The sequence below is a fragment of the Tauraco erythrolophus genome, chromosome 8 (assembly GCF_009769465.1).
Source record: "Tauraco erythrolophus isolate bTauEry1 chromosome 8, bTauEry1.pri, whole genome shotgun sequence".
NCBI lineage: Eukaryota > Metazoa > Chordata > Aves > Musophagiformes > Musophagidae > Tauraco > Tauraco erythrolophus.
The window spans coordinates 18,277,963-18,701,233 of record NC_141472.1 but is presented as its reverse complement, the minus strand read 5'-3'; the positions used below and the strand labels follow the sequence as shown (position 1 = coordinate 18,701,233).

Sequence of the window (423,271 nt, the reverse complement as noted above, 5' to 3'; positions counted from 1 at the left end):
TATTCTGAATTTATATTCATTTCCTTCTACTAGCCCAGGTACTCTGAAAGCACACTGTCTAATGAGTTCATCTTTATTAATCCTATTCCACTGTGTAGTTCCAGTTTTCTGACATTCCACAATGTATCCCAGAATCGGGCTGCCACCGTCTTTGAGGGGCTTTGTCCACACAAGATCAGCTGTTTCTTTGGTTTTGTCTTTCAATTTTGGATTTATAGGTGGTCCAGGAGGAGTGATAGGACGTGATGCTTTTATTGGATCAGAGCTTGGAGATGGTTTGCTTAAGCCCACCATGTTTTCTGCAAAAACTCTGAATTCATATGTATTGCCTTCAAAAAGACCAGTGACTCTGTATTTCATATCAAGTATTGGTGCCTTATTGACACGCACCCATTTACCAGATGCTTCCCGACGTTCAAGTATATAACCAGTTATTGGAGTTCCACCATCAGATTTTGGTAGGGTCCAAGACACTGTTGCAGCATTTTCTGTAATATCATAAACAGTTGGTTTACCAGGTGGAGATGGTGGATCAAACATATGTTTAGCAACTGTTGGTTCTGAATCAAGGGGTGCACCAATGCCTATCTTATTTTCTGCCCGAACACGGAAGATATATTCACAGCCTTTCTGCAGTCGTGGAATCTTAATTTTTGTGTGACTTGTTCCAGAGCTAACCACTCCCCAAGTTTCTTTCTTTGATTGACGCTTCTCAACAATATAATTTATTATAGGACTCCCGCCGTCATCTTTAGGAGGGCGCCAGGAAATAACCATATGTTCTGGTGTTACTTCAAGAATATTAATAGGACCAGTTGGTGGACCAGGAACATCCAAAACTGTAAGATGTAGAGCGACAGTTTTGCTTCCAGCTGCATTAGATACTGTGAGTAGATATTCTCCTGTATCTTTTCTTATACAGTCTTTGATGGTAAGTACAGTTGAATAATTGTCAGTCTCAATCTTGTGTCTGCCATCTGTTTTAATTTCAACGCCATCAGTAACCCATTTTGCAGTGGGAACTGGCACACCTCTCATAATTGCAGGAAGCCTCACTGTGGTGCCAGCTTTAACAACAAGACCTTCAATTAACTTCACATCTAGTTCCACAGATGGAGGTACTGAAATTAGAGAAAAATAGGAATTATCTTTTCAGGGGAAATGTCTAAAGAAAAAGAGAATGAATCAAGGAAACAACGTGAAAAACCAAAAATTACCTAGTTTTTCTTGACACTCTATTGGTATGGTTGTATCTGGAAGGCTAAGACCAACAATATTCTGAGCTCTCACACGGAATTTGTATATTTTTCCTTTTTGTAGGCCTGTAACAACACAGTCCAGCATAGGGACTGTCTGGAACTTTGTCCACTCATCTGCACCATCTTCTTGATACTCCACCAAATATCCAGTTATCTCAGCACCACCATCACGATCTGGTCGATTCCAAACAAGGGAAACTTCAGTCTTGTCAACATCGACATGATGCAGGTTCTTTGGTGGCCCCGGAGGATCTTTTAAAATACAAAACCAAAATGGTTACTAGGATGGCCAGTAGCCGTGTACCATGTTCACATTAGTACCAACAAGATAATCTCTAAAATTACCAAGGACAATATGGACAAAACAAATCAAATAACTGAAAAACACTTACGCAGTGGGTCTATAGCTTTAATAGGCTTGAGTGTTTCCACATATGGACCTCTACCATACTGATTCTCAGCAGCAACTCGGAAAAGATACTGAGTGCCTTCCATCAGATATTTAGCCATGTGACTGCGTTTCTTGGATGAAGATGAGATAGCTATCCACTGTGGAGAAGCTACATCTTTCCTTTCCACCACATAGTTGGTAATGACAGAGCCACCATCATCTTCTGGTTCCATCCAAGTGATATAGCAAGAATCACTTCTAACTTCACTGATTTGCAGATTTCTGGGTGGACCAGGCTTATCTAATGTTGACAAAAATTGAAATCTGTTATTTATTTGATAATCAAAGCATTTTTTACAAAACAGTATATTTCAAGAGAAATTGATGTATTTCAGTATTTTTTAGTCCTTTTCCTACTGTGTGTTTCTTATAACTTGGTTTATTGATATATTCCAGACATTCTTTTATTTCTTAATCTATAATTATAGAATAAAAACATGCAGTATAAAAAAAAAACATCAAAATGATTACCTAACACAATAACTTTTACTGAAACCGTCTTTGAACCAGCTGGATTTTCAACTGTCAGGGAGTAAATTCCACCATCTTCATGGACAGTGTTACGAATTTCAAGTTTACTGCCAACTCCTGTAACCTCAATATCAGCTTTGGGTGAAACCTCATGATCTTCTTTCTTCCAAGAAACTTTTGGGAATGGAACACCTTTAATAACAGCACTAAGTCTCAGGGTATCTCCAGCTTTTACATGCTGTTCTCGGGCCATATTAGCATCAAGTATCAGCTCAGGAGGTTCTGGAAACAAAATAATATGTTTTTAGAAAATGAGGAAAAAGAATCTCTTCTTAGGTAAACTTATCTGATTTTATCAAACTCACCAAGTCTGTCCTTTACTTCTACTGGATCAGGAACATAGGCTGGTTCAGATTCACCTGCTGCATTGGCTGCCTTGACCCTGAACTTATAGGTCAAACCTTCAGTAAGGCCAGTGACTTTGTATTTTGTTTCAGGACAAGAATCTGCTGTAAAATTGGCCTTTTTCCATTCTTCATCTCCAACTTTCTGATACTCAACAAGGTAGCCAATTATCTTGCCATTACCATCATGACGTGGTGGTTGCCAAGATAAATCAACTGATTTTTAGTTTTATCTACTGCTTCTGGATTAATAGGTGGACTTGGTTTTGCTGTTAAAAAAGCAAAAAAAAGAGAAAGAAATGGGGGAAAAAAGAAACTATTAAAATGATTTCTAACTGAAAGGAAAAGTGTATTAAAATTTTAATGAGAAATGAAATGTAATACTTTACCAATGGGATCTCTAGCAAAAATTGGCTTTGATGGTGGACTAGGATCACCAATGCCAATTTCGTTTTCTGCTGAAACACGGAATTCATATGACAGCCTTCAAGAAGATCAGGTACTTTGAACTGAGTACTGGGGAAAATCGGGTCTTGGTAACTCTGACCCATCTTGTAGCCATTGTTTCCTTCTTTTCTACAATATAGTTTGTTATTGGCTTGCCTCCATCATATGGTTTGTTCCAAACCACTACTGCAGAGTCTTTGGTAACATCCTTAATGATTGTTGCTCAGGTGCATCAGGAACACCGGGAAAAAAAAACCCAAGAGTTTTTGAGCAATACGAACAGAGTAAAGATTAAAGCATACAAAGTAAGATAGCAAATTAATAACATACGGAAACGGTCCTTGGCTTTCATCTCATCAGAGATGAGGGGATCACTTATGCCGTAAAGATTTTCAGCATAAATTCGGATTTGATATTCTCTTCCTTCTAGCAGCTTAGGAATTTTGCATGTTGTCTTAACTGTGGCAGATGTAACCGGCATCCACAGGTCTCTGTGTGCGTCCTTCTTCTCAACAATGTAATTTGTAATTTCACTGCCTCCATCATCTAATGGAGGTTTCCAGGAAACTACCATATGATCTTTATGAACTTCATTAAATATAACTGGGCCTACTGGAGGTGATGGGCGATCTGTTCAAGAAAAAATAAAGCATAATCATGTTTTTGTATGGACTTCACATAATGACATAGATTAAATAGTGTCAATACAGTAAATATATTATGAAATTAGAAACCAGGTATCACAGTTTTAATAAGGAATCAAGACCTCAAGACTATTCCTCTTTAATACGTGTTTGACTTACTGGACTGAATTCCTTATAAGGAATCATTCCTTATAATGCTTATAAGGTATTTAGTGATCGTATTTTCTACAGTGTTGATGTTCTCTAAATGCATGTAGAGACATTAAAATTATTCAAGTTGAATAAACTAGGCCAGAGTTAACCATGCACTCAAAATTAATAAATAGTATTTCAGTATAAATGAGAATGCAGTAAATCAAATTATTATAATAAAGAACACATTTCAATATTTACAATTTATATAATTCAATGAGTTCTAATCACTACTAAAACCCACATACAATACTGTTGTGCAGTAAAACCTACCAACAACATTAACTTGACAGAATCCTTTTCTTGATCCTGTGCTGTTCTCTACAGTAACACAATATTTGCCTGAGTCTTCACGAACAGATTTTAGTACCCCCAAGCAAAGAGTTGTAGGAGTTGTCTTGATCTTTGTACGGTCATCTTCTTTCACAACAATATCATCCTTTAGCCAAGTAACCTTTGGTGTAGGCTTGCCTGAGTAACGTCCAGTCAGGCTGAAAGCTTCACCAACCCGAACAATAAGCTTGTCTCTAAAGTCAGGTCAAGTGATGGAGGAGCTGAAAGATGATAATAAAAAACACAATGCCCACAAATGTCAGACATATTAATAATAAAAAGTAAGAAATCGGTAAATGTAATAACTGTTTTCAAAAGAAACTTAAAAAAAATACACACCAATTTCATCCTTGCATGTGATTGGTTTTGTGCAAAATGATGGCTTGCCTTTCCCCACAATGTTGCAAGCACTCACACGATACTCATAGGTGTCACCCTCTTTCAAGCCTTCTACAGTAAATTTCCTATCAAGCATTTTCTCCTTTGTAACTTTGTGGAATTTCTCTTTTCCAATGAGACGGCTCTCTAGGACATACATGGTAATATCTGAGCCTCCATTATATTTTGGAGGGTTCCAAGTTAATGTAACAGAGTTCTTGGTAACTGCTTTTACTTCCAGGTCTTCTGGACGGTCAGGAACAGCTGTGAATAAACAAAGCATATGATAAATGTATTTTTCTGCATATTCATCTCATATGACAGTAATCCAAACCTGAAAATATACTTACTTATTGGATCTCTAATGACAATCTCTTTCGTCGTCTCTGTGAATGGACCCATGCCAATTATATTCTCAGCTGCAATTCGGAAAAAGTAAGCTTTCCCTTCAGTGAGACCCTGAACAGTAGCATTCTGTCTTGTAACTGTATAGGTTACTGGAGTCCAAGCTCTATGGTCAGATTCACGTTTTTCAATTATATAGTTGGTAATAGGAGAACCACCATCATCTTCTGGAGTAAACCACGTCAATTTACAAGAGTCATTGGTTAGGTTCTCAGTAAGGAATGGCATTCCAACTGGGCCTGGCACATCTGAAGTCAAAGAAGAAATGAAGCATTTAAGTATACATGCTGAATGTAATGAAATTTTTCTTGTTCACAGGGACTGAAGTTGCTATTTACCTAGCACATCAACAATAATAGTCTTCTTCCGCTCACCACCGGCATTTTTAGCAAGAAGAGTATATATACCCTGATGGCTCCTCTTGCAATTCTTGATAACCAAAGAAGAACTAATAGCTGTTTCTTCAATTTTGGCTTCTTCTGGTAAAGCTTGGTCATCCCTGCTCCAAGTCACTGTTGGAGCTGGTTTTCCTGAGACATATGCTATGATCCGAATTACTCCTCCAGCATGAACAACAATTCTGTCCCTGACACTTGCGTCCAAATTAATATCAGGAGCCACTGTGGGAGGTAAACAAAAAATTCAATGAACTTTTTTTCCCCCACTTTGACTTAGAGGTACTAAAAATGTAAATGTAAATGATAAATACCAATTCTGTCCTTCATTTCAATAATGTCTGTAACTTCTCCAGGCTCTCCGATGCCAGCAGCATTCACTGCTCTAACTCTAAACTTGTAAAAACAGCCTTCCTTTAATCCTGCCACAACAAACTTGGTTCCTCTAATTTCTTTATCTTTTACCTGAAAAAAAAAAATATTATAACATCAGCTAACAACAAGATATCATAAATTTCTTTGTGATGTTTGAAACAAATCTGAAATTAGATGTTGTTTCAGATTTACAAGCACGAGACAGTCTTAAGCATACATAGATCTAGCTCACATAGAATTCTTTAGAATCTGTGTAAGGAAATACAGGACATGGACACACAAGCTATTCTGAAGATTCACTTTTCTGATAATTCTAACACATAAGGATGTTATAACAGTTACAATAGTCTGTGGTCTCAGAAGAATTACATGTGTTATTGGACAAATAAACTCATAGAAGTGGCAAAAAAACCTCTAAACTCCAATATGAAGCCTGTTTACCTGGAAACAGTGCAGGAAATTTAGGTATTATTTAAAATGCATCCAAATATTTATGGAGATGCATAAAGAAGTGAAAGTGTTCATTAGTTAAATTTTCAGTAATGCATTATTGAAAAAAGTAGGAAAATGTAGGAACATAGTAGTTGCAAATGATATGGCACAGTGAGACTTACTTTTGTGCCAGTTCTAACTTGATCTTCTGTTCTTTTATCACAAATTATCTACATATTTTCTCACATCTTTAAACAAAAAATTAGAAATTCTAAGTTTAGAAAACTGCAAAGTTAACTTGATGTGAGGGGCAATTACTGACTTTTACATTTGGTCTTATATTTTAAACATGAAGATAATTATGCTGCAAAAATAGGAACATTTAGAAAATAACTTGCATAGTGAAAAATTGTAAAAAATATTTTTTCTGGAGAGATTTCTTTTGATAGATACGCAGAGAGAATAAACACAGATTCTGTAATAGTTTTCTACCTACCCGTTCCCATTCTTCCTTTCCTTCCTCTTTATACTCAACGATGTAGCCAGTGACCCTAGAACCACCATCCTTTAGTGGTGGAGTCCACTCCAAGTCTACAGAAGACTTTGTCCAATCAGTAACTTTTGGAATAGGAGGGCCAGGTGGGGCTGAAAAATATCATCATACCATTACAGCATAGCAATATATTCTATGTTCTTATTTGAATATTTTCAAATTCAAAAATAGGAATCCAAAGTATTTACCAATAGGATCTCTAGCAATTGCTGGATCAGATGGCATGCTTGGTGGACCAACACCAGCTGCATTGATAGCTGAGACACGGAACTGATATTCAGAGCCTTCAATAAGACCTGTAACTTTGTATGAAACCCCCAATGTCATAGGTTTGATAGGATCACGGTTAACCCTGGTCCATCTCTTTCCACTAGTCTCTTTGCGTTCCAACCAGTAACCAGTAATAGGAGAGCCACCATCATGTTCTGGTTCTTCCCAGTTTACTGTCATTGAGTCACGAGTTATGCTGCTAACTGTCGGCTTGTCACAAGGTCCAGGAACAGCTGGGGGGAAAAAAAATCACACATAGCTTGTAAATAAAAGAAGCTGGAGACAGCTAAAGTGCAAAACAGAGCTATGCACTCACATGGTCACACTTGCATTAGGTGGTTACCTATCTGCACAAGACTCCTTCCCTCATTCACCTTCTCATCCCTATTCAGGTACATTCTGTGAAACAGAAAGTATCTTTCCTTCAAATAACAATTATCAAAAATGGGTTTTTCTTGCCTTCCTGGATCAGTACCTCATTTCAGTGCCCAGCCTAAACTTGGATGTTGTAAGAATGATTTTCTCTTTCCAACCTGACATTCCTTCTACATCACAGCTACTCTGTCTAATTTTCTCTTTAAAAACTGAAGGCAGGAAATTGACTCTTTCTGATCTACAAGGTCAATAATGTCTTAAATACAACAAAATGACCTGAATCTTATCTGATAAAAACTTATTAGTACATTTAAACCTTAAAAAAGCTTGAGATTGTATTTTAATACTTACAAGGAGGGAGAAAAGCATTTTTAAGTACTACATGTGCTTTTAAGAACTAACTACTAATGCTAAAACTCTTCAAGCTGTTCTAGAAAATTTACTTACATGAAGAGAGAAAAGCAGTAGTGGTATTTAACAGATGCTGTACAGATACCAGTGTATGAAAACAACTGGCATAATTTGAAAGTATATTTCTACTTACTGAAAAGATTTCGTGCTGTTTCTGGTTCACTGTCCAAAGGTTCTCCAATACCATATTTGTTTTGTGCCATAATGCGGAACACATATTCATGACCCTCCATCAACTTGGGAACAGTGAATAAGCATTCCTTAGGCTCATTAGTAACAGGTACCCACGTCCTTCTATTTGCTTCTTTTTTCTCTATAACATAGTTTGTAATCTTAGAACCACCATCATCCAATGGAGGAAGCCATGATATTGTCATTTTATCAGCCAAAATGGATTCAAATTTAATAGGTCCCACTGGAGGTCCAGGACGACCTAAAAGATACATTTTTATAAAGAAGAATTAATTCAAATGATATTAAAATAACCTATCACATGAACGCTATCAATTTATGCAATGCATAAGAGTTCGTGATATTTACCCAGAACATTTAGTCTCATCTCCTTTGAAGCAGTTCCCAGATTATTTACAGCTGTTATAGTATATAAGCCTGTATCACTTCTGCGAGACTGTTGAATCAATAAAGTGCAAGTATCTTCACCAACGATCTTGTTGACATGTTGATCATACACCACTGGTGTTTTGTCATCTGCTTTCTTTGGAGAAGCTTTTAGCCATGTTAATGTGGGGAAGGGTACACCCTTTATCTTGGCCACAATGTTAACATCTGTTCCTGCTTCAACCTCCATAAATTCTTTGAGTTCAATAGATGGTGGGCCTACAATGAAATGTTGAAAAAAATCAACATACAAAAATACTTCGTAATTTTAAAATGGAATTTGTGTTTACTAATATCAGTTAATACTTACATGTCTGGTCTTTGACAACAAGTGGGCCCACAGTGGCTGAAGGCCTACTAGGACCTGCTATGTTTACAGCTTTAACTCTGAATTCATACTCTCCACCTTCTACAAGATCCTCAACAGTAAATTTTGTTTCCTCCACGTCACGTCTGTTGCATTGCTTCCAAGTCTCTTTCACTTCTCCAGTACGATCCCAGCGGAGACATTCAACATTATAATGTGTAACAGGAGCTCCACCATCATTCTTTGGTGGTTTCCATGTCAAGCTCACTGTGTTCTTGGTTACAAGGCCAATCTTTAATTTAATAGGTGGATCAGGAGGATCTTCACAAGCAAAACAGAAACGTGAATAAATCCACTGTCCAGTACTATCTGGTTTTAAAGAATTTGTTTGCTTTTGATTTTACTTACGGATTGGATCCCTGGCTGTGGTTCGTTGGATAGTTTTCTGCAGGAGGGCCAACACCAAAACGGTTTTCTGCACGTACCCGGAAGAAATACTCTTGGCCAGATATGAGATCAGGTACAACAAAGGAAGTACTTCCACAGTTTGCATTGACTTTAGTCCAGGCCTTCCCATCAATAGTTCTTTTCTCTATAACATAGCCTCTGATTCTATCTCCACCATCATCGTCTGGCATCTTCCATGAAAGTTACAACTACCTCTTGTGATATCACTTACTTTTAGGTCTTTTGGTGGACCTGGGACATCTGTTAAGGCAAAAGCACAAGAGAAACAATTTTACAGAAGCATGTAGAAAAGTAAGACTAAAACATAGTATTTGAATACTTCAATATGTGTAAGCCATACCAAGCACATTAACTCTGATATGCACAGTTTTTTGTCCTGCTTTGTTCTTTGCTGTAATACTATATCGTCCAGAATGACTTCTGTTGCACTCAGGGATGATAATCACTGAACGTGTATCAGTTGCTTCCACCTGTGTGTTATAGAAAGACAGAGAAGTTATAGATCACCTTTAAGTATTTAAGTTTGAAAAATGCAACAATACTAAAGTTACAAAAATTATTTGCTTTACCTGAGCTTCTTCAGGTACACTATGACCTCCCTCCTATAAACAAAGGGAAATAATGTAAATATAAAATGGGACAGGCTTAAATGTCTAGAAATGCATGCAGAAAAAAGCTTTTTCTTTTAATAACCTTTGCTGTTGTCTTTGCTTTTCCTTCAAACTCCCAAAACGTTTTTGGAACTGGACGACCTTTGATAATAGCTGGGATTTTAATTGTTGTGCCAGCACGACAAGAGAGGAAATCCTGTGCTCCAATATCAAGGAAGATTTCTGGTTCCTCTGCAAAAATATATTAATATATACATTTTAAGGGCTACTGAAAGTAAATTGCTTTTAGATGAGTTAAATCCCACGCAAACATGCAGAATACATGTTTATGTGGGAAAGGCTGAGTGTGCAAAAAGGAAAATGGGAACTGTATAAATAGAAAAATTTGTTGTAGTCACTTCTTCATAAGAAGACTACCATCCTGCCCCGGTCATTATGACACTTTCAAAAACGTGTGTCAATCTTTTGTTACATTTTTGCATAATTATTAGTTCTGTTATGACTTTGGCTTGCTTGACATCCTGCTTGAACATTGGTGTAGGTGGTGTTTAGGTATAAATACTTAAATGAATTCCCAAAACACTTACCTAGAATATCTTGGACAAGTATTTCTGATGTTGGAGGACTTGGTTCTGATTCTCCAGCAGCATTTACAGCTTTCACCCTAAATCGGTATTTTCTGAGCTCTTTCAAGTTGGGAATAACACATTCACAAGTAGGAAAAAGTTTGTCTCCTTCATTCACCTTCTTCCAGTCAGTACTACCTTCATCTTGCATTTCAACAATATATCCTTTTATAGGACTGCCACCATCCTTCTGTGGAGGCTTCCACGCAAGAGCTACAGATGATTTGGTTTTGTCTTTAACCTCTGGGCAAGATGGTGAACCAGGTACAACTTGTGAAAAAAAGGAAGTAAAAATTACCCAAGGGTTAGTGTCTGCCTATATTTTTTGGAATAGCTTCTAGAACAATGCAAGTATTTCCATTTTCTTCTGGCATACATAGAGTGTGTAATCCTAGAACATGCATACTAATTACATATATTACATATATTATTAAGGGATACTGAAGGTACAAGGCATAAAGATTGAACTCTTTAGCAAAAAAGAAAAACAGCAATATAAAAATCATTCTGACCTCAAGTTTATTTGGCAATGTTTGCATTGGTATAATCACAGTTTAAGGTTCTTAAAAGAGGTAAAAAAAAATAAATTAAAGCTAATTATTTTTAAAATGTTGAAAAATAGCAAATCATTAAACTACTTTGTGTCAATATATTCTTTTTGGTTTGATGAAAACAGAGCATTGAATTAGTTACATTAAATTTAATATAAGTAATAGTAGCACGTTTTGGTTCTGGTGTAATATAGTCCTTAAAAATAGTTGTACAAATTATATACTTACATATGGGATCTGCTGCTAAGGCAGGATCTGATGGTTCACTGGGAGGGCCAATTCCAGCAAGATTTTCAGCCATAACTCTAAACTGGTATTCAACACCTTCAGCCAAACGAAGTACATTGTACTCTAGACCTTTTACTGATGGTTTTGTTACTGGAGCCCTGTTAACACGTGACCAGTAAACACCTCCCACCTCTCTCTTCTCCAGCCAATAGCCAGTTATTGGGCTGCCACCGTTGTTCAAAGGAGGCTCCCAAGTCACCAGCATTGATGATCTGGTGCGATCTAGAATTTTTGGCTTTCCAGGAGGTCCAGGAAGGCCATAGGGATCCTTAATAACAACTTTTTCTGAGAGGCATTCATCACTTATTCCATATTTGTTTACAGCCCGGACTCTAAATTGGTATTTTTCATTTGTTGCAAGATTCCATACCTGAAAAATGAGATTTAAATCATTACTTGGCTACTTTCAGAATAACCTTATTTGAAATTATGCAGCAGTTTTTGCTTTAAATTCTATCTTCGAATCTCATGGACATACCTATGTTTATGTACTACAAAGCTATATGTAATGCCTTAGGGATATTCTTATTTCATGTGCATAGGACCGAACATAAATAAAAATTTCATCGTTTGTTTTTGCAGTTGGTAAAGATATGAATAATGCTGGGAAGAAAGGAAGACGTCTGCTAAACTCAACTGAGATTAAGTAGCAAAAGAGAACAATTTCTTTTGTCACATAAGGAAAACACACATACATAGATGAGCAACATTCATCCGGTAATTCTGGAGTTTAAATGGAGCATGAGCACAGGTATCTATACAAGTAGCAATTTTCATTAGATGTGTACTATTGTTATTTTTACACATACTAAAGTATGTAATAAAGATATTCTATAAATTACCCCGAATCTTCTCTCAACAGCACTTTGGAGACTTCTTCCCACTCAGATTTCTTCCTACTAGCATCACGTTTCTCAATAATGTAATGGGTAATTTCACTACCACCATTATCAAGAGGCGCGTCCCAGGTTAAATAGCATGATTCTGCTTTAATATCAGAAACAGCAAGATTTCTTGGTGGAGAAGGACGATCTGTATGAAAGCAATAAAGCATAGAATTACATTCAGAAAAAGGCAAAAGTCTTTTATTAGCTGTCATTTTATTAAAATGTCACATCCTTACCATACACTTCAACATGCACGTTGCGAAATGCAGTGCCAAGACGATTAGAAGCCCTCACAGTGTAGGTGCCTTTGTCATCTCTCACTGCTGCGGGCAGGATAAGTTCTGTTTTTGCCTCACTTCTAGATACTTCTTCCTTTGTTATCTTAAGTGCACTGGATGTTTGGTCAATTAAAACTTCATTCTTGTCCCATTCAATCTTTGGCATTGGCAGACCTGTCACATCAGCAGGAATATTAACTGGTTCTCCTGCCTTCACTTTGATAGTATCTCCTCTCACAGCCAAGCGTAATGTAACAGTTGGAGGTACTGAAAACAAGAAGAAAAATGACAGAGTGAAGATAGAGATGAAACAAATTGCCTTGCAGTCTTCTGGAGATATTTGTACAGATTTCTTTACAGCAAATATACCTTCATCATCTTGGATAACTACATTGAGAGGTAATGATGGTTCACTTTCTCCAATAGCATTGACAGCTTTGACACGGAATTCATACATATGAAGTTCATCAAGATTTTCAACGAGAAGCGATGTTTTTGGACAGAGCCTTGCATTAACTCTTTCATAGTCTTTTGAATCATGTCTCCTCTTCTCAACAATATATCCTAAGACAGGACTGCCACCATCACTACGGGGAGGCTTCCAATCAAGCGTAATGGTTGACTTCGTCCTCTCTGTGTACATGAACCTCTCAGGTGCTGTTGGAGGACCTATTAACACAGATAAATCATAATAAAAACAACATTAAAAAAACAGAGAATTTTAAATCGTATGAATACAGTAGAGCTACAGTAAAGCTCTATAGCTTTATAGCTTTTGTATGCAAAGTATCTGAGTATGGTTATAGATAGTACAAAGTTTCTCATGTACGTGGATAGAAAGGTAACAAGTAGTGTCTCATTAGACATAAGTATTTTGTTACATAAAGAACCATAGTAGCTTTACAGAACTGATTCAGAGATATGACTGAAATAATTAATCTAAGGCAGATGCCTTATCCAGGTAGTAGAAAAGTAAATATACTTTCTGCATAGAAAGCAATCCACAGACCAATACTGGTTTATTAAACTGTAATTTAAAAAATCCCATAAAATTTGTCATCTTACCTAATGGATCAACTGCAAGAATGGGTCCTATTTCAACAGGTGGACCAGTACCAAACTTGTTCTTGGCGCTAACACGGAATTTATATTCCTGTCCTTCAACTAGACCTGTAATATCACATTTAGATCTCTCTGTGTCTATAGCTAGTCTCCATGTATGCATTTTGGCATCTTTCCGTTCAACAATGAAGCCTATGATATCGCTGCCACCATCATCTTCAGGATCAGACCAGTTAAGCAAACACATCTTTCTGTTTGTGACCACTGGCTTTAGGTCAAGGACTGGCCCAGGAACATCTGAAAAACAAAATCAAACAAGTAAGATAAAGCTCAAAGATTATCTTACCAAAAGAAATGCTCAGACAATCTCAGAAAATATTTTTCTTACCAAATACTTCTACTCTGGTTCCTGCAGATTTGGAACCACTGCTATTGGTAGCAGTAATTACATATCTTCCATGGTCTTTTCTTAATGCATTCTTAATGGTTAACTCGGATTTTGTGCCAACATTTTCAATAACAACTCGATCTTTGTCTAATTCACCCTCCTCCACAGTCCATGCAATGGTGGGAGTAGGACGCCCTGTCACAGTAGCAGGAATTTTAATAGTTTGCCCAGCCATGATCTGAATGCCTGCTTTAACAGAAACATCCAGCTCAACAGTGGGAGGCTCTGCAGAAGGAAGAGAAACAGTTCATTAGTTCAAGAGAGAGATTCAAAAAAACCCTTTAGGCAGCTGGACGTTTCTGGAAAATAACACAATTGCAATACCTTTAGGTTCTGCAACTGTTACAGGTTCAGTTTCACCAGGTGGTCCTTCACCAGCTGCATTAAGTGCAGTAACACGGAGTTTATAGTCTGCACCTTCTCTGACTTCTTTAACAGTATACTGTCGAACCTTAATGGGTTTCTCTGTGCAACGTGACCACTCTTTTACTCCCATCAGTTGTTTGTATACATGGTAACCAGTGATATCTCCACCACCATTGTACGCAGGAGGTTCCCATTCTAACTCAATAGAAGTTGAGCTTGTATCAGCAACTCTTGGAATTGGTGGACCAGGTGGCACTATAAATAAATAAGTGTAAATCAGAGTTAAAGGCTATGAATCCTATTCTGTCACCTGTTCGCTATTAGCTTCTGCTAAGCTACTTACTTATTGGGTCCTGCGCAGTTTTTGGATCTGATGGTGGACTAAATTTACCAGGGCCGGCTGCATTTTCAGCACATACTCTAAAGATGTAGGTTAATCCTTCCAACAGTCCTTCAACTTTTATTTCCAGAGCATTCACAAGGTTCCTATTTACCCGAGCCCAATGAGTACTATTAATTTCACGTTTTTCAATCCAGTATCCTATGATGGGGCTGCCGTTGTCTTTTGGTTCGTTCCATTTAACCAACATACTGTTGTTGGTAACATCTTGCACATCAGGCTTATTAGGTGGATCTGGTGGAGCTGGAAAAAAAGAATTATCATTTTTGTCATCATTGGTGTCTTCTTCAGAGCTTAGTCAAAGCTAAGAGAGAATTAAGATATGAGAAAAGACTAATTTTAAGTCATTCATAGTTCTTCTACACTTTTTCTTATAAACTTTGATTCCTAACAAACTTGCAGTGATTCTCTCTTTTGGAAAGAATATTAGTCTATTGAATACAGAGAATATCACTATTTGGATGTTAAGTGGTTTAAGTGTAAAGTTTTATGACAGTGATTGTCATTCTTATTTCTTTACTATTGAAATTAGAATTTTTTCAATATTTCAGTGGTTTGAAATGTGCAAAAAGAATAATTACATTGCTCAAATTTCTTCTGGGAAATATTCACATAGATGAAGCTGAGCGTTTTAAGAGGCCGTGTAGTTTCATACTTGTTTTCTGAAAAGGTTGTATTTCAAAATTAAAACTTACAGAAAGGATCTTTCGCTGTCATTGGTTTTGAAACACATGGTGGTCCTGGTCCAACTCTATTTTCAGCAAATACACGGAAGAGATACTCTTTTCCTTCAATCAGTTTTGTTACATGGAATTTGCATTGCCTGAGTGTTGAACTGACAGTGACCCAGCCCATTTCAGCTTTTGTATTGTCTTTCTTTTCCAGTACATAGTTTAGGATTTCACTTCCGCCATCATCAAGAGGAGGCTCCCACTTGCAAATGACAGAATTTTTCCTCACATCTTCAAATACAAAGTTGACTGGAGGCCCAGGTGTATCTGTTAGTAAAGAAAGAAAAATGATGAGTACTCATCTTGTGCACTTCTTACCCAATACTCTGAACGGCTAGGTGTTTCTGAGGACATCCATCACAGAATCATAGAATGGTTTGGGTTGGAAGGGAGCTTAAAGATCATCTAGTTCTAACCCCCCTGCCATGGGCAGAGACACCTTCCCCTAGATCAGGTTGCTCAAAGCCTCATCCGACCTGGCCTTGAACACTTCCAGAGATGAGGCATTCACTTTTCTGGGCAATCTGTCCCAGTGCTTTACCACCCTGCTAGTGAAGAATTACATACCTAAGACATTGACTTCACAGGAGGCTTTTGCAACACCATGATCATTTTCCACTTTAATTGTAAATGTGCCATGGTCAGCTCTGATGGAGTCACGAATTGATAGTACAGACTCTCCTTCTTTATGATTGTCGATACTCATACGTTCTGGCAGTGAAAGCTGGAAAGGTTCCTCTTCTTCAGCTCCACCCTTCTTCTTCCTTGTATATGTTGTTACTCTCTTTTTTATTTCCTCTGGTCTGACAACTTCATCATTCCTCAGCCAAGTGATAGATGGATAAGGTGATCCTGAAATATGTGCCTCAAGTATGATCTCATCACCTCTCTTCACCTCAAGGCCAGACTGCAGGTTTGCAGCAAGGAAGACTTTTGGAGCCTCTGTAAAAACACAGAATGATAAATGGAGAGTAGAATCTTCCAATATGTTTGAGGGTGTATGGCAATTACTACAAACAAATGAGCAATTCATACCAATAGGATCCACAGCTTTCACAAAAGGAGTAATCCGAGAAGGCTCACTGATGCCAGCAGCATTCTCAGCACGAACACGAAACTGATATTCCTTTCCTTCCTCAAGACCTTTCACAGGATAAGTTAATAGAGGTACCAGATAGTCATTGCATCTCTCCCATCTCTCCTTGCCCTTAGTGAGCTTTTCTATTATATAGCCCATAATCTTGCTTCCACCATCAAACAGGGGTGGTTTCCATGTAAGTGTTACTGATTTTGATGTTGGATTATGGACCTCAAGGTCAACAGGAGGATCTGGAGGCTCTGTGGAAGAGTAGCAAAAGTTTTCATATGAGAAAAGAAAGTATGAAGATTTTAGTTAAAATTTAATTTGCTAGATTATTTAGTATTAAAAAAACCTTACGTTTTGGGTCTTCTGCAATGATTGGGTTTCTTAATTCAAGATATTCACCTCCTCCAATCTTATTGACAGCTTTAACACGGAAGTAATATTCACAGTTTGGGATAAGATCTTTGACTTGCCATGAAAGCTTATTTTCACCAGACATGACAGGGATGTATGTTCTACGACCAGCTTCTCTTCGTTCCAGAACATAATGCAGAATAGGAGTACCACCATCAAAGTCTGGAGGTTCCCAGGATACTTTGCAAGAATTCTTAGTTACTTCACTTGCCTTAATGTCTTTACACTGTCCAGGTGGACCTGTTTTTAATAAGAACAATAAAATTAGCTAATTAAATAGATGGGAAACCATGTTCCTACAAATATGAAATTATATTGCATTTCTTTGCTTTGCAGAAAGCAAACCAAAACCACAAATGTTGGCTACACAGCATATATATGAATTTATGTTCCTAAAGGTGGAAAATATTCAGCATTCTTACAGGCTTTTTTATATTTATATAATGACTATTCCTAATAACTGGGCTTTAGGCAGCCACTGACTAGTTAGACCAACTTGCTGTAAAGCAGGGTTTTTTGCGTGAATTTTTTAACATTAACACCTTTACAGCAATCTACATGTATCTGAGTTGAAGTGATTCCTTCATATGGCAGAAAAGGGATTTTTCTAGCCCTTTCTTCTGTCAGCTGCAGAGCTCAAGTGAGGATAAGTATCTTTCTCAGAATGGAAGAAGCCTAGTTACCTATGACTTTGACGTTGACTGAACCAGTTGTTGATGCCAGCTTGTTCTCCAGTGTGATAGTATAAACACCAGCATCAGCATGAACACTGTCTATGACTTCAAGCAATGCAGAGGTGTAGTCACTCTTCATTGTTGTTCTGTCACCAGCTTTCAACTCTTTGCCATCTTTGTGCCATGTTATAGTTGGGGATGGAACAGCTCTGAACGGTATAGGGATACTTAATTTCTGTCCTTTAACAACAACGATGTCACGAGTTTTTAGATCAATGGTTGGATTACCTGTAAAAGTAGGTATAATATTACTAGAAAGTTGCCAAACACCATTCTTTTTTCAGTTATGCAGATCCGAAAAATAAAAAAAAGGAATCTATTCTTACAGTCTGGGTCCTTGGTAACAACTTTTTCTGAGATGTCTGATGGCTCACTTGCTCCAACAGCATTGACAGCTCTGACTCTCAGCACATATTCCTTGTCTGGAACAACACCTTCCTCCACTTTACACTTTAGATCTTTTATTGGACGAGAATTAATTCGCATCCATTTTTCTGTTCCTGCTTCGCACATCTCAACGTTATACCCAATAATAGGGCTTCCACCATTCTTCTCAGGTGGTTTCCATGCAATGCAAATATGCTTTCGACCTGCATCTGTGACGTGTAAATCCTGAGGAGGTGAAGGAGGGCCTGAAGAAATGGAAAAGAATTGTGTCATTTTTCTCCCAGAATATCTGTTCTATAAAGCACACTGCTTTCATAATCCATACACTGTATATTATACTACTACTTACTTGTTGGATCTTGAATATGAATGAGATCGGTTGGTTCACTGGGATGACCACAGCCAGCTTCATTTTCTGCACGAACCTGGAATTGTACATCTGTACCTTCAATGACATCAGTCACTCTGAAATTGCAATCTGGACCAGCTGTCTTGCCAGCTTTTACCCACCGAGTGGCTAGTTTTTCTTTCTTCTCAATAACATATCTGAATAAATTGGAGAAAATACTATCAGGCACTTGAAATATGAACACTTCAGACTTCTTGCTCAATAAAATAGATAAAGCGAGATTAGAATAGTTTGGCCAATGGAAAAGTAGGGAGAGTCATGAACTTTACTTCACACATCAGTCACTTAGTTCTGGTAGTCCTGGTAGGTCTTGGGTGTAATGGGGCTGACATTACTGACAGATCCAATTCTGAAAGACAATTCCTGAACTTCTGCTGTGTTCTCAGGTTTTAGAGGGCTGCAGAGGTAAATGAACCTCCAAGCTATACTTTTATCTTTACTTCTTTGGATCTCAGTGGTTAGTCCACTGACAATATTTGTAGGTATTATCTGCGAGTTACTCAGCTGTCAAAATTCTGCCTATGATAGGCTATGGGAAAGTAACGCAAAGTGATTTAGGATGTTTCAGGCAGATCTCTGTAGTTGTCAGTTTGTTTAAGATATGCTTACTGTGATTGGGAAGGACAGGAATAGTGAAAATAAAAAGATGAAAAATCTAACTGGTATTCAAGGTGAATTTCAAAGAACAGATACTTTAAAAACCAAAGAAAAGGACAAGTTAGAAGCAACTCAAAGGATTGAAACAGTCTGAAAAGTGTAATAAGGAAGAGAATGAACAGAAGAGAGATGAAGCTTCATCTCAGCTGAGTGTATACAGTGTGAATGACAAACTAAGGCAGAAGGAAAATGTAACAATATTACTTGGTATATGGGTCTAAGTGGCTACAGGTGTGAAGGAACTGGACACAATGGTTGCATTTTTTTTTAAATTTTATATAAAGTTCAATTCAATCTAATATGATTAGATGCAGTTGACACATTCATTATTCATGCACATGAGGTTATTTATATTTGCACAGTTTCTACATTTTAAATCAAATCCTTTATTGCTTTGACCATAGGGCTTCTCTTTTACATCGATCCACATCTTTTTCACATAAAATGCGTCCATTTAAAATTTAAACATTTTGAGAGATATGTCTTCATTCGCTAAAAGATCTTAATCTACAGGAAACACTACACAAACTTAAAATGACCTCACCTTTGAATTGGTCTACCACCATCATTCTTAGGTGGTTCCCATTTCAAATCAACATGACCTTTTGTGACTTCAACTATTGTAAGAGCATATGGAGGTCCAGGGGTTGCTAAAGAAAAAAATACACACATTAGAAGAATAGGAATACATTACATGTGAGTTGTTTCTTACTCAGTAAGCAAATCTGAAACTTACTGAAAGTATCTTTAGCAAGCACTGAATCTTCAATTTCACAATAGTCACTCTGTCCAATGGCATTTTCAGCAGCCACACGGAACACATACAGTGATCCTTCAGTCAGTGGGCTCACTGTGTACTTGGTATCTTTCACTGTTGTATCAACTGTCTGCCAGCCTTTTCGCCTTACATCTCTCTTTTCAACAATGTAGTTGGTAATTGGGGAACCCCCATCTTTTTCTGGTACTGTCCATTTAAGATCTGCTGTGTTTTTAGTAATATTAATAACCTCAAGCCACCGAGGTGGTGAAGGAGGATCTGTAAAATAGAAAAAAAAGAAGGTCAAACAGGTTAGTGTATTTCCCATCAAAGATCTTGGAAGACAAGGAATACACCAAAACTATTAAAACTTTGTATTTTCTTAGCTGAAGCAGGGCAGATTCTAATATTTCATAAGCCTCCCAAGAGTTCATTTGGTACCTACAGAGACAGGCAGACGTCAGGCTTTTTTAAAGACAGAGACAGCGTATTTGCAGTAGCAGCATGTTCTGAAACAGTACTCACAGAGTCTCTCCTTGCACAGCACAGGGTCACTGGGTTCACTGGGCTCACTCTCACCAGCCTTGTTCACAGCTCTTACACGGAATGAATATTCTTGTTTCTCCATAAGCCCTTTGAGGAAGTGTTCAGTTGTGGGAACCCCTTCAGCCACTCTCACCCACTCATCTGTTCCGGTCTTTAATAGTTCAATGACGTAAGATTCGATCTTTGCCCCTCCATCATGTTCTGGCTTTGTCCAGTTCAGGAATAATGATGTCTTACCAACATCTTTCACAGTTGGCTTTCCAGGAGGCCATGGCGGATCTAGACAGGAGTCCAATATTAATTATGTGATTGAAAACAAAAAAATTTTTTTGTTGTTGTTTTTAAATTAAACCATTAAAAATGTGTTTATTATACCAATTGGGTCTTTCACTAAGATTGGCTCTGTTTCCTTGCTTGGTTTTCCAGGTCCTGCAAGATTCTCTGCCAAGACACGGAACTTATATTTCTTCTTATTTGTGAGACCTTTAACCCTGGAAATAAAAATTAAGATTGATTAAACCAAATCTACACATTAACTCATGCCTAAAACATTATTCTTTCTACTCTTCATACTACAGTTTACTTGAAAAATCTGAAAATACACAAATTACTGCTAACAATGTTTTACAAAATACTGAACATTCAAAATAAGTACATTGGTAGCAATAAAACGGTGCACCATGACACAGAAACCAGTATTTTGAGAGCCATCTTGCATTTTTGCATGTTCCATGGTTGTTAGTTAATATGTGTATCACGAGAAAAAATAAGCCAGGGTTTTAGCAAATTTATACTTGATATGGCTACATCTGTTATTTTAGAATGTCTCCTGAATAATTACATAGCACAAAAATTACTAAGCATAACATTTAAAAAATAGAGATGATTCACTCCTCTGTAAAGACATTCTTCTTTAAAACTAATTATCAAAAAATGTATGCCACCAGATGTTAGTTGTATCTAAACTTATGAAAGGAAGGAAAAAAGAGTAAGAACAATGTAAAACTTGTTTAAAAGGCTACTGTTACATTTTTATGTCTCTGTGACTTATTTCAGACTAAAATGACTATAGTCTTACTTGAATGTTGTATCTTTCACTGGCATTTTGTTGCATTTTATCCATTTATCTTGCTCAGGATCGTATCTTTCAACCCAGTAGCCAGTTATGGGGCTGCCACCATCCTCATCTGGTTCATTCCATGTTAAGGTGACTGAATCTTTAGTGACCTCTATAGGCTTGAGACCTGTAGGAGGGCCTGGTGGATCTGTATAAATTAATAAATTAAAATAAAACAAAACAAAACACAAAACCATCACATATATGGTTTTTGTCCCCCTGTTAAAATATTGTAAAAATTTAACATTAGTTAAATTAACTAACCAAATGAATATTTTGCAATGATGGGGTTACACTGTGCTGGCTCCCCAATACCATACATGTTCTCAGCACTGACTCGAAACACATATTCTTTATGAGGAGTTAAGTTGGTAGCTCTGAATTTTGTATCCTTAATAGTTGATGACAACTTGTGCCATATTTCACTGTCTGTAGCTCTTTTTTCAAGTACATAGTTGGTAATTTTAGAACCCCCGTCATCTCGTGGAGGATTCCATGTCAGAAGGCAGGATTCATTTGTGATTTCTGATACATCAAATGCAGCTGGTGGACCAGGTTTATCTGTAGAGGACAAGATGTGGATGTTAATCTGCTGCTTGCATACCTCACTACATTATTAATGATTTTTATAAACAACATAAAATATGTGCATACCAAGAACATTGACTTCAACAACAGCAGTAGCACGTCCACTGGTATTTACAGCTTCTATAATATAGGTTCCACTGTCACTCCTCTTGCTGTCTGTAATAGTGACTGTAGAATGATTAGGTTTGGTTTCAATGGTGATTCTGTCGTCAGGTCTCAAAATTTTGTCAGCCTTGGTCCAAGTAATCTGGGGCTCAGGCTTTCCGGTCACTTTAGCTGGCAGCTCAATTTTAGTTCCAGCTTTCACAGTAAGTCCAGCAAGAAGCTTCACATCTAAGAAAATCTCTGGAGCCTCTGATTTAGGAGAGAATAAAAATGTTGTTACAGAAACAGTATTTCAGAGACTGGTAAAAATAAAGTAGCTATTGTAATTCAGTGATTGAAATAACTACCTTTTGCATCAATGGCCTGAATATCATCTGTTGGCTTACTTGGCTTGCTAGCTCCTATTCGGTTCAAAGCCTTAACCCGATATGCATACCATTCTCCTTCCTTGAGTTTTGTTACTTCCATTCTGTTTGTTGAAAAAAAAATCCAGATATTTAAAGGGGTCAGGATGACTCGGTTAGTTGAAAGGATATACCTTCTGATGTTAATTTACTTACTTTGTTTCAACAACAGGCTCCCCACATATCTCCCACTTGTCTGTGCCACGTTGGGATTTTTCTACCAGATAACCCTTAATGCGGGCACCACCATCATATTTGGGAGGTTCCCATGTTAGGAAGATTCCTTTTGATGTTGGATTTCTCCATTTAACATTCTCTGGTGGATCAGGCACCGCTATTGAAAATTAAAAACATATGGTGTCTTGGAAACCAGTCTAAGAAATATTTTTGTTTTAACATCTTAATTTGAAGAAAATCAGCAAGATTCCAGAAACAGAAAATGAGCAACAATGTGAAACAGTTGACTCACTTGCTGGTGCTGACATATTTACAGGTTCATCAATATATGCAGGTTCTCCTGGGCCACATTTATTGCATGCAGAAACTCTAAATAAATATTCTTTTCCTTGGATGAGGTCAGGTACAGTGAACTCTTGATCAACAACATGATCCATAACCTAAAGAGAAGGAAGGCTCCAATTAATTTTCAAAGAGTAATTACCAAAATAACTGTCATGGTTTGATGATGGGGGGGAGGTTCTGGTGGCAGGAGCTGCCCACCAGATCGGACTCCCATCCCCCTCGGGGCTTGAGCCTCTGCGAATTGCCCTATTTACGCTGGGACAAAGGAACTGGAAAGGTGTGCCTTTGCCCAGGAGTGAGGAGAGGGGAGGGGGGCACTGCCCCTGCTCCCCGGCGCCTGGCCGGGCAGCTGCCCGCGCCAAGCCGGCACCATCCGCTGAGGATGGCGGCAGCAGAGCCGCTTGGGGAACTCAGGGAGAGCCCTGCTCCCGGGGTGCCCACCGGGCCGAGTTCACCCAGAGAGGACTGAGATCTGAGAGAAACGGCCACACCGACACCAGGTCAGTGAAGATGGAACGGGACGAGGTGTGCCGGAGCTGAGTTTCCCCTGCAACCGGTGGCGAGACGGCAAGCGGTCCCCTTGCAGCCATGGCAGTCCCGGTGGAGCAGAGACCCACTTGCAGCCCGTGGAGAACCCACGTTGAAGAAGAGATACCAGAGCCTGAGGATGGTACGCATCTAGAGTCCGTGGGATGACCCCCATCGGTGGGGAGGTGTTTTGTTTAAAGGAGATGCCTGAGCCTGAGGACAGTTGTGAAGCATGGGCACAGGCAGAGACGCATTTATGCATTTACGCGTTTAGAGTCTGCATAGAGACGCATTTAAAGTCTATATGACGACCCACGCCGGAGCGAGTGGCAACAACTCCCTAAGAATCCGAGACTGTGGTAAAGCCCTCACCGGAGCAATCTGTTGGGGAAGGATTGCATCCTGCGGGTAGGGCTCACGCTGGAGAAGTTTGTGGATTTTCCTCGTGAGTAGAGGATCCACTGGAGCAAGGGAAAATGGTGTAAGGACTCCTTCTCCTTTTAGAAAGGAGCAGCAGTAACAACATGGAATGAACTGACCTGCACTCCCCCAGTCCCTGTCCCCCTGCACCGCTGTGGGGAGGAGGTAGAGCTGGGAAGAAAAGGAAAGGGGGGTGGAGAGGTGTTGTTTTTAAGATCTGGCCTTGTTTTCTTTTAATCCTTTTAAGTAACTGGTTTTGCTTGTCTTTATTCTTTTAAGCAACTGTTAATAAACTGTTTTGCTTTAAGAAAGCTGAGTCTGTTTTGCCCGGGACCGTGGTTGGTGGGTGCTCCCTCTGTTCTTGTCTCGACCCTCAGTCCTTTTATTATATTTTTCTCCTCTCCACTTTAGTGGAGTGAGAGAGCGACTGTGTGAAGTTTAGTTGCTGGATTGGCCTAACCCACGACAATAGCACACAAAAAATTCAGTAGCACATGTGGAAACAACATAGCAAATAGAAATTGAATGAGAAAGAATGAACTTACTTTGTTCCATGTTTTACGGCTTACTTCACGTTTATCAATTATATAGCCAGTAACTGGGCTTCCACCATCATCTTCTGGAGGTTCCCATGACAGCTGTACTGTGTTCTTGATTACATCTAAAACTTTAAGTTCTCTAGGTGCACTTGGACGAGCTAAAAATCACATAAATTTTATTACTTATTTTGTAATCGGAGTTTGACAGATGATCTCTATGTAAACCATCTGCCAGAAGACTTATTTTTCTTAGTCATTCTTCCTTAAACATCAAAGTTGGCTATTGAAAATCAGAAAAGAGTTTTTTTGGAGGATGGATCTAGGTTTCAGTTATATTTTAACACACTCGGTTTATTGAAAGTTGTGTGATTTTGCATTATTAACCTAATTCAATTTTAGCAAGACAAATATGGAATCTTATTGCTAGAGGACACACATGTCCACTTACCAATGACATTAACGTTAATTTCTCCTGAAACAGATGACACAGGGTTTTCTAATGTTAAGGAATAAATTCCCTTGTCTGGACGTTCACTTGGAGTAATTACAAGTTCTGCAAAGGAGGCAGTGGTCTTCATTGTTACACGATCACCCTTTTCTAAGACTTGGTCACCAAAAGACCATGTGGCAGTTGGCACAGGGTAGCCAGTGATAGGAACACGGATCTTGATTGGCTCTGGAACAATAACTTCCAGCCCATCTTTAAATGCACTTAGGTCCATTGTAGGTCCAACTGGAAAAAGTGGAAAATTCATTTGATTAAATATTTTCAGATGTTCTGAATATGGCTAATGATAGCCGTGTTGAGAGGCTGATTCTGACTGTATCTCAGCCTTCAGGTTGGAGCTGTCTAGGCCTAGCTGTGGCTCATTACTCCCTATCTCTCCTGGCTAAACATTTTTCACAAATACATGAGATGATAAGGCAGCTTAACATTGTTGAGTAGATCCAATTTACTCTTTAATATACAAAGTTTGTACTGTTTTAATCATTACTTTTTTAATATTCTCTGTCTTTCTCTTCTTCTGTTAGCTCTCACCTTCCACAAAGCTAGGTCAGGAGACAAAAGGTCATGCCTTGCTCTTCAGGCAACCTAATAGGTCTCTACCTAAGAGTACAGCTAATTATCTGCAGAATTCGTAATGAAGGAGAAATAGCTCAGAATCTCAAAGGTCTAAGGCTTTTTATACCAGTTGGCTTCACAGTTATCTGGTGAAAAATATACATATTACCAATAAGATCCACTTTAATTGTGTGTCTTATCTGACTAATTATATTTAATAAATAGCATGTGACTTACCAAAAGTATCATCTGCAGTTAATGGCCCAATAGCCTCTGCTGGGTCAGACACACCAGCTGCATTTTCTGCTGAGACTCTATAGTAATAACTGGATCCTGGTTTCAATCCAGTTACCTAAAAGGCACAAATAATCATTTAGTAACTCATATGAAAGACGAGCTACACATTTTGAGTACTTTGTTGATGAAGAGAACACCTCACCTTAAAAGTAAGAGCAGGTACTAGTTTTGGATTACAGCGAATCCACTTGTCTGTTCCTTCTTCTTGCCTTTCAACAATATAGCCTAAGACTGGACTTCCTCCATCTTTGAGAGGAGGTTCCCATGTGAGCTGCACCGATGACTTAGTTTGATCTGAATGATCAAGGTTAATGGGAGGACTTGGTCTCTCTGAAAATAATTTGAGAGAAATACATTTTCACAACTGATAAAGGAGTATGGTTCTGCATATCAGCTGTCTATACCTCAAAGTACTCTTTTTAAAGACTTTCCATAGCTTCTTCTAAACCAGTTTTTAAAACTGAGGTTGGATCCTAATTCCAGAGCAAAAATATATGGAATTCTTACTGAACCAAATGGTAGCAAGGTATTTCTGATATATTCGAAAGACAAAAGTAGGAAAAATCTAACTGTACATAGTATTTGCAGAACACACATTTTTCAATTGAACTTTCTTGCACACATAATACATAAGCAGCCAAAATGTCCCTGTCTCATAACTCAATCACAATCAGTGCTTGCATACTTACCGATTGGGTCCATAATTTTTACTGCACGTGTAGCAGGACTTGGTTTGCCAACTCCAACCATGTTTTGAGCTCTTACTCTGAAGAAGTATTCTTCATTTTCCACAACATCAGTCAGGACAGCTGACAGTTCATCAGCTCCAGTGGTCATAGTTGGTTCCCATTTGATGGAAGCTCTGTTACGCAGTTCAATAACGTAGCCAGTAATTGGAGTTCCTCCATCATACTCAGGTGGTTCCCAGGTAAGTGTAGCTCCAAACCTGTTCACATCGGTAACTTCGACATTTTGAGGAGGACCAGGAACTTCTGCATTTTATTTTAGGGAGAAAAAGGAAAAACAAGGTATATGGGTTTTATCTATTGTTAGAATTTGTACTGCTTTTCTTACAGTGTCATCAAACACTGAGTTTTTCATAACTTCTGCTCACCAAATTTGCTTTTAGCTTCCACAGGGGTGTCTGTTTCCACTGGCTCACCAGTGCCCACTCTGTTCCGTGCACTAACACGGAAGAGGTACTCAACTCCTCCTTTTTGAAGCCCAGTAACACTGTATTCACAATTTTCAGCACGATCAGTGACCATAATCCAGGTCTTGCGCTTGATATCACGTCTTTCAACGACGTAGCCTATTATTTTACTTCCACCATCACTTTCTGGTTCTTGCCAGGCAAGACCAACTTCACCATCATAAGTTTCAGTGACTTCTAAGTTTCTGACTGGACCCGGAACATCTAAAAAAGATACGACAATATTTTAGGGCATCTTTTTTCTTTTTTTCTTTTTTTTTTTCCTCTCTGGCTTAAATAAATATAGGCAAAGTTTTAATAATGGGAGTACTCACCAATGACATCTACATTGATGAATGCTTCTGCCTGGCCATGTTTGTTTCGAAGTATAACCTTGTACCTTCCCTTATCTGATTTCTTTGCTTCATAAATTTTGAAGGTAGTGCAGTCAGTTGTTGTATCAACAGTTGTTGCGGGCAGACTTTCCTCCCCTTTCAGCCATTCAGCTTCTGCTCTTGGGTAGGCATCATATGGAACAGTCATAGTTAAAGGCTTCCCAACATCAACCACAAGGTTTTGATCAGCAGTCTTGATTCTAGGTGCAGCTAAGGAAGATCAATGTGACAAGTAAGTACTTAAATATAAAAAAAAATGATACATTTGTGTAGTCAGCAAAGATGCTAACATAGAAAAGTAAAAGGAGCTGTTGTGTGAATTCTAAGCAAATCCTTCATGTACTCATTGGATTGCTCCAAAGAAAAAAACTGAGGCTGATTGGTATGTACTGTGTCTTCCTATGAAATCAAGGAAGAGGGAGTTGCTTGTTGAGCATTAATTTAATATATTTTATTGGTCTGATCTTGTAAAATAAACAAATTAGGAGTCAAACATCTTATATGACCAAAATGAGTAGGCCAAATAATTTTCATGTTTTAGAAAATGACCTAATGAAAAGGTTCTTTATCCTTTAAACTCAATTCATATTCTTTGGTATAGACACTGAAAAGTGACCTATATTTTCCCCAACAGTTGGATCAGCATGGTCTAATAAAAAAACTTTGTTGCCTGAATTGTAATTCACACAATTTAACAGACTTGCACTTGTCTCAGCCTGATTGTGTATTAATTTTCTCTTCATTCAACTCTTTGAAAGAGCAGAAATCAATTCAGTTAAATAGTAAATTCAGTGATCTAAGATTTTATAAAGGAAACACAAAGCAAACAACTTACCAGCTAATTCAAGCTTAGCTCTAGCTTCCTTATCTTTGGCAATAAATCTGTATTCCCCTTGGTCACGGGGCTTTATGTCGCACACCTGCAGCCTGTGGACCTTTCCTTCACTCATCATTTGATGTTTGTCACCTTGGACGATAATCATGTTGTTTCTCAGCCACTTGACCTCCACACCATCTTTGTTCAACTCAGCCATGAAGATGACATCTGCACCAGGAGCTTCGTAAATATCTTGTGGTGGTCGGATGATCTCAACAGGAATTTCTGAAATAAATGTCAATTCATTTAGTGTTACTTGTGTTTTGTTCCTATTATTACTAAATAATGAAGAAATAAATCCTATTAGATTTTACTTGTACCTTCAACAAAAAGTCTTGCCCTCGATTTCCTGTCATCCACTCCACAGGAATATTCACACTCATCATCTAGTCTACAGTCTTTTATGATTAATCTGTGCAGATTTCCATCCTTTTCGAACTGGTATCTTTATGGGGGAGAAAAGTAAACAATATTTTAGTTTCCAGACAAAGCAACAAAGTAAAGTAAGCATGTTTAGCATATTAACAAGCATAATAAAATGTACATACTTTTTGCCTTCTTTGATTTCTCTTCCATTTCTGTACCATCTGACACTGGCTTTTTCTTTGGAAAGCTGGCACGTAAAGACAGCATCGTCAAATTCAGTGACAGTCTGGTCCCGGAGATGTTCAATGAAGTCTGCTGGTGCTTCTGTGATGAGAAGCTCTGCAACAGATTTGTCCTGTCCAGCAGTAACAGTGTATTCACCTTCATCTATAAACCCACAGTCTTTAATGATGAGTGAGTGTTTGTACTTATCAATTTTGTACAAAATGCGCTTGTTGAATGTAATCTCTTCACCATTCCTTGTCCATTTGAGTGTTGCATTAAGGCGATTGACTTTGCACCAGAATGTGACGGTTTTCTTTTCCATGGTCTCAATGTCTTCAAGGGGCTCAATAATTCTGAGATCCTCCTCTGTTAAGACAAAAACCCCAAAATTATTAATTTACATTCTCATGATCCTGATGTGAAACTGAATTTAAGATGCTGAAATAATTTTAATACAGTGCAAGTTATTTACCTAATACTGTTAAGGCAGCAGAGCTTTTGACATGTTCACCTCTCTGGTTTGTCATTGAGACGGTATAGGTAGCTTGATCTTTCAACTGTGCATCTCTGATTCTGAGAGTGTAAACTAAATCCTTCTGGACAATAATGTATTTTGCACTATCAAATATTGGCTCATCATTTTTGTACCACTTCTCCTTGGCACCTTCTTTATTGACTTCACAGTTGAAGATAATTTCTTGACCCTCATTAACTTCTTGGTCCTTAAGGGGAGTTATAATCCTGAGTTTTTCTGAAAGTGAGAAATTAGAAGAAATAAGGCATCATGCAGTATAAGGAATGCAACAAAATACGCACCTACAGTAATAAAATAAAGCTTACCAATCACTGTTAAGCGTGCTGTAGCTTTAGCTTCACCAACCATGACAGTATACTTTCCTGCATCTCCTAGTATAGAATCTTTAACCACAAGTGTTCTCTTTTTACCATCTGAAATGATGTCATACTTATCACCAGGCTCCAGGACTGCGTCACCCCTCAGCCACTGTACTGTAATTGCTTCTTTGGATACTGAACAGACAAATTCAGCTTTGTCTCCTTCAAGCACCTCAAGATTTTGTGGTCTGGTAAGAAATTCTGCTGCAAGTTCTGAAAGAAAACATTTTGGTACATATGTATGGTTTTATTTTTACTTATAAAGAGAATAAACCAAGTTGTATATTCTTACTGATTTTTTTTTTTTTAAGAAAACAAGGCCACCAAAGTAACTCTCTTACCATGTACAGTAAGTTTTCCTGTTGTACTAGAGCTTGGGAGCTTGCAAGTATATTTGCCAGCATCTTCAGGATGAGCATTACGTATGAGAAGAATTCTCTTTCGGCCATCAGAAATGTGTTCAAATCTACCACCATCAGGCACCTCCTCATCTCCTTTAAACCAAGCAACTTCGGCATTAGGCTTTGAAACTTCACAGATCAATTTTACAGTGTCATTTTCATTTACTTCAAGATCAGGAAGATTTTTTGTGAAAACAGCCTCTTCCTCTGCAACAAGAATTTAGAAAGATGATTAAACCCTTTCATCAAAAAAAATTTTTTTCTTGTTCATAGATTAAATTCTAAATCACTGTGTTTACCTATCACCGTAAGTAAGCCTGAAGTTCGAGCTGTTTTTGCTTCACAGGCATATTCAGCTTCATCATCGAAGACACATTTACTGACAACAAGAATGCGTTCTGCACCTTTGGAAATTATGTCATACTTTTTGCCTTTTCTAATTTCAATACCATCCTTAAACCACTTCACCTGTTTTAGAACAAATCAACATAGTTATTAATATGAACATGCTCATCATAGAACTCAGTTGTGTGTTCTTTCATAACAACACAATGAAGTTGTCAATTTAAAAAAAAAGCTCTAGTTGAAGGAGTTACTTAGATTAAAAAGTATTATTATTGACCTTGACGCCTGGACGAGAAATTTCACATTCAAACCGAGCAGATTGTTTTTCTTTAACTTCAAGGTCAGTTAGGGGTTTCAGGAATTCAACACGAATTGCTATAAGAGAAAAGAAAATTTTTAGTAGAGGAAAGTTTCCAGTAGAGAAGAACAAATTGCTGACATTGATGATATCGCCAGTCATAGACACTAGTACATAGTGTTTATAGCACTTAGACGTTTTGTAGAAAATTGTAAATGACTCACGTTCTACATTGAGAAAACATGATGTCTTGAAATCCTTAGCGTCACAGGTATATGTTTTTGCATCATCCAGTGTGCAGCCATGGATAATGAGTTTTCTGACTCTGCCATCAGAAATGATATCATACTTCTTTGTTTTGTGAATTTCTTCTCCATTTTTGAACCATTTAACTTTTGCATTTTCCCTGGAAACTTCACATTCCAGTATTGCAGTGGCCTCCTCTTCAACAGTCTGATCCTCAAGTGGTTTAGTAAATTCAACTGGGGGTTCTAAAAGAATCAGATAGATTTTTGATAGAAAAGATCTAAATCATAGTCATCCCTCTGCTAGTAAAAAACTGTCCCATATTGTTTACTAATTTTCCTTGACTGAATAATCAAAAAGGATCTTAGATGTCTCTGCTGAAGGGTTTTTATTTTTTTTTTTTATTTTTAATGCCCAGATATGTTCAGGTAATTCAGCTAATTTCCTTGTTTTCAGCCTACTGTAAGATGAGACTGAATTATATCCTTGTCCATGGGGTTTTTACTCCCAAATCATCACAAAGCATTGCAACTCAGTTTCTTTAGCTGATCTATACCCACATGATCTCAGTGACTCTGAAGTTATACACTGAACTTAAGGAATGATTTTTAAATTTTTCCTTGAATTACTAAATTAGTTTTAAGTGTGTACAGTTCATTTGACTTCTTAGCCATACACAGCTTGCAAGCAGCACAAGTGGGTATACAGTCAATGTTATGTCACTTGACTGATAGTGTAGTTGTGATTTCATAGGTTTCTGGATGCTCTAAAGAACAGAAAAGAGCCATCGGGAGCCATAAAGGCCAGCATTTGTGGGTCATCTTGTGGCCAATTGAATGTTTAAGTCTGCAGCGAAGCCCTAGAAATCCTAATGAACTGATTCATCACTCATCTCTGACACATTTCTAGTATTTCCCCCTTTCCTCAGCTCTTCTGTGAAGCATAAAGATTTTAAGTAAGCAGCTTTTATAATCAGGAAGTTATCTACCAGTCCAATATTGTATGTATGACCTACTGATCTGATATATGGTGCATATTAACATCTCATTCTAGGGTGAATCATGAATGGATCATTAACATTGACTGTGGTATAATTAAAATGACAGACTTACCTTTCACAAAAAGATTTGCTTGAGTTCTGAAATCTTTTGCTGTCAGTGACACCTCTCCTGCATCTGTTAACTTGACGTCTCTAAGAATAAGTGTGTGAACTCTCCCTTCAGCACGTGTCATGACCTTATAAAGCACATAAAAATTCCTTTGTAAGTAGCTACAACAAATATTTAAGAAATATTTAATGAAATAGTATTGCTATTTATTGTTATCTGTGGAGTTTAGTTTAATTTTGATAATTTCCTTTTGCATATACTAGATATAGCTTAAGACAGAAATGCTTTTAGAAATTTGAGAATCATTTCTATTTTGTCTTTTCACTTACAAGAAATTTTAATTTTAATTTTCCTCATGTTTTAAGGTATTTGTGTCCTTGTATTAGAACACCTGACTCTACTATTGAAGTTCAAAATGAGGCTGACTTGAGATCATGTTTATTTTGAACAAGTACTAATAAATACCAAAATAGGTAAATTTATTGGAAAAACTTGTTATTACTCCTGGCTACATCTAAAGTAAAAACTTTTAGAGAGATATAAAGAGGTTTGGCAACCCCCTCATACACTCTTTTGTAAATGCCAATTTGACTTTCTATTATTAAATTTTGGTAAAAAATTCTGCCTAAAATAAAAATTTCTGTGTTGATCTATTGATGAAACTACTTTGCAGTCATGAGTTTGAGTTGGGTTACTCCATCGCAAACATCCCTTTTCTCTAGAAGTTGACCTGGGAGATTCAAGGATACATTCTGCATTGCAGCCATTAAAAGGGCTGCTACTCATTCATGCCATAAATTTTAACAAAGCTCTTGAAGAATTGTATTTATTTAATTTTCAGAGAAGTATGTGATCAAGTAGTAGATGCTGGTTTAGAAAAAAGAAAAATAAAGGGAAAAGCGAGCTTATGCTAAGGAAGAAGCATAAAAGACTAAGTTAATTTTGAGAAGGCAATCCCTTTTGCTCCGGAGGAAAGGAAGGAACTAAGAGGCTGTCTTCCCTCCCAAATGGTCATTGTGCCCCTGAAAACTAGCTCTAGTGAATGATCATCTGAAAGAGATTGAGATAAAGCTAAATATATGTTTGACCAAGATACACAGTAAAGATAAACAAGTAAGTCACTTCAACAAAGGTTACGTGTGTACAGCCAAATGCCAGCCACAGAGGTAAAATAATGGTTTGAATTAAAACCAGCTGAAATTAAACACTTATACAATTAGATTGATTCTTGAAAACAGTAGTAAAAGTGTTTCAAGAGGCTATTTTAAATGGGTAGAAAGTGATGCATCAAGTAAATATATGGTTTACTCTAAATTTCTTCTTGATAAAATTTCAACTGAAGTTAAATTACAGTTTTGACTGCGTATGTAAACTGAATGAAGATCTAGACTTTCTATTTCATGTAATTAAAATGATAGCTCAGATAGATAAGAACAAAATAATTTTCCATCATACATAATATTGAACATATAATATTTTTCTTGCCAGGCAGTAATAACTATCAAGTCAGTGCACTGATAAATAGCTTTACATATTTTTATTCCTAGACTCAGAAGAAATTATCCTGATTTATTACATGTCTCGTGCCGAGTTACAATTTTGTTTATCTATCCTTAAATACTGTAATAGGGTTGCCTATCACCATGATCAGGTTTTCTTTTCCTATTTCTGTATTCTATTATTTTTAGGAAATAGTTTTTATTTAGGCCAATCTGGTGAAGCTTAGGAAGACCTAGTAAAACCTGCAAATTGTATTTAAAAAAAAATCTGTACCAAAGTATTATTAGCAGCATTATTACAGGTTTTCCAATTTGTATTAACATTTACATTATTTCTCTCAGGCCTAGTATGTGAAAAAGGAGTCTTAAAACCAGTGATATCCATTTATATTTTATGTTTGTTAATGTATTTCTTTATGCTTCTTGATTTATTTCTTCTACCATTAACTTTAAACTGACTGCATTCCAGCCTGCTCAGATCTCCGAGTTAAGAGCCAGCACTTGATGAAGGGTTAAAAATAGCTAGTGAGAAGTGCTTGACAAGCAAATCTGCCCAGAAAGTTATCTGGAGAGCCAGAACAAATGCCTGAAATGGAATTTGAATCCTCTTAATCCCCTTATATGCAGAATTGGACTGCAACTCAGCATTCAGGAGAAAAAAAGCATTTCCTGATAGCACCTTTCAAACCTCTCTTATAGTAACTACAATGAATCTGAGGCAAAAATTATTCAGAGCCCTCGTAGCTGAGTCTCCAACAGAATCAGCCATAAAATCACTGTCGTAGTGACTGATATTTTAGAACTTTAGTTTCCCTTTGTATGATAAATACTTGTAATATTCCAGAATATTGGCATTTCTGGAGAAAAAAAAAAGCTATATCTGATTTAGTGAGGATTTACCATTTGGCACAGCAGTACTACTGTATTGCTATGCCTTAGTACTTCTACTGGTAGAGATTAAATAAGAAATAAAGAAGAGGAAGAGAGTTGAAAGAGAGGAAGGAGAAAGAAACATGAGGAAAAATAAAGTTTAGTTTCTTTACCTTATCACTGGGCTCCAGTTTCTTTCCTTGCAGGAACCACTCTACTGGGATTCCCTCATAAGAGAGTTCACAATCGAAGGTTGCTGATTCCCCAGCTGTCACTGTTACATCCTTGAGGGGTCTCAGTAAGCCAATTACTCGAGCTTGGTAAGGAGAAAACATCATTTTCAGACTAGTCGCTTCTACCCAAGAGAGAGCTGCTGCCCTTATGTACTAATCTCCATGGTGGCTTCCCTCAAGAGAGACAGACATCGCAATGTTGCTCTTTAAATTCCCTAAATAGAAGAGGCCACCCTGGGATTGTAGGGGGAGGGCTGGTCACCTAGAATTTCCTACTTGCAGAGTGTGTTTCTTTAAATTGAACAAGGTCAGCAGGAAAGTTGCTGTGCATCTGTCTCTGTGCCAAGCCTTGCATACCTCTTGCGAGATAAGGCATATGTTTTCCAAAATAGCTAGGGCTGGGATTGGAGTGGGAAGCAAGTGGTCTTCAACTGTGTGGTCTGTCCCTGTCCATCAAGCTCTTAACCCTATCCCCAGATATCACTGTGATCCCATCCTCTCAGGTTAACACGACACTTTAATGCAGTAAAGCCTTTGCTTGCAATACTTTGATTTCATAACAACATATGATGCCGGACCATGAAGCAGCCTTCAAGGCCATCTTCTTATTTTTACTTCTCCTATATGAATAAACTATATATGTGGTTAAAAACATATAGGACATTCCTTAACTAAAAATTAAGATGGATTGAGTAATTAGTTCTTGAGTTGCTGTTCTGGAAAGAATTGCTGTGGGTTCAATATAGTATAGAGATTTTTCCACCATTTCGAAAAACGCAGTGAGTACCTTGTTTTCACTTAATTAATTCATTTTGGTTTAAATGACACTTACGTTTCACTCGAAGGTGAGCACCAGATTTGGCATTTGCTGCTTGGAAATCTACTCCACCAGCTTGATCTAAGCGTACATTGTACAATGTAAGGAAGTGCTTTTTGCCTTCCTCCTTGATTTCGCATTCCTGCAAAAAGAGAAGGGAATAAATTTTTTCAGTGTCTTTTTTGTGCCCCTCACCACAGGAGCCCTTACTTCTCCTCGTACCATGCATCTATTATTTCCTTCTAAATTCCCAACACTTAGGCCCACTGCCACCTGCAATATACCTTATAAGCTTTCATTTATAGACTTTTCCTTTCAAAGTCTCTTCCTAATACAGTTTGCTTCCTCTTAGAAAGAAAAGGCAAGAGGCAACACATTTGTGTTGGTGAATGGTATGTGCTGATTGACTAGCTAATATATCCCTATAGACCAGTCAGAAGCCTAAGGGAACTAGAAATTGCTAAGCTTGTGCTGTGACCTTTCCTTGAGAAGAGTCCTTTTCTCTCTGATTTGCATGGAAATTCTGATCTTTGTGCATTATTCACATTGGTACTGTTCCATCAAAGACTTGCCAAATTATTGCCAGTTGTGATTGTATTGTTTCTTAATTTTCCAGATCCTTCCATCAAGGAATTAAGAATATTCAATTGTCTTATACCATTTTAAACCAATTTTAGCTGTTATAGTAATGGAAAAGAGTATGAAAATGTGATCTACATCTATTTAAACCAAACATAACTCAAAAAACAAAGGTGAATGAAGACAACAGAAGTTTGTATTTTCAAATGTCGTTACAGTTAAGTCAATTCCATGAGGTCTTTGCACTTTGGATACATGATTGTTAGGGACTAGCAATACAGAATGTACTTATTTACATAAAATCATTTCTTATTTAGGTTTTTTATATAATATTTGGATTAAGTTTATATTACGTTTTAGAAGTTATTAATGAAACCTCAGTATTTTTATTATAGTAACATTTATTGAAAGCAGAAAGAGATTTCACTTAGTTTCTGCAGCCACCTTCTTCTCCCTCACACCTCCCCACAAATGTTTGAGTCACATGTAAGAAACATCCTGAAATATTTGCTTACAGCTGATTCAGTCAGGGGTTCTCCTTTTAGCTTCCAATTGCCATGGACACCTTCCTCAGAGATTTCAATATCAAAACGGGCAGTCTCTGTCTCAATCACCTCCACACTATATAGTGGACGTATAATCTCAATATCCCGGTCTGTAGAGTTAAAAAAAAAAAAAGTGATTGATTCCTTCAGTCTCTAACAGACCTCAAAAGATCTCTGCTACAGAGTAGTCCAGTAAAATAACATACCTTCAATATTTAGTTTAGCAGAGGTTTGATCCGTACCACAGTCACAAGTGTACTGTCCAATGTCTTTCTTCAAAGCTTTCTTGAGGATAAGTATTCTCTTTTTACCATCAGCCTTTATAACAACATTCTTTGATGGAGTAATTGGTTTGCCATCCTTCATCCATTTCACTGGGGCATCTGCTTTGCTGATTTCACATTGTAAGATTACTTCATCTTTCTCTACAGCAGTGTAATCCTGCAGCTTTCCAGTGAAGTAAGGGTCTCCCTCTGCAAGCAAAAGTTGAGATATGTTTCAGTCTGAAGCTTTAGTCTTTCAGAAAGAAAAACTAGTTCTTACCATAAAAATACATTTCTTGTTATGCCCTGCAAGAAGGATTAAACACAGTCCTTACAAATACTACACAGTTTTGTTGCAAAAAGAGAAAACAACAAATATCTAAGAAACAATTCAGCATATTACTAATATTACTGACAACATTGTTTTGGTGCTCTAGGAGTTTCAGAGCACCATTTAAGCATGTAATAGTTAATTTTGCAACAGATGCATGAAATTTTAAAGTTATTTTAATTATCCTTTGTGAATAGGGAAAGAAAACCCTAGGAACACACACAAATTGTAAAATTGTCAAAAATCACAACGTAGATTTAGGCCAAACCAAAGAAAAACCACCAAAGCAAACCAAAATCAATCTCAAGACTTTCTGATCACCGTTTTTCATTAATAAGACTTTTCTGATAATATACATCACGTAAATTCTTTTGGGTATTCTTACCAAGAACAGTGAGTTTGGCTTCTGAGGATTTGCCCATAGCTTCCACTCTAATCTGAGAAGTATCATCAATAGTAAGATCTTTGATTGTGAGTGTATGGAGTTTGCCATCGTCTGTCATTGAAACCACTTTGCTGGTATGTAATCGCTGGTCATTCTTGAACCAGATGACAGGGATGTTTTCATGGGAGAGTTCCACAGTGAACACTGCAGTTTCTCTCTCCTTTTTCGTTACATCCTTGAGAGGAGTAATGAATTTCAGGCGGATACCTATAATGACAAAACATTTCATTAATAATAATGTTATGAATAAAAGCTATCCAAGGACTATGGTGCATATATTGCCTAGAAAGGCAAAGTCACACAAACCTTCAATAATTAGCTTGGCACTTGTTGTCTTATCCTCAGCTTCAAACACGTATTTAGCTTCATCCTCAAATGCAACAGATTTAATAATTAGAGCATGCTTTGTTCCATCTGAAATAATTTCAAATCTTTCATCAGAAGTGATCTCTTGTGTTCCTTTCAACCAGCGGAAAGTCTTGGGTTCTCTGGACACCTCACATTCAAACTTGGCTTCATCCTTCTCAAAGACCTTCACATCGCTTAGTGGAGTGATAAAGATGAGAGGCAATTCTGAAATCAAAGAAGAGCACTCTCAGTTCAGTGATAGGTTCATACAGAACTTACTGCTGCTAGATTTGTTCTAATGCCCTGAGATAGACTCAGAAATGTTGGCAAAATGCAGACTGTACCTTTCACTTTCAGATTAGCAGCACTTTTAGCATTAGCAGCTTGGAAAGACACTTCTCCAGTCATATCAAGTTTGCAGTTATGAAGGACAAGAGTATGTTTCTTTCCGTCCTCAATGATTTCACAGTCCTGGTGATAAAGAAACACACACCCCCGCCCAAATATGAATATTCCAAGAAATCACTCGGGAGAAATTATTATTAAATATGTTTTTTCTACCATAAATCATGGTCTAAAAATAAAGAAGAAGCCTTACAGGTGAAGGTGTTAGGGTTTCTCCCTTTAACTTCCATATAGGATGAACATCAGGCTCAGAAATTTCAACTTCAAAACGTGCTGTTTCACCAACAAATACTTCCACTCCATGCAGTGGGCGCTCCACTTTAATTAAGCGAGCTAAAATTAAAAACCACAAAAGTTCACATCTGTTAACTTACTCATTCTATACCATAAAAATATAGTACTAGAAAGGATCTCAACTCTCTCCCCATCCCTTCTTTAGGGTATTCAAATGCTATCACTGATAAATGTTTATCTAATCTCTTTTTTAAAAGTTGCAAGTTTGGGCAGTCTAAAACCCCTTCTATAAAATGTCTGAAAATTTAGTTATTTTTGTCAAGAATATTTTTCCTCATAATTAACCCAGATATCTGTTACAGTGAATTAAGCTAACTGCTTTTTTTTCCTGGTTGTAAGTGGACACAGAGAAGAATTGATCATTACTGTCTTTACAACAGCCATTTATATACCTTAAGATACCTTGCCTCTTGTAAATACTCCTAATAATTGTAATCCAGATATTTCAGCTATTCATCATAACAGCATGCTTTCTAAAGGTACAATTTTTGTTGTTGTACTCTAGAGCATCTCTCTGTCTACACCATTTTACAAAGGATTCAGTACTTTCCTTTAGCCAAGGCATGATAACTTACGCTCAACGCTGACATTAGCACTTGTCTTGTCGGTTCCACAGTCACACTCATAAACACCCTTATCACTCTCTGCAGCCTTCTTGATCTTCAGCATACGGCGCAAACCATCTGTTTTTATGGAAATTCTGTTGGAAGCTACTAGTTCTTCACCATCTTTGTACCATTTCACTGGCACATCTTTGCTAAGTTCACACTCCAGAGTGATATCATCTTTCTCCACAGCACTGTAGTCTTGTAATTTCACAGTGAAATATGGATCAGCCTCTACAAAAGGCACAATGGATATGAAACGGTAAATTAGTAATACAAATTTACTAAAATATCATTATTTTGTCACGTTCTACTTACAAAAATTGTTTATATGTATTACATAGCGTATGTCAAATTATTTATGTAATTACCTAAGACTTTGAGGTTTGCTTGTGTGTTCAAGTCCTTGACTACGGCCTTTATTTCAGAGATATCATCAAGTGTTACTTCTCTCATTTCTAGTTTATGAACTTTGCCTTCTGAACTAATAAAAACTGTTCTGCTTGTGTGGAGTCTCTTGTCATTTTTATACCATTTCACCAGCATGTCTTCATGAGAAAGCTCAAACTGAAAGTGAGCTGTTTCCCCTTCTTTCACTGTTTGATCCTGTAGAGGTGAGATGAACTTCAGCCTCACACCTGTAACGCAGACACATAAATGCCATCAGAAAAAGGCTAATGTGGTTCTAAAAGATATGTTCTTTATCCATTTTTATTGTTGTGTTCATAAGAAGATACTCGCCTTCCACAAATAGTCTTGCTGTGCTCTTCTTGCCTTCAACTTCAGCAGTGTATTCTCCCTCATCATCAAACTGAGAATCATTGATTACAAGAATATGTTTCTTTCCATCTGCAATGATGTCAAATTTGTCTCCAATCTTGAGTATATCAGTGCCTTTAGACCATATAACATTGGCTTCTCTGGTAAGGACACATTCAAACCTTGCTTGGCGCCTCTCAGGAACAGTAACATCTTTTAGGGGCACAGCAAAGTCCAGCTCAATTTCTGGAAGCAAAACAAGACACATCATTTGTAATGTGCTCCATGTGAATTCTGTTAAGTTGATATCATGCTCCATAGTGCATCATACCTTTCACTGTCAGGATAGCTGTAGTAACTGCATTAAGTGCCTGGTAAAGGACTTCACCAGCTTGCTCTAACTTGACTTTGTGCAAGGTTAGGAAGCGTTTTCCTCCTTCAGCTTTGATTTCACATGTCTGGAGAGATGACAGACTTTGGTAAATACAATGCCAATGCCTTACTGTTAGGTATTTTTAAGGCATTCTATAAATACTTTATACACAGTAAAGAGTCAGCTAGAAAGATTGGAATTGCATTCCAAGTGAATATTTTTACCCAATAATTAAAAAATGGAGTACATTTCTTCAGCATTTGACACTTCTTTTAAATGTCAGCATCATTCCTACCAATGCATGTAGGACATTTTTATTATTGTCTGAATAGCATGATGTAATCCTTTGAGAAAATGAAGCCCTTAAAAACTTTGCTTTTATAGTATGTAATTCTTACTTAGAGAACCGCTGGTTTTTAATCATCATATTACTTAGTCTTTCTATGTTCTGGACTGAGTAGCAATGACAGACCTGCAAAGATCTTACTGTAAGGACTCGAGGGAACCTGTTAACAGTGTTTAAATTTAAATAAATTGTGTTGTAAAATTCAAGGATGCTTACAGGTGAAGGTCTCAGGATTTCTCCTTTCAGCTTCCATTCACCAGGAATATCATCCTCAGATATTTCTGTATCAAAGTTTGCTGTTTCTTTCTCGTAAACTGTAACATCCTCTAGTGGCTTTAGAAGTTCAACTTCACGTTCTAGAATGCACAAATGAACACATCTATAATTAGGTCAAGTTTTGATAGAGCTGTATAATAATTCAGGTTACCTGTTTTGTTTGTTTGTTTAGAGGGTTTTGAACATTGGCCTATGGGCTGATTAAATATAATACAAATAAATGCTTCCTTACCACCAAGGGTCAGTTTAGCTGGGTATCTGCGACCTTCAACTTCCACTGAATATTCCCCAATATCAGCAGGGCCAGCATTCTTGATTTTCAGGAAAATTTTATTTCCTTCTTTCAAGATTTCTGTCTTGTCAGTTGGTTCAGCAGGGATTTCCTCATCTCCTTTAAACCATTTAATGTTTGGTGTATCCTTGACAATGTCACAGGTGAATGTAGCTGTTCCTTTTGGTTTTACATGCTGGTCTCTTATGGGTTTTACTAACCAGTCTCTTATCACTTCTGCATGACAAAAAGTTACATAAAAACACAGCTTAGCAGACTTTTACTGCAAATAGATGGGTCATAAATAGAAGAAATAGAACAAACAGATTTTGTTTTACGACAGGTTTTAATAGCTGTAAAAAATCTTATCTGTCCATTTATATTGTACAACTAATTTTAAAACAGCCCAAATATCCTGCAGAGAACGGAGAAAACTATTTTGATTGCTTACCTACTACCTTAACACAAGACGAACATGACAGCTCAGAGTCTTCCACGGTAACAGTGTAAGTGCCAGCATCAGCATCGTCTGAATCCGTGATCGTGAGGGAATGTGACAAACCAATAATGCCCAGAGCAAATTTCCCAGGCTTGTCTTTGATGATCTTCCCGTCCTTCCTCCAGACCACACTTCGTTCTTTGTTAAGCTCACACGTCAAGTACAGTGGCTGGCCTTTAACCACAGTGACTTCTTCTTCAAGAGTTTTCACAAACCGCACTGGGAGTTCTGTGGGAAACATAACATTTCGATTTGTCTCATTTATATACAGAAAGTGTGATGCAGAAATGCTTTACATATCAAATCAACATGTGTAGTGATTGATGGAAACAAAAGGATGCATCTACCAACCACTGTAAATTCACAAAATATCAGTACTTCTAGCTTGAATTTCTTTTTAATTTAATTTTTAACCTTTAAATTTCTGATAAACTTGAAACAAGGAGTACCTTCAACAATGAGTTTGGCTGTAGAAGTCTTCTCTTTGTTCCCCAGTCGTAATACACATGTATATTCACCAGCATCTGACAGCTGGACATCAATAATATGCAGCTTCCTATCTTTGCCGTCAGCAATAAACTTGTGTTTTGGGCTCTCTCGGATGTTACTTCCATCTTTCATCCAGCTGGTAATTGCAGTGGATGGTGAAATAAGGACTTCAAAGATTGCAGAAGACCCAACAGATTCAGCTTCTTTTAGCACTATATCTTTCATCTCCTTGACAAACTTCAGTGGTACAGCCTTGAGTTGGTAAGTGAATGGAGGCTCTTCAGGAGGTTTTTCACCACCACTGCCTGGTCTGAGTTTCCTTCTTTCTGCATCTGCTGGTGAAGGTGTCTTCTTGGCTGTAATTCAGATTCAGAAATTAATAAACTAATCCTGTTTTATTGCTTTTTATTGTAGATACTGACTTGCAGTATCCTACCTTTGATTGGACTGATACCCTTTGGAGTCTCTTCTTTTGGTGGCTTGGCCTCTGAAGTAGAACAGCAATATTATTAGGAATGTAGTTAAATAAACATACATACTAAAATTAAGACAAACATTTATTTCGCAAATCAAATTTTCTCTTCCTTTAGCTATATACACATACAAGCGGAGGAAGATATAAACATACATATATATTTATACAACTTACACTGTCTATATCTCTCAGTGGTGAGTTCAATATCTTGAAGCATAAGACGCATAATCAGCAGTGGGGACTGAAAGGCAGCTTAGGAGCTCCTAGTTCCTCAGTTTATTGTCCTGTCCATTATTCTGTAAAATTTTGCCATTCCCTGACATTTTACTCACAATTAGGCCCTTGATAAATACCCACTCGTCCACCAAAATAGCTTAAATACCTATTAAAAAGTACATGTTTATTTGTTTTTGTTTTTTTTTAGAAAAAGGACACACTTTTACTAATGAAGACAACAAAAATATAAGTTGTATAAATTAAATATATTTTTCAGGACAGTGAGATACTCTCACAAATGCAGGATGTTCTGTTAGTTGCCCAACTTGTGATGAATCATCTCATGCTTCTGAAAATATTTCCCATGCTATGCTGCTTCTCATCATCATTTTGTGAAAGGAAGTACAACAGATACTTTTAATAGGAGAATGGTATGAATGAAATGCAGGACAGATTTTATTACAGTGGATGGAAAAATGAATACTATAAAAAATGTGTGAGTTTGTCTGAGATAAAACGGCACTTACAAAACTCTAAGACTGAGACAATGAACATTGATCACACAGATGTATGTACAGACAGGTAAGACAAACAGGTCAAGAGTGGCTGAATGCCAATACAGCCAGCTGACAGACTAGGTGGAAATGTGAATGGTATTAAAGAATAAAACAAACATCACAATAGCAAATGGTATTCTTCTGAAGCAAAGAGTACAAGCACTTCATGGAAGAATTTGGCAGCAGTCTTCCTCACCTCGCTTTGCATGAGACTTTGCAGGAACATCCAGAATTGCACGTGATTCTCCAGATGCATCCAAATTCCTACTCTCACTCGGAAGTCTACTGGCCTGCTCAATCACATGAGTAAGTTCTGATTTCCGATATTCTTTCTCTCCTTCTGCTTTCTTGGGAGTTATCTTACCTAAGCTTGAGGAGTAAGTAACTTCTCCATTTGCAGGGATTCCTTTGCTTGATGGTATTTTGTCTGAAAGCTTTCCCTTCTCCTTTTTCATAGTAACAGATGTGCTTTTTCCAATGCCATGTTTAGCTGATGGTTTTTCATCTGATGTACCCTCTGTCACTCGAAGTTCTTTTCCAGAAAGCTTCACTTCTTCCACAGTCAAAGACGACTTTTCTTCAGTTTTATCTTTGCTGCTTTTGAGAGCTGGAGTTTTGTTATGTTCATCCTGAATGGCATGAACTTCTTGAAATTGTTTTTTATCTTGACTCCCTGGTGGCTGAATAAACATTTTCTTTACTGCCTCAGATCTGTCAGTTAATTCATCTTTGACTCCCTTTTCATGTTCTCCTATGGAAACTTCAGCTTCCATTCCTTCTGTAATCAATGTATCAAGTTCTTTTTCCACAGGCAGCTTTTCAGGGACATTTGACTGTCTAATTTTGTCCTTTTTTAAGTGGATGCTGAAGGTGCTTTTCTCCTCCTTCTCTGGTATAATCTTTTTGCCTGGTTTATTATCACTTAAGAGTGCTTTCTTAGTGACCAATTTTCCTGAACCCTCTTCATCACAAACTTCTCCTTCCTCTGCTGAATGTTTTTCTCTTGCTTTCCTCTCCACTGCTTCTGGCTTAAGAACAGATGGTTTAAAGATTATGTAAGCTTTTTCTCTGGGAGCTTCCTCATCTTCAGTGGGGTGTTCTAGGTCAACATCTTTTCTCAATGCTGGTTGGATCTCCTCAGATGGATCTAAGGAATGTAGTTCTCCTGATGTAAAGTCCAGATTCTTATCTTTCTCATTGTCTTGATTAATTTCCATTTTCTTTGCTTCTTTATTAAGAATCTTATCTACAGGAATTTCAGCTACTGTGGTACCAGATTTCTTCATCCACTGAGTTTTATTTTGTATGCCATGCTTCTTGGATTCTCCAAGAGGAACTTTGGGTTTCTCTAGAGTAAAACCTCCTCTCTCTTCTTCATTTCTAAGCAGAGAAGTTTCAGCTATTCCTGCCTCTGTAATATCCTTTACACATGAAGTTTTATCCTTAATGTGAAATTCTTCAGGTTGCAAACTAATTTTTGATTTTCTCTCTTTTCCTACAAGTCTTTTCTGGTCTCTGGGCTCAGCTGGCTCACTGGGTATATGTTTACGTAGGTAAGTTGCCTCAATTTTCTCTTCTTTTTCACGCAAAGGAACCTTTCCTTCGTGAAGAACACTAAACTTGTCAGAGACTTTCTTTACAGCATCTTCCCTATGAGCAGCCAATTTAATGTCATCCTCCTTTTCTTCTCCAGAATCTCTTTCCTCATGTTCAGATGCTACAGAAATAAATTTCATTTCCTCATCAAGTAGTGGTGGTTCAACCTTTGCATAAGTAATGTGATCTATTGCAACTTCTATTTTCTCACCTGTAAGGGTAGTCTTTCTTGAAACTATAGGTGTCATTTCTGGCTCCTCGTCTTCAGGAGCCAGCATAAAATATTGAAGTGCCACTTCCTCCTGCTCATCTCCCTCTGGTTTCAATATTCTGTCAGCTGTTTCCAGTGAGATTTTAAACTCAAGTGGCTCTACTGTCTGAATGTCCAGAACTGTCTCCTTAGGGCTTACTCTCTCTTTTACATGCAAGTGTTCCTCCACCAGAATCTTCTTTAACACAACTGACTTGGGCTTTTCTTCTTCCACTGGGGGCATTTTATCTCTATGCTTTAGTACAGATGGTGCATCAGGATTTTCTGTAGCTACAAAGTTTCATAGGTAATTTAGAGAGTTAAAATCCATAAGAACAAGCATCAGGAACAACATATTTCAAGACAAAATTTCCAGCTATACCTGAAATAAAATGAACATAGAACACTTTTTCTCCACACAACAGAAAACTTACAATGCACTCATAAAACAAAAGAAAGATAAAAATGGCACACACAAACAGTACAGAAAACCTAAGGGAACCACTGTTATGGTACAGCGCATTGTTCCACTGGTTCACCAATTTAAATCCAAACCAAGTTAAAAGTAGCAGAAAGTGACAGTTTGCTCAGGCCTATCTGGCCGCCTCTACAAAACGGGTTAGTTGTGCCACTGCAGGCCTGGCTATAATCACGAAATCAGTGGCCAAGAGACATTCATGATCAGGTTTCTCAAGTGCTCAAGTTCTGAGCTCTGCTGTAACATGAGGCCCTTTGAAGGATGGATGAGCAATATGTACACCAGCTCTACTGATGGACCTCAGGCTCAGAATGCCTCAGAGGAATTGGACTCTTCACAGTTCCTTTTGCACAGCAGGATATGATCTGGGATCCTAAGTGCATCAAATGAAAGTAGCAATACTCTAGTTCTTCACCACCACCACCACTTTCCTCAGGACTTCAATAACAAATCAAAAGCAGAAAACCATACAACACAAGAATTGTTTAGAAACATGTGTAACCTTTCTCTTGCTATACAGAAAATACAAGATGCAGTTCACAAGACATACATCAGGACACAAACAACATCAAGGAATCAAAAGAATACACAAATTTCATAGTAGGACAATACATAAAGACACACATATCACCGTCAAGAAATAAGAGCACAGATTCTTCTCTATGGTACATCAGACACTCTTATCTTTTAGACTGACAGACTAACAAGATCCTTGAATAGGACCTCAAATCTTTCTGTAATGAATGAGTTATATGATTGACAGCTCTTTCTTCTCTTTATCCTGAAGGTATTTAAGTATCTTAGAGAGAAAATCCTACAAATAGCATAGAATAAACATAAATACCTGCTTTCTTTCCAACCACTGGGACTGTCACTGGAGTAGTAACAGCTGGTGCTGGTTCTGCTGCTGGTTTTGGAGATTTTAGAGCTGTAAGGGAAAAAAAAAAAAAAAGAGTTCTCATATATTTGTCTTAACAAATAACTTTGTTATAAATACTATGTTCTTTAGAATGTTCTGTAGATTGTATGAAAGTTCCAGTCTTAGTAATAATAAAGACATTTGTTTAATGTCCTTTTAGCCAGAAATCTCTGAATGGAAATAGACACCCAAGAAATGCTGCACCGGTATTCAGGGCTAAAGAGTTCTTACCTACTGCAGGTTTAGGTTCAGCCCCAGGAAGTGGGATGGCTGCTTGCTTAGGTTCTGGCATTTCAAACACAACAATTACAAATAAGTTAATTTACATGTTTTGTAATGCCATTGAACATTAATGTTAGAAGCAACAATACAGACATTTACTTACAGACAGAGTTTGTTGTTTCATATTTTATTTAGCAAGAAAGCAAGAAATTAAGATAAACTCTTGTAAAGCAAGATACAATGGAAAAAAAGATGAATTTTTCAAGCACTGAAGAATTAAAGACAACAAGAAATCCAGAAGAATGCAAAGTGGTTAATCATCACACGATAGTCATGGACAAACTGGATGATAGTAATGCGTTAGGTTAATATAGCATGATATTCAAGAATGAATATAATTTAGTTGCTGCAATAAGGAAAAAGAACACCACACATCTTTACCTTTTGGTGGTTCAGGCACATATTTCTCCTCTTTTTTTATGACAGGTATCTCAGTTTTCTTCTTAGGAACTTCTGGGACTTTAAAATATTATTTTTATTTTGTAAGATATATTGAAACACCTTGAATGCCCAAATACAATTATCTCCAATGTATTTAAAAGTTTTCATTCCTTTTAGACGTAAACAGTTTCAAATGTTCATAAGGTTCATGAACATGTATTTTTTAAAGTGAGATTTGAATAAATTAGAAACACTAAATGGACAAAAGGAAAAATATTTGAAAAATGTTAACTAAAAGAATGCTTGGATTAACTTTTGCTTTGTAGTTATTTTTTTACCAGTATTATAAAATAGTTGTAAAGTTCTCTTCTATACACCATGAAGATTGAGAAACAATCCCAAAATGCAGAATTCAGACCCAAATGTGGATTTCAAATTTGACTGTGCTTTCAGCAAACTTTTACTTTACACAGCTAGGCTAACGCAAGCTGTCTTTTAAAATCTCACTTTCATTCCTGAATTTCAGAGAATGCTACTTAAAAGTGGGATTTTTTTTTTTTTTAATTACACTTTATCAAATAGATTTGAATGCAATCTAGTACCTTCAGGTTTCTTAATTTTTTCTACTGGGGTAGGTACTGGTTTAACTTCTGGTTTAGGTTCTTTTTCTGGTTTAGGTTCTTCTTCTTCTGATTTCTTTTTAGTAACTTTAAAAGAAAAGAATTTTCAGTTTTTAAAGTACAGGTAATCAAAAGAATAAGACAGTGAACAAGACAAAAGATTAAAAATATATCAAAATCATGAAGAAACATGAATGTAAAATATATAGTTCAATATAAATGGAAGATCTTGTGCAACTATTCAAGATAATATTCTGAAAGCCTTTTAAAATTCAAAGTCATCTAGAGCAAAAAGATGCTTTCATTAAGAGCAGTCCATCTGAGAGGAAAGATGTCAATGTTAACTGTCTATGATAGAATAAAATTTCACATAATATCTTACCATATATTTCCTATTATATATAAATGATGACTTACTATACATAATTATAAATTAATAACTGGAATTACAGATGATTTTCAGGAGCAAAATGCAAGATTATGGATTAAACTCCTATTGACTTCAGGGAGAGAGCAAGACTGAATCGTTAAGTGTTATATTTGGAGAGCTCAAATTTATATAATGTCTGGTTTTCATTTTACTTATTTAGCTAATTTTTGTCATGTCAGATATCAGTCTTGGATATCTTATGAGACTGTCATCAGAAAAGCTTAATATCTGTATTTTATTATGTCATCTGAAATTTGAAGGTCAGCTGCAAGGTACATGGGCATGAATCATTCTGCTGTGGTATTTCAAAGAGAAAGGAGTTATAGGGAATCAGATTTTCAGTGCTCTGCTGTGTTTTCTTCATGGATCATTTGGATCTGACAGATTTTCAGGATATACCCACTTCATTCCTGCAACTATGAAGTCTTTCCCCAAGAAACAGACATCAGGTAGTACTTCATTTGTGTAATTTTCCATACCACACAGACAAACCAGTGTTACTTAGGGGAATATACTGAACAATGTTAATATGCTGGTAAAACAGAACCAAATTACTATACCTCTTTTCAAAACAACTTCTTCTTTTGGTGGAGGAGTAACTTCGGGAATTACTCTGCGAGGTTTCTTTACAAGTCCAGGCACTTGAAAGGATATTATTTCAGATTTTATTATGGGTTCATAACAGTAGTAAGAGCTAACCAGCAACTAATCATTCCAAACATACGAATTACATGCTGGTCTATTTAAAAGCAAACGTAAAACTGCTGAGATTGAAGTTGATAGTTTTACTGTATTACTTGATACTTTTTCTGTATTACTTGAATACAGTTGTCTTCTAGGCTTATGCATAAGAGGAAATTTTCATACAAATCAACAAAAGAATTATAGTTTGACAGAAGTATGAAAGCTATGTATTCAAAGAAAGTTATCATAGTAACATTTTTATCTCCTTTTCCTCTTTCATTACAGGCTTATGTTACATATGCATTCATCTGAACTGCCTATCTATGACATTAATAAGGATCGAGTTAGTTTAATTTCTAAACTTGGAACAGCATTAAGAAGACATGTTCACTGCTCTGCTTGTCTTAAGCTCCAGTACATATGAAAAATATAAGGGAGTACTTGTGAAGTAGCTTACTCAATTTATCATTCATCTCCATCTCTGGAAAGTGTCCTCTCACAAATATTAAGTTATATTTCAGACATAAGAGACTAATTATGTTTGAACAGTGCTACATATATTTAAATAGTATATTATTTTTCATTTCTCCCTAAGCAGAGAACCAGAATCAACATCTATACAACTGACAAAACTCATCAAAATTCTCTCACTCTTCTGTGATTCTGTCTCTTGCATCTCATGAACTACATGATCAGAGATTAAAGTGGACATAAATATAACATGAACATATACATCCAAGACTGGAGTCCACTGTTGAGCATAATCTAACATAGACAGCTTTTTGATACTTCTGAGCACATTAAAGAAGAAGAAGATACCAAGAACTACAACTTCGGGCTCATGAGAGGCTTAATTTAAGTAAGATTCTTATGTTAGCTAGGTACCTTTAGCAGGTGGGGGTTCCAATTTCGGAGGCTCAACAGGTTTTGCAGTCACAACTTTCTTCCTTGATCCAGGAGCTTAAAAGAAAATTATTTGAATTTTATAACACACAACATTAGATACAAAAAAGAAAAGAACTTTTGAAAAAGTTCAAACAACTGATTAATACCACTGACATAACAGAAAGAGAAGAGCTACAAAGCTAGGATTCTGGCTGATTAACCATTTAGAAGTCAGATGACCTATAGGAAGCAGAATTTATCTGAAACCCATGTTCACATAGTAACACCAGCAAATTATTGCTGGGGATTCTTTTCATTTGTAAGAACATGTTAAAGATAGAAGAATTATACTAAAAATAGAAGAATGTGTTAACTTGGTTAAGATTTTTTTTTAATAAACTGATTTTTTACATGACTATTGAAAAGAACCCATGTAAACTGACTTGGCAGAAAACTGGTAAAAAAATCATAAGGGATCGAGCATTAGTAAGGCGCAACATTAGAGCGGTAGTAAATTAGAAAAGAAAAAAAAAGATTCAAAGTGATATGATTCAAACATGCTTTTCAAGATTCATCAGTATAATTTAAAAGGATTATATGTTTGAGTTCCGACTGTTAATTGTGGCTCCAGATGATTATACCTTTAAGCAGCTCTTTTGCCAATTTAATATCTTCTGTTGGTGGAGCAGGTGGTGGTGGTTTTCGCTTTTCAGGGATCTTCTTTTCAGGTTCCGGTGCTTTAAATAACATTAGGTAGATTTAGTATAAATTTACTACCACAGAAATTATGTGAAGAGTAATGTACAAATGTAAAGATGGTCATTTTCCATTTCCAATGAAGCCAGTGAAAAATCTCACTGAATTAAATGGGAGCATGAAAGAGCCTTAGGTTATTGCTTTTTAACAGGCACACAATACAAATATCCAAGTTGACTTGAAAAAGCGTGTTAATAACATGAGAGCAAAGATAGGAAACCAAATGATGGGAAGACTCTCATTGACAAGAAACAAAGTGAAAGCGTTTAAAGTAATCTGCATGTTGTACTTAGAATTTAGAGATCAGAACTCATTTCCAAACAACAGTAACAGAGAATTATGCAAAGACCTACAACATAAAGGTACACATGTGAAGAATGACAGAGCAAGAAAAAAAACTGCACAGTAATGAAAGAAAGGTGTTCGGCAGCCTCTAGGTAGGTACTTTGTATACCTTCAACTGGTAAAGTTTCTTCTACTTCTTCAACTGGAATTTCTTCTGCTTCTTCAGGCTCAACCTCCTTTACGATTTCATATTCTTTAAAGAATATTGACAACTGGTTTAAGTTTCCAATGATAAGATTTTTTCACATGAACAATTATTTAGATATCACTAAAAAGAAAGCTACTCCAATAGACATAGACAAATACACGTTAGGATAAGTAATCCCTTATTATCTGTGACCTTTGCAGTTAATGCATATTTTTGAAAAACTATGCACTTTCTCTGTGAAAATGAATCAGAGTTTTGTGAAGGATAATTTTTTTATGTGTACAATATCAAGCAAAACTAAATTTGTGGATGAGTCATTGTAACTGGAAAGGATAAAAACTTCAATGCTTTCAATTAATTTAAGTTTATAACAGCAATATAAACGCTAGGTTTTAAGAGACTTAAATTTAGTGGGAAATCATTAGTATCTTAAAAAAAGACACATTTTGTTAGGAATATCCTGTTTAGGAGCACATGTCAGTTGAAAATATTTAATTTAGAAAGTGATATATTACTTCCAAATATGAAAATATAATAGTAGATACAAGAAACATAGACTGGTATCATCTAAAACATGAAGTGAACAATTTACGAACATTGCAATGGGGAAAGAAAGGACAATATCCATCCTAAAGCCTAAACCTTATGTTTGGAAGAACAGGACAAAGGATTGGCCTTACAGTAATAGCTATGATGGTATATACCTTCACTTGGTAGCGGTTCAGGCATTTTAGGAACAGCAACAGGTACTTTCTCCTCTGGGACAGGTTTCTGGGGCACCTCAGACACTTAAAAAAATATCAGTTCCTTTTATTTACATGTATATAAATGTACATATGAAACATAAAAAAGACAAAGACACCTAGCACACAGAAAATCACAGTGAGTAATAGTGGTCATAACCATGAAAGACTGTGCTCTAAACTGTCTTTCCCAAGGTGGTCTACATACAAATGACACATTTTATAGACTCAGTTATGAACAACAAAAAAGAGAGAATAGAAAACATTTCTTCTCAAGAGGTACGTCCTGGAAATATATACCTTTTGTTGGAGGAGGCTCTGGTTTTTTGAATTCTGGCTTTTTGGGTGTTGTAAGAGTCACTTTCTCTTCCAGTACAGTCTTCTCTGGCACTTCAGGTGCTTTAAAGATATTAGTAAATTTTCATTTTTGTGAAGATTAAGATACATATATACATACAACAGTGAAAAGTACAATGACTAGAAAGAGTAAGACATTCAAAACATGAAGAATAAAATCTTAAGTGACGGACTATTCACTCTGATACCTAAGCACAGTGTGCATCAGTGAAAGAAAGGAAGAAGGATTCAGAGAACAGAGGAAAAGAGAGGCTCAGTAACTGACTTTTGTACCTTTAACTAAAGGAAGTTTATGTTTTTTAAGGACAGGCACAGGCTCTGGTATTTTTGGCACAGCCACAGGCTCTGGTTTCTTTGGCACAGTCACAGGCTTCTTGGGTACAGCCACAGGCTTTGGGGGAACGGCCACCGGCACCTCCTCTTCTGGCTCTTCCTCCTCGGCCTCAGGCACTTTAAAGATATTAGTTCCTTTTACTCCTTGCAGCTAAAGATCAGGCGCATACAGACACAACACAACCAAATGCTGCTCTCAGCCCTCCCCACAGAATGCAGAGGGGCAAAGGGCCCTCAGTACAGTGGCAACCCAGAGGGCAAGGCAGGCTCTTACAGAACACCACCATGTACCTTCAATTGGAGGAGCTTCTGGCTCTCCAGGCTCAGCAACTGGTGCCAGCTCTTCTGGTGCTTCCTCTTCTTCTTCTTCCAGGACCTCTGCCTCAGGCATCTCAGCCACTTCAAAGATATTAGCGCGTCTCATTTTACAATGGTGAAAACACATGCCGAGTAGGAACAAAAACCAGGGCAACACAGACTCAGAACATCACAACGGCCAGCTCAGAACCTCACACACATGTGCAGCACCGTTTACCCAGCAAGCACAACATTGAGAGTCTCAGATCAGAAACAGACAAAGGCCGAGAGAGGGTAGGACAACGCGTAAGAGAAGAAGATTCAGTGTCTTCTTTCTTAAGTTATCCGTGAAAACAGGTACCTCTGGGTGCTGGAAGCTCTGGTGCTTTGGCAATGGCCACAGGTACTTTTTCCTCACGAGCCGTCTTCCTGGGCACCTCAGGTGCTTCAAAGATATTAGTAACAATCAGTTGTATATATTAAACAGGAAGATGGACAATGAAACATAAACTAGAGATGCACTCATAAAAGCAACCAAACTGGTCTCACAGTATCGACCCGTGTCTCTCTCTCTTACTCACATACACACAAAACCACACATGGGCACGGGCACAGAGTGTGGATACCAAGTAGGTTCTGTGAGGAAACTGTTGGCTGAGTTTAGGTATAGCTCGAAGATGAGGTGCAAATTAGGATACCCCGATCTGTAATTAGCAGCCTTCCCTCCCTGGGAGGAGAGACTGTCATTCTCAGTTTTGCTGGGATCTGACTTTTCCCTGGGAGCAACCTCAGCCCATATCTTCTCTGATGTCATTCCTCATGAATCTGCCGGTGCTTTTTGCATTTGGCAGTGTGAGTAGTGACAGAGTTGAGGAACCCAGTATTTCTCTTTTGTTCCTATTCTATTATTTCTATTATATCTATTACTATTACTACTATTACTATTTCTATTACCATTATGATTTCTCTTTTTGTTCTTCTCCATTTCCATTCTTTGATTTGCTTTTCTTTTATTGGCTCTCTTGCCTATGTAGCTCTCTTGCCTCAATTTTTATTCCCTGTGGCTACTTCCAGCCTCTATGGTTCACTGGGTTTTATAACCATTCCTTCTACATGATAAACTCTAAAATTATCAGCATTTTCTGTAAACATTTCATATGCTGTCACTTGTTACTGCTCTCATATGTGCTTTTCTGAATAAAAATTGGTTTATCATCTTGAAAGATTCATGTCTATCACACATATATCCCATGCACAAGTACAGGCTTGGCAGAGAATGGATTGAGAGCAGCCCTGAGGAAAAGGACTTGGGAGAGCTGGTGGATGAGAAGCTCAACGTGAGCCGGCAATGTGTGCTGGCAGCCCAGAAAGCCAACTGTATCCTGGGCTGTATCAAAAGGAGCGTGGCCAGCAGGTCGAGGGAAGTGATTCTGCCTCTCTGCTCTGCTCTTGTGAGACCCCACCTGGAATACTGTGTTCAGCTCTGGAGTCCCCAGCACAAGAAGGATATGGAGCTACTGGAACAAGTCCAGAGGAGGGCCACGAAGATGATCAGAGGGCTGGAGCACCTCTGCTATGAAGACAGGCTCAGAGAGTTGGGGCTGTTCAGCCTGGAGAAGAGAAGGCTCTGAGGTGATCTTATAGCAGCTTTCCAGTACCTAAAGGGGGCCTACAGCAAAGCTGGAGAGGGACTTTTTACAAGAGTATGTAGTGATAGGACAAGGGGCAATGGATTTAAACTGAAAGAGGGCAGATTTAGGTTAGATATAAGAAAGAAATTCTTTACATTGAGGGTGGTGAGGTACTGGAACAGGTTGCCCAGAGAAGTTGTGGATGCCCCATCCCTGGAGGTGTTCAAGGCCAGGTTGGATGAGGCTTTGGGCAACCTGGTGTTGTGGAGGATTTCCCTGCCCATGGCAGGGGGCTTGGAACAAGATGATCTTTGAGGTCCCTTCCAACCCTAACCATTCTATGATTCTATGATTCTATATTAACTGACATTATCAAGAGACTCATGGAGACATTCACTGTGTCAATTTAAGATAACAAAATTTGGCAGTAATCTGAAAAACTTTTGATCAAGTTTTAAAATATAACATTTTAGTACCTGCTGATTCAGAACATAAAAACAAAGTGGTAAATTTAAAATATCCTTTGTGTTTTTTATACAAAATACTAGATAATTTAATTCCTAAATGATACATGACAGAGAACATAGAAATTTCAGGTAATCACAAATGGACAGGATAACAGACATCAGAAGTAACATGTAGGACAGTAAGAAACAGTCTCACTCAGGCCCAGGGCAACAGGTACCTCGAACTGGTGCAGGTTCTGGCTTTTTTGGCACAGTAACAGGTATGGGCTCTTCCAGAACACCTTTCTTGGGCACCTTGGGCACTTCAAAGATATTAGTACATTTTAGTTTTGTGGGCACTACAGATATATATGAAACAATAAGACAATCAATAATACATGCACGCAGTCTTCTTTGAGAAAGTGCTGTGATTACATTCAGTCATCAGTTATGCTTTGCTTCAAACACGTGGAATGACCAGGGTGTCAAATACATCATGCAAGAGATGAGAATTCTGTGTTTAGCTTCCATTTCTGAGTCATGCCCTCTTTGTAAGAGCTGGTCAGAGACTTATTTATGGAATCCTACTGTATTTGTGTATTAGTTGTATCATTCATGACTTGTCATTGTAACATGGTTTTTTTTAGGAAAGTAACATTTGATTTATCATTATCACTTTCTTTTTTCTCTCAAGTATTTCCATTCTTTACACCTTCTATTAATTTTCAGTTTTCCACAGTTCCTGTCTTTTCAATTCTATTGTTTATAGGAATATATACTTCCTCTCCTGTCGTTTGGATTATATTAATGACCCTTTCATGTGCCAAGAAGATAATCAGCAAACATATCCAATCTTTTACTAGCAAATCTGCCTCTTGTATAGTGGCATTAACTTACTTTTAGAGAGGTAGAGAACTGCTACTGCTGAACTCATTCACCCCTATCAGAAAATTCAGGGGTGCAACATTATGTTCTTTAAATTGAAAACTTGTTTGCAGGCTCTTCTTCAGAACATGTTATTCTGCTTAAACTAAGCATTCAGTAAATGTTAATTCTTAAACTTTACAAAAAGTTCAGAAAGCTGCAGATATTTTTCAAGGAATTGAACCTAGTTTTTCTGCCATGTTTTTGACACTCCACATTGCACCGCACATTTCTTACACACCTATCTCTGACAGGTCATCCCCAGAAAAATTAGTTCAACTTAAAACCAGAAGAGCATGACATTGCTTTCTAATGACGATACTAATAGTTATGACATATACCTTTGGATGGTGGTTCTGGTTTTTTGAGTACAGCAACAGGCATTTTTTCTTGCGGGACAGCTTTCTTGGGCACCTTAAGCACTTTAAAGATATTATTTCCTCTTAATTTCACAGTTAAAAAATACAAAAGATCATCACACATGATAAAGTCAAAGAGTTTAGATATTTCTAACACTGTAAGATTCCTCTAGTGACTAGCTGGTTAGTTGCATATGCAAAGACAGGCACAGCAAACGCTATGGTTAGATGACATACAACAAAGCTTACACAAAAGAAGAGGTAACAAAAATGTTAATCAATACAGTAAAATGAAAAGCAGCTAGCCTCAGAAGATATACCTTTAGCTTGTGGAGCTTCTGGTTCCTTTGGCATAGCCACAGGCTTCTTGGGCACAGCCACAGGCTTTGGGGGAACAACCACCGGGACCTCCTCTTCTGGCTCTTCCTCCTCAGCCTCAGGCACTTTAAAGATATTAGTTCCTTTAATTTGATGGAGCTAAAGATCAGCAAACAGCCAAACGGGAAGCAGTAAAGCAGGAAAGTAAACCCTTGACAGACTACCAGAGAGTCCTCTTCAGACAACTCTCTTCCTACAGGTAGACTACTCACAGCAAGAAGCAAAAGCATGGGCTTATGAGACAGCACTTGCTGAGGAGCTCTGCCCTCTCTTGCAGGCGTGTATAAGTGCATACAGACACAGCACAACCAAATGCTGCTCTCAGCCCTCCCCACAGAATGCAGAGGGGCAAAGGGCCCTCAGTACAGTGGCAACCCAGAGGGCAAGGCAGGCTCTTACAGAACACCACCATGTACCTTCAATTGGAGGAGCTTCTGGCTCTTCAGGCTCAGCAACTGGTGCCAGCTCTTCTGGTGCTTCCTCTTCTTCTTCCTCTTCCAGGACCTCTGCCTCAGGCATCTCGGCCACTTCAAAGATATTAGCGCGTCTCATTTTACAATGGTGAAAACACATGCCGAGTAGGAACAAAAACCAGGGCAACACAGACTCAGAACATCACAACGGCCAGCTCAGAACCTCACACACATGTGCAGCACCGTTTACCCAGCAAGCACAACATTGAGAGTCTCAGATCAGAAACAGACAAAGGCCGAGAGAGAGTAGGACAACGCGTAAGAGAAGAAGATTCAGTGTCTTCTTTCTTAAGTTATCCGTGAAAACAGGTACCTCTGGGTGCTGGAAGCTCTGGTGCTTTGGCAATGGCCACAGGTACTTTTTCCTCACGAGCCGTCTTCCTGGGCACCTCAGGTGCTTCAAAGATATTAGTAACAATCAGTTGTATATATTAAACAGGAAGATGGACAATGAAACATAAACTAGAGATGCACTCATAAAAGCAACCAAACTGGTCTCACAGTATCGACCCGTGTCTCTCTCTTACTCACATACACACAAAACCACACATGGGCACGGGCACAGAGTGTGGATACCAAGTAGGTTCTGTGAGGAAACTGTTGGCTGAGTTTAGGTATAGCTCGAAGATGAGGTGCAAATTAGGATACCCCGATCTGTAATTAGCAGCCTTCCCTCCCTGGAAGGAGAGACTGTCATTCTCAGTTTTGCTGCGATCTGACTTTTCCTGGGAGCAACCTCAGCCCCTATCTTCTCTGATGCCATTCCTCATGAATCTGCTGGTGCTTTGCACTGAGCGGTGTGGGCAGTCACAGGATGAGGAACAGAAATCCCATAATCATTACTACTTCTCTCCTCTATTCCTATTCTGTTTTTTCAACTGTTTTGCAGTATAATTATTTTTGGACTTTTGACTTGGTGAGATTTCAGGGCTTCTATAACCTTGCATTTAGAAATTACTCTTGCTGAGGGTAAAAGGATTACCCACAGCCAGAGCAAGTTTACTTGCTCTCTGTCATGAGATGCAGAATTGTTCTGTACAAATCCAAAAGATCTGGTAGTCTTGTACCTAATAACTGTGTAATTGAATTATAGATTTTTCAGAACGCACTTTCTTGGGTTTCCATGAACTTATGGTCAGAAAAAAGATGCATCAAATATATGACAACAGCCATATGCTTTTCTCATATGAAATTTGTCCATGGAATGAAGACCATCCTGATCTACCATGCATTTGAATAAGCAGTAAAATGTTTGGAATACCTGCTATTTGGGATCTCGACCCAGATCGAGAGATTTAAGACACATGCTCCTGTCTTAAAATACTACTGTCCTATCTGAGTATGTCCCTGTTTCTACTTTGGGACTTCTTTTCCCATCTTAACTTCAGTTCCTTCACAGTCCACTGAACCTGGGTTTCCTCTTTTTCTCACTGAAGTGATCAATTTTTATGTTTGGTGTTGGGTTTTTTTGTCTGCTTTTTTTTTTTTTTTTCAATATTGCTGTGTCAAGACTGTGTCTATTTGTTACTACCACACAATAGGACAGGATTGCCAGTTGATAGTGGTTAAGAAAAAATATTTGGGTAAAAAAAAAACATTTATATTACTTGAGATTCCTGGTAAAATGATAAAGACAGACGTTTACATTAAAAATCCAGAGTAGAAAGCTCTTTCCTATGTATTTAATCAGTTTTGATATATAAAATATTAGATTCTGAACATATATGAAGGAAATTGGAAGGGTTCCTCATGCTCCCCATGTATTTGCCATTCTAACAATAGAATTTGTACACAGCAGAATGTAGAAATTTCAGGTAATCACAAATGGACAGGATAACAGACATCAGAAGTAACATGTAGGACAGTAAGAAACAGTCTCACTCAGGCCCAGGGCAACAGGTACCTCGAACTGGTGCAGGTTCTGGCTTTTTTGGCACAGTAACAGGTATGGGCTCTTCCAGAACACCTTTCTTGGGCACCTTGGGCACTTCAAAGATATTAGTACATTTTAGTTTTGTGGGCACTACAGATATATATGAAACAATAAGACAATCAATAATACATGCACGCAGTCTTCTTTGAGAAAGTGCTGTGATTACATTCAGTCATCAGTTATGCTTTGCTTCAAACACGTGGAATGACCAGGGTGTCAAATACATCATGCAAGAGATGAGAATTCTGTGTTTAGCTTCCATTTCTGAGTCATGCCCTCTTTGTAAGAGCTGGTCAGAGACTTATTTATGGAATCCTACTGTATTTGTGTATCAGTCATGTATCATTCAGGACTCTGTGGTTTTTTGCTGGGTTTTGCACTCATCTTTTTACTTGGCACTTGGATATTATCACTATTTTTATCCTTCAAGTTGACTTCACCTTTCTTTTTCTGTGTTTGTATGTTTCGTCTCTTTTTTTTTTTGCTTCACACATTCTTTCCTGTAGCAGCTCTGGCTTGCTTTCTAATCAGCAGCTGCTGCTTGCGACTGTTTCCTGTTATACTTATTTAAACTATTTAAATGCTTTAAATTTTGTCACTGTGAGGTGATACTTCACTAGAGGAATGTCACTATATTTCACATGGAGAGAAGCTGGTGGCAGAGGGAATGTTTACTTCTCTGGCCAGTGCTTGGGACTTTCTAAAAGAAAAGAGGATGCAGCACTGCATCAATCTATGGTGTGTACAGTTTTAGAGTATCTTAAGTAATTTTTTATTATTCCAATTATAAAGTCTCTCATCCTGATTAATCTGAGAAAATAAATGCCTTTTACAAGGCTCAGGGAATTATATTTTCACAGGAAATTTACAGCTCTTTGGTGCTATTCATACAATGTAAAAACTTCTCAAATCACAGAGTACAGAATGTTGACATAAGAAATTATAACTAACAGTTTAAAGAAAAGGTTCTGTTCCCTACTGCTACCCATGGCAACACAAGTACATAGAGATATTCACAATTATTTTGCTCCATGTACGGAAACTGCTACTCTGCTGAAACCTTCAGTTTCTGCTTATTTTGTCCTTTCTCATAGAATCATTTAGGTTGGAAAAGATCTTTAAGATGATCGAGCCCAACCATAAGGCTAACACTGCCAAGTCCCACTAAACCATGTATTAAACCATGCCTACTAATAGTGTGAACAACAGTTTATGCATTCATTCTCTTGTTAGCATCCATAAAGTTTTGGCATTTATTGGTAGACAGAAGTTTATCATACCTGCTTGATTTATTGCTATATTCTAAGAAATAAAATCTTACATCCTGAACTTTTTGAATATGCCAAAAAAATAGTACAATAAAAGTCTGGACAGTTTTAGTTGAGGAAACATTTGATACCCCTGCACAGCAATTCATGCATTTAAAAAACCCCATCCTTCCTTATGATGATAATCATGGTGGCATGTGCCTTTAGCAAGGAAAGCTCTTGGTTTTTTAGGTACAGCAATGGGCACTTTCTCCTCTGCAACAGCCCTTTTAGGCATCTCAGACACCTCAAAGATATTAGTGTTTCATTTTACAACTACAATAGAACTGAACATAAGTACAGAGACTGAAACACAGAGGACGACAGAAACGTTCTGAATTAATAATTTGGCACACACTCATACTCAGCTCAATTTGTTCAGCAAGCATCATTTAAAACATCAGATTCAAAATGACAGAACAGAAAAGGTTAAGATAATACTTAAGAGAAGATTAGGTGTGTTAATCATGTATTCAGGATAACATATACCTCTGGCGGATGGAGGTTCTGATTTTCCAGGAATGGCTACAGGAATTTTCTCTTCTGAGACAGTCTTTTTGGGCGTCACAGGCTCTTTAAAGATATTAGTATCTTTTAGTTACACATATTAAACTTTGAAAAGAGCAGTGAAACATAGTATACTCAAGAGAAGGAAAAGAGATCCTATTCATAAGAGGTACCTTTGGGCCGTGGAGCTGCTCGTTTTTTAGGTATAGCAACACTCTCTTGCTTTTCAGTCAGCTCAGCTGGTGGTGGTTCCTCAGGTGTCAAAACAGGCTCTGGTTCTTCAGATGCCACTTCAGGCTTTGGTTTTCGAAGTGTTGTAGAAGGCTCTAATTTATGGGGTGCTAAAACTGCTTCTGGTTCCTCAGGCATCACGACAAGTTCTGGCTCACAGGGTGCCAAAACAGGCTTTGATTTTCTGGATACTGCAATAGGCATTGATTTTTGGAAATCTGCAACAAGTTCTGTTTCTTCAGGTGCTACAAGCAGCTCTGTTTTCTGGGGTGGCACAAAAGGTTTTGCTTTGGGGAGCACCACAACACGCTCTGATTTTTGGGTTGATGCAACTGCCTCTGACTCCTCAGGTGCCAGACTGAGCTCAGGTCCCTCAGGGGCCATGAATGGCTCTGTTTTTCTGGGTTCCACAACAGGCTTTTGTTTTGAGGGCATCACACCATGCTTTAGCTTTTGGGGTGGTACATCAAGCTTGGGTTCCTCAGGTACCACAAAAATATCTGTTTTCTCAGACACCACAACACACTCTGATTTTTGGGATGCCAAAACAGATTCTGTTTTTTGGGGTGCCAGAAGAGTCTTGGGCTCCTCAGATGCCACAAAACGCTCCAGTTTTTGGGGTGCCACAACAGGCTTTTGTTTTTGAGTCACTCTAGCAGGTTCCAGTTCTTGAGGTTCTACCTCTTGAGGCTTTGGTTTTGGGGATCCCGCCATGGGCTTTGGTTTTCGGGAAACTTGAACAGGTACTTTCTTTTCTGGGAAAATTGTCTTGGCCACTTCATGTACATAAAAGATATTAGTTTGAAATTTAACAACTGCACAGACAATCATACCAAATTTAAGTGAATCATAAAACATAAAACCACAATTGTAATGAAAACATTAAAAACATGTTAGGTATTAATCACTGATGTTTGCCTTTTTAACCATGAATATACAACATTTTGGCTTTTCTCCCTTTTCTCTCAAATGTACACTCACCCTGCATCCCAAGCCTCATGCCCCCATATGCAAGTGCACACATGCACTGATAGTATAACTTAAGCCATAAGTAAAATCCGTGATAATTATAAACTGAATGGACAGGATAAAAGATATTAATAACATTGCAGGTAATAAGCTGAAGAATTTTCCAAGAACTAGCAGTGACGGTGTCTAGTTTTTTCTGGTGGAGCTCCTGGTATTTAATTACATTGATATCTTCTGCGCTTAGCTACTAGAATGGGTACTTTCTTTTCTTCTACTATTATCACTTTAAAGATATTAGTTGAGGTCGTTTTCATGAATCCAAGCAGGTAGAATAGCAAGAATAATCCAAAATAGGAAGAAGAATTGAAGTAAAAAATACAGGCAATTTGGACATCCATGATGTGTCACTATTCTTCTAAAAGACCCATATAGGTCTGTTTCATAAATATATACAGATACATAGAACAAGTAAAATTTAGAATCTCAGAAAACAGAAGACCTGTAAAATCAGGGTTAAAGAAAAGACAAAAATATTGCTTTTGTTATCTTATTAGCTTTGAGATTTACCTTTCTCTGGTAGAGGTTCTCGTTCTTCAGGTGCAGCCTCTCGATCTGGGACAACCACAGGTTCTGGCTCTTTAGGTGGAATCTCAGGTTCTGGTATTTTGGGCACAGGTATTTTCTTTTCTGGAACAACTTTCTTCGGCACCTCAAGTTCTTAAAGATATTTATTTGGTTTACTTTCAGGAGTTTGAAGAACAGGAATTTAAAAAGCAACAATAGCTCCAAGAGGAAAATTATCAAACAGCATCAGAAAAAAAATACTCCTTATAAATAGTGTGTGTTTTTTTCATCTTCCTTGATGTGCACATTTATAGTCATTGTTGCCTTCTGGGAGCTATTCACAAGTGAAGAAGACAACACAATCTGTAACTTTCGTAGATATTAGAATATTAAAAAAGAGGATAACACAAACTTAAAACAGATAATATTTAGAGACGTGGATTAAAACTTCCGTGCAATTTTATCAGTATTGAACATATACCTTTAGATGGTGGAGGTTCTGGTTTTTTAGGAACTTCAACGTGTAATTTTTCTTCTGCAACCACTTTCTTGGGGACTTCAGGCACTTTAAAGAAAGTAATTAATTTTATTTGTATGAAAGTCAAACATACGTCTGCAGAGTTAAGACACTAAAAAAAGGTAGAACTCCAGAATATCAAAAAGATCAGTGGTTTTGGATCAGTGGTTTTGGATCTGAATATCAACTTTTTTCTTTGCCTACAGAAAATTTACTCTGATGTCTCACTGAGGTATAGATGCAAAAAATACAATTTAAAGGATAAAAATATTCTATAGTACATTTATAATAAAAGTAAATTACCAATATGTTAAAATGGTATTCTAAACAATGAAGAGTTTTTCTTTCATTAGTTGTGTACACCAGTTACCTTTAGTTGGTGGAGGTTCTGGTTTCTTTGGTATTTTAATTGAAACCTCTTCTGGGACCACTTTCTTCGGTACTTCAGGCACTTGGAAAATATTAATAACTTTTACTATAAGAATTTCATAAACAACATTAAAGTATAACAACAGAACAGTGTTAGTGAGAACACTAATTACCAAGATCTACTTTTATCACGCAATACATTTGTTCACTTGCAAAATCTTTGAAAACAGAAGAAAATTCTAACAGACATCTTGGGTACTCTCTTCTATAATTGTTTATAATAATAATTTTATTGTTAAAACAATAAAAGAGTGATGTTTTTTATTCTGTTATTTTTTTCATAATGACAAGTACCTTTAGCTGGTGGAACTGCTGGTTTTTTGGGCTCTGCAACTGGTATTTTCTCTTCTGGAACTTTCTTGGGCACTTCTGGCACTTTAAAATTAATAGCTATGTTAATACTAAGAATTAAAATAAATTAAATAGCATTAAAGTGGAAAAAGAAACAGACAAAAGACACAAGGTAACATCAATTAAACATAATACCCTTTACCAAACCGGCATTTTTTCTCTCAATCTTGATTGAGAGTCATTTGAGAGGAGTAAAGAGGCTTCTCCCAAAAATGAAATACAAAAAATGACAGTTTATAAGATAGAAAGATGCGGAAATAGTACCAACAATGTCTTATCAGTGAAAGGACAAATTATTCCCATGGTTTTATTAATGAAAAGTACCTTTAGCTGGTGGTACTTCTGGCTTTTTAGGCACAGCAACTTTAATTTTCTCTTCTGCAACTACTTCCTTGGGTGCTTCAGGCACTTTAAGGAAAGAGATTATTTTCAGTTAATATGTGGAATTTTACAGCTATGTTCAAAACTTTTCAGTAGCAATTGCCAAATTGGGAGGTTCTTAATTGAGCTATTGATTTGACGTGTTTATTGACTTAAGGTTCTTTTATGTCCCTGTAAAGTCTAAGGAAACACCTCAGAGTCTTTTGGAGTTTCTTCTCCTTCTACATTACATTATTTTTACATTTTATTCAACTGCCTCCCAAATCTCCACTTGACTAAGGCTACCATTGTCCATTTTGTATTCCTTGTCACATTCTTCTATGTACATTGACTTCTTGGTATCAATTTTTCATCTACGTACAAACAGAGGGTTTTCTCCTGTGTTAGACCTCTATATCACTTATTCTATACTTTGTAATTATTAAACTCTCTTTTGGGGGTAACTTTTCAGTCAGTTGGAAGTATTTCAGATAACAGAAGCCCTGTTTTCTCTTTAAGATTTCTGCTGTAGTTCTCAAATATCAGTCTCTTCTCTGCCCAGCCAAATCATTATTTCTAACACACTGGTACACTGATTACAGCTATGATTCAAAAAGAAGAATTTTCAAAACAGTAGCATATATAGAACAGTGGGCACAGAAAATAAAAGCGCTAGGACAACACAAACACAATCAAAAACTAATCTGCACAATCAAGGCAGTGGATTTCTTCTCTTCCAAATTTTAGTTACATGTAGTGCAACATACCTTTGGCTGGTGGTGGTTCTGGTTTTCTAGGCACAGCAATGGGTACTTTCTCTTCTGGAATTTTCTTGGGCACTTCTGGCACTTAAAAGAAAACAGCATTCATTTTTGTTACATTTAAGGTATTTCAAAATATGTAAATTATTAAGAAGAAAAAGTCTCAGAAGCAGCATATCAGAAACAAATGTAAGATAAGATATAAAAAGAGATGTATCATGCAAAAAATGTTGTATACTATTACATGCTACTAGAATTTTTTATAAATGAGAAATAATTTTTCTTTGTAATGTACTGCCCAAGAGAAAGTGAAATCTCCTCCTCAAAGAGTCACCATTATTGACATATAAGCTTTAGGTCATGTTAGCTTTAGCTTTTTAGGCACAGCAACATTTACTTTCCCTTCTGAGACAGATTCCTCAGGTACCTTGGACGCTTTAAAGTTATTAGTGTACTTTTAAGAATCACAAAAATAAGACACGCAATACAGAGAAATAAGACAAAACAAGTAGATATATAAGGATTCTCTGACAACAGTGTCATGTTCTGAAAAGTCTCCACAGTTCTATCTCTCTGGCAAACAACAGTTTGAAGTGACTTCACTGGGAATCTTTTGTCATGTCATGGTGACATGCCACACAAGCTGCTAGTTCAGACAGACTGGTTTCTGTGCCTAATGATATTTCCATTCAAAATTAAATTAATTGACTCCTAAGCAATGTGAAAGAGGAAGTGTATATACTTCTTGCTTGAGTATTGATAGAACTTCTGAGGCTGTTTACAGTACCTATAAACACCCGTGAAGTGAAAATGTTTCCTCTGTAAACCTCACTGCATGTTGACTAAGCTAGAGGTTTCAGTCCCTTTGACTAGTTTCTGATACAATTTCTCTGCCATCACAATTGATTACTCTTAGGTAGAAGAAATAGATGACTCAACTAATTTTTAATGACTTAACAACAAAATGAGAGATAGAAGAAACCTGAAGAAAAAGGAGAAGGAAAGCACATGTTGACCTATACCTTTGGCAGGTGGTGCTTCTGGCTTTTTAGGCAGAGGGACAGGTTTCTCTTCAAGAGTAGTCATCTTGGGCAATTCTGGCACTTGAAAGATATTTACTTATTTTAGTTTTGATTTTATGACTTAGAGATTAGTTGAGAAACAGGAAAAGGGACATATACAACGTAAATGCCACAAATCTGACACAAGATGTCACGTAGACCACGAACTATTAAATCAGAAACAATGTAAAAAGCAGAAAAGATGTTATCAGCAAAAGACCTCGGTTCTGTTAGGCTATCAAAGTACCTTCAGATGGTGGAGATTCTGGTCTTTTAGGCAAAGGAGTAGGTTCTGGTTTTTTAGACACAGCAATAGGCATTTTTTCTTCTGGAACAGCTTTCTTAATGACTGTGGGCACTTTAAAGATATTAGTTCATTTTAAGAATTTATATAGAATAGAATGAAATGACAACACATAAAAAATACAAAAAATGTAACTTAAGTTACTAAAAGAATGAACACAAATATTTATTACATTGAACAAGAACTAAGCCATTAACATGAATAATTTAGTTTTCCTGGCATTCGTGGATGCAAATTGCAGGAAGAGATGATGAAGATTATATATACCTCTAGGTGCTGTAACTTCCTCTTTTCTATGAACAGTAGCAATTTCTTCTTCAATGTGCATCTCCTCATAAACTTCATGTACTTGAAAGATATTAATTTAAATACTTAAATGAACTTAGAATATCTTCAGAAAACAAACAATATGAACGATAAAGAACAAATACAATCAAATATTCAAGCTCATCTTAAGATATACAGGTCTATTTGATATCTACCCTCAAAATTAGGATTCTTTCAAATAAGGGAAGGAAAAAATCTCATGTTCTACCCTGATCTGACCTCTGCAGCTTGCCAGAAGAAATATGTGTGATATGTCCTAAATTGAACTACTTCCTTGAGTGCAAAGAGATATGCCCTGTTTGTCTGAGCTCTGTCATTTTTTTCTATTTCCCTCCCGCCCCCCCACCCCAATTCATTTCAAGTAGCAGGGTCCCTTGCAATTGCTTCTTTTGCACATAAAGCTAATTTTACCCTTAAGAACGACTACAGGTGTGGTTTGTTTTTTTTTAAGTTAATTTTATACTATTGCAGCTAACTAAAGCTGCTAAATAAACTCTAGTTTATGGTAGACAGAATGTTCTCAAAATAATTAAAGATCTATATATGAAAATGCATTTTTCATCCTTCAAATCCTACTCAAAATTTCTTGTACCTTTAACATGTGAAGCTTCTTCTTTAGGTAGAGCAGGAGGCATTTTGTCTTTGCGGACAGGTTTCTTTGGTACTTCAGGAACTTAAAAATATTGGTTTATTTTAGAAATTTGTACTAGAAAATAAGTAGTACAGTTCTGTAAATCAATAAAAAATTCTACTAGAACAATACAGAAATACACGGTATTAACCTGTGAATACAACTCATCAACTTCAGTTTCTGGAGTTCACTGTTTTTCGAAATCCTAGCGCTTACAGGTCTGAATTTGCCCTTCTCTGAAAAGATAGTACCTAGGTTGTGGGTTTGTTTTTTTTTCTTATCAAACAATCTTTAGGAGTTTTGGCAATTTAAAGGGTTTTATTTTGTGAAATTTCAAAATTACTTGTAAAAGCAAAGCAAAACTCCAGTGCAATTAACTAAATATTATGTTTCAAACATCTATAGAGTTCTTCAGTGTGGGAATTCTATTAAAAAAACATGTTTCTATGAAAAATGTTTTGTGGCTTTGTATTTTGTCATGATTTAAAGTCTTACCTTAGTCTTGACTTTATTAAAGCCCCTGACATGACTGCAGAGTGCTTCTGCAAACAAGCTTCTGCCACAACCTTTCAGATCTTTTTAAAAATATATTGTCAGAGACAGTATTTTGGGCAATAGTACATGAGACACGAAGTCAAATAAATACAAGGTAAATCCCTGGCCCTGCTATGAATTTCCTGTCTACTAAATTTCTTTGTATTTGTCTAATCTCGTGGTTTTAAATTTTAGATTCTTGATGCAGAATGTGTTTGAGCAGATGCTACACAAGACAAAAATAAGAACTTATAGAAAATATTCCTTGAATTTGTTTTCTTGAATGAATTATTCTGTCTCAATAATTGTTCATTAGTTTAACATATGAAAAAAGACGTTGAATTTTTTTTTAATTCTTTGTAAATCTCTGCAAAATGATCATATTTTTATTCTCTGATTTCCCTGTGTATATGCTTTCTTTCTAAGATAAGAACAAAAAAACAGACAAAATTTGCTCTCACAGTAAGAGATCATATGGAAGAAAACAGTGTATATAGCACCTGGTCATGTTGTTCAAGGAAAACAAGTATGTTGAGTTTCTCACTTGGTATCTCACTTTTGAAAGAGGCTAGAGAAAATCCATTTGGAGGACATGTACCTTTAGCTGGAGGAGCTTCTTCTGTAGGTACAGCAGCAGGTATTTTCTTCAGTGGGACAGTTTTCTTTGTCACTGCAGGTACTTCAAAGATATTACATTTTTTAAAGAACATAATATACAAAATGTAAGTAACAAAGAAGCAATGACAGACATATAGCATCTAAGGAAATTTTAGAATGAATACATTAAATAACAGATTAGCACATAGATGGAATGACGAAGATGACTAATTTGTAGGGAATGCATTGCTTTATGGATTGCTTGAATTGTTGGTGTACCTTTAGCTGTCGGAGCTTCTGGTTCACTAGGAATAATAACAGGGACTTTTTCTTCTGTTGGAACTTCTCCGTAAACTTCAGGCTCTTTAAAGATATTAGTACATTTTACATATTGTAACATTATTTACAAGACAAGATTAGAAAGACAACTTATAATGCAAAAATGCAGACATTTATATGGACAAAGAGCTGTTAACTACATATATCCCAGCTCAAAAATTAATTCTTACTCAGGATGGCTCTTAAACCAGTGTCTACTTAAGTTCATTTTTTTGGTCAAATCTGGCTAAAGTGCTTTCCTGAATCAGAAACTTAGTTTCTCTCTTATTTGTGTCTGTTTCTCCCATTAATAGAGGAGAAAAGAACATTTAAAAAATGCTAAACTATAACTAAGTTTGAGAGGAGAGAGGGTCTTAGAGACACAGATGGAAGTTACTTTTAAATAATTTTTAAAAACTAATTGAAAATGTCTCATATTTTACAGAACAATTTAGAGCATGAATTGATACATTCTCTGCAATTTACTACTTGGTGGATGTGTCATTGATGTACCTTCATACAAAGGAGGCTCCTCTTCTCTAGGAATAATGGTGGTCACTTTCTCTTCAAGGACAGCTCTCTTATGAAACTCGGACACTTCAAAGATATTAGCTTTCTTTTAGTAACCTCAGAATAATTATCAACTTTTAAAATTCCAAATAGAAATAAACCCAGAAAACTAAGTTCTTTTTTGAGAACCGTGCTTTTTTTGAGAATGAAATATTACACAGTTCTAGAACTGTCCTGCTGAAACAATTAATTGTTTGAAGAAACGTATAGCTTCTGCTCTGAAAGAGCAGAAGCCATTTGCTTTTCTCACGGTATAGTCACGCTTTTCCTTCTGATATTTGTAACAGCTTTAATGATTTTAACTAACTAGCTCTTGCCCTATTACTTCTTCAATATCATTACTTCTCACCAATATCATGACCTATGCATTGGCTTTAAAACCCCAGGTTAAACTAAATTCAGAACTATATTACAAATATAAAAGCACTGAAGGTTTACACACTGGTAGTGTAAGTAGTGATACCTCTTCAGCATGTTTTCATTCATAAATCAATGTATTTACTGTTTACCACATGTATAGTACATATCTGAAATGTCTGGCTCATGGTTTTCAATTTATCACTGAGAGCTGAATCTGCACTTAGAGGCTAGATACTCTTACCAAGGTGTAAAGAACATAAAGAAGACGTTAGTTAAGAAAAATAACACAAATATTTTCCTTTCCATGAAATCTCATACCAAAGGTCCCTTTACCTTTCATTGCTGGAACTTCTATTTCAGGTGTGTATGTAGGTTTCTTTTCTTCAGGGACAATTCTTTTGAGAACGGCTGATCCTTTAAGATACAACTTACTTTTAGGGCTTCCAAAGTTATTTGGAAGAAGTTAGAAAGAAGAGCAAATCTAACAAGGAAGATTTATGAAACAACAAAGGATTTAATGCTTCCTGCAAGAACATTTATGATAATTTTGAAGATTAGACAGAAGAATAACAAAAAAAATATTCTTGAAAGATGGCCATACATTTGGATGGTGGAATCTCCTTCCTTTTTAGAAAAACTGAAAACTTTCTTTCTGAACTACTTTTATATGTAGCTTAACAACATAACACACATTTTTAAAAGTGACTCTCAACACTTTTTCAACAAATGACTTGAAAACAACAGGCAAAAAAAGACTCAATCACCAACAGTTGAAAAAACCACTATGGGGACATAAAACATACGCACATCTTTCTCAACAGATAAAGAAGACAAAAGACTGAAATCAGAGTTCACGATTCATGAGGACAGTGCGGAGGAATTATACCTTTAGCTGGTGGAGTAATTTCCTTTTTAGGAGCAGCAGGTAGGACTTTTTCTTTTGGAACAGGTTTCTTCGGCACTGCTGGCACTTTAAAGACATTGATTTTTTTTTAAGAACTTTTTCAGTATGAATATAATGTAAGAATAGAAGTTAAACAAAAAGCAAACAATGCGAAGAGCCAGAAAATTTAGAAAATACAAAACACAGTGTCCTCAATTGCTACTGAGTGGTGACCTTGCAGGCCATCCATCTGGACTATTTTGCTTGGATTAACATAGCTAGAGTCTTCAGCATTCACAGAAAGAATAACACTGTTCTTGTTGGGCAAATTTTTGACTGGGATAAGCCTTAACAATTAGGTTTCATGAACTATCAGCTCTTTTTTTTTTTTTTTTTTTTTTTTTTAATCCCTTTCCCACTGATTTCGTTTTGATAATTTGTGTGAGAAACAACTATAAAAGTTACCACAAAATGAATTTCTGGCAAATTAAGTGCTCTGAATAGAATATTACAAAGCTCCAAACTAGTACAGAAACTCTATTAGCATCCACTGACAACTGTTATTCATGACACTTACGTGGAGCCTGTTACAGAGAACACCTATTAAGATTATATGCACTCCAGCACATCATTAGGTTGAAGAAGGTCCTAGTTTTTTAGGATTCTGTAGGAAACTAGAGTTTCACTGTTATGGTAGTATAGCTCAATGGACTTTTATTAATTTATTCATCTGTTTATTTCCAATGATTAGCTATAAAATGTCTCCAATATTGTGATGGCAAGAAATAAACCTTGAAGGTCCTGCCTGCACTTCCTTTGGTCTCAGAAAGTAATTGGTCTCAGTTTTGATTCGCTAAAGAAATATTATTTTTTAAGTAACTTAATCCCTGTCTTTGACTGTACTGCAAAAGAAAGTTGAGGGTCTATCAGTGACTGGATTTGAGGATTCAGAGACTCAGGCAGAAGGCTGTGTTTTTAAAATTTATCTAGTAGCTGATGTACCTTTAGCTGGTGGAGCTTCTCTTTTAGGAACAGGAACAGGTACTTTTTCTTCTGGCAGAGGTCTTCTAGGCACCTCAGGCACTTTAAAAAATATTTCATTATGGATTTCCAGTTATTTATGAGGAATTACAATAGATACAAAGAAAGCAAGCAGAACAATCACTCATTTGTAGAGGAACCATCTCGTTTGTGCAGCAACAAGAGAACAGCCACTTATCTCAGAGTTCCTGAGCAATTAAAGATAAGGAATATCAGCATACAACTTCCTGGTACATTTTAGATGCACTTTCTGTTTGGCATGAGGGATCGTATGATCATAATTTAAATGATTAGAAGGAAGGTCCTACATGAGTTTTAACATCGCTGTAACTCACAGGAGTTAAACTGGGCAAAAGAAACAAATATTGACACATAAAAATATTTAATTCAGGCTGAAGCTGAACTGCATCAGAAAATTATAATTTACTTTGCTGTGTCAGATCTACACTAGCTCACTCTTGGGCAGTCAGATGGGGAATCCTCCCATTCCACTCTGAAGGGAAGAATTTCTAAGGAAGGTGTAGGAGAGAAAGTCTTTAAATGGATTTATCATTACCAGCAACAGACACACATAGGACTATAAATAGGGTAAAATAAAAATAAACACCCAAAGGACGCCTAAGCAGTAGCTGCAAATTCAACAAACTATAAGAATAAAGAAATCATGACTTGATGTACCTATAGCTGGTTGGATTTCGTAAGCCTCTTCATATACCTCCTCGTATTTCTCATACATCTCTTCTTCCTCCTTAAACTCATACTTGTCATAGACATCTTTCTCCTCAGCCTCCTCTTCATATTCCTGTTGCTGAATCTCCTTATATCTCTCAGGTTCTTCAGGTTCCTCATATGCCTCTATTTCTTCAGTTTCCTGAACCTTCTCAAACTCTTCAATACTTTCGTATGTCTCATACTTCTCATACTCTTCATATGTGTACTCATATTTCTCCACCACAGGAGCAGGGACTTTTTCTTTCTGGACAAATTTCTTGGATACTCCGGGTGCTTTAGAAACAGTATTATTGTTACTAGCATGCATTTATTTAATTATTTTTTTAAAACATACTAAACCAGTACATCTATTATAAAAGATTTTAGGAATGAGGAGGAAAACAAATCTTTGGGAAGAATAAGAAGAAATATATCTATACCTTTAGTTGGTGTTGCTTCTTTGGGTTTGGGCACAACAGCTGGCAGTTTCTCTTCTGTAACAGTTCTTTTTCGCACCTCAGGGACTTTAAAGATACGGATTTCTTTTAGAAATTTTGAAAAAGACACCTTAACACATTTTAAGTAAAATCGCATAAGAAACAGAGTTTTATGGTTCTACAATACAAACATTGATCATGAACAGTTTTAACATAGATTCAAACAGAAACCTCATATAACAAAGACAAAAGTAAGAAGAATGTCAAGAGTAGTTTTAGCATCAATATTAATTATAATCAGGAGTGCATATACCTTTTGCAGTAGGAACCTCCACTTTTGCAGAGGGGACAACAGGTACCTTCTCTTCAGGAGCAACCTTCTTAGGCATCTTGAGTACTTTAAAGATAGGATCTAACTTCAGTGTTCTTTGCACAATTTTTAAATAGACACAAACCCAGAAGCTTACAGGCAGCAAAACAGAAACTTGCAAACAAACAAACAAATAGTATAGTGACAAATAAAATACAAGACAGACATACTAAAATGTCCCTTGCTAAACTCAACTTTTATGAAGAATCTACTAATGATAATAGCATTTACAAACTGCAATACCTTTGGCTGGTGGAGCTGGCACCTTTTTAGGAACAGGTTCTTTCTTTTCAGGAACAGGTTTCTTAGGCATCTCAGACACTTTAAAGACATTATTTTCTATTAAGAATGTCATATACCAGTAGTATGTGAACAGCAACGCAAAACTTATACGAACAGACATAATGAGAAAAGCTGCAGATATATTTTAAATGTTTTCAGGATGAAACAGAAGTAAAACCAAAAGACACTTTATATCCATAGGCAGACTTCTTGAACAAGTCAAATCATTTCAGAGCTTATTTTTGACTAAGAATTTGACAGGCACTCTGACACATGAATACAGAAAGACAGCAGAGACACAAAACTGACATAAATAACAAACGAAATGGAATAAATAGAGACATTGAATGAGAATAACAATACATTATTTTCCTAGGTATTAATTTATATACCTTTTGCTGGAGGAAGCTCCAGTTTCTCTGGAATGGGTACAGGTATTTTTTGTTTTGGGACAGGTTTCTTAGGAATCTCTGGCTCTTTAAAGATATTATTTTGCAAACACATTTTAAAATTACTATCAGGGCGTTATAAACATGAAAAAACATGAAACAAGATCTCAAGATCCCCCAAAAGATCATTAAGAATCACATACAACTTAGAACAAGAAATAAAGATGAATTTTAAAGAATCCAGAAGATCTCAAGAGTAATTTGCGAGAAAAGATTGTGTACCTTTTGCTGGTATAGTTTCCTCTGGAATAGTTTCCTCTTCTTCCTCAGGAACAAAAATGGGAACTTTTTCTTCAGGCACAACTTTCTTTGCCACTTCAGGCACTTTAAAGATATTATTTTAAGAATTTTAGTTTCACAACACCACAAAGAAAAATTTGCAACATAAACCACAAGGACACCAACTTTAGAAAAAGTATAGTAATAAAATAAGGGAAACTCTACTAGTTGTTTTTCACTCCCTGAAAACATCAAAGTGCAATTGAGTTGTAAGGATCATATGAGGATTAGCTTTTTTGCCCAATTCTTAATTAAACAGCATCACTGCCAACAGAAAATATTAGCAAGATACATCACAAAAGAGAGGTTGTAGAAGATTATACCATCTAATTTTACACATAAAAAAACTTCCAGTGTCTGCTTTTCAATTTTTTTCTAAAAAACTTGGCTGCTGAGGTAGAATTTGCTTGGCACCAAAGGGTGGCCTCTACAATAGTCTGCCTCCACTTTGAATTTCACATTTAGGGTGTATCTTCTGGTTATTTGAATGATCAGTTGTGATTTGATTTTATTTTTAGATGAGTTTAGCTAAAAGACTTAATATTTTAACATATTCTCAAGGTACATGTCAGAATGATCTCCCTGAATCGAAGAATTTCCAGGTAAAGGCCCATAAAATATTATTTCAGATATTTTGCTTAAACAAAATTTATATTAATTTAAATTTTAATTCTGAACAATGATATCAAAATGAATTATTTCATTCACAGCAGTCACTTAAAATGGAAAACAAGTAGATCATTCAAGATCTGATTCTCAGCCCACTGAAGTCAATAACAATAACTGAACAATGAGCAATAACTGTTCATGACAGTCAAGCCCTGGTTAAGACCTAGCACTGCTCACTACAGGGGAGCAACAGGGTGCTAGAACCAAGGATGAGTATAAATTGATTTTTAAAATCAGGTTCTACTGAAATATTAAAATGTAAGGGAGAGGAATTATCTGCATACACCACAATGTGATATACCTTTAGCAGGTGGAATTTTCTTTACTTTAGGAACTGCAACAGGTACTTTTTCTTCTGAGACAGGTCTCTTGGGCATCTCTGGCACTTTAAAGATATCATTTTGATAAGAAATTTTCAATTACTTTTAGCACATCAAAACTACTAAAACCACGGAACAAAGTCACAAAGACTAATAAGATGAAGAAAACTCCCCTCAGAAAGATAATTAAGGTTTACATTCAGCTTAAAACAATCAATAGAGATGAAGATCTTTTAATGAAATGAACAAAGCTCTCTGATAATTTTCAAGAAGGAATGATGTACCTTTTGCTGGTATGTCTGGAACAGCTTCCTCTTCCTCTTCTTCTTCGGGAACAAAAATAGGTACCTCTTCAGGGGGTGATATTGGTATTTCTGGCACTTCAGAGATAGTATTTAATTGTAGAAAACTTAGACATAACATGAGAAACTGAGAGACAACTTACACAGAAGCTAAAGAGTATGAATTAGCAAGTATATTTGTCACAAACTGCTAAGACACTTCAGTTAAATTCTGATAACAAACGTACAGGAACAATAAGAAGCTTCATCCACATGTTCAGTTATAAGAATAGATACCTTTGGCTGGTGGAGGTTCTGGCTTTTTATGTACAGGGACAGGTACTTTCTTTTCTGGAACTTTCTTGGGCACTTCAGGCACTTTAAAGACATTTTTGTTTAAGAAACTCATTTTCAATGTAACATAAAACATAGTAAGATGATAACTGTATAACTGATATTAAGATAACTACATGAATATGGTAAAATTTAATTGTGTATGAAAGATAACATTAGTTTTATCCACAGATTTAGACACAGATGTCAACTTACAAACATACAGTCTACAGCACTACAAATTGGCATAGTAAGGCTAAGGGGGAAGCCTGGTTGTTTAGGTACAGTGTTTATCTTTTGGACCATCTGTTTTGAAACTGCAAGTAATTTTAAATAATTTAGATATTTAAGATCCGAAAGACAGAGACAATACAAGACACAAACATAGAAATTTTCAAAGTGTAGAATAAGCCTAGCACACATGACTAACAGAAACAGCCACAATACAGAGTCCTGATCAAACATAAGTTCAGTATCAAACATACTAGTAAGAGGAAAGGGATTGTTACTTGCAGTCTTCTAAAGCTGAAGAAACAAAACTAGAATGACACAGTTGAACCAGAAACTGGTGTACCTTTGGCTGGTGGAGGTTCTTCCACTTTTTTAGGCACTGGGACAAGTAACTTCTCTTCTGGTATAGGTTTCTTTTGTACTTCAGGCACTTTAAAGATATTATTGTAGTTTAAGAATTTCATTTTTGAACCATAAGGTAAAGAACAATGATATTAATCAATAAAGTGAAATGACAAGGAAGAACTTTCAAGAAAAGAAAACTCTCTTCACCCTACGTTACATTAAAGTGGAAAGGTGAAGAAAGACGAATTTTTAATTTTATTTTTTTTTTAACATACTCGGTCAAGAGCTGATATACCTTTGGCTGGTGGAACTTCTTTCTTTTTTGGTACAGGAACAGGAACTTTCTCTTCCGGCACAGGTTTCTTCGTCACTTCTGGAACTTAGTAAGATATTATTGTAAATTAAGCTTGTAATAAGAATCTAAAACACCATGACGTACAAGCCAGTGACATTAAACAATTGAACACAAACGCAAAGAACCACTATTCTTAAGAGCAACAACCCTTTTACTATCCTAGTGTTTAACACAAGTGAGAAAATAAATGAAGTCTAGAAGATCTTTCTGATCACAGCTAATTACAGGATCATATACCTTTAGCTGGGGGAGCTTCCTTCTTCGGCACTTGGACTTTCTTTTCAGGTACAGGTTTCTTCGGCACCTCAGGCACTTCAAAAACATTATTTTGGTTAAAACATAATCCACAAGTTATTCAAAACAGAAATAAAAGAAAAAAGACAGCAGCGTAAATGTTTCATATGAAGAGCCCCCTCCAAAAAGAACAGGAAAAAGTAATGATCAAGTAAGGCATCTGAAAAATATTGTGAATTACATATTCAGAGGATGTCTGCTAACATAAAGAGATGATATATAATGTCTGCTAACATAAAGAGATGATATATACCTTTTGCTGGAGGAGCTTCTTTTTTCTTCAGAATAGGTATTTTTTCCTCTGGAACAGGCTTCTTGGGAACTTCAGGCACTTGAAAGATATCATTAATGTTTTAGGTATTTACTTCTAAAACAACAAGAACGTAAAGTACAAGCAAGCATCACAAATAGAAAAACATACAGCTATGGTTTAATATAGTTTGATCAGTAAGACAAAATAAAATAGCAAATAGACTGTATTAACTGCTTTTATGTCCTTCTCCTTGCTCAGCCACTGAGGTCATCAATAAAAATGTTTTTAACTTCAAGGGCTTATTTGCTGATCAAAAGATTGAGTTAAGACAGAGTTTGACTTTTTAGAATCAGCTGTTAAATAAGATTAAGAAGTGTCATGGTGGGGAAACTTGCAAAATACAATTTTACTTTTTCCTCCAATTTTTGGATGTTATTACAAACATTGTAATAAACAACTAATTGCTGCATTAGATATTTAGTGGGTTTACTACTTCTCCTTATTTTCCCCTAGAGCTATGTTCCTAATGTTTCTCAGGCAAGTAACAGGTTGCATCTGATCATGTTGAATAAGCCAATTTTGTATATGTATTGAATATATACTGCCGATTACATTTTCTTCCTCAGAAATTTTCAAGTGCTTTCAACATGTAAAAAAGCAAACACATGAAGTTTATCAATTTCCAAACACAGAACTATGGACACGTGATAAGTACCCAGTAGTTTATATTGCAATTCGTTGGGTAATGTCAATGTTTATGAGTGGTTTACTTAGATAAAGAAAATTAAAATCCTGACTCTGCTGAAATCAACAGATTTTTCCTTTAGCTGTAGTGAGGCAAAGGTTTCAACTAAAACGTATCTTAATGTCTTTTGTATTCCGAAACCCAGAAATATCCACACAAGTTTTATGATGACAGGAGAGTAATCCCACTGGCTCTGAGCATACTGAAGAAAGTTGGAAGCACATATGAATTAAATCTAATTAATATGATAGAGTCAAAGGGAATTTTAGGTGTCATTAATCTTCCTGTTCAGGATTAACCTTGCTTTTGCAGTGTATATTCTGGCCTTTTGTTTATTAGGAAAAACGTGCTAATCAATGTGTCAAAATTCTAGTGCAAACAATGCTAAATATACTTTTGCTGTTCATATATTAGTCAAAAGAAATACTGAACCTTTTGGGGAAGAGACACTATAGAATTATTTCAATCAGGACTGGAAAATATAAATTTTTAAGCACTCTTAGAGGATTATGTAACTTTGGAAAACTGGATATAGTTAGTCTATATCTTCCTATTACAATGTAGAAAGGCTTTATTACCAAGATCTTGGTATAACCTAGTTGTCCTCTTTAAGTAGTGAATAGTGTGTTCATCCTGTACTAACAATGTTGAAAATTTACACTATTCCCATAAAAATTACTCCTAAGGAAAACACCTGAAACTATGAGTATTTAAGTATGACAATTTAATAGAACCATCATACCTTTGCTTTTAATGAAAATATATTATTCCCTTCAAGAAATAAATAAACGACAACTATAGGGTTTTCAAAGATTTCTGAGAGGAAACCAATGTGACTTGCGTTTCTAAATTACTTATTTTCGAGTACCTTGCCTATTGTCTTGATAAACATATTTTTTGTCTGTGATGGCAGAATTCTTATAAACATTTTAAGTATTCCAAGCACAGTCTTATAGCAAAACTGGACCCCAGGTGGGGAGACATAAAGATCAGTTAAATTTTCTTAGTGGGTTATACAGACTTCACATGAAAGAGGAATAAACATGTATGACAGGGAACATTTAAATTTATAGAGTTAGTAGCAAAGAGGAGACATACAGTCATCACACATTTTCTACTCTATATATTAATCATTAAACATCTTGCAAAGGCACACTGTAAAGCACACTGGAACATATTAAAACAAAACTTTGGTACATTAATGGAATGAAAAGATACTACTTTTTCTCACACAAATCCTAAAATTAAAGTATACCTCTAACTGGTGGGGGAGCCTCCTCTCATACTGGGGAACTTCTGACTCTTCCTCCTCATATTCAGGAACTTCCTCTTCGTAATAAGCAGCTTCTTCTTCATAACGAGTGACTTCTTCCTCTTCGTATTGAGGAACTTCCTCCTCATAGTGACTAACTTCTTCATAATGGTGGACTTCCTCCTTGTAATGGATTACTTCCTGCTCATATCTGATGGCTTCTTCCTCTTCATATTTTGGAATCTCTTCTTCCTCTTCATACTGAGGAACTTCAACATACACTTCCTCTTTTCGGACAACTGTCTTGCGTACTTCAGGCACTTAAAAAGATATCAATTAAAAGAATCTTAAATTTAGCAAATAGATCTTATAATAATAAGGATCACAAAGCATCGTCAAATAGAATTAAACCAAAGGAAGAACATTCCTACAAAACAATCAGTAGTCACTGTACATGGAACATATAAGACACAAAGAAACATTTATACCATATTTCAATACTTTATCCAGTATACCTTTGGCTGGTGGTCTTGCCATTTTTTTAGGAGGATAAATTGGTACTCTTTCTCAATGATAGCCCTCTCTGGTACATCAGGCACTTAAAAGATACAGTACATTTACATTTAAGAATTTTTAAAACTGTGGTTTAAAATAAAATATTCTTGGCAAGAAACACAAAAAGATATCTTACAAATACATGTCTGATATGTAAAAGACAAGTGTGCTTATTGACACTGGACATGTAATTCTGGAAAATATTAGGCTGCTATTCAATTAAGGAACAACAAACATTTCAGGATCCCAATATAAGCAACTGATATGATTCCTGCTTCGTCCAATGCTGACAGCAGTGAAGTTAGCTCAAAATCCAAATTCAAGCAATTACAAAATCACTAAATCCCACTGTCCTCCATGGCAGCCTCTCTCCACAGCAGTGACACTTTGAACTACCTTGGTAATAGATCAAGAGTTCTCAATCACTGGTAACAAAAGATTTGCATAGAAAACTCAAGATGAAGATGAGGAAGCCTTTGTAAAACCTTCGTAAGTGACTGACAATGGATAAGAGCTCTGGTCTAATTAAAGGCAAAAAAAACCCTAATTGCTCAGTGAGGAAGGCATTTTTCCTCTTCTGTTGATTGCTTTACAAAGTGGCTTGTTTGTTCAGACTTGGCAAGGAACCATTCCCTATAAAAGCAGGAAAATTTCCAAAAGATTAAGATCCGATTATGTTCAGGTTTTAAGATTTAGTCAGGAAAGAATTCATGCTATGTTTAAGCAGTATATTCTCTTTTTTCAGAACAGCATTACATGAGTCTTGTCTTCTGAGGCAGGTGTCTTGTGAAGTTTTTGACCAATATAACTGGAAACTGCACAGAAAAATTACCCTAGCATTTTAACGTCAGGGAGACTACTAGACTTGCCAAGTTAGAGAATAATTTTGGCATTTTCTTAACAAATTGGATGTCATTTTTGATCTTCTTAAGAGATAGAATCCATTCTGTCAGTGACAGGTTTGAGAATTTCTGCATGCTTTCTTCATGGCAAGCTACAGTGAGTATAGATGAGTGGCTGCCGCAGTCCTGATGCTTGCTAAGTGGGTGTTATTTTTGGGGCAATGCGAAGACTGACCAGCTCTTTAAATATTTTCTGGCAGAGCCCTGCTTGATTGTAAGATCGTATGATTTAACTGTAAGTGCCAGATACATCTGCATTTGAAATTTTAAACTAAAACTGATTTGAACTGGTAATTTTGGTTGATTTGATAACAAAAACTGCATTGTGCATGAGTGCCCTTTCCAGGAAGCTCAAGTTCCTTCATATTCTTTTGTCCTAACTACAACACCTCTATTTGGTATCCCATGTGTGAACTGTTGCATTTAATGCCCTTTTGCTTTGACCCTTTTTTTTTTTCCAGATCAGCCAGCATTACCCTGCCTTACAGAAAGCCAATCAAAGATCCTCTTTCATCCTCCTCTGAGTACTCATGATCTGCCTGTCCCCTCCATTATTATCCAATACAGAGACTATATAGATTATTTAACTTCATATTGATGTGATTGTATTAATCTGTCATGATATGAATATGATAATGCTGTTTATCAACAGCAGTAGATCTGAAAGTAGTAAGTATGAGCTATCTTGTGGCTCATTTTTCACAAGTCAATAGATTTCCTCCAAAAGTGATAGAGCAATGATTTTTTTCTCAAAGTTGTGGGCTTTATTCAAAGCCCTTGAGCAGGCAGGTCCAATATGTGGGATTTTGCTAAGTGTCTTAACACTTAGGCAGAGGTAAAGATTTTTTCTTTGATCTTCAGATTTAGGTGAAGAGTTGCTGTCACGGGATAGGAAAGGACAGGCTTTCTTTTCGGAAGAGGAAAGCATGTTAATATAAATGAAGGAAAAGGCAGCCCTGTTTCCTCTCAAAGGTCAGACAGGTGGCAATATTTGCAAAGGAAGACCTGGTGAAATGGTTGTGCTTCCACTATGACAACAGCAGTAAGCCAGGAGGAAGATTTAAGCCTTTTGTGAGAATGGAATACTGTCCTGTGATTTTCTACAAGCTTCACTTTCAGAATAAACTGGTGATCTGCATAGGACATGAAACTGTGTTTTGGGTTGGTTTTTTTGTTTCTTTGGGGATTTTTTGTTTGTTTGTGGGTTTTTTATGTTTGCTTTTGTGGGTTTTTTTTTCCAAGTAGATGATAAGATGTAAATTTGGACATAGAATCTTTTTAATTAATTCATACCTGTGTATGAAATCTCCTTTTCTGTGTGAAGAGAAATGGATACTTCCTCTGACACAGCCCAGTGTTCTTCTTCTGCTGGTACTTCAAAGACAGAGTCTAACATCAATATTTTTCTCTGGTGCAATATCATATAGAATAATAAATATCCCGTTTGGGGTTTCTTAGAAAACTAGTTATTTCCTGACATGTCCCACACCCAGAGTAATTGGGAAAAATATGTCTCTAGTGTTTCTGAAAGACTCTGTTAAGGTTCCCTTGGGATTATGGTGGAACATAGCAGTAGACTCGGTAGTGTTAAGTTAGCGGTTGGACCCAATGATCTTAAAGGCCTTTTCCAGCCTAAATGATTCTAACATTAGAACTTAAAGAAAGGTGCCAGATTAACAGGTTTGAAGCTCTGGTTGTATTGCATGAGGACAGGTTGTTCACAGATTAATCCATGGGCAGGAGTACCTTGTGGTGTTGGAGACGCTTTTCTTTTTGGAACAGCAATGGATACTCTTTCTTCTCTGGCAGTTTTCTTCAGTGCTTCTGGCACTTTAAAGATAGTAATTGTAAGAATACTAAACTCCAAAAGAAATCACACACTTTCTGAAGTTCATACAAAAGAATTATGGACAAACAATTATGGAGAAAAAGTACACATTTACATAGCAAAGATACTTATAATAAACACAACAATGACACCAGACATACAAACATAAAGACACTTAAATTAACAGAGAAAATGACCAACTGAAGTTTTAATGCATAGTAACGAGATATGCATTAAGAATTTTGAAGACTACTAGTTTAGGGGATTCCAGAAATAAATTTCCCAGATAAATTAGACACTTCGAAACATCATGCAATTTTAGTAAGAGCAGAAATATAGTTAAATATTAAAATAATATCTACTAAAATAATACATATAATACTACAATAATAGATTTATAGACCAAAACACATCAAAAAACAAACAGCATATTCACGCATCATGAAGTAAGATGGAATGATTGAAAGAAAAGTAAGATGTAAATAATTTGCCTCTAGGCTTTTCAGAAATGTAACTAAACTACAGAACACTACACATACAGGATACACAACAAAATCACTTTTCAAACACAAGAAAAATCACTGAAACACATTAATGAGGGGGGACCTCATTAATGTTTATAAATATGTAAAGGGTGACTGTCATGAGGATGGAGCCAGGTTCTTCTCAGTGGCGTCCAATGATAGCACAAGGGGAAATGGATATAAGCTGGAACATAGGAAGTTCCGCTTAAACATGAGGAAGAACTTCTTCCCAGTAAGGGTAACAGAACACTGGAACAGGCTGCCCAGAGAGGTTGTGGAGTCTCCTTCTCTGGAGATGTTCAAAACCCGCCTGGATGTGTTCTTGTGTGATCTGATCTAGGTGGTCCTGCTCCAGCAGGGGGATTGGACTAGATGATCCTTTGAGGTCCCTTCCAATCCCTAACATCCTGTGATTCTGTGATTCTGTGACACATTTGTAAATTTCAAATCCTTCACTGAACATTGACAATATTATAAAACATTGATAGTTTTTTCTAAATGTTCTCATATTTATTTAACTTCTTCACTGAGTAAATGTCTTCTTTCAGTTTTCCAAAGCTCTTAAGCAGCCAAAGTGATCAATGAAGTTAAATAGTGGATAGAAAATGGAAGGAATGCAGGTGTGTGACTGTTCTCTGTCACCTTATGCATTCTTTTGCAAGGGAGAAGACAAAGGACCTTTTCATTTATAATCAAGTCAGGAGACACTGGGATTTGATTAACCAGGCAGATGATGAGTATGATACACATGGACATCTGATATTTAGAAGCCTTCTTTACTTTCAAAAAACTTGTATACCTTTAGCTGGTGGAGCTGCCACTTGCTGTGGAATTGGAACAAGAACTTTCTCTTCCGGCACAGGCTTCTTGGGCACTGCTGGCATTTTTAAACAAACAAACAAACAAACAACTTTATTTTAAAAGATTTTGAATTAATCACAGTTTATCAACATAATCAGATGACGAAACATGAATGCAAATTTGACATCTCCTCAAGTCAAATAAAAAAAGACAGCAAACACTGAACATTACAGCTTGTGTTAGACAATTAGACATAAATATAAGTCATATTCTGAAACAAGACTTCTCTTGTGTAGCTCTGAAAATTTATATACCTCTTTTTGGTGGAGCCTCCCCTTTTTTAACAACTGCGACTTTTTCTTCTGTGATAATTTTCCTGCGCGCTTCAGTCACTTAAAAAGAGTAAGTGTAAGAATATTTAATTGCAATATTTGGAATGCAGACATATTTAAGTTGTTTCTACTTAATCTGACTTTTTTAAAAAGAAAATGCTAAGTAAACTTCAACAGCAACAAAAATTAAACACTGCAGAAGAGTGTACTTTACAGCCATAACACAAAGATCAGTAAACAGTCAAAAGAAAGGGGAGATCAAGACAGAGGTTACAGATACTAACAAACAAAAATTTATTTAAGTAAAATGCCTAAACACAAACACTGCAAGGCCAAACAAAAAAATGTCCATGATAATAATATTCTCAGTTTGTTTACCTTTGGTTGATGGAGGTTTTTCAACTTCTGTCTCAAAAGTGGGCACTCGTTCTTCTGCAGGTTCTTAAAAAAGATTGTGCCACTTTAGAATATTTGATTGATTTCACCAACAGGCATAAGACAAAAGACCAAATAACACATAAATCTCATCAAGATGACACAGGACATGGACCACATTGTAGACAAATGGACATAAGTAGATGTTCAATGTTGAAGAAATTTGATATATGAGATAGATAAATTTTTTATCAACATGCATATATGTTAAAGACTCCATGCAGCAGATAAAGCATTTTTTGCAACAGGAACAAACCACTGATATACCTCTTGCTGGTGGAGCCTTCATCTTTTTAGGCACAGGAACAGGTGCCTTCTCTTTAGGAACTGCTTTCTTATGAACTTCAGGAACTTTAGAAAAATAAGTAAGATGAGAAGGAAGATGAGGGAGATATTAAGTTATAATATTTGTAATTGTCTACTACATCACAACGTGTTCAACTGAGTTAACACAAACAACACTTTTCATAGTACAAGATGGAATATGAGACAACCATTTATCACTGGAAGCAGACACTACCCATGTCAACACATACGACAAACAAGATAGTAAGACAAACATAATCCCCTTGAAGACAGATCACCCAGATGAAGAACTGGCTTATACCTTTAACTCCTGGAGCTTCCTTAGGGACAGCTGGAACTTTAGGTTCTGGGACAACTCTCCTATGCTTCTCAGGCACTTTAAAAGATTACAATACATAGTCTTACAAGAGGAGTAGTATCACTATAACATGCGCACATTTTCTTAATATGAAAACACATGGAGATAAACAAATAGTGGCAACATAACACTCAGAATGATGAAACAACCAATATTTTGTAATGACAAGAATGTATACCTTTAGTGGGGGGGGCTTCCTCTCTTTTAGGAACAGTCACCCTCTCCTCTATGTAGTAAGACTCTTCTTCAGACACTTAAAAAGAGTAAAATAAAAAAATCATTGAGTTTAAGTATTTGACTCCTATTACTGTCCTTACAGTTCTGGCAAGCAACAAAATATTTGTAAACCAAGAATCTACATTCAGAAGAATCTACAGAATCTACATTCAAATCGTTCTACTCCCTCTGAAGCCAAGGTAAAAACTCCAAGCAACTCAAATGAAACTGAGATTGAGCTCTCATCTTGCATTTCTGTGGAATTTAAAAATGTTCAGTATTTGAAGTACTAGATCAGTACTTTCCATTCCTCTCTCCACTAGTTCACTAATGTTGGAATTTGTTCACTTTGACAGTCTCTCTCCCAACTATCAAGAAAATTCCTTGATAAAACCATCCCTTGAAAATACTTTCTGTGGTGTCACTTGTAATGGAAATTGAGGCAAACAGTATGTTACTGTCCTTCACAGCATTATGTTACCACCAAAAAACTCTCAGGTGGCAACAGTTTAGTCGTTCTACATAGAAATGGCCTGAGGAACCAGAATGCATCATGATATTCTGAAGGACGTTCACTTCATCCAGGCAACCTGAAGGAAGAGGAACTTCCAACAGAGAATTTTTGTAAAAAAAAGAAGGGTTGATAATTCTCAACATCCAAGAGACACCTAATTATTTTCACTGTATCAAAACAGGTTTAACTACTACACTTTTCAAAAGCAATTAATAGAAACTGTAGACATTCTTAGAATTAAAGTTTATAAGTTATGAAACATATTTTTACAGTAGTAGATTTTTTTTTTATGAATAGAGTAGATGTGCCTCGTGTTCTTGAATTGTGGTCATACCTTCAGAAACCTCTTCTCTCTGAATGGAAATAGACACTTCCTCCATTTCTTCTTCAGCCCATTCTTCAACTGTTGTTTCTTTAAAGAAAATTATTTGGTTTAGTATTTCTGATGGATGGATGGATGGATAAAAGGAGGGAGGGAATGAGGAACAGATCAATGGATGGAGAAGATGAAGACCAATTCTTACAAGTTCTACATGACAATAACAGATATGCATACAATACAGAAAGTGCTGTGCACACACATATGTATGATTTGCTCTAAATGATGTGTTTTGTCCATGTCCCATGTACCCTATTGTGTACTGTTGTATCTCTCAAATATCCTTCACTGGTCAACTGTCAGTCCATCAGAATGCCTCGGTTCCCCAAACTTCCCCATCACAACAGCTGACAGGGGGGACACAACACTCAAAGAGTTGGAGGTTGCTCCTTGATCCAGCTACATTAAAGTAAGGACAGGAAGAAGACAAGAAGGGTAGGTCAAGAATTGAAAGTCTGGCATGTGCACATCTACAAATGTGACTGTATGAGCAAGAACATCAACTTGTTCTGGGGTAAATGGTTAATTTGCAGGAGACAAACAGAAATTAACACTGCACGTAACCGTGTGAATATATATTTGCATGTTCATATTTTAGATTACTTCCATAACTGTTTTAAAAACTCATTTACACTTTTTTAATAGAATATGTAAATTGTCTTGACTGGCTAGTTATTAATGGGATGTAAAAATGTTGATTTCAGCTATCTTGAAGCAGATATTTTGTGGAATTATGCTAACTTAAAACAACTGATCTCAACCTTCTCTGAGTATGAGAATGTGAACTAAAAGAGCTAATGAGGAGCTAACACTGCAGAGAGAAATAGTGTTGTTATCTGCAGGGTCACAAAGAGCTTTGCAAGGAGTATGACAAATAGATGGTTACAGTCCTAATTAGTGGAAGCTAATCTCAACACTCTACATCCATACTTCTTACTATGATTTCATGAGAGCCTGCTCTGAAGATCATTATATTCAGTGGTAGAGTTTTCATTTATGTCAATGGGGTGGGATCCTGGCATTTAAGATTGAAATGGTAAATGGCATTCAGGAGGTTCTTAGCTGCCTGTAATTCTATAAAATGTTCAACACAAAACTCATACAAAATAAGTAACTCAAAATTTTTGTGTATTTTGATCTTGGTCTTAGAATAACAGACTTGTAGACAAATCACAAGTTTCTCACTGTTGTCTGTTTGTCTGTTTATAGTGTACCTTCAGGTGGTGAGATTTCCTCTGTAGTGGCAACAGATATTCTTTCTTCTGTAATAAGTACTCTTTCTTCAAAAGTGGCTTTCTTCTGCACTTCAGGCACTTTGAAAGATAATGATATTATATGCATTCTTTTCTAATTCCATTGTGAAAGTAATGCTAAATTTAAGTTTCCAAAGAAAGGAAGGGTACTGAGCACATAAAGCATAACACATAACAGAGACTCAATATTTAGAAATAATATTTTTAGAAGTATTGCGCAACACATACAACATACTGTAATGATTCATTGTCACTAAATCAGAACAGTAGAACTCACAGGGGAAGCACAAATCAATGACTGATAACAATACAGAACATATAAACAGAAACTGAGAAACAGCATATTCTTTCATTTTACTGGAAAGCATACCTTTGGCTGGAGGAGCCTCAATTTTTTTAGGAACAGCAGGAGAGACTTCTTTAGGGACAGGTTTCTTAGGAACTGCAGGCACTTAAAAAAAGTATTTGGTTTTAGGACCTATAAAGTGTAAAACTGGCAAAAGCATCACATAACAGAAATGTATAATTCAAAAAGATGGACATATTTTTCTTACAAAACACAATAGTGAGCAAGCTGAGACAAATGCAGTGTTCTAAAGACTAAAATAGACTATATAACAGTAAACAATATTGTACCTTTTGCAGGTGGAGCTTCTACTTTAGCAACATGTGGTATTTTTTCTTCTGGAGCTGGTTTCTTAGGTACTTCTGGCACTTCAGAGATACAAATTGTAATAATATTAAGTAACTAAAATTACAGATGTTTTAAGATTGTATCTATAGCACAATTATCCACAAAACTGACACAAAAGATACATAGATGATGTAACTGAAGTAAATTAAAACCAGATTCCCTTAACAATCAAAACCAAAATTGGACATAAACAAGATGCTTAAGATAACAAGAAAAGATTGTTTATTTAAGTGTACCTTTAGATGGTGGAGCCTCCTCTCTTTTCGGAACAGCAATTTTTTTCTCTGAGGGAGCTCTCTTAGGCATCTCTGGCACTTAAAAAAGATAAAATGTAAGATAATTGAATTCTGTGTTTCAAAGATTATTGGAGTATTATAGAATTTCATTAATCCATTTATAAGAATATCAAGACACACTACATAACATATTCAAACACTTGACATAGAAAGGTATGAGACAAGAGCAACACATAGTTGGGGAAAAAAAAAATCAAATCAGTCTCTGGAAGCCTATGAAGTGTTTTAAGACTGATTTCTTAACTGAAGAAAGAGCTGCTCAAGTATGTTATCTGACCTTAAAAACTGTTATATACACAAAGAGAATTATACATAAAAAATCAATTTCTAACATAAACATCTTTACATACAGGCTAACAACAACAACAACAAAAAAGATATCCAACAGGTACATGTACGCTCCATCACTAAGTATACCTTTGGCAGGTGGAGGTTCTTCTTTGGGAACAGGAATGTGTACTTTTTCTTCAGGCACAGGTTTTTTAGGCACTTCAGGAACTTTAAAGGTATTAAAATTTGTTTAAGTAATCTTTCTAAAGCTTTTGAGTTTGTCTTAGATGACCAACATACAACACAACACACAAAGACTGTATTTATCATGTGCTTATACTGAGAGGTGAACAGTAGTTAGGAAAGCAGTGCAATAGTACAGGACTGGTTAAAGTCGACATTCAAAAGATGCTGTACCTTTTACTGGGGGGGGCACCTCCTTTTTAGCAACAGCAACTTTCTTTTCTGGAACAGGTTTCTTAGGGACTTCAGGCACTTTGGAAAACATTGTCAAAGTGAGAGAGCTTTAGCTTTTGGACCCCTTATGCAAATTTCAGTAATCTAAGATTGCTTTATAAAAGATAGCTTCTGGACAAGGAGCTGGGCACTGCAACACAGTACAATGTACAACCTTTTGGACATACAATGGACTATATGGAAAAGACACTACGACGCAGTATAAAATTCCAATGTTAACATTTTTGCACTATCACTTTTCATGGCACTCTATTGAAATAAAAACACCCTACCCTTGTCTGCAAAAGCTACACAACCTAAATACAAACAAACACACGATGGTTAGGAAAAGAGAAGGGCTAAACTGAGACAAATGCAAACTGTAAGCCAAGCTAGAGCACAAACGAAAAAAAGAAATTATGGAGATAACACTAAATCAAATAGTGCGTATGCAGATAACGCAAACCCAAAGCCACATACAGAGTAAATTCATAAATATATTCAAGAAAACATGAAAAATAATATAATGAAAGACAATTTGTTTGTTTCTTGTTTCTTACTATGGCAGTAGAAATACCTTTGGCTGTTGGAGCTTCTTTTTTAGGGACAGGAACGGGCTTTCTTTCTTCTGGAACAGGCCTCTTTGGTATATCAGGCACTTTAAAGAGATAGGTGGTGAACACTTAGAAGACAGTAAAAATATTTGGTAAATTACAGTAGGCTACCATCAACATGCTGGATAAGCAAACACCATATGTCAAAAAATATGCTCTTTTATCAAGCAATATGCTTATCTCAAAAAAAAAAGCTGTTCAAAGAACTGTTTAAAGCCATGATGGAGAAGAATTAGATTTAGAAATGCAATAGGGATTGAATTTTTCAAAGTAGAGCCATAGAAAGTTCTGAAAAATGGAGCACATGATGATAGAAAGATTTTGGTCACCTTCAATGTGAGAGATCTCCAGTTCTGCAGAAATGACTTCTTCTTCTTCTTCTTCTTCTTCCTCCTCTTCGACTTCCTTATGTGCTACAATAGGAATTTTAAAGATATTAAATTTGGAGATAGGAAATATCGATGTCCATAGTAAATCTGAAAAGCTTTTAAGAAGATCTTATGTGTGTCCAGTACACAAAGGTCACTGAAACACACATGATAATATGTAAAAAAAAATTTCATCCAGAAAACCAACAATGTGAAAATCTCACAATGAGTTTTGATTAACTATAGATTCAAATTGTTCCAAAAATCTTAAATATTGATTAGCCTCTGATTCTTAATCAATCTACCTTCAATTGGGTAAACAGCTTCAAAGAATCTTTCTTCAACTGTTTTCTCATGCTCTGTTGGCTCTTCAAAGAAAAGCATTTAAACAATGTTAAGATAAAATAGTTGAAATGTTGACATCTATTATTCTAAAGAAAACTGAGGCTACATAACAATGAACAAAAGAAGCAATGCATATTGAAAGACAAATATATGATATGTCTAAATATGTAATTTGTCGTACATAAAAATAGATTAAAATAAAATCTAGTGGGATTGAAAGATTGTTTTGATTTGGGTGCACAGATTTTTGATTTTGTACATACCTGTGACATATGAATACTCTTCTTCTCTGTGGACAGAAACCGACATCTTTTCTTCTGAAACAGTCCACGTTTCTACTGTCGGTACTTTAAAGATAGGATTTTGGTTTAGTATTTTATATTCTAGATCCACATTAGTGGTAGTCAGCATGTGAGTTTCTATCAAATCTGTATCTGTATTGTACATTTAAGTCTTAGACATATTTAGACAGTCAGTATTCATATTCTAAAATACTGAACGCAAAACAAGCATACAAGTACAATATTTAGTATCTGTTAAAGACTAAAGACACAGACACCTTTAACCCAAAATTTAAAATAAATGCATACACAGGCTTTTGGAAATAGTACATCAGAAGAATTCCAAAGCTGGTTCTTCAAAGAAATTTTGAGGCATTGGGACATTACTGCGTAAGTATAGGCCAGCAGGCAGAATAAATGAAGAAAAAGCTAAATCGCGCTCTAATATCCTGTAGGCTGTTTAAACAAGAATCAAAAGGTTAGCCACAAAGATGTTAAAAACAGACTTTATGAAAGGTAAAAGCGTGGTACACATACTATTTAAACACTAAGAGTAGTCACAGCATGACTACTACAATAAATAGATTTGAGTACATACACACAGGCCCACATATCCACAAAAAGCACGAGAACACACAGTGAGCTGGAAAAAATGCAAACTGCAATTGAAAGATGCTGATCTGTACCTTCCTTTTTGATAACTTTTTCCTCAATGATCTTTGGTGTAGGTTTTGGTGGTAGAACTTTCTTGGTAACTGTTGGCATTAAAATTTTGTTACTCTGTCATATACTTAACAAAGAGATCAAAATAAGTCCACAGCTATCTAGCAATGATGTTGAAAAAACAACAAACAAGACCAGCATAGTCTAACTCAGTACTTGTCATGCTTGTTGGAACCACACAAAGCTTCTTTTTTTTGCTACTTTCTGAAGGTGCTGGGTCACTTAGAGTGTTTAGCACACAGGTCATATCCTGACATATATTGAACTGCAGTCAATAAACTCCTGCTGCAGAATGGGAAATGCTATACAAGAGGAGGTGGTTAGCAAGAGAACAAAAATGAATCTTTATTTCATAACTGAACAATTAACCAAGACATCCTGGCAGAAAGGTCAAGATGGAAATCTGAGGGAGACAGGGATTTCACATCTTCAGCTTAGAGTGAAACATACCTTTTCACCAAGCGTAATTTTGAACACTCTTCCTTTCTTAAAGCATTGGTAGTTAGTGTCTACATTTAGTATTTTCCCCTGAAAAGCTTTCATCTTCCTTTTATACAATTCAGCAGAAGCTTTTATTAGATGTTTCAAAGACTTGAAAATTGATCAGACCCATGTTAAATGAAGACAAAGCATATGGAGATCAGCTAAGTAATAAAAACCACTACTTTCATGCAAAGATGACATTAAGGTAATTAAACAGTAGTTACCCTCAGCCCGTTTGACTTTTTCTTCTGCAACCCTCTGAGTGGTTATCTCCACCTTTTCATCGACAGGTTTCTTGACAACTGTAAGTGATTTAGACATAGTTTTTGTTTATATCTTCTTGTAAATTATTTTCTGGACACCACCTAGGTAGAACTGGCTATTTTCTTGTTTAGGATGCCATAACTTTCGTGCACCTAGATAACCATAGCTCAGTTTGATTTTGCCAGCAATTCTTGGTTTGCGTCAACCACCATTGCCACTATTCTCTCTCTGCTTGAAAATACGAGGTGGGACAAGAGGAAGGGTTGCCACAAGCCTTGCTCATGTCATGGTCCAGCATAAAGAAAATTCTCTAATTTTCAAGGAAATGTGAATAACCACCACAGTTCAGCTTGAAGGAGATACATGGGAGATCTTAATCTGTATGTTCCTGTTAGTTTTGCAGGGAAGTCATACCTTTATGAACTGTTACTTCTTTCTTTTCCTTCTTTTCAGCTGTAATTGCTGGTGGTTTTCGCTCAGGCACAGGCTTCTTAGGAACTTCAACAACTTTAAAAATAATTACATTGTTTAATGATGAAAAATACATTGTCTAAAGGGTTGATACACACAAAAGTTATTAGTTATGCCATTATAAGTTTATGAAGTTGAAAAACACAGAGTTTTGGAGATCCAATTGTTATAGTGAAATTTTCTGCTTATTTCCAAGTGTGACGGTTTCTCATCAGAGCTAAATTCTGTTCCTAGAGGCATACATGTTACTACTACTCAAGACAATTAAAACATGCAAAGAATTGCAAAGTACAGCTATGAACATCAAGCAATTAATGTGTGAAACATTAAACCTAAATCAAGTATATCTAGAATACATGAAAATGATAAAGAAGTCTCTAAACCAACTAAAAATGACATATATCCTTACAAACTACTAACTTGTATTAGGTTATAAAAATGTCTTTGTCTGATCCTGAAGTGTCAGTTAAAACTTGGCAGCATATTGAAGTTCAAATTATTGTAACGAAAAGAAATTCTCAAAAATGCTGCCTGGCTCAAAATTTTGAGCCTTATATAATAAATATGAGAAAGATAGAAAAAATGGTATGATAATTAAAATACCTTCTTCATGAATGACTCGTTTTTCTTCAATAAGTCACTTCTCTTTTCTCATAAGCTTCTTCCCATTCCTCTTCCTCTTCATCATAGCCTTCTTCCTTGACATAATAGTCATGGTCTTCTCCAGAATCTTCTTCCCATTACTTCATAATTTCTTTGGGCTTTCTACCATTTCCTTCTTTTCTTCATTGAATCTCTTCTCTCCCTTGCCATGGAGTTACTTTGATCTCCTTGGGCTTCTCTGAAGCCCCTCAGGACTTAAAAAAAAAACAAAAAAAAAAGATTATTCATATCATGGCCTGGAACTTGCAAGGTTTATTGAATGTCACAATTAATGAAGTGACTTCACTCTCACAGACGGTTTAAAGAAGTGACTATTTTTTAAGCCGTCCTTGTCAGCTTGGATTTTAAATGTGGATGTTTTTAACATAATGTCCTGGCTTTGGCTGGGATAGAGTTAGTTTTCTTCTTAGTAGCTAGAATAGCACTGTGTTTCAGATTTAGTATGGGATTTGGTACGAGAAGAATGTCGATAACATACTGATGTTTATAGTTGTTGCTGAGACATCAAGGACTTTTTCACTTCCCATGTTTTGCCAGTGTGCAGCTGCACAAGAACCTGGGAGGGAGCATAGTCGGAGCAACGGACACCTAACTCCTAGTTTAGGATTTGAGTTTAGGCTTGGCATTGATGACCAAATTGGCCAATGGAATATTCCGTATCATGAAACGTCATGCTCAGTATATAGATGAGGATTGGCCAGGAAGATCTCTCTCTTCCAGGATTGTGGTTTTGGGATCTCTCTTCTTTGAGATCACTACCTGAGGCTGGGCTGGGCGTTGGTCAGTGGGTGTTGAGCAACTGCACTGAGCATCACTTGTTTTTATATATTATTATAATTTTAATTATTATTATTTTTATAATTATTGATTTTAATTTAATTTTATTTTAATTATTAAATTGTTCTTATCTCAACCCATGAGTCTCCTTCCCTTTTGCCCTTTAATTCTCTTCCTCATTCCCTGGGGGTGGGGGAGGCTGACTGAGTAGCTGCACGATGTTTCGTTGCCAGCCGGGTTAAACCATGGCACGTAAAAACAAAAATCAAACTAATTTGATTGATTCAAGGTAATTTGAAACAAATTGTCTTGTTTCCACACAGTAATTCTACTATTTTTTAAAAAGTTTTTTTACAAAAGGAAAAAAGTTACCTTTAGGTGGTGGGACTTCTTCAGGACCTTTTTTAACCACCTTTTTGGGGACTTTCTTTAATGGAACCTTTCTTTCTGCTTAAAAACAATGTATTTTAAAATTTGAAATGAAAACCAAAAAAAAAAATCCAACAGTCATAATGAAACATGTACCCACTATCCAAATACATTAAAGATTCTTACCTGGCTTTTTCTCCTCTGGTGGTGGAACAAGAGGTAGAAGAATAGGAATAGGGGCAGCTTGTAGGAAAAACGAAATATTTAGAATAAAATATGAATATGATGTTTTCTTGTAAATGAAGAAAAATCTTAGCGCATTTGGAAAATAGATGAGATTATTTTATTGCAGCTGCAGAATAAAAGCAAACATGGTACTCATTCTGATAGTTTACTGTAGCTGGAAGAATGTATCTTAAGTGGGAATTCCCAGTCTACCTGTATTTGAACCCTGACCCTTTCCAGCTTTATTTTCTTTACTGTCATTACTCTCCTATCTTTGCTGATAATAATTCATCCAAATATCAAATCTTTCTCCTCCTGCTGCCACTGCAAGCATTTATCAAATTATCCTGGAAATTAAATCAAGAAGATTGAATTCTGAAGTTCATAGTAAACTACTGAATGTAAATGGAACTATATGTAAGGTTCATAGTCTGTAGTCCACCACCAGAGCCTGGAGAGACACCATTTGCAATAAACATGCAATCCATGTATGGCTTTAAAAGAATATTTATATTTTGTTTTCCTTCCCCCCTCCTCCCCCTTTCCTCCAAAGGCTAGTAATTCAGACAGCTTGTTTAAAAAAATATTTCTGTGGTGAAAAGAAGAAAAAGTGGAAAAAATGGAAGTAAAAGGAAGATGAAATGAAGAAGAGACTGATAGGAAAACAAGATGGAAAGGACAAACTCTTTTTAAGAGAAAAGGCTTCATTCCTGCCACTACCCTGTGGTAGTTTTCACCTTCCACACAGCAAAAAAAAAGCCTATCCAAGCCAAGCCTTGCTCATATCATATTTGTACAGAGATAGTTAACTAGATCTTGTCACTGAGCCACCTAAGATTTTTCTCTGAGGTTCCCGCTGGCCTGATGCTTCAATGAAGTATAAAACAGCACTATGGATCAAGTATGATTTGTTACCCTACCTTCAGTTGGTTTTTGAGATGGAACTGCAACCTTGGCATCAGGAACATCTAGAAAATCAAATGTTTAATTTATTTAATAATAATTAAAAAAAAGATTTGAATATGCTACACCCAAGAATAATATTTCATGATGCTTTAAATCTTTCTGTTCTAGCATACAAGGATTGTAGCTTGCTCCTCAAGAATAAGCTAGCTGACCAATAGATAACTAATCGCATTCATGTTTCAGTCTAGGCAGACTCTATATTGTTTAATTTTATTTCTAAATAATTCTTGCATAATTTTAGAGTAGGCTCTTAAGAACATTCAGAAAAGATCATTATGTATCATGAGGAGATAATTGCTACCCATTTTGTCTCCTTGATTGTATTTTTCAGTTGTGCAGAGGGCATCAAATCTATTCATTGGTACCTCTTCATTGTCCTATTCCTCAGTCATTCAAACAAAACTAAACTTTTATGTTCTAGAGAATGTGGTTTCCCACATTGTACACAATAGGACACTAGACAGATTAATATCACTGATTTTGGAGTTATCACAGTATTCATTGTCACTGTTTATGAGAATAAATAGTTCCTTGTATCTATGGATGAGGAATACTTTTTTTGGGGTGCAGGTTTGACTCACTATAACCAGGAAAAGAAGTTTTGAAATTAGAAAAACTAAAGCAGAGCATTGCACTAAATCTACGACAGAGTATAGACATGATCTTGTGCCAGTCTTGCTCATGATCTTTACCTGGTGGCTTCAACTCCAGCTTGATTTCTGCAAAAGAATATTAGATTTCTTTTAGAACTATTTCTTTTTCCAGAATCATGTTTCAAACACAAACTTGTAGATGGCTATTATCACAAAGTTATTTAGCAAATTTGCTAACCTTTGGTTACTAGATAGAGCTCTGCAGTGCTTCTTGCTTCTCCTCTTGGTTCAAGACGAGCAATTACAGAATATACACCTGCAATAGCCAAGAATGTTGGTATTTATATGCCTTTATCATTAAAAAAAACGACAAAATCAGATAAAGGAATGGCATCAGCACAACTATTCCATGAATTTTTACCTTCATCTTCTGCAGTAACATTGTGAATAGTCATATAATGACAGCGACCTTCACTTCTGAAGCTGTACTTGGGACTCTCTCTCAGTTCAGTGGGGCCTTTATACCATGTCACAACTGCATCATCAAAAGACACCTCGCACTCAAAGGTTGCAGACTGGTGTTCACTCACTACAATGTTCTGTATGCTCTTTGTGAACTGAATTGGTTCCGCTGTTTTTAGAGACAAAAAATATACCAATTGTTAATCCCTTCTCATTTTTTTTTTCCATGATAATAGCTAGATTATAATAATAGATAATAACAATAGATCTTGAAAAAGTAGATCGACGAAAAGGGATTCCATCTTCTATGAAGTTTTCCATGTAAGAGTGAAGAGCAGAAGACATAAGAGTACAACTATAACAAGATTGCTGTGCAGATAAATGAAACAAGAGAAGCCACCAAGGAAATTAAAGAATAATTAAGAAAAAGAGAAAATCCAAGAAAAATATAAGAATATGAAAGAAAAAGAAAATAAAAGCAAGTATGACTCAGATTGTTTGAGGGCCAGGGGACATTAGTAATGATTTAGTTAAAAATACTAACTTACACAAGTATGTCACATATTGTTCAAAAAGAAAGGACAGCAAAATTTCTTGTTTAGTCCATTTCCAAGTTTGGGAATATCTCTTTCAGAAATTCCTTTTATTTTCATTTATTCTGTTAATGGAACGTCCAGAAACTGTTTATCACTACTGTAATAAAGAGTTTCTATATCTGTTTACAAACCTTCAATGGCCAGATCTGCAGTTGTTTCTAGATTGTCAAGCTTGCAGGTGTATTGTCCCTGGTCTTCTGTTCTAACATCCTTGATGATGAGTTTGTGTACTTTGTCAGAGACTTGTGTTGAATATCTCCCTCCTATCTTAATGGGTCTCCCATTTCTATACCACTGAGACTTGGCATTTGGGATAGAGAACTGACAAGACAGCGTGCATATGTTTCCTTCCTTGAAAGTAGTGTCATGAAGATGTCGTTCAACTGCAGGTTCTATTAGCATGTTAAAACATACATTTTAGCAGACATCAGACAGTGGAATAATTAAAGTGTAAATTAATTCAAATACATACTTCAAAAGTACACTTACCAATCACAGTTAGCCTGGCACTGGCAATGTGTGGTCCACACACTATTCTGAAATTTCCCTGATCTTCAAGTTGGCAGTTCCTGATTCTCAGTATGTGCCGATCACCTTCAATTCTAATTTCATATTTGTCATTGGAGTCAAGTTTCTGGGTTCCCTTGTACCATGAAAGTTTAATTTCTGGATAGTTAATTTTAATCTCACACTCAAAGATAGCATCCTCATCTGTTAAAACCGTCTGATTTTCGATGTCTTTGATCAGAGTAATGGGCTGAAAAATATTAGCTTAAATTAGTTTCAAGTTCCTTGTTATGAGTTTGAATATTTCACAAATCAGTCCAAAAATATGTTACCTCCGTCTGTGAGAGTCGTTGCTGAATAAAAGCTACAAGTTCATCAAACTCCTGATCTTCTCTTCGAGCTCTTTCTGCAAGCTCAATTTCCTGTGAGAAGGCAGAATATACTCAAAGATTAAAGGATTCTAAACATCAACCTGTCACGTTTATCCAACATAGAATTAGCTCCTACATCAAATTTTCTTTAACTGTACTGTAACTAGTGTATCTTCCCATCTTAAAAATTGCAGCCAAGTTGTGAAGACAGAACATCTTTGGCCATAAGGCCCATTCCTTCTTCTTGGGTTCGAGCATGCAAGAAATCAAGAACTGTCAGTAAAAGATCTACGGAGGAACCAGAAAATCCTTCACACACAGTAACATCAGAGCGTGGGCTCCAAGTCTGTTCAAAGGAATCATGTTACTCCTAACAAAGCCAATGCTGCAGTCACGCTGTAGCTTACCAATCTATGGCTTTCTTCTGCTTGGGTTTGCTTTAGTAACTCAAAGGCTTGCAGGAGGCCACGGAAATCTGTAATTCCATACATGCGAGCATATTTCTCATATTCTTTGGGATCTACATTTTTGAGAAGTTCCAAGATATCAATAGGTTGCTCCTCCTCTTCTTCCTTCTTTTTTGTTGGAGTGCTATTCAAATCAATGACATAAGTTAGATATACGATGCTTCATTTCTAGAAAGTCGTTCACTGAAAAACTTAATCAGCATAGAGCTGCCCTGTGCAGTGGAATTCTCTAGTTTAGTCTATTCAGGTGCTTCTATTTTTAGCACAGTCATTCACATTTAATGACTATTAAAAAATTATATCTTGATTTGTGATATACAACAAAAAATATTTCTTCTGTGTTGATGGCAAATTAATCTATAAAAACTTTTCATATACCTTTTTAGTTTTGCCCTGAGATCTCCTTCAACAACTTCTTTCTTTCTTTCTTCAACTTGTAGGTTTACACTCCTCTCGATTTCACCATGTTGGTTAAAAGCTACACATTTGTACATGCCAGAATCAGTTTTTATTGCATCCCTTATTACTAGTTTGGCTTCATCTCCTCTCTGCTGGATTATAACGCGACCTCCCTGGTTGAGTTGCCTCCATTTTCCCTTCATCCATTTAACATTTGGAATCGGGTCTCCTCCAACTTTTGCAATAAATGTTGCAACAGTTTCTGCAGAAAGATGCAAATGAGGAAGCTAAGACTTTCCAGCTGTCTATGACAGCAAGACATCATCTCAAACAAAAGGTATGGGCAAATAGAAGACAATGTACTTTTCAAAAAAGAGTTCTTACTTTCCATGACTTTGATACTCTGAGGCTCTGACACAAAATAAAGCTTTCCTTCCAATTCTGCTTTCTTAGGTGCTGCTGCAGCTGCTGGTTTTTCTAAAAAGAGTCAAATAATTAAAACAGATGATTTCATGTAATAGCTTATGTTCATGTGTGATGCTTCCAAGGGAAATGTAAAAAAGGAATTAATTACATAAATGTAACAAAATATTAAGCAAGAGATAAAAATGCAAAATAATTTCATATTGGTTTAATTAACTTGTATTTTACTTTCCACATGAAACTGAACAGTGTGGGCCACATTGTGCTGTTCACTCGCTTATCAGGTCGTTTATATTCTGCATGGATGCAAATTCATAGATGGATATTCAAATAAGAAACCTCATTTTCTAAAATGGATCAGTTTTTAGTGAGGTATTCTCATTTCTGGAAATTTCATCCTCAGAGTTATTTGCATTTTTTTTATCAGTGATCTGTTAAATTTATTTTTTTTTTCTTTTGAGTAGTTCTTAACCTTGTGAAAAAAAAGATACTATTTCTACACATTACTGAACTCTTATGTCTTTTATGCAATAGTAAAACAAGACCTGTATGGAAGGACTCTTGCTTAGACAATATTTATTTTCAATTAAAAGGTCAAAATATCTTACAGTTGTAATGGTCCTGAAGCAATTCCCCTCTAAGGCCACATGCTTAATCAAGTTCATTTTGCATTGTCCTTTAATAAATACCACTGTTCCCATCCTTTCCATAAAATATGCATGTCCAAGTAATTTCACTCATTTGGCTTGCATTTTTCTTAATTTTAGTGTTCAGATTTAGAAATTAAATTCTTACTCTTTTTGGTACGAATATACTATTGATTTGACACTGATCTCCCACTGTTCATGTCTCTCTATATAAATTATTGTTAATATACTGCCTTCCCAGATTGTACAGTTTTGCAAAGAACTAAAAGATACTAACTGTTTGCTACTAGTTAATTAACAGAAAACAAGGCAGGATGGAATTTTGTTTTAAATTTCCATCATACGCCTTAATTTTCTCCACGTTACTGTACCTTTAACTGTCACTTTAGATTTGCAAGTATCAGTGCCAGCTGCATTTGAAGCTTTGCATACATATTCTCCTGAATCGGATTTGGTAACTGCAGCAAGTTCCAGAAGAGCTACTCCATTAGCAAAGCTGAAGTTGCATCTGTCTGAAGCTCTTATTTCTCTCCCTGCCTTCAACCACTGAATCCGGATTGGCTGCGATCCTTGTACATGGCAGCTGAGCTGTAGGGTATCCCCTTCCTCTGCTGCTGCTGGCTGAAGGGGCTGGTCAAAAACTGGAGGCTTTTTAGGTTCTGGAATATGAAAATGCTTGAGTGAATACTCAAGGAAGGAAAGTATGATTAAGAATGTAAGCTAAAAAGAGATATGTGTGATTCTTAAGAAGACAATGGCAAGGAATGAAGGAAGATAAACAGAAGTTTGAGAATGTCAATTATAGTTTTAGAAAATGGAATAAATATGAAGAGAGTATATTTTCTATGCAAACATGCAAGAAATATCTTTTCTCCACGCAGCAAGAACATTCACATGCAAAAAAATAGTATAAGAACTCAAGTACTGCTGTTAGGTTGCAAAACTTTATAAGCACATTTAAAGAAACAATTATGCCATCTCCTGCAGGAGTATTATGATCAATTGCCATCCTGCCACAACATACTGTCAAGGCTGCCCAAGCTTAGATGTAATTGCACAGAAAAATGGTTGCCACATGAAAAAAGAATGATTAAAAATTCAACAGAAACATTGCACAAAGATTTCAATGTTCCCTTAGGTCAGTCATAGCAAATAGTGAAAAAGTAAAGAAGTCTCACCCTGAAAAATAGTTTTATTTAAATCACAAAACTAAAAGAATTCCTTGATTTTGTGGTTCAACTCAGTTTTATCTTTTCCATTTCAGGACAAATTACTGCCATTAAGGTAAGTAAAGCCAGCTCATAAGACAGAAGCTTTATATTTGCAGCTAACATACAGCAAAAAAAGGTAAGAAGCAAAGAAAAATAAGACTTCAACTAACCTCTGATAACAACAGATGATGTACACAATACGCTTCCTGCTTCATTGGACACTTTACATGTATATAAACCAGCATCTGATTGCTCTACGCTTTTTATATGCAAAAGTAAGGTATTGTTTTTGAAAGATATTTCACAATGAGGGCTTAAATGAACTTCCTGATTGTTTTTATACCAAGCAACAGTCAAAGGTTGAGAGCCAGAAACACGGCCCTCAAGTTTAAGTTCATTTCCTTCTGTTTCTTCTACAGCTTCAGACAGTTTCTTGGTAAAAGTAGGTGGAGTTTTTCGTTCTGTAAAAAAAGAACATGTTATTCAAATTCTATGAATCAAACCTGAAATGAAAAATTCTAAAGAAAATGCTTCAAGAAAAATTTTAACATTGGGGAATTGATATTTGCCCTCATTTAAAATATTATTTTTTTTAAGTGAAAGTATGCCAAGATAAACAGCAGGTGTCTTGCTCTTACAGTAACTGTTATAGCTGGTTTTCCTATTTGAAAAAAAAAAAAATCCTCTTACATTGATTTAAGTCAAATACCATTTAAAAAACACCAAGATTTTTGTTGAGTTCTCAAGAAAGAAATAGGCTAAAGCCTGTATCGAAACTAGGCCAAAGAAAATATTCTTTCATTTCTCCTCCCATTGCTGTTAGCGACCCTTTCTATGGCTATTTCTAGATAGGTACTTTCAAGCTATATCTCGAAAGTTTTTCTCAAACTTATCTTGCAGCAATAAGGCTAGCTTCCTTTCTAATTAAAGGAAGAAAAATACACACACAATGTATTATATATTCAGTACCTTTAACAGTCAGTTGAGCTGTGCAAGACTCCTTTCCAACCTCATTGCTAGCATAGCATGTATACTTTCCAGAGTCTCCCCTGTCAACTGTCAAGATGGTCAAGTGGGCTGTGTTGTCTACATAACTGATCTGGTAATTTCTTCCTGTTCTGATTTCTTGGTTATCTTTTGCCCAAGTGACCCTAATAGGCTGTGTTCCAGAAATGTGACACTCAAAGTCAGCACTTTCTCCAAGAATACCATCCACAGGTGTAATTGGAATGTCAAAGAATGGAGGAGTCTTCCCTTCTGAAGAGTGAAAGAAACAAAAAGCATTGCTTTAAACCTCTGTGAAATAAATATTATTTGTACAATACTAAATCCATATATAAAGCAAAAGTGAGTTTTAAGATATTTCCATTAAATATTTCACAGCCCACTGACCTGTAAGGACAAGCCTGCCACTGGAAGAAGTAGTCCCAATTGCATTGGTGGCTGTGCAGGTATATTGCCCAATAAGGCTCCTATCTGTCTTCAAAATCTGGAGAGTTGCTACATTGTCTACAAAGGACGTGTGAACATTGTAGTCCTCTTTTACAGGTACACCATCTTTAAACCAGGATACTTCAATAGGTTCTGAACCAGCAATGCCACAATCAAATGTAACTGGTAAGCCAACAGTTTCATGAACATCTCTTAATTTTCGTGTAAAAGAAGGAGGAAGTTTACGCTCTGTAAGAAAACAGGTATTGCACAGTGAAGGCTTTCAGAAGATTCACACCTATCGTATTCACCAACAATCACTGCCTGGTATTCGGTAGAGTATGCTAGGTTTTTGCTCATAACTTCTGATTTTAAATGTTATTCAGCATATCATTTGTTTGGAACCTGATGAGAAAAGAGCACTGTGCATATGGTTGCAGGAAAATATATAAACATCCTGCCTTTAGTTACACCCAGTAAGTCTATTTAACCTGCAGGACCGCTAATGGTGGAAGCAATCAAAGCAACATCCTCAATAGGTAAGAAAGATGCAGGAGCTTGTATACCTACAGAAGAGCTGTGGCCAGTAAGAGACATATTTCGATTAGCTTTACTGGTAGGCCTTTGCTAATAGAAGACAGTGCCACAGAGTATCTTACACGTCAAGAAACAATAAAGCATTTAACAAGGAAAACGTGATATTTGTTTTTTTTTAAATACTAAAGCATGCTTAAGAAAAATAGGTCATTTTCCTTCATTTTTTAAAAACGAAATATTCACCTTGAACTGTCAGCAAAGATGAGGAAGCAGCCTCTCCAACAGTGTTTTCTACTTTGCAGATGTACTCCCCGCTGTCACTACCGTCTACCTGGCTGAAAACTAGAGTGGCAACTTGGTTCTTAAAGTGCATTTTCACAGTAGCAGTTCCTCTCAGCTTTGTATCACCTTTGTACCACGATACAATCATTTCTGGTGTTCCAGCAACCTGGCACTGTAAAGATGCAGAATCCCCAACAGTCACCTGCACTGGTTCCAAGGGTTTGATGAAGTAAGGTGGCTCTGAAGAACAAACACACACCATTAACATAAAAAAGTACGGCACAATGACCATTAGTAGTTCAAATAACATTTGATGAAGTGATGGTAGCTTGACGCACCTAGTATTGTGATGGCACCATGACAATTATCTTGTCCAGAATCATTTTCAATATGACAAGAATATTGCCCCTGATCTTCTAGTCTGCTACTAGGGATTTCCAGTATGGCAGATGTTTCTGTAGTGGTGATGCTACACTTTTCAGAGTGTGTAATTTTTACTCCGTTTTTCTTCCATGTCACTGAAATTGGTGGAGTACCTGTATATGTGCATTCCAAGATTAAATTTTTCCCTTTCTCTACACTTAAGTCGTTCACCTTCTTCACAAATTTGGCTGGTTCTATAATGAACAATGAGAAGAAAACAAATTAAAGCCAAGAGATCATTTTTAGAAGAATAAGAATCATAAGAAACAGTAGTTTGAACAAACCTTTGACAAAAAGATGTGTTGTGCAAGAAATCTTCCCTGCCTCATTAGAGACCTGGCAGGTGTAGTCTCCACTCTGAAGTGGATGTACATCAAACAGCTCCAGTTCTGCAATTGAATCTTGCAAGGTGATATTGCAATTATCTCCTGGTACAAGCTCAACACTACCTCTAAACCATTTAACTTCCAATGGGGAGGAGCCTTTTATGATACTGGTAAAGGTTATGTTTGCCCCAGATAAAACATTCAGTGGTTCAGGTTTCTTCACAAAAGATGGTGGTTCTAAGCATGCAAATAAAACAGACAGAGAAGAAGTACATTTGAATTTCTGATGAAGAGCACAGTAATCAGAAATATGTAACAAAGCAAAGAATGAAGTCTTTTTGAAAATAAATTTGTGCCCTCTGACTCTGGCTTCTTATTGATACTGACCTCTAACACTCAAAAATGCGCTGCATTCATCAGACCCAGCTACATTAGTAGCTGTACACAAATAAGTTCCCATATCAGATTCCTGAAGTCCATTCACTTTCAGAGAACAGGTATTGTCTGTAAGGGTAGCCTGATACTTGTCTCCACTGGTAATCTCCTGTCCATCATGAAACCAGGAAACCAGAATAGGTGGTGACCCATAAACTTTGCACTCCAGTACAGCAGAAGAACCCAGCTGACCATATGTTTCTTTCAGTTTTCTTGTGAAAGAAGGAGGTATAATACGATCTACATTTGTTTAAAAAAAAAAAAAAATTACCATATAGGAGCTTAAAATGCAAAAAGTTCCCCATGCATAATAGTTAAATTTCTTTTGATATCTCTGCTTTAGCAATCTGCTCTTACACACGTAAGTAATTGAAAAATAGATAGCTGATGGTTAAGGATATGCTGGAGCTTTCATCCACACTTCTGGAGGGGCATTTTTTATTTTTACAGTTCTTTTTCATAAGCAACTGTATTGCACCAGGTATACAAGCAGACATGTAGGTTAAAGCTGAAGAAATCAAGCCCTTGCAACAACTCCTACCCCTCAAAAGTTAGGTAAGCATCTATTCTTGATGCTTTTCAAAGTGGCATGCCAAGAACGCCTAAGATTACACAAGCAATGAGTCTCTCAGGCTGTCAGTCATGAGAAACAGTTTGCTATCTGAAGGCTTTGTAAAGGAACTACAGAAATCAGATGTGACTCAAAAAGAGTAGACAACTAACCTGAAACATGCACTGAAGCTGTGCAGCTGCTTTTACCAACACTGTTTTTCACCTCAAAAGTATATTCTCCACTGTCTTCTAGTCCCGCATTGAGGATCTTAAGCCCAGATACTTTGTTGAAGAAACTGATTTTGTATTTATGGTCAGTGGACAGTTCATTACCATCCTTAAACCACCTAGCAGCAAGCTCTGGTGTACCATCTACTGTGCATTCCAGAGTACAAGAGTCTCCAGCTGTAACTTTAACTGGGCCTGGCTTCTCTACAATGACTGCAGGTTCTGCAATGAGATGCAAGTCACATTTTTAAACACAAGAATGTAATAGTTGCTAGTATCATCAAAAGTGAAATTTTAAAGCATCGTAAAATACATTGGTTTTTAACCCATGTACCAACCTAGTACTGTCAGTGTGGCAAAGCATTCCTGAACTCCAGCATCATTTTTTATCTGACAAATGTATTTCCCAGCATTTGTTGGTTCTGCATTTCCAATCCGCACAGTTGCAATGTTTTCTGAATAGGAGATCCAGAGATTATCACTTTCTCTAATGATTTCCCCTTTGTCTTTTAACCACAGAACAGAAATGGGCTGTGATCCTTCTACCGCAGCCTGTAGTTCAATCGACTCGCCAACTACAACAGTGAGATCACTCAGCTTCTTCACAAAGGTTGGTGGTGCTATTTAAGAGAAGATATTTAACAGTAAAAAAACACACCAGGAGTGGAAAAGTAGGAGGAGAATGACAGGAACAATGAAATGCCAAGAAGGTGCTAATCTTTATACAAACCTCTTAGCGTTACAGAGCCAATACAGGAGTCACTTCCCACATCATTTACAGCTTTACAGTGATATTCACCGACATCTGCAGTATCCACACTGAGAATGTGAATACTAGCCAGGTAGTTCTCAGACATGACCTTATATTTCTTACTGCTCCGAATTTCTCGTTTGTCTTTATACCATGAAATCTGGAATGGAGGAGTGCCCTGAAGCTCACATTCCAGATGAATATCAGACCCTTTCAAGGTCTGGACTGGATAGGGCTTCTTCGTAAAAATGGGAGGTGCTGGAAAAAAAAAAAAAAGAGGTTAAAGTTTGTGTTATTCGAGCAAAGGAGATTAAAGAGGACAGACTATTCAAGCAGCCATTCTGATCACGAACAGCAAAGACAAGCCATAAGTAAGAAAGATCTCCCACAGCATAACAAACAGGCAAGACATTTGCCATCCACTCAAATGGGTTTTGGCCCCTCTGACTAAAGAAAGCAGGATTTAACAGCTTTTCCACAAAGGAGGACTCATATAGATAAAAAGGTAAGGAAAGAACTGGGATTCTGACCTTTTACTTTCAGTGAGGTACTGGTGCTTGCACTACCCGCCAGATTCCGAGCTTCGCAAGTGTAGTCACCACTGTCTTCGACACTGAGGTTGTGCATTTCAATGACTGCCACCGAATCCATAAAGGACATTCTGTATTTTTCACTGGGCTGGATCTCGGTTTCACCTTTGTACCAGGTGACTTTGATTTCTGGAGATCCACCTATTTTGCATTCATACTTAGTGGAATCATGCTGTTTCACAAGTCTCGAGGAGTCTAGTTTCTTAATAAACCTTGGTGGTTCTGGAAAGCCAAAAAAGGAAGATAGTGCTTTAAACTGCACTGATTCTTTAAATAAGCAGGGAAATGTGTAACAGAAAATGTAAACTTGGGGGAATTATGAAAATATTCTAATTTTACAATTGCTATGAAATGTCTTTTAGATGATGTCAAATTGGTCCATAATCTAGATTAGGAAGCAAACAAGTTCTCTATCTGCATTTCAGTTAGTTTCTCCTTAATTTCTTGTCCCACTCTACTTCTCCTATTTATTCAGTACAGAACAGCTGATGTGTGGTTTTCTTTAATATCCTCTTGCAATACATAAGTAATCAAAATGCCTGATGGAAATGCAAGAATCTGAACTTTTCAGTCAAGCAATATTATTAAGTGCATTTATGTTGAGCATTATAGCAGCTGCTTTATATCTTAATATCTCATTAACAATTGAGATAGTCAATAAACGTATCTGCATTACAACCTTTTACACATTTGTTGCAAAGTCAAACATAAAGGTGCATATAAGGAATAAAAGTAAAGGAGCTATGGTAGCAAAAAAAAAGAGGTTCAAAATAATCATGCTGGAAAGAATTATGAGATGGCTAGTATTACAGGAATTGGTGTTGAAAATCCTGTGATAGGAAAGTAAGCTGGATGGTTACATTTTGTTCTGTAAGAAGAGAAAGGAGTAGAGGTTTGATACTCTTCGTCAAAAGTACCATAGGGATGATTCAGAATCACAAGACTGAATGCTCATAGATCAAAGATATAACTAGTAAAACCAAGAGGTGGTAATGTGGGCACAACAAACAAATCTCTCTGCAAAACAGGATGAAATGCCTCTTTGTGCATCTGCCTGTAAAGTGTAGGAAGAATATCTATTTCATTTTAGGTTACTTCAACCTGTGGGACTGTAGCACAACATTCTATGTTGTTAGTAACAAAACTTCCTTAGAGTTTCCAAAAATAGAAATGATGGCTTGTTAACACGAGGACTCTTGGAACCTTGGTCCTTTACCATCAGATTTTACTTTGACAAAGAGTCGATTATCTATCTGCATACTAACAGTAGCTAAGAAGTCATACTCTAACTCCATTCTTTTCCAAAAAACAGGATATACAAGTTAGTAAGGTATATACTTAGAATGAAAAACAGTTTCTGTCACCTAAAGCAATTGTTAAAACTACAGATTGGGAACATTAGATGTTAAAGTGGGAAAGTTAATAAAAAACTGAAAGATTTTAAGGTCAGTTGAACCAAAGATCTTAATTCTACAAAAAAAAAGGCTGTGTGTCAGAGAAGGGAGACAGCATTTGCTCAAATTAAACACATGCAAATCAATGCACATAAAGATCTTGCCCTTCCAAGTTCTATAAGAGCTGGCTAACAAACAATGAATATCATCAATTTTACAGCCCTGGGGAAACTGTACAAATTCTAAAGGATTGAAGTGAGTACCAGTGTAAGTTCAGGATCAAAAAAGAAAATAAAAATCCTGGGGAAAAAAAATAATAATTTCAGGATTTTATGAATAAAGAGTTGAAAAGTAAGAAAGCAAATAAGGTCAGTCGGGATCATTTTAACCATTCTATGATTCTATGATTTTACAAATGGTAACGCTGGTCAAATAAACCTATTAGTAAAGTTACCATTAATAAAAACCAGAATTGTAATTCTGGTGGAAACAAGCTTTAAATCTTTTAAAGAGGTTAGATACCTTGCTACAATCATAAAATCATATAATGGTTTGAATCGGAAAGGACCTCAAAGATTGTCTAGTTCCAACCCCTCTGCCATGGGCAGGGACACCCTCCACTACTCCAGGTTGCTCAAAGCCTCATCCAACCTGGCCTTGAACACTTCCAGGGATGGGGCATCCACAACTTCTCTGGGCAATCTGTTCCAGTGCCTCACCGCCTTCAGAGTCAAGAACTTCTTCCTTACATCTAACCTAAATCTACCCTCTTTCAGTTTAAAGCCATTACCCCTTGTCCTGTCACTTTATGCCCTTGCAAAGTGTCCCTCTCCAGTTTTCTTGTAGGCCCCCTTTAAAGACTGGAAGGCTGCTAGAAGGTCTCCTCCAGAGCCTTCTCTTCTCCAGACCAAACAGCCCCAACTCTCTCAGCCTGTCTTCACAGGAGAGGTGCTCCAGCCCTTGGATCATCTTCATGGCCCTCTTCTGGACTCGTTCCAACAGTTCCCTGTCCTTCTTATGCTGGGGGAGTAAGAGCTGAACGCAGTACTCCAGGTGGGGTCTCATGAGAGCAGAGTAAAGGGGAAAAATCATCTCCCCTGACCTGCTGACCATGCTTCTTCTGATGTAGCCCAGGATAATCTTTCAATGCTTTTTGTAAGTCAAGCTACATAATAACTTTATCTCTACTTGCCGCTGAATCCACAGGTAATTCAGTCTGCCACACTCTTCCCACCCCCATCAAGAAAAATCCCTATGGATAAAATATACTCTAGATATATACAATACATTTGACAAGCAATTATTACAAAATCTTATTAGTAGTAGTCCAGTTTCTTGTATTTTTTGCCTTAAAGAGTAAAAGTCACAGTATTTACTCTTCAAATGTTTTTGATTTTTTCCCCCAAGTTCATAAAGAAGGAAAAAAAGGGAAAGCACTAAACCAACAGGGACATTTGAACTCATGCACAACTTAAGTAGTGTATTTTACATTCATTCTTTTATAAAATCAATAAGAATGAGATATCCGGAACAGCTGTAAATAAATCCAATGTTCCCACCTACACTGAGGAAATGTCACTTGTACCAAGACAGTTTGATTCAGTCGTAAATTTAGATCACTGAAATGTTTAAGATCCACATGCTATGTGGAGAAGTGAAGTGTTAGTGAAATGGATATTTGTCGCCAACAAATGCCCTCACGTCCTTCAGTTTTGCTATCTAGAACAGCAGTTTTCAATGTTTTCAGTTTGTGAAAGAGTAAAACTATTTGCAGCAGCTGCACAGCCAGTAAAAATGCATTTAAATCTCGTAAGTGAACCGAGTTTCTCTCAGTTACCTTTCCCTCCCCTGGACAACATAGTGAATGTCACTGTTAGAGAAAGAGCTTAAGGAAGACAGATTTTGCTGGCCAACAGGGCCATTCATAAAGGCACAACAGGGTACTAAGAGTTAACATTTTCATGAAAGAATCCCTTTGATAAGATAGACCATGCACGATATGAGACCAGAAGAAAGATGAATAAGTATTTAAGTATTATGATAATATTGAAATTAAATAAGATATTTCAGTGTAGCATCTTGGAAATGTGGTTAGTCGCACACGACTGCATTCAGGACTCTGTTTTCTGGGTGTCTGCTTTGCAAAGAAAAGCCTCATGAACACTAAAGCCCACAGCAATACCTTGTACAGCCAGCTGAGCTGCGCACGCATCCTTTCCAACACTGTTGCTCGCAGTACATGTGTAGAGTCCAGCATCCCCTTTGCCAACTTTTAAGACTGTCAAGCTGGCCGTGTTTTCCACCAGTGTCATCTTGTAGTTGGCTCCTGGGCGGATCTCTCTGTTGTCTCTGGTCCAAGTAATCCTCATGGGAGCAGAGCCAGTCATGTGGCACTTAAAGGTTGCACTTTCCCCTAGCGCTACATCGATAGATACTGGCTTGATGTCAAAGAAGGGAGGTTGTAGATGTTCTGCAAAGAGGAAAGCACGGCAGAGCTCACCAACAAGCCCTCCTCACCACACACCTCACCATGCCATGCCCATGCTCCCTGGCCACCATACAAATGGGCAGAGTAGGAAAAAGGGTGAAGAAATAAAAGAGCAAAGACATACAAAAGATATTTATTTAAGTGTGAGCTACAAACCTGTGAGGAGAAGTTTGGCACTGGTAGATGCAGTCCCCAGAGCATTTTGGGCTGAGCAAGTATATTGGCCACAGTAAGCCATATTAGTTTCCAAGATCTGGAGAGTCGCAACATTATTTAAGAAGGCTGATTGCATGTTATCACTGTCACTTAAGAGAACCCCATCTTTGTACCAAGACACCTGGATAGGCTCTGAGCCATTTATGCGGCAATCAAATGTCACTGGGGCACCAACCGCCTCCTGAATATCTTTCAGTTTTCTGGTGAATGTAGGAGGAAGTTGACGTTCTGCAAAAGAATAATCACCACTATAAGTAAGAAGTCACCCTGTCAATCTAGAATTAATTAACTCTGAAATTAATAGGAACTCCTTTCTGTTCACAACAGAGAGTTCCTACGGACTACCCCAGGAAAGAGTGACCCTTGGTCCATCACCTTTAACAACAAGCAAAGCTGTGGAGGTGGCAAAGCCAACGCTATTTTCTGCTTTGCAGATATATTCTCCAATGTCGCTGTCCTCCACGGTGGAGAATGCCAATGTTGCCACATTATTCTTGAAGTGCATTTTGTAAGCCTGTGTTGATCTGAGCTTGGTGTCATCTTTGTACCAGGACACCTTGATTTCTGGCGCACCACCAATCTGGCATTTTAAGATCAAGGGCTCGCCAACCTTCACCTCCACACGGTCCAGGTGTGTGACAAAATAGGGTGGTTCTAGGGAAGGAGAGAGCATGGTGAGCAGAGGCAGAGCATCACTGGGAGGTGCCTTGGGGAATCAGGGGTGATGCGTACCTAAGATGGATACAAGGCTGTTGCAAACATCGCCACCCGCCTCATTTTCCACCTCACAGGTGTATTCGCCTTCATCGCTCTTGGTGCTGTTGAAGATCTCCAGAATGCCAGATTTGTCAGTAGTTGTAATACTGCAACGTGGAGACTGAGCAATGGGCATGCCATTTCTTTTCCAGGTGACAGAGATGGGAGGGGTGCCCATGTAGCTGCTTTCCAGCACAATGGACTTCCCCTGCTCCACACTGAAATCACTTAATTTCTTCACAAAGACTGCAGGCTCTGTGGGGAGGCATAGAGCAAAAGTCAGAGGGACAGATGTGGCAGGGCTGCAGGCAGAGCATGAAGGGAGATACCTGTGCCTACACGTACACACAAAACCACACAAACACACCTTTCACAAAGAGTTGGGTTGTGCATGAGGCACTGCCAGCCTCATTTGTGACCACACAGGCATAGTCCCCACTGTGGCCTGGCTCCACATTGTACAGCTGCAGCTGTGCCACAGACTCATCCAGAGAGATGGAGCAGTTGCTGTCTGGCACCAGCTCCCTGATGCCTCGGAACCAGGTCACTTTGAAGGGAGTACTGCCCTTGATGTAGCTGGTGAATGTCACACTTGATCCAGGCAAAACTTCCTGTGGATCAGGTGTCTTCGCAAAAGAAGGTGGTTCTAAGGATCATAGAAAGAAGTGAAGAGCAAGAAAGATGTTAATAGGAGAGTCTCTATATGGGGGAGGAAAACTGGACCAAGCTTGAGTCCAAAAAAAGAGAAAAAGAGGGAGAGAACAGAAAAAAAGAAAAAAAACCTCACCAAACATGAAAAAGAAACCATGAGAAAACAAAGAGAAGGAAGAGAAGAGGGAAAAATAATTTTGTTGAAGGGTCTGTACTATCCTTCCACTGACCTTGTACAGTCAGAAAGGCACTGCATTCATCAGATCCAGCCACATTGGTTGCCACACAGGTATACGGTCCTGTATCTGTGACATCCAGGGCATTCAGCTTCAAAGCACAAACGTTATCCAAGAATGAGATTTCATATTTTTCTCCACTAACAATCTCATTCCCATCCTGAAACCAGGCCACAGATATGGGGGATGTGCCAGACACTTTGCACTCTAGAAGCACTGAGGATCCCAGCACTCCATTTGTTTCCTTTAGTTTTCTTGAGAATGAAGGAGGAACAAGACGATCTAAGTAGGACAGGGCAAAAGAATAGGAAGAGAAACGTTGGGGTTTTTTTCAGGTGAAAGGAAAGAGAAAAAAAAAAAAAACCTTTCTTTAAACAGAGACATAGAGCTGACCTGAAACATCAACTGAAGAAGTGCAGCTGCTGTCCCCCACCTCATTGTGCACCTCAAAAGTGTACAAGCCCCTGTCTCCCCTGTCTGCAGAAAAGACTTTCAAAGTAGATATATTGTTGGAAAAGGTAATTTGGTATTTGCGGTCACTCCTCAGTTCTCTCCCATCTTTGTACCACTTGGTGATAAGTTCAGGTGTTCCTCCTACTTTGCACTCCAAGGTAAAAGGATTGCCAGCCATTACTGTGATTGGCTCAGTCTTCTCTAAGATGACTGCCGGTTCTGAAACAGGAAGGAAGGGGTCAATGTGTGTCACCAGGAAATCTACTTGCAAACCAGTGAGCACAAGACATAAGCAGAAAGCAAAGGCTAGTAGAGGCAATTGTGCAAGCTGTAAGATAGAGTACCTGCAAAGCAGGCTATACCCACCTAGAACTTGTAAAAAGGCAGAGCACTCCCGCATGCCAGCATCATTTTTGATCTGGCAGATGTACTTCCCAACATCAGCTCCCTCTGCACTGGCAATCTCAAGAGTTGCAATGTTGTCCATAAACCACATTTGGACATTTTCACTCTCCCTAATAACTTCACCCTTGTCCTTGAGCCAGACAACAGAAATTGGTGGGGATCCTTCCACCACTGCCTGCAGGGCTGTTGGCTCCCCGACGAAGATCGCAGTGTCACTCAGTTTCTTGGCAAAGCGTGGGGGTTCTGACAGCAAAAACAAGGAGGCAGAGGAGGGTTAATTAATCATGCATGCCTGCTTGAAAAAGGGACAGTCAGGAGACCAAGAAAGACAGCGGTGATGCTATTGATCCTTTAGCGTACAAACCTTTGAATTTCACTGGGCAAGTGCAAGTGTCGCTTCCCACCTCATTCATAGCTTTGCATTGGTATTCTCCAGTATCTTGAGATTCCAGATTGAGAATATGAAGACTGGCAACGGAGTGCTTTGCTGTCACCTTGAACTTCTTGCTGCTCCTGACCTGCCTCCGGTCCTTGAACCATGCCACCTCAAAGGGTGGAGTCCCTGCTATCTCACACTGGAGGATAACATCTGAGCCTTTAAGTGTGTCCACGGGGCTCGGCACCTTGCTAAAAACAGGTGGTTCTATAAAAAAAGAATCACAACATAATGCGTGAGCCTGCTTCCCTGGGTGGGTTTCAGGAGAGTAGCAGGAGGCAACATATTCAGGAAGGAGGCCTACACTTATTCTTGTAAACCAATATTTAGCTTCCAGATATGTGGCCTCATCTCTAAAAAATGCTGAACCCCCAGCATCTCCCAGCAAATCATCCCAGTACTCAGGGTTCCAAGGACAGAAAATGTGACACTTCTGCACCTGTTTGGTGTCAGTGCTCAGTGCCCCTCCCCAAAAGCCACTCTCCCCTCTCTCCAGGACTGCAATCCAGCTTTCCCCACCTCTTTCCAGTCATGAAAGCTACCATCAGTGAGACTCAGCAACACAGCCTCCTCTTCCGTCTTAAATTTCATTCCTGTCAGGACCACTGTGTATAAAGGGGGAGGCAGAGGGATGCCTGCAAAGTATGCCCAGCTCCTTCACCGTGGCTGGTGCTCTGTCTAATCCATGCTTCCCTTGTGACCTGACAAGCTTGCCTTATTCAGGTTGCAATCGACTTAAATGGAAAGAGAAGAGAAAGGCTGCACAGTGCTGAACGCCCACCACTATTTCCTGCCTGGTGTCTGCTGCTTAAAACACAGCAGCATTTGAATGTGAGAGCAGCTGGAGAGACGTTGCACCAGCAGCCACCAACTGCCACAGCAGTGGCTCCCCATCCAGGGGGTTGTGCAGATGGGAATGAGTCCAGATGCCAGGGATTCTGGTGGTGTGTGGAGCCATGCTGCTAACCTTTCACGGCGACTGAAGTGCTGCAGCTGGCTGTGCCGGCAGAGTTATGGGCTTCACATATGTAATCGCCGGCATCTTCAGTGTTGGCACCCAAGATGGTGAGCATTGCCATGGAGTCTACAAAGGACATGTGGAGCCTGTCGCTTGCCTGGAGTGCCTGATCATTTTTGTACCACGTGGTTCTGATCTCAGGTGTGCCGCTGATTTTACATTCAAGTTGAACTGTATCCCCCTGCTTCACAAACCGCAAAGCTTCAGGCTTCTTGATGAACTTGGGAGGTTCTGCAGAACAGAATAAGTATGTACAGAGTGACAGAATACCTGTTTGCCGTGTGAAGACTACAGCACTGAGCAAGAGTTACGGGGAGCGCAAGAGCATTGAGGCACAACAAACTACAGCTGCTACAGCAGCTGGCCGTATCCCCAACTAGAATTCCATCTCAAGGAAAGACACAAGACAGAGAAAAGAAGGCGAAGGCAAATACAACAACCAAAACTATGATCTGCCAACCCCAGAGTCTGCTGAGTCAGACAGTTGAAGCTGTAAAAAACACGCAAAGGAGGATTGCTTCACCCAAGGGAAATTTTGCTGTCACCTTTGAGGGGCGAAACTATCCCTAGGCCAGCATGAGAGATTTAACAAGCCCTTCAGCCCCCGGAGCAGCAGAAACACGGTAGGGATAGTTTCACTTGCTTACACATCTTTAAAGTATATTTCGGCATGAAGAACTTCAGTGATTCATAGTCTAGATTAAAGCAGCAATTCGGAACTCCAATTGAAATCTTAGAAAATCTGAAAGAGTCACCAATGCTGGCCTACAAAATGCAAGGTAGTTGTATTTACTGTATCACTGTTTTCCATATAGTAGTTGCCATGTGTAAATACCACTGTGACTGCAGTCCAAGCACTAATACCAAAGTAAAAAGCAGGGCGAGTGTAACTCTCCATACAAACAGTTTCACAAGGGGACCTTTCCCCTTGGAGATTTTGCAGGAGGCTTCTACTGTCACCCAGTATGATAAGAGAAGGTCACCACATGGTATATGTCTGCTTTCTGGAAAGCTGCTTTCTATGTATTTCCAAACTGGAAAGAGTGGAAGATGACACTCAGTAACAAAGAGGTTTCCGCTCAAGAAAAAGAAAACACACTAATGAAAGTGACTTAATCTTAATACCTTTGACACTCAGTTGGGCCGAGCAAAAGGCTTTCCCAGCTTCATTACTAGCTTGGCAAGTATATTGTCCAGAGTCTCCTTTACCCACTCTGAACACTCGAAGGTGAGCTGTGTTGGCTACAAAGGTAATATTGAAGTTTGCTCCAGTTCGGATCTCCCGACCATCCTTGGACCACGTGACATGTATCGGCTGGGCTCCGGTAACATGGCATTCAAAGTCAGCGCTTTCTCCAAAAGGTACATCAATAGATTCTGGTTTGGTGTCAAAGACAGGTGCTTGTTTGGGTTCTAGAAACACAAGAAAACAGTGTAATATTCATACCTCAAGAAAAAGTTAATCCAACACACAGATACCATCTCATGCATGAAATGGGAAGGGGAGCCTGTGATCCAGGCAAAAGTTTTTAAGTCAACACACCTGCCACTGTGAGCCTAGCACTTGAGGTGGCAGTGCCGACAGCATTGGTGGCTGTACAGGAGTACTGCCCGGTATGATTCATCTCGGTTCGCACCAGTTGCAACACTGCAACATTATCTACAAAGGATGTGTGCACATTGTGGTCGTCGCTTAGCAGCACACCATCTTTATGCCAAGCCACAGTAATGGGTTCTGAGCCATTGAGCCGACACATAAATTTAAGGGGTAAACCAACAGGGTGCTCGATGTCCTTTAATTGTCTTGCAAAGGAAGGTGGTCGTTTGCGCTCTAGAAGAAAGTGAGTAAAGGATATATATGACCCAGGATGCAATTTTTTTATAGTTTTACAAGAGTAAAAGAATTTGTAGCAAGCTAATATAAAATCATCACCTTGAACTGTTAAGAGAGCCTTTGTAGACGCAGTTCCTACACTGTTTTCTGCCTTGCAGATATATTCTCCACTGTCATTGCTAGCCGCTTTGTTGACAATAAGCGTAGCAACGTTGTCTTTAAAGAACACTTTGTACTCAGGAGTAGATCTGAGTTTTGTATCACCTTTGTACCAAGACACAGTGATTTCTGGTGTTCCAGCAACACGGCATTGCAATGTTGTATAATCCCCAACTGACACCTCAAGAGGTTCCAAGTGTGTGATAAAATAGGGAGGTTCTAAAAAACAGAAGCAATTAGATAGGCTCATTATAGTGCCAGGCCTTGAAAAGCATACACTTGAAATAACAGGCAAGAAAAAGAAGCAAAGAGAGCACACACCTAGGGTAGAGACTACAGCCTCACAAACATCTCTTCCTGCCTCATTTTCAACATGGCAAGTGTACTCTCCTGCATCTTCTTTGGTGCTGTCAAGTATTTCCAGGATGCAGGATTTCTCTGTGGTGGTGATGCTACACTTCTGAGATTGAGTGATGGCATGGCCGTTCTTCTTCCATGTCACAGAGATGGGCAGGCTGCCTGTGTAAGCGCCCTCCAGGATGATGGGCTTGCCAGGCTCCACGTATTGATCACTCAGTTTCTTCACAAAGACAGCCGGCTCTAATAAAGGGTAAGAAGTCACAAAGGTTGAGCACAGCAGGACAATTGGAGGGAAGAAAACAATATTTTAAGGTAAATAGGGAGAAGCAATCTTTACAAACCTTTTACTGTAAGGCGTGTTGTACAATTTGCCCTGCCAGCATCATTAGTCACCAGACAAGTGTACTCTCCACTTTGGAGAGGAGTTACATCAAATAACTCAAGCTCCACAATGGAGTCCTCCAAGTAGATATTGCATTTGTCCCCTGGCACGAGCTCATTGGCCCCTCTAAACCAGTTCACCTTAAAAGGAGGGGTTCCTCTGATAACACATGTAAAAGTGATGCTTGTGCCTGGCAAGACATCCAGAGGCTCTGGTGTCCTCTCAAAAGAAGGTGGTTCTAAACACACAAGAGAAAAAGAGAGATAAGACGGGTTGCTACAGCATAACCGTGGCATTTCCACACATATACTGAAGATACAGAATAAAAAGTTTATTTTCCAGTCAATAATTTTCCCCGAGTATATTTACAAAAGATCACAGGTAATTTCAAGAGATAAAGAGAAAAGAATAGATCAGAGAGCTTCCTGACCATCATACACTGACCTTGTACGGTCAATACAGCACTGCATTCATCTGAACCAGCTATGTTGGTAGCTTTGCAGGTGTAAGTTCCAGTATCTGAGTCACTCAGTGAATTCACTTCTAAAATACATAGGTTATCCGAAAAGGAGATTTGATGTTTTTCCCCATTGACTAACTTTAGTCCATTTTGGAACCAGGCAACAGAAATAGGAGGTGAACCTGACACTTTGCATTCCAGCAATGCTGAGGAACCCAGGACACAAGGGGTTTCCTTTAGTTTTCTTGTGAAAGAAGGAGGAATGATTCGATCTGTATAAGAGAATATAAAAAATCCATGGTTAGAGAGAAAAGGAGGAAAGGAATGGAAGAAAGGAAAGAGAACATGACCAAAAGAAAGTTTTTGTACTTTTTGACGCAACCAACCTAAAACATCAACCGATGCTGTGCAACTGCTTTTCCCCACGTCGTTCTGCACTGCAAAAGTGTACAATCCACCATCTTCCTTTTCTGCATCCATAATTTTAAGTGTAGAAACTTTATTGAGGAAAGTAATTCTGTATTTTTGGCTGCTGGTCAGTTCTTTGCCATCCTTGAACCACCCAGTGGAAAGCTCTGGTGTGCCTGCCACTTTGCACTCCAAAGTACAGGCGTCTCCTATAGTAACTCTCATTGGCTCTGCTTTCTCTACAATGACTGCAGGCTCTGGAAGGAGAAATGGGTAACTTGTATGGTGAAAACAGGATTTGATTAGTACTAGCTATAAGTATTATAGCACTATAAGATGCAGCTTACACATTTGATACTAAAGATATCTCAAGTTTGCTGGACTAGGGAATTTTTTCAGCTCTGTTTTTTCCATCCTTTGTTCTACCCTAAACTGGAATGTCAGACGCTCTCCAAAATGAAGTAAAAATATTCTTAAACCCCTAGGAGAGAAATGCAACTGTCTTCCTCTCCAAGCAGGCATGAGAAGAAGACATGACTGAGAAATCCGGTCAACTGTATCCCATCACAGTGTAGAGGCCTGTGGTTCCTTTCACCCCTATCCCTGGACAACTGGAAATAAGGAACGTGACTACTGCTTGTTGGGGACACAATGATTCTCTGTTTTGATTGTTTTGAACTCAGAGGCACAAGCAAAGAACACAGCTAACACTAAATAGCTAAGTTCCTAACTTTAAAATAATCTTTTACAAACTTGTGCTTTTTACCAACCTAGAATAGTTAAGGTAGCCATGCATTCACGACTTCCAGCATCATTTCTTATCTGACAGATGTATTTTCCAGCATTGCTTGTCTCTGTGTGCACAAGTTGTAAAGTTGCAATATTTTCCATAAATGTGATCTTCGTGTTTTCACTTTCTCTAATAATTTCCTCTTTGTCTTTAAGCCACTGCACAGAAATCGGCTGGGAGCCCTCCACTCTTGCTTGTAACTCTACCGGTTCACCAACCACAACAGTCACACTGTTTATTTTAGTCAAGAATTTTGGTGGCTCTGAAGAAGAAATATATAGTTACAGTAAATACTCACAGCATCCATATAAAGAAGAGCAATGCAGTGCCAGTGGGAGCACTGCAGAAGGCATACGTGCTAATACTTTACCTTTCAGCTTCACAGTGCAAAGACAACTGTCACTTCCTACGTCATTCTGTGCTTTGCACTGGTATTCACCAACATCTGCAGCTTCAACATTAAGAATGCGAACGCTTGTATGGTAGTTTTTGGCTGTAACCTTATACTTCTTACTGCTGCGGATTTGTCTTCTGTCTTTGTACCAGGTAACGTCAAATGGTGGTGTTCCTGAGATCTCGCATTCCAGGCTAACCTCAGTTCCCTTGAGCATGTCTACTGGAGAGGGCTTCCTGCTAAAGACAGGAGGTTCTAACAAGGGAAGAAAGGAATATTTTTAGAAAGGAGTCTGGAGTTATTTGACCAACAAACAGTTTACTGATACCAGCTTCTACACAATGAGACTACTGAGAAAATCAACAGAATGGACAAGGACTCTCCCCATTTTCTTGGCACATTATGAAATGATCTTGCAGGTAGGTGAGCACTCAGAGCTCTTAGCTCCTCTGTAGAAAAGGTAAACAGAGGGGTGACCCTTGGCAGAGAGGGTACAAGTCTCATTTAGCTGGTAATAGTCTCAAATACAGGATGTAGATTGGACATTGATCTGTTTAGGTCTGTTCTTTTTCTTCATAGTTCACTTCCTTGATGTAATAACTCCCACTATCATCTGTCTTGGACTCTTAACAATCATAGAACTGAGGAACACCTAGCTTAGGACTCATCTGCATTAACAACACCTGTCTTGTTCAGACCCTGACAGAGGGAGTGAGAAAGACTCAAGAAACAAATGTGACATGAAGAAAAAGGCAGTCATAGAATCATAGAATCATCTGGGTTGGAAGGGACCTTAAAGATCATCTAGTTCCAACCCCTCTGCCATGGGCAGGGACACCTTCCACTAGATCAGGTTGCTCAAAGCCTTATCCAACCTGGCCTTCACCATCTCCAGGGATGAGGCATCCATAAATAAGAAATTAATCTCATGTTCCTGTGGATTTCCAAGGGATAAAATCACCAGGGGAAAGTAGGATTTAGTCAGAGAACAAGAGGACAGCTAACCTTTCACTGTGACTTTAGTGCTACAGCTGGCCTTGCCGGCAGGGTTGTGAGCTTCACAGATGTAGTCGCCACTCTCATCAGTACTGAGATGATTCATTTCAAGCACGGCCACAGAATCAATGAATGACATCCGGAATTTTTCACTGGCAACAATTTCATGGTCATTTCTGAACCACACTACTTTCATCTCTGGAGATCCACTTACTTTGCACTCAAGCCGGGCAGAGTCACCCTGCTTGACTACTTTTGCTGCCTCTAGCTTCTTAGCAAACTTAGGTGGTTCTAAAAAAACAGAAAAATGGGGTCAGGTAGGTCTGAATTAATACTGGAAAGAAAAGAGGAGGGGAAAAAAGCCAAACAACTGTAGGTTGCAAACACAGGGTAGGCAATACACTTTAGAAGTGCATCCAAGATCACGGAGATGGGCTTGGCAAAAAGGAAATAAAAGAAATAGACGAAAAGACTGTAACAAAACAAGCAAGAGTGCACACCTGTTACCATCAATGTTGTAGTGCAAGAATCACTGCCAACGTCATTTGAAACGTGGCAAGTGTAGTGCCCACTCCTAGAAGTATCCACTGAATAGAGGGTTAAGAACCCAGTTGACCCTTCAATCCCCATCAAACAAGTTGAACCAGATATAAGTTGCAAGTCTTCTTTGAACCACTTTACTGTAAAGGGTGGTGTTCCTTTTAGTGTGGCCTTAAACTCCACTGTGGAATCTGGAATGGCTTGCTGGCTTTCAGGTTTTACTAAGAAGCTTGGTGGTTCTGCAGTTTTTAAGAAAAAGAAATTTTCAGTTACATCAGAAATGTCTAAGATTGAAGAAAATTAGTGAGGCAAGCAAGGAGACCAAGTTTTCAGCATTAATATTAAGAGGTATAAGAGTGTTATGTTAGCATAAGATTTAAGATATTTTCCCAGCATCTATCACAAATAAGAAATAGTAAAAGAGTTTCAAACCTTTCACAGTCAGGACAGCACTGCAAGAATCGTTCCCGGCAACATTAGAGACACTGCATGTGTAATTTGCACTGTCTGCCAGCTCTAGATTAGCAATCTCAAGTGACACAGTGTTCTCATGGCACAGGCTTCTATATTTTGCGCTGTCGGTTATCTCATTTCCATCCTTAAACCATTTTGCAGTAATGGGGAGCGACCCAGAAACTTTGCACTCCATTTGGATAGAAGATCCCAGAACAGTATCCTTTTTGGTTAGCTTTTTGATAAATGCAGGAGGAATTGATTGATCTGCCCGACACAAAAAATGGTGAAAAAAACACTGGTTATCTTCTTGCATATCTTTCATAAATAAAGATTATTATTTTTTCATTCCCTGGCTGCTGGATTGGCGAATTTGCCAATTGACGATACAAACCTAGCACAGTCAGAACAGCTTCACATGTGCTACTTCCGAAGTCATTTTCAACCTTGAAACTGTATGTACCACTATCCTCCTTTGATACAGGTTCAATCCTGAAACTGGCCACATTGTTTTCAAAGCTCATTGTGTAGTATCTACTGGGCAGGAGTTGTTTGCCATCTTTATACCATCTTATTCGGAGCTCTGGTGTCCCAGCCACAGTACACTCCAAAGTCACGGGGTCTCTTTCAGTGACTTTAAGCGATTTAGCCTTTTCTATGATCCGTGCAGGCTCTGAGGTATAAAGTGTACAAAAATGGCAGTTAGCTACACAGATAGGGGACTGACTTTCTAAGTACTCATCAAAGACAAGCTTGAAGGGTCACATCTTGTACACACCTTGTACAAAAAGCAAAGCAAAGCACTTGTCCATGCCAGACTCATTCTTTGCCTGGCAGGTGTATCTCCCTCTGTGGCTGAGGTCAACATTGGTAAGTTTCAGTGTGGCCACGTTGTTTTCAAAGGTAACATGGTGATGCTCATCATCTTCTAGTATTTTCTCATCTTTTATCCATGACACAGATAAGGGCTGAGCGCCTGCTACAACACACTGGAAGAACGTGGTACCTTTCAAAACACTAGTGACATTCTCCAGCTTCTTCACGAAGGATGGCGGTTCTGTGGTGTGAAATTTTGTTTGTTGTTTGGAAGAGAAGTCATGGAAAGGGAAGAGGGGAAGGAGAGATCATTTAAAGTTATCCTAGTCACTACAGTTTAGCCAGGGAATGTAATGTTTAGGGTATGCTTCCTGGAGGACTGACCTTTCAAACTGAGCCTTGTGCTGCAAGAACAGCTCCCACCTTCATTTGATATAATACACTGATATTCACCAACATCTGAGACATCACAGTTAGTCACAGTAAGAGTGAATACTGATTCTTTGGTGGAGATAGCATATTTCTTGCTGCTGAACATCTCCTTATTGTTCTTCAGCCACTTCACTTCAAATGGAGGAGTACCAGTCACTTCACACTCAAGTGTGGCCTCCAAACCCTTCACTACCTCAGTGGGTCTCAACTCCCGAACAAATGTTGGAGGCTCTACAAAGAGGAAAGAGGGGAAAGTAGGTAGTAACCTTGAATGGTTTTGAGGGGAGAAGTCTCCCCTACTCCACCATCCCAGCTATGTCACATAGCTGGATGATGACAAGATGTTCAGAACCAACCTTTTACTTTCAGCTCGATGCTGCAGCTCTCACTACCTGCATCATTATGGGCTTCACAAACGTAAATCCCACTATCAGACACTCTGGCTTGAGTGACTTTCAAAGTGGCTAAACCGTCTATGAAGGAAATGCCGTACTTAGCTTGGTCAGTCACTTCATTCCCATCCAGGTACCATGTGACGTGGATCTCTGGTGTGCCTACTACCTGGCACTCAAAAGTGGTGGACTGTCCTTCACGCAAAGCTACTACAGAAGTTGGCATCTGAATAAATCTGGGGGGCTCTAGAAGATGGACAGAAAAGGTGAGGCTTTATAATATTCAAGCTGGTTTAAAAACATACAAGGGTTTCCTACCCCCTCCCCCCAAATTGCACAGAAAAATCAGAACCACGAAGATGAGAAGAACATTGGGTTGCACACCTTTTACAAACAGAGCTGCTTTGCAAGTTGCAGTCCCCACTTCATTGCTTATCTGACAAGTGTAGTTCCCAGAATCAGATGTTCTAGCTGAGTAGAGCTCCAGTACACTAGATGTATCGTCCTTCCAGACAGATCGATTTGCTCCAGAGAGGAGCTCCTGGCTGTCTTTAAACCACTTTATCTGCAGAGGAGTAGAGCCTTTCACCAGTGCTTTGAACTGAACCCTAGCATTGGGCACAACCTCTTGGGACTGGGGTTTTTCCACAAAATATGGCGGTTCTATAACATGTAAAAAGGAATAAAGAGGATTACTCTGAGACAAGGGAATTCCAATATTAAAATGAGAGATCTAACACAAGACAAAGAAGGAGCTCAAACCTTTGACTGTTAAGAAGCCACTGCATTGGTTGCTTCCTGCCTTATTTGTTGCTTCACAGGTGTAAGAGCCACTGTCTGTGCCTTCCAGTTTATTGATTTCTAGAAATGCAGTATTGTCATGGAAAGAGTATTTGTGCTTTTCACTTGCTGTTATTTCTTGGCCATCCTTGTACCACTGGATACTTATAGGATGTGAACCAGACACTATGCATTCCAGGTGAACAAAAGACCCCTTAATGCTGTCCATTTTCTTGAGCTTTTTGGTGAATTTCGGTGGTATAATGAGATCTATCCAAGACAGAGTAAAAAGACAAAGTATGAAATTCAGCCTTGATTGTGGCAGATGTCAGCTCAGGAGAAAAGATTTTGTATGTAAAAACAGTGATAAAAGAGAGCCCATACACACCTAGGACGTTAATGGTGGCAGAACAGCTACTGCTCCCAACGTCATTGTGAACCTCAAAAACATACTCCCCACTATCTTTCTTTTCTGCATGAAGCACCTTTAGGACTGAGACAGTATCTGTAACACTGATCTTGTATTTTGGGCCTAACATCAGTTCCTTGCCATCTTTGAACCATTTGGCTGTAATATCTTTCGTTCCCGAAAATTTGCACTGCAAGGTTGCTGGGTCTCCCTCAGTCACATCTATTGACACAGCCTTGTCCACGATTGTAGCAGGTTCTGTTGTAAACAAGGAGACAGACAGTTAAGGGCATCTGTAAAAATCACAAGGGAATGGTCTGAGATCACTGCAAGCCCTTAGGGCAGGACCAACCTTTGACAGTCAGCAGAGCAGAACACCTCTGAATTCCCGCCTCATTTTTAGCCTGACAGAAATATTTCCCATCGTGTTTCAGTTCAATAGACCTCACCAGAAGAGTGGCAACATTGTTCACAAAGGTCATTTTGATATTGTTATCTTCAATCACTTCATCATTGTCTTTCAGCCAGGACACAGTGATGGGCAAGGAGCCTTTAATAGCAGCCTGAAACACGACTGTTCCCCCTCGAAGGGAACTAATGTTTTCTATCCTCTTCAAGAACTGCGGGGGCTCTGGCAGGAAGAAAGTGGCTATGTAAGTACGGGTCTGGCGCATGACAGTGTGGCATGGAAACCACACTGGGATAAGAACATGCTAGTGGTGTTCTGCACCTTACACTAACCTTTCAGTGTGACCTCTGAACTGCAAAGGCAGCTCCCGACATCATTTGTTACTCTACATTGATACTCGCCAACATCAGAAGCATCAAACCTGAAAACGTGGAGGCTAATCAAAGATTTCTCAATGCTTATTCTGTGCTTCTTACTGCTCCGCACGGGTTTATCATCTTTCACCCAAAACACTTCAAAGGGAGGTGTGCCAAGCACCTCACACTCCAAAACCACATCAGAATCCTTCAAGACTTCCATGGATTGAAACTCCTTGCTAAAATAAGGTGACTCTACAGTGCAAAAGAGAGAATGCAGTTTGTATTAATCATACTTTCAAAGTCTGTAAAACTGCACTGAGTTTAAAGAGACAAACTGAGTAACTGGATGTCACACACACCTTTGACTGTAACAACGCTACTGCAAATATCTTTTCCAGCATCATTTTTGGCCTCGCAAATATATTCCCCACTGTCTTCAGTCTCAACCTCTGTAAGATAGAGTATTGCCAAGGATTTTGCAAATGACATCCTGTATTTGTCACTTTCTTTTAGCTCTCTATCATCCTTGAACCATGTGATTTTAATCTCAGGAGTACCAGTGACTTCACAGGTCAGCTCAGCATATCCACCTTTCTTTACCAGATAGGTTGGCTCTAGTTTCTCCTTGAAGGCAGCAGGTTCTGTGGATTTAAGAAGAGTGTTGAGGACAAAGAAGGCATGAAAGAGTGCCACTGGCTCAATCCAGCAGCTGAAAGTTTAAAAGACAGTAAGAACGCAAACCTTTCACAAACAAGTTTGCACTGCATGTTACTGAACCAGCTGCATTGGAGACTTTGCAAGTGTATTTTCCTGAGTCTGTTGGTTTGACCGCGTAAAGCTCCAAGTAACTTGCTAATGCTTCTGTCATAACGTAGCAGGCTCCTCCTGTCACTAGCTCAGTATCACCTTTAAACCATTTCACTGTCAGTGGTGTCGTGCCTTTAAACATGCCTTTGAAACGTACGGTAGATGCAGGCAGTACATCTTGGGAGTCTGGTTCTACAGTGAAGCTGGGCGGCTCTAGATTGCATTGAAAGGAAACAGTTGTGAAGAGTAAGACACATGGCCTTCACTTTAGGGAAGAAAAGTATTATCACATGAAAAGTAAAGCTCCAAGAAATGTTAAACAAATTGCCAAACCTTTTATAAACAAAGTGCTACTGCTGTCTTTGCTACCAGCAGAATTTGTGGCTCTGCAAATGTAGACTCCAGCATCACTTGCGTCTAGGTGTTTTATTTCCAAAGATGCAGACCCTTCTGCAAAGTGTACTGTGTACTTGGCACTTGAAGTGATCTCAGTGTCCTGCTTAAACCAAGAGACAGTCATTGGAAGAGAGCCTGAAATTTTGCAGTCTAGGCGGCACGAGGCGCTAACGATGCTGTCAATATTCCTCAGTGGTTTAGTAAAGAAGGGAGGGAGAGTGCGATCTGTTGAGTGAAAAAAATGAAAGAAACCATGAGTGAAACAGGTATGCAGTTCTGCTTCTGTCTCTGCTGGGCTCAGAGCAGAGCAGCAGGGGGCTCTTGGAAAAGAGTCAGTACCAACCTAGCACAGTGAAGCTGGTAGTAAAAGAGCTCATGCCCACATCATTGGATATCTCAAAGGTGTACTCGCCACTGTCCTGCATTTCAGTGGCATAAAACTTGAGCTGGGCAATATTATTTTTAAAGCTGATCCTATATTTTTTGCTGGCAGGTAGTGGCCTTCCATCTTTGAACCATTTGGTTTTTAGCTCTGGTGTGCCTGTGACAGTGTACTCCAAAATGGCTGGTTCCCCTGCTGTTACCTGGATCAAGTCGGATTTTTCAATGATTTTGGCAGGTTCTACAACAGAGTTAAACAATTGGTGTTAAGGACAAAAGAAAATTTCTCTTCCTCTCAGATGGGAGACAATGCAGGGATCACGGCACTACTCCACTGACCTTTCACTGCCAGTTCACCAAAGCAGGACTGACTTCCTGCATCATTCTCAGCCACGCAGGTGTATTTGCCACCAGAGCTCAGCTGGACACCAGTAATTTGCAGTGTTGCTAGACCATGTTCAAATGTCACTCTCACTTTGTTATCATCTTGAATAACGTCTTTGCCTTTCATCCACATCACAGAAATAGGCTCTGACCCCTTCACCACAGCCTGTAATGTAACACTATCTCCAGCCAGAGCTGTCACATTTTCGATTTTCTTAACAAAAATTGGTGGTTCTAGTTCAAAGAAAAGAGATAAGAAGAAATACTCATCTGCTTTTACATCATTGCATGAAATCTGCTGCTTAAAGACAGTTTTTTGAGACAGTCTGTGTAGTACATGGCACAAGCTAAAGAGCAGACAAGGAGAAAAGCTGCATTCCCAGCTGGAAGATAATGCATGGCCCTTTAAGCTCCATGTCCTTTAAATTCACAGGTTTGATGGCAGATAAGAGTTAGATATGCATAGAATTTTAAGCAAAGAAGACACTCTCCTTCCCCATCCTCCCTAGCCACCCACAAATACAAAGAAAAGACATTTTAAGAAATGAGAGGTTCTTGTCAATCCCTTCATTAAGTGGAGTTTTCTTTCTCCTACTGACCTTTCAAGATGTATGTTGCGCTGCATACACACTTCCCGACTTCGTTAGCTATCACACATTCGTATTCACCGACATCCGCACTATTAAATGAGGACACCTCCAGAGAAATAACAGCTTTCTGAGAGGTCAACCTGTATTTTTTACTACTGCGAATCTGTTTCTTGTCTTTGTACCAGCTAATCTCAAATGGTCCAGTGCCAGCCACCTCACACTGAAGAACGGTGTTTGTTCCCTTCACTACCTCTGCTGGTTCAAGTGTTCGGATGAAAGATGGAGGCTCTATAAAAGCAGCGAGAAAGAATTAGTCATCCATGGGAAAAAAAAAAAAAAAAGAAAGGAAGGTTTTTCTCAAGAATGGACTGTCAGCAGCAAGAAGAACAGACCTTTGACAACTATTTCGGTGGTGCAGCTGTCACTTCCAACCTCGTTCACAGCTTCACATGAGTAGCTTCCACTGTCATCAACTTTCATCTCCAAAATATCTAACACAGCTACCAAATTGACAAAGGACATCCTGTGTGTGTTGCTTTCACGGATTTCTTTATTGTTCTTGAACCAAGTAACCTGGATTTCAGGAGAACCTTTGATTTTGCATTGAAGGCGCGCAGAGTCACCTGGGGTCAGTAAGTAAGATGGATCGACCTTCTTCACAAAGGATGGTGGTTCTAAAAATGGGAAGAAGGGGGAGGAAGGGGGAGGAAGGGGGAGGAAGGGGGAGGAAGGGGGAGGAAGGGGGAGGAAGGGGGAGGAAGGGGGAGGAAGGGGGAGGAAGGGGGAGGAAGGGGGAGGAAGGGGGAGGAAGGGGGAGGGAAAGGGAGGGAAAGGGAGGGAAAGGGAGGGAAAGGGAGGGAAAGGGAGGGAAAGGGAGGGAAAGGGAGGGAAAGGTAAAAGGAGAAAAGGAAAAGAGGAAAGAGAAAAAGGAAAGAAGGCTGAAATGCAAAGCTTTGAAAGATTGGTTCATAGTGCAAGAACAAAACATGACTTCAGGAAAAATCAGCATAATCTTTGCTGAGCTGCAGTTCTTGTGGTTTCTCTTGCCCTCTCCATCCATCTCTTCCCTGTACAGAGGAGCAATTCTTGGATCTGGCTGGTGAAAGAAATATTGAAGTAAAGCACAGTGCACCAGAAGGCAGCACGGGAAACGAGCAAGAGGTGAATGGACCTGATGGCAGGTCCAAGAAAAGTTCACAGGGTGATTTCAGCCCAAAGAGGTCTTTGCCTGCAAAAGAAGAAATGGGGAACCCAAGAAGAGCAAAGGTAAAGGGGACATAGGACTATCTTACCTCTGACTGTGACACTGGCGGAAGAGGAGCTGCTTCCTGCCTCGTTTGAGGCAGTGCACACATAATGGCCTGAATCCTTGAGCTTAGCCAGAGGAATCTCAAGTGAGGCTATTTTGTCTTCAAAGTAAATCTTATAATCTTTGCCTGGAGGGATTTTGCTTCCATCCTTTGTCCACCCTACTGTTACTTTCCTGTCTTCATCTACCTGACATTCAAGACGTATTTTTTTATTGACTGCTGACTGCACTGACTGCAAAACTTTAATGAAGTGGGGCTTGTCTATAATGACCATTTCAGCCTGGCAAATGTCAGCCCCAAACTTGTTGGAAGCTTTGCAAGTGTAAACCCCTCTGTCACTGGTGGTGAGAAGGGAAATTTCTAACACATGTTTATTTTCCACTTTGGAGATCTTGTGGTGGTCTGAAGGTGAAATGGTTGTGCCATCTTTCTGCCAGGCGACATCGATGACTGGAGTGCCCGAAACAGTACACAGGAACTTAGCACTTTTGCCCACAAAAGTAGTGATAGATTCAGGTCTGGTAAGAAACGTTGGTGGAAGTGCTTCTGCAAAACAAAGAGGTTCAATGTTATCCAGAGGTGAGGACCAGAGCTTATGCTCTTTCTCCACATTTGCCAGGGACAGAAAGCAAGAGGGGCCAGTTTGTCACTGGACACTCTTAAGCAAAAGAAGCCAGCAATGAAGGAGATAAGAGGTGTTAAAGATGTTGAATTTTGGCTTCTGGTTTCGTACTTCTTGGATCTGTATATTGCTCCAGAGTCTGAAGGCATTTTGAATCTCTGGAGCAATGTACAAACTAAAGGAAAATAAACCAAAAGCCAGAACTTTTTCCCCCAAGACTGACATGTTCGCACACCATTCCTTCAAGATGGAAAAGTTTGTAGGCATTTTACAGTTTGTGCAACTTTCTTTAGTCTCTGGCACTTAGCAAAGACTACATAAAGACTTCTCCCACAAAGAGAAAAGTCAGAGTAAAAAAGTCACCATGCAGTAAAAGTCCAAAAGATGTTGGGTTTGTTTGGTTTTTTTTAAAGGAAAAAAAAAAGGAAGATTTGTATAGCTCTCAATAGACAAAAAAGTTTGCAAATTGAGACATCTTTAAACCAGCTTTTGTTTGTTTGAGAAGAAGATCTATTTCCCCTATCACAATCGGTTCCCCTCTGGGCACGACACACAGATGTTCAGGTACACATAGCTGCAGGATAAACACAAGGTGCTAGGATAACCACGCAGTGATTATTACACCAAAGAAATCAGATTTAAAAGTGTATGTTTTGTTGCTGTCTGGAAGTTAAATAAACCTTTTTCAAGAAGGTATTCACAAACCAATCCCATTGTGTTGACAATCTAGTTCCTCGCACTCTCTCTTTCCCCCTTCTTTCTTCCCTTCTGAAACTTTTCACACCGATTCCCTTTTCTAGGTACAGAAAGCACCTAAAAGCAGCATTGTCAAAAATTATTCTTTCTCTATACTTATGCCTGCCAAAATTAGGTATGGATTACCTATAATGATGGCAATCAAGGGCCCTATCATAAACATTTTAAGTATAGCAATGAAAGCATTACAATATACCAAGATATTTAACGGAGAAGTGCTTGGAAGTCTGTACTTACCAGTCACTGTTAAAATGGCAGTAGAGCTTACACTGCCATGCTGGTTGGAAGCCTTACAGCTATACTCTCCACAGTCAACAACCTGAGGTCTCGGGATCTCCAGTGTAGAGAGGTAGTTGGAGGTGCGAATGGAGTATTTGTCCCCATCATATATCTCTCGGCCGGCTTTGTACCACTGGAACCTGACATTGGGAGCAGTCTCTACCTCACAGGTAAACTTGGCCACGTGATTTACAGCCACCTCCAGAGATTCAAGCCTTCTCCTCAGGATTGGTGCAACTGAAATCAGAAGCAGATAGTAACTCAAAGCTCTGCCTGCTGACATTCTGGAAAGTAACATTCAAGTGACTGAAAAAATAAAAAAAAAGGTGATTTACTTGCCATCCACATAAAGTGACTGTAAAAGAAAAGAATATTTGTAAGAAATGAAAGCAGTACCAGGCTCAGTGGACAGACAATGTTACGGTGCATAATGACATCAAGTAACACAGTGGTGATAATGGAAAAACCATGTGCAATAGCAATGCACAATAACAATGTGATACAAACATATTCCATGCTGTCCTGGAGTTGAGAGAAATTATGGTGTGAATTCGGAATTGCACTAAAATTGTGCAATGGCTCTAAAGAGTGAGAGAGCGTGCAGCAGTGAGAAAAATGGGACGAGCAGGTCTGTTTCACAGCCGACAATGGGAAGAAGTGGTCGGGACCAAGATATGGATTGTTCTGATCGTGCTTGTGTGATGAGAACGGGAAGCAGCAAAGTTCCTGATCAAAGACTGGGATGAGGGAGGTGAGAGTCTTTGCCATGTGGTAAAAGGTGACCATAAATGCAGAGAGAAAGGGGGCTCTCTGATTTAGTGGCATGATGGTATTAATACTGTATCTGTATCCTAAGACACAGACACATAGTAGGGCAGTTTCATTAGTAGAGCAGTGTATTGGAAAAGCAGTATTTCATCCCCATAATCCAACCTCTTTTAACAACTGTGACTTTTGCTGCTGTTGCACTTTTTCCACCTTGATTCAGCGCCTCACAGGTGTACTCTCCTTGGTGAATCTCCCCACACGCTTTGCTTATTATTAGCGTGTACGTGTCCTGATCTTGCAAACACTTGAATTTGTCGCCTGAAGACACCAGTTTACCCTCAAAGTACCAGTTCACCTCTCTGACATTCATTATGACACACACCAGACTGACACCATCCCCTTCCTCCACAACAGTGTCAACCAGTTTGTTGTGTATGATGGGATAACTTTCTTTGCCCAGCTCATCCTCTAGCTTCCCAGCTTTAGTTTCCAGACCCTCTCTGCCCTCTTCCTCGCATATTTTTTCCCTTTTCTCCTTCCTTTTCAGTATTTCTGTGGATGTCTTAATGGGAACACCTGTGGAGGCTACATCAGCAGTGGCTGTAGCTGCACCCACATCCTTGATTTGACCGTGCACAGTCACAGTGTTGATTACTTGTGCAGACAAAGGCTGCTCCAGGGGTATTTCTGCCTCCATAGTCCTCTCAGCCTGCTGGGGCTCCAGCTCAAAGGTTTCATCACAAGATTTTTCTGAGATAAGTGAACTGGGATAGTCTGGCAATACTTTGGATTTTTCATCTGTCAAGAGATGTTTTTCTTCACAAATAAGAGAATAGAAAGCTTCCTTCAAGACCGTTTTCTGATCAGCTGTCTGAATGCTGACTTCTTCCAAGGAGACTGGGATTTCTATGGGACTGAGTCCTCCTGTGGTCACAACATAGGTGCATAGGATGTGTTTATGTTCCTTGGTGATGTTTATTGACTGTACTTCAACATTTTCTTTATCAGCCAACCATTCTGAAAACAAGAGGTTTTGCTCACTTACCACTGCAGCTTTCAGTGCATTTCTAATCTGAGATTTTATGCCTAAATTGCAGCTCTTGGGAACCTGAGCAGTGAGCTGGCTCTCTTTGTTGAGGACTTGGCTTGGCTGGAGCTGGTGAGTGTACATCATTTCATGGGGTTGTCTCCCTGCCCTTGGACACTTCCGAAGTGGACTGGCAAGATCAACAATATGTTCCTCCTCCAGGAGCTGGTTTTCTTCTAGCAGCAAGGGAAATCTCACAGCCTGTCCCTCATGGATTCTTGCAGCAAAATCTTCCTCTGCTGCTTCCAGGGAAGAAATGTTCTCCAGGAGGACAGCTTGACCCCCAGTGAAGGCCAATTCAGAAGCAAATCTGGGTTCAGCCTTCAGACCACCTTGCATTGCCTGGAAGCCCTCAAGAACTTGGATTTGGTCACCACCTATGGCACGGCTCTCAGTGGTGCTTGACACCTGTAGAAGGGCTTGGGAAGCCTCTGTCTTTAGAGCAGCCATTTGCTCTGCCACCTTGGGGATGACTTGCTCTTTAGGCAAGAGTATCTGTGCACCTACAGTCCCAAGGCAGCCTGGCAGTTGTGTTTCCATCACTGCTGCAGGCACCACAACCTGAGGGACAACAGGGAAGGTTTGCAGTGGCTCTGCCAGAAGCCTGTTGCTCTCTTGTGTTGTGGCCACCTGGGAGAGCATCTCTTCAACACTCTGTGCAGCCAGGCAGGCCGGTGGCAGGCCAGGCAAGATGTCCTCCCTGGGAAGCACGTGCTCCACCTGGCTCGTCTGGATCTGAAGGAGGGCTGGGGGCTCCCTCACGGCCTCAAGGCTGAGTGCTTCTTCCATGGCAGGAAGCTCTCCAGCCTCCTCGTAGGAGAGGGGGCTTTGGCCCTCTGCCACTGCAGAGTGCTGCAATGCTGGGCTTTGACTGCACACAGTGTGCTCCTCGGGTAGCACAAGGAGCTCAGCAGAGCATGTGGCCTCACCCAGGGCGCTCACTGCCCTGCACATGTACAGCCCAGTGTCCTCCTCCGTGCACTCCCGCACTGTCAGGGATCCTGAGCCATCAGGGTGGTGAGCAACAGAGTGACGCGTGTCGGAGAAGAGCTGCTCGCTCCCCTTGAACCACTGCACCTCAGGGCATGGCTCTCCAACCACAGCGTACTCAAAGACTGTGGTGAAGCCCGGTGCGCAGCGCACGCTGTCTGGCTCCCTGGCAAAGCACGGGACCCCTGGGATCCGCTGCCGCACGCGGAGGCGGGCGCTGCATGTGGTCTCACCATGTACGTTGCTGGCCACGCACACGTACTCGCCCTCATCCTGCACACGCACATAGGGGAGAATGAGGCTGTGGTCATTGCCAGCAAACACTAACTTACAGTCCACGGATGGAGTTAACTTCATACTGTTGAAAAACCACTGGATTTTGGGTGTGGGGCTGCCAGTAACAGTAACAGAGAGCTTAGCTACGTCTCCCTGAAAGACTTCAACATTTAAGACTTGTTTGAGGAAAACAGGGGCTTTGCCCTCTTCCTCCATTTTCATCTTTGCTTTGCTGGAATAAACTGGTTTTTCAGGCTCAAATTCAAGTGTTTTCTCTCTATCAGGCAACTGAAGGCCGCTGCTGTAGCCTTCACTTCTTCCTTCCTCAGAAGACACAATAAGATAGCTAGCGATGTCTGTATGGAAAAAAATGGTTTAGTTTCATTAGAATGTTAAAGAGAACACTTGTAGACAGCAATAAAAAGTGTTAGTGCAATTGTTTTTGTATATCTAGAGGCTTTCTCCATACTGTATAGCAGTTAACAACGAACATGAAGTCCTCTTGCTGTCAAATACACAACCGCCAAAACCAACAAGACATGCTGTGCTGTCAGGTTACTTGTGAACTTCCCACCTGTATCAACATGGGTGTTTTTTTAAACCTGACATCACAGTATGTGTTAGGTATACCACCAAGATGTAGAGTGCAAGTAACAGTCAAGCAACATTGATGCATTTCACAAATATAATTAGTCGTATGTGTCATAAATATTCCTATGTACACTCATACAAACAAGTACAGCTGAGCAGTGCTAAGACCCTGGTTTAATTCAAAACATCAAGAAAAAGCAGAATGTCATAATTAGGATTGGAAAAATAACACAAACTTTTCAGCATACAACCTTTCTTCTGCAGTTAGTTCACCTCTCAACTCTATGGTTTGTCTAACACAGCGAGATATTACTTTCCCTTACCAGCTTTGTCCTGTTTTAGTCATTAGACCCTTATGCTTACAACACCGTTATCACTAAAATCACAAATTTGCACCCTTGATTTAATGTCATTGATTTCAATCTCTGCTTTTAAACTCTTTCCTGTCACAACGTTGCACATTAAAATTCCTGCAATAAGAGAGGAAAAGAGGACAGAGCACTTCAAGGCTTTTCTTTTTCTTGCCTTTGTGAATTCAGACATTTATGTGTTGGACCACTTTGTTCTAATGGTGGTTTAAAAATGAAAGGAAGCAGATGCTAAGAACCTGTCACTCTCTGCAGATGGTTGACACTAGAAACATCGGTGAAATCTGAGACTTCCAGGAATGAAACAAGCCATCCATGACAAGCATGGCACAAAGAAAACTTTTGGAAATCAAATCCTGTTGTCCTCACTGAGTCAAGTTTGCTCAGTTAAGGTATACAGTATTTGATGCTGGAAAGATATGAGAGTTATCAAAAAAGAACAAAAGAAATGTGAGTGGATAAATGTTTCCAGGCATTCTAATGATGAACTTTGATAAGTCTCTCAGTTACAGTGTCTTAAATTCCAAAACTTATTGTGAGATAATTTTTACTGCACTCCAATAGCAACTATAAAGAACAGAATACGCCATACCCAATACTTTCTCATTCATTTTAGTAATTAATAATCTTTCCACAACTACCATAATATACATGACATAGCACAGTGCACACAAGGATTAACTGCAGAGAAGAGATTCTTAGGTAAAAAAGAAATTACAGTCCTTCAGGATTACCTACCAGTCTTGTTAAAACAGTGGGGCAGTTTCCCCAGAAATACAATGTACTAGTGAACTTTGGCAAAATTGGGCTCATAATAAAGTATAAAAATTGCAGAATGGAATCTATGCTGACACACATCAGAATGCTTTATACACAGGAGAATGGCAAAAATTAATTCACTTTTGTGCATTCCTGGATATTCATGACCCAAAAACTATACAGATTCTTTTTCATATTTTAGCTATGTCTGTGAAATGAATACAGTACAAGAAGCAACAGACTTAAATCATTTATAGATTTATTTCACAAATTAACTACACATGTTAACATTCGATACACATTGATGACAAACAGATATCATTTATCTTTTTTTTAAGATACTTGTTTTGTAGAAATAAAGACGACATTAAACCTGACAATGAAATTGAGTTTTGTAATTCCTATGAAAGCACAAAATTTTGGAGAGAGATGTTCAATCATAGCTCTAAACTATACCAGTTGCCTCAGAGTAAGTTTATTCAAAACTGGAATTACCCCAAATTTATATCATTGTAGCTTAGATGAGACTTTGTCTCTCCATAAGCACATGATAGTGCTCTTGGCTAATGTACGAAACTTAAAACAAGACTTTTAAACTTACATAAACCACAAACACTACTACACAGGTATAGATAAAGATACTTGGCCATGTATTTCAGATGTGAACATGAACTTGGACCTGCTTGACTTATGGCTTCTAAAGCAAGTTATGGGCCTGTTTCTACTAAAAATTGCAGTTCATTTACGTGCAAATTAAATGCACGTCATAACTGCTTAGGACCTAACCAAAGGGCCTCCGACTTCTTTGGCTTTGGACCTAAAAGACCCCTCATGTCACAGCTGACGTATAACATCAGACAATTCATGCCAACTTCCTTAGGGACCTCTGCTGTCTAATGAATAGGTTAGCACTACACATCTATGCAAGGAATGGATTAAGGACACATCATGAAGCAATTCTTTCCCAGCACAACACTGGGTCAGACATTCATGCTTCTCTTTCCTACCACCACTACCTACGAGAAATCACAATTATTTCTGCCTTTTAACAGCATACAAATCTTAAATATTAATCATGGGGTCATGACTGGGAAGAAACTGAAGTGACAGATTGGTATTAGCCTAACCACTCCAGTCATTGTCCCATATACTGGGCCATTAGAACTGCCACTCCTGACTTTAAGTCTATATTGGGCAACACAATTGGGCAAAGTGAATCTTTCGATCAAAAATTACTGTCCCAGGTGAGTGATGGGACAGTCTTAAAGATTATTAATTTTTGAGGCATGCTGACCTCAGTGTGAGAACACATAAAACTCAGAAATAAGAACATACATGAACATAACTGAATGTGCTATAGGAATAGTTCTTTTATGCTAAAAATCACCATGCTCCTTAAAGCAGTTTGCAAGGCAACTGACAGCAACTTGTAAATAACTGGAAGAACCTCATGAACAGGTAATCAAAGTAAAAATAATTTTTGCTTAGTGTTGTTGAACTCAAGGTTTCACCTTGGCATATAGGTAACTGGAAATTTGGCACATCCATTACAGAGTTATTTAGCTTCTGATAAACATTAACTGATAACTTTCATACTTTTAACATATTTTCTTAATCAATTTGTCATTTTTATGTAAGATAGATTTAGTTCAAATTTAATAATGTCAGCTACTGCTGATATCTCCTCCTAAATACTGACATTGTTTTAAATACAAAAATATATACTCACATTAAGAACATTAATGTAAAAATCTCTTCTGCTGAGAAAATGCAACAGATAACAATTGAATGTATTCTACTTATTTCTGGTCATCTTGACACACAGCACACTTAACTGTTACTAATTTTAGAAAAAGAAAAAATAATATGTAGAGATTTAGTTCTAATGTGAAACAAGAATATTGCATAAAAATCTCTAACTTTTTTACTACTATGTATTGTTCATAAATGACACTGGAATACGGGGACAACCAAAATTATTTTAATGAATTTACAGTTACATCATTGATTTATTATGCTTCCTCTCCTTTCCCTTTAACTTCTAAAGATACAGTACAAAATACGTTTTCATGTTTATTACTTGGTAATAGAGAAAAAAATCCTGTCCAGTCTCTACTAACACAAAACTTTCACTTTCTTTCCATTGTGTTGCTTTTCTTTGCAACAGTACAATTCCATTGACTTAAAAAAAAAGTCATTTAATTCCATGAGTCAGTAGAATGAGGCCCATGGATGTAAGAATTTTGTGGTGATAGAAACTGTAAACACAGGATTTGAATCAGTGAGGCTCATGTGTTCTGATACAACATTGTGAGAAGGGAGAATAGCAATTTAAGGAGTCTTGCACAGAACGATATCCAAACTAAACAGAAAGAATAAGTTTGTATTCCATATCTTTAGGTTACAAGAAAAAGATGGTTTCTACATTTTCAAGTGATTTCTACCCTACATAAAATACTGATTGCACTGTTACAGACACAAAGGAATATGTACACTCCATGAAAAAATTAGTCCTACATAAATGAGTGTCATTTAAAATATCTTTATGAGAATGAGTAAGGAGCTTGGAAGAAGCTTGAAATATACCTCGATGCGGAAAATGTGCACAAGACCTATGCACAGATTAAATCTCACTTAAATTCCTCAATGAAGGCAAGTTTAAGTGAGTCAGATGTATGCCCATATAGAGAGGTTTTCATCCCTAAAGAGATGAAAAACAATGCCCCTAAAATGAGTGCTGCATTTTTATCTGCAGTGAACAACAACGTTAAAACATTCAGTGTTTCAAAAGAGACTCTGAAATAAATTATGGAAATTTAGTATAATGTTAACACTGCACAACTCTCAGCAGTTCCTGCCCTGTTAGTAGCTACACATTTGTACTGCCCACTGTCACTTCGCATCAAGTTTTCAATAGTAAGGCTATGAGAACCCTCCTGCTCTTCCTGAGCACAGTACCTGTCCCCTTCCAACAACACCCCGTCCTTGTACCACCGGACACTTGGCTGGGGGGATCCGGTCACCAGACACTGGAAGCATGCAGAGGCACCTATAAATGTACTGTAGTCAGAAATGAGTCTCAGAAATCTGGGAGGCACTTCCGTAATCTGGAACTCAAAGCTGCAGCTCTCCGAGTCCTCTGCCCTAAACTCAACCCGTTCCTCTTCGGATGGCTCCGCAAACACATCAAAACTAATGTTGACACGCTTCTCCCTTTCCGCTTCCTGCTCTTGTTGAGTCACTGCAAGCAGTTGGATTGCTTTCTCTGAGTTGTCTACATGTGACTCAAACTCAAACTCCAGCTCTATTTCTGACTGATCACCCGGGCTCACAGACTTACTCAGAAGCAAGTCACACTTCTGGGTCCTATGTGGTTCACTACCCATGACTGTCTCACTCCTTGCCTTAGCGCTTGCTCCCTGCTGAGCCATGACTACGAGGGAGCCTTTGCACGTTGCTTCTCCCAGTCTATTGATTGCCCGACAACGATAACAGCCACCATCAGAAGGACCTACATTTTGGACCTTCAGACTGTGAAGTCCCTCCTTCTGACTCACAACATACTTCCCTGTGGCAGGTGTCACACAGGTGTCGTCTCTGAACCACTGGACTACTGGGACAGGAGTACCTGTTACCACACACTCAAACACTGCCTCCAAGCCTTCTGTCACCTCAACATCTGCAAAGGGCACAGCAAAGCGGGGAGGCATTTCAGTTACTTGGAAATCAATTTTTACATCCTCATTCTCCTCTGCAGCCAAGCCTGCAGCTTGCTCCAACAAGGCAAGGGGAAGGACATCCAGGGAGACAACCATGCTCTTTTTATCTGGGCTAAACTCAGGACTGGTTATGATTTTGACCTGCTTCTCAAACTCCTTCACTTCATTTTCATCCAGCTCCACTTCCAGGAGGATCTCCTGTGGTGAAGGTGATCTTGAAGATGTGTTTTCCTCCAGGTCAAAGTGTATAACATGCTGGTGGGTGACAGGGGGTGGCAGTGCTAGCGACCGCCCATCTTCAGACAAAACTTCCACCTGCGTGATACTTTTGGCTTCCCCAACAATGTTCACTGCATGGCACAGATACTGTCCTCCATCAGCTTTCTGGACGTTAGTGATCTCCAACATGCATTTGTTCCCATCCTCCTCTATCTGCACTCTCTCATCCACCTCCAACAGAGATTTATTATGATACCACTTCACTCCTGGCTTGGGCACACCCATCACCTCAGCCACAAAGCTCAGCGTGCTGCCCTCATACAGCCTCCTTCTGCTCAATGCCTTGAGGAATGCAGGTGGCACCTCCCTGCCTGATGGCTTCAGGGCTTCACAGGGTGTTCTAAACACCTCAGCCTGTGGCTGGTCTGGAGGCTGCTGCCTTCTGTCACAGAGGGGGAGCATGGCCAGGGCGTCCATATACTCCCCAGTGGGTGTCCGGTAGCGCTCTGGTGGTGTGCTATCCCCTGATGCAGAGCAAGGTCCCTCGAAGGGTGTGAAGTAGCGCTCTGAGGGTGTGTTGCATTTTGAACCCTCGGAAGGTGTGGAGTAGTGCTCAGGTGGTGTGCTGTACACTGAGCCTTCAGATGGTGTGGAGTAGCGCTCGGGTGGTGTGCTGTACCCTGAGCCCTCGGATGGTGTGGAGTAGCGCTCGGGTGGCGTGCTGTACCCTGAGCCCTCGGATGGTGTGGAGTAGTGCTCGGGTGGTGTACTGTACCCTGAGCCCTCAGACGGTGTGGAGTAGCGCTCAGGCGTGCTGAGCGGTGTGTGGTAGGATGTCGATGAAGCGGTTTCAAAGACCTCCACTGAGGAGGGAGGTGTGTAGAAGCGGTCTGAATCAGGTGACTCCTCTCCACTTCTGCTCTCCAGCTCTATAGACATTTCCGACTCAGGAGAGAAAGGCCGGGTGAGTTCCTGTTGGTTGTTGTAATAGTCATAAACCATGCTGAAGGTGACCTCCTCCACTTCCAGTGAAGTGACAGTCTCTTGCTGCTCCTTCTGAACTGTCCCTTTGAGATCTGGAGTTTCCTGCATCCCAGTTGACCTTAAATATTTGGCCAGGGACAAGTCAGGCTCCAGCTCTGAGGTTTGACCAGCACTGGGCTCTGGACCTGCAGAAATATCCTCCTGCAGTCCTTCTCCATCCAGGCTAGTCTCAGAAGCTTCCTCAGTGGGAGTCCTCTTCTTACCCCAAGACTCCTTCCTTTGCTCTTTCTGTACCACAGGATCATCTGTTATTAAACCAAGTAGGAATTGACCAAAAGAGAAGCCCTTGGTTGAGTTTGGTTCCTGTTGGGTGTCCCTGAGCATCTCCTCAGAGGAATCTGTTCTTTCTATCTCACAGGTGGAGCTGCTCATTCCTGTCTCAAAGACCTTTTCTATTCCAGAATGTTCTTCCTCCTCAGCCTGATGCCCAGCCTGGGGTTTCTTTTCACGTGCAGCTTTTTTCAGGTCGATGATGAAGCTATCACTCTGGGAGTCTGTGGTCTCCAGTCGTTCCCCAGTCTCCCACATATGTGTTTCCTGCACTCCTCTTTGGAAATCTGCTGTGGATTCCACCAGAAAACTGTGAATTTGTCCCTCAAGTGAATCCTCCCCACAGACACTCACCTCTGACTCATGAATTTCTTCAGCAGAAGATGCCTCTTCAGCAGATATCATGATGCTGCCAAGGTCCCCATCAGGGATTTGCAAATCAACCCTTCTGATTTCTTTTGGCTGTGCCTCTTCCTGGGCATCAACCTCCTCCTGCTGCATCCTGTAGCTCTGACGCAGCTCCTCACTTAGCGACATTTCTTCCACAAGCACATCATGCTGTTGCACAGGGGAGATAAGCACAGTCACTCCTACCTCCACACTCTCCAGAGTTTGTGCTTGTTCTGTGACCACAGTCTCTGCAGCTGGGAGAGACTCCACAAACTTCTCCAAATCAAATGTGATGTTTGTCTCATCAGTCTCAGATGGCAACAGCTGCTCTTTGAAATGCACTTCTTCTAGACGAACCTCAGTAAAATCCTGACCTGGGTTTTCTATGCCAGGAGGAGTGAGGATTAGATCCAAAGAAGAGTTGCCTGCATCAGACTCCACTTCTTGCAGCATTTGTCCATCATTGTGCATTTCCCAGCGTGTGGCATCCCCAGCATCAGTAAATTCTTCTTTACAAAGATGATCATCAACCTCGATGTCCTGTTCAATATCATCTGATCTCTCTTGCTCCTTGGCCTGTTCCTCCTGCTGCTCTTCCATACAGAAGCCATAAAAGCCAAACTGCTCTTTTGTGGTTGTGTTTGCAATGTTGTCCTGCAGGTGGGGCACACTTCGCTCTTCTACAAGAGGCTCATCAGGAGACATTGCCTCCCAGGCAAGGGCATTACTCTCCTCCATGTAAACATCATTCCCCTCATGCACCACAGGTGATATAGGAATGAAAAATTGTGAATCCTCACACTCCCTTGCCAGAGCAGACTGCTCAGAGGCATGTGTTTGACCTTTCATTTCCATAAACGGTGACTTCAAGATGTCCCAGGACAAATTACCTGTACGTGCTACCACCTTGTCTCCTTCAGCCTCCAACTCCTCTGAGAAGTGACCTGAGTCAGTGGCCACCAGTTCATGCTCTTCCCTGGACATGCTGGGATGCGGCTCAGTGGCATCAATTCCAAAGGTGTGTTCCTTGGAGAAAGCTTTTCCTCTGTGCTGCCCCATCTCAGAAATACCATCTGTATCCCTCACACTTTCTTCTGTATAACCCATTTCTTGCCTTGCATAAACTTCCATGATATCCGGCACCATCGTTTCCTCCATCTCACTTTCTCTGGAGTGAGGAGTTTTCTCACGCTCCTCTTCCAACTGCTCACCAGAAGACGGAGGCAGCCTCAGGGACCAGTTTAGGTGGGCTTCCTCCTCCTTGGAGCATGTGATCTGTTTTTCTTCATCCTTCCCAAATGTGCTGAGGCTTTGGAGGTGTAGAACATGGTCCATGGCAGGAAGTTCCTCAGTACCTCCATCCTTGCTATACAACCTGGGTGCACTGGGCTGCACTGTCAGCTTAGAAGCAGTCTGCGCTGTGCCGGCCACATTCTTGGCCACACAACAATACAGCCCAGCATCCATGACAGAAACTCCTTGGATGTGTAAGCGGCATATGCCATTCTTGTCTTCCTCAAACTCCAGCCTCTCGCTGGAAGAAAGGCTCTGGCCATTTAGGTACCAGGCCACAGCTGGTGGGGGCTGCCCAGACACAGCACACTCCAACACCACAGCCTGCCCTTCATGGCAATGAATGTGTGCTGGGGCTTCCGTTACAATTTGAGGCGGCTCATTTCCCACATCAAATGAAAACTTGAACTTGTGCTTTATGGTGGGAGCAGCCTGGTCTGGAGAGGGCCGCGTGATCTCCCTCATCTCTGTGTCTTGCTCTGGTGTTGGAGTAGGGGCAGTGATTTTGATTTCCACAGGCAACGACAGCAAGTCTGAGTCTGGAACTGCACTTGGCAGTCTCTGCTCTGCTGTGAAGGCCAGGCCAACTTCTTCTTCTTCCTCCTTCTCCACCTTCTCCTTCTCCTCCTCCTTCTCTTTCTCCCTTTCTTTCTTCTTCATGTACTCCTCCTCTTCCTGCTCTTCCTCTCTCTTCCCTTCCTCTTCCTCCTCCTTCTTTGTGGCCTCATAGGCTGGCATCCGCCGCCTCACATGGAGTGCAGCTGAGGTGCTGACTGTGCCCAGTGGATTGAAGATCACACAGGTGACAGTGCCACCGTGCTGTGGGAGCAGGGATGAGAAGGTCAGTGTAGAGCGGCACTCTGTGGTGTGAACGGCGGTGCCCCGGATGCGTCCCACAGGCTTGGTGTTGTTGTACCAAGTGACTGTGGGCTGGGGGTGGCCATGGAAGAGGCAGGAAAAGGTGCATCTGTGCCCCTCGACAGCCTCCTGGGGCTTGATCTCCTGGACAAAGAGGGGTGGGCAGGGCTCCAGGAGCCCACCTGGTATCTGCCATCTCTTCCCCGCTTCCTTGGGCTTGCGATAGTCCCTCGCCTCCTGCACTGCCAGGGGCTCTGATCTGTCCATGGTGGCAGCCGCCTGCAGCGGGCCGGGCTTCCCGGGAGGGGCCCCCTGGGGCACGGACATGAGGGATTCCTGCTTCTTTCTCAGCGCTGCCCTCTTTGCCTCCCGCAGCCGCTGCAGTTTCCAACGGATCTCCTCATCCAGCAGCTCCTCAGCATCCACCACTGTGCTGCTGCCCTCCCTATCGCATGCCAACCCTGGACGGTGAGGCCCTGCCAGTGGCAGCCTCTGGAAATGGATGGTTCGTACCATGCCCCGGGCTGGAGAGAGGGCTCCAAGCAACTGCTCAGATTCCTGCCTCTTGTCAAAGGGCGAGCCAGTGCAGCGGAGCACCACTCGCAGCCGGTCCTCCTGCCGCTGCTGCAGAAGGCACTCCCAGTTCTCCCGCATCCACTCCGCTTTCCCCACAAAACCCAAGCCCTGCGGCTCTCTGCTGCGTGCCACCAGCAGCGAGGCAGTGGACTCAGCTGAGCCCTCACTGTTAATGGCAAATACCCTATAGCTGCCAGCATCATGCTCCCGCACATCCCGCACCTCCAGGCTGGCATGGTGCGTGTGCTCCTCGCTCTCAGTGCGGATCACCTTGCGGCAGTCCTGGTGGACTGGCCGGTTGTTGTGAAACCAGGCCATGTGTGGTGCCGGGCATGCCACCAGCTTGCACTGGAAGAGTGCAGGGTCCCCCTCCAAGACAGACCTACACTTGAGGCCCTGTGTGAAGGTAGGTTTACGGTTCTGGGTGCAAGCCAGCACCACTGCTGTCCCAGGTCCCTCGATGCTCGCCTTGCTGTGCTCCTCTGCAAGAGAAGGAGACAGGGTTACAACATGTCATGCTCTGCCTGATGTTTGATTGAAAATAATGAAATAGCAATGTATTGAAATATAAAATGGGCATGCAACAGATTTCATCACACACCCAGGAAAAAAAAAGTAATTCACTCACCATATTTGTTCGAATAAACGCAATGCCTTGCTCTGTTTTAAAGATTGACACGAAAATCGTTCGTTGTCTGTTCTTTCTTCAGACTGTTGAAATTTCTTCTTGAACAAGCAAAAATGAATTTCAAAATAACACGTTCTTCTGCGTGTATGTTTTTGCTGCCTGGAAAAGCTGTGTGTCTTTGGGTGGCAAAGAAGAAAATCTTACCTGACTTGCAGAGAGTAGAATAAACGCCCTTTCTGACCCTTCTGTTTGTAGATTAAATGTTCAAACAATTGAGAAAAAAATATTTTGAAAGATATTTTTAAAAAGTAAGTAATTAGCTAACATGAAATGAGAAGGCGTTTATTCGAACTAATACAGCCATTAACTTCACAGTGTTATGCACAGGGAAAAAAGCAAGCAACATGAACCACGTATGCTATCTGCAAGCCAGGGTAAGAGATGTATAATGATGAATTAATGTATGTAAAAAAAAGTGCAAGGAATCAATGAGAATGTGTAACTTTCACATATCCTGAACAACAAATGCTTTCTAGTATACTTTATCCATCCATCCATCCAATAGTGTCCACTGAACTCATAAATGTTAGGTTGCTAACTTTTTTTAAAATAATATGATTAAGATTTGTATAACTTCCTTCTGAAGTAAACTATTCCATGCATTCAAAAGGAAATTGAACAAATAAAAGCTCTGAGAACAGCTGCAAAGCATGAAGTAAAAGTTAAGAATATGGCTGCAAAATTATAAATTTGAAGTTTTAAACATATTTTAAAACTTAAATAACCTTATAATGCAGATAACCCTTTGCATATCAAAACAAACATGCAACATGTTCCAATATGCGGTAAAGTGTGTCTTTCTTTCCCCATCAGACACTACAAGTAAGCAGATAAAAGCTTTTCACAATGTTACTAATTCCTGCTATTAATTATTCAGTTTAATATGATTGGTGACTGTACCTTTCACTTCCATTTCAATCTCTTCCTCTAGCTTCTCATGAATAATTTTTTCAGGAGCTAGAATAAAAAGACATTTTTTTTTAGCTATATTTGCTAATATGCCAATCAACACTTTATGTAGTAAAAACATCCAATTTCTCTTGCAAACATACAGAAATTCACACATACATACACATAAATGCATGCCAAACAATTTGAACACTTGGTAAATTTTGAGAACAAAGTAATCAAATGCTCTCAAACTTGTTTGCAATGTACACTTTTCTATAAGATTTGCTTTCTTTTTTGCAGGGTGGGGGAAAGTTTCTACTGTAACATGCCTTTATCATGCCTTAAATCCCTGAAGAAAACGTTCAACAATCCACAGACTAATGAGATGCTTCTCGTTCTTTATTATGTCCCAGGGAATGAACGTACTGGAATGCAATGATGCTATGAATGAGGAACTGATACTTGGAAGGAACATGCAGTTGCCAACCTGTCACTCTCAGATGGGTGCTGCACTCGGCTTGTCCTGCAGGATTAACTATTCTGCACTTGTATATACCCTTGTGGTTCTGACCAACTTTCAACAATCTTAAACTGCACAGTGGTCCATCATGTTTTAAGGAGCACAGTGCAGACTCCTCAACTATTAGCTGATTGTACAGCCAGACCACGCAAGGCATAGGCACACCCTTCATTATACAAAAGAGTAACACATCATCTCCTTCTTTTACACTGGTTTCTGAAGGCAGAGTTTCAAGAAACTCTGGTGCTTTGGCGTCAGTTTCTGTGATGTCTTCACATGGTACAACATCAGGATAGTAGACTCTGTTTCTTTGCTTCTCAGTTTCATAGGGTCTTTGGGATGTAGATATAAACAAGCTCGTGGTTTTCTTGGAAGATTCTTGCTTAACTTCAGATGCTTTAAACTGACAATCTTTGGCTGCTTTAAAGCTTTTAGTATCTGATTCAAGAGTAATTTTTGTTACTGCTTTGGCTTGTGCTTCTTTTGCTAGGTAAGAATAAAGTTAGGAAAAGGATTAGGTCAGATGTTTTGGAGGAATAAAAAATATCCTTATACTCAGGGGGTGAAAAACCCAATAATTAGCATTGAAAGAATGTCCAGCATATTAGTGCTACAACAATGCTATTAAACATGAATGATTACACATTTAAGAGCTCTATTCCTGCTGTGCTAATTCTAGGTACCAGTTAAGCCTATGGGACTTTCATGGAAGCAAGACTTGGTCTGTACCACCTAATTCAGCACATCTTTACTTTTAACTGAGAGCTTCAATTTAGAAAGTAGCAACAGAAGATTATGTAAAGCGCTTTGCACAGCTCAAGAGTGAAGAAAGAAACTTCAATACGTAAGAGACAAATCAACAGGGTCAACGGCTTTCTCATTATTCATCTTAGTTTTATGCTCTTGATTCCTTTGAGCTCAGCATAAATACTATCATCTGTCCAGTGCGGTGAGAATACATTTTTGGGTCTTCACTAGCAGTAACATTACTAACATTTTAATACACTGATATTAGGAAGAAGTGGAAAGAGTCTTAGCAAAAATAAATACTTATTTTTCAGGAAGAGTGAAGGGTAGAAGACACTTAATTAGCGCAGTAATACAACACTTGCATCCATTAATCCTTTCAAGTACATTGATCTATATTGTTAACCTTGGAACTGGAACTTTGGATTTATTGGAAGCAAGTTGGACCCATAAAGTTTGAAATGACCAGGTATCTAGTTCGATATTGCTTATCTGACATTCTTATCTCCTTAAACTCCAGCTTAAGGAATGAATTCTCAAAATGTAAAAATTCCTACTAGCCTGTTTTGCTTTACATCTCACTGCATATCATGAAGGATATGAGGAATAAAATGCCTTAGACATCTGTGACTTGCTGGGAAAAAGCATGAAGTTACAATACCAACTTCCCAGTACTGCACGTCACTTATGAATAGAGTTGTAAATATGGAGGAAAAACCTCAAAGCATTATTACAAGAGCATTCTCAATTAAATACCGATAATAAAGGATATATGAGTGAGCTGTAGGCAGTGATAATGAAGTTGCAAAAGGTAAGTCATAATGTTAAAAGTCAGATAACCACCTTTGACTGTTAGTATTGCAGCGGTTGTTGTCCCTCCGTAATCATTATATACGGTACAACTGTACAGTCCTTGATCTGTCAGCTGGGCATTTAGGATTGTTAGCAGTAGGACACTTCCATTTTGTGATATCTTCAATTTTTCAGACATTTTTATCGTTTCACCTTCATGGGCCCAAAGAAACTCAGAGAAGAATTCATTTTGTAAGCCACATATGAATTGAGCAGTGTCTCCACATTTCACAGTTAGGTCTCTGAGCTGCACAAGAATCTTTGGAGGGACACCTTTCATTTCCCGAGCAGTGGCCATAGAGATCCTGGTGCTCTGAGATGTTTGGGAAAGGATTGTTGTGTGCATGGCTTCCATTTCTTCAACTGATGTAGCCTTCATGGTCAAACTTTCTGATACGCTTTCAAAAACCTGTACACCCAAATCCTGTGATGGTTGTTGCACTGATTTAAATTCTTTTTGGTAAGTTTTAATGTTCTTCTTTGTGAGAGGAGCAACATGAAGTTCTGATATAGCCTGCGACCGGACAGACTCTTTTACATCTTTCCCAGAACTTTGCCTATCTAGGGCTTGCACTGTGTAATCAAGTAACAAAAACAATATTAGTATCTAAAGAACTTTACTGAGCCATGCTCTGAACAAAATCAAACAGCATGGAGGATGAAAATGAATGATCTTCATTTGAAAACTCAGCATGCTGGATGCACTACGCTCTTGACACAAAGATTAGCCATTCATGTATATGAATGACAAGTGATGCCTAAGCTAGTCATGCAGTTGATACACAGCTGATGCTTGTGTCTCCTTTCACTGAAGTTGTCCATTTTACTATTGGAAACTTATTATGGAATTTTTTAAGGAGGCATTTTCTTTCTTTTTTTTTTTTTTCTCCTACAAGATAATGCAAAATACCTCAGTCATCCTATAAAGATCACTTAATTACTTGGTCTAAAAACCTGAATGCCTTCAGTAAAATGGTTCTAATCCTTTAACTTATATCAAGATACAAATTTGCAAATTCCTGAATGTTACAGCTTAAACAGAAGAAATGAGAGTGGCTGGGTTATAGAGGGTAGGTACTACTAACATTAGCTGGTAAAGAAAAGGTGTGAAACAGGAAAGAAGAACATTAGTAACAGCGTAGAAGTGTGGTATACAACAAACTGAATCCCTTTGAAGTAAAAATGGGGCTTTACCTTCCGCAGTCACTGTAAGTGTAGCTGTACAAGTTGTTTCTCCAGCACTATTTCTTGCCTTGCAAGAGTATTGGCCAGCATGCTCTAAGAAAGCATCTACTATTAACAGAATAGCTGTGCCTGTAGACTCATCAAAGTGGAAAACTAAGTCTTTTGTTGGCAACATGAGTTGTTGATTATGAAACCACCGGATTTTTGGTTTGGGCATGCCAGAAACTCTAGCTTGAAATCTGACTGATTCCCCGCTGCATACTCTGCAGCTTGAAATAGGCTGGATAAAGGTGGGCCTTTGGCCAATAGACTCCTCCTTAAGTGAAACAGATGAAGAGACATGCCAATGGGACTCTGATGTAACTTCTTCAACCTTTTTAAATCCTGAAAAGAAGCATGCCAACTTTTAATTTCTTACTCTACACTACAATAAATTTTCTCTCTCATTGAAGATTTCTTTTTCTAACTTGCAACTTAACAGCACGAATTATTCTGATTGATCATTTATAAAATCTGTTGCAAAAAGAAAACAAAATATTTATGGTTAAATACTATCAAGGACAATATAAGAACTTAAATAGCAAATTATCCAGACAATATTTCTGCTCTAAAACTTTGGTCAATGTTTCATCTGTTCATATGAATGTAAACTGTTTCTTTTCAGCTGCCCAAGTACCTGGTGCATACCTCTATTTAACATGTTTTCCAACACTTTCAAAGTAATTGATTTTAAACAAAAACTCTTACTAGGTTGTCCTCATAGTCAAATCAAAGAATGTGTAAGCAAGGTACTTCCATTAGAAAGAAAGTTTCTACCATGTTTGGTGCATGACAGATTCCAATACTGGAGAGAATGAAAAGGTGAGGTGCATGGAACATTGAAAAATTGTGAAATAAGTTTTCCTGTACATGACCAATATTTTGGAGACATAAAGGTATGCAGTGGACATTGTAAATGCTAGCAATTAATTGAGTTAAAAGACAATATGACAGACAAGGACTCACACATAATCATCAGTGTATATTAAGATTAGTAATGGAACATGTCCTAAAAAAAGAAAAGACATTTTCTTTAATTGCACACTGTACCTTCTAACTTCAAGGTAGCAGTGCTTGTCACTTGGCCTACAGAATTACTAGCCACAAAAGTATAGATTCCTTCATCCTCTGGATAAGCTTCAGCAATCTCCAGCTGGTAAGTGTCTTCAAACTGAGTCATTCTAAAAAAACGTGATGGCTTGATCTCTCTCTCTTTGCTGTACCAAGAGACTTTCAGATCTGCTCAAGCAACAGAAAGAAAAAATGCATAGGTTATGATATTAGACCAGCAAGTAAACACTATTTTTATATTTATATCTGTCAGAAATCTTAATCTTGAGTATCTTTTTTAAGTTTAAATGTGCCTTGTATTACTTTGGTAATGTATGATCAGTGGAAAGTGGCCTAATTGTTGCTTTAAGCACTGATTTCTACATTGAAAATATTTGTATGGGAAAACTGATTCTAGTGCTGCTATAATCCTAGGTAAAAATAATATTTCCTTTCCCCTCTTAATGTGTAAGTTTAAAAATACTTTGCTGCTACTAAGATCAGAGAAAGTCTCATTTTTAAAAAGAGATTCTGCTACAATTGTCTTAATTATAGCCTGATTAAACAGGCTATAAAATCACTAGGTTCAGCTGAACAAGTTAAAGAAATTAAAATGGACTATCCTTTTGCTGAGGACAGTACCTTAACTTTTTTTATTGCAAATATTGTAAGTTTTATACCTCATATTTTTCAAGAAAGATCCTGCCTTTGTACCTTTGTAAAATTCCTATATAAAATGTTGTGTTACTTGACTTGTATAGATTCTTGCAGAAAGAAGAAGAATGAACTAGACTTTAACCTTGCCTCTCCACCTGGCACTGTATTACATGAATCAAATATTTTCACACAAACAGTGTGCTATTATTGTCATCAGAAGAAAGAGATAGTGTTTTCAATGGCCAGCTGCATAGTGTGTATTGCTAAACAATTGTATTTGCAATCATGTGTTACTTAACAGAGTACAAAAAGTTTTCATAACACAAATGAGAGGTATGTAAATCCATTTGGATACAGTATTCAGTAAAGGAAATTTTCAATAGGAAAATTTTCTTCACCAAAAGGGTTATATAGCATTAGAACAGGCTTCCCAGGGAAGTGGTTGAGTCATCCCTGGAGTTATTTGAATGATGTGCAGATGTGGCACTTCAGGACAAGGTTTAGTGGTGGACTTGACAGTCTTAGGTTTATGGTTGGACTCCATGATCTTAAAGGTCTTTTCCAACCTAAACAATTCTCTGATTTTATGACTCTATGAAAGAGGACCTAGATGAAAGGATTCTTATGCTCTGTGCTGTAAATTCAGCTTCCATGTTCAAGTAAATACAGTTCTTGGAAAAAAGGTTACACTAGCATGCATTGCAAAGAGGGCAGGCCAGTCTTTCCAAGATACATTTTCTGAGTTTTAGCACCACTTCTAAAGCAGTATCAAATTTGTTGTAAAGCTTTTTTTTTAAAAATAAGAGTTTGATATCAAGTGATGGAAATGTAAATCATATATAATGCATATATGTGTATATTACCAATTTTATGTGGATTTTTACACAGCCATCACTCAGGATTATTTTTAAATTTGGAGCTTTATTTATCCTTTATTATTATTACAAAATAATTGTAAATTATTTGGGATTGGAAGTGGATCTTATTCTACAGTTTATCATGTGAATATTTTATTACTAGTCATACTCAATGGCATTTATTGAAGTGAAGAAAGGTAGTTTTATTTGCTTTTGTGTTAACTTGGAAAGAATTATTTTAATTAACAAACTTATTTAAGGAAAATCTACACTTAAAAAGACAATGAGCAAACATCTTTTTATGCTAGGAAAAAGAATGGAATTGCAGTTTACTGTTTGTAGATATGAGATACTTAGGCATATTAGGATAAAGGTTAAGGCACAGCTTTGGTCTGTTTGTTTAGTTAATTGACATGACACTGTGTGTGGTTAAATTAAACTTGGTTCATTTAACATGGTAATGCTTTTCCACTATTACACTCTGTGTTTTGAAACTACATTTTACTCACTGACACAGTTTTCCAACATCAGTTAGCATTTGAAATGCTGAGAAGGTCCCAAAGACAATTTTTTTTTTAAATAGACCTTCTTTTTAGAAATCCGTAATGTTTGTGAGAGTTTATGACTTCCATGTTTGATGCTATCTTTGACACATGACTTCCTTAACTGATAGTTGTCAGTAACACTTTAATGTGTGAGTATTTCAAATAACTGTACTTTTATGGAAAGACTGATCCCAGAATATATACTGCTGCATTTTTTCTGAGTTCAAGATGCAAAAATTCTGAAAGAAGAAAAGATGTACAGGTTTTCATTAAACCCACCTGTCCCTGTAACTCTACACTGAAAACGAGCAGACTGTCCCTCGGATGTAACAGCATCACGTAGTGGTATTATAACAGCAGGTGGATAGACTGGCACTTCTAGCTCAGGAGAAACAACTTCTGGGACTAAAGGATAAGAAAAAAAAATCATTTTTAAAGATTAAGAAGATCACACACGTGTTGACAATCTCATTTCACACATATTGTTATAAGCACGGGAAACTCACTTTCCACTGAAAGTGAAGCTGAAGTTGTAGCGACTCCATAGTCATTTTTTGCTTCACAGGTGTACACTGCTGCATCTTCAGGGAAAGTTTCAATCAGCAATAGAGTATATTCTTGTGCATCATGAAGAAATTTGCACTTGAAACCTGGAGAAAGCTGTTGATCATCTTTGTACCAGGAAACTTTGGGCTGGGGTTTGCCTGATACCATAGCACAGAAGCGGGCAGGTTTGCCAGACTCCACAGTGGTTGGCTCTAGCTCCTGAATAATCTGGGGTGGCTCTGGAGCTGCAAATTGTGGAGGAAGGGGAAGGGAGAAAGAAAGAGAGAGAGAGAGAAATCTCATTATTGATATTTATCAAGACTTCAAAAATATTAGCAAGGAATTTATATTTTTTTTTAAATCTTATTATTCCAATCTTGCATACCCATGAAAATCTGCCCTTTTCCTTGATAGAGTGGAAACGATCTAGCTGCAAGTGCCTTAACAGAATTAGCTGTGTTGGCAATAAGTGTTTTCTGGAAAAAATGTGTCCAAGAACTGTCAGGTTGATCTCTCTGGCAAGGCATATTTGTCCATATGACTATTTGGACTTTAGAATTTCCTAGTCTAAATAAATTCAGTGGCGAAAAGAACTGCTATAGCATTTTCATCAGCTAGCCAGATATTTCAGAGCAAGAAACATCCATGTACATGAGAATTTTGGTAATGTTACAGCCATAAGATTCTCTTTGGATTTTTTTTTTCCTTCAGAGTTAGAATTCCAGAAAAGCTATATAGAAATCAGAAAAACACAGAGTAATAAATACAGTCAAAGCATTATTTGCAGGGACACATACCATTCACATAGAGAACAACAGAACTCCTGTTCCGTCCTGCAACAAAAGTATATTCTCCAGCATCAGAGTAAGTGGTTTCAAAGATGGTCATTCGATGAACTCTCCTTTCCACCACATAACTGTATCTTTCCTCATACTGGAAGTTGATCTCAATACCATCCTTGTACCACTGTGGTTCAATGTCATCTTCATTGACTTCAAATTCAATTTCAGCTCTTTGTCTCTGAATGACCTTTGAGCAAGTAGAAAAAATATTAGAAATAGCATTTATTTTTACAGATGATCCCACATTCCATTTTCCTAGAAGGCCCTGACCTTATGATTACAGATTTTAGTGTTAGAACTCTTGCTGGTTAGATATTGTTGCTCTTCCTTTGTATTATTCTTTGAGTGACAAAGTTATGAAATATTTCTTCTTCTGCATAAGCCATACCTGAATATCTTTACGAATGCTTCTGATACGAATGTCACGACCTTCCACTATCAAATTGGCACTGGATGTGTTTCCACCTGCTACCACAGTGTACTGACCAGCATCAGACATTTTAGTGGAAGGAATGATGAGACGATGGACGTATTTCTCTCTCTGAATTTTCATCCTAAGGACATCAGAAGAGAAAATGAGCAAGTTATTTTTTAGGGAAAAATACATAACAAAAGTCAATACGGTGTAGAAGCAATCGTTTACCTGTCACCAATCTGAAGTTCTTGTCCATCCTTCATCCACTGGACCTGAACGTCTGGTTCTGAAATTTCACATTCAAAAATAGCCCTCTTCTTCTCCACAACCTTGATGTCTTTGATATGTTTCCTAAATTCAATGTGACGAGCTAGGGCAGAAAGAAAGCAGAATGAGTGCCATGATGCTATTTAAGCCACTAGAAGTCACTGAATATACAAATCAAGAGGGCAAATACCTTCCACATATAAAGTGGCTGATGAAGCTGCTTTTCCAGCAACAAAAGTGTATTCTGCAGCATCACCAAAATGCACATTCCTTATGGAGAGGGAGTGTGTGAGCTTCTTTGTTCGTATCTGGCATTTATCAGTTGATTTTATTTCTACTCCATTCTTTAGCCATTTATATGAAATACCTTCATAGTTAACAGTAACTTCAAATGTTATTGTATCTTTCTCTTCAGCGTTAATGTCTTTTAGCATGGAGGTAATTAGAATGGCTAAAAGAAAAGAAATGGACATGGGTTGGGTTTTTTTGTTCGGTTTTGTTTCATTTTAAATACATGTTAACTAGATCAGAGATGTTTAAAATTCTTTAAGACAAATTCTGATTTTTGGCAATACTAAAAGGAAAGCTCTGTGTCCAGAATCAATACTACAATTAAATTTTCCAAAACTTCTGAATAACATAGGAATTCTAATTCTGCCTCCTATGGTGACTTGGCGTTTAGCATGATGGCCTAAACAGAAGAATCCAGGATTCGACTTTCAAGTCCACAGCTTCTAGATCTCTTCTTAAAAAGTAATTGAGGTTGTTTAGGATTATTTGAAAATACCTCTATAACAGTGCTGGGTTTGTCTGAATTGCACTGAGTGCATGTATTAACAGAAACTCTATTATTGGTAACTGTAAAATATTCTCGTTAATATCTTTTTTACGTACGTTTTACGGTCAGAGTTGCACTGACTCTGTCATTTCCACAGACAAAGGTGTATTCTGCAGAATCTTCACTGCTTGTGTTCATGATATTGAGCTGATGGAGTTTCCCCTGGACCACTATTTTGAACTTTTCACTCATTTCAATCTCCACACCATTTTTCAACCAGACAGCAGGCACATTGAAATGAGAAACTTCACATTGAAAAGAAGCAGTTTTGGTCTCAGGGATCTCAATATTTTTCATGGTCTTTGTGATGTGTATGGCTAAAAGGGGAGTAAAAAAGAGACAAAAGAAAAGACAGGATTTTTTAATAGTGAGTTTGTGTGGAAGATTGCAAAAATCCAAAAACGGGCCATGAAGTGTCAAGTCAAGTTGTTCAATATGAGTTGTCTAGCAACTAATATAATTACTTTCCTACAAACTTACAATACTTACTTTCCACAAAGAGTTTTGCTTTACACTCAATTTGCCCAACAAGTGCTGTGTATTCCCCAGCATCTGCAGGAGATATGTTATGCAGCATAAGCTTGTGAACCTTCCTTTGAGAGATCATCTTGTATTTATCACTCTGTTTAAGCTCAACGTTTTTGTGGAACCATCGGACTGGTACAGTATCATGGGACACACTCAGTTCAAAGGAGACAACAGCATTTTCCAAAGCAGTCACATCCTTTGGCTTTTTGATGATCTTGACAGCTTAAGGAAAAAAGTTAGCAAGATTCAGCAGCGTGTTTGATTTGAATTTCAAAACTATACATTAAAGCAAATATTGAAACCAGATTGACTTACTTTCCACATGAAGTCTGGCATTTGCTCCTATCTTTCCAAGCTTAAAGCTATAAACAGACTCATCAGTGACAACACAATGTTTGATTTTCAGTGTGTGAACAGTTCCTTTCACTGAAATTTCATATTTGTCATTCGATTCAAGTTCAACACCATTTTTAATCCACAGAGCTCCTTTCACATCAGGATGGGTCAGCTCTACGTTGAAAACTGCCTCCTGTGTTTCTGTCACAGTCAAGTTCTTCAGAGTCTTCTTTATTTTAACAGCTAGGAGGAAAAAAAAAAAAAATCACTTGACCGAATAGATGAAAATTAAAAATGATAGTAAATATAATAATCTTAATAAAACTGAATCATGGTGCTTAATTTTAAAATTGTGTGTGTGTATATTGTTTTATACACTTTCCACCAAAGTCGTGTGCTTGGAACACAAAAAGGAATATTTACTTACAGCATCCATGAGAAATAGGGTTTTTTTTTATTTAATATGTTTACTACACAACTAGCAAAGAGTCAATTTCTACCTGCCAGCCAGTACCTTGAATAAAATGTGGTTTTATTAAAATATCATGCTAAATTCCAAATAAGGAGTCTCCAAAACACAGCAAGTTTGCCACCTCAGAAAACTCATCATAATATAAAACTGTTTTCAGAAAATGAAACAAAATATGCTTGTATCTTAGGGCCTGATCCAAGACACAGTGAGTGATGCTGGACTGAGACTTAAAGACATCAGCTATAAAAAATACTGACCTTCGACCTTCAGTTTGGCGGATGTCTTTGAGCTTGCTATTTCATAGCTATATTCACCCATATCATCCAGTTTTGTGGCAGGGATATTGAGCCTTCTCTTTACACCATCAGATTCAGCACGGTACTGATCTGTCATGGGCAATGGTCTACCATTTTTTAGCCACTGGCCATCTGATTCAGGATTTGCCACCTCACATTCAAAAACAGCTGTCTGGGACTCAGCCACAGTCAGATCAGTGAGAGGCTTTGAAATGGCACCACCTGTTGGGAAGCAAAAGCATGTGTTTTTGGGGTGTTGCTGTTCAACTTTTCCCCCATATGCAAATGCAACCATGTGAAAAGTTGATGCTGGAATTCTTTGCCCTAATTTGCAGCACGCCCATAGACATTCTGAGGTCTGTGTAAAATCAAGAATAGAATGTGACCTCAACATCACAAAAAGATATTTCTTACTTGTATCCTGGTTACTTATTTTTTTATTATCAACATAGGTATACTGAACATTCAAGACAAAAAACTTCCTTTTTACAAAAAAAAAAAAATCCTTTTTATATTAATTCCATCAAAAGCATACTACAGCATTCCATACTATGGCTTTGATTTAGCAAAACATATAAGCACTTACTTAAAAGCTTTGTTGAATTCAAATTATACCAATCACAAAGGATAAGGGGAAGAGCAAGCAGAATACAGAAAAAGATAAATTAAAAACAAAAAAAGTACAGAAACAGCATGATTGCTACAATTACAAAATACAGAACACTAAGCATTGTTTTAAAATCACAGTGAAATAAAAATCTTGGACTTTAACCCTACTAACCTGCTACTATAAGCTTTCCAGATGTTTTCTTCTCTCCAGCATAAAATACATATTCGCCTTCATCATCTTTCATCATCTTCACCACTGTCAGTTTATATATTTTGCCATGTGATTCAATTTTATATTTAGGACCAGCCTTGATCTCTCGGCCTTTGAAATGCCAAATAACATCAATCCCTGAATGGGAGAGCTCAACCTCAAAGGACACATTCTGTGTTTCAGTGCAGGTAATGTCATGAAGACCTCTAATAATCTCAATTTCTATAAAAAAGAATACATTACAAACATATTAGTTGTTTCCACAGTTTTGTATTTAAAGAAATAATTTCACAAAGAACTGTGCATCTCAAAGGAAACCTACTTTCAACCGTGACATTGCAACTTGTTTCAACTTTGCCAACCATTAGCTTATAACGTCCTTCATCTGATGCATGGGTTCTGGTAAGCACTAGCCTCTGTTTAGTGCCTTTACATACAGCTTGTACGCGTTCATCAGGCTTTATCTGATGATCATTTAGGTACCATTTGGAGGAAGACACATCAGGTGCTGAAACTTTGCATTCAAGGATAGCTTTTGTTCCTTCAACTGTGTGAATATCTTTCAGAGGCACCACTATTTCCACACCTGTCAAGTTACAAAAATATTCATAATCAAAAAACTATGTCTTTAAGAAGTAATCCTAAAGGACACAAAAATCAAACACACTTTCAAAATCATGATAATGACTTACTGTACACTGTGATCTGTCCAGTGGTTGACAGTCCAAGACCAGGAACACTAAAAGAGTAAGATCCACTATCTTCCTTTGTTGCATCTTCTATCAGCAACATGTGTGACTGTTTGTCCAACACAATGTGAATACGATCGCTTGATTGAATTTCATGACCGTCTTTCATCCAGACACCTTCCACATTTTCTAGGGAGACTTTAACTTCAAGTTGTACAATATCTCCCTCACAGACTTTTTGATCAGTAAGTCCTTGAAGAATAGCCATGGGACGAGCTGTGGAATGAAATGAAGTTAATTAATCCTTATAACAGAGAAGCCTAATATTGAATATTAAGGCAGTACGGGATATAGTGATATAACTATAATATATGCTATAATATAAAAAAATTATAATATATAGACAATATAAATATTACAAATGCTTACGCTTCATCTTTAGTTTGCAGTGAGTCCTTTTTCCATCAACAACAAAGCTATACTCTCCTTGATCATCTTTATTAACATCTTTAATAGTGAGGATTTGGCGACCACGGCGGGATGCAATCACATATTTATGATTAGAAGTGAGTTCAACATCGCCGTGATACCATTTCCCCTCCACATCTTCTGGAGAAACCTCGCATTCAAGTTCACCTGAGAAGGATTCTGGTACTTCAACATCTTCAAGTTCTTTAATAAACTCAACCACAGCGCCTACAGGCAAAAATAATTACATTCATGAATATGCGTGGTTAGATACCCCTCATGAAAACATTTGTTATTAATAGAGCGTAAGGAAATTAATATATATACGGTGTAACCATTTTACATAAATATGTCTAAAAAATTTCATACTGGATTCTGAGAATATGAAAGCAGCTTGAACATTTCTTAGTGTGTTAGACACCAGTTTAAATTGTTTTATTTCTTCCTGAAGCTGATTTCACTTTAATAATACTGCATGGTACTGAGCTGTATGCTTCTTACCTTCAACAGTAAGCTTTGCAGTAGTTTTTATGGATTCATCTTCTACCAGTGCACAGCTGTAGTCATCAGCATCAGACATTTCAATTGCTAGTACAGAAAGAAAATGAGCCTTTCTGTCTGAGTGCATCCTGTATTTGTCTCCAGAATGAATCTCAATTCCATCCTTAAACCATTTCACTTTGACAAAGGGTTCTGATGTCTCACATTCAAATGTAGTCATGGAGTCTCTCTCTTTAGCAACAATATCTTGTAACTTCTGGGTGAAGCTGATTAACTGCTTGGCTGCAAAACAGTATGCAATGAATTAACAGTGCATTGGCCATATAGACTTAACACACTAAGATAAGTAGTGATAAGTGTTTTTGTAGGATAAAAGTAAGAGAATTTAAATTACCTTGTACTAACAGGAAAGCATGGCTAGAAGTTTCACCAGCTATATTGACTGCTTTCACCATGATGCTGGCAGAATCATCAGAAGTCACATCTCTGATGACTAATTCACAAACATTATCTTCAGGCCAGTACCAATAGACACGATCAGTCCTTTCGATCTGGACACCATTTTTGAACCACAGGCACTCAGGGTCTGGTTTTCCCACCACTCTTACACGGAAGTGTGCATCTGTCCCCTGGGCTACAGTCTGGCTTTGAATTCGTTCAAATATCTTGGGAGCCTCCATGCTTGGACTAAGCTCAACCTTCTCTGGTTTGAATGTTGGAATGGTGATTTTGCCTTCAGGAGGAAGTGCTTTCTTCTCTTCCTCTGGGATCTCTTTGGTCCAGTGAAGAAGTTCTTCTTTCGTCTTTTTTAACAGTTCTTCATATGATTCATCTTTTTTGCGAGACTTAAGTTCCACAGCAGTGATGGCTTCATAATAGCCCTCTTCTGTCCTACGCTTAAATTTACTACGCAGCTCTTCAGATTCCTCTGAAAGCTTCTCATGAGTGATTCTTTCTGCCCTTTTCAATTTAACCACTTCTTTCGTTGTTGCCTCTGCAGGTTTGTCTACCTTCTGTACCTCAAAGAGAAGTTTTCCAGGCTCTGTCACTACAGGCTCATGTTTGGGCTCAGGAGCACGACGAAGAACAGATCTGAAATCTTCCCTCTGCTGGATCTCAAGTCTCACCTTATGTTCAATAAAGCCCTCTGGATTCTCTGCAGTGACTCTCACCTCTCCTGTGTCATATGATTTGCAGTCCACAATATCCAGATAGTAGATTCCATCGTAACGGAGTCTAAACCTTTTGCTCTTACGGATGAGTTGTCCATTGAGGTACCAGTTGACCTTGGGCAAAGGATAGCCAGTCACACGGCAGCGGAATCGTGCTGTTTCACCTTCCAGGACTCTTGCAGGTTCAGGAACCAAAACAATTTCTGGTTTTTGCTTTTCCTTTTGGTCCACTGCAACTGCAGGAAGAGCACCCTCATGGGCCATTCTTTCTAACTCTTCAATTCGCTGCAGTCCTCTTCTGCCTTCTGGCAACTGGGATTCTTCCACAAGGCTTTTCTCATCCTTCACGATCAGAGTAGCGGATGTATGATCTGTACCATATTTGTTAGTTGCCCTGCAAGTGATCACTCCACTGTCTCTGGAATAGGCTACTCCATAGTCCAGGCTACAGTATCCAAATTCATTGATCATGCGCAGTCTGTTAGCTGCTTCCAAGGGCTTGCCATCATGCAACCATTCCACCACCATAGTTGGGTCACCAATTGGTGTAAGTCTGCACTCAAAGTGTGCTGGTCCAAATTGCTTGAGCCTTAAAGATGTGAGCTTCTTCTTAAAAAATGGTTTCTGTTGCTTTTCTTTGTCATAGAGATCTCCTTCCTCCCATTGCTCTTGACCATAACGCAAATGGAGAGGCTCCAATTCTGGTGCTGCAATCTCCTTGGCTTTGTAAGTTCCTTTTGGAATGATTAATCGTCTTTCTGGTTCAGGTTCTGCATGTTCGACTTCAACATTTACTTTGCATCGAGTAGTGTCCCGCCCTGCTTTATTGATAGCAGTAGCAGTATACCAGGCAGCATCTTGTCTGGCAGTAGATTCAATTTTAAGGGCAGCTGCCCCTTTGGTTCCCTCAATCCTGAAATAATAAAACAATGTTTTTTAAACTTTTTTGCACTTCTTTGTTATTCATTTTTGCCTTTCTCCAAAATTAAAAAGCTTCCAAAGGCAAATCCCTGGAGAAATTAGGCATGTTGTTTATGTTTATTTCTGTTTATGAGTGCAGTGCCTAAGAACCAAGCAGATAAGGATAACAAAAACCAGTCTTGATTCCAATGGCAGTTTTGCCTGCAGAGGACTTCATAATCAGACAGATAAAGGTTCCCTAAATCTCTTTTGTAAAAGCATTGGCTTTGCAGACTACAAAATACATGCATATACAAGCTGGAAAAAATTGAGCCAGTCCTACAAGATATTTTATATCTCTTAGCCTTGCTGCAATGCAAAAGCTGTTAGTAGCTTCAGTAGCCGCTGGACTAAGCCCTTAGTGAATCCCTTCTATGGAAGCAAGGATAATCTGCACACTATAGGAGGTACTTCACAGGATGGTGATTACTATCTCCTTTACTACTTAAACAAAATAAAAATGCTTACTTTATTTTGGGGTATTTATGAGGTACAATGATGTCACTGTTCTTCAGCCATACAATGTCAGGATTAGGGTTACCAGTAGCTTTCACTGCCATCTCCAGTCTAGAGCCTTCCTTTACACTAACGTTCCTCAGCCTTTCCACAAAGTGTGGTCTGACTAGGTCTTCCTTAGCTGAAAAAGTAAAGATAAGTTATCACAAGAGAAAATGACTTAACCATGGTTTTTACTAAGAAACAGTCCTCAGCCTCCTAAAATAGCATGCACAGTAGATACCTTCCACATTCAGTGTCATTGAGACTGAAGCTTTGCCTGCCCTATTCTGAGCAATTACAGCCCATTCTCCAGAGTCATCTGGCATAGCAGGAACAATGATCAATGACTGGGTTCCATCTTCTTTAATCACTATTTTATGGGTGTAGTCATTAACCACTTGTTGACCTGCAGATAAACATTTAAAAAAAAAGTTGCACTTCAAACAGTGTCTCAACAAGGTGTAAAATGCATATAAGACTGTTTTTCAAGATTATATGCTGATGAAAATGAGGCTGACGTACCATTATGGAACCAGTATGTCTCTGGCATAGGTCTGCCAACAACTTTTAAGTCAAATCTTGCTGTTTGCCCTTGTGAACATTTGAATGATGTAGGTTTCAGCACAAAAACTGGCTTATATAGTCTCTCTAGTTGTCCTTCATCAGTTTCTTCTAATCTGCGGCCAGGAGAACGAGAAGGAGAACTGCGGGCAGGAGATCGGCTTGGAGAGCGTGGAGAAATAGACCTGAAATGAAAAGGTAAGGTAGATGTATATGATAACATTATATAGCAGTGAGCTGACATGATAAACAGAGTTCAACTTTTACCTTCAGCACAATTTATTTTAAAGATGTTAACCAATTTATCTATGTGAGATATCGTGACAAAATTAATTTTTATTTTTAGTCATTTTCTTTAAGTTTTTGACAGTAGGTTGCATAGCTGAATAGTATTAGGACATACCACAGCCGGGGAAATTTTTGCGTTTTGGATACTGTACAGATATGGATCTAATCCTGTGTACGCTTGTGCATATATGTGCATGTATATGGAGACAGAACACAGTACATGGCAACATTGGATATTTTCTGTCATAGAAATACAGCTATTTCAAGGGTGGGAAGTAAGAGTTGCACACAGTACTAAACCTGCAAGTGCAGAAGAATTTTTTTTCCAAAACATGAGTACTTTAAGAAATAAATATGGTTGCTGAGGTCATAAATCTGACATTGTGGCTGGATATGGATGTGAATGATGGCATTCTGGGAACTGCACTGCTCATTAAGAAGGCAAATCAGACAAAGAGTTGGTACATAAATCAATATAAGCCATGAAAACAGCATTTAGAACTTCTCTAGAGGTATGCAAACTCCGATAACTTAAGCTGTTTAGTTGCTGTGTACTGAGTTTTTGGACTGTCTATCACAGCAGACTGAAGTCTCATGAAATTTATATATTACTGTGTACCTACCTGTATCTTCTCATAACTTCTGGTCCTGGCATATAACCTGGAGTTGCAGTGGGTGCAACTGGCTCAACGTAGAGTTTTGCTGAGCAAATAGCATTTCCTTTCATATTACTGGCAAAGGCAGTATAAATTCCTTCATCTTCAGGTAGAACAACAGGCAAACGCAGACTGGCACTGCCATCTTGCAGAACTTCTATGTGGTAGCGCTCTCCGTGCCTTATGCGCTTACCATCTTTGTACCATGCAATCTGCACGGAAAGAAACAGTGGAATGCTATGTGAGCTCTCTTAAAGACAAAAACCCGGTAATGACCCATGCATATAACATATTACAACTTCCTATTTTTCAGCCGATGCATCATCACAGCCCATGTGTATGTGTTAAAATTAACATTCTTAATTGAAAAAAGTAAGACTAAAGCAACATGCTTTCATAGTAGCCTGAAACACAAGTTTTGGAAGCCCATTTTGAAGGAGAGCAAAGTGACCTAGACCAAACTTGCTACTGTGTTCCCTCCTTGTGTGGGCTAACTCAGAGATGCTCAGAAGCAAGACCAGCTTAACCGGCAAATCTAACCTACCTCTGCACTGGCTAACCAACCTAACACTATCCTATTAAAGGACAAAAGCAAAAGATAGCTTGATATCAAAACAACAGACTGGATTCCTTTGAGAGTTGCTAAGTTCAGTGCAGAATGTCTGACAATGAAATGTTAAGGGATTTTTCAAATAGAGCACCAGATGGTTTTTTTTAATAGATTAATGTTATACAGCTTTGGGGTACCTTTGGCAATGGATATCCAGTCATCTTGCAATGGAAAGTAACTCCTGTTCCTTCAAAAGTTCTGTAATTCTTTAATCTTATGTCAAATCCTGCTTCTATAGCTTCAGATTCAGAAATATCAACCATCATCTCCTCTCCATCTTCTTCAAGAAGTTCATCTAAGGTGGTCTTAATAATTCTGAGTTCAATTTCCTTTATAAGTCTTTCTTCGAAAGAAGAAATATGGAATTCCTATAAAGAAAAGCAAGACCATGAGTTCTGTGTGTCAGATAATGACCTTGTAAAGAAGTGATTTGTGCTGGTAACGTGTCAGCATACAAAATGAGTATGAAGTGGTAGACATACCTCATCTTCTACAAAAGTTCTGACCATCACTGTATCTTTCGCCATTTTCTTCCTAATTAGCGCTTGTTCTTTTTCATATTCTTTTTCAAAGTCACCATATGAAATAGCTGGGGCAACCTCAGCCACTTTGGGTTCCTGTACATATGCAGTCACCTGAGTTTGGTACATCATTTCTTGTTGCGATTTTAGGTAGGCCTCATAATCAGCTATGAATTAAGAACACATTAATTTTGATAAGTTTTTATGGTTTTCACTGGGTTGAATAGAGAAAACAAGTACAAATTTGTTTTACTGTTTTTGGTGATTCAAGCAAAGTTTTTGTCTGTTTAACCAATAAAATACAAACTGTCAATAAAACATGAACAGCAATAAAATGCAAATACTGATGCCCTCAGCTGAGCTTTACAAACAGGTAAAAGTTTTATTGTGCTATTTAAGGGTTCTTCACTGTGGCTCCGTTTCCTGCTAACTTTCATGCATTTTTACCAGGACAATTGAAAAAAAAAAATATTAAGTTATCTTATTTCCCTGTAATAGAACAACCTATTGCTTTCCCACATCATTCTCAGAATGTCTTATGTTATGTAGACTGTTAAGGACATTAACCAAAGAAGGTTCACACAGGCAACACATTCTAGCAAAGAATACAAGTCCTTCAAGAACATGATGTCAAATATTCTGTCTTGAAGAAACAGAGCCACCAGGTTTCCCTTTATTTGTCTTGAATTTACCTAACTAAGCTGCAAAGAATCTGCAACACAATTTAAAATCTTTTTCCCATTTTAAAGTTAATTTTAAGAAATATTTTTCCCATTTCTTTAATCTACAATGTACCTTCTTCTAGTAAGGAGACCGTTGCAGAAGCTTCTCCATGTTTATTACGAACAACAATAGTGTATTCTCCGGCATCGTCGGCAAAAGTCATGGAAATTTCAAGTTTGCATTCCCCGGTTTCTCTTTTGTAACTCACTTTGTATCTATGGAAAACATAAAAGTACAAGCTCTCTATAATTCTGAAGAACAGAATTTTTGATGAATTTGCTTTTGGTTATACAATTTATCAGAATCACTTCTAAGTTGTACAAGACAAAAAAAGACAAACTTTTGCAGGTAATTCTCACTCAATGACTCTGCAGAACAGCTTAGGAAAAGTAACTATGCAGAAACATAGGTCTAATTATCTTCTGTTGTCACTAAAATAAATGGGATGCAAACAACAGTACTGAAATATCAGAGATGTGATTATCTGATGAGGTAAAATGCTATATGCTTTGTGCCCATAGTTTGTCCTAATATGTGTCATTATAGCATGATATATTTCAAGAATGCTATAAATGGTTATTTTTCTCTGCTACAAAGTGTGTTGCTTTCTTTAGAATCATAGAATCATAAAATGGTTTGAGTTGGAAGGGACCTTAAAGATCATCTAGTTCCAACCCCTCTGCCATGGGCAGGGACACCCTCCACTACTCCAGGTTGCTCAAAGTCTCATCCAACCTGGCCTCGAACACTTCCAGGGATGGGGCATCCACAACATCTCTGAGCAATCTGTTCCAGTGCCTCACCACCCTCAGAGTAAAAAACTACTTCCTTAAATCTAATCAAAATCTACCCTCTTTCAGTTTAAAGCCATTACCCCTTGTCCTATCACTACATGCCGTTGTAAAAAGTCCCTCTGCAGCTTTCTTGTAAGCCCCCTTTAGGTACTGGAAGGCTGCTAGAAAGTCTCCTCTAGAGCCTTTTCTTCTCCAGGCTCAAAAACCCCAACTCTCTCAGCCTGTCTTCATAGCAGAGGTGCCCCAGCCCTTGATTAATCTTCGTGGTCCTCCTCCAAACCCGCTCCAACAGGTCCATATCCTTCTTATGTTGGGAGTCCCAGACCTGAATGCAGTACTGCAGCTGGGGTCTCACGAGAGCAGAGTAGGGGGGCAGAATCACCTCCCTCAACCTGCTGGCCACGCTTCTTTTGATGCAGCCCAGGATACGGTTGGCTTCCTGGGCTGCAAGCGCACATTGCCGGCTCATGTTGAGCTTCTCATCAACCAACACCCCCAAGTCCTTCTCCTCAGGGCTGCTTTCAATCCATTCTCCATCCAGCCTGTATTTGTGCTTGGGATTGCCCTGACCCATGTGCAGGACCTTGCACTTGGCCTTGTTGAACTTCATGAGGTTCTCACAGGCTCATTTCTCCAGCCTGTCAAGGTCCCTCTGGATGGCATCCCTTCCCTCCAGCATGTCCACAACAGCACACAGCTTGGTGTCATTTGCAAACTTGTTGAGGGTGCACTCGATCCCACTGTCCCTGTCACCAACAAAGATGTTAAATAGCACTGGCCCCAGTACTGACCCCTGAGGAACACCACTCGTCACTGGTCACCTCTTGGACATCGAGCCGTTGACCGCAACTCTGAGTCAAACCATCCAGTCAATTCCTTATCCACCAAATGGTCCATCTGTCAAATTCATGTCTCTTCAGTTTAGAGACAAGGATGTCATGCAGGACAGTGTCAAATGCTTTGCACGAGTCCAGGCAGATGATGTCGGTTTCTCTTCCCTTATCTACCAACCCTGTAACCCCATCATAGAAGGCCACTAAATTTGTCAGGCACGATTTGCCCTTAGTGAAGCCATGTTGGCTGTCACCTCCTTTTTTCCAATATGCATAGTTCCCAGGAGCATCTGATCCATGACCTTGCTGGACACAAAGGTGAGACTGGCCTGTAGTTCCCTGACTCTACCTTTTTTCCCTTTTTAAAAATGGGATTATATTTCCCCTTTTCCAGTCAGTGGGAACTTCACCAAACTGCCACGACTTCTCAAATACAATGGATAGTAGCTTGGCAATTTCATCTGCCAGTTCCCTCAGGAAATGCGGGTGCATCTCATCAGGTACCATGGACTTGTGCACCTTCAGGTTCCTTAGATAGTCTTGAATCTGATCTTCTACAGTGAATAGTTATTCATTCTCCCAGTCCTTTCTTTTATCTTCTGCAACTTGAGCAGTGCAGCTAGAGCACTTGCCAGTGAAGACTTAGGCAAAAAAGTCATTGAGTACCTCAACCTTCATATCTCAGGCAGCCAGGTCTCCCGTTTCCTTCCAGAGAGGGCCAACGTTTTCCCCAGTCCTCCTTTTAACACTCACGTCATATAGAAGTTTTTCTTGTTGCCCTTGATGTCCTTGGCCAGATTTAATTCCATCAGGGCTTCAGCTTTCCTAAGCTGATCCCTGGTTGCTCAGACAATTTCTCTATATTTCTCCCAGGCTACTTGTCCTTGCTTCCACCCTCTGTAGGCTTCCCTTTCATGTTTGAGTTTGTCCAGGAGCTCAGTGTTACTCCACAGATAATATTTGCATAGACAGAATGCTTACATTGCATAGACAGAATAAAACAAACACAAAACTTCTTCCTGATTTGTATTTAAGGTTATGTAACATTTCTTATTTTACAGTCTTTTGAACATTTGTATTTTAAAACTGAACAGCCTCCTAAAGTTTTACATTAAGACGTGATTCTATGATATTTCCATTTCAAAAATAAAATTTCACAGAAATCAGTGATATTATTTGGCTCAGCATCAGTAAGAGAATCAAAACTATGCTACTGTTAATTAAATATTCTTTAAAATTATGTTTAAATAGTTTTTGTGCATTACATTCAAAGTACCTGTAGCCAGTCGTTAGAGGAACTCCACCTTTTTTCCAGTAGACATGTGGCTTTGGGTTGCCCCCTACTTGGCATTCAAAAATAATGCTCCCACCTTCGATTAATTTATGTACCATGGGTTTTCTTATGAAGAAAGGAGGTATGGGTTCTCCCGATACTTCCTCTGCTGCAGCAGAGACATCTTCCATTACAATGTCCTTTGTCTCCACATAGCTGAAACGAGATTCCAGTGCAGGTAAGTGAGCTGATGTCTGAAGCTCTCATAAATAGAATGCAAGAAACTAATGACTGCAGCAGGTGCAGTCTGTTTAGGAAATAACTTTACCGTTTCTCTTCTGTAACAGCCTTCTCAGAAATGCTTTCTCGAGTCTCAATTTCTTCTGAAACTGCAAGGAAAATATGGTATAGTGGATTTTCAAATACTTTAATAGTGCTTAAGCAGTGAGTTTAGTTGACACAAAGAGAGAGGTGGTTAAGTAGTTAGTTGGCTCAGAAAGCCAGGCACATCCAACTGAAGAAACGAGTTAAGAGTCTCTACTAGCCCATAATTGGCCTTCTCCTCATATTCTTGGAGCCCTGTTACCCAACAGCCCTGGAATACAATTCAAGGCATATGTTCTACTTGGGAACTGACAAAATGTCTAAATTACATTACAAGTAATATGCAGTTAACAAAACTATAATCTTGCTACAGTGATAAATATACTTACCTTTCACATGTAAGTGGCAAGATGTGCTAACACTGCCAGCCTTATTGGTAGCAGTGCAGGTAAATCTTCCACTGTCTTCTGCAAAGGCTTCACGAATCACAAGGCGAGCAAGCCCTGCTTTGAAAGTGATCTGAAAGTCCATTGAGCTCTCAATCTTGTAGTCTTCCCTGTACCATGTCACAGCAGGCTGAGGATGACCAGAGATATGGCACTCCAGAGTGACAGACTCACCTTCAGTCACAGTCTTATTTTTGAGGCCCTGTATGACAAAAAGTATCACAGTCAGTATGTATTTTCACTATTAAACAGACATTTAAATAAATAAAATCTATTTGAATGGAAAATCTAATGTCTATTTCAAAACAGTGTCCTGTTCAGCAGTGTATCCAGGAAAATAGAAGCATTTTGCAGAGGGAAATATTTGAAATTGAATTTGGGATCTCTGAACATTACTGTTATTAACAAGAAAATGAAAAAGTCAGCTGATGTTTATGCAGATCATGGTGAGAAATTGTTTCACTGCAGCAAAGGTCAACCTACTATATCACATAACTGTGAAGAATCAGTCTCGTAACAGACATTCAGAATAGTTTGTATCAGAAATAAATTTTATGGCTGAGTAAGTCTAATACTTAAAAGCATTAAATAGACCAAATTTTTCATGGTCAGGTTTTCAAAGATAAAAGTTTGAGTACAAAACACATGAAAACATAGTGTAACTCCCATAATCTACATACAAATTACTTACTGAGACTAAGGTGGGTGGAGTAGCAGGGATTTCTGCAGGCACAGGAACTCTGGCAGTTTCTGTCACCTAGGTTGTTTAAGGCACAGTTAATAAACACGTAACAAAGCCAAGGACATAAACAGAATAATTTAAATAAGAAAAGAATTCAGGTAAAGAGAACTCTTTGCTTGTCGTAGGTAACTATTAGGTCCTTAGAAGGATTTGTGTAGAACAACAGAGTTAAAAGTCAGCAAAATGCTGTAAAAGTTGAAAATTGCAATGAGAAAACAGCAAACAAGTGAGGTTATGCTACTTTTTTAAGAAGAATGTCAGTCAAAGTGATGGAAATTTGCTTAATTACATACTTTTGCTTCACTTTCTTTCCGCAACACCAAGTGTTCTTCCCGTGCTGCTTCACCTTTAATGCTTACACCCATCTCCTTTTCAGTCTCAACATCATAGCGACTTTTATAGGTCTCCGGAGCCTCTCCAAAGGGAAACTGTGGAGGGGCAACTGGCTCTGCTTTTATCCTGACTTCATGTGGCTTTAGTTGAGGTGGTTTCACAGGCTTGGTGATCTTTTGTGCAGCAGAAGTAGCTGATAACTCTTTTTCCAGAGTAGCCATGGCAGATCCAGCTATTGAAACCTAGGGAACAGAAGAGAAAGAGCTACAGCTTTGCTGTTCTCTTGTTTTCAAAGGAGACAGCATATTTCCTGAGCAGATTGGATGTGCAGCAGTTGCGTCCTTAGTTACTTATTTGTCGACACTGCAAAAGCTATATACACAAAAATGACTTCTAGTTTTATATTGCAGTAGTAAAATACTGGAGATATAATATCCTTGTATTATTTTTGATGTGTCTAACATTCAAGTATTTTTTCTTTTTTGGTTTTTAAATGGTCAAGAAGCTCTTAAGAGCAACGTGAGAAATGTCCTCTAAATTTTTCACTTGAGACCTTAGTCTTCCATTTAATCAGTCTGATACTGCAATAAACAATATTACTAAATAGATATCTGTCAGTGATTAAAATAATTGAAGAGATTTCCAAGAGTTATTGTAGGTGTAATAACTTTGGAAAACATACATAAATGTTTAAAGAGAAAAATATTTTAGGTAATTTTTATAGTGTTTAATTATGTTTAAGGTAAAAAATAGATCATTTTTATAGTCCAGGTGAAAAGAGAACGTACGCTTGAATGAGAAAATTAATTAAATGGGAAAAATTAAAATTAAAATTGAAGGAATCAAACAGAAGAATGCAAAAAATAACATAAAAAATGGATGGTGACATATTATGTAGTCTGGATTTTTTCTATTCAAAAATTAGCTGAAGTATGTAATAATCTGCAAGGAAGAAAGAAGCATGGTTTCCAATGCGCTAGGGAACTGATGCACATAGTAAGATTGAAGAGATACTTCTGCTCTTTAAAAAAATGTAAGTCACATTACAAATGTTTATGATTTCATTGTATGACGTGAAGCATTGAAGCTGCATCCTTAAACAGAGGAAAAGTTTGTTTAAATAACTGATAATTATGAATCACATTTCAGGAGTTCATGTGTCTGTTTACAGCACTGCTCTTTATTAGTCAAATAAGCCAATAACAACAAATAGAGAATGCAACTCTTCTTCTTGGGAAAGCACCATTCCAGAGTGGGAGGAAAAGCCAAATGGAATGGGTGACCTGCTGGTTTCCTTAAATGAGCATGTTGTTCTTGGATACGGTTTTCACGTCTTACCTCATACGTGTGATCCGGTTTAGGAACAGCAATTTTGGAGACTGTGAAATGAGGACTTGCTGTGCGGGGTCGTGGATGTTCAACATGAATTGTTTTCTCAGTCTTAGTTTCTGTTGCTCTTTTTATCTACACAAAGCAATAAAAATAGTTGTTGAGAATGTGACGTTGTTCTCCAAACTGAAACAGATCTGACCGGGACATCGTTTTTGGAAAAGAATGCAATGTAAACTGAGTCTAACCTCTGTTGATATCTGAATTTCCTTCTTTTCAGCAGCTGAGATATGCTTCTCAGGAGGAACATAGACAGTTTTAACTTCTTTAGTGACAACATGACGTTCTGCTGGGGCCTCAGCAACACGGTCTGTTACAGTGTGCTCTTTATATCCATATTCTAAAGTTTTCTGCTTTGCATAAGCTTCATCTGCATGTTCTGGTTCCCAGGGTGATCGAACACGTGCCTGATCAACTGCTGCAACAACTGTAGCTACAGCTTCAGCCCTTTTTCCAGCTTCGGTCTACAGATAATATTGGCAGAATTTTTGCAAATTATCATCATTATGTTAAAGGCTTGCATATCTGGCAAATACTTATAAATATAATGCCCAGTAAAGCATATTCTAGACAAAGACAGAGTGTATAGCTATGCAAAAGTAATAATGAATACATCAAATGTGTTCACCCATAAATACATTTAAGAATCAAATATTCAGAATCAAATATAGACATATTTTTTTTCTAAACTCTGTCGATGCATATTCAGAACATATCTATGCTTGTGTCCTTAATACATATCAATATTTCTATGCAAGCTCACTTTTAATACTTTATAGTCACATTTATGGTTACTTGTCTAAGAGTACAGTAGGTATGTAAATGTGCACAAAATTTTAAAGTCAGTATGTTCATCAGATCTATATAACTGTTAGCTTCTACTAAAAACGTAGAGAATTTGTCTAGCATCTGATGTGAATGTATTTACTAAGAAAGACACGCAAAAAAATTTTTTACCACAGGTATACTTCTTAATTCGGTGCTAATCTATTTTAAACGATTCTACAAAAGAAGGAAGACTGAGCTTCCCAAGAAATTGGAAACAATGCGTTTGTATCAGGACTTTTATTTGTTTCTAATAACTGATAAATACTGTCAACTTCTACGTTATCAGGGTACAAATTTCTGCCCAGTCAGCCAACAGTAGGTAATAGGATGATTACTAGTAGTGTTTATTATTACTGTCATAACTGATCAGCAACACAGCATATGAAATGTATGCCTTGTAGATGGGGAAAAAACCCTATTAGATAATTTCATGATCATTTTAAAATCATTACCACTTTGAACTAAAATAACTTAAGTGAGGTCAAAATGTAATTGTTTACAGAAATTTTGTTTTATTATTAAAGTAGTGTTTGAGTAACACCAGTCTCTCCTTCAGTATCACCAATTTCAAAATCATTGTTTATACTAACTTGAATTTGGCCCTAAATTTACATGATCTAACAAGTAACTGTCATAGCTTAGCAGCCTGACTCCTCTGAGTGACTTTTATATGATATGCTCTTTTAACTGTATTTTATAAAAGCATTTTATGAATGTACCATACTGTCTCTAACAAAGTAAACAGATAGACTTTAAATAAAAGCCATTGGCAACTATGCTGTTCTTTCACATACGAGAGTTTCTGGCTATATTTTAATAGAAAAGCTTTTCCACTGTGGGAGTCCTACTGGAACACAGAAGTCAACAAGTGTCTGATTGTCAGAAGCAATGAAACGGACAGACTTGAACTGAGGTTAAAGTTTGTATTGTACAAAGAACAATACAATCCAAACCTTAATAGAGAGAGGTTGTTTCACCTGACAACCATAAAATTGCAAGGAACCATCTTGTAGGAAAAAAGTTTGCAGTCAGAAACTTGAATAAGTAAACGTTACTTGAAAGTCATTGGTAGGGAGTAGGGTTTCACAGAGAAAGCTGACTGTAGTCTTAAAAGTGTCATTTCCTAACAGGGTGAGACATAAACCTCTTTATCACTAGAAACTTAGTCACACTGGCTCTGTTACTTGACAATCATCACACTGAACAGGTGTATTATCAGGAATTAATTTGAGGGATTCTGCTGTACTCACATAGCTTTAAAAGGTGAGGTCTGCAGAAAAAACAAATTGTAACAGCACATTTCACATCTGCAACAGCTATATTCACCTGATCATAAGCTAGATGAATTTGTTCTTGCTTGGCTGTAATTTCTTCTCTAGTTCTGGACACTGTGACTGGTGCCTTGGTTTTATCAGTGGCAATTATTTTCGGAACTACAGTAGTTTTCTTAGCTTCCTTTTTAATCTGATTTTTATAGCAGAAATAAAAGTTTTGGTTACATATGATCTTGAAAGCATTTTGGAATGGGAACAGGGAAAGACAATTAAGGGGTTAGATCCTTGTGCACTGCACACAGCCCTGTATTATATGTATCCTGATAAGTATTGTTATGCCCTGACACCTATTTAAATAAGAGCAATGATTTAAAAAAAAAAAAAGTTAAAATGCATTTCAGGAGTCAGTCAGTCCATTCCAAAGGTCAGTCAGAAGAGAATTATGGGCATCCCATTAATGAAAACAGTTAGGTAAGATAGAGGTGGAATAAGATTTTTTTAATTAACAGTAGATCTAAAAGTTTATAAGCAGAATAAATTTTAGAAAAAATGAGCTTGAAATGTATAGTTAGTATCTTTTGAGGGACACATAAGGTTGGGGAAAAAGAGTGTTAAAAAAACCCCAAATATGGCTGTAATAGTGCTATTCACCTTTTCATGGGTTATGCTCACTTGTTCTTGTTTGGTAGCAATTCCTTCTTTACTTTTCGATATTATGACCGGTGGTTTAGGTTTATCAGTGGTAATTACTACCTTAGGTACAGCAGGTTTCACATCTTCCTTTCTTATCTAGTATTTATGGTAAAAAAAAAATCATAGTAATCAATTATGCCTGTTGTCAAAATTACACAGCTTTTCGGGAAAGAGGCATAAAGTTTCAGAATGTATATAAATACAAGAAAAACATCACCTGAGAAATGAAATAATTCTTTTGCACAGATCAAGTTATAGCCTGTCTTATATGCTAGCTGCATGAAGGGCATTCAAAGTCATTAGCATGTTGCATTAATCTGTGTGTGAATTAGAGAAGAATCTTCCCACTTCTTAATTGTGATAGATCATTATTATGTTTTCTAGAAATTGTTTGCATAAAAATTAGTATTACTGACTTAATATTTACTCCTATCAGTAGATGGAACCATTTCATTGGTAACTCCAACAAACAATGGTTCCACAATATGGTCTAGCAGATGCATTCAGTCCTCACACAAACATGAACTTCATTAAATCAAACTCCACGTGTAAACATCGTCTCATGAGAGATGACCTTTAAAATTTATCTTCAGAAATCTACCTTCACACATAAAGCAAAGGTCATTAAACATCAGGTGTAATTCTTAGTACCCCCAGCAATAAAAGCCATAACGCTCAAAGGATCTGTAGGAAGGGCAGCTGCACTCTTCCTGTGTAGACAGAGCTGCTATGAAGTCAACAGAACTGAACTACAATGCTGGACCTGTATCTGGAATACCTTGCTTTATAAAGTTTTCATCTTGTAATCTTCTCTTCATAAAGAAGCAGAGCAAAGACATAGCACATTTGATGAAGAATGAGGTTTTATAAACTTATTGAAGTATAACAATGAGCTAAATATCTGTGACATTTATTTACCTTTTCATGAGCAATGTGCACTTGTTCGTGTCTGGTAGATATTTCTTCTCTCGCTCTTGATATTCTTTCGTGTTCCTTGGCTTTGTCTGTGGCAATTATTAGTGTGGGTACTGGAGTTTTCTCTGGTTCTTTTCTCACCTGGATGTTTGTAAATAAAGAAGTTTAACTGATATATTGTTTAAAAATATAAGGTATGTGATCTTTGATACATTTGGAAAAGAGAATACAAAAGAAAGGGAGGAAAAGTGTCAAACTGGATTTCAAGATCATCTAGTCTGGAAACAACAATAAAACATAAACAGATTTTTTATAAAACGTTTAGTATAAAAAGAATAAAACATTCCACAAATGCTTGCTTTTCTATTGAAAGTAGCAATAAATAATACTGGATCAGAGAAAAACTGTCCTGCATCATAATCAGTTTGAGAAAGCGTAGGATATTAAAAACAAGTTCCAGGTAACTTTTACTTTGCCAAGAATTTCAGATGCAATCTGTACATAAATATGTAATTTTTTGCCCAGGTGGATTTCTGTTTCTCAGTACTTTAGAGATAGGTTACATTTTCTTCATCACGCATTTCAGCTAGAATACAAAAGCAACATTTCTCTATAAAAGCTGGTCTTCCATTAAATCACATTTGGCTGATAAAACACATGCTAAAATAATATGAATTCCAATCACTCATCAGTATCTTCAAAATTGATTTCCATGCAGAATGAGTTTTTCCTCCATTTTCTGATCCACTGTGTTGCTAACAAACAAAGCAGGCTACAAGTGGCAAGCTTAGAAACAAAATCAGGAAAAAAAAAAAGGAAAATTTAAGAGGTATTTCCTACATTATCAATTCTTTAAATGTTTGTGAATACTATCTAGTAAATCTCTATACAATACATAAAGGATTTTTTCCTGAGTTAATGTTTTGCATGTTCATCTATCATGAAGTATTAATAATGGAAGTGAAATAAAAAAGGAAATACAGTTTTCATCAAGGAGAGATAGGAGAATGATAGCAATGTAAACTAGAAGAGTGAACATATATAAAAGGAAAAAAATATTACAGCATGTCATTTGTCTTGTTCATAGGCTTGTCTTTCTGATCAGATATTAGATTTTTGAACAAGTGTATGACAATCATAGGTTACATCTGTATTCACCTTTTCATGGGCGATGTGCCTTTGTTCTTGTGAAGTAACAATTCCTTCTCTAGTTCTTGATGCTACTGTTTGTTTTGTGGCTTTGTCACTGGTAACTACTACCGTTGCCTCCTTTCTCATCTGATATTTATAGCAACAAACAAAAAAACAAAGCCTTAAAATTCACTTAAACAAGTTGGTCATCAAAAGAGGAGGAAAAACAAGAAAGGAATGCAAGTGAAGGAAAAATACTAAGGGAAAATTATTTTATTCCTAGTGGGGAAAATATAAATGAGCTATTAGAGAAAAAACTTCTTCAGTGTAAGAATGTTAGAGAATAAATGACAAGGGAGAATACAGGATCACTTTCATAGAAGGCATTCTTAAACTTAAAACCAGTTTAAGAATAATTAGTTCAATCCTGCTATGATGGAAAACAGTGGAATAAATTATCCACGAGCATTCCTTTACAGCCCAGATGTTCTATATGAGTATGCATGCTTCTGCAGTGCACTGAGTAATACCTTGTTAATTCCTCACAGTGAATCATGCCTTGTTTTTGTGTTGGATGAAGGGATAAAGGGGAAATATAGAATATCTATGCTCTATTTCTACCTGCTCCTGAACAGGTTGAACGTGGACTGCAGTCATTGCTGTCCTTTTTGCGGTTTGCTCTACTACACCTGGAGCTGGTTCTCTCACCATGGCTTGATCCACAGCAGCAACAACCGTAGCAACAGCTGCTGTTTTTTCAGTGTCCTTTCTCACCTATATTAGTCACATCAAAAGACATTTTTTCATGTTTTGCGTACATTCAGAAGAAGCACAAAAGAAGTACAGAGACAGAACATTGCAAAGCATTTAAATATTTGCAGCAGAACTTTCTCGACAGCAGATGCACACACATTTTTATACACAGCCTCTCAGATTCGCTTTGGCAGATCTATTCCACAGTGGTGAGTCCACACATAGAACAAAACCAGTGCTCTTTCCAAAAATAGACTTTACCTCTCTAGCACCAGCAGCAACCTCGCCAGCAGTGGTACCACTAATAGTAACTTGTTCTTGGACCCCGTATCTCCCCTCCCATTTTTCTTCAGTTCTTATTTGGGTAGAGCTTGTAGACACTCTTGTTTCCTTCATCTGGGCTTCTGTGGTTGCAGTATAACCTTCCTGCTTCCAAGGAGGAAGGACTTCGGCCCCAGCTGTTGTCACTACATGTGTTTTACGGATTGGAGATGGAGATTTCACTGGTCTAATAGGTGAGGTGGAGATTCTTCCAGCAGGAGAAACTGACCTAATGAAAAAATTAAGTATTAATATAATTAGTGTAGTATCATACAACAACAACTATATAAACAACTTCAGCCTGAGCTTGAATTCACTCCCCATTTAGGGTATCCCCAGTACTTTGTAGTCTGATTTTAAAAAAGTTTTTGAAGTGTTCTACTTGTAAGTTACACTTTTCTGTTTGTAACATTATGCCTAATGCAAGTTTTTGTCATACTCAAAACTGTAACACATCTTTGTAGTAGCTCAGTTAGATTTCCAAAAAGAAATAAGGGCAAATGTCAAAGGGCATTTCACTCAACCACATAGATTTAAAATATAAAAATATATCATTAGTTTACATTTGCTTTATCTTAATTCTCCTAATAGGAGTATTATAAAAGGCTTACAGACTGTGAGTATGACACACACTTGTGGTTGGGTCTCTGTAGAGAGACAAAATTATTAGTGTAACCATTCTTTAGAAATATAGAAATATAACTTGGCAGCCTCCTAGTAACAACATAACTGTATTTACTCCTGCGCCTCATCTCATTTCCATAGTCATCCGTACATGTGTTCAGGCTTCAGGCAAGCTTCTGATCAGGGCCTACATATTTTTCCCATACTTATATATACAAATCTCAGCCACAATAATTGGTAGCCACTTGGAAAGTGCTAGTTTCTAAATTTTAATATTCCAGAAATTCAATCCCAGTCCTAGTAGATAGTTATAAAGCATTTTTCAAAATGCTTTAACAGGCTTTCTAACTTAGATGTTCTGGAGAGGGTTTTTAATGCCGCATTTCCCAGATACCATTAACAAATTGCAGCAGTAGGGGGCAGCAGCATCATATTAATTTGTAGATTTATTTTCTAATGTGTTGCACGTCTAGAAGTGGTTTGACTAGCAGGGGAGTACAAACTTCTAGTTCCACAAACACTCTAGATGGCACTATTGAATCATTATTTTATCTGTGCAGTTTGTTCATTATTGCTAGTTACTATCAATCCATTTCTTCCTGTCCTTGCAAGTTATTCTCAATGGGGCAAACCTCACCAGTGTACCTAGCTCTGGCAATTTAAGTGAGGCTCTTCTGAGCACTCAGCTTGGAGACGTTCCTTCCACGACGCTGGTGCTTCAGAATGCTGAAACTGCAAGACTTCCAAAGCAATTTTCTTTTTAGCTGCTTTTCAGCACAGACCTCCTGGAGTCTCCCAGACCACGATCTCTGCTCTTCAAATCACTCACTTTCCCTCTCAAGACCCTTTACACAGCAGAGCTAAATTTAATTTTTCCATAACCACATTTACCTCGCCTACCTTCAAAACATTATTTTTGCAGTCATTACCGGCACACACACAGAACATGTGTTCACATTTTTTTAAGTATCCTTCCATTCTGTTTGACGCTTATCAGAATCATTGCTCTTTTCTCTGTTTGTCTAAAATAATCAAGGGCCAACTGCTCTACTGTTTTCTTCTTTTTCATCATGAACTTGGATCTTTGAGTGCTACTTCAGCTGTATATAGAACAATCAAATAGGATTCATTCTCTGCAGGATTTTCTTCCATATCAGATAGAAAACTTATGTAAGAGGCATGCACTTCTATAACAGTGGCAAATATAGAGCATTATAGCTCACAGTCAGAACAAACTCAGTATTAAGCCAGCGCATTCTTCCATTTTGTACTATGCTCTCATTCCACAGCATTACTACTATTCAAAAAGCAAGCTTGTTTGAAAGAATATTAAGTTTACCTTACTGGTGACGGTGTTGGTGCTCTGACATGTCTTACAGGTGATGGTGATTGTCTAACAGGTGATGGTGATTGCTGTCGTGCCATCTGAGCTTTTGCAGCGATTACTGGTGGGGTTGGTGATTTTGATGTAGGTCTAGGAAGCATTCGTGGAGGTGCTTTGTGTGGGAGCTGTTGTGCTGTTGCACCTTCTATGACCATTTCAACACTTGTAAGTGATCTGGCATCAAAGTGGGTTTCAATCTTCTAGAATGAAATCAAGAAAAGAGGTCTGAGATACAGTAGAAGGAATCATCCACATTTCAGCCTCACGTTCTTTATTTTTGAAAATATACCTTTTCAATTCTGGCTTGTCTTGTTTGTGAAATCTGAGCAGTCGAAACAATTGTCTTTGTCTTTTTAGCAGGAACGGCTTCTTCCTCACCTTTTGGAAGAGAAAACATGGTCAGGAGAACAGCATATAGCAACAAACAATAAGCGGTTGCAAAAATAAATGAATGGTCAATTCCAATTATATATTAAAAAAAAAAAAAACCAAACAGAGAAAGAGTTAAGCAACCATCTGTTTTTCCTGCAGTATCTACAGACAGATAATTGTGAAAACAGTTGAAATAATATTTCTGCATTACTATGTCATTAGAAAAAAAACTCAACCAAACCAAACCAAAACACATCTATTGTAGATTCTTCAGAACCAGACCCAGATCTCAAATGACTACAGAGTCTGGAAGCTTAACTGAGCTGACATCCAAGCAAGACTGCTCTGGGTAGAATGATTCACTGCTACAATTCTCTATCTAAGAACTGTTTTCATCCTTACCAGGCTCATTTACAAGACCACGTACAGTTGTGCAGTCTAATATATCTATTCTATCAAAGCCAGCTTACAAATACAACTTTGAGAAATCTACAGAACAAAATGAGAACAACTGAAAGTATTCCACACTTTTTCTGACCACTGTATCCTCAGCTTAAAGACGACGCATTCTGGAGAAAAGGTCCTTTTAAATTCTCAGACAAAAATCTTTGGCAAATTTCACCAAAGACACTGATTTTTAATATCAAGTTAACTCTTGAGAAAGAAGTTAGAAATGAACTTCTTGATATATCTTTGATGAAGTGGTGTGCATTGCACCATTACAACAATGAATGCTCTCTTAACATCATGGCTTGCAAGTTCAACTCTGTTACCTTGAATTAGCAATTCAGCTGTTGAAGTAGCACGTCCCACATTATTTGTGGCATTTACTGAATAGGTACCGGAGTCTTCAGGGTATGCTTCTGCAATTATTAAGCTGTAAAGGTCTCCTTCTTGTAAAATTTGAAAATCGGGGGAGCTTTGGATTTCTACTCCTTCCCGATAGAACTTCACCACAGGTGTAGGGATTCCAGTCACTCTCACGTCAAGCCGAACTTGACTTCCTTGCCTTACAGTCATGCTCTGTAGTCGTTGTGAGAAGTTTGGTGGTGCTGTTCCAGCTGTAGTTTCATTGAAGAAATAAATAGGAAAACAATAACATCTGTTAAAAAGAACCTTCAGGGCTAGATATTTTCATTAGTAGAAGTGCACAAGGTCTATTTCTCCTTCATATGCTACTGAAGATGATACTACCTTCTCAAACATTCAAAACATTAAGGGGTGATTTGCCAAAATGCAAACACCCTTAATTTTTTTCATGTGTTTAAAACTTCTGAGATTTCTGGTTATTCCCACCATTGCAGCTCTTTCTAAGAATGAGAGATACATTGATTATAACTATTGGTAGTAAGCGCGGTCTCTCGGGTATGGCCCTTCATGTGAGTTATTCTGTTAAATATAATTTATATCACTAAATGGCATTAAGGGTTCCATCCTGCAGTACTTCATCCTTTCTTTTATGCATAGTTTGAATGTAGCCAGGGTGACAGATCACATGAGCAGGAGTATACAGGGCTAAGCCAGAAGTTTGCAATTGTAAGAGTTTACAAGATCAAGACTAAACTTGATACAGTTAAAGTGTAAAGGATGTTGTTAGAAATTACTGGTGAGAATATATGCTGAATTCTAGACTGCTTTGGAAAAGGAATTTGGTTTGCTATTTCTTCGCTAAGCATGTACTTCAAATCCAAATGTTCTTCACTTCTGCTATCACTCTCTTTCTTACATTGCTAGCAGAGAGAAGTACCTTTCTTTAGTTACTTCATACCTGTGACAAGTAGCTCAGCAGTACTAGTTGCTTGCCCAGATCCATTGGTGGCTTGTACGGTGTATCTTCCACTGTTTGCTTCTGTCACGGTGGGGATCACCAGTTTAGCGCGGCCATCACTAAACGAGATCTGCACACCGGGCAGAGTTGCAGCAGAAAGAACCTGGCCATCCCGAAACCAGCTCACCTCAGGAACTGGGAAACCTGAAGAAAAAGGAAGACAAAAGAAGATTATATGCTATGAAATGCCAGACATCCAAAATTACCACAATACTCACTCAAATATACACGGTTATAGTGGAGTGTAATGACATAGGCACAGATCTATAATCATACATCCAGTGACACAGTGGTAAAGGAATTTATTTTTAAAAAGGTCTTTAAGATACACAGAGCAATAGGACAACTGCACAGGCTACTGCATTTAGGAAATCACTTGAATAATGAGCGGATTGTAATGTTTGGTAATCTTGTTGACGAATAAAAATTCATCATAATTATCAGGGGGATGAATTGATGCATGTGAGGGGTTTTTTATTATTTATTTATTTGCCAGTATCTAAGCAGTATTAAAATTCCAATAGTTTGGAAACAAAGTAAAAATCAGAACTTCCAACCAAGGTAAGTAGTTGTCCTAACACTAAATGATTTCAGAAAAATGAAGTGACAGAGAAAGTGACTGTTGTAGACATTAACATCAAGTGCTATTAATGTTTTGGGGGTTTGTTTCTTTTTTCTGGAGTGAATTATGTTTGAGTTTGGTGGAAAGCAGTCAGATGGAATCACATGATCTTTCATTGTTCCAATATATTATTCTTTTGCTGTTAGGGTCATGAGTGAGACTCTTCTGGTCAGAAGAGTTTCACCTATATCTACAGCTGGTTTTTTAGCCTTAATGGTGATTTTAGATTCCTAATAGAAATTCTCTTACCAGTGTTCTACTCAGCCAACTTTACTGAACAACTGAAATCCATTTGACAAACAGGTAAAATTTTTGTATGTGCCACAAGGCGTACAGCTAATTTAAGGAGACAGTTACAGCTCAAAGTCTTTTTTCTAATCCTAGAACATCATTTCTTCAAAACACAATCCCTGCAAAATTACTTCAGGTAGTGCTCCACTCAAGCCAGATCACCAACTGCACTGCACAGGGGCTTAGGAATGAGATCTGAGCCTGCATTTACCACAGCTGCTCTAATTTTCCCAGTTCCATTCTCTGCAGTTTGGAAAACGTCAGGATCACAGAATTCTGCTTCCTTTCTAGAGTATCCCTTCTACAAACTAATTTAATTATTTGATGTTTTAATGCGTCAGGAATACGACTGTGTGATATCAAAATGAAAGAGAAACTGAGATATGTAGATTGAAGCTTTTACTGACTGTTTGCAGTCACACCAGACTTGGTTAGGAAAGTTTTAAATTTTACTCGTAGTTGAAAAACTGATTTTTAGAGATATGTGAAATAGAAACACACACACAGAAAGAGAGTGGCCAGTTTTAGAGAAGATTAGAAGTCAAAAGGGTAAAAGTACATTTAAACATTGCTAATTTCTCGGATAGAAGTTTTCAAACAGCCCTGTGTCTAAATTGGAGAAACATACATTTGACAGATGGACCACTCAGTGGATAAGGAATTGGCTGGATGGTCACACTCAAAGAGTTGCGGTCAACAGCTCGATGTCCAGGTGGAGACCAGTGTCAAGAGGTGTTCCTCAGAGGTCACTATTGGGGCCAATGTTGTTTAACATCTTTGTCGGCAACATGGAGAGTGGGATTTAGTGCACCTTCAACAAGTTTGCTGATGACACCAAGCTGTGTGGTGTGGTCGACACGCTAGAGGGAAGGGATGCCATCCGGAGGGACCTTGACAGGATTGAGAGGTGGGCTTGTACGAACCTCATGAAATTCAACAAGGCCAAGTGCCAGGTCCTGCCCACGAGTCAGGGCAATCCCAAGCAGAAGTACAGGCTGCATGGAAAATGGATTGAGAGCAGCCCTGAGGAGAAGGACTTGGGAATGTTGGTTGATGAGAAGCTCAACATGAGCTGGCAATGTGCGCTTGCAGCCCAGGAAGCCAACCATATCCTGGGCTGCACCCAAAGAAGCATGGCCAGCAGGTCGAGGGAAGTGATTCTGCCCCTTCTACTCTGCTCTCGTGAGACCCCAGCTGCAGTACTGCATTCAGGTCTGGGACCCCCAACATAAGAAGGACAGGGAACTGTTGGAGCGGGTCCAGAGGAGGGCCACAAAGATGATCCAAGGGCTGGAGCAACTCTCCTATGAAGACAGGCTGAGAGAGTTGGGCTTTTTCAGTCTGGAGAAGAGAAGGCTCCGGGAAGATCTTCTAGCAGCCTTCCAGTACCTAAAGGGGGCCTACAGGAAAGCTGCAGAGGGACTTTTTACAAGGGCGTGTAGTGACAGGACAAAGGGTAATGGCTTTAAACTGAAAGAGGGGAGATTTAGATTAGATCTAAGGAAGAGATTTTTTACTCTGAGGGTGGTGAGGCACTGGAACAGATTGCCCAGAGAAGTTGTGGATGCCCCATCCCTGGAAGTGTTGAAAGCCAGGCTGGATGCGGCTTTGAGCAACCTAGTCTAGTGGAAGGCGTCCCTGCCCATGGCAGAAGGGTTGGAACTAGATGATCTTTAAGGTCCTTTCCAACCCAAACTGTTCTATGATTCTACAGGCCTGGTATAATTCAATTTTGTACTACTGGTATAGGACAACTTGAGCATTAACACCACAAATATAGAGTATACAGCAGATCTCACTAATTTCATCCAGAGCTATGTGTCTTCACACTTGTGCAGATGATTTTTGAAATGTTTTAAACTAGGTAACCAAAAATCATGTTTTCAATAGTGAATGTCTTGAAACATTGCCAAAATGTTTTATTTTCTTGGTGAAGCATCATATGATGATTAGTAACTACAGGGTGTTGTGTGGTAGGTTGAACAAGGCCTACATTTTCAAAAATTGAGTCTGTTTTGATGTCTCAAACTGGTATGTTTAAGGGATCCAAAGTTAGAAGCCATTTTAAAAATCTTAGCCCAAATTATATCAAAAGAAACTCAACTTCACAAACTTACTAGCGCTCTGCTAGTCCCATGTCGCAGACCTAGGGACTGGAAGGTAAGATCTACCTCAGACAATAGATATTTTTGCGTGGTCTAAATGGAGTAGGTTCTTACTTTTATGCCTGTCAAATTACACTATAATTTGAAAATCAATTATTAAGAAATTCTTTTCCATTTTAAAATTGGCCTTGGGGTTTTTTGAGCTTTATTGCCAAAAATAAGAAAATGAACCTGAAGCACCTCAACTTCACTGCTTAAGAAACTGAATTCAATGAGATTGTCCCAACAATGACATAAGTGACAGGAGCTGCCAACCTGCGTACAGTCTATGTGCTGCTTTCAGCAATACATAGAGTGTAAAGGCTGGCTTGCATTGGGTAATACCTGAAAATGTCAGTTCAAAAAAAATGTTAAGCAGAGTACAGGTTAGTTCTTTATGAACAAGTTCAATATGTGATCAGTACTGTGGAGACATGAGGATGGGCACAGTTCTAAAGCCAGGAGCACTGCAGACTTTCTTGACAGTGATGTGCTGTCTCATGTCCCCTCAGTCACTGCTCATCCAGTAGGGCTCCCCCTATGATGATGTTCTAGCTGCTCTGGCATTTACCGTTCTTAATCACAGGGTTTGTGTGTTCTGCACTTTCTGAGCGCAGGGAGAGGTACTGGGTATTTTTGTCTGATAGCAAACCTTTGTAATGTGGCACTTAATTCACAGTCTGATACAACAGTACAATTCATTTGTTCTAGTTTACAGACTGCAAAATTGCACCTGGGGTGGTTGCTAAGCTCTTCTTGGTACTCTTATATTAACTGGGCTCTTCATATTTGAATTGTAGCTCTGTATTAATAGTTAACTTGTATATACAAGGGCAGTGTTATCAGACGTAAACAGAAAGTCTGAAATTCAAATTCATGATAATTCATGACAGATAGGAAGAGCAGACAATGTAGAAGAATAAAGCTATGTAGTCTATTATTTATGCAATTAGTTCAAGAAATAAAACTTTCATATTTTTTATGCATTAGAAAAAACAAATGCCAAGCCACTGCCAGATCTGTCAATCTTGGTGGATACTTTTGGGGCAGGAAAGATATTCCAGAATCCCACAATGTGAATAAAAGCTAACAGGAGATTGCCTCACGTGATATTTGTGAATAAAATACAAATATGGTATATGCTATTAGAAAAACTGCTCTATCTCCTCTTAGTGAGAAATCAAGTTCCCCTACCCAAGTACTCCATGATATCACACAAATTAAAATAGCCAAAATCACACATTGAGCCATAATATTAGCATCCTAACTTATTCTGGTGATATATTTACGTATTCATAATAATACCAAGTATCGTAATCGTTAGTGGAAAGAAACTTTTCACAGAAAATTTACAGTGTACGGACAACAAGAGAAGGTCAAAGCAATTAACTGAAGAGTAGAGGGCCAAAAAAAGCAGAATAAGGCATGAAAAAATATCATGCATTTAGACCACAGGACGTATTAAAACACCTTGTGTGAACTTTGGGTGAGCCAGTGTTATCCAAAGAGACCAAAGGATGAACCACAGTGGACCATAGATGTCAGAGATCTTTATAGTTGGACAGATCATGTGTTTGCACCTGTCACAGAGCATCTGGGTAGTGTTTTACGGTATGTGGATCATCACATTGCTAATGCCTGTAAGACAATATAATTCCATCAGCAGGAACACATGTTATTTCTCCTTAGTCACTGCTGAGGTCAGAGGCACTCTTAGAACAGGGTGTTGGTTATCTGGTAAAGCTATCCTGGGGGTTTGCACAAGATAGGGTGTTTTAATAGCATGTAGACTGACAAAATGAAGTATCCTTTAAAACTATGTGGCATCTTTAAATTGCATCAACAAATTATATTAATCAAGCCTTGGACTACTGTCAAAATCACCATACACATCTCCTATCTAGCAAACTAGGATTTTCTGCCCTCTTCAGTGGCCACATGGACCTAGACTTTGTGCTTTTAACTCCCTGCCAGAAGTCTGGAATTCAGTAAACTCAAGGGCACAGAAGGTAGAATCGCAGTTTAGCCAGAGCAAGGCTTAGCACTAGGTCAGCGAAGAACCAGCATATGCCTTGCCTTTTGCATTTTGACTCCTCATTTTGTCTGGCCACCATCCAAACAAGATTAGTCTCTCTGCACCCATATGAAGTTCCCTTATTAGCACACTGTATATTTTTATGTATATACTTTCAATGCTATTTCCCCCCAGTTTTCATGATTCTAATACACATGAGAATTAGACACCAGTCTTGTTGGCAGGAGGATTGGCTATTGTCTGGGAAGTCTTGTAAGTTTATGCAGTACGTTTGTGGATATCTGACATCACCTCACAGTTCGGATCAGTACCCCATGGTGTGGATAAATATTCACATTTCAGCACTGATCTGCTGATCTTCACCCATTCAGATCAAATTACAATCTACAAAAAGTGTTATGGTTTGTTTAGCATAAATGTTATAAAAATAATAATAGAAAATAATCAATCTTGTAAGAATGAATCAAAATCTTACCACTAATATGAGCCTCAAAGGTTGCGGCACTACCCTCCAGTGCCACAACACTTTGTAACGGCTGCGTAAATGTTGGTGCTTTCGTCGTCATCTTTACAGGCACTCTGGAAGCAACAAAAACATAATTAGATATCAATGGTGAAATTGCTATTACATGTGCATCTTTCTTGCTAGATTTTAGGGATATTTATAATTATTTTCATAACAATTTACTTTTCCCAGTTTTAGATCACATTGACCTGATGAAATATGAAGACTGTAAGTTTTGACGAAGTTGTACAGCAAATTACTCTTAGGGCACACTTGGCTGAGTTGGATGTGAAACAGCTATATTTAGTGAAGCTGTGATTTGGCATGACAAGTATGCAGCAGGAGACAAAATTCTGCTTGACTCATTGCATGACCTTGTGCAGGTCATTTAGCCTCTATTTGTCCATTAATTTCCTTTACCTAAAGAGAGAATAATCTCCACGTAAAAATTTTTCTGAATTATTCGAAAATGTTTTGTTAGTGGAAAGCATTTGCATTCTCCAATGAGAAGATAAGTAGGTCACTAAGTAGCAACTGGAAAAAATCTTAAAGTCTACAATCTATTTGCCTTTTAATAATTAAAAAAATGCCAGGGGGCTCTCTTTTAAAAGCAGTCTGCGAGTAGTGAATAATTTCATTTTACATAGAAGCATATTGGCATTGAAAATGCAGATAAAATTCTACTCTTTCATAGAGTATCTCAGTGGAATTTTGAGTATGGGAAGACAGTCACCTTCGAAATGTGAGCTAGGATATAAGGTAGCCACTGACACTGATGGTTTGAACAACTGCACACCCATGTGAAATCTGAAAGAAAAATGGTTTGCTTTCTCATCCTATACCACAAGATCCTACTTTGAAATAGCACTCTGCCACTAGGAAAGCTTCTGTATCAAAGTACTTCATTTTTGCATGAACATACTCATCTACTGTTGTTGAACTGTGCAGGTTTTTAAAATGTAGCTAGTATCTTCTTAATAGTATAATATATCTATTAAAGTCACAATTTTTCTCATTAAAAAATTCCCCTGAAAGCATATAATGTATTAATAAACAAGAGTTAACCCTGTAATCTTTTCAATGAGTGAGTCAATCTCGCTCACACATTTAGTGTTGGTTTTTTGTGCCTGATTTTGTGACAGTCCCAGGCTTAACTTAAAAATTAATGAGAAAGTGATGTTTCTTTCACTATGAGCCAAAGTTTTGCTACTTTAAAAGGTTGAAAATTCTTCATGACATGAGTTCCTTCATTGAAATCAGTGCCTGATGACTACACACAATAAGCACATAAGGGCCGAACTGTATATTGTATTGGGATTTTGAGATTTTTTTATTGCTTTTACTGATTATCTGGATACTTGTTCCAGCTTGACAGAAGAACAGTCTGTTATCAAAGATTTTCAGCTTTAAGAGTGGGGGGAAATGAGTTCAAATTAGAAAGAAATGATCAACATTTCATCCTAACACAAAACTAGTTTTCTGAAAGGAAGATGAAGGCAAATTCTGTCACATGTAACTCACTAAGATCTGCTTCATTTATAACTGAAGCTCAGCTAAAATGTAAGGAAATAATCTTCTAACATAACTAAACATTCTGAAAGCTTTTATACATATATACTTATACATATATATGTATGTGTGTGTGTGTGTAATTTCCTGACTCCAGAATAGACTGGAAATCATTTAGTTAGATAAAATTGTCATTGAGTTCACACAAAGTTTATGTATTTCATTGTCTGGGCAAATTGCGGAGATGAAGATCTGATCTTATAAGGCTTTTTGTATAATTAGAATTGAAAGTATGCATCTGAAATGTCATGTTCCAGAAATAACCCTCCCAGCTATGAATGACAGCAGACAAGTGTTCCAGAGCTGCCATGTAATTGATACCTTAGCAGTTGATTCCCTTAAAAAGTCATCAGCGCTTAGCTGATACCATATACATTTTATCAGAGCTATTCTTGGAGCTTCTCAGTTTATCTCTCAGTAGCATAACCTTGAACACTTCCAACAGAAAGGAGTTTTTAAGTTAAGCAGATGTTCCCATCCACTTTTCAAATATTAATTTATACAGTCTTTAACAACAAATATACTGAAAAAACTTCTTGCTGAGTGTTATCAAAATTTACTTCCAGAAATTTTTAGATATAATCTTGCCAGAGGATTTAAGTGCTCCATGGCTATACTCTGAAACCTATATCCCGCTGTAAGCAAATTTATAAATAATAGATCATATCAGGATTATTAAGGACTGATAAAATACTCATTACACTAGCAGAAACATGCTACTAACCTGATCTCTCAAAGTGCCTGTAAGAGTGGGCTAAGCCCAACGAAATCTTCTTGAACGACGTCCTTATCCAGAGTAAGATTTTTTTAGACAATCCCAGCATGAGAATTGTAGAGCCTCTAATCATAAAAACAAAACTACACAGTCTTGACAGTGTAGTTTTGTTTTTTTGCAATCCCTACACCCGAGGCGAGGCGGGGAATGCACGACTGCTCAGAAGTGCTAACATAGTTGTTTTGCTTTATATACCCCAGCTCTGCTGACAGGTCTGCCTCATCGTGTCAGTGCCAGTCCTGATTGGCTTCCTAAAAGAAAGTATCTTGTGAGAGGGGATCTACTCTGTGTAACCATACACCACCTGTTGGTTTGATTGACAACGCTAACTTTGGAAGCACAAAAGGGATTCACTGAGGAAACATCATCTGTTCCAAAGATTTGATTTATAATTCAATTTCATTTATAACGTGCAGTTTACAAGCCATTGCAAATTTCCTAGGTCGTACGCAAAAGACAAGAAAGCAATAAAGAAGCATTTTAGCAGAGACACGGACAAGTCAGAAGTAGTCATATCAGTGAGATTCAGCCTTACTTTCATTATAAAATATCCAAGAAGCTACCAAATGCATCTGTCAATCACCAGACTAAATAAGTAAGCTGAGCTCAGACATGTGGCTGCACATTATTAGAATACACTGTTTAAATTATATTTTCCATAACTTTGAATTCTAAAACTGTATACAGTAATACATAGATCTGGTACTCTGGGATTTTTGGTTTGTTTCCTTCACAATTTTTCTGTTGGCAGTTAAGCTTAACAAACAATAGCATACAAAGTGCAGAAATATAAATTCTGTGAAAGTAAATTAACATAGACAACTACTGTGATTTCTAAAAAAGCAGATTTTAAGTGTAATGCCTTTTTTCTAGATCTGTGGAGACCTTGTGCAGACCACAGAGTTAATCATCCATGGAATAACACGTTAGTTTGTGAACTTCTGCTAACCTAGCTTCGTCAGTCTATGCAGCTAATTGTACCATTAGATTCGCTGCCTCCTAAACAGAGGTCAGAGTTATAGGACTATTTTCGTCTGTAGCTGGAATAGGAGGTGTTTTCCCACAACTCCATGTTTGCCTGTTTCCATTGTTGCCTTTTTAGTCAAAAATCACTCTCCTTCCTTATGAGGTGGAATATATATAACGCATCTCCAGCAAACTCTTTGAACACATAACTGGCTTGGAAGACTACTCGTGCTTAAAGTCAAGCATGTGCTTAGCTGTTTTGGTAAACGGAGGACTTCAGTCTGCTGTTACCAAGATCTACATTGATTGAAATCTCTCAGAGGATACCTAAAGAGCTAAGCACAGGCTGGAGTTTTGTATGATCAGCTACTTTTGTGTTTGAAGACAACCTGAAGGAAACCTCCAGCAGAGGCTCCAGAAAATGCCAAGGAGAGAGAATACCATCTCTATGACTCTTACAAGGGGTATTATACTATAGTTTGCACATCTGAAAGAAACAAGAATGGATATATTGTTGTGATCTCATAAAATAACTTCAGAAATTTGATCTGCCCTTTAATTTATCCATCCTATAAAGTGTCAACTTTACGGCATGCAGCAGTGACAACAGCAACAGAGACTGGAGGAACAGTCTCTGCACTGGTACTATCTGGACTCACAGAGGTTGAAAGTCACAGAACTACGGCTCATTTTTAACTTCACGTTGCAAAAAGATGTCAAAGAGACTAATCTTTCTGTATGACTTAGTATGATAACAAATGCAAGTCTACGCATTAGTGGGGACGATAAGTTGTCTTGTACTACAAGACAGAAAACGCCCAAAGAAATCTGTGTAAAGGATATCTAAATTCTGATTCTAAATAGCGACTCACTAAAGTAGCAGATGGCCATTTTTCTCTGTAGTTGTATACTTAAATATTCAATGAAAAATCAAACTTGGATAAAGGACACAGGCTAGTATCTGCAAACTTAATAAATGCAGTCAGCTTTTTGATTGTTTATTTCACCTAGATGTCATCATTAAGTTTATGACCATGTGATAATTTCTAAATGACAGTAATGTGCAAACTGTCACTTTTGAAGTTATGAGATGGCCAGAAGTTTAAATTTTTCTATTTCAATCAAGTCAACAACAATTGATTATAATAATAGAAAGTTGTAAGGAAAAAATTTGCTGCATTCAAATGCATAAACAAAATATATTGTATTTTTAAAATAAGTTCCTTCCCTTTTTTTTTTTTTTTGGAAGCATTACATTTGCTTTTGATCACTGTTAAGTCTATTTCCATTCCAACAAAAGTTTGTACCTTCTCAACTTTTTACTTTTCCTGGTGAATTCAGAAATGAAACTGAACAGTGAAATATTTCTCTCATGCTCTCAAGGAAATATAAATTATTTACATTTCATGTGTTCTGTTAGCAGAATGACTGTCAGTCCAGTGTGATTTCTGCATGTTTAGTGTCACATAGTATATCCACAATAAAAAGCAGGAGGACTTCAGTCTTACTATTGTCCCGCAAAAATACTGCTGGTAAAAACGACACTATTTCTTTGCTCTAGGATCAAACAAAAGTCAGATCCAGACAACGACAAAGATATTTTTTTCAGGTGGACATACAAATTGCGGAATGTTACAAAACTCCAGCATTTGCTTCAGTCTGCTACTGTTTTAAGTATAAACTATATATTGCCAATATTACTATACTATACATATTACATTGTAGGCCAAAAATCCATTTAAGAAATAGCAGGTAATCTTCAACACAATGAAACGTTGTGATGTGGATACCAGCAACCTCTTTGTATGTGATTCACTTTGATTAGTTTTAATAATCCTACTGACTTAATGAGTGGAGCTGTACAAAAGGAATGATTACTTTAGTAGGCCCACATGAAGATGCCTTTAAAGCTGAAGACTCTGGCCAGAATTTAAATACAAATTTATTCTTTCTTGAACACTGAAACCTTCTAAATGACACTTAGGTGCCTAACTTTTCAATGTGCTTTTTTGAAGTGGAATTTCCTAATTTGTTTGTTTGTTGGTTTTTTTTTTTTAAATCGCAACCTTTCCTTTTCTTTATTATCTGTCAAATATTATGTGCTGTAGCTGCACAGCCAATATAGCATAAACTGCTTTCTTTCCTAGTCACTTAATCTGTCTACACACGCTAATTTGCAAACTGCATAAAAAACCCCGGTATCTTTCCCATTTCCTTCTCTACTTCTATTTTCTCTCACTCTCTTCATTCTTTGTCCTGTTCTTTCCAATACAATGACTGTTATAGCTCCTTTTATATGCTATTTTCATTTAATTCTGCCTCCCAACCAAATGTGTAGAACCAAGGGAGTAATGAAATAATTCATTTGGTCAGTTTAAATAAAACTTCTCACCAATAAGATCTGTCCTAAATCCTTATAAAACCAAGAAAACACAACCCAGAATGTATTTAGATACTATATCCTTGCTGAATTTTCAGTTTTATAAAGTCTACATTTGGAAAAAACTTTTGCTTTCCCTCCTCCCACCCACCTTCTTTCTTTAAACTTAGAAATAACTCAAAAATTATCTTAACTGTTAAACCATTAAATCCTGACCTGAAATCAAAATGCATTTCCACAACCTTCATCGATTCCCCTTCCTCTGCAAACGCTACAAACAGTACTTTGTAACGACACCTTTAGAATCTTAAGTAAAGGCTATAAAACGCATTATATTTACAAGAATATTCATGTTTGTGTGCTGCAGTTGGCTTCTGAAAAGCATTTTCAAATGCTAATGTCTCTTATCTAAGCTATTGCAGCTGATTACGCAAGATATATTAATCTTTTTCAACACAAACTAAAACTTTTTTGCAGAAAATTGTTTTACTTGCTACTGAAGAAGGCACCGTCAGTTACTCCCAAAGCAGGAAAGATAACGAAGGTATTTCACATGTGAACAACTTACTGGGAACTGTGACTAGATTTGGATGGGTATGGAATAGTTGTCAGGGTCCATATTCACTACCTTCATGTTATCAGATGTTGTTCATATCATCATCTTGGAAATATCTAAGGAGGAGATTTACAGACATCACTTTTCCCATGTTTTCCTTGTATTTTATTTCTTTATATGTCATTTCCATACATTTACGTATGCAGAAGAAGGAAAGAATAAAAACATTACTTACTCAGCACCTCACCTTTGAAAGCAAGGCTCTACTAACAAAACCTGAGATCCTGAATAAAGGACATATTTACTAACTGTTCCATTTCCTTCCACAAAACAATAAATAAAATCATAATACTGGGGTCAAATTTGAACTAACATAGCAATCGTCCTTAGAACTTAATAGATACATATATGCTGTCAAATTTTGCAGACCTCTTAACAAATTCATCAGCATCTATGATTTATAAAATGAAAAGAAACAAATACACTTACCATGTTTCATAACAGATTCATTGCCTGGGAACACTTGGAGCAACAGCTGGGTTCTTCATTGGCAAAAAAAAAATGCTGGGATTTTTGTTTATAAACACCACTTTCTACTATTCTGTAAGAAAACCATAGGTAAGAACAGATTTATAGATTTCTATTTTGCCTCATTAATTATTTAGAAAAGTGTTAACTTTTTTTTTTTAAGTAAAGTCTTGTTTTGTGAATCAAGGCAAAAAAAAAGCCCACATCAAATACTAAGGTTCAAGTTGTTCTTACGGGCTGACAATCAAGAAGAAAAGCAAGCCTTAAATTTGCTGAGGAATCAAGATCAGCAGGTACTGAATTATACACTTTCGTTTTTATAGAATGGATTTTTATATAGGAAAACTTATATGCCACACTTACAGATTCCAGTGACAAAAGAACATATATTTTAGGATTTATTTTTTTGGGGGGGATATCTGATATGTACCTTGTCAGTTCTCTGACTGTAACTGCAGTTAGAAACACAGTATTTTCTGTGAAATCTTTAAATCTAATCAATGTTTGCAAAAGATGGGCCTAGTGGGAAAAAAGGTAATTGTATGGGATCTACAAGATGTTTGATATTTATTTCCATTCCATTTTGGAAAAAAAATGTTTGTGAGAGATACAGGGTAAATAAGCAGAGCTAGAACCTCAGTCCTCAGCTACTATATACAGCCTTGTGACTCTCCTGTGGGCAGGACGCCACTGACATTTCCATAACGTCAAGCAAGTGATTTATGTGATCAGGTGAAGACATGTACACGATATTTTTTCCACCTAATTTCCTCTCTATGCCTGTGCTTTAATTTGGAAATAAATTTAAGTTTCTACCAGCCAATCTGCATCTTGTTGGAGACAAATATTTGACACATGATTTAAGCAACTCTCAAAAATGTTATTTCAGTCCCAGTTTTGCACAAATGACATCTACCTGGATGAAACACAAATCTGCTGCACTGCTTAAACCCCTACCTGATCTCTGTGAGAAGTGTGAGTGCATTGCTGTGGTATACAAATCCAGTGTAGGACTAATCAATGTTTATATAAAGAACGACAAAACGTTGCGCAATAGGCAGTTGCACATACACATGTACCTGTGGTATTGGCCAAGTCATACGCAGTACACTGAAGCAGAAGTCTAAGTAGCGTGAATCGTTTGCTAGGTAGGACTTTGACAAGCTGAATCAGTAGGATCAAGCTGAAGAATAGTTATTCCCAAGTCTAACTAGATGTTCTGTTGGTTATTGTGCCAAACAGCCACCGAAAAGGAGCGTTTTCTGAACTACTTTTTTCAATGCTGCAAATGGATGACACTGTGAAAGTCCTCCTCTTTCTCTGCAAGGAGCTTTGCAGTGAAATGAAAAAGACACCTAGACTCTGAATTCAAGAGATGGAGACAAAAATTTCATCAAGCTAACGACTGTCCTACAATCCAAAAGATTCCATTTCACTCCAGATTTTCTTTATACTCTGAATGGACACTGTGGTTCTTGAGGAATCTTATCATTGGGAAGTCCTTGACTAAACTAAGGATGTCCTTTGAAACTAATGTGGGTATCACTTCATAGTCCACTCCTTTGGACTATAATGACATGAATCAACTGGAGACAGACTGCTTTGTCACAGTAATCTAGTCCTGAAAGCTGAAGCAATATAGCGGAAAACTTCTCCATTATGCTGCCTTAAAGAGACTCTCTCTTCCCTGAAGACATTCTTGGTACTAAGCATGCATTAGACAAGTTTTGCTATTATTAGTAACCACTGCTTTTGGTGCTCAGCCTCCTCAAAATGTCTCAAAGTTGTTAGAAATAAGCTAATGAACACTGTATTTCATAATCTGGAGAATTCTGCAGTCATAAACTCATTTTGTTTTAATCTGTATTTGTTTTGTATCTGAATTCTCTGTATAAGCTAATGTGAAGAACTACTGATGCAATTTATGGCATTGATGGAATTTGGAGAAGATGGGTACTGATGAATCACCAAGGAGATGTGTAATTTTAAAGCTTAATGTATCTTTTTCCTCATCATCTTTTTCTTTTAGATTTGTCCAAAAATCAGAGTAAGACTACAAGAAATTAGAAATCACTGTATAATAAATACTGTGCACAGGTGAATTTTATTAATGATTTATTTATAAAGAAATCAAATACAAATTGTAATCTAGATATAAACTGAACAGCAGTCAAAGATTCATCATCTCCTCATCTATGGTCAAAGTCTACTAACGGACACAGCAAACAACATGAACACCTCATGAATCAGGCATATGGCAATTCAGTCCATCTTCTGATCCTTTACAGCAGGCAGGAGAACAGGATCATGTTCCAAATTGAAGCTAATCTCTTGTGGCCTCTCAAGTTCAAGATACACTCCTTGAAGCCAGAGTTTCTCTTTAAACCTGTTTTAAAAAAGGTCAATTAATATCGCCTATATTTTTAATGGTGGCAGCTGCAATATTCTCTTTCATAAGTAACACCGTGGTGGTTGGCATAGACTATTCTCTGTGGTCTTGACACAATACGAGATTAGAGGTGAAATAAAGACTGATTCCAGACAGAACATAAAATATCCTAAAACTCATCTTACTGACAATAACAAATAACCAGAGGGCATTTTAGTTATTAAGAACAGAAGAGACAAGAAAAATGAGAAGATATTTGACCTTTCTGTATGGTCTATATGTTTTAATCACACTGAATTCTCTATGCACCCTAAGTAAAATTAACACGATCTTGCGTTTGATTTTTTGCTTTGGACTATCTGCCATCTCACAAAAATACAGAAAAAATGAAAAAAAATATATGAGATCAATGCTTAATCAGCTGGATATGAAGGAAAGTGTGCAGGTAGCTTGTGATGAACTGAGAACTTCTTTTCACAGAATCACAGAATGTTAGCAATTGGAAGGGACCTCAAAGGATCATCTAGTCCAATCCCCCTGCCGGAGCAGGACCACCTACATCAGATCACACAAGAACACGTCCAGGCGGGTTTTGAACATCTCCAGAGAAGGAGACTCCACAACCTCTCTGGGCAGCCTGTTCCAGTGTTCTGTTACCCTTACTGGGAAGAAGTTCTTCCTCTTGTTTAAGTGGAACTTCCTATGTTCCAGCTTATATCCATTTCCCCTTGTCCTATCATTGGATGCCACTGAGAAGAGCCTGGCTCCATCCTCATGACGGTCACCCTTTACATATTTATAAACATTAATGAGGTCTCCCCTCAGTCTCCTCTTCTCCAAGCTAAAGAGACTCAGCTCCCTCAGCCTTTCCTCATAAGGGAGATGCTCCACAACCTTAATTATCTTTGTGGCCCTGTGCTGGACTCTCTCAAGCAGTTCCTTGTCCTTCTTGAACTGAGGGGCCCAGAACTGGACACAATATTCCAGATGCGGCCTCACCAGGGCAGAGTAGAGGGGGAGGATAACCTCTCTCGACCTACTAACCATACCCCTTCTGATACACCCCAGGATGCCATTGGCCTTCTTGGCCACAAGGGCACATTGCTGGCTCATGGTCATGGTCATCCTGCTGTCCACCAGGACCCCCAGGTCCCTTTTTCCTGTGCTGTTCCCAACAGTTCAATCCCCTTTCGAATCAACATATGCAATAATTTTCTTTTCATTTTACATGTTGCTCTACCTCTAGATAGACAAACCTCAGGAACTTAAAGACAAAAGAATACTGCTCTTTCTTTTTTCTATAGCTTTTTGCCATCAAATTCACTATGTATGAAAAATTCAGAAAATATTCAGACACTTTTAGGGCAACAAACACATTTTTATGTGACCAGTGTAAAGTTAACACTTTGAGCAGACTGTGAAAGACTAGCCTGTCAGCAGTCCCACAGATTCTCAACCACTTTCCCAGGTCACATTAACCATCACTTCTTTAAAGCCATGAAATTCCTGGAGTCTTTCCCATCACATTGTTCCACTTTCCTTCTAGAAAGCAAGTTATTTTACTGCATCATCATGAAATCAGCTTTTCACCATAAAACAGTCTTACCCATTTCAGAGTTGTGTAATAAACATTATCAATAGAATTGTTCAGGTATTTTATGTTTCCTAACTCCCACCTACATCCCTATGTTACCTCATCTTATCTGATGTTTTCAGTGAAACAGTGAACTAATAGTACAGTAAATCAGATTATTAACGGCCACAGGGTATAAAAACTCCTTCATTCCTGAATACATTACTCCAAAGACAGGCAGTTCTAGCACCACAAACTACAGTAGACTATCAGAGCCTAAATTCAGGAGGCAAGATTTAACCCGGTGCAGGAAGTCACCACAAGGACTATTGAGACTTCATGTATCTCATTTAATCTTCTGAAATTGCACAGTGGGAAGTTTTGTAATCTTTCATCAACTAACAAACAATGACTGTTCCTGTGCTATTAGGACTGCTACTTATTCTTCTAAATAAGATGTTTACCTAGTAGAAACCCTTGTTTACATATGCTGTTACTGAAACATCATGTTCATGTAGGTGTATCAATTTGAACTCTGGAACATTTTTTATCATTGAGCTGTTCAATCTTACATTAATACCTAGATTAAGATACCTAGATTTAAAAAAAAAATATTCACTAAACTAAATGCCTTATTGCATAAACTCTATTTTCTATTGTATTACAAGCTCTTTCGTCTAATAGAATTGCATATCTTCTGATGAAGAATTAAGTGTAAAAGGCAGTCACACATTATGCACTTCATTTACATTATGCAAAAATTCACAGGATTAGGAAGTGTTTGATGTGTGCTTTGTAAATTAGGTTCCTTACAGCTATTGGAGTATTACGAAACGTAGCACAGAGTAAGCTGCAAGTTACCTTACTGGGAAATGTTTAGCCACTGGCCTTCGATCTCGCACACAATGTGTGTTGTGGGCTTGTACCAGCTCAGTTGTGACGTTCACTTCTGAAAAGTATCCATCTTCCCATTCTGATTCAGCCTGAGTTACAGTGGAAATTTCTGAGCTTTTCTTCTTCTCTGAAACAAAACACGTACATTAGTAAGTGGAAACGAGGTGCTTATTTAGTATGGCAACAACATGCCTAGAGGCATGCAGCTGGCAGAATGAATCACCTATCACTGTAACGAAAGCAGAACAGTGCGCCTTTCCAATTTCATTGCTGGCAACACAGATATATTCCCCAGTATCAGCAAGAACTACGTTTCTTTTTAAAAGGTAATAGGTATCTCCCAATTTCTCAGTCTGCAAAACAACAGAATGCACATAGTAGATTATTAGTAGCACAGAGCAAAATATATTATCTTTCTGCTGAGAAATATTTCAAGAATATTAGAACATACACTGATGTCGCCAGATACCACTTGAATATCATCCTTCAGCCAGAAGACATGTGGTTTGGGCTTTCCATGTATAGTGCAATGCAGGATTAAATCTTCACCTTCTTGTAGAGTTGTATGTCCAAATTTTTGTATGAAGTTTGGCTGTTTTCCTTGTACTAAAAAAAAAAAATATATTTTCTGTATTTTAAAAGGCACAACTAAAGCAACTGAAGAAAAAAATCAGTTCTCCTAGTTATAAGTTCACCACATTGCATGACTAAGAGAACCTTTATTAATGCCTGGAAATCAGGACAACTTGTTTGCAAGACAGTTAGTAGGCAGACATCATTTATCTATATAATATAAAGTTTGTTGAAACACATGGATGTTAAGCACTCAATAATTTCATGCATTGGCATAGTAATGTTAGTTCCATGGTAATGCTGAAGAATCATGTCCTTTGTGTAGGTAGTAGGAAAGTCTATGTGGATTATTGTGTTTCAGTCAAGGCGAAAGAGTAAATATTCCACACAAATTTAAAATGGCAAAGGCAAGAGAACAAACTTTTGCATTTAGTGCATTGTTGTACATCACGCTCTTTCTTCACCTTTTTTTCCTATTCTTCTAGTCAAAAAAATGTTACGGAAAAAATAAAAAAAAAGATTGATCTATATTTGCAACAATGGTGAAAGCCAGTATGTGGCCTCTGTACCACTTTGATCAAGATGATTGTTTTGGCCATCATTAACACTGAAACTATGTACTATCAGATCATCCAGTATAAATCTGATTTACATCAAGGGTGGGCAAATAATTGCATTTCTATTGCAATAACCAGAGCACATGAGATTGAGTTTGTGCTGGCTTCATGCCAACTGTGGGAGGACAGGCGAAACCTCATGCCTGGCTAATACAAATTAACCCATCAAAATTGTCTGAAGAAATTTCAGTCATCAGCATCAGTTTGTAGTGAATCAAATCATTGCTTGATGTGACATATGATGTAACAAGCTGTAAAAGCTGGATTTACCGGACTACTGTACTACTACCTCCAGGGCCACAGTAAAAAAGATGACGACATCAGAACTCAGACTAAGTATTCTTGACACAGGGAATCCAAAGCAGCAGACTTTAACACACAGAAGCACACACGAAGACATATACTACAACAAAAATGAATATTTTGCATTCCTATCACATAAAGAATGTCTGCTTGTTCCTCTCTTCTCTAAATTGTACTATGTGTCCATAACATTTAACAAAAGTAATCACTGGCCTTCTCAGAAACCAAAAGTTACTGAAACATGTGATAAACAACAGAGCTTGAAACTGCTCTCAACTATGCCAGCATTACTCCACTGTTTTAGGATAAAAATTTTTTCTTTATGCTATTACGAAGCAAAAATCTTATCTCACAAAGGTGCCCAGCAAATTCTAAACCCAAATATATTGAGCCCATGCCTATTTTTTGCCAAATGTGGGACTGTCAGCATAGTGAGGTAGACATTTTCACCCACTGTATTAATAAATCCACTGCTTAGGTGAGCTCTTACTTGCAATAAGCTTTCAAACTTCGCTGCTTTTACATTCTTCCCGTGTACTGTAGGACTGAGGCCACAATATAGAGCAGAAATATATGAGTCTTACACTCTCATACTCTTGCTAACCTGAGGACTGTGTTAGCCAGTCCTAGCAGCTTGAAGAACTCAGTTCTTAGTTGTTGAAAGTTAGCATGCACAAGCTGCCACCACCATTGCTTTGCATGCACTTAAGGCACAGAAATTTGGGATCTGCAGCTTCACTTCAAGCAAGAGAACTGAGCTTACACTCTTGCCTCCTCTTGCAAGCAGCTGGCTATAAGTCATAAACAGTGCATGATTAGCTTGTATCCCAGTGGAAAATGTTAAGTGGGCATCAGCCACTCCTTGTGATACTTTTGGCTTGATTCCATTACTTGCACGGTTTGTATTACCTTGGAAAGTCAGGCTGCATTCATACCAGGATGGGTTTTACCATTAAAAAAACAGTTCATCTGAGTGAAGTCGTGATAATGTTCAGACTCTATCTTGTTTTTATATTACTAAGTCAGTAGAACATAAAACCTGAAATGACCAGGTTCTAGAGAGCAAAGTATGTGCAAAGAAAACAATGAAGTGACAGTTACTACACCTCTTTAAAGCACAGACTAGAACTCAACAGAGAAACAAAGTCTGCTGTAGAAGAGTTCATCCTCTGACAACAATCTTCAAAATAGAATGAATGGTTATATTTCACCAATGGCTTTCCCATGATATCATAATGAAATGTCAGAATAAGCTAGAGACAACTTGTCAAATTAAAATTATTTCTTGGCTGGACATTCCATAAGCCACAAAAGTTAGAAGGAATAGGTCTTTTTTCCTGCATTGTGAAGGGAAAACATTTCTGGTAGCCAGTGGTACTGATATTCCACTGTGATGGCTTCAGATAAGAAGTCTGACAAATATTATGTAAGTTATCTGCAGGAACCAGTAGAGTTTTGCTGCTAACTAGGGAAACAGGAAGGAAAACTCAGCTGTCTGAAGCAATGCAAAAACTGCAGGTGGAGACATCACCTGTACCTGGCTTTATCACACAGCTTTCAACCTTGCCCCAAGCCTCTCGCACATAGGTAGTACCAAGTCCAACCAGTTGTTTTCAGTAGCCATTTTTTATTACTTTGCTTTACGGTTATTCTTAATCTTTTTATTCTGGGCACATAGTTTCTAATCTCTGATGTCTTGAAATGTGATATTTGCAAGTTTATCAACTTCCTCCTATCTTTTCTAAAAATTTAGGCTACACAGATTCACACCATGCTGCTCAAAGACTTTGTGTCCACTCAGCATTGCTCTAAATTAAGACACTGCAGTTTATTATTCAGAGCTTTTGTCACAAGTCAAACTCCTAATATGATCAGACGGAATTTTATTAAGGAATACCATGTGGGTCTCATGACCCCATTGATCCGAAATATCCATAATCCAGAGCTCCAGCCTCCTTGAACATCATGGTGTAGCCTCATTAAAGGAAGCCTGAGCAGTAATTTTTAAAGACACAGCTCCTGAGCCACAAAATATATATACACACACAAAAATTGCTAGCTTACTCCAGCAAATTCTCCAGAGAAAGGTCCAGAAACAGGCATACCTTACCAGTCTTTTGAGAGGAACCCACCTTCTCCATTGCAGCGCCCGCCACATCTGATCCAAAGTCAACCAGAGGAATGCCTCATCCTCCCTTTGCCTACTGAACTCACAGCTGGGCCCTCAGACAGGCTGCTTCTTTTGAAAAATGAAAATAATTAATCCCTTTCCCCTCCTAACTTATGCACCTTGTGTAAATACCCCTTGACACAACTCCAGATCTTGTAGTCAGGCAATCTCATTCACCACTTTCTTTCTTAATGGGTGCCTGTATATTGAGAAGGAGGAAGGGAGGTTAGGTTAGTAGTATGCCTAAGCATAGTATTCTCGTTGCAAGGCTAGAGAGATTGAGATTTAAATCTGCCCTTTAAGAGAGTAATTGGGAAGATGTAAACATTTTGGGATCTTGAAGTAACTATAGGTTCAAAACTGTGACTGTGACGAGGGGAACTCAGCACTGTGAAAAAAGAAAGTAGCAGAACCAGAACAATACAAAACATTTAGAGGTATTCCCTGCTTCTACAGTATGGTTTAAAGAAGGAGGAAGTGAAGCATGCACAACATGAAATATTAAAAAAAAAAAACAAGGAGGTAGAGGGAAGTTTTACATTTCAAATATTGCAGAAACAGAATGAGTGTGCTTTTCTTTCAGAGAAATATTGGTGTAACATGAGACTACACCACTATCATTCTTTTTTTTAAGATTATCTAAACAGAAAATAGCAGGAATTTTCCAGCAAAATTATTTGGGCATTCATTAGAGTCCTTAAATAAAGAGTATTTAAACCCAGACTGTCAAAACGGCAGTAATCAGCATTGATTACACCTTTGTTTACAAAGCAAAGCATTAAACCCAGGAGACTTTCAGTATCCTGCTGTGTATCTGGTATCTTTAATCTCTCTCTTTTTTAATCTTGTTTCTTGCAGCAATCAAAAATGTGGCTGGTATCCCCATACCCATTAAAAACTGCATTTAAAACTGCTCCTGATTTAAAGCAGATGCAACACCATACTCACAAAATCCAGTTTTGTTAATCTAAAATTCAGACAAATGTTCAAATTTAAGGTTTAATCTACAGATGTGCTGAGGCAATTTCTGGCCTTATAACTTTTTGCATTTAATAATTATATCTGACTATGAAAAAATGGCAACATTCTCAGAAGTGACAAGGTGTTTGTTTCGACCTTTTATTATTTCACAGTGTCTGTTATATAGCAATAGCATGAATGCCATGCGAGCGTGTACTCTTGAAAATAATACTCTACTTAGATTTCAAAAATTTAATTCATTTGCATCTCACTTTCTTCTCACAAGTCAAACTTGAAAGATCTTAATTAACATTTAAATAGGAACTCAATTCCAGGATTTAATCGAGTAGTACTAAGCTTACTTTTCACAGGTAACATGTTTCAGGAAAAATGAAAGTGGACGTGTTGGCACAGGAGCAGATCATAAGCTACGTCAGCTTCTTTTAAACTGAATAGCAAAGCTGAGGCTCACTTTACTTAGAAAGGCATCTGGCTTCCTTGGATCGACAGGTAATCTATTGGGATCTTCCATATAAGCTTTAGACCCATGTAATTTTAATCAGTGTACAAAGAACTCTGCATTAATCTACCCTTCCTCAGTGGAATAATTTTATTTTGTCTTGTCCAAGATCACCTTTGACATCTTTTTTCTAGGAGGCTCTGTTGAAATCTGGGCTATCTAATTTGTCAGTTACCACAGGCATTTATGGTTCAAGCTGGAAAACGAGTGTTAAGCTCACAGAGTGTGGCATTTCAGTACCATTCTGCTTTTGTAGTTTTAAGGGCAGAGGGCAGCTTTCCTTTAGTGACTTTCGAGATAGAAATGGCTTAAAAGTGTCCTTCTCCAACCAACAAAATTGAGCATGGGTGCTATTTCAACACTACATCACAGCAGTGAACCGTTACAGGGGCATCATGTCAACACAGCTTCCTTATCTGGAAAGCCTTCCTGGAGTATATAATCCCAAATCAAGTCTCAAATAGCAATGCCCTGAAAAAGTCCATTAAGATAAACTACTTTTATGTCTTGTTCAGTACCTGAACTACCAATAGCACTTTCAGAATATGATGAAAAAAGAGAAAAAAAAGGATAGAAATAAGGAAAATACAAACTTTAGCAACAAGGGTCATTTCATGAACTATTTAAACCCTAATTCAGAAAGAAAAAAAATTAGCATTGTATCGATTCTAAGTGCTTTTCTGCTAAGGGGGCAGAACATGTGTACTCGATTAGACATATGCAGCATGATACATAACTCAGAGGCACAATATGCTTGTTCATGGGCATAATATGCTTGTTCATGGGCATACGCAGCATAGATTTGTACATGTTGGAATAAAACTTACTCTTTCCCTGAGGCTTCTCTTTAAATCCTCCCCTCTTAGAGGAAAGATGACAGTCCTTCTTGTTATGCTTGGAATTGGTAGTGTAAGTCAAACTCCAAAAAAAAGGGCTATATCACAGGCTAGGTTCTAAACAATATTAATAAAAAGATACAATAAATCTCATTTGGAATCAAAGCTGCATCTCTTAACGCCCACAATTTTTTAAACTGGCCTTGTATTCTGACTGTCAAATCTCAAGTAAAGTAACTGAGATCTCTCCCACTTGTGCTAAAGCCTATTAAACGAAGTTAACAGCAACAGATTTAATGCAAATGTGTATGAGGGAGAAGGTCTGCATGCCTGCTCCCTTATAGTATCCTAGGAGCCTGGATGTTTATCAGGAATCATTACGAGGAGGAGGAAGAATTTGTTCCCATAATCTGTGTACACTCATCCAGTAGCTGTGTCTGTTCATTGCCTTTTTAACTCGTAGAGCTGATTATTAGTGGGCAGTCTTTCTGTATGTGCCAGCAAGCAAACAGATCCAACTACAAGTCTAGATCCAAGCTACCTCCAATTCCTCCTCTATGACTTGATGAAAAGTTCACATCTTTTTCTCCTGCTTTGACAGAACTACAAGTGAGTTTGGGACAATTTTTTCCAAGAAAGGCTGGAACCCTAGCTCTAGTCTTGCCTTCTGAAGGACACAACCTCACCTCGCAGTGTTGTTTCGCTCAACATTTGGCTCCCCTCCAACTAAAAAGGTCAAATGCATATCTCTGAACTCACACACTGGCCATAGAAAACAGACAGAACAATGATCATTCTAGCACCGACCTTTCTGTAGTTTTCAAGATGAAGGATTTACAAGTTAAAACGGAGATGCAGCTTTGAGCCCAGCATCTATGACTCTTTCTGTCACAAGCCTTATGACAGTGCCTAATTTAAAGGTCTAATTCTGGCAGAGACAAGGCATAAGAGGAAAGAGAACATCTCTGCTTTCACTCCTGTTTTTCTGGTGTGCATATACTTAGCGTCAATACTGAAGGCAGAAATGCCTGAAAAAGTGACCTGAGTATTATATAAAGCTAATTAGAAAAGCAGAAAAGCAAACAAGTCAAAAGAACATCAATTTTTGAATTTTTGAATGATGGCAACTCTCAGTAAAAACAGAGGATTGAAGGGCAGCCATCACCTAGAAGACTCACTTTCAAGTAGAAAATGAGTGTGATGAACAGGAAAAAGTTATCAAGCACTGGCAGCTCTGCAGCAGGCAAGACCTTACAGCATGTAGGAGACAGGCATTTTGGTTTGTTCTTACCACAGTACTGCTTAATGTACCACTTATGCAAGTCAGCTTGCTCACATAGGTTCTTTACTGTATGTTTATAACTCATATATAAAGTCACAAGGGCACAAAAACACTAAATGAGTTTTACTTTTATGAATATTGAAACATTCAAAATCATATTGATTATTAAAATTAGCTTTATTGTGAAACAGAAAATACACTTTAGAAAAATAGGTGATTTTTATGCCTGAGAGAATTCTTATGAATCAACTTTTTTGAGAGATGACTGACCTTAGAAAGTCGTTCATTAAGGATAATACCAATTTTAGTTTGAATTTACTTTGTTCCCCTATCTGCTCACCACCTCCTCCTCCTGCTCCCTCTCATATTGCTGTGAGGTTATATTCACTAGAGAACTTCTCCTATTTCAAAGTTACAGGAATTTTAATAAAGCTGCAGTCACTGGGCCAAAATATCTAAATGTCAGCCTTCAATCTCGCTGACCCCCAGCAATTTGCAATATATATTCTGCTCATAGCATGCTACAGAGTAAAAGGCTTACTTTGGTTTGGTAAATTATGCAAGAGAAAGCAAATATTTCCTCTCTATAAATTTTCCACAACAACACAGTTGTAATATGAAATCTGCAAATCAAAGATGCAGGAAAAATCATGCAGCTGTTTGTCAATTGTTTTTACTGTAAAAATACAAGTAATGAAGCTGAAGAATGAAGTTACATTTGAGAGTTTATAAATGAAGTCTTCCAATGGCACACTTACGTCATTGTTATCAACTATTTAAACAAATTATCACTTTAATAAAAAAAAATATTTGTAATTGTCCTTGTCAGGAACAAAATTCAATATGCAGGTGAACAAAGTTGTGGTTTCGATTTACTGCTTTGAAATTATAGGAGAATTCTATTTGACTGAAATAAAACAAAATCTTTTGTGTGCAAATACACTTTTGAGTATTTCCCCAATTTGGTTGATTCTCTTTGAAATCAATGTGTTAAAAAATTTAATGCTCACTTCATAAACTATTATCTTTCTTGTCTTATACTAACAATTTAGCAGATTATTAGAAATATTTATATCTTTAATTTTATAAGGCAGAGAAAGTATCACAGGCACCTACCTAAGCTGATTGGTACGTTGGAACATTTCATTTTGTAAATATGTGGGGGTTTTGGTCTACCGTATGCTAGGTGCCACTTACAGAAACTCTGATGATTCTGGATTAAATCTCTGTAGTGCAGATGATCACAACTCTGGAACTACTGTAACTGTCATTTGTGGCAACTATCTGCTAGGCTTAGACAGATTTAAATCTGATCTATGCCACTGCAATTATGAATGGTATTCGTAAGTTATTTCTTTATTAAGAACCTTTATCCTACAAATAATTTTTTTTTTTAAGTATATGAGAAAAATGTGGTTGGAAATAATATGTTAAATGTTTAAAAAACATTTGAACACCCTTCGCATCCCATCCCAAAAAAAGGCATATCATAAAATGTATTGGATCTGAGCAGTCAACCTGGGAGTATCTTGACATTTCACACCTATAACCATTAAAACTGTTTCCAAAACTCTGTAATGTCAACATTTTTAGAAAGCAACTCTGCCTCAGATTCTAGAAAATTTTTGTAACATTTTTATCTCAACATTACTATGAGAAAGGAAACTAAGCACGTAATACTGGTATTAAAGAAACAAGTAATATACTGAGGGTGACATAAAAGCAGTTTGGTACAGATTATGAAAGATGCAGTGTAGGAAAATAAATGTAATGTTTTCTTAGCATGTGAGAATTAAATCCAGTGCAGTCAATATTGTACTTATTTTGTGACTAGCCAGTACATTAGTGATATGCTAATATAGATGACACACAGCATTATCCAGTCTATTCTTGTAATAGGTGGCCTGTTACCTTTCACGTGGAGAATGGCACTTGAGGAGACAGTGCCGTTCAAATTTTTAGCCCGAACAACATAGAGGCCAGCATCTTTATCACACACCTTCTGAATGAACAAAGCATGCTTTGTCTCCTTTCGTAAAAGCTTTAAGTGATCATCTGCAGTCAGTTTCTGGCCTTTCTTGTACCTGAAGCAGAGAGTCAGTTTTCAAGTCAGATTTATACCACTGTATGACAAGCAGAACTTCGCAAATTCAGACAACCTTCATAACATTACACTGACAATGGGAGACAGAGCTCACTGCTGTGCTCTCATTACTGAGTTTTAAAGTTATATGTAAATATGGATGAATATTTAAACAATTCAAATTGCTGGATAATACATTTTTAATACTAGAAGATGTGCTTCTGACTATGGTTTTCAATGCACAAGTCACAGTTATCTCACTAAAGTATTGGAGAGTAGCATGAAGACCTGGGCCCTCAGCTTTGTGCTGAAACATTTTCGCTAGTAAGGCGTTGAGTCAATCCACATTCAAATCATGAATATGCTCTTAAGATGCATAAGCAATGTACAAACTTTCTGAACTTTTGTCTTCAGTATAAAGAACAGTCAAGGACTTGTTCTTCCAACCCCGCCCACTTAACATTTACTTAGTTCACATCATCAAACAGGACAGAACAAAGCATCAAGAGTTGTTGCATAGAACTGGTGTTATATTCTAACACTTGAGGATCTGTCACCATGTATTGGTATTGACTCCCGATTTACATATTGGAAGTGAGGATAAATTCTGGCTCTTCTTGTCTTGTGATGTTTCAGCATAAGCTATATTTAACCTAACACAAACACAGAAATACTTTTCCACATCTACATCCAATAAAATGTCTACATTAGTACAAAATACATAGTACTGGTGAATTTTTAATTACAAAATCCCACATTTTTTTCTGTTTTCATAAATTTCTAATTTGCAAAATGCTTTCAGTTAAACGTTATTTTTTAAAAGACCATGTATCAACAGTGCATATATTTTTTTAGCTAAATCAATGCTTTCTTATGATAAAATAAAACTGAAAGTACCTCTTGTTTCACCAATAATACTCTTCAAAGTGTAGAATACCGGAATTTAAAACAAAGTATTAAAACAAAGTAACTTTATTGATACCAACACAATTTAGCACCAAGGTTGCAGTGCCCAGTATTTTTCTCAGTGCCACAGAAGAAAATACAGCTTACTAAAAGCTTATAGTTTACCTAATTCTTTACAGGTGTAAAAATAATCTTAGCATTGAAACGTTTCCAATAAGAGGCATATCTAATTTTAATACATTAAAAGAAAGGCCTCCATTATGAAAGTGTAATGGAGGAAGTGGACAAATGGTAAATGAGGTAAAATTTTTGGAAAATATGCCAATGCACAGAGGACTAAAAATCTTGAAATCCTGCCCCTCTCCCAGTCCCTATTCCCTTTGGCAGGGAATTTCTAAAAAGTCATCTTAAAAGATGTTTATATCACAACATCTGTATTTCTCACAAACACAGTATAAAGTAACCTGATTAGACACACAGCAATTCAGGGAGAGATAGATAATGCACACAAACATATAATATAAAAATGGTTCTCTTTGCAAGGGGAGGGGGTTAACCTGTAACCTGTCACCAGTTTTCAACAACCAACTCTCACATATATAAAAATGTGCGTCTCTATGTATGTGCAGTGGCTACATAAATATTCTAGTGTGCGTGCACGTGTATGTGTCTGCCCATCCATATATAGTGCCAAGATCCTGAGAAAATACAGGTGAATTTACTTACAGTTAATCTGGACTGCACACTTGTTTTAAGAAATTATTGAACAAGTGGAATGTCATAATCCATAATATAAAAACCTATATGATGTATTTGCTAAAAAAACATTGGATATGCTTGCAGTAGTTTGATGCTCTCACTATTTATAAAATTAAGTGCAGGGAGATTATTTCAAGTAGGTTAACTGTCAAAAGCAATTTTGAAGGTGAGAATCATGCAGAAGTGTGAAGTAGAAAGGATACAAACCATTTATTCTAGTCTATAGATGAATTAATTTGGTTATAAGTGGTTCAAGCTGTCTTGCTAATAGGTATATTTACTTCTTCTCATTATAAGCTACCCACCATGTCAGTGTAGGCTCTGGGAATCCTGTTACTTCTACTTCCAAAGTTACCGGAGAACCTTCCAGGACGGTTTTGTTAGACAGAAGCTGGGAGAAGTTAGGCGCCTGTCCAGTTAGGCTGGCCATGCTGTTCTTTTCTGATGAACTTTTAATCTCTTCTCGGGTGACCATCTGCCTCTGACAGCTTCTGGTGGCGTCTGATTGAAACACAAAACCTGAGAATGCATCAGGCAAAGCATGCAGCCTATCCTGGGTTTTAGTACGATTATTCAAGTCATGCAATTGTTCTGGTGTTTCTGCCATGCTTTTATGAAGTTCAAGGTGTTGCAAATGTGTTTTGCATACTTCACTCATCATGCTATATACTGGTTTGGCATTTATAGTGCAGGAAGCAGTGCTAGCTTCAGGTATTTCTTGTAAGCAACAAGTCAAAGGAGATACAGCTCTGACTTCTGGACCAGAATCTGTTGAAGAGATACAAAACTTCTCAAACTGATCTGATGGGCTTTCCATTCTATTATTTGTAGCATCAGCATAAGCAGAATTTGTTAAGAGATCAGACGCTTCCATCACTTTTTTAATAGTAGTGGTTTTCTGCATTTGCAAGCTATAGGAACTGACATGCAGACTATGAGAACTAGAACAGCACTGCTCTTCTAGCTCTGTTTCAGAATGTAAGAGGTTGGATTCTGGTGTCTCAGAAAGCGGTGGCAAAGAGATATCATCAGGTGATATACACTCATATTCATCTCCGGAGGGTATTTCTTCTGCCAAGAATTCAGTCTGTAAACTATCCTCTTTGGCTGAAGATGACAGCTCTGTATCCTGTGAAACAAGATCCTCACCAGCTGGACAGATAATTGGAGCATCAGCCAATTTATTCCTCTCCTTAAATTAGGAGGGGAAAGAAGAGCAGGAAAAGAAGAAGAAAAAGAGAGAGAGAGAGAGAATGAGGTACAATTCTATGCATCCCCTTTCCATGCAGAAGCTAGCAACAATATTTGAAATATTTCTGTTAATTAAGCTTAATGTATTCTGAGAAGCAGAAGGAAATACATGGAAAAGGATAATTCCTCAGAAAACTTTGCAGCAGCTAACTGGAATTTCAAACTGTTTGGATAGATTATAGCAAATATTATTATAATTATATATAAGCATTTATTATAACAGTAACAATAAAAGCAAAAGTACCTCTTTCTATAAGCAAAAGTCAACTTGTGTATTTCTTGTATGTGCTGTTTATATGAGCATTTGCAAGGGGAAGGTGGAGGAGGAGGCGGCCTAACTACATCGAAATGGGAAACAGTTACATAGCAATAAAAATATATTGACAGCCAAGTTACTGGACTGTGAGAGTCACCAGTCATGTTCAAGATTTACAGAACTAAACTAACATCTTTAAGATATTTTCCAAGCATTTTATATTTCCCTCATCTTTTGCTAGCTGTTTCAATATCTTTTCCAAACATTAACATAACAATGTTAAAATTATTTTTCTATTATCTTGGATATAGAGTAAAAAAAAATCCCTCTCATCATCTTTCAAAAATAATTGAATGTGCGACGAGTGCATTAATTTCAATCACAAAGCACCAAAGACATTATCTGATTTATTAACCACTTCTCTTCCTCTTGATTTTTTTATATAAATGTGTGATCACCTATTCAGGCTTATTTAATTTATGCCAGTGCTCTCAGCAAAGGTGTTAATAATGCTTTCTTATGCTCTTCTCTCATTGTGGAGTTCTATACAAAAATATGTGATCTACTAAGCAATGTTTCTATCACCTATAAGGTGTCACTCAGAACAATCGGGTGATACACTGGATGCCATTACTTTCCAAACCAGGTCTCTCTGTCAGTACCCAGTACAAAACTGCAGCAACACATCCATTTTGGCTTTCTTTTTGCTTTATTACTCTAAACATAACCTAATCATTAGTGTGCAAAATTAACAAAACAGAAGTAGAAAGAAGTAAAAGAACCTCACATGTGCCCTGGTCCTGCAGACACAGTAGTTTTCATGCAGATTTTTTTCCAAGTGAATAATTTTGTTATTTCAAAGCCATGTGATTCATGCGAGGTCCATGAATGAATGACTGGAAGGAAGTCAGGATTTTGCTGTGTCTGTTTTACTAAATAATTCAATTCAGTTGAAGTTCAAGTTTGGGTATTAAATGTGTTTTCCACAAGCATCCCCTGATGAACTCTGACCCCCAAAGTGTCTTCCAGTATGAATCTATCATGGATATAAACATGATAAATTAAAACTGACTTTCCAGTTTGGTGAAATGTGTCAATTTCTCCCCTTTCTAATTACTCAGAAAATAATAAATACTGAGTTCATTCTTCCTCTGTATGTATTCAATTTTTTTATTGCAGTTCTAACTAATTGTAAACTATTTCTAAGAAATTGTTATTTTTAGAGATTAATTTCAATATATTTTTCTAGTTTGCAAATTTGACTGTCACTCAGGTCTTCTAACCTTATCAGCATTGTTCTAAGTAACTCTCAGTTTTAAGCCTGACCAAGTTTGCAAGTCTTTCTAAAATAAAGCTTTAACAGGCACTTCAGTAGCACATTCTGGCTGTTTTGGTCTGACTTACACTAAAAAAATTTGATAAACCAAACCTGAATAAATATTAAGAAGTTGAAAAATTGTTTAGAAGGTTAAATTCTGAGCAGGTATATTTAAAAAACATAGGTCAGAATTTCGGAATAGCCAGTCTCTACTGTCTGAATGAAATCGATGGTCCACATTCATTCCGTCTATTTAGGAGTCTACGCACATATGCACCCAGTGGCATATGTTTGGGTAAGTATGGGAAGGCCATGACAATGTAGGAATTTTTGACTGACTAATCTGGGATCTTAGTGCAGGGATGTGCTGTCAGTTTCATGGTCATCTCATCCAGAGATCACAGAATTGAACAGTTATTTCAGACATTGCTGGAAAATGACCCTTGGGAAAATGCTAGGGAACAGAACAACAGGTGGGCAGTGAGCGAGCAAGCTGTCAGAGAGGCTTTGGCAGCATGAGGACTTTCAATTCTGGTGTGCCACCTGGGATCAAAGAAGCATGAGGATGAACATGCCATGAGATGGTTTAGGCTACTTTTTAGAGTGTGATATTTATTATTGAAGTAAATTAATACTGCAAAATTAGTTTGCAGAAGTATAAACAAAAATTAGAGATTGTTGGACCACTACATGAGGAGCTGGGGATGGGCCAGGTCTTTCCTTGGAAAGGACAGAAATGGAAGACAGAAAAGCTCTAGTGACAAGAACTTGCTACTTCTTTAAGTGAAGTAGAGAGCGATGAAAAGGGTGGAGACATCATAGCTGCCATACTTCACATCTGGTATTTGCTGTTTTCCATATCCTTGACTTCTCCCCTTGGCAGCTGAGGCACAGTGGTGCCTAGCTGTGGCCTAGCAAAATAAGAAACGAGACTATGGATATCTGCTGGGTGAGGTGATTCTCCTGAGGGTGCCTCTTTGGAACAGTCACAAAATTTTGAGTGAAATCTGAGCTCCAAGTCAATGAAGAAACTCCCATTGACTTAAGCCCCAAATTGATTGGGTTTAATTTTAACTCATCAGCTGATTACAGGACATTCTGTATTGAACTGAAGGGAATGTTAAATTTAGTTGAATTTCTACAAAATGCCACAATTTAATGTCTTGTAATATTGGTCTATGCTACAGCTTGCAAAATGGAAATTTTAGAGCTTTAAATCAATTACCAATGTACCCTACCTTTCTAAAGACTTAATTATATTACCACTCACTCTAATTTACCAGAATATTTCACATAGTAAATTATTTACATTTACATCCAGGATCCCAAGATTTTAAAAACGTTCTTTAAGCTAAGAGAATCAATCTCATAAAATGTAGGTCTGGTTTTGTATTGCCTGTATTTCTAAGATTACATTTATTCATTGACAATTTGGAACTTTTCATATTCATTTACAGTATATCCATGAATAAAACATGTTTGTCTGGTAGGATTTTTATAATTTTAAACACATACTCAGTATTTCACCATCTAATTTCCTTTTGTGCATTGTCCTCAACATGCAATCCATACTTTGGAACCTATTTATGATCTCTGCTGCATGGAATTTTGGCAATCGAAATGTAACTTAAGTGTTTTGAAGTGAGGGTGAAGATGACTATTTGATTCTGAGTTCTGTTATTTATTTGATGTATAGTGTCATATCAACAGTACAGCAGATTATATGCGACATGATGTCACACTGAACTGCTGACAGCTTTAGTTGTGTTCCATCACGTTTCTGCCATGACTGCTTTCCTGTTATTCACACTGTTGCAAAAGTAAAGCAATTCTAGGCTTGTTTTGCATTGGATTTTTGTAATGCTATAAATGAGAAGACAATCAAAGCCCACCAATCTATAACAATATCCCTCACTTTTGAGAAACAATGAATTGAGAAGGAAAACTCCTTTAAGAGTACACTACAATGCCCATCAACTTGATTTAAAAAAAAAATAAAATCAACATAAACAGCAGGTACCTGTTTAGTGTTGGTAGGAGACAGAGTATTGTTTCTCTTCTCAGTAATGCTTTCTGAATTTTTAAGCAATTTACTTGATGCCATCTGAAAGAAAAATGTTTAAAAAACAATTTTTTTATTCCTTATAAAGACCTTAATGATTCAACAAAGCGTCATAATTTCCACTGTTACTTAGTTCAAATTCTGAGCAATGAGGCTTATCTGATAGCATATTACTTATAAATCAAATACTTTCATACTTGCCTTTAGGGGTTATATGAATATTAGGGCTCTGAGAAATACTAACAGCAGTCTCCTCTTATTACTTCCTACATTTCTTGAAGTCTTATTATAAAGGAGAGAGCAGAATGTGTTCTCCCTTGAGGACAGACAAATGGTCGCAAAGAGGATGTCTGCGTTAAGAATACTGTGGCAATAGGACCAAAGGAAAATTGGTAAAAGATTATGAAAATAATATTATTTTAGAAAAGAAAAAGTGATATATAGGTAACTAAAAAGAAAGCTAAAAAAGTAAAATAGGGAAGAAATGTGGATTCAATAGAAGGCAAAGGGGTAACTAAAAAAAAATTGAAAGGGAAATGACCAAGACTACACTGATAACATCCATCTTAAGGGAGGCTTCAAGACTGAAAAGCAAGGAACATTCCAGTCTTGTGAAGTCACAAAGCCTTTTAAGAAACAAAGTTTAGTTAAAAAACATGAAATCTAACTAACCTGCTGCTTTTGTTCCTCTGCTTTGTCTTTAAAAACAACCTCACATACTTCTTGACCATTTCTTTCTTCTTTTCGAACAGTGACCAACTCTACAGAAAACTCATCTTTCTGTTAGGTGAAAAGAAAATCAAGTTTATACACAATAGAAGGTAGCAATTGTTAGTTACACACTGACTTATGCTCTGTACAACAAAGTAGAAAAAATAAAGTGAAATCTTATCTAATATCTGTCATCAGCACAGGTATAAAGTGCTTATGGCAAAAATACACAGCAAAGCCCAGTTCATTCATTCCTGGAGAAGTGAAGACAACATTTTTCAAAGCTGAGGAGTTCTTCTGGAGTCAGGGAGATTACAGGACACCAAAGACTGAAGAACTCAAGTGGTTGGTCAAGAATCTGAGGAATATTAACCAATTTGTATCCAGCATAAGTAAGCAAAAATAAAGGATGAAGAAAGTGACACTATTAGGAAAAAAAGCGGATGAACAATAGATCCAGGAAAAAAAAAACAGGTTTTCAAGGAAAACTGTTCTAGGGAGCAAAGAAACATTTGTGAGTCTCTAGAATGTTCAAATTTGTCTAAAAGGTGGAAAGGGGAGAATGTGTTCTAAGCATAAAACATAACCAGGCAGAATTTGCCTTTGTTCTTGTTTTCCTTCCTCCTTCAACTTCCTGTCTGGACAGTCCATAACTACTCAATGTAGTTAACTGTACTTTAGATCAGCTACTTTTACTATTCTTTTTGGCTGATATTTATTTATAGCTTTAGCTTCAAAGACTGCAGAACTGGTTACAAAGTACGTACTTAACAGAAATTTGCACAACCATACTGTATTTTATGAAGACTTCATGAATCCTTTACAATTGTCATGGAAGAAATCTGCAGATTTCCAAGAACACCACAGTGGCACAATGTAAACCAAAACCAAAGTCTTATAGTTACAGTTTTGTGTATTTCACATCTTTAGCTGTTCAGCCAAAAGTTACAGTCCCAAAACATTCTTTTAAGTGCTGCAGTAGTAATTTTCCCTTCTAGTATTAATCAAGTGAAAAATTCTGTGTAATCTGTTCAATCTGTTTTTTTCTGAAGAAAAAATAGTCTTGAATTTTGACATTGACTATTGAGATATTCTGGAAAAGTCCAATAAGAATGCTAGTTTTAAAATCTCAGAATATTACATATTATAAAAAAATAACAACTTTAATTTGAAAAAAGTTGCAAAACTACATTCTATTGCAGAAAATTCATTTTTTTGCAATATTCCTTTTGAAGGACTTTCTTTAAAGAATTATCTCAATTAAAGGTTAAAGTAATCAGTAAATTATGTATGAATGGATCTGTATGGAAAAAAATGTTCTCCTAAAAACTCTGTTAAAGAAAGGTAACTTTACCATTAGCAAAATTAGTCAAAGTAAAATATTACAAATATTTTCAAATTTCACTTGTCTTGAAAAGATTCATATTATGTTGAACTAGCAAAAAAGATCAAAGGTTCAAGCCCTGTTCTGACAGAACCTGGGGCTACTGTCCTCCACACAATAGCATTTATGGAACACATGGATTGGGAGAAGAACTTGAAATATCTAATTGGCGTTTATATTGAAGTTTCTTTATGGTCACAGTGTAAGGCAAAACCTTCTTTCCATTCACCTAGTGACTTTTGGAACTCATTTTGGCTTCTCTTACTGCTTTTAAGTATATTAACAGATGATTTGAGTGTTCATCAGTTTTTAATAGCGTAATTCCATCAAAGATGTGAAACAACGTTCAACATCAACAAAAGCAGGCTATTTAAGCATCTTAACTCTTCCAACTTCCCAGAATTAACTCATCAGCTATTGCTGAATGTTGGAGATTTTTGATTACTTTGAGAGTGGGTGATGGAGTAGACCCAGTCTTTATTACAGAAATCTAGCCCTCAGCTGTCTTCTGTAAGTCATCCTCAGTTGATATGTTATACTTAATCACACTCTAAAGAAGCTTATCAGAATATGAAACTAAAAATGTTGTTCTTTTTAATATTTATGTTATAAATAATGCTTTTCTGATTTAAATCACTTTGGTTTTAACACAACTTGGTTTTTGGGATGATTTTTCCAATAGAGAGCCAAGCTGATTGGCATTTTATAGATCCAGCAGTTATCTATATTACAGTACCAAGGGAAGAAGAAATATGAAAAAAGTATTTGTCTAGATACTCAAAGAAATTGTGACATTTTCCCCTAAAGGTTACTTGAAAGCAGTAACAGTTCTGAAAGAAATTGAGAAAAAGAAACCGAAGAGGAATGGTTTAGTGCACAAACAAGTAGCACCCCATTGATTCATTTCAATCATTACCTAAGGTATGTAAAAGTGAACAATTAAGAAATGCTTCATAATACCATAGATGACCCTCAGGTTAAAAGTACTGATTCAGACACTAAGTCTGATTAAGTTGATGCAGATGCAATACATTCTCCAGATTAAAATAAATAAATAAATACCTTAATCTCCTTCAGTTCTCTCAGAGATCTACACAACTCATCAACAGAATTTATTGTTTCTTTGTACTTTGATACGGCTTTTTCAACATACTTTTCTCCTTCTTCAATACCTGCAAAGGTGGTAAAACAACATGAAAGCAGAACAGAATGCCTCAGATGCATAACAATCAAGGTACCTTGTAAACCAAATATACTATAATAATCACATTTTTCTGTGTTTCATTTTGCTGAAGGAGTTCTGTGATTCTCGGCAATGTGCTTTCCTATCTCTTACTAGCTTACTTGAGGAGGGCCCTCATAGACGCTGCAAGTCTTCTGCTAGGCTTCTCCTTGAACAAAATTACTTCTATCTTGTTAGTGATACTGCTTTAAAAGATGCTGTCTTCGTAAAGTGTCTCCTAAACTAGTTGCCTTATTACAGAGCTAGGAGGCATTTGGATCCCTGTTACAAGAAATACAAAACAAAGGCAAGATGAAGAAACTTCTTCCCATATAAGTAATGGCTTAAAAAACAGAAAGCAGCTTCTTTCTCCCAGTGCTCCTAATCAGTTGGTGTCAAGAATCCATTCTTTGAGCTCCTTTCCTACAGACGAACGTTTAAAATATTGAGAAGGTTAAAAGAAAAGAAGAGAGAAGAAAAAAAAAAAAGCAATCTGTGCTCTCTAAATAGTCTTTTCAACACTAAATTAGAAGAATTTAAAAGCACAGTTTGTTGAAATTTTTTCATATTTACTACTTGAATTGATAGGCTACACAGTATCCTTGCACATTTGGATAGTCACCATATCTTTGGATAAAATAACTTCAACATGTACATAAACATTATGAGTAGGAGAAAAAAAGCAAAACATGAAGTTCGTTGACCTTCATTCTTTTTGGTCAACAATATTCCAAATCAATACAGTTGCAAATACAATATTTACATAACAATTTACATTTTTTGCTAATAAAATGCTTAAGTTGGCAATCAAATACCACTAGTTATTCACAGTGTTAATGTAAAAAATTCACTCAGCACTGAGGTATATCACTGTAATGTACTTTGACTTCAAAGGTTTGCTTGCCTGTTATAAAACAGCATAAGCCATGAAGTCTTAATTCCAAGCTCATAAATATTACAAGGACATTCACACTTTGATTTCAAGGTGAACTCAGGCTGTATACAGAAAACCAAGTAACTACCAGACTGTTGGGCAGTTTCATATTTTATTTTTCAAATATTTGTTCTGAAATCCTTCACCTCTTCCAGTTGATACTTTAAAACAGTATTTGTTTTTTAAACTTCATGGGATTTTCTTCTGAAATGAACAAATCCAGGAATCTCTTTCCTCCTATCCTAAGTTACTGTATTTTTTCCCCACAGTACATTACCAGACAGCTCCTCACCATATAACCGTTTAGCAAGGTCTATAATCTGCTGAACTTTTTCTTCTTGTTGAGGCACTGTGGGCTCAATAAACTTATTGAATTGCTTGTAGAGAGTCTCTATTGCTTCTCTTGTTTTGCATTCCGCAGAATACTTGCCAACTCTAACGACTGTTGCACTTACATCTTCAAACCAAAATTGACACTGAGGGATAAAAACAGTGTATTATAATGAATTATTATCAGCAGTTCAAGCTTTTTGTAGAATAGATTGGAGTATTCTTAGACTTTCCATATTCAGTGGCATACAATATGTCTTAAATTTTCCAATTTTATTTTAACCTGAAAAACATTTGTTCATTACCAATGCCATTTCAAATATTAATAGCTGTTAAATTTTCTTTAAATGCTAGATCCATGCTCATCTTCGAAGCATGGTAAGGTTATTACTTAATGGTTCTGCAAACATATATTTTATTTCTGAGTTCTTTCCACCTTGTATATCAACTGACTAATTTCACAAACTTTGTTTCATGGCAACAGTTATACCTCTGTAATGGTAGCAAGATTGCTTAGATTTAGACTACGAGCAAACAGGGGTTTTGGTCTCAGCAACCATTAAGTTGTTAGGTTCTTTCTACTGGCATGAATGGGCTTTAGAATATACCCTTAATAAACAATTTTGGTTAACAATACCCAGAGGAGAACAGAATCTAGTGTTCACTCAATATCATCAGTATTTCATCATTACAGCAAGCAGTTAATAACTACCATTTTAACTGCCATTAAAGTCAGTATTTAAGACTATGCCTATTTGCTGAAAGAAAACTATTGAGTAAAAGTTCACATCGAATAAAAAAAAGCAACCTTAAATTTTAGCTCTAGGAAATAATTTATTTCCCTCCAAGTAAAAGGGGAGTTTAAAAATGTAAATGCACAACAAATGGTAACAAATTGCTTTCCTAATGATACATGAAATGACACATTGATCAGACCACTGGACACTGAAAACATCTTTTAAACAAAACTTCAGTATTGTGATCCATGATGAGGGGAATTTTATGCCATGCATTTAGATCACTTTGGAGATATGAACAGTGTTACTTCTAAAAACAAACAATGATGACAAGAATGTGCTTGCCTCACAGCAGATGCATCAGCACAATGTGGCAAGAGAGAAAACAGTTACAAACTTTTTTTTTTCCTTTTAAAAAAGGCAATGCATGAGGCAGTCCTCAGACACACTAAAAAGTCGCAGAAGTCTCCAAAAAGACTTAGCCTGAAGTTCGGAAAAAAAATATACATATACTTACTAAGTAAGTCTATTGAAGAAAAAAATACGTACATTGGTTTTAAGGAACTGAATATTTTACAATTCGGTTCCAGGATTACATACCACACAGATAGCTCTTCCTGACAACTAACAAAGTGGGTAGTGTGATAATCTGGCTCTTGTGGTTTGACAGCTATCAATGAGGGCCTTGTGGCACTTTCTGTGTTGCCTCAGAAAATACTTAGAGAAAATGAGCTCATAGGTATGATGATAGATATGTTGAATCACTATGAAAGTCATATGGAGTTGGAGACCTCTGTCATATGCACAGAAGTGCAAGAATATGGCCACATTACATATTTTTTTCCTCCTTTCTCTACAAAGTTACAAATGAAAAATAGAAGGAAATACAGATTTTAGCCAATCTACTCCTTTTGGAAACTACAGATTTTTTAAATAGTTATAAGCATTTTTATCTATCCCATTCCCAGATCATTATCACAGCCACAGTGGGGATCTCAGGTTTACTAGTACCTCTTCCATCATCTGTTGCAGATGCTCCACAAGATCCAGATTTTGCTTGTAATCCTCCACAACTCTCCTAAAGTCATTCAGCTGTTTTTGTAAGTCAGTGATTGACCCCAAGAAGACTCTAACTTTAGCATTACGATCGTTTGCTACACAGCCAATGATTTTGTTCTCTAAATTATCCATCTTCTTTCTAAGAATCTGTTTAAAAGATGTAGAAATGTTAAATATAGCAACAAAAATGTTTCTATTTTTAGAAATAAAAAGTAAACATGGGAAAACCCACACAAACCTATTTCTTTTCCTGTATTTTAAAAATTAGTACAAGTTGCTTTTTCAAAAATCAAAGCAAACTGGAGAGCCTCTACAATGCTAAAAAAAAAATCAATGTAAATTATATTTCTTACAGATGGAACTGAGTTGCATTTTCCATCTCAAAAATAGACAAATAATAAACACATAAAGTGGAAGTAAAACTACTTGAACAAAATAACTTCCATTGAATCTGGAAAGGAAAATATACTATTAAGCCTTTGAAGTCTTTGACCAAATACTGGTCAATTTAAGCATCACAGTTATTTATGTCTGAGAATATTAACACGTTGTTTAAGAATCAGATGCAAGCAACATCAGTGACAATCTAGCATAATCTCAAAGACCAAGGGGAACAAGTATTTCTACTAGTACTTTATGATGTCTGGTATAAACACAACCTGTTAGTTTTAGAATTAGATGGTGCACGTATATACATCTATATATTTTATTTCCTGGGAACACTGGTCTTGACAGTTGATCAAGACTTCGTTTTGCTAGCTGTTTTACAAGTGATGCAAAAAGAAATGTTCTTGATTTTTGTTTGAAAATAAAAGATTGGTTGAAAATAGGAAAGTATTTCATGAATTGTTCATATATACACTTGTAAGAATAAACACTGGTAGGAAGAGCCTCGCCAGCAGGTCAAAGGAGGTGATTGCCCCCTTCTACATAGCAGCAGTGAGTGAGACCGTATATCTGCAGTCCTGCATCTGCTTCAGGCTCCCCAGTACAAGTACCTGGACATACTGGAGGGGCCACAAAGATGACTGAGTGACTAAGTGTGTGTCATATAAGGACAGAGAGAGCTAGGACTTTTTAGCCAGGAGAGGAGAAGGCTCAAGATGGATCTTATCAATGTGTATAAAAATGTGCTGGAAGGGCATAGAGAAAACAAGAGCCACACTCATCTCAGTGATGCCTAGTAGAAAGAGAGGAGGCAATGGACCCAAACTAAAATACAGGAAATTCTGTTTAAGCAAAAAAAAACCCCCACACAACACCAAAACCAACCACTTTAACTCTGAGGATGGAATAGCTTGCTCATAGAGGTTATGGAGTCCCCACCCCTGGAGATATTCAAAACCCAAATGGACATGATGTAGAGCAATCTTTTGTAGTTGACTTTGCTCTGAGGAAGGAATTTCAACTAGATCTCCAGAGGTCTCTTCCAACCTCATTGATTCTGTGATTTGAATTTGCATTTGTGGACGAAATTGCCAAGAAAGGGGAAAAAAAAAAAAAAGGTTGTAAAAGGAGTAGTCAATGACAACAAAAGCAATAGCAAAAATAGAATTACAGAAGCTACTCAAAGTTTCAAGCAAAAAAGTTGTGAAGGAAGAGACTGGCAGGGCAAGTGAAACAAAAAGTGCTATCTGATTGACAGAGATTCACTGACAGAGATTGAACTGAAGGATTCTAAGGTGCAAACGAGCATGATCAACTTCAGGCAATGGATGCAGAAAAAGGTTTGAAGACTTACGCAATGAAATGAGAAAGACAAGAAAGTAGCTGCATGCAAGAGGGAATATGTGTGCATTTATTGTTGGTTTATTGATCTTGATGGAATATTTGTTTTATTTTGGTTTTTTAAGGAGAGGGAAGACTAGGTCACAGGTACTGTGAAGGAACAGAGGCAAGAAGAATAAAAGATTAAATAGAAAAATAATGGAGGATAAAAGGAGTGAACACAGAGAAATCAGGAATTGGACAAGATCATTTCACTGAAGGAAATGGAAGAAGAAAAGAAACAGAGCAATGAAAAATGTTTCATCCAGTGACTGAGACAGAGATATAAAGCTGAGTAACATTTTGCATCTCCTCTGATCTGCTTGGCACAGGCCACAGCAATTCAAACAGTGAAGCCTTCATTTGCCATAAAATTTCTGTTATTACCTGTATTTTCTCTGCATATGTATCAACTTGCTGAATCTGCATTTTAAGTACTTTCAAATTTCGAGCTTTTTCAGTTTTCTTTGTATAGTTAAACTTCAAATTGTTGAATTTCTTTTTGAGATCCTTAAATGATTCTCTGAGCTGAAACAGAGGAAGCATATTTGTTAGTAAAAAAGAAATCAGCACAATTCAATTTAGGCTTTTTCAAGAGCTGTTTAACAAATCTGAACACTGAAAATTTAATACAGAAATTAATAATATTATGTCATTTCATAAAGCATTCTTATTTCATTAGAATTTATTTCCAGTAGTGGAAACTCATAATCTTACTAAATCAACATTTTTGCATTCTGAATGCAGAAATATTGTTTCCAGATGGCTGGGGTGAAAAAAAAAGAACTGGGGCAAAGGATGAGACCCTTGCTCAGACAATCGATGAAAAAAATCTTGTCCAAGGGCTTTCATTGATTTTTAACTAGAGGCAGATGTCTTTCACATACTCTAGACCATTTAGTGGAAATGGTAGCCATGTAAATGTATATCCATGCTTAGTTTCCAGGAAAACATAGTTTTACTCAGCTTGGGTAAGTAGATTTGTATTTACTGATAGCAAATTTTCTCCTACAATACAACATTTAGTTTACTTTGGGTTGGTTTTTTTTTTTGTTGGGTTTTTTTTTCCCCTCTCCTTTCTCAGAAGACCTGCTTCTGAAAGGAAGTTACACAGGGGCTTAATTTGGTACATTGTGCTAGTCCAAATATCTTAGTATAATTATTCACAGAATACAAAGATTAATCCAGCTCTTTGCAAGCACCTGCCTTTCAAATAAGTATTCTATGAGTATGGTAGCAGAGAGATTCTGCCTAACAGATACCTAAAGAAAACCTCGCTTAACTACAGCTAGATAGATTTGGTAACACGTGAGAGTACTGTTACCAGTTAGCACTGACTTGGTGCAGCAAGCTTAACGTCAGGGAAAATTACTCTTATAATAATATAAATTAAGATGAACTAGTAGCTCTGATTATGAAGGATCCATGCCTTTCAAGACTTTTCAGATGGAGTTATATCAGCTAGCTAGTATTAAATTTAGTTTTATTAAATTTGGCGTAAAACTCTTTTGTTATTTAAATGGAATGTAGCTACATTTTCTTTAATCTATGAAATATTCCAAAAACCCAGAATGATAGGAACAGCACTGATGAAGCTCTAAGAAGCTACACTTTCATTTACACACATAATGAACAGATATATTGCCAATTTACCAGAATTAATTTAATACACATCCAAAAGAAGAGTCATATATAATCAACATAATTTGAAAACCAGTGTTTATTTACCATGGGAAATAGTTATAATATAGGGCTGTTATAGTCTTTCTTTATATTTTTTTTCCAATGCCAATTACATATTTGCTTTAATGTCCTCTTACAAGTGCGCCCTTAATAAACCACATGTCATTCTTTGCATTAGCAATGTTATATAAATAAACATTTCATACCCAGCTACATTATCTTTAAAGGAGTATGAATTTAAGTATAAAATTTTTTTTTTCAAGATTTTTTCTCTGAAAGTAATGTAATTTTTAATTTTATTTACAACTTCAAAAATACCTTTAGATATTAGTTATTTTTGAAAGTCTTTAAGCAACAGATACAAGAACCAGACAAGCAAAAAACCTACTTAAAATACAGTTCTGGTACCTTATAAAAGGTACTATTTTAATTACATTGCAATTCCATGACCACATTTTCAAATTACGTACAATTAATTCATAAAATTTGAAATGGAAGAATATAAAAGCAACAATTTTTTTTTTAAATTTCATATCCTTTGTGTTGATAATATTTTGCTTTTAGGAGAATGCAGAATAAATTACGTAAAATTACATTTATCTAGAGGAACTGATATAAAAGAAATGCGGCAGTTCTAATGCTTTAGGGTCTGTTCCTCCAGACACACAAATGAAAGAACTCAACTTACTTGATTAGTGTTAACAAGTTTAGGTCACATCCACAATTTGATATTTACTTAACATATTTGAGGGGGCTTTTAATATGAAAAAGTCCTACAGACTTCACCCTGCCTTCTCCCTCTCCCCACCAAAGAATCCAGGGAGTAATGAATGCTCATTTTGCAGCTACTGTTATTGGAACAGCTAGCAATCAATCATTCTTATTGTTATTACTACATACTAATGTTAATCCATCAAGGGATATATTTTTCATTTTCATTTCATCTAGACGTTATTTCAGCAGTCAATAGACAGATGGTGTTCACTCAGTGTAATGGAAAGTAAGGGCGTTCTATCACCAGCACTGTGATCTCCAATTAGTTTAAGCTCTTTATCCCACCTAAGTACATAGAAAAATAAAATCTATCTAAAAGCCCTCTGTTAATAAAACCACTTCTGCAGAACAATATTTTGTATTCAGAACAGAAGAGTCTTATTTGCTTGTTTAATTTTGAGGAAGAGATGAGCAAGAGTTTATTTTAGTTTATTTCACTGGCTTATGCACACACATAGATCATTTATAAGGCCAGAGCCTCTCCTCATAGCAGTACGTGAAATTAGATCGCCTTGTTTCAGATATGATAGCTCATGTGTCAAAGGTCTGCAGCTGCTGTCACTCTTCTCTTTTAGCCTCAGTGGAAAAACCAGATTCAGCTCGGACTTGCACATCACCCTCTCAGAGTGCATGTACACAACTCCTGTTATCACCAGCAATTGTACCAAGGATGATATATGCCTGTCAATATTTAGAAATCTAAAGGTATCTCAGTTTTCCACTATTTTCTGCAAAATTAAATGAGGAATATGAAAGGAACTACACACTCTAATATACTTCAGTGACTTCAGCCCACAAGTTTAACAGAACTTTGCAACTTGTCCATTGTGTCACAGTCATTAATCAGGCAGCTGTTCCTAACTATAGCTGGCCTGTCATGGGTGGAGAATGATAGTGGAGGAGAGGGGTTTAGGTGCCAATTGCTCCGATTTATCACATAACTACGAAATAAATGGAAAAAGCAAGTTATAAAGCTTCTTTAAACATGTTTTTGTTAACAGTACAATTCCGGTAGAACGCTTTAATTCCTGTGTGAGTCACTCTAGGAAGTACATCAATGTTGTTAGCCACTTACCCTTTCCTTTTTATTCATACATAAAACTTATAGTACCATTAACAATCAAAATAACCCATGAAAGAAGGTTGCGTAAAATAGATTTTCAAAATGGCAAAGATTAAAGTACAGCCAGAAGCAAAGTCAGCCGGAAAGATGGAAGAAAGAGAAGGTGCTGTTCAAGTCATTAATGATTACTTTAATTCTGGGACCACAATCAAAATAAATTACAATAGAAATGTGCTAAGTATCAGTTCCTACTGACTTGTGAACAGAGATAGCTCATTATCCTCTATGGTTAAAATCCACATTTTCAGTCATACTTTTTCATAAGTGTATAAATAACAACATGATGAAAAGGAAAGAAACGAGATGATTGTGGAGAGCTGAGAATTGACTTTAGGATGACTCTTCTGTTGCAAGTTTTGTGCAGACATCCTTAAGTGTTGTTTTCAAATTGATCACCTACAGAAAGGGCTTTTTCATTGCAAAAGTCATCTTATGCAAATAACTGTGTCACTTATAATCCGATGAACAGTTCCAGTGTGGTATTAAACTACAGTTACCTCAGGCTCAACTCAGCTCTATCACAAATGATTGCAGTGTAATACAGTGGTGCCGTGGCTCTGCAGAGGCTGCTACGCAAGTTAGTGAAGCAGGAAGTCCAAAGTGGCAAACACAGATCTCAAAGGTCTTATGAGCTTTTCTTACACCTTTCAAAGATGTAGAAGGCATAAATCCTATTTTTGGCCTTTGTAAACTCTCTTTAAATTAGAGAAGGCACATAACAGGCATGCACTTAACTCTTCTGTTCACCAAGACTCTTTCAAAACTCATGCTATGTATCCTTGGCTATAAATTTAAGTATTTGTTTCCTTGCTTTTTATAGGAGCACTGATATGTTGCAAACACAAGGAGCTAGTGAAGTTCTCCAAGTATGATATTTTCAAACACCAGTGAGCCCTAATCACCAAAGCTCTTGCTCGCATGCTTTATTTACACACTTAAATTCACCACATTCAATGTAAATTAAGTATTTACAGTAGAATTCCAAACATTTTCAGTCAGCTTTAAAGTTTGCTCTGTACGTTGATAAATCATAACTAAATTCTGATTGGCTGTTTACTATGTGACGACTATGAACAGCTGCTGCTTGCTGCTGGTACATGAAATACTTATTTACTTAGACATAGTAGCTTGTAAAGAAATTGTTATTTCAGACAGATCTGCTAGATACCAGCAATACACAGACTAATTTCTGATGTTAAAACTAACAGAATTTAAAATACTAAAGTGAATACTCAGAACTTTCACTCTTGAAGTAGTTCAGTGTCTGTCTGGTTTCTTGATCCCTAAACAGAATTAGTAATAAACACTTAATGAAAAAAATAAAGAAGAAAAATGGCATTGGCTTAATGCACACAGAGCTACTTTAGCCAAGTATTTGTTTAGGAAATATCTTCTATGCTAACCTGTAATAGAAAAGGAATCTAAAGAAAAAGGTATCCACAAGCCAAATTAGTATATTTCATTTAGTTTACATTCAAGATACATTTAGGTTTCAGGATGAAAGGTTTTCCAACTTAAAATGAAAATAAAAACCAAACAAATAAAAAAAATCAATAATTAACATTGTAACTGAAAATATGCTACGGAATTATTTTGCAGAGAGTGTCCACTAATTATGAAATGCTAAAATGTTACATTTTGCAATATAGGGCATGTGGTAACACGTGTCACTGACATGCTTTTCATTTAAATTTAAGAGACAGAAGATTCCTTTTTTCCTCTACTTCCTGCTTTCACTGGAAGTCTAACAAGTAATAAAACCACAAACACAATTCTTCTTGGAAAGGAGTCACATCATGCTGCCCTCATTATATAATCCCAGAATCAAAGGACAGAAACAAGAGATTCATTTAATATAACAGCGTGTCTTTGAATATCTTCAGCTTTTATCACAGGCTGCTCAGTGAACATTTCATGTTGTTCAGCAAATTTGAGAGGGCTTCAGTAAAAACCTAGAGCACTTTAGTTCGAACATTCTGATTCTGCCATGCCACTGCAAAGCATAATGGGACTTCTTGTTTAGGTTCTTCATGCGTTCATTCTCTTCTACAGTATGGTTCCCCCTGGCAGAGTGCTTCTCCTATACAACCTGCTGTTCCTATTGCCTCCTATCATTGGCCAAGAAGTCACATCACAGGAGACTGGTGCACAGAACATCAGAGAGCAAAACACACTCAGCTTATAACTGACAAGAGACTAGAACTCTGAGAGATTGAAAAAAAACTTTTTTTGATGTACATGTTTTTTCAATTTCAAAATACCTTTTTGTGAAAACGGATACTTTTCACAAACACAAAAAAAATATTTGCAAAAGAAAAGAAAAACCAAACATTATTTTTCTTATTAATAATAGTTGGGACAGAAATGTCAGTCACCTCTACTTTGGCGATTTTGAGAAAATACAGTCTGTCTTTATTCAGGTGTGGACTTACTTAGTGAAAGATAAAGTATGAAAATACAACTTTCAGTGTCCTGTGTTTCCACTACCTATGCTTCATACTACGAGGAACACTAGTGTGAAATCCTTCCAAGTAAGGATCCAGTTTCTGTACTGCATGGATGCATAGAAGTGCAATCTACAGAACATCAAGGGTAGACACCATCAGCCTCTTATTTTAATGGATCACTCTGAAAAAATTCATTCTATGGAGCATTTTTCCTAAATTAATTTTTGCTGAGACATCTATCTAATTCAACCTGCTAAGTTGTGAGTGGATTTGTATTTGGCCTACAAAGATGCTAAATTAATAATCATATTAAGTAATTTTTGATAACCTATTTTCCATAATACTAAATTCTAACATCTTGTGCCAAAGAACATTTCCTTTTCTTCTAGCAATTTTTTAAGCATCATATCTTCAGCTTCTGAAAAAAAAAAAAATGTTAGGTATTAAATTATTTTGAACTTTCCATTAAAAGACTGAAAGTTCGTTCTAATAGCCTTACAACTGCAACATATTTAAATTCCATTTTTGTTTGAAACTTTAGCTTCATAAGAAAAATCTAAAGAATCATGTATTTCAGGCGAAAGTGACAGAGCTGAAAGCCCAATAAAACATAGCTGCCGTACTTCCAGTCCTCTTGGTATAGTAAAAGCATTTTATTGCTGGCCCAACAGCTTGATATAATCCTGAACTGCAGAGTTATGGACCATAATTATTGCTGCTGCGCGGATCAAAAGTTGCTGGTAAAACGAAAACTAACTTTTCTGTATACGCCTGAAGCACCTAGGGGAATGGTAAACAGTAACATGTATTACGGAACACAACAGCGCCTTGAACAGTCATTTAATGCCTTGAGATTTATCTCATTTACCTCATTTATTTCCTCTTGAGTGGTGCAGTGTTGGAGATGCTGTGACAGTTCTTCCTCATATTTATCAGCTTTGGAGCTCCAGTTAATGCTATCACACTCAAATTTAGCAAGTTCTTGCTTCAGGTTCTTTACAGAAACATTCAAGCAATTCTAAACAGGGAATAAACAAAGAAACTTCTGACACTCAGGAAATGTATTGATTTAACCAATCTAAAATGAAAATCATTTTGAGGCAGAACACGCATAGTCAGTCACAATGGGCTAATGTAAACTATTAAACCTCCACTGTAACAAGAGCGAGTACAGAGCAGGTTCAATTACTAGTAGTCTGAGGAGTCGTTTTGGGTCAAAGTCACAACTCACACATGGTGTTTTCTCCAAGCAAAGGGGAAGTGGCCTGCTCTAGTCCTTTACCAACTGGAGAGGAGCTCCTTCCTGCTGTCAGTTTATAGAATCTGAAGAGGAGACTGGCACTGTGGATAATCTAGGCCAGTCATAAGAAAATTATATCTGTTTTATCACGCAAATCAGTCTGTAATTCCACTCATAAGGTAACATTATTGTTATATTTCCTTTTGCATCTTTTTTTATTCTTTCTTTATAGGAGAATAAATATGAAAAGCAACCTTTACGAAGTAGTGGGATCCTAATATATAGAAGTGGTGTTTAAGAAATCACCATCAGGGCCTTGAACTGCACAAAAAGTACTAGAGAAAAGAAAGTCATGTTATTTTTTTCCCAAGCACTGATATTTTAATATCAATTTCCTCCCTATTTCAAATCTATTTCAATGTTTTCTAGAGTAAGATCTGTTCACAGACCATTAAAAAATTAAAACCAGATATCAATCAATCTTCTTTTTTCTTGGCAAAAGAAATTTGTAATGTGAGTAACCACTGAAGAGCAAGTTTCGTCATTCCTGGATGTTTCATTTAATTTGATGGCTGTATATCTGCAAATTCCAAAAGCAGAAATCTAAAAATTATCAACTGTTTTATATTTTATGTTTTACCTTTTTTTTATAAGGATCTGAAAGCTCTATATTTATTTTTCTCAGACATTTTTGTACATCAGATAGCTTTTTGTCAGTCAGATAGCTCCAATAATCTTGTTTTATACTTATCCTTGATTTCACTAATCATTCTAATTCTACTTACAGGTTGCTGCAGCGCAGACAAGATGTCCACTCCCTGGGTAATAAGCAGTTGATATAACTGTCTGATATGTGCATGTTTCTCCTGAGCATTCACAAGGTAGGCTTTACCACAGTGCACGTTTTCAGGATCCTCACATATTTCAGGAATATCCAGTTGTCCTGATTTTGACAGATATTCCAGCTGGAATATATTAAAAGAAAAATCAGTGTGTGTCTAAAATAATGTGGAAAGAAGCTTACAATTCCTTGCTTACCCATAACGTGTTAAAACTTTGCTGACATAGGTTTAAGTAATTAAATTTGGGTTCAGATCTGAATTTTAAATTCTCCAAATATGAGAACAAAAGGGGGTTTCATAATCACTTGGCATCAGAAAATCCAGTACTGCAGACTTTTGTGAAGACATCTATGGAATATAAAGGCCATCTTATTTTCCTGGACAAAATTTAGAGGAAAGAGTCTGAATTATTAAATATGAGAAGGTTCAGTGATTTCAGAACTTTGTAGAGTAGAAGTTGCTTTCTCTCACTGTAGAGTTAATTTTATTTTATTTTCAGCAATGCTTGAGCAGAATAAACCAGACAGCAATATCATGCAGTTTTAGATCCAAAATTTTAATTCTGATCACCAGGTGAGTTAATGCTGTTTGTTTGAGGAAAAATAAAGAAAGATGACAGGCACCAAATCCAAAAAGAGTTTAACTACAATGGGAAGAAGGTATATTTTAAAAGATTATACTCACTTCTTTTTTAATGTGATGGAATTTGACTGTCTTGTTGAAAATATCATCATATTCTGTTATTGTGTCCTTTACCATTTGATGGAGATGAGTAAGTTCACTTATTCTCTTAGAATTCTCTTCCTGGCATCCTTTTTGGCTTGGCAATTCTGATAATTTTATCAGATACTCAAGCTCAGCATTCAGTTGCTAGCAAAAAAAGCAGAAGTTACTCAAATTACACAAACATATTTGCAAGTTTTTCCTTACCTTTGACGAAATAACAACCTAACAATGGTAAATTGCCTTGGGTAAAAATCAATGTCATGCTCTTTAAAACATTCTCCACATACTTTACTTTTTTGCTAGGCATGAATCTCAGCTATCACCCAGATACAGCCCCGGATCAAAACAGGCCGAACTGACTCATAGAGGAATGGCAGACTGAGTTGCTAAACTCAAGAGACCATATGCAGAGGAGGCAGGAAGCTCAGTATGGCATACCTCAGCCTCTGACCAGCTCTAACTCAAAAGCATGAAGCTGTTTCTCTCCTTGTACTTCCACCACCCCAATGCTTATGTGCCACTTTAATATGCAGCTAACACCATGCAAGACATTCTCTGGACACTGAAGTTAAAACGTCTTGTCCCTCATCTTATAAACAGACACAAATCCTTCCTTCTGGAAAGTAATGTAAAACATAAAACACTGCAACCCCAGATACTCTGTCTGGGGTCAATGTGAATGAGACTCTTTACTGTACCAAAAGAGATTTTGATCCGCTGTGCACTTCATAAGCTTGGTTTCTCACCTGATACTGTGGTTTTATTTGGTTAAGCTTTTTTTGTAGTTCCAAAACAATAAAAAGGTCACTTCCAAGGTCAACTGTTGCTGCAAGCTGGAGCGCCTCTTGAATAATCTCTAATCCATGGGTTGTCTAAAAGATAATCAAACAGTTCAGTGTTTCTATCTGCAGTAAAAATAAATAAATATTTTTAATTCAAATCTAAATTTTTAACAAGAACCTTACCCAATCCAGACAACCAAGTGCTGCCAATAAATTTCATTAAGAGATTACCATTAAAAAACCAGACATTATGAAGTTTAGATAATTAATTTATTTTTTTAAAAACTATAAACCTCTCTGTCTCAAACCCTCTGACTGACAAGGTTGATAGGAAATCTTTAAGACAGTGTTAAAAAAATGATTCAGACCCCAAGATCAGAGGATCCATACACACATCATATTTTCTGTGTTATCAGATGCCATAGTTCAGTGAAACGTTGCACTAGAAAAATAGCAGCTACAAACCTCTGGTTCTGCTACTAGCCTGGCTAGTGTTGCTTTTAAGGAACACTGCACGCTGTCCCTGTGCCAAGGAGATTTCAATCCTCCTTCCTTATGAACATGGTTGGATTTGAGTTTAGTAACTATTAGGAAACAGTTTACTTTAGTAACTACTAAGTCACAACATAATGTGTTTTTTATCGAAAAAGAACAAAAATAAAACAAACAAAAAACCCAACCCTCCCCCCCCCAAAAAAACCCAAACCAAAACAATCAAACAAAAACCCAACCCACTAAAGCATTGCTGACATAGTACATGGATTTGATTAAAACTTAAAATTTGAAGTGAGGACTTGGACTTGTATGTGTTTGAACATGGGCAAAAAAAGATCAAAAAATTTTGTGTTTCTTGATGACTGAATGACAATAGACTATGAAGAAGTATCTTACTGATCATCTCTCTTTCTTAAATGATACCTATAATAGTTGATGAGAGAGTCACAGACAAACTAATAACAATCTAAAAATATTTGCCACAATTGCTTTCTTCCTAGCTATTTAACTTACAATTTTTAGTTGTTCTTTAAATATCCGGCACTGTTGCTTGATGGGTTTTACTTGAGTAACTTTAAAATTCCACATTGCCCAAAGACCGGTCAGCTCTTTCTTTTCTTTATTCAGATTAACAATGATATCTTCTGTTACTTGTACAGATTTTTCTACTGCTAATATTAAACTGTTATTTACCTGGCAAATAAACAGACACATTTTTTTATTTAAGAAATACAATTAAATCCTCATAATATTAAAGTCTCAACAAAGCTTTCATAAAAAACAACTATTCTTGCATAACTTCTTTGAAAATTTCCGGTATTCTAGGTGTCTTTAAATATACTGTTCTCTTAGAAATAGATATCAAAAGAATTTATACACTGAGGACATGGCTAATGTTAAAGTTTAAAACCTAGACCAGGTCAGTAATGAGTGAATAATTGCTATCTGACAGCTGTTTAATGCTCATACAAAATAAAGTAATTTCTGAATAGACAGAACTACCCAAAATGGCCTTTTGGGGAAGGCCTATAGCAACTGGAAACTGAAGTGGATGAAGAAACATCACTCCTTTCTGCTGATAAAGCAGCACCAACGCATGGGAGGAAGGATACATGTTCAGCATTTGAACATTTGGTGGTTTTTCCTCCTTTTAACAAAGCCCATATCAAAAGCATGAGAAAACTAAGTGATGCTGTTGCTGCTTTTCCCATTTCAGAATTTTTCTTTTAAAAAAAAGCTGTGATGGTAAGTTACTTGTATGATCCATATCTTCCAGATACTTCAAAGCTACAACCTAGCAATATCATGGGAACAGCATAACAGAAAATACAGTGGCAACACACTTCCAGGTCTTCAGAGAGATAATATCTGAAGATATATTTAGACTTTAAATGACTGCAGTGCAACCTTATATTCACAGATATTCAGTTTGCCTTTACACTGACTATCTTATCTGTGCCTGGCTGCATCCAGCTGTGAAAGCAACACTTTAGCCCACACTAACTGCCTCAGCACTCACTCCTTAAGTAGGTTTTTACAATCCATCTTGCACGCTGCTGTATATTATCAACACCAGCTCCCTCTTCTCACCCTAATGTAACAGCTCCCTAGTCTGTCCTATAAAAACAGAAAGAACAGTCGAGTATCCAGGCTGCCTACACTATTTGGGATCACTTTAGGAAGAGTAGCTGAGGGAATGATTGCATACGTCAAATTATCATCTCATGAAGGGGTGCTGGAAAATTAGACAGGGATGCCTAGGCAGTGCAGCTGAACCTAAGACAAAATGTAAAGACACCAGGAAAGATTGTCTGTAAGGAAGTAGCTGTAGCACCCATTTCTTTAGAACGTCATACACTCAGTTAGTAAAGACTGCCTCTTAGTGGAAGCAAAATAAACTTAGTACTGTACTTGCATATATGCTACTTTCTAACATGAACAAAGCAGATTTGTGCATGTATTATATTTGTATGCGTGTACTGGATCATTTCCTAAGGGCTCTGTCATTGTTAATCACAACACTTTTTATACTATTTATAATGCCATTAGCACTCAAATAATACTTCCATATTTTAAAAGTATATAGCAGCATGAGACACTTTAATTACTGGAGAAATCACAATCCATCAGTCACAGAACTAGGATTAGACCTCATCACAGGCAAACATCAAATGCTCAATACAGTTTATCAGATTATACTCACCATATTTACTAAATTAAGAAAATTGCAACCCATGTTTTGGGTGAAAAAAATTTTCTTTATAGTCTTTTGCCACTGAGTATTAGCTGACTCCATTGCAATTTTATTCTCAGCCTCCCTGTTTGGTTGTAGTTGTTCTGATTTATAGAATTCCTTCAGATTTTGAATACAATCATTCACCTACAGAAAGACATAAAATAAGCATTAAAAACAAATCAAAGTCAAGCTGCTACAATAAGAAGGTCTACAGACATGGTAAAATTGAATAGCAGCCTCTGAAACTTTTCCAGTTTCTCAGATCTGTCGTCCTCCCTAAACCCATACAAATACTAAAAATTAAAAAATTGTAAATAACCTGTAAACCAGTAGATGGCAAGCAGACAGGTGGCAGCAATTTGTTCAGTTTCTGTCACATACGATTACATGGATATTATATACCAGTGTATCAATGCAATGATTTTCACAGATCTGTTTAATATGAAGTAACTGAAGTTAGCAATAATTGGAAATAGATGCAATTCAATTTTTTGGCAGTTTATCTTCAAATAACTAAACCCTATGGCTAATTTTATCTGCTATGTTCCATTCTGTCCTCATTTCTAAACATAAAACAATGACAATGCTGTAGAATCTTAAAACAAGCATTACATCAAAATGAAAATTATCTGCCCTGGGCATCATTAGCACAGGTACCAAAATTATGTTGATAACAAATTGACTATGATTTCAGCTACAGTTGGTTTATATTTAATTTTTAAACCCCTTCAGATGAATTATCATGTCAGTGGAAGTAGTGCAAGACAAAAATAAATATCTATATCAATATATTATGTGAAATATTTTTAAAATTCTGTGAAGTAAAATCAGTAAATTTAAGAGTCAGAGTACACATATATACACATTTTTATTATGTATATAATTAGAGAGTGCATGTGCACAGGAGAAAAAGTAAAAATTCAATTATAATACTTCCTACAATGGTCATTTAAATCAGTAAAAAATCTGCACCTAGACTAGTCATTATGTTAATGCAAGTTCAATGATCAAGGCTGCTTGCCCTGATGGAACCAATCTCCTTTGAAGTAGAAAGGAGCTTACAAAGAATTGCCGTGCTATCATGGCACAGCATCTACAGGATTTGCCTCAGGTAGCTAAAAGCACATTTTTCACTTGTAAGATTTTTCACAGTCTAGTCAAAGAATAAGTAAGTAATTTGTACCTCCACAGCTGACTTCAAAAAGGCCACATAAGTTTCTAGAATTTCTAGTTTTGAATTAATCTTCTTTTCAATTTTTTTCAGTTCTTCATTCAGAAAGTCAGTTCTGCTAGAAAAAACTGCCACCTGCTCAGGTTCAAACTCTTCCATATCTTTGATGATTCTCTCAGCTGCTTCCAGTTCATGTGAAGTTTCCTTTGAGGATAGAAGGATAGAACAATATAACAATATGAATAATGGCTGAAAGGACTTGTGAATATTGAATTGTTATTTTTCACTAGTATTGTTTTCTTATGTATAATTCAATGATTTAGCTGAAGAGGAGCTCATAATGGACATTATATGCTGAAAATAACCATTTCTTTCCTGTAACAATTTGACACTAGAAACTATGGACGTAGTCATTAAAATAGCTGTTTTGAATGAGAGAAAAAAAAAAGTATTCTCAGTATTCAGATTAAGTAAACCACAGTGCAAGAATTAAAACAACGGAAGCATTCCATATGGAAACACTGGTAGCCAGAACAAACACAATTCCTTTAATAAACAGTATAGCCCAATTTTCTAAACTGATTCTCTTGAGTCTAAACCCCTCTTAGCTGCTTCTCCGATACTCTATTCTTGTAGAACTCAGTGTCTACTCTAGAGTGAGACTCCAGAAGCATTGGGTCCTCATAAGGCTACTGCTGTAATTGTTTTAAGGCCTGTCCTTGTAGCGCTTTGCCTCAAGAATCTTAGTTCCACTCATGCCTTCATTCTTCAATTAACAATTTCTTCCTAGCTCCAGATTAGTCCCTACCGACCAAGCTAGACTTCTCTGCATTCCAACTCAAAGCAATGTTTTTACATGCAGAAAATCTGCAGAAATCAGATGGAGATCAAATAGTGGGTCATATCTGTTACTGCATCAACTGCTCAGATCCAGCAGAAAGTCACGGTATACTGTCTGAGCAAGAGCTGAGTTTATAACATTTTCCTTGATTTAGCTGAGTCTATGTGCTTATCTACTTTCACATATTTAACTCAATACCACTTTGCATATCTACCTCTGGCATTCAGCCGGGAGCGCAAGCTCTAGCGTATCACGATTCACAGAAAGAATAGGTAGGAGAGGTCACTATTGTCAGGGCAGATTGTACACTGCAACAAACAAAGGTAACACAATGGCATGCAAAAAAATTTGGCAGAAAAAACACTACAAACTATCATACAGTCTTGTGGAATAAAAAGGCACTCTTGTTCATCTGTGGAACTTTTTACATTCTTACTATGTGCTCTCTAGAATTTCTTTGAAGTGAATTTTATTTTCACAAGTACTGTACAGATCCAGCTCTTGGGTTCCATAAATTGTTGCCTGAAACCAAAAAAAGGACTCCATAGGAGTAATGGAGTTCTAAGAACTCTTAAAACATAGGATACTCCTAAAACACATACTGCCATGTTGTTCCAATTAGCCATGAAATACGCACCTGTGTCAAGACCACAAAGAGGATTTTGTTGGTTTTAAGCCTCTTCCAGATATTGCAGTACTGCTACAGGAGTTGGAAAGGCCCTGGATGTGACTTAAAAATACCCTCATCTGTGTTACAGAACTGAGTGCTACAGTGATTACATACCATGGCTGCACTTCCAACATGACCACTGGATATCTGATGGTAACTTTGCAGCCTCCTTCAAAGTTCCTCCACCTGGGAACTGCTTTTTCCTTTTTTGTCAATTCCTCTTTTTTATTTGGCATAATAAACCACAAGAAGAGTTTTCTGTGCCTTTGACTGTCTAGACTGTTAAACTTGGTGCCTCAGATAGAAGTAGCAATCCACATTCAAAGAGTCTTCCTATTAAGGATTGACATCAGGATCTTGAGGTAGTAACAAATAACACGATTCAATAGAGACAATGGGGATAAGCAATGATATAAGGACTGACTTGTAATGTTATCTATGGTTTTGTTCCTTAACTACAGTTTTAAACTAAACTATAGACCTATTTTCTTCCCAAGACTATATAGGAAACTTTCAGCCTTTCACCTCATTTAGAATGACATACAGAATGCATCGGTTTCTAAAAGTACTTAACATTATCAAATCTTTTTTTTTTTTTTACCTTTGTTTGCTTAGCCAGTTCAAGGTGTTCGTTCAAAACTCTTTCCGACTCGGACAAATACGAACCAATCTCCACACCAACGACAAGCATCGAGGAGATATTTTCAATTGACTGTGATACCTTTATTTGAAAGTATTATTTATATAGTTAATTTATACAAGTAGACCATAAAAACCAACACAAAACATCATTTTGTATAGAAAAAAGTTAAGTAACACTCGTCTGTTCATGTTTAGATTATGTATTTTGTATAATCAGAGAACTTTAGAAATTAAAATATAAAGTAAGAAAATTCTACTATTTCTCCTAAGAAAATTCTAACAGGTACACTCAGAATTTGAGAAAAAAAACCCTCCTGTTTGCTCTCATTTTGCTGATAGTGCTTTTCTTCTTCTCAAGTATTCCAGGCTTTTTATTTCAACAAGGCACAACTGCATTATAATCTAGATATTATAACCTTGGCAGAAATACTTTTATTATGCTCCATTTTTTTTTCATAAAGTACATTTAAAACTTCTCTGCCAAGCCAAGAGACCAATTTTTGTGCAGATACATGTACACAACTCCATTTCATTGCCACAGTAAGATGTTACATATGCATGACGGTGACAAAACAGAGTATGAAGAGCAGAGGCAGATGATACCAGACATAGTATGTATAGTTATTATTAGACATGTGAATTCACATGTACCATACATTTTAAGAAGTGGCTGCCAATTGAGGTTCAATGAAGCTCAGGGGCAGTTGAATTTAGCACCAGATTCTTTGGGATAGTTTGCATTACCGGAAGGTTAGAATGAAAAGTGTTTTGCTTGGTAGGAACAGAACAAAAAGCACTGTTCACTGCAATGAAAGATCATGTATTACGAATCAATTTTTAAAAATGTTCTCTAATGCAAGACTGGGAACAAAGCAATTGGAACACGCTGCAGAACAAAACTTTATGTCAAAATTGGGACCTACATTTTGAGTAAAAATTATCTTCATAATTTAAGTTTTAGCTGTTTCACAACATGCTGGTGACATCATTTCTACAAGACCAACAGCAGCTATCAACAAATCTTTTATTTTCATCTATACTGAACAATATTTTCACTGTATTCTAATATCATGAGGCCTCTTCTACATAAATTGTATGCAAAGGGACCAAAGGGACTAATTTATGGCACATTTACTTCCCATTTGATTCAGAACTGTTCATGATAAATATCATGCAAATATTATAAAATATCAGGTTGCAGACTTAATTATTCTGTCATCAAATTTTATTTACTCTTTTGGTCTGCGCTTCGGGATTTGCTTCATATGAACCTTGTTAAAAGATTATACTTTTTAATTTGAATTTACACATGGTACCTTATCTAGGTTCCATCTTTAATACTACAGACCATTGAACAGCTTAAAGAAAGTTGTGATGTCCTTGACGTATCAGTATCTTATTGAATAAATGGAATTTTTATAGTGAACAGAATTCTACTCTCCTTCAACCTTACTGAAAATACGCTGTGGTTCACAGTTACAATGCTTATTAACCCTCAATTTTGCCCCACTTATACTTTTATCTTCAGCCAAATGAAACAGAGAGACAGAAAGAGTATAGGAAACCTGCATGCAGGTCACAGTCCTGGTTGCTCACTTCTTTTCCAAAACAACCAATTATAATAGCTCATGATCTAAGCAAATCCATGCTTTATTGAAGATCACTGGTAAAATGTTCTTACGAAAATAGCTGCATTTTCAGGACAGCTTTAGGTTCTTTTTACTGATAACAGCATTCAGCATCCTAACTACAACTGTGTATTCTCTAAGAAACCAATATGTTATTTGTAAATGTTTGAGTCTACTTTAATATTCACATACCTTAATTATGGAAATGCAATGCACTATTCATGAATGCATTAAGAAGATGATATGTTATGATGTACCTTATTCAGACGATCTTCAAGTGAGGCGGTCCATTGTTGTTTCTTCAAAGTAAGCTCTTTATAATCTGGACACTGCTTGATTAATTGATCTACTTTTTTTTGGACATATTCCATCATTTTCTGAATTCCCGTCACCCAAGAACTAAAACAGAAAAGTAGAACTGTTGGTTTTTCTCAACAATCAGGATGATAATGATTGAAAAACCCAACATCTGTTCTGTTCATCTATCTGACAAGTAGCTTAGGAATTTTAAGCTGTGACTCTTACAATAAAAATAACCAAGAGAAATATTAAAATGAATCCAAACAAAATTAATAATGAGTAGAACATAGGAATGACATTTCCAAACAAATCATTTATCACCAGAGTGTAAGTTAGATTCATGTGCCAGATATCCTTATTCACCGAGAAATACCTCATTCCACAAATAATTCTGACTTTAGGTATACTATTTAAAGACTAAAACCACAAATGGAACAGCCTAAAAAGAATGAAAGTATATGGCATATAATTTCTACTTTTAAAAGCATGTTTTCTTTGGACTTTCAAATATTTCAGTGTTTTTACAGTAGCTGAAAAAAGAATGTCATATACATTCTAAGTCAACATTTTTTAAATGCTGTTTTAACAGGAGAAAAGACAACAGTAACTTACAAAACAATGGCTTGTCTTATAACTTAAAATATTTAATACCAAGAAAGCAATTCACAATCTGAATACTTGAGGCAGTCCTCTTCAAATTGTAAAGAAGTTACCACATATGGTTGAGATCTGAAGTTTTGATATAAAAAAAAAAAAGCAGAAAAACCTCACATACCAATTGATTTATCAGAGAAATTTATTCATGGTAAGAATTTTTATGAAACAAACCTGTTCAAAATAAGTTTTTCATTACTTTAGTTTCATCAGAAGCTTATGTTAATACAGGTGCTTATTCGAGGTTTCCTCTTTTGTCCTTTAAAATTAAAAGAAATTTTCTCCTCACTTTAGATCAGGCTCAGAGAGTTAAATTCTGTAACTTCAAAGAAAAACTTTATTCTACACTACTAATACAAATTATCGTGTTAACAGATCATTCTGTTAGAATTTGGTCCAAGAATTGATCACAAAGAAAAACTAAATTTTAACTCCTTTTTAGGGAGTAGGTGGTTTGTAAACTACTCTTTCAAAAATTAGCAACCTGTTGGTTTGTGCTTGATCCTTAAATTCTAAAAATGTCACTCTTCTACTTCAGTACTCCTTAAAAAGAGGTATGTTTAAAAACTTTTACTAGCACCACTCCTTTGAAAAAAGCAGTAAGAGAGCAAAATTTATAGGTTTTGAAAATTATAATTTAGATCTCAAGAAAATCTTTGAAAGTATCATTAGTTTGTTATGAGTTAATGCAATAAATTTAGAACAGTAGTAAGATAAAGACAGTTCTTACACTCATAGGCCAGCTAATTGGCTGGCAAAGTAACAACGGTTCTCTTAATGGACAAAATTTACTGATTGTATAATTTTTTAGGATTAATACATATAAATTTTTGCTTCTCCTGTTTTTCTAGCTGATTTTAATTTAAAAATATGAGAGCTCAAAAATCACACCAATATTTCCATTTTGAAACACTAGGGTTACAGGAAAGAACTGCCTTCTGTCACTTTTGTATAGTCTATTTCTTTTCTAATGTGAACATTTTCAGCATTTTCATTTATTTGGACTATCCTTCAGTATAAGGCTGCAACATGCCTCACGAAGATTTGAAAATAGGACAGTTAATATCATATTTCTCCATTATTTTTACTGAGTTGGATTTCCAATTATGCCACTGAAGCCAGCATCCCTAGCCTTATACACAGTCCTCCCTAAATGTGAGGATATCAGTATTAGATTTGTAAATCATGAACTACTAGAGCTGTCTTATCATATGCATACACACTGCTTGGCTTATTTCTGGGTACTCTAAAAATTAAAATAACAAAACAATGTGGATAGAGAAATCCATCTACATTTTAATTCTCTTAACGTTCAAGTACTATCTGCTCTCAGTGCATTTAAACCAGTACTAGACAGATAGACAAGCTGAAGTGAATTGAGCAAAGGTCACTAAGATGGTTGGAGGCTGGAGCACATGACGTACAAGGGGGTGCTGTCAGAACCGTTCAGAGTAGATAAGAGGTGAAGAGGTGATCTAATCACATGGCAGCCGCTTTGATGTTGCATTAAAAACACATTTTCCAGTATCCCCATTCAGAAGATACAGTGCAATTCATGGTATCATCTCATCAAAATCAGTCAAGTGTCACCCAACCTGAACAAGGTCAGATGATTCCTTCTCTTTATTAATAAATATATTGTCTGAAAACTTGGAGATTCTGTGTTATTTTTTAAAACTAGTAAAGTCATGGAAGTAACAGAGCATGTAATACCTTCTCTACCACAAACGATGAAGGAATTTGAAAATTACTGTGCTTCAACTGCTCCTTCAGGGAGCTGGCAGCTATTTTCAAATTCCACACAAATTTCTACTTGCTGCCAGCTAAATTCCAGAATTCTACCAGATTGCAAACATCTAACAGTTAATGTATCTCATTGTTAGATTATACTTTCTTGTGTATCTTCTGGCAAAGCAGCTTTTTGAAAAGATACCTAAACCTTTTCAGATCCATACCCTTCGCTGCCTTCAAACAGTGGCTGTCAATGTCCCTCAGGATTTCCAGTCCAGTTAAAGGAAATGGGAAGCCTGTGAGGGCAGTTAAGACTACCAATGAATTGCGCAATAAGGAGAAAAAAACAGTAATCTGGATTTAGTCTTGACAGGAGTTCTGTTTTGTGTCCAGATCTTCCTGTTTTGACCCTCAGCTCTTCACACAAATCTTTTCCTCCCATGTCGTCACTGGGCTAAATAACTGGCCAGAACATAAGGATAGCATAGCAGCTTATACATGACAAAGAGAGGTCTCCCTCTTTCCTCTTTCAAAACATGAATATTTCTTGGGGAAATTAATATTCTGGAATATAACACCTTACCACATTTTCTGACAGAACTCACTGTGTCACCATTACTAAGCTTATGAGCTAGATGGGAGCATTCTGGGCATCTCCTAAAGCCATGCATTAGGCAAAAAAAACCACTAGACTTGTCTTGGTGTACGAAAAGTTGAATGTGAGTCAGGATCATTCTTGTGGCATCAAAGACTAGCTCCATGCTGAGTTGCATCTGGAAGAGACTAGCCAGCAGGCTACTCTCCTCTGTTAAGAGCTTGTGAAACTGCATGTGGCAGCCAGTTTGGCCAGTTTGGGTTCCTACAGTACAAGACAGATAGACAAGCTGAAGTGAATTGAGCAAAGGTCACTAAGATGGTTGGAGGCTGGAGCACATGACGTACAAGGGGGTGCTGTCAGAACCGTTCAGAGTAGATAAGAGGTGAAGAGGTGATCTAATCACTGTTTTTCATCATCTATGAACAAAAGACAGGATCAGAGTCTTTCCAGAGGTGTACAGCAAAACGGCAAGAGGCAATGCTAACAAGTTGCAAGAACAGAAATTTTGGCTAGATATAAGAAATTCACATTTCACAAGAAGAGTGCTTTAGCATTAAAACAGGTTGCCCAGACAGGCTATGGAATCTCCATCCTTGGAGATATTCAAAATTTGGCCCTGAGCAACCTAATCTAACTGACAGGTTTTGAGCAAAGGATTGTGCCACACGTCCTTCAGAGTTCTTTGCCAGTTTAAATTATTCCATGATTGTAATCCTCAAGCCTATGCCTAAGAATACAAAGTGTTCCACCTGCACAGAAGTACTAGCGCTACTGATTGAAATATATGGCAAACTCATTACATTCAGGCAATGAGGCCTGAAGGCAGCAGGGAAAAAACGAAAAGTCGTAATATTCTATGTTTGCTTTCTTAGAAAGGGATTTATTTATTTTTATGATGCAAGTAGACATTTAAAATATTTGACAGCCTGGGATTTTTCACAGTTCTTTAGCAACAGCAAAACACGTTTCTAGTGAGATTAACTATTGATATTGTTTTAAGTTTCACCTTCCTTCTCTAAATCACTGCTGCTTCAGTTGTAATGCTTCGCTGTTTTTTAAATCATAATGTCATCTAGGTAGAAATCTTACCTTCTTTTTTTATTTATAAAATATATTGAGCAGTGTTTTGGCACACAGGAGGTCTGGCTGTTTTTATGGAATTTTACCGGATATGACTGATAGTATTATTTTGATAAATTCATCCCATTCTTCTTGATGTGTACCAATATTTTACTATCCCACTGCTGGTTTGGACTGTTTAAACATTTTTTAAAAACTCTTAATAGGAAGAAAGAAAACTAATGACTTGTTATTTTAGGGATTGATTATATCAAGATCTTTAGCATTCCTAACATTAATCAATGCTGTGCAGACATAATTCGAAACGCAACATCTGCTTCTGTTGAGGTAATATCTAGCAGGACATCAAGTCCTGGAGAATAGTAGTGTGTGTTCTGAAATCAAAGTTTCACTAAGGAAAATCCCTTTCCTCTTCATTTAATTAAAATATCAGGAAAGAGATGCTGAAGCAGTAACAACAGTTGCAAAGCCAGCTGCACGTGTTCCAAAACAGCTTTCTATTTGAATTTTCTATTTCATCCCTTTGCTAGGCTTTAGCCAATTACATCTGGGATAACAGATGAAGGTGCTTTAGATAAAATTTTTTGCAAGGTCATGAGATGAAATGAAAATCTTATGTAGACTTTCAGTTGCTCTGTTGAAGTAAAGCTATTCAAAGTTCAGGAATAATTAAGGATATACACATGTAATGGGAAAGTAGAGCTAAGCTGACCACTAGCCAACCATCAGTCATGGCCATCTGCTCTGTCTTTGAAGTAGAACTCATCAGCATAAAAGGTCTTCATTCTTCTTATTGCACCAGCCTCCTACTAAGACCTGAAAAGTAGGCAATATTAAGCCACTATGATTGATTCTAAACTAGGTCATGCTTCACATCACTGTAATGTTTGTGGACTACGCCATCATTGTAATCAACAAAAGCTCTGGAAGACAAAAAAAAAGTTATTTCTTACATGAATTAAAACTACTAAGAAGTGGCAAAACTTCCATGTTTTCTGCACTTGGCTTAACAGCTGTATCTTTGTTTTTCATCAAATCACATTATAATTGTTACAAGTATGACTTTCAAAAAGGTCTAAAACGATTACATTGGGCAGCAGGGAGTATTCATAGCCACTGATATTTTAATTTTCATTTACATACCTTTGCTTTTCCAAAATGCTAATAAAACCAATATTTCTGAACACTGCCCTAACATACCAATTCCACTGTTTGACACCGCTCTTCCAAGCAGCACGTAGTATTCCTAAAGATTTTTGTTAGAGGTTGATTTGTATAAATACCAACAAATAAGTACGGCATAAACTTTGAGTTCCAGGTCATTTAAATGCACTTCTACTTAGTTAACTACACTGGCTTTAAATGCAGTCTGATTATAACTAATCGAGTTATAAAGCAAGGGGTTGATATGGAGAAATGCAGCAGATAGGCAAGAATGGAGGGAATACCTGTGAGAATCTGCTTTATTAACTAACGTTTGTCCCTTTTGCAAGGCGCTCACTGTGCAACCTTTAACTGCTTCCTGTAGTTCCTCATACTTCATTGTCAAGATAGGCAAATGTAAGGCTTCTGAATTAAAGATTTTAAGGTAATTCTCAATACCTTCAAGACCATCAAGTACCTAAAAAAAAAAAAAAGCATCTTTTGTCAATATTTCTATTTAAAATGTGCATGTATATTCTTTTACATAAACAGATGATCAATCGACATTTAATATTTGACATTTCTTAAAAAGTTAAAAGCAGTATTTTAAGGTCACAGAACAACACAGGTATAAGTCAGTTAATATAAGTATGGGCACGTAAAATCACGACTACTCTTTTAATTTAAAACTATTCTATTTTTTCAGCAATAGTCAGGCCAGTTTGACATACTGAAGCAGAACCAAAATAACATGAGTAATACAGCACATTAACACTCAAAGTTTTATTGAAGCGCCCTCTTAAAGAGTTTTCTTCTTTTTAATGTTTTAAATATACCAAATCTATATCCAACAAGTAAATTATAATTAAATATACTTTTATCAAAAAGGTAGGCATTGATTTTGCACATATACAGCTGTGGTTTTGTTATAACTACTGTCTTCCTTTAGTGAAAGCAGAAGTTTCTCATCCAAATACAAGAATAAAGTGACAGAAGTACTCTACAAAAACTCTTATCTTTTTAGACAGAGTAAGGACAACATTGCAATAGTCTATTATTACACTTAGTAAATACTAATATTAGTAAAATAGAAATATGCCCAAACCTACTGTGCATAACTAGCATCGTATCAGTAGAACTGATTCTCTCACGTATATTTTTTTTGTTGCTCTAGACACCAGAAAAAACATGAAAACTGAATAAAGTAAAGCAGTAGACAATGTCTAAGGCATTAATTTCTCATTGAATATGTACATTTATGTAACAAAAAAAAATGTGAATCTGCAAGCATACTGTATTCAGTAAAAGTCTTATTTATTCACTTAAAGCTATACAAGTGAATGTTTTCAAGCTTTTGTCATACCAAAGCAATCTCAGACTATTTCATGCATCATTTCCCAAGTATTCTCAGAGGATAGCTACACAGAGATCCCCCTGCAGAAAGTCAAACTGAAAGTAACTGCATAGACATAGAAATGAATTGATATTTAAAGGAAAGCTTAGCAAGGAATATATATGATTATCAAAGAGCCAAAAGAGCCAAGGAGCTTGCAAACATGCAGAAAAATATTGCTTAATGCCTCCAAATATACAACAGAATGCAGCCAAATGTACACCAAATCTTCAGGGTACAAACACAATGCAAGTACTATACTTCTGTGCTTTCATTTTCCTGAATTCATTAAAAATCAGAATGACACAGACCTAAAAGGAGTTCTGAATTAGTTCAAAAGAACTAATACTCTATTTTGCTCATTTGCTCCTTACATGTAAAGAGAGTCCAGAGGTTCAAGTATACCTTGAGAACAACCAAAAATGTCTCTTTTCTGAGTAACTATAGTGTTTTCTTCACTCTTAGACATAAGAGGTGTAACGGCATGCTGTGGAGACACACCTCCGCTAATGCTTTCTTCAGCATCCCCGTATTCTGAAAAGATGCTACTTTTGCTCTCAAAGCAAGAGTTGTACTTGCATAGCTCCTTGTCCAAACTAGAAGGGGAGTGCCTATCAGCAACAGTTTTAACACTGCTTCCATCAGCCCATCTCAGATTCCTCATTATAAATGAAATCAAGAGAGATGAGACCTATTCGAGCAAAAGACATCTCTCACTTCAAGGGTGTGTAAACAATTTCAGCACCAACTATTGTTTACATGTTGTTAAAAAAATACCAAAGGAACACAGTACAGGTTAAAGACAAATGTGATTATGGCCCCACCTGATGCTCAAAACAAAAACTATTGCAGGCAAACTCTTGTTTTTCCAGCACATTTAACAGAGCTATAAAGATTGTTGTTGGAGTGATCCTTGGAAATGATCTGTTTTTAAAGCGTTTATAAACGATCTGCAAACAATATGCTTTTAAAAAAAAAAACATGCAAAAAGACTATTTGGTCTTTGGACGCCTTAAAACACAAACTTTCCTAGCTAGCATTCTAACTAAAAGGATTTGGAAAAAAAGTTTGCATTACTAATACTACTTGATGTATGTGCCCTTGAAGAATAGGCTGCTTTGTAAAAAAGAACCAGAGAGATTTTACATATTAAGTTTGGTCTTTAATGTTGAGGTCCTTTTCAGTAGAAAATTTTCAGATATAGCACCTAATTTTCAAAATTATCAAAAACTTAAAACTCAGATAGCAGATAGCAGAGACTAAGCACTTAGTATTTCCAAAAAGCACACAGCCCTTGTTTAAATTCAGTAACAGAAAAGTTGGTCAGCACCACTGGCTAAAGACCTAATGTTTCAAAAGTTTTGTGCCCCAATTCAAGGCAACAAAATTGAGAGCCCATTTTTTAAAAGATAGCTGTCTGATCTGACAGCGTACAGCTGGAAAAGGCTTGAATAAGTTCTCTACTGACATCAAGGACTGATGAGATAAAAAGTTCTTTGCTTAACCCTTCTGCTCTAACTCAAATAAATATCCTTTAACAAATTGTTGTGTATTAATACTAGAATGCAATATGAGAAGTAACTTTTATTATATGGTAATCCAAGCAAATTACTGAATTACTTCTTGCTTTAACTAAAAAATATCATCTAGTTTGTAGTTATGAAAAATCTAATACAACTGTGGTAAATTGTTCCAACAGCTCATTTCTTCACTGTTCAAAAAATATGCTCTCTTACTAGTTGGAATTTGGCAAAGTTTGACGTTTGTCTGTGGATTTTTTTGTCTGCTGGATAGAAAAATCATATGCTACTAAAACTTTCCTTGCACATATAGGTGCTTATAGATTGCCTGTCTTCATTACCTACTACTCTTACATAAATTACCAATATTATAAGCAGAGAAAAACCAGCAATCAATCCACAGTACTCCACTGGAAGCTCATCTGTTGATAAAAATCTCTACTTGTTTTCCCATTTAAGGCTTAAAACAGATTTGGCTCTGAATCAACTTAAAGTGGCTTGAAGATTTTGTATCATTCACTTTCATCAACACATGACATAGCAGTAATAGAACTTAACAGAACTCTAACAACACTATTTCCACCTTTATTGATCCTTATTTGGTCTTCTCATAAAAACCTATTGTTAACCTGACACATATAAATAGATTTGAACTGACTATATAAAGTCCCCTCAATTCTTTATTAATCAACTCTTCTATCAGCTGTTCCCATGAGTTTGCCCAAACTCAATTTTAGGTTGAAAACTTTAAAATTAACTGTGCCACCTCTCACTTCAACATTCTCACATTTTGGGGGGAAATTGGAAGTTTTCAAGATTTTAGAGCACTACTTTTAAAGAGGGGGAAAATCTTCTTACTTATTTTTCAGGTCTCTGATGAGTTTCTAGCAGGCAGTACAAGTTCGTGCCAAATTAGCATTCAAACAGCGTTTTGATTTTTATTATGTGGGCACACATCCACTACAAACTGGATTGTAATAATTTTGCTTATACCAAGGAACAGTTTTCAGAGAGCCATTTAATTTTTGGAAAGACTAATTCCAAATTGAATCTAGTCTCTCAAAACAGAAAGGCTCAGAAGCAATACAAGTGAATATACTTTCAGTAATTGGCCTGTATTTTAGATTTAACTGAGAGCATTTTAGATCAAAGAATAAACACTGAATTCCTGAAGACTCATTTTGTTTCCCTGTTAATGCACAGTTTCACCATTTTAATTCTTCTTGACTGAATGTGGCTGAATCGCAAGTTATTTTTATTATGCCTATTATTCTATCATTATTTTATTATTTTCTACACTCATTTCCTTGACTGTATTGTAATCCCACAGAGCGATTTTTTTTGTCCTTTTATATTTTTTTATTTCAGCCTTTTTTCTTTAGTTGAACAACAAGTTTTACAATATTTGTTTATTGGAGACCTATTAAACCCCCCTTTGAATCAGTTTGACTAAAAAATTACATATTTTTAACTGTGATTAAGTGCTACCCTGTAATATCATAAAATTTGAAAAAGAATTTTAAAATCTTAGGCCTTGAGTTAAGAATATCAAAAGTAATCTAACTCACATAAGACTACATGATAACTAGTCTAAAACAACTTCAGAAGACGACTAACGAAAAAATATCTGATATTTTTGGTTTGGGATAGGGATTTGAAGAGAAAGTTTGTAAGAATATTCTTTTCATGCTCACATTAGAGTCAATGAAAAAATCAAAAAGAAATGATGAACAGAATTCTTGAAAGTGTCTTAAAGTATTCTAGTATGATAAACAGCTTATGGAAGAAAAAAGTATTATAAATAGGATGTAACAAAAATTAATTACCAGATTTATGGCAATAATTTTCATACACGTAGTTATGACCGGACTTGATGTTAGAAAAAGTAAAACTTTAGTTTTAAAATACTCCTTTTTTTGGCCATCAATGATTTACCCATTTTCATCACATAAAATTAGGAAGAGAGAGAAAATTAAACAGACATAGTAGTCAAGGCTGCTTGTACCTAAACACAACCCATGCAAAACAAGAATGGATAGAATTCAGTAGACAGGTAGGCCCCTCAACTTTCTCCTGTGAGAGCTGCAAGAATCGAATTCTGGAATCTGAATCATTGCTTCTCCACACAAGCACATCAGTGACGGAAGTTATTGCCCACACACTCTCTTGCTGACCTCAGTATAGGTGTGGGCCTTAATTCATCACTTGTGCTGTGACTAAGGGAGTTTCGTGCTTTTTTAACTGGCCACTTTGGTGTTAACACTATGTCTAGACCATGTAGTATATGACGTGCCTGGTATGAGGAATTGTACATTGTCCTTGATTTTTCCCATACCTGATTATTAATTAGTCCTTGTGGAGACCACTGCAAGTATAGACATCATTTCTGGTATCCATACTAACCTATAACAATTCGGGTATTTTAGAGCAGCTCCTGTATCGTCATACAGCATTATGCCATCATGACAGAACCCATGATCTTAAAGTCCAACTTTTGGCAGATAATATTTCCCAAATGTCTTATTTTGGAAACCAAGTGTTCTTCTCAATACACTTTTTTTGTGAAAATTTTTTTAAATGTATTTGTCATTTTGGATAGAAGTTTGAGGCGAAAGGTCATATTAAAGGGTAATTAGATTTGTAATTTTCCATTCCAAATTGTTTAGCAAACTCTGCATAATCTCATGTATATCAGCCTTCAAGAGCACTTTGACAGCTGTATTATCAGGTTATTATTACAGACTTGGTTTCTTACCAACCTTGCCAGCAGTACGAAAAAAATCATTGGCCTCTTGTAGCAGGGCTTTCCTTTCTTCCATATGGAAGCACGCTTCTTCACGCAACAGACAGATTTTCTGGTTTGAAAGCTTTAAATGTTCTTTTTCCGTATAGTCCTCTGAAAGCAAGATCTTAAGCGCTTCAGCTTCCAGTTGTTCCACCGTGGAATTCCATTCCTAACAAGAAAAAATCCATTTTAATCAACTGCACATAGAAAAGTAATATACCTTTTCAATAATAATATAAACATTGGAAAATACATATTGCATTTACAGGCTTGAAAGTTATCACCCTTTTAAACAATATTTCTACTAAGATGCATTTCTCAGCAAATCACAATTTTGTTGACAGAGTTTTCAGCAGTGGCATTCTACATTCTTTGACACAGTTTCACAGGCAGAAGTAGCAGTTACCAGTGTGTCTCCTGGGAAGAATGGTCTGGATATCATCAAGACAAGAAACTTCTAACTGGGTAAGAGCACACTCCTATGACAAACAGCCCTGAAGTCCAACTATTTCACCAAGAATAAATTAAAATATTGCTTAGATAATATCTCCTTCCAGTGAGACAATTTCTGCTGAGAGCTGTCTGGTAATCAATTAAATCTAATTACTCTGCCTTACAGTGAGGTTTGCCTTCATTCTTGACACTTTCCATTGTACATTTCCTACACAAAAACACAACTACATTCAAAGCACGTCGCTACCTTATCTGACCATGAACCTTCCTAGTGGCAGTGACAGATCAAAGAGATGCTTTAAAAAGGAAGATCATACTTCGGAATTTCAAGTCACAGAGTCAGAAACATTACTGACATTTAATTGAGCTAGGTACATAAAGGTGCTTTGAAATGGATTCAGTTGAATGAGTACAAGTTTGCAAACAGATATTTTTGTCTGCAATGAACCACTTGGAAGCATATTTAGCTAATCAGAACTGACGGTCTATTTGACTCCTATTTCTTTTTTCAACTATTCATACTGAACTGACTTGTGCTTCTAGTGTACTGAACCAAATTATACATCAAATTTAGGGATTAAACCTTCATGAGAGAAACTTTTTTCATACTTTTTTTTACCTATGATCAATGCTATTACATTATTCAGTCCTACTATGTTCTTTTGGTTATGAAGGGGTATTTGAAAGGGGTATCTGAGTAGCTAGCCCAAATGGAAAGGAGTTTTACTCTAAGAGGGTCAAGAGAAAAACAGGGTTTCATCTCTTCCTGTCTCGAAACTACTGCTTTGGCATTCAGTTGCTTGTTTGGTTTTGCTGTGTTTTTATAGAGAAAACTATATAATAGTACAACTGTTGTACAGTGTACTTTATCCCTGCTGTGCTTGTCAACACTTAAAATTGGTGCCTTATTATGCTGTTCAAAACAAAAGGAGCATCTGATATTATACTGCAATTTCCCATGCCTTGGGTAGTATATTTCCTCCACTTTTTCTACTAATGATTTAAATAAGAGAAGAATCTTTATGAAATTCACTTAGCATTTCCTTCTGCAGATTTGTATCAAATGTCTGATAAAGCAGACAGAAATATATTACAAATAAGACAGAACTTTTTTTCATGAACACACTCCAAAGCGTGCATATGGCACAAAAAGATTACAGGGTAGGTTCTTTTATCTTCAGCATGCTTAAGGAACGTTAGCGTCACATTTGTTGTTTCTCTTTAGTCAAACTATTGTTAGTGAAAGTCGCTGTTTTGGAAGTTTTTCGAAAAGTAGTAATCTGGTTATTCATGGATTTTTCACAAACAGTAGCAATTCTAATTCCCTCACAGTGTCCCATCATGCTGCTTTATTGTTCTTTGAAGTACAGCAAGCAGGAGCAGACCTGTTCTGGTCTGTGTAGTTCAGTGCATTCCTTTTCTGACACTGCCCGTTGTTGTGACAACAACTGGTCTGGTAAAAACCCTTGTTCGAAAAGATCAGCAACTTACCTAGACTTCCCCACCAGACGCAGTTATCTGTCCCTCCCTATTGGCATGGACTAGATCTGGACTAACAACTAACAAGTGAGAGACCCTCTACAACTCCCAACATACCCATTGCCCAACACAGCCACGCTTAAATAGCACCTGGCAATTCCAACAGAAAGGACTAATTTCCTTGCTGCATTCTAGATCAACTTGAACAATTCAGGAAGACCCAGCAATACTCATAGGTCCGTGAAAAACACACCTCAAAATGGAAACACATGCATTCAGACCATGCCTGTATGTTCTTGCCTTGAACTTTGGATTCACTTCTGCAGCTTCACAGAACATGAACTAAAGCTGAAACAGAAGGTATTGATGTGGGTAACAAAAGTCATTTTAAAATATGAACAAACCCATGGGAATAAGGAATGTGACACCTGGTGTGATGTCAACACATAGCAACGCAACAGTCTCAAAATCATGACTTCCATAAAAATACCTTTAATCTCTCTCAAAAAAAACCCCACAAAAGTATATTAAGTGATGAACCTTTCTGTATGAATTAGTCTGTGGTACTGACTGCTGCAGGTTATAACAGAGACAAATATTTTAGCAAAGTTGAGGAAAAAAAGGATGTAAATTTTACATGATAAATGAGACTCTAAAGATTTTAACAAGTAAATTTTCATTAAATTAAAACTAATTTAAAAGTGTATTAAAGCTTATTTAGGTATTAAGTAAGCTTTTGAGGAGGAAAAATTTTTAAAAGACTTCATGCTAATAAACGTTAAAGGACTGCTAAGATCTTCACTGACTTAGTAGAAATGTCTCAAATTATGGACCTATTTGATCACTATCCTATTTCTGTACAATACAACATACTCCTTCATCTTGAAATTCTGAAGAATAAGAAAAGGAAAATTATGACAAACCTGCTGAGTTTGTAAGTCATTTTTTCACTGTGATGAACACTTTTCACCTTTCTGCCACAGAAGACCTAAGTGGCTGTAAAAATCTATAGATCTGCATTAAAGCCTTATTTACCTTTTTCGTTAAGTCTGGTTTTGTTTTTAACTCTTATCATCGTATTACCAATTTAAAAAAAAATAAAAGCCAGTATACAATAATTCAATAGTGCTAAAATGTTTCAACCAGATTCTAAGTGATTTGGTAAGAAAATTAATTCCACATATTTAAATGAATTCAGCTTTGATTCACTTTGAAAAAGAAAGATGTTTCAGAATCCCAGAATTCCATCAAGAACTGAGTTCTGGTTATGCTTCAATATACCCGCACTGTATGCCTACAAAGACGCAAGCCTGTCTCATTTATGCTAACCCTTCTTTCGTTCCATAAGGAGGCTTCCTTATGAAAAGCCTTCTTAGAGATTTTTCAAGTCCAGCTCTTCCACAAGCAAGCACCTGAAGGCCAAATGCTGCCCCTTATATTTCCTTGTATACTTGTAAAAAATACTACTGTTTTGGAATATCCTGCAATGAAATTGCATCACTTCCTAAGAAAACACTCAAAAATACCCTTCCATAGAAGCATTCCTTGAGTACTTGAACTGGAAACTCAGCTCCCTAGTGAAATTAAAAGAGATTAATCTGGGGCACAATAAAAGTCTTTTTTAAATCTTTTTTTATTTTGTCTATTACTGATAATCAGCTATAGCAAAATCTTTCTTGGGTTTGTTTTTTTTTTGTTTTATTTTTCTTTAAAATTAAACTAGTGACCACTTCTGAGATCTGAATGCAATCATCTTCAATCTGTGCTTTTAATTAAGTGTAACCCTGCACTGTACTATTTAATGTACAATTCCCCTTTCATGAGGTCTTGTCTCTGTCTCTCTGCTCTAAGTAATACTCAGCAAGAAAGAGGATTTTGAGAATAATTAGTCTCCTGTGCTGCATGTGTTTCTTTTTACCTGAAAAATTTATCTTGTGAAAAAAGTTAAGGTGGTTTCTCCATACAGACAGCTTAACTGGCGTATTTATGAGTAAGGTGTGGAACCCTGACATCCAATTGTATCACAATGTCATCATATTCCAATACTTGGCAGCTGGAATAACTGGCACCAAATGTATTTCATGGTTTGATTCTAACCAAAATTTCAACATATAGATGTTAACGAGAATTAGAAAACAACACTGCAGATGGGAGCTTTTAATTGGGACTAACAATTAACTGAAAAAAGGCAAAGAAAGTGCAGTTGAATATGTACATTCTCATTTTGTTATTATACGTTATTTGTATAATAATTAAAAATAATATTTTATGCAAGAATGAAAAAAGCTTATTTCAATGTAACAGGAAAGGAGATTGTCTATAGTTAGCTTAGAAGCAGATACAGAAAAACAAAAAAGTTCTGAATGTTTCAGTGTATCACTGTGTAAATTATAATTCCAGCAAGTAAGGCTAATTACAAGAAAATAAATTAACTTGTAGTGAAATTGTTTCCTGTAAAAGGATTTCACTGTAACAGCAGTCATAAATCTGTTTGGTGCAAGGTGCCCAATAGCAGCTTTTAGGTGATCTTAAAGCACAGGTTAAGCTCTGCCTCGTTTATACTGAGAGAAGTTTCTTCTCTAACATTTCTCACAAGCTCAAAAGACCAACTTGTTTTAATAATTTGTTTACAATATTCCATGAACGTTACAACCTTGCACACTCTCTGAAGATATTAAATGTAGTTAGACTCATTTGCTATCGTATTTGATCATTACTCAAAATTTTGCCTATACTTTCCATCAACAAGACGTATAAACTCAGTGAAAAAGTCTTTGTCAGCTTTTTTCTGTCCTTCAGCCTTCTACATATTAAATTCACAAAAATCTGTCAGTCAGCACTAAAATATTTGTTACCCATTTTCCCTGAAAGGAATAGAAAGCCCACAATTACCTTGACTTTTCAATTTGTCAAGAAATGCTTGTCAAATTCCTCTGACCCATTAAAGGTCCTTAGCTCATGTCACTATTCTTTTCCTCACAGTAGTAAGTCTTTTAAACACTTGCTTTTGCTATTCCATCTGGCAAGGAAAACGAGCCTTTTCTAGGTTCCTTGATTAATCAGGTATTTTTCAAGAGTGTTAAAACTGATGAAGTAAAATTATTGTGGCTTTAAGTAAAAGTTTTGAAATTTTTCTACCTTCAAAAATATCCAGCACAAGGCTGAAAAAAAAAATAGAAATACATACAACTTCATCTTGTTATTAAACAACTATTGTGGGACAAATGGGCTTTTTTTGTTCTATACCAGAAACATTTCTTACTTAAAAATTCTAACTTTGTATTAAAATCTGAGAAGTTGTGTAAAACTGTCTTCACTGGAATGTTCTAGGGTTAAGTTGAGAAAACCTCAAAACACATCTGTTTGTCTTCAAATCATGATCCATATAGTAGATAAAGTATTATTTAAAAGACAATTAAGTATAAAAATATGTACTTTTCAGGATATATGATAAATTAGCCCCTCCTCTCATACTGCAAAAATGTTCACAACTGAACTTTTTCTGAGCCCAAATTCTACCTGTAATTGATTCATTGGATAAATTGGTACATTGATTATTTAGCCTCTCTGAATATCTAAAAAGCTTTTACTTTCAATGGCTACATTGCAGTATAACTAACTACCATTATAATCATATCATTCATTCCCTCAAATTACGAATAAAACTGTGTGCAACAATACAATTGCAAAGATTGTGACCTGCTATGACAATTACCATATGATCCATTCTGTTGGGAATTTCAATGGATGACTATATTAGCATATTTAACAGGGAGTTGTTAGAATCAACAGATGGAATGAGGAAAAAGTAATTCAAAGTCAGTCACGTCCCAGAAAATTGATGAGAGATGTTAAAAGATAATGCCAGGACAGAGAGGGACCTACTAAAAACCAAAAGACAAACAAACAAAAAAATCCAAACCATTAACACAAAAGCAATAAATAGAAAAGGAGCACTCTCCCAAGGCACTGAGATGGCACTACAGGAAAATCAGACGATAATTAGAACCTGACAGATTAATGTAGATTTGCATCCGCTGCATGTGAAAGATGAATGTTTAGGTAAAAACAAAATTGCCTATAAAGAAAAATTGTTTTTCTTCACATGCTTTCTTCTATCTATCAAAATACAGGAGTGCATTAAAACATCTACTAAGCAGATGAAATGCAATACTTGTCAAACTCCTCAATAGAATGCCAGTCTCAGAAAAACTGGCAACAGCTGGATAGCCTGAGTTTTCATCCATGCAGAGAATGGTGAAGGAGCATGGCCATCCAGGAAGGCCAGAGAAAGAAGAGAGCTCCAGACAGACATTTAACTGTGAAATAACTTTTCCAGGTATCGAAGCATTAGCTGTGACATCTGGGGAAAAAAAGCAGGTAAATACAATATTCTTGATCCTTATATTAATGTCAACAAATATAGCAATTAACACTATTAATTGATAATGATATATATTTTGGTCATTAAGAACCATCCCGGAACCTCAGTAGAGCCTGTTATTACCTAGCATGGCTAGGCCAGACGCAATAAGCATGCAGACCTACAGGACAGAGACATACTCTCTATCTTGCTACTAATCCTTATTAAAGGAGGACTGATTCCAGCATTGTTCAGTCACGAAAAATGGCAAAAATTAAACAAAACGCAAACAATCTCAAATATTGCTTTTCTTCATCTCTATAGTTATTCGGCCACAAAGTGGTGCTAGCAGTTCTTTTTTACCTTGCCAAGCTCCTCCAATACACACAGAAATGTAAGAGCAAGCAGTTAATCAGTGCCAGGAGGTATCCCCATTTAAACATGATTTCCTAAATCTGCCTCTCCTCTACTCTGAAATCTTGATGGGGAGTGTGTGTATGCGTATCCATTTAATGTCTGGGAGGGCTGAGGACTTTTTTTCCAATTATGAATCCTTGGTTTTATCTTTGGTCTTGATTATTGTACAAGATAACAATAAAATCTCCAGTGTTTCCACCTCCCAGCAAGGTGAGGTTCAAGATAACGTATCAACTTGAGAACGTAATAAACAATTCTCATTTCTTCTCTCAGCCCAGTCACATAAATAAGGTGTTAATCCTGTAAATCTTCCTTAGGCTAGTCTCTGAACAATTTAAGTCACGAGGGAACTAAACAAATGACAGCAGACATCAGCTATGCTCCAAGCAATGACCAATCTACAGAAAAAGTATGTAATTAATTAATTAGCCAAGTATCGTGTAAGGTACACGTAAGATTCTTCCTGAACATAAACTGAAATGAAATGTTTTTCATAACCATTTCCATATTTTCTCACATAAACTGATAAAATCATTAACTGTATGAACAGATAAAATTTCTGAAGACTTCTGGAAAGCGTATTTCACTCTGAAATTAATGTAGAATATTCACTTCTTTTTATTAGAACATAAGTTGGACACTAAAGGGATTCCTGAAGGGAAGGTAATTCCGACTATAGATTTAGTGTTACTAGAAAAAAATATATATTTTATTTTCCCTATTGCTAAAGAAACTGCTTCCAATATATACACAGTAAAAAGTGGCGTGTGCTTCTATCTTGATAAAACTTTGAAGAATCAGACACATTAAAAAATTTCTCTAATAAAACAGAGGTGAAGGAATTTTGAAGCACTAATGCAATTAGCTGTCTTTCTGTTTGAAAAGATGGACTTAATTTCTACTCTAAAATTTTCCAAATAACATGGAAATGTACCATAGCTATGTCTAGTGGGAATTTTGTGATGGGTTTTTTTCCCCTCCAATTTTCCATGTGAACCTGGCAATATTTTTATGAGTGTTTTACAGTTTTGTCACATGTTACAAGTTATATAATGACTTTTGTTTTCAGGGAGAAAGCAAGTCTTTTCAGAAAAATCTCATATGAAAAAAAAAAGTCCAACAAAAAAAATTCTGATGACTCTGTACCGCAAAAGCACCCAGCAAATACCTAAATGTGTGGTGACCACATGCACATGTATAAAATCCATGTCAATCTAGAGCTCCAAAAAGCAGAACGTGTTGCATGTTTTTATAGCAGATTGTGTTAAAAGATACTCAGTATCATTTTACAGCGGTACTATTGTTGTCTGCAAAGCACATTAAGTCACACAGATGCAGCAGAGATTTGTATGTCACAACATTATTTTGGTCTGAATGCAGCCTGAAAACATCTTCGGGGAATTATAGATGTTTGCTTTACAGAAAGCTAGATAAATTGCTACTATTGTATTTATTGTATTTTTTAAATCATTCTGTTCCTAAACATGTTCTTGCCACATGATATTTAATAACTTCACAGGTGATTTGGAAGAAAACATAAAATCATTGCTTAATAAAGTTTCTAGTTGCACAAAAAGTTGCACAAAAAAATGCTACGTAATCATTAGAAAAGGTCAGTTGTAGAGACTGAGTATAACATTTTTTTAAAGTAGACTCATTTGAACAAAATACCTAACTGTAATTTCAGATGTCAGGAATTTGTGTCATTACTGGGATGAAGACTGCATCCTAGAAAGTAGTGACCCTGGACAACAGTATCATGTCTTAGACCAACTGAAATGAAAATTTTAAAGGAAAAGTGTCTTAGGAGAATTTTGTGCACCCATGTATGGGAATATAGAGGAAATAATATTTCTGTTTCCAAGACTAGCACAATTATTTTTTAATATTGTGCCTAGATCTTCACTGGCCATCCCTGAACTTCTGCATGGAATTAGTCAACAGCTTCTCAGAGTGAATACTTCACACAATAGCACTGCAGTTCCACAACACATAAATACATACGAGGTCATAATACTCCAGATCAGTAACCAGATGCCGAAGGTCTGTGAGTTGAAGGTTTAGAGAACTTCATTTTCAGACATGATGTATCTTTTAAGCCTGGTTTTGCTTAGTCTGTGAGCAAAGATGCCAAGTTCATTTCTAGGTTTTTTTGTATTTCAGTGTATTCAAACCGTACAGGTAAAACACTACTTTGTGCAGTGATGACATCTACTAGCAATCTCCGCTATCTCACAAATATTTACTGGAATATATACTTGATTGGTACACTTTGTCTGAATTTTAAAATCAAGATGCTGGGCTCCTCCTTTATTCTGGTCTCAACATTCGCAGTTCAGTGCTATAAAAACTAACGCACAAAGCCCCATAACTCAGCTTTCTGAAATACATTTGCAGTACACAGCTCAACCTGACCACTGTTTTTGCACTTCATAAGCAGAACCAACATGTTCAGTCTCATCCACTTCAAGAATTTCATTTCCTTCTGCTAGAATATACTGCTAGTAAGAACAACAGAAGACTAAAGGTAAGATGTTCTAAATCATAATTCATATGGACGTGTAACAAAAATTTTTAATGCTGAACACTTTTAAATGACCTTAAGAAAAAAAAAAGTGCAATTCAGTAAGATGATATTGTAATAGAAAATGATCTATTACATAACATATGCGAGAAGAATTGTTAGGTAAAACTGTAATAATGTATTGTCGTTGTAAGTCAGTTTCTAGATGCTCAATCTTGAAAAGGATTGATTATTATACAAAATGAAAATGCATATTCCAATGCATATCCTCCCTCCTCTTAAGGAATTCTGCTGCTTCCCTAAGGACCAGGTTAAAGACATTGGAGGAAAATTCCTAGCCTGGTACAGCCCTTGGACTATTACCCATTACTACTTTTCCATGTGGGTGGTGATGAAGCTGCAACACATAGTCCAAAGGCTATCAAAAGAGACTTCAGAGCCCTGGGATGGTCAGTAAAGGGAATCTGGAGCACAGGTTTTTCCCGCTCTCCTTCCAGTTGTGGGCAGTGACATTAGAAGAAAGACACGCCCAGTCTATTAACACATGGCTCTGTGGCTGGTGCCACCATCACAATTTTGGAGTTTTCAATAACGGGATGGTCTACATGGCACCAAGCTTGCTGGCACCTTTCTCAAAGGGAGAAGAGGGTCCCTATTTCCCTGGAAACACCCACGGCTTAGTCCTTTACTATTTATCTTCTGCTTTTATTGTGCCAAAGGTCTACTCATGCTTTGCAGCAGAATTTAGCTTTTCATACTCATCTTCCTTAGACAAAGAAAATATGTTTTCTTACATGCTGCTTAGAGAGCATTAGAAAGATTATTGTATTCTGCTTACATGACAATCCTGAAGCAGTTAACTGTAAACTATTGAACAGATGAACATGTGACACTTAACTACAAAGATTACAAGGAAACATAAATGTGAATAGTCATAAACCTGTTATTTGTTATCAACATAATAGCCTTTAAAAATACTTTTGTTTCTGTTGAAATGGGTTTTGGATGAAGAGGGCTTGCTTGGTCATCTGGGTTATCCAAACACAATTGCTTGACAATGACACAGTAAGGAATGATCCTAACCCAGCAACGTTACTTACCTGATGATAGCACAATTGAGGTATCTACAAAAAAATTCTAAACATACGCAATTTACATCACACAAATATCCTTTTTTCTTTTGTATCAACATTGTCTTTAATCCCATCTTGCTTTTATAAGTGATGGTAATAGATTTATTCTCTCAAAAACTGATATTCACAATGAAAACAGGATTTTCAATTACTTTTATTCCCAAGAAATAAATGGGCAAATACGTGTTCCAACCATGCGCACAGTTCAGTGACAATGAATGATGGCAGAAGTGGCTGGCTTTTTATCTTTTATGAACATTAAACTTTGGTAATATTCTAATTGCTTTTCTTTATGTTTTGCAACATGATTTAATATGTAAACTACTAGTCTGGAACTTGATCACTAAATTGAAAAATCAACTAAACAACATCAAAGGTTACTCTTCTTTCACCTTATCACTAGCTTTTAAAGTTTCAAATGAGAAAAACACTGAGAAACATGAAGGCCTGCATTACAAGAAATAACATGAAAAAATTCCTCATTTATACATACATAAATATACATCTTATGTACACACACCAAGTATCTACTCCTAATGTGCTTATTAAATGTCTGAGTTCACATTTTGCTACTCATTTTAAAGTTCCTTCACCAATCAATTATCATATTTCTTACTTTCAGTTTGACTTCCATTTCTTCAAGCTCTTGAAGTAACTCTTCGTTTTCCAGTAGAGATAAGCCTAAATTTTGCTTGTGAAAATAATCTCTGATGTTTTTGTTGTACCAAGATGTTACCTAAATAAATAATAGAAAGAATTCAATCAGTGAAAAATTTGAGAAGCAACTGTCTGTTTTTTAAAATATATACAAGATAGTTTCATTTACAAAAGAAGGCCTAATTTTCATTCCTTTCATTTTTCATTCCTAATGTTCATGCTTTTATTCAAGTGTTTGCATACGTATTATTTAAATGTTAATAAATGCAGCAAGAAAGGATAGTGGTCAAAACAAACATGTATTGGAATACATGTAACAAAATAGACAAAGATGCATTCATCAAGTATGACCAAATTATAAATTAACACAGCAAAAGAAAAATCAAGTTATAATCACACACAGAATAAATGCATACTTTATAACATGAGAAAGGTACTGCATGTTTTCCTTAGAATCACCTTAACTTAAAAATATCCCTTTAGGTACAGTAAAAGACTATAAAACAAAGTACTTTTGCAAGAATACAAAAAAAAAAAAAAAAAAAAGGACTAAATGGGCATTATAACCCAATAGAACCAATTCATCCCTGGCTTGAAAACCCAGTTAAGCTATTGAGATAATATTGTGAAATTATCTTAGTAGCTTAAAAAGAATTATTGCATCTTACTAGACTTACTTCAACAAGTATATGCAGCAAACACATGCAGTACACATGTATCTTCTAGATTGCACAGTATGACTTGCATTTATTTCTGCTTGATTCACAGTAGGTACGTCTCACTTTCTTTGTAAACAACACATGGCAAGAATTCCTAAATGAAGCTTTGCATTTTAAAACAGTAGTCAGAATGAGTTACTAGTATCAAGGAGACTTCCTCCAATCTTTGCAGTCTGGAAAATCACCACTACATTTAAATCATACATGGCATACTAAGAATTACTTTGTACTCTGGGTACTACAGATTTCAATAGCACGCTATAGATTTTTTTTTTTTATCCTGCTCATGTAGAAGCTATTTTTAATAAATTTAAACAATTCTAAAAATGAAAGAATTTTTAAAACGTATTGGAAATATTTTCAGTTACAAATAAAAAATTAGGGGCATTGTCTCAAGAGTTCAAGAGACCTAGGAAAGTAAACAAATCATTTTACTACTGAGCCTTTGTTTCTTAAGCATATCCTCCAGGTATGTACTTACTGATTGAAACATTTTTCCTGGAAGCCCATTTTCACAGAACATTTCCTATGGGTCCACCAAAACACAAACGAATGGAATGGACAATAAAAACTGTGCTAAGTAAGGGAAAGAAAAATTTCTCTATAAATTAGGACTGTTCTCTGTATCATGTATCTGCTTAGCAAAACAAACTAGTATTTCTGTCATGTTAGAAAGAGGAAAAAGTCATTCTCTAACCCTGTTATGGTAAAGTGTTCAGTCCTTGACCACTTGGCAATATTAGTTTCCATTACAGTGAGTTTAATCAGTTGGCTTCCACTGCAGCTAATATCCCTGAGCAATTTCAGTTGTGCCACCTCGGCTGTTCCCAGCAACAGCTGGGAAAATTTAACTTCTTTTTAAGAAACAAATCCACAGAACCTTACTTTCAGTGATTTTGGTGGAGGATGGTAAAAAAGAGAAGGTTAATATATCTGTTGGAAAAAGACAGTGTTTTTTCTCGATTGGTTGAAATCTGAAAATCAGTTCTGTGCTTCAAAAATTACATTTTATCATTCATTTGCAATAATTATCTGCTCTGTTTTCAATGAATAATCCATATCAGAAATTAAAGGTTTTTCAACATTTTTCTCAGGTTGCTAAACTGCTCGTTTTGCACTCATTATGGCTCAGACGATTTCTATGCTTATATATAGTCTTCAATTACTTTCCTACATTTCCCACTGTTAATTCAGGAGAAGCAAGTTTTACAACAAATAACTGGGCAGGGTGAGGGGAGCCAAACACAGCTTAGCTTAGATTGTTGTGGTGGGTTGGCCTCGACTAGCTGCCAGACACCCACACAGTCACTTTCTCACTCTTCCTCCTTTACAGAACAGGGGGAGAAAATAAAATTAAAAAGCTCATGGGTTGAGATAAAGACAGGGACATCACTTACCAGTTACTATCACAGGCGAAACATACTCAATATGTGGAAAATTAAATCACCAATTATAGATTTGGTGAGAAACAAAGACAAAAACTAAACCACCTTCCTCCTACCCAGCTCTTTCTTCAGGCTCAATTTCCCACCTTCATTCCCAACTCCTCTACCTACCCTCTTTCACCAAGTGGCACAGGGGGACAGGCAATGGGGGGGTTATGGTCAGTCCATAACAGTTCCTCTCCGTCATTTCTTTCTCCTCATGCTTTTCCCCTAGTCCAGCACAGGCCCTCCAGGGGCTGCAGTTCCCATCAGGAAACCCTGCTCCTGCATGGGCTCTCTGTGGCCACAGTTCCTTCAGCAAATATCCAACTGCTCCAGTGTGGACTCCTCCGTGAGCTGCAGTGTAAAGATCTGCTCTGACGTGGTCCTCTCCACAGGCTGCAGGCAAATGCCTGCTGTGGTGTGGTCTCTTCCGAAACTTCCACACGCTGCAGGGGAATACCTGCTCCAGCACCAGGCGCACTTTCCCCACTCCTTCTTCACTGATCTCAGCGTTCACAGCACTGCTTCTCCCTCTTTCTTCTTTCCCCTCACCCCTCACTATGTCACTGCAGTGTTTTACCCTTTCTTTTAACACGTGTTAAGAGAGGCACCACCAGCTGTGCTGCTGGACCCAGCCGTGCCCTGCAGCGGAGCCATTGCCGAGCTCCGCACGGGCAGCCCCAGCCTCTCGCCAGAGGCTGCCCACCCCCTGCGGACCTCGCTGCCAGACCCGGGCACCGGGACCTACGACAATTTTGTGGCCAGGGATATCTGTAGGAGAATTCTTTCACACACCAATTTGAAGCACATACACAAATACGTTGTCCTGGGCTCTATCAAACCTCTTGAGCAATCTGACAGTAATGTGAGACTATAGAAAGAAGGAGCAAATACAACAGAGAAGAGAAATTAAGAGGTAACATACTTTTCTTTCTAGGAATTATTCCCACTCCCTTTCTTCCTGTATGTATTAAAACACACATACTTAAACGCCATAAATCAAATCTGATCTTCCCCTAGGCAGTTTGAACTTCGTCAGCCTGCACTACGTATTTTGACATACTTACTCTGGACTGCAGGATGAGCTATTCTCAAATAATTTCTCCAATGCATTCACAGTAAGCCAACTTGTTTAAACACCAGATAGGTTTTTCATCACAATAATCACCTTATTTCAGTGGCTGATGCTTTACATACTATCTTAAATCTCAAATAATATTTTTATCATCAGTATGTGAAGGCATCATCATGACAATACAAATCTGTCTTGGTTCATATCTTGGGGACGTTTCAGTCTCATCATACTAATACTACCTAAAGCTCTACCCTAATCCTCAATGCATTTATCTTCACAATATTGCTAGTGAAGCATCCTTGTTTAATTTCATAAATAACAAGTTAGGGCAAAATGGGACCACAGATATTTATAAAGGAAAATGCAGCACTTTGGTTTAAAGTCTGTGTTTCAGTGATTTTACTATGATCAAATACATTCCTATAAAGAAGAGGAATAATAAAATTATCTTTTATGGGAAAAGAACTAAGTAACAGCATTGCATTGTTGCAGAGTAGCTACTATGTTATGGCTTACCATACCATGTTTGTATGGAAGGACTGTAAAAGACCCTGGAAATAAAAACCACAAATACCACTAAATAAGTTGTATACCAGTCAACAAAAGTATTTCAAGTTCCAATACAGCAGAACAGTCAATTTCATTTGTGATGTTTCATGCCTATGTTGACAAAAGCACAGTATTCTTTTTTTTAGCCTTTCTTTTCTTTTTTTTTGGAAACAATTTGTTTACACAATATTCCCAAATGTAGAAGTTATTTAGAATATTATCCAATAAGACTAATCATTTCAATTTTGAAGCAAACATTTGCAATTGTGAAATATTAAAACCAAGTAATCCATATAGCTACACACAGACCTTAACAAAAATACATATACTCTCAGGAAAGATTTTGCCTGACCAGCAATGGAGTGAGCTTGACAGGATTTCAGAAACTCAAAATGTTTCAAAATGTGGGGCTTTTTTTACATAGGATCAAATTCTGGGAATTCTACGAAGTTGGGCCATATATGCAAGAACAGTAAGAACAACTAAGTTATCATATCAGGAGAAACAGGACAGGATACCAGACATTTGGATATACACAAAAGGAGAAGTATTGGTCGTAATTATGGCAAAAGCACTGCTAAGTTCACTTGCATCATGTTTCCATCAGAAGTAGCTAGCAGAGAAGTAATCTTAAATTAATCTAATTACAGAGTTTTGAATAACTTAAACCCATTTAGGTCTAAATGTCTTAGCACTCATTGTAAAATACTTTTTTTTATATTTATGAAAAAGGCCTTTGCAGAACGTGCTGGAATCAAACATGATGTCAAAACTTCACAGAGGAACTTCATATAACATTTTTATGATTCAAATAGTTTTACGCATTAGATGACAATCTTCAGATTTGCCTCCAAACTGTCTGAGAGAAACTCAATATTTTCATTCTAGCTATCAGTAGCAGTTACAGCACTAAGCTGAGTAAAGCTATTGGAAAAAAGTCAGCAAAGAGCGCATCACCAGCAGATGTACTTCATGTTCAGACAATTCTCTACATATTAGCTACTGCTGTGGATTTCTCCTCATATATGTGCACTTACACATTTAGATTCGCAGATCCATGTTATCAGATGTTAAAATGAAAATCTCCATTTTTCATAAAAGAAATTTGCTTTCAAACAAAGAAACAACAGAATCTTTCCATATGCTATCATACAGAAATTATTCTAGGCAAGTAAGATCATAGAATCATACAATGGTTTGGATCAGAAGGGACCTTATAGATCATCTAGTTCCAACACTCCTGCCATGGGCAGGGACACCTTCCACTGCATCAAGTTGCTCAAAGCCTCATCCAACGTGGACTTGAACGCTTCCAGGGATGGGGCACCTACAGCTTCTCTGGCCAACCTGTTCCAGTGTTTCACCACCCTCAAAGTGAAAAATCTACTCTCTTTCAGTTTAAAGTCATTGCCCCTTGTCCTATCACTACACGCCCTTGTAAAAAGTCCCTCTCCAGCTTTCTTGTAGGCCCCCTTTAAGTACTGGAAGGCTGCTAGAAAGTCTCCCCAAAGCCTTCTCTTCTCCAGGCTGAAAAACCCCAACTCTCTCAAGTCTGTCTTCATAGGAGAGGTGCTCCAGCCCTTGGATCATCTTTATGGCCCTCCCCTGGACCTGCTCCGACAGGTCCATATCCTTCTTATGTTGGGGGCCCCAGAGCTGAACGCAGTACTGCAGGTGGGATCTCACGAGAGCAGAGGAGCAGAATCACCTCCCTCGACCTGCTGGCCACGCGCTTGCAGCCCAGATACCGTTGGCTTTCTGGGTTGCAAGCGCACATTGTGGGCTCATGTTGAGCTTCTCATCAACCAACACCCCAAGTCCTTCTCCTCAAGGCTGCTCCCAATCCATTTTCCACCCACCCTGTACTTATGCTTGGAATTGCCCATGACCCATCTGCAGGACCTTGCACTTGGCCTTGTTGAATTTCATGAGGTTCGCAGAGTCCCGCCTGTCATGGTTCCTCTGGATGGAATCCCTTCCCTCTAGTGTGTTGACCACACCACACAGCTCGGTGTTGTCAGCAAACGTGCTGAGGGTGCACTCAATGCCACTGTCCATATTGCTGACAAAGATATTAAACAGCCAAGGCTCCAATACTGACCCTTGAGGAACACAACTTGTCACTGATCTCCACTTGGACATCAAGCTGTTGTCCAAGATCATTAAACCTATCAATTTACTACGCAAAAATTATAAGTTGAGAAGTTATCCCTGCGTTTTTGGGGGTAAAAATCCAATGACAACCTTTAATTCACTGAGCTACACCACTTGATTTTTTAATGTCAATTAAGCTACCTTTAATGAAAATGAAATAAAAAAAAGGAACTGTTGCTTATACTAAGACAGTTTGTTTCCCATATATCTTTCTAGATAGCAAATGTGGGTGTACGCACCTGTCCTCTGAGTTTCACTCACCTCTTATCTCTGCCCTTGATGTGATCAAGTATCACAAATAATTTTAATTCTCACATGTGCATGATTGGATTGATGAAGAAAAATTACTTTCATAAATCTTCTTCCACAGATAATTAATTATGCACAAAATAGGCCAATCTGCCTCTGATTTTCATTAATGAAAGAGATTATGAGGAAATATGATACTGACACTTCCATAAAGGAAGGTCAGATGCTCTTCTCTAAATGTAAAATAAATATGCTTTCACATATTGAAAACACTGAAAAAGAAAGATGTTACATGTTACAATCATGATTATCAGATCATCACATTCCAATTAGAGATCAAAGGAAGGTGCTGCATTTTTAGTTCTTCAGAACTGTGATCTGGAGTCCTCAACACAAGAAGGACATGGAGTTGCTGGAGTGGGTCCAGAGGAGGACCATAAAGATGATCCAAGGGCTGGAGCACCTCTCCTATGAAGATAGGCTGAGACAGTTGGGGCTGTTCAGCCTGGAGAAGAGAAGACTCCGGGGTGATCTTATGGCAGCCTTCCAGTACTTAAAAGGGGGCCTGCAGGAAAGCTGGAGAGGGACTTTTTACAAGGGCATGTAATGATAGGACAAGGGGAAATGGCTTTAAACTGAAAGAGGGCAAATTTAGGTTAGATCTAAGGAAGAAGTTCTTCACTCTGAGGGTGGTGAGGCACTGGAACAGGTTGCCCAGAGAAGCTGTCGATGTCCCATCCCTGGAAGTGTTCAAGGCCAGGTTGGATGAGGCTTTGGGCAACCTGGTGTAGTAGAGGGTGTCCCTTCCCATGTCAGGGGGGTTGGAACTAAGTGATCTTTGAGGTCCCTTCTAACCCTAACCATTCTATGATTCTATGATCTTTACAGCTGCTTAGCTTTTCTTGTAAAAAAGCAACCCACAGATTATGCCACCTTCTGCATTACATAGTTGTGCCTAGCAAAACACAGGCAACATAAGGAGCAAAAGTCCACTCAGATCTTACACAGCAGAGCTCATTTCCAGTATTCTGTTTTCTCTGTCAATGGGAGTTCAATACGCTGTTCTTACATATGTGTCACCATTAAACATCAAGAGTTAAGTCCATGTACAGAGATTGGAATATTAGTTTTCAGATGTGCTGAGAGGCTTTGAGAGTTTAATTTCTGTCATCACTCAGAAATATATGCATAATGTGTTAGATGTCACAGAAATTTTACATAAAGTCTCTACAATTTAATTTTCCTGTGTTTCTATTTACACGTGAATGCACTATTTGTCCATGATGCACACAAATTAATTTTCCATAAATATACAAATCATACATTATACCAGGTTTGACTTCAAACACAGATACTAAGCAAGTGTATTCTGATAAGCATGATATTAAAAACTATATGTATTTTTCCTTGCATGTGTATACCAGCCCCAAACTGGACGCAGGAATGAGCTAACAGGTAGCTAAATACTGGCCACTCTCTTCATATGATCAGGAAACGTGCCAGTAGAAAACAGTTTCTATACTTACTCTCTGTAATGCAAGCACATACCTGAGAGGAAATGGAAAAATACACATTAAAAAATTCTCTGCACAATATTTTCAATCTCACCTAAATTAGGGTGAATTCTAGCTGGTTACTCCTAAATATTTATCCCTTATGTGATGAGGACAAGCAGAATTTCCTGGTATATTTTATGAAATCATGACATTTAACATCTCAGGCAATGTGCATTTTTTCTTTTTTTTAAAGGAGTGTGTTTGGCTCCAAAAAAGACAGCACATATTTATCCCTTACTCTTCAACAGAAGGTATTTCTGAAATGTTCCAACTTGAAATGTTCCTCCATGTTTGTATACTATGGAATAACACTGGCATGATCAGGTAATTGTAGTAACATCTAATATTTTTTAATGTAGAGAAAGGATCATTTTTCTAGATGAAATAGGACATATTTCCAATATAGTGAGTTAGACAAATACTGAAAGTTCAGATGTAGTTGTAAATTTATTAGAATACATTATATTGAGACAACATTTCTTTTTAAGGATCTTTCTTTTATGGTATAGCTATGTGGTAATACTGAAAAAAAATAAAAAACAGTAAAAAACAGCAGCAATAATATGTATCTCTAAGCAAGCACTAGATGATTTCTAATGATTTGCACAGAAACTGATACAGCCTCCTGTACAGTAGTTCTTGATTTCAGTATTTTTTCAGCTATTATAACTTCATGGGGAAATTACAACACTTGCATATGACTATACTGGTGGGTTTTTTTTCCTCTTCTATCTAATCATTAAGTAATTCTTGCTCTGTTTCTGGCAGCTACTGATATTGAGTGCTCCAGATATAAGGCTGTCAGCTTGCTTGTGTACCTCAACAACTTTGTTGTCTCTATGCAAAATTACAAAGAGCTGTGCTTGTTGAATAAGGCGCTTCTCATCTTAAACAACCTCAGAGGCAAAGTTAGTGCCTACAGAAGATGCTACCGCTAACAGTTTCTAATGTTTTCCTCTGATACAGGGGGAAACTGTTTTGGAGGCAAAGAAGGAAACTTACAAAGGTATCACAATCAGGACTGTGCTTTCAGAGGTCCATACAAAATTTTAATCTATTTACAAAACACTGAAAATAGCAACTGTAGTCTTAGAGTTTGGCAGTTAAATTTACATAGGCTCCTCCTTCTCAGCATACTTAGTATCCAAAGAGGTAGAGAAGGACTCTCCCCATATCTTTTTTTCTGACAAGTTGGTGAAGTTATGTGGTGCTTCTCAAGAAAATCAGGTAAGAGAGACTTACATTGCAAAAGTTTCTCTGATAATGGGAAGCGCAAAGAGAGAAAAGCTGTCTGATCTGAATGCTGAGAGATGAGGAATGAAAAGAGCAGTAGGACTGGAACAAGGAAGAGAAAGAGTAAGACTTAAACGTACCTAAGCTCTGAAAGGAAGGCATAAAAACAAGTTATATTTGAGAAATTCAGTAAGTGATGGGAGCTAAGCTTGCGGAAAGAGGAGAAACAGGTTGCAGGTGTGGAAAAGCTACAATCACTACAGTACCCTAAAGAATTTTGATTTGACATCAAGAACAAAATACTCCTCTGCTTTCAGACACACCAAGTGGCTAACTATGCTATATCTTCTCTTTAACTAACTAGTCCAGAAACAGCCTGCTGCAGTTCTAACTGCTATTACCAGTCACTGTTTTCGCTGATGTGGCTATAGAGGTTTTTTTGTGCTGAGAATTTGAAGGGAATCTACTTGGTTTGAAGCATCACATTTGATAACTTACAGGAGGGATCCACATAATGGAAAAAGTGCTTTTGAAGACATTAAAATTGTATTAAAATAAATAATGAGGATGTTCTAGCTGCAAAGTCAAATATCCAAAAGTTAGGATCTCATCAAACAGAAGTGGCCCAGGAATATGGCCTAATAAATATATTTAAGCTCCTTTTCTATAATAGTCTCTACTGTAAAACAGTTGCTAGTTTGTGGTTTTGGGTTGTTTTTTGTTTTTTACTGTCCCTTCCCTTAATATTCCCTCAGTATTACCTGGTTCTCTTGTTGATGCCACAAACAAATTTGCAGAACTTGCTCCAGTCCTTGGCGCTGATGTTTAAGAAATCTGTCCAGTTGCCGTCTCCTGTCTTGCAGCATTTCAAGGAGGTTGTCAATTTTCAAGCAGCTGCTGTGGGCTCCCTGAATCAGCTCCGGATTTGCATTTGGCCCCTCACACTTGAATTCTTCTATGAATTCAGTTAGCTCTTGGCTTTTGTTTAAAAGCGCAAGTGACTTTTCCAAAAGCTCTGTAAGAATAGAATTTCATAGGAAAAAAAACCAATGTGATTTGTAATTCTAGTAACGTATTTCAGATATTATTCAAGTATTTTTAAAACAACCGATTTGCATACATAAGTGTAACATTTTCATACATTACATGAACAGTTTATAGATGCTTACTTTAGAGGTTATATATCCTAAGATATTTCAGTTTGGACAGCTGTTATATAAACCTGCAAAGGTATAATGGTGTATACACATAAATATATGTACCTAGAGCAGTACATATAATACAATATATATACACATATAATCATGTACTGAGAGCCATTGAGATAAAACTGAGAAGTCACATTGATTTTTCTCAAAACTGCGTTCTTTTTGATGATTTCCCAATCCTCAGGTAAGCTGAAGTGGAGTTTCCTACCCTGCTTTCCATGTGGGTCAGTAGCCTCTGTAGTTTTTCATTAATGATACAAGTGAAGTTTAGGTCTTTATGTCACTCACATAGGTTGAAAGAAAAATTTCTCCTGTCTGGGGGCTGTCATAACCTTATGACTATGTCAGTCATGGATATCAGGAACTCTTACCTTCTTTCCTTAACCTCTACCTAGATGTATTTAGGTAGAAGTTAAGGTTAAAATTCAGCAGACGTTAAAGTGCGCTTTAACAATATGTGCCTGTCTTTGTTCCAGCTCCTTAAAGCCACATAGTACAAAATCTATTGAAATGACAACTATCAGTATGTATAGGTCTTTCAAATGAAACAGGAAAATTTTTAGGTACAGAATGAAGAAGAAGGGGAGCCAAGCCACAATAAGAGGCAAAGTAGGCATGATGAAAAGTATAAGAAAGGAATGCTTCCAAGGCGCTGCTAGTGAAGCAACCAACAACAGACAGTAAACAGCTGAAACATTCATCTTCCCAGCTGAGTACATGCACTGGTAACTCAAGGCAAAGCATCCTGAATCTCCATCTTTCATATGGAGCACCTACAGAAGATGCAGAAGTGCACCACCAAGGGCTAACAAGAGAGTTTAGTTCCCATCAGCTCACTGCAACAAGCCCGTCCATTTTACTTCTTGCCTTCCAGAAAGGTGGTATTAATCATAAACGTTCCATTTCAGTCCATCTAAAACTGAATACATATAGAAATAGATAAATGAGGATAAGTCACGTTTTCACCTTTTTATTCTGATTTGAAACGCATTTGTTTCAAAACTTTTTTTAGTGATAAACACTTGTGATAAACTACTCATCACATACTGATAGAGCCAATATCTTGTAAAGGTCATATTTTCAGTCACCTTACTTTGGAATGGATAGATAGTATCCTTCTTGTTGAAAGCAATACAAACACTAGTTCTTATCAAATAGCTCAATATTAGTTTTCCAAATTTGATGTGGTTAAGATAGATTCAGAAGTAAATCGGTTGCAAGTACTTTTCTCCATCTGAGGAAGGCTTATTCCCATTCAAAGTAGTCTTTCTCTGGCAAACCACTTCATCTGATTCTTACTGTTCGGGCCCTCCTTTTGGCAATAAATTACTGTCAGATACTTCAGGTATATACAGTGAGCACTTTTCTCCCATGAAGATCGAATTCGAAGCCCCAAAACCCTTAGGAGTTACCTGAGTTCAATTCTCTATTTGGTCTCCTGAGAAGAATACCTGGCTTTCAAGGTAGCTAAAAATATTTAAGCTGTTACTCTACTAGTGAATAATAAAGTATAATTGATATTCTGCCAGTTGTTGGTAATCTTATAGCAAAATTTGTAAAATTACAAAGATGGAGTCGAGTCTTACAAAAAATACAGAACCATATGGAATTGCAAAGGTGTCTGAAGAAGCCACACAATGAGATTGGTTTTGAGAAAATTTTTTCTTCCCTTCACGCTCACATGAAAATTTGAACGAACAAAAAGAAGTCATATGGAAGAATTTTCATAGTCAAACATTTGTGCAGGAAAGTTATGGTAGAAGAGGAGAAATCATCTTTTTTCCCCCCAAGAGTCTTACAGTTCTAGCTGCAGAACCTCTTGGAATAGATCAGGCAACTCAATGGGGAAGTGAAACACAGCCCTGCTCCTCAAAGACAGAAAGAAAATGCAGGGAACCACTGTAGGCAAACAGATTCTGAAGCCGGCTAGTTTCCACCTCTCTCTCACAGCTCCCACTTCACCACTTCTGCTTCAAACCTTCTCCCTAGGGAAAGGAAAGCAGAGGGTATACTTCTCCCTTGCCCACTCTCAAGAAACTGTAGGACTTTGCAGAGGGTTGTTACTTGAGTTGATTAGAAATTTTCTAATGGAAAGTTTTCCATAAGAAAATTCCAATTCATTGGTAGCTATGATAACTTTGATTATTTTCCCATGGAACAGAAGGATGATTTTAGAACTTATTTGCCAATCAGCACTAAAAGTCAGCTTGGTTTCTCAGCAGCTCATCTTACCCGGAGTGCCTTGAAATGAGAATACAAGCTTACGACTAGCTGGTCTGCAACAATGAAGATGGAACCATGAGAGAGCCAAAACCCAGCAGTTTCATATCTTTAAGGAGGCCTGATAAAGAGTTATTTCACCATTATATTTTTCCAAATAGAACATTTTCATAATTGTTCTAAGATTTTAATTTCTTTTTCTTAAATACACACGTGAAGAGTAAAATCATCCTTCAAGGAGTCAGCGCACAATCACACACCATCAGGAGAGGAATACTGTTTGTACCTTTTGTATGATGCTCTTGTTGAAGGAGGAGTCCTCTCAAAGAATCAATATTGTCAAACTCTTGGGCATTTTTCAGGAAATCTTCAACTTGGTCGATTTTAACAGCAAACTGCATTAAGAAAACAAAGAGTGTGAAGAAACATGGTATAATTTTCTTTTGCAGAACTCCGTCATAATCACTGATAATAGGGAAAGTTTTATGACAATAAAACAAAGATTTTCATATCACAGGCTGTCATTTAAAGAAAAGCCTTTCCATAACAAGTTTCAACAACCCCTATTTAAATTGATGATGCATTTCTTCCTCCCCTCTATATATAATGGGTGTGATCTGTGCTGTGCTCCAGCTGCTGCATTTTATTTTAATGATATAAGCCTGTTGCAGGGACAATTCAGCTAGCCCCTTAAGTACTTAGTCTGCATTAGGTCAATCTTTGGTAGTACAGAATTTATCATAGTGATACTTATGTCAAGTCTGTATTAATTTCTTTGTATAATACACATCACCAGGACAATAATTAGTAGGTAGTTGTCATGGTTTGATGTGGAGGGGGGGGTGGTTCTGGTGGCAGGAGAGGGATTTTGCTCCCTGCGACCTCCCCGGTTTTGGATCCGGGTTAGGCTTAGTTCTGGCCACCGGATCAGACTGCCATCCCCCTCGGGGTTGAGCCAATAGGGCGCCTCTGCGAATTGCCCTATTTAAGTCAGGACAAGGGAACCGGAAAAGGTGCTTCGCCCAGGATCGAGCAGAGAAGGGAGGAGGGCACTGCCCCCGCTCCCTGGCTCCCGGCTGGGCAGCTGCCTGCGTCGGGCCGGCGCCGCCCACGGAGAATGGCGGCGGCGGAGCCAGCTGGGGAACTCGGGGGCACCCCACTCCCGGGGTGCCCACTGGGCTGAGTTCACCTGGAGAGGACTGAGATCTGAGAGAAACAGCTGCATCGACAGCAGGTCAGTGAGGATGGAGCGGGAGGAGGTGTGCTGGAGCCGAGTTTCCCCTGCGGCTGATGGTGAGATAGCAGGCTGCCCCCCTGCAACCAGGACGGCCTCGGTGGAGCAGCGACCCACTCGCAGCCCGTGGGGAGAAGATGCCTGAGCCCGAGGATGGTCGTGTTGGGGGCACGGCAAGGCAGAGAGGCATCTGGAGTCTTCGTGACGACCCACGCCGGAGCGAGTGGCTACAGCTCCCTAAGTACCCGAGACTGTGGTATAGCCCACACCGGAGCAATCTGTGGGGAAGGATTGTTTCCAGTGGGCTGGACTCACGTTGGAGAAATTTGTGATTTTTCCTCGTGGGTAGGGGATCCATTGGAGCAGGGGAAAAGGGTGTAAGGACTCCTTCTCCTTTAAGAAAGAAGCAGCAGTAACAGCACGGAATGAACTGACCTGCACTCCCCCAGTCCCTGCCCCCTGTGCTGCTGGGGGGAGGAGGTAGAGCCGGGAGGAAAAGGAAGGTGGGGGGGGGGGAAGGTGTCGGTTTTTAAGATCTGGTTTTGTTTCTTTCTGTCCTCTCAAGTAATCGGTTTTTATTTCCCTTTGTCCTTCTAAGTAATCATTAATAAACTGTTTTGCTTTGAGAAAAGCGCTGCCTGTTTTGCCCAGGACCATGGTTGGTGGGTGCTCCCTCTGTTCTTGCCTCAACCCTCAGTCCTTCTGGTTTTTTTTTTTCCTCTCCTCTCTACTTTATTGGAGAAGGAGAGACTGTGTGAGTTTTAGTTGCTGGATCAGCCTAAAACCACGACAGTAGTCGATCTTGGAGTTCTCAGGACAGTTAGCAGTAGAATAGTTGCTTCTGTAATTTACAGGTGGCATCCGGCTATTGTAGAAACAAAATTATCAGGGAGAACTATTAAACTCTTCAAAGTTCCAGGGATGTGGGGAGAATTGAATGTGAGGCTACACAGAGCGAGCACACATCTCCAGGGCATGGAATCCCTCTCTGCTTTAGCTCCCTATGTATTAGTGAATTAGGGTAAGAGATATAGAGAAATGGGTAAACTGAAAGACAACACTCTGAGATCTCTCTCTGGGCTCAAACAATTGTCCTTTTGTGCACGTCTACACATGGAAGTCTCAGGTGAAGGACTGGCAAGTTAGATTAATGCTTATTTTGACTAATCACAACAGCTGGATGGATATTTCAGTGTAAAACCTTCAGTGGCCAATTTTCAGCAAGCATTAGTGAAGATATCTGAGAATTTCGTTCTTTCAATGCGAAATAATTTGAATCGTAAGGAGTGAAAAATATTCTGCAGAATGTCCATAGCCACTGAATTGCATATTTTAGGTTTTTTTCACTGTGATTTTCTGTCAAGTACAAATTAACTGGTGCTGGAAAAAGAAGGATACATCTAGAGATTTTCTTAACTGCTTCAACCTTTAGGAAAGCAATGAACGTATGCAAAAGAATAAAATTACAATGGACAGAATACATGAAAGATGCGGGAGATTCCAAATTAAGAGTCGTTTGATTTAAATACAAACCTCCAGAGCGTTTTCAAAGAACACTGAAGTAAGTTCAAGAAGTGCCTGTCGCTTCTCTAACATAATGATGAGGGCATCCCATGCATCCCCAAGGGTCTCTGCCATGGCATCATAAACCTGACTCTTTTCTTTGTTCTCCTCTGCAGTTTTGTCTGCTTCATGCAGCAGGTCCCATACCTGGTCTTCCAAAGCCTGAGAAGGAAAAGAAAAAAAAAAAAAGATAAAAGAAAAAAAGAAATCTGTAAACAGAATCCACAAAACTGTGCTGATACTGGTGTTGATTCTGGTGTCAGACTATTTTTTCAGTGGGTCTGAAAAACTACTCAAGTCTCCTGCTTTATTTACAGTTCCTAGTGAGAGGAGTGTAGCTGTTCCTGCAAGTTTCATAGCAAGCTTCTAAATTTCATCTGCAGTTATGAGGCAATATTTTTATGAAATTTCATTTAAAAACAAGTGTTAAGAGAATTTATCATTCTGTCTCTAATATTTAGATTCAAATGGGTTTACACCTCCCTGAACACAGATCTTCCTGGAAGATGCAGATATTTTGGATCTTCTTTCATATGCCATCATATTATGTTACCTGGCATTACAAGATTTAAAAGCCTGTAAGGTAACTTATTCATAATCCTCCAATGACTTTAATGCAATCCAGACAAGAGTATCTTGAACATGTCCAGGTATACTCTAGAAAAACACCACATTTATGCAATGTTTCAAGTTCAGCTCTCTGCATTGCTCAAGCTGGCCACCAAATAATTATACTAGTTAAGAAAATCATTCTACTGTTTCATTCATTTTACTAATCTCACCATGAGAAAGATAATTGCTGGTCATTTCCAGCTTATGTTAAAAATCTTTGGTGTGTCAGAAAAATTGATTAGCATTTGTTCTATATTATTATATATTTTTCTCCCATGAGAGAATTTATCATGAGCATGAATTAATGAAGTGCCAATTTCTGCTGTTATTACAGGTGCTATCACATGAATGTGTAATGGGAAAAGAAATTTGTATTAGGTAAATTAAAATCTACGATAACTCATTCTCATGACACAGACTCTAATAAAGGCTAAAGAATTGGAAAACTTCAAATTCTTCTGACAGATCCAACTGAAAAGAGGAAATTGCAGAAAATGGTATTGTTCCAAACGCAGAATCATAACCTCCAGTCTTCCTTGTATACTACACAAAGATGTCAGCTTGAACTGAAGAGTCTCATCCCTCTTCTCTAAAAGCACTACCGTAAAAACAGTGTAATACACTATGGAACTTTTATTCTTTGAAAAAAAACAAAATGAAATTATTTTAACTTTACAGTCAGCCAACCATGAAAACAAATAGTGGTAAAATTACCAGGCATAAGAGCAGCTCCAAGAAACCCATCTTTTTCTATAGTATATAGAGAAGTCATTATTAGCAACATGAATGCATGCTTATTCTTTCCTGACAAACCCGTCAAAAAGAGCATCTGATCAAAAGCCAATGTTCTAGAGAACAATACACACTCCTTTTTTTTTTCTGAATACTAGGAATGGGAACTGCTGCTTTCTAATCCTTCTGTAAAACCAACTCTTTTTGTTCTGTTGAATCCCCATCCTGATTGCCTCAAAGTATGAGAAGAAAAGCTCAAATCCCTAAATGCTCCCTGTTCTATCTTTAAGTAGAAATCTAATTAGCATTTATTTTAAAATGATGCTTTGACTTTAAATGAGGTCATTTAAACGGAGTAGATCCTGTCACTCTTATGTAACTATTGATAGTAACTGTTTTATATTTCCATTATACTACAATGACACAAGAATCAGATCAGGAAAAACAGTTGGCCTTGGGAATCTAATCCAAAGTACTCCAGCCAACTCTCATTCAAGAATAGTGGGTTTATGAAAGGCAGGCCCTGCTTGACTAACCTGATTTCCTTCTATGACACGGTGACCTGATTAGTGGATGAAGAAAAGGCTGTAGATGTTGTCTACCTGGGCTTTAGTAAAGCCTTTGATGCTGTTTCTCACAGCATTCTCCTGGAGAAACTGGCTGCTCATGGATTAGACCAGCATACTTTTTGCTGGCTAAAAAACTTGCTGGTTGGCGAGGCCTAAAGAGTTGTGGTGAATGGAGTTAAATCCAGCTGGCAGCCGATCACAAGTGGTGTTCCCCAGGGATCTGTGTTGGGGCCTGTTCAGTTTAATATTTAATATCTTTATCAATGATCTGGACAAGGGGATCAAGTGCACCCTCAGTAAGTTTGCAGACAACACCAGGCTGAGTGGTAGTGTTGATCTGCTTGAGGGTAGGAAGGCTCTGCAGAGGGATCTCGACAGGGTGGATCGATGGGCTGAGGCCAACTGTATGAGGTTCAACAAGGCTGAGTGCTGAGTTCTGCACTTGGGTCTCCACAACCCTATGCGATGCTACAGGCTTGGAGGAGAGTGGCTGGAAAGATGCCTGGTGGAAAGGGACCTGGGGGTGTTGGTCAACAGCTGGCTGAATACGAGCCAGCAATGTGTCCAGGTGGCCAAGAAGGCCAATAGCTTGTATCAGAAAGTGTGGCCAGCAGGACTTGGGAAGTGATTGTGCCCGTGTACTCGGCATTGGTGAGACTGCACCTTGAATACTGTGTTCACTTTTGGGCCTCTCACTACAAGAAAGACATTGAGGTGCTGGAGCATGTCTAAAGAAGGGCTACAAAGCTGGTGAAGGGTCTAGAGCACAAGTGGCTGAGGGAACTGAGGTCATCTAGTCTAGAGAAAAGGAGGCTGAGGGAAGACCTTATTGCTCTCTATAACTACTTGAGAAGTGGTTGTAGCAAGGTGAGTGTCAAGCCCTTCTCTCAAGTAACAAGTAATAGGACAAGAGAAAACAGCCTCAAGTTGTGCCAGGGGAGGTTTACATTGGATATTAGGAAAAATGTATTCATCGAAAGGGTTGCCAAGCATTGGAACAGGCTGCCCAGGGAAGTTGTTGAGTCACCATCCTTGGAAGTATCTAAAAGACATGTAGATGCTGTACTTAGGGACATGGTTTAATGGTGGACTCAGCAGTGTTAGGTTTACGGTAGGACTAGATGATCCTCAAGGTCTCTTCCACCCTAAATGATTCTATGAATATTTATCTAGCTGGTAAGTTATCTACGGGTTGCTTTAGGTGTTTTTCTAGTCTTACATGCAGTAGTCTGAATCCTTATTATTAGAAATAAAAAAAGAGCAGCACTAACTCATGTTATATTATATACAGAGATTATATAGTTGTACAATTAATTAAATTTAAAACTTAGCTTCATCAAAGCAATGATAATGTAAGCTAATGAACCGAGCTCATGAAAATTTTAAGTGAAAATGCATCTTTCAGTGCAATCTAACACAGTTCTTTCAACTTTCCCTTTTATTGGTTTGCATCATTATTTCCCAATTATTTTTATACTGTCAAAGTTATAAAAATTATGTTGTCTATGTAATACTAGATTTTCCTAAACATATGCACAATCTCTTCAGAGTCAATAAAGCCTTGGTTCTTTGTTCAACCTCAAAAAAAGGCTAAATTCCAAGTACTAACTGCCAAGGGCTACCTGTGTTGGATGAATCCTGGCTAACAGATTCAAGGGAAGTTTGTTTTGTTTCCTAGCACCTAGAAGAAAAGATCTTGTGAAAGTCTTGTGGAAGCTTTAAGGCCAAAGTGTTGAATAAAAAAAAAATACCATGAAACACACAAGGATGTGATTTCATCGCCCTGTGACAGCAGGGTAGGATGAGGTTAATGTAGACATACCTCAGAGTGCCTACTAGATATAGCTAAAAATGCTTTACCAACATTTTTTATGTAAAATGATTTTCAAACATGTTTATGCCAAGTATTTGCTTTTATCAGATAAGTTTGACATCATTTGAAAAAACAAATGCCATAAGTTAAAAAATAAAAACACTGAAAATTCTGCTGTCATGATTCTGCTCACTATGTCCACTTTCCTTTATTTGTTGGGTTTCCTAACCATGACACTTATTTCAGACATCATAGAAGTTTAGAAAAAGGAGACTATGTTTTAGTACTGGAGAAATAATCCTCTAAGGATTATTGGCTTTTAGTGGAGAATGAAGTTATGACACCTGAAATACACATTCCATAAAATAACACCAGAATTCTAAATGTTCAGTCAAAACCATTCTGCTAAAAACAAAAAGCTCACTTTAAGGCTAAGTGATGGCTAGAAAGCAAATCTGGAGATCTAGTATACTACACGTCATTGTTTTCAGCTACAAATGACAGAGTCAGAGATTATTTTCCCTGATATTTATCAAGGAACTGGGAAATTAGCAAAAAGGTAGTATACAGTATTCCTGCCTCCCTAAACAGATCACGGTTTACTGAAAATAATGAAGGTTTGCATCTTGTTTTTTTTCCCCATTGGTAATTGCCTTCAGAAGTAACCTACAGGCATGATGGCTACATAATAGGGCACATCCTTGTCTGCACTGTTCACTTGTTTGAGAACACCGCATTTTTAGGCAAGGTCTTGAAATCACCAATGCTCAATACAATAGTAACAGGAAGAAGGAAGTTACTTCATCTGGAAGGCCACTTTACCCAAATTTCTGGTCCCATTCTCTATTTTCCACTTATTGGTTAACTTCAGACACACGGGATTTTCAAAATAAAAACAGATCAAGCACATCAAAGGGTAAACCTGCAGTAATAGTGCAGTCACACTTCTATTGTCTTATATAATGCTAGTAAAATTGGTAGTTAGACTTGTGTTATTTCATTCTCATCTTACTAATTATGCCACTAAATTTGTTTCTAAGCTTTTACACAAGGAATACTAATGAACAATTCCTTTAACTGAAGCCATTTGCCAATAAGTAAATGATCACACTAACTATAATGTGCTGCTCTTCAAATAGTCTACACATTCAATAAATACATTTTAGTCTTCCAATTTACTTCTAATGTCAGGTGTTTCTGTTATTATTCAGTACATTTCACAGACAACATAAAGGCAGGACATGACACTTACATTCCTTCAGAACAGACCTAGGTATTGATTCTCAAAATCTATTTTGAAAACGCAGTCAGATTGTTTGCAAGATGATTTTAAAAGGCAACCCTAACAAAAGCACACTATAAAAAATGTTTTTGTTACCATGAAAAAACAGTCAAGGATAAGTCAAGGATAATTTGACTAGCTCTTCAGACACATAAGGGAGGAATTTATTACTAATTTTCCATGTCACACTGCTTTGTTCTTTGTCCAATTTCATCAAAATAGTCAGTATTTTCTAATTACATATGATAACATAACATGAAGTGTCTAGAGCTCTGCTTGTCTGCAGGACATGGAAAAATGCTTCCCTCTTTCCTAACAGTTCAGTTTACTCAAACTAACAGAGCTGAATTTAGGTCTTGAGTGCTAACACTATTTTACATGTAGAAAAAGAAGGTTTGCAAAGAATCATGAATCAGGAAATAAGATACGAAGTTTTATAAAGCCATGAAGCTCTCTTCACTTTGATAGCTTACTCTCAAAAAATCATTTATAAAAAAAATTACCAGGTGGAAGAGGTGTGAGATATTGGACAAAATTGTATCACATTCATAAACTATTTGAAACTCATGGCCCTGTGCAAGAATCATAGATTTATACAACAGTATATATTGCAAAAATTGTATTTACTGTAACAGTAATAATAAACCCGAACACTACCTTTACTATAACCGTAGCCATCTCTAGTCTAATCAAGCCCTCTCCTGTTTCTCAATCTTGTCTCCTGGCCTGGCCAATTTAAGCGTGCTTTTCCACAGTGCTGCCAGTTTGCAACAGTCCGGTTTCAGAGAAAACAGTGCTGCAGTGGGAAGCCTGCACTATGGTCTATGTTTTGAGCGCAGCTGGTGAAGACACACCTAAGGTAAATTTAAATCACTCATTCAGCGCAGTGCAGTGTCAGTAGCCTAAAATTCACTGCTAGTGCAGTATTTACTTCTGAAGTTGTTTTTACTGCTTTCAATGAGGTTCTATCTTCATGAAAAGCTGGGGCCAAAGCATTTCTGCTATTTGCACTGGTAAATCCTTCACTGCAGAGCAGCTCAAAAAAGACCTGAGAACAATCTTATTGCAACGTACTGCTTCTTGTCACAGGGTGCTTGGAACTTAACTAAGCATTATAGGGCTTTGAGCACAAGAAATGCCCCAGCTGCAAATGAACAAACCCTGTTCTTGATGGAAATAGAATGATTCCTAGGAAGGTTTCTAAAGGTATACAACTAAAGTTTGGCAGATGATTTTAGTGGAAGTGGTGGCTAATTGTGGTTCATACTACTGCTGCTACACTGCTAGCTAAGTCTGAGCTAGTTGACTTAAAGTTAGTTCACAGATGTCTACACAAGATTAGTGTAAGTAAGCATTAGACCTGCTGTCAGAACTCAGAATACAATACTGAAAACAGAAAAACACAGGTTTCTAACAACCCAATTACTACGTTACCCGTACGCAGCGAAGTACCCAGAAGTTTTTTGTTACCATACACAGTACTGTTTAATTTCAGAAACCTATCAATTACTCCCTTACCTTATTGTTTCTGGCAGAATAGTTTCATGGTCCCACCCTCATTCACTTATATGCAGAAGAAATTGTTAAGCAGTGAATCCAATTAGAGTTTTGGCATTGTCTTGAGCTTGCAAAACTGTGCATTGCTCACAATCGCATGCAAATACATGAGAATATCTAAAGTTATTGGAATATACAGTTATAATTGTGAATACATTTATTTGACCTAATCCTGCTCTATTTAAGTGTAAGTGGATTTCCTTACTTATGCTTTCAGTGCAATTTGAATTTTAATTAATAAACTTTAATTTCTAAAATCCAATTTAGCTTAAAAAAAAAGCCCAAAATATAGTGCAGGAAATAAGAGTTATACTGCAGTTCTTACCAAATCCATGCTTATTCCGCAGCAGAAGAGATGTTTTTCAGGCAGTATGTCTTATTCATAGATGAGAAAAAAAAATTGCCTTCTTGGCTCTGGGGCCAAGGAACTGCCTTGCTTTAACCTTTGTATAACACGTTTAGGTGATACTTAAAAGTCTGTCAGAGTAAAAGTAAAGCTGTGGTGAATAAATAAATAAATAAATGATGCATTTTTAAGGTACATTTCTGTTACTCTATATGTAATCATTATAGGTTTTAGTTTCCTTCTTGTTTTACGAAAAATCTGATTTTAAGTAAAACAGCTAATGTTCAATTCACTCATATTTTTTATACAGAGTTTGACTTAAACAGCTCTTTAAAAACATCTAGCAGTTTCTAACAAACCAATAAAGTTTTCCTGTATAATAAAAAAGGTGTGCAGTGAGTGGCATTTTACCCTTCCTGGCCAATGGAAACACATTGATCATTTCTGCTTTTCTTGAGATGGCAAAACTTCATACTAGCTCTGACTTTCAACAGCTTAAAAAAAAAAAAAAGTACCAAGTACTGGAAGAACATGCAGAATAAATCACCGCCACCTCGCATTGGCAACTCAGAAGCTGTGCTAAAACAACAACAGCAGAGTCATTTGGGTAGCTCATGCAAGGCTGCTCCTGGGCATCTCTTTATTTATAGACATAAACTGCTTTTATCAGACTCTGCACAAATAATAATTTTTCTAACAAATGCTTAGAGACATTCATTAGGAGGAGAGTCAGTGAAGATCTCAAACTAAGAAACCATTGTGGGGTGCTGTATCTTCAGGTACTTTCAATTCAACATTATTTATGCTAGCTAATTGAACGGATGAAAAATAAAAAAACTTTTTTTAAAACTTCCCATCATAAGTGAACATCGGTGAAGCTCCCACTGACTGGAAAAGGGGAAACATAGCCCCCATTTTTGAAAAGGGAAAAAAGGAAATGCCAGGGAACTACAGGCCAGTCAGTCTCACCTCTGTGCCTGGCGGGATCATGGAGCAGATTCTCCTGGAAACTATGCTGAGACACATAGGAAACAAGGAGGTGATTGGTGACAGCCAATATGGCTTCACAAAGGGCAAATCATGCCTGACAAATTTGGTGGCCTTCTATGACAGAGTCATAGTGTTGGTGGATAAGGGAAGAGCAACTGACATTATCTACCTGAACTTGTCCAAAGCAGTTGACACTCTCTCTAAATTGGAGACATGAATTTGACAGATGGAACACTCGGTGGATAAGGAATTGGCTGGATGGTCGCACTCAAAGAGCTGTGGTCAATGGCTCGATGTCCAAGTGGAGACCAGTGACAAGTGGCATTCCTAAAGGGTCGATATCGGGGACCAGTGCTGCTTAACATCTTTATCGGCAACATGGACAGTGGGATTGAGTGCACCCACAGCAAGTTTGCTGATGACATCAAGCTGTGAGGTGTGGTTGATGTCATCCAGAGGGACCTTGACAGGCTTGAGAGGTGTGCCCGTGCAAACCTCATGAAGTTCAACAAGGCCAAGTGCAAGGTCCTGCACACGAGTCAGGGCAATCCCAAGCACAAGTACAGGCTGGGTGGAAAATGGATTGAGAGCAGCCCTGAGGAAAAGGACTTGGGGGTGCTGGCTGGGGAGAAGCTCAACATGAGCCGGCAATGTGCACTGGCAGCCCAGAAAGCCAACGGTATCCTGGGCTTCATACAAAAAAGCATGGCCAGCAGGTCGAGGGAGGTGATTCTGCCCCTCTACTCTGCTCTCGTGAGACCCCAGCTGCAGTACTGCATTCAGCTCTGGGGCTCTCAACATAAGGAGGACAGGGAACTAACTGTTGGATCAGGTCCAGGGGAGGGCCACAAAGATGATCCAAGGGCTGGAGCACCTCTCCTCTGAAAACAGACTGAGAGAGTTGAGGTTGTTCAGCCTGGAGAAGAGAAGGCTCTGGGGAGACCTTTTAGCAGCCTTCTAGTAGCCTTCCAGTACCTAACGGGGGCCTACAAGAAAGCTGGAGAGGGACTTTTTACAAGGGTGTATAGTGATAGGACAAGGGGTAATGGCTTTAAACTGAAAGTGGGGAGATTTTGATTAGCTCTAAGGAATAAATTCTTTACTCTGAGGGTGGTGAGGCACTGGAAGAGGTTGCCCAGAGAAGTTGTGGATGCCTCATTCCTGGAAGTGTTCGAGGTCAATTTGGATGAGGCTTTGAGCAACTTGATCTGGTGGAAGGCATCCCTGCTCATGGCAGTGGAGTTGGAACTAGGTGATCTTTAAGGTCCCTTCTGATCCAAACCATTCTATGGTTCTATGATAATTATTGCAACCATTCACAGAAACCTTATTTGGTATTTGGTCATTAGTTAGCTGAAAAATCACTGTTTGCATGTATAGCTCCACGATCCTTACAGGCTTTTTTTTCAGACTTGCATGTAGTATTTTTTTTTTTTTTTTGCAGAACATGGCAAAATAACAGTGTTTACTAGCATTTGTAAAGCCACTTTGCTACCTCTATATCCTAATACTTGACAAGTCTTTTTGCACTCCAAAGCATAATCACTGATCCTTAGGGTGCAAGGAAATCAATGCTGCTTGAGCTTTTTTGGTGTCCCCTCTGACTTCGAGAGAGACTAGAGCAGACTAACACCTTGAAGGATTTAACAAGCTTGTGATCTCTCAATACCTTAAGTTCATTAATTTTATCAAAAGTTTTACCGAAAATTTACTCAAATTGGTTCAAGGACACACAAAATGTGTTTTGCGTTAGACCACAACCAGCACTTAAAAAAAAAAAAAAAAATCCACAACCCAACAAACCCTCAGCAGTAGATAGTTGGAATTTATGCTGCCCTTTGACAGGCTGTTTTAAACAAAAGAGGACTAAAGATAACTTTTAGCTGTGTCTGGGCTTTAGAAGACCCATGTTATTTGACTCTACTGAGGAAATCCAGAAGATTCCCACATGGCCTGGGAAAGATTATGTCCTACAGACCTCTTCCATCATGCTGTTGAAGACCCAACATCTGAATTTACTTCATCAGGAATAGCTACGACTCTAAACAAAATTTGGTCCTCAGCACTCTTTCACATTCAGGTAATAGCAATTAAATCACTTTCACAATCATGATGGATGTTTGTATCACCAGAAAAACAACATACTGAGAAGCTAGATCATGAAACAAGGGAGACTTTTTAAAATGTTTTTATCTTTTTTAGTATACATACACTTACCACTAAAATACCACATCTCCAAGATAATATATTGACAACCTCTTGACAACCTATATTGACAACCTATTAAAAGAGAAGCTCTGTTTAATAAAATTAACAGAACAGAGAAGCAATTAATTGGTAGCCTCTGTCCATAAATTAAGGTATATAAAGAGGTGTCATTTCCTATGTAGCACGAAACACTTGTACTTTCTTTCAGAGAATTCCGAGTGCAGTAACAAGTATTCCATCTTATTTTGTCCATGAAAAGCATTGGCATGAAAGGTCAGAGAATGGGTTGAGAGAGCCGTTGTCAAACACTATCAATAAGTCTAAAAAATATCTGCTATTTCTAAAACGGCCATTTTAATACTACTAGAAAAAAAGCTGATGAAGTAAAGCACCAAGAAAAGCTTTATGTTTCTTACTGAGGCATAAAATGGTTGCATGCAAAACAACTCTATAAAAGTAGTGGCATTCATTAATTATCCAGAATGAGATTTTCTTAACATTCTGGACAAGCTCTGTAACTCCATAACAAGAATTAAATGAGTATGTGATACTCTATGTCTCTTTACTAACTCAACATCTTAATATTAATCTATGAAAAGAAATAATTGTCATTACTTAATACTAACATGTTAAGAAAAAAAAGGTAAAATATCTTCAGAACTTTACACAGATTGCTTGTCACTAGTAGGTTAATTTCCCCCAAATTATCATACCACTTTCAGCTGTCCTGAATACACTGTGGAAAAACAGGTGACATCTGAGGTAGCTCCATTTGGAATTTCTTAGCAAAGTCTGACTTTTTTTAAAGAGTTGACTATTTTATATTTTGAAATAAAAATAGACCTGCATTTATCCTAATATTACATCATCTTCAACATATTAAAAAGGCATTTCAAATGTTAAATCTTTCCTAACTACTCAGGATGGACACTGTAAAATTGGTATAGGGCCCAAAAGTAGATTTCCTTCTTTTAGAAGCCTTTTTTCTGAACAGGTGGTTAATTAACATTTGTACTTGACCAGTTTGCTATGTTTTCCAGCGATATATTAGCTGTGAAGCACATAAACCCTAAGACATAGAGAAAAGTGGGACAACTTTTGAAAACTATCAGTCATGCTTCATGCAACTATTTTTTTCCTTCAATTACTGTGTGAATTCAGACCCAACTAAAGAAAACTTGAAAGTTAAAGCAAACTAAACTGCCATATTTAATGAAATACAAAAAAACAGTCTGCATAAATTATAAAAAACAATTACAAAATTGTTCACATGTAATAACCTTTTAGTTTTTATAACTGATTCATGGGAATTTTGAAATACAGACTTAATATGATTTTTTTTTCTGTAATGTCTATTGGAAATAGTTCAATATTTAAAACAGCTGTGGCTTTGTGGTTTTTTTTTAATAATAGCTCCTGTAATACTACAAAAACCTAATATAATATCAAAATAGTTGTCATTTTGTCTGTTACCCCAGCAACAGAATAGAGTTGCATTTTGAGAAGACAGACTAGTAAAAAAAGAACTATTTTACAGGAAACTTAACTTTGTTGAGGAAGAGTTCAAGTACATAAGATGGTCTTCAGAGTGATATTAAGGTTTTATTGCCATGAGTTTGAAATTATGCTTTCCACAACTGTCAAAGCCATTAGTTACTGTGAACTCTTCTAGTATTTATCCTCAACTATTTTAGTTTCTATATACTACATATGGGAATAGTTTATTTTTAAATGGAGTAGACTGATATTACTGGGTTTATACTTTTCATCTTTGAAATATGGACTTTTTACCAACACAGAATAATAGAATAATTTAGGTTGGAAGGGACTCTGCAGGTCATCTGTCCAACCCCTTGCTCAAGTTACTCAAGGACTTATCCTGTGAAGCCTTGAACATCTCTAACAACAGAAATTCCAGAACTTCTCTTGGCAACCTATTCAAGAATTTAACCACCTTCATGGCGAAACTTTATTCTCCTAATATCTAACTAGAATTTCCTTTTTTCCAACTTGTGTCTCTCATCCTAGAAGTAAAATTAGTAAGAGGAAGAAAGTGCACTTCCATCAAAAATGATGACTCGTGGAAAATAAAAAGTTTCACAGAAACATCAATTTTGATGAGGTGTTTTTTTTAATTGAATTAACTTAACAGAGCTTTCCAATAAAGTCTTAACCTTATTTAAATCATTTTTGGAATCATATATTTCAGTTTTCTGTTTTGGCATGATTTCTCAATAAATACATTTTAAAAAGTATTTCTTGTTTCAATAGAGCAGAAACAAATTTGGAAGGATATTGTTTCCTAGAGAAGTCTGGTTTTGTGTTTGTTTTATTTTTCCAATTTGAATGGGGGAAGGAAAAGAAACACATCTAGCTCATCCAGCCCTGAGTGTGTTATTTCTCAAATTAACAATTATGTGATATGAACATATGCAGAGTACTTTTCACTTCATATGCTATTAGTTTCTTTTTGTGAACCTTCATTCCCTGTGAACACAAAAAAGTAGAACAGCAAGTTTCTGTTGCAAACAGAAAAAAAAACAGAAAACAACTTGCGTCTAGTTTCGAGACGCTATTTTTCCTTTCCACTTCCATACTACTGTTATTCACTCTACCAAAAAAGAACATTGGTAGCTTAAAGGCAGCAATGTTCTGGTTAAGATTTACTGAGAGGAAACTAACAGGGAAAAAATCCCAGGCCTGTGGCATGCACACTCACTGTCTGGTAATGCAGCAGTTGTGCAGCCACACAAGTCTCCCCCCACTCATATTCAGGGTACGTTTGGGTCTGCTATTGTAGCAAAGACAGAATGAGAGGAGCTGAAGGTCTAGAAACATCTTTTTATGTAAGTTGTGATGGATAGCACAGCTTTTGTATTCTTTTGTTCACAGCCCATTATTTGGGTACTTTATGTTCGCTTAAAAGAGCATGGGAAGAGAAAGGAAAATTGTCTTTTGCCTTTCCCGATTGTTACACACTCAGCATCCCTCCCTCTCTGAAGGGAAACAAAATTTGGCATTCTCGAGTACGCATTTACGTACACTCCTACTGTGTGTTCAGAAAGCTTCTGGAGTGCAAAGCAAAGCAGACAGAGGAAGTTACCTAGTAATCAGGGAGCTCGAAGCACTGTCAGAGACTGGCAATCTCCTGAGGAAAATAAGGACTAGGTACAGATAGGACAAACTTCCTAGAGGCCTAGAAGGGATAGCACACAGTATGCGAAAACCCAAAAACCCACATGGAGCTGCTAACGTCAGGACAAAACTAAAGGAAAAGATGAAATTTATGAGGACAAAGTTTAGAGAAAGGCTGACTTACAATGCAATAAAGTTACATCAAAACACAGCTCTATAGATCCCTTCTGGTGGTGTTGGTATGTTTACTTGCAGGAAAAATTCAAAGTCCAAATATTTTAGCATTAGTTCACGGTATCCTAATGCAGACTGCAATGCCTAAAATTACAGTTCTCTTGCATTTTAAGACTCTGTTGCTTGTGAATTTGCCAAAGTGGAATGCAACTTCATGTAACAGGATCTGTGCCATACTGGATTTTTCTGGAAAGTTTCAACTAAAACATAAAAAATGATGATTTGTGAAAATAAGAGGAAGGAAGAATACATCAATACAAGGTACAAGTTTTGCTGAGGAACTCTAGCACCCTCAATCCACAGCAAGGGATTCAGAGACTGGAAGAACCTATGGACTAAGGGAACACAGAATTGAAATCATCCCTAGGTTACTATCCTTTTATATGCTAGGCCTAGCTAAAATTAGGAATGCAAATATAGCATTAACTCATAATTATAATTAGCATATCATACAACTGAAACAAAGAGTATTAGATGAAAATATGTAAATGAAAAATAGGTCAAATTCTGCACTTTCACTCTAAATTTTCATGAGAGGCAAAGCTTAATTCTACTAGTCTCATTACAAAAAGAATGTCTTCCTATTCATGTTAAAAAAATTCTCAAATTATTTTAAATATGAAAAATGTAAATATTTTAGGTAGAGTCATAATTTTGTCGGTAGAATTGATTTCACTCTTCCTGAACTTCTTTACTGATTTGCATCTCAAAAAAGCCAAAAATTGCATGTCAGTAAAGCTTTTACCTTTTCCTTCCTGAATCCAGTCATCATAAAATATGCTTTTTCCGTCTGAAATACTATCCAGTATTTCTTCTTAAACAGGAAGCAGCTCCTCAATCAATCTAACTCATAACTAAAATTCACAATCTTCAGCAGTTTATGTCAACATGAACAGCAGAGATTTAGATTATTAGTTATAGTACAACCAAGACCTCAGAGTGAAGAACTTCAGTAAAACAAAGATCCATGAATTTTCATTCTCTGTTAAGCTTACACAATACCAGAGTCATCAAGTTCAGGCCCCTGGGTCTTAGAAACAGTCATTTCAGACAGTCTTTTTCACAAATATTTCTTATTGCCAATCAAAATCACCTAGGACTTTTGCCCCTTTTATTCCCATTTACAATCTATTTTGGGATGTTATTCTGAGTGAGAAACCTTTCCCAGCCTACCTCTTTTAATGAGCACCATGTGCTATATATATTCCTATGCCAGCAGTGGCCTTCAACTTAAGCAGTTGCTCTCCCGTGGTGTTTGTCCATGCAATATATTTATGAGAATCAGCCTTTCTGCTAATCCAAACAAAACATTTTCTTAGACCATTTTAAGAAATAACAGGATATTCTTCCCTTTGACATCCCTACTAGGCACCTACCTTAATTCTGATGGTGGCTTTTTCAGTAGAGATGATCAGCATCCTATATTTCCACTTACACTTCTTAATTCTCTTCAGAGTAGTTGCAAGTATCAGATCCTAGACTACTTCCACATCTGTTGTGGTTTAGCCCCACCAGCAGCTACACTACCACACAGTCGCTCACTCACTCAGAGAGACGGAGATGAGAAAAAAACGTAACAAGAGGCCTGACGGTCAAGATAAGAACAGGGAGGGATCACCCACCGACTGTGGCCGCAGGCAAAACAGACTCAGCTTGGGGACAAATCAATTTAATTCCTTAACTGTTACTTGAGAGGATAACAAGAAACAAAGGCAGATTTAAAAAAAAAAAATCATCCCTCCCTTCTGCCCAGCTCTACCTCCTCCCCCTATGGCACACAGGGAATGGAGGGGGGTGTCAGTCAGTTCACCACACACTGTTTCTGCCACTCCTTTCTCAAAGGAGGAGGAGAGGAGGACTCCTTATGCTTTTTCCCCCTGTTCCAATGGATCCCTTCTTCATGGGACAGACCGCAGACTTCTCCAATGTGAGTCTTTCCCGCAGGATGCAATCCTTACCCATCAGATTGTTCCAGCACAGGCTTCTTCCCCATAGTGTCACAGTTTCTTAGAGAGCAGCCATCTGCTCCGACGTGAGGTCCTCCATGGTCTTCAGATGCATCTCTGCTTCATCATCAGTCTCCAGCAGCGTTGGGTCCTTCCCACTGAGACGATCTATGACCTCCCTTAGGCACAGGCATCTCTGCTCCAGCATGAGGTCCTCCACATGCCGCAGGTGGGTCTCTGCTCCACCATTAATCTCCACAGGCAGCAGAGGGGTCACCTGCCATCTCACCACAGGCTGCAGGGGCATCTCAGCTCCGGCAAACCTCCTCCCGCTCCATCTTCACAGATCTTGGTGTCTGCACGGCTGTTTCTCTCTGGTCTCAGTCTTCTCTCCACTGCAGTCGTGCTGGGCCCGACAAACCTTAGCATTCCCAGTAGGATGAACTCCACCCAGCGGGTGCCTCAGGAGCAAGGTGCTTTGGAGCTCTCCAAGCCATGTTGCTGCAGTGATCTCTGGTCGAGTGGCAGTGGCCCAGTGTGGGCAGCCACCCACTCAGGAGGCCAGGGGCCAGCCCCCTGCCTCCCCACTCTCTTCGGGGGAGGTCTAGCCCAGTTTGGGTTCCTTTGTCCCCATCTTAAATAGGGAATTCACAGAAGTGCTGGTTGGCTCAGCCCGGGCCAGAGGGGAGGGGTGTCCGACCTGGCCAGAGACTGGTCCGACTGGTTCCAGAGCCCGGAAGGCTTCTCACACCTACGTACAGGGGCCATCTCTGCAGCCTCTCCCATGCTACCAAAAACCCCATCATGTAAACCCAGCACAACATTCACAGTGGTTAATATCTGTTCCACAATCAAATAGTAAACCTAAGGCTGCAACAGAGATACCCATTATTCACTTTAACTGAAAACCTTACATTTGGATTGTTGAACTTTCTAATATTTGTTATTATACTGTTGAAGTTCATCTCTTTCCTCCTGACCCTCTTCCTTTCATGATCAGGTTCATTTCACGCTCACCATTTCATGATGAGGTTCATGATCAGATTGCTCCCAATGAGCAATATTCTCATCAGAGCTGGGTATTGGATTGCTCTGGAATGAGAGAACTTTGGACAACTCTCTGTCTTTTGTTCCTTTTTTCATCTATTTCTGCCTGTCATTGTTATTTCCCGAAAAAACATGTAGGGCTTGTCAAAATGTTTGAGCAGACTCACATGCACAGCTGACTGGATCACATATTTCTCTCATAATTATGGAATTATAGTTCATTTATCTTTAAACTCTGATCCTGATCAGTGGTTGGGTTTTCTCTTCCTTCCTTGTGTTTCTTTTCATTATTATATTGGGTCAAATTTCACAATTAGCTCATATTTTACATGGTACAAAGGTTGAGCTTCAGATTCTTACAGTGAATTTTGTTACTTGGAATTTTCAGAGTTGTAAACTATCCTCCTCACTGAGATGCTGCTAAAATTTATCTTTGTTTATAGGTAGTGCTGAAATTATACAACACAAATAGTTTTTAACTTGAAGCCCAGAAAGCAGTCATAAAACTATTTTGAAACAAATATTATTTCAGTGGAAATTTTGTTTATGTAAATATTGAAACTGGTTAGTGAGCTGAACTAACATTGAAAAAAATATTTATTAAATCTTATCTTTTCATTCCTTTCTTTTTTCTTCCAAATCACTTGCAAAAATCAGCTCTGCTTTTATGATGAAAATGCAGCTGAACTTTGCTAATTGTACTGTTGAGCACCTGAATAATTAATTGTATATTATTCCTAAAATACTAATAAATAATTTCTTCCATAACAAATTTACTGGAAAATAAGCATTATGAAAATATTTTTAGTTGAAATAACTGAAAGACTTATTTAAGAGATATCAAATGCAAAAACCAAGCATATTATTGCTTTTTGAAGAACGTAATTTTCTAATTTGTTTCTCTTGGATATTAGCATATAAATTACTATTTTGCAATTTATGCTCTGTGAATTGAAGTAAATAAAATAATTAGGAGCAATCTTCAGGTTGATGAGCCAAATTAATAACAATGTTGGTTTTAAACTTAAGTTTATAGGTCAGATTTACTTCTGTTTTGTAGCAGTTCTGCCACCGTCTCCTTCATGACAAAAACCAGAACTTTGGAAGCAAACCAAGAACGCTGCTATTTGTCTTAGTGATGATTTTAACATTGTCATAGTTAAAAGCATGGCAACACATGCACACACAGTCTTTTTTTTTTTTTTTAATGATCCAGAAAGCATTAACATTGGTAGATTTAAACACTAAGACAGCATGTTATCTCCAGATAAGGCTTCTTTTGGAAACAACTGAATTATGGAGAATGGAAGAAAGGCAGAGAAATGTGTATGCTTGATGCATTATCAATATCTTCATACCTCCTAGAAACTTTACCTCTTGAGTTTTTCTGGTTTTGATTCTCCTCACATTTTTTTTGAAATTGTAGAGAGATATCAAAACTTATACATATATTTACATTTCCAAACATATAAACTTGGTGAAGGTCATCTAAACAAGGATAAGGCAAATGTTGGGAAGCAGACTTGCCTAAAACCACTGAGATTTTTCAACAAAACTGTTACTACTGATAATGGTCCAATTTAGCAAAAGAGAAAGAGAATATATTAGTTTAGAATCTGAACATATTAGTTGAGACTACTGAAGGGTCAAATCACAAAGAGAAAGGGCTATGATTCCAAATCTGAAAAGATTTATGTTTCATTCTTAACTATGTTCAAAAGAAACATTTTATTTCAGTTCATAGAAGTGTTGGCAGCACTTAAACCTGTCAAATGAATTCATCAATTATGAAAGAATATGCAATTCTTCACCACTTACAAACACCAAATCTTTGTGCAAAGGAAAACAAACCTTTAAGTTTGCCTAGAACAAGTAACAAGTATATTGAAATTTCCCTTATCAATTAGGAATCACTGAACAAAATTAAGAAACTAAACTATAGTTTACCTCTTAAATCACTGATGCTAAACAAGTTTCATTAATCTTCTGGGCTACTAGTAGTCAGAATGACAATTCAGCAAAAACGAATAGAATAATTTCCGCTATAAAGGATATCAATATTGTAAACGAAACTTCAAGAGCACTGAAAGGAATTTTAACCAGATGTTGTAAACATCATGTACATGTGTTTTGTTTAGTCTTAGTTTTATTGTTTCCTGTTCAGCAGTTATTCTTTCAACTCTACTAGCAATAACATGTCTCTTTCCTAATGCATAAACATTTGAAATGGGGACCTTTTCAAAAGCTGCATTCTGCTTTTTATTAAAGTAGTAGGGTGTCCCAAATTCCCAAATTCCATGGAACAAATTTAAATCAGTAATGAGTATGATACAGTACCTTCTACCAAAGGAAACTATTTTGGTCATGTTTTTTTCCTTATGCCCTGAAGTACACACACTGGTTTTTATCACAATAATTCTGAACATTAAAAGCAGTAAAGAAACGTTCTAAAAATTACTGATTACTCATTCAACAGGTCTGTTTGTACTTTAAAGAGTAATACAATCTGCCTTACTGAGTGTCAAACTGGTTGTTTAGGGTTTTTTAACTGCTGTAAACACTGCTAAATCAAAAACAATTCCCTGGAATAGTGAGCTGGATTACATTCCTTTTCCTCTAGCATCAGAAGTACTATAAACTGATCACTGGTCACTGTGCCAAATTTTGCCCTTACTTACATATGTGAATAATCAACATATGAAGTCGATGAAAGAATTTAACTTGAATATTTTGATTGTAACTTAATATATACGGGATGAGAATAACGAAGCTAAAATGCAAAACCCAGAATGAATTTGCAAAATAACACAGGATAATGCCAGCATGGTCAACTATTCCATAAACTATTTTCTAAAAGTCCGTAAGTTCTTCAGCACTGATTCCAAAGATGTATTTATTATTAATCATCTAACTCTTCCATTAAGCAGGACTAGTTTCACATTCAAATCATTGCTGGTTCAGGAATTTTCGCCTGTCCTGCACAAATGTTTAACTTTGAATTGGACTGAAGTAATTAGCAAAGTTAAACATATGTATATTGAGTATTGGTATCTATCAGGAAACATGATTTATTTTGAATTTTTTTAATACAACAAAACAAAAGACAAATAGAAAAACAATTCAAAGCTGCCTCACTGTTGTACTTCAAATTCAGGTGATTCCTGAATTCTACAATACACAAAATTGTATCTTTTTCCTGGGGACCTAAACAGAGAAATTCTTAATTACACTGTTTTCTATTTGTAAACCATTTCTAGTTCTAAAATTAAAAAAACTAAGGATTACATCTTTCCTTCTTCTTAATGAAGCACAGTAGAAAAAAAAGTACTTTTTTCCCCTCATGCTATAATGTAACTTTCTAATCTTCTTACTTTGAAAAGTTACAGACTGATTAAAAACAAATGATGCTAATATGGCATTTAGCAACTTTTCAAATTCATACAAGTTTTATCATTGAAGCAATTCAGATCATCATTAATATAAATATTAAGTGTAATAATACACTATTTTGAATTAAAATATTATTTTTGATGGATATTCATTATTTTATGAAATCCTTCATTTTCATAAGTGTGCTGTTCTAACAACATATTTCTAATTTGCTATATGCTGCATTAGCATTACTACAGTTGCATATAAGTGTTTTAAAAAGATATATACACCTGAGACGAAATATCACGATGTTGCCACATAAATTGAGCAAGTTTTACTTGAGCACAAGACCTTAGCTTCATCTTTATCTTTTTTCAGACTATTTATAACACATTCCAAATGTCCAGATCTAATTAAGAGCAGAAATAGGTATGTTATAAGCTGCCATAGACTATCATTGATAGAGTCAGCTGGAACAAGATAGTCAATGAAAATAATGACTTATAAGGAAGAATTCTTAAGAAGGAAGAACTAAAAACTGCACTGGATAAGACCGTAGCTGGGAGAATGTTCATGTATTTGTATAACTATTGTTATTTACAAAATTACATTGCTCACTAAGGGCCAGAGATCAAACAGAACTGCATATACTGGACACCATCAAAACAAGGACTATCTAAGAACTGCAGATTTGTGTTACCTTTTCAAACCCTCTCCTGCCTGCATTTCTAAATTCTTTTTTATCCTCTTATGAGTAACTAAATCTTTATGTCCATAAATGTTGAAGACTGAAATTACTGCCTCTTTATCCATCTTAACATAACCAATGCGTAATTCATTAACAAATGCTAAGTGGAAAAAATTACTATAATCAATACTTCAAAGACCAAGAATCATTCTTGTAAAAATTTTGATAAGTAAATTTAGTAACTTAAGATTGAATAATTACTGACAAGTGTTAACAACTTACTGTAAGACAGAAAGGGTCATGTCTGAAAAATGCACAGTCAGTACGAATCATAATGACATTAATTAATGTCGAATTTTGCAAGGACTGCACATATAAACCATGAAATAATCAGTATTTGTCCCTAACATATTTAGATGACAAGCATTCTTTAACAGTTTACACATGATAAATTTTCTGATCTGTTATAATCTATTAAGCTTTGGGGATCCAAATAAGGATCAGTCATCTGGGTTCAAGCAATCAGTCACAAGGCCTCACTAATAAGAGTGAAAAATATTAGCGTTTTCATCAATATTAACTAAAATATTTGTGATTATTTTATTATTTTACTAGTTATTGTGAGTAGAAAACAAGGTAAATGCTGCTAAATGAAGAACAAAGTTTCATGCATTTAGACTAGTAGGAATAGATAGTGAAACATTTGAATGAGCATTTATTTAATTTTTCACTGTTTAAATAATTTTTAAATTAAAAGAAACATACCCAAAACTTAATTTTAGTTTAAAGATTTTAAAACAAAAATAGAATACCAGCTTGGGGATGCATCTAGAGATATCATCTATGACAGTTGTTGGTTGGTTTGGTTTTTTTCCCTGTTTTCTTTAATACAATGTTTTCAAGTTGGACTCTATGGAAAGGACTTGATTGTTATACTGTCCTTTTTCATGTCCTTACAAGTTTTCAGTAACACCTACAAAGTCTCTCTTAGAACAAGGTTTATATTATTTTCTTCCTCTTGGCAAACAACATTTAGTATAAATATATAGCACCGAATTTGATGGTAAAATGTTATGTGAACCTCTGTTTTTCTTTGAAAGATTGGAATTACGTTTTCTTTTTCCACTCTTTAAAATTTATTTCTGACAATTAGGAGACAAAACTCAGCTTCTTCCTGTTGTCAGTGTGTAAGAACTCAGCTACTTCTGAATTGTTTAAACAGGATACAGCAGCTTGTTCCAAGGATGCCCGAGTGCAGCACTGATGGCAGTTATGATGAGGCACTTGCATAAGTAAAGACAGTAGAACCACTCACTCTGGTTTTGGCATGTTTGTTTGTTTTGGGGTGGGTTTGGTTTGATTTGTAATGCTGCTGTTCACACTTTTCGAAAATCCATACTATCCACCATAGTATATTACATTATATACTGTGTTAAATTACCTCACATACATTTGAGATTTATGACGACTGTGGAAGTACATAGTCACCAGTATTAAATGAAATGCACTTGATCTTATCCAGATCCTCTTTTATCTATCAGATCTGAATTTATCTGTAACCTCAAAAAAATAAAATAGATCAAATCTATTAAGATAAGTTGCTGTGCACAGCTCCAAGATTTTAGAGGAATTTGTCTACAGATATAAAGTTGATCTGCTCTATTAAAACATGAAAACAAAATTTCTTAGGTGCCTTTAGACTCTTTCCGGTGTCAAACACACACATTTAAAATAATTCAGCTTTTTCACTCAAGCCTATCATTCCCTGTCCAAATGTCACTGTTCTTATAATCTGCTCTCAAGAACACTAGAATCTGATTTGAGGTCTGTTACTTAGCTAAAATCTTCCTAGCTCAAGACCATCAATATTTAATGTTACGATATCATTCTTACTGTAACTTACATCAATTAGTATGCAATGAAAATGTGCCTGGAATATCTACTTCACACTTAAAAAGAACTTGCTTGTGTTTACAGCTGTTACAAACTAATCAAACTTTTCATAACATTGGGGAATAAAATAAAAAATTTACATTCCATTATATTTAGCAGTTATTGAGGACTACAGGAATTTTTCACTTCAACAGTAGTATATAAAGTGGAAAAAACAGTTCATCTCTACTGCTGTTGTCAGAAAATAGTAATTAACACTGAGCATATTTTTTCCAGTGCAGAGGCCTAACTTTGATCTCTTACACTGACAAGGGCTGAACACACTTTTTTCTACGTGGAGCTTAACCTAAAAACTGTATTGCAACAGGATGCCCAGGCAGCTATGTCGACTGTGGTACCCGAACTATAAAGACTGGATGCAGTTTTTTGTGGTCTTATCACATCTTACCTTAAGCTTAGCTAGGAGGAATTCATGATCTTGCAGTAGTTTTTTAGTCTCATCCTGATTGCTGCCAATTTCTAATAAATTTGGCGTTGATTCAGCCAGCTGAAGCTTCACCCATTTCCACACTGAAATAAGGAAACAGTTACAACCTTCAGAAAACGTAAGCTTTTCTTCAGCTATTTACTCACACAGACACTCAGGTCACACATACTTTCCACGGTCACAGGAGCACAGGGACCTGTAAACATGTATTCAATTGCAAAATGAAAACACAGAGGATACAATATAAACTTCACTTCATTTGAAACAGGTACCAAAATCCCAGACTCTAGTCTTACCCAATAGCTACTGCCATTTTGATTTTTCCTGTGAAGAGTAAGATTATCACAACTAGCCAAAAAGGTTTCTCCAACTCATCTCCCCTTTCAGCTGAAGATTGCATAAATAGTTCAAGAAACTTGGTGGGGCAGGTGGGCGAAAGGTACAAATATATTACAGCAGATGCAAAAAAAAACATAACCCCAAATCTTATTTCTACCACACAGATCCAACATACCTGTATACTGAATATATATAGAAAGAGATTGCACAACTAGCAGCAGCAGGGGCACTTAATAGCCTTTGGAATAAGAACCCAAACAGCAATCTCCCATTGTGTCCTGGAGGATACACACACAAAAAAAGGAAGATTGACAGGAACCAAAGCATAGCTAATTCCTTCCTCGCTGTGTTGGAGAACCGCTACGGTCCGAGAAGCGTAACTCAGACAGGATGGTGATAAGCAACGAAGAAGCGGTGTCACTGGAGGCTAGCATGGTTCCCACAGCACATAGGACACAAATGAACGTCTTCACCCTAAACTTAAGCCTCTTTGCAACAAAATTACTCCCCTGTGGCGGCAGACGGTCTCCTAGGAAGGACGAGAACTGAAAGGAGAGAGTCTTCCCTCGGGCACAACTGAGGTAACCCCCTCTTGAATAATCACCCTAATTCGGTGACAGCCCAACTCATTATCACCTTATTCTGCATTACAAACAAACTACTGGCTGAGGCTAGCATGTTTCCAAGTTGCCTGGAGGATAAAGAATCAAACTGCCAATAAATTCCAGCTGGGCTTCAGTACCTAGGCATCCAGCTTTACTCCTCATGCCAAATTTTGTGCAAGCTGTAGGTCCGGATTTCAGCTCACAGAACAGGCCTTTAGGTTGTGCTTATGAGCACAACTATATACACACAAGGGCTTCTACTATAACACATGGGAAGATGAATTCATAGCTTTCAAAAATAACCACTCATTATCAGGTTTAGGCTTTTTTTTTTCCCCCACAGCAAATACTTCAAAAAAAGACACACAATCTGCATTCATGGAGTTGGTAATTTATGTAAAATTATTGCTAAGTATAGTTTAAAAATATGTCTTGAGGAGTCTCAACTATGATTAAAGGTAACATCATGCTTATTAATACATTTTCATGGCACTCTGCAATAATATCTTACATTTTAAAGAGAGTAAGAGGAATTCCTTGCCTCTAAGAGCCTACATATTTTGGTCAAATTATTTTACTTAAAAAAAAAAAAAATACACACAAGCAGAAATTGTGAACAGAAACAAGTGTGAACTTCCAAGGAAGCTCTATTAGATATTAACTGATTAAATGACCTTGCTCTATCATTTTATGCTAACTATTCATCTCCACAGAACATTTAAAAGAAGTAGTAATCACTCAGCAGCAGAAAGCCAAGAACAGACATGGTGGCAGTTGCTGCCTTACCTTAAGTACAGCTATAACAATACTGGCATCCCCGGCCTGAACAGCAACCGAACTGACTGTAGTTGTAGAAAGCTTCTGCTCCGAACTGGCTTCATTTGACATGGTGCTTCAAAATGGGACTTCATACATTAAAGCAGACTTGAAATGCTCTTGCAAGGTCCCTTGTTCATTTCAGAAAGCAACAGAGTGCTTGGATTCATTCAGTGAACCAGCTCAGCTAACACTGATTAGTCTGCCAAAAGGAAAGAACAGGAGGTTAAAAATAGACAACCCATTGAGTTTATCATTCTTGAGAGAGATTTGACACACCCCTAGTTCAGTAGCATTAAGCTGCCTGTACTTTTTTTGTCACCATCTGAAGTGTGAAGGGCTTCTTCCATGAACATCACCTGACACTGGCGAACCAAAGGAAAAGAGATTCTCAGATTAAAATAGCTAGAAAAAAATTTACTGCTGAGCCTATGCAGACAACTCAGTGTTTTGAGGTTTCAAAACATCCAACTATACAATCTACATTTTCACATTCTACAAGCAAACACTTTCTCATTCACTAGTTACTCATTTACTAGTTATATTTGCTCAACATAATTCTTCTACTGAGTCCAAGTATTTAAACAGGATGAACATGTGTATATAAGTCAGATGCTGAATCAAAACAGGGGATTTTTAAACCAAAATATTTAAAAGTATAGTGACCTAACAACCAGTGAAAGAATCCACGTGCTTGATGTGAATTCTTAAGGAGTGTTTTATTCCTGCCTAAGATTAAGATAATTACCTGCTTTTCAATTTAATCATAAGTTGTTTCTATAGTCGTCATTTTGTTCTAAATGAGCATAAGTAAGACCTCGGTAATAATCTTTAAACTCCACTTCAGTTTTTTTTATTCAATGCGGGGAAATTAATAGACGTGTTTAAATCACAGTATTGGTTTGGCATATTAATTCTACTCCCAGAAGCCCAGAGCATGCCACAAGTAGCCTACAGTACGAGAGCAGCTGCTAGGTTTCCTTCCACAGAACAGCTGAGAAAGTGACACTGCTGTTTAGATTTGCAGTTCACTCTGGAAACACCATTCCACCCAAGAAACTACACGCATAACTCTCCTCTAAGCACCTGTTTGCCTGATTTGTTTAAAATATGTAACATTTAGATACATTTTTTTATATAAACTAGATTTGCTAATTGCAAACTAGAACAGACACACCTGCAATGAAACCAAGATCTGGAAGCAAATTCTAAAATATTTTGGACTGGAAGAAACTTAGGGTAGTTCCAGGGAATTTGAATGGATGTGTCAAGGTCGGAGATTTTTTTTTGTTTGTTCATTACTTCTCCCTCCAGTTGTTGGCAGACTATAATATTAATCTGGTCGCCATCTTCAAATCATCAATTTCAAACAAGGTATCTAGAGGCACATTGTAGTGGCTTGTGCTGAACTAAACAGGCTTGGCAATCAAAACAACAATTTTCCCATCCCTTGTGCCAAAGCAGAACCATGAACCCTCAAGCTGCCAAACATCACATAGTTTTCCACAACTCCTTGTAACACCTGTGAGAGGCCCATGGACCCCTGTCACTGAAACATTATATAGATATTCATGAGATTCATGTGGGTATTCATGCAGCAGGTATGGCAGAACAAAATATTTGACACTTAATGACCACACAAAAAGTGAAGGGTAGAAATCCTGAAGAAAACCTAAAAAACTAAACAGAAAAATGCCCTATTTTGGTTTGAACAAAAAAATAGATCCATTGTACAATACTTGCTAAATACTCAAGATTTCCAAAAAACATTCCAGATGACAAGCAACTTTGGTCACCCTGCAGGCAGGACTGAGAATAAATAGGACTTGACTGCTGGAAAAACTGATTGGAAAAAAAACAGCCTGACCTCTTGTTAGTCTTATAAAAGCAGTTACAGACCAATTTTGGTACTATGTCAAAGTGTGTCCTTGAGTTTTATTCTCTCAGAAGCACATTTTAAGTGTACTTTTTCATGGTGCAAGTTGGACCAATCCATCGTCACTAGGGTAGCCAGACATAAGAGCTGTTTTTCACTCAGGTTAAATGAGGAATCATTTTTCATGGTGCTGACAGCTGGAAATCATGGAAAAACACCACACTCAGAAGCTCACCATAAGCAAGTTTGGCAGCAGCTGAGTCAAGTGATTCAAAATGTCTTATAACAAATGCATGAATATTGTATTTATTTGGCTTATGTTAAGCATACAAGATAGATACAGGGAAACATCAGAGTGGCAGGCATAGAAAAGGTAGCAAGGAATCAGGAAAGATCTTCTAGCATAGCCCTGGGAGAAAAGCTGAGGATTTTGGCCTTGCACAATGACCCATTTCAGCTGTGTACAGGGAAACAGAATTTAACAAGCGTGCCTTTCTCAGCCTTGTTTACTTATCTGTCATCTGGTTTCTCTGTCTCAAACAAACAGAAATCCTGCTAGAAGCCAGAAAGAGGCAGGCTGTGTCAGGAGAAATATTTCCCTTTGCTACTCCTGTGTGAAAGACGAGAATAAGAATGACAAGAGGAAACTAGCATTCACCAGCTGTCCACCAGAACAGCAAAACTGAACAAATGAAACAATCTCAGGAAAACAGAAAAAAAAAATCAAGTCTCTCTAGTGTAATAATGTCAGGTATTATCTGTAACAACTGAATGTAAAAAGGATTTGAGAGGTAAACGTGATAAAACTCATTTTGTTTCAACATGGAGTGTGTCTTATCAGCAGCTTTTTCTCACGTGTGGCAAAAGCAGCACTCTAAACACAGTTTTGACAGTATGCCTAAGAAAAGGGCCTGTCTTTCTTGGAGATAAGTTGCTTTTTGTTCGGAGCATTGGAGCTGCCAGTGCAGCATGAAAATGCCTCTGGAGAGACAAAGTTCACTCCCTGCAGCCTCAAGACGTGAGGTCCTTCACTTTGTCTGGTTTGTAAATGTAACAGGTCTCCTTTTCTTTCCTTGTCTCATGCCTCGGAGTACAGGTATACACAGAAAGGGGAGGAAGGAGAACAAAGCAAGGAAGCGTCCCTCAAACTGATGGTTTTCATCTGGCTTGGAAAAAACACTGCTTCCCTCTGGCAGCCCAGCCTGAACAAGGGACAAAGATGTCAGACCTCTCAAAGTCTGTGGGTGCTGCTTTTTGCTGGCTCCTACAATCTTACCTTCTGAGCAGGCACCATTTTTTAGATATTGTCAGGAACAACGGCCTGAAAGCAAGCGGTCCCCAAGTCTCCCCAGGTTCATAAAGAATGGGAGCTCACATGTGCAGCCATGGAGGTCACAGGCAAGGATGAGTGCTGAGCAGAAGGTAGGCATTTTTTCCTGGAAGACGCTACTCTTACTGGTTGAGTAATCAAGTTGTGTCATTCCTAAAGACCAAAACCAAGTATGATAAAGACCATCCCAGCAGCAGTAGCAGTCATGGGAGGAAAGCAGGAAACAGAAATACCCTCTCTCAGGGGTCAAAAAGTACATGAATGGCATGTGAGGAACAGTAACTTGTAATACCATCTCTTTCTTAACACTGAATTAGAAATAGTGTTTTTTGCAGAGAACTGCACTATGAAGGTTGCCAGAAAACAGAAGGAAGCTGAGGCACTTGCAGGCATTACCCTTTATCAGGGCCAGAGGTGCAGGAGAAGCAGGGGCCGGGCACAAACTGACTTCCCAGCACCTAGAGATGGAGCAAGGCACACCACAGGCTGCCCCGCTGCGCCCGGTCGGCACAAAGAGACTCAGACACAGGGCACGGCCGAGGGAAGCGCGTCCTCCCACGGCCCCCAACCGCCCCGGGGCGACAGGCGGCGTGCCCGGCCCCGCTCTGCTCATGATGGACGGCGGAGGAGCGCCCGCAGCCCAACAACGGCGTCAGGAGCGGTGAGTTTCATAGATTCATAGATTTCTAGGTTGGAAAAGACCTTATAGATCGAGTCCAACCATCCCTAATCCCCAAAGTTAGTTACTGAGCCAGGACAGGTGCACCGAGAGGGGAGGAAGCTTTCCCCACTCCCAAAAGCAAGGTGGTTATTACCTGCAAGAAGGCGGGAAAGGGCCAGCCAGGGTAAAAATGAGGTTAATCTCAGGTATGGTAACAGCTGAAGCATGGGCAGATGCCATTTCCCTGCCAGTTTAGAGTCCACGAGCTTAAGAAAAGACAGCGGCGACCGTGGTGGTCCCAAAAAGGGAGTTGTGCTGCCTTTGCCAGCATGAAAGAGAAGGCACAGACGTCCCAGTAAAGGTCTAGGAAACAGCTATGAGAGATTGCCCGAGGGGTAAAAGGCACCCAGCTCCCCCTCCCAGTAAAAATTGTAAGAACAAATCTCGATCTGTATTGCCTGGATTATTGTTTGATAGTTCCCATATTAGTTTTATTTAATAAAAGTATAATGAAGCATTACAGCTTGTATCTTCCTGCACAATCTTCCTATACTTCCTGTGCCTACCTTAACAAAAACCCTTCTACTCTTGCTCCTTCATCACCACTCCTGAAGGCACTTCACATCAGCCTAAGAAAACAGCATGAAAGGAAAAGGCTACCCAAAAAGCATTGTCACAGGAGGCAGAGAAGAGACCAAAACAAAGGTATCCCTTGGTTCATCCCTATAACATTGAACAATGTCTCAACGAAAGAAAAAAAAAAAAATCAACACGGCTAACTGGTAAATCCAACAGTGTATCAGAGATGAAGAAACCTGCAGTTTAACATTGCTAATTCAGTGCAATGGTAAGAGCAAAATCACTATTGTTTGCTTCCAAGGACAACAACATTTAAAAAAACTGACACCGTAAACAGACCTAGGAAGCAATGACAGCTGATACATTTCAGCCCACCGGTCATTAATTTTCCATGTCCCACTGTTCCATCACAAAGCATTCTCTTCCCTATATCCCTCTTTTTGGATCCTAGAGGATTTCCACAAAGTATACATGCTCTTTGTACCTAGCACTTATCAAAATAGTATCTGAATTCCTACTATTTATTAAATCATAGAAGAGATCCATCAAATTTAACTAGGGCTTACAACCACATGTTATTTCACTTCAGCCTCCACCCTTATTTTAAGAAAGCTCATATAGCCTTTAAATTTAGAACTCCAGCTTCTAAACGTTATATAAACAAAGACCATTCTTTCTAGCACCTGTTAGTTAAAAATTGTCTTCCTCTTCTTTACCTGGCTTATATAAAGGGTACAGAGGAATGCTGACACATAGGGACTGCTTACATTTTTATTCACTAGGCATCATGCTACTGGAATTCCTGAAGAGTGTACAGTCACCTTGATTACTTTCAAGTATACAGAAATAATAAACTAAGCTTAGTGGTAACCTGCTCATCTGATCTGCTTTCTTCCTATCTTGTTATCTTTGCACATGACTCAATATGGACAGCATAGAAAACTGAGGTGTTGAGATCTCCACTCAAGAATCCCTGCAGCAAAACAAATTTCTGCTCCTGAAAATGAGTTAAAATATTAATGTTTTCAGAAGGAACCTCCTTTCCTTGTTAAACGTAACACAGTGCAAAAAATTTATTTCTTTAGATTCTTTACTCATGATAATCTTGAGAAGGTTGCATACAACAATAAACTGGAGAAAGAAGACAAAAAGCACCTTAGGGAACGGAAGAGAAAGAGAGGGAGAGAGGAGCACAGGTCCCTGTGATAATTCTGAAGCCATTGGCAGCTCTGACTGATTAACAGATGTACCTCTAAGCCAACTCAACTGAACAGATGTCTCCAAATCCAACACATTAATTACTTGGTATCAGTTTCTTTGCAAGTTTAATTTTATTTTGCTGTCACAGCCAATAAAAAACACAAGTTGGATTTATACCTGTCCTTAAAGTGACAGCTACAGGAAGACAAAGAAAAAGTGACTTGATGACTACTCAAGTGCAATAATACAAGTGAAAATCACTCAAGTGAAAATTTTAACTGTCAAATGTAGTGAAAAGACTAAACAAAACAGAAAGGAATATACAAGTGTGAAGTGCAAAACAACCACATCTCATTCTCTCTCACATCCTAAGTGAGGAAACCAGCACGTCCTCTTCAGTTTACTGAAGAAATGGCAGGGAGGCTATCTCCACTTCAGTCTCAGATTCAGCTGGAGAGTGGACTTACCCCATCAGCACTCCTGGGGAAGCTCAACATTTCTGTCTCATTGGATGTCGTCCAAATCAAATGCTGCACAGCCTATGGAGCTGTTCTCTGATGAATACAAAACTGAAGCAGTTTTAACAGCTCACAGGTAGCATGTACATTAGTCAGCCCAATTGTAAGAGAAAACGGTGGCCCAGTGTATTCAGCTTTGTCAGGAGAATGAAGAGACATGAGATAGTTCATTAGTCCGCTGTTCAAGCTCCATCAGCAGCAGCAGAAAGAGAACAGTTTATTACACAAGATTAGTATGTTCCCTCACCCATGCATGTAAGGAAAGCCAGCAGGACTTTTGTTACTAAATTCCTTGGGAGCATTTGAAATTCCTTCCGATGTGGTGTGTTAGCACAGTGGAGTATGCACTCTGCACCAAATATAGATGTGAGAGAGGCTATGCTTTCTTTACGGGAGTAAAGAAGGAAGATTAATATGCAGATTGTAACCTCCATCCAAGTCTCAAGGTAGCTGCAAAACTGTCCCACTAATAAGGTAACTACATGATAGTTTTGCCCCATGTCACTAATTTCTGCAGTTAACTTACACTGTATTAGCTGTATTAAAAGATCATTTCATTTCAATTCTTTTTCAATGTTCATACATGAATACGGATGTCAAAATTAAACTTATGAAATAAAAACTTCAGTTAAAAATCACACAGGCTGTTCAAGAAGACAGTTACATCAGTGGAACTGGGGTCTTAGGACCATCTTTTCAGAGTGAAACATCTCTGTTCAATCTTACCAAAAGCAATCAGCCAGCAATGATGCAAAAAGAGCAGTGTGAGTCATTCATTTAACAGTGGGCTAATTAAATAGCTATAATCATACTAACCACACCAAAGCATTAAAGCCATATTGTTGCTTTTGTTTGGGAGAGTTGATTTAAACGGACACAAATTTCAGAAAGCCAAATTTAGAACGAGTACAGAAGTATGTTGCACAGCCACACTTCTAATAGCATATTACTTTAGACACCTGATATTGGGGAGGTTTTATCCAGAAAAGAAAAATTAAGCAGGAGAGTTGAATTTCAAGTGTTAAAGAACCACAAGGCTTTAGAATGCTTTTTAAAAAGTCATTATCAGTGGAGTTATAAATAGCAGTGCTTTGTTTTGTGTTAAAAGATAACTCCATCTTGAATAACTCTGCTACTTGAAGTTTCCCACTGCTGAGCATTTCTCTATATTCTGGTCACACATTTCTCTCTTCTACATCATGGTACCTCACACAGTGAGCAGGTACCAGGTCCTGCCTGTTTCTTTCGCTTAAGTGCTGAATTGTTCAACATACTTAGAAGAGGCTGAAGAGCAGGAAGTACTGAAATGTTCTCCCCACCTCCACTTACTTGTCTGGAACTGAGTCGTTAAACAGATGTGCGCTCACTGCTGACACCCAATGTAACAGGGGTGTGACTACGGGGAATGAGGATACTCCCTCACTGTTCCCTTCACACTCTACAAAGGATGGCATGCAACACTTGAGAATTCAAGTCTCACATAGGTTTAGGAAGCACTGCCCATAAATAAAAAACACACACCAACTTTTTCCCCTCTCCCCCTCAATACTCTTTCAACACTAACTGAAAAGTTAAAGACATTAAAGACAGATTTACATGCTTTAGAGCCATTGTTTGCCATGTTTTTGCCATCCATAGCAAAAACTCCTGCTGCTGTACAGTCACCAGGAATAGGTGGTTTGTTCCTTGTTCTGGGCCTGGGTGCTGAAACTTCATTTGATCTGAATGCTGCTGTCTGCTGTAGCAGGTGGTTCAATGCAATAGGAGAGGTCAGTGGACAGAAACTTGGTATCGAGACTATTTTTTTATATATATATAAAAAATATAATTTTTTTTTATACACACACACACACATCTATCTCTATCTCACTGTTTTTCATACTGCTTCCAAGTGACACCATGATGATCGAGCTGTCTGCATGGCAATGTGTACTACAAGACACCAGTGGGGAGCAGTAGACTTAATCCTGTGGGGAGCTCATCTTGAATGAATGTATGCTTATCCTGGTGGACATCTTTTTAGGAAAAACAGAAGCAAAGTGTTTTTGTCCTGGTACTCGTTTCTACTGGAGTGGCTTTTCTTCTCGTCTACCATGCAAAGAACCTCTGGGCTTGGGAAACTGAGTGCAGGGTGGTGAGATCATACCATCCTTAGGACCGCATCACCTTTTCTGTGTCTTAGCTGGTCGTTTTGATTTCTTCTTCCAGAACCTGAGGAGTTGTTTTTTTCTCACTTCTTCTGAGGGGCTGCCACTGGCTCCATAGGTGTTAGTTACCAAAAGATGCCATCTCTGCCTGCTCTCTGCTGCTAGGGTAGACAGCGCAGGGACGAGAGCCTGCAGTTGTTTCCTTGAGGAAGAAGTGACACAAGAAAGGAGAGATTAGAAGTTCTCATTTTTATCACACAGGCTTCAGCTTTTGTTTGAAACACTACTCAGGGAGTGACAATGCTCTTCCAACCTCATGATGGGCCATCAGTCCCCTTTGCTCATGTTTCCTGCGTCAGTGTCCTCACAGCTGGACTTCTACAGTCCCAGAAATGACCCCTTCTCCACACACAAATATGCCAGAAACCAAGGTGTTCTCATGCTCTTTCCCATGAGGTGGACCAAATAGTCCATGGACCAGGACCATAAGTAAGGAGAGCTGTGTTTTCTTCGTGTTCTGCACATTTGGCTCATTTGGGCACCAGGGCTGGGTAGCCCACACAGCATAGGACCTAGGCAAGCGCTGTGCAACAGGGAGCTGCTACAGGAAGATTTCTGTCGCAGCTCAAGATCTTGAAAGGAATTGATCTCAAAAGCAACCAGAGCGAGGTACTGGTTTTCCACACCACTGCACTCAGTGCTGTAATATTGCCTCCCTTCCCCAGAGATATGTACAGAAAAATCAGTATCTTTACCCGCCTGTAGTAGCGAAAAAAGAAAGAGTGGTCTGTCAGCATGTCCTGGTTGGATTTGACTGCAGATTCCAGGAACAAAGACTCTGGATCAGCTTTGGAGGATGCACACTCCTTTGAGTCTCCCTCATTGTCATCGCAGGTTCTGAAAGTCCACCTTGGCAGCATGTTCCCATCTGACAATCTCTTCAGGCTCTGTATACAGGGTGTGGCTGTAATGTTGCACTCAAGGTGCAATCATTGTTTCAAGTCTTCAAGAGCACTGCTTTCGCTCCCTTGACTTCAACACAGCATTCCTTCTCTCTTGTGCCCAACAGCAGTCACGAAAGTGGCAGACTCTTAGGAGAGCCACTGAATAGTTCTTCTGTCTGCTCCAAGCAGCTTCCTGTTCTTCCACCACACAGATTAATGATCAGCCTTCTCAAGACCTTGGGTTGAAACTCAACAGGAGGCAGAAGAGGGGGCTCTCACCATGGTAAAACAGTGTAAAATAGGAAAAAGGACAATTTAAAAGGGGATTATAGGAAAAAGGAGGAATTCAAACAGGGAGATGGAAGACAAAAGACTAGACAAGATTTTGAACCAGGAAAAGGCTTGATGAATGACGAAGGAGAAGCTGAGCGTTGCAAGAATGAACTAGGGACTAAGAATCAACAGTAAGTACAAAGCCACACATGGTGCTTGGCCCTCTGTAGCAAGCAAACCATGCCAGGGTATTGAAAAAGCTCTGCATTGTTCAAGGTCCTGCTACTGCTATGTGTTAGGTATGAGCTTGTGGGAAGCTGGCACACACATTGGTTGAGAACCTAACTCTCATTAAATGTTGGATCAATTTAAATCACATTGGATCTGAGCTTCCAGATTAGTTTTATTCTAAAGACTAAACGGTATGCAATAAAACAGCACTCTGAGAGCTAATATGCAGTCAATGAGCACAGTCAGGAGTTCACTTTAAAACTGCAGTATTGCTGCAAAACAAATCACTAAACTGCCCATCTGTGACCCTGCTGTCTGTGTTAGATCTGCAAGGTCTAGGTTCTATCTATGACTCTTTTACAGATACACAATTACCATAGGCCATCAGCACCAGTTGCTCAAATGTATCTTTTTCAAAAGCTTTATCCATCACTGAGTGTCTAGTAACATGTCCAGAATCCTTTTGCCAGGACAAAAGTCTTTTCCTGTAAATCATGAAATAATTTATTTTGACCACTTTTTCCAATTTCTCCAACTAGCTGCTTCTGAAGTATCAGTCTTCCAGAGAACTCTGCAATCAGCTGCTTTGATTAAGGATCCCCATTGCTTAATTACCTCAGATTTCACACTTGAAAATAGGTTTGCCCAGGACAATAATCACCATCTTTGTTTGAAACAGGATACAAATTGAAGTTAATGATATGGTGGAGACAAGATTTTCTGGTATAATCTCCTGTGATATTCCTCACAGTGTGGAGACAAAAGGCAGGCAAGCACTACAGCTGAAACTTGCAGTCAGACACAAAGCTGCACTGGTGACCCTCTATATGTAATGGGACTGGGGGAAGGGGGAGAAAGGAAATATTGAATCAAGTACAACTGTAAACTTCTTGCATTTTACAGATTGCACAGACGTTCTTGTTTTGTTTTTAACCTTAAAACAATTTCAATATTAGAACGCTTGATGCAGAGTCCTGTGGGATACGTTCTCAGACATCGCATTTATTTGCCTGAATGTTACAGCCTGGGAAGAGTACTGTGTCCTCACTGGCAATAACATCGCTAGAGTGTGGAGGTAAATTCACGTAATGTAAGATAACTTTCAAATTAATGTTTTGACCAGTCACATTAAAAATACACTGATGTTTTTTACCGAAAGTTTACAGAAGGTATCAGGATGTCACTGGCTGTGCAGTAGGTTTTGCTCCAGTCTGCTCCTATCCGCTAACCTGCAAATGACTGTAAATCAGGGTGTTACTCCTGAGGCATCTTGTCAGGCCCTGAGATAAAAGGGATGTATATCAAGTAAATTTAAAATAACAATAATGCTAATGTATTTGGGAATCCTTCATGTTTCATATTTGCTACTTTTGCACTGTTCTTTAAAACCACACAATATGTTTTACAATACTCTCCAGATTAAAAAAATCATAAATAATCCACTTAAATTGCAAATTGGAATATGGGATTTAGATATTTTTTTTCCAGTTATACAATTATTGTAGGCTATTTCTTTATCTAAATCAAGAGAAAGTTTTAAAAAATAAACTATTTCACTGCCTCCATTTTTGAACTCACAGAGCTTGAATCCAACATAAGCAGCTCCAGAAGAGAGTTAAAAGCTTAAAAGCACATTCAATGAGGAATCTAGAACTTGGCCTAAATTAATAGAAACTTTTGAGGAGACCTCTGTCATCCTTTCAATACACAAAAGGCTTTTCAGAAAGCAGAGATAGATGATGAACCTTAAGTCATCCCTTGTCAATGCAGCAGGATCTGCATTAACTATGTTTTAGAACCTTGCTTTCAGTGTTCCAGGCATAAAAATAACATGCAAGAGTACTTCATGGGCTGCATAGGTTTTTTTTCCCACTTGATCTGATATTTAGTAAAAATCCTGTAATTAAGCTCTTTTCTCTGAGTTACTCCTTCTCACGGTACTAACATTTCTTCTGTTTGCAGAGTATTTGATTAACTGCCTTCAAAAGATGAGCTTGATCTTCCTTCCCAAAGTTCCTTACAGTCCACCTGTTGACACCACATGATATTTATAAGTATTTTCATCGTAAATTAAACTCTTACAATTCGCCTTTTTTTTTTCCCCTCACTTCCTTGGTCTTCCCTCTTTTCTTTTTGCTGACTACTGCTCTTCAGGTCTCACTACCATGTATAGGAAAAAAAAAAACAAAACATCACCTCAGCATTCTAAGATGAAATTATTTGAGCTGTGCTTTTTATATCCTCTGGGGGGGTGTGTGGTTTCCATGACTGTAACATCTCACCCACTCCCAAATATTAATAAGGTTTCCTTCCTAGCAACCCTGTGAAGCAAGAAGCGCAGCTGTCATCCTCTTCCAACACACACACATAGGCAGTATCAGCATTCCTAAAGTAAATTCTTGCTTGGAAACAATGAAGGAACTCTTTTACTCTTGGATCACTTGCAAAGTCTTTGACAAAATCATTAGTGGAGAAAAGAGTTTAGCGATAAATGTGGACATCTCTCTGATAAGGTCCAGAAGACAAAGCAATACCCAGAGAAGAGGTAACGGCTAACAGTGAATAGCAAGAAGGACTCCAATAGTTCACATTTCTGTCACATGCAGGAGCAAACGCACTGGCTTCTTCATGAAGGACTGGTTCTGCAGAGGTAATGCACCATGAAATGATGCCTGCAAATGACAGCTACCTAACAAACTGGCCATATAGAAAGGGTGGAAATAAAAACCTTACAAGGCTCATTGAGCATGTGGCTCGCTGTAGCCTTTTGATGCTGTTTCAGGCAAAGCGTTAGTAAAAACCCTGGCTACAGTTGACCACATTACTGTATTTCTTTGGATATGTTTATCTTGGAGAGGTGGAAGGCCACGCTCCGAGAGGCAGTGAGTGATATAAAGCAGACAGTAGGCATCACGTTCACATCATCACCACAGATATGTGGAGTAGCAGTCAAATGTGTTGAACACATGGTACAATCTTCACCCTGCTGAGACTAGCTTGCAGTTATCTGTCATCCGATGGAGGCATGCAGAGCTGCATACAAGGGTTCAGAAAGAGAACAGTCTGCACTTGGGACCAGTTTAGAACATGGCTTGTTCCCAAGGCTCTAAAAGTCAAACTCGCCTCACACAATCATAATAAATATCAAGTAACCATGCTGTATACTTGCCTGTGGAAATGGTTAACACACAGTGAAAGCTACTCTCTTTCCTAGCAGTCTAGGAACCTGAAGAGGAGAATGGAACGTTAAAAGACACTTATCACTTGGCCAAGACTTAAAAAGTAAAATAAAATCCTGGCATAGTGCTTGAGAGAAACATCCTACTGGAGCTCTCCAGCCCACTGGAACTCTGCAACCTCTGATCCTGTGAGGCATGGGGAACACGAGCAATCCAGGCATGCCTGGAAAGCCAGCAATGACAGCGGGAATGTGCTGTCACTTACCCGGCATCTGTAACTCTTGCTGAGAAAATTAACATAGGGAACAGAAATCTCAAAATTGAGATAGCAATGCATACACTGCAAATCAAGCGTAACAGTGAACCACAACTGAAAATTACACCGCTGAAATGGACACATAGACTGCTCCTGCCAAAATGGAGAAGAGTAACAAATAAAAATCAGAGTTTTTGAGAGGTATTTGTTATGCTTTGTTCTGATATAAAACATCTCAAGTAATAGGTCTTCCGTCAGTTCTTCCAAAAGGAAGTTCTTACAGCTAAGGTAAGCTTCGCTTTCCATTTTATTTCTGTAATTTATAGATGATTAGAATTAACGTTTGGTGTAAGACCTAGGAAAGGACTCAGTGGAGTTTTTTTAATATCAAACCTATAAGCATATTGTATGGGGAGCATTTATATGCAATCAAATAGAGCCAGTGATTCTCAAGACTTCACAGAAATCTCAGGACTCTTCTACCTTGAGCTGTCACAGCCTTATTCTATGCACAATACATATCTACAGACCTGATCTAGAATCTTATTGTGCATGTTCTAGGACCCACAGCTACCGTGACACCTCCTTTTCATTATTTTCTAATCTACTTAACACATATGTTGCCTTCAGACAGTGACAGTATTGTAGCAGAAAGAACAAGACTGAAGTCACAGAAAAACTGTCCTAGACTACCATGTGTTTGGGAGACCTGTACAAGGAACTCATTAGAATCAGGAAGCCAAAGTCATTTTTGTGTGGTTATTTAGTCTTACCTGTAGTTCCACACAGTAAATCTCCACAACAAAACTACTTCACTGAGCATCAGATGAAAAACATCTTGAAGAACTCCTTGACTCCATATCCTTGCAAAAGGCATGCAATTAGTCAATTTTAATAGAAGTTTCAACTAAGATACAGTCTTGACAGGCATCAGTACTATAATGATGGAACTATTTAAGCTAAGAAAACAGAAGTCGGACGATTGTGGGAATCAGTATTTTAAGACGATAACCCAATGTACTCTTCTAACATTGAATTTCAAGTCACCAGAATTAACTCTGCAATAGCCTGTACTTTGGTTGTTACGTATCAGGGAACAGTGGAAATGACACACTACAGAAAAGACTCAGTCTACCGAGATTCAAAATGACTGTGCAAACTGGAACTAGAAGTAACATAATTGCTTGACTATTTGCCTTTGTATCTTATTTCAGAGTATATCGCCTTTCCACAAACCTGAAAAGACAACATATCTCTCCAAAGAGATCATGAATTAATTACCTTGTTGGAATGATGTTATGTAAACTCCAGATACTAAAACAGTTTGTGGCCCTACAGTTCACATTCAGGCCCTTGTGCAGCTCTTATGTATGTATGGATTGATATCCTGTAGGCTTAGACCAACCTTCTGATTATTTTCTTAAACTAGAATGGAAATCTAACATAACTAAGCATTTTTACCCTTTTTGCTGGTGGAAGAGTCTGAAGAGATATGAGGGATAGACTTCAGAAGTTGGGAATCACCAAATCTTTGCCTTCATCCCCATTTCTCAGCATTTTAGCTCCAGAGCCCACATAATTTCATCTGTAGCTCCAAAAGCTTCCTTTCTTCCTCCTTCTCAATAATGTCTTTACACAGATTAAAATTATCCTGTAGAAAGAAATCAGGAAAATTGGAGGTTAACATAACATTGTTACATGTTGTTATTGTTGTTGAAAGCCCATGACAACCTGTCCTTGTGATCATGACCTGCTGATTTTAATTTTTTTTCTTACTGAGATGGAAAAAAATCTTGCTCTTATCTTTTTGTCAGCTGGTACTGAAATTCTTAGGCTAGCATGATGGTATAAGAAGTGCTATACAATCCTACTGCACATACAACCCTTCTCCATTCACCTCTGTACCTCCGGAGTAACTGTATTTGAACTCTCAGTCACGCAGTTGTAGAAGTCTCCACGGTCCAAACCTGTTTTTTTCCAAGGAAAGTTAATCCCATTAGTCCTACTTAATCACATAAAAAGTTAAGCAGTAAACAGAATAAAATATTTTTATAGAAACTAAAACAAATGCCCACACACCTTTTCACAATTAAAAAGAGCTTATAGGTATAGACATTTTATACAACTGCCAGTCTATCCACTGATGCCCTACTAAAAATGGATGACACCTACTGAGTTGTTCACCTTTCCAATGCTGCTCACTGTTCACTGTCACAAAACACGCAATTCAGGTTTGCATTACCGGAAAGAGTAATAAGACACTTACTGTATTCTGAAACATTTAAATACATCCAAACTTGGCTAACAGGAACTTAGAAATTTTAGTTATTGATTTCATTACCATGGAAGGAGGTTGGCTCCATCACTTCCAAGTCATTAGTCATAATATACTTAGGAGTATAACAACTACAAATCTTACAATCAATCCTTCCCTATTCTATTGGTATTTCCCCATCTTACATATATACATAGCACTGTATCCCTCACTGGAGGTGATTATGTTAAATAATTTGGAAAAAAAAGCACCTTTTGGAACTTTGTTTGAATTGTTTTTGCTAACGAAAAGTGCAGAGCAAAAGCCAGAGCCACCACTACCACTTGCAGTTGCACCTGCACAGACAATTAAAAACAGATTACTTCAGCAGTTTTGCCTTTTAGCATGTCTCTGTATCTCATTGACTGTGCGCTGTTGAGAGTTGTACATTTCTAAAGGTTCAGTAGGAAGTACAACCAGAGATGGTAGATTGACAAAAATCTCTCTCATTTACTTACATTCAACAGTATTCTTAACAGACAGTGTTTATTCCATTCTTTCAGTAAGACAGGAAGTCACCGAGTTCATAGGGAGGATTCAGAAATATCTGGCAGACCCGTGCAACATGACCTAGACAACTACTGCCATCAATTCCTGATACATAGGAAATGGGCAAATTGCAAAGTGCTGGTAAATAGCACCTTATGAGCCACTTGATTCCTCTACAGGCAAGGAATTCCAGAGAGGAAGGGGAAGAGAGCAGAGAGACAGGAAAAGCTGGCATAGCCCGAGGGGTTATATCAGAGACTCGATCTGAGACAATAGGATGTAAGTCAGAATCCACTGGCCTCTAGGAATGCTGGACGACAGATAAGAACAGCCTCAAGATTGGACTTCATACATGGAGCCAAAATTAACGGCGGGGTTATTAGGGTGAACAGTCATCGGATCCAAGTTGTGCACACAGCTGTCGCATGAAAAAGTTAGGAGCTTCTGATACTGCTCTTGCTTTACATACATTATTGAGCCCCTAAACAGAATAAAAACAGAATAAAAATTAAAATAAAACCTGCCAACGGTTTCAGCCTTTAACACATGCTTACTGTAAACTAATTTTAATGAGATTTTATACTGCAGACCATTATTTACTGTAAGTAGATTCAATTTACAAATGCTGCAGAATTGGAGACGCAGTGCTTATTAATGACTATAACCTAAATTTACTTTTGTATTTATGCTTTGTATTAATATATGTAGATTTTTCATGTTTGGGTTCTTTCTAAATAAACCTCTCTCATCCAAATATTAGCCATAGTAACAGCACGTTTCTCAAGCAGAACTGAACAACTAAATTAAATTTTAAAGATTATATTGAAAAAGTTTCTTTATGAATAAGGTCTGTGAAACTTCAGTTGGTTTTAAACTAGTATTGATGTAAGATTGTACCATTGTGTCAAATGCATCAAAAAATAATTAGATTTTCTCTGCCAAAATACCCTGAGAGGAAAAAACCCCAAAACAATCTTTATCACTGAAGTTAGGGAGAAGCCATTAATTTTGAATTATTACTTTTTATAGAAAAATTGTTTTATTTGACACATCACTTTCCTGTGGAGAAAATGTGGAAAAACTGAGACAAGTAAGTAAATATAGTATTTGAATGACAGACCCATCAAGAAGACCTGCAGAGTAATAATAATGCCTGCAGGAAGAGAGCATTATCTTTACTGTGAGCAAAATATAGTGAAATAACATATGGAATTAGACCTACAGTTGTTTGTTTCACACATAGTATTCTAAAATTGTCAGATACCACACCATCTTCCAGTACACATAATATTGAATTCATTCAGATTAAATCCTGACGAGTAAGAAGTTAACCAAATGATGCACACAGCTGATTTTTTATCAGTCTAATTCCCTTCTCTTGATAAATTTAATTTTATTACTAATCTCATAGTTTTAAGTTGTTCATTAACTTCATGTTAATAATTTTTCATTAGATGAAAAGCTTTAACCTCAAAGGTAGTACCAGGGATATTCACGTTATTTAAGACTCTCCATTCAAAGGGAAATGAGACTTGGAAATAAAGCACAAGAGATGTGTACCAGTCTTACATGGGAACAAACTATTATTAATAACACTGACCTTATGCACATACTATCTCACATTGTGTAAGTGCTACTATCAGAAAGGAAGAAAAAAAATAACAAGACTCTTGCTCCAATTAATCATAGTTCAAGAGCAGTTCCTTGTATAGCTACAGTACGTTAAAGAGTATTTTGCAAGAAAGATTATACGGATTTTGTAATATGTTGAGGGAGTGATGATTTTTACTACCCTTTATCACAAAAAAAGAACACAACTGACATTGGAAATACAGACCAGAACAAATGTATATTAGATTTTAAAAAGAGATTTTATTAAGCACAAACAGCTTTTAATACATTATCAATACAAATAGGAAACATCTGTTTAATGAATTGATATATCAAAGATTTGATGGGCAGGTTGCATACTGGCACAATAAAAATGATCTTTTCTTTTTTTGGTTTTTTTTTTTTTTCCAAAGTATTTCAAATTAAAATTATAGGGTCACCACTGTCTACACTGCAGGAACTTTACCTACAGTCTAAAATTACTACATCACCTGGGCATAGGGGGAAGCAAAGAACTACAATTTCATAATATGGAACTCCTAACACTTTCATTAGCACCATTCAAAGCGTGCATCAGCTGTTTAACTAAGAAGCAGCTGACAGGTCAGGTAAAGCTTTACAGCAAATTTCAGTGCAAAGTTTACAGTTCTTTTTCATAAGATACTTTGAATCTATGGTTTCATAGCATGTTAAATAATTATGGCTTGATAGATGTACAGTGTTAAGATGCTGAGAACATTTACTTGGAAAAAAGATGAGATTTATAACGGCTGTGAAATGCATTTTAATATATTATGCTGAATCTGTAATATGCAAACAACATGCTGGATTATAAACTGAAGTCCTATTATGAATTCATAGACAAGGGTCAGTATTAGCTCTCTGGGCTAGTGGCATCTGGTTGTCTCAGCTGCTGCTTTTTCAGGCTAACTAGCTTCATCTTCTCTCTAATGTGTTCTGCTGCAGAAGCCATATCACTTGGGCTCCCAAAGTACTGCTCAGACCTAAAAGAAAGAAAAACAAAAAAGTTATCAGTGAAAAGTAAGACATTGCATGAAAATACATGTGAATGACACTAGAAAACACAAAGCAGATAAGAAAATTGGCACTTTTTCCTCTTGAAATTTAAAAGCCACCTTTAAAAGGCTTTGGAGACTCAGTGATGAGACTTGACAGCACATCTTGATGAATTATTACAATACTAAACGACCCTTTTATACCCAAGAGAGTCTCTCAACAGCAGGATGTATAAGCACAAACAGATACTTCCTAACACTTTTTTACTGCTGTTCTCTCACTACTCCCCCAAGTCAGTCTGGCAGTTCCGAGTACTATGACAGTCAAGAAAATCCGTCTATACACAAATTCTGAGGTTATACAATTGCTGTATTATTGAAGGACTCTGAACATGAAGTCAGCCGCATGCTGTCAAATTGTCATCTATCTCAAACTGAAAGAACACATAGCTGTGTAAGTTGATTCTCTCATTCAAATACCACAAAAGAACAGCTGAAATGTTGGGAAGATCACTAACCAAGCCGTGAGCCATAGGAGGATTTGAACAGAATACATGTTTCAGAAGAAGAACAGGTATCAAACCTAGTGTTCAAAGCACAGATGTTGAAGACTTTGGAAATGGTGGTAGGACAAAGGACTTTGGACAGAGTAGGGGGACAGGCATAAGCAGACAGAAAAGTTATTTCATGCAGGAGCAGACTAGTTGACTAGAGAATTCCAAACACAGCAGACTGCACAACTGCACGCAGGATTAGAGTATGTGGCAGATGTTTTTCCTGATGCAGATTAGAAGCCATCAGCGGGACAGGGAACAGTGACCTGGGACTTCCCAAGCAGATACTGACAAAAGTCCTGAAGTGGTCGGAGGCTGATGAAGATGCCTCCAAGCTTTTTATGACATTTTGTATGTTCCTACATTTCTTAAACTACTCCACTAATGAGTAAACTCTTTGCAAATTGTTTGTTAAAAGCTTCAAAAACAGAATACCTAGGGACGATAAGCAGGGGATCCTAGGATTTGGGACAGCTAAGATTCCACTTTTGATAAGGGGCACATGCAGAACTCAGTGCTGAAATGCCAGAGGGGTCAGAAATAACGTTCAAGAAGGAGCATCATGTTAGGACTCAAACCTCAAAATGTGGCAAGTGTCTTTCATGGGGAGCGTTCCCAGGTTCTAAATGTTTGTTTTAAGAATACATAACAGTTGCTACTTTTACCTGGTCACTAAAATCTGCTATACGAAAGTGATATCAAAATACTTCAACAAACATAACAAACTTCCTGACAACCCCTCTGAGCTATAAAATCCTCCACCATCTTCACATGCACTACTGAAAAGGCAGTAAAAATCACTACTAGTTCAGGCCTGGGTCCATTTCCATGGGTAGCACTCCTTACTGAAGGGAATTATACTGCATAGGCGCATGATACTTCAGAAATAAGGTGACAGGAAATTAGTTTTTATGACCCGCTTCCTGTAACTGTATTTTTCAGATCTACTTCAGGTAACCTATAATGCAGCTGCCTGATAGGACCTCATAAGCTTTCAGCCTCTCATTCAAATATTGATTTCAGATCTTGTTCACTATGATACAGGATCCTACACACTCAGGACTAGTTCCAAATTGGTTATATTCAGGTAGAATAAATAAAGTATGAGCTCAGCATTACAATGGATGAGTGTATTTTACTGAACACAGAGAACGAGTTTTATTATAGCTGAGATTCCAAATTCAATTTGCTTTTGTAGCTCAAACAGCCACCAATTTTAATTAGTACGAATAGCTCACAAGGGAAGTACTGTTTTATTTGCTGAATAAATCAAATGTAAATTTATCTTCAATGTACTGGCCTAAGACTTGAGATAGAATTGTGAATAAATGTCAAAATACCAAAATTCAAATCTGATATCTTTTTTCAGGGAGAAGAGATTGGGACTGGTCATTCTTCTGTTACTCTTACATACTTCACTGGTGTAAAGACTGCACAAATCTAACAATTACTAAGTGTGGAAAAAATCACTACTTGGAAAAGCAGGCACATTGTCTTTGGAAAGTTTGAAATTGGACCTGCCTGCTTTCTGTGAAAAGATGGGAAAGAATTTTTAATGAGTATTAGCGCGCTAGCTTTTTAATTGCAGCAATGAGCATTCAGGATTCTTCTGCATACAAGACTATTGTGAAACTTTACCAAAAGCATATTCAGTAGGCATTAGAAAAACATTTTGCATACCCATCAGGAAAACTACAGGCACTGTTAGTCTGCCAACAGCGATTTCCCAACTGCTCAATTTCATCAAATTGCTCCATTTCATAGAAGCTTCAGGGCTGCTCTGGACATTCTTGCAAAATCTGTTTAAAAAAAATAAGAAAATGCAAAATAAAGTAGACAAGGGAGAGCATGCCGTTTGTTTAAGTGCCATTTACTGGCAGAGTGAACGCTCTTTGAGGCATTTTCACTGCCACATTTACATGACATCAACTGAAATATTCCTACAATTCAAAGAAGAAAAATATCAAGCTACACTGAGAAGATAGTTCAGGGCTACCACTGTCTGTACTAGAACATTTTGAATTACTTCTAAGAGGGTATGAAAAAGAAAAAATAGTCTTGCTAGACAATATTCAAGCAATAAATATAAAATGCATGAAACCAGTAACCTGCATCAAGATAGTCATATAAAATAGAAGAAACCATTATCCTGCTGTATTCAGTGTTGGTGTGGCCTCACCTTGAGTACCATGTGCAGTTCTGGGCCCCACAATTCAGAAACATGTGAAGGTCCTTGAATGAGTCCAGAGGAGGGCAACTAAGCTGGTGAAAGGGCTGGAAGGCATGTCCTCTGAGGGGCAGCTGACGACTTAGGTTTGTCTAATTTAGAGAATTTGCTGTCTACAACTTCCAGAGGAGGGGAAGGGGGAAAGGGAGGTGTTGATCTCTTCTCCTTGGTACCCAGTGACAGGACATGTGGGAATAGTTCAAAGCTGCACCAGAGGAGGTTAGACTGGACATTAGAAAGCATTTATTTACCGAGAGGGCAGTCAAACACTGGAGAGGCTTCCTAAAGAGGTGGTCAATGTCCCAAGCCTGTCTGTTTATGAGGCATTTGGACAATGCTTTTAATAACATGCTTTAACTTGGTTGGCCCTGAAGCAGTCAGGCAGTTGGACTAGGTGATTGTTGCAGGTTCCTTCCAGCTGAAACAGCCTATTCCTATAAACATGAATAAACAAATAATGGCTCTTAAAAGCCGTTCAAACTAAATCCACATCTGGCAGAGAACAGGTGGGATTAAAAAAGTCTGAACACAAACATTTCCAGATGGGAATGAGACTCAATACTATACTTAGACTCTGTATTTTCTTCCACTTCTCCCTCTGCACCTTCTTACTTTTTCTAAAGCAGCATGGATATTACAGCATATTTCCTTACAGTCTCATTAATACGTCATAATAGTGCTAGGGGAATCATGGTTGTGAACAAGAGCATTATTTTTTCAGCTATCCATTTACTTTTTTAAACTTGTGATTACCAAAACCATAGCAATTAACTACTGCATAATGAAGAATGCTTATAATATTGACTGAGACAATTATCTTAGGAGTTCATAAACCACTGCATTCAAATCAGGCAAAACTTTTTTCAGCAATCTGTGGCAGCACAGATGATGCATTTTTGCTTTGTGAACCTCCAACAACTCTCAAAGCCTACAAATTCTAAGTATCTTTCATTAATACAAACGAGAAATGAATAAAACCCAAGGAGCATACAAATCAACTTTGCATCCATGCTCTTCTTCAATGACAGAATGAATTTATTTTCTTTTACCATGTGGAAGGTTGGCTTTTTTGCAGTTCTATGCAATTTTATTATCAATATTAGAGATATATACTCTAATTGCTTTTCTAAATGTATCACTTCCCAGAAAGAACGGTTTGCTGGACGAAAAGGCCCTATCTCATCGTCTACATTAATGGACACTGTCTCAAATTCAGGTATTTGAAACTCTCAACATTGCCCACCTTCAGCAATCTGTTACTTAATGGGCAGCTATCCCTCTGAACATCATTGTTGATTTCTCATCCTCCTCTGTGGCTTCTAGCATCATCCAACTGGACACAGTGGTGAGACACTGGGTTATAGGAGTTTGAAAACCATATGAAGGCATAGCTGCATTTTGATGAAAGCCTGTTCAAAACCCTCCAAGTGCAAAATACAAGATGCAGCAACACAGCATGCAAGAAAACTACACCGGTGAAAGTTTAGCTCATTTACACAGTTTGTGAGAAGATCACATTCAAAAGGCACACAGCGTAAAAGGTAATAATCCTTTTAACTCTCCAAGATCATAGATTCATAGAATGGTTTGGGTTGGAAGGGACCTTAAAGATCATCTAGTTCCAACCCTTCTGCCATGGGCAGGGACACCTCTCATCAGACCTTGTTGCTCAAAGCATCATACAACCTGGCCTTGAACACTTCCAAGGATGGGGCATCCACAACTTCTCTGGGCAACCTGTTCCACTGCCTCACCACCCTCAGAGAGAAAAATTTCTTCCTTAGAACTATCAAAATCTCCCCTCTTTCAGTTTAAAACCACTACCCCCTGTCCTACCAGTACATGCCCTTGTTAAATACAAATCCCTCTCCAGCTTTCTTGTAGGCCCCCTTTAGGTACTGGAAGGCTGCTAGAAGGTTTCTCTGGAGCCTTCTCTTCTCCAGGCTGAACAATCCCAACTCTCTCAGCCTGTCTTCACAGGAGAGGTGATCCAGCCCTTGGATCATCTTTGTGGCCCTCCTCTGCACCCACTCCAACAGCTCCATGTCCTTCTTCAGTTGGTGGCCCCAGAGCTGAACGCAGTACTCCAGGTGGAGTCTCACAAGAGCAGAGTAGGGGGGCAGAATCACCTCCCTCGACCTGCTGGCCATGCTTCTTTGGATGCAACCCAGGATATGTTTGGCTTTCTCGGCTGCAAGTGCACATTAACGGCTCATGTTGAGCTTCTCCCCAACCAACACCCCCAAGTCCTTCTCCTCAGGGCTGCTCTTAACCCACTCTCTGCCCAGCCCGTACTTGTGCTTGGGATTGCCCAACCCATGTGCAGGACCTTGCACTTGGCCATGTTGAATTTTAAGCCTGTCAAGGTCCTTCTGGAGGGCATCCCTTCCCTCCAGCGTGTTGACCACACCACACAGCTTGGTGTCATCAGCAAACTTGCTGAGGGTGCCTCAATCCCACTGTCCATGTCACCAACAAGACATTAAACACCACCGACCCCAACAGCGACCCCTGAGGAAAATCACTGGTCTCCCCTTGGACATCAAGCTGTTGACCACAAGTCTTTGAGTGCAACCATCCAGCCAATTCTTTATCCACTGAGTGGTCTGTATGTCAAATCCATGTCTCTCCAATTTAGAGACAAGGACGTCATGCAGGACAGCGTCAAACGCTTTGGACAAGTCCGGATAGATGTCGTTGCTCTTCCCTTCTCTACCAATGCTGCAATCCTGCTGTAGAACACCACCAAATTTGTCAGACACGATTTGCCCTTAGTGAAGCCATATTTGGCTGTCATCGATCACCTCCTTTTTTTCCATGTGTATTAGCACAGCTTTTAGGAGGATCTGCTCCATGATCTTGCCAGGCACAGTGAGACTGACTTGGCCTGTAGTTCCCTAGGTCTTCCTTTTTTCCCTTTTTAAAAATGGAGGCTATGTTTCCCCTTTTCCAGTCAGTGGGAACTTCACCAGACTGCCATGACTTCTCAAATATGATGGATAGTGGTTTAGCAACTGATCTTAAATGACCCCATATCTTTGTATTATACCTGGTAGAAAAACAAATCAAGAAATGTTCCTTGCTTTTAAGAATTACAGTCTAAAACACACAAAGAAATGCTTTATGACTAACATCAGAATTCTCCTCTGAAGAGTTAAAAAAAATATTCTTCCCAGCCCCAACTCAATGCACCTGAACTTCAAGGCTGCTGTTCTTTCTGTTAAGCAGGTGCTATACCAATATAGGTATGCAAGCAATAATTGCATTAAGTATTGAAATTAACAATTAGAAAGATATGCTTAAATTCTTTCTGCTTTTTATAATATTAGAAAGGGGAAAAAAAAACACAACACAGTGACAACTTAATTTTCCTTACATTTGTTTGCTTAAATTCTGATAAATTTTTCTTCTTAAAAACACAACACTTACCTTTTCAGCACTTGAATGAAATGCAACAGCCGTTTCCAGCCGGTGCACTCTTTCTTCAGAAGTTATTGTAAACTGTTTCCACACTCTGTTCAGTCTTGGAAGCGTGTCGCCTGAAGACCTTGAAGTGCATCGCAGGGACTGGCACAGGACAACAGTTTGCCTGTAGTAACTGTCTCCCATAATCATAAGTACTCTAAAAGTTGGAGGAGATGGAGAGAAAGTACACATAAAAACTCTGCATTTAATTTAGGATCTGATTAGCATCTTAAAGCAACAGCAGACAAGTTTGAGATCTCCTCAATTAGGTCCACAAAACACATGAAACTAATCTGGTCAACTAGAAAACACTGCTGAAGCACGAATAAATTGTAATGACCAACCAGTGCTTTTGCTCTTTAAAAAAAAAAAAAATAATCCCCTGTTGTCCAGTGTTCACACTGGCAAAAGAACAGAGCTTCCTGAAAACGTCAACAGCTGCTCTGATCTTACATGGGATACTTGATATCTACTGCCAAGATGACTGTCTCACTGACTTCACTGCCACCATGTTTCTGGTCACCCAGCATCCAGACACGTTGTGGCACATCATTATAAGAGCAAGCTACCCTCCTGCCATCCTCGGTTCTAATTCATCAAAACAGAAAAATCAGTTCCAGTGTATAACAGATGCAATTTGAAAACAGTACATCTGTTAATTAGCAAGTCTGAATTAGACATTTCTAAAAGCAGTATACATCTGAAAGAGCACCTGAAAAAAAAGGCTCAGCTTGTACCCTTTCTATTCTTAAGTGAAATTCTTTCACGTGTACCTGGCACATGTTTGCATATTCAGGATTTGAAAAAAAGATATGCAAACACACCCTATGGTCTCAGTGAATTTCAGTAGACTCTTGTACAGCAGATTCATTAGTTGGCTGCTATGGTCAACAATTAAAGCTGTCAGTTCTGTTACTATTCAAAGTAAGTTCTGTTACTATTCAAAGTTAACTGAATGGTTACTATTCAAAAAGGAAATTCTGGAGGCACAGGAGCGAGCTGTCCCCGTGTGCCGGAAGTCGAGCCGCCGGGGTAGAAAACCAGCTTGGATGACAAAGGAGATTTGGGAACATCTCAAAAGAAAAGGGATGCCTATAAGTCTTGGAAGAATGGGCAGCATCCAGGAATCAATACAGGGAGGAAGTTAGGGCATGTAGGGAGATAATCAGGGGGGCAAAAGCCCAATTGGAACTTAGACTAGCCTGCTCCGTAAGGGACAACAAAAAGTCTTTCTATAAATATATCAATAACAAAAGGAGGGCTAAAGATCACCTCCAGCCCCTACTGGACTCAGGGGGTACGTTAGTCACTAGGGATGAGGACAAGGCTGAGGTCCTTAATGCCTTCTTTGCCTCAGTCTTTAATAATAAGGTCAGCAGTTCCCAGGTGAGCTGGCCTTCGGTGTCTGAGTGCAGGGAGGGAGAGCAAATCGAAGCTCCTGTGATCCAAGAGGAACGGGTCAAGGATCTGCTCCTTCGGCTGGATGCCCACAAGTCTATGGGGCCTGATGGTATCCACCCGAGAGTCCTGAGAGAGCTGGTGGATGTCATTGCCAAACCCCTGTCCATTATCTTTGGGCAGTCTTGGCTCACTGGGGAAGTTCCGCTGGACTGGAGGCTGGCGGATGTTACCCCCATTTACAAAAAAGGGCGGAAGGAGGATCCGGGGAACTACAGGCCTGTCAGTTTGACCTCGGTGACGGGCAAAGTCATGGAACAGGTTATCTTGAGTGCTATTAATGAGCACATACAGGTTAACCGGGTGATCAGGCCCAGTCAACATGGGTTTATGAAAGGCAGGTCTTGCCAATCAAACCTGATCACCTTCTATGACAGGGTGACCCGCCTGGTTGACGAGGGAAGGGCTGTGGATGTAGTTTTCCTTGACCTCAGTAAAGCCTTTGATACAGTTTCTCATAGTGTTCTGGTTGAGAACTGGTAACTGCTGGCCTGGATAGGCACACCCTCCTTTGGGTTAAAAACTGGCTGGATGGCCGGGCCCAAAGAGTGGTGGTAAATGGGGCTAAATCCGGCTGGAGGCCGGTCACCAGTGGGGTTCCCCAGGGCTCAGTGCTGGGTCCAGTTCTGCTGAACATCTTTATCAACGACCTGGATGAGGGGATTGAATGTACCCTCAGTAAATTTGCGGACGACACCAAGCTGGGAGGCTGTGTCGATCTGCTCGAGGCTAGGGAGGCCCTTCAGAGGGATTTGAACAGACTGGATCGTTGGGCTGAGGCCAATGGCATGAGCTTTAATAAGGCCAAGTGCAGAGTCCTTCACTTGGGGTATAAAAACCCCAAGCATCGCTATAGGCTCGGGGAAGAGTGGCTGGAGAGCTGCCTGGCGGAGAAGGACCTGGGGGTCTTGGTTGACTACCGGCTTGATATGAGCCAGCAGTGTGCCCAGGTGGCCAAAAGGCCAATGGGATACTGGCGTGTATCAAGAATAGTGTGACCAGGAAGTGACCCTGCCCCTGTACTCGGCACTGGTGAGGCTGCACCTGGAATATTGTGTCCAGTTTTGGGCCCCTCGCTTTAAGAGAGATATTGAGCTCCTGGAGCGAGTCCAAAGAAGGGCGACTAAACTGGTCAAGGGGCTGGAAAATAAAACTTATGAGGAGCGGCTGAGGGAGTTGGGGCTGTTTAGCCTGGAGAAGAGGAGGCTGAGGGGAGACCTGATTACGGCCTATAAATACTTGAGAAAAGATGGTGGGGAGGTTGGGGAAGGGCTCTTTACATTAGTGATGGGTGATAGAACAAGGGGAAACGGGCATAGCTTAGTCAGGGGAGATTCAGGTTGGATGTTAGAAAGTATTTCTTCTCTGAAAGGGTTGTCAGCCACTGGAATAGGCTGCCCAGGGAGGTGGTTGAGTCCCCATCCTGGATGTGTTTAAGAATAGGGTGGATGATCTACTTGAGGATATGGTTTAATGGGGATTAGGGATGGTTGGACTCGATGATCTATAAGGTCTTTTCCAACCTAGAAATCTATGAAATCTATGTTCAACCACTAACTCTGCTAGTGCTAAAACTCCTTGTACAAGCAGGACTGTCATACACCAGTCAACTCCATCTAGAAAACCAACAGAAGGACAGGTTGTTTCATGAAGTACAGCACAAAATAGACTAAACCCATCCATATTTCAGCATTTTGATTACAGTCCTTCAAAAGTCATTATAATGAGTGTTTGAAATATATGCCTTTTACAGAAGTCCATGTGAACTTTGTGCTTTGTGGTTTGCAATGTCTGTGTGAAACAGAATAAACTAAGGTAGTGAACTGCAGCATCGCTATTGCTGATGGAACTTCAAATCTCATTAGGCTCATCTCCATTCCAGCAATCGCAATTTCTTCATTCCAACACTGAGCCAAACCATTAAGACCAGTAACAGCTGTTCCATGATTGTTCATACAGGTACCAATTCTATGTAGGAGATCATCTGAAACTGTCCAAAACCCATATTGTTAAAAAGTAATTCATTTCACCTGTGCAACATCAACGAATTTTCGATGTTTCTCCAGTAAAACTTTTGTTTCTTGAGTATCATCTCCCAATCGGATGTGTGTCTTCAGCAGAGCATCCAGTAGTTCACTTAACCATTCTACTGCCTTAAAAACACAAGTTAAAAGAATAAAACCTAGTAAATCAGAAAGAAATTAATCCAGAAGGGTGAAGCAACTTCAGTACTAGCATATATCACAAGCTGGTAGGTCATGCATGGAATCACCAAATATACTATTTTCAGTCATTGCTGTGTTCTTTATTTTCACTGTAAATTCACTAAACAAAATTACATTTGACAAAAATAATACTGTACAACTATCAATCCACACAAGTTTAGCCAGTGGACTACAAAGACCAGAACGATGAAATTTCCGTGGGCATTTCCATACCTGAGCGGCATCCTCTTCACATTTAAATAACTGTACCATCTGAAGCATCTTCAGTCGCCGCACATCCACCATATCCTCGCACCTTAAACAGTAGCACAGACTCACCAACACATGTAGAGCAGACAATACACTCACTTTGACAGCGATGTTTTTAGTGAGCAACATTAAGATGCAAATGTTCACGTAAAGCTGATTAAAGCATTTCTGTGCTGCTTAGCTTGGCCAAAATACGTAATGCCTCACATAACAATAAGAAACGTGCAATAAATAGAACTGAGCACTACAACCCACTAAAATCACCACCCTCAAGACTCCCAATATGGTTACGCTATAGATACTGATACCAGCAGTAGCTACAAGGCCTTCCAGCTGCATGGCAGGTTCCTAACCTTGTTGCTCTGGTAAGATTTGCAAGTCACGCAGAGGCTCACATGGCTAAGACCGACCTTTTCCTACTGAAGTCTAGGTGAAAGCTGGCTTAAACCTAGCATAATTCTGAATGGTACTGTGAACTGGTCACAAAGTTTTCTTAGAGAATAAAATGAGGACTGATAAAGGATGTTAACCATAGAACGGTTTGGGTTGGAAGGGACCTGAAAAATCATCTAGTTCCAACCCCCCTGCCATGGGCAGGGACACCCTCCACTACACCAGGTTGCCCAAAGCCTCATCCAACCTGGCCTTGAACACCTCCAGGGATGGGGCATCCACAACTTCTCTGGGCAACCTGTTCCAGTGCCTTGCCACCCTCTGAGTGAAAAATTTCTTCCTTATATCTAATCGAAATCTGCCCTCTTTCAATTTAAAGCCATTTCCCCTTGTATAATCACTACATGTCCTTGTAAAATAAGCTTAATAAATCTTTTTCCTTTTTTCTTTTTAGCTAACTAAAGATTGTAATAATTGAACCCTTATACGATGATGTCCTTTGCTATAACTTGTCAGGAAGTATTTCAAAATCTAATTCATATAAAAACTAATTTTAATACTCTTGTTCTGAATTAAGCATATTTTGCAGTTATTATCGAAAGTTCTTTTCTTTCCACAGTGAGAGCTATGCTAATACATTTAGCAGAATGACTTTTCCACTTAAATTTCAGAGCCTACTAAGTAGATAGCAAGATTCAGACTCGTGTCCAGTGCAAATGGAATTACTAATGTCAACAACAGTTAGCACTATAAGTGAATGCAAAAGATGGTATGCACAGATCTGTTTTTTCAAACCGGTTGCAAACATAAGCACTTCCAAAGAACAGTTGTTACCATGCTGCATTTTGTTACATGTCCTGTAGTGCTTACAGAAAGGAAATTTGTTGCTCTAATAATGCAGGAAAGCAGTTTATGGGTTCTAAAAGAATAAATAAAGCAGCAAAATGCTCCTAAAAATAAACATTAGGTGTATATCAATAAATGAGAAACAGTCAATAGAATTTGGAAAAAAAAAAGAATTGTCCCAAAAATTACTATTAAATGCTACTATTGAGAGATAGTAGTCCTTATTGTATTTTTTTGCCTCGCCTCCAGACTGAAGAACTTTGTTTAATCATTCATCATCCAGAAGCTGCTTTGTATCTTTGTCTGAACATTTTATTGACTTTTTGATCCTCAAATTTACTTCTCATAATTCTATATCCCTTTTCACAGAATCACAGAATGTTAGGGATTAGAAGGGACCCCAAAGGATCATGTAGTCCAATCCCCCTGCCTGAGCAGGACCACCTAGATCAGATCACACAAGAACGCGTCCAGGTGGGTTTTGAACATCTCCAGAGAAGGAGACTCCACAACCTGTCTGGGCAGCCTTTTGAGAATAGAGACCAGAATTGTGTAACACTTAAAACAAAAATGTACACTACAAATCTATACAGTGACACAGTGACATTTTCCTTTCAGTTTTCTATTCCTTTCCCAATTATTTGGGTGTTCTACTTGCTTCTTACAGTATGAGTGAACATTAAAGCAATTTTTGCAAAAGTTTTCCAATGTTTATCTTTGACTTAACAGCTGGTTTAGAATCCATTACTACATATGCAAAGTTTTTCCTTCTCTTACGCGCATTTCTCTTCTCGGTACTGAATTCCAACTACCATTTTATTGCACAATGACACATGGTCCTCTATAGCTCTTCACAGTTGGCCCTCTAAACACACATGCTGCTCAAGTAAATAGGATTCAGAGGACACACTTTTAAGTATAATATATATTGTAGTATATATAATAATATATAATAATATAGAACAGTACCTTTTCTAAGTGTTATCAAAACTCATGGTTTTCTTACACTAAAATACCTACAAAAACAATTTGTGAATGGTAGAATTAATTCCTAAAATAAGCAACTTGATGCTCATCAGACCTTGTTGTTCCCTAGAGGCACCTTTTGTTCAGCCATTGCCCTCAAAGTTTAGGCACTTTCTATGGAGAGCACTTTATTGTCTCAGGGGTTCCAGCAGTATCAATGAGCAACATCATCTGATTCTGCCACTTTTGAGCAGAAAAAAAAAGGCAGTACTACTGCACCTTTAAGAAAAAATAATCCATGAAAGGCTTGGAAGAAGAGGATGATGGCAGAATCCATCCTTCTCGCAAATTCAATTCTCCCCAGCATTTTTCTCTACTACAACTTTATTCCTCACCCTATCTTTTTCGAAAACTCACAAAAAACCCATGTTTTGAAAACTGAACTCTGCCTCCCATTTTGTACCCTGGCCCCCTGACACCAGCTCATCTTTCTTCCTGTCATCAGGAGTGAAAACGCAACGTTCAAAGGGCAGATGCTCTGAAAGAGGAGAAACAAGTGTGTACATAACACATAATTTTAGAGCCATCATCACTACTATAGTCTTAGTATACCTTCCATCTCAAACTGCTAACACATAAAGATGCCTCTTGCATCCATTCCTTAACTCTGTATAAAAAGGAATGTATAATTCTTGAGCATTTACAAGTACAGGAAAGCACTCAAATACTCCATCCAGTACTGAAATACAAAAGGTGCTTGGATTTAGGAATATGCTGCAACAGACTAAGCAGGGAAGCTTATGTCCCATTTAATTTATATTTGTAGTGTATCTACAGTTGTACTATATCACTTAACTGAAGATAAAGCAAAATGGTCTCTTTAAAAAAATATATATATTATATATACATATATAAATTACATATATTTATATATATGTATCATTATATATTTTATAAATATATATCACGACCTATCAGCACACAAATCTTAATGACTAGAACTGTTGATATTACCTTTGTTTTCTAAGCTGCATATCTTCCATCACTCCTTGGATATGGTCCACATTTTCTTTGTTTTCAATGGTCACATCTTTTCCATAGGCCCAGGATGCCTGATTAGAGATCTGATCAAGAAGACTTTGACCTTTCTCACGCAAGCCTTGCAAGCCTAAGTCTAAGGAATAAAGAAAAAATGAAACTAAATAGTCATTCTTATAAATTTGTGGGTTTTTTTTTTTCTCAAATAGAGCTATGAAATGCAACAGAACCTGAGATGGAAGGCTGGAAAATGAAAAGGACATTATGTCTTTCATTGCCCTTTCCAACTTTTAAGTGTGAGTGAGCATTTGTCTATACTAATGAAGAGCTAAGGCTTTGCTATTTTATGACCTAGAAGATAACAAGAGAAGGAATAAAAGCTGACAGTGGGTATTAACTTTTCAGCATATAAATAGCTAATTAATATCTTTCATCCACACAGTTGCACAATACCTAAAGTATTTATCACTGCTAAGCAGTTGTAGCCTGAATGTTCTTCCATGCCTGGTAGAAGTTACTACTTTATAATACATCTGACATGGCTGATACATTTTTCTATACTGAGATATGCCAACCCTTAGAATCTGCTGTTACATCTATTATTTGGCAGCTCTACTCCCTGTTTTCCTAAAGAAAAATCTAGTTTATTCATCAAACTGTTACATTCCAATCATAATTACTTCTACCATATATGGTTTTGCTTCAAAGCTTTTTCTCCTACAACATATTGGACTAGATGATCATTGTAGGCCCCTTTTAACTGGAATAATCTATTCTATATGCTTGACAGTATAAACAACCTTAAACATGCCATTTATTAACATGCACATTCAAAGCTACTGCTCAGCACAAACGTTCTAAAACTGAGTAGATAATCCTAATCATGAAGTGGTCAGTTCTAGACACAAAAAGATCATCTAAGTACTATATTCCTAAGATATTAAGGATGATTAGTGAGGAAAAAGTTTGTTTACAGATGAAATGCATTATAATAGTACATAACAAATCTATATTACATGTAAAACATTTAAAAGAAAACACTTCCAAATCATTTTCCCAGATAGAAATACTATGCAGTAGATAGCATAAGCAAGTCAAAGGTAGTTAGGTGGAGCACTACTTAGCTACGAATCGAAAGAGATGTTATTTTTTCTGCTGTCTTTTTTTAAAGGAGGTGGTGAGATTACTGGATGTTTTTTGTAATGCATTCATTAGAATGTGTGTATCTGAAACACAAATATTTTGCTTACCAACACTTTTCAATTTCTCTTCTAGTAGTTTTAAAGTTTGTTGAATTGATGCTCCATCTGCTGGTGCTACATCTACACACAACATTCCTAGTAAGCCATCCAATGCTGAGACAACTAAAATGAAAAATAACATAAATATTGATATTTATAAATAAGTTTTGAGCTTCAAATGGTTGAGTCTGCACTCTTCTTCTAAATGTTTGGAAATCTGTCATTTTAGAAGTCACTCTTTGCATCTCTAGGAAATGAAAGTCAACGTGGAAGATAAATGACTCATCTGCCTATAAAATTTCAAGAGTATACATCTCTAGATGGGGAGGGGGGGGAAGCCAAGTTGTTTTTTAGACAAGTATAGGAAAGGAATAAATGCGAATTTAAAAAAGAAACTGAAAAGTACACCAAATTGCAGTTTAGTTAATGCATATGCTTCTAATTTTAAAAAATACCAAGAAAAACTGACTTTTTACCTAGTAACCATTTTATTTCAAAAGCTATTGAAATGTAAGACGTATCAAAAGCACTTCCCTCCTAAAAAAAGAGGAAATCCATCTTCTTAGTGTTTCAATTATAGTAAATGAAGGCTTACTGCATTGTCCAAATGACATTGCATTTCCCCAACTCCCTAAATTTTTTCCCATGTATTCAACATTTATAATACTAAGGCAATAATATATTGACAGGTGAGCCTGTGAAAAGTTGAAAAGAAAAACTTACATCCTGGGCAACACTGTGGAATTCAAGTGCTGCTTGTAATAGATTCTGCCTGAATTCCAGCTGGCTTGCCTGCCGGTAACACACATCACTCAGCTGTTGCTGCAATGCTTTCAATTCCACAAGGTCCTCCTCATCCCCTGCATTTAGAAGAGCTGCTATCTGCTGATTAAGCTCAACATAAACAGCAAACCACTCCTACAAACACAAGAAAATTAAGCATTAAATTAATACCAAACATAATTCTATTTCTCTTAAAATGTCATACACCTAACTGCAGACTAATCAATAATCAGGCTCAAAAAAGGAACTTACTACAGCTTACACTATAATTATGAAATCTCACACAGGAGTTAAAAACATTCCTAATTTCCAATCAACTCAAAAAGAGCTTAGTGCATTTTAATAGATGTACTGTAGTATAAAACAAGGATGCAGAAAGATGGGAAGATCACAAGGCATGGCTACCAGCTCCCATCACAAATTCCCACTCAAACTATTTTACTGAACCAACAGAGGAATTCCACCATTTTTAAACAAATTTCTAATGCTTACATGTTTATAGTGCTCTCCTGAAACAAAAGACCTTTTGCCAAGGGGTAAGCTATTACAAAAGCTGTTCATAAGTCTACCTAGGCGTCACTTTCATTGACATCCTTGAAATCAGCAATAATTTTCTTAAACCATTTAGAAAGAAATACTACTGTCACCAAAGTATAAGTAATCTCTATCTTCTAAGTAAGACAGAGTATCCATGTTCAGGAACTTCAAATGACCCTTGTTTCCTATTTAAGGAAAGCTTTCTATTACTCAATTCAAATTGTCCCGATTTGTTTTTCTAGTGCTTTGATTACTGAATCTATACATAGGAGTTAGTTATGTTGTCATGGTGGTATATTTGCAAAAGAAAATAGTTCAGATGTTTAACAATTCTGGGAGATTTAAAAACTACTTGATACATCAAGATCACATTCACATCTTGCATGACTGAGATGCCTGTAAAGCAAAACATGTTTGCTCAACAGCTTTTATTTTGGCCTACAGTAAGGCGACCTTCAAACGCCCTACGCGTTTCTAATGCTATGGAATAGCACCATCTATTGGCCTAAAATATCTGATTTAATTAGTATTCTTGTCACTCTCCTATTGGGATGCTTGTAATTTTTTAAAATTATGCCTTCAGCTTTTGCATCATTTCTTTACAAAGCATGCAAATATTGAGTAAAAATATCCATATTCTGAAATTTTTTTCTTTTTATCCAAAGCTGCCTCTACCATCTGCTCACAGGAAGAAACTAAGTATGGAAAGATGCAAGGAGGGGAAAAAGCAATGAAAAAGTTTGCAACCAGCCAAAAATTAAGAGCAGAATAAATCTCTCATCTATCCTAAAAGGGGCAACTGAGACGACATAATATGGAAACATCTTCCATTGTCACACATGTACTATAGATACATAGGTTTAATAAACTCAGTTTACACAACGCAACTCGTGTTCGACGTCTAAAGGTAGTAACAAAAGCTTATGAGTGTGACAAGTCAACTATAACATAAGAAGTCAAACAAAAATCTAGATTAATAATTTTTATTTTTAGCATTAAATAAGTAAAACAGTTGTAGTACTTGATTTGGTCAGGCTATCAGTGAAATTAGGAGGCTGGTAAACCAGTCCTCTCCATAGGGGAAAGTTAAGCACAACTGTACAAGACAGCTTAAAACCATGGAGAAAAAGGCCAATATTTGCTCAAAAATAACACCTTTAGTATATTGCTCATGAATAAAACAGTCAGAAAATGAAAATCCAAAAAAAAACCCCACCTCCCTCTCCAAATCAAACAAAAACCCCAGAATATTCCAAACAAGGAAAAAAAAAAGTCTCCCTAAGAAAAAAAAAAAATCTCCCTAAGAATTTTTTTTTTTCCACTTCAGAGTAAATACAAGTAAAAAAGCCAATCTTTAGAACAAATCGAACATTTTTTCAAGTATCTTCAAAACAAAAGTAATATAATCAACAATAAATAGGAGATGATGAAAGAAAGCAAGCATACAAGCTGTCAATTCAATTATTAGGAGAAAAAAATAGGAAAATACTGAAAGAGGAAGATTACACTCAGCTATTATGAGATGTTTAATAATCCAAGGGAAGAGGCAAAGCACATTTCCCAGTGCTGTTAAAAAAATTGTTTTAATTTATAAAAAAAAATCTACATTTAAGGTAAGCCAGTGGTCTCCCAATTACCAATTCTGGTATAAAATAATATAAAAAAAATAATTAAAAAAATAATTTTTCTGACTGTTGGCACCAGTGTTTCATGTTGTCACTGCTTTAGTGATGACCAAACCGTAGGCTGGCCTGCAAAGTTCAGTGGGATTTCAGTGATTTCAAGGATTGTATTTAGTCCCAGCTAAAGCATAGTTCTGTTACAAACATCCAGGTGAGAACAAATTACATCCAATCTTGTTTTCGCTCTTGAGTTTGAAGTGCTAATATGACTGAAAGATATTCAAAATTATTTTTGTCAATGAAGTAGGCGGGGGATTATTTTTTTTTTCCTTGCCAATTAGGATTTTAACTGTAAGATGTTTTACACTTCATATTATAACCCAGTGATCATTTTCTTTGCCATGACTGTAAAGGGAACTTAGGAAAAGTGGACAGACTTGTCAATATCTACGTCACAGAAAGTCAGAAAGAGCAACACTCCTTTTGGGAACACTGAATATTCATATCCCAATTACAGTTAATCATCTGATGGAAAGATAAAATTCTACTGAACCTTAGGAAGTCTTCAAAATTAGAACCAAAGCCATCAAGTCAGTACGGTTACAAAACAGTCTCTTCAAGATTTCATTATAAATTATACAATATAAATTATAACTTATAACATAAATTATATCTTAAGTCTTAATCAATTAAAGTGTTAAGCCAGTTTCAGCTACTGGTAAACGTAGTTTACTAAAGACAAAAATATTAACTTATTCACCTGAGAAGTACAGGACTTCTCAGCCATTTTGGCAGGGAGGAAAAAGGAAATTTACTCCTCCTACTCAACATGAAATTTAAGAACTGCTGTAATATAATAAAAACAAGAAAAATCAGATAGAAATCAGTCTTTTTCTACACTGGAGAACAAAATAAATAACATGTACATATAATGACCACATTAAGTTCTTAAACTGCTCAGGTACTGTACCTTCCCCCTACAACCCACAGAATCATGCACTATGCAAAATTCCTAAATACTCATAACCAAAATATATTGCTCATAACTACAAGTACTTAGAATTTTTTGCTACTTCAAAAGGGTATGGGAAGTCTCACACTGTGCTGACTCTCAATCTCTTCATGTTTCTGTTGCAAAGCTTGTGAAGCTCTAATCGAATCACCTATTCCCCACTGGGTTCTTAGCTGTTCTGATCCAGGTCCTTCAAGCCAGTTGACTACCTGTCAATAAGACAAAGATGACAAAAATAAAGTAGCAAATCAAGTACACAAACTGGTAAAAAAAAGAATTTTGTAACATAAGCAGAAATATTTCAAAGTAAGTATACATTTACAGAAAAAAAAAAAAATCTTTTTAGGATCTGTAGAAGTCTTGTTGAATCCATTCGCATCTTCAAAAGCTTTAAGTAGAAACTCCATGAAAGCAGGTGGCAGCTAGCAACAGATTTGTCATGCAATACTTATCGTTTCATATCTCTGTCAATAAAACCACAATATTCTTGATAATGGACCTCTCAGGCAAAAAAAAAAAAAATCTTGTTCGAACACAAGTGAATTACAATGCACCGCTGTATTCAACCTCACATCTAAGAGTCTTCTCCTAATTTTGTTGAATGTATTAACACTCAAGTACAGGATATGTACTTATTCCAAAATTAAATTTACACAAGCACTTAATATTTTATACATTTATATCTTTCTCTATTCAAATAACAGAAGCCTCTTACAGAGTCTTAATGGCCACATCTCATGAGATCTGCCTTTATGGACATTTTTGTAGGGTCATGACAACAGAATTTTAGACTACAGCATTGGATTTCTTTTATTTTTATTTTGAAACGATTTCATTTGAAATTAGTATTATTCAAAGTAAAGCAAGAGTATCTCAAATTTTAGTTTCCTTATACACATTTGAATTATCAAATTATATCTATAGCAAAATTTATGATAAATTTTTAAATATCTAGAAAACAGAGACAGCCATGATGAAACCTAGTGCAAAAGTCACTTAATCCTAGAGTCCTGAAGCAAGGAAGTGCAGGAATACCTCCACATTCTGAACCTTAATGAAAAGCATAGGAAGCAAGCTTCCTCTCTTTAATGTGACTTCTGTTTAAACAAAGATGACAGAACAGCTTCACACAGTTTTTCAGGAAATATAATACAATACACAATGTAACACCGTAACCATGAAGACAAATGAAAAAGGGACCAATTGGACCATCTTCCTAGTGCTGCTAGGCTACATTGCAACAGTAATCAAGAATGACCATCACTATCACAGAAGGCCATGAAGATGATCCGAGGGCTGGAGCACCTCTGCTATGAAGACAGGCTGAGAGAGTTGGGGTTGTTCAGCCTGGAGAAGAAAAGGCTCCGGGGTGACCTTATCGCAGCTTTCCAGTACCTAAAGGGGGCCTACAGGAAAGCTGGAGAGGGACTTTTTATAAGGGTGTGCAGTGATAGAACAAGGGGCAATGGCTTTAAACTGCAAGAGGGGAGATTTCGATTAGATATAAGGAAGAAATTTTTCACTCAGAGGGTGGTGAGGCACTGGAGCAGGTTGCCCAGAGAAGTTGTGGATGCCCCATCCCCGGAGGTGTTCAAGGCCAGGTTGGATGAGGCTTTGGGCAACCTGGTGTAGTGGAGGATTTCTCTGCCCATGGCAGGGGGGTTGGAACTAGATGATCTTTAAGGTCCCTTCCAACCCTAACCATTCTATGATTCCACCCCATCTCTTAGTAATCATGTCTATCTTCCCATCTGCCTTTTTCACGTCATCCCCCCCCCCTACTCCCAGCACTGTTTTCAGAGCAGGTATTCTTTGCTCCAAAAGTATCCTGAGTCTTCCTTACTTTTATCATTTCTAGGGCGAATTAAGACTCAGTTCTAGGTTCTTTTTGTTTAAAAAGAAACTTCCTGTTGTGTTCAGCAACTCTGCACAGCTGTTACTGGTTGAAAATGGAATGGACCTAGAAGTGAAGGCACCCAGATGTCCCCCTGGAACCTCAGTGTAGCCCAGAAAACTCATATATGGAAATGACTTCTCATACAAGTCAAACAGTGTGCAAGACTACTGCTTAGCAGTGCCCGCTCTGACCAAGACCATCTCCCCTTCGCAAGTTTCCAGCAACTATCGCATTGCCTCTGAAACTGTCAAGCTTAGCACACAGCCGTTCTTGCGTGACAGATACTTGAACTGAAGAGAGAAAAGTCACTACGGGATGTGCAGAAAGAAGTGGTGTTATTTTCATAAAATATATTTTTAAATAGTTTATAGACTACTGCAAGGCCTGACATTAATTTTGGTGAATTAAGATTAGAAAATATTAATTAACACCTCTGCCTAAGGAGGGACCAAGTTAGAATTTATCATAACATATAGAGTTGTTCATCAGCAGTCTGTTTAGTAGAACTGCTCATCAGAAAACGCCTGGAAATCATTGCCATCTTTACACTGCAGAACGATAGACAAAGGAAAAAAGAAACAAACTACGGAACAGAAGTAAGAGTGGTAGGTAAAAGGAGAGGGTAGGATACTGAAGGCACAAGGGAAGACAGGTGGTTATGGATAAGAGGGCTTTGAGACAGGAGTAAGAACTAAGCAGTTCACAGGAAGCATAAGCAGCAAATAGTGAAAATGAAACAGGACCACAAAAGCAAGCCAGGAGTGATTAGCAATGTAAGAACCTGTATGAAGAATGAAATAGGAATGTAATTGTAATGAAAGCTAACAAGAAACGAAAACACTAAAAAACCCACCAACACAAAACAGTAACACAAGGGAAAAACTTTCCATGTATGCACCCATTCCAACTAAAAATACCACAAATTCTTTTTGTTTTGGCAAAATAAATTCCATAGCACTTTGACTCTATTGGTTTTCTCCAGTCCATCATTATCTTCCAAATTTTCTCTGTTAGCATAATTTCCTCCCGTAAACCAAAAGGAAACTAAATCAATTTCTAGATTCAGGAAGTTTTCCCCGTACATTTGTATGCCATTTAGAGAGCTTTTAAATGCACTTGATACAACAGATTATCTTGGTAAAGCAGCAAAACACATTTCCTCCTGCGTACTGAGACTCAGTGCACTTATTATGTAGCATCCATAGTGTAGACAGAGTAAACGAGTAACTATTTCTAATACAAATATTGCAAAATGAGGCTGATGTCCCAGTAAACAAGTCTATTAAATGCATTAATGTCAGTTTACCAAAGTAAGCTATAAATTTCATTTCAACCAGCACATCTTGTTCAACCACTACCTTTAACAGAGGAAAAAAAAAAATCTCACCTGATTATACCCACAGCTGTGCTAATATCTTCTATATAGTATTATTTTCATTTCTTACACATTTTTATTATTTCCAGCTCAACATATCAAAAGATGGCATTTGCTTTTTAAATTTTTCTGTATAATAATCTGAATTACTACATAAGTGAAAATTATTTCCTCAGTAGATTTATATTTTCACTGCTAGAAATAACAAGATTGATTAGTTTTATCTTTACTCATACCTGGAACACTGTGAATTGCAAGTAATTAATTTGCACTCCTCATGCATTAGAAATGTCAGTGTTGAAAGGTTAAGAGCAATATCCATTCCATTTTCTACATCTTCAAACTATACAGAAACTTAAAAACAAATCTCATTTCAAGTAATAAACACAAGAGGAATAAATTAATTCCATTTCCTTGATTTTCTCTGCTGAGACTCTGATGAGAAAATGTTGAAGGTGACAATTACATGCTTGTTTCCAAAGGATCAAACCAATTCATTATGACCTTTAACACACGATTGATTGGGAAGGTTCATATTCATTCTTGTTAGGGTAACCTTGAAATATAGTGAGTTAAAGTGATTAAACTTAGTTAACACATCAAGCATTAAACAAATAAAGGAATAAATAATGGCTCATCTTCAGTAACAGGAACTTAAAACAACAGGGGCAGGGGAGGGTCTCCAGCCCCTCAAACATTACAATCAAGTGTGTCTCATTTGTCAACGTTCCTCTCTCTGCTAACAGGTCAGGCATTTGCCCCTCCAATGATGTAACAGCACACTGCCACAGTACACCAAGGGACAATGTGTAGGTTCTTCAGCCTGACGCCAAGACAGCACTTTTCTGATCACCTCTGTGTATCAGAACAGCCTTCAGAAAGTCACTGTGGTAGCCACAGTGTAAAGCATCAAGTGAAACTACTAAGTTTGAATCAGAGTGAAAGGAGTCATGAAGCTCTCACCTCTGATTCTCAGTTTTGCAGGAAAGAGTCTGGAACTTAAGCTAGAACCTCCACCTCATAGTATTAAAGAACATCTCCAAGCTTACCTGCATTACCTTCTGCTGAATCTCCTCTAGCTGTGTGCGCTTGCTACGTTGTCTGCAAACTTCCTGGTAGCGGGTATATTGCTCTCTGAGTGAGTCTAGGAGCTTCATGACCTGTGGCTGAGCAAGTAGCTCATCATCCATTGGAGACCAGGATACCCCTCCATCTGAACCATTGAATCGACGCTGTTGTAACTCTGATAGTAACTCATGACCTTTAAGAATACATATAATGATGTGGTTAATTGCAGCAAGCAACTTTAAATTATTTAGCATATATTACTGTGAAATGAACGTGTCTTAAGATTTCAAATAGATTTTGCCACATTTTGGAAATAAGCATCTTGGACTTCATATTTTATATGGCTACACAGATAGGCACAGATAGCCTTTAAGTGTGTTTGCTCTGCAGCTTTTACATGTCATAGTTCTCCTGGGATAATTTTGAATTCTTATTGTATTGTTTCGGCAGTAAAGAATTAACATTTAAAAAATGTTTTTACCTTGAAAACTAAATTCTTATCAAATTCTAAGAATAATACATTATAGGTGGATTTGCAGCTTGTGAAAGTAACAGTACTTGTAACTATGGAAGACAGAAGCCTTTTATCTAAAACCTCAGACTGTTCATATTTACCCTTAAGAGATGGGTAAGTTTATTTGGAAGAGTTTAATAATTTCAACCAAAGAACCCCTAATTGTTTAAAGCTGGAGGGAAAGTCTAAGCAGTGAAGTGTTAGAGCTTCATTTTTACAGATGGTCAGCTCAGAACTAGGCTGACACAGATTATCAGAATTGTGTAGGAAATGCGATCTGTATCGTAACCATTTGGTGGCTACTGAGATAAATTCATTCTATAATGCCAGCATATTGAAATCATCTAGAAACAACATATTCTCAAAATTAAACATATTAATTATGATAATGTAAATATATTATCAGGATTATTAAAAATTATTTAAAAAGACACATTTGGAGTTCTATTTATTTGTTAACATCACTTTTTTTTAATCCAGCAAAGATGACATTAATTGATAAGCTTGTTACATTGTGACGATGGCTAAGATAATTATTGTGCCCTCCGTGCTTTCACTTGGGGTTTAAAAATGAAAAATGTTACTTTACTAACACTATCATTTTTTCGACTTACTATACCTGTCTGCAATACCGTCTCAGGATCAACCGATGGAAGGAAGTTCAAATCTATTGATCTTGAATAAAGTAACAAACACATTATTAATAATTTGTATTATAGCAGCACTAAAAAATTCAAACTAAGGCCAGAGTTAGCTGATGCTGTTAAGAGACTGTATGTTTCTTTTCTCATTCAGTAGTTATCACTTTTTCAACTCATTGTATCAAACCAGAAGTGCAGCTGCATGTAGTCAGTAGCCAAATGAGCATTCATCTATACACACATACTGATGAATTTTGTAGTCTATGTTATAAGCTTTCAGAATTTATTTACACATTTCAAAATGTTTAAGACATATCATATTTTCAATATTGTTTAAATTTCCAATGAAATTTTATAATCCAAATGCGCTGGTTTCAAAAAGCAAATCACATACCTTTCTTTTTCTTGTTGAGTTCCTTTATCACTTCCATTGTTAATTAGAGCAAGCTCATCCAGCAAGGATGTTGATTCTTTCGTAAACTTTTCAAATACCTAAATAAGAGGCAGGTTTTAATTTAAGTGGCAGTATCAAAGGCATCAGTGCAAACTTATCCATTAGTTCTGTTAGCACACTTCAATCTCTACACAGTGTAATTATTTCCCAACATTCAAATGGTAGGGTAGAAAGAGCAGAAAATACAATGTTCTGTTCAGGGAACACTTAAGAGCACAAAAATTTCTTAGGGAGATAGTAAATGTTACACTGAATGTAATGAAGATGGACTGAATTCTGAAAAATTTTGAGATTTCTGCAAAACCTGTCAATTCTTATGGACATATTTATCCTACATCTTCATTTAAGCCTTTAAGTAAACCTTAAGAGTAATGCTAGAGAATCAAGGCATGTTACACAAGCATCTGGCAGCTCATTTGAATGAATTAAAATAATCAACTTTATGAATATTCCAGATATGGGATATATTTTAATGAATAACTAAGATAAAAGATAGGTGTATTATATAGAAAGAAATATTCTTACAAGTTCCTTTGAATATAGGGGCTTCTGATCTCAGATAACAAGGCTGTATAGTCAGACACTGGGTACTGTTCTGATAATTCCTCTGTACCCGATTTCTAAGGGTTGATTTTCTGTTGGTTTGGTTTTGTTTTTCAACAGAACTGGGCATGATTTGGTGCCATAAGCGACATGTGCAATAACTTTCAGGTCTTTTTGGTGTTAATAAATTATTAATCAACAGCCTGCAGATGAACCTTCTTTAATCTATCTAGGACTACTTAAGTTTCAGGGAAAACCAAAAAGGACATGAGGTCCTTAAAACCCAATTTATAAGAGAGTGGTTTCTAAAATACAAGCTAAATTCAGTTGTTACAAAAGGGGGAAAAAAAAAATCCATAGAATTAAAACGTATAAACAGTTGTAAGCTATTTTTCAGCTAGTACCTTAAACAACCTTTCTGCCCTCTTGTCTAACTTCAGAATTCAGGAGTTGCAATGGAGGAGGTTCCTCATTAATACACAAAACAAGTGAACAAGACAAGAGAGGAGAAAGGAGAATGAAATTTTCAGTTGTAGTCTGAACTAAATACAAAGTAAAAGTCCCAGCTAGAGTGGAAGTACTGTCCTTACGAATTTTATGAACACAGGAATAGGTGAGTAGAGGCCAGATTTGTATACACCAGACAAATACAAAGGACAACGCAACTATCCCTCCCCTGTGCCCAGGCACTCTCAGTTTCAGGCAGAGAAGAAACAAGCTGCTTTGCCCTAATCCACGGACACATAAAGGCCATGCAAAGGCCAGCAGAAAAAAGCTGCACGGCAGATGATGCTGTCTCTGCCCTTGGATCTGAACTCACAATTTGACGAGATTCAGCAAAAAAGAAACATGGTATACATGGTGTAAGCCCTCCAATTTCTTGAGAGGGGAAGTACTGCTGCGAGACTGGCTGCAAAGTATGTTTGAAGGCTTTAGGCAGTTGCAGCTGGGACACACTGTGGAATATTCCTTGACCAGGAGATCCCAGATGGAGATGCACATTTTAAGAATAGATTGCATGGGAAAGGAATACACTGTTTCATTGAAGATTAAATATTGCTTTGAAAATTCAACTTAAGTAACTGAAAAACAAGTATCAATGAAGAATAAATTAAAAGCGTTCTTTAGTGCTATATATATTCATGGCTCAAGACTGAGACATTTGAAAAAAAACTCACAACAGAAAACTAACCAGTCTCTTATTCAACCAATCCATGTGATCATAGGTAAGAGTTCCTCCAAAATCTTCTGTTAGTTGGCATGGTTCTATGTATCGAGTCAGCTTGTTGGCAGATACTAAAATAACCTGCAACAATAAAAGAAATTTTATGTACCCTTGTAAATAACACTCATTTTTTTCCCTATGTATCTGAGAAGATAGGTTTGTCCAGAGGTACTGAGCAGATCCTGTGGTTCAGAGAAAGCGACCCTTTTACTGCTAAATGTATAAATGGCTGGTTACAATTAATGTGGGCCTATAAAAGACAGGTAATTTTGATACGCAGGTTATATCCCATACCCGGTCCTCTAAAAGCACCATCGCTACCACCTTTTCTATTTACAATAGGAAAAACAAACTTTTCTTGAATAACTGTTTTCTTGGTGGAAACTGATACTTCTTGATCAAGTCATACACCACACGATCTATTTTTAGTGACTATAGTAGCAAGATATCATACTGCAAAGCACTTAGTATTTTTATCACTCTCTTGTAATACTTCCAGTCCGAGAGGTGCATTTGTGCCATAAAAGTTAAGTGTCTGCATTTAGTGTGCAAATATGCTCAGCAAGATACTAAAATAATTATCCCTGATAGGATCCCCTCCCTGATACGACAATGGGTAGTGGTTTTAAACTGAAAAAGAGTAGATTTCAATTAGATCTAAGGAAGAAACTCTTCACTCTGAAGGTGGTGAGGCACTGGAACAGGTTGCCCAGAGAAGCTGTGGATGCTCCATCCCTGGAAGTGTTCAAGGCCAGGCTGAATGGGGCTTTCAGCAACCTGGTCTAGTGAAAGATGTCCCTGCCCACAGCAGGGGGATTGGAACTAGATGTTCTTGTGAAGGTCCCTTCCAACCCAAACCATTCTATGATTCTAAAAGTTGGATAAACCATACTCTTTCCATGAGTAGTCAAATTCAAATCTTAGTATGCTTAAAAGCCTGAGTCATTCACCCAGGAGACAAATCTAGTTCATCAACCACCACTTCAGGAAATAAAGGAAAACACAGGTTCACTGCTAGTCAGAAGACTAAACTCTTCCCTTCATTTCTGCATTCCAGAGGCTCCTGGCTGAGCCTTATTCATATAAACCTGAACCAAATGTTAGCAGCACAGGTTCCTTTAACGCCTGGAATAACTCCTGTGGAAAAAAACTCCATATGGAAGCAGACATATTGGTAATATATAGCCAGAAATTTCTTAAAAAAATAGAATTTTGAGAACATCTCAGATCATGTACATATTTTTGCAGGGGACAAGAAAAATATGAAAAGAGCCAACTGGAAAGAGCCTTCTACTTCTAAGTCCAGCTCCATGTTCCTGCAGACGCTGGAAGAGAAAAAACCCATACTAAACTTGGAGATTTTCTCCTTAAAATTACCTCAAGCGCCTTGTTTTCCACTACTTCAGGACTGTTCAGATCTGTTTAGATCACTACATCAACTGATATCGCAAATCATTGATGAAATGACTATGTTTCTGAAATAAGTTTTGGGATCAAAAGCCATTCAAGTAAACAACCACTGATCATCTTTAAAAACTGAAATTAGAGGTTGTGCAGCCTCCATCCTTGAAACACTTTTGGAAGCGAGATTAAACCAAGTTACTCAGGTCTTTATCCGCGGATAAAGACCTGAGTAACTTGGTCTAATCTCACAGATAACCTTGCTTTGAGCAGGAAGCTTGACTGCAGACCTCCTGAGGTCCTCTCCAATTGGAATTACTCTGTGATTTTTCAATTCTTATAACTGAAGCATCCAGAGTAGTTCCAAATAAATGGTCTAATATTTAATGTAAAAGAACATTTTCCAGCAACATTCAGCAAATAGAGGCTCTTCTCCTGTATTCTTAATGGTATGTAGCTGCCATAAACGGAATTAGCTTTTATGTTCTTTAAGCAATTCCAGTAACCAGACCAAACCCCAGATGACTCTAGGTCCAAGAAAAACAAAGACTTTGTTCCTTCTTCTTTGGGCATACATTTACATTTTAGGCCATTTTAACATTTTCTTTTCATCTCTATGAGTTCATAATAAAGAAAAATAATTTACTCAATCAGGACATTTTGGTGTGGAAGCTAAAGTAAACAGGGCAGCTGGTGCACATCACTTAAATACTAGTTCAAAAAAAACCCAAATAGCCTGAAGAAAAAGACGGACTGCATTTTTTTAACTGAGATCTTTCAGAAAGGAGAGCAGGCAAAGGATATGCTTTACAAACTTGTACCAGGGAAACATTTAATTATTTTTCTCCTGCAAAGCCAAACCTGCCCGTAACATATATTAGCTATACAAGAAAACAATCCCCCGACAAAAAACTCCCACCTCACAAGTGGAGGTCAAAAGCCACAAGTTTCTTTTTTACTTTATTAGAAAAATTCTGAAAAAAACTTCCACCTCAATAGTAAGTCTTCTAGGAGTAGGTTTCTTCTTTTTAAAAGAAATAAACAGTTTCTTAAACAGTTTATTGACTGCTCACCAGTATAACTGCAGAAATTCTGTCTGAAGGCTTCAAAACAAACATTTGAATTTTTGACAAGGTGGTGGCAGAAGGGAGGCTCTTGGACAGAATTTAGCTCTTGTTCTAGACCTAGACTAGAGGCAGTGCTAAAGTAACACACTCCATATGCCTTAAAATAGCAACTTTGATATTTCTAGGTGTCAAAAGTGCAATTTGCTTCTCTGAAGCTTCTGAAACATTGTTTTAATCAGCTACTACAGATTAATAGTCCATAGCAACATAGATTGAGAGACAAAAAAAAAGTTGAAGAACAGGCATGGTGTTGCACAGGGAGAAGATAAGACACTTTTAAAAACATGAATTCTACTTAAATTTCAGCACCTATAGCATGCAAACTTTTGCTGTCACAGATTCATGAAACTTTTCAAAATCCAATCAGTGACTGCCTTTGACCTTTTGGGAAAATAAATGTCAAATTACCACATCCTGAAAAACGTTTTCCTTTATGAATGAGCATTCCACCTTTGCATTTGAATTTCACACTTCAATGTATTTTCTGTTGTACTTCACAAAGCTTTTAGTCACATGGGCTCTTTAAAACCCTCCGTAGTTTAATACTTTGTTAACAGCTTACTTCGAATTATTCATCATCCTTTCTTCTAAAATTATCATTACCAAACTGCAACTGGACTGATTTTTCTTTTTTTCCTCTTTTTCAAAATCATCTTATCATGTTGACTCCAGAAAAAAAAACAGAAACTTTTCTTAAAAGTAAAAACCTATGGACAGCAGACTATAGTTGGATGTTGAAGTGAACAGCTTAAATTTCCTAAGGAGTAAATTAATAGATCTGGACAGATGGCAAGACAGAAAAAAAGTATAAATTATTGAATCCTTAAGTCTTTGGTTCCCTTCCCACTTGATCCACCCACTTCCCACAACAATGACACCTAATCAGGTGCCAGTGTTAGTGGGTTTCAAACACGTCCTGTTTGCTACTGACCAGAGGCTGTCAGATGAGTGATCATCATCATCTGTACTCAGTTCTTTTTAAAACCTAGAAGAGTGGTAGCAACTCTCATCATTGCTCTATTTTAATCAGCAAGCTTGCTTTGTACAATATTGGCCTGCTAAAACATTGTGAAAGCCTTTGCAGAAATAACTCAAAACAGTGGTTTGGGAGAAGTACAAGTGCTGTATTTTTTTAATAAAAATCAAAACAACTTTTTTAAGAACTACCAAACAAAACAAAAATCCCATGTACTGCAAAGTCTTGTGCTTCAATTGCAAAATTCCTTTATTTCTCAGGAGTGAGACTAGTTATTTTTTCTAGTACCATGATTTTGACACACGCAACAGTACCCCTGACACTTATCCTCCATTATGGAAGAGTTTTATGCTGTTTGTAAAAAGTTGACCTCTCTCTGTACATTATTTGCTACTTTTTGCAATTATTTTCATTGATCATCTGCAATGAGATAGAGGCAGATTTCAAGATCAGAGGGGAATTCTGGATATTCAATAGGACATGTAAAAGTGCCCCCAAAATGTTCAAAACATCCATCTGAACTTTCTTTCTTGAGGGAAGAAATGAAAAAGCTCTTTCATAAAAATGTCACAGAGTTAAACACAGAAGCTATTAGAAGGCAGGATGATGTAAAACCTCAGTAACAAGGCATTTTTTTCTTAGGTGTGTAATATCACAGCAGCCACACTACTGAATCTAGAAAGGAGCAGTTACTTTCCAAAAGAACACAACACGCATATTCCTTGAGAACACAAAATTTAAACAAGTGAAATCTAAGCATATGATGATCTGAGAGAAGTAAATACCTGTATTAAACTTCACAGCTTAGTATCAGTGAGCAGTACATTTCAGTTCTGTGACAAACTAAGAAAATTATCTTAAAAAAACTGGATGGTAATCTACATTTATTATCAGAGCAAAAACGTCATACTTGGAAATAGGTACAGAAGTACTGTAAGGGGACTAAATCCTGTTTTTAATGTTAGAAGTAGAAATGTCTTAAAAATCAGATTTATTTAAAAGAATAATTGGTGTCATGTCTTCAGAAAAAATATTTATTAGTAACTGCCATTTACACAACACAAACTAAAAATGCACTGAATTTCACAGAACAGAAAAAAGTCAATAATTTATGAAATCATTATGAAAACAGAGAAAAGAATTCATTACATACACATATCTATACTGCTTATAATTTGTCAGTCTGGTTTTGGTGGTTTTTGTTTGGGTTTTTCTGGGGGTTTTGAGTTTTTTGTTTGAGGGTTTTGTGGGTTTTGTTTGAGGGTTTTGTGGGTTTTTACACTTCAAGCAACCTAATATCCAATAACCAAAAAGTCTGGCTAAGTTAACAATTCTTTGTAAAGAATTCTTGCCAGATGTGCCCAACTTCCTGAGAAGTTTATATAGGCTGAAAGTGCATTATCAACATATGCCACAGTTTCTCACTTATTTTAAATGACCCTCACGACCATGTGGGTACTAAGTAATGCTAATCATGAAATTAGAATCTTTTTCTAAATATGCACCTAAGAATAATAGAACGTATATGTTATACACAGTATTAGCTGTTTGATGTTATGTAAAAGTGGTAGAAATGCAACTAATTGCAAGAACACATGCATACAATAATATATGTTGTATATATATTATACAACTGGGTTCCCCAGGGCTCAGTGCTGGGTCCAGTTCTGTTTAACATCTTTATCAATGACCTCGATGAGGGGATTGAATGTACCCTCAGTAAATTTGCGGACGACACCAAGCTGGGAGGCTGTGTCGATCTGCTCGAGGGTAGGGAGGCTCTTCAGAGGGATTTGAACAGACTGGATCGTTGGGCTGAGGCCAATGGCATGAGCTTTAATAAGGCCAAGTGCAGAGTCCTTCACTTGGGGTATAAAAACCCCAAGCATCGCTATAGGCTCGGGGAGGAGTGGCTGGAGAGCTGCCTGGCGGAGAAGGACCTGGGGGTCTTGGTTGACTACCGGCTTGATATGAGCCAGCAGTGTGCCCAGGTGGCCAAAAAGGCCAATGGGATACTGGCGTGTATCAAGAATAGTGTGACCAGCAGGAGCAGGGAAGTGATCCTGCCCCTGTACTCGGCACTGGTGAGGCCGCACCTGGAATATTGTGTCCAGTTTTGGGCCCCTCGCTTTAAGAGAGATATTGAGCTCCTGGAGCGAGTCCAAAGAAGGGCGACTAAACTGGTCAAGGGGCTGGAAAATAAAACTTATGAGGAGCGGCTGAGGGAGTTGGGGCTGTTTAGCCTGGAGAAGAGGAGGCTGAGGGGAGACCTGATTACGGCCTATAAATACTTGAGAAAAGATGGTGGGGAGTTAGGGGAAGGACTCTTTACATTAGTGACGGGTGATAGAACAAGAGGAAATGGGCATAAGCTTAGTCAGGGGAGATTCAGGTTGGATGTTAGGAAGTATTTCTTCTCTGAAAGGGTTGTCAGCCACTGGAATAAGCTGCCCAGGGAAGTGGTTGAGTCCCCATCCCTGGATGTGTTTAAGAATAGGGTGGATGAGCTACTTGAGGATATGGTTTAATGGGGATTAGGGATGGTTGGACTCGATGATCTCTAAGGTCTTTTCCAACCTAGAAATCTATGACTCTATGACTCTATGTTTAAATTATCTGTTCCGATTTGTTACACTGCAAGGTAACTGATTACAAATGTAGCAACTCTAAGAGTATATTAAGGTATTTACTCAATATGAACAGAACATCACTGTCTCATTTACTAATTTTAATAGACTAGCATCAAAATATTTAATACTTTTTCCATTTACTTACTGGAACATAAGAATCTGTCATTCCTAAAATACTTTTTTAAAAAAGCACATTAATAAAGCACGCTAAATGCTGATCATACTTACCTGGTCCCTGACCAGTAATTTTGGACAAATTTCATTCAAACAGGCGTAAGTAGAGGGGTTTTTGTTCATTTCCCAAAAATTCTGCCAAGAAACACTGGGAAACCCAGATAGCTCTTCCCCTCTCACAAGCTGTTGACAGGTATAAAATGCTGAATTTTGATAAAGTCCTTTGGGCTCAATATTAAACCTGTTTTCTCAGTGGATTGATTCTTGATGATTTGTTATGCCAGTAGCTTACATATCCAAACAGCTTTGGAAAAATACAAGGAAAGCTTCAATGAACAAGACAGATTTTGTGAGAATAAGTTTGCACTTCAGCTTGTGCAGAAATACAAACCAAAGAACACCTACGTTCATTTTTCACACTACACTGAAGACAGCTTTTGTATAAAAAAAAAACCACTTTTTTTTTTTAAATTAAGTGTGAATCCTAATTGTTTTCTAAAGCACAATCAGATTAATCTCTGGCATTCATTATTTTCTTTGAAAGTTATCTGTGCTTATTCTCCAGCAAACTCAGCTGCTGGAAAAACTTAAATACCACCTCAACTGTTCTCCTGGTGATTTTTTTCCAAGAATAACTGTGGTACTTCTAACAGACAAAACACCTGTCCATATATCTGGAATTGTAAAGCAAAGACTTCCTCTACCCAAGGAGAAGAAGAATCCTATTGTTTGATGATAAATATTATTTCAATCCATTTTTGAAGAACTATTTGATTAATCACTGAGTAGGATAGAAAGTTATTTGTTAATATGGAACACTAATCTATGTAACGATCATTTGCTTTAATATTACAGCAAGAAACACAAAATTTATCTAGTCAGTATTGTACAGAAACCTGGCAAACTTGAAACCCAAGAACAGCTAGAAGAATCTAGAGAGAAGCCAGACTGTCAGCTCCAACTCCCAATAACTGTCTCCTTCACTTTCGAGAACTAACAGTTTTGCCTACTCATTCGCCTGCCCCTCCAGGGCTCATGATAATAATTAGCACACTATCTTTTTTCCATCCTGGAGAAGAGACTAATAGGCACACACAATCTGGTATTTTCCAGCACACCCTTTCTTCCGGACTGAATTTAGAACGTGATGTAAACACAGGCTTACGTACTCCAGCTCGACAGGGACAATTCCCTGATTTGGCCCAGGTTTTTGAAAGAAAGGACCTATCGCCTTTGGTGTTAAAGCAGCAGCAAAAAAGATACACGCAGATGAAAAGAGAGATGCATTTAAATAAACACGATTTTGATACAAAATTGGAACTCCTGTATGCCATTTTTCAGAAAGTCCATAAGAGCTAGAAATTTTGATGCCTCAGTATTAAAACAGTGGACTGGAAGATCTGATAAAAAACTTGAAGACTTCCTACAAAGGGTTATTAATTCTTCATTCTGTAGAGCAATACTCTGCTTATTAGCATTATTCTCAAAAAATAAATTGGGGATGACTGTGTCACAACTAATTTCCAAGCAGAATACTGAGAGCTAAGACAAAGATACACATGTAGTAACAATAGCTAATTTCAAAATTCATGATCAGTACAAAAACCTCCTGTAGTAAGACAGTAGAAAGTTCTAGACTACAGTGTGTTTTTAAAGGCACCAAAAAAATCCACATATAAAAGCGTTTGAGGTGGGGATTTTAGTATTTTGGAACATTAAGGATTTTTATAACCACATAATAGTCGTTTAATCACTTTCAGAATCAATCTTTAATCAGTTCAGAGAATTTAAGTCAGTGGTACATACCTAAGTAGATACTTAAGTAGACAAGAAGAGTTACTTCACTCGAATTGGGGATTGATAAGAAAAACTGTGGTCTAATCACATCTGATTTAGCCTTTCCAGTTGTTTTCTTAAATAGTTCCTACACTGTCAAACAAATGACAGATCTTACTAGCTATTTTTCAGCTACGTAACATCTAAAAAGAAAAGTCAGCTAGCTAATATTTCTTCCAGAGCAATTCTGATATGCAAGCGTATGGACCACAGACAGGTTGATATCCAGGAAATTTTTACTCCTCTGCATATTGATGACTAGAGATTTTCCAGAGCTGATTCTGCTGATATATTATCATAAGAAATTTCTGACACTATTACTAGAGACTTAAGAGTTGTTAGCAGCTCCCTGCAGCCATGAAGCATTTCAAACTACTCAGATGTTAGACTTCAGGACTATCAGGATCCTTTCGCTATATACACAAAGGTCTGATTTTTCCAAATAGTTTAGTAGTTTAGTTTCCAATTAGTTTAGTCTCCAATTAGTTTACCACCTTTATTCCTTTCTCTTTTTTTTCTATTTTTAAAAGCCCTTGATTTTTTATCTCAGAATCCTAAGTGAACTTTTAAATTTTGTTTCCTGATTTCCACAAGGAGAAGAACAGCAAGCATACTTTCTTCCTCCTTGCTTTCAACACAAACTGATTTTTGAAGGACTAATCTAACATCTAAACTAGGCTTAGAGATTATTTTTCCTCCCATTCCTTTAAATGAATGGCACACGCAAAAAACCACCCCACCAGTCTGTCAGGAATTTTGTATTGTGTACACACTTGTACATTTATTTCTTCTGCTTTTATGGTACACATTTTCCTCTGGTTATCCTAGATATGCTCATATGAAAAACTCAGTCAAGTACAACACACTATGGCTACTAACAAAGAGCTGTGTGTTTGACAACGCTATGTAGTGTATATTAAAAAAAGCAAAAAGCAACACCTCCCAATCCTCCAAAACACAGTTAGAAATTTTTATATTCAAACCCCGTTCTTCATTTATTTAAAAACATTAACAGTATTAAGTATTGCAGTGTATATATGCAACATTTCAGCTGAAAGACACCCTTGGAACAATTATTAAGACAACTCCTCTATTATGAAGCATGGGCACAGGACCAGAAAAAAATTGCTGCGATGAACACATGAACTGGTTGCTAACAAGCATTTTAGAGAGGAATAAAAGGACAGAGGAAAGCTCTGCTGGAGGGTAAATGGGAATTGATCTGAGGCAGGTCCAAAACCAACACTAACACTAATCAGGAATAAGGACATGCACTTTTACTCAGCTGAATCAGCCCACCTCTTTATACTTATCCACCCAGTAGCCTTTTGATCTCAGTTCCCACATTTACTTTCAGTGCTTTGCAACTCATCATCACCACATCTCACTCTGAATCAGAGGATCTCTGCCTTTGAACAGAAAGGAAGGCATTGCAATTAATGGCTTCATATGGCAACATTAAGCAACGTATTAAAAACGGATCAGGTGGCAGAGCATAGGAGGTAGATATGATCCCCCATTAGAAATTAGAAATCACAGTTACATAGCATTTACTTGAAATAAAAATTAGATTACACTCAACTGAAGAAAAATATTTCATGCTTCCATTTAAATTTTTAGATCAATCCAAGCAATCTTGGATTTTCATAATAGTTATGCAAATCTAATCCGTGATCCAAAACACGAGTTGGGTGTTGCTTTGTTTTTACTGCCAGTAATACACAATTACGCAGCTGTAGATTTGTGCGTGTCTTAGAGGCTTCCATAGCCTTATCGGTGCTCTGCACTCGCATCAGGAACAGAGCAAAGACATACCACTGTCTAACACAAACATTATTTGGAGCACAGAGAAGGTAGGTCATTTTTTCTGAGCCAGTTTTCCTAATCACAACCAAGTAGCTGACAACCCAGAGTTAACGAATAGCAAAGAACAAAAGCTTGTCTAATACCATGGGTGATTCTTCATCATCTGGGAAAGCACAAGATTTTTCCTACTGTTCTCTCAGCTTTCTCTGTCCTTTAATAAAGAATGCCATTCAAGAATATGAGTTATTGCATAGAAGAAAATAAATACCAAAAAAACCCTCAAGAAAGTGAAAAAAAAAAAACAAGCAAAAGCTTATGGTATCACATAGTCTCTTCAGAAACATCTATAACAACCCTCTATCAGCATCTGCTCATTATCCAATCTCAGCTGGATAACAACTGCCCCAAAGCTGATGGCAGCCCCTTGTGCAAGCAACCAGTCTCACCCTGTTTTCAGAGCTTCTGAATTAGCAGAAGGGAAACTCAAGAGCAAAGATCTATCAACCAAAATGAGAATTCAGCAACTACTTTTTATTATCCTCTACCCATACTAACTTCTGATCTGCCATCAAGCCAAGATACAGGGAGCCAAATCTGAAGTTTTCCCCTCCTGCCTAGGAAGCAGCTGCTGTGTTTTAATGCTATGATTATTGTTATTATAAAAGGATACATCACTGACTACTTTTCTTACAATTAACAGATTTTGATCTATGTTTGCATGTCTAATAATTTAATTATTTTCTTCTTCCTAACACTTCAGAACCATTAATTTAAGAGTATCTTAAATGAAAATTTCAGGTCAGGGAGAAACATTTACAGTTCAGTAACTAAAAAAGTACTTTAGAAACAGAAACCAAAAGGTTAAGTTACAGAACTAAGTTACTAAGCTTACAGTATTTCATTACAGAATTATCATTTAATGCTAGTCAATCCTTACACAAAAAAAAAATTCTCCTTTGTTATCATAGCCATGTAAAATTATCCCTGCTTTGTTACCATATTTTCTGCAGGCTTTCTGCTTATTTACCTAGAAATAGATTCTAGCTGAATCATATTACAGAAAAATCCAACATAAATCTTCTAGATGATGAACTTACAAATTGGCAATACCACTATGTATACAGTAACAGCCACTGTATAAAATTATTTTATATTGCAACTTCTAAGGCTTCCTGAACTTGTCCAAGGACCATATTTACATGTCTGAAGACGGGAAAAGAGCCTAAATCATACAGTAGAAACTGCTAAGATGGAGGTTCACCTTTACTACTGCTACTCTCTGGTGTTTACCTTATGTCCTGAAAGCACGTGTGAAACCGAATATCACAAACTTAAGTTACTTACTAAACACAAGCTCTTAAACCATCCTTTTGAGTACAGATGGTTGATTCGGTCTGTTTTTTAATTATCACCTTGGATGTGCTCCAAATAATAGGCTAGTTTACAAAAGGTGGACACTATGATACTCATGTTTTTGATTAAAGAAGCTAGGACTGAGCTGCTACGTGCTGAACTTCAAGACGGAAATATACTTTGATCACGCCTCCTTGCCAGTCCTCTCAAGGGATTGAGGTGAAGGGACAGACAGACATCTGTGAAACCCAGAAGAGTTTAACTGTAATGCAAGTCACAAGATGATCACAGTTGGAACCACTTCTAGTAGCAAAATTTCAGGCACTTCGCTACCTCTATTGAGTATGTTGCTGACTGCAGACCCTCAAACGCACAAGTGGCTGTTCAGAGATCCTTTGGATTGCTTTGTCGAACTTAGGCTACCTTTCAAATCTGTCTTTAAAGAACTATTCAAAAAGAAGATATCATTTTCATCTGCAAGATAAACAGCCTGAAGGCAAACGTGCAGGATCTCCTTACTTACAAGACTTTAAGGCAGATTATAAAAAAAAATGAAGTAACATAATAAAAGGAATCTTAAAGCAGATTAAAAAAAGGTTTGGTCATCTGACTGAAAATAAGAATCTCACCCCTTACTCCCACACTCCTTCAGAGCACTTTCACATGGAGGAATGGTTTCCAAAAACAAAGCCACCTATTCTAGGTGAAGTCTGATACGACACTTAAGACAAAATTCATATGAATTAACAGCATTATATCTGGATGACAGAGTCCTTACATTTATATTATTTAGCAGTTACATAACATTTCAGCTGCCACCTTCCAATTCCCATTTTCCCTGAACTAAGTTTTCAACAAGAGCATTCAAGAACGTTATAATCTTACCATCAGAAAGAATTGCACAGCATTGGACAAGGCTGCAAAACACTTTTCTATTCAATCTTTCATGAAAAAGATGCTAAGAGCTTTGTTGTACAAAACAAGTAGACATTTTGGTATTTGGTGCGCACAATAAGCCTGTTGTAGTTCAAGCAAGATCAGTTTCAAAAAGCATTGGAAATATTGAAGATACAATTGAAAATTGAGATTTCCATTAACCTCCCCAAAAGATAAAAAGAACAGAACTGCTAATATCACTGTGTAATCTCTCGTACACGCTCTGCCTCATAAGCTAACAACAATATGAGTTTACATTTGGCAAATTAAAAGGACCTATAACCTTTGTTATGAATGTCAAAGAAGTCAAAAAATGAGAGAAGATACATGCAACACCAACAAGATGTACTTCAAAACGGTTACTACTGATTTAGCGACACCATATAACATGCATCTCTAGTCTGTTACAGTCATTAAAGAAATTCACACTAAACCCTGTACAACAGTTTCTTGCTTAAACACCCACGATATGTATCAAACAGCTTCATTCTCTTCCTGAGCAAAGAATTAAATGTCACGCATTTCTAATTTGAGATCTACTTCATTTAATATTCTTATTAAAGAAGGAAAAAGTTAGAAGGCCACAGTGGTTTGTTAAGGATATCCACAAAGCATCTGCAATATAACTATTTTTAAAGAGACATTAATTTTCATCCAATTATTCTCATACTCCAGAAATGGTATCTTTGAGAACTTACCTCAAAGCCAAGTCTATCTTTCTCTTTCCAAAAACAGAAATGCGTAACCTTCTTATCCCAAAATTCATCTGGCTTTACTACACAAACAAGTGACACCTCAGCTGGAACAACGTTCTGTAAAACAAATTAAAAATAAGTAAAGCATTCAAGATTAAACCTTCATTTACCACATATACATCATCATCTAGTCAAGAACTTTTTTTCCACTGCTATGATTTCTGAGTGGAATGTATTTTACTTTTTCAGAGTTTTATTTCTCTCTGTAAAATTTATTTAAATTAAATAATTTAAATTAATATGCTGAAATGTTAATACTAAGCCCTTTCATTATGGAAAAAAAGATATTTCATTCTTGCACCATTGTAATGAATATCCAAAAACTATTTAAAAGTAGACAATATTTTTAACACAGAAGTGTCTGATGACCAGTCAGCACCTCTGAGAACTACGTGTGTCCAAGCAGAGAGAAATCTCAAGTGGTCCGCACAAGTGATTAGCTTACATAGGAAAATCTTCTTTAATGATTCCTTCTCAAATTAAAACGACAAATCTGCAACTTGTATTTCTGCAGGCATCACACTGCCCAGAAGTGTGCTGAATGGAAGCCAGGGAAATCTGAGCATGGGCAGTTACCTTCCCCACTAGCTGAAGCTTCCATTAAACGTCACAAACGCACATTAGCTGAAGTAAAAGCTCAGTGAAGATCATAATCAGAATACAGTGGATCCAACTACTATAACTATTAATAAGAATGCCATCTTAGTCAAGAACAAGTGAAAGACACCTTGAAATAGACTTAAAAAATAGACTTAAAAACCCAGGAGCAACAATGAGCCAGCAGGACAAAAAAAATGAAATCATTTGTATTTGATGCACTTTCTGAAGCTTCATCTAAGTCAGAGAGGAAAACCACTCTGATTAAGAGAAACCACCTGTGCAGTAAAAAAAGCAGTAGGCCAAGTTCTCTAATCTATTCAGTGCTGTATCTTGCACTTTCTTTGACCACTGAGACGGGAAAACAACCTATACTGTTGAGCAGAAATAAGACTTCACTGTAACAGCACAGTTCTGACAAGCTAAAATAAATTGTTATGAATTTCTTTAATTGGGAATTGGCACTTTTCTTCTTCTCCTACTTTGCATAGTATCCCAAATATAATTTGTGATTGGAATTACTATATGGAGCAGAACCAACTATAGCAAATTCCTGCTCAGCTGCACTATCAGTGTGAAATGTTGCCCTGCAGATATTCCTACTCCTCACAGTTGACGATGCCAGGAGCATATTTCTGACAGGGTGTTTTTTTTGGTTTGGTTTGGTTTTGTTAGGTATTTTTTTGTTGTTGTGTTTAGGTTTGGTTGGTTTTGGGGCGTTTTTGTTTGTTTGGGGTTTTTTTGTTTATTTTAACTAAACCTCTGTTTTAGAAAGGTCTACAATCATGTGTTCTCGCATGTCATGAATTCGTCCCTGAGTGAGGTGTATCATCCGCTTTTCAGACTGTTTCTTCCTACACAGAACTGTTGCAGAACCACATTCTGTGATTTTAAAAGGTCATAAATTGCCTATTTCTCAAGAAAGAATTTACTCTCTCTACAATAACACAGCTATTGGGTTCACATCTATAAAACTAATCAGTCAACTACGAACGTATAAAAATTTATTTACCTGTAGCATTAACACAACTGTCTTTACCACGTTCCATTGAGATTTTCTGCCATCCACTATCACAGTAAATCCTCTAGCTTTACACTTCTCACTAAAAGAAGAAAAACACTTAGGAAAAAAATAAAATTCATGAACAAGTGTCATATCACAATGACTCTGGATTTCAACTCTACCAAAAAATACAACTACATAGTTTTTCTACTTATAAAAATACTATCTGATAAAGTTTACTCATTTAGAATTAACTTTCAATTTCAATGCTCATATTAATATAGCCCAAATTACATAATATAAGCATTTATTTAAACTTTAGCAACTCTGAAAAGGTTTCATAACCATAAACTTCACAAAATCCTCAGAAAGAAGAGGCTGATTTACAGTTTCATAAGAAAGAAAGTGATATCAGTTTTCACAAGGTTACTTGTGAATTGGTGCAGATTCGAGGATACAGCTACACTTGATGCATGTCCTAGAAGGAAACTGTTTAAATATGCTTAAATTTCTTTCCTGAACAAACAGACTAGAAATTGTAGGTCACAAAAAGCCTCTACAAGGACTGAGGCTTTGCATATGGATCTACAAGAAAGAGTATTTCAGACTGACATAATATCCTTTTCTTCTAATAAGGTTTGAGTCTGCAGCTGCGAAGCCAAAAATTCAAAGGTACTTCTGCCTTAGTACCAAAATGGGAGAAAATAGTGAAAACGTTCCTTGTTCTCTGTACATTCCCACAAAGACCTCTCCAGCTTATTTCTAACTGAAGCTGGCAACAAGGTGCTCACAACAGCTGGGCAGTGTTCAATGGTAGCAGCAACCTCTGTATGTCACCAACAGCTGGCAAGTGCTACCTCCTCAGAACTGGCACAGCAGCAGGCAGAAGAGGACACAGAAGCAAGCCTGCAATTTTAGCACTAGTTACTGAGAAATTTAACTGTTATGCATTTCATGTTTAATTTGTGCTTCCATCAGGTATGGGATTTGGAATTTAAACAAAGGGAAAGAAGGCACCTTACTAGTCTATTTAGCAAAAAATAATTACAAAGTTGGCTGCCAATCCATACATGATTTTGGTTTTAAGGAAACCCTAATATCACACATATGATTTTTCTGGAAGCACTTTGAACATTTAGGCTTTATCTGTGAAATGTTTCATCAGAATGAACTCAAAAGGCACACTACCATTACTTTAAAGAATAAGATTAATAGTGTTACTATAGCATCTTGACAGATGCTTACTGGAATCTAGCAGTATCAGCGTCTACTCTTCTCTACCACTAAACTTATTAAAAAACACTAAACACCTAAACAACCAACTGAATTCAAAAGTGAGCTACCACTTCTGAAAAGTTCAGCCAACACAAACATAAATGCTTGTATGAAAGTTAAAATAAAAAACATGGTGATTTGAGCCACAATACACAGAATACAACAACGGGAGCAAACTTCAGTATGCACAGACAATAGTATAACATTGCCACTTTAATTTTTCTTGGATTCAGAAGAGACCTCTTCAGAACCCAAGAATTTTAAATAGCATCAAAGAAAGACGTAACAGCAGACTTGTAACACCAGGAATCAGTTGTCTGAAGTTTTGGGAAAGCTTTACACACACACACTCCCCCCGCACACACCCCAAAGAAATTTTACCCAAGACACTATAAACAGTTGTGCCTCAAGTTTTGTACACAGCTATGGATCAACACTATAATGCATATTTCAAAACAGTTACAGTTACAACATACGTCATGCACAACTGAATCAAGAGTTAAACATATTAGGGTACCTTACACATAGAACTTGGGGGGGAAAAAAAGCAACATTAGTGTTTCTCGGACAGCTATCTGGGTTTGGAACAACATCCCTCCCCACGCTCCTCCTTTTTTCAAACACTGCTCAGCAAATCTTTCCAGAACAAGAAAGCCAAGTGTTTAGGCTAAAAAGTTTGCATTTCCCACTAAAAAACAACATGCAAACAAAAATGACAATGATTTTTCTGTACCACCACCATAAAAGAGAGGTCATTTTTTCCCATGACTGACAAACAGAACATTAGATATGGGAATATTTAACTTTGCTCTCGAGATTTCCCAGTTTGTAGAGAGTACAAAGAATACTTTGGTTGAATTTTTAGACAGTTATTTTTACACTAATACATGTAAAAACATACATCAGGATGAGACTGCAGAATAATTAATGCTTGCTAGAACAACAATGCCTGCATCTGTTCCATAAATAAGGCTAAGTCCTTAAGTCAATGAGATGACTTGCACGGACGATCATTTGATTTTCATCACTCTACAAAAGACAGTAAGCTGTCTGAAAAACCTTAAAACTTCCATGACTAAAACATTGTGCAATATACTCAATACACCTACTGATGTTTTAAGTGTAGGCAACCTGAATTTATTCTCTCCCCAATAAGAATTTTTTTAAACAATATTAAGTACCAAAAAATCAGATCATTTAATTGTGTTTTAAAACCATTTATGAATTGCAAAATGCAAAGTACACTAAACAGTCTTTACTCATGCCACTGTTCCTGTTTCCAAAAGAGGAATTAAAAGGAATAAAAAAGCAAGCATTTATCTAAGAGGCTCTTCTTTTTTAAAATCAGTGGCACAAGAGAACAAAACAAAGCCATGATAAAGATTGATCTCTGGATCTTAAGAAAAAAATGCAGTTAACTAAGCTAGGACTGAGAACTGTCACGATAAGCTTGCAGGGCTGCAGGTGCAGAATTTAATCACAATGATTTTACAGCAAGGTCTAGATGACAGGACACTCAAGTCGTGGTTCAATACATTTAAGCAGTATCTTAAACATGTGAGTCGCTCACTAACTTTAGTCAGACCTCATGTTTTCAGACTCAGTGCTCACTTAAGCACTACAGCTACAAAGATTAGGCGCAAAGCAAAGAAAGAAAGAGGAGGAAGCTTTTTTTACTTTGGGAAACACTACTTTTGCACATTTAGGAGTTTCATTAGAATGGTTCATTAATTTAGACAGTAATTTAAGTGCATTGTCATTAAAAACAAATTACCAAAGATATCGCAAGAAAGGAGTGAGTAAATACACAGGACAAAAAAAAGCCAAAGCCAGGTATACAGAATAAAAGGACATATCCAAGCCTTAGTAGACATCCCTTAATTTATTAAGATGTGTTTCTATTTCAGTCAGACACTTTCATTTTTCTCGTTGTAAACAAACTTTCATGTAAAAGTCATTTGGTATTAAACAGCAAATAAAAACTAAAACAAATAAAAAGATCCCTTCGACCACTGGAAAAGAAGGCAGCCCTGAACAGGATGCCTTTGAAATCACCTTGGGATACTCAGAAGGTAGTCTAGTGTGACACTCAGCTCATCCATACTCGTCTGTTCAAGGCATAATGGAATTGTCAAAATCAGGCCACTTCTTCTGTCCTTCCCTCCTGTTTGGGGAGAGAGGGGGAAGGAAAAGTCATTAGACACATAACGTGATGGCTTTAAGGTAAAAGAAATACTTTGTAGTTGCATAGTCTCAAAATACATCATAAAAGTAATCTTTAAAGTTGCTGTGAAAATCACAACTGACATTTCACCTCTCAGTTGTAAGGATTCATTCACCACATTGCTATTTAAGGCATCACCAAGGTTTCAGAACATAGACCACATCTGTAGCTGTCATAGTCTTTCATCTAGTACTGACAACGTAAACAATACATATCAAGTTTTCCAGAAGTATTATTGTTGCATATCTAGATTACATTGTCAAAAATTATCTCCTACACCTTCTACACTACCAGCCTGTCAGAAACCTGGTAAGCTTCCAAGGTGAGCATGTATCCAGCAGCTCCAGCTGGAACACACCATCTCCTAGAAACACTGACTACACAAAGTAGGATCTTGTGCCACACAGGCTGCCCATGGCACGTACTCTAAATAAGTAGTCCATTCATAAATGCGTAAGATTTCCAATCTACTCACACATGACAGTCACTTCACAAGTAAGATAAATATTTCTAACCAGTTGCTTTAATATTCACATTCATTTTCAAACCCTGCTTGTAAAAGTTATACAAACGATATCAGCAACAAAAATATTGAGAGAGCTGGCCTCACATGCCCATTACGAGATCCAGTAAGATCAAGTGTTCGGTGATGCCAATGTGCTGCATTTAAGCAGACAGTTCTACAACTGTAGTTTGGGTTGCTTTTGACTACACACTCTCAAGAAAGTCTCTGGAAAAGCACAGGTTTTTTTTTTTAAAAAAAAAGGATCTTGAAAGCAAGCGGAAGTTTCCTCTTCTGGTTGTTCTTCTGAAAGATTGACTTTTGAGTCACACAGGTATGAACCAGTAATCAAAAGGCATTTGGACTAGGTTCTTAACTCATAGCTTAAATTGGAACTGAAGTCAAATCCACTGAATACAAAATCACATGAAAAATAAATACTGACAGCTCACTGAAAGCATCAATCAGCAAATACTGTTAAGTGAAGGAAATGAGGTGTGAAGCTGACTCTTCCATTATCACCACACCTCCAAGTAAAGGGGCATCTCTGGTGATCTTTTGAAGGCAGAAGGCCTTGAGACCAAAACATTTACCCCTAAATGAGTGTTAACTCAGAGAATTAAGTAAAATGGGCAAAGGTAGCTGTGACTCATCTTTCCACTTAATTTGGAGCCACTCATCTAGCTCATGCATTCACCGTTTTTAGCAAACCACCTTATCTACTTTTTTTCTCCTCTCTGCCCTTGAATCTTTTGATGTCTACAACGAGCAAAAAGAAAAGAGATCTTAATTTCAAAACCCAATCAAATATTTTGGTGGGAGGAACTGGAGGAGAAGTATGAGAAGAGAAGTAGGAAGGGGAATTGGTACATGAAGTGAAGAACATTAATAAATCCAAACATAATATAGTGCTCGAGCTTATAGCATATTAAATCACAATCTCAGTCATCTTAAAAGTTTGGGTTTGTTTTTTCTTTTAATCTTTGAGTATTTTTTTAAACTAATACCTATCTCTACATTAAACCAGTTTCAAAGTAAGTTTTCCACAATCTAGAGTAGCTGAAAGCCTTTTCCATTTTAGTCAATATTATGCTTTTAGAATAAGTTTTAATGTATCAGCTATTCTATTTAAAAAAACACTACAGTGCCATTTAAATACATGTATGAGGCAGCTACTAAATAATTTTCTCCATATTTTAGAAAAACTGTACAAAGATAATCATAATCTCAGTTTAATTTGGGGTGAAAAAGAAGCAAAGCAAATTTCTGTAACCTGAGAAAGAACATTTTTATTCTCAAATTAGGTGAGTTAATGTGGTTAAAGCTATTAAATCATGCTTTTGCTTCATAAAGTTACTTAGTATTAGAGGAACTGAAGTTCTATCTAATCATAAAGAACAACTTTCTACAGAATAGTAATGGCTGTGCAGAAATAAGACAATGTGCACGAACACAGTACAGTAATGCTGCAGATGGATGCATGTATATTGATATAATTTGATAAGAAATCTCCCCATCCGTTAGAGATGCAGGCAAGACAATGAAAAAACACTGTTTGTTTACACAACATATGTTGGCATCTTAATTGCAATAGTTTTTTCCCTTGTTTCCAAAGCTGTGCAAACTCCCCAAAGAACACTGAAGATCCATTGACACACATATTTTCCACATTTTCATAAAGTACCTACTGCTTTAAGTGGGCCATTGCAATAGCTGTGTTCCCCTCCCTTTCTCTTTTCAGGGTGAGAACTGTTGCTGGAAAACAGCAATGCACTTTCTAATTCTTACGTTTAGAAATACAGTTATTAAAGAGTAGTGTTATATGGGAAAGGACAAATGGATAGATCCTTTCCACAGAAAGGGAGTCACAGTCTAAAGCAACACTTATGTACAGATTGTTCACCCTTCTCTGTTTCTGAATGGCAGAAAGCCTGAAAATTGGAGTGGAGAAGTGGGAGAAAAAAGAAGGAAAAATACCTCAATGCTTTGAAGGAAGGAAAAATACCTCAATGTTTTAAAAATTGGACATTTATTCTCATCTGTACACTTGGAGTGAAAAAATAATTTCTCTCCACTTGCTACACTGCTTAGTGAGCTCACATTAAACCCAACAAGTAAGAGGAAAATGGTAAATTTGCATATGTAAAATAATACTTTAGAAGACCTATTGATTCAATGGTAGCTTGTTAGCTACCATCTCTCAACAAGAATAAAACATTAAAGTGGATAAAGAAGCCTTTCCTTAAGTGTTCAGGCATCATTTAGTCTTTCCTTATCCATAAGGATATCCTCAGAGAAGAGAGGGTAGCAATTTTTAGGAATACAGAAAATAAATTTGTTCAAACTAAAATTTGCAACAGCCAAGTTCAAAAATAGATTACACATTGTAAAATGGAGAAACTATGAAAAATTTCTGGAGCAGAGAAGCAAAAAAACACTGTCGCAAGTATTAAAAAAAATTAAAAAAACAGACTGGACAGAATTTGGAGATCAAACTGAGTGAGCCTGCGATCAGAAAAGTAAGAATACAAGAGGTTATGAAGGTATTTCTACAGATAACAGTAAAAGGGTCACCTTGAACCAACTTCCAGGGTCCAAAACTCCATGAGCAGCAGCTCAGGACTCTTATCAGATACGAAATTTGTAAGAATTCTATCTAACGCTCTCTCTCCTCCCCTACCGATGAACTTGTGAGCGGCGCATTAAAGTTGTTCATTCTAATGAATATATACATGGCTGGAGAAAGACAGGTTTCCAGAAAAACACGTTTTCTTCTTGCATTTATGGCAAGTTAGTCTCACCACGGCTGATTCACAAGTGGAAAGGACATGTTCTATTCAAAGTTACTTCTGGATTCATGAGACAGACAAAGCCCAGTCCCCACAAAAGTAGTTAACTTAATAGTAGTTCATATTTCATTTTTACAAACTTGCAAGTCTCCAATGTTAAACAGAGTCTAACTAATGAAAGTTTAGAATTGGCACTTGAAGCCTACTCATGCAAGATACTAGACACAGAAATTCTTGCTTTTATACCTAGATTTAAACAGCATTTGCTGAACTGACTAGAAAAACCACAAACCAATCCCAAAAGCTGTAATTTGTTGACATTTCAAAAAAAGACCACAATAATTATCTAAATTATTCAGTTTCATGACAAGTCTTGTGTAACAACTCTCACGTTTTTCCCCCAGCTTGTAAACACTGCTAGAAAAGATTCAAACGTCTATATTCTACCTACACTGTGATTTTTGTGCAGCTTTCTTGCAATGAAGTACATACAGATCAGGTAAATATTCTGGCAACCTGCCACAGCACAAAGAGAGAACAAGGTAGGAGTTATCACTGATTCTTTTCCTCTGTGAAAAACAATGGCCATTTACGTAAAAGGTAACTGGTATATCTTTATCCATCTAAGAATCATTTTAACTCAAAACTGTATTTTTAAAGGAAATACTGAAAAAAAAAAAAACTGAATGGGGCTTTAAAGGAACATCACCAAAAGTTACCAGTTAAGAAGTGATGGCTATCACAGATGTAGTCTAACATTTCACAATACTAACGCACTAAACAATAAGAATTATTTAATGAAACAGTAAAGTTGTTTTTCATCTTGGTTGTATTATTTGTAACTCCTTTCTAAAATTAAAAGTTATATAAATATTTACAACCACCTTCAGAATACAACATTTAGTGAGATAAACCCAATCACATTGTGACTTTAGGTGTGGCAAACAATACCTCCTTGTCTTACAAAAAAGCACTACGCTCAGTCTATCTGAGTCTTTAGGCTTACAATTAAACCTGAAAAATAAAATCAGGGGAAATTAACCTGATGAGTGTTGTAACTCAGAAGAAGTGGTGTAGTTTATAAACTGAAAACATGTTTAAGTTAAGGAGAGCAACTAAGAGCATTACAAAATGAGAAATCTTTTAATTCATTTTGCACTAAAGTGGTTGTTCAGGTTTTTAGCTGAATCAGTAGCTTGCCTTTTTTTTTTTTCCCTGCTGTTTGTAATGACCCACCAATATGGAAGCTCCACAGTCATGGATTCCAAATCTGAGGAGACACTGCTCCATTAGAAACCACTCTGTTTTGCTCCCAGAAAAAAAAGGCAGGGCCAACATTATTTCTACTAATTTAGCTCAAAAATGACAAGAGACTGCAACATATAAACACTAGAGAACATTTTCCTAAAATATTTTTTATTATTTGTTTTTAATCATTAATATGTTTTTATTTATGAAACTATATGGAACAAAATTGCTTTAAAGAGACCATGAATTGGTTTCTTTGTTAAGTTCCTTCACCTACACTGAAGAACACTTAAAAGAACTACTGCATGAACCTTGACCATTCATTAAATTAAAGCATCCATTAATACTATACAATTTCAAAAAGGTCAAACCTACTTAGAAATATGTAGGTTCAAAACAGCGGTTAGCATTTAAACTGCCACTCAATAAATTACTTTCCACTAAGAACATTCATACTTCGAAATGGACCAGGCAGCTTTAATAGCAAATTGAAAATGCACTCTAGTTAATGAGCGCTTCCTCTTGCGATATAATGCTGAACAACCAGCAAACCCCACCTCTGCTACTACTACGGAAGAAATTGCCCTCTGCCCGAGGCTTTGATGTAAGTTAAGGTTTGGGGGTTTCTTTGTTTCTTTTTAAACAGGAATTGTTTGATTTACAATTGCTGGGAACAGTGGGCAACTTCAAAGCAAAACAAGTTCTATTAACAAAAGCAACAGGTTTCATTTCTCAAGTGACTGGAGAAGGCTAAACTAGGCTAGCTAAAATAAACTAAACCAGAAGAATATTTATTTATGGCAACACTTGTCAACACTTGTGAAGTTGACAAGTGTTCTGCAAGTTATCTACCTACCCTGGAGTAGACAACCAAACACCAAAAAACTAAGAGCTATCCATGACAGCAGTGAAATCAGCAAGAGAATGTCATTCATTATTTTCAGTATTCCCTACTGTTTTTCTCTGGCATCAGGAGGAGGGAAAGTTACCTTCAACCCAAGATTCAAGAAGTTTTAATGAACACAACAGTAATTCCAGCCACACCCGAATTAACTACTTAATGCAGGCTAATTCTACTTCCATCTGTTTCTATGCTGGAGCAAAGACAGGGGTGAACAGGAAAAATCTTCTAACGAAAATCCTCAAAATATTCACTCTATATTTCTAAAACCACATAAAAAACACAGACAGGATTATTTTGGATGCCTGCTAAACCATCATTCTTTTATATAGGGACTGAAACTTCATGACATCAACTTTGTGCGTTGAGTTACAGGCTACAGCAAAAACAAGTGCTAAATGCCAACTGCAATAGCTTGGCTAGATTAAAAATTTCAGAGATCCTTTTAAAATATGACAAAACGCTAACCAACAATGTATTCCTGTTAAACACATCCAGCAAATGCAAGTAACCAACCTAAAAATCCTATCCAAAACATGCAGGGAGGGATTAATTTAGGAAAACAGAAAGCATACCTGAAAGAAAAGCCAATTTTTTCTTCAGAATGGGTAATATTACTGAAGCTTCCATCCTACTGGAGATAATTTTCACAGCTCTGAAACACAAGAAGTTAAAGTTATCAAGCATGGGAAATCAATTACTACATTGCATTAGAAAGAGCACTGGCCAAAACACTTTTGTACTCTTCTGAAGGAAGCACGGAACACTGTAATCAAAATGCAAGTACTTTTAAAACTGAAGAAAAAACATTAACATATGCACTTTTCCATGTAAATCTTTAATTAAGATTTCTTCCTCATCATCATTTAAATAAATAAATCAATAAAAGAAAATCAAAGCAGAATCAACCAAGGACACTGGGATAATTCATATAAAAGTCCTATTTCCCAACCTCATTAAACTACAACTAATTTACAGGTAGATCATCTGTTTGCTTGGTCATTCAAATGTAAAATAAGTGTAAATAAAATTATACTTCAGCATAGTCCATCTCATTTTACCAGGAATATACTAAATATTTAAATACATTTTGCCACACTTATGTCAGGACACTGCCATTACCCTGTCATTAGCAGGTCTTCAATTAAAGAAAAACATCCCACAGCCAGAATAAGTATGTCTAACCTAGAGCTGGAAATGCTTCTGCTCCTTTTGTCTCCAAATCCCTTACTACCCTCATCTCATTTTCATTGCATTATGAACTGCAATTCACTGTGATTAAGCTTCTGTGTTTCACTGACAAATCAACAGATGCTTGAACTGCAACCTTCTCTTCCAGACTATACACAGTAGCAACTGGCATCTGCTTACAAGTCTTTCTGAATTCATACTTGCACAAATCAACCCATATAATAAAAAAAAAAAACACACAAATCCTGCACAGAAATACGCAATTCAGGATATGCACCAGTATCCAGTCAAAATAAAAAACTGATTTCTTTTTTTTCCCTGATGGGAAGAAGTTAACTGAATCAAAATCATAAATGATCTAGGAGAAAAAAAAATAAAACCCAAAACCAGAGAATTTCAAACAGAGAGCCTAACTCTTGTTAAAACAATGAGTTTTACTGCAAACAAAAAGAGCAGAATGATTATCTTCATTATGAAACAGAAATAACATTTCAACAACTTTTTATTGTCCCAATGCATAATGCTTCACAATGTTCATTCCCATCCCTTATCTCAAAATCTTCATATTTAAGTGTCATTTTTATTAATTATATAAAGTACACATTTCCCATATTACAGAATGAAACAAACACATTTCAGTTCTTTCAGGAAACTGAGTCCCAAGACAACTTGCACTTTAAGCAATTACTCAAATAAGCATCTGCTGAAGCTTCCTGTATGCTTTAGACAAAAATTTGTAGGTTATTCGTTGCATAAAACACAAAATTCGAGAGTGACTCAGGCAGTCATTTTTGTCTCTCAAACACCACGCTCAAACCACCCTGTGTAAGCTATTTAAGTTTGGCAGTATTTTTTTTTCCTTAATATGTGGAACACATATCTGTTAATCATTTTTCCCTCTCCTCCCCAAGTTATATTTCAAAGTTATTACAAATGTCTCTATTATAATCAGCGAAGAAAGCCCAAATCTACACACACACTTCATTATCTTCATACTTTCACATATGAACAAAAGTTTGCATCAACTTACTGACTCTAGGGAGCATGTTTCTTTGCTGTTGTGAAAAGACCGATTTATTTAATATGAAAGCACTGCCTGGCTTCCTGCCACAGTAGTGGCACTGTCCACGGATTAAAATAGTTCTTTTGTTTAGTATTTCCTGCAACCAAAGGAAGCATTCTGTTCATTCAGAGTGGAGGGAGGTGACTCAGAAAAACTGCCAATAATTTCAAACACCTAGCCTTTGTTCCAGAACTCCTGAAGTTTTCAATTACCCCTCTTCTGTGACAGCATTGATACGCTCCTAGAAGAAAACTCTCACCAGAGCAGGTTATCAGAACATAGCAAAAAAAAAAATCATGAGGTTTAAAAATAAGGTTTAACATCCTTCTCCAACTTTAACATTCCAGAGAATCTCAGGATGAATTAAACTAAATGTCTTTCCAATATTAAAAAAGTGAAACAATTTCAAGAAAGTCAGTGTCTACTTTCCACTAGGAGGTATCAAAGACTTCGTTCTCCAAGTGGTAGAGGAACCAACAAGGAGAGGTGCTTTGCTGGACCTTGTTCTCACTAACAATGAAGGGCTGGTGGGGAACATGACGCTCAAGGACAGCCTTGGCTCCAGCGATCATGAAATGGTAGAATTCAAGATACTTAGAGAAGCAAGGAGGATGCATAGGAGGCTCACTACCCTGGATTTCAGGAAAGCAGACTTTGGCCTCTTCAAGGATCTCCTCGCTAGAGTACAATGGGATGAGGCCCTGGAGGGAAGAGGGGCCCAAGAAAGCTGGTTAATATTCAAGGATCACCTCCTCCAAGATCAGGAGTGGTGCATCCCAACAAAGAGAAAGTCAGGTAGGAACACCAGGAGGCCTGCATGGATGAATAAGAAGCTCCTGGACCGACTCAGGCACAAAAAGAAAGCCTACAGAGGGTGGAAGCAAGGACAGGTAGCCTGGGAAGAATACAGAGAAATTGTCCGAGTAACCAGAGATCAGGTTAGGAAAGCCAAAGCCCTGATAGAGTTAAATCTGGCCAGGGACATCAAGGGCAACAAGAAAAACTTCTATAGATATGTCAGTGATAAAAAGAGATCTAGGGAAAATGTAGGCCCTCTCCGGAAGGAAACGGGAGACCTGGCCACCCAGGACATGGAGAAGGCTGAGGTTCTCAATGGCTTCTTTGCGTCAGTCTTCACTGGCAAGAGCTCTAGCGGCATGGCCCAAGTCACGGAAGGCAAAGGCAGGGGACTGGGAGAATGAAGAACCGCCCGCAGTAGGAGAAGATCAGGTTCGAGACCTAATCTTGTTCGAGACCTGAAGGTGGACAAGTCCATGGGACCGGATGAGGTGCATCCACGGGTCCTGAGAGAGCTGGCAGATGAAGTTGCTAAGCCACTATCCATCATATTTCAGAAGTCGTGGCAATCTGGTGAAGTTCCCAAAACTGGAAAAGGGGAAACATAGCTCCCATCTTTAAAAAGGAGAAAAAAGAAGACCCAGGGAACCACAGACCAGTCAGTCTCACCTCTGTGCCTGGCAAGATCATGGAGCAGATCCTCCTGGTGACTATACTAAGGCACATAGAAAACAAGGAGGTGATTGGTGACAGCCAACATGGCTTCACTAAGGGCAAATCCTGCCTGACTAATTCGGTGGCCTTCTATGATGAGGTTACAGCATTGATGGATAGAGGAAGAGAAACTGACATCATCTACCTCGACTTATCCAAAGCATTTGATACTGTCCCACACGACATCCTTATCTCTAAACTGGAAAGACGTGGTTTTGATGGATGGACCACTCGGTGGATAAGGAATTGACTGGATGGTCACTCTCAAAGAGTTGTGGTCAATGGTTCAATGTCCACATGGAGGCCAGTGACGAGTGGTGTTCGTCAGGGGTCGGTACTGGGACCAGTGCTATTCAACATCTTTGTTGGAGGCATGGACAGTGGGATTGAGTGCACCCTCAGCAAGTTTGCTGATGACACCAAGTTGTGTGGTGTTGTGGACACGCTGGAGGGAAGGGATGCCATCCAGAGGGACCTTGACAGGCTGGAGAGGTGGGCCTGTGAGAACCTCATGAAGTTCAACAAGGCCAAGTGCAAGGTCCTGCACGTGAGTCGGGGCAATCCCATGCACAAGTACAGGCTGAGCAGAGAATGGATTGAGAGCAGCCCTGAGGAAAAGGACTTGGGAGTGCTGGTGGATGAGAAGCTCAACATGAGCCGGCAATGTGCACTGGCAGTCCAGAAAGCCAACCGTATCCTGGGCTGCATCAAAAGGAGCGTGGCCAGCAGGTCGAGGGAGGTGATTCTGCCCCTCTACTCAGCTCTCATGAGACCCCACCTGGAATACTGTGTTCAGCTCTGGAGTCCCCAACACAAGAAGGACGTGGAGCTACTGGAACGAGTCCAGAGGAGGGCCACGAAGATGATCAGAGGGCTGGAGCACCTCTGCTATGAAGATAGGCTGAGAGAGTTGGGGCTGTTCAGCCTGGAGAAGAGAAGGCTCTGGGGTGATCTTATAGCAGCTTTCCAGTACCTAAAAGGGGCCTACAGGAAAGCTGGAGAGGGACTTTTTACAAGGGCATGTAGTGATAGGACAAGGGGCAACGGATTTAAACTGAAAGAGGGCAGATTTAGGTTAGATATAAGAAAGAAATTCTTTACATTGAGGGTGGTGAGGTACTGGAACAGGCTGCCCAGAGAAGTTGTGGATGCCCCATCCCTGGAGGTGTTCAAGGCCAGGTTGGATGAGGCTTTGGGCAACCTGGTGTAGTGCAGGATTTCCCTGACCACGGCAGGGGGCTTGGAACTAGATGATCTTTGAGGTCCCTTCCAACCCTAACCATTCTATGATTCTATGAAAGGTGTTTTAAAAAAGTACACTGCTAAAAAGCAGATAAGTATACTTAGACCTACAAATAAAGTGTTAGGTCTTTTCAACTTTTTTGGAGGAAGACAAAATGACAGGCTCTTAAACTAGCCATTAAACTCTCCATTTAGACTGAGGAAAGAATGGCCTGTTGCTCAATGTCCTACTATGATTTTGCTTAAAGAAACAGATCCAGTGTTTATTCATCAATTAAAAAAGGCATTTGGTCTCATTAAATACAAAAAGGCTGCAGAAGAAAAAAAAAAGAGCACTGAAGAGAACAGATTTCAGTTGAGGAAACCGAAACACTTCAAGAAGCTGCATTTTATCACTTCCAAAACAAAAGACATAACTTTTAATTGCTCAAATTTTACAGATATGAAACAAGTTAAAGAGGTTAAATCTGTTTGTTTCTGAATTTCAGAAATAACCTAGAGTGTTGCATGCCCTCCTGCAATCTACTCCACTAATTAAAATACCATATACCAGACTGTAAAACTTGTGTATACAGGAAACATGTCAAATAAAAGAACTATATTGAAGAATCCCACTGAACTTGCTGATGACCTGGGCTTTCAGGTTTTTGAATCAATACAGCAATGTTAATGTTCAACAAGGTATTCATTCTTTTGAAGACTTCCACAGAAAAGCGGCAAGACTAAGTCTACAAAACATTTGTATTTAAAACCTAAATATTTGAAAGGTGTTCCAGTGAAATAGAAAACTCTTCCATCCCATCCCCTCACCAAGCAGAAACTAATACTACTTGTGGAGAAAATCCTCTTACTTACAAACTTAAATGAAATAGGTATACATTAGGGGGAGGAAGGGAGGCTGGGCAGACAGTAAACAAATAAAAGAAAATATTACAGACCACATAAAAATACAAACAATATTTCAGGCTGCACTCCAATGTGAAGTGTGACTTGGTAGGCTGCATTCCCTATTATTTCTAGGCTCTGGAAAGACTGTAAATAACATTGTTTAACAGCTTAAAATTCTAGAAGTTCTGAAAAAAAAAAAAAACCACAACAAAAAGCCACAAAACTCACATACAGTAAGAACTATGTACAATTCAGCTTAAAAGTGCATTAATTTCTGATGAATGAAGAACATCACCTGCATTTTGTGCTACACATCTTCAGCCTCATGTAATAAAAAATTTAAGAATCACCAACATCCAGACACTGTTTCAAAGCATTTAAAAAGTCTACTAAAGAGAAAAAGGGCAGAGGGAGAAGTTGACAGACTCACATTGACTAGATGACTGGCAGCAAAGTGCCCTGAAGACATTAGAGAGAAGCTACCCTGCAAGTAACAGATGTTTTCTTTCTAAGCAACCCAGAGAGAACCACTGGTCAAAAATATCAACAACCAAAACGAATTCAGGCTATGTGAAAATTAATATAAACATGTTTACTCAAATTTGTTAGACCTGAAATGTTTAATACTCTCAGTAAATGGTGCAAGGTCTTTAAAGGGGTGAGTCTGGTTCACAAGCATCTACTGCAAGTTTCAAAGACTGAGTACTTTCTTCATTCCCTCATCACATATCAAACAAGAGAGCGTAGCTGGTCTGTTACACAAAGGACTAAAAGTCAGGAAAAAAAATAATCTGGATTCTATTCCTTGCTCTGCTATGAAACATACATATGGCTTTCAGCAAGTCATTTATCCCTTTTAGTCTTCATTCAGTCCCTCCATCTAATTGTGTTTTTACAAAAGTAGTGATGTTTAATTCATTAATGTTTTTGAAGACTTGAGAGATTAGAAGGAACTCCACAGATCTGGCTATAAATAACTGAGCAGCAGATGGGCAGCTACAGTCAAAACTGTAGCAGCTTGCAAGTCCAGGCACAAACAATAGCACAAACAACAACAGACCTTCTGAAGTACCACAAAAAAAAAAAGAGAAAAGCCTCAATCATATAGGATGAATTTCTTTTTTTCTTTTAAAAATCAACTTCTGAATTGCAGACCTTCAAAATTAACAGCTTCATTTCCTGAAGCCAGAACGCAAGTTTTTTCAGATGCTAACTTCAATCCACAAACCATTACCTCACGCTTTCCCTGGATCAGCTTAAAGAAAAGTTCATCTGTCCCACATAAAGTCCATGTGCAAAAGACAGAGAGAAACCTGAATATCACAATTATCCATGTAGATTATTATTTCACCTTCCTTTAAAGCTACATTAAAGGATGTCATCACTCCCACAGCTAAGTGACACAAAGACAGAGAGAACACAAAGGTGTCTTCAGGGCTGATACACCAGGGTAATTTAAGAAGCACATCTAACCTGCCCAAAAAGTAGAAAAAGGCTGTAAGCATTCATTACCTACTGCTCTCTTCAATTAAAGAGCACATAGGACTGGGTTACTCAGCTGTAGGGTTTCAAAATAACAATAAAACCTGGCAGATGAACATCAGCTTAGGTACTCAAATGTAGTGTTTGGTATTTAACATATTATGAGCAGCACTAAAATTTTTAACATTAGAGCCCTTTACGACCTCAGGAGAAAAGGTAACTCCACATATTTAGGAAGGATCAAATCAATTTTTTTTTTTTCTTTTTCAACCATTTTGTTAGTTTTTACAGATAGTCAAAAAGAAAATAAAAATATCTACAAAAAAGGGCTTACTGAAATTTTATATTACGCCCAATTTTCAAGTTGTACACAAATAAAATACTCTCAGTCTTCCCTAACCTGTTAATTCACGCTGAAGGATTAAGAAAATAAAAACTATAGACTCAGTATGTAGGCTTGCTTAATTTTAAAGCAAAATGCAACCATACAATGTCAGTTCCATTGCACATACCCAGTTAGTACTGTAACTCAGCAACTTGTGATGGCAGATGAAAGGACAGATTGTATATGTGCTCTATTTTCGGTTAAACCTAGGGTTAACTGTTTGCTAGGCCACGGTTCAATAGCACATTGTCACAGCCATACCAAATTTAAGCTTCGAAAAACTCCATTTCTTCTGCCCCATTTTCACCTGGAGATTCAAGCCTTACCTTGTGCATTCTGTCTTCTAACTATAGCTAATCATAGAATTTAGAAGAGCTGACTCTTAACTACTTCCTCCATTTAACCCATTTTCCCTACTCATTTCCCAGCCTTTCCCCCCCGAGAACATTCTGTGAAAAGTAAAATAAAAGATGAATGGCAAAAAGTGATGAGCAATATAATGCATAGTGAACCAGCAAATGAGGAACAAGCAAGTAAGAGAGGTTATGCCATCCAAGAAGAAAAAGACATTGTGCTCCTAAGTTTTAACTTTGATCTCAGTCAACTATTCATTTCACAGAACAGTAGAGCTTTTCCTCAGACTTGAAGAAAGAGTCAGAGGGAAAGAAAAGAAGGAAGAGTACTGAGCACAGAAACAATATAACCAAGGATGCACAATAACACGTGCACAAACAGCTGGGAAATACAATACTGACACCTCAGTCTTTTCGTACATGAAGGGCAAGAACAGGACACTGCAGCAGTCAGCACTCTCAAAAAATAGCACTTCCTTGGATTCAAAGGCCATGTCCACAGTCTTGTTCCAACCCAAAGGAACACATGCAGAATTTCACAATGATGCTACAACACATGACAAACAAAATGATAGCTTGCTAGAGTTTTCTGCCCGTTCCAGCCTCAGGCCAAGTCAAACACATACGGTGTATGTTCAATTACAGCAGTTTGCAGGTTTCTTTAATCTAGAATAGCAGAGAAAATAAGTCGCAGGTTTTGGATGCATTTCCACATTTCCTCTTCTGCCACATTTACAAAGAGAGACCCCATGTCTACCCGCCTGTAGAACCCTATAGCTCACCCTTGTAGGACGTTACCACAGGCAACAGAAGACTCTGATCTATCTTAAACACTCCCTTGCAACAGGTAGCCCAAACAGCAGAAGTTGCAGTCATCTGCTATAGTCCCAACTCACTCCACAGCATTAAGCAACCACAGAATATGCAAAATGATGCAATTTGGCAGGCTGACTCTTCCACCACTTTCTACACAGCAATAGGTCAATTGAAATGCAATATTCAAAGCATAGCACAGACATTTTCTCTTCCTTGTCACACTCCCCTAAGACCCATAAAAAAAGATAAGTCTCAGGTTCAGCTCTTAAAATTTTGATTAGTCAGAGATCATGTGGAAATAAGGCAGAAAACACACAGATCAAAAATTCTCCCACAGAAATAGTTTGAGTTATAGTTTGGGGGGGAAGAAAAAGAATCAATGAATAGTAAAATAAAATTACATACTCTTCTTCTAACTCCTTCCACTAAAAAAAAGTCAAACAAGTCATAAAAGCTTGCAAGAATGAGCTGGGGAAGAGAAGTACCTTATCGCGGATTCTTTAAGGAACTGTCCAAAAATCAGTCCGCGATGAAAGATCTCAGAGAGCTCTTATGCCTTTAATACTTCATAAAGCTAACTAAGCAGTGGGAGGAATGAGATCAGACAATTCGGATTATAAGCAGCCAAGTCAAAAGACTAACAGCTGCACTGAGGAGTGTAACTGTTGGCAGTATGAAACAAATGAAAAATAACTTTCCTCTGGGGTGTAAGATTAGAACTTCTTGTTCCTTTTATAACATTTATATAAGAAAACAATCCACAACTTCATAACAATACACATACTTGGCACTGGTTACAACTGCATGTGGCCCAGGCCCTCAGGAAGCGCTTCTCAGCTCAGCATAGTGACACTACAACTGAATGGAAGCAAAAAGAAATGCTCTTCTAAACCAAAAGCCATCTAGAGTCAGGGAGGGGGGTGTGAAAGGGCAAGGGATTGTTTGAGAGGAAAAGTAGGGTGGAGTGTGTAGACATAAGTGTGGCAGACACAAAAGCAGTCATTCTTTTTAGGTGGAGAAAACTGACCTAAAACAAGAATGAAACAAATGAGAGGCTAATAAAAAGACTGTTTACAAATCTCTAAAACTTTGGGTTTGATACCTGACCAAAAAGTTCCCAGCTCAAAAGTAAGGTTTTGTGTGGACCTTGAAACAACCTGAATAATTTCTGTATTTAAAAAATAAAAAAATGGTAGTGGCTTCTCACTGCACAACACACAAGGTAGACACAATAAGGATAATAATAAAAATCCCTTCATAGGTAATAAATAAGTAATTTGAGAACTTTGCTAATCTTAAACACAAAAGCAGAAGAGGTTGAAATATGTCAGATGTGATACATAAATACCTTGTTCATTCACATTTTTAAGTTTCAAAATATTTAAAGTTACACAAATTCATGCAAAATGAAAAGAATTATCGACGTTGCCTATGAATTACTGTGTGCAAGAGAAGTAAATCTTTCCATGCCTTCAACTTTTGTAGTCATGTTAAAAATTCTGAACATTTCAGCTGAAAACCACAAATTAAATTGGCCACAGCAACCACCTGCAATAATCACAGCACCTCTCCCTCTCTCCCCCTCCTCAAAACAAAACATCTAGCACTCCACTATCATAAATAAATAAATGGTCACATGCTTCTGAGAATACAAAATCAGGCTCTAAACTGCTACCTGAAGCACCTTGCATAGATACAACACTCATACATTTTCCACTGATACTATTTTCTAGGGTCAAATTAGAATGTAACATGAAAGAATTACCAAACGCTATGCTAGCAGAGAGAAAACAGACAATCCGCATTGAGGGTACACTGATTAGAAAGAAACCATCACTTTTACGAACACTGAAAAGTAGATAAGCCATGGCACCTCTCCTCTACGTAGTACGTGTCTATGCTGATGCTTTGGCTCAAGAAGAGACACTTATTTTCCCAAGTTCAGCCATACATATCATTTAGTGACCAAAACATCAAGTTAACATCAAATCCATCTATCTTATTTTTCAACACTTTGAGGTTTTTTTGGCCTTTCTTGGTCTGGTCAACATTTATCCTTCACAATATCTCTCCAAGAACACATCTCAAATTCAACTCTGCCAACACTGTAGGAATTTAGCTTCGCTCTGAATTCTTACGTGCCTGCTACATCTATCTCCCTTGAATCATTGATTCTGCAAAGCCCTAAGTCATACCTTCATTTCCTCTTAACTATTGTAATTTCCTTCTTAATGAGTTCTTTATGTCCCAGCGTTCCAAACTTCAGCTTGTCCAAAATGCAGCAGCTCATCTTCTCACCTAGAAACAGGAAAACAACACTCCATATTGATTTTTCCACTTGCTTCCTTGTTGAGTTTAGAATCTGCTGTAAGGATATCTCACTTCAAAAATCTCTTGCTCTCATTTAGTCTGAAGAGTAAAAAGCTTTGCCAGTGCATTTTTCTATTTGCTTACTCAAGGTGCTCAAGCCTCTTATTTCTCTTCTGTGCACAAGCTTATCAATCCCATCAGAGTAGCAACAATCTACCTCAATGCTTTTAGAACTTCTTTCCTCACTCTCATCCACAACCAGAGCCCTCTCTTTAAATTAGAATTCACATCTCTCCAGTCTAATGCTTAAACACCCTCTAATACATTTGCAAACACTACTCTCCGTGTAAGACGCTAACACACACTACGTGAGACACTAACACAAGCTGCACTATTTTACAGTATCTAAGCCAAACTATGTAATGTAACTTCAGCATCAGAAGCTTTAGTTATGTTACAGTGCCTTTTGAAGATTTTTAAGAGTCACAAGACGAAAACAAGTAAAGTAGGTAAGTTAAAGAAGGCATGAGTTACAGTATAAACTAGTTTGTGCAAAACCAATCGCAAAGATATTGTTTTATGTAGTGCACTCATCAGTGTCAAAGTGTTGTACAAACCAAACACATTGCATGAAAATTTTAAAGGTGTTATTTTTGGAAGAGATTGATCTTACTTACCATTGGTACTGGAATGCACCACTATCTGTTACGGATACAAGTTTAAGCTCTGGATCCTGGGGATTCTGCAAATTTAAATGAAAAAAGTATTAATCATATTTTCAGATGTTAATACTCTAAAAACTGCGTTTCCTTGGATACTGAAAACAAGGGTTTATTACAAAGCTACATGATAGGGGAGTCAACATTTTCATTACATGTTCACAAATATTTGTAAGCTAGGTGTTCGTGTTCAGTGGGACAGCAAGAGTCCCGTATTTTCTACCAAAACATATGGTAGACATCAATATTGCTTATAATTACCAGGCAATGCCCCTGGGGCAGCACCGGAAGCAGTGGGAAAGTAACAAGAGCCAGAATCATAGAATGGTTAGGGTTGGAAGGGACCTCAAAGATCATCTAGTTCCAACCTCCCTGCCATGGGCATCCTTGTAGTACGCTTTCAGTCAGGTTTTACAGTTACTCATATGCAGCAGTCACTACAGTAATCCCTCTCACAACAAGTTTTAAATTAAAAAAAAAAAAGTATTACTGAAGTTTTCTAGTCAGGCAAATGAACTAGTGGCCTCAAAAAGACAGAGAGAAGACAAGAGTTCACACCTATAGATCAGGAACAAGAACATCAATTTCAAGTGCTCAAGATAGCTTCAACAGAGATGTGGAAATCCTGCAACATCATTTCTTATCTCTGCAAGACCCTAGGGTAGGCTTTGCCTACTTTATCAGAAACTACCTATTGCAGGTGTTATGTACTTCCTCAACCACTCATAGTCACCGGGGAATAAAAGCATTTGTCTTCATACTCTATTCCTAAGGACTCTTGACAGTTAAGTAGCATTGTATTAAAGTTCACCATCAAGGCATCTAGTCTCTTCCAGAAGTACGTCCAGTTCCCCTCCCTACTACCAGTCCCAAGCAGCGGCCAACTGAAACCAAGCTGAACTTCACCTGACTCTTCTACTCTGCTGCTGGAAAATAAGAAAATTACGTACATTTCCCCTGTTTATATAAACTTTATTGAGAAATGTGATTCCACAACCAATTTAGAATCATGGCCTACAACTCCAACAGATCATGGCACTGTTTCTTCTAAGAAATTTAAAAATACATGTATTTTCTTCTCTTGACTTTTGTTTCCAGGAAAATTGATGTTACATATCATCTAAACTGCAAATAAAACACTACCTATTAGCATACAACTTTAGGAAAAACATTTGGCTGAAGTGATTTTACAGGATTCTTCAAGCTGCAATCTACGACGTAAAGATTTATGCAAAATCCTGAAACCCATCACTAAAAAACATTGTAGCTGCTCCTGGTTTTGGTGGTGGGGTTTTTTTTTTCCATTTTTTGTTTGTTTTTCCCTGACAGAGCAAACCATGATCAGCAATTTACCAGTAAGTAGTAGGCCTTTCTGACCAAGCTTTAGTGCTGTTCTGTGGTCCACCAACCCCTTTTGTCCTCCTTAAGTTTCTGCTTGGTATAGACAATGGGACTAGACGAAAAACTCAGATTCAGAAAAGCAAGAGCCCTTATTAGTGCAGAAACTGATCACCATCACTGTTCCTATATCGTAATAACAGTATTCATTATTTACTATAACACTGAATCTTTGCAGACAATGTCACAGAATGGGGAAAAGGGAAGGGAAAAAAACAGTACTTCCTCATCGCAGTGAATTTTAATGCGTGAACAAAGTCAACATCCAATCGTTAGGACAATGCGGTCACTGCAATACTAAAAATGCAGAGGACTAGTATTTCCTTTGAGATGAAGAAAGATGAAAGAAAAACTGACAAAAGCATCCACTAATACCCATTCATGTAAGCCTTACCAATTTTGCTCATCGAAAAAATTACAAAAAAAACAAAAACCCAAGAACTGTTCTCCATTAATCATGTCTACTCTTGCTTCCATACACTCGTACAAATTCTTTAAGAAAAAGGGTGCTACAGAGCATCTCCTTCCCACAACTGCCTGGCTGAAAAGCTCTGTTGAGGGGTAGCAAGGGATACTACAGCTACGGGGGGAAGGGGCAAAACTGCAAGACAATGGAGCTGTCAAAAACCAAAGCAATGGCAACCACGGCTCTGAACAACCCCTGCTTCAGCAGTGAATCAGCTTCCCGACCAGGCAGCGCTTCCCGACACCCAGGAGCGCCCGCCGCCGCGGCAGTGACACGGCCGTGACTCGTCCCCACCAGCCCGCCGCCGCGCTGACCAGCGGCCACGCACCGGGAAAATCCCCACGGGAACCCGAGAGGATGGGCGAACCGGGGAGCCGGCTCCCGCCCCATCTGCCTCTGGGGACCTTTGCCTTGCCCGAAGCCCTCTCCTTCCTCCCCTCCCGAGCCTGCCGTGCCACCCGCGGCGGGGCCCGGCGGGAGGGGACCGCCGCCCTCCAGCGCCCACCGCCCGCACAAAGGCGGGCCCCGGCGGCTCCCCGGGAGCCCCCCCGCCACGTCTGTAGCGGCAGCACGAACAATACCCAAACCTGTTGCGCGGGTTCCCCTGGGCTGCCCCGACCTGCCGTGCCCCCGGCCTCGGAACAGCCCGCAGGACCCACAAAGGGGCCGGGAAACGGGGCGGTCGGAGGCGGGGAAGCGGCGAGCTCGGCAGCCAGCCACCGGGTACCCCGTTAGCCCGCCCGCGGGCCGCGGGGATGCGGCGCCGGCGAGGGAGGCCAGGCGCAGGAGGGCTGCCCTGCCGCAAGGCCGGGCCACCGCCGCCCCCGGGCGGGCCAGGAGCCACCACGGCCCGGCGGAGCGGAGCGGCGCGCCCCGCAGCGCCGCCGCCACCGCCCGGGGAACAAAGCGCGGCCAGGCCGCGGGGCCCGCGCTGCGCCGCCGGCTGCCGGCCGCCCCTCCGCGCGGCTGGGGCGAGGGAAGAGCCCCTCCGGACGCGGCTACTCACCCGGCTGCGGCGCTCCGGGTGCCCGGGCGGGCAGGACGCCGGCGGCAGGGCGGGCGGGCGGACGCGGGGCGGAGCCTGGACCCGCCCGCTCCGGCCGGGCTGCGGCGGCTGCCCTCAGCCGCTTCGTACCGCCTCGCTGGCCCGGCGGCAGCGCCCGCGGACGGGGGCGGCGCCGACCGCTCCCCCGTCGGCAGGGAGACCGCGAGCTCGGGGCGCCGCCGGGCCCGCCTCCGCCCCGCTGCCCTCGCGTCAGCCTCCCGCGCCTGCGGGGCGCGGAGCCGCGGTACGACCCGCCGCTCCCCTCCCGCGGAGCCGCCGCGGCAGCTGCACGGGACCCGGGCCGGCCGGGAGACGGTAGCGCGAAGCCCCACCCCGCCGGGAGACAACGCGCCGCCGCCGCCGCCCCGCTAGAGGGTGCCGAGCGCCGCGCCGCGCCCCGCGGGCCCCGGCCCCGCCGGCCGCCGCCCGGCCCGGCCCCTTTCCCGCCGCCCCGGCCGCCGGGCGGGAGCAGGGGCCGTTCTAAATGTCGGGCGTAGGACCGATGTGTAGACTGATTGCAGATGTTTTTAGCCCCGGCAGTTCTGTTGAGATAGCAATAGTGGTGCTTTACTGTTCGGAGATACATGGCTGCGTTTGTGTGGGGGGGGTGCAAGTGAAATTGATTACAGGTGAAAGAAAACCGGTCGTTGGCAGTCGCTTATGCAGAGATGGCGGCTTCCCACCGGGGCTCTTTGCCATCAGTGTTACAGTAATCACAACACTAACACGTAACTATATTTTGTTTTCCCCCAGATTGCAGCAAATAACCTATAGTCTGTCTAGGCCACTGGGCAAACATCCCGAAACTCTGTCACGCCAAGACTAAGGTAACAGAAGAAAAAACGTGGAAAGAAATGCTATGAGGAAAACCAGCCAGCACACTTGTCTTGCTTCCAGTCTAACCGGCCTAGGTCAAGTTGCTGTCAGTCTTAAATGTCCTGCTGAACACATCATTTTTAGGCTACGTAATGGTTCTTAAAAAAAAAAAAAATTTGGCTTCTGCAAACCCTGTCTTAACAGTAATTTTGCTCTTCTTGTTTGCTGAGCGACAATATCATTTACTATATCTCATTCCATATAGGAGAACTGTCTCACACAGGCTGCAACTGCTTGGTTTCTCCCCTTAAAATACAGTTTGCAAAACCGCCACTGTTTGTTTCTGGTCCTGGTGGCTCCCCGTCAACGTCTGCTGTAGGAATCACCTTCAGCGTCACCATTGGAGCACGCCTATGGTACTGACCTCATCCCTGGCCTTTGCTGACTCAGAAAGCTGTCCCTCTCTCAGCAGCAGCACTCACTGGACATGCAAGAGCTAAAGATAAAGAATTGTCATTAAAATTTTCAGAGGAGGCCTATCAGCCAAGGCCTGCCAGCCTCCAGAACATACCTTCTCTGTCAGGTCTTTCTTTCCTGGAAGAGCACTTAAAACAGCAGCAGCAGAACAAGAGCAAAAAACCTCCTTAACAAGCTTTAGAGGTAAACAGAGATAAGCGATCTTCATCAGCTTCCCACTGAAAAGTAATTGCTGTAGACAACCATATAAATTATTTTGTACTTTATTAAAAGCAGAAAATTTTAAAAATACTTTTAAGTGTGTGCACTAATGGTTTACGAATTCAACAGATAAAACTTTCATTTAGGTCACTTTTCTATGTTTATAATTATTTATTGCATACTTCTGGTCAGAAAGTAAGACGATAGAAAGGTTACACTATTCAACATTTACTTAAGATCCCACAGACTGAATCTTTGTAATTTCTGACTGTAGGACAAATAGTATTTCTGAACACAGGGTAAGTGATTTGATGCCCAGCACTGATGTCCAACATAAGTGAAAACCCAGTGGAAGTCACTGACTGACACATATCTTTCATCTTTAAAAGGAGCAAAACTAAAATCAACAAAGGGAAATGTACAGCTGACTGCCATACTGAGTTTTTCTTTCTTATTTCACCATTCTAAAAGCCTCTATAGTGCAAACGTTACATTCTGTGTATCATTCCTATCACATAGCCTATACAATACATGAAAGTATATCTATTTATGACAAGGTTGTGCACTTTTAGTGCTTTTGGTTTGGCTTGTGGATCTCAAACTTTTCCGTACGCGTGAGCTAATGAGTCCTAATAAAATTTCTTATAGTTAATTTTGAGAGAAGAAAAGATAAATTTAGGCCGAAAGGACATAGACCCAACTTCTCTGTTTTCCCAGTCACAACTGAAATCTCAGTGACTGAATGAGGCTTCTCCTTCTGCAGAGAAGAGGGGCGGAACTCTTGCAGCAGCGTCCAGTGTTCTAACACAGCAACACAAAAGTCACTCTTCTTTGTACTCTGGCTGGAGCTGTGCTAGTTTGAGTATCAAGATGTTGTAACAGGTTTCCTGCCTTTTCTGTGTATACTCTGCTGAGTGGTTTGCCAGAACAGAATCTCAGACGATTAATTTTGTTTAAGGTCATACCGGCAGTTCGGAGTTGTAGTTAATTGCCTTTGCCATGCAAACTGCCAGTAAAAAGAAATCACAGTACATTTTTGTATCAAGGATCCATTTGATTAAAACAGGGCTTAATATATGCTATTATTCTCCAGCAGCCATGCCAGATTTACTCAAATACAAATAAAAGTAAATAGGCTGAAAACATCCTGAGCTTTGGGCGCTATGCTGTGTACCAACACAACAGAGCCTTTGTTACAGGCAGAGAGCGGCGCTCTCACAATGGAGTTACTGCTTCCAGCTTCAGTTGCTGCACTTCCAGAAAAAACAGCCTTCAAAGATAAACAAACCAAACCCCACACACTTCTGGTGGACACCAGCTTGTCAGCATGATACTAGTCCCAGGTGCCACCAGGTGTGACAGTGGCTGTCCTGTGCAGCACCCCATGGGCCCGTTCTGCACCCTTGCTCTTGCTCCACTTGCCCCTGGGTGCAGGGAGACCTTGCAGGGCACAGCCTTGCACCAGACAGGTTGGAAACCCTCCACCTGGAATGATTTGCTCTGCGATCTTGCTAGTTATTTGCTTCCACATCTCAGTGCAACAGAGAGGCAGCTTTTACCTCACAAAAATGAATGTGAGTAGTTAAATTAGTGCAAGCTAGCACTATCCAGCGTAAATGGCTAGAGATGTAACTTGCAGACCATTAGAATTCATAAATTGTATATACAGTAAATAAGCAAATAACTCTATGCAGTGGAACTAGCGTAGGCTGGCAGTGATGAATTGTAAATAAAAACTGGAGAATGTTTTGTACGTGGAGCTTTATGATCATAACAAGATGGTATCATCGTATTCACGCAGAAGCAGCAGAGACATCTACTACTTTAAAGCCTTATGTATTTGTCATACAGCCAGATTCGTGTTGGCAAAACAGTGGGAGAAGTCCCTTCTATGTTGATAAACAATTCCGAGGTTTGGGAAGTGAAAGTGACTGAAAAATACAAGCATTCAGTGCACGTTCAAAACATCACAGAAACAAACAAAAGATCTGCTACAGTACTCAGCATGTGAACTACTCTTCACTGGCTTCTGAAGGTAGCCACATTCACCTGCTATTAGCATAAAAATTTGAAATGTCCTTTTAAACACAAATACTAGGTTTTAATCCTGACCTGAGGAGAAATGGTTCCTTCTGAAACAATTAGCAACAAAGCCTTAAATTGTGCTCTTAAGAGAATCTGAAACTTGAGTCCCAAATAGCCCAAACCCATGAGACTGCATTTACTGATTAGCACAAGCTGAAAGCCTGGCACTCTGCAGAAGCAGCGCCTGGCAGGTTTTGAAGGATCTATGTTTTATTGTATTCATACTTAGATCAAATGGTGCATAAAACAGTCTTTTAAATAGCTATCTCGTGTTGGCAATAATTTTGAAGTTCATCAGTTGAATTAGAAAAAAAAACAGCAGAGAAAGCCTTTGTTTTATAAACGTCTTTGCGTGAGTGACATGTCTGTAATGAGAGACAGCAGTATGAATCTTTGCAAGACTCTAAAGAAAGTGTGGGGGGGTCGTGTCTCTTTTTTCATATGCTTTTTAGTGCTCAGATAGAAACAATAAAGCATACCCTAATCTCCTCATATCCTTCCAAGTACTAGAGGCTGTTGGATTGTATGTCTTGCAGCAAACTCTGCAGTGAGTTTTACTACTTTATTTAATTACTTTTTATTTTCTATAAAATACAATCTTCATAACTTGAGCTTTCCTTCCTACTGAGGAAATAAGGGCTTTCTTGTAAAAAAATAGAGAAAAATAGAAGCCTAAAGGCTGCATTGCCTGAGTAGCTACCTGAGAAATGTTTCATGGGAAGCAAAGCTATCTGTGGTAAGTATCTTGCTGCCGAGGTTTCTTAAAAATGAATAGGGTTTCCTCACAAATTTATTTCATCTTGTGAAGGAGAAATGGTTTCTAACTAGCAGTAGACCATTATGGCCTCCATAATACAGGGAGAATGCCTTCCTTTCTATGAAGGAAATCAGTCCACCTGGTCAGGCCTGAGTCTCCCTGTACAATACCAAGGGTATGGATCTTGATCGCATCTCTATAGCTTCAGTCAGAAGGTACATGACAATAGAATGGAGCTGGGCATGTCTCAGGTCATGTTTGTGGCTACAGAGGAGGGAGACTTACCTGTCACTTTAGGTGCTTGTGCCATACCTCTGAGCAGGTTTGATGGGATATCTACAGCATATTCTGTCGCCGGTTGGCTCAGTCTGATCACGGATTACTGCTGTGGTGCTTGCTGAAGGAAAGGAACAACTGTACTTACCGGACTAGTTATCACATGAGACATAACAGCTCTGAAAACACATGACTCTGAAATGCTAACTATAGAAGTAACAGAGAGAGTGCTGATAGTCAGTGACATTTTGAATGACTCCTGTACAAAGCACCTAATGTTCTGTTGGAACCATGTACGCAGCTCCATGCTGCTTTCTTCTGCTGGCACCAGAAAAAGAAAGAAGAGGGATTTTTCTAAGGAGACACTAAGTAGACTGCTTACTGTCTCCCTGCAACTTGCTCACTCTTTGGCCATCGGGTTTGTTAGCATTAGCCTGTAGAAGAAGCTACATTCGGTACCACCACCATTTTTCCTTACATTAGATTTACATTTGATTTCCAGCTTCAGAATGAACAATTCGCAAAATGTTAACAGCATAAAGGAGGTTAGCTGCTAATGTACATCAGAGATCAAGAAACGGGTGTCCTGCATTGTAGCTGTTACTTTGTGCGGTTCTAGGAAAGGGGAAGAATAGGACATGTCGCTTTACACTTTTTGTGTGCGTTCGCCATGTTGGGTGATTCTGGATTCTTGCACAATTCTGACAAGGAGGCATTAATGAGCATATTCTTGAGAAAAAACTTCTGTAATTTTCTTCTAGGGGTCAGAAGGGGGATCATTTGGAAACAGAATAAATTGAAAGGAGTTTCCCAAGAACATTTTTTTCTGCCTAAATAGCAAATCTTTCTATGTTAACGAGAACAGGTCAGTTATGGATTTCAAATACATTCTCTATGTAAGTTCCTCTTTGTATGGCTTGGATTTCTAACTTTACAAACAGCAGCTGGCTTCCAGGGTGCATACTAACACTAATCACAATCATTGTTAGCCACAGTGAATTGAAAGAGGATAAGAAATAAGAGCTATTTTTAGAGGCAATAAGCCAGAGCTCTTCACTCTCAGAGAGAAGCCATTTTTAGGAGTAAGTGGCTGGGCTGGTTAAAATTCATCACTGTGTCTGCTATGGATGTCCTTAAAGCTTTGTGACTTTATATTTTATTATGTTTATTAAGCATTTAGGAGCTTTAAATTGTAACCCTCGCTGTAGAAGAGTTCTTATTTTATAGAGAATCAGTGTTACTCAGTGTTCACCCTGTATGTCAGAAATCCTGTTCAAGAAAGAGAGAATGTCATGGCTAAAACCCCAGCTATTTTACCAAAGAAAAGAATTACATCTGTAATTATAATTAAAAAGTAAAACATTTTGGAATGCTTGGAGGTGATTTCTCATTGCTTTATCAAAACCGTTGTGCACAAACTTTACTTTAATGCATTTTGAAAGAGTAGTCTGAAACGTAACTGTGTTTATCCTTAACTTAAAATATTTCTGAAATCTTAGTCAGAATGGCCAGGATTTTCAAACACATCCAAAAGCCCTAGGAGCCTAATCATGGGACACGTTTCTAATCCCAGAGGTGTTTTAAAATCCCACTCATTGGTCCTTGTTTTGCTGTTGTTTTGTATAGTTCACAAGTAGTTTGTAAACCTCTTCCTTTATCACTTTTCTGCACACTTACATCCGAAGTCAAGGACAATCAGACCGCAATACTGACCTTATTCACAAAGGGCACCCACATTACAAATAGGTTGTTAAGGTAATTCAGGTCACCTTGAGAATAAGGTACTAATTAAATGGAATGTGAATAGTACTGTCTAATCTAAAGTGCTGATAATTTTCTAGTCTGAGGCAAGGACTTCTTGAGCTTTTCGTCTTTACAGCACTTGCTGTTACACAACAACTGAAATTTGGATGTAACTGTTGAGTACTAAATTAGGTACTTGGCACTTTGTCTTCTAGTACATGAACATAATTTCAGAACAGCTCATACTGAGAGATGGGAAAAATAGGGCAGAGATTAACAAAATCACCCAACAATTTTTACTTAATAAGGTAATACTTAAAAACTGTTATAAAAACAAATGTTGTTGAAGAATGTTACCATGCACTGAGTTACTGTATGTAACAAAATCTTACAAAACACGAAAATTTACATTTCTACATGCAAAAAAACCCCTCCACCAACCCTTCCCTTACAGACTTATAGCAAATTTTACTTCAGCAAATGATCCTTTCTAAAGAAAAGATCATTAAAGCTCCTCATATTCTTCCCATGAACCAGTGACCATGTTAAAAACTCAATGTACTATGAATTAAACTTTCAGCGCTACAAACTATAAGGAAATGTATCAGATGCACACAGATAAAAGGAAAGGGATCTCAGAGAGCACAGTCAAAGGCAGCTCAAGTACATGTATGCAACTCCACTTTTAGAGCATGTCAGTGGGAGAAAACATTTCTGAACTTGTGTTAGGTAAGAAATTTAAAATTAGTCGTTTTGATTGTATACAAGCCAATTTCTTATGCTGTAACAAATATTGGTGAGTACCTTATTGCTTCAACAATATCTTTCTTGTAATGGTAATAAAGATGTTTACTTCATATTTCAGCATTAAGAGCTAAAGTTTAGTTATTTCCTAATATTTAGCTGGTTTAGGTTCAGAAAGAGATGGGTGCACTCTTTCCTGCAGTCCAGTGCAGGGTATGCAGGGGCTAACTCACAAATATCACTGCAGTCTGCCCATAGCTACCCATTAAACGCAGCCAGTTGATCCGCATGGTGCGTAGATCCTTTTACGGTGAGCTATTCAAGCTGCTATGTTTGTTCTCAGACTCTACAGAAAAGGAATAGCTATTTGCAGCATCATACGCTTGCATCTTTTGGCAAAACTGTGGCAGTTCTATTCCTTTTCAGGTTTTGCAAAATTGTGTTTTGAGCTGGAGGAGGAAGCAGAATTTGTACCGAATGAAATGGCCGCCTGGAGTTAGGGCTTTTCGTGTTCTGTGCTTCTTCAGTGGATGTATGGCTTGCTAAGAGTTTGGTACTATTATTGACTTTTGTTGCTTATGTCTACACAGGCTCACGTTTCAAGATTTTTGAAACGTTTCGTTTAACTGGATCAGAAGTCTATTTGGAATATCGACATATTTGAAACAACACAATGAATGCAGAGCAGTGAGATTGTTTTGCTTAAGCATTTTGCAAGGACTCTGCTAGTTTCACATGATTTTATGAAATAACTCATTTTCATTCATTCTTCTCCTAAAGCCTTTTTTATAACTGACTGTGGCCATCTTTCACGCTTTATTGGTAAGTATAACATGTGTGTCCTTTAGTTATAATCATTAACTGGAACCAGACTACTGTTTGCCTTTTGTCCTGAATACAAATATTTGCTTATAATTTGCTGCCCTGTATTTATGAATGCCTATATGAGAAGAATCTAGAATAGAGTAGGGGAAAAAACCCTATAGAAAGTTAGAATTCTCAGGACTAGCAGGAAACTTTGTGTTTTCCATATCTTGACATTGCAGCAAATTGTTCTAATGAACATTCCTGCTCAAAATTCATGAGCATACTAAGCACGTACAGTAAGAAGCAGCATGCTTTTAAACCTTCCGTAGGCTAAACAGGCCCCATCTGTTTTCATTGGCTTCTGTAGCATTGAGGCCATCTATTACCCCGTCATAGAAACCTGTTCTTATGCCCGTCGGTTGTTGTCACCAGTGTTAGTTTTAACTCTGCCACGATAACTTCCTCAGCATCCACATTAGCTTCAGTGAAGTCCTTTCCTGAACTCCAAACTTGCTGGCCTGTTTAGTGCCTAGGGTCTATCTGTGCCTCTGTCACCTGGAAGACCGCACGTGTCTCTTCTTCCTCTGTACACGCAAGCTCTCCTCCATGGCTGGTCTTCTCAGGTCAGAGTTTGATAAGCCCTAACTTCGTTTACGCTTGCCCCCCTCACCACTGCCTTCTCATGGTGCATTTTAATTTGTGCAGCTATACAGTGAGCCAGGCTGGAGAACTGACTGAGACAAAAAACCAGCTTCTTTTCCTCCCTGCAAAGTTGATTCAGCCAGTACTTTCACTGAAGGGAGTATTCATCAAACTCTACCTCAAGTTAAAAAGTAAATCCCTCCTGCCAAGTCCTACACATCCTTCCCTCTGAGTACTCCATCAGTCCCCTGTGCCTTTCCTTGTGTCAGCCCCTGACTACACTAGTCCTCCCTTGAAACATTTTGCTGTTGTCCAACAACTTTGACTAGCCAGGGTTTTCTAAGTGGCTGCTGTGCCGTTCTTCAAATGTCTTCCACCTGAGTGGAACCAGCAAAGCTCAGGGGCCCACCAATATTCCAGTCTGAATATTGAACACGTGTCAAAACATACGGCAGCGTGCAGCAGGTTACACGTACGCTGTGATATTTAGTAGTACAGAAATGTTCTGAGATCACTCTGAATTTTCAAGCTGCGCAGAGATTCCCCAGGCAGTTACGTGTGACTTCTTCCTTAATTCTTTTTAATTTTCAATTCAGTGTACGAAATTAAACCATTTTTGATAGAATGGCAAGAAAAGCCTTTTCATAATTCTTGTTCCAGTCCTGCTAAGCCTCATAAGCATGATTAGTTCTCTTGTAATTTATAATTCAACTCACGTATATAAAGTTGCTTGTTTGAGTAACAAGTCTGCAGAATTAGACTATTTTTTTCTGTCCTGGAGGTGCAAATCTTGTAATCGGATCTGTGTAGGTAGCCACTACTGACAAGAAGCCCTGTTCATTTCAAACGTTTCTGTAGCTCCACTGGCAAGACTGTGGTCTGGACTTTAGATCACCTATAAACTGTGTAAGTATATGAGCAATATAAAAGTTTTAAAATCAAATTTCTAATTACCAGAAGTCTTTTGGAATAGCACAGTCAGCTTTCAGCTGTGTGACATGCAAGTCAAACCGACAAACCTGTCTTTGGCTATCTCTGTTCTGTAAAGCAGACATTAGAGGCCAGACCCAAGATGCTCTTGATAAAGGCTGTTTACCTGCGAGAGCAAGCACGTATGAGATCATAACTGAAAATGCACAGCACTTCATTGCTTCTCTCACAGAGCAAGACACAGATACACAATTTTAGACATTCACAGCAACTAATCAGCAGCAAAGCAAACCAGAAAACAAACAAACCCCTAAAGTGTTTCTGTTGTTGTAGTTGGTAAATGAAACATTGTATTTGAGTTTAATCCAGATTATGCCTCAAAATTTTCACCCTTGAATAGATTTTGAGTTTTTCTATTCTGCATATTCATTAATATCCTAATTTTTATTGGTGGCTGCCATGCATGTTTTTCAACTACATTTTTAGGCTTCCCTGGCAGAGCATGCCTTCAAAAGTCATTAGTACACTATAGTATCCTGAGTGCTGAGCCACTATACAATCTTTTAAATATAATCTGCGTTTCTTATTTCAAGTTTAAATGCAAAAGGAAAGAGTTTTCTCTTTGCTTTGCAAAAATCTCTTTAAGACTCTCCATTTATGGAATCAAAAATAAATTTTCTAAAATGTGCAAAATGTTTACTGTTTCTTGCAGTAAAAGGATTGTACTTTTTTAATATGATCATATTCTCATTTTCATGTATTATGTTATTAACAATGAACACCAGAAATAATATATTTTATATATATAGTGGTCAGGTACAACAAGGTTACATCCAATCATAAGGAAACTAAACAACCTGGTAAAAGCATATGATTATACTTACATTATTAAATCAATAAATAAGCTCTGCTTATTGGTAGTGTAAACAGCTAGCATGCAATCATTTTCCAAAAAATTATAATATAGGAATCATACTTCCTTCTTTTATTCTATTTACACATAACAAAGCAGAACATGCACTTGCTTGCCAATGAGTTTCACATCTATTTTACTGGGGAGGGAAATTATTTCACAGTGGTTTGAAAGCTTAGACATCTGTAAGCCCTTCCAGTGAAAATTCACTTTCTTTTTATTGATCTAAAGGTTCTCACTTGTTCAGAAAAAGCAGGAGGCTGTAAAAATGTTAACATAGGAGGAAAGGGAGACAGCAGTTATGGTCACATTATTTATGAACTGCCTAATAAAATAAGCCTGATGTTGGCTCAACTTCCATTTGGAATTTCTTAAAAATAGCTATAAATGACAGTACTGCAGAAGCATCATGTAGGTTTTGTTTGTTTGGGATTTTTTTTAAAGAAGAATAGAAAATAAGTAGCTTTACAGTAGGAAAGCTGGAGTAGTGGAACTCTGTGTGCAGGAGAGGAAGACAAGCTAATCAGCTTTACGTTGTATGCTCAGCAGATCCCTGATAGAGCAGCAAAGTGATAATCCTTTCCTGTGCAGCACAGGAAGATATCACTTTCAATCTGGACCTCAACAGGAGAAATATAAGGACATTTCATAGCCCCGGCGCTGATAATTAGGAAGCTGGAGGGACTGATTTATGAGGAAATGGTATTGATTAAAATTTGCATTTAGAGCACTTTCTCACAGAGGATCTCAACTGCTGTATTAGTGTTAGACCAGCATTTTCAAAAGCAAGCTGTACTCCCATGGCCTCCGGTACTCAGCAGATTTTCTGAGCAGGTGTTTAACAAAGCCAAAGCCTGCTGAACACCCTTGTGCTAAATACTCCATGAGGAAGTGGTGGGGATATAGCTGAAGCAATAGACACATTACTTTTATTTGTGAAAACACTCAGACAGCCACTTCCCTTTGTTTCCAGCCAGGTGCCCCTGATTTAAACAGCTCAAAGGCATAAATAAAGTGACAGGAGTGAAGGGTCATTAGAATTGTATAGACACTACTGGTAATTTAGCGAACAACATACCTTGGAACGTCTAACAGAAAAACAAACCAAAACAAGCTCTCTGCCGCTACTTCCTCCAAAACCTCAGCCAAAAAAGAAACGAACCCACCAAAAGCAAAAAAACACCTTTGACTGAATATGAATGGCACAGCAATAGATGAAAGCACGAAGAAAGAAAGAAGTGGGTATTGAGAGGTTTGGGTGAAACTGAAGGGAATTGCAATTCAAAGGGTAGTTGCATCAGCCGCTGGCTGCAGAATCACATCCATCACTAAAGGTACATGATGCAACCGAAAAGCAGAATATTGCAGAAAGAGAAGATGCAGGTATGTGATTAGATATAAGGTATGTCCATAATCTCAAAATGGGGAGTGAAAACCACAGAGAACTTTCCATGATTTTACCAAAAACTCTTGGGAAGACAAACTTAGCTACAAAAAGGATGAACCTGAGAAGGACCCGAAGAAGATCCGTAGACAGAGAAGTGATTTGGAAGTCCTGATAGTGTCACCATAACACTGTGTACTCTAATGAACCACCAGAACTTAAATTTAAAAAAAGAAAAAAAAAAAGAAAAAAGAAGAAAAAAGAAGAAAAGAAAAATGATTCGTTTAGGGAGCAGCCAGGCTTCCAGATTTATGTTGTACATGTCACGCTCCCATGGTTTCTCCTACCTACCCTTGCTCTCCTCCCCTCACCAGTAAATACCTCCAGTTCCTCCTCCTGTTCCTCCTCTTGTTATGCAGAGAGTTGCAGTAGAAATGTTAAGATTGGGGTAGAGTGGAGAATGAACGGGAGTGCCTGGAACAAAGGGCAGGAGAGGACACAAGGGTGTTGATGGCTCCTAGATTAGCAGGTCATTAGGGTCCCAGCAGATCTATGTGCAGCTCCTGAGCATGTCCAAGTTAGGAGACAAAGGAGAGTGAGTAACCCCCATGACTCAGGGAGATGGGACAGGATGGAGAGGCTGATGACTGCCAGCTCCTGAAGGGTGTATGAAAGGCACGTCCAAAATCAGCACATGGAGCTCATTGAGAAGAGTGGAGAAACTGCAGAAAAACTCAGCATGCTAATCAGCTCAGCTAGCAGAAGCAAGGAAATAGTATCTGCTACAAAAATAGAAAGGGATTATAGAGCTTTTACATTGTTTTCCACGGCTTATTCTGCGGAATAAGTGATTTGTATTAGTGGAAATGAAGATATTGCAAAGCATTATGATGTAACGTTGGAGAAGTAGAGCTCAGCCTCAGCACGCAAGTAGTTCTTTGCAGTGAGATGGGTCTTTATATCTTGATGTAGGACCAAGGGCAGCTGTAACTGACGAAGGGATAAGCACATATATCAGAAGATCTAGCACACATAAAGAATTTGTGCTGCTACTGCTGGTGCACATACATTGCTTTTATTTTGAAACAGATTCATATAGGTCATTGCTCCAGTGAAATACATACTTCAGTAATAATTTTCAAATCTCTCAGGTTCTCATCATTCAACCATTGTTAATTATTTAGCAATTATGCTGATAAAAGGTTAAAAATGATCACAGAGGCATTTTTTCAGTCAGAGGAAGGAGAAATGGTTTAAAATTAAATCCTTGCAGTTAGTGCTTAATGGTAATGACATGCTATTTTTATATTATTTGAAGTAACAGATGATTACTTAGAAACTTTGACATTGGAAAACGGGCTAGAAAAGTGTGGTGATCTAAATAACAGACAAGCATTCTCTGCTGTGAGCTCAGTACATGATAGAGGGCTTGTCCCAGTTTTAGCTGGGACAGAGTTTTTTTTAACAGCCAGTGATACCTGAAAAGGAAACTGAACTTTCCAAGACTTGTTTTAAAGTTTTAGAAAGCAGGTATTCTTTATTGCAGCGCTGGGTGCACGGGGGATTTCTCCTCCTAGCGTGCACACCGGCTTCTGGACAGAAAATTAGTTATACACTACAATCATGCATAATTCATAACATATTTACATATTCTTAAACAATTGGTTAATTTTCTCTCGCTTTTCATGTAAATCACTTCGCATGCTCAGTTTTCCTCCTCCGCCCCTTTCTTTTGGGTCTGGGGTGTAATTAGGGTAGGTGGTCCGTGAGTCGGTGGTCGCGATCTCCCCCTGCCGGAATTACCTTTTCCCCCAAGTCACTGCATGTTCACAGTTTAGAAAAACATGATAACAAAGTTTATGCAGTTTCTGCAGTTTCTGGGATGTTCCCTCCAAGGGCAGACAGTTCTTGATAAAGAGTCTCTGTTTTAATCACTGCTGGCAGCTTCAAGGATGAACGTCTTGTTAGTTTCTTTAGGTATGTGTAAATCACCTACTGCCGACTGAACCCTTCATGAAACTGCTACACAAAACTTTAACCCCTTTATTGTTGGGTAACAATTCCCCCCTTTTCTTTATCCTTGCGAATTCTTTCGCAAATTTCATATTGTTCATGTTTAAGAATTGTGAGTAGTACCCAAACTCTCCTAGTCAACTTGGTTAATTGGTACCAGAACATAAAGTTTACAATTGTTAGTATTGTTACTGCTACTAATACTACAAGCAAAGGATGTATTAATAAGTGCAGCACTCTAGTTGCTGATGGTGAATACTCTATAAAAATATTCCACCAATGATGTTCTTCATCTTTCTTCACTCGTTCCAGGACGTGGTGTATTTCTTCAGCGTCGTGATGGACAGTTATCAGAGTTTTTTTGTCCATCTTCTCGGACTTGCTTCAGCAGTCGTCTTAAGTCTTCATGTTGCACCAGTCTTTTCAGCAACGCTGAGTTCATTCCAATAGGGGTAGGCCGCAGGTCATGATACAATGTATAGTTAGATTTTAGTAATTGATAAGATGTGATGGGAGCTAAATAAGTAAAATCGCATCCTGTGATAGTTACAAAATTACAGATACAAAGGTTAGAGTGATCATTCATATTTCTAGTAATGTTATCTACCAAAATGGAATTACAGGAAGTTCTTAGGCAAACACAGCCATTACCTATATATACAAGTACAGTTTTAGGTTTTTCGTCAGGATGTATCTCAAAGTGACAAACATTCTGTTCAGTGTCAAGACAGATGTCTTGAGCTCTGATGGTATTGCTTTCACAAATGAATCCTTGTTGCCCTTGCACAATGCATGTGCTAATGTCAATTGTTTGCCATTTATTCTCACTCTTTCGTGCCCACACTCTGTGTTCCAAGGGATACAGTGTAGTCCCATTGTGATTTAATCCTAATGCAATGATTGGATATATTGTGTATACCGAAGCATTGTGTATAGTTAACACAAAGGCTGTGACCATATCATTTTTGGGATCATAAGTAAAATTAACTAACTGCCACCAAGATTGGAATCTTTTTTTCAAAATTATTTGCCTTATCCCATATCACTTTCCGAATCTCATTGGGTAAAGTGCCTTCTTCACCTTCCTTTATAATCATAGCTGTTGTGGATTGAATCCACGATTGAGCTTGGATGCAGCTGAGAGCTAAAGAGATATTGTTTTGGGCTGCACCAAATGCATCTATAATGGACTGATGGTCTTTTTCATTTATGTTCTCCCACTGAGGTAATGTACGTGATAAAAGCCACTGTTCACTTCCCAGAGCCAAAAGGGAAGATCGTAAAGGATGTTCCAACTTGTTTAGGTCACTAGTTATTGTAACTAATTTATTCATTAGGACCTCAGAGTCTATATTATTTAGAATTCCCATTCCTGTTCCCAGGATACCAGTAACATCCCTCTTCATTCGTTTTTCGGAGAAGATATTTCGTCTATGTAACCACATTTTCCACCCCATGTAAGAGGTTTTCAGAAATGGTGAACAGGCTGGCTGGATACTGGAGATGTTACTTTGCATTGACAATTCAACTCGTCTGAGGGATCGTGACGGGTTAAACAATATCTGCTGTTGTCCTGTATTCTGAATTACGTAAGGTCCAATTTCAAAAAATAGAGTATTTGGCATAGGTGGCGTTGTGCTAGATGGACTTGTCATCATGTTAGGGCTGGGAGTGATTGTTGTCACTGGTTCAATAATGCCCATTTTGAATTTAAATGTGAGTGCCATGTCACCTTTCTGAGTATTCCAGAGGCAAATTATAAAGACAGGCTGGGTTAATGTAAAATTGCTCCAGCATTCTAGTTTTTCATTTTCGAGGGCACAAAGATTCTTTGTGAGCACAGAATTATTAGTTCCTTCTACAGTAATTTGAGTTGCTTTCTCATGGATGGTTCCATTGGTCATTCGGCAACCTATTTGGATCCCTTCTCCAATTGTTCCCATCAAGAGGGGAGCCTCACTGTCCTTGTCCCAGCCCCACTCATGTTCTGAGTATATTTGCATTCCATGCATAACCACAGTAGCTAAATTTAAGTTCAAAGATGGTCCCATACTTCCTGTGGACTTAAGGTAGGCGTGAGACCATGGCCAACTTGGAGTGGAAGTGTTTACCATTTCAATCATACTTATCAGAATGGTGACAATTAACATCGGGTCAGTCTTATTGTTGTTGGTCCTGTGGCTTCTGCTGTCCATTGTTCCTCAGGTGCTTTCTTCACCCGGGAGTAATGAATCCAAGCAGGTCGTTCTCTGATCTTGATCGCCGTGTAGGTTGTCAGCAATATCTGGAACGGTCCATTCCACTTCTCCTCAAGGGGGTGACCTGAAATAGTTTTAACATAAACCCAATCTCCAGGTTTGAATGTATGCACTGGAGAATCTAATCCCTGTGCCCTGGTGGACATTACTACTTTGTTTACTTCTTCCAATTGTTTTCCTAATGCTATCAGATATTGTTGTAAGCCCATTTCTCCAACTTGACTGAGATCTTGCCCTTGATACCTAGTTTGAAATGGTTTCCCATATAAGATTTCGAAGGGACTCAATTTTTCCTTAGTTCTTGGTTTAGTTCGAAGCCTTAATAAGGCAATTGGAAGGGCCTGATCCCATCTCAAGTTGGTTTCTTGACAAATCTTGCTTAATTGTGTTTTTATTAAGTGATTCATTTTCTCCACCTGCCCGCTTGCTTGGGGTCGATAAGGTGTATGCAATTTCCAGTCAATTTCTAAAAATTTACTAACAGATTGCACTACTTGTGATACAAAATGCGGCCCCCTGTCTGAAGAAATTACTTCAGGGACTCCAAACCGAGGGATGATTTCCCTTAGCAAAACTTTAGTCACTTCTCGAGCTTTGTTAGTTCGACAGGGAAATGCTTCAGGCCATCCGGAATAGGTATCTGTTAATACTAACAGATATCTATACCCGCCTTTTCTAGGCAATTCCGAGAAGTCTATTTGCCAATTCTGACCTGGAACACATCCTTTGTCAATGTTTCCAAACTTTACCCGGTTGTCTGCCTTTGAGTTATTCTTTAAACAGGTTTCACATCTACTAACCACATTTTTTACAGTTTGAAATAAACTTCGTGCTATTATTTGCTTAGAGAGAGAATTGTATAAAGCTTCTGTTCCCCAATGAGTTTTGCCATGTTCAGTTTTTATCAACATCCATAGTATTCTAAAGGGAACTATTATTCGATTGTCCTCTACTGTTGCCCATCCTGATGGATTAACCTTAGCTTTTAAATCTTTGATAAGCTTTTTATCTTTTTCATCATATTCTACCTTTTCAGGTAGCGATAAGGATTTTTCTGGGATCAAACTTAATACCTCACCTTGTTCCGCTGCTTGCCTCGCTTTACGATCAGCCAATTCGTTACCCACCTCCTTGTCAGTGTTACCTTTTTGATGACCTTTACAATGCATGATGGCCACAGCTGCTGGAAGCTGAACTGCTTCTAAAAGTCGCAGTATCATATCGGCATGTTTAATACCTTTTCCTTGTGTGGTTAAAAGTCCTCGTTCTTTCCAGATCGCTCCATGAGCATGTACTACACCAAAGGCATACCTTGAATCTGTCCATATATTTACTCGCAGCCCTTCAGCGAGCTCCAGCGCTCTCACCAAGGCAATTATTTCTGCCCTCTGTGCAGACGTACCTTTTGGGAGAGATCTTGCTTCTATTACCTGCTCAGTTGTTGTTACCGCATACCCGGCCATTCGGACTCCATTCTTCACAAAGCTGCTCCCGTCTGTGTACCAGGTATGATCGGCCTCTTCCAGTGGTTCTTCTTTCAAGTCCGGTCTACTTGCATAGACAGTTTCAATTGTCTCTATGCAGTCATGTACGATGGGGTCAGTTTCCTGTTTATCACTCAGGAAAGATGCAGGGTTAACTATTGTAGATGTAACGATTTCCACATCATCCTGCTCCATCAGGATCGCCTGATATTTTAAGAATCTTGACGGTGATAACCAATGTCCACCTTTCTGTTCTAAGACAGAAATTACTGCGTGGGAAGTATAAACGATCATTTTCTGCCCTAGGGTAAACTTGCGAGCCTCTTGAATGATTACGACGACAGCCGCCACTGCCCGGAGGCATCCTGGCCATCCTTTGCTGACTTCGTCCAATTGTTTGGAAAAATATGCTACTGCTCGCTTGTAGGGTCCCAGCTTTTGGGCTAAAATTCCCAGGGCCACTCCTCGTTTTTCATATGCAAACAGCCAAAAAAGTTTTGTCACGTCTGGTAAGCCCAAAGCAGGGGCTCTCATCAGTTCTAATTTTAATTCTTTGAAGGCTCTTTTGGCCTCATCAGTCCAAATTAATTGTTTCTGATTGTCTTTCAGTAGTTCATATAAAGGTTTAACTAACAGTCCATAATTATGAATCCATAAACGACACCAACCTGTCATTCCCAGAAAAGTTCGAAGTTCCTTTACCGTAGTTGGTTCTGGAGTCTTGCAGATGGCCTCCTTCCTTTCATTTCCGAGCTGTCGTTGTCCTTTGGAAATCAGGTATCCCAAATAGATCACTTCCCTCTGCAGGACTTGGGCTTTCTGTAATGACACTCGATAACCACTTAATCCAAGAAAGTTCAGTAAGTTCACAGTCCATTCTTTACACTCTTCTCTCTTTTCTGTAGCTATCAAAATATCATCCACATATTGTAAAAGAATGCCATTACCTGGAGGCCTTTCCCAAAGTTCCAATTCCCTTGCTAATTGGTTCCCAAAAATTGTAGGGCTGTTTTTAAATCCTTGAGGTAACACTGTCCAAGCGAGTTGAGTTTTACGTCCCGAATCGGGGTTTTCCCATTCAAAAGCAAATAAATTACGGCTTTCAGGGGCCAAGGTGAGGCAAAAGAATGCATCCTTTAAATCCAGAACTGTGAACCATTCATACGTTTCCTTCAGACTGGTTAACAAAGTGTACGGGTTTGCTACTACTGGATACAGATCCTCCACAATTCTGTTTATTGCTCTTAAATCTTGTACTATTCTGTATTTCCCATCTGGTTTCTTTACTGGTAAAATTGGGGTATTATATTCTGACTCACATTCAATCAGTAACCCAAATTTTTGGAATTTTTCAATTGTTTCTTTTATGCCCCTTCGGTCTTCCAACCTTAAAGGATATTGTTTTATTCTAACTGCACCAGAACCAGGTTTTACTTCCACCTTTATCGGTGCAGCATTCTTTGCTTTACCTGGAATCTCAGAAGCCCATACCCCTGGATACACTTGATCTAGGATTTCTTCAATCTCTGAGGTACCTTCAGTTGGTTTTTCAATTTGGATCATAGCCAAACTTAAAACTTCAATTAATCGATCATCTTTTACTTTGAATTCTACCTTACCCTTTTCGAAAATTATTTGTGCTTCCAATTGCTCTAATAGGTCCCGTCCAAGTAAAGGTTTCGGAGATTCTGGTAAATAAAGGAATTGGTGAATCCCTACTTGTTTTCCAATCTGAAATTTAATTGGCTGTAGAAAAAAAGCCTTTTTCTGCTGGCCAGTGGCTCCTATTACAGTTACAAAATCATGATCTACAGGTATTAGTTCTTGATTCAATACAGAATATGAGGCACCCGTATCTATTAAAAATTCCACCTCCTCATTCTGGTTCCCTAGCTTTAATTTAACCAGTGGATCCGCCAGGGTAGATTCCCCAGGTCCCCGTCATTTAGCTTCAGCAACCACCTCAGGCTTTAATTTAGGGCATTCCTTTTTCCAATGCCCTTGTTTTCCACAGTAAGCACACTGATTTGATCGTAACGTTGTTTGGAAACTCCCTCGAGATCCCCGGCGAGGCCCTCCTCTGCCTTTACTTCTGCCTCTACTTCCAGGGGATCCTTGGGGTCCTGCACTTTGTTGTTGTAATGCCGAGATTGTTGCTGTGGCTAATGCTCTACTTAATTTTCTCCTTTCATTGCTTTCTCTGTTCCTGTACACCCTCCATGCCTCTTCAATTAATTTTTCTAAATTCCGCACTTCAGGCTCTTTTAGTTTTTGGAGTTTTCTTCTAATATCGTCTGATGACTGACCCAAAAATAACGATACCAATTGTTGCTGCCCTATTTCAGATGAGGGGTCTAAAGTAGTATATTTACGCATCGCCAATCGTAATCTGTCTAAGAATTCCGTGGGGGTTTCGGTTTGCCCTTGTTTTACAGCATAAAGTGCTGACCAGTTTACAGCCTTTGGGATCGCGTTTTCTAATCCAAATTTTATCCAATTTTGATATTGCCTTAATGTGCGCTGGTCTGTATTATCATTCGGATCCCAGTGTGGGTCAATCAGGGGAACATACTGATCGACTCCCCCTGCCATCGTTCCGGCTGTAATTTGAGCCTGCACTTGAGTTCGGGCTGTTTTTAGAATTAACTGTTTCTCAGTTTCAGTCATTGCATCTAACAGTATGTCTATATCTTTCCAGTCTGGGTTTTGATTTTTAACTATGAATTCAAATCTTTTGGTAATTCTTAATGGATCATCTCTGTAATTTTTAACCTCTTCCCTCCAGGTGTCCAAATCTCCCATATAAAAAGGGACCTTAATTGTCATCGGTCCTGCCGGCCCCATAGCTTCTCTAAGTGGTGCCTGGAGAATTGGTCCTGTTTTACTACGCGTTCGGGCAGTAATCGGAGTTGATTCCCCCTCTGCTGCAGGAGGTGATGGTGGTGCTGCTGCTGCAGGGGGTGATGTTGGTGGTGTTGATGCAGGGGGTGATGTTGGTGGTGATCCCCCCACTGCTCCCCCTCCTGAGTTACTGTTCCCATTGTTCCCATCAGGAAACCCCATGGGTAATGCAGGAGGTGGTGATATATAATCTTCAATCCTTTCCTCACTTTCCCGATCTTTTGCTTTCAAACACCTTTCTCCAATACTACATGCTGAACAACATCGTTTCAGCTTTCCTTGTTCCTTCTTTTTATCTTTCTCTAGTGCCAAAACAAAGGGGTCTTTAGGGACTAAATTTATACCACATTCCTTTTGCCACTCAGGATGATCTCTTAAAGTGAAAAACATATCAGCATATAACACCTCATCCCATTTTTCATTTCTTCTGAGAAACAGCATCAATTGCAATAGAGTATTATAATTCAAAGTTCCATTATTTGGCCATTTTTCCCCTTCTTCCAATTTATATAACGGCCACCACTGGTTACAGTATTTAACTAAAGTTTTCTTATTTACGTTTCCTCCTGGGGGACCCCCAATATCTTTCCAATGTGCTAAGACGCATCCTAACGGACTCTTTTTTAAAATTTCCCCGCTCTGTTGGTTACCCATTATTTGTTGGTTATTATTATCCCAATCCTGTTGTTACCAAACAAACAACTGGAATTAAAATTAAAATAACACGTTCACTCTTATTTTCTATTGCTTCGTCTGTCTCCGGCTGTTTCCCCTGCGGGAGGACAGAACCACGGATCAAGACTCCGCACTCGCTTTGTACTAAAAGTACATTTCAGTCACACACACACAGAACAAAAACAAGTCTTACAATTGCAACCACAAAAAAATCCAACCATACAATTAATACAACTCTTAGAATCACACAAACAAACACATAGAATTCAATACAGGATTAATATTTCAGCTTCCAGATGGTTTCCGGTGGGACTGGAACCCACAATTGTAGTCACTTAAGTGTGTTTTTTTTGTTGTTCTTAAGGCGCCTTTGGTGGGACTGGAACCCACAATTGTAACCAAAGTATACCTTTAAGGCACTGGCTGCCCGGTATACGCTGTCCTGCGCAAGTCTCAGCTTACGGCTTACGGAAAGCTACCCCGAGTGGGACTGGAACCCACAACTGTAATTGCTCCCACAACTATAACCAAAGTATACCTTTGAGGCGCTAGCTGCCCGGTATACGCTATCTTGCGTACGGCTTACAGAGAGCTACCTTAATGGACCGGTCCCCAAACCAAAAGAATCAAAAGAATACCTTAATACCTTCTCTAAGATGGAAGATGGTCCTTGTCTGTTCCCGCAGCGATCCGATTGAGGCGAGGAGTCCCTCCGGGGAAATCCCCGGGGGTACCCAAGGGAGTCCTGTTCTCAGCGGGTCCTGCAGCCGAACAGAGAGAGTCCCATCTGGGTCGCCAAATCTGATACCTGAAAAGGAAACTGAACTTTCCAAGACTTGTTTTAAAGTTTTAGAAAGCAGGTATTCTTTATTGCAGCGCTGGGTGCACGGGGGATTTCTCCTCCTAGCGTGCACACCGGCTTCTGGACAGAAAATTAGTTATACACTACAATCATGCATAATTCATAACATATTTACATATTCTTAAACAATTGGTTAATTTTCTCTCGCTTTTCATGTAAATCACTTCGCATGCTCAGTTTTCCTCCTCCGCCCCTTTCTTTTGGGTCTGGGGTGTAATTAGGGTAGGTGGTCCGTGAGTCGGTGGTCGCGATCTCCCCCTGCCGGAATTACCTTTTCCCCCAAGTCACTGCATGTTCACAGTTTAGAAAAACATGATAACAAAGTTTATGCAGTTTCTGCAGTTTCTGGGATGTTCCCTCCAAGGGCAGACAGTTCTTGATAAAGAGTCTCTGTTTTAATCACTGCTGGCAGCTTCAAGGATGAACGTCTTGTTAGTTTCTTTAGGTATGTGTAAATCACCTACTGCCGACTGAACCCTTCATGAAACTGCTACACAAAACTTTAACCCCTTTATTGTTGGGTAACACCAGAAGAGCTCCCTGTTTTGGTTTCACTCAGAGGCTCACTCTGAGAAGAATGTTGATAGCAAGCTGATGTTTGTGGTTGGAAGTGAAACTCCAAGGACTTTTCAGTGTGCGGAGTACAGAAACACGGCAGGATAAGGGGGGAGCATAGCTGGGACAAGGGGGACACGATTCCCCTTGTCATTTGTGTGGAACTTAAGACTGAGGGCCAAACTGGCCAATTAGTATTCCATATCATGCAGCGTCATGCCCAGTATAAAAGCGAGGGTCAGCCGGGAAGAAGGGCTTTTGCGCTTTTGCTCTTTTTGCACTTTTGCTCTTTTGCGCTTGCTGCGCTGCTGCTCTGCTGTTTTTTTTTCTTTCTCTCTCTCTCTTTCTCTCCCTCTCTGCCCCTCTCTATTTCGGGGCCTCGCGTTCGTCCGGGATTTGCAGTTTTCGGGACGAGACGGGCTTCGCATACGAGGGGTGGTGAGCACCTACATTGTATTAAATCATCTGTATTAAATCACTCTTATCTCAACCCACGGGTTTCACGTTTATCCTTTAATTCTCTCCCTCATTCCTGGGGGTGGGGGAGGGGGAGTGACCGGCTGTGTGTGGGGCGGTTCAACATAACACACGACAGGGCTTTACAGAAATATAGCTCTACAAATGAATATCTTGGTGACCACTGAAAACCACGACGTGAGGTTTGTATGTAAGGGTCCAAATGTAAAGTACGTAGAGAATACAGATAGGTGTTAAGAGAAACTTTGTCTAAGAAAGAACAAGGTATATTTTCACATATTACTAATACAGTAAATCGTGTATATTTAAATGAAAAATAAAAGTAAGGTAAACCAATAGTGGGTGCAGTATCTTTTTAAAATCATACCTGAACTACCAGTAACTTCTGTTGAGCTGCAAATTTTTTTTCTCCTGTATTTTGAAATTTACTACCACATCCAAATGTCCCATCAGATATTTCAGACCACAAAAATGGAAATGCTATCTATTTATTTTCCCCCACAAGCAATAGCTTGCATCTAGGGTAGACACAGGAGCCTATATGTCATGCTTTCTTCCCCTCTTTAAAGGAAAGTTGGAACAAATGAGCCGAACCTTATGCTTCAAAATGAGTAACTCTAGAGTATTTCAGACCAAGAGCAAGAAAGCATTTCAAAGCCATCAGGGTCCCTGTGAAGAATATCCTCCCAAGCACCCACACTTAAATTGAGGAAGGCGTATTATGAGCATCTCTACCAATTGCACCCCTGACCCCACAGGGAGGGAGGTGGGGGAAGACAGCCGGCTCACATAAATTGAAGTCAGGTTGCCAATCACTCAGTGTCTTTGTTCTAGACATGATAAAGTCAACACTGAAAGAGGAGCCACTCTTTCAAGCATGGCAGGGGCATTTAACATAATGCTGGGTGCTGTAAACATCTTCCAGGCAATTGATGACCTTGTATTTGTCAGAAATAGCTTGAGCACTTGTGCAGTCTGTAATAAGAAGAGAGGTATTGGCACACATGATTTAAACAAGAACAAATTTGAAGATTCAACAATGCCCTGCAGTATATGGAAGTATGTGGCAGCAGAGGGAACTTACACTTTTCTGAGTATTTATTAAAGCTTAACATCCACGCATCAACTGCAAAATATTTCAGAAAATGCCGTATTTATGAAGATGGGGGAATGCAACCCTTCTGTCAGGCTTTTACTGACAGCAAAAAGATCTGGATTCAAACTTCATGAGTTTCTAATAAACAGCATCTCAAATATATACCTTGAAACTTGAAAATGTAAAACTAAGTGACCTAATTATTCCCACTTGTAAATGACAGATGAACTCAAATATCAGAACAGAATTTCACTGGAGGGGGAGCAGGAAATGGTGACAGGGAGACAGCATATAAAACATAACCACTCCTTTCCAGAAGTGCAAGTATGTAATATATAGTCTTCCTCTTTCACCTCTTGCGCTGGGCCTGAGATATTATGATATGTCTGCTTATTGCAAAGAGAAATAACTCACCTATAACACCAGCAGCAAACTGCATCTCAGAGCCAAGCCTTTCTTCCTCTCCTGCCGCTGGATGTCAACAGAGTTGTCCTCCTCCTCTTCTAGTGGGAGGGCAAATCTTCCCTTCAGGCCACAGCCATCCGGGTTGCATTTGTCTAAAATGAGAGAAGATTGTAGCTGATCTTCCTGGTTCTTGAAACAGCAAAAGAGGAGATAAAATAAATGGCTTGACTGAAACCTTGTATGAACATAAATTGTGGTGTAGATTAAGAAGTCAGTTTGGTCATAATAATAGGCAGAGCTTATCATTACATTTCATTTCTTTTAATGGACAGTTTCTGCTTCTTTTATATGAACAGGGCCATTCCTTTTAAGCTGAATTGTAGATACATTCCTCTGATTTAAAACATCCAGAGCTTCAGGGCATATATATCTGAACCATACCCTTCCTTTTCTGTGTGGTTGGTTGTTTTTTTGTTGTTTTTTTTTTTTTTTTTAATTGCTGCAGTAACTAAATTGTGATCTCTTACTGGTTCCAAGGCAATTATACCATGCCTTCTTATTTCAAAAGGACAAGTATGTTGACACTCAAAGTTCCTTAAAGCTCTGAATGATATTTTTAAAAAATTCTTCTCTGCTTCTCCTCATAGTGTTCATCAACTGTGAAGATGTCTCTCATTCTTACTGACACTTAAAAAAATGCCACCCAGTTTCACTTTAGAATGCATTTCCACTTGTGGTTTATTTTGATTTTTTGTGCCATGGTTTGTTTGAGGTTTTTTAAGATATGATATGGGAGCAATTTCCCATTGTCTGGAAGACGTTATATATTCATAGTGGCTTATAAGTAGCACTGTTTTTCTGGGGTCATCTAAAGCCCATACAGCTGCATGTGGCTATTTCTACTGAGGTTTTTACAGTATTGAATATATCTGTGTAAACCTGTGGTAGAAGTCATCTTCTGAACAACAGACAAGCAGTACCTGCTGAGAGGCTTCAAGGGTGAGATAACGTAACTAAAACGAACCCAACTTGTAAGACCATAGAAATGAATGAACACATAATTCAGGGAAAAATAACCCTGTTGAGTCAAGTCACTCCCCACACCCTCATACTCTTCTCAGCTAGGTAGGAATCATAGAATCATAGAATGGTTAGGGTTGGAAGAGACCTCAAATATCATCTAGTTCCAACCCCCCTGCCATGGGCAGGGAAACCCTCCACTACACCAGGTTGCCCAAAGCCCCATCCAACCTGGCCTTGAACACCTCCAGGGATGGGGCATCCACAACTTCTCTGGGCAACCTGTTCCACTGCCTCACCACCCTCAGAGTGAAGAATTTCTTCCTTATATCTAATCGAAATCTCCCCTCTTTCAGTTTAAAGCCATTACCCCTTGTCCTATCACTACATGCCCTTGTAAAAAGTCCCTCTCCAGCTTTTCTTTAGGCCCCCTTTAAGTACTGGAAGGCTGCAACAAGATGACCCCGGACTCTTCTCTTCTCCAGGCTGAACAGCCGCAACTGTCTCAGCCTGTCTTCATAGCAGAGGTGTTCCAGCCCTCGGATCATCTGTGTGGCCCTCCTCTGGACTCACTCCAGCAGCTCCATATCCTTCTTGTGTTGGGGCCCTTAGAGCTGAGTGCAGTACTCCAGGTGGGGTCTTACGAGAGCAGAGTAGAGGGGCAGAATCACCTCCCTCGACCTGCTGGCCACGCTTCTTTGGATGCAACCCAGGATACAGTTGGCTTTCTGGGCTGCCAGTGCACATTGCCAGCTCATGTTGAGCTTCTCATCCACCAGCACTCCTAAATCCTTTTCCTCAGGGCTGCTCTCAATCCATTCTCCGCCCAGCCTGTACTTGTGCTTGGGATTGCCCCAACCCACGTGCAGGACCTTGCACTTGGCCTTGTTGAACTTCATGAGGTTCTCACAGGCCAATCTCTCCAGCCTGTCAAGGCATCCTTTCCCTCCAGCGTGTCCACAACACCACACAACTTGGTGTCATCAGCAAACTTGCTGAGGCTGCACTCGATCTCACTCTCCATGTCTCCAACAAAGATGTTAAATAGCACTGGCCCCAGTACTGATCCCTGAGGAACAACACTTGTCACTGGCCTCCACTTGGACATTGAACCATTGACTGCAACTCTTTGAGTGCGACCATCCGGCCAACTCCTTATCCACTATGTGGTACATCCGTCAAATCCATGTCTCTCCAGTTTAGAGACAAGCAGATCTGAAAGTATCCTCTCACTCCCAAATTACTGTCTAAACACAAACTGGTAGTCAGCACTTTGAAAAAGGTGCTGTGTGCTGAGAGTGGCTTTTAATCTATTTCTCTCTCCCAACACACTCTATTCAAACAACATTTTCTACTTGTCTCATAAACACATAAAATTTGGCAGTCTTCACAGTATAGAGTGAGGCTGAACTATTTCAAATGCCCACAGGACTTCAATTACCCTCCTCGCTCTTCTGCAATGATTAATGCTTTTGAAAACAGAGTCGCGCTGGTACAGCTGGAGCGGGCGCGCACCCACCCGCGTGTCCGCAGACAGCTGTAACCGAAGGCGGGAGCGGAATCGCCAACGCTCTGCTGACCGCAGCGCCCGATCAATAATCCATGGCAAAAGCAAAACAAGCTGTATGGTGTCTCACCGAGTTTGACAGCTGGCAAGTGGCAATGCTAGCGGCAGGATGCCTCAACACAAGTCTGATTTTGGAGCATCTGGAATATTTGGAGTTCTGTTTTTCAAAGCACCTACTTGGTATCCACGCAATACAAATTAGAAAGAGAATTTGTTGGATGCAGTCATTGTATTGCTGCATCTGCATAAAACTGTGTTTTTTTCCCAAAAGGAGGAACTCTGGAAATGAAATGATGTCTAGTTGAAAATAAACATGAACTTATATTTCAATGTCATTAAAAGGATTAAAAAGATACATAAGATTTTCCTGCAACCTGGAAGGCGTAAAATCATACTTATTAAACTGTGTGAGCTAAAGAAAAGTAAATTACAGAGAAGTAGTTATTTTGTAAGAGTCCTTCAGACTCACATTTGTCACAAATCTGTGATTTAGTAGCAGCCAAAGACAGATGGAAAAGAGAGAGAAATGTTATTGGGGGCATCTAAATGTACCCTCAAGCTCCATTTGGGGAGCACAACTTGGCAACACACCTGCTTGTAGGCAGAGCATTTTTCAGTTTGGTTACATGCAGCCACATCTTACAAAGATCTACATCATTGTGCATTAATGGCACATCAAGGCTACATGGTTTATGATAATAGTTTCATCAGAAAGCCTAAAACAAGTAGTATGAAACATTCATTGAGCACAGTGTTAGGTATGGCTTTTATTCATTCTATAATTCTAGTTTGCTGTTCATTTATTTTTATTTGCTAATTTTCACATTTTCTGTCATTTTAGTCTCTTTCCTCATACGACTCTGTTTCTGCTCTGCGTATTTGTCCCTCTGTGATCCAAACTTCTCCTCTGTTGCATAATTGTTCTTTCCTTCTCTCCTATTCCTCTTTATTTCTCAAATTTCTTCCTTTATTGTCTCCACATCTCTTCTTCCCTCACCCTGTTTTCTCTCCTTTGTTTTTTTTTCCTTCTGCTTCCTAAGTCTAATAGAGTTGTATGCCTACTTCTTGAGTCCCTTTAAAAATACTTCCTTCTTTACCAACTACCTTTCTGCATTGGCCTCACCTGTATCTCATTGCTTAGGTGGTAGTTCATTGTTAGGTTTTAGAGAGGTCAAACACACTGGTAAGTTGAACTCACATATACAAACAAAGAAAATTCCAATTAGATTCTTTAGCTATGACTTATAAATTAACACCACGCTGATTAGGTTTTAAGGATGGAGTCCTGGTAAGCACAGGGAGTCCTTCTGGACTTGTCTTCTATGAGTTGCCATTTGCTTGTGCGCTCGCAATTTCTCTACAGTGCTCACAATTTTTTCTGGTAAGTGCATCATCTCTCTGAAACTATTGGCATTTCTACAAATACATTTGATGGTGGAATGACAGCCGCAAGCAATTCAGATAACACTAAATTAGCAGGAGACTGCAAATAATGTGCTTGTCAGACACCTCCCAGTCCCGCTCCCTTTCTCTGCATCTTCAGGCCAGGGAATATATTTTTTTCTCCTCTACTTTTCTGTGATTTGCATTTTCATTTGCTAAGAGTATTACAATGCCCTATTTATCTTGGACTGCAGCATCAAGATCTTTATGCATCTTATTCCCTCCAGGAATTTCCCAGGCAAGTATTTCCCCACTGCACCTATTTGTTAAACAAAGACAAAAGATTTCTCTAATGCAAAAAAATAGAGACTGTCCTCAGAGAAAGCCAAAATCCTTCTGAAGAATAATTAATTTTCTGGATACAATTCAACAGAATGCCATTGTGTGTGTGAACATGTGTTAGCAAGAAATAAAAGCTTCAAATCGTTTAAGCTCTCTCCTAGCTGATAGAAATAATCAGAAAAAGATCAGTTCAGTGTATTTCAGGGTTCTTAGTATATATCTTTAGTTCAAGCCCTCAGCCAGAACTTCTGGAACCACTGAATATATACCCTGAGAGCCCTTAAAAATTGTTCCTCCCTTCCAAGCACTAGATTCTTGGGGGTGGGAAGAGAGAGATAATCATTATTAGAGAAACACAGCATCAGCTTGAACACTGCCTCCAGCAACGTGTTTATGATGATAGATAATATATTCCCTTAAGCTAGTTTTAGAAGTGGTTCATTATTTTGATTCCTCACTCACTGGAAAGAGCATGCAGCAGGCATATATGTGCTGTTAACCACCACTTCTCTGGCTGGTGTATGGTTTTCGTTGTGTAGTACCATCCAAGAGGGCTCACATAGAGGCTTCAGCCCCTTGGGGATGCTGCCCAATCCTGCCCTTCAGTTCAGCTAATGGTGGCCATTTCAGCTCTGTTTAGCTCTGGGAAAAAGGGGGTCCTCATGGAGCTAATCCAAATTTGCTATCATGCTTTTCAGCCTCTGGAAGAACCTTTGCTTGTCCTTCTGAAGGACTCCAAAGTGAACTCTACATTAAGTTCAGCTTCACTATCCAAACCAGTTTTTAGTTTGCTTCCTGTTACGACGGCTCAAAAGCATCAGTGGGGAAGTGCCGAGTTGAAAGTTGATGCAAATGAAGCTTTCTGGTGGCTGACTTTTCCCTATGTGCCAATAACTAAGAGCAGAGAGCACTTTATTCTCTGCGGTTTTACCCCATCAGGAGTTCTGGGTAAACAGTTTATGCAGATGGGTTAGCTCTCTGCCCATTATTCTCCCTTTCACTGAGAGATGAGAGTCCTGAAGATTTGGGGCGTGGGGCTTAAATGAGATTTTATGAAATAATATTTTCTATTTTAGAGTAATACCTGTCAGAAGGAAAAACAAACAAAAAATTACAAGAGTTAAGATTCCCACAGCTGCATCCAAGATTTTTTTTTAATCTCATTTCCCTCCAGACTTACCACAGTGTTGACAACACTGTGTACGGGTGCAAAGTTCTTTAGCTGAATCACTCTGTTATCAGATGCTATACGCTCTATGAAAACAAAGAAGTTTCTGCTTATTCAGAGTCAGGCAAGTTAGATTAATACTCATCTCTTACTGACTGGTCCAGAAACTGCCTCTAAAATTTGAGCTGGTCTACTACAGTTACATTGAGTGCACCTTCTTCAATGTCCTCAAACATACGTAAGTGCCTGCTTCCCTTCCCTCACTTCAGCATCCCCACAAGACACAAACCTGCCTCCTCAGCATCCTCCACACCTTAGTCTGTATCACCACCTACAATGTCATCAAGAAGCAGGATCAGCTTGGGTATCCTGGGCTGACAAAACGTACTCTCAGCCCCAGTTGTGTTACACCTGTTAGTGGCATGCCTGTGACCAGTATTCTCGGTATTTCTTTCAGAAAAAAATAACAGTGATTCTGGTGATTCTGCTTATTGTCCTTCTGTGCCATATGATTCTCTTTTAGGTCCTTTCCATCCTCATTTTTTCAATCCAGTTTTAACTCTATGACTTCTTCCCTCAACGTAAAGAATGAGCTTTTAATTGCAAGTGTGCCTTAAACCTGCTCATTCTAGGAATTTTCTACCAGGGTACGACATCTTTTTTCAGCTGTTACACTGCGTACATTCTCTTTCCCACTTTACAACAATATTGAGATTACCAATTGCTTTGCCTAATCCCATCTTTTCCCACTAACTCTGTAATCAAAGGTATTTGAGAAACAACTGAACGGAGTCCAGAAGCAGGGCATATTTGATTAGGGCTGGCACTGTGCAAATATAGCTGCACTTGTTCTGGACCAGATCCAGACTGAGTCTTGTGGATTTACAGGCTCAGTTCAGCCTGGTGATGTTTGTACCATATTGTCTTGCACAATATATGGACATACCCTCTCTCACCTAGGCAGTACTGTAACTATAACTGTGTGTAGTAGCCCTTTACTTGGACAGTAGCCTCTTCTTGGTGCTCAACTTTCAGATTTGCTTTTCTATCATTGTCTCAATATGGTAGCCATCTTCGTTTTTCTGTAATTTTAAAATTTGGACTGACTGCTCTATATCCAGGAGCATTTCCTTCAGGCAGCTCCTAGCCCAGGTGTCTGGTCCTGGCTGCTTTGCTCCCTTCCTGCACAGGGCCAGTGCTGCATGGGATGGGACAGGCAGTGCCTCTTCCAGATGCAGCTGCATAGCTCCTGCTGGGCTCCCTGATGGCCACCTGGTTCTTACTCCACTGTCAGCAATAGGGGATGATTTTCCTTAGAAATATTCTTTGCTGAATTTATTAAAAATGTCAACTACCATTAGCTATTAGTCATGGCTGAAAGATGTACCTACACACTAGTCTGAGCCATAGGAATTAATGGGAATATGAGTCCTCTGCTTAGCAGATTCATCATAATGGGAGCAATTTTAATCCCTCTTGAGCAGAACTGGATTTAAGCCAGTTTAACCAATACACAAAAGACTCTGTAGCTAATTAGCAGGTCTTTGTAGTATCCAGACCCCAATAAATATTAATGTGATGTCCTAAAGAATGAGCTTTATGTTCCTGAATCATACATTTATTAAGTCAAGATTTGACCTTTTTGGAGATTACACAGGCAAACTCCTTCGCGCTCTGCAAACACAGGCAAAAATCAATCTCCTGCAAGCATACCTTAAAAGAATTCAAATGCCACGTCCTACACTTAATGGACACATTTGATTAAACTGAATACAAAAAACTCAAAATAAATGGAACCTTCCTAACCTAGCTACAATAAATTAAATATTAACACAATATCTACATCTTTAAAATGCCATGTATTAGTTTTGAGTAATGTCAACAATTACAACTCTTCTGTTCCTCCCACACTTAGAGGAGAGTCTGTCTATGTATAATTACTGCTCAAAATCTACTTTAAAATCCTGCTGCAAGTACAATGTCAAACACACCCAAATTAGTAAATGCTAAAATGAAATCTATCAGCAGAGCAATCATTTACTGTCACATATGCATTCTGCTATTTTCTTCCCAAATTAGTGATCGATAGGATTTTAGCTCTTATGCTTCAGCCCCAACAGAACAGTTCTCTTACACAGAGGAGCAACCGGTAACATTGATAGCTGTTAGCCCTCACATGGGCCACTCAGCCAACAATGGAATGCCACCCTGTGTGCTGAGAGGTGACGTGAAAGGGCCAAGATCTTGCTTGGTTTAGGGATTCCTGACTTCCAAGAGCCCAAGGGGGTCTGCAGTGCTCCAGGGAAATGAATTCAGAAAGGACAACTGCGACACTCGAATAACATACACGCTACCTGCCAGGAGCCGTACAAACGAGTTGAGAGATTTCATTTTGCCATGGTAGCCACCTGCATTACGTTCCTATAAGACTTTGGCTAAAGCTCTGAAGTTCTCTACTGGCAAAAGCAAAGGGGGACTTGCCAGCCTCCATAGGCAGAAACATTAGATCTTGGCCAGTGATAAGACTCATGATCTACCTAGAATTGTTTACAGAAACTGATAAAAATCAAGAGTCCATGGTCTTACAACTTCTGACCTACTCTGTTTTAGCATGAGCACGCTGTGAAGAAAGTCTCTCCCACCTCAGCAGCCGCCACGTGTGACAAGAGTGCCGGTATGCTATATCTGATGTGGGTATCAATCTCTGGGGAAAGGTGGTCCTATGGTGGTTGATGCAACTAAAATAACCCATTTGAGAATGATCTGCTCCTCCCTAAAACCTTCTACTATCAGTTGATGCAATGTATACATGGCTGCAAACATTTGGGATAATAAAAAAGGTTTTTTTATCAGGCCATTGTTACTTTCAATATCATGTTTATTTTACTCAAAGATTTTTTTGCTTACAAAATAAAGACCGCCATAGTAAGCAGATATGCCTCTTGCACATCTGCAGCAATACTGCTACAGTTACTTAGCAACCAGTAAGAGTTTTCATTCCTGACAGAATTAAAAAAAAAATATATATAAAGGAAGAGGAAATTTGGAAGCAAATTGAGCTGAATCAAAAAAAGCAAATATCATATTAACATTCAATGTGCATAATAACGTGGCGATGTCTTTGCTGTATGCACCAGCAGCTCTTGCACAGCATTAAGTCAGCTTCTGCTACTAAAAGATCAATCTAACTTAAATTTTCCTACCATTAAGATGTGTTAGCTACTATCTTATGACTATAGCAACCTCAGCTGGAAGAATTTACAGGGAGCAAAATTCCACTCCCCATATTCAGTAAGAACAACGAAAAATGTTCATGGACCTTCTGCAGAATCAGAAACTTGGTTGCTGCAGAAGAAAGCATAGACACACGTCTGTGCCCCCTGTCCTAGCTGGCCAATGGGTTTCATGCATGCTGTTAAAACCTTCTCAGATGGAGGGATGGACAGACATATCCCACCTCCTTCTCCCTTGACTGGATCGCCCTCCTTCCTCACCGCTCCCTACCAGCTCAGGCAGGGTTTAGAAGTTTCCTTGATGCACTTTATATGGTGAATATTTAATGTATGTTCTGACATGGAGGAAACGTAATGAAATTTCTATACATTGACCAACCAAATACAACTTTCTGACCTGACTTTTATGATTTAGGAAGGAACGAATCATATTCTGAAGGAAATTACAGACTTAATTACTAAAAGTAATGATGCTATGAATAAACACTTAGATTCTCAGCAGGAGGCAATTATGTTTATGATAGTTTGGAAAATTTAGCACTGTGGTTTTCTTTATAAGACAGCAGTGTTTCATCAGGATTACGTAACATATATTACCTTCCAAGGCAATAAGAGTCTTAAGTATAAACTACCAAAGACCAGCATTCACTTCTGTACTTATTGATTACATTGTTTTTAATGTTACATTTCAGCAAAGGTACTGCCAGTTAAAATTTATTGATCATTTTCTGTGAAATCAAATGGATCAAAATGAAAAAAGTAATATTCTAAGTTTTCCACTGAAATACTCTCTTGCTAATAAAACCCACAAACTTACTGGGCTTTGTTTTCATATTTGTTTGCAGGCAAAAATATTTCAGGACAATACATCCCTCAAAAAATTTCTATTGAGGCAAGTTTGTTTCAAAGCATTGGAATAAAAATTTAAAGGGCTCTCCCATGGTGTTTGATGTGGTGCAGCTCTGCCACCATCATTTTATGCATTTCTGTAAAATCAGTTTTTCTTGTTAAATGCAAGAGAGAAATAGAAGGGTCTTTCTTAACTATTAAGGAGAGAGAAAAGTAAAATAAAAAAGTGGTTATGATCTGGGGTTTTGTTGACCTGAATTTTCAATTAAGCATCAACCATTTTAAAGGGAAGCATGACTCCACAGAAAAGCCACGGTGGGTGGTGGCATCAGGAATACGATTGCTGTGTCTTGTTACTGAAGCCTGTTTCCCCCTGTTTTCTTGTATTTGATATCCCTTTGCTGTACAGCAAATGTTTTATTGTATTTTGTGTGTGTGTGTGTGTGGTGTTTGAAGTTTATCAAAGAAATCAACTCCCTTTAAAATACAACAGATGCAGTTATTGTTAGTGTGAGTAATGCTGGTTTCAGGACATCAGTAAAGACCATAGGCTTTGTGGAGGGCATGAGGGCATCATTAAGAGAGGATGAAGTATTGGAGCCGTGTCTTTGCCCTGACCGCTAAGTGAGGCAACTGATCTGAAGGACACATTCTACAGGGTGTGATTTCACCCTCTCTTGTTTCCAAGCATTCCAAAGTAAGGAAATATCTTATTTTGGCTCGTGCTGGACAGCGTGAGAGCTGGCTTAATCTCAGCTCTGTGCAACCAGTCTGATCTACGTATTCGCTTGCACTTGGCAGAAGGAGCCCTCTCCACTGAGAAGTATGGTTGGACTCGATGATTTCTAAGGTCTTTTCCAACCTAGAAATCTATGAAATAAGTACCCAGTATCAATGTCTGCTTGCTGCTCTTATCCCAATCTGTCACTGCCAAAAGAGACTCATTGCCTTTAGACTTCAAAAATGACGAATTCCTCTACAGCTTGTCCTGGAGAGCAGGGAACGTCATACAAAGTTTCAGTGAGGTGGAAAGTTCTGGTTTACAGTAAGCAGAGGACTGGAACAGGACTGCAAAAGCTCGGATGAAGATAGTAGCATTTTAAGAGGCTCTGTCATGGTTTGATGTGGAGGGGGGGGTGGTTCTGGTGGCAGGAGAGGGATTTTGCTCCCTGCGACCTCCCTGGTTTTGGATCCGGGTTAGGCTTAGTTCTGGCCACCGGATCAGACTGCCATCCCCCTCGGGGTTGAGCCAATAGGGCGCCTCTGCGAATTGCCCTATTTAAGTCAGGACAAGGGAACCGGAAAAGGTGCTTCGCCCAGGATCGACCAGAGAAGGGAGGAGAGCACTGCCCCCGCTCCCTGGCTCCCGGCCGGGCGGCTGCCTGCGTCGGGCCGGCGCCGCCCACGGAGAATGGCGGCGGCGGAGCCAGCTGGGGAACTCGGGGGCACCCCACTCCCAGGGTGCCCACTGGGCTGAGTTCACCTGGAGAGGACTGAGATCTGAGAGAAACAGCTGCATCGACAGCAGGTCAGTGAGGATGGAGCGGGAGGAGGTGTGCCGGAGCCGAGTTTCCCCTGCGGCTGATGGTGAGATAGCAGGCTGCCCCCCTGCAACCAGGACGGCCTCGGTGGAGCAGCGACCCACTCGCAGCCCGTGGGGAGAAGATGCCTGAGCCCGAGGATGGTCGTGTTGGGGGCACGGCAAGGCAGAAAGGCATCTGGAGTCTTCGTGACGACCCACGCCGGAGCGAGTGGCTACAGCTCCCTAAGTACCCGAGACTGTGGTAAAGCCCACACCGGAGCAATCTGTGGGGAAGGATTGTTTCCAGTGGGCTGGACTCACGTTGGAGAAATTTGTGGATTTTTCCTCGTGGGTAGGGGATCCATTGGAGCAGGGGAAAAGGGTGTAAGGACTCCTTCTCCTTTAAGAAAGAAGCAGCAGTAACAGCACGGAATGAACTGACCTGCACTCCCCCAGTCCCTGCCCCCTGTGCTGCTGGGGGGAGGAGGTAGAGCCGGGAGGAAAAGGAAGGTGGGGGGGGGGAAGGTGTCGGTTTTAAGATCTGGTTTTGTTTCTTTCTGTCCTCTCAAGTAATCGGTTTTTATTTCCCTTTGTCCTTCTAAGTAATCATTAATAAACTGTTTTGCTTTGAGAAAAGCGCTGCCTGTTTTGCCCAGGACCATGGTTGGTGGGTGCTCCCTCTGTTCTTGCCTCAACCCTCAGTCCTTTTGTTTTTTTTTTCTCTCCTCTCTACTTTATTGGAGAAGGAGAGACTGTGTGAGTTTTAGTTGCTGGATCAGCCTAAAACCACGACAGGCTCAAATGAGGAGTATCAATGCATACCCATCTCTTTATTCACTCTTTTGAACACTGCAAGAATTGTCACTGTGGCAGTGTAGGTCTGAAAGGCTGCCTGCATGGTCTCTATAGCAATGGCAAACATGGAAGTATTACTGTCAGACTGAACAGGGCAGGTCGAGTCCTTCGCAATAGGCACAGCAGCTGGCAGATTGACTGTCAGTGATGATCTTAGTCCCATAAACCTCTAGCCACTTGGAAGGTAGATATTTCTTATGATTGTGTCTTTAATCGTATCACACATTTGCTATCCTTCCTACATAATCATATGAAGGATTTTTTTTACAGAATTTCTATTTTCCCTGTTGTTACTTGCAGCTGGATTAATGTTTTATATAAATCCTTGAAGGCCTGAAATTCAATTGTATGTAATTCCAAGAAAATAGAAATAGGCCTCCATATAAACAGTTAAATAAAGTACTAGCAACCTAGAGGGAAACGGGTGCTCTCCCTGGACTACTGAAGCATGGAGGATGGTTTGAGTTCCAGGCTGGTATTCTGCCAGTTATGTTTAAAGGCAAGACTACCCGCAGCTGGTTTTCCTTCCCTCTACTTTAAAGAGAGAAGTTCATTATCTCTTCTTCGCATCTACATGCCTCACTCCAAACCTTTAATTAAGGGAAGGATAGGATAGATTGTTAAACTTCCTTACTTTAGACTTGCCTCGTCTCCTTCAGTGATTCATCTTGTTAGAGAGACTTGCTTCTAGAGCACATAACTCAGAAAGCAGCTTTTCTGTGCAATTAGCTGAGCAG

At 38.1% G+C, this 423,271-nt stretch overlaps 4 protein-coding genes across 4 annotated transcripts; all 4 read right to left on the bottom strand.

The window, feature by feature from the left end:
• Positions 1 to 57,858: 57,858 nt before the first annotated feature.
• LOC104379289 (titin-like) lies at positions 57,859 to 187,737 on the bottom strand. Its single transcript, XM_086615890.1, is given in 166 exon segments — positions 57,859 to 57,962; positions 59,469 to 59,588; positions 61,295 to 61,378; positions 61,486 to 62,319; positions 63,080 to 63,229; positions 63,558 to 63,641; positions 63,964 to 64,044; positions 64,317 to 64,397; positions 64,698 to 64,781; positions 65,501 to 65,581; positions 66,803 to 66,913; positions 67,127 to 67,207; positions 67,779 to 67,859; positions 68,950 to 69,021; positions 69,228 to 69,311; positions 69,780 to 69,863; positions 70,530 to 70,610; positions 71,083 to 71,166; positions 72,082 to 72,162; positions 72,799 to 73,125; positions 73,272 to 73,355; positions 73,582 to 73,665; positions 73,882 to 73,959; positions 74,313 to 74,396; positions 74,592 to 74,693; positions 75,619 to 75,702; positions 75,922 to 76,017; positions 76,216 to 76,296; positions 76,826 to 76,912; positions 77,123 to 77,206; positions 77,420 to 77,494; positions 77,730 to 77,807; positions 79,730 to 79,756; positions 79,759 to 80,046; positions 80,242 to 80,295; positions 80,298 to 80,324; positions 82,477 to 82,557; positions 82,930 to 83,007; positions 84,335 to 84,412; positions 84,651 to 84,728; positions 85,047 to 85,109; positions 85,371 to 85,454; positions 85,711 to 85,785; positions 85,946 to 86,020; positions 86,832 to 86,909; positions 88,091 to 88,189; positions 88,500 to 88,580; positions 89,060 to 89,137; positions 89,807 to 89,884; positions 90,423 to 90,503; positions 90,789 to 90,872; positions 91,133 to 91,195; positions 91,436 to 91,519; positions 92,140 to 92,208; positions 92,884 to 92,961; positions 93,338 to 93,430; positions 93,998 to 94,025; positions 94,027 to 94,233; positions 95,190 to 95,284; positions 95,390 to 95,446; positions 96,349 to 96,396; positions 97,087 to 97,113; positions 97,226 to 97,303; positions 97,409 to 97,618; positions 98,177 to 98,437; positions 98,535 to 98,802; positions 98,885 to 98,974; positions 99,331 to 99,514; positions 99,769 to 100,051; positions 100,174 to 100,266; positions 101,231 to 101,518; positions 102,241 to 102,531; positions 103,040 to 103,327; positions 103,463 to 103,750; positions 104,282 to 104,560; positions 104,659 to 104,937; positions 105,028 to 105,306; positions 105,457 to 105,744; positions 106,228 to 106,506; positions 106,623 to 106,904; positions 107,015 to 107,293; positions 107,566 to 107,847; positions 111,202 to 111,489; positions 111,664 to 111,951; positions 112,099 to 112,377; positions 112,456 to 112,734; positions 112,847 to 113,125; positions 113,361 to 113,648; positions 113,760 to 114,038; positions 114,186 to 114,467; positions 114,589 to 114,867; positions 115,628 to 115,909; positions 116,804 to 117,091; positions 117,222 to 117,509; positions 117,612 to 117,890; positions 117,993 to 118,271; positions 118,373 to 118,651; positions 118,858 to 119,145; positions 119,260 to 119,538; positions 120,052 to 120,333; positions 120,442 to 120,720; positions 121,471 to 121,752; positions 121,962 to 122,240; positions 122,434 to 122,721; positions 122,849 to 123,127; positions 123,233 to 123,511; positions 123,655 to 123,933; positions 124,059 to 124,340; positions 124,479 to 124,757; positions 124,857 to 125,144; positions 125,263 to 125,541; positions 125,636 to 125,914; positions 126,025 to 126,303; positions 126,411 to 126,692; positions 126,793 to 127,071; positions 127,192 to 127,479; positions 127,598 to 127,876; positions 127,975 to 128,253; positions 128,619 to 128,897; positions 129,002 to 129,283; positions 129,902 to 130,465; positions 131,535 to 131,813; positions 146,373 to 146,429; positions 146,851 to 147,369; positions 148,474 to 149,055; positions 150,757 to 150,945; positions 153,095 to 153,220; positions 153,322 to 153,606; positions 154,159 to 154,390; positions 154,592 to 154,757; positions 154,847 to 154,988; positions 155,076 to 155,336; positions 155,780 to 156,040; positions 156,213 to 156,473; positions 156,567 to 156,830; positions 157,317 to 157,577; positions 158,137 to 158,397; positions 158,498 to 158,761; positions 158,868 to 159,140; positions 159,294 to 159,560; positions 159,834 to 160,115; positions 160,228 to 161,918; positions 162,434 to 162,602; positions 162,705 to 162,869; positions 162,986 to 163,209; positions 163,936 to 164,180; positions 164,716 to 164,946; positions 165,061 to 165,266; positions 165,895 to 166,037; positions 168,726 to 168,938; positions 169,051 to 169,111; positions 169,436 to 169,694; positions 170,184 to 170,249; positions 170,528 to 170,809; positions 171,906 to 172,031; positions 172,145 to 172,420; positions 174,710 to 174,847; positions 175,670 to 175,807; positions 176,825 to 176,944; positions 177,419 to 177,571; positions 177,812 to 178,100; positions 179,835 to 180,079; positions 180,169 to 180,257; positions 181,025 to 181,312; positions 182,020 to 182,223; positions 187,647 to 187,737. Coding segments are annotated over 166 exon segments (33,723 nt in total).
• On the bottom strand, positions 139,232 to 145,102 carry LOC147528358 (uncharacterized). Its single transcript, XM_086615244.1, has 2 exons — positions 141,088 to 145,102; positions 139,232 to 140,991 (listed from the first exon to the last, which is right to left on the bottom strand). Exons 1-2 carry the CDS (start codon positions 145,100 to 145,102, stop codon positions 139,232 to 139,234), a joined length of 5,775 nt encoding a protein of 1,924 aa, XP_086471370.1.
• An 8,975-nt stretch (positions 187,738 to 196,712) lies between the features above and the next one.
• Positions 196,713 to 302,806, bottom strand: CCDC141 (coiled-coil domain containing 141). Its single transcript, XM_086615889.1, has 30 exons — positions 302,705 to 302,806; positions 301,678 to 301,858; positions 300,936 to 301,057; positions 278,034 to 278,225; positions 275,553 to 275,661; positions 272,600 to 272,853; positions 262,836 to 262,955; positions 251,825 to 252,019; positions 246,458 to 246,630; positions 240,904 to 241,045; positions 238,978 to 239,097; positions 236,878 to 237,069; positions 235,662 to 235,838; positions 233,972 to 234,151; positions 232,928 to 233,053; positions 232,140 to 232,325; positions 231,399 to 231,578; positions 230,242 to 230,391; positions 223,734 to 223,874; positions 221,532 to 221,726; positions 219,746 to 219,929; positions 218,360 to 218,469; positions 215,875 to 215,982; positions 215,161 to 215,244; positions 210,621 to 211,507; positions 208,479 to 208,651; positions 199,758 to 199,912; positions 199,530 to 199,659; positions 199,274 to 199,433; positions 196,713 to 196,836 (listed from the first exon to the last, which is right to left on the bottom strand). Exons 1-30 carry the CDS (start codon positions 302,804 to 302,806, stop codon positions 196,713 to 196,715), a joined length of 5,352 nt encoding a protein of 1,783 aa, XP_086472015.1.
• Positions 302,807 to 321,216: 18,410 nt separating this feature from the next.
• Positions 321,217 to 371,854, bottom strand: SESTD1 (SEC14 and spectrin domain containing 1). The gene is given in 18 exon segments (XM_086615761.1): positions 321,217 to 321,346; positions 323,593 to 323,711; positions 327,569 to 327,724; positions 327,726 to 327,761; positions 331,093 to 331,215; positions 331,501 to 331,582; positions 334,756 to 334,915; positions 336,030 to 336,134; positions 336,740 to 336,938; positions 340,061 to 340,183; positions 344,296 to 344,507; positions 345,448 to 345,503; positions 345,864 to 345,961; positions 347,659 to 347,772; positions 360,629 to 360,742; positions 362,295 to 362,385; positions 365,616 to 365,724; positions 371,800 to 371,854. Coding segments are annotated over 18 exon segments (2,082 nt in total).
• Between the last annotated feature and the right edge of the window lie 51,417 nt (positions 371,855 to 423,271).

Excerpts from the sequence above, each read along its gene's own strand:
- LOC147528358 (XM_086615244.1), bottom strand. The coding sequence starts at position 145,102 with ATGGCCTGGTTTCACAACAACCGGCCAGTCCACCAGGACTGCCGCAAG. Across the intron at positions 140,992-141,087 it reads CTACTCCACACCATCCGAGG|GCTCAGTGTACAGCACACCA; the intron begins GCTCAGGGTACA and ends CACCATCTGAAG.
- CCDC141 (XM_086615889.1), bottom strand. The coding sequence starts at position 302,806 with ATGTCAAATGAAGCCAGTTCGGAGCAGAAGCTTTCTACAACTACAGTC. Across the intron at positions 246,631-251,824 it reads TTTTTCGTACTGCTGGCAAG|GTACTTGATGGTCTTGAAGG; the intron begins GTTGGTAAGAAA and ends TTTTTTTTTTAG. Across the intron at positions 199,660-199,757 it reads TGGTATCTGGCGACATCAGT|ACTGAGAAATTGGGAGATAC; the intron begins GTATGTTCTAAT and ends GTTGTTTTGCAG.